General features: G+C 47.3%; 3 protein-coding genes across 8 annotated transcripts; 2 read left to right on the forward strand and 1 right to left on the reverse strand.

Annotated features, from left to right (window-relative positions):
• Positions 1-23,321: 23,321 nt before the first annotated feature.
• Positions 23,322-31,234, reverse strand: LOC119172542 (uncharacterized). Its single transcript, XM_075893912.1, has 5 exons — positions 31,156-31,234; positions 30,965-31,058; positions 30,514-30,665; positions 29,773-30,248; positions 23,322-24,578 (listed from the first exon to the last, which is right to left on the reverse strand). Exons 3-5 carry the CDS (start codon positions 30,658-30,660, stop codon positions 24,161-24,163), a joined length of 1,041 nt encoding a protein of 346 aa, XP_075750027.1. The 5' UTR covers positions 30,661-30,665; positions 30,965-31,058; positions 31,156-31,234; the 3' UTR covers positions 23,322-24,160.
• LOC119172543 (protein NCBP2AS2 homolog) lies at positions 31,205-36,561 on the forward strand. The gene is made up of 5 exons (XM_037423696.2): positions 31,205-31,353; positions 31,478-31,511; positions 31,596-31,668; positions 35,631-35,749; positions 36,416-36,561. Exons 1-5 carry the CDS (start codon positions 31,331-31,333, stop codon positions 36,452-36,454), a joined length of 288 nt encoding a protein of 95 aa, XP_037279593.1. The 5' UTR covers positions 31,205-31,330; the 3' UTR covers positions 36,455-36,561.
• Positions 36,562-37,184: 623 nt separating this feature from the next.
• On the forward strand, positions 37,185-376,939 carry CenG1A (Centaurin gamma 1A). 6 transcript variants are annotated; one of them, XM_037423691.2, is made up of 19 exons: positions 37,185-37,499; positions 276,694-276,752; positions 288,122-288,209; positions 289,665-289,750; positions 297,746-297,890; positions 309,486-309,620; positions 315,382-315,635; positions 328,441-328,671; positions 331,440-331,517; positions 334,337-334,441; positions 341,083-341,236; positions 348,989-349,084; positions 357,186-357,329; positions 363,529-363,602; positions 364,346-364,423; positions 364,629-364,725; positions 367,317-367,434; positions 367,554-367,929; positions 376,183-376,939. In XM_037423691.2, the coding sequence occupies exons 1-19, from the start codon at positions 37,331-37,333 to the stop codon at positions 376,387-376,389; spliced, it is 2,694 nt and encodes an 897-aa protein (XP_037279588.1). In that variant the 5' UTR covers positions 37,185-37,330; the 3' UTR covers positions 376,390-376,939. The 6 variants fall into 6 exon arrangements, with proteins under 6 accessions (XP_037279588.1, XP_037279587.2, XP_037279589.1 ...); XM_037423690.2 differs by lacking the exon at positions 37,185-37,499 and adding an exon at positions 208,995-209,299; XM_037423692.2 differs by lacking the exon at positions 37,185-37,499 and adding an exon at positions 238,506-238,855 and having other exon boundaries at positions 328,495-328,671.
• Positions 376,940-576,716: the final 199,777 nt, after the last annotated feature.

Raw genomic sequence — 576,716 nt, forward strand, 5'->3', positions numbered from 1 at the left:
CTCGGGAATTCCCCGGTAAAACTGCTCAAGTACCATCAACTCAATGACCTTGTCATGGTTGCCATAGACTTGCGCGCTTTTGAGCCACTCTTCAAAGTTGGCTCTAATTTGGTAGGCATAGTCTGAATGAGATTCGTTGCCCCTCTTAGAGTGCCTGAACCGCAGGCGGAAAGCCTCTGTCGATAGGCGACATTTTCGTAGCAATGCAGCCTTTACCCTGTCATACACCTCGGAGTCCTCTTTATTCATTCTTGCGATAACATCGGACACTTCGCCTGGTAGTACGCATATCAGTTTTTGTGGCCAAGTCTCCCTACTAAACCCTGCATTTTCGCATGCTCGCTCAAAATGCACGAGGTATAATGCAATGTCGTCACCCGCCTTGAAGGTGTGGATTAGATCCTTTATCTTTGATTCTCCACCCCCTGAATTTTGATTTCCCACGGACATACGAAGCTCCAGTTCTTTCAGACGGATTTCATGTTCTTTATCCTCGCGATCCCTCCTTATTTCCTCCTCTCTTTGTTCACGGGCTAAGCGCTCACGCTCCTCTTTCTTTGCCAAAATGGTTTCTCTGGCCTCAATGGCCTCTTCTAAACTCACTTCCTCTTTTCCCAAGTGCTCCAAAATTTGTTGTTTTCTTTTAACCGAGCCGACCGAAATATTCAGCTCCTGACAAATTTCGAGGAGTTCTTGGACCTTAAACTTCTCCATCTTAGATATGCACACCGTTTCTCTTCTAAGGTAATTTTGCCCACGAGCCACCCAATTCTTGGTCTGCGAATCAAAATTTACCAAAATCACCCTACCACGTTACCGACCATCTGCGCTAACGAGTCTGGCGAAAAGAAGAGCAAACACGCGGCACTCACCACTTCGATGCAGCCGACGCAGGCGAATCCCATAAGCTGCCAGCCACTGTTGCGCCTTTGGGTAGCGTGGTGCGGACTCGGGCCATCCGAGTCCCCGGAGAGGACGAGTAGAGAAGCCGGAGAAGGAGAAAAAAATGTTTATATACAGTATTTACATGGTAGCGTGGTACAACATGAAAAGAGAATCACCCCCGAGCGCCTCTGCGCTAGCGTTTTTATACATCGTCCGCCTTCCCAAGATCCCTTGCAAAGAAAATTTATGCGCAGGATACTCCAATGAGATCGTCGTCTTCCTCTCCGTCCCCGAAGAGGGAAAGCCAAACACCGCCTCCCTCTGAACCTAGGAAAGGGGCAAGACATGCCCAGTTCGCTGTTTGGTGAGGGAGACCCCACGCGCCAGCGTGGCACCACAGTGAGATGACGTGGAATCCCATGCGCAAAGTCGCTCCCTGATGCAGCCAGGTTGACTCAAGCAAGGCAGAATACCCCGTACAGCTGCTGGGTCGACGCTGCTTCGGAGTGTTGCTCTCGGCGGCTGACAAAAGCTTGGCCAACGACTTTTGTGTCAAGAGGAGCCGGCGACGTGGTTTTTCCAGATTGTCCGCGTCCGTCGCCGTCCCGGTGCAGGGTTGACTCATCAACAGCTGCCAGGTGCCAGCAGGCCGCGAAGACCACGTGGAACTTGGGCGAGGCACAACACTACGCAGGACGTCAGCGGCACCCTCTCATCCTGTAATAAGAGCAAATATGACTTCTCATAAAAGGATGTTCGTGCTGTTCTGGCAGCACCATATATAAAGAATGTGTAGTGTGTATCCTTCGAAATGGCGTGTAATTGACATTACACTGAACTCGAAGCATACAACCCATACATTCCAATAATTTCGTATGATAAAGATAAGAGTTTTCCAGCATACAGCAAATTCCCGAAATGAGGTGAAGTGTAAGACTACAGCTCAAAAATGGCACTTACGAAAGCCTGAACTCACCTAAGAATCAAATTCCTTCTAGGGTAGTGAGCCAGTGTGAAAAACAATTCCTAAAGTACAACGTTCAGAACATGTAACATTAATCAAAATGCACAAGAAACTTACCTCTTCATGTACAAACAGTGAAGACATCTCTGCTTTCTCTTTTACATGAGAACAAATGATCTTGGGCGTGGCACTAGCGAAGAGGTCTGCAAAAAAAAGTAAAAGATTTACTGACATTAATCACGCCTCTAACAATCTGAGGAATTGTTACAAGTCACCAATCAGTGCAATTCTGACTGCCTCTATAAGGGCATCAAAAATGAACAATTTTCTCGTTCTTTCTACTCTCACAAGACGCTCCGTCAATGGAATCTAATCCAAATTTGACGCTGTGCTTCCTATTTGCCTGCTTTCTAGACGTAGGGCTGCGAACATGTTTTTGTGACCTAATCTAGCACAGAAATTCGTCATCTATAATTCAATCATCTTAATTCATTGTAATTTGATAAAAGATGTGATAGCTCGTCCAGTTTTTAAAGAGTTGCGGGCCTGCAATAGGCACTGCCTTGCACGTATGAAAGTACTTCTTTTTAAAAAAAATTCAAAGCTTGCTTTCAGAAAAAGCGTCTGGCATATTTCGACAACCAAGCCCATCCTCTGATGGCAATCAGGGGCACGCTATTAGCGATTATTGACTACGGGATTTGCAAACGTTACCCGTGCCTAAATACTCAGTTAAACACAATCACGCCAGTAAGAGCACTCGAACGACACCAACGCGCGCGGACGCCGACTACGTTGTAGCAGCCATGGCTTATGCTAGAGCTACCGCACATAGCTCCAACAGTCACGTATACTCTCTCGATTCTGTTATAACGCCGAACATTATCGCAGATGAAAGCGAAGCACGAAAACAGCAAACAGAAACGAGGGAAAACAACGCACGGCGATGGCCACAACAACGCGCCTTTGGAAGTCTGCTAGATCTTTCCCTGTTGCTGGTGGCACTTGTCCTAAATAGCTTAAAAGACAGAGGCGCAGGTGCTGGGAGCATCGCGGCATATCAGCACCTCCAACTATACCGTCTTTAAGCAAAAAAAAAGCCATTTCGTACAGTGCGCCTCTGTACATAATTTTTGCTTTTTCTTTCTTTTTTTTGCGCTTACACCTACAGAAGCACGTTGCACATTTGAGTATTAATAGAAATGTTATTACGATGTAGTCCAAAGCACGTCTTAAAACAATATCGATCACTTTGTGCAGTGTAGAGACAATGTGCGATCAGCAACTAATCCCGCCCTTGTTAAGTGATCACATCACTCACTGTATGAGTGATGCAGGCACTTACACAACATCGCGCATAGCAGTGTGAACTCGTTAAGTCACACGTTTAATCGGGCATCTGCAACAGGCCCGCGAACGCATGCTGTTGTAAATGGCTGGCAGCCTACTTCGGCAGAGCTGCTGCAGGCGCCCAGCTAGCACTGTATGATTACTATTTACGAAAACAGTACACTCACCGTTAACAGGCCCACGTTGTCCATGTCCGCCACTCCATGAATATTCCTTAATCCGAGCGTCACTTCGAACACGGTGTCATGCGTGACCACCATTGAATATGCGCCTGTTCGTTAGAACACAAACAGCGACCAAGACCCCAGACCAACGCAACGCATTTGAAAGACGATGAGACAGAGAGAGCGACGTTGAGAGAGAGAAGGAGGAGGCACTGGCGGCGGTGCCGCAGCTGTCGACGCAGGTGTTCGGTGACGCAACTATTCGCTTATCTACGCCGCCGTTGTGGGAGCAACGCTGGCCGGGGTGAGCGGGGGGGGGGAGGAGCGGGAAACCTGCCAGGACGGCGCCGAAAGGCAAACGCTATGGCGCATACGGCGGACGGCCGTTCGTCGCGGAATGACTCCTTGTAAATGGCAACTCTCCTTCCAGCCAGTCGCACAGCGACGCAGGTTATTTACCAGCCTCGGGTTCTTTGAGTATTTTGACGGAATGCGATTGCAGTGGGCGAAAAATAGTGAAGCAAAACTTGCGGAAAACTAAGTGCACCATGGAATGGCCAGAAACAATAATTATTTCGTCATCGGTGGCATTAGCGGGAGAGCATCGCTACACCTTTTTCCAGAGGAATTTCTTTTTGCATTGTCTGTGTCTGGCACTTCCGCGTATGGTGCCACAAACACCGAATGCGTAGTCGAAGCTGGAACAAATTAATCCACAGTCGCGGATGTTTAGAAGGCTTGTCACGCACCACGAAACGTGCCGAGGTTGTTATAACAAACTTTTTGCTGACCACATGATCAGCACATAATTCCATATGGTTACCCAATGAGCTAGCTAAGCATCTGTAGCAAAGGCAGGGCACGTTCTTGTTAAACGTTGTTAATATAAACGATGGTTGTGCATAAGTGCAGTGATAGCTTTCCGTGGGAATCGGTCATAACCCACGTTTTCGAGCGTAGAAGCACCTCAGCGGACCTAATCAGCTACCACAGCAAGTTCGTAAGCAACGATCAGGTACGAAAATGTGCAGCTGTTTTCCATGTACTGAATAGTCCATGTACAGTGCGTTGACAACCGCCATTCCTTAAGCCACCTCCCATATAGACTCCCAGTCTGAACAGGTGTGGTACCTTAAACAATAAGAAGCAGTGCCTCCCCCCCCCCGCACACACACACACACGAAATTCGAGGGCGCACGGGCTGATACACACGCATACTTATTCACAGGCGCACACACATACACGTATACACACATAGGGCCACACACACACGCGACCGTAAACGCACGCATGCATGGGCGTACACATGTGCACAGGCACGCTTAACACAAGCACGGACTCGCACATACACGCGCACGCACACATGCACGGGTGTACACACAATCGCGCTTACACGCACACACACCCATACTCGGGCGAACATTATTTGTGTGTATATAATCCATAGCAAACATGCAGCTTATAACCAACGCTAAGGAAAGCTTTCGTAACATGGATTGCAGTTAATTGCCATTATAGATGAAACGCGATTTGCTTCTGCTGACATTCTGCTGTATTCGGAGAGCACCTTCACACATTCTAAATCAATTAGGCCGTCATTTAACGCAAGGTCCACATATTCGTGCAGTAGCTGCGCTGCTCGGCCGCCAATCCGAAGGTCGCGGGTTCGATGCCGGCCGTGGCAGTCGAATTAAGGCGGAGGCGAAAAGGTAGAAGCCTTTGCACTGTGCGATATGAGCGCTCATTAAAGAACACCAAATGGTGAAAATCTCTGCAGCTTTCCACTACGACAACCCTCATAATCATATCGAGGTTTTTGAGACGTAAAATCCCAAATATTATAATTATGTGTTCTTCTTATGCTGCATATTCCATCTGATGAATCGGCACCTACACCCTTCTCAGGCACAAAAGCACCCTTAGAGCCTATTTTAGGGTGCTATTGAGGCAAGCACCCAAACAAAGGGGTGCTTTTTTTCAATCGACCATTTATGGGTGTTAAAGGGTGTTGCAAAGGGTGCTTTCTCGTAAAAGCACCCTTTTTACACCCTTTTGGGTGTAATTTTTTTTACTGTGTACCGACTAGAGTCGATGCGCTGTTGACGGCGTATTCGGTACCTTGCCATTTGTAGTGCTTCTTCGGCTCTTTGCAAGAAGTCATCTAAGTCAGGTGGATAGCTGTTTTCGTCCTGTAGTGGTAACAGGGCATCCAGTGGGGTGGTCACTCTTCGGCCGAATACTAGTTCGAAAGGGGCAACGTGGGTTGTTTCTTGAACGGCCGTATTATATGCGAATGTTACGTATGGTAATATTTCATCCCACTGTTTATGCTCAACATCGACATACATTGATAGCATGTCGGTCAGAGTTCGGTTGAGGCGTTCGGTTAAGCCATTTGACTTAGGGTGATACGCCGTTGTTCTTCTGTGATCGGCATTTGTCATGCGCATCAGACATTGCATAAGGTCTGCAGTAAATGCGGTGCCCCGATCCGCAATAACGACGATGGGCGCACCATGTCTGAGCACTATGTTGTTCACAAAGAACTTGGCGACTTCGGCAGCTGTCGCACTGTACAGAGAGTCAGTCTCAGCATAACGGGTCAGATAGTCTGTAGCTACGACAATCCATTTCTTGCCTGCACATGATGTCGGGAAAGGTCCTAGGAAGTCCATGCCGACTTGTTGAAATGGGGCATCCGGAGGCTCTATTGGATGGAGAAGGCCGGCTGGTTTTACGGCTGGAGTTTTGCGCCGTCGACATTGACGACAAGTTTTCACGTAGCGCTGCACTGATGCGAGCAACTTAGGCCAATAGTACTTCAGGCGAATCCTGGCGAATGTTCGGCTCACACCCATGTGGCCAGATGTTGGCTCATCATGGCATGCATGCAGAATTTCCTGTCGCATGGCTGTGGGCACGACTATATAGTAAAAACGTTTCGCCATTAGGTTCAAAGTTCCTCCTGTAAAGGACACTTCCTCGAAGGCAGAACGTGGAGAGCCCTCTGGAGAATATGTGAGGAACTTGAACGTCGAGACCCTGCAGGTGTTGTATAAGCGCCAGCAAATCCGGGTCATCTCGTTGTTGTTGAGCGATTTCGGATGCGTTGACAACGCCTAGAAACGGGAAGTCTTCCTCTTCAGGTACACTTGGATCGACGGGAGAGCGTGACAGGCAGTCGGCATCACTGTGTTTCCTTCCAGATTTGTATACGACCGTAATGTCATACTCCTGCAGCCTAAGGCTCCATCTGGCTAGTCGACCTGACGGATCCTTGAGATTTGCTAGCCAGCATAGAGCATGGTGGCCAATGACAGCTCTGAACGGTCTACCATAAAGGTAGGGTCGAAACTTATTTATTGCCCAGATGACTGCGAGGCACTCTTTTTCAGTAGCAAAGTAGTTTGCCTCAGCTTTTGATAGTTTGCGGCTGGCATAGGCTAACACTTTCTTTTGACCATTTTGCCACTGGACCAGGATGGCGCCGAGGCCGACATTGCTGGCATCGGTATGGACTTCAGTGTCGGCTGTCTCATCAAAATGGGCAAGTATTGGTGAACCCTGTAGCCGTTTTCTTAATTCATCAAAAGCTTTCTGTTGTTCGCTTTCCCATGTGAAGGGCACGTCGTCTTTCGTTAGTTTTGTAAGCGGTTCCGCAATCTTTGAGAAGTTTTCCACAAATTGCCTATAGTAGGCACATAAACCCAAAAATCGGCGCACTGACTTTTTTTCTTTGGGTGTTGGGAACCTCTGAACAGCGGCTGTCTTTTCGGGATCAGGACGAACACCGTCAGAACTAATGACATGTCCAAGGAATCTCAGCTCTTCGAATCAGAAGTGGCATTTTTCGGGTTTGATTGTCAAGTTTGCTGACCGGATGGCTTGTAATACAGTGCGCAGTCGCTCTAGGTGTTTGTCGAACGTTGCAGAGAATACCACCACGTCATCCAAATACACTAGGCATGACTGCCATTTCAATCCCGCGAGGACAGTGTCCATCATTCGCTGGAACGTCGCTGGCGCGGAACAGAGGCCGAATGGAAGCGCTTTGAATCGTAGAGGCCATCTGGTGTTACGAATGCCGTTTTTTCACGGTCCCGCTCGTCTACCTCTATTTGCCAATATTCGCTTTTCAGATCCAAGGAGGAGAAAAACTTTGCGGATCGCAGCCGATCTAGTGTATCGTCAATACGTGGCAAGGGGTAGACATCTCGTTTAGTTACACTGTTGAGTTTTCGGTAGTCGACACAGAACCTAAGCGTATTGTCTTTCTTCTTAACGAGCACTACGGGGGACGCCCATGGACTATTCGAAGGCTGGATTACATCATCCGAAAGCATTTCCTCCACTTGCTTCTTAATGATTTCCCGTTCTTTCTGTGACACTCGATATGGATGCTGGCATAAAGTCCTTGTGCCGTCTTGCGTTATAATTCTCTGTTTTGTAATTTACGTGCGCTGGACCTTCGATGCAGTTGAGAAGCAACCAGAGAATTCTTTTACCAAGGCATAAGTTTGTTTGTTTTTTACTGTCCAGAAGACTCTCGCTGGACATTCGAGAGAGTTGAGGAGCAATCAGAGAATTCTTCTACCAAATAATAAATTTGTTTCTTTTCACTGCCCGGAAGGCTCTGGCTGACGGTTACGGATGTTTTGATGTTGCAAGCCATTGGTCGAGTGGTTGACGTCGTTCAGCTGCATAGTTCGGTCGCCATACGGATGTCGTGTAAATAGGCTATAGCCATTTGAGCGATGTGTTGAAGTTCATTGGAGAAATTTGTGAGTAGGACATCTGCACGGCCATTCGTCAAGTGAACAAGACCCCGAGCTACGCAGACCCCTTTGTCCAAAAACAGCCCTACATTTGTATCCGCTATGCCTTCGCGGTTGTAAAATGCGTCATTCTCTACGAGCACCATTATACTGCCGCGTGGCGGCACAGTTACGTCATCATGAACAACGCGTAGAGCAGTTAGGCGTCGCTCCTCAGATTCCTCTACAGGTATAGCTCGTTCAGTCGAAAACGACACGCTGGACCTACGCAGGTTAATTACGGCGCCATTAGCTCGCAAAAAATCCATTCCTATAATGAGGTCTCTTGAACATTCTGGTAGCACAATGAAATCGGCAACGTAAATAAAGCCCCGTATTTCAAGTCTTGCGGTGCATCTGCCAAGGGGCGTAATAATGTGACCACCTGCCGTGCGTATCTGCGATCCACTCCACTGTGTCACAACTTTGTTTAACTTCTTCACCATCTTGTGACTTATCACTGAATAATCAGCACCGGTGTCGACTAAGGCGTTCAGCTCCCATCCTTCCATTTTCAACCGCAAATCTGAAGTAACGCTTTCGTGGCTGCACCCATTTACCGGAAATACACCGTCGTCCCCCTCAAGCCATATTGGAGGATCTTCGTAATTGATGTTATCAGCGGCCTCACCTCCACAGGTCGCTTGCTTCAGTTTTCCGGGAGTGGACTTGGAGAGCGATGACCAGGCTGCCTTGAAGGCGCACGTGGGCTGGATGACCGGTAGCGCATAGGCGATGGTGACCGTGACCGACGTTGGCGTAGAGGTGGCGGGTTCTGGCGCGTGGACAAGTACTCCTCAATCTCTGCTGGTCGTTCGCCGTTTCGGGGGCACGGTGCATACGACGGGAAGCCTCTTAATCCGGCCTGTCGGTAAGGGCAGAATCTGTACAAATGACCCGCTTCGCCACAATGGAAACAAAGAGGCCTGCGCTCGTGATCACGCCAGACGTCACTTTTCCTGGGCCTAGGCTCCACATAGCGATGCGTGCTACGTGCTCCTGGGGGCAGATAGGTAGCCGTTGGTTCCCGTGGACGAGGTGCGCTGCGTGCTGTAGATGGGAGAGGAGTCGCCGCCATCGCAACTGCTGCATTGTTGTGTACTGTGGGTTGTCGGAGAACTTCAGAGTACGTTCGGATAGGTCGAACCGGCTGCAGCTCACGCTCTGGTTCTCGTATGACCTGCTTCAGTTCGTCACGAAGAACGTCTGTAACAGATAGTGCAGTTGGAGTCTGGGGCATTTGCAGTCTGCTCAGTTCTTCCCTAATGACTGATCTAATGAGCTCTCGCAGGGCTTCAACGTCGTTTCGCACGCCTCCAGAAAATACCTGTGCAGATGCGCAATTAAGATTCCGGTTGTACTGCCGAGCGCGTTGTTCTAGTGTTTTTTCGATGGCCGTCGCTTCCGAATAAAACTCAGCAACAGTGCTTGGAGGGTTGCGGACGAGAACGGCGAACAGCTCTTGCTTCACTCCGCGCATTAGATGGCGCACCTTCTTATCCTCAGCCATGTTATAATCCGCACGCTTGAACAGACGGACCATGTCCTCAATGTACATGGCAGCACTCTCGTTTGTGAGCTGGTTCCTGGATTGAAGAGCAGCTTCCGCTTTTTCTTTTCGGTCCATGTTCGCGAACGTAGCCACCGCTTGTCGTCGAAATACCTCCCAGGTAGACAACGAGGTTTCATGGTTCTCAAACCATGTCTTCGCGAAGTCTTCTAGGGCAAAGTATACGCGACGGAGCTTCTCTCTTTCGTCCCATCCATTCAAGCTCGCCACTCTCTCGAACAGGTCCAGCCAATCTTCAACATCCTCGTACGAGTCACCGTGGAATACTGGCGGCTGGTGCGGTTGGCTAATGAACACTTGTGCCGGTGTTACCTGGGTAGTCATAGTGGTGGCATCCATAGTTTGAATTCCCCTTGGTGTGAAGTGAAGAGGACCGAACTCAGGTGAGTCACCTCGAAGACGGCGACTTGCCCTCTGGTGTACAGGAGTCACTTCCACGGGGTTGATACGCTGGTCGTCGGGGCTACGCTGTCTTGAGCTCGCAGGGCTTCGATTCATACCCCGCACCTCCACCAGAAATGTAGCGATGCTGAGGCAGACAGGCTAAAAAACAAGCAACTTTATTAGGGCGAACTTGTGCCCACAAATCTAATGACTATGGTCGTCGAGTCCGAGTAGCCGAGAGGCACAGATTCAACTAACTTCCTCTACCTCGTTGTTGGAGCGCACGAACGCGTGGCGCATGCCAGCCGGGTCTTGCTGGTGCTCTTGCCATGATGATTGCGGCGGGCTACTTGGACGTGGCCAACCTGTCGCGGCAATACGATGGAGTGTTCACTAGATGGTCGGACGGATGGATGGACAGACAGATGCATGGACGGACGGACGTACAAACCGACGCACGGACGGATCGACGAAAGCAAGAATGAACGGACAGACGCTTCGCCCCGCTCATCGGCACGCACTACGTGGATATATGCTGTGTGTTCTTTGTTGTTAAAGCATTCGCTGTACATAATATGTTGTTAAACCATTCGTTGTTATGTTAAAGCATTCGTTGGATCGTTGTTAAAGCATTCGCTGTACATAATCACCCATGTTATCATGTTGATCCTTTCCGTGAATGTGAAAAACGCCCTTTATTGCTGCGCAGACTTCGCCGTGTATTATCATTTCGTGATATAGTCCTCTCATTATTACATCGTGCTGTTTCGCACGTTGATTTGTGTGCCACTGTCATATATGTGACATTAGATATTAAATAGACACGTGTTGGGGGCCCCCAATGTACATAAGCAGCACGTTGACGTTTGCAATGTATTCCCTGACGAAGGCCAGACCCCGGCCGAAACGTGGGATTAACAAAAGTTTTCGTACGTTTGTCCGCTCAAGCCAATTTATATATATATATATATATATATATATATATATATATATATATATATATATATATATATATATGAGATCTAACAGACAGTAATGTCAAGTAATGTACAGGGGAAGTTATTAGAACCAATGGAATGTGAATAAAAGAAAGAAAAGTGGATGAAAAAATAACCAGCCGTGAGCAGGAAACGAACCTACGACCTTCGAATAACGCGTTCGATGCTCTAACCACTGAGCTACCACAGCGGCCTTCCCTCCATCCACTTTTTGGGGTTTATATGTGAATTTAGAAGTAGGAGTGACAGTCAGCGCCATCTATAAGCCAAACGACGAGTGTGAAAACACTCTTATTCGCATGTTTGGCGTCACGTAGCACGTGAACTTATTATGAGCGGGCAGCTGATTAATGGTCCCTCGTATACAACCTAATGACACCAAGTCTGCCAGTACGAGACCCTCGTTTTAATGAAATAAGGGCAAGAAGTGTATACCTAAGGGCTCGCTTTTCCGTGTTTTAACACAATATTAATGAGATCTAACAGACAGTAATGCCAAGTAATGTACAGGGGAAGTTATTAGAACCAATGGAATGCAAATAAGAAGAAAGAAAAGTGGATGAAAAAATAACCAGCCGTTTATATATATATATATATATATATATATATATATATATATATATATATATATATATATATATATATATATATATATATATATGAAAGTAGATGAGCTTTCACATAACAACTGTTTATTGTGCCGACGTTTCGACAGGAACCCCGTCTTTTTCAAGGCATAATACTATTTATACATGTTCCGTGTCTTCTTATATCCTGTCAAGACAGGAGGGGAAGGGCCAAAAGAGAGAGAGAGAGAAAAAAAAGAAAAAAAAGAAACAGCGAAACGGGAGGACAAACATTAAATAAAATATAGAAAATCTAGGAGAAGAAGCAAGACCAACAGGGCGTAATTAGAAAGGGGCAGCATTTCAACAGAGTAAAGCAGAGGTAGATAAGCAATGTCATCATTGTCAACAATACCTCCCCCGCACCCACTCTTCCCCAAGTGGGCAGGGAGCCGCCGTTCTTGTATTTCACCTTTCCGTGTAGTCCGCTGGCGGCTCGTTCCTCTTTGAAGTGTATGACAAGTTAATGGGGAGGGCTTAAGCGCTTTGAGTGCGTGCTGGTGGCGTCGGGAGGAGCAAAAAAGCCGGTGAATGAGGCACCGCCATCGATATTCATTATATGCATTGGCTCCTTGTCAGTGAAGGAACAGAATGTGCGTTAAAAATTAAAGAAGGAAAAAAAAAGAACAGGGGGGGGGGGGAGGGGGAGACTGTACGACATCCGAGACAGTCACCACACAGTTGCGGCTCAGTGGGAAGACATGCGCGCATGTATGAAAAAGTTAACGAAACCACCTAGCTATCAGCTCCTTGTCAGTGAAGGAACAGAATGTGCGTTGAAACTTAAAGAAGAAAAAGAAAAAAAGAAAAAAGAAAAAAGGGGGGGGACCGTACGACATCCAGGACCACTTATCTGTGCGTTCCGGCTGTGCTTGATGAAGCAAATCATTTCTATGTTGTCAGATGCATAGGCCAAAAGCTTTGTTAGCGGGTAATATTATTGTCGTAATGAAACCGGAGTGATTAGAGAGAAGCGTTTGCGTCTTTTAGCGGTCGTAACGCAGACAGAGTGCCTGGGTGTTCATTTATTCCGTATTTTATCGTGTTAAATTTGTAGATAAAATAAGATTCCCGTTGTTCCCGTTTTCTGATTGTTCGAAAGTTGTTTTCTAGTAGTGTAACCCTGATGTCATCAAAGCTGTGGTCTTTTAATGTTCAGTGTTTTGAAAGTGGAAGGCCTGGCAGAGATCGTACATGTATGTGCCCGATGGTTGTTGAATCTATTTCTAAACGGAGTGTCTGTCTGGCCCACGTATTGCTTGTTACATACTCCACATTCCAGGAGGTATATGACGTTGTCTGAGTCACAGTCTAGTGCACCTCTTATCCTGTGCTTAAAATCCGAGTGGGTGCTTTTCGCCACTGTCGTTGTCTGCATGTGTTTGCATGTGTTTGCATGAGGCGGAAAAGAGAAGAATATGAACCCAGCAGCCCCAGAAACAGCTGCTGCCCCTTCTCCAGGCCAGCATACCCCGTCGGGACCCCCCTCACCGAGTGCACAACTGCCATCACGCTTGCCACGGCTGTCGTCGACGCCTACAACACACACCCCGGAAACGGTGACGAAGGGTAATCCGGGCCAACAACAACGGCCAGCTGTACCAAAATCAACAGCAACGAGTGGCCAGAATAAACCACCCGCAAGGAAAAACCAGCAGCCAACATCATCAACGAACAAGCAGCAACCACCAGCAGCCAACAGCAGGCGTCTACAGGCCAGCTCGTCACGGGAGGCACAACGGGATGGAGCCCCAACCCAAACCAGGTACGACCTCCGGGCACCTTGCGGCCCTATTCGCCGCGTCTGTGCAAAGTGACATACTGGCTGTGCGAGTGGGCAAACTCCGTCCGTTTCAGATGAACTAGGCCATAGAACGGGTCCAAATTTTCTTAAACTTAGGAAAGTGGTTGACAAAAGAATACGGCACGAACTTCACGTGCAAAGCCTCGAGCAATATGTACTGGCGGGTACGGCTCCGAAGGGGCTGCGCTTGTCGCTAACACCATCGATGCATAACTTTGCCGAAGGGGAAATGAAACGGTGGAACGAAATTCTCGATCACGCCACACAGGACCTAACGAAAGTCACCATCGAACACTGTAGAAAGACTCTAAACGCACTGACAGACGAGGAGCGGTATTTAAGAAATAACTTTTCTCTTTCGGAGTGGGAAACTAAAGAACTAGACGTATTTGAGCACAAAAAAACGGAGGAAATTGAAAAACTTAAGAGGAAGAAATTTGCGCGGGACAATGTGTCACAAGCTATACCCCCTGCTGCTTACGGAAAAAATACCAAATCATCTCACGTTCAAAAAAATTTGCCACCACACCCCAAAGAGCCAAACGTTATTAACCTTTCCGACAAAGAACTTAGCAAAGAAGATTTGAGTATACTATCACGCGGACTTACATTCTGCCCTGGCAACGGAAGGTATGATGAATTCACGCTCCTAAAAGACCTAGACAACTTCGCACGAAATTTACGATTGGAGGAATATTTCTTTGATAAACCCGAAAAAGATAACGCATCTTTTCGTGGGGTAATCGGACGGCAATGGACCCCAGACGCCAACAGAGATCGACATCTGGATCTCTATATAGACGCGGTTCAAAAAGATGTTATACATGCGTACAAAGTGCACAAACCAAGCATGAATAACATATCAAAAAGAGAAAAAGAGGCACTACTCACGTTGAGCAACTGCGAAGATCTCGTCATCAAACCAGCAGACAAAGGAGGCGCGATTGTTGTTCTGAATAGATCGGACTACATTGAGGAAGGCAAGCGACAACTAAATAACAAACAATTCTACAAACACCTCGACTTTGACCCTACCACGGAGCACAAAAATATCATTGTAACAACCCTAGAGAATCTCACACGTGAAGGCGCCATTAATTCAAAGCTTAAAAAGGCACTTATTACGGTACATTCGGCGCCTGGTCGTTTTTACATGCTGCCGAAGATTCATAAAGAGAATAACCCTGGCAGACCCATTATATCAGGCACGGGAACGTTAACGGAACCCATTTCCAGTTATATTGATTCTTTAATCAAAGACATACCACCCACACATGAGTCCTTCTTGCGTGACACAAACCACTTCCTTCGGGAAATAGCAGACGTGAAAATTCCAGACGGTGCATTTCTCGTAACATTGGATGTTAGCTCACTCTACACAAATATCCCACATGACGATGGTGTAAGGGCACTTGTTGAATCGTATGGCACACACAACCCTGTCGCTTATCCAAGCAAAAAAGTAATTGAAATCTTCACAAGACTTGTACTCGATTTGAACAGCTTTGAATTTAACAACCAGTACTATCTTCAAATCAGCGGTACGGCAATGGGTACAAGAATGGCCCCAAACTACGCTAACATATTCATGCACCACATAGAGTCCAATTTTCTTTCATCTTGTAATATCAAACCATTACTCTATAAACGGTACCTAGATGATATATTCATAATTTGGACACATTCGGAAAACGAGCTCCTCAAATTCATACAGGCATTCAACCAGGTACACCCCAGCATTTATTTTACACACACCTACTCTAACACTGAAATAAACTTTCTTGATGTACTCATTCGAAGTGACGATGGTGCGTTGGTAACTAACGTATACAGAAAACCTACAGACAGGCAACAATACCTGCACTTCAAAAGCTGCCACCCGCGGCATTGCAAGACCAGCATTCCCTATTCCCAAGCACACAGATTTCGACGAATCTGCTCCCGCACCGAGGACTTCCACAAAAACAGCACACATATGGGCGAAGTACTCCTTAATCAAGAATACCCGCCAGCTATCATTAATGACGCCATCAAAAAAGCTGAAAATCTGGACCGCCAGATTCTTCTCAACCACCAGAGAAACGCCGACCAACACCGCAACAAAAACTTGCTATTAACCTTCACGAGCAACCCACCGAACATAAACAAGGTCCTAAGAAAACACTTTAACATATTGGAACAGAGCGTGCGACTATCCAAAATTTTCACTTCTCCTCCTTGTGTTGTATACAGAAGGCCAAAAAATATAAAGAATCATTTAATAAATTCAAAGACAGGTGTGAAACCTCAAATTGGGTGTCACCCTTGCGGAAAAAGCAGATGCAGGGTATGCAAACACATGCAGACAACGACAGTGGCGAAAAGCAACCACTCGGATTTTAAGAACAGGATAAGAGGTGCACTAGACTGTGACTCAGACAACGTCATATACCTCCTGGAATGTGGAGTATGTAACAAGCAATACGTGGGCCAGACAGACACTCCGTTTAGAATTAGATTCAACAACCATCGGGCACATGTACGATCTCTGCCAGGCCTTCCACTTTCAAAACACTGCACATTAAAAGACCACAGCTTTGATGACATCAGGGTTACACTACTAGAAAACAACTTTCGAACAATCAGAAAACGGGAACAACGGGAATCTTATTTTATCTACAAATTTAACACGATAAAATACGGAATAAATGAACACCCAGGCACTCTGTCTGCGTTACGACCGCTAAAAGACGCAAACGCTTCTCTCTAATCACTCCGGTTTCATTACGACAATAATATTACCCGCTAACAAAGCTTTTGGCCTATACATCTGACAACATAGAAATGATTTGCCTCATCAAGCACAGCCGGAACGCACAGATAAGTGGTCCCATATGTCGTACGGTCCCCCTCCCCCCCTTTTTTTTCTTTTTTCTTTTTTTTCTTTTTCTTCTTTAAGTTGCAACGCACATTCTGTTCCTTCACTGACAAGGAGCTGACAGCTAGGTGGTTTCGTTAACTTTTTCATACATGCGCGCATGTCTTCCCACTGAGCCGCAACTGTGTGGTGACTGTCTCGGATGTCGTACAGTCTCCCCCTCCCCCCCTGTTCTTTTTTTTTCCTTCTTTAATTTTTAACGCACATTCTGTTCCTTCACTGACAAGGAGCCAATGCATATAATGAATATCGATGGCGGTGCCTCATTCACCGGCTTTTTTGCTCCTCCCGACGCCACCAGCACGCACTCAAAGCGCTTAAGCCCTCCCCATTAACTTGTCATACACTTCAAAGAGGAACGAGCCGCCAGCGGACTACACGGAAAGGTGAAATACAAGAACGGCGGCTCCCTGCCCACTTGGGGAAGAGTGGGTGCGGGGGAGGTATTGTTGACAATGATGACATTGCTTATCTACCTCTGCTTTACTCTGTTGAAATGCTGCCCCTTTCTAATTACGCCGTGTCGGTCTTGCTTCTTCTCCTAGATTTTCTATATTTTATTTAATGTTTGTCCTCCCGTTTCGCTGTTTCTTTTTTTTTCTTTTTTTTTCTCTCTCTCTCTCTTTTGACCCCTCGCCTCCTGTCTCGACAGGATATAAGAAGACACGGAACATGTGTAAATAGTATTATGCCTTGAAAAAGACGGGGTTCCTGTCGAAACGTCGGCACAATAAACAGTTGTTATGTGAAAGCGCATTTACTTTCATATTTATAACCTTGCGGCAACCGAAGTTATTTTTCTGCATATATATATATATATATATATATATATATATATATATATATATATATATATATATATATATATATATATATATATATATATGTATATATATGTATGTATATATATATATATATATATATATATATATATATATATATATATATATCTATATATATATATATATATAGGCAGGCATGGTGGCGAAAATGGCCGTAGCGTTGCAATAAGTCAAGTAGATCCTCCAAGAGAACGGTAACAACGGAAGTGTTTAATTCGACAGTTTCGGCCAGAGTCTGGCCTTCATCAGGAGTCATCTGACTCCTGATGAAGGCCAGACTCTGGCCGAAACTGTCGAATTAAACACTTCCGTTGTTACCGTTCTCTTGGAGGATCTACTTGACTTATATATATATATATATATATATATATATATATATATATATATATATATATATATATATATATATATATATATATAGAAGAACTTGAAGGGAAGGCACGACAGGTCCGGGTATTTTCTATATTGAATTAACTTGCAGATAGCACATAAGAAAAGGATCGTATTTACTAACGTTTCGGCCGTGGCACGGCCTTCGTCAGAGTCATGTAGACACATGTTCCGTGTCTTCTTATACTCTGACGAAGGCCGTGCCACGGCCGAAACGTTAGTAAATACGATCCTTTTCTTATGTGCTATCTGCAAGTTAATTCAATATATATATATATATATATATATATATATATATATATATATATATATATATATATATATATATATATATATATATATATATATATATATCGCTTAGGTGGTTTGCCCCCCACTCGCGAAAGAGTTGGTACGCCACTGTCGAAGACTCAAAACATCCTATGCTTTCACAGAAAGTTCCACTTCACCAACAATGTGTACGCTCCCGGCTGTGGCGGCTGCATTTCCGATGGAGGCGGAAATGTTGTAGGCCCGTGTGCTCAGATTTGGGTGCACGTTAAAGAACCCCAGGTGGTCAAAATTTTCGGAGCCCTCCACTACGGCGTCTCTCATAATCATATGGTGGTTTTGGGACGTTAAACCCCACAAATCAATCAATCAACAATGTGTACGCGGTTCTTCGGCAACTGTGGCTTCTTTGAAGAGACAGCTCGTAGGCTATGGAGTATGTGTTGCCACATACATTCCGTCGTGCTGTCAGCTAAGGCAGTTAAGGCACGCCATTTTTCTTAGGAGTACAAGGCCTTTATGAACGTTGTAGCTGCAAATAGAGGCACTTGCGGAAACACAGAATGCGCTTCGTGCCTTTTGTTATTGCTGTCGTATATATCTTATTCCACTATCCTGCGGTAACAGATATACATTGGGCAAACCGGAAGGTGCTTGAATGACTGTTTACGAGGGCACAATAATAACGTGCACAATGCGACACCTTGAAATCTACTGCCGAGACTGCCGCTGCGTGCCCCTCTTCGAGTGCTGCGAGGGGCAAGCAGCACTCACAGGCCACGCGTGAGTTAATTGAAGCCTATCACGCAAGCAAGTTTGACGGTGCATGTGCAAGTTCTCCATCAGTTGCGCTATTGCAGAAAGAGATTGCGTATCGCGATCATTTTTAAAGCTATGTTCAATCAACAAGAGTTTTGCTGACAGTGTTTCACAGTGGTTGTAAACTGCACCCGTCTACGCATGCCCACTCTCTTCTTTTTCCGTCTATGTATGTACACCACTCCTCTATTAAATAATCATTGTTGAAAGTCGGCGCTCTTTTCTATTTGTTTTTTCGCTTCCATAACTGTAACTCCTTTAAAGTTGGGCTGCTCGTATATTCAGTTATGTCATACCAACTCGACCAAGTTTCAACGCTTCATAAAAATAAGTTTATCGAGTGTAATGACGCAGTTGTGGGCAAGGGTCTACCGACATATAGCAAGAATTATGCGAGTCTGAGCTGGCGGTGCATGGAGGAAGGAAAATGGACGGTGCATAAATGAATGTTTATACGGGGGTGGAGGGGGGGTTGGTTGCTGGATGCCCACTGCAGGCATTGCAGTTATTAATGCAAAAGTAACGCGCACCCGTTGCAGCGCAGGGAATGACGGCATATGTGCCTGCGAGGCTTGTGTAGGCTGGTGTTGAGCGAGGCTTCGGTTCGAAAGTGAATACGACTGCGTCAATAAAGCTTCGATAAAACAAAACGCTCAGAAGCAAATTTCGTTCACACGTATTATATTCTAAAATGAAAGTCCACTCACCTTGGCAGAACAACGAAATGGCGATAGAAAGCAGCAGACGACATAAACTGGCAGAGGGAACACCCGCTTTGTCATCTTCCTGCCAAGTTTAGAGACCGTTGGTTACTTCTTACGTTTTTCAAAATTCTACATTGATGTAGAAGGTTCCAGTGTAAAATATAATACATTTCTGTGCAATGACAAAAAATAAATAACTTATTACATGCTCTTTCAGTGAGAAATCAACCACTTAAACGTGAAGCCAGACCCGTCTTCGAGGTATACAAATCTGAGTCAAGTTCGAAGCTCACATAACCCGGCATTCCCTTGCATCCACCAGCTAATTAGCACCACATTTACCTTTAGGTAATTTTGTGAGAGGCTCTATTGAATTTGCAACAGAGGGTGCAGTCATGATGATTATAAAGCGATGTGGCCTATGAATTTGATTACCTATTTCCGGAATAAACATTGTTACAAGTTAGCGCCTCTGTGCCCATCTTTCTCTGTCCACGTTTTTCAGCTTAGACTGAATTTTTTTTACTGCCATTCTAAAACTGGCATTGATTGAGATAGGTATATTAATTTACTCACTTCTGTGCCCTCGAGACACCACCATACACTGAAAGTCCACACGTTGTGAACATATAGGACAACAATGTGTTTCACCACACTTTGAGAGTGTGATTACATTGTTTCTTTTTACTCTAACCCCCTGCTGTTATGCACACTGTGGCACTGCAGATATGTAATAATTAATTATATGAATGCAGGTAATATTCTCAGGAATGTGACTTATCCTTGTCCCTCTAGCTTTCAATATCTTTCCTCCTCCCGTTGGAACTTCACTTTGCTCCCATACAAATTGCAGTAGTTAGCATTTTTCCCAACCTCAAACTACTGTTTTACTGATCCACAGGCTGGCTCAACATTAGAACACTCTTCCAATGACGACTCCCTGTGACTCCGGGTCAACTCACCATTAAAGAATGTTCATATAAAACGTGTAACAGTGCATAAAACTGGAAAGGACAACACAGAGTGTAAAAGCTCTCTTTACACTCTATGCTGTCTTCTCTACAGTTTTACACCCTGTTAAATGTGTTGAAACAAACTATCCAAGCAAGCAACCATCCTTAAGGGGACACTTAAGTCACACACTAAAGTCGAATAACAATTTACGTCAGAGTGAAAGCTCAATGCATGACAATGTCTAAAACAAGAACATTATCAACAGCAGTGACCTACTTATTGAGAAAATAAGGTAAATGCACAAGAAAACATGCACCGCAGTAGGATATTCTCAAAATGATCCCAATGAGGTGAGAACATCTGCCTACAATAATTCACTAGTAACGGATCAAACTGCACTAAATAAAGAACATTCTGTGCATGAAGAGACGTAATGAAACACTGCTTGTTCATTTCTGTTTGTTTCATGGAATAAATACCCCAAAGACCTATGGGGAATGGTGCGAGTGGTTCAAAAGTTCAATTTTCACTTGGTTAAACTGGACAGGCCGTGCCATATAGTTGGGTCTAGTTGAACCAAGCACGCCTGCAATCTTGAAGGCCATGACTAAAACTTGTTCAATGGTCCTTGTTGCTGCTGTGGTTCCCGCTACTTTCTCTCAGCTGCTACTAGAGTGTCGGCGGCCGCACATTAAAGTGCACGGCGACAGTGACATCCGTCGTTCCATTGAGGTGGGTAGTTCGAAGTGCGCTAGCCCGATGCGGACCTCTAAAACGCAATTTAATTTCAGAGTAAGCCCTTCCTTGACAAAAAGTAACACTACAAGATTTCTGGACCGCCATTTCAACAATAAATGTCGACTTATTGGTTCCGTTTAGTGTCCCTCTAACCCTCATCAACTGCATATCATGCAGTGTATGATGGTTACACTTGTCTCTACACTGGTTCAACAAAGCCGTTCCCTTTCCATATACAGGTAACTTTAGTCATCAGGTGCAGCGGTTAGACTGCACTTTGAGTTTGCATGTCAAAGGCCGATAGCGTCGCATCTGGCCCTGTTTACGACTCATCATAGGTCGTCAAACTCACTCATGGGTCAACTAATTCAGGCTTGCTCAGACTCGTATCAAGCCACGAGTCTGAATGAGTTTGAGCAAGTCCACTAGAGCCCAAAGCGCAGAATATATTTCTTGAGCGAGTCTGGCTAAGCTCAACTTGCTGGCCTAAGTTTTCAATAACCTTCAGCATTATCATAAGCGTTATGTCGGCTCACGTTTACAGTAGATTTGCGATAATTCAAACTCTGATAATTCATACTTTCATTTATTTCAAATAAAATTCAACTTTTTGGTTGGCCCCCAATTTTTTGAATGTATTTAAAATCTTCTTAATTCAAACTCTATTATTCAGTTAATTCATACTTTTTGCAGTTCCATACCAGAAAATATCTGCTGCTTTTCCGCTACTATTTAAAAATTTACATGCTTATATAATCCTAACAGTCTAAAAATAATAATAAAAGAAGAATAAGCACCTCGGGCCTTCAAAAAAAAAGGCTTTGCTAGTAAACAAATGTGCGAAACAAAGCACTCGCATGGGAAACCGTGATGCTTCTCAAATGGTATGGAGAGCTTCATGCTGAACGCACATATCAACTCGTGACCTGCAAGCGCGGGGCTCGGGAGCCCAAGTATCCTCTGTCGGGTCAGGTTCAACCCTCGAGTTCTTGGCCCAGTGTTTCTAGGACTGCATAAACTAGAACATTAGAAGGGTAGACCGCGCCCTGCAAGGCCACACCTACCCCACGCAGGATCCCGTGAATAAAGTGTTTTCTCTCTTTCTCTATAGCGAAGAAGCACTTGGCAATTCACAATTTTTTTAAAAGGTCGGATTAGCAGTAAATGGCCAATAAACTTGGGGACCTTACACCTCTGCTTGTTGTTCATTGCATGCAGTAAGCGTTTTAAAAGGCTTAATAGTTTTTAAATGTGATAAAATCAATGCCTAATCATAATGTGTGGCATCACCTCATCCAGAGTGATCCACCTGAGAACTTAGGAAAATTCAAACTTTTTGATAATTCAAACAAAATTCAGAGGTCCTTTCAAGCTTGAATTATTGAGAGTCGACTGTATACTCATGCAGAAACACTCACTTGAAGTTTTGAACGCACGAGAGTTTATACAACAGTCTAATTTGTATTGATAGAAAATGTGTGTTACGAAGGGGGTGGAGGGGCGATAGCGAGACTCACCTCCCTCCGACCCTCTCAGAAACTTTTTTCCAAGTTCCTGATAAAGATACGTTGACCATTTATGAGTCATACCATTAAATAAATGTGCTTACTTAACCTCAACCGCTTACATCTGGTATTAGAAGTTATGAGGTCAAAAGGTGTCACTTAAAGGTTCAGTTATGAGATATATTGTAGTTGAACAGCATTATTACTATGATCAAAAACGACAATTATATAACATACTCAGCCAACTCGCTCACATTTGAATAAAGCCGGGAGTTCAAGTGAGTCCCAGTGAGAAAAACTTCAGCGAGCCGGAACCGGAGTGAGTCCCTAGGCAAAATATAATTCATGAGTGAGTTGAACACTTTTCGCCGACTTATGCAACTAATTACAATTACTCATTTTGGTAGTATTGTTAGTTACAGAATATTGCCATAATTTCTACACGACATGAACTAGTCACCTAACAGGCATTATTAGGCAGCCGTTGTGACACTCGAAATCGCAACTGAAAAATTGTGTTGAATATTAAAAATATTAGTATATATTCTATAATGTAATGGACTGTTCTGAAATTTTATGTTCGTAATGTCATGCAGTAAATGGTTGGCTTCAATTATATCAACTTGTTCGAAACAAAATGAGCATTTAATGATATCGCAACAAGGGAAGAAGTCTCTCCGCTTACACTTTTTACCAAAATAAAGCTAGTCACACAAATAATATGCAAGTGTTCAAACATAACTTCACCTTCAGTTCTGTACAGTGAGACTTGCAGTGTGTGATGGGCATAGCTTAGAGTTGCTTCCTAGTGATGACATAAAACTGTTGGGCTGTTGCAGAACTCGTATACAGCCTCCAGGAAAGCACAACAACGTTTAAGTAAATACTAAATGCATTTATATACAAGCTCAACGGTGCCAGCCCGGTGTTTTAAGACAACCAGCTTGGCAAAACTCTGAACAAAAGAAATAAAACACTTTTCAGGTGTGTTTTAAGGCAATGAAAAACCAAAGATTAGGCAGCAGAAGCGCACATTCTTATCAATGCCCGTGGTCTATTTGCATTTATATTAGTCCACGCATATAACACTCTGCGTGTAACACAGCTGAAGCTTCAACGCATGCCCTGCCGGCCCAGTTCACTCCGTCATGCAAACTACTTCACACAAACAGCGCTGTAGCTATTTGACTTTTCTTTTTTCACAGCGCTATCAAATGCACCGAACTTTGATGCTTCACACACACGCACACGAAGACCTTCAGCAATTCCCTTTTTGTGAGGTCGTTTTAAAAAAGCACTTGAAGATGTCCACGATGCATACAGGATCCTCTTCACATGATTAACCAAGTGCTTTTCCACAATAAGAGTTCTCGTAGACCGCACTGTTCAATCACAGTCCCACATCAGAATCACCAGTGCCCTAATATGGAGATTCTAGAAGGATAGCTTATAACACCAAGGTCTACCGTCCCGACACTGGAGTGGTCTGAGTCTCTCCTCCTTGATCAGCAGTTGCTGGTGACGGGGGGTAGTGCTGTCCATACAGACCTACACAGAACAATCCGGAAATGCCAACAAGCACAACGGTTGATGAAGTGTTGAAAAGCTCGCGGTACTGAAAGTGCAGCACCCACAGGATGCCCAGTGTTGCCGCAAACAGTGGCCACATGAGGGCACCCAGGTTGAGGTCGCCCTCGCCATTGGAATTGGCCGATGAAGTCTCGTTCTGCACAACAGGTGTTGTCGAGATATGGACGTGCACAACACAGCCATCGCTAAGGCCACAGGACGAAAGACGTGCATTGTCATCGCGGAGCTGACCTCCGTTGTAGATCAGACGCACCAGCCGTTGCCCTGCCAACTCGGCAGCGAAATGGCGCCTGCAAAGACCAAAACCACCAACGTGAATTTCTGTAAAACCGATGTGTTAAGCAACCTCAAATTACTTGTCCACAGGGGTAATTGAACTGTCCCATAACGATCCACAACTACAATAAGTTCACTCTGTAACAGAACTCGAAAGAAAACTGGGAAGAAACAGCTGGGCAAGGATCACTTAATAACAGCACACTATGGATGTTAATATTCATCATCTTTTGTTGAAAAAAGGTGAATTAGTAACAAACGCGTGCAGGCCAGCACTGCAAAAGAAGAAGTTGGAAACGTTGATTGGTGTTTGGTCTGGTTTTCTTGCTAACCAATAGCGTTCTTTACATCTTTAGTAAGCTATTATGAATTTTTTCTGGAGTTCTCTCAAACAGAACTTGAACATGCGCTAAAGTTATGATAATCCACAAACTTATGTGCTTCCAGAGTAGCTTACCATCATTTTCCAGAGTAGCTTACCATCATTTTCACTTTTTGAAAGTGCTCAACACCAGTTTCTACCCCTTGGTTTGATCACGAATTATGCAACACCATACACTTCTTCATCACTTGCACTTTCTGAGGAGCTCAGCACAACTTTCATGTAGTGCAGAGACGATGCTTTTGACTACTCCTGAAGGTTTCCATGGCATCATTTCCTTTTACAAAGTCTATTTGCAGACCATCAGTCTGGAGCAGATTTTTACAACACTATTCTGAGCACACCTAAGAGTGTTGTAGATCGCCGTAAGCTAATCATGAAGCATTACTTCTAACCCAAACAGGCTTCACCGAGCGATGGTGAAGCTAGAGGACAGCACTTACATCCCAATCAGAATCTTACGGGGCCCTGAAACACTTTTTCAAATAACCATGGAATAAATTCGCTGGGAGAGTTTAATGCCTCACGAATTCAACACCACAAAAATTTTTAGAATCCGTCCAGTGGGAGTGAAGTTAGAAAGGTTTGTCACATGCTGCAATTACATTCTCTCATCCAGACGAAAGCGCTGGAAGCTAAGCAGGGAGAAATGGCAGGGCCACAGAAAAACGTCGCGCAGGCCTCGTGATCTTGAGCACTTTTTTTCCCTTTTTTTTTCGAATGCGCAGCTTTTTCAATGTGATCGTGTACGCACGCACGGAAAAGTCCTGCAACGATCTCTGTAACGAGCGAGCGCACCACGTTTAAATCAGCCAATGGCGTGCTACATGTGATTTTTCAATACATGGCATAATTTGTTGAGAGAAGAGAAAGCGAGCAGGAGAGCTATTCTTGATGTACCCACTTTGTGAACATGTCCACTTTGATGGAGAGCATTCAGTTACTCGAAAGAGCAGTGAGCCGTAATGTCATAGCACTCTAGACAACGTTTATGTACCGCCAGCACATTCTCAACATAAAGAAAAAGTGGAAGAAATACACAGTACTGGGACACTAAAAAAAAAAACTTGATGAGTCTTAACTTGTGTACAAGCAAGTTTAGGTGTCTGACAATGATGCAGGGAATGTGTACTTCCATGTATATTAGGCGGGCGGTTGCATGAAACATAATTTAAGGGCTAACGTGAGTGAGTTGATGCACAGCCTGCGAGACGTGTGTCCAAAGGTGGATCTCTGGGGACAGCATTCATTGCAGTGAAATGCATTCCATTCCTTTGGTTCATGCAGAGATTTGCACGAGCTTTGCGACATTAAAGGGGTATTGACATGAAATTTTTCCCCTTTAGTTTTTTATGTCAAATGATTAACCAAGCTCCCAAAAGCATAGGAAATGTATCGGCAAGCATGAGTGTGCCTTTAAAAATGAATTACAGCATGCTTTTGGAAAGCTCGTTTTGGTTCCCACAATACCCCGATGTCACAACATGGTATCAGCAGCACCACCAGGCAGTATGTAGTATGTGCACGGGCAAGTTTTCGGGACGTATTTCCGTCTGTGAGTTGCTTTTTCTATCGTCTGCTGTGCACTGGATGTGTGGCAATTGTCGTGGCAGCGGGGCGCAACATTAGAATGGCATCAATTTGAGGTGCAGGTTCTTTGTTGACAAGAAGTCAATCAGCAACTGCACTTTGCACGTGTACACGTTCGGAGTGCAGGGCAGCGAAGAGAGTAAACTCCACTTGGTTGACATCCAGTCTCTGTCCAGCCGCGGCGCACGATGTCGACCAAGGTTTGTCTCAGTGCCGGATCGAACGAGAACCGGTGGAACTTGCACCTATTGTTTCCCGTTTCACTGGCGCAAGACCTTGCAGGGCAAAATATTGATGCCATGACGACAAATTCGATATGAAACGATTCCTGTGCCCTTGTATATCTTGTATTCTTGTGCACATACACTATTCCAAACTCAGCTAGCTCGCTTCCCAGGTATGCTGGATGACAGTGACCGCACCACTGCACAGTCAGATGATCAACAGGGCGACGCGCAAGGCACTATTTTATTGTGTTTTGGTGCTTGATGTCATCACAACTTGTCAGACTTCTGTGTGAAGTCACCAGGATTAGTACAGTAGCCTGACATCAAGTTAGTGTCGATGTTGGTAGGTGCACCCCAAGAAAATTGACTTCAATATTACAATAATATATCTTAGCATTTGCTGAGCGTTACACTTGCTCACTGTATCCAGGAGATTTGTATGGCAGAGTAAACTCGCCTCCGAAAAAGGTGTCAATACCCCTTTAAAATGGCGTTGCAGGAGGAGAACAGGAAATAGACGGCATGCTGCTCGCCAAGCTCCAGCCAATCAGGGGAGGCCGAAGTGGGCAGTCTACAAGGTGAACTCATCAAGAATTGTGCTGCAGATTTCTTGTGAACTTACAATCTAAAGGTGCTGTTTCTAAGTCATATGCATTGGCTGTGTAACCAATCTGGCATGCCACTGCGTGACATCACAAAATTGCACGCCAAAGCATATGACAATACTGATTTCACTGCTTTGAAACTGTGCTGGATGTGTTTCTCTGCGTGTCCTGGTACACAACGCAGTAAGCACATCACCCTTGCATTGTGACCATAAATCTTTTACTTGTGCGGTACACAACTTGAGCAACAAATCAAACGCATATGAACACCTAGGAATAATGCATAGCGACCATGATGTCTTCGAGGTTGTCCAAACTTTTCCACATTTTTCAATTTACTTCAATTTACTTCAAAAATTCAATTTTCGAATGTCTCGTTTGGTCACAAGTTAAGGCTGCCACAATGCTGTGTTGCTTGACTGCAAAATTGAAGGATTCAATTTAAAATGTCTTACTGCACCAAATGTGCTTAAATTTTGCCACCTTGTTGTGCAATACGTACATACAGGTAACCTAGAAACATTGGTGTCATGGCCCACTAAAGACTGAGTAAGCCTGTAAGTAAAATTAGCAACTCAATCTTGCTGGACAAATGAGCAGCGAAAAGGAAAGAGAAGGTGAAAGACAAGCAGTCACCTTAATATGTCTCTCTTTTTTTGCATTTGTCTTTGCTTTGAAATGAGCCTCTCCACAGATGAGACAATTCAGAGATGATTGTTCCTAAATGGTGTAAAGAACACAGCTTTGACAGGCTTAGCAGCCCTATTGCCAGTTTTTAAAAATTGTAGTGCATAGGGAATGCTTAAAGAGACCCACAACCAATAATTACGATACCCGTTTTCTTTAGTGCAACAGAAGGCTTATCGCGTAGAGCTTGTAATCATGGAATGGTAACGCGGAAGACACCGCAGAACATTTATAATCAAAATTTTCATCCACTGTTTGCAGCATGTCTCAAGGAGACATGCTGCAAACAGTGGATGAGATAGCGATTATACGCCAGTGTAAGGCCAGCAGTGATGAAATGTGAAGACCTAAGTACAAACACGTACTGTTGTGTTTGTCAAGCCTGCTCTCTTGCCACCACTGTTTTCTAGTGTGCTAAATTATCTTACAAGAGCTACAGGATTTTCCGGGGGCTTCTTACGCAAGTACTTTCGGTCCTGCACAGGTCCTTATTTCGAATTTAGCCAAGTCTTCTAAAAACGAAACGCACGCCTTTAAAAAGGATCAACAATTCCCGCATAGTAGTTCACGCATGGCCGTAGTTGAACGGCTTCAATATGTCATCTCTTGACAACTTAAGCAAGTTGGAGGAACGAATTTTGGCTTGCATGCGACCGCAAAATTTGGACCCCTATCAAGTAGCGCCAGAGCGACATGCTTGGACGGACGACAGCGGTAGCGATGAATCAGGCGGGCCGCCACCATCACCTCTACTAGCAGCCCGCATGAAGCAATTCTCTACAGAGCAGTAGGTCGGCGGCATTTCGCGCACCGCAGCGATGCATTCAAAAGCTCGCGTGCTTCGTCCAAAGCGCCCGACGTGACGAGAATTGAGCTACTCTGGAAATGCTGCGGGGCCGCCTGCATGCGCAACTGCACTCGTTTTCCTGCAGAGGCCACGAAAGTAGTGCCTCTTTTCATGCTGTAATTCTTTTACCTTGAAAGCCACATCGGAACAAACGAAAACGAGCAATAACATACATATTCGAAATTTAAGCCCTTATTACGGTGTGCTTTAAATAATCACAGCAAAGTTATTAGGACTTCCTAATTGTGGTTCATGGCTCTGGTGCTAGGGGCAAGACATGCCAGTTTTGTTTACCTTTGAACGCAATTTAAAAATACAAATCCTACTCACATCGCGAAAAGTATGCTGTCACCTGTCACTCTAATTCATGCTATTCTTTTCCTCCGTAATATAATCACCTGTTCAGGCCAGTTGTGGGTCCCTTTAAGTATCGAATGCCACAAAGTGATTAGCACTACAGGAAAGTATCAGGCTTTGTTAATACAAAAACAATGTTCACAGGTGAGATAATGGACCACAGTAGCTGTTTTAGACAAGCTGCAGAGCAGAGTCAGCATCCCGACAAGGAAATTATTGGGGCCACAACCCACTCTCGATGAAAAGACGGAATGAGATAGACTTTACTAAAGACCCTTTTCTGAAACCATAGCACCAAAATGGGGGTGCTCGAGGAGGGTAGTGATTTGGGCTTGTTGGAATGAAAGCATGATAACATATAGTAGCGTATATAAAGGACATGGACAAAAGATAGGCCCATTCAAGACAACACAGCGGTAAGGACAAAACAATACGGGCCCTCCACCTGACACACTGTTCATGACTAATTTCGTGACCCCTAGCAAAGAGAAAATGGGTACACAGGCTACCCACCTCTTGAACGATCCAACAGTCTCGTCTGGCATGCCCCTAACGCAGCGCTCGGTGTCATTCAAGTATTTGAGGCGGATGGCGAAGCCCTCCTCTTCTCGAGCTGCCGGCGCTGCTTCGTCGGTGGAGTGGGCCGACTCTTCCCCGGAGTCCGGCTCCACCGGTTCGACGCCGCTGATGCTCTCGACGCGAGCACTCCTCTCGATGAACTCGAGCCGCCTCTGACGAACGACGTCGGGGCTCAGCTCTCCTTCCTCGGTGCCGCGTTCCTCGCACTCCTGCGGCAGCAGCGGTCGGGAGTCGTCACCGCGGTCTCGACTGGCTGAAGAAGAATCGCTCGTCGCAGACTCCACCGCTTCGCTACTGTCTCCAGGAGCGAGCTCAGCAGTCTGCCTAGGCGATGCACGAGCCCCAAACGGCGCGCCGGCCGTGACACGGGCATTGCCATTCTGCGCTGAGTTGACGTCCCGCCGCGTAGACTGCGGGACAGAACAATAGGCGCCAGTGGGACAATCAAGGTACGGCTTTATGTTGACTAAATGCGGAGCCATCCGGTTTCAACCTAAGTGTACGAACACAACAACCGTGCGTGTTTAAAAAAAGAAAACTGAGTAACATTCATGTGGCGTAGTGAAACATCAACGATTAGTACATGTACGATAGAACACCCATCATGTCTTGCCCTCACGTGTACGGTTTTGAAGTGTGACGAACGTGACGCTGGTATGAAGCACTACAACTTACCTGATTCTGTGCTTCACTGCGTGCCCGAAAAACCGACTGGATGTAGATGGCCACAAGGAGACCGACAACAAATGTCAACGAGACGGATGCAAACAGCAACACCTCGTCGCCGATTCCTTCGATCAACGTGGCACCGGCCTCGGACATCTTTACTGCAGAGAACAGTAGAAATATATAGGCTGCTTGCCGCTATCCGTTTGGGAGCGACTGCAGAACCGCACAGCTGATGGGCAAACGTGGTGAGCGCGGAGCACGCGCATTTATGGGCGGAGTGCTGAGGCAGCACGTTACCAGAGAAAACTCGTTACTTCAACGCGGCAATCAATTTTTTTTTTTTCGCTCGTGCAGCAGGCGACAGAGAAACGCGGTGTCCATGCAAACTCGCCGATAAAGTTCAGCAGGGAAGCGGTGAAAGATTAATGAGTACGAAGAGGTCGTGATGTGTACTCACCGGATTGTCTAAACTAAAGACATACTCTTGTGGAGCATAGCTGCGAAGGCAGACAAGCGTGCCAGCTGACGAGCTGCTCTTCAAAATGCCGGGTCTGCGAAGTTAGCGATTGTAACAATTTAAACCGAGCTACGTTAAGCCAATGTTGATCGCGAACAGACAAGCGATGATTGTCGGCAATGGTGAGTTACCTCGGGTTGGAGGGTTCGTGCCGTTTGTGGTCGGCGCTGTCGCCGCGCGTGCTCTCTCTCTAGCCTCGACAGAAGGGTTTGGGAGCGTTGTGAAGATGGCCGCGCACATCGCTAGCAGAAAGCGGACGTAAACTCATGTCATTATAATATTCACCTGCCTAACCACGCGTCAGCAATGGTTTTACGCGTGCTTTTACGGTAAGACTGACAATTGTTCGCGTTGTAGCGTGCCGCTAACTTTAACCGCTTGCGACTGTAAGAAAACACCTTGCCAATAGTGGAGGAGCGTTGCTCGCGGCTTATAATCGTTCTCATTTTGCAGATACCTGCTTCACAACGAGCAGCTAATTCAAAGGGTGAGCTCTACTGGTTTATTAAATGGACTGTTGCTGACATGCACGTATAGCGATCTTACATTAGTTTCTGCGTATTCCTTTCAGCTTGCAGATTCGTATCCTTTCAGACGTGCCGCACAGCTCACAGCTCACGTAATGCTGCGTGGGAAAGCGCTCGGTAAGCTACCGCTGCTGTAGCCTCGATTTATTTGGTGTGATGACTTGCTGGAGCAACTGTTTCTCCGAGTATCGCTTTAGATAACAATCAATTTGGGCAGTCTGTGTTGCCAGCGTAAGAAAAAAACTATTATTGCAAACGAATCAATGTCGCATACATAAACAGGGACATTGTTGAATGGCTCAGTGGGACAATTATTCAATAGCTATGCTTTATAGCAGTGCAGGTGCACGGCACAGCGTATTTTGGATGCGGTGATGCTTGTGTTATTATATGCCCTTTGTTTGAAAAGAGCATGATTGCAATATCAGAAACACAGACAAAATTGACGAGTCGGCACAGCTGCATTGGGACTCGCAGAGTACAAAACAAAAAAGAGTGACAAAAAAAAACGCAAATAAAGGTCTGGAGAAATACTAGCGCTGACTTTAAACTAAGATTTATTAAGGTCCACACGTCTCATAAATACTATTGCAGTGCCAGTTGTTCCACAGATTCCTCAGCAGACTATCAAAAGCGAAAGTACACATGTTAAATGTTGAAAAAAAAAAGGAAGGGATCACTTTACAACTGGTGAATAACATAATAGCAGCACCACCTTGTTTTCAGGAGGTTACTGGTGCCTGTCGCTTGTAACTCCCTTCTTCCGACTTTGTCTTTGTTGCAATATCCAACGAGTCAACATTAATCAGAATCACCCTCACAATGGTGAACAGTTTGCTACGCATGTGCCTTCAAAAATTTACGAGATGGGTGAGTTGATATGAATGCATTGTGGAAAGTTTATCAGTACACGCACAACATTATAGGAATGGTTTGGGGCACTGCCAAGGTGAGTGCCAATCGCCCAAACACACATCTTGGAATGCTTTCTCGCAAGCATTCACTGATATTGCACTAAAGTTGGCATTTGCATAAATTGCTTGATCCGCATCCTGCTTCAAAAATAAGTACACATATAATAAAACTGCTGATCTGATTTAGAAAGCCTGTTCTCGGTATGGCTAACGTAATTTTGTTCTTTAAAGAAGCCTATGCTATAAACTTCATAAAGCTGGTTTTATCAACATGAAAAATTTGGCTGATCCCACTTAAGGAAGGAAGTGGACCATGTAGTAATTTGTTTATTGAGCGGTGCGTTATGAACTGACGCTAGATATATGTCCAAATGTTGCATGCACAGACATATATTGAACAGTTGTAGATGTTTATATAACCAGTTTGCACTTGTGCAATGATGCCTTCAGGAATATGAGTATTAGCAACACATGAAGCGATAAGCTGATATGAAGCACTGTTGCTCGCGGTAATGGTAGTTCTGGACACTGCTACATAAATGCACTTAAGCGCATCGCCCCTAACTACAATTAACAATAACCCGACGAGACAGCTGTATCATAGGAGAACATGTGTAATGTTTATAAAATTGAATGGCCAGCACTGCAACCACAATTGACGTTTCACAAACATTTGGGTCTATTTGAAAATTAGTTCTTAGTCCTGGCATGGATCTGTGGTAAAATGCTTGATTGCCATGCAAAGTGCTTTGGTTCTATTCCTGCTGGCGCCCTGACATTTATTATTTGCATTCGTCAAGACAACGCTGCTGATGTCAGATTTTTTTAACGCCTCTGCATTAAGATTATCCACGTGTGTTCTCGTCGTTCTATTGTAGAGTGTCAATCTGTGGCACATACCTCCCAGTGGGTTATCCATAATTAGCTATCCACTGTATCCACGACCAAAGAAACCTAACCTATAATCGCGATCATAATGAGCAAAAATACTTAGTTGATGCAGTAACACTTGTCACGCTCATTTTCGAGAGAAGCTAGCTGTACTCATCATGGCATATTTGTTAATTGACTCATCTCAAAAATGTAAAATGAAGAATGGCATAACATACAAAATAACAATGTTTTGAGATCACTGTGGATGCTTCGAAATAAAGTACTGACAAGGCAGTGGTAGCTGCATATGCCAGTACACTCAGCAAAGATTTTTACAGCTGAAGCCGTGAAAATAAGAATGGCATCATGCACACATATGGGGTCACTGCATGTGGGAGTGTTGTCCCTGACAGCTGAATGCGTTATGTAGCTAAGCACACACCACATTTGCATGATGACTCACAAACACCATATATGTGAGACAACGCAGTTCGATTGTGGGAAGCAATGAAGCACTTTTAATGTTCATAAGCTTACCTGTTAGCTCAGGACACATTTGGAAGGCCTTACTTTTGCCAAGTGCTTTAAATGTGTCGTACGTGCTATCTTTGAATAACCAATGCAGATCCCTAAGGCCATACTCGCAAGAATCTAGAATGACCAATCTCTATCTTTTCACATCAGTGGAGGTGTATTGAAATAAATTTTTAAATATATGGTCAACTTACTTTTGAGTAGTGAAGTGTCACAAATATGTGGATGATGGTGATGCTCCTTGGAACATTGGCACCTACCCACTCTGGGGGATTGGCCATGAGTCGGACAGATCATACATACTGGGTTAAACGATCAGTATTTATTGAAAGCAAAATATGTGTTACACCTTTATCTTCCTCTTTCCCATTTGTGGATCTTTAGAATGCATTTAATTTCCTTCATTCAGTCTCACCGTGAAGAAAAAATGGAGCTGTTCATTCCAGTAAGCAAGGATACCATTCACAGTTTTTACTATTCATAATTACATGTCTCTAAAACTGAAGTACTTCTAAATGATTAATAGCTTTTAATTTCCCTTGCTAACGTAGCAGTGGTATTACAGGGAAGTGTTACCAGATATACCATAGTGTTTCATTCATTATTACCTAGAGGGGAATCGGGTGCTAGTGTCTACGCAGTCTCCTTCAGTGGCGCTTGTACCCCCATGGGAATTACGAGAAGTACAGGCTTCCGATCTGCTTCAAATGGATCAGGTTCTTGAGATTCGCGACGCTTGTTTGCTAAGTGTAAAAGAAAGTGATATGAAGTTATGTCTAATTGAATCTTACTTCATTTTTTTCCATGCAAACTTTAATGCAAAAAGTTTTTGTGACTAGGCGGTAAATGTGAAACCTGGACGAATTTAACCACCAGGGTATGCATTGATCTGCCGTTGCATTCCGGATTTGGCATCAAGCTTTAATGAATTATTCTTTACAATATTTCAAAACAAAAATCCTTGTTTCGCCCTCAAAAGCATGCAATATCTATTTATGAAAATAACAGCACAGTATTAAATGAGAAACACTAAACATTTCATCTGCTGCGATGCCAGGTGCGTCTATTCAAGTGGCCTGCCCCTAACGCATCTCTCGTTTTGTTGTGAAGTCGAGTCAGAAGAGTGTGGCGATGCGTCTACTTCGCGTCGCCGTCGCTTTGCAGTTAATTTCAACGAATTTTGGCAAGACGCATTGACAACATATGTTAACTCGATGTAATATATCCTACACTGACATGGGACGCTACATCTATGCACAGCGGGGAGTGGAAAGATGCTTAAACTGTCAAACACGACTTATACAGTTCCAGCGTTGCAGTAAATTGAAAGGCGTAGCAGTTTTCAGCCTCTTTGAACAACAAAGGCGCAGCTTCAGTTCTTTGCACCCACCCTACTACCCACTCTAGGCTAGGCGAAGAATGAAACTGAAACTAGAAAAAGATCAGTAGACAGTTCGCTGGCTAACGCGATCCAATCCGAAGCATGTACTTCCCATAATTCCCATGAGGGTACACGATCGTAGTGCCAGAATCCTCTCTAGGTATTATTGTATTAAGCTCTATGAGATATACATATACAGTGTACTGGTGTTTAAATGTGGCAAGTGGGATATGAATGCATTGGTTATAAAGTTTGTGTAGCGCAAGCGTGGTGGAACTCCTCAAATAATGAATCAAAACAATTTTGGGCTTAGGACTCTAGCGATGTATATATTCATGTCATTTGCATATCGCTGCCTGCCTTATTTCATTTCACAGGGCAGGAAAGCCTTGAGCTGATGTCAACATCTAACCTCCTGAGAGCACTCATTGAAAGGATCGGACGAACAACTGAGAAAGCAAAGGATATTTCATCGGATAAAGTGAGAAAGTTAGAGGTGAGCTGAAGCATGTAGCATTCAGTCGTGTTGCCTGACTGTAGTGACCATGACGATAGTTATAGTGCGAGAACAGAACGACGACAAAGAGAGAAGTTTTGTCGTTCTGTTCTCGTGCTATAACTATCGTCGTGTCATACCAACTGGCCCCAACCGCCACACCTCTATGTAGTGACCAGTCTGAAAAAGATGTGCCCTACCACCGTTACGTGCGTGAACATATGAAAACGGAGACACTGCAGATTGGTGCATCCACAAATAAAATTTAACAACAGCTGAAATGCAGTGGTCTTTTTTTGGGGGGGTATATGTTCTGCTCAGACAGTTCCAGCTGCTGCCATTCATCATGTCTAGTTTTTCGGGACCAACATGCCATTCTCATATTTCTCTGGTGCTGTTCCAGAGCCAAACAGCCTTTTGGCTGGGGGACAGCACTGGTGAAATTGTAATTTACTGATCCCTCATGGTTTATGACGTGTGATTGATATATCAGATCAGGCAGTCATAAAACACTCACCCATTTTCAGACCAATCATTATGATGTAATATCTACAGTTGATTGCAGACCGGGGAAATACTTATTCCCCCTGACCTGTGTAAGCAAGTAGGTCAGGGGAAATGGTGCTCTTCCACTTTGCTGTCACGTCCCCTCTGTCTACTTTTCAGGAGGCCATAAAGGAAATGAAGAGGAAACAAGGGCTCTAGGAACTACCTTCAGTGATTTGCCTGATCTTGACTTTCGTAACTGATGTAGGTTATACTGTACATATAGGAGCCAAAGGTATGACTAGCAAATAAAAAATTGACATTTCCTTTTTGTGTGTGTCATTGCAAAAACAACTTTCTGGCAAATTTATGTGTTTTGTTTTCTTGTACTCGCCAAAAAATAAAGGGTGGGGGGGACTTTCGTACAGAAGTAGTGCTTCGAATATTAGGTACGTTTACAAGATGGCCCTGGTTAATTCATAGACGCAATGTTTGCAATCATGTATTTGGCTAGCGTGTTTTCATTTGGTGAAACAGAACTAATTTTACAGTAAATGCCAAAAATATCTCATCAAGCACTGTGTTGTTTCTTTAATAAAATCGCAGAAGTATAAAAAGCATTTATGATATAGTGTAAATTGACTTTCATAGCGGTATATCAGTATTTTGTGCTGTCGGAACACAAACAACAAATTTAGAAGATACTGTACCCATCATCTGGCAACTATGGGATAGCTAAAGAATTGTTGAGTATTTCCGCTTCTTGTTTAGGCTTGACTGCAGATGACGCTTTGGGCGCTAAAGGCCCTCAAGCGGCGCCAACTGGCGTTTTGTTGAACGGCGACTATAGTGACGCTACTATGAAACGTTTTCGCTTCGCGTCTGTCTGTCTGCGTCCGTGTGCTTTCAGCACGCTCGCGTCTGCCGCCTTCACGGGACTACTGCCGAAGTGCCGCTAGCGGCCGGTGTGTGCTTGTGTCTCATCAGCCGTGCTGCGTAGGGATGACGGTGCCAGAACTTCGGTGCATGTAGAGTGTTCTGTCAGTGTGTGCTGCGATGGAGTGTTTTGTGGTGGCCTTATGATCAGCGCTAGCGATGAACAACCGAACGCAGCCGTACTATAACAACTCTCTGGCCATTCGGCAGGAGATCCAGCGCTTTGAGAGCGTCCACCCGAGCATTTACGCCATCTACGACCTTCTGGAAGTCATTCCGGATCCTTTGCTGGCCCAACAGATCCGCGAGCACGTCGTCTGCATCGAAGGTGAGTGGTGCGCGTTCGGCGGCGAGCAGACGAGCAACCAGCGAGCGAGGCCTAGAGCCGTCTCGGGCGCCGCGACCAAAAAGGGCTTCGACGGAATGCTCGGTGCTGGGCTCCCGAGATGATTTCGTTTTCGCCTCTCTCCGACTACCCACCAGACGCGCTGAGGACTATACGGTGCCAGGATCGTCCATATCACGGAGCATACTGCCGCGCATCGGACGTTGCAGTACACGCTCGTCCTGAGCAATGCATGAGCCACTGCAGTCGCTTCGTTGTTGACATTTTGAGGGTTACATTTTTTCCGTGTTGTGTAGCGCGTGCGCAGTGCCACAGTATGCCTGCAGCCTCGTGTGCAAATTAACACACGGAGTGAATGGGCTTTGCACCGCGACGCCGTGTTGCCGGAAAGGCCAACTGCACCGAAGACGCGAGACCCCTCCCCCTTGGCCCGTGTTGGCCGAATATTATTTGCGTCGCGTTTGTTTGGCGCGGGAAGGCTTCAACGATTTTCTGTTGATGCCTCGGCAGATTCCTCGCGTCGAAGAACCGGTTTCCTTGGTCCGGGCGCGGATCAGCTGTAATCTGTGTTCACAGTTGTGTGTCCGTAGTAGGCCGCGAAATACCGAGGGGGCGTAGGGAACGTGTGGCATGCCGGTGTTTATGTCCGACGGCGCACGGTCGTCCGATGCGTGTCTTATCTGGGTCGACCGTCCCTTCGGTGCTCTAATGATCCACTGCGGTTGCATTTCGACAGAACACGCTGCGTGCCCCCTCAGTTCGTCCTTATTAAATGTCGGCGCACTCGGCGTGCACAGCTGTTCCACACTACGACACACCGTCTATCGCTTCTGCGGTTCAGTCGCCTGGATTCCCCCTGTATTACTGAATTGTTCAGCTTGATACGACGACGCAGACCAGCCGTGACAGTTGATTTCCAGTTGCACAATGCATGTTACTTTACGCAGAACTGATCTGTACGTAAGCTAATTGGTTGCAAGCCCCGAATTTTGAAAGCGTGTGTACACGCACACACCCAAAAGTAGCAAACACGCATTTGGGGGAAATCGGATCAGCTCCTTCACCGAAACGAAATTGTGGCTACGGCCCGGCTTCACTAGTTCTGAGCGCGATTTTGGTTGTACACATTTTGAACCTCCACACAAAGAGTGCATGTGCTCTGCATGAAGAATAACGCCGGGGGAGACGAATGGCGCTAATGAAGTGAATGCGTACTTTGGTCGTTGTTGGAAGTCCTTCGCTGAAATCGGTTTAGGCGGCAGTGTTTTAGTCTGGCAATGAATGAGAACACCTTTTGTCTGCCGAAAGCACTTGTATCGGTCACCGTAGCTCGCCTCGTATGAGGAGGGGGGGAGGGGGTATACGTGCAAGTGATCGGCGTGTTTGGGATGTGTTATCGATTGTATACGCACGTACCACGTGGTTCAGCAATGTCTGTACCACATAGTGACGTAGCATCTTTTCGGTACATGCCGCTTGTAGATGCTTTTCAATGACCTGGCTGGGAAGTAACGCGTATGTAGTAAGTTTAAGTGGTAATTATAATCAGCTATTCCCGTCCAAAACTCCTAGAAGATAGGAGAAAAGTGGTAGTCGCTTCCCGCAATAATAATTACTTTTTATGGCAAACATCTGAAAATCACTGAAGTCATCAGTTACTGCGGTAATTAAAGAAACTATTTCTGTAATTAGCAGTCAGATCAAATGACATAATCGGCGCTCCTTTTGAGATTCGGAAAAGTGGACGCCGGGAATATCAGCGCTGTGATGGAATCCGATCGGAGCACTGATGGGTTTTCGGACTGCGCTGGAGAATAACCGCGGCAATGGGTGTGAACAGTGACGTCATGCAGGTCGTCCGCTAATTGTTGATGTGCGCTTTGGTGTCAGTTTTGCTGATAGAGTTGCTCGGATTCGATTACTTTTCCATATTTATCAGTGGGCTTTTCGCTGCAAGGACTTGGATTCTCCCATTTAATCCGGCTGTCAATTAAAATAACGCTTAATTTGGTATCTTCAGTTGCTGGTGTAAACATCTCTAGCGATTCTCGGACGTCTAACCGTCACATGAAAAGTAATTATGAAGGCAGCGAGCAAATATGGTATTTCCCCGGTACTTATTCGGACACGCTTTTTGAAAGACTGTTTTGTTGGCGAAGAATTCGTAAAATATTGGTCAGTTGTGGGCTGTACAATCTCGAAGCGGAGGACGTTCTTTTTTTTTTTTCGGATTGAATAAATGCGTCAACGTTAGCGTAAGGTATTGTGACCTGGCAGGATCGGTTTTTCGGCGTTATTTTCCAAGTTCATATTCTCATCAGAATCGTTTTATTTCGTAATCAGACTCCGAAAAATACAGATGTTGAGGGCCGTGAACTAAAAGCCGCAAAACGGCTTGACGAGGTCCACGGAACTTGGCGCTAGCAGGAAACAAGGAGCAGCAAGCATCGTCCTTCGACCCGAGGTTATTTTAACATATTGCATAAATATTTATGACACGTCTATTTAGACGTGTTATTACAAAAATGTTATGCAACTGTACATAAGAAGCGTATCTTAATTAGCATGCGGTGTCATGTCGTCAACGCAGCGCAATAAGCACCGCGTTTTTTTTTAAAATTCCGTATCTGTGCATTTTCTTAAATAAAGAAATACACTGCTCAATACATACGCATTGATCTTGTGCCTCAGGTATGCGTAATATTCGCGTTTTTGTTGACAATGTTCGCTCGTATGAACGCAGAAACCAGATCGAAATGGCTGGTCGTTGAGAAAGGAGTTAAACTTATTCTGCTGAATCGGTTGACAGACTAAGACAGGAGGACAGACACACAGATAGGCAGGCAGACCAAAATTTATGCGTTGAAGTATCGCAAGAAAGACTATCGTCTTAAAAAAAATGAAATGTGACGCTGCATCGAGTGAGCGAAGGCAACACGTGACGTATTTAATTATTTAAATGTGTGTTTAAAATGTATTTAAAAGCGGCACAATGAACAGATCATTGGCCGTACTTGCTCAGTATACAACTCAGAGCGCAAAAGTTTCTGTTTTATTTCCAGCCCCCTAGTTTGTTTTTTATGAATGTATTACATTGAGAGCAAAAGAAAGCTAACGCGGTGTTTGACTTAGCATGACGTCACACTGACCTCCCACGTTAGTGCCTATGGCGGCCAGCGGTGCCGCATGGTAGCTTAGGAGCCCAAGAAAACTAGGATTTTAAACGGGTGTCAATAATTTATACAGACTGAATATTGGGCCGAAATATTTAAGAATCGGCATACCTTATTGAAGCAGGAAGAATTACAACTGACATCTTTGTTTTCTTTTCCTATATATATCTTGCTCTCCTCCTCACGCTTCGCAATCCGTGTAAATATCTCAAGAGTCGATTCACAATTGAAAGCAGTGCAGTATATACGGTTGATGACGCCCATGTTTGCCGTTCCACTTTGTCCTTGACCACCTATGTGCTGTTGTTACGCCCCGCCGTGGTGGTCTAGTGGCTAAGGTACTCGACTGCTAACCCGCAGGTCGCGGGCTCAATTCCCGGCTGCGGCGGCTGCATTTCCGATGGAGGCGGAAATGTTGTATGCCCTTGTGCTCCGATTTGGGTGCACGTTAAAGAACCCCAGGCGGTCGAAATTTCCAGAGCCCTTTACTACGGCGTCTCTCATAATCATATAGTGGTTTTGGGACGTTAAACCCCACATATCAATGAACCTCTGCGCTGTTATGCGCGTGTGTAGCTGAGTGTATTCTTCCCTTTAGGAAATAATACACTATAGCGGCTGCTTGGAAAGATGGGAAGGGCAGTGAAGGCGATAAAAATAACCCACTCGCTAGCTGGCTGTCGTTTAATGCAGACTGAAATGTACTGCAGAACTCCGCGTTGCCTGTATTGAAGTATATGCCTAATGACCATTGAACGCGAGGCAACCGCCCGCAAAGTGGTGTCGCGAATGCTCATCTGCAGGAGCACCGAGACGTGCAACCCTCGGTGCATATACTTGAAGCGTTGATAACTTATTATTGGCTACCCTGGTCGACTCGGCAAAAAAAGAAAAGAAAAAAAAATCTGGTTCAAGGTCGGGAAACTTGTACGACGCTTGAGCTTCGCCTACACTGTAGCGTCCTCGCCTCGCAAGCCAGATGTCTCAACTTTGCCGCCGGAAAATGAACGTCACTGCTCGTACCATTGGGTCCTTGAAACTATCGTAGAATACCTTATTGCAAGTACAATTGCTCAGTACGCGAACCTACGCAGCTTCTCATTTTTTCGGAGTTCCTTACTGATGATACCGGTGAAATATGTCTCAACGCTTTGTAATGTGTGGGCCTTCGAAGCCCATGCTCGTTGCGCACTTGATGGTCTTGACTCCAGGCGCGATTCTACGCTTCTGCCATGCTACACTACATGCGCTAAGGAGACTCTTCCCAATATACACGATCATTCACATAGCCCCGCCGCGGTGGTCTAGTGGCTAAGGTACTCGGCTGCTGACCCGCAGGGCGCGGGTTCAAATCCCGGCTGCGGCGGCTGCATTTCCGATGGAGGCGGAAATGTTGTAGGCCCGTGTGCTCAGATTTGGGTGCACGTTAAAGAACCCCAGGTGGTCTAAATTTCCGGAGCCCTCCACTACGGCGTCTCTCATAATCATATAGTGGTTTTGGGACGTTAAACCCCACATATCAATCTATCAACGATCATTCACATAGCCTGTTTCCGAAGTTTATATATATATATATATATATATATATATATTATATATAAGTGGTTATAACAGAAGAAAAGAAAAGAAAGGTGCCGACCCGTAACTGTCTCTCCTTACGAGGACACCTCAACAGGTCAGCAGAGGAATGGGATATGGGGAATAAAAGATATAGGGAAAAAGAAGGAGGGATAAAAAGAATAGAAGGAAAATAGACGGAGAAGAAGCCAGCCAACGAGAGAAAAAAAGAAGGAGATCGGAAAGTGGGGATCCGGTCGAAGCAATCCAAGGGCGGGGTGCCACAATGCGAGAGCTGCACGGCGTCAGGAGACCGCGGAGGGCGAACCAGTCGGCGGGAGCTACGCTGAAGTCGGAGATCGCGAGGGCACAACCGTCCAGCTTGAAATCCTGCGAGCGAATCCGAAGTTTCAAGCAGTGACCGTTCTGTGGTAGAACACCTACTTGTAAAGCACAAGACTAGTTTCTCTCCAAAACCGAATATTTCTAATATATACTTATTTGCAGCTGTCTCATTGTTTTCATCACAAACAACGCTGATCACAACTAAATACGCCGGCACCGCAATTTCTTGAAAACGAGATTTTTAAGGCTATCGCCCAAACAAGTTTCCCAGGGGATGAAAACGGTTCGTCGCTACGAGTGCTTGTACGTTTCTGAGATAAAGCGTATTGAACAATGTCCAGAGGACGTTCCAGGCTGTATGACCATCGTAATACAGTTACTATAACTATTCCGATAGTGGGCTAAATGTATGCCAGTTACGTGCAGTCATTTTAGTACTCTATTTGTCCGAAGACACCCATGTTTTTCAGGGTTATGTTGATATTAGAAAATTTCGAGTATATTTAGACAAATGTTGTCATACTTGATTCGGGCTTATATCGAATTGTCGTTCTCCGAGATGCGAATATTTTTTTTAAATATAATGAAAGATCGGACGAAACCTAATGTGGTTATGATGCATAGGCACGGTGGAAATGAAATCAATAAATGCCGACCAAAATGTGAAAAATAAAGGGAAAAAAAAAACGCGTCAATGTGCAAGCCGAGATGTCATTATCTTTTAGATAGTCTTTGGCTGACGTTCGTTTATAGCGTGCCATTTTTCGAATAGGTTACGAGTGCTAAAAAAAAAATTCAGATTGTGGCCTGAACACTATTGCTTCAAAAGTGTCATAGGTTTCGTCAGCGCGGCGTATACATAATACCCCAGTATCCGTGCAGTATCTGGAAGTTGGCCAACGATTGTTCGCACTCCGAAGAGGTCTGTGCATCGAAAAATGGGCTTGTTTCATTTTTGGGTTTTACGCGAGAAGTATGAGTACTGTTCATATTTCATGTCGACTGGAAAGCTGTTCGCCATTAGGGAGGCTTGGTTGGCCTGCGGCACCATGGTGTTCAGAAATCGTGGCTTCCTGAATCCGCTGCAGCTGAGTAGAGGCCAGAGCGTCGTGACAACCACGGCCTGTTTCAGCCAGCTAGGCACAGCTGCTGCGAGGGGTGAACGCTCTCTGGGCGCTGCCGTTGAACACCGCCGTTTGTGATGCCTCGCAGCTAGCGTCGTTGCCGACGGCGCCGCCTTGCGCTCGGCGTTCACGGCTGGAGATGCCAAGGCTCGCGGCGGTCTGTATGCGTTCGTGTTATGGCGCTTGAGCTAGGGAAACTTCGTGAAATTATTGGTTCATTCTGAGCGATGCTGTCATTAAGGTTTTGATGAATGCCCATTTAATTACGCCGGCCAAGTTTTGTTTTTTAAGTGTCAAGAGTTTCCTTCCGCTACTTCAAACCGAAGAGAGCTTGGGGCGAGCGAAAAATTTAGCAGACCCCGAAGATTCGCCTTTAGGAGTTGAACGCGATAGCGATATTATTTTATTTTATATTATAGAGAAGTATAATGATATCCTCTTCCTAGTGCGTGCTTCGAACACTTGGTGCATGAAACCTTTTCGAACTTGCCATGCACCCACCACTTGGCCTTAAGGGAATAGGCGCAGTAGCGTGTGTAGACCAGAAGCCGTTATGTTAATCACATGTCCTCACGCCCGCTGCCATTGGTTGCTTGCACCGCGGAATATTACTACAATAGTTCATGTTGAATTATGAATCATGTACACAGGACACGTGTGTTTGTAAAGCATGAAAGCTACTTTCACTGCGTTTCCAAGCAGAGCAAGTTCTTCTCACCGTTTTCACAAGCAGAGGCGTGGCCGTGCGTAATAAAGAAAAGAAGAAAACGCGTGGTTGGGCGGTAGAACATCCGTTCACCACGCAAAGGACGTGGGTTTGATACGCACTCGTACGACGCTGGTTCGGCCCCCACTCTAATCCAGGATTTTGTTATTTATTTTATTTCCGTCGTTCTCGAGTTTTCGGTCACGCAAAAATGACGATTTTTCGCTCACAACGAACGATGCCGACTCCGAAATTTCTGAGAAACAACCTATTTAACTCTATCGCGTTAAAAAGGTGTGTGAACTAGTGTGGAGGCCAACTTGAAGTTTTCGCAATGCTTGTTCGCCTTGTCGTCGTTTTTCACAGAGTCTACTCGAAAATTAACTTTTCCATTCCGCTTTTATTGCGTAAGAGCTTTTCGTGCATATTGCGGTTCCGCCATGTTGCTTTTCTGTCCGGAAGGAATGCCTGGAAAATTCCGGTACCAAAATTCGCCAGTTGCTGGAAACCGTGTTAGTTTAGATGCATGGCTCAGTGTGATGCGGTTATATAAACTGATTTTTGTTGTCCTTCTACCTTACCGCACTATATTAGCTGCTTCGACAATTGAAACAGGTTTTGGCAATTAGTTCCTCTATGTTTTGTTGTTTTTATATGTCGCACTGCCGGTGCGTCGGGTTGGTGGAAGCCAGCGTGAGACGCGAGTATTTTGTCCACGATGTTTGTTGTGTTTCCCCGAGGCCAGAACCTTCCTTTGCCGGCTTTACGGACGCTTTTCGCCATCGCCAGCGTTAAGGCAGGTGCTTCTACTGCACAGTATGTGTAAAACATAATACGATGCGGGCGGTAGCGTGCGCATTTGCAAAGTGGACAATCAGTGCCATTTCGCTTCACGTTGTTTCGAATTAGAATATCAAGCTATTCTCTTTTTTTTTTCTCGTCTCGTTGTCCCACGTTTTGCTCCCGATCCTGCCGAAAAACCACGGCGTCGCATGCAGCGACTGCCGGATTGTTTTGGTGCGTCTCGCATTGCGTGGGTCCCTCCCCCGCGCACCGACCATTTTTAGCTGGTGTGGCGCCTGACGGAGCGGTTCGCTGCGCCCATTTGCGTCATCTCTCGCGGGCGTCGCCCACTCTTTCCTCTGCGTCACTGCGCCGCGAGGACGCGAGAGGCAAAGTATGTGGTAGTTTACCGCCTAAGGGACGTAGTAATGATATTATTTTTCCCTCGAACTCTCAGTGTATGTGTGCATGTGCGTGTTTTTCACTGTGAGCTTGTATACGCCTACAAACTCGACAAAAAAAAGTGTAGAGGGAATGAAGTCATCATTCGATGGTCTTTGATATTTAAATACCCGCGGTACAATGGGCCATTTGAAACATTTGGTAGTTTTGGTCACATGCGCACACAGCGTCAAAGGTATAGAGGCCATTCGGAGAAAACATAGAATGTCTGAGCTATTTGCGACGGTACTCGGGGCTGCACTGCGGTGTGCGTATTGTTAGCGCGTCTTAGAACAGGCCGGAAAATGTAAATTCTAGCGTGCCCGTGGAAGACGCGCCGTGCTAACTTAGTATCCGCCATATTCCGCAGAATCCAAATCAGGACGGGTGTGGGGAACGGAGTGCCTTAGGGCGCGTTTACACTAGAGCGACGCAACACTGACATGACCCTGACGAAAACACGAGGCAGACGCAAACCATCGGCCGACGAGTCGCCCGCCGACGAAGTTGCCAGACCCCATGGTCACACTAGGCCGACGACGACGCCTCAAAAGACAGCTCATCGTAGTGTAACATTATGGGAGACCGAAAACCCCAGCAAAACGCATCCGCAGACGTGTCGTCGGGAGATCGGCAGCTGAGCGAAAATTTGTTTAATCAAGAAAGCGCCCTAAAAGTCATATTACCGGTAATATGACATGCCTCAGTTGGTGCCCGTGCTTCGGTGTTGAAAAACGCGTTTTTTTTTTCGTCAGCCTATCCTACTTCTTGCTTCTAGGAGAGCTGAACAAGCCTGGCACCATAATGTAATGCAAGCGAAACTTGTAATGAAACTTGTAATGAAACTAGTAATGTAATGTAATGCAAGCGCGTCTCCAGAAAAATGTGCCTGATATTGCTGAGAAATTTATACTGACGCTCCTTTTATAATACTTTTCTAACACAGGCGTAGCCCCTGATTACGCACAGCCATCAATGGGAAGAGCGCGTGTGCCTTATTTACAATTTTGTGCATATTTATCAACGGAATATGCGACCCGACATTTATTTGCTTAATGTAGTATGTTAGCGCTCCCCTGCTTTCTCAAAAACATAAATCGCAGGGCCACCGAAGCGCGAAAATTTGCACCCTTGGCCAAAAGTGTACTTTGCGGTACCGCCTCTCTGAAGGTGATCATATCAACGACCACCATGTTTTATGTACAGTCGCGCCACCTATAGGTCGTGAAAGTTACGAATACCATACTACATGGTTGCGTGTGTTTGGGGACTTAGAACAAAACCTTTAACACTTTCGTGACCGCAAGAAATGTGACCGTTTTGGGGTAGTTCAGAAAACGTTATTTTTTATGGCTCCCAAAGTATTTGATGTTGATGTTCATGGTATCGAATTGTACAGCAAGGAGTTATCCTTGAAACAAGGTCACTTTGAAACTGCAATTCATTAACAATCGTACGAGAAAAAAATGCTAGCATTAACAAAGATATTTCATAAAACCATCAATACTACTCTGCACAGGGTAAGCATTAAACAATTGAAATATACATTTTAAGCACAAGAAATACACACAATTATCCTTTAAATATAAGTGCCGTAAATGCAAATTTTTTTGTGTACATAGAATAACATTGCATGTGCTGTCTTTAATGCCACCGGGTGAAGTTTCGCGATGCAGTAAAAGGCGGGTTTGCTGCGCATGTTTCGATGCAAACATTTTATTTGTTTTCTGTTCTGTCCAATAACTCGAGCAGTAAAAAAATGGCCCCGTATCTGCGTGTTAATCTGCAAATGTCGTCGAAAGACGACAGTCTTGCGTGTGGAGAAAGTGAACAAAACATTTATTTGATGTTCTGTGCAAGAAAATCGGTGAATGGTATTCTGGAGGCGCTGCGTTAGAGTGCCTCGAGCATGCCGCGGAGGCGAACGGGCGCATCAAATCGCGTCACACGTGAGACATGCAGTTATTTTGGAAAACGAAGAGTGAGGATATGAGACGGGCGTGAGCGCCTGCCTCAGAGGTGATAAGGTGTAGTACGCAAGGTGACCGGTAGGTGCCACCACCGTGACGTCTTAGCAAAGCGTTGGAAACACTTGTATTTTCGTGCAAGTGTTGCATGGTCAGCGGAGCGTGATAAACGCTACGGTCCTTAGAATTACTTATGTATGCCTTTTCTAGTAGAAGACGCACATACAGAATATATACGTGTTATGGTGCCTCATATATGTGCAATAGTTGCTTTTTAATTGACAATCGCGCAAGTATGAACGCTGAATCTTGAGCAACATTGGTGGGCGCCGCAGATGGGGTCGGCCGTCAAGGGGTATCGACTGGTGCCGTTTAAAGTACTCTGTACCGTTAAGAGTGGACAAACAGACAAATGTACAGACAGACGTACAGACCAAAATTTTTGCGTAGATGGTCCCCAAGAAAGACTATCGTCTTTAAAAAACAAAGTCGACAGCTCTCATGGAGCGCCGCGCGACACTACGGAGTGGCGTTCCAAGGTTCACTCCCGGCTGCTTCCGCGCACGAAACTGCACGGACTGCGCTGCCGCCGGTCCCGCCCGCAGGATTTGTGGACACCCAGCCCCAACTTTCAGAGCACATCGAATCAACTTACACCGACGCGCCGGCCATAACGCGGCCCGAGCACCGAGCTAAAACACACCGGCGGACGACCGCTGATGGTCCGGGGCGGTTTGACGAACTCTCGTCGTCCGTGTGGTCAAATCACAAGTATCGTCTTGCGAGCCTGTGTTGTTGTGATCATTTGCAGATTGCAGCCCAGGTGCACGGAAATTTGCCCTTTTATTGCAATTATATGTGGAGACTCGTGGTTGGATTTTGCCGCTGGTTTCGATGACCGCCGTCATTCACCGCGTATATATATATATATATATATATATATATATATATATATATATATATATATATATATATATATATATATATATATATAACTGCAGGGAATAAATTCTTGGACGCCGGTAAATAGTATGAATAAAAAGAAGACACACGTCGAAAAACGGAAAGGTTTCTTTACGTTTCGGCCGTGGGACCGGCCTTCGTTAGAATAACAAATGTAACAGTGGTACAACAGCATATAAGCGCATACGTTTCGCTTGCAATAATCACGTGAGTGCAAACATCATAAAAACAAGTACAACAATCAGACATGAAATCTATATGGGGGCCACCGTATCACATCCTACTTATAAGCAATCAAATAACAAGTCACGACACGTGCAGCACAAGGATTACAGCTGGTACAAGCAATAACATCTACAGCGGTCACTGGTGCAAGACGCCGAGCTTCCCCGTACTCTCATTTAAACCACCTGCGATTGTATTGAACTTAAAGATGAGAAATGATTCGCGCACTTCCCTGTCATGATGCGTTCGGAAGCCAGACTCCAGAATCGTGGCTCTAATGTGTTCAAATGAGTGGCCCATTGCGTTAGCATGCTTTGATATTGGAAGGTGAGGAAGTGAAGAGATATGAGCCTTGTGATTGTTTAACCGATATCGGAAGGGTGTTTTGGTTTCGCCTAAGTACTGCATTCCACAGATCAAGCATTCCAGGAGGTAAACTACATTACGCGTGTCGCAGTTATAGTCACCATTTATTTTCACGCTGAAGTTAGATGTGGTGCTGTTTGCGATAAGTGAAGTGGTCATATGCTGGCAGACTTTGCAACGAGGTTTGTTGCAAGGACGGCAGCCAGTAGGTTTACTGCGTACGCTTTTTGACGACACGAGTAGGTCACGCAGATTTTGCGCTCTTCTGTACGTCACACGCGGTGCTTCTGGGAAAATTAATTTAAGTCGTTCGCTTTGTAGAAGTATGTTATGGTGCTTTCTTAAAATGGCATTTACGTGTTGCGCAGGCGCGGAAAATGTTAGAACAAGGTTAGTGCAGGAGAAGACCGGCTGTTTATTCTTGGTGCTTAAAAGCGTTTTGCGGTCCTGGTTACTTGCCCTTTTTATGGCGTCATCTATAATCTTGGAAGGGTATTTCTGTTTTGATAAAGCATTCCGAAGCTGCGCACAATTGGAATTAAAATTAGTTTCTTCGGAGCATATTCTTTTAAAACGAAGGGCCTGGCTATAGGGTATGCTGGTTTTAGAGTGCTTGACATGGTTGCTATTAAAATGAAGGTACTGTTGAGTATCAGTTGGCTTTCTGTAAACTTTAGTGGCAAGCTTGCCGTCACACAATGTCACTGTTACGTCAAGAAAGTTGATAGTTTGTCCTGAGTAGGTATGAGAGAATGAAATGGACGGATGAGCGTTGTTGAAATCGTGAATGAACGATAAGAGATGAGGTTCACCGTGCTGCCAAATCATGAATATATCGTCAATGTACCTTTTGTAGTACAATGGTTTAAGTGAACGGCGTGTGAGAAATTCGTTTTCGAGTAAGCCCATGAAAATATTGGCATAACTAGGGCCTATGGGTGTGCCCATCGAGGTGCCATTAACTTGAAGGTACTGAGTGCCGTCAAATTCAAAGTCTTTAGATTCCAAGACGAATTTTAAAAGGGTCATCAAAGTCGAGCTGTCAATCATTTTGTCACAGACAGACTCGTATGAGTGAAGTACTGCTCGTATTCCATCCGCATGAGGAATGTTCGTATATAGGGACGCTACGTCAAGGGTAACCAGGAGTGAATCAGGGGGAACAAAGAGGTCAACGATGTCGGACAAGAAGTGGTTTGTGTCTTTGATGTATGTATGTATATATATATATATATATATATATATATATATATATATATATATATATATATATATATATATATATATATATATATATATATATATATATATATATATATATATATATATATATATAGCACACTTACGAAAATAGGAGTTTCTACTCTACGTTTCGGCCGTGCATTGGCCGAAACGTAAAACGTAGAGTAAAACCATATATATATATATATATATATATATATATATATATACATACATGGTGGGGTGAAATTTAATGGATCCGGGGGAAAATGCGGTAGAAAAAGAGGTCGACAAACGTGCGAAAAAACACTAGTTTTACTAACGTTTCGGCAGGTGGGCCTGCCTTCGTCGGAGTGAATGTCGTCGGAGTGAATATATATATATATATATATATATATATATATATATATATATATATATATATATATATATATATATATATAATGAAAACGCAACAAAGAAAACTAGTCCAGGAAAAGACTCCGACGTGCGGAATTGAACGTTCGACATTTCGCTCCTAAGCGCGCGGCGTTAGCCACCGACATCTTCTTGGTAGGAAGCGCAGCACATTATACACGGGACACACGACACTGGCCCGATATAATTGTTTATCGAGTTAGCCACCGAGCCACGAAGCAGCACCTTCTTCAACATTAAAACGGCGAGCTATTTATATCTACCACTTAGCGTTGGCGGTGCCTATCTAGGGGGAAATAGCGTGTATTCATCAATATACTCCTCCTATCAATAATCCTCTTTCTAAACGTTACAAAGCGCAAGGCTGTCCAAAAGCGTTCGAAACAGAGAAAATATACAAGTTGTAAACATCGAAAACATACTATCGATGGGGATAGGCGTGGTCACGAAAGTATTAATATGCCGTACTTTTAAAAGTTATAAAAATCATGTCTTATAAGTTTATTATATAAGTGCCACATGCAAGCATTATATAACGCGGCTGAAACTAGATGCCAAACTCGTTAACATAGTCTCAGTGCAATTGAACGGTTCACTGTGCCAGTAGGTCGGCGGTTAAAAGGTTATATGAGTTTGGGAAGTTTCTTGTGCCGAAATCACGATAATATTATGAGACACGCCGTAATAAGGAACTCCGGATTAATTTTGATCATATGGTTAACTTTGATCCGCCTGTGATGTTTGTTGCAGTTTGCTAAGTTTGCTGTAATATTCTATTACCATGCGTCAACACTTGATTACGGTCCTTTAAAACGGCCCTGCAACACTAATTTGAGCATGCATTTTTCGTCGGTTCTTCTGGTGCTCTGGAACGTGCCGATATCGTTGCGAAAATGGTAACGCCGAAATCGACACTGTTATAATTTCAATTCACGAGAGAAACTACCTTGATTTCAGAGTACGGGGGCACACATTGGTTATATTTGTTATGGGAAGTGACGTCATATCATGTGGCGTGACGGCAAGGACCGTTCGCTATTGATTGGCTTGACGCGACAGTCAGCGCTCATGTTTCATATGGTGGTAGCTCTATACGAGGGAATGCTGAAGACAGCAAAAAAAAAAAAAAAACACTTTCTCCGAAAGAAATACTTCCTGTTACGAAATGACGTATTTTCAGAACAACGAACACAACGCTTAGCCTGCGAACGAGGCTATGGTGTGTCGGAAACTAAAAGTGGAAACGCATGCCGCGTTTTTAGCGAGCCAAAAATGCAACAGGCGGTGGGCGCCGGCGTTGCCGTAGAATGCGTCTTGCATGCAAGCCGAGAAGTGACCCCGCCCAAAGCGTGTGTGCGTATCTTACACAGTTTGACCGTGGAACCGTCTGTTAAACGACGCACGTGGTTCGTAGTAACCATGCTTACGACGCCGTCAAAAAAAGCGGTAGCGAGGTATTGGGGGAAGGCCACCGTGAGGTGATATTTCCGGTATGTCTTTATGAGACGCGCGCTGTGATTGGAAGCGGTCTTTGACGTCAGTAGGCGAGTGAAATGCAAAAGAGAACGTTTCTCGTCGTAGTCTGCTCGAGTTTGGCACTTTGAGGACTCGATCATAACTTCACTTTCCGTGCACCAATTTCTATAATTTTTATTGCGTTCGTCTCAGTCACCGTCGCTACACGTGCTGCGGCGCTAAATAAGGCTGTCCCAAAACCGTCGCGGGGCCCCTTTCACTTGCAGTTTTCCGTTTTGACAATAGCATAATGACTGTAATATATCTCGGTTGCCGAATTTGAAATATGCTTTATACGTGTATACATAATGCATAATTTTTTCGTTTGAAGATGATACGTCGAGACGATTTCTCTTATAAATTAATACAACACGTATTATCTATGCTGCAGCGATGATGTAGTGGTTAGAGTATCAGCCTCGCGTGCCAGAGGTCCATAGCTCGAATCCCGGTGCCGCGCGATTCCCCACTGAAAAAAAAAAAATCTTATCCGCGGGATGATGGAATTGCATTAAGAGGCCTGGGGTGCGGCCTCACCGGTGACCACCGTCGGTAACGCACTCTCTCAACAGACAAGGATTGGCCACCCTGGTGCAGTATCTGGCCACTACCTCCCACATGCATACGTCATATAACTCACGGCCCTCAGTCCCCAGCAGCTGCGAAGCAACTGACCACGGCGGAGGTCAGATCTGCGACGCAGCAGAGGGTGCTAAGAATCTCTGGATTTGGACAGTCCGCCATTGAAACCAGAACTTGGCAACGTTTAATGCTAGAACCTTATCTAGACAGTCAAGTCTAGCTGTGCTATTCGAAGAGCAAGAGGGTGTTAAATGGGATGTAGTCGGGCTCAGGGAGGTTAGCGGGACAGAAGAGGCCTGTACAGTTTTACAGAACGGGCACGTCCTCAAATATCGTGGCTTGGCTTACGGAAAAGAACAGGCGTGGGGTCGCTTAACAGCAGAAACATTGCATGCCGGTAACATAAAGGAATACTATAGCATCAATGAAAGCTGGTAGGTATCGTAACTAAACTCAATAAGAAATACAAGATCAAGGTGATACACGCCTACGCGCCTACATCCAGCCATGATCACGTATTAGTTAAGAGCTTCTATGAAGACGTGGAAGCGGCAGTGGGTAAGGTAAAAACACAGTATACTAATGGGTGACATCAATGCTAAGGTAGGGAATAAGCAGGCTGGAGACCAGGCTGTAGGTAATTATGGCGTTGGTAGTAGAAATTTCAAAGGGTAGTTATTAGCAGAATTCGCAGAATGGAATAATTTACGGATATTAAATGCCTCCTGACGAAAACGAGTGAACCGTATGTGGAAATGGAGGAGCACTAATGGCGAAAATAAGAACGAAATACACTTTATAATGAGTGCACACCCAGGCATCGTGCAGGATGTGGAAGCCATTGGCAAGTTACGATGCAGTGACCGAAGAATGGTCACTGCCTTGACCACGCACGTCTCGAATTCGCCTATTGTTGAAGAAGGAACGACAGAAACTGGTACGCAAGAAGACAATCAATGAGCTAGCACCGAGAGCGAAATCACATTAATTCAGAGTCTCGCCTCAGAACAAGTACTCGTTTCTTATCGAGGAAACCAGAATTTGCTTTGACGGATGAATGATAATCTGACGAGTATCATTACGGAGTGTGCAGTGGAAGTTGGAGATACGGTAGTTAGACGGTAGAAGCTTTGTCAAGAGACTAAGCACCTCATTAGGAAACGTCAAAGCATGAAAGCCTCAGACATAACAGACAAAAGAGAACTGGTAGAGCATTCGAAGTTGATTAATAAACGTAAGGTATCCTATGTTACAGAGTATAACATGGGGAGAATGGAACATGCTCTAGAGAACGGGAAAAGAGGCAAATCGGTGAAGAGGAAACTTCGGATAGGCAAAAGCGCCAGGCCTGCGTGGAAGGCGCAGCACAGTCACAGCGAAAGCTAAAAGAGCGGCCTTTCAAAGCCTTTTGAAAACACTCATTGGGTAACTACAGCAAGCACACTTGCTTGATACCCACTAGGGCATTAATAATAAACTTTTGGGTAGTAGGCTGGCATTCGCCGTGCTATTTTTTCGTCATTCTTCTGAGAAGCGTGGTATTCGCTAAACACTTGCAAGGAATTTTGTGCCAATTGTTCATGCAATGGCTGACGATGATGAGAAATTATGGCTGAAGTGGGTATGCGCCACAATTAATAGAGGAACAAGAACAAGCTTTTGTAATGAGTTGGAGCATTAGATAGCCCACTCGTTACTCTATTCGCATCGTGCAACGAGTGGTTGTTCTTTTGCTTTTTTTAAAAAGCATTATAAGTCGTATTAACGCGATTGCTTTCCCGACATCAAGCCTGCTTAAGGCAAGTTTGCCAACAAGTCACACACCACCAGCGTAGCTCAGTGGTAGAATACTGGGCTGGCACCCAGCAGACCCGGGTATAGTACCCACTGTGTCTTTGGTGCTAGGTGTTTTTAGGGGCGAAGCTCCTTAAGGCGTGGGTCTGTCCATCCTCCGTCATTGTCGTACGTAGCGACCGGTGTGCGAGATGGGAGATGGCGGTACTTGAAGTGTTTGCCAGATGGACGCGCGGACGGACAGACTAGCAGACGGACGGACGGATCGACGGCCGCGCGGAGCGGCTATGTGCCACAGGGGATGCGAGATGGCGGTGCTTGGAGTGTTTACTAGATGGACGCCCGTACGGACAGATGGATGCATGGACAGGCGGACGGGTGCATGGGTGGATGCACGGATGGTAGCCTGGACAGAAGCACGCGCGGACGGGCTGATAAACGCTTCGCCCCACTCATCATCATTCACTCCGTGGATATGCTGTGATTTTTTTCTTAATGTCGCGCGATTTGGTTACGGACACCGGCGGCGGCGGACAACTGCGCTCGACCCTAGCTGTGATCTTATAACAGCTTTCGCTGTAAAAACCACGTGTATGCACTAAGGGACAGGAAGGCAAAGTAACTTCCAGTATGGATAGGATAGTTGAAATAGCAGAGGAGTTTTTACAGAGACCCGTACGGTGCCCAGGACAATGACGACCATAATGTAAAAGCTAGCAGTATTCCAGATGGCATCCCACCAGTAACGACTGAAGAAGCCAGGAAAGCCTTGAATGGAATGCAAAAAGGGAAAGCTGCTGGTGAGGACAGGTGACATCCGATCTGATGAACGACGGTGGACTGGTGGTGTTAGAAAAACTGGCCACGGTATTTACGAAGTGCCTCCTAATGCTATCATCATCTTAGTCCATAAAAGAGATGACAAAGACTTTAAAAATTCAGAGCGGTCAGCTTGCTCTCCGTCGTATACAAGCTATTTAAAAAGGTAATTGCTAACATAATTAAGGTAACATTGCAATTCAATCAACCAAAAAAAATGAGCAGGATTTTGTACAGGCTACTCAACAATATACCACATTCATACTATGAACCAGGTGATAGAGAAATGCTCAGAATACACCCAACCATAGCCTGCATAGGTTACGACAAGGCATTCGATTCATTAGAAATATCAGCAGTGATGCAGACACTGCGCAATCAAGGTATCGACAAAACATATATAGATATTCTGGAAGAAATCTACGAAGGATCAACCGCTTTATAAAGAAAGTGACATAATGCCGATAAAGAAGGGTGTAAGACAAGAGGATACGATTTCACAATGCTGTTTACCAGTTACGTACAGGAGGTGTTCAGATGCCGAGAATGGGAAGATTTAGGGATAAGAGTTAATGGAGAGTACCTGAGTAACCTGTGCTTCACCAATGACATTGCATTGCCGAGCCGAGTAACTCAAGGGTTGAATTGCAATTCATGATTACTGATTTAGACAAAGAGAGCAGAAAGGTAGGCCTTATAATTAATCTGCAGAAAACGAAAGTAATGTACAACAACCGCGGAAGAGAACAGCGCTTCGAGATAGGTAATAATGCACTTGAAGTTGCAAGTGAGTACTACTTAGTACAGGTAGTAATGGCACAGCCAAACCACGACCCTCTGGGACCTTCATTTGTATACAAGTGTTATATACTTGATGCTTATGTAACTAATACAACTGATACTGAAACGACATTGAAGTAACTGGAAGAATAAGAATGGGTTGGAGCACATTCGGTAAGCATTCTGAAATCATGACGTAACGGCTGTATCATGCCGGTTCTTACCTACGGAGCAAAAACCTAGAGACTTACAAAGAGGGTTCAGCTTAAATTGAGGACGACGCAGCGAGCAATGGAAAGAAAAATGGTAGGTTAAGAGACAAGAAGAGAGCAGAGTGGATTAGGGGACAAACGGGGGTTAAGGATATCATAGTTGAAATAAAGAAGATGAAATGGACATGGGCCGGGCATGTAGCGCGTAGACAGGATAACCGCTGGTCATTAAGGGTAACTGACTGGATTCCCAGAGAAGGGAAGCGGGTTAGGGGGAGACAGAAGGTTAGGTGGGCAGATGAGATTAAGAAGTTTGCGGGTATAAATTGGCAGCAGCAAGCACAGGACCGAACTGACGGGCGGAACATGGGAGAGGCCTTTGTCCTACATTGGACGTAGTCAGGCTGATGATGCGGATGATGATGATGTATTATCAATTATTTTAGATTAGATACATGACCAGTTAGCAAAAAGGTAGTAATGGTTGCAGCTATATGACTGTTCGCTAACGTGAAAAGGTTGCGAAATGTCAGTAATGGTCCAAAAAGGTAGTAAGCGTTTCAGTTACTTCCTATTTGCTTGCGGTTGCTACATTCTTACTAACCTTTTTTTTTAAGAGTGTACATACCAACAGCTCAGCTAGTAGCATCACATTTTCATATGAAAGTAATCATCAACAGTTTTAGATGAAAGTATTCATTCTAAAATATTGAATATATTCATCTTCATATGTTTCAAGTGAAAACATGGCCAGTTAAAAGACAGTGCTGTGTCCGCGTTTAATCGCGCTGTTAAAACTTAGCAAATTAATAGTGGCTGGAACCTAATGTCCCGAAATCGCGGTGTGATTGTAAGGAAAGCCGTAATGCAGGGCTCCGGAAAGTCCGACAACTTGGGATTCTTTGACGCATGCACGTTATTTATTTATTTTTATTTACAACATACTGCAGGCCCACATGGGCCCAGGCAGGAGGGGTAAATTGCAAAACAAAAACACAGCATTTCAAAAGGCGAAAAACAAACAAAATTAACGCTTACGTTTGAATTGCAATGTTAGGTTATGAGAAATTGATCAGGTCAATTGACTCAACTGAATCAATCAATGATAATGACAGTGAGTTCCATTCGTTAATAGTGCGAGGAAAAAAAGAAAATTTGAAGGTGTTAGTTCTTGTATGATATGGAGTTAAAGATTGAGGATGATGATGTCTGGTTAGTCTAGTTGATAACGGGCGTATATATGGTCCAGGATGAAAAGAGAGTTTGTTATTCTTCAGAAGAAAAAGAAATTTGAGCCTGAGCATTTTACGTCTTAATTTCAGTGTTTGTATTCCATGAGTTTGCATGAGCGCTGTGGGCGAATCGGTGGAACGGAATATAATGATTGGAAATACCGGGATTCACAGACACTGAAAATTCTTCAATAGACCTAGCAACAAAAACAAGATCCAGGATTGAAGAGGATGCATCACAAACTCGCGTAGGCTCTGTTACCACTTGTTGCACATCCAAGTTTAGCATAATATCTAGCAAAGGTCCAACATCCGTACATCGACCAGTATTTGAAAAGGGATAGTGCCAGTCAACAGAAGGTAAGTTAAAGTCACCTGCAATGATTACTTCATTACTTGAAAAAGACCGTAGGTGGTCGCATAGATCATGCAGAAATTGGGACGGTGCATCAGGAGGTCGATAAACTGCAGACAACAAGAAAGTACGCCCTGAGCAGTACACGATTCGATTTGTGGGGTTTAACGTCCCAAAACCACCATTTGATTATGAGAGACGCCCTAGTGGAGGGCTCCGGAAATTTTGACCACCTGGGGTTCTTTAACGTGCACCCAAATCTGAGTACACGGGCCTACAACATTTCCGCCTCCATCGGAAATGCAGCCGCCGCAGCCGGGATTCGAACCCGCGACCTGCGGGTCAGCAGCCGAGTACCTAAGCCACCCCTGAGCAGAACACTTTTAAGGTAACGCTTTCGTGGTTATCTATCTGACGTACCAGTGACGCTCGAATTCCACATTTGAGCAAAACAGCCACACCCCCGCCTCTAGTAGGGCGGTCACGGCAAAATACTTGATACGAGGGCGGAAAAACATCAGTATTGTCTATGTCATTCCGAAGCCAGGTATCCGTGATAACAACAATATGGGGATTATAACATAAAAAAATAGCTTCTAGTTCTACTGATTTGTTGACGATACTACGCGCATTTATGTTAATAAGTTTTACTCGATTTGCAGAAGTCCGCACTGCTCAATCATTTTTAGAATTACGATGAAAGGACGGCATACTAAGAAGGGCTGTGTGTTTAGTATTCTCGGTGGAGGCAAAATACTATAGCAATCTGCCTCCACCGAAAATGCGGCCAGGATTCGATCCCGCGACCTTCGGGCCGGCAGTCGAGAGTAGACCAAATTGGCGGGTCCACTAGCGCACCTTGAAAGGACATGCGAACACTGCGATGGTATGTACATAACCGCACGAGGGGGTTTGTCACGTGGTGTTTTTTGCATTTTGTGAGCATTTGTAATTAGCAGAAAAACACTAATACCTAATAGATATAAAGTTCAAAGTGGTCTAATCGGACGTTTTGCTAACCGATCCAAAATTTTATTATTGAATTTTTTTATCTATTTTCGTTTCTTGAAAAGTTAGTTAATTAAACAATATTTGAGAACACAAAAAGATTGTCTAACTCCAGGCAACAGTGAGTAACATGCATTTGGTCGCGTCGTTATTACGTGTTCCGTCATATTTTTAAACTCTGGCTAAAGTTACCTGGGACACCCTGTATACCAAATTTGGTATTACGTGACGTGAATGGATGACGAAGGTGTACAACTGATGCAAACATGATAATCATGATATGCGTGTGATGTACGAACATAGCACAACACGTTCATAGCGCGCTCGCGGCCGTTTCGCTAGATTCAGATATACCAAGTTCGGTATTACGGGGTGGGATTGGACGACGAAGGTAAATGACACGTCCAAACATGATAATCATGATATGCGGGTCATGTAAGAACGTGGACAACATAATACACTCATAGAGCGCTCGCGGCCGTTTCGCTAGTTCCATGTATACCGAATTGGGTATCAGGTGTCGTGAATAGACGACGAAGGTAAATGACACATCCAAGCATGATAGTGATGACATGGAAGTCATGCACCGCATAATTTGCGTCTGCCTCGTAACGTTGTGCTGATTTTCAAGTGACATAACATCCTTCCTCATTCGTGGTTCGAACATTATGTATTCCCAGTGTACGTGGGATCTGCCAGTTTTTTGCTCTTTAGTGTATTCTGGGTTATGGTGCCTTGTATACGGCAATGAAACGGCGAACAACATGGAGCTGGAGATTTTATTGTAGAACACGGCTGCATCGAGCCTGGAAGAAGAAAATTAACTGGGCGTACGTCACCCTTGGAAAGTGAGCGGTCTGCCAAGCCATTCCCGCGCGAGAAGCCTTGTGCGCTGCACGCACGCTCAGCGTGACGCCGTGATCGCGTGTTTGTGAAAATTTTCTGTGGCTCTTTTATCAATTGATTGATTGATATGTGCGGTTTAACGTCCCAAAACCACCATTTGATTATGAGAGACGCCGTAGTGGAGGGCTCAGGAAATTTCGACCACCTGGGGTTCTGTAAAGTGCACCCAAATATGAGCACATGGGCCTACAACAGTTCTTTATCAATGATCAATGAGGCTTCGCTGGGCCCTTTTTTAATTTTCCCTTCTTCGATGGCGTCGTCTCCTTCGAGCTCCTTCAACGAAACCGTTGATGTGCCCAACGTGATGCGCCTTGCACATACATCGACCACGCGCTCATCAGTGCGCGCCTCCTCGTGCGAGAGTCGTCGAAGAGGATGGCGGCGCGTCATCCCCGCGTGGCCCAGCTTCGAGGGAAATTAGCATACGTCGATATAGTCGCTTTGTCGCCGCAGGCCTGCTTTCGACGCTCGGCCGGCGCCTTGATGGAGGCGACATCGTGCGCCCGAATGACGTCTTCGCATTGGAGTGTCGCAGCGGCGGGGCTTCCTCGTTGCAAGGACGATGTGTGAGGCCGCCTTTTCTGTGCTAACGAATCCGCGTTGGCGCCAATGGTTTGTCCTTTTGGGATTGTGTCGCACTCGCGGGAATGACGCCCTCTCCGTGGGATGCTGCACGTGCCGGGCACTTTGTCTCTCACGTTGGGCCGGAAAGTGGACTCGACCATAATTTACGCAAGCCCGCTCTCCAACATTCTTGTACACACGGGGACTCTCTCTGTTTATGTTGTGCGAAGTTCTCAATCAGTCATGATTAGGTACATTGTCCCCTGGTGTGCACATAGACTTAGCACGCCAAGTTTTAGGAGAGAGAGAAAGAAACCTTTATTGATATTAAGGCTATTTTTTACGGTTATGGTTAGTAGTGCCCCCCTTACATGGCCCCACTGGCTACAGCGGCTCGCCGGTCCTGGTCAAGGGTCGCCAGTTGGCATCCCAATTTCAGTTTCGCGAGTCGCGCCTCCCACGACCAACGTAAGGAATCGCTATTCAACAGAGGCGAGATGGCAGCCTCCGGTTGTTGTGTGCACTGGTATTTAATGTGCCCCTATGTCGGTGCTTTTCCGCACCACGGACATGTGTCGCTGTATCTGTGAGGCTACGTTGTGTGTTTGCCTGTGTAAATGTGGAAAAGTGTTTGTTTGCAGGTGGCGCCGATCCCGTGCTTGTCTCCTGTTTAGGTTAGGATGAGGGCAGCTTTGGGTCGCCTGCTTAGTCGGAAATTTCGTTGTCGCCAAACGACGAAAAATACAACTTTTAGTTCGTGACGTCGCGTGCGGGGATTTCGGCGTGTATTGGGCGCGATTTCCTCCTTTATTAATAACCAAGAATAGTGGTGAAACTGTCGACGTCATAGTTTTCTTTTCAGAGAACAGTTTATTGCTTCGCTATAGCGGCCCTTGGGGTCGTATAGCTGACATTCTCGTCTGTGTAGCCTTGTGAACGTTTTACTGCGACATTATGCACTCGCATCGGTTGCTACCGCGTGGAAACAAAAGGACTGACGACGTGCCATCGTATACGCAGGAATACAATGCTGACCTTGGGCACACACGCATAAATAAGTGCACGCAGGATGGGCGCCTTATCGCTCGTCGCATGGATACCTCTATGCGGAGAAGGGACGGCGACGCCGGAGGGAAACACGCAAGCCTTTCGACATCCGGGCGCCTACGTGCAAAGCTGCACCGAGCGATATTTTCCACTTATAGGAAACCGTTTTCGCACATGTCGGAGGAGCGGTGGTTGGGCGCAAGTCGCGTTTGCTCGTCCGTTCAAGCATTCGAAATTACTGCCACTCGAAAACATGGCTGCTCATAATCATATCGGGGCTCTGGGACCTTAAACCCTCGATTATTTCAACAGCGGTGTTTAGGGAGCGGTCTCATTCTTCCAGGCAAAGAATATGCTTTTTCACTAAGGTTGCGATTTGAGTCTGTTGGTCTGCCATTAAAATGCCCAAAGATGCGCGACTGAGACACAAGAAGAGAGACGTGGAAGGCCGCGCCTAAGCGTGAGAGTCGCGCAGCCTTATTCCAGGCAGGGAAGTTCTCAGCTACGAGTTCTGTAAGCCATTCGGCACACACTTGCCATCGGTGTTGAGGACACGGTTCGACCCCGGCCGTGACGAGGTTGCACTTCGGTGTGGGCGAAACGGCCACACGGATGTTGTGCCACGATTTCAGTGAGCATTCAATGGCACCGAAAAGACTGTGGTGTCTCTCGTACACTGAGCCGATTCGGGACGCTAAACAACGTCAACCAACCGACTGAAGAATTTCGGACAGATGTTGCGAGCATATATCATTAATGAATATCGGCAGGCTCGCATTATATGACACGTGACCGCTGTACTATTCTGCATGCTGTGGTGTTATGACCGATGGTGAAAGGGCGTCGGTAAATCTCACCTCAAAGGCGTTCGGGAGAAAGGTAAAGAAGTCGCACATAAGGGTAAGGAAATATATTTAAAAAAGTCATTCTTATTGCGCTATTTGAAATCTACACCCTTTTTTGAATCGAGAATCAGTCTTTTGTTTACCTTAGAACGATGTTGTTGTTTTTTTCGTAAAATGACATATTTCAAAACTTGTGCGGCGGCCTGCCATGCCCTCATACTTACGTAGCGAGGGACTCTTTGCAGTTCAGGCATCAAAGCCACATGAAGAAGTTCGAGTTTGCAAGCTGGAGTGCATTTGTTACATTAAAAAAAAAGAATGGGCCCATAACTGCGAAAATGAAAGAAAGCAGCGTCTTCATCTTCAGGTTTTCTGTCGAGAAATCTGGTCAGGGAAGTCTTAGTGGGATCATCATAGGAAAGCACCAAAACTATTATCGTTGGGTCATTAAAATAAATACAGCCAACTAGGAGGGCATGCGAGAAGTTGTCCGGTCAACATGTTTTCCCATGGCATCGAACGATACCAATCAATGTCACGGCCTTTGCTCGAAGGACGTCTAAACTTGGTGTAAATTCAACAAAGCTCAGTTACATGGTGAACCATTCGTTCGTGAAGAACACATTTCAGCATCTGCTATCGAGGCTGTTAAGCCGAATGGTATAGAACTAGCTCATCCATAATCACTTAGCTAAATGCTGCCATGGGAAAAATTAAAACCATAACGAAGCGCTGGATTGTCGCGTGGGGGTGCGTTTCGAAAAAAGAAAACTTTTTGCTCGGGCACCAAACACTGAAAATATGCACTCTTGATGCCGTTCTCACTTCTAATGGTGGCAATATAGCCCGTATGAATGAGGTGAGCTATTTTGGAATTTCGCCGGGGCTCCGCAGAGTTGCAGAATCTACGCAGCCTTGAACAGCGTCGACGGTACTGTGCTGACCCGGCTGCAAAGCAGGTGACCAACGAGGCTCGCTAGGCAAGACGCTTCAACACAAAAAGAAAAAAAAATGATATTGGTGATGAGTATCTGGCCGGGGCCTACAGAACAAGCCCGTCAATTTGCTGTTACGTCGTTGGAATTTTTAAATAATGCAGAGTTTCAATTTAAATGGGATTATCTCAAAACATTCTTTTTTTGTACTTAAGTTTTATTTCTCATGAACCACAGTATTTAGAATCATAGTTTTCTACCAGTATTTAGATAGCGTATTAGCGTATACACTGAAGCAGAATTGTTGTGTGAGGAAGCGCTCTTCTACAACGTTATTAGATGTCACGATTAGCGAGTGATAATTAGGTACCTAAAGTCACAGCATATCCACGGAGTCAATAATGATCGGTAGGGCGAAGCCTTCGTCAGTCCGCTCGTGCGTCCGCCCCTCTGTCTGTCTGTGCGTCCATCAGTCTGTCCGTCTATCTGTATACCCGCCCGCCCGTCCGTCTACCTAGTGAACACTCCAAGTAACATCCATCTCACATTTTTTTATCATGTATTCATCATATACAAGTGCCGACATCCAGTGGACATTCTAAGAACCGCTTTTGTAGCCACCGGTGGCTACATACACTATCGGAGGATGGACAGACCCACACTCTGAGGAGCTTGGCCCCTAAAAATGAGCATTCCAATTTTCAGAGCTAAATCGGCTACAGTAAGAAGAGGAATGGCTTATGTAAAATAATTACTTTAGTTCTTATGCTTATGTAGGAAAGGGTACATAACTTCGCCTCAACTACATGGCGGGTATAAGGCTTACCCTGTTCCCTTAAATGGTGTGAGTATAGCGTGGGGTTTGTTCCTAAATGAGCGCTCTTATTTTTACGCAGCATTTTTGGTACGGAGGCATCAATAGCAGTAACTTCTCGCAATACTCCCATCAGCATTCTTTTTTTCAATTATTATTATTGTTATTATTCTTATTATTATTATTAATATTATTATTATTATTATTATTATTATTATTATTATTATTATTATTATTATTATTATTATTATTATTATTATTAATATTAATATTATTAATGCCGGCAAATTGTCGGAGTGCGGCAGCTGCCGCATGTAGTCATTTATATAGTAGGCCCGTTGATCGAGCGTTCTCGTGGGGAGCTTGCGAACGGAGGTATATGCGGTGGATGGGGTGCCCCTTGAGGCTCCGCAGACACGAGCATCGGAGGCTGGGATATCTCTCTCCGGGATGGCATGCTCGTGTTACGCCGTTTGGGGGGCGCCAGTTAGCGGAGCCCTTCTCTTTCAGATAGCCCGAGTGTCTTGTCATCTGCTGCTTCTTCCGCCGCGGCGCACGCTGAGCGCACGTCGACGCGGCAACCGAAGAAGTGCGCCGCTATCGGCGTTCGGAGTGAATCTCCGCAACTAATTCTGTCGCCTCAGCACCTCTGATCCCTCAGCCCGGGCCTGCTGCTGGGTGTCACTGTCTTTTACTCGCCTTAACTCTATTGCATTTCAGGCACCTCCTTCTATCCGGATCGTGCAACGAAGGCTGCCAGAGCATTAAGATGACGACGTACACGCATTTCGAAAATTTCGTCTCCCACCGGGCCAAGAGGCAGTATAGGTGCTTAAAAGAAAAGTCCGCCGAGCATGCATGGCTCCATGTAAAAGATTTATACAAGCGATTGAGCAAAATTGTTGTCCTAGCTCTGCGTTTATTTTTATACAGGTTACGAAAATCATTCGATTCTGGCCACCATGAACTGCTGTTGTGGAAGCTTCAACGCCATGGGATAAGGGTTATTGCACTAGAATCGATGACAAACTATTTACGTCATCTGTATCAACTTACACCAACAGATAACTTTTCGTCTAGCCGGTTAAATGTTACAACTGGAGCACCGCAAGGCTCTGATCGATACATGGGCCAACTTTATTCCTGCTTGATATCAATGATATAGTATTAAACGAGACATTCTAATGTACAGATGCGCCTACGTGTATTTCAGGGCAAAAGACACGAACTTATTAGAAAAAGATGACAACTTACTATTTAGAAGAATTAGCTCTGTGGCTACACCACAAAAAGTTGCAGTTAAATGCCCAAGCGACATATATTCGCACTATACCAAACCAGGGGAATGCATGTTACATAGTAATTAATTACGGCTCCACACAAGTTACACGAACAAATGAACAGAACAGTCTGGTTTTACGAAAACTTGACATTAAATGCGCACATTTCACATTTGGCAGCAGACATAAGGTTGTATTCGAGGAATTAGTTCTGTAATACCACTGTGGTTAAGAAGAAAACTTCGCTCTATATTCATTAGTGTATCCATTAGCGTGTCCAGTAGTGTATGGGTGGTGTAATCTCTTGTGCGATCTTTTTCTTTTTCCTTCTTTTATTCACTGTATGACGATCACACTTTATGGTGACTACATTATTGTGTGTTACATACGTTGTGTGATTTACCATGTGTTGCCGCGCTGTACCAAACGGGGCGAGGTTATCCTCGAGCCGCGTCTGTGCAACTTTTTTGCCTCATCTACCTCCATATACCACTACGTACATGCGTGAGCAAACGGAAAGTCAATAATTCAAATCAAATCAATCATACATACTGCATGCGCTTTAGTTTGGACTCCAATTACAACAAGTTATTAGTTTTACAAAAGAGAGTACTGTGTCTATTTGAAAATTATATAGGAGAAATACGTGGCTTATGCGCTCGAGGATCTTTAATAAAACAATCCACGTTAAGTCCTGTTATATACTTAAGGTAATGCAGTGCATGCACAACACTGCAATGTCTTTAAAGAAAACAGTTTTGCCGAAAGGGACAGATATAGGTTCGGAAATGTTTAGCATCGACTGCCCTATAGAGTGAAGACAAATTATGGAAAGCAGGCAGTTATTTACCAAATCGCGCATTTCCTCAATGTGCACGAAGACTAGTCAGCAAGACTTATTCAGCAAAAAAAGCTCATATTTAATACGCATGCATCTGATAACTGCTGAAGTAGATGATTAACTATTCCTATACTCTTTTAGGTTGCTCTATAGCTATTAGTTTTTAAGAGATTCGTACGTGCTCTATGTTTTGTAACATTTTAAGCCTATAACTGATGTTATTAGTTAATGCTGCAATTTTGAGTATATAACACAGCCTTGTTAATAAATACAAGCATCGCCTAAGAAATATTAGCAGAACATACGAAATCGCCTTGAAGCATAATTTTATTTTGTCATGTGAGGAAATGTAAGTTGGTTTTGTAATATATGTATATTTTCTTGTTTTCAGGTAGCATTTTCCTCGTTTTTTTTTTTCTCTTTCTCTGCATTCTTGTCACCATATTGTACCATTATGATCAAAACTTTTGCATTGTAGCAATCACCACCGCTGTATCATTTGATTACCGTTCCTTTTTGTACATAATTTGTTTTCTATATATGCATAGCTTTACGCGTTACTGTTTTGCTTTCTATATTCGAACTCCGAGGAGCTGAGACCGCCGTCGGGCGACTAAAGCCTCTAGCCTCTGTCTCCTCTTTGGAAATAAAGCTGAATTGAATAACTGTGTTTTACGGTGCGATTGCCGTCGTGTCCTGTTCTACTAAATTGTGGCGCGTGATGGGAACAGAGAAGAAACGGTGATGTATTTCATACTGCCAGTGACCAGCTTGACATAATTCACCTCTTCTCGTTTGACGACCTGCCCCGCCGTGGTGGTCTAGTGGCTAAGGTACTCGGCTGCTAACCCGCAGGTTGCGGGATCGAATCCCGGCTGCGGCGGCTGCATTTCCGATGGAGGCGGAAATGGTGTAGGCCCGTGTGCTCAGATTTGGGTGCACGTTAAAGAACCCCAGGTGGTCGAAATTTTCGGAGCCCTCCACTATGGCGTCTCTCATAATAATATGGCGGTTTTTGGACGTTAAACCCCACATATCAATCAATCAATCGTTTGAAGACCTGGACATTGCGCCAGAAATAATGATGTACAGCATACCTTAGCATCTCTACTGCCCAAGGACGAGTTCTTTTATGATGTTGTCACTGAACGTATGACCAGTGGTGCTTTTGGTAGCGCTGCCACACACACTATCCGACCTTTTGTCACAAGTGGCCACATTGACGCTATCTAATGAATTCAGTGGACAATTAGACTAAGTGAAATATCTCTCGGATTCATCATGGTGTGTGTGTGTGTGTGTGCGTGCGTGCGTGTGTGGTGTGTGTGTGTGTGTGTGTGTGTGTGTGTGTGTGTGTGTGTGTGCGTGCGTGTGTGGTGTGTGTGTGTGTGTGTGTGTGTGTGTGTGTGTGTGTGTGTGTGTGTGTGTGTGTGTGTGTGTGTGTGTGTGAAGAAAGAAATGAGCCCCTTTAGAAAGGTCCCAATTGTGAGGCCAATTTGAGCAACACGAATGCGTGGAATACATTTCGGTTAACTGCATGCGTCTACAGGCGAAGGGCACGCAATGCTGCGTACGTGTCGATGCCTGTGTGCAAATGAGAGAAAATGGCGAATGAATGTCAGGTGGCGATTGCTAAAGTGCTCGCAGTGGCTTTTCAACAAATTCACTAATTATAAATCCATCAAAAATAAGATCTGTCCTTTTTCGCCCAATAAACAAGCCCGTAAACTACCATATGGCCCTGAGGATTGGCTTCGAATCCATCAATATTGAGCTTCAGGTGAAAACGCTAGGAGTAATTTTCCATGAAAACATGCTATAGAACGGTGATCTTATTCACACTAAACTTTCCCGTACTGTAGGTGTCCTATCATGTTTGCGTTTCTTCTTGCCACAAAAAATTAAAATCTTTTTATATAGTTCGCTATTTTTATCTACATTAAGTTGCTGTTTTTTGGTATGGGGCACCACAACGGAAATGAACTTAGCCCGAATATATGGATTACAGAAAAAAGGCTGTGCGCATAATCGCAGGGTTTCCACGATATGAGCATACCGGGCCGATTTTCTGAGCCCTTACTTTTCAACGAATACTCGACATGTACAATTCGGTTTTAATGAAGCGATATCATATATCTTGATAGAAGCACTATTTTTTTTTCTTGCTGATTCAGCGCATTTGATACCCTATTTCTGCCCCTTGTTACGTTTGGCCCGGCAATTCATCTGGGCAGACGCCATTGTGCGTAAGCCGGTCTACTAGGGAGGCTTTCAACCCCATCGGCGCCTAGTCTGCAAGACGCTGTCCTGTAGATGTTCCAGGAAGCAGTCGGGTCTCAACGAAAGCTTCACGAGACAAGCCTTTCGTTAAACGGGCTCGAACAGTAGGGGGGGAGGGGGACGGTGCTACTGTGGCGGGTCTCATTAAGTCAACCTGTTGACTCGGCTTTTGTTGTCGCCGACGCGAAATTGTCACAAAAACACCGTCAGTCCTGAAGCGTGGGAAGACGTCGAAGAAGTCGTCCCCAGGATCGAGCTTTTGGACTGTCTGAAGCGGAAATCAGCATGAACCACTGCTGACGTTCGCGGCCATCTCCCCGGAGGAGCTCAACCTTCCCTCTCCGAACACATCACCCTGCGGCGCCTTCAAGGCGGGGGCCGGGTGCGTCATCGTGGTGCGCTCGTGCTCCCATTCGACCATTGAGACTTCGTCACCTGATTTGTTGCGAGAGTGCTTACCGCCGGCTTCTTCGGATCTCGGTGGAAAAAAGACGGTGGGCCATAAAAGCCGAGGTATTTTGTGAATCAGGTGTGGAATCATGAGCGGAATTATGAACTGAAACTCTGTTGTACATAATGCGGGATATTCTGGATCCCTGTACAGTTCCTATCTTTCTTCTATAATGTCAATGAATCTTCGTTCTACCTCTCTACGAACGCGTCTCCTCACTGGCGAAGATCAGCTATGCGGACGACGGCGGGGAGCCAGCTATAGCTTAAAGAGAACCCGCCGTACATGCCATCATCGACCTCGAGCCCTTTACGACTGGTGGCAGCGGTGGGATGCCATCATCAAACTTCCTACCCTTAACACCTTATAACACACGAGCCATTGGAGAGTGGAAGATCCCTTTCATACGTACTAATTATGGTCGACAAATGATGTGCATCTTACTGCCACTGACATTAAATAGTTGCCTGCCATAAAAACATTTTTACTTTTCCTATCGCATGTAATATATGTTATTATATTGTGTAATGAATGTTGCTGTTACTATGTTGTCTGATGGTGCGAAAGCCTTGGTCAAGCCTTAATGGCTTCTTGCTTTCGTCCGACTGCATTACCGGTGTGACTTTTGAAATGTCTCCTTTAATGTTGAAATGAAATTTTAATTTGAAGTCATTGACCCAAGCGTGCTTCTCGGGTGGTGAACGGTACCCGCTGATCGAATGCTATGGGAAATCGCTTGAAACAGATGGGTTTATTTATTTATTTATTTATTTATTTATTTATTTATTTATTTATTTATTCATACTGCAATCCCTATTACAGAGATTTTAGCAGGGTGGTTACAGATATAATTTTCACAATCTTGGCACTCAAGAATGCATAAACCAAACAAACAAACAAAAAATAGACCGGCATGATGTGAACAATCAGGTCAAATTTGCTGCAAACAACTTTAAGGACGGCTCCATCACTTGGTTATTAGTTAGTCCATTCCACTGAGTTACTGTACGAGGAAAAAAGGAATATTTGAAGCAGTTATTTCGAGACCGGAAAGGGGTTATTGTAAGTTGATGCCTTTGGCGGGTGGCGTACCCAGAAGAAAAGGAAATGATATTGGAAACATCAAGCTTGTAATGCCCTTTAATTATTTGGTAAAGAAATTGTAGTCGTATTAAACGATTTCTTTCGGTAACTGAAGGCTCATTGGCACGATGTAGGAGTTCAGTTGTTCCTAATATATATATAGCCACACTCAGCGATGTGTGATTGTTTCATAAAAACGATAGCAACGAGGGTATTACCAGGGTCCCGAAATTACGATATGATTATGAGGGGCGACGTAGTGGATGTGGTGTTATTCAAGGTGCACTGACATCGTGCTGTACACGGGCTTCTTCTTCCATTTCGCCTCCATCGAAATGCGACTGCCGGGATCGAAGCCGTGGTCAGCAGCCGAGCACCGTAACCGCCGCGGCGGAATTCATGGAAAGAAAGAAATGCAGTATGAGACTGCTGCAACTGTGTAGCGTGTCAGTGGGAATCGGAGCAGATGGGTAAAGTACAGGATAGCGGGGGACAATCTACCTGTAGTGGTGCTGGAGCGAGTAAAACAATTACATATCGTGAAATAACCGGCCAAAGCGTGGATCCGTTAGCAGTGGAGTGTTACAGTAGCATTCAGTTATTCACTTGCAGTAATGGATATTCGTAATCGTTTGCGTCACGAGGCAAGAAGATGTTGGTCTCCCGCATTTTTATGGTGGTGCCGGGCTCAAGGTTCGCATCGGGTCAGCGGTGTTTTCTCATCTCGAATGTGCCAACCGGCTGCGTGCGTGCGTAGCTGCGCCGCCTCATCCCGGCGAAGTGCTACAAATCCCAGGACCGCTGCTTGGCCACCCCCCAGCAGGTCTTTCTTTGAAGCTGTACCTTCCGGCGGCAGGCCTGTCGTGCGCCTTTCACGCTCGCTCTCTGTTCGCGGCGGCACGATCTTTTTAAGGACAGCGCTGCCGCAATCGGTGCAGAAAACGAGAGCGTCCCGTCCATGCGAGTGCGTGACGCTGTCGGCACTGCTTTGAAGAGCGAGCTGGTTGGCAGCTTGTTAGTTTTCCTGTGGCGCTGGCATGTTCTCCTAGCACCTACAACAGGGGGGAATGCAGCGGTGTGCATACGCGGCTTCCAGCAGTCCAGCGTTTTCACCTGGACGTGGATAGGTGTTCAAAGTGATCCGGTGTCATCACCATTCCTCTGGCGTACGTGTATGCATACAGACTAAGTCTTTGCTCACAAAAAGATGTGTACATCCGCGTCATCATAGAAGGTGACACACACACACACACACACACACACACACACACACACACACACACACACACACACACACACACACACACACACACACACACACACACACACACACACACACACACACACACACACACACACACACACACACACACACACACACACACACACACACACACACACACACACACACACACACACACACACACACACACACACACACACACACACACACACACACACACACACACACACACACACACACACACACACACACACACACACGCGCGCGCGCGCGCACGCACGCGCGCGCGCGCGCACACACGCACACGCGCGCGCGCACACACACACACACACACACACGCACACGCACGCACACACACGCACACGCACAGGGTTAATGAAATATAGTCCTAACGCAGATTTTCTGTTTACACTGCGAATGCTGCCTCATTGCAAAAGTAGTTGGTAATATCTATTTATATATCTTTTAACTTTTTTTTGCTAATGCTCTATCGTAACAGTTTTTTTGTTGCAATGTTGATTCGTTTTGGGTTTTTAAGTGACTTTTTTCTCAATCATCATTTCTAAAAAAAAACAGATTTGCGAGCAGTCGTTTTTTCAGGGCCAAATTTACCGGAAAAACAGACTCAAACGACATGAACTTGAGGAAATACTGGTTGGCCAAGCAGCACTGTTGACACTTACAGCCAGTCCTTCTCCTCTTCGTCTTGTCAATAGGGGGGCTACGTAGCAATATTTTTCCAAAGAGAATTTTCGGTGCAGAATACAAAATAAATAATAATAATAATAATAATAATAATAATAATAATAATAATAATAATAATCGTGGTTCTACCAACCCGGAAAACCTAGAAAATTCATAGAATATGCACCCGTTTGGAAAAGTCAATAATGAAAATATGGAAATAAATAATGGAAAAAAATAATGAAAAATGGAAATAAAGTTGATATGGAAAAGTTAAATCAATAGTAAGTACAAAATACAAAATGAATAATAATAATAATAATAATAATAATAATAATAATAATAATAATAATAATAATAATAATAATAATCTGGGATCTACCAACCCGGAGAACCTAGAAAATTTATAGAATATGCACCCGTTTGGAAAAGTCTGGGAAAAATAAGCGAATTTCTTAAAAATCTGGCCTGGTCATGGAAACTGACGACAGCGTGTGCGGTCGTCACAAAAACAGACATTACCATTGATCAAAGCCTAAAAAGCCACTACTTCGGCAGCAACTACAGCAAACAACAAGATGATTAGTGACCAAAAAATACAAAAAGTAGTGCGTAACTGTTGCTTCTTAATGTAGACGCGAAAGGATACACCCACCAAAGGAATATAAAGTTTACTGATGTTTCGGCACCCGCTACGGGAGCCTTGTTCACAAGAATAGCCATAATAAAGGCACAGTGAATTTAAGCACGCCTAAGTACGTGACGTAAGCACCGGGACTATTAACCGAAGCGTCCCATCACTCCTTTTCAGCGTAAGTGCAGTTATCTGTATGTGCTGGTATTCCAGGTGCAGGCGGATGCAAGTTTTTCTGTGGCCAGATCAGGTGCCAGTTAGTTTTGTGGCTTGTAGATTTCTCGTGTTCAATAAGGGCATACGAGGCCCTTCTTCACGTCAGTTTCGTGTTCAGCTATTTTCTTGAAATCAGTGGTCTCGCCGATGTACTGATTGTTACAATTGTGGCAGCCTAAAACATAAAAAAAAGATCGTGGAAATTTTCGCTCGGCAACTTGTCCTTCAGGTTGTCTAAAGCGTTCCTTAGCTTCCGTGTTGGTACATTCACTATTTTGATGTCTGTTGCTCGTCCCGCCAGGGTGGTCTAGTGGCTACGGTACTCGGCTGCTGACCCGCAAGTCGCGGGATCGAATCCCGACTGAGGCGGCCGCATTTCCGATGAAGGCGTAAATGCTGTAGGCCCGTGTGCTCAGATTTAAGTACACATTTAAGATTCCCAGGTGGTATAAATTTCCGGAGCCCCCCACTACGGCGTATCTCATCATCATATGGTGGTTTCGGGGCGTTACATCCCACATATAAAACAATCAATCGATGTCTATTGCTTCTACATATCGCACAGCATATCTGCCCTTCCAACCGCAACATTAAACATGTAGGTAAATTTGTGCACGTTTGTCTTGACCATGATTTCGGCTCGGCTTGAAGACCTTCCGGTTTGGAGAGAACTGCCATTAGCAGGGGCTTGCCGTGCTATATGATGCCTTTTATCATTATTACAATCATTATTATTATTCGCGAGGCAACTGCAAACGTCCTCAGCTACGCACTTACTGCTGGTTGCTTGCGTTTCAGAGTTGAGTAACTTACTCAATTTCTTGTTTCAGTTTTTTGAGATGATGTTATTAAATCTTTGATTAGTTTTTAGCGTTATGTCCATAGAAGAGTACACAAAGAAAGGGAACCCGCCCGCATCTGTGATAAGTCTGTGGAATCGAGGGAGCTGTTGCGACCAGACAGATTCCTTCTTGACGGCACATATTCGAGCTTCATTGCTTTAAACTCTGCCCCTAGCTTTCATTGCAGGCATCTGAGAACTTTATCGAACTCTAAGCGTCGGAGCCCAGAGAAATGAAACAATAAAGCATCAACATGCAAGTGCTCATCGTTGAAAAAATAAAGAGGTAAGAAAAGTATGCGGTGTGGCTTCGTTCCTGCAACGTTGTTGGTTATTGTCAACGCACGGTGCACAGAATACATGAGTAGTATAAAATAGTTATTTTTTTGCTGGAAAGTATATAAGAGGTGTACAATTTGGGTGGGGATGCAAATCAATAGTAAATACAGCAATTCAGGTCGCATCAGATACAATCGAATCAACATCCTAAATAGTAAAGTCAGTAAATGGAGGCCGATCTAATCCAATCTAATCCACATAAAACGTGGTCTGGGCTGGGACCATTATAGTGAACTGGAGTATACTCCAATGGCGGAACCGGCTGGGCTCAGGCGTCCTCCTTTTACACAGATGCCACGAGATAGTGCCACTTCAGCATTTCCTTGGAGCTTTGGCTGCGTTATTGGACTGTCGTGGGCTCTCTCTGGATTTCGTGCCGACCGGTTGTGCCCCCGCTATCTCCGACGACAGTGCAGCTCTGGCCGACTGGCTCGCCCTACGCCATCTTCTGACGCCGACAAGAGCTCTCGCTGAGTGGTGCCTCGTCGTCGGATTTCTGTGACCGTGTCCATCTTTCCTATCTTCTCATTACTTCCGTATGTGGCTGTTCCTGCGCATCTCTCTCCTCCTGCTTTTCTCTCTATCTCTACGTGTTTAATTCCTGTTCGTTTTAAGCACTCCTTACCCCATCCCTCGTGAGCTACTGTTGGGGGTTCCTCTCCGTAAGAGACAGTTACGGGGCTCACTTTTCTCTTCTTTTCATTCAAAATCACCCCCCCCCCCCCTCCTTTTTAACTCGTGTTTGCATTCTGGCAAACAGCCAACTTGCTGATTTTCTGGCTTGGAGGTATTATTTTGGCTATAGATGTACATATTTTTCTCATAATTACCGCATGTGCTCAGAACATTCTGAGCACATTTACTTATTCCATAAGATTTACTAACTCTTTAAGATTGCCTTAGTTTTTTTTATTACCACTTGTGGGTCTGTTTCCAGTGCACGGAGTTTTCTAAGCAGATGGAATGGTCATGGAATTTGCTTGAAATTATCATGGAAAGCCTGGAAAAGTCAGGTAATTTTGAAAAAAAAAAGCAAATTAGTTGACTCGTGTATAGGTGACAAGTTTGGCGGAATTCGACAACACCGTGTTTCAAACTGACGATAGCCACCCGCCATTCTTGCATCGGAACGACATAGACATTTTTATGCGATATTGTCCACATCGCAATTTCTCATGTGCTGCTGTTTGCATCGAGCACGTGACGTGGTGTTTCTGATTCGCCAAAGGAAGCCCGAACGGGGGGACCAAACCTGAAAGTCGTGTTTGGAATAACAGTCCTCTTCACTTTAAGGACTTGTTAATTGTTCCGGTTGCTGTGTCGTCAAGTCGTTGGTGACTCCTGATGAATGTACGACTCTCTTCGCGACCTCCGAGTCTATGAACGCCAGGGAGGTTTTTGCTGGGTACTGCGTTCCTATAGTAGCAGCACCTGATTTGTTAAAAGAATTAGATTGGGCGTGGTTGCACGGCGTTTCCTTGTCACACATCATCATCATCATCATCATCATCATCATCATCATCATCATCATCATCATCATCCTGACTACATCCACTGCAAGACAAATGTATCTCATGATCCGCCAATCAACCCGGCCTTGTGCGTTCCGTCGCCTCGTTATACCTGCGAGCTTTTTTATCTCATCGGCCCATTCAACTTTCTGCCTCCCCCTAGCCCGCTTGCCTTCTGTGGGAATCCAGTCAGTTATCTTTCATGAGCGGCGGTTATCCTGCCTACGCGCTACGTACCCTGCCCATGTCCATTTGTTTTTCTTGATTTGAGCTTTGATAGCCTTAAACCCGGTTTGTTCCCTGATCCACTCTGCTCTCTTCTTGTCTCCTAAGGTTACACCTACCATTTTCCTTTCCATAGCTCGCTGCGTTGTTTCTCCCTCACCACACTGGCCTGCTCAGTCGAATCTGACGCTCGTGCGCCACGTCACGGTGAGTGAGCCCGCGTGGGGCTTTCCCGCGACGGGAAGTGCGCGTGTTGCATCTTTCTCACGGCTTTTGAAATGCTTGCCGCTGTGTCATGGACGACAACATCATTGTAGGGAAGAAGCAGCTGACACCGACGTGAACATCGGCGCCAGTGTCCTGTGTAGGAAATTTCACAAAACAAAGATTGCTTCCCGTTATCTGATGATACGCGATGGGGAGTTCACCCGCCATGGTAGTCCAGTGGTTGTGCTGACTCGCAGGTCGCCGGATCTTATCCCGCCCTCGGTGGCCGCATATTCGATGAAGGCGGAAATTCTTGATGCCCGTGCGCTTAAATTTGTGCGCGTTAACGAATCGACATTTCCGGAACACTCCGCTCTCATGGCTTTGGGACACCCAAACACTTATTCAGATAGAGATTTTGGGCGTGCATCTAAAGTCACCCAAGACCGTGCATCTTGAGTTGAGATAGCACGAAAACGAAAAGTTTGTTCATGGCTTAAGGCTCTACGGTGCGCCCTTTTCGCAACGCAAGTTCTGATGCTGTCTGCCTCGAGGAATCGCTCACCGGAGATGGTGTGCATCGGCGAAGCGCATGAATTTGGGAAAGGGAAGGCTCCCTTCATCAGAGTGATTTCGCACTTACTGGGTGGTTCTGGCGTTAAGTAATTGAGAAAGAAAAAATATTTAAAAAAAAAGAAAAGAAAAGAAAAGTGTTCATTTGACCGCTTTCCGCCGTGCGCATTATAAAGTTCTGAAAGGGACAGCAACCGTCGGTCGGCATGCGCTGGTTTAGCGTCGTTTTACAGCGCCTTCGATAAACGTGCTCTCGTGACGGCCGCCGATTCGCTTCCAGCGCATCTTGCTTCACTGCGCTTGTTTGCGTTGCTGCTTGTCGGGCGTGTCGTTGTTTGCTGTCACGTGAAGAGGTCGCCGATGCGAGTGCGCCGTTGTGCCCGCGACGCTGCCTGTGTGACAGCAGGCGAACCTGTCTCGGCCCGATCGCCGCAGTCACGACGGCAACTGCCGCCGCTGCTGCTGCTGGGGGCCTCCCCTGTCACCGCCGCCGTGACGAGTGAACGAGGAGTCGCTGCCAAACTTCTGCCTCCCATTTGAGCCCGACTGTGAGGTCAACGCGCTCGATCGAGCAACGTCTCAGGCCTTCTCGAAGGAAGGAGTTTCCCACGGGAGAACACGCTTTCTTTGTCTGAAGAGTACACCGCAGTTCTTTAGCAATGTTCATCACGTCTACGTGTCAGTGTTGCCTTTGTTAGATTACCATGTTTCTTTGGTTCACACCTGCTGTAGTCTCTGTAGTGTTAATACATGAAAAAAAAAATGCTGGATGTACGCAGCGAGCACTACCGTCGTATATTCATAAAACTCCTAATTTCGCAAAACTGTTTCTGAACCATTTTCCACAGAGTGCTCGATGAAAAATGCCACAACAGGTTTTTGTTAGGCAGATGCGCTAATTGCCATCTCGAAATGTGTAACTAGTTGAAAATACCAGTGTTTGAATACTGTTAAGCAGTGCTGCACTAATGTCAAGTTATGAAGTCACGAACGTTAGACAATGGAAGATATACATATATATATATATATATATATATATATAATAAACCAGTTTGTCCCAGCTAAATGCCAGCATGATTATAAAATAGTTGGTCGCGTTACTCGAAAAAAAGAAACCTAATGTATATTGTTCCTATAGTACAGTGGACTAGGCGATATTATTTTTGTTAATGACATTTAGTTACGTCAATTAATTAAACACGTTATTCTATAACTACTGTTTTAATCGTTGAAAGTTGTAGTCCGCCACGTGGGGCATCGAACTGCGCTATTTTCAGCGACGTATATGAATTGCGTGCTCAGTTTTTTCTAAACGATAAACGATGCCCGCAAAATATGAAAAGTACCATGTGACAGTGGTCCTAGCCGCATCGTAAAGCAGCGCCCCCGAAGAAGCTGATTGAAAGCGATTACTCAAGGCATGTCAAAGCGATTAGAGACAGCGCCTCCACTTGATTGTGATATGGAAGCAGGAGTAAGCTAGGCGGCTTATGAGCGATTCATTCTTGTCAGTTATACGTCGCTTTTTTACTAACCTCTTATACGACTTACTGATCCACTTGTTAAGAATGGCTTTCGACGGTATGGTCGAAGGGTAAGAGCCGGTTACTCACGGCATGTCAGAGCGGTATCGATGCGACGATTGTGTTCCTCAAACGTGGGTACAAAAATTACCACATCTTCAAGATAGCGAAGGCATATTTCCCATTTGAAGCCGTGGAGTACAGTGTCCATAAAACGCTCAAATGTGGCGACATAAACATAAACCAAATGGCATGACATTAAACTCAAATTGACCGTCTGGTGTTGTAAACGTTGTTTTGTCCTTGTCGACAGACTGCATTGGAGTTTGCCAATATCTCGATCTCAGTTGTTCGGATGAAAAATATCAAGCTGAGTTCAGACAATCGACGACATCGCCAATGCAAAGAAGCGGATATACGTCTCTTTTTGTAACTGAGTTCAGCCGCTGCAGTTATACGAAATCTCCAGAAAGCACCTTTGTTCTTTACCCGTATATCAGGCGCTGCCAAGGGGCTGGACGACTACTGGATAACTTTCTTTGTTAGTATTTTGTTATAGGTCGGAAGGAGGAAGTTGCTGATGGCATCCCACCGCTGCCACCAGTTGTTGCGAATGGGGGTCTACCCGGTCTCCTCTGGGAGCGTGGTATAACCGGGTGGAGGAACTGAACACTGACAAGAAGAGGATAGGAAAACAAACAGGTTTATGGCATTATTTACACGTATTTACAGCAAACAAGGGTTAGTGGTTTCACAAACCACGAGCGTGGTGGTTGAACCGTTACATAGTTCAGAGCGACGTCCAGCACTCTGCGGCGTCGTTTTAAGCCCTGTCGGGCTCCTCCTCTCCGAGTGGAACACCAATCACACACACACACAACAGGCGAGAGGGACGAGCATGCACGGTCCACGTGAACGTCCAATATTGAGTCGTGAACACTGCACTGCAAGGTGGCGCCAGCAGGGCTCTTCCTCGTCGTGTGTGTGCCGCTAGTCGAGAGTTCCCACGATCCTGACAGCGTACATCAAAGGGTCCGCCGATTTGTTCGCTTAATTAGCGGGGCGATTTGCGGCGGCCGCCACGGTCTCTTCCAGGAAGATGCTTTCTTTGTTGTCCTCTCTGAAACTGTTTACGATGTCGTTGCGACACGACGTCTCATCCTCCGGCGAGCAGGGCCAATGCCTGGCGGGCATAGGCAGTCGGCCGGTCGGCTACTTGATTGAGGATTAAAAGAGCGCCGCTCCCCCGTCAGCTCTGGCGCCGGTCACGCCAGCTTCCCCGTCGCCCGATGAGTCGCCGAGGGCATCAGTCACCGCTTCTGCTCGAAGAGACGACAAAATGGGCCGTAGTTGAAAGTCAGGAACTCGCCTTTGCTTGCCGCATTGTCTGGGTAATTGTTCAAATCTTCGACAGCGTCTGGCAGACTGGGTGCCGAAGGGATTTAGAGCCTCCCCCGTGGACCGGCTTACGCACAACGGCGACTGCCCAGACGAATTTCCAGGCAAAACTCAACAATTTCTTCCACCTGCTGGGTAATTAATTTGAGCTCAGACGGAGATACTCTGCATGGTCACTGGCGGATGCGCTGGGCAGAACCAGTATTGATTATATGGCGAGCCCGTGATATAGACATTTCTAGGTTATTCAGCGCGAAATTGAAGACAGATGCACAAATTTTTCTCTCAGCTCTGAGGATAACGACTCATTCGCCATACTCAGGAATAGGTCATTGCAGGGGTACGCCACATCGGATGCATCTTCCTTGTCGTCGCTAATGACCGCAATGAAAAGGTTATCCCTGGCGTCCAGTTCAAACACTGCCTTCCGCATTACGCTATAGGCAAAACAATCGGCTTAAAAGATGAGTGAATTACACGCACTAAGGATTTCCCGAAGATGGCAGAAATTACACAACGTGCTACAAAAACATTCTTTTTCGCGCGTCTCAGCTTGATTGGGTCAACTATGACATCGACGTCATCAGCTGTGACACAACAGACATCGACAGGCACTCGAACGATGAGACGGCCCACGCAAGCGTACGGGCTTTCACGATCCGAGCGCAAGCTCGCCTCGTTTCAGAAACCAACGATTGACCTGTTGCATGTACATCTAAAGAAAGATTACTTACATACAACGACCTGTGCGGGCACTACCGCCTCGGTCGCCGAACCCTACCTCATTTACAGCGTCAGTTCTCCCGCAGGCGTTAGGTCCTCTGGCGTAAACTGCAAATCCGAACTTTTCTCTCCCCTACCTTACGCCACAAAATTTTTCCCGGTATTCACCCGAATTCAGACTGCAAGTTTCGTACAGTGAGAAAAGCGGAGCTTAACCACATTATGTGGCAATGTCGAAATCACTCCCCTCCCCCGAGCCTTCGTAAACAAACAAGTAGTCAGGAGCTGTGGGAGGCTGTTATGCGCAGCTACAACCCCGACCTTCAAGAGGCTATCCTGAGGTGGGCTGAGCTAGTAGAAGAGGCCTACCGTGAGTAGGGTCCCTCGCCTTCTCGCAGCCCCTTTCCCTTAAGATGGGATAATTAAAGTTGTTTCTTTCTCTATCTCCCTCTTTCTCTGTTGACATTGCGTGGGCTCTTCAAAAAAACGTAGTCAGCGAAGTTTCACCAGTGCCGCAGTTCACGGTGGCACCACATTCTTTAAGTCGATCCTTAGGATAACGTCCTAAGTAAACTTATCAAAGACCGCAAACTCTGCCTTGGACAAGCTTTGCGCCGAAGTTAGCAGTTGCAGTACACGCGCTCACTGGCTGCAATGGTTCTACACTCACTGCACGAAACATTGCGCTGTTTTCCCAAGAGAACATCATTTTTTAACCGAATCGAGTCCGCAGATCGCGGGATCGAATGCCGGCTGCGGCAGCTGCATTTTCGATGGAGGCGGAAATGCTGTAGGCCCGTGTGCTCATATTTGGGTGCTCGTTAAATAACCCCAGCTGGTCGAAATTTCTAGAGCCGTCCACTACGGCGTCTCTCATAGTCGTATGGTTGTTTGGGGACGTTGAACCCCACATATTTTCCTATAGCTGAGTTGAGTCTGAAAACCAATACTTGTAATAGAAACAGCTGCTCCTGTGCCGACTAAAGCTGACGTGGGAACACCATCTATGAGAGCTCTGATCATATTATGAGACATAGAAACTGGCGGAGGCATGCCTTTGTGCACTGAAAAATGTCCAGCGGCCTCATCTCCGTCGGCCGCGGCGTCTAGATTTCCCGCGGAGGAGGCGAGGTGAGATGTCGACGGCTTGGTGAGGGTGACTGACGATGGCGGGAAGTCGGTGGTGTCACACTCCGCACAAAAGCAGGTGAATGCGTGTGTGTGTGGGGGGGGGGGGGGAGTGGGGCAAAATATATTTATGATTACTAGGCATGCTGTAAAGCGTCTGAGGGGGAGGGGGGGTCTCAATTCAGTCTGACGACCGGAGTACGACAAAAATGCGTGCTCATAAATTGCAAACCGCACGGCAAGAAGCGCCTACATCATTCGATAAACCGTGACATGACGCCACCGAATAAACTTCGACGGCAACCGTCGCCATTGAGATTGTTCGAGGATGTTCTCCCTCTGGGCGTGGCTTCCCACGTGTGGTGGGCACGATCGAAAAGCTTGGTGGCCAAGTCGGAAGCAGATACAAGCGTGCGAAGGAATCGGACAGCGAGACAGTCACTCCTGCGTTACCAGACCGTGGACGGAGAGAATTCGGCGCTGTGTCACGGATGCAAAGCCGTGTACTCCTAACGAATATTGGTGGAAATCAAGGGGCATATCGATTTCTTGAACGTTCGCTGAGGCATGGGTTCCTGTTATGATGCTGACTACAGTTAACCCATCTAATAACGTAACCAGCCAGGTGCGTATATATGTATTATAATATTGATTGCTGTCTCAATACACGGTTCTGTGTTTTAGGTTAACTCTGGTATTCGGGGTGCCGCCAGCGTTCACGGGCGCCAACTGCAACAGTGTTCGTGCTCTGAGGCGCGTTTTGGCAGACACACAGGTCATTCTCTGGACTCTGCCCGACGACTGCGTTCCATCCACGCAGTGACATCGAGATTCCCCTAGTGTGAACCCGAATATAATTGTATAGGGGGCGTTCAGGCATCGCGGAAGGTCTGCCGCCGTTGGGGCCGAGAGTCGAACTATCGCCACCGCGCTTTGTACCGTAGCCGCTTAGTCAGCGTGGCAGATAATTGCCAGAGATGTCACCGTGAAGGCACATATTGCCGACGTTTGCGACGTAATCTTGACGTCACGCAATTCCACGTCATATGATGACTTCACGAGGTGACATTATCGTTTGGTCATCTATAGGAGGCACGTGAGATGCAGATCCTGGAGAGGCAGTGCAAGATCACGGCCTACGTACTTTCTCGAACCTTTCGCGTGCAGGGCCCAATCGACTGCAGGGCAAGACGGGAAAGTTTTTCACCTGCGAGTCACCGTACGTGCATAAGTAACCCTGAGAGTTTTTTTGTCCTGCGACTTATACAAGCAGACAGGAGATATTCGGCACTGGCGGTGGGTGCCATACTATATGCAGGTGTTCTTTGGGCCAATTTCGCGCACTTGGGGACCTGCCTGTTGTTCCCGGTGCATCATCAAAGGTACATTTCTCTCTCTGTAGATCGGGTGTAGCCATCCCGTGGACCAGTTGTCGGTTGCCGCTTCATCCAGGCCCTGTTGACCAGATATATATATATATATATATATATATATATATATATATATATATATATATATATATATTTTCCTCGGCACAACAACCCCTCCAGACGAAGTTCAGAGGGAAGGGGGGGGGGGGAGGGGCTAGGACACCTTCACTGGCTACAGGCCTGCACGGTTTCGTCGTCTCGTTTTTGTGGTCGCTTGAATTTTCTGGTTTGCTCTCCTAATCACGCAGGCTCTCTCCTGCGTAATAGCAACGCAAATTGTGTACGCTGCGCTGAGCTCGCCTGCCTCGTCTCGCTTCATAGAGATCCTGGAATGACCTTGCATGGAATGCGCCGCAACCTCGCTGCCATCTAATCATCTCGTTTGCTTCTTTTTTTTTTATCTAATGCGCGCTGCCGCGAGCCTACGCCTGCATGGGATTACCGTCGTCGCTATTGCCTGCCGGTTGGCATGCCAGGCAGGCCGCTCTTACGCAAGTCCCATTACGAGCTTTATACTTGAATGCAGCGTACTACACAAGTTCATTTTCTCATTGCCTGTGGCGTTGAGTGGCAAAGAAGGAAAAAAATTGCCAGGAAAGGAAGACTTATGAATGAAATTACCTTGTACTGTTAAAAACAAAGTAACCACTTTTATTTAGACTGCATAGTCCTAAATTTTTCACTTACATTAACTGCCGGCTTCTTGGCAGATCCCTCTTAGTGGCTAGGAGCCAGAAAAGAGGAACAAGCAAGCAAGCAAGCAAGCAAACAAGCAAGCAAGCAAGCCAACGAGGAACTAAGGAAACGGGGGGAGCCGGCTGAACGACTTTCTTGCTTTATCCTTTGTCGTGGCTTTCACCCAATAAGGGGTATTGGCCAAGAAGCCGGCTGTTAATGTAAGTCACTACCTTAAGCTTATCCAGGCTAAAGAAATAGGATTACTTAGTTTTGACCTGGCGGGAGTATTTCGGCACAATGTGAAAAAAGTGAAAAAAAAAACAAATAATAGAATTTTTTGAATAACCGAGGTGTAATCGTTATATGAGATTCTTCTGAAGATTAAGTCATTACAGTGTGATAGCTAAATATAAATGTTAGATTGGCTAGTAAAAATCGAGAGCTGATCAATGGCTCAGCAACGTAATCTTCTTGTGCCACGTAGGAATTTGCAGAGAGCCCCGCAGATCTTCCTGTCGCTGTGTGCTAATGAAGCAGCCCCAAAGGACAAAATATTAGAAGGAGTAAGTGATATCCCTACTACTACTACTGATTACCTACTGCTACTACATACGTACATAAAGGCGCATGACCCATGGCTTCGTCCCTAAAAGCGAGCCACGACCACCTCTGGATACAAGCTGTCTCCGTGCGATCAGGACGGCCGGAAAGAAACCCCGCCGCGCGCACGCCATCTCGGAGGCCATGGTCCCGCCGCTTCGGTGGCACGCGACAGACTGCACCTTGTTTTTCATCCAGCGGCCGTGTACCGTCAGCTGGTATACGTATTGCTAAAGAAAGTAATTTGAAATGTGAAGTAAAATAGAAGAAATTTGTCACTGAGTTTAATTATTTGCAGCGCCGCCGCACGGCATTCAACAAAAAGACAATGGCTTCCGAGATTTGTTATGTTCGCTAAGATCTCAGAGCCGTACTTTACGTTTTCGATTAATGCCGTACAGTGGCGCTACAAATAGTTACACTCAGTGTACCAATGGGATCCCTGACTAAGAATCCCACTCACCGATCTACTCGCGCAGAAAATCTTAATAAACGTTTCATTTTTCTCTTTGCGAAATTAAATCTATTTTACTTCGCGTACAACTCAAGTCACATTTTCTTGCAATACGTACCAACTGAAACTAGTTCTAAGAAGCAAACAAAAAACAATGCAGCTATATGAAGTTACACTGAAAAAAAATAAACTCAAGATCTACAGCCGCGGTTGGAACCCGGGTATTTTGAGTGGGAAGCGGGCATTGTACTTGTGCACCACTTTGGCGGAGCCGCGCGCTACTCTTAGAACGTCGATACACTGCAGACTGCTGCTTGCAGTGCCAAAAGCGGATTGACCCTGTCCGGGCTTCACTTTTCAAAGCTCGTTCCGGGCACTCGGCTGTTTTCTACTACAGCTTTGCGGCCGCTGGCTGTCAGTGCGGCGCCCGCTCGCGCCGCCACGTCTGCGTGGTGAGGTAGGTGGCTAGCTTTGTTTACTTTGCCGCCGGAACTGCCATAATGCTTGGCTCAGTGCTCTTTGAAACTGTGACTGCGGACGGGGTGCTCTGAAAAAACGTCTCTAAATAAATAACCGCCCTGCACTCGTGCAAACGAGGTTTCCAGCCGTGGTAAGTGGGTCATCAGGTACCTATCGAAAAAAAAAAAGGAAGAAAAAGGAGGTGAAAATTTTTGTTCCGTGCTCCTTTTAAAAGTACATATACTGCGTTTGATCATCCCATGGAGATGCACCGTGACGAACTTCCTCTGGTAACGCACCGCGGCCGCTCAGCTTAGTTGGCGGCGTTCTCGTTTGACTTCCGTAGCCGTGCGTTATCAGCGACACTTGCCGTCTCTTCGGCCAGGTTACGGAGCAGGGGAAAGGTTGTTGTTCCACACAAATATCGAGTCTTCCCGCGGAAAGATAAAAAAATAAAAACTGTGCACTTGAAGGCGGTGCCAGTGAGCGCAGAACTGTGAGACGCTGTGTGCATGGTTGTTATGTTCGCCTACAAAACACTTATGCAATTTTATGTTTTTGCGTAGTCTGCGGACCCGTTCGCGGGACATTCATTCTGCAGCAGAATCGAACGTTGGGCTAGTTGGATATGCTTTATTCGTGCGCGGGAACGGCAGTTATACCAAACATTCATTCTGCCTAATAGATTCGCTAACAATTAGCTGATGGGATTAACGCATTGCCTTTCCGCTGGACGGTCTATAGACCACAACAGCACGGAGTAACGGTAATTTACGAGGCGCCCGTTAGCTGGGTCCGCGTCGCAATCCTTCGTTGGACGCTGTCGCCGTCGATCGTCGTCCGCCGGCGTGCGGACGTTGCGAAAGCGCGATGCCAGCGTAGCCGAGTTAATTTCCAGCGCACCGTCGCAGATGTGTGCGGCCACCGCGACGGACGTCCTTGGTTCGCCGACAGAGCGACGCGCAGGTCGCCATGCGCTGGTGTTACGCGGAGCGGATCCCCGGCTATACGCGTGCCTACACGAGAAGCGACTGCAGGGAGCGGCCTTTATAACGAAAGTCGTGCGGGGACGACACACGAAGGCTCCGCTGCCTTTCTTCTTTTTCATTTACCTTTTTACCATAGAAACATCATTTAACGCACACAAAGACGTGCTCTCAAAATAAGAACGTTTTCCACTGTTTATCACCCCAGTACCATCCTATTTATTGAACTTCGCATCTCTCTCATTTAGGGCGCTAAGAAATCACGAAGTTATTTGCTTAGTTCACAAGATACAGCGCGCAAGCTTTCACCACGCATCCCCACATTCTACTTCCCTTGTGCAGACACCAACAATCAAGTCACTACGAAATAAATATTCATCGCTGTAACAACCGTATGGCGCACTACTGTTAAAATTCTTCGGAACTGTACCCTGAAACACTGTCATACTAGAAATCGCTTTACCATCGCTTGTAAATACTTGTCTCCTTAAAACTTGCGTCGCTGTACGGTAAAACGAATCATTGCATGGCCACTCATGTGTTTTGCTAACCTTTACGTATTTTCTTTGTTGGCCCAGCTGCTAACCAAGTAGATTACCCAAAGTCTATGCTTATGAATAAAACGCATTTTGACTTTGATATTCATCTTTTTCAAAAGTTCGCTGGTGCCCTATATCGAAGCCGTGTCTCTCTTTAGGGCGAAACAGCGACTGGTATATGACCTGGGTGACAACAACCAGTTACATAGTGAAGTGATAAAGAAAATCACCGCCCAAGCATTCTGTACATATGGCTAACCAGCGAAGCTGGAACTTGAGTCAACAGGCGGTTGCAGAAGTCGCAGGTGAAGCCGCTCGAGAAACTTCTGCCGAAAGGGGACCTCGGCGAACGCTTTTTCCGTCATTGCTTCGTTGGTGCGGCTCCGCCTAGAACGTCGCTTCCTCGGTTCGCCGGCATGATTAGCAGCATCCGACCGCCATGGGCGCTTGCGTTTCGCTTCGTTATTCAGCGCGTCTTGGATGGCAACCGTATCCTTGGTACTGTTGTGCCAGAGGCACGGTCCTCGTGTGGAGGTCCTTCTTCCCACGTAGACAATACCTCACTGTTCCAGTGAAGTCTCCTCTCCCAGCGCCGCTTTCCACCGAAACGGAGGCACAAAACTGAGGCACGCCACTCAAAGTTCCAGCGAATACTTCTCCCCCAGCACCGGCAACCGGTCTCCGAGAAGAGATAAAAACGTTACTTAAAGCCGTGGCCGTGCCCGCTCCATGTTTGAGGGATTTTGCTTCAACCGGCTTGGTCGTGCTGGCTAGCTCTGTCGCTATAACCTGCTATTTCCCGCTATAAACGTTGCTACCTGTTTTGTTTTGCAAAACGTTTGCCTCTTGTTCTGCTCCGGGACGAAACGTCTGACTTCGACCAACAACGGCCACGTTGCCATTGCGGTAAGGCACTGCGAAAAACCCACATTACTAACAGCGGTGGCAGTGCTGGGATGCCATCAAACCCGAAATCCAAGCAGTACGCAGTTGCTGCTTGCACTTGGCCTTCCTCTCAAGCCTGGACTGCAGCATCGGCCCGGCGAACACGAGTTCTCTCACGGATTTGCTGTCGGCGTTGTTCTTGAGTGATTCTGGAATGGAGGGGAAAAAAGGCACCGAATTTCTGTCTGCCTCTTGGGCGACATGGCGCAGTGCCTTGTAGGGGAAGGGGAATAAAAGAGGATATAGGGTGAAAGAAGTGTGTATATGTGTAGAAAGTCGAGGCGTGTTCGTCATGGCCGGAGCAGCAAACAGAAAAGTCGTCTGCTGTTCGGGCGTTCGTACGGGCCCTCCCCATCCGTGATCAGCGTCCTCCCCATTTGGATGTTGTAACTTAAATTTTCCTGCGACGCGGGACTTCACGCGTCCGTAAGCCCATCACCTGAAATAAAGTGATGATCGATTACATCCCTCCTTTGTCTGGCTATCTACTTGACAGCTTTCATTGGGTGAGAGGCGACGCCTGCGCAAAGACGCGGCGGGGCCGAATTACTTCCTGTCTTATCAGTAATCACCCCTTCTCCTCTCCATATTTTCTCTCTCACTGCTTGCTCTGCGCAGTGCTCTTGAGAGATGTTGTGAGAGCGGCTGCAAAGGGATGAACCAATGTTACTAGAATAAACGTTGGGATGAACGACGTCGCTGACGACGCTCCCAGTGGCGCGCTTGGTCGCGGTGTAGAGAACGACGTAACTCACAAAGCAACCAATGGAGACGTTTAGCGTTACTCGTGGCGAGTGGTTTTCGGTTTCGCTTAGCCATATGCGACTTTCACTGTAAAAAATTAAAACTAAAGACGGAAGAAGGAAGGATATGCACACATACCACATGCGGTGAATCACATATTCAGGTACTAAATTATCATGGATCAGATGTCGCATGGTCAGAAAAAAATGTAGAGAAACAATATGCGGTAGCGAGCGTGTTTTTTTTTTTTTGCGCGAAATAAGCTTGGTTTTGTTCGTTTTGTATAGTACACAGAAGGTCACTGGGGTCTGCAATGAGCAAATAAAGAACCCGTCAGAGGTTGGCATGTTGATTGTAGTGTGAATTCTTCTTAAGAGTTGTTCATAGAACTCCACTGTCCTTTGGTTGTGCATACGTGGGTCAGAGTGGTCGACGTTTCAACAGGTGCCCCACAGAACACGGGAATTCATGGAACGGAGCGCCATTGTCTCATCTCGCCTCAGATTACACAGATTATGAAGATTATTACAGATTACATTACATGACGCACGTACGCAGCGAAGATTATTAAGATTACACAGATTATGAATTACACAGATTATGAAGAGAGCCCAAATCGGTCTCAAAATTTACCCCGAGACTTGGTCTACCGGTCCAATGTGTTTCTAAAAAATCGTCAAAACTGTTTCACGGTCTCCTTTCGTCTTGATCCGCGGCGAGGCCAGGGAAGAAAAGGTTTTATTCCGGCCCACCTGGTTCGGGCGCTGTAGCGCTTCACTGTAGGCGTGTGCACAACGCGCATCCTACTACTGACCATCCCATCATACGAGTGATCATGGAGTGAAACCGCGCCACTGTGCAGGTGGACAGTCATCATTTCGCGCAGTCAACAATAAAAAAAGCGTATCTGATCTTCCTATCTGGAATCAGTATTACACTAAGGTGAAACGTGTATTCACAGATATAGTTGAGACTGTTTATTGTACATATTTTCAGGACCAGCAACAAATTGCAAAGTGCCCCGCCGCGCTTGTCTAGTGGCTAAGGTACTCGGCTGCTGACCCGCAGGTCACGGGATCGAATCCCGGCTGCGGTGGCTGCATTTCCCATGGAGGCGGAAATGTTGTAGGCCCGTGTGCTGAGATTTGGGTGCACGTTAAAGAACCCCAGGTGGTCGAAATTTCCGGAGACCTCCACTGCGGCGTCTCTCTTAATCATATAGTGGTGTGGGGACGTTAAACCACACGTATTAATCAATCAATCAATCAATCAATCAAATTGAGAAGCCACGGCAAGAACGGCAAGCAGCTCAAAACTCGCAGCACACACCTCAGGCAGAAAACACGCGCGAAATTAGCGTACACAGACAGGACGAGCGCGGACTAACCGCTGTCACAGCTCGACACTTGAAACGCGCTGTTTAACAGACGTGTAATTGATTGATATGTGGTGTTCAACCTCCCAAAACCACCATATGATTATGAGAGACGCTGTAGTGTAGGGCTCCGGAGATTTCGACAACCTGGGACTCTCTAACGTGCACCCTGATCTGAGCACATGGGCCTACATCATTTTCGCCTCCGTCGAAAATGCAGCCGCCGCAGCCGGGATTCGATCCTGCAACCTTCGGATCAGCAGCTGCATGAGTACCTTAGCTACTAGACCACCGCGGCGGGGCATGACAGAAGTTTAAGACCCACAGGCGGTTTATCGCGTCTCTGTATTGGTGGCATGCCAGGAATCACCGAAAGAAGTATTATATACAGTTGTTTTTTTCTCCAGCCAATCACGTCAAGTGTAGTGGGTCACTGAAAGGTGTTCCCTTTGCGTGCACAAAAATCATTCGAGTGAGCTATGGTGGCTAGAATTGTAAGTGAGCTAATATACATAGATAGCGCCATTACATTACGCGTCGTCACACGTCTCACTGAAACAGAAGCAGTGTGTGTTTGCAGTCACATTTCACGACTATAAGCTGCGTATGGCACGCGTTGAACTGTTTCCTTGTAACCTGCTCGATGATGCAACGTCCTATAGCTATGGCGTACTGCAGGTCTCCTTGCGCATACCAGATAAGAGGCGCACGTACACGCTGCGATCTGGCCTCGTTTCCCTGCACTGCGCCTGCAGCGAATAGCGGAAACCGACGAAAGATCGCGTGATGCTCGCCTGGAATACAGCACGCTTGCCAGACTGTTCGGCAAAACAACACACACATAAACAAAATTCAAAGAAAAAAATTGGCCCTGTATCTGCATTTACACTGCGAATGTCGTCGAAAGACGATATTCTTGCGTCTGTAGAGACTTAACAAAACGTTTATTTGATGTTCTGCGCAAGAAAATCGGTGAATGGTATTCTGTAGGCTCTGCGTTAGAGTGCCTCGAGCGTGCAGCGGATGTGAACAAGCGCATCAACTCACGTCACACGTGAGACATGCGCGCTATCCGGCAGTTATCTTAGAAGACGAAGCGTGCGGCTCTGAGACGGGCGTCCGCGCCCGTATCGGAGGCGATAAGGTGTAAAACGCAAGGCGTCATCTCGACAACTGACTGTAAAGATGTAAATAAATCCGTTAAGTTTGCTCAAAGCTCTCCCCTAGTCCTTGGCTCGACGGAGCGATGGCGATCGGCCCCGCTACCCGCAGACTGCGGTCGCCGCGACGCGCTACAACTGGTGATGGGTCGGGGCCACCACTGTGTAGTCTGAGCGAAGCGTTGGAGAAACTTGCCTTTTCGTGCGAGCGTTGCATTAGACACGTTTAGTTGGGCGTACGTAACGAGCCCACGTACGCAGCAATGCCACGGGAGAGAACTGCCCATGTGCAGTACGCAACGTATCGATTCCAGAGATGCGCACGTACGCCCGAAAAAAAAAAAAAAAGGCAGATCCCACGTTCAGAGGGAATCGATGATATCATGAACGAGGAAGGTTGATATGTCACTCTAAAATCAGCACAAAGATACGAGGCGGAGGCAAATGATGCCGTACATGACTTACGTGTTATGATTATCATGTTTGGATGTGTCATTTACCTTCGTCATCTATTCACGTCACTTGATACCAGATTTAGTATATGTGGAGCTAGTAAAACGGCCGCGACCACTCTATGATTGTGGTATGTTGTAATTTTCTCCAATGACACGCTTGTCAGCATTATTATGTTTGCACCACTCATGTACTTTTGTCATTCATTGACGTCACGTAACACCAAATTTGGTATATGTGGAGCTAGAAAAACGGCCGCGAGCGCATCATGAAGGGCCCGGTATACTCCAATGTAGCGTTGATGCGCGTGCACGCTGGGCACAGCGACGCTACGTTAGCACTCTATAGTCTGACACCATGCAGGCGCGACCGGCAAGACCAGCGTCCGTTGACGCGACCCGACGCCAACCGGCGCAAAATGAGACATGCTGCGTTTGGCGCCGATGCGTTACCCAGACAACACTGCGTCTCCTTCTTTTCGTGACGAAGGGACGCCGGGCACGCTGAAACGCGCCTGCGTCGAAGCAACGCAGCGCAGGGCGCACCTGCGAGTATATAGCAAGACCGGCGCCTGGCGTGGCAACGCCAGCGTGATGCGACGAAAAGGACACCGGCGAGCACGCGCACCGCGTCATGTTGAAATGTATTGGCACCTTGATTGAAATAGGAACCAGACAGAAAACGGCAGTGACGGCGTCGGACGCAAAGAGCTACAAAGCCGGCCCAAACCGAGTATATTTTACTTTGAGTGACGATGTTGCGCTTCTACCGCATGAGGGCGCTAAAAAGCACCGAGAAGCTGTTTTATTTCTAAGAACATGTGTCTAGTTGAACCAAACGTATCTCGGTACGGTCAATACAGGGAACTAAAAGTGTCGTTGAGCGCTTCGGATGCAGCCTACGCAACGTATCGTGCCGCGTATACGTAGGCTCGTTACGTACGCCCAACTGAAAGTGTTTGTGTCAGCGCAGCGTGATAAACGCTACGGTCCTTAGAATTACTTATGTATGCCTTTTCTAGTAAAAAGAGACACACAGAATGTTGACGTGTTGTTATAGTGCACCAGATATGCGCAATAATTGCTTTTTAATTGACAATCGCACAAGTATGAGCACTGAATCTTGAGCATATTTGTGGGTGCCTTGGGTGGGGTCGGTCGTTTGGGATATCGTTTGGTGCGGTTAAGAGTATCGTTAAGGGCGGACAAACAGACAAATGTAAAGTCGGACAGACAGGCAGACCAAAATAGTCGCGTCGGAGGTCCTCAAGAAAGACCATCGTCTTTAGAAGAATGTTTGTACATTCCCGTTCTCTCGCTTGTTTACGCACGTCACACACACACTCACTCGCTCACTCTTGTTTTGCTCTACCCAATGCGGCGGCGCCCGCATGTCTATAGCATACAATCGTCCATTCATAACCGGATAGCCCAACCTTCCGTTTTCTGGTCGGTACTGTTCGTATACCTTCTATTTCGCGATATCGCATTAGTTAGCGGCTCGTGTGGTTTTCGTATACGGTGTCGTTGAAGCAGCATTATCCATGCTTATACCGCATAGCGAACTTGCGTCCATGTCTCGCTTTAATAGAGAGTTTTAGTACTGCGGAATGGTGCTACGTAAGCATCACGCAAGCGCCTTGTGTTACGTGGCGTCGTTTGCCACTAATCGGCTTTTAGTACACCGTAGTACCCGCGTATACGTGACGATCGTGTAGCGTGTTGCGTCATCTGGTAGATCAGAATAGAAGTACGTGTTGTTGACAGCCAATGTGAGCCAATCCAAGTTTTATAGCCAGATTATGGCCATATTTTAAGCCACAGAGCCGGTCGGTGCTTGCCTTCGATGCCGCCATTTTGCAAAACGAAGTCTCGCGCTTTCGCGAACTTGTTCGAGAGCGGCGCGATCAGCTCATACGTACGCACGCACGCATCTCATGCGTGCGTACGTAGCGGCTGCGTACGTAACGCGATACGTGCGAGTTGCGGTCTGCGCATGCACACTACGCAGAACGTGACGTCCTTACGTACGCAACGCCGCCACGTACGCAGTACTAAAACTCTCTAATGTTAGTTTTGAAGCGCATGGCGTTCTGCGTATCCTTATATAGAGCAGATGAAGCTTGCCGCGTTTACCGAGCGTCTTTCTCAGCTGTACATAGCTTGCACCCATACGTCACTCGACGTCACTGCTTGGAGTGAGTCGGCCATTTTTATGTACCGCGGTCAGGCCTTGTTCAGCCGCGTCTCGTTGGACCTTCGAGCTTCTTCCTTCCCAATGGTTGTATGCGCGATTGTAGGCTGCTCTACTTGTAGCGACAGCTGCGGAAGAAAGAGGCAGCCCACTTGTGCGAGCTTCTTTCGAATAGCAAGTGTTATCAGTGAAGACCATTGCGAGCGTACGCGAAAATGCTCAGCGCGAACCGTCGCAGGACCTGGCTGGCATGCATAAAGCGTGCGCGCGCATTTCGACGAACAAAGCGACAGTGTTCGTGTGTGTGGAGCTCGCTTCGTAGAAGGTAAGAAGCATAGATACCGTACAATAATTAACGTGTATGCTCTTGTGCTCGTAGCAAAGCCGTCCGCGTTGTTGGGCGATATGAACCCAGATTGGGTGCCGTCTCTGCAACTCGGCTGCGTAGCACGAGCGAGAGAAAAACGGTGGCACGGTAAGTGGCAAGAGCGGAGTTGGGACGGCGCCGACGACATGCCTACGCGGCGATCGTGGACGCAACAGCCGAGCCGGCGTCGCAGACGTGTGCTGCCGCCGATGCCCCCGAGTCGCCGCTGCCCGTTCACCTGTGAACGAAAAGGCAAAAAATGCTGCATTACGAACCTGGTCTGCGCCGAGCAAATCCTTCATGACCTACGCGAATGAGTACATCTTCACTTTCATCCTTGATTTTCCCCTCTGCCACTTATCGGCTGCTGATCAAGACATCCAGTCGGAATGCGTCGGCCTCTCGAGGACAGTCCATGGCACGTGCAGCGGCTAAATTTTCAGAATTACGTTCACACACAGGTGCATACATCCATGTTTATGACAAACAAAACAGCAACACGCAAACGGGGTGGTGCAGTCGAACTACGCGCCGCCGCGTGAGCACCTCGCTGTACTCGCGTGAGAACTGAGCGTAAAAAACATCAGCATTTGTTCATGAGGCAGCGTTCGTGCATCGCTATTTGATATTTTGGGACTGGATTATGTATCGATTTGATGAACCATTGAACTTACCTCTGCAATGATGATCACTCTACGGTTGCGACAGGGTTTTTTTTTGTTTTTTGAGCCGCTGGTGAAGTAGCGCGCTTCCACTGATTTGAAAGCCTTCAATTCGCCTAAGTAACAAAATTGGTTCTGAAAACTAAATAGTTCACTATGTTACCGTGCGACACTTCTGCGATGGCAGAGATATTTGAAGCAGTGTCCGTTCCGGGTCGAAGTGTGTACGGATCCACTCCGTCGCACAAGTGCACCTTCTCGTTGTTGCGAAAACGCGCTTCTCCTAACAACTCTGAGTAGTACGCCGCATTCAAATGCTGCCTTGTATTAACCGGTGACATGATGCACAAAGAAAAAAGAAATCGATCGCGAGGAAGATAGCGACAGGCAGTGCGGCTCTGTTGTACTGAAAACTGCAATCATACAGCTCGTACGCACGACTGATATGAGCGGCGGTTCATAAATATGGCCGCCGCAGTAGGACCGCAGCAAGAGTGACGTCAGGTGCAATCTATGTATAGGCGAGTTTGGGTATGCTTGAGTACAGCAATCTCCAGTGTCTGCAGATTGATCTCCCGCGTGGAACCATCTTTGTTCCATGAAGTGCATGTTAAGTTAGTTCGGTGTCAAAATAAATGCATGGCCCCGTTGCGTCAAGGCGTACCTAAACGGAAAGAAAGCATATAGCGCGGCACTTGGTTCGTTTGTAGTCGCTTTTTATTCAATATTTCCTCAAGCCTGAGCGATATCTGCCCTTGTAACGGTCCGTTGTTCTGCTGAGTAATGCTCCTAAACAATATGCTGGCGCATGTGTTCATATCCCGCTCGAACAACATATATTGCGCTATTCAACGAGCTAGAAAGAAAAATAATGCGCCGATTGCGGGAATGTTTCCCGGGTGGAGAACACAGCTTGCTTCACTAATCTGCCGATGACGTGTTCCTTTTTATTTCCCGGCCTGTTTGGCCCGCGTTCCATCGGTGATGCACCGCCTTATACCGTGACCGCGTCTCTGATTTATTTCGAGGCAGCTCTTGACCATCCTCATCTTGGTTGCCGTGGAAACGCGCTATGCGCCCGAAGGTCGCCCATCTATTTTCCGGCTGTTCGCTCCGTAGTGGGTTGTCCGGAAGAGCGCGCCTGCTATCGACACGAGAAATGCCTGCGGCGGGCCTTACGCTGCGCACAGCGCTACGACGGGCGAGGGCACCTACTTACGGTGCAGGGAGGAAAATGTCTCTGACCGGAGGGCATCGCATGTGGTATAATAGTGGATAGGCACATTCGATTATTAGGCGGCAGTTCCCAACATGGTGCATTGGTGATCGTCGTCGTCGCTGCTCCAGTTCCACGGGCGCATACCGGATGCAATTTTTGTAATTTTAGCGTGAAACTTCTTGGTCCTGCATTCATGAAAAAGGATTAACTCTGCAATCACCTCATAACAAACCTCATGCGACAAGAGGAGGGAGATGTTATCCTATTCATTAATCATTACACCCTGGGTCACTAAATAGGGCTGAAATCTTCAACTAGCGTGCTTAGCGGTGACTTTTCTGTGTGTCCATGCCATTGATATAGGACGAAGTCGCACAAAATTGCTTTGTGGGCACGCAGTATGTGGGCACGCAGTATGTGGGCATTCACTTCCCTCCGCCGTTTTTGAGACTTGATTCGGTCATACGGTAAGAAAAAAAAATACACGGAGAGAACTGTACCGGTCGTGCACGATAGTTAAGGATTAGGGCTACCGTATATGGTACTGTGGCTTTTTGGTCACAATTGATGACGCCTAACAGGCGGAACATGGTAATACGAGGACCGCGGCCTCCACTGGATTTAGTGCAGCGCGATCCCTTACATTGGCGAAATGCAAGTTCACCGGGCATCGTAACAGTCGCTGTGTGCTTAGTTTCGCTAGCAAGAAGAAACCTCAGCTGAATGCGTAACTGCTATTTGCTTGGGTGTTTGCGAACCGGGATTACACTGATTGGGAGTCACTTGCTGACCCACGAGTATGGACATGTAAAGGGTTGCAGCCAGGACGCTCCCGTCACCTCGCTCAAGCCGGCCTTCGCTACAGCGACACAGCCAGTTACAACCGCTGGATACGTCAAAACAGATTCCACAAGACACTACTTCAGTTTATACACAACACCGGCCTAACAGCACACATTTAACAGAAATATTTTGCCTTAGAGGCAAGTCTTTGTCGCAATAAAAAAAATCACAGCATATCCACGGAGTGAATGATGATTGGTGGGGCGCAGCGTTCGTCAGTCTGTCTGTCCATTTGTTCTTGCGTCCGCCTATCTGTGTGATCCTTGGTGCATCCGTCCGTTTGTTCATTCGTCTGTCTGTCCGTCCATCTCTTTTTGCGGCCATCCCTCTGTCTGTCCGTCCGTGCGTGTGTCAGTCTGTTCGTCCGTCCATATGTCTAGTGAAAACCCCAAGCACAGCCATCTCACATCTTTTCATCATGTATTCATCATATACAAGTGCCCTCATCCAGCACACATTGTAATGACCGCTATTTCGGGTATGTGTCACTGGTGGTTACGTACTACGAGGGATGCACAAGCCACGCCATAAGGAGCTTAGCCCCTAAAAGAGCAAAGGCCCGACCACACGTATTTGTCCTAGCGCGCCGGTGCATTGCTCTGTGACGCGGTGCCGCACACTTCCCCTTTGGGAGAGAGGGCGTGCAACTACGCGAAGTTGCGTGCCCTCTCTCTCTATAAAGGCCTGACCGCACATATCCGTTCCATCCAGCGCGTCGAGCCCTCTCCCATGTGAAGACAGAGAGCGCGCAGCCACGCGCCCCATATCTTCCTGGGAAGAGGGTGCGGCACCGCGTCAGAAAGCCTTAAGGCCAACTCCAGCGATTTTGGACCATATCAGGATAATGGTGCTTTTATGTTCCAGAGACACTCTTGCCACGCGTCCGATAGGTGAAATGCTGAACAAACTCGAAAATATTTCTAATTACCGAAAAACCGCAATACGTCACACGTAGAAGCGCACGCACCCACCCGAGTGCGTGCGCTTTTACGTGTGACGTAATCATTTGCCCGACACTGCCGGAACCTGCCTGATAGCGCCTAATGACCGCCAGATGGCACTACCTGTCCACGCCGTCCACCGCGATCGCCTAAAACGCTTACGCTATTGCAGTGAATATATGGCGAATCGCGTGTGGCTCACAATGCAACGTCATTTGCCTGCTATCGCACGCCCACCAACACGGAGAAAGAAGTAGCATGCTCAACCGAGGAAGCGCCGGCCAAACCCGCACAATCTTCAGCAGACAAGCAGACGCTGGAGTAGCATATCAGTTCCGCCGCTTCCGTCAGGCGAAAACGAACGTCGCACGCAAAATGTTGCCATTAATTCCGGCAAGCGAGGTGAGCGTTTCGAGGCAAGCTATAAAACTCATTTAAAAAGAATCCGCCAAACTCTGAAGCCTGCAATTTGGCTTGAATGGCGCAAACGTGCAAATGAGCGAACCCTGTGAATTTCATTGAGATCCGTTGACCTCGAAAAACTGAGCCCTCGTGTAAACGCGTGCTGCTTGCGGTGGTTGTCCTGCAGTGTGAGTGCTCGCAGATTGCTTTTTGCGGGTCGTAAGAAGTAGCGGTAAAGCGCAGGTAACTCAGGGTTTGGGACGCGCTGTTTTCGAAACTATACCTGACGGCGAACGCGGACATGGTGGTTGAAATCCGTGATTGCGTGTTCCGTAGCGTCACGTGGCTGGTCTGCATGCAGCGGAGGCCGTGCCTTCGGATTCTCCTTGTTGACCTCGCACTACGGCAGTCGAGTGTATCGGCGGGCATTTACGTGTGCCTATCGGGAAGGAAGCTGGGCGTCGTATGCCTCTCCCGTTCTCATTTAAATTCTTCGTCTTCTCTGCCCCCAGTTCCATTTTTCTTCATCCGGACGCTTTGCAAGAGGAAATGCAGGGTGCCCTGCCGTGTCCCTTCGGGGTGCAACAATGCGGCACGCGCCATTAGAGCGGTAACCCTGGACTGGGTCGATTTCGGCAGCGTTGGAGGAGGGCGGGTACAGCGACGGAGAAAGAAGTTCGGTTCGAGGCAGCTCGCATTGCCTCCTTGGCGTCGCCCCTCGGTATTAGCGCACTCCTCCGGCTTGTCGCCCGAGGCCTCCCCGTTATGTCTTCGCCCTCCTCGAAGCGTAGGAGAGGGCGACGAGGCCCGATGCGAACACATCGATTTAGTCGCTACTCCTCACCCACTGCTCTTCGACGTAACGAGATGGGAGAGCCGTTAGTGCGCTCTTCTTGTTCGTGAAGCGCAATGCTGTGGAGGAATAGGCCAAACACCGGGGAACACTACGAAAGGCTCAATTGAATTAGCTATGTAAGAACTGTCATGGATATAATTGGATGCTCAGCTGGGGTCAGTAGCAAAATGCATGTGCTCAGTTGTCAGCACATTTGCTTCCAATCAAGTTCTTCTTCGTTTTTATTGCAGTCATTGTGTTATAGTGATGCGATTTTGCTGCTGGTGAGGATAACTATTCATTTCTGAACGTTGTGGTGACGCTCGTCATTTTCACTTGATGCATTCCAGTCCCAAAGCGCTGCGCATTTCATTGCGTCAGTACTTCTTACTGCTGTATATGATTAGGCCTGTCGACTATATGCGATCAGTGGTGGCTAAGTTCGTTCAAGTGTGTATAGTTTAGACGCCGTAATGCATTAGCCACTTTACGACTTGGCCGAAGGTGGTGTATCCTGGCTCTTGCGATGTGGGGCACACATAATCGATCGGTCGATCCTCGCGGTGAGCCAGGTTTTCGGGCTTCCCGGTCAATGGCTCGGCTGCGTGCCGGCGCAGAAGCCAATCGATCAGTTCGTGCGAGCGGGACCATTCACCTGTGGCAAAGCGTGGCGGTCGGTGGCTATCCCAAGGTTCCAACCCTGCGTCGTTTCAGAGGCCTCGGAGCTCTGTTCGCTCGCAGCGCGCTCTTTCTCCCTTCGTGATGCCCCTCGTGGTGGACAGAATGATATACTGCTCGTCGCCGTATCCGTGGGGCGGCCGTGCATTTTCAGCCTTCTATGCAGACGGCAGCAGACCGCGTTAAGTGGCCTTTTGTCGAAAAGTGCCTCCCGTTATAGCTGAAGTGATACGAGGTAATCTACTTTTCTTTTCTTATGAAGTTCCTTGTTTCATTCTACCCTAACTGTATAAACGAAGGTTTATTTCTGCTGGAGATATTGTTTACTCAAGGATTTGACTGGCAAACTTTTTTTTTTTTTGCAGCAATTGGGCCGAGCGGTACATCTTCTTTAGCTATAGTGGTTATAGCGCGGAAACGGGGCACTCAGAATGAAGTATACTCATTCACGCGCCGTATAAGTTTCCAGGTTATTGTGCTTGTCGAATGTGTGCAAAGCAAAAGGCGCTATAATTAGAGAACTATATGCTACGAGTATACAACGTATGCGTATGCATGATGAGTACGTAATGAATGAGTATAGAACCAACAAATACAGCGCATTCGCGTTGAGCGGTATAAGTGACGGAGGAAGACGACATCCTTCGCGATATGCGCAGCCCTGTGCGCGCGTCGTCGTTGGGTCGCTCGTGCATGCATGGGGCACTCGCTTGACCCACCGTTCGATAACCGACAAAGCTGGAAGTCCGTTTTTTGTCCTTCCGAGCCGGTCCAATCTGTGGTCTGACATGGTTGTTTCGAAACGCGACCCCCTTTGGGAACGGGGTAATCAGAGACGGGGGCCAAATCCCCTTCTTGGGGCATCGGTAAATAATTCATGACGCGGCGCGCGACTTGCTCGTTCTTGGGCGTTTTCACTTTGTTCTCCTCCTTGCGCATTGCACGCTACCGCTCCTTTTTTAGTATTTTTCACCGACGGGTCTCGCGGCCCGCTCTTTCTCCGGCATTTGCGATGGCCGACGGCTCTGCGAGCGCAGCGCGTGCATGCATATAGTGCCACAGCCTCGCCTCCGTTATGCATCCTCTTGGAGATATCTTCGGCTCGGCTTCTGTGGCAGCTTTCTGCAGAGAGAAGCCGCATGTGTGCGCCTGCAGCCCCAAGTGACCCGGGACGAGCAGGCGCTGCAGTGCCCGGTCGAAAGCAGATGCACCGTGCTGCGCTACGCTCGTAATTTACTTTCCCTGCTCGCGCACGTTGACTCATCGGCGCGTATTCGACAGTACTCACACGGGGAGGATTTTTTAAAGCCGCGTAGTTGAGGTATTAACGACAACTCCCGTAGCCTCGGCGGATGTCTGAACCTGAAGTTCTCTTGTAACAGCGAAAGCTGCTACGAGATCACAAGGGTCGCGTACGGCGCCGCAGTTGTCCGCCGCCGCCGGATGTCCGTAACCAATATCGCATGAAATAAAACAGTAAATAAAAGCACCAAGTTCATGATGAAACAGTGCCGATAAGTACGAACACTCAGGACGAGCGCTTACTAGAAACTGAACGTTCCATTTCGAAACGAACACTCTTATGCAGGGTGTCCGAAGTAACTTTAGCCAGAGTTTTAAAATATGCCGGAGCACGTAATAATTACGCGATCGAATGTATCTTACACACTGTTGCCTGGATTTAGTCAGACTATTTTTTGTGTTCTCAATTTTGTTTAATTAGATGTGTTTCATCAACCAACTTCTCAAAAAACGAAGATAGATAAAAATTTCAATGAGAAAATTGTAGATCTGTTTGCAAAACGTGCGATTAGACAGTTTTGAACTTTATATCTGTTAGGTATTAGTGTTTTTCTGCTAGTTGCAATTGCCCGCAAAATACGAAAAAAAAAATACCACGTGACAAACCTGCGCGCGCGTCAGTGCGCACGATGATAGTGCTTCATAACGTTACGCGTACGAACGACACGCTTCCCTCGCAACGGTTCATGACAGCGATAAGCAGTCACAGCGGTTATCGTTTTTGTGGCCGATAGCAAAACGTGTTCATCGCAAAGCCACCACCATCGTTGCGGCCCTGCCGAGACAGCGCAGTGGGGAAAATGCTATCGTCGTTCGTACGCAAAACGGTTGGGAGCACTAGAATCATTGCGCGCACTGGCGCATGAGCGGGTTTGTCATCTGGCGTTTTTTTTTGTATTTCGCAGGCCCTTTTTGTACTTCGCAGGCATTTGTAATTAGATATAAAGTACAAAACTGTCTAATTGGACGTCTTGCAAACCGATCTACAACTTTCTCGTTGAATATTTTGATCTATCTTCGTTTCTTGAAAAGTTAGTTAATAAACATATCTATTTAAACAATATCTGAGACCACAAAAAAATAGTCTAACTCTAAGCAACGGTGAGCAACATCGATTTAGTCGCGTCGTGGCTACGTGCTCCGGTATATTTTAAAACTCTCGCTAAAGTTACGTGGGGCACCTTGCATATATATGCATAACACGTATGTGCGTCATGACCACCCGCCCATAGTATCATCCACAACGTAACATAACAAAAAAAAACACTCCCACAATTGATGGCATACAACCGAAAAAAAAATACGTGCCATGCCCCCCCCCCCCATAAAAAAAAACAAGCAAAGAAATGCTCCGAGTAATGTCACGTCCAAAAAGCTAATTCCAAATCTGTTAGCAGAACGGACGCCTGGCTGACGCACTTGTCGCCTCCTTTCTTAATTCGATACGCTTCCATTATTTCTCTCGTCAGCTTCTTGATTGATTGATATGCGGGGTTTAACGTCCCAAAACCACCATATGATTATGAGAGACGCCGTAGTGGAGGGCTCCGGAAATTTTGACCACCTGGGGTTCTTTAACGTGCACCCAAATCTGAGCACACGGGCCTACAACATTTCCGCCTCCATCGGAAATGCAGCCGCCGCAGCCCTCGTCAGCTTCTTGCTTGTGCTTGTCAATTATTCGTGTGTCAGAAAGTTTCGGCTGGCAAGGTCACTCCTTCCAGTGCATCGCCAAGTTCGAGTAATAGGGGCCCCTTTTAGTAAACTCTCTTGTTGGCGAAAGTGCACATTGAGGCACAATCGGTGTGACCGACATGTTTCTTTCCGCATATGAAAGGAATTTAGTACACATCTTTTTTTTTTCTTTTTTTTGTACTCAACATACCTTTTGCCATGTTTTATGCTACATCTATCTGTTTTCTCGTATGTGCTTTTCTTTTTGGCAGTGGTGGTATCTTTATTTTTCCCAGAACAACAACAACAAAAAAATATGGAGGGGATCAGAGAGACTGGTTCAGAGGATGTCGGCGGGGTCCCTTGGGAGATGTCAGACCCCACCGCGCACTGGAAGAGCCGGCGTTGGTATTCTTGGCTGACCTTTCTATGGTTGGGCAAATCTTCGACAATTTGTTTACAGCTTTTTTTTTTCTTTTTGAAAAAAACAACCCGTGCGTCATACGTTAACGCAACTTTTTTCAACCGACGTAAAATGTTGTGCAGACGACTACCGCCCGCTTCTTTATCCCTCAACTTGACTGCTCTTTTCGCGTGTACTGATTATTATTTTCTCATACCAACATGCCCATCTGGCAGTCATTAAAAGCACCAAGAACACAGTGGGATTCGAACCCGGGTCTCTTGTGTGTGATCCCAGTATTCTAAAGCAGAGCCACGCCGGTGCATCAAACTCTATTGCAAACTTGCCTATAGGGAAATAAATCGCGTTAATATGAGTAATAAAGCGTTTTAGAACAGCAAAAGAACCACCAGGTGTCACACAGTGCGAATCGCGTAACGAGTGGGTCGCCCACTGCTCCAGCCCATTACAAAAGCTTGTTTTTGTTCAGATATAAGTTGTGGCGCATACCCACTTCAGGCATAATTCTTCATCGTTGATTGATTGATTTGTGGTGTTTAACGTCCCAAAACCACCATTTGATTATGAGAGACGCCGTAGTGGAGGGCTCCGGAAATTTTGACTACCTAGGGTTCTTCAACGTGCTAATTCTTCATCGTCGTCAGCTACTGCATAAAAAAAATTGAATAAAACTGCTTACACGTGTGTATACTATAGCTTCTTTAAATAATGGCGAAGGGTAGCATAGTGAATGCCGGCCTACTGCGCAAAAGTTATGATTATTTATGGAGTAGTAGGTACTCAGCAAGTGTGCTTGCAGCAGTTATGCAAAGAGTGTTTAGAAAGGGCTATGAAAGGCTGCTCTTTCTAGGTTTCGCTGTGACTGTGCTGCGCATTCCGTGCAGGCCTGGCGGTGTTCTTTAGCAAGCGCAATACTAAATAGCAGCGACAAGAAAGAACCGACACAACGTTGTCTGTGTTTGGTTTTGCGCTCCCTTATACAAATCTGTATTCTCACGTGACGGTGAAAAACCGAGTGGTGCAAGCGGTGAGGGTTTTGGTGATTGGGCAGTGGTTCCGCTGTGCAGCCAGAACAGCCGCAGGCCGAGCGGTATAGACTGATAGCATATTCTACGTCAACCTGATCGTCGGTGAAACGCGTCTGCTTCTGTGCACGTCTATGGTCGTACGTTATACAGCGTATAATCGATGCCCCTCGAGCAAGTCCAGCAATTAACTGTTCGCGTCGTCTGCGCAGTTCAAAAACGATTGCGAACATTTCTGGCTCACACGCACATTTCTTGAATAGTGATACGTGGTCATCAAAAAAAAAAAAGAAAAAACTCGTAACACGATTGTTCTGCAAAGGTGCGCTCCAAAGTGTCACATTTCTGCGACTTCTCGTTTGCAATTTTTTCCTACTCATTTCAATGAATGCGGTCAAAATATTCAAGGATGGCACCCACTCGGGAGTCTTGACAACAATTGGCAACCCGTGGCTTCAGTTTGCCAGCCTAAAACCGACCGCGGGGTCAGGGATAGAACGCAGCTTCCATTTTTTTTTTTGTTCTCGGTCTGAGTACTCTATACCTCTCTGGTGAGATACTGCAAATACTTGAGGGCATACTTAACTACGTGATAACATGACTTCGTTTCAGCGGCGCAGTGTTTAATCGCATCGGTACGTTGGAGTCTTGCTGAGCAATTAAATTTTAGACATGCCTAGCAGTGGCGTAGTCAGCGGTAGGGGTATTGAAGCGCCTCCTTACCCCCGAATTTTTCAAAAATTTTGCATGTGTGTAGTATATCGACGCTTTCGCACAAATGCACGCACGAATACGCTCAAAGTAAGGTTGACTTCCCCTCTTTTTTGAAGAAAGTTTGGCTGCCTGATAACTACATCTACTGTTTCTGTGCGCGAGGGCAGTGACACAGAATGTGCTTTGTCGTTTCATCGCTGCTGCACTGTCGCTCGCCGCTGCGTTACGTTGGCCCGCGTCGACGACAGACCCTTGTCAGAACAGTCAGTGCTCGAAAGGCGACACGTTCTGTCTTCGCACAGAAAATCAGTCGGGGACTTATCGAACTATTTGCGTGGTAGTGACCTATTGAGTAGGCTATAGCACCCCCGATTTTTTTTTCGCTGATTGATTGATTGATATGTGGGGTTGAACGTCTCAAAACCACCACATGAATATGAGAAACGCCGTAGTGGAGAGCTCCGAAAATTTTGACCACCAGGCGTTCTTTAACGTGCACCCATATCTGAGCACATGGCCCTACATTTCCGCCTCCATCGGAAATGCAGCCGCCGCAGCCGGGATTTGAACCCGCGACCTGTGGGTCAGCAGCCGAGTACATTAGCCACTAGACCACCGCGGCGGTTTTTGTTTTTTCCCCGCTCGTCAACTTTTTTTTCCGCACGCCTTCTAATCCTTTTTTTCCTTTTCCACTTTCCCTTGGTGCAGGGTAGCAAACCGGATGATACAAATCTGGTTAACCTGCCTGCCTTTCTTTGAATTTATTCTCTTTACTGTTTCTGCTGGGTTCTTACGGGGAGCTGAGAGTTCCCTCCCGTATCGTGCCCGCCTTTAAAAACGCGGCTGTATTCCACGTGTGTGCATCCACAAATTTTGCCCAAAGTATAGCTATGTGTGTGGGGTGTTTTCGAAGCTACCTGCACCGTGCCTGCCTGCCCAGAGTGTGCGATGATTATAAGGAACGGACAGAGAAGGCACTAGTTGAAGACTCACAGAGCCGAGAAATGAAACTGTTTTATTATCCATCAGTGTGAAGTATGCAATAGATGATCAAGATGAAGCCGATGTGTTGCATGAAGGGGCCGTCGTCGAAGGGTGAATGACAGGTTCGTGGAAGCACCGCGCCGCTTCCGCGTTTCCCGCAGTGGCGCCCTCTTCCGCGGAGGCGCTGCTTTTCACGGCCACGTATCGGGCGCGCCGTGTGCCCCGGATTCGATTTGGTTTTTGCGTTCGCTTCCGCGGGTAGAGGCAATCGACGCGCCAGGTTCGTCTCCCTCTCGTGGGAGAATTCGGATCCCTTTCCCATCGCTTGCCGTCTGTGCCCTATCACCGTGGTCCCGATGTGGTCGTCATGGTCGACGGCACTACGCAGAGAGAGAGAGGGGGGGGAGACTGCATAAGGCAAAGGCGCGATTTCCTGTCTCCGCATCATCACCGGCGCTTCTTCGACGACAGGTTTTGAGTTCGCTGCGAGAGCCAGGAGACGGACGAGGTTGGGCGCGTCCTCTGTTTGTGGGTATCATCGTGTTGTCCTGAGCAGGAACACGCCGGTGGCGGAGATACGAGCACGAGTTTCATTCGAACGGTTTGCATCTCGGCATGATAACGAAATTGCCGTCAGCGTTTTCTTGGATATAAAAAAAGCATTCGATACTGTTTCGCATTCCATTTTATTAAAGAAATTAGAATCTTATTATGGCTTCACCGAGAAGACACTTTGGTTATTTTCTAGTTATCTGGCAGATAGAAAACAATGCGTCGTTTTTGACCGTATATCTTCAGGATTTAGAAAAATAACATGTGGAATACCCCAGGGAACCGTGCTAGGTCCTATGTTGTTTTCACTATACATAAATGACCTACCATCTGCTCTTTCACGCAAAACCATAATGTACGCTGATGACACTGCATTGCTTTTTCGAGGTAACTCTCTGTGCACGCTAAAAGAAGAAATCACGGCAGAGTTGGCACAGATTTCCGCATGGTTCGCCCGCAACAAGCTCGCATTAAATGTAGCCAAAACTAAATATATCATATTTCATTCCAGAAGAGAAAACCTCGATTATAGTCAGCTGGACTTAGAAATTAACGACGCGCCCATTGAGCGTGTTTCCGCGTTTAAATACTTAGGGGTTCTAATAGATGAAAACCTGAATTGGAAAGATGAGGTTAATTACATATCCAAAAAGCTCGCTTTCGCATGCTTCACGCTCATTAAAGCCAAATGTTACTTTCCATATAACGTGCTACGATCATTATACTTCTCTATATTTCACTCTCCACTCAGTTATTGTAGCGAAATATGGGGCTTTACTTATCTAACGTATATAGCACCGATCATACGATTGCAAAAACGCGCCTTAGGAATTATTACGGCATCGTCCTCTTGTTGCCCAAGCTCAGATTTGTTTTCATCTACTCAGATACTGCCTTTCACGTCTCAGCGAAATTATAAAACCGCGGTGTTGATAAATTCTATCATTAACACCAATTTTCCACTACCTGTGAGTGCGTTTTCTACACCGACCCGTAACACAAGGCATGCAGGCAACGGCAACTTCAACCTCCCTACTTGTAGGAATGTATATGGCGAACGGTTAATACAATTCACTGGTGCTAAAATCTGGAACACAATTCCACTTGAAATTAAACTTGCCCGCAACTTTAAATTCACTTGTAAAATGCATTTTGTAAGTTTTTCATGTTCTTAACCAAAGTTAAGCTCACGTCCACACTTTTTTACGACTCATCTGGCATAGTTCTTTTTCTTTCCTTCTTTTTGTTTCTAGTTCTGAAGTGAGTTCGATTGTATTGATTTCTTCAACGCAGTTAATTTTGTGCACAAATTGTGCTAAATATTTTGTGGTATCACTATCTTCTGTATTGTTACAATGTATGCCTTTAGTTCTTTATCACTTGTGTACTAAAGTATTTGCAGCAATTTAGCATTTATAGTCATGTGTATTTAATTCGATAAAATATACCTTAAAAGCTACCCTGTCATTGAATTTGTGTATAGATTCATAATCATATTAACTGCACCTCTGCTCCTGACATGTAATAAAATAATCATGTAATAGATTGGACCACTGACTAGCCACACAGGCTAATGGTCCAAATACTTTTGTAACCATGTTTTTGTATTACGTTGATTGAATAAACACTGATGATGATGATGATGACGAATGGTTGCAGCTAAATTTAAGCACGAACAAACACGAGGACAGTGCTGGCAACCCTCCGCTGAATATTTAGGTGTGCCAATAATCGACTGGTCGAAGATCACGGAATTAAAAAAAAATGGAAAAGAGTTGGAGATTTGTCATGAAGGTAGTCCAATCGCTCTGGAGGGGATATATAATGAATGAGGCCGGGTGCTGATGATTACATTACTTGGATGTGTCGAGAGCAGACGGCGCGTCAATCGCTGATGGTCGATGTATATGTATGGTAAGCGAAACAGCCTGCATGCGTAAAAGCCCGTTATCTTTTCCCATGTACGAATTGAGTCGTAACACTCGAACGTCTGCAGAAGCTGCGGTGCCTACGCGTCGCGGCGGAACAGTATTTTCTTCCTATTTAATGCTGTAACAAAAAAGAAAGTGTTTCATGACTTTAAGGGCCTCGTAACTTGGGCGTTCGTGCGAACATTCTTTCTCGCCTCACCATCCTACCTCGCGGGAAAAGCAGCGGTGGCATCACTCCCGGAATGCAGCTGAGCCAACAATAGCGAAGCTAACGTGTATGGCTGGCCGTCTTATATTGGGGCAAGCGGCTATTTACCGCCATCGTCGGATGGCGAAAGAAAAGTTCGCCCAGGCGCAGCGTCACACGCGAGGTAAGAATAATCTTCTCTCCGATTCCTTTCTCCGATCATTGGCTGAGGCAGGCGATGAGGCGTGCACTCTGCGGAATGCGTATACCTTCGGGAAAACTGCTTCGCTTCGCCGCGCAGCGTAAAGGCGTAATGTACTGCGCGAAGCCGCAAAGGTGACAATCGCGTGCCTTCACGACTGTGCCGAAACATGTGCGTTCGGTTATCAGAAGGAATTCGTGAGCATATCGACGAGCGTGCCTGGACGAGACGGAAAAGGCAGCGGTGCTTTGTGGCCTATCGAGTTACCCATAGAAAACTGCCGCAGCAAGCTGTGTGGCTACGGGTTGTTCGTGGTGCGTAGAATAGATAAGCAGAAAAATACGCGAATTCCCCTTCGCTTCGCTTTCTTGGCTTGCAGCGGCGGTGCGAGTTTCGAGGGGACCGTTTTGATTGATATGTGGGGTTTAACGTCCCAAAACCACCATATGATTATGAGAGACGCCGTAGTGGAGGGCTCCGGAAATTTCGACCACCTGGGGTTCTTTAACGTGCACCCAAATCTGAGCACACGGGCCTACAACATTTCCGCCTCCATCGGAAATGCAGCCGCCGCAGCCGGGATTCGAACCCGCGACCTTCGGGTCAGCAGCCGAGTACCTTAGGCACTAGACCACCACGGCGGGGCGAGGGGACCGTTTTAAATAAACTGTACTGCCTCCTAAATTTAACGATTCACGTTCGTGCGCTATTATTTGCAGTGTCCTGCCGCGCTTGCAAAATCGGACTATCGCAGTGTACCCGTTCGATTCACTGAGGGAGCCTTGGTGTGTGCACTGAAAGCCACTCTCACTTTCCACTGTGGAACGGTAGCTCAGTGTTAACGGTCTTGCAAATTGTGTAGGACGAGGAGCGACATTATCATCATCGGGGATGAGAGCAGTGCATTCGCCATAAAGACGAGGTCAACGGGTGAGCTTCGCCACGGGCACAGCGGCTCGTCCTTTCCTCGACATTTCGGTGCCGTGAAACACGGAAGGAAAGACCTTCGGAGGTTATACGGAGCGTACTCCACGAATTCCGACCGCAGTCGTAGCCTCGAGGACTTTTGTGAAGCCGCCATTGGTTGAAGCTGATGTGCGAAGCCAAACCGTTTCCGAGAACCAAATCAAGAAGAGTCGACGGTGCATGGGCTTCGCCAAGGGCACGGCGGCTTGTCCTTTTTCTCTACAAATGGCGTGGCTGTTCCAATTTTTTATGAACATTTTTTGGGCCGTCTTCTTACCCTAATACTCCCCCAGAAAAGAAAAAGGACGAGCGCTTACTAGATACTGAAAATTATCGCCAAGCGAACAACGGGAGTGCTATAGCTTGGTGACATTCGCTGCGAGGTGAAATTGCCGGGAAGTGCGTTCGCCAAACTCACTTTGCTGCGGTGGCGGAGTAAGCTATCCCTTTCCTAAAAAGGAATAATCTTATGCATTAAAAACGTGCAATCACAGACGCACACACACGCACACACACGCACGCACACACACACGCACGCATACACACGCACGCAGCCCCGCCGCGGTGGTCTAGTGGCTAAGGTACTCGGCTGCTGACCCGCAGGTCGCGGGTTCGATTCCCGGCTGCGGCGGCTGCATTTCCGATGGAGGCGGAAATGTTGTAGGCCCGTGTGCTCAGATTTGGGCGCACGTTAAAGAACCCCAGGTGGTCGAAATTTCCGGAGCCCTCCACTACGGCGTCTCTCATAATCATATGGTGGTTTTGGGACGTTAAACCCCACAAATCAATCAATCAATACACACGCACGCATACACGCGCACACCCTCGCACGCACACCCTCGCACGCACATGCACACACACACTCGCACGCGCGCACACACACACACGCACGCACACACGCACACTCTCGCGCGCACACACTCGCACGCACACATACACACGCACACTCTCGCACGCACACACACACGTGCGCACACACACGCACGCACTCGCACGCACACACGCGCACACACACGCACACACTCGCACGCACACGCACACACTCGCACGCACACACACACACACACTCTCGCACGCACACACACACGCACGCACATGCGCACACACACACTCGCACGCACACACGCACGCACACGCGCACACACACGCACACACTCGTACGCACACGCACGCGCACACGCACGCACACACACACTCACGCTCGCACACATGCACACGTACACACACACACGCACGCACACGCGCACACATGCACATGCACGCACACACACACGCACACACTCGCACGCACACACACTCGCATGCACACACGCGCACACACACGCACACACACACAGACACGGGTATCCTCGCTCCTTGGCAGTTTACAGCCACGGCCGCCAGGTGCTACCTTGCAATGTCCGCAGCCGCCGTGTGTCTGTGTAAAGTTTTTTTAAAGACTGTTTGTAGCTGTAACATACTATCGCCTTATAAACATTAACAGGAATTACAGATGTCTGTCCGGCTGTCACGGATCCCGTTAATTCGGGAGGCGATCGCCGGGCTAATTCCAAGGGCCGAAGTATCGGCCCCCCGAACCGCACCACGGAAGCGTGGACAATTTAGAAGTGGTCCTATTTGGCGCGCCAGCGGACGCCGGCTGTGGCGCAAAGAACAAGTCAGAGCCGAGAGTTGATAAACAAAACAAAATTGTATTCTCAATTATGGCAGATCAAACGATACACAAGTATGCACACTCGACAATAGTTGAATACAGTATGTCACCAATCAAACGACGTACTACGCAGTACAATCAGCCTCACTCGAAACAACGGACACAGACAACAATACGCACTACAGTGCAGTCGCATGCATCGAACAACCAAGACACTTAAAGACTAAAGAGTTAGAAAACTTATTCAGTCCAAAGTTCTTGGAACAAACGTCTGAATGATACTCTTCCGAGAATAACTCACTCAAAGTCCAGTGTTGTTGTCGCTCCGCTGCCTCCGAAGTTTATCTTCCAGGAAACCTCGCGTCTTCAATTGGCCGCTCTCCAAGCTTCAAACTTCTTCGCCGGAAACACGTCGGCTTCCCACACGCAGCTGTTGCCACGCGTCTTCGCTCGATAGCGGTAGACACACACTCTTGCCTGTAGCTCGATACTTTACCCCTCAGGTGGAAACCCTCTTCTTCTCCTCCTTTGTCACGGAAGACAAAAGGCTTCGCCCACAAGGCGGAACACCCTACGCACTCTGGCGCATACTTTCTTCTTCTCCTGCTTTGTCACTAAGGACAAAACCTTCACCGACAGACGCGGCGGGATACCCTACGCACACTGGCGCTAACTTCCTTCATTTCCTGCTCTCCCATCTCTGCTGCTCGGTTAAATACCTTCCGCGCGAGATTCCAGAAAATTCTCATCATTTCGTCGGCGCGATGCGCAGCGAAGGCTGGGCGAAAGGGCGAGACGGACGGTACGAGGGCCGTCCGCGACGGATGACGCAACCCTGCATCACCACGCCCCTTTCCATCGAGAACGTTCTAGGGCTTGCTCGGCCGCCGATGCGAGGAGGTTCGTTAGCGAACCTACGCTTCCGAGGGGAGAGGGACGCGCGCCCGGGGAGTCTTTGGATGCTTGTTTTCTTTTTTTTATCGTTGACCTCTCGGCGCTTCGTCGCGAAAATTTGGCGGCGCGCCCTTTTTTGAGCGCTCGTTTCGTGACACCGGCTACTTAATTAGACATCGTCATTACCATCATTTCCAAAATACACTTCCTTTCCTCGAGCCGCAACGCGCCGCCCAAAGTGATACTCCGGAGGCTTAAGCGCACTGGCTCAAAATGACACTGAATAGCCAGTGTGACCGCGCAAGCTTTCATCCTGACAGGACTCTCTTATTGCTGTAACAAGTAGTTAGAAGTGTGATAGAATCTATTCTATAGTTGGAATCTTTGGAAAAAAACAAAAACTTGAAGGCACGTTCTGGTCTTTCCACAAACGAGAACAAATGATCCCGGAAGGAAGCGTGCGTCTTGTATTCTTAGCAATATTGCATTGATCAGGCAAGCGCACAATTAATCATTAGCCCAATATCAAAGTCAACACGTATTGAAAAGGCGGCAGCTACGACCAAATGCGCTGGCCGCATTAAGCGTGACGTTGCGTCTATAGACGTATAGTCGCACGGGCGCAGCCATTCTGTTTTCTTTTTTTCTTCTCTCCTGTATTCCGAGCGGCATGCTGGTTTATTCCGTAACGCGGCATTATGTGAGTCTCGCTGCTTGTTAGCAATGCATCCCACGTGACTGTTGCCACATTTCCTGACAAGTGCTTACGGGGGATGAGTTGGGCTGCTGCCGTTGTGAACCGGTTACCAATCTTTTGATGCACACTACTGTACAGTGGTGATTGGCCAAGCAATTCCAAAACGAACAGAGACGTTCTATCAACATATTGCTGCAGCAAGAAGCACAGCGACAATACTTGTATACATCATACATGCATATCGTGAATTATTCTTGAAATGTATGTTTTTTTTTGTTGGTCGCCCTCTCACTATCCGTAGCTTGCTTGAATTGTTTTGCTCGGAGAAACTTGAGCATGAGCCGAATGAGCAAAAAAAAAGTGATGAATGAGCAAAAAAAAGCGATGTAATTGAAAAAGGGGAAGGATTTTATTCATTCAATTATGGAAATGTTGCCTGCCAACAAAACACATAGAAGAAGGTCCCAAAGCTCTGTAAGCTTGAAGAGCACCTCCTGTACATACTATAGATTTAAAAAAATGAAGTGAAAGCAACTTGTAACAACAAATGATAAGTTTCCTAGAAGTAACAACATTTGATCATTAATGAACTAAAATTTGATATCGATATATACCTAATTAGTTATTGTGAGAATACCAACATGTAGTAGCGTCGAGAAATATAGTTGGCACTGTTATACTGAATAATCTCATGTGGCAATTATATGGGGAAATAAATAAAGGTAAAGTGATGAGCCATAAGGTATGGAATCGCAACAAGTTCATGTGGATGTAAACGAGTGAGCCGACATACGTGATATAAAAATAAACAAACACGATTGATCACCATATCGAGCAGGTAGAACATCATACATTAGAACAGATTTGTTACAAATAAAGGAAATAGTTCAATCACTCGGTTACAGAGTACAGTGCGCTCATGTAAAGGGCAGGGTTGGCAAAAATGCCAGTTGATGCTTGATAAAGTGCCTTAACCTTTCCCAGTCAGTACAGCCTCTTGAAAGTGCCTCGACTGCGAATACTGTTCTGCATACAGCGAAAAGTGCTAGTACGAGTTACGCAACAGGGAGAAAAACTGCCAGCCATTGCACTTCGTGCGTGTGGAATCAGAGCAGTGACAGAGGCGGCATGGCGAAGGCAGTTTGATATTGAAGGCCAAGTTGTGGGAGCGCCCAACAGCGGTTGCTTTCTTCTGCATGTGCATGATAGCGTTAAATGTGTGTGCACAGCGCCCTGCTTACAGAGTACAGCACTTTTAGTTTGCATTCTGCGCGTGCAGGCGTGTTGTATCGCCACTCAGGCACGAACGCGCGTGCGCCTTTCAACAGCTCTGCGCCGTCATCCCTTTTTGTGTGTTACATGTGTATGTTCCTCTCGTAACTCGAACAATACGACACACACACGCACACACATTGCAGCAGCGAGGCCGTGATTAGCGCCAGGCATAGAGCGCGCCCGTTGGGCATTTATTGTTCTACCGCTCACGCGGGGTCAGGCCCCTTTGTTCTTTCTGCTGGCCGACTGATGCGGCCGCCCCTCAGTCGAGGTCGCGCGGCAGCACTGATTCACGGGGCCTGTCTATTTGTTTGTGCGCGCATGCAAACAACTGCCCGGCCTCTGTCGTCTCGCTTTTTCCATTTACTTTAATATTTAGGCGCGCTTTGGCAGTGCGCATGTAGATCAGTCTGGTCACGGTGTAGGGTGGCTCTCGTGTGCTCTTTGTGTTTAGTACGTACATGCGTGCCCTTTATGCATCGCTGTGCTATATATACTGGGCCGGTCGACCGCGGTTTCAACTTTCACGTGCGGCTGACGTATACCATGGACCGCCTCATAATATAGATAGCGGCTGGGCAATGCCTCCTTTATTTTATCAATGCCAGCCAAATGCGCCCGATCCAGCCGTTCACCACCCCCTTTTCTAGCCCTTCACTGCATGCTGTCGCCCGTCGCCTAGCCTTCGTGAGTGCTTTGCGGTAATAGGGAAGAGAGCTAGCCCATCATGCAGTGCCTCATGACGGAAATCATTCGAAGTAACTTTTTGTTCAGTTCTGTCTGGGGCGGCGTGTTGAATTCTGAAGCGTGCGATCGGGCTAGTTGGTAATCTATTATTAAACTTCATAGCGCAAAAACTTCCGACAACTAAAACAAGAGACGAGGACGAGCGCTCGTCCTCGTTGCTCGTGTTAGTTGTCGGAAGTTTTTGCGCTATGAAGTTTAATAGTGTTGAATTCCTCGTGTTCACTATCACGCTGGCTCTGTAAAAGATACGGTGTTTTGAGATTGGCCTGGTGTGCGACCGATGGTGGCGCTGCGAAGCGCGCTTGTGTCATGTCAGTTCGACGATTCGCGCGCTTTCGAAGCGTGGCGTCGTGGTAAAACTTGGAAAAGCAGTTCAATTAGTTATCTTGGCTACCCTACGCTGTTCTAAGTGTGGGTGTCCGCTTTCAACACTCATTTTAAAAGCACGGCGCTTTTTTTTTTTTGGCTGCTTGTCTCCGCAGTGAGTGCTGCGAAATAGTATAGTACTGCTCTATGCCTATATATGATATAATATGACTGGCACTTGGGCATGTTGGTATAGATTCATGATGAAACAAGCGCAAAAAAGCGGAGCATATCCACGGGGGGAATGATGGAGTGTGGGGCGAAGCTGGGTCCGCACGCCGTGCGGTGCGTAGTCATCGAGCGGCCGTGGTCAGACTCAGAGAGGGAAAGCACCCCACGTCTTCGTCGACCGTGTGCGGCAAGCACTTCGCTGACAGTGACTTTTGCTACCCCCGCCATACGCTTCACTTTTCGGTAAGCTTGCAACTGTGTTTCCGCGCCTCGCATCTAACAAACAGTAATGCCAAGTAATGTACAGGCGAAGTTATCAGAACCAATGGAACGTAAATAAGAAAGAAAAGTGGATCCAAAAAATCACCAGCCGTGAGCACTTCTTATTTACATTCCATTGGTTCTAATAACTTCCCCTGTACATTACTTGGCATTACTGTCTGTTAGATCCCATTAATATTGTGTTAAAACACGGAAAAACGAGCCCTGAGGTATACACTTCTTTTTCTTTATATATATATATATATATATATATATATATATATATATATATATATATATATATATATATATATATATATATATATATATATATATATAAGGGAAAGAAGTGTATACCTAAGGGCTCGTTTTTCCGTGTTTTTAACACAATAATAATGAGATATAACAGACAGTAATGCCAAGGAATGTACAGGGGAAGTTATTAACATTAATGGAATGTAAATAAGAAGAAAGAAAAGTGGATGAAAAAATTACCAACTGTAAGCAGGAATCGAACCTACGACCTTCGAATTACGCGTTCGATGCTCTAACCACTGAGCTATTACAGCGGCACTCCCTCCATCCACTTTTTTGGGTTTATCTGTGAATTTTAGAAGTAGGAGCGACAGTCAGCGCCATCTATAAGCCAAACAACGAGTGTGAAGACACTCTTATGCGCATGTTTGGCGTCACGTAGCACGTGAACTTATTATGAGCGGGCAGCTGATTAATTGTCCCTCTTATACAACCTAAACACACCAAGTCTGCCAGTACGAGACCCTCGTTCAATGAAATAAGGGAAAGAAGTGTATACCTAAGGGCTCGTTTTTCCGTGTTTTTAACACAATAATAATGAGATATAACAGACAGTAATGCCAAGGAATGTACAGGGGAAGTTATTAACATTAATGGAATGTAAATAAGAAGAAAGAAAAGTGGATGAAAAAATTACCAACTGTAAGCAGGAATCGAACCTACGACCTTCGAATTACGCGTTCGATGCTCTAACCACTGAGCTATTACAGCGGCACTCCCTCCATCCACTTTTTTGGGTTTATCTGTGAATTTTAGAAGTAGGAGCGACAGTCAGCGCCATCTATAAGCCAAACAACGAGTGTGAAGACACTCTTATGCGCATGTTTGGCGTCACGTAGCACGTGAACTTATTATGAGCGGGCAGCTGATTAATTGTCCCTCTTATACAACCTAAACACACCAAGTCTGCCAGTACGAGACCCTCGTTCAATGAGATAAGGGAAAGAAGTGTATACCTAAGGGCTCGTTTTTCCGTGTTTTTAACACAATAATAATGAGATATAACAGACAGTAATGCCAAGGAATGTACAGGGGAAGTTATTAACATTAATGGAATGTAAATAAGAAGAAAGAAAAGTGGATGAAAAAATTACCAACTGTAAGCAGGAATCGAACCTACGACCTTCGAATTACGCGTTCGATGCTCTAACCACTGAGCTATTACAGCGGCACTCCCTCCATCCACTTTTTTGGGTTTATCTGTGAATTTTAGAAGTAGGAGCGACAGTCAGCGCCATCTATAAGCCAAACAACGAGTGTGAAGACACTCTTATGCGCATGTTTGGCGTCACGTAGCACGTGAACTTATTATGAGCGGGCAGCTGATTAATTGTCCCTCTTATACAACCTAAACACACCAAGTCTGCCTGTACGAGACCCTCGTTCAATGAAATAAGGGAAAGAAGTGTATACCTAAGGGCTCGTTTTTCCGTGTTTTTAACACAATAATAATGAGATATAACAGACAGTAATGCCAAGGAATGTACAGGGGAAGTTATTAACATTAATGGAATGTAAATAAGAAGAAAGAAAAGTGGATGAAAAAATTACCAACTGTAAGCAGGAATCGAACCTACGACCTTCGAATTACGCGTTCGATGCTCTAACCACTGAGCTATTACAGCGGCACTCCCTCCATCCACTTTTTTGGGTTTATCTGTGAATTTTAGAAGTAGGAGCGACAGTCAGCGCCATCTATAAGCCAAACAACGAGTGTGAAGACACTCTTATGCGCATGTTTGGCGTCACGTAGCACGTGAACTTATTATGAGCGGGCAGCTGATTAATTGTCCCTCTTATACAACCTAAACACACCAAGTCTGCCAGTACGAGACCCTCGTTCAATGAAATAAGGGAAAGAAGTGTATACCTAAGGGCTCGTTTTTCCGTGTTTTTAACACAATAATAATGAGATATAACAGACAGTAATGCCAAGGAATGTACAGGGGAAGTTATTAACATTAATGGAATGTAAATAAGAAGAAAGAAAAGTGGATGAAAAAATTACCAACTGTAAGCAGGAATCGAACCTACGACCTTCGAATTACGCGTTCGATGCTCTAACCACTGAGCTATTACAGCGGCACTCCCTCCATCCACTTTTTTGGGTTTATCTGTGAATTTTAGAAGTAGGAGCGACAGTCAGCGCCATCTATAAGCCAAACAACGAGTGTGAAGACACTCTTATGCGCATGTTTGGCGTCACGTAGCACGTGAACTTATTATGAGCGGGCAGCTGATTAATTGTCCCTCTTATACAACCTAAACACACCAAGTCTGCCAGTACGAGACCCTCGTTCAATGAAATAAGGGAAAGAAGTGTATACCTAAGGGCTCGTTTTTCCGTGTTTTTAACACAATAATAATGAGATATAACAGACAGTAATGCCAAGGAATGTACAGGGGAAGTTATTAACATTAATGGAATGTAAATAAGAAGAAAGAAAAGTGGATGAAAAAATTACCAACTGTAAGCAGGAATCGAACCTACGACCTTCGAATTACGCGTTCGATGCTCTAACCACTGAGCTATTACAGCGGCACTCCCTCCATCCACTTTTTTGGGTTTATCTGTGAATTTTAGAAGTAGGAGCGACAGTCAGCGCCATCTATAAGCCAAACAACGAGTGTGAAGACACTCTTATGCGCATGTTTGGCGTCACGTAGCACGTGAACTTATTATGAGCGGGCAGCTGATTAATTGTCCCTCTTATACAACCTAAACACACCAAGTCTGCCAGTACGAGACCCTCGTTCAATGAAATAAGGGAAAGAAGTGTATATCGAAGGTCGTAGGTTCGATTCCTGCTTACAGTTGGTAATTTTTTCATCCACTTTTCTTTCTTCTTATTTACATTCCATTAATGTTAATAACTTCCCCTGTACATTCCTTGGCATTACTGTCTGTTATATCTCATTATTATTGTGTTAAAAACACGGAAAAACGAGCCCTTAGGTATACACTTCTTTCCCTTATTTCATTGAACGAGGGTCTCGTACTGGCAGACTTGGTGTGTTTAGGTTGTATAAGAGGGACAATTAATCAGCTGCCCGCTCATAATAAGTTCACGTGCTACGTGACGCCAAACATGCGCATAAGAGTGTCTTCACACTCGTTGTTTGGCTTATAGATGGCGCTGACTGTCGCTCCTACTTCTAAAATTCACAGATAAACCCAAAAAAGTGGATGGAGGGAGTGCCGCTGTAATAGCTCAGTGGTTAGAGCATCGAACGCGTAATTCGAAGGTCGTAGGTTCGATTCCTGCTTACAGTTGGTAATTTTTTCATCCACTTTTCTTTCTTCTTATTTACATTCCATTAATGTTAATAACTTCCCCTGTACATTCCTTGGCATTACTGTCTGTTATATCTCATTATTATTGTGTTAAAAACACGGAAAAACGAGCCCTTAGGTATACACTTCTTTCCCTTATTTCATTGAACGAGGGTCTCGTACTGGCAGACTTGGTGTGTTTAGGTTGTATAAGAGGGACAATTAATCAGCTGCCCGCTCATAATAAGTTCACGTGCTACGTGACGCCAAACATGCGCATAAGAGTGTCTTCACACTCGTTGTTTGGCTTATAGATGGCGCTGACTGTCGCTCCTACTTCTAAAATTCACAGATAAACCCAAAAAAGTGGATGGAGGGAGTGCCGCTGTAATAGCTCAGTGGTTAGAGCATCGAACGCGTAATTCGAAGGTCGTAGGTTCGATTCCTGCTTACAGTTGGTAATTTTTTCATCCACTTTTCTTTCTTCTTATTTACATTCCATTAATGTTAATAACTTCCCCTGTACATTCCTTGGCATTACTGTCTGTTATATCTCATTATTATTGTGTTAAAAACACGGAAAAACGAGCCCTTAGGTATACACTTCTTTCCCTTATTTCATTGAACGAGGGTCTCGTACTGGCAGACTTGGTGTGTTTAGGTTGTATAAGAGGGACAATTAATCAGCTGCCCGCTCATAATAAGTTCACGTGCTACGTGACGCCAAACATGCGCATAAGAGTGTCTTCACACTCGTTGTTTGGCTTATAGATGGCGCTGACTGTCGCTCCTACTTCTAAAATTCACAGATAAACCCAAAAAAGTGGATGGAGGGAGTGCCGCTGTAATAGCTCAGTGGTTAGAGCATCGAACGCGTAATTCGAAGGTCGTAGGTTCGATTCCTGCTTACAGTTGGTAATTTTTTCATCCACTTTTCTTTCTTCTTATTTACATTCCATTAATGTTAATAACTTCCCCTGTACATTCCTTGGCATTACTTTCTGTTATATCTCATTATTATTGTGTTAAAAACACGGAAAAACGAGCCCTTAGGTATACACTTCTTTCCCTTATTTCATTGAACGAGGGTCTCGTACTGGCAAACTTGGTGTGTTTAGGTTGTATAAGAGGGACAATTAATCAGCTGCCCGCTCATAATAAGTTCACGTGCTACGTGACGCCAAACATGCGCATAAGAGTGTCTTCACACTCGTTGTTTGGCTTATAGATGGCGCTGACTGTCGCTCCTACTTCTAAAATTCACAGATAAACCCAAAAAAGTGGATGGAGGGAGTGCCGCTGTAATAGCTCAGTGGTTAGAGCATCGAACGCGTAATTCGAAGGTCGTAGGTTCGATTCCTGCTTACAGTTGGTAATTTTTTCATCCACTTTTCTTTCTTCTTATTTACATTCCATTAATGTTAATAACTTCCCCTGTACATTCCTTGGCATTACTGTCTGTTATATCTCATTATTATTGTGTTAAAAACACGGAAAAACGAGCCCTTAGGTATACACTTCTTTCCCTTATTTCATTGAACGAGGGTCTCGTACTGGCAGACTTGGTGTGTTTAGGTTGTATAAGAGGGACAATTAATCAGCTGCCCGCTCATAATAAGTTCACGTGCTACGTGACGCCAAACATGCGCATAAGAGTGTCTTCACACTCGTTGTTTGGCTTATAGATGGCGCTGACTGTCGCTCCTACTTCTAAAATTCACAGATAAACCCAAAAAAGTGGATGGAGGGAGTGCCGCTGTAATAGCTCAGTGGTTAGAGCATCGAACGCGTAATTCGAAGGTCGTAGGTTCGATTCCTGCTTACAGTTGGTAATTTTTTCATCCACTTTTCTTTCTTCTTATTTACATTCCATTAATGTTAATAACTTCCCCTGTACATTCCTTGGCATTACTGTCTGTTATATCTCATTATATATATATATATATATATATATATATGAAAGTAGATGCGCTTTCACATAACAACTGTTTATTGTGCCGACGTTTCGACAGGAACCCTGTCTTTTCCAAGGCATAATACTATTTACACATGTTCCGTGCCTTTTTATATCCTGTCGAGACAGGAGGGGAGGGGTCAATTGAGAGAGAGAGAGAAAAAAAAAGAAACAGCGAAACCCGAGGACAAACATTAAATAAAATATAGAAAATCTAGGAGAAGAAGCAAGACCGACACGGCGTAATTAGAAAGGGGCAGCATTTCAACAGAGTAGGGCAGAGGTAGATGAGGAATGTGGAACAACAATCGTGCCTCCTTTCTGTTCTGAATAGATCGGACTACGTTGAGGAAGGCAAGCGACAACTAAATAACAAACAATTCTACAAACACCTCGACTTTGACCCTACCACGGAGCACAAAAAATCATTGTAACAACCCTAGAGAATCTTACACGTGAAGGCGCCATTAATTGAAAGCTTAAAAAGGCACTTATTACGGTACATTCGGCGCCTGGTCGTTTTTACATGCTGCCGAAGATTCATAAAGAAAATAACCCTGGCAGACCCAATATATCAGGCACGGGAACGTTAACGGAACCCATTTCCAGTTATATTGATTCTTTAATCAAAGACATACCACCCACACATGAGTCCTTCTTGCGTGACACAAACCACTTTCTTCGGGAAATAGCAGACGTGAAAATTCCAGAGGGTGCATTTCTCGTAACATTGGATGTTAGCTCACTCTACACAAATATCCCACATGACGATGGTGTAAGGGCACTTGTTGAATCGTATGGCACACACAACCCTGTCGCTTATCCAAGCAAAAAAGTAATTGAAATCTTCACAAGACTTGTACTCGATTTGAACAGCTTTGAATTTAACAACCAGTACTATCTTCAAATCAGCGGTACGGCAATGGGTACAAGAATGGCCCCAAACTACGCTAACATATTCATGCACCACATAGAGTCCAATTTTCTTTCATCTTGTAATATCAAATTATTACTCTATAAACGGTACCTAGATGATATATTCATAATTTGGACACATTCGGAAAACGAGCTCCTCAAATTCATACAAGCATTCAACCAGGTACACCCCAGCATTTATTTTACACACACCTACTCTAACACTGAAATAAACTTTCTTGATGTACTCATTCGAGTTGACGATGGGGCGTTGGTATCTAACGTATACAGAAAACCTACAGACAGGCAACAATACCTGCACTTCAAAAGCTGCCACCCGCGACATTGCAAGACCAGCATTCCCTATTCCCAAGCACACAGATTTCGACGAATCTGCTCCCGCACCGAGGACTTCCACAAAAACAGCACACATATGCGCGAAGTACTCCTTAATCAAGAATACCCGCCAGCTATCATCGATGACGCCATCAAAAAAGCTGAAAATCTGGACCGCCAGATTCTTCTCAACCACCAGAGAAACGCCGACCAACACCGCAACAAAAACTTGCTATTAACTTTCACGAGCAACCCACCGAACATAAACAAGGTCCTAAGAAAACACTAACATATTGGAACAGAGCGTGCGACTATCCAAAATTTTCAATTTTCCTCCTTGTGTTGTATACAGAAGGCCGAAAAATATAAAGGATCATTTAATAAATTCAAAGATAGGTGTGAAACCTCAAATTGGGTGTCACCCTTGCGGAAAAAGCAGATGCAGGGTATGCAAACACATGCAGACAACGACAGTGGCGAAAAGCACCCACTCGAATTTTAAGAACAGGATAAGAGGTGCACTAGACTGTGACTCAGACAACGTCATATGCCTCCTGGAATGTGGGGTATGTAACAAGCAATACGTGGGCCAGACAGACACTCCGTTTAGAATTAGATTCAACAACCATCGGGCACATGTACGATCTCTGCCAGGCCTTCCACTTTCAAAACACTGCACATTAAAAGACCACAGCTTTGATGACATCAGGGTTACACTACTAGAAAACAACTTTCGAACAATCAGAAAACGGGAACAACGGGAATCTTATTTTATCTACAAATTTAACACGATAAAATACGGAATAAATGAACACCCAGGCACTCTGTCTGCGTTACGACCGCTAAAAGACGCAAACGCTTCTCTCTAATCACTCCGGTTTCATTACGACAATAATATTACCCGCTAACAAAGCTTTTGGCCTATGCATCTGACAACATAGAAATGATTTGCCTCATCAAGCACAGCCGGAACGCACAGATAAGCGGTCCCGGATGTCGTATTGTCCCCCCACCCCCTTCTTTTTTTTCTTTTTCTTTCTCTTCTTTAAGTTGCAACGCACATTCTGTTCCTTCACTGACAAGGAGCTGACAGCTAGGTGGTTTCGTTAACTTTTTCGTGCATGCGCGCATGTCTTCCCAGTGAGCCGCAACTGTGTGGTGACTGTCTCGGATGTAGTACAGTCTCCCCCTCCCTCCCCCCGTTTTTTTTTCTTCTTCTTTAATTTTTAACGCACATTCTGTTCCTTCACTGACAAGGAGCCAATGCATATAATGAATATCGATGGCGGTGCCTCATTCACCGGCTTTTTCGCTCCTCCCGACGCCACCAGCATGCACTTAAGGCGCTTAAGCCCTCCCCATTAACTTGTCATACACTTCAAAGAGGAACAAGCCGCCAGCGGACTACACGGAAAGGTGAAATACAAAAACGGCGGCTCCCTGCCCACTTGGGGTAGTGTGGGTGCGGGGGAGGTATTGTTGACAATGATGACATTCCTCATCTACCTCTGCCCTACTCTGTTGAAATGCTGCCCCTTTCTAATTACGCCGTGTCGGTCTTGCTTCTTCTCCTAGATTTTCTATATTTTATTTAATGTTTGTCCTCGGGTTTCGCTGTTTCTTTTTTTTTCTCTCTCTCTCTCTCTCAATTGACCCCTCCCCTCCTGTCTCGACAGGATATAAAAAGGCACGGAACATGTGTAAATAGTATTATGACTTGGAAAAGACAGGGTTCCTGTCGAAACGTCGGCACAATAAACAGTTGTTATGTGAAAGCGCATCTACTTTCATATTTATAACCTTGCGGTAACCGAAGTTATTCTTCTGCATATATATATATATATATATATATATATATATATATATATATATATATATATATATATACTCCAGTAGATCCTCCGTGAGCGGTCACAACGTGGTTTAATTCGACGTCTCGGCCTAGAGTCTGGCCTTCATCAGGATGAAGGCCAGACTCTAGGCCGAAACGTCGAATTAAACCACGTTGTGACCGCTCACGGAGGATCTACTGTCTACTGGACTATATACAACGCTACGGCCACTCAACCACCATGCCTGCCTATATATATATATATATATATATATATATATATATATATATATATATATATATATATATATATATATATAATATACAGATAAACCCAAAAAAGTGGATGGAGGGAGGGCCGCTGTAATAGCTCAGTGGTTAGAGCATCGAACGCGTAATTCGAAGGTCGTAGGTTCGATTCCTGCTTACTGTTGGTAATTTTTTCATCCACTTTTCTTTCTTCTTATTTACATTCCATTAATGTTAATAACTTCCCCTGTACATTCCTTGGCATTACTGCCTGTTATATCTCATTATTATTGTGTTAAAAACACGGAAAAACGAGTCCTTAGGTATACACTTCTTTCCCTTATTTTCATTGAACGAGGGTCTCGTACTGGCAGACTTGGTGTGTTTAGGTTGTATAAGAGGGACAATTAATCAGCTGCCCGCTCATAATAAGTTCACGTGCTACGTGACGCCAAACATGCGCATAAGAGTGTTTTCGCACTCGTTGTTTGGCTTATAGATGGCGCTGACTGTCGCTCCTACTTCTAAATTCACAGATAAACCCAAAAAAGTGGATGGAGGGAGGGCCGCTGTAATAGCTCAGTGGTTAGAGCATCGAACGCGTAATTCGAAGGTCGTAGGTTCGATTCCTGCTTACAGTTGGTAATTTTTTCATCCACTTTTCTTTCTTCTTATTTACATTCCATTAATGTTAATAACTTCCCCTGTACATTCCTTGGCATTACTGTCTGTTATATCTCATTATTATTGTGTTAAAAACACAGAAAAACGAGCCCTTAGGTATACACTTCTTTCCCTTATTTTCATTGAACGAGGGTCTCGTACTGGCAGACTTGGTGTGTTTAGGTTGTATAAGAGGGACAATTAATCAGCTGCCCGCTCATAATAAGTTCACGTGCTACGTGACGCCAAACATGCGCATAAGAGTGTTTTCGCACTCGTTGTTTGGCTTATAGTTGGCGCTGACTGTCGCTCCTACTTCTAAATTCACAGATAAACCCAAAAAAGTGGATGGAGGGAGGGCCGCTGTAATAGCTCAGTGGTTAGAGCATCGAACGCGTAATTCGAAGGTCGTAGGTTCGATTCCTGCTTACAGTTGGTAATTTTTTCATCCACTTTTCTTTCTTCTTATTTACATTCCATTAATGTTAATAACTTCTCCTGTACATTCCTTGGCATTACTGTCTGTTATATCTCATTATTATTGTGTTAAAAACACGGAAAAACGAGCCCTTAGGTATACACTTCTTTGCCTTATATATATATATATATATATATATATATATATATATATATATATATATATATATATATATATATATATATATATGCCAGTGATTCGGGACGTCCGATAGTATCCAGTAACAGCACATCAACAGAAAATATATCAGAATTCATCAATTCCTTAATAAAAAAACATCCCCCCAAGTTTTCTTTATTACCTAAAGGACACAAACCACTTCATCTGCGAAACTTCAAATCTTGGCATCCCAGGCGGTAGTTTTCTGGTGACCATGGACGTCTGCTCACTGTACACCAACATACCCCACCTTGACGGAATAGTGGCTATGGTTTCTGAATATGTGAATAGTTGCTATGGGATAGTGGCTATGGATAGTGGCTATGGTTTCTGAATAGGCTTCATTTCAACCTGAGCAGTGTCAGAGTTTTCTGTCGTTGCGATGCAACTCTCCCGTACCCAATCTACGCATTTTTCACCCGTGCTGCTGGCATATTTTGTTCACTTGAATAGAGGTATGTTCGTGGAAGCACATCTGCTATATAGTTGACTTCACGTCAAAACACACATTGTTTGGGGCAGAGCACACTTCGCGAAGTGACAGAAACACCCAAGCATGTTTGCGCACTGTGTATTTTGTGCCAATATTATTATTTATTTGCATGACCAATTTCGCTTGGGAGCTTCTTGGAAGCTGCTTGTCCAGTTCCTGCTGAAAATTATGCTAGCAGTTATCACTGCTGGTGTTGAAAGTCGGCTTTTTTTTCCTTTGATAAAGGGAGCCCCCCTCTTCAATATCTCGTGTAACTCTTATTTCATCCGCATGCGCTGACACTTGAAATGCTCCGACTTAATGCATCTGAGAAATTGCTCAAATGTAGCGCACTTGCGTCGTGTGTAATCTCATCACTAGTAATTGTGCAAAGACGTTAAGGAGTCACTGCTTACTTATATCGCCCTTGACATTCATTTACTTCTTTCGGCTTTAATCAAGATGATCGTCAATGGGAGACGTATCAAAAGGCTTGAAAGGAGCCTTACTATAGGCTATGGAGGTCACCCAGAGTGAGCTGCACCAATGTGGTCTTCCTACTTTACAAAGTGCACAACTGCAAAGCACGTATACGGAACACTAGAAGAGCAGTAAACGAAAAATACTGTTTTCTTCTTGTAAGAAAGAAAAAACATGCAAGATAAAACAAAACGTGTACATTAGTTACATACGCGGAATTTTTTATTTCAAATAGAATAAATATACAATATGATCATGCAGCATTTTAAAACAGAGCAATGCAAATCTTAGCACATAAGTCCAAAACTAAAAAAAAATAAATTCTTTTACTTGCTTTTTAAATGGTGTTGGGGAGATACTGTTTACGAGGTACTTTAATATATCTTTAAAAACAGAGCAATGCGAATCTCAGCACATAAGTCCAAAACTAAACAAAAATTACATTCTTTTACTTGCTTTTTAAATGATGTTGGGGAGATACTGTTTACGAGAAATTTTAATATATCTGGGTATTTGTCTAAGGTACCTGGTATTAATTTAGCTAACTTTTGTAAGCCGTAGTTTGTGATCGGGATTTTAATATCATAACTTTTACGAAGTTTATAGGGCACTCGAGACTGCCTGTTTTGATTGCTTTGCCATCGCACGTGCTTTATACTCATTCTCAAGCGGTACGCATGCTTTACCGATTTGTAATTCCGGTGTGTTGTCTTGTTCTCTCTTTTTTTCAGGTAAGAGAGCACTGATCCGGCCGTCTTGATCTGCGCTGATTTGTGGACCAAGGTTTTTGAGACAAACTTGAGAACCGATAAAAGGTGAGCGTTGCGCTTGGACCGACACGATGAGTTTAAAGCACGATATTCCACCGTGCTCTGTCAACAAGCGACGTTGTCAGGTTTTTGATAAAAGAAACGTGATTTATTGCCTTATGGAGAGGCCCACCGTTTAATTATTAAGCTGACTTGTCTACAATACAAGCTCTCCCGGCATTTCCTTCAAATTTTACTCAATTGGATCCCCTTTCCCGATTTGGCGAATGGCTCTTCACGCTTTAGGGAACGAAGTGTTATTCGCGAAAGCGCTCGATTGGGATGCGCTGTCTTTTACACATCATCCGTCAAGCTTTCTAGCCTTATCACTGGTGGCCGCTCGAGCTCCAGAATAAGCGCGACTGTTAGCGTCTTGCGCGCAGTCCCGCCAAAGCGATCTGCTATGGTCGTGAAGCTTCTCGAACACTGAGTGTGGGTGAAATGGCAACGAGGATCATTAAGTGAGAAATCGGAGAGCTGTAGAGGATTTATTTTATGACAGTGATGGGAAAGAAACCGGCTCTCAGTAACATACCGAAAGGGCAAGAACGAAACAAGGGGGGAGAGGTTTTATGATAATTGAAGGGGAAGTGCTTTACTGTTCGAAGCGAGGTCGGGTTGCCTTAGATTGCGTAGTTATAAAGCAAGATTGAAAAGAGACGAGAAACAATGTACATTCTCTGGGGGAGATAAGGAAACGATGGAACATGTTCTGATTGAATGCGGCGATATACGCACAGGTATACGTGTGGGCATGAGCCTACATGAGGCCTTGTGTTTCAGATGGAAAGCTGAACATGTCCGCGATGCATGTAAGTAAGAGACGGTTAGGGTATTGGTGACATAAAAGTAGAGATAAAGGACAGAAATAGTGCGAAAATGAGGTCATTCTGCCTGAAGAAGCAGAGAGATGGAGCATACTTTTATATTGTACTTTGTTTTATTAAGATCGATTTAATCGAATTAGATCAGGCACTAGGCCAAAATGAAAACAAAGCTTTATTTTTATTTTTTTTCTTGCGAGCCTGGTGTTGCACATGTCACCGCCCCGTTATAAAGGGGACGCTCGAAGTATCCATCCATTCATGGCAGCCTCCTTGTGAAAGTGGTGATACTGATGTCGCAGCGACATGCGAGAATCAGAGACCCACGACAGTTGACTCGCAGCGGACTGCGTTCCGCCCGTGCGGCGAAACTGTGACAAATGGAAAGTGAGTTCGTTTGCTGCTAGGCACCGAACCACCAACCCCACCCTGCAAGAAAAAAAACTAAAAATAAAAGAAAGGCACTGAGCCCTGGCGAGCGAAACGCCGACCGGTGATGTGGGAAAAGGCGCGAGCGTCAGTCGAGCGCTGTTGCTGCAGGCCTGGCGCTTTTGTTTCTTCGCTATTTTCGTTCCGGAAGGCCGCGGTATCAGGGGGACGCGGTTGGACGCCTAGCACACCGCGCAAATGACAAACACCGCCTCGACAAACTGTGTACGCACCGTAATCGTGGGGGATGGAGAGGATTGTTTGGACGGGCGCTGGAAGAACAAGTTGCGGGTCGGAAGGCCGGGGATGACGCTGAGCGGTCGAGTGAACGGCCGCGTGGGGTTTCTTCCGTGGTCTGAAAACAATTGAGCAGCTCAAAGTCGCTGTCGGGGAGTGCAATCCCTTCGAAAACCGTCCCTTCGGAAATCGAAGATCAACACGCCTCCCAGAAGGCGCGCGAGAGAGAGCCGATCGAAGACGGGGATTCCCTCCTTAGATCACGCGAGGGCGTTGTAGGCGCCCATCTCTGTGCAGCCGGATGAAATGCGGCTTTAGTGTTGTAAGCATGGAGAGGGCTCCAGTCGAGGAAATCATATATATGGTGAAAAATCTAAGGGAAGCAATCGGTCGAGTATATACATAGTTCGTGGGCCCTGATTTTCTCGGGAGAGCCGGGGCATTTTGTGCAGCTCTTTCTGCAGCGTGAGGTATATAGGATTGCACAGGCATCGATTCTGGCCGCTGCTTTCATCTCACTCGTCGAGGCTGGCGAAGTTCTTCGAGCTCGCCTCGAGCCTGTGCGTAAGCCTATCGAGCGGCGTTAATCCTTCGTCTGCGTCTGTTTCGAACGGAATTGGCTAAACGCATTCTGTGGGATGCTGTGTGTGTGTGTGTGTTTTATCTTTCGTGCGCTCCTGTTACAGATAATTCGGCATTTTTTTCTGCCCACATTCTTTATTCTTTTGTGCGCGGGAGTTCATTTCTCACTGACAAGAGCGTACAGCCGAGGTGTTGTCTTGTATTATGAAAGTACATAATTCTGTTTTTCTATTGTGCCTTTTCTCTTGACATTCAAGAGAAGTGCATTGAAAAAGTTTTGTCTTGGTTAGTCCCGAAATATAGCACTGTGACATTCTTCCCTTCACGCGTGCGTGTCTTAAGAGATATATATTATAACGGGAAGACTTATAGTGGTAATAGAGTAGTGTTCAGAAAACTCCGTGGATTTCGTGCGTAATGCAGAAAGAAGTGCGAATGTCCAGTAACTTCATGCTTGGCGGTGTTATACGCGTAAGTCAATATATATATATATATATATATATATATATATATATATATATATATATATATATATATATATATATATATATATATATATATATATATATATATATATATATATATATATATATATATATATGTGTGTGTGTGTGTGTGTGTGTATGTATGTATGTATGTATGGAAAGTAAAGCTCATCTCCCGTGACGACGCCGTCGTAATGAAGGATGGGCCATTCCATTCTAAGTGTCCCATATATTGCGCCCTCAATTTATTTTGTATAAAGATTTTGTGGGTAATCAATTTTGTGCACTATATCTGACATCTCCCAAGATTTCTTGCAAAATGAATGTTTATTTATTTATTCGTTCATTTGCTCTGGCGTGAGAGTGATTTGAATGTTGCCAATCCGAGCGACGCCGATGTTGCCTGAAGAAAAAGACTATAAAATACACTGCTCCACGTGGCGCCTGCTTGCTAGAAGAGAAATGACTTGTTCCTTCTTATTGGCGTCCGCTGCTTTGTATAATGATACGGCGATTCTGCGCTTATTTTGACAAGTTTTCAAGAATGTTTACAAGGTCTATCAACACCATACAACTGCATCATATAGCTGCACAGTTGACAGTAAGTGTGTCAGAAAGTATGGTGGTCTATTAATGAGCCATTCTGAACAAATGAAACCATTGAAAATGCGTGAAATTAGTGATGCTTGGGGAGATTCAAAGTGGTGCTGCCGTCCAAGTGAAAACGTGGCTGATCTTTATAGGAATCGGTGTAACACGAAAGTGAAACGTGTCTCCACAGAGGTAGCTGAGCGTTTACCATGCATTGTTTTGCCACAAGGGCGAGGGAGCGCATGCTACAGCAACAAACTGTCTTCCTCTTGAAGGTTAGTGGCAGATCAACATTCAGCAAGGTGGTAAGTTGGGCAAGTTGGGCTAGTTGTGGTTGTGAGAGCAAGTGCTGACCTTGTCAGCCTCCTCTGTCCATCCGTCTTTAGTGCGCTTCAACAAAATTTACAATTATGAACGGCAAGCAACTGGAAACTTGCAGCAAGCATTTCAAGCAGGAAAAGCGCGCAAGAAATGAGCATACTCCCGCCACAGACTAACCACCCTCACAGCTTGACACTCAAAGCGCCCCGCTTACACAGAAAGAAAGATGCATGAAACGAACGCTCAAGTATACACAGGATGAGTGAAAACAAGCGCTTTAGTATACAATTCTAACTGTAAGTGGTTCTAAGTGGGTCTAAGTGAGAAAGGAAAAGAAAAGTGAGCCCCGTAACTGTCTGCTTCAGCGAGCGACACCTCAACAGTAGCTCACAAGGGATGGGGGTGAGGAGGGATTAAAAGAGTAGGAATAAAGGTATAGAGAAAGAGGCGTGAGGTGGTAAGCTTGAGAGTGACGACATATCGAGGGGATAGGAGAGATAGGAAAGATGGGAACACGTTCACAGGAGTCCGAGGACGGGGCACCACTTGCGAGAGCTCTTGTCGGCGTCAGGAGATGGCGTAGAGCAAGTCCAGTTGGTCAGAGCTACACTGTCGTCGTAGGTCGGCGTCAGGAGGTGACGTAGGGCGAGCCCAGTCGGCCAGAGCTACGCTGACGTCGGAGATTGCGAGGGCACAACCGGTCGGTACAGAATACAGCAAGCGAGACTCTTTCGCGTGCACATATGAGCAGCATGTTCGTAAACGCGGCCGTGGCAGCGAGTCAAGTGACCTTCGTGTTCTCCCGAATCGCGAGTCAAATAAGCGCGCGCGCAGAAGTGACCACGCTCCGTGGAGGCCCGCGAGGGGACGACCTTTAGAGCGCGCCCAACGACCCAATGCTATCGAACGCGGGCCTGTCGCGCCATCTATAGCTACTGATGACGAAAACGCGCTGAAGTTGCGCAGCTCTGAGAACGGCGAAAAGCTATTTGGTGTGTATTAAATAGCTTGCGGTTATAGCGATTCTCACAGCGTACGCTTCGTGGCCTAGTTGTCAGCGCCGCGCGCTGCGGAGCGTGAGGTTGGTGGTTCGTCGGCCCCGCGGCTAAGTCATTTCCTCTCGTTTGCTTTTTCTTTGCAGTCTGTTCGTATATATTTCACAGCGTAATATCCTTCACATAAATACGTCAACGGAACCGTGGTGTACCCCCGCATGAAATACTTTCGTGTTAAAATTAATGTTTGCGTTACTTTCGAAGGAAACGCAAAGGAGGTAAGTTTCTCAAAGTTCAATCGGAATACTCTCATTGGACGGCACTGCCGTGGTGGTCTGGTGCTTATGGCGCTAGATTGTGAGAGTGGAATGACTAGAACAATAAGGATTATGTGGACAACATTAGGCAAGCATTCCCAACTCATGAATGTTGAACTGCCACTAACCTTCAATAGGAAGGTATATAACCGCGCCATCTTGCCGGTACTTGCCTACGGAGGAAAAACCTGAAAGCTTACAAAGAGGATTCAACTTAAATTTAGGATGACGCAGCGAGCGATGGAAAGGAAAAGGATAGGTGTAACCTTAAGAGACAAGAAGATATCACGGTGGGTCAGGGGAAAAAAAAACGGGGTTCTAAGGATATCATAGTTGAAATCAAGAAGAAGAAATGGACATGGGCCCGGCACGTTTAACTCGTAAGCAGGATAGCTGCTGGTCATTAAGGGTAACTTACTGGATTGCCGGAGAAGGCAAACGCTCGAAGGGGAGTCAAGGTTAGGTGGGCCGATGAGATAAAAAAGTTCGCACGTATAACGTGGCAACGGAAAGCACAAGACCAGGTCGATTGGCCTGTCATGGGAGAGGCCTTTGCTCTGAAGTGGGCGTAGTCAGGCTGATGATGATAAAGAATCCAAGTGAATTGAAATTTCCAGAGCCCTTCACTAGAACGTTTATCATGATCATATCGTTGTTTCGGGACGTTAGACCCCAGACAGATAATAATAATAATAATAATAATAATAATAATAATAATAATAATAATAATAATAATAATAATAATAATAATAATAATAATTGCCGTATCTCTTGCGCCGACCCATAAGACTGCTTCACAGCACCGCACACTTCTTTGGGGCAACAGAAACTACGGTGGCCTTTCGGTTTTTTTTTTTAGGAGCGAAGCTCCTTAAGGCGTGGGCTGTGCGTCCCCTGTATGTAGCCACCTCTCGTTCAGTTCTAAGTATTACGCTAGCCACCGCCCGATCTAAAGGGTACAGCCATATCCATCCGTCCATCCGTCCGTCCATCCATCCATCCGTCCGTCCGTCCGTCCGTCCGTCCGTCCGTCCGTCCGTCCGTCCGTCCGTCCGTCCGTCCATCCATCCATCCATCCATCCATCCGTCCATCCATCCGTCCATCCATCCATCCATCCATCCGTCCGTCCGTCCATCCATCCGTCCATCCATCCGTCCATCCGTCCGTCCATCCGTCCGTCCGTCCGTCCAAAAGATGCAAGATGTTATAAACTAGACGGCGGTACGTGTAGTTGATTATGAAAGATGCGAGGTGTTATAAAATAGGAATGATGCCACATATGGCGCGTGTCATCGTTCGATATAGTGCGGCGACGTATGCTAGGGGGAGCGTTGCAATAAAATCGAGTGGGCAAAATGTACGGAGGATTCATGGTTTACCAGGTTTACCTCCGGAGCTTCGCCCACTCATCATCATTCACTTCGTGGATATGGCGGCATTTTTTTTGTTGTTGTTGCCCGGCTTTACTAATAATCCATCCTTACTAACTCGCCCAAGTCTCAGACCTGCATAGCTGGATCGCATGCTGCTTTGTGTTTTGTCACGTACAGCCCCACTAGCTGTACATATAGCTGACTTGGCTGTTTGGTTATTCATAGGGAAGATAGGCTGTGCTTGAAAGCACGGCCGCGTATAGACCCATTCCATGTTTGTAAACATCGGTAGGCACCGTAGACATGTTGAGGCGCTTGTATCCACGCGTGCGGGAGCCTTTTTAAAAGAGTGGAGAAGAATTCGTGAAAGTTCAAGCCAACCTAATGTTCATGACGATGTATCGGCAAAGACGAGACGCACGACCATAATTCCTTATGTTCACCAGCTGTCACATACCCTAAACAAGGTGGCGTTTCGGGACAATATTAGGGTGTTAATTTTAGTGCGTGATAAACTTGGGAAATTGTGTGTCATGACTGATCCATCTCGTGGGGAATGGGTGTTTTGCACAAAAAGGCATACACACGAATTTGCGGGTGCATATCGTTTTTGTTTTTGCCTTATTATCTTCTCTTGTGGGAAAAAATATGTTGGCCAAACCAGCAGGTGTGTGAATGAGCGATTGAGAGAGCCCAGTGCTGCGGCTCTCGGCGCTGTTCACCAGTAGTCGCTCTGAATCCCAGCACTGATCACCAGTTGTTGTGGACCGGGGGTCTAACCGGTCTCTTGTGGTAGCGTGGTGTAGATTCGGGTTGAGGAAACGAACGCTGACAAAATGGGGATACGAAAAACAAACAGGTTTATGGCACTACTTACAGTTATTTACAGCATAGAGAGCTTGAGAGTTTCACAAACCACGAGCGTGGTGGTTGAACCGTTACATGGTTCAGAGCGATGTCCCGCACTCAGCGGCGTCGTTATAAGCCCTGTTGGGCTCCTCCTTCTTGAGTGGAACACCAATCACACACACACACAACAGCTGAGGGGTATGGGCATGCACGGCCCACGTGAACATCCAATATTAAGTCGCGATCACTGTGGATTCGCTCGCAGGATTTCAAGCTGGACGGTTGTGCCCTCGCGATCTCTGACGCCAGCGTAGCTCCCGCCGACTGGTTCGCCCTCCGCGGTCTCCTGACGCCGTGCAGCTCTCGCATTGCGGCGCGCCGCCCTTGGACTGCTTCGACCGGATCTCCACTTTCCTATCTCCTTCTTTTTCCGTCGCTTGCCTGTCTTCTTCTTCGTCTATTTTCCTTCTATTCTTTTTATCTCTCCTTCCCCCCACCCCTATAAGGCACTGCGCCGTGTCGCCTGAAGGCAGACAGAAATTAGGTGCCTTTTTCCTCTTCTTTCTAACCACTACCACCACCACCACTGTGCACTGCAAGGTGGCGCCAGAGGGGCTATTCCTCGTCGTGTGTGTGCGGCTGGTCGAGGGGTCCCAAGCTCCTGACAGCAGACATAAAATGGTCCGCCGATCTGTCCGCTCAATTAGCAGGGCAATTTGTGGCGGCGGCCGCGGTTTCTTCCAAGGAAGATGCTGTCTTTGTTGTCCTCTCCGGAACGGCTTACGGCGTCGTGGCGACACGACGTCTCATCCTCCGGCTAGCAGGGACAATACCTGGCGGGCATAGGCAGCTGGCCAGTCGGCTACTTGTTTGAGGATTAAAAGAGTGCCGCCCCCCCCGTCAGCTCTGGACGCTGGTTCCGAGAGAACTGGGGTTCCAGGCGTGGGAGCGGTGCCCGGCTACGCTTCTCAGCGACAGCATGGCGCCTACTGATGACGGTCATAACGACAATTACAAGCCGAATAATCTATAGCGCCGGAATGTTTTCTCGCTCTTCACATTCACGCATGTGGCTGCCAGCCTTTGTTACAGAATACGTACACTGTTGGTCGGCATAAGGATGAGATGACTTGTTTGATCGCGGAAGCCGAACTCATTGACGCTCTTGGCGATGTTTGTATCAGTAAGCCTTCGACTGCGTTGTCACCAGGAACGGGGGTTCCTACGTACGTGGTGGTACATGTTTTTATCTGTGATGTGTTCTTTCTTTTTTTCTTTTGTGTAGATGGCATTGTCGCACAGTTAGCTGAGTGAATCCACGTGCGTATCTGTCCGCCTGACGATTATGGCTTAAAAGTGGCTTGGTGTTCGAAAATAAACATGTTGTTTCTAGTAGCGTTCTTTCCTCTCAGTCCTGTTTCCTTCGTTTCCGTATTTCGCCTTGCGCTACAAAATATATTTCAAATGCATCACCAACAAGCCCACATTGCAACTTTCGACAAACGTTGGGGTTTTCTTCATCGAAACTTTCATGTTGCTGCTGCTGATGATGATATGTGGTGTTTAACGTCGCAAAACCACCATATGATTATGAGAGACGCCGTAGTGGAGGGCTCCGGAAATTTCGACAACCCGGGGTTCTTTAACGTGCGCCCAAATCTGAGCACACGGGCCTACAACATTTCCGCCTCCATCGGAAATGCAGTCACTGCAGCCGGGATTCGATCCCGCGACCTGCGGGTGGGCAGCCGAGTACCTTAGCCACTAGGCCACCATGGCGAGGCGAAAGTTGAATGCTAGCCAGGTCTTCCGACGGCTGGCGCTCAGCGTTTTTGTACGCTCGCAGTGACCTTCAATAAGCTCAGCTATTCGAAATAATCGCTATGATTATAGCAGCCTACAACTGCGCATGTAACCACACTGGAGGAAAAAAAAAAAAAAACTCACTGGTTCGGCGAGGCAGCGCTGAACGTGTGTAACCGCTCGTCGCCATTGTAAGATGTTGGACGGCGATGGCTTCTGAATGAATGTGCCTTCTTCGGCGTTCTGGTCCTGAGTGTTTGTTGGTTGTTTGTGTCATCACGAATATGGCCGACTCGCTCTGAGCAGCGACATCAAGGCACGTAGGCAAGCCACATGTAGTAAAAGTATTTGTACACACGGCTTTTAAGCGCTCCTACACGTCTCTGCGTGCAACCCGCGCCCTGACACTCCCTTGATCGCATCGGTGATATTTTTCTTTTTCTTTAGATGATGTATTAAATGCTAAACGTGTCGACAAAAAAAAAAAGGAAATCTCGAAAATTGCTCTGCTGGTTCTGGGAGCTGTCAGAATGTGTGCGGCAACATTGTGACGTCGCTTCTGTCACGTTTGTATTTTTTCGCGGCTGGTCGTGGAAGCCTCCTTCTGTGGCAAGAATATTGCCGCATTGAAGGAGAGTATTCCACTAACAATGCGGTGCTCGAGCGCGCCTTTCTTCAAAGGACTTCTCTCCCTCTATAGTGCTGCCATTAAACGTACTTAAGTTTATAAAATCGGACTCACTGCTGTTTTTCTGACTTCCACGCGTTGGTGCTGGAGGCTCCCATCTTGAACGACGAAAAAAAAAAAAAGAGGAGTAGTAGAGGCAAGACAGACAGCTCTTGTACTCCCTCTTCTCCCCCCCCCCCCCTTTTTTTTTTTCTGTCGCGCTAGTGTTCGTGCAATGCACACCAACTCTCCCAATTCACCGTTCTGGTGATCATACCTTCGATTGCCGCTGCTCGTGTCTGGGATCGTTGTTTACGGCATTGATTGCCTTTCGGCAGCTGCGTGGCGCCCACACGTTTGTTTCTCGCAAGTTCTATTCTTCTGCAATTTCATTTGCGTTGCCGAGCGGTGATTTGACTGACGATCTACTAATTTGTGTGGGTTAGACGTCCATGAAAGACGTCTGCAAGGAGGAAGGCAAATGAAGGCAAACTTCCAACCGCCTTGTGTTTTTTTTTTTTTTTTGTGGCAAAGTACGGCACAAACGAGTACGAGCACCAGTGTTGCAACATCTGAAAGACAGAAATAGCTGGGAAATCGGGAAAACCAGCCCAAAGGTAGCAAACTTAGGCCGAGGGTAGAGTGACCTACTGAGGGCACTAAGTAGGGCCAGGAGTCGCCACACCTGTGTAACAACCACGTCCACATTTTTCGTTTAAGTAGCTTTGCTTTAAATCTGATATTCCAACTTAAATTGCTGACGCTAGCAGTCATTTCATGTAGGATGATGTATCTGCGCTGTTCAAAAAAAAAAAAAAAATTACCCTCTCTACACACGCCTTGCATGACTTTTCTAGAAATGGCTTCAATAATATGAGACATGTCGTAATGCATTGATTGATTGATATGTGGGCTTTAATGTTCCTAAACCACCATAAGGTTATGAGAGACACCGCAGTGGAGGGCTCCCGAAATTTCGACCACATTGGGTTTTTTAACGTGGACCCAAATCTGAGCACATGGGCTTACAGCATTTTCGCCTCCATCGAAAAGGCAGCCGCCGCAGCCGGATGTATTTTCGATGGAGGTGAAATTGGTATAGGACCGTGTGCTCAGATTTGTGAGGCTCCGGAAATTTTGACCGCCTGGTGTTCCTTAAAGTGCATATAAATCACACACGGTTCTCAAAAGAACATGGTTCTCAAACATTTTCGTCGCGACCAAAAGTGCAGCCGCCGCGGGCGGGATTCAATCCCGCGACCTGCGGGCAAGCAGCCGAGGGCCGTATAACCACATGACCACCGTGACGGCGTGGCTGGTGAGAGATGACTTGAGTTGCGAATACAAAAATGACAATTACATGACGAGTCCGCTCAAGATCACAATTTCTAGCGCTGAAGCTGAATTGTTAACACTTTTACAATAAGTGTTTTTGGATAGCTAATTCAGAGTCGTAGTCCTTAACTAATGAATGACGCAAGTAGTTCACCAGATGGCCCAGATGGATTGATTGTTGGTCGCGAAGTAGCGCACTAAAATCCAGGACACAAGAGGCAAATGCGGCAAGCCATGCTTTCACTGACAACTGCTGTTATTGATACCGCTTGTATGGACGTCATTGGCCATTATGCCCTGGGTTTTCATAGCTTACTTGTAATGTTGGATATCTATTTCTAATGTCTCTAGCGACGTTAGAAATGGACACTAGAAAAAACACACCGTATCCAGAACGATCTGTACTCAGTTGAGTGCAGATCGTTCTCGATACGAGGTGTTTTTTTCGATGCCTGTTCACTTTCAACAGCGGTTGAAAGCAATGGGTGATCAACTAGATGAGGCTCCATGCAGCAGTTCCTGTTGAGGCCTAGCCGTGCATCCGAAAGCATGTTGTGTGTTTGTGTGGGAATGAGGCCTGCTTTGCTGACAGGTTGCTTGCTGACGTGTAGTTTTTTATATTTATGTTACGGTTTTAATCATTGACATTTCACACATGCTTTTCGAGCGGCACCGTCCTTCTCGTTAATTCATTATCTGCGTAATCAAAGTGTGAAGTTCAATTTTCGGAGTTGAAAGCGCGCATTTACGGCCTTGTTATCGCACCACATCCTCAAACCGAACGGCTGCGACCTCGCTAGGGAGTGACAATTCAGCTCACATTCGAGGGCAAGAAAGTAGCTGCAAAAGAGCCAAGTACCGAAGATGATTTTTGCCGCCATCGAATCAGAAATAGCCGAATCAGCTTAGAAGTACCCAAACCTGGTAACCCTGACCAGCACCGCCAGTCCTCTTTGCGTTTCAAATCTGGCGCCAGAGCGAGGGCGCCGAGAGTGATTTTCTAAGCGCTTCGCATGATGGTCGCGCCCCCTGTCGCAGAAATGCGTAAGATGTGCAGGGTTTCGCTGGTCGTCCACAGGTGGCGCCACTGTGCGCGTCGGCTTGCTCGTGTATTCGATCTGGGGAGTGTGTTGGTCCACTTGATCGGCGACAAAATATCGGCCATGGTCTCGACTCTCGTTATTCCATCCGTAATTGGTTGCAGCCAGTTGATAATTATGTTCCATATCTTATTCTTTTCAGTAGTGTGGCTTGCTGGGCGAGGCAGTTGATGCTTTTCGACAGGGGAAACCAGTGACTGGAAAACGAAGAACATCATCCAGACAGAACAAATGAATATTTATTGAAAGGAAGCCTTCACTTATGAAGCAGTAGCGGATGCATAACTATCTTGTCTCATTGACACTTGCGACGCGCTGATTGAACACGAAAAACAACACGAAAATGAGAGGAAGGACACACACGAGCATGAGTGTCAACTATGTACAATCAACTACTCTGACCCTTCATCTTACCTTAGTCGTGGCAATCTGTACCAGCTGTCGATGAATGTTAATTTTTGTAAAAAAAAAAAAAAAAAACGGAGACATTCTTCGCGCATCATACGTTGCCCTGTTTTTTTTTTTTGTAAAAATTGATGGATTGATCATTTGGCCTCCTTCCTTCATTCATAGCGAGAGTCTCGTTCTGATAGCTCTGGCAGAGTTGATGCTTTGAGGTTGTATTCGAGAGATTATTGGTCACCTGCCATCCCGTAATAAGAACATGTAATACGTGACGCCAAAACAGACAAAAAAATATATACCGCACTCGACGAAATGGCAACAGGTGGCGCCTACTGAAACCCCCACGTATAAATGCACATTTATACCCTATAAAGTGAACAGAGGGATGACCGCCACCACTTCTCAGTAGTAGAGCATCGGACGTGTTATTCAAATGCAGGAGGTTGGGATTCTGGTGGTGGCAAATTACCTTCTCGTTCACTTTTCTTCATGTTTACATTACATTTACTTCTAATAACATCCCCTATACTTTCCCTGGCATTATTGTGTGTATTAGTTCTCATTTATATTTTGTCTAACAAAGAAAACGAGCCCTTAAATTTAAACTTTCCGCCGTACAAATGAGCAGTGTATGTTACGATGAGTGCTATGAAGCTCGCTTTATTGTGGCCCCGGTGAGTCTCGCCTTTGCATTCTCTTATCTACCTGTCGCTTCCTGTGCGTTATTACGCATCATCTGTTGTTCTATTGACAATTGTCTGTTTTTATATATTGCAACTGGAGATACGTGCGCGTCCACTTTCTAGATGTACAAGGAAAGGCAAAATCAAAACCTCCGACTTAGCTTCGGCAATCGCGGAGACCACAGGCGAGAGAAAATTCGGCAGATCCCACGCACCCTGGAAATCGACGTTATGGAAAGTATGTGCATGGAACGTGACTGTGTTGTAATCTTTATATTGAGCGAAACGTCACGGAGTGGCACTAGATATATGTGCAATTGAACACACAAACACACGTTAAAGATTTGCATATGTTTTATTTAACCAGTTGTTTACATTGCGTAACGTTGATAACAGCGACATGAATATTATAAACACCAGAAGTTGTAAGTTGATATGATACGCTGGTGCTGACGAGGATGATGTAGCCCTGAACTCTGATACATGAATCAACTTCAGAGGACGGCACCTAACTGCAATCGGCATTAACCCGAGGTGACTGCTGTATCATATAGGAGTACATATGCAATGTTCGTAAATTGCATAGCCAGTACTCCAACCAGAGTTAACGTTTCACGAACATGGTCTACTTGAAAAGTAATTCTCGACCTGGCGTGACTCTGTTTGAGATAGATAGATAGATAGATGGATAGATAGATAGATAGATACATACATTTACATACATACATACATACATACATACATACATACATACATACATACATACATACATACATACATACATACATACATACATACATACATACATACATACATACATACATACATACATACCCATTATGTTCGCTATGGCCCGCATCCAGCGCTCTGCCGTTCTGCTTCGCAAAATCTACGGAAATCGGTAAAACTTAAGTCCTTTACGTTCGTGGCTATTGACAACGTAACAGTAGCGTTTTCTAAGGCCTTTCTTCGTAAAGCACGGAGTTGTTGCGTCTGCTCTTGCTTTCGCCGTCGTTCTGGAGAGCAGCTAGCTCTTCGCTTGCGCGTCCAGTTCGGTTCAGCAAACACTAGGTTCGGTTGTACGTGCGAATATCGGAGAGAAATTATAGTTGCTCTTTTTCTCAGTGCTCACTGCCTAATATTTATAGCTCAATTTTTGTTCCGCACACGATATAGTTGAACCTAGTAGCGCACAAAGCTGTGCAAAGGAGTCGGGCCTTGCCCTACCCATATCTGCACCGACAGGTGGCGCCTCGTGTCTGCAATACTGTCTGCAATAATGAGGGAGATAGGTTAGATTTTAGATTCAGTAAGGAAAAATCAGCAGTCATGATTTTCAATGACAACGAAGGTGGTGAGCTTAGGATACAGGAGGTCACGCTAGAGATAACAGATAAATACAAATATCTGGGCGTATGGATAAGCAATGGGACGGAGTACCTGAGGGAACATGAAATATACGTGACGACTAAAGGTAACAGGAATGCAGCAGTAATGAAAAATAGGGCACTGTGGAATTACAATAGGTATGATGTTGTGAGAGGAATATGGAAAGGGGTCATGGTTCCTAGGCTGACGTTCGGCAATGCGGTCTTGTGCATGAGATCAGAAGTTCAAGCAAGATTAGAAATTAAGCAACGTGGAATAGGTAGGCTTGCTTTAGGAGCTCACGGGAATACACCAAATCAGGGAGTACAAGGTGATATGGGATGGACATCATTTGAGGGCAGGGAAGCTAGCAGCAAGATAAAATTTGAGAAGCGATTGAGAGAAATGAAGGAGGAGCGTTGGGCTAGGAAGGTTTTCAGCTACTTGTACATGAAGAATGTCGATACAAAATGGAGGAAGCGAACCAGGAAGTTGACTGGTAAATACTTAGAAAACAGCAGCTGGCCAAACCAAAAAGAACTATCGGTTAAGAAGAAAGTGAAGGAAACGGAGACTGACATGTGGAAAATGGGCATGATTAAGAAGTCCGCACTAGAGATCTATCGAACTTTTAAGCAGGAAATTGCCAAGGAAAGGATCTATGATAATACTCGGGGTAGTTCTCTACTGTTTGAGGCAAGGACGGGAGTACTGCGAACCAAGACATATCGGGCCAAATACGAAGGGGTAGACACAGTATGCAGTGCGTGTTGTTACGACCGGCCCTAGGGAACCAAGCAAGAGGAGTTTGGGGGAGAACCGGTTCTTGACCGACTGTGTCGTCCACCCCCACCTCCCCATTGAGGCTCCTCCTCTCGCCGGGAGAACTCCGGAATCTGCTGTGCGTTCGTGACCATGTTTGGGCATTTTTTAGGGCGCCTTGACCATATATGGACATCGTGTTAGGTTGTGCCACTCCATGTGTTGTGAGAGGTGTTTCCCCCTCCCTCGTGGCCGAGGTGCCGGGGACACCGTATTGGCTGACGATGCGGACAGTGCGCCCAGTGTCGGCAACGCGGCGCTATAAAATGCCGAAGACGTTTTGTATCTCTCTCTCTTCTCTCTTTGGATCAGTTGATCACTTCTCCACATGTAAATAAATCTCTGTCGTTTGTTCGGGCGCTTCTTTCTCGCTGAATTGTTGGACGATGGATCCTGCGACGGGGCCAGCTACCGAAAACGAGACCGGCAGGACCCGGAGTCCCAACAACTGGATGGCAGCGGCGGGATGCCGATAACCCCGAAAGCGACGACTGGACGGAGTGAGCCCGAAGTCCAACAACGGGACGACAGGAGAAGGATGACACGAGCTTATCGACTTCCAGAGGGATTCGAACGGCACTTCTGAGAGGCACGACGCCTGAGACATGACTGCGAACTGGGTGAGTGCCGGCTTTCTCTGTTAAATTTTACCAGGCATTTACTCTATGTGTTAAGTAAAAGCTGGTAGAGAGGGGCTGTCTTGGTCATTGGGTTAACAGGTAACTTGCGTCAGGCAGAAATTGTGTGATAGCTTGGTTAAGCTCTTTCTGTCAGTGGCGTCAAGGCTAACAGTGGCAGGGCAGGATTCCGTATAAGAGCTTTTTGAAGCTTTATTTGTAGACTAAGTTAACGGAAAACTTGAGGCAAGGCAGGAACCTAGAGCTGTCGTTGCCGTCAAGGTTAATTAGTTGTAGGACAGGAATCTTTGTGGAACAGAGACAGCGGTACTGGAGGCAGCCATGAATCTGAAATCCCTGCGAAAGTCCATGTCGTTGCTACTTGCAAGGGAGTGGAATCTGGAGGTGTTGGACTCTCAAAGAAAGCCAGAGCTGATAGAGGCGATTCTCGCATTGGGGGCGGAGGATGACGAGCTGTCAGAATGTGTCGAGGAGATTCAGGAGAGGCAAGCGGCAGAGGCCGAAAGAAAGGCGGCTGCGGCCGAGGCCGAAGGAAAGGCGGCGGAGGCCGAAAGGAAAGCGGCAGAAGCCGAGGCAGATAAGATGCGAAAGCACGAGCTTGAAATGAAGCGCCTCGAGCTAGAGATTAGCCATAATAGTAGAGCAGGAGGCAGCGAGGCATCCGGTACCGCAGAGCGGGTCAGGTTCAAAATGACGGACCTAATGAGATCGTACAAGCTAGGAAAGGACATTGGGCTGTTCCTCGTCAACTTTGAGAGAACTTGTGAAAGGCAAGGTTTCAGCCAGGATACATGGCCTCAACGCTTGTTGTCCCTACTTCCGGGGGAGGCCTCAGAAGTAATCGCGCGCCTCACGAAAGAGGAGGCTGACGAGTACAGTGAGGTAAAGTCGAGCCTTCTCAAGAAATACAGGTTGTCAGCGGAAGGTTTCAGAGAAAAATTTCGCAATGCCGTAAAAGAGAACAATGATTCATACCCGGAGTTTGCTTACAAGTCAATGGCCAACATGGGGGAGTGGCTCAAAGAGGCAAAGGCGTATGGGAATCATGACAAGGTGCTCGAGTGTATCGGTCTGGAACAATTCTATCAAAGGTTACCAGAAAAGGTGAGGTTCTGGGTGCAGGATAGACCGGACGTGAACACCGTAACGAAAGCCGCAGAGCTCGCTGAAGAATTCGTTACGCGCCGCGCCCTCGGGGCTAACAGCGAGCCTAAAAGGGAAAAATTCCTACTACCGAATAAGGCGCCGTTTAGAAAACAACCGACAAGTCTCGCACAAAAGACATCTAACCATGGGGCGTCGGCAGAGGCAAGCAAAAGGAAATTTGAGGCGAAAAAACCGGCGGCTTGTTTCAATTGCCACGAAACAGGGCACTTCGCGAAACATTGCCGAAAGAAAAGGTGGCCTTTTTATCTATAAATGAAGCCGACGAGAACATGAAGTTGTTAGAGCCCTATATGTACGACCTTACCGTGAACGGCAAGCAGTGTCGGGTTCTTAGAGACTCCGCAGCCACTATGGACGTACTTCATCCGTCCTTTGTTCAGTCCGGACAGTATTCAGGAGACTGTGCCTAGATTAGACAAGCCGTAGAAGCAAACAGTCAGTGCCTTCCCGTAGCTAAAGTTGTCCTTAAAGGTGCATTTAGTACGTTGGAAACGGAAGCCGCGGTATCGCCATATCTACCCCCTCAGTATCCTTACTTATTTTCAAATAAGTCAGATCAAATGCTGAAGGAGAAAGGTCTAACGTTGGGAGAAGGCATAGTGCAGGCACTGACTAGATCGAAGGCACGTGCGCTGGCTGCGAGAGCAACATTCACTGAGGCTAACAAGCCTCAAATCGACAAAGGGCCTGGTTGCGAGTTGGGCACCACGGTAACAAATCGACTTGTGCGAGAACAGGCTGCAGAAGCCGTAGTCGCGGAGGCAACCATTCCTAAAGGCGACGATGAAGGGGTCAATTACGCCTCGTTGACCGAGCAAATAGAAAATGCCGTTGCTCCCAAGCCGATTCCTGGTAGTACAGAGGATAGCACAGAGGGTGACACATTCCAGGTACTAGGAAATACAAAAGAGTTGTGTGTCATGCCAACTTCGGAAAATTTCAGTCGGCTGCTGCAGGTGAGCCCCGCTTCATTAATAACCGAACAAAAGGGGGACCCGACGCTTAAGCAATTCCAGGACAGTTCGAAAGAGGGAATCGCCAAACTAAATGTGAGATTCCAAGAGAGGAGCGGCATACTCTATCGAAAATATCTAGATAGGCGAGGAGTAGAGTTTGACCAGGTAGTCGTACCTCAGGTGTATCGCCAGGATTTGCTTAGTTTGGTGCATGGAGGATCATGGTCAGGCCACTTAGGCGTAAAGAAGACGAAAAATCGTTTTTTACAGGAATACTACTGGCCTGGATGCTTTAAAGATATAGAGAGGTTTGTAAAATCTTGCGATGTGTGTCAGCGAGTGGGTAAGCCGGGAGATAAGGCGAAATTTCCAATGAAGCTGGTACCCGTAATCACGGAGCCCTTTCGTCGGTTGGTAATTGACACAGTAGGTACTTTGCCCAAGACAACTTCAGGCTACCGTCACATCCTGACCTTAATCTGCCCAGCTACTAAATTTCCAGAGGCGGTCCCGCTAAAAGAGCTAAGTTCCGTGGAAGTAGTGAACGCACTTCTGTCCGTGTTTGCCCGGGTAGGCTTTCCTGCCGAGATACAATCAGACCAGGGCACCATTTTCACGAGTGCCTTAACGACAACCTTTCTAGAGCGGTGTGGCGTGAAATTATTGCATAGTTCAGTCAACCATCCGCAGTCGAACTCGATAGAAAAGCTTCACTCCGTGATGAAGCGAGTGTTAAGAGCCTTATGTTTTGAACGGAAAACTGACTGGGAAATGTGCGTACCTGCAACGATGTTTGCACTAAGAACTGCACCACATGAGGCAACAGGGTTTACGCCAGCGGAACTTGTTTACGGCCGCAGACTGCGATCTCCTCTTCGTATGCTGAGAGAGTCGTGGGAAGGTCAGGGTGATGATCCTGTAGTAGTGGAATATGTCCTCACCTTATTGGATCGTCTAACAAAAGCCCAAGAACTGACCGAGAGTGCGATGACCAAAGCACAGCAGAAGGCTAAGCTTTACTACGATCGGACAGCTAAAGCGCGACACTTTGCTGTAGGAGAGAGGGTCATGTTGTTGAGGCCCTCCCAAAAGAATAAGCTTGAAGTGCAATGGGTCGGCCCGGCCGAAATTACTCGAAAATTGTCTGACACCAACTATGTGGTAAAATCACCAGGAAGTCGTAAGGTACACCAGGTGTATCATAGCAACTTACTCGAACCCTATAAAGAGAGGGAAGCCATCGTGAACATGACTTTAAATGTTCCGGAAGAGGTTCCGGCAGAAATTCCTGAATTAGCTCCCGAATCGGACGAAGTACCGATCGAGAAAAGAGTTGAGGATTTAGTATCAAAGTCACAGCTGACAATGAAGCAGAACCAGGAATTGCGTGGTCTTTTGACCGAGTTTCAGGACAGATTTGTAAGCGAGCCATGCCGGACATCCGTCCTCACTCATGACATAGAGCTTACCTCGTCGGAACCGGTAAGATCTAAGACGTATCGGGTGTCACCTTGCCGGCTTGAGCTAATAAAAGCAGAGGTTAACAGGATGCTGGAATTGGGCTCGATTGAGCCGTGTGAAAGTGATTACACTTCCCCGTTAATTCTTGTGGAGGTACCCGGAAAAGATCCGCGTCCTTGCGTAGACTATCGTAAGTTAAACCTCATCACCAAGGATCAGACATACCCAATTCCCCACATTGAGGAACGCGTCGAGAGGGTAAGCAGCGCGGAATTTATCTCAACGCTAGACCTAGTGAGAGGTTACCGGCAGGTGCCGCTCACTGAGAGGGCGAGCCGGTATGCTGCATTTATTTCACCATTGGGGACATTCCGCCCTAAAGTGTTGAGTTTCGGCCTAAAGAACGCGCCTTACTGCTTTTCAAACTTAATGGATAAGGTTTTGCGGGGTCAAGAGGACTTCGCATTGCCTTACTTGGACGACGTCGCCGTGTTTTCCTCGTCCTGGCCAGAGCACTTGGCGCATTTGAGAGCAGTACTGACACGCCTACGCGAAGCAGGTTTAACGGTAAAGGCGCCCAAGTGTCAGCTAGCACAAGCAGAGGTACTCTATCTCGGGCATGTTATCGGTCGAGGGCATCGCCGTCCCTCTGAAATGAAAGTGGCAGCTATCCGAGACTTTCCCCAGCCCCGAACGAAAACCGATATTCGGGCTTTTTTTTGGAATAGCTGGTTACTATCGTAAGTACATCCCTAGATATTCCGACATTGCCAGCACTCTTACTGACGCGTTGCGCAAGACCGAGCCCCAAATGGTCGACTGGGATGAGGAGAAAGAAAAGGCTTTCCGCGTTTTGAAAGCGGCCTTGTCGAGCCAACTTTTGCTTAGTTCACCGGACTACTCGAGGCCTTTCATAGTCCAATGCGACGCTAGTGATAGAGGCATGGGGGCAGTTCTTAGTCAAAGGGATGAAGAGGATGAAGAGCATCCCGTCCTCTATGTTAGCCGGAAACTCACCCTTCGCGAGCAGGTTTACAGCGCTAGCGAAAAGGAATGTGCGTGCTTGGTTTGGGCAGTCCAGAAACTGGCTTGTTGTATTGCCGGAAGCAAGTTCATTGTGGAAGTGGACCATTGTCCTCTCACCTGGCTACAGACCATGTCCTCTAAGAACGGCCGCCTGCTGCGTTGGAGCCTCGTTTTGCAACAATATACGTTTGAAATACGCTACAAAAAGGGTGTACTCCATGGCAACGCTGATGGCTTAAGTCGATGCCCTGACGCGAGAGGATGTCTCGAGAACTCTGGCATTTTTTTTCCTGACCTAGACAAAGGCTAGTGATTGTTTTTTTTTTTACTCTTTTAGGTGTACTTGTTTGAAAACGTTGAAGACACGGCTATCCAGGGTTTCGGGTTCGGTGTGCTTCCAGTGTTTTTGTTTTGTGTCACCTTAACGTATGAGTAACATTTTGAATAAATTGTGTATTTCTTTTAATATCAGTTAAAGGGGAAAATTGCCTGGTGGAGTTTGGCGGAATTGTCCGGCGCTCACCGGCTGAGTAGTTGTGTTTTCATGTGCGTATGTGATGTCTGTTGAGCCCACAATGAAGCAGGTGGTGCCCTCTACTTCATCAAAGACGGTCGTCACCAAACCGACTGCCGGCGCTGATCTCTCCGGACAGTGGCTGCAAACCTCAGCCCATCGAGATCTTCACCCCCCCGCGCGAGAGACTGTTACGACCGGCCCTAGGGAACCAAGCAAGAAGAGTTTGGGGGAGAACCGGTTCTTGACCGACGGGGTCGTCCACCCCCACCTCCCCATTCAGGCTCCTCCTCTCGCCGGGAGAACTCCGGAGTCTGCTGTGCGTTCGTGACCATGTTTGGTAACATTTTAGGGCGCCGGGACCATATATGGACATCGTGGTAGGTTGTGCCACTCCATGTGTTGTGAGAGGTGTTTCCCCCTCCCTCGTGGCCGAGGTGCCGGGGACACCGTATTGGCTGACGATGCGGACAAGGCGCCCAGTGTCAACAACGCGGCGCTATAAAATGCCGAAGACGTTTTGTATCTCTCTCTCTTCTCTCTTTGGATCAGTTGATCACTTCTCCACATGTAAATAAATCTCTGTCGTTTGTTCGGGTGCTTCTTTCTCGCTGAATTGTTGGACGATGGATCCTGCGACGGGGCCAGCTACCGAAAACGAGACCGGCAGGACCCGGAGTCCCAACAGTGTGGAGAGGAAGAAGAAACTGCCGAACACTTGATAATGTTCTGTAAAGGGCTTTACCCTATAGTTCAGGATGATGGCGCAGAGTTTTTCAAAGCACTGGGGTTTAGGGAACGGGAGGGCAAAATAGACTTTAAGCAAGTAGACTTAACTAGAAGGAGGTTATCTGATTCGTGGCTAAAGTCAAGGCACTAGTGAAAATTAAACTCTTCACTGCAAAGTACGAATCCTCAAACTCACTTTTTAAGGGAAAAAAAATAAATATAGTTTTGGGTTCATTAGGTATGACGGCTTGGTGGCGCTAGCCACCGCCCGATCTAAAGGGTACAGCCATATTCATCCATCCATCCATCCATACTGTAGAGTCTGACGTCTATGGAGAGAGAGGGCGCGGTGCCGCGTCAGAAAGCCGCGCGTCGACTCGCTGCAACGCGACCGTGTGGTCAGGCCTTTACTTCCGTGCGCGCAGACGACGTGACGTCGATGGAGACACACTCAGCAGCGCTGGCAGAAGTCATGGTTATGGTGAACTGGAGTATATTCTTTTTCACTATATAGTCACGGCATAGGAGGGCGGCCGCAGTGTGATCGCGCCATCTAGTTTTTATTCAAGAAAGCAGCTGCGGAATTTTTTTTTGTAGGTACGCGTGTACTTTTCTTCACGATATAGTGAATAAGAAAGACGTTGATACCATCAGGTCAGTTATCATCAACACAAGAAAAAGGCACGAGATCGGCGATCAAGCACCGTCATCGATCGACTGCACCCCAACGTATACAGCCATTCAATAATCGTTTAAGTGAGCGTGCTCTCTTTAAGGTGCATTGGCGCGCAGACGGTGCTCTTACAACGATATCTTCGCGTAAGCAGCTCGCGATGCTCAATTCAATTTTACGTATGCCATAAAACCGAAGCGGCTCCAGATGCCAATGTCGCGTTTGTTTGGAGTTTATTTTTGTTAGTCTGAAATAAAAGAGAGCGAGATAACAAAAGAAAATGGAAAATAAACCGGCTCTTCACTGCGGCTGCAGAGGTGCGTGCAGCATTTTAATTGAAAACCATTGGTGGAGAGACCGTCTGAATTTGCCGAATTTAGCTCAGCGAACTTAACTGTCAGTTGTGCGTATTTCCGAATGGGCGATACTCCACCGTCAAAAGTATGCATTACATGCAAAGAAACAATGAAGGGTTAAATAATATATACTTTAACCTTCTTGGAAGAACGACTGTCACTTGAAACTCAAATGGCGACTTTATCAAGTTTTGTCCGCGTTTCCAATTTCGACGCGCGCATCGCGAAACTTCCAACGCATGCATGGGGTGCAACAGCTGCGCCAATTGCGCCAATTTGATACGATTCCCGATTGTTGCGCTGAGCTTCGCTCAAATCGCGTCACGCTGCGCCAAAATGCCCAGCTGGCCAGAAATTTTTTTTCGGGTGCGCTAATTTTGGGGAGAAGTACAAGTCACCTCAGTCACCTGCAGTTTGCGCCATCAGTCGAAGCGCGCAGACCTGAACTATATAGAACCTAGAATATACTTAAAATATTCTAGGCACCCGCCCAACGCTCGCAAGACGCGATCGGCCAGATAAAGTAACAACGCTGCGCTCCCATGCGTTCGCTGATCGCAGTGCATATCTATCGATGGGACGACAGAACTTCGAGACAAAAATGCATTGCTGTAGCCACCAACACTTCGCAAGAAATGCAAATTTCCTAGAGTAAAAACGTGGCTATGGCTTTTTTTAAGAACTAAAGCTGCAAGCGTATGCCGCGTTTTCCTCGCGCGAACAAGCTCGACGTGCTGCGAATGCCGGCGTTGCCAGGGCTCACGTTGATTGCCTCAGCAGAGACACAGTAAACATCAATTTTTATCTTGAAGTTACGTCGTCCCTGCCACAGTCCTGGCGATATATATCTGGTACCGTCGCCGGGCCAGCGGGCTCGCGCCGTTGTTACTTTACCTACCTAATATCTTCTATACCAAGAAACATGCATCCAGAACAGAACGTCGGAAGAAGAGTAGCGAGGGCTAGGACTATACTTCGTCAAGTCTCAAACGAGGAACGAGGGGTCGTATTTGTTGACGCGGCTTCCTACGCCAATGGGAAAGCGTTTGTGGCAGTGGTGGTCGATGGGGCTGGCCATGTCGTCAACTCAGCGACGGTCTCTTGACCGTCGCTGAGCTGACCCAATCATTGCGGAACAGGTGGCCATCGCCTTAGCACTCAAGATGGATAACATTGAAGTCGTCTACAGTGATTCCATGGCAGCACTACGGGCGTTCGCCAAGGGGACGGTCTCTGAACAAACGATGAGAATACTGCAAGGCAAGAACATAACACATCATCTTCTGAGTTGGTTCCCAGCTCACCTTGGACAAATCAACGACTCCCCTACCAATTTCAATGAAGCAGCACACGAGGCGGCCCGAGACCTCTCCAACCGCGCCTCCCCGGGGATGCGTTCTACCGGTGAAGGGGATAACCGGGAAATTCTTACAACATATAACGATCTCACTAAACATTTCTACCTGTCTAGAAGGATTTTCCCTCCACCTCACAAAAGTCTAACCCGGCCTCAAGCACTTACATTAAGACTTTTGCAAACGCGGATGTACCCTACTTTGAAAATGTTACACATCATGTACCCTGACCTATACCCAAGTAATCTTTGTTCACATTGTGAGGAAATAGCTTCATTAGAACACATGCTCTGGCAGTGCACCAAATTTGCTCATTTATCGCACATCACCTCTGCCAGATGGGAGGCGGCAATCCGCAGCTCGTCCTTGGCAGATCAGCTCTGGGCTGTCCACCAAGCCCGCGAGGGGGCTGAGGAGCTTGGCATATCAGTCCCCACGTGGGAGCTGCCCGCAACACAGTGATCTGTGTTTCGGAGGACCAAATAAAGGTTTATCCAATCCAATCCAATACCCCTGTCACACGGGCACCCGGGAACACCATTTAGCTCCTTCGTCCTTACGACAAGGGAGATGCGGTGCGTGTCACACGGCAACGCTTACGCAAACGAAGGTAAACGGAGCATTTCGCAAAGGACGTTCGACAATCTCCCTTTGCAGCGGAACGAGGTACTCTCGTTCCCAGTACCGGCAGGTCAGAAAAAAAAAATCGAGCACGAATTTGCCACAATGACAACAATAAATACATTTTGGCTATATTAAACGTTCTTTTGTTGCAGTACTCATTCATAACGTGTGTTTCTTTGGCGCGGTGTGGAGCGCATCGTCCATGCGTGCGGTTCTTGTCGTCGCCGTGTTTGCGTGGGCCCGGGAGAGGATTGACTGACAGCGCTGCATCATTGTCACCTGCTTCGACGACTGCAGGAATGGGTAATGGGACCAGACCTAATACAAGAGTGACTTGGGATGCGCTCAGAAGGGAAGGAAACACAAGAACTTTGGTACATGGGCTACAAAACCAACTAGTCACCGAGCACAGCACAATTGTAAACAAACATAGCGTGAGGCCCAAGGTGGCCATCATCGCTGCCAGCATTGCTACAATTAGTGAACGTGTTTCCATTTGAAATAATTTTTAATAGTAAGTTGCCTTCAGGCGTACCTAATATTGTGTTTTCGTAAAAACCGCATAACGAAGATTCACAAAAAGGCACCTAGAGATGAAATTGGGATACTTGTGTGAAACTCAGTGCCGGCTGAGCACCCTCGGGGCAACTATTGCAACCTTGTCATTGCCGTGTGATACTGATACAACTCCATCTCCGTCGAACTACCTAGCGGAGCTTTACGTTGACGGAGTTTAACAGAGTTTGGTGGTGGCCGTGTTACGGGGGTATAACGCGCCTTGCAAACAAGCCGAAGCGGCATCTAATCTCACGGTGAAAAAAAAAAGGGGATGGTGGTGTAGCAGTTATAAAGTTTCTTGGTTTTGGTTCTTAAGGGGCCCTGCGACACTTTTCGGACAGCCTTATATTTAGCACCAGAACGCGTGTAGCGATGATTACTGAGACGAATGCAACAAGAAGGATGCAAATTGGTGCACGGACAGTGAAGTTAGGAGTGCTCAAACTTCAAAACTCGAGCAGGCGACGACGACGACGAGAAACGTTCTCTTTTGCATTTCACTCGCCTGCTGACGTCAAAGACCGCTTCCAATCACAGCGCGCGTCTCATAAAGACATACCGGAAAAATCACCTCATGGTGGCCTTCCCACAATACCTCGCTACCGTTTTTTTTTTGACGGCGTAGTAAGCATGGTTACTACGAGCAACGTGCGTCGAGTAGCAGACGCATACCACGGTTACACTGGGTGTGTTCCAATACTCACCGTAGACGGCTAAATAGATAGCTAAATCGACGGTGGTCATCTTATGTCCCATTCCAATTCTCACGTAGCCCGCAAAGTAGACAGCTCCGAGAAGACCGCATCGTAGACAAATACGATGCAGGCTACTTTGCTGTCTAAACAAGATGGCGGCTCAGCGAATCTCTCAGATAGATCAAATCTCGCCAAAATGGTCGTCTGCACACAAGCACTCGCTTTCCCAGACGCTCAATGTGAGTAACGTTTATTTATTTTTGATTTCAACACTAAATAAGCCAGAAAAAACAACTGTTACGTTTGTTTATTTTAGCTTTTTCTTCTCGACGCGAGGTGGCGCATTATCGCGTAAAAGCCCTCCAGAAGTGTTATAATTCTCGGACAGCATGGGCTCGGTGCTGTCTTCTAAGCAGTCTGCTTAGTGTGTCTACGTGCTGTCTAAGAATTGGAACACAGCCACTGTGTAAGATACACACACACGTTTTGGGTGGGGTCACATCTCGGCTTGCATAAGACGCGTTTTATGGCAACGCCCACCGCCTGTCACATTTTCGGCCCGCTAAAAACGTGGCATGTGTTTCCGCTTATAGTTGCTGGCGTATCATAGCCTCGTTCGCAGGCTAAGGGCTGTGTTGGTTGTTCTGACAATACATTATTTAAAAACAAGAATGATTTCTTTCTGAGAAAGTATAAAAAAGGCTTATGCTATTTTTCGCATTCACTCGAATGGCCTAACTACCACCATATAATTTTGCATGCTATTTCTTGTGTCAGGCAAATCAAATGCGAACGCTGTTTGTCGTCACGTCGCATGACATGACGGCACTTACTATAACAAGAATAGCTTATGTGTGTCGCTGTATAGTCTGAAATCGAGGTAGTTTGTCCCGCGAAATAAAATGATAACAGGGTCGATTTTGCCATGTGCGCAACGATATCGGTGCGTTCCCCAGCATCAGAAGAACCAACGAAAAATACATGCTCAAATAGTGTCGCAGGGCCGATTTAAGCTGCCCGAGCCACATATATCGGAGTTGTTTTGCGGAAAAGCGTATAAACATTTTGAAGGGGTTGTCAGCGCTAGTACATTTCGCTCAGTTTCTCGTGCGTTTTTACGCCGCACAATTCGAGCACCAGTATAATTACTGACGTCTAAATAAGATACTAGCAATGATTTGAAGCAGTGTATAATATTTCTGCTTCCGTAAAAAAACAAAAACAAATTGTGTACCAGAGTTTTTTTTTCCTCACACCTACTCCTCAGTTTTATGAATTTCCCAAATTTCAAGGTCGCGAGCTCGGTAGATTGATATTTGAATTCGCAAGGTCTGTCAAATGATTTGACAGACTCAGCTAATGCTTATGTGTTCTTTATAATTCTTTGCTCAGCGTGGTGGTTCAAAACACTACTTTCATTGAAATAGCAGTGCTCATGTTCACACTGCGTGGTTTAGGTGATGTTGAATGGTTTATACATATTTTTTTATATAAATGTAAGCCTTCTTTTTGTTACTACTCCGAATTTGGTATTTCATGAGCAGGAATGCATGTTTTTTTCCCTTAACCTGTTCGAAATTTGGAATTCAGTGCTCCAAAAGTATCATTTTGCTGCTCCAAAAATTGCTTGAAATTGTATTTTGGCTGTTGCACCTTTGAAATCAGTCGCGCAAAAGCGCCGTCCTGTAGAACCGAAGCTCTGATATGTCGGCGCAAGTTTTGGGCACGCGAATACGATACCCTGTAACCAGTGCATTTATTTATTTATTTATTTATTTATTTATTTATTTGTTTATTTATTTATTTATTTATAATACATCACAGGGCTTCCGAAGAAGCATTGAGTGAGGGGGGTACAGAGCAATAGGTATAATTAACATTAAGCTCAGAGAATCAATACAAAAGTAAAACACAGGCCAAAAGCTGTAAAGCAGTAACGAAAAGGTAATCATCACACAAAATTAAAATTTCTATCTAGCCAATAATCGAAGTTAAATTTTAAGCAACTGTCTGTTTAGTTGTTCAGAAAAGAGGTTACGGTTGGTAATTGTGACGATGGCTTCAGGAAGATTATTCCATAGCGCTCTGGCGCCAGGTAGAACAGACGAATGGAAACACCGAGGCCTTCCAAACGTACGCCCAATACTTAGACTGTTGTGTAGACGTCGTGATGTACGCGTAGGGGTCTCAATCGGTAATTGCTGACATGGCAAAACACGAACATATTTATGAAGCAGACAAACATAAAAGTGAAACAGAGTGGTGGGTTTCTAATGGCTGTAGATCAAGTTCTTGCTTACGGTTAGTAACACTGAAATGGCGGTTGTAGTTAGATTATATAAATCGAGCGGCCCTGTTTTGAACTGACTCTAGCTTGCTAATGAGGTACTTCTGATGAGGAGAGACCACACCGCCGAGGTGAATTCCAGCTGTGTGCGAACGAAGGTTTGGTGAGCTATTTTACGTAAGCTAGGGTTAGTATGACGCATGTTACGGCGCAGATACCCATGCGTTTTGGATGTGTTTGCACACGCTGAATTTACATGCTCTTTGCAAGAGAGGGTGGAAGTTAAATGTATTCCTAAATAAGTGTACGAGGAAGCACGAGGCAGTTCTGTACTGTTTATGGAATAAGGAAAGTAAGATGTAGAGTGCTTTCGACTGAATGATACTGCCTTGCTCTTAGATGAGTTCAGGGTCGTGAGCCATTTGTCACATCAGCAGTTTATTGCGTTAAGATCGCGTTGAAGGATGTGATCGTCATCAGCAGATTTTATAGCTCGATAAACAGCGCAGTCATCGGCAATAAGTCTTACTCTGGAAGTGATGCTAACACTGATGCCATTGATGTAAATTAAGAACAATAAGGGGCCCAGGATGCTGCCTTGCGGTAAACCAGATGCCACCACGGTGAGAGAAGAAGAGAAGTTATTTGCGACTGTGAACTGAAGGCGACAAGATAAAAAATTTCTAACCGAGACAATGTTAAACTGTCGATTCCAAAGGAGGAAAATTTTGCAATAAGACAACAATGTGCTACGAGGTCAGACGCTTTGAAGTAGTCGAAAAAAAATGCCGTCGGTTTGAGCGTTATCGTCCATGATCACATAAAGCTGGTGACGCGTGCAGAAAGCTGATATTAATTTATGTGGATATGCCACAATAAATGTTTTTTTTAATACGAAAACTCTCGCGTATAGTTTGAGTTTTTTTTTTTTTCCTCATTGATTCAAGTTCCCGATATGGAAAGAGAGCGCGCCGGGTCAACACCCTCTAGACCAGCTCTAGAGGGTGTTTGCCGGGTACGCATGAAAGGTGGTCACTGTGTTATGACAGAAAGGAACCTCCCGTGACAGAAAACGTAGTTCAGTTTGGAATCCGGGTGCGCCGTGGCGATAGCTTGTGGATAAACGGCGAGTCACCTAACCAGCTGCCAATCACCGCGTGATGCGATGTGCGTGTTTGTGAATTTCGACATATGAACTAGAAAGCCGCAGTTTCAACTTTTATTAAGACGAGAACTATCGTCTGCTGGCTGCTCATCTGGATAGAGACGTTTATTCATACCTCTTTCGCCCCCTCACTGTCGCTGCACCCATGGTTTTATTCCCTGCCTCTCCATTCAGATACTCTTACAGTGCAATCGGAATGCAGGAACCTACTCCCGGTCGGCTGCTGTTGAAAGTACCGGACCCGGATTCCTCCTCGCCACCTCCTCAAAGAACCACTGCCCACTCGTGGGTTCGCCGCCGCCGCTCAGCTCCCTTTTACCCCGGTTCCCGAAATGTTCGGCCTCGGGCGCGGACGGGTCGTGGGGAGTCACCTCCGAGTACGTACTTGCAATGCTGGGCTGACGGGCCATCATTGCTGCCGTTGCCGCTGTCTTTGGTTGTCACCTCGAAGGCGCAAATGCGCCGTTTGTCCCTGTCGCTTGGCTCGCTATCTGTGCAGGCACTGTCTCCTGTAAGGCACCATAATTGTACTCGTTGGGAGGCGTGCGTCTTCGCGTCCTCTGTGACTACACCAGACAGTCGTTGTTCCCTCCAGGTGGTCGAAATTTCCGGAGCCCTCCACTACGGCGTCTCTCATAACCATATGGTAGTTTTGGGACGCTAAACCCCACATATCAATCAATCAATCAATAAATCAATCAATCAATAAATCAACAGTCACCGTTTCTTCATCCGTACGCACTGGTTCTCTCTTGGCGTGGAAACGCCGGTCGCGGGACGGGTAAGGGCTCGTTCCCACAGCCGTCGAACGCCCCGTCCCGTCAACGTGACGTCACTGGTATTTGTCAGGGGGGAGTATTTGCGAACCATTTTCTCTTCAAAAACGGGGTGACGGTGACGTAGAGGGATGTTCCGTATGGCGTCACGATCCCAGAGGCTGTACAAAACCACGTAAGGTTCGGATAGCTTTCGGAGGGTGGTTGATCGATACATCAGCTGGCATGAAACAGGAGATTGTGTTCGATTTCGATTTGTGCCTATTTATAGTTTAAGAAATAAGCAGATAAACACAGCACTTCACTCGCAAAGAATTAGTGAGTACCTTTTATTCGGCTTCCATCTGTCGAGAATGGGACGATTGGTGGCTATATGTAGAGTATGGCTATAAGAAACGTTACTATATATCACGCTGGGCCATACAGACAAGCGCAGCCATCCGCACCATATACCGCCGACACACACACTATGAATATGGGGGGAGCCTTCATGTGCGCATCCATAATAGCTCACGCATGAAGAAGAAGCACACGAAAAGAAGCGCTGACGAACAACTGAAATTTTATTATTACGCAGAATTTCCCATGCGCGACTGCACGCTGTCGAAAGCGTCCTTTGACCATGATAACACGTAATCGTTGACTCAAAGTTAAGAAAAGCGTGCAAGGAAGTTCGCTCGCCGCAAGGATGATAACTCCTTTGTGGATAGCGTTATAGAAGGCTTGCTAATCGTTTTTTTTTTCTTAAATTGCCGCAATCTCAATAGTCAACCTTTTGTTTTTCCTGACATGATGGTTTAGCGATTACAGTAGTGCCGCCAAAGATATTGTTGCCACACTCGGAACAATGTTATGCCAAAAAAAACCATCTCTATATTTTCCCGTTTTTTTTTTGACAATAGGGAGTTTTAAAATACCGTTTGCAAGCGCTGTGGGCGTTGCGGGCGAAGCGGGTGCCATAAGAGTTTTAGAATAGCGTTTGCCCTGTTTCGAACCGCAACGCATGATCGCAGCGACACCGTGGCCTCGAAATCGGCGCTTGCGGGCCACATGCGAGCCGCGATCGCCGCACGCAATTTCGGATTTTCTGCGTGCTGTCCGCGAACGCCGATTCGCGTTACGACGCATGCGCATTGGCAGTGACTGCACCGCAAGGGCTCGCGGTGTGATATTCTGAATCTCCCGAATGCTCTAGGAGACGCACGTTGTGACATCTTCCCGTTTGTCTCTCGTGTGCCGCTCCACAGTAAAGGGGTTTGTCACATACTACGTGTTTAGAACACTCTGTCATTGGATTAGTATGTTTAGTACTGCAGCCTTCATCCTCATTCACAGGACGAGTTCGCTTGCATAGCTTCGACAGTTTGTCGGGAGCGGAAAAAAAAAAGAGAAAGAACCGTTACCTATGATTTCTCGCCGATTTTATTTAGGCGGTGCAATACCTGATGCACATATGTTGTTAGTCAGAGCTTCTATGCGCGCGCCGCCTCCGTTGAGGCGGCGCGCGCATGAAGGCTTCCTGAATGAAAAGGAGCAACAGTGCCCCGCCTACCCTAGCGGTCGTCCAGAGCGTAAAGGGACGCCGGGAAACTGGGCGTGCCCCGCTGGTCATTCCAGTACATCTCTTCTAGTTCAATATAATGTAGAGCCACTGTTCGCACGATGTCCGCGCACAATATTTTTTTTTTTTTTGTAAGTCGTAACACGGCGTTCTCCTGATTTTGAGCACTTGAACCTACATAACTTGACGGTTCTACCGTCGGCGTGCATACTGCTTGGTGTTGGCTACCCATGTGCTAGAGCCACCGCTTGAGCGCACCCACGAGAAAAAGAAGGGTTGGCCGTGTTGAAACTCCGGGAATGTCTTCACTGGACACAGACAGAAGGGGTTCGTTGAAGGCGCTTGGCCTCCGCTTTTGTTGAGCGATTTCGTCATCACCGTCGCACTTTCGCCTATATTCTCTTGTTCGGAGGTCACAAAAGGATAAGCGCATCGCAATGGGGGACGAATAGGACGAAAGCGGAGCAGTATGAGAAAGAGAGGGGGGAAAACGCAGGCTATAAATCGCCCGCTTGGAAATTCTCGAAACAGCAGTCCCATTTGCGCGTTGCGCAATCAGTCTAGGCCCAGCACGCGTGTGTCCCTTGGATCGAGGCGGTCGCCTTCACACCTCCTCCCGCCCGCGGAATACGTCGCAAAACTTCCTCCCTTTCGTCTCTCTCCACTAAGTGGGGGTGAATTAATGGTTTGCGAGGACCAGTGGCAGCTACGGCCGCGCTCATGTTGCAGCGACTCGCGGGTATCGTCACTGCTGGGCGCCCGGGGCCACTCACCTCGCGGTCTCCCTGTACACTCGTTCGATCACCGCCAACTATATATCCACCCTGTTTGAACAGGCGATTCTGATTGCCTTGTAGTATCAACTGCATGCTTGGACCCGGTGGGCAATAGCATGTGGGCTTCAAAAGGGTACTGACACGAAACTTTTCACTTATGATAGTTTTAAATGTGAAGCATTTCTTAGCGAACTTCGGTGAGCTTGCGCGTATCTATATCTATCTATCTATCTATCTATCTATCTATCTATCTATCTATCTATCTATCTATCTATCTATCTATCTATCTATCTATCTGCCTGCCTGCCTGCCTGCCTGCCTGCCTGCCTGCCTGCCTGCCTGCCTGCCTGCCTGCCTGCCTGCCTGCCTGCCTGCCTGCCTGCCTGCCTGCCTGCCTGCCTGCCTGCCTGCCTGCCTGCCTGCCTGCCTGCCTGCCTGCCTGCCTGCCTGCCTGCCTGCCTGCCTGCCTGCCTGCCTGCCTGCCTGCCTGCCTGCCTGCCTGCCTGCCTGCCTGCCTGCCTGCCTGCCTGCCTGCCTGCCTGCCTGCCTGCCTGCCTGCCTGCCTGCCTGCCTGCCTGCCTGCCTGTTATCCAGCCGCCTATGACCTTTAGCTCTCCTGGCCGTTTCGATAATGCTATCGATACCAAACTTAGTATGGCTTAACATGACTGTATGAAGAACATATTTGACTAGTCAATTCATAGAAATCATGATATGTATATCATGAATGTCATGATTTACATTTTATAGTCGTGCAGCTCTTGCGGTGGTTTCGTTCACACGGCACGCTGCAAAACAGGCATGGTATGACATAAATGCATGCCGAACACAAGCGACCGAGCCTAACATGAAAATCATGACATGCGTGTCATGTAACAACATGACTACATGCCACGCTCATAATGCGCTCGCGGCCGTTTCGCTAGCGTCACATATATCAAATTTGGTATTATGGGACGCGAATGGATGACGAAGGTATGATACTGGTGCAAGCATGATAAACATAAGATGTGTGTCATGTAACAACATGACTACATGCTACGCTCATGATGCGCTCGTGGTCGTTTAGATAGCTTCACATGTGCCAACCTCGGTATTACGCGACGAGAAAGGACGACATAGGTAACTGACGCATCCAAACATGATATTCATGACATGCGTGTCATGTAACAACATGACTATATGCCACACTCATGATGCGTTCGTGGCCGTTTCGCTAGCTTCACATATGCCAAATTTACTATTACGTGACGCCAATGGATGACAAAGGTATGTGTCTGGTGCAAACATGATAATCATGAGATGCGTGTCATGTCAGAACATGACTACGTACCACATTCAAGGTGCCAATAAATTTCGACGCGACGTGGTGCGCGTGCTCGCCGGCGTTTATTTCGTCCCGTCACGCCGGCGTTGCCACGCCAGGCGCCGGTCCTGCCATATACACGCAGGCGCACGTCGCGCTGCGTTGCTTTGACGCATGCGCGTTGAGCGTGTCCGGCGTCCCTTTATCACGAAAAGAGGGAGACGCAGTCTTGTTTGGGTAACTCATTGGCGCGAAATGCAGCATGTCGCATTTCGCACTGGTTGCCGTCGGGCCGCGCCGACGGACGGTGGTCGCTCCTGGAGTCAGACTTTAGAGTGCTCGCGTTTTGCTAACGTAGCGTCGCTGTGCACAGCTTGCGCGCACGTCAACCTTACATTGGAGTATGTTGCACACTTCATGATGCGCTCGCGGTCAGTTTGCTAGCTCCACATATACCAGATTTGCTTTACGTAACATGAATAGATGACTAAGGTAATAGACATATCCAAACATGACAATCATTCACGTAAGTCATGTGCGGCATCATTTACCTCCACCACGTAACATTGTGCTGATTTTAGATTGACACATAAACCTTTCTCATTCGTGCTTCGCATATCATCGATTCCTTCTGTACGTGAGATCAGCCTTTTTTTCGTCAATTGATAGACAAAGCTCCCGAGAGCGCAGGAAACGTACCGGTAAGCGTGAGTGCCCCCCCCCCCCCCCCAAATTACAACACGCGTTTAAAAGCTAGTTTCGGTTCCTACAGTACCCTGACGTCACGGCTGTGCCCTTTAGATCGGGCGGTGGCTCACGCCACTTAGCCATAAAGTTAAGTACTGTCACTTTGTGTTTAAGGATGGAATTTCACTCGCGCCTCGAATGTAGCCACCAATCAGTTAGCCCCCTCCTGGTTATTTCCACCCATTCAAAGTCTATTTTCCCTTCACTCTCCCTAAACCCCAACGTTTTGAAAAATTCGGTGCTATTATCTTCGACTATAAGGTGCAGCCCTTTACAGAACATTAAATGTTCAGCCGTTTTCTCCTCCTCTCCACACGCACTACATACTGTGTCTGTGCCTTCGTATTTTGATCGGTACATCTTGGTCCGCAATACTCCCGTTCTAGCCTCCAGGAGCAGAGAACTACCCCGAGAATCACCGTAGATCTTTTCCCTTGCAATTTCTTGCTTAAAAGTTCGGTTCGTCTCCAGCGATGGTTTCGTAGGCATTCCCATCTTCGGCATGTCTCTCTTTGTTTCCTTCACCTTCTTGTTAACCGATGTTTCTTTTTGGCTTGGTATTCTGCTGTTGTCTAAATACTTGCTTGACCATTTTTGAGTTCGTTTCCTTCATTTAATATCGCATTCTAAGTAACTCAAAACTTTCCTAACTCAGCGCTCCTCTCCCATTTTCTCAATCGCTCATCAAATTCTATCTTGCTGCTAGCTTCCCTGCACTCAAACGATGTCCATCCCATGTGTCCCTGTACCCCCTGATTTGGGGTACTCCCGTATGCTCCCAAAGCAAGTTTACCTACGCTACGTTGTTTAATTTCCGATCTTGCTTGAACTCCTGACTTCATGCACCAGACTGCATTGCCGAACGTCAAACCCGGGACAATGACACCTTTCCAAATTCCTCTCACAACGTCTTACCTATTGTAGTTCCACAGTGCAATGTATTTCATGACAGCTGCATTGCTGGTGCCCTTAGTCGTTACGCATCTTCCGCGCTCCCTTAGATACTCAGCCCCGTTATTTATCCGTACGCCCAAGTATTCGTATTTATCTACTATTTCTAGCGTGACTTCCTGTGTGTTATGCTCACTGCCTTTGTTATCATTAAATATAAGGACTGCCGATTTCGCCCCGCTGTACTTCAAATGTAACCTTAAAATTCAACACGACTTGGTGTAAGCAGCGCCATCAGGCGGTAGTATGTGCATGGGCAAGTTTTCGTGACGTATCCTCGTCCGTGCGACGCTGCTTCCATCGTCTGCTGCGCGCAGCAAGTGTGGCAACTGTCGCAACAGGAAGGAGGGCACAACGTTGGGTTGCCATCAGTTTTAAAGGGCCACTCACCAGGTTTGACAGTATTGAGCTGACAAGCGCAATGCGTAGTCGAGGCGTTCATGATCACGTCTGCCAAAATTTGCAACGCTACGCGCCGCGGAAATGGGTCAAATTTCAAGATGAAAGCTGCTCCCGCTCCCCTCTGCTGGCGCACGCGTAGAGAATGAGGGCATGACGTAGGCGTAGGAACGGCCCTACGTACACGGCAATGTGGTGACGTTGGTCCTCTACGTAGACGACTCTGCTCTGACGTTGTCAACAGTATACCACGTGACATGGCAAAAATGATTTAACACAACAAGCGTAGTTTATGTGTTTGTTGCTTTAAGAGATTAATAAAACTTGAAATAAATAATGAGACGCAATAAAAAATTGTGCGCGTTTTTCTTTTATGTTTTTCCCCCGTGAAATGCTACGAGATGCGAGGCTAATGGGCCAGCGTTTCGCATGCGGTCGCGTCCCCGTGGTCAGCGCATTAATCAGACGACCGCTGTGGAACGCTCCTGCGCATTCGCGCACTCATTGTGCTCATCTACTCTACCGCGTCTAAGCCGGTGTTTCCAAACCATCCCGCAGAAACAGGCAGAAGACCACAAGATAACGCTGGTCAACAAAGCAACGCTGCTCGCGTGCTCGGGGGTTGGACTAGTTTGGGCATGCGCACGTCATTTCATGGTCGGATGCTGGAGAAGGTGGGGAAGAGATTCGGCTTGCGAAGGCTACGCGGAGGAGCGGTAAGGATTTTGAGCTCCCCTCCTCTCATCTTAGTTTTGTGCCGCTTCTAAAAACCTGTTTTCTCGGCTCGTGATGAACCGGTTCGAAAAATTTGTGTGGCAAAATGTTCCTCATCGGACACCCAACTACTTCCACTGTCTAACTAAAATTTCGTATGGGGCCTGGTGAGTGGCCCTTTAAGGCGCAAGTTCTTCGTCGACATGCCGAAGTCGGTGAGCGACTGCATTTCGCGCGTGCTCGCGCCCGGAGTAGCAGACAGGGTAAACACCGCTTTGTTGGCGTCCACACTCTAAGCCAAAACGGAGCAACAGGGGTATAGGGGTTGCTCCTTTCCGGGAGCAATTGCATTGCCACTCCCATTACTCTCCTAAAAGGAGTAACTGCAGAGGGAGGAACCGTTGCTCTCCTTTCAGTTCCTCCTTCGGGGGATGAACAGTTACTCCCTCCAGTTCCTCCCTGCAGACCAACAGTTACTCCCACCAGTTGCTCCCTGCCGACCAACCATTACTCCCACTCTTTACCGTTCCTCCCACGTGTTCGCAGTTACTCTCTGAAAACCAACTGCACATGCTTCCAGTTACTCCTTGGGGAAATGAGTATTTATCTCGAGTATGCTTGTCACACGCTTAACACATGGCGAGAGCTCCTTGGAAGAGCACTGCTTGGGTGCTTCTAACACAAAAAGTGGACAATATTGAAAGGAAAATAAATGCTTTATTGTTCTTTTTATGAGGCGACGTGTGACCACACGTAAAAGTAGACTTCGCCACACCACAGCCAGCACTAAACAAACACCATAATACATCAAAGGTTTTCTGCGTCATCCGTGGAAAAACAATCTTGAATTTCTAGCATAGGGCAGCCTGTGTCATCATTGGTGAGAGAAGGGCAACTTCTCCAATTCTGAAGAACTCAAGTTTCGCAGCTGGTGTTTCCATCAGGCTAGCGCAGCAGAACGTCACCGCAGGCATATGTGAAGCACCTCATTGCTGCAAGAAAAAAAATAGAAGTGTGAGGTTAAACATGCCAGAATCAATTCATAACAATGAGTCACACACAGTGCAGCAGCGCTTACATTCTAGGATGTCTACTGCAAAACGAAACGTGAAAAAAAGGAAGGTTCGGCCAAACGTTACTTGGCAAGCCATATAAATGCTGATGTGGTAGACGCTCTTCACATGATGTCTCAGACAGCAATATTCTGGAAGAAAATGTGCAGCACCTCAACAAGGCATATTTGTAGCAGTTAAAGATACCCTTAGGTTCAGTTAACTTGTTTCCTATACACAGCTGAGTGACATTTCTATGAGCCCATTCACCAATGGGCATTCTAAATGAGGTCATGTGTGTGGCAAATAACACGTACTGTCCGCTCATGTTAAAATACTTATTTAGCTCGTGCACATAGTTGCTCTCGATTCTACTGTTCTATCATACGCTGCTGCGTCTTGAATTGTGCAATACCTGTAGGCACAAGCCAAGCATGCAAAGCCTGCTTGAAAGCAACCATTTGCAGAGGCTACATGATAATCTTCAGTATATTTCTTTGTACCTGACGCAAACGGCTGGACAAAACTATAGACAAATAAATGTAGACCGTGCTACCTTCAAAAAATGCTTTAAATTTAGAAAACTAGGGTGCATTTGTTCACTCGGTTGACGAGTCACAGCCATGAGATATGTAAACGAAGCAATATATCTTAAGGCATGCACAGATATTCTGATTCTTTGTTTGACAGTGTCACAGATAGCTTGCCAATACATATATATTTGAGAGCAACAAGATGTGAAGCTTTTATTAGCTCAACGTCTTGTTGGTTCACAGCCAAACAGGTTACTGCTTGTTAGACAAATTGGAATAAGCACACCATGGTTTCCAAAAAAAAAAGCATTATTAGAAGTTAGCTCTTGGTGTGAATGTCTGCCTATTTATTTTGTACTGCCTTCTACATGTGCCACAACGACATTTGTTGAGGATGTGCTACCAGTCAAGCCAAGATCGCATACTTGGTCAATGTGATGGAAATACAAACATTAGAAACACTGCCACCTCTAGTAAGAGCATAACACTTCAGTATCTTGGACTAGCAAAGAGGTGCACAAGAAAGTTAAGCCCACTCTTGCGGAACTTTGAACGCGAATATTTCAGAGTGGGGGAGGTCAACATGCTGTGGCACTTTTAAACCCCCGAAACATCTGCAGAAAACAGGGTAAAGGTAAGTCAAGAAACGCTGTTATGAAGGCCTGTGCATGGACAGCTTTGTGAATCTAGGCCCAAGTGTTATGCTTTGTGCAAGCCAAAATCCATGTAAATAGGGAAAGCATACTTTTAGGAGTACCAGCGTAAACAAATCTTGGCAGTTGGCTTTTTAGTACAAACAGCAATCCCTGCAATGAAAACACAAACATTTTATCTTAACAGTAACAGTGTGAGCACACACACGGGCCAGCGGAGCCATGTCGAATTGTCAGTGCCAGTGTAACCATGTGGCATAATGAACTATTCTCTGGCCAACACATGCACAGTTTGCCCCTAAAAAGCGGTGCTTTCATATACGTAGTACAAAAAGTCTGCACTTACCAAAATTCACTTGCTTTCTGTACTTTAGCATCGTTGGGAGCATCTTTATCTGCAGTATAACCAAATTTGTGTCATATCCCTGAAAAAAAAGTAAAAGACATGCATTAAATATTGTTTCATTTGGTAGCAGTGAAGTCAGGTTAAGAACAGCCAAGTGGGAATCAGCCTAATTATGTGCATGCGGCAACGAGGTTGTCGAAATTTTCGTCGATTGGTATTAACGTCGATATGGGACTTCAACGGCATGCCAAGTTTTCACAGCGCATAAAGATTTCATGATGCAGAATAATGACAGCGCTAACGGGAACATACAGCATTTATGATTGTCTTTTACAATATTCAGTTTTGCTAAGGTTTTGCATCACTAAAGAAATCTGAAAGATTTGGGTCATTCCTCCTCCAATTGTTCTGTCAATATGTAAACTGCTCGCTTGATGGTGCGCTTATAAAATAGTACGTTCAGCGCAGAGGTGAAGCAAGTGACGCAATGATGTGGGCAGATTTTTTTTTTTAGGCATGCGGGGAGGGGGGGGGGGGGGTCCGCCTATCTGAATAGGCCGGGCAAGCGAATATGGTCGTCAATTTGGGCTCCCTACGCCCGGCCTAAAAAAATTCTGTGCGCAACCGCCTGGCTATTCCAGTGAAGTGATGCGACAATGATTTGTTCACTTACTGATTTACATACACTTTACACCTCTAAAAAATGCGGCCCAAGGCCCCAACACTCTGCCGTTAACATTACATAAAGCCAATGGTAGAAAAGTGCCAGTATGAATGCAGCTACAACCCCGCCCCAATGTTTTTTCAAGCGAGGTGGTGTTGCGGAAATGAACTTTTAACTGCAAAAGTACACTGGCACTCCAGTGGTGACAGGGGAAGCAAGAGGGTATGCAGGCGGTAATAGAGGTAATTTGGTCCGATACGGCTAGCAATGGATACGGTGAATAAGAGCAAATCATTTCTCTTTCAATAGCGCAACCACTCAACAATGTATTGTAAGAGCATTAAATGTTGCTGGAAATGCCACTCACCTGCACGCTGATGCATGCACAGTCCTTTGTCTGACGAGCGAACAGGCTTGCAGATAGCTGAAGACGTGTTTACGATGTGTTTGTTCCACCCAGCAGCAAAATCCACAACTACTTCGCGCTCCATAAAGATAAATATACACTAACCTTCATCACGAATAAGTAGAAACGCAAATCTGCGACACACACACACACGATCAAAACATAGCTCACAAGCTGGCACGTCCATGTGCTCGCCAACCACAGACCATATGAAAATGAGTAAGTAGTGCGAACGCGAACCTAGTTGCGCCGAAAAAAAAAAAACGTCGAGTAGTGGCAGCACAGGCGTCAGCGCAATAATTTCAGTGTGTTCTCCTAATACAATTATAAAAAAAAACTGAGGTACACTAAAACTCATAAATAAATATAAAAAGTTGAGTGCAATTTTTATTTAGTGCTAGTCAACATAAACACTGAATAAAAATTACTTTGTAACTTACATCGTTTGCTACACTAGCGCCACACTTGTCGTGCGGGCGCAGATTTGTCATTCTGCCCTCAAACTACACGGTGAAGCGTGCTACTAAGTGTATGGCTGATGAGAAGCGCGTCTGGGTCCGCTTTTTTTTTTTCTTCTCCGATATATTTGGGCGGGGGGGGGGGGGGGGGCTCCTTATGCACGTGTTTCGGTGCTTGATCGACTTTGACGCCCTTACTTCGCGGACGAACGGCGTGTCTAGGCTTTTTTTATCGTTGTTTTGCACGTGTTCCGGCGTTCGGTCCGCTTTGACGTGCCAACTCTCCATTCTGCTGCTGCGTGTGTTAGGTATTTGCCGTACTGTATTCTCAGGCCTTCTGTGTTCAGCCAGCGCTGCTATCTTATTATCTACGGATGCTAAAATAAATCACTGTTTTGGTTTAATGAAGTTTGGCACACAGAACAAACAATAATCTGGCCCATGAATATCAATGTGGGCGGCATGCATATTTGTGTGCGGTGTCCTGCCGGGGAGTAACCGTTGCGTGACGAGAGCATTTACAGCGGTTCCTCCTTCCGTTGCTCCCTTACAAACTTAAGATGAATACAGTTGCTCCCCCATTCTCGAACAAGTCGGCCATCTTGTTTCGCTTGGTCTTTTCGGAGAGTAACAGTCGGCCTGAAGGAGTAAAAACAGCCGTTGCTCCCATTTTGGCCATTTTTGGCTTAGAGTGCAGTTTTTGCATCGGCCCCCGTTTATCTCAGCGCCGAATCGAAGTGCAATCGGGGGAACTTGCACCTATTGTACTTCGTTTCACTCGCGCAAGAAAATCCGCACGGCAAAATATTGGCGGCAAAAAAAATCGAAATCAAACGATTCAGTTGCCCTCTGATAAGCGTATGTCTTGTATTTGCGTGCACGTACACCATACCATGGAGACTCCAATAGCTCGCTTCATATATAGGTATGCTCGATGACAGTAGGGGCTTTTTGCTTGTACTTATACTTCTTTACGTTAACGCCTTACCGGATACCTGTTTGCGTTTACCGTTTTACCTTAACGCATGGTTTTCAACGTTTTAGCTCCCCATGCGCGAACATTTACATACGTTGTTAAGTTTGGCCTGGAAATTCGTCTGGGCAGACGCCATTGTGCGTAAGCCGGTCTACTGGGGAGGCTCTCAATCCCTTCGGCGCCCAGTCTGCCAGACGCTGTCGAAGATTTGAGCAATTACCCAGACAATGTGGCAAGCAAAGGCGAGTTCCCGTCTTTCAAATGCGGACCCTTTCGTCGTCTCTTCGAGCAGAAGTGGTGACTGATGACCTCGGCGACTCATCCGGCGACGGGGAAGCTGTTGTGACCGGCACCAGAGCTGACGGGGGAGCGGCGCTCTTTTAATCCTCAATCAAGTAGCCGACCGGCCGGCTTCCTATGCTCGTCAGGCATTGTCCGTGCTAGCCGGAGGATGAGACGTCGTGTCGCCACGACGCCGTAAACTGTTCGAGAGAGAACAACAAAGACAGCATCTTCTTTGGAAGAGACCGTGGCGGCCACCGCAAATCACCCCGCGAATTGAGCGAACAAAATCGGTGGACCCTTTGATGTATGCAGTCTGGATCGTGGGAACTCTCGACTAGCGGCACACACACGACGAGGAAGAGCCCTGCTGGCGCCACCACAGTGCAGTGTTCATGTGGACCGTGCATGCTCGTCCCTCTCACCTGTTGTGTGTGTGTGATTGGTGTTCCACTCGGAGAGGACGAGCCCGACAGGGCTTAAAGCGACGCCGCAGAGTGCTGGACGTCGCTCTGAACTATGTAACGGTTCAACCACCACGCTCGTGGTTTGTGAAACCACTGACCTTTCTTTGCTGTAAATAAGTGTAAATAGTGTCATAAACCTGTTTTGTTTTTCGTATCCTCCTGCGATCCTCCTTCCGATCCTTAACAACGTACGCAAACGTGTGCCTTTACGTTTTGACACACCACGCTAACAGCATTTAAAGTATCTTCAACTCAGATAGGATTGAATCACCTCTCCGGCAAAATCACGAGACGCTTCTTTATCGTCTACAATATCTTCGTATGCGTAAAAATGTGAACAATACCAGATTACTGCCACGGTGGTGTCGACATTTCGTGACACTTCATGCTACCACAGTGATGGACACGACACGTTGGCTAACGCCTAATGTTTTAAGCTGAAAATCAATAAAGTGTTAACTCATTCTATAATAACGCCGCTGCGTGGTTTTTATGGCAGACGTACAATGGATGATATTTCTGCAATAACAATTTTGCGATTTCCTGGTTTATTTTGACCCCGCTAGATGATGCCGCCTATCCAGCCGCCGAATGCTCACACGTTCACGACTTTGATGTTCTTGGCCATTCTGGCTTTAATAATCCGGCTAAAACATCTCATCGCTATTTATGCTCATCGCTATTGATGTTCGTCGCTATTTATTTAAGCTCGCTATTTAAGTTCATCGCTATTTATGCTCGCTGTTCGGCTTATTCCGACTCGACGTCTGGCGTCTCCGCACTTTGGATATCGCGAGTTCCTACGAACGATAGTGAATTTGCGAGACGCCGCAAACGCAAAGCCTACCCGGCGAGTAGCTTACGTTACGTAAAGGAAGACCCTCGTATGCGCAGATTCTGCTCGGTATCCGGTAACACGGTAACGTAAAAGAGTATCCGTACAAGCTAGAAGTGACCACATGGCGCGAGCAGACGATCGAGACGGCGTTTCGCAATGCCATTTTTTGTTTTGGTGGTTGACGTCATCCCAACCTACCAGACTGCTGTGTTAAGTCACTGTAGCCCATGGAACAAGGAAAGGTAGGAGAGGACATGCCCATCCGGCGGGCTACGTGAAAAGTGTGGAGGAAATGACATCATGGTGGCCATATTCACTGGGCACAATGGCTGCGTTGCTATGGTTACGTGTTGCGCAGTGAGCGGCTGTGGCTGGCGTCGGCATGTGTGCCTCTCCAGGTCTCGTGCTGAGCTAGGGCGGAGAATATCCGTGCTCTGCAGCGCATTATTGGTTACGCAATGTTTTCCTGGCAGTTACTGTACTCTTAGCAACGCTTACAAATTCTTTTGTCCATAACGGGGTTTCAACAGTGCGTAGGAACGAGTGCATATCCATGTGTCGTGCGGCAGATGACGCGGATGAAGCAATTAGTGTTGAGCAAGGTTGTGTTGGGCACCATGACGAAGCGGAACGACGACGAACGCCTTGCAGGTCAGTGACGGTTGGGCAGTGCTACTGCCTGTGACAACGGACGACGCTGTTGAGCCAAGCAAGACGCAATGAGGGCCATGTGCACATACGTAGTTTCGTGTTGTGTGTGTTAAAACACCTTTTCTGTACCGCTTCGTATACTTTCCCCCCGCATTGCATGCAATCTCAACGTAACAGCAAACGCGTTCAAGTGTCACTTGCACCGTGGTCAAAGTGACCCCGGTCGCAGAATGCTGGCGCCGGTGAGTTTCACGCGTAACACGGACACGGTGACCGGACGCTGCATCGGCTGCGTGGCGGAATGCAACCGTAGAAGGCGCATGAGCGATCGTGTTGTCTGTACAGTTGCTAAATTAATGACGTGAAAACACTCGCCGTTGTCAGTGCATATATATAGCGCGCGTTCTGTTGTACTTGCTTCGTTGTCGGTGAGCTGTTACTCGCTGTTAATACTCGGACGAAATGATTTCGCCGAAGGTGTCACGCTGGCCCAGAGTGTTGAGCCCCGTTCCATAAGTTTCGGATCGTCACGACACGTGCGCTGCGCAGCTCACGTGCTCTCCGAGCCGGAGAGAGAGTCGTGCCTTCTGCTTTACATTTGGATGTAAACAAGAGAAGAGAATTTGCCCAGTCAACACGGCCGACTTCCGGCTTCATCGCGGCTTCACAACGAGGGACGTCAGGGCCTCTCCTACCTTTCCTTCCTCCGTGCTGTAGCCTGACGTCAAGTTAGTGTCGATGTCGGTAGGTGCGCCGCGAGAAATTTGTTTTTAATATTAAAATAAAATATCAGCACTTGCTAAGCGTGATAGGCAGAACCGTCTCCGTATGCAGGAGATTTGTATGTCAGAGTAAACTTTCCTCCGAAAGAAGGTGTCAGTATCTGCGGCATGATTATGCTCGATGCACGCCGAAGTGGAAGACCCTGTAGATTTCGACCATCTGATGTTGTGCACAGTACACGGGCCTCTAGCATTTCTGCACCGCGGAAACGTGACCGTGTCGGCCGGGATCGCACCCACCTCCCTCGGGTGAGCAGCAGAGCACCGCAGCAAGTGCTTCAAGTCCAAACCTCATAAACGCGGAAATGCTCGCGACAGCGATGCCACGTAGATTGCCTTCGCGCAGGCAAACCTCATTCACGCGACGGCTTCGGCGAGCGAACTCCACTGTTGCTGGCATGAGGCCGTCTATTCGTACCGAAAAAAAAAAAAAAAACACGTAGTGAGTGGTATGCAATTTAAAATTAAGATGTATTGTTGTGTAATGGAACGGAAAGTGTTTGTGATTGCCTTGCAGCACCTTTTTTATGTGCACGTGCATAAACATTGCGTTATTTCTTCGTTGTGCACGCGTGACTCGGGTGAGAGGTGAGGGAGAACAGGTGGCGATTTCGTGGCACAAGAGGAGAAGCGGCAGTACGTCATTCCTGTACACCCTGTTCCGGTGCTGTGAGCACAGCACTTCCGGGCGATGGGCGACGGTTCCCAAAGCTGGAGAACCGAGCGATCGCGCGAGAACTACCACGCGACACGTCGCGCGAACGCCCTGTTTCGTCGCTCATGGCATCGCTCGTCGCTGTCGCGTGCATTTTCGCGTTTATGAGGTTTCACCTTTATTGAGGCGGACAAAAATATGCTTTAGTGCTGCGGTATAGCCACTCCTATTGTACTCCATAGACGTTCATGCATGATTCGGAGAAAGGACAGCTAAACGAAACGACGGCATCTGGACTGGAAAGCAATGTCGTCCGGAAGAGGCTTTCACTGTATAGACGGATTGCCGACGAACGGAGTATTCTCTCGACTCGGTGGTTATTTCGACGAACACCCTCCGTCAGTACATTTGTTGAGATCGCACTACCTTATGTTGGTGTTGTTTAAAGTGCTGCGTCACTTTTGTGTCGCTGGTCATTCATCTAATCAGAGAATAGTGGCTTGTGATTTTTTTTATTCTCTTATTTTCGCCTGGTTGACTCCTCAAATGTTTTTTTTTTTTCGGTTTTTCTTTCCGGATAATAAAATGAGCCGTAGGAGGCAGCTTCATAATCGGGGATGTCACTGCTACAGACAGCGTGGGAACAGTGGCCGCGGACTCTTTAGAAACGATGTTTCTTTAGCGTTTTCTTGTGTGTGTGACTCGAGTTTACTGTGAGTCTGTAAGTGGCATTGTCTTAGGGAGAAAAAAGAAATCACCTTTGTACGATTAAGGACAATTCATCACGCTTGTTCTCGCAGTGAATGAATAATAAAAAGAAGTGGGGGAGGAGTGAGGTTTTTGTCCTCTCCCGTGTCACCTGAAACAGCGCGGCGGACAGGCATGCGACACGCACTTTGTTGTGCGTTTAGCGTGGTTGTCGCCTCGAAATGTTTCGAGTCGGGTCGTCATTATCTCGCCTAATGACAAACGCGTTTAAGGCTGTCGAGCACCGCCCTTCTCAAGTGGGTCAAGGCTGGTTTCTCCCGCAGCTTGCAGCGAACATGTACACGACGCCCAGTCGAGTTTCTATATCATCGCTCTCTGCGTGATATAGTACATGCTAGGACGCCCGTCAGCCGATCTCTTCATTCCTTCCGCTTATTGAGACTGCCATGAAATGATCGGAGAGTTCTCGTTACGCTGAAGCAGCTACTTTGTTGAGCCCAGCATAGAGTGACTTACTTGCAAGAATTGGTTCAATTTTTTTAAGCGCGCAAGGGGCGTCTAATCCCGCGTTGAGCGTTGTCGTTGACAGAGCGAACGAGGACGCAAGAGAGCGGAGCAGTCTGTCGAGCCCTCGCTTTGTTCCTCCGCCACACGCAGCGCTCGGCCAGAGCTCGGGCACACGCTGCAAGGCTGCTCTGCGGCTGGCTTCGCTTGTCGTAACGCAGCTCTCGAGCGTCTCGCTCGGTTTGCGACGCCACTGCAGAGTTGTGCGCGTAGCAGTCAATGCTTCTATATCATGCACAAGGACACCAGAGCAGGGTTAGACTCTTGTTCTGCAAGCTGTAAACTTAAATTCGTGTTTCTTCGATTGGATTGGTCTACTCCGTCGCAATGCGGCAAGGTGTGTATATTTTGTCAGACGGACTTGTTGGTGCGTCAATTAGGGAACATCGCACGACTGTTAGAGCAATCGCAGGTACAAGATCATTGTCGATGCGCTGCAAAACGTGTGCAGGTTATACTCCCGGCATATGACGCCTCACTTATGTGACGCGCGCTGGAGGGCAACGAAGAGACCGGGAGATATAGTAAGATGCTCTGGAAGTTCGCAGGGCGGTTGTCACGGACGGCTATTTTTGGCGACACCGCGTCATGGCAATTAACGGGCGCCGTACTCCCCGACTGACCGTGAGAAACGGCGGCACATGAAAGGGAACCGATAAGTGCAAAATGGGGTGCTCTTCTTAGGACGTCGCCGCCGACAGTTAATCCTTTTGTAACTGTGGCGACGTCTGCAAGGTCGTAGAAGGCCGCGGTATACCCCGAACAAGGATTAGACTACAAGACGCACCGACTGAGAGCTAAGTGGTTGACCGTTCCCACGGGGAAAAGCGTGGGAAACGCTCTGGTGGCCAAACCGTATGACAACAACCCGACAGGTTGTCACTCTCGCTAGTTGCGGGCCCTCTCCCAATTAAAAAGGGGTGGGGTCAAAATATTTTTTGGGGCGGAGTTTCCCCTCAATTAAACGCGCATGATTGGACCCATGTCGAGGTCTCTTGTCCCCTAGGAAGAGAGCGAGGAGACACGAGGGGGATTTAAGCGCAGGATTTTGCCCTGCTAGGCAGACTAGTCGCTGACCAACATGGTGTAGAAACAGATCAACAAGCATCTCTTCTAGAAGTTTTAGATGCGGAGCATCTTATACTCGCGCCTTGTAGTGCGCCGTCCGCGCCGTCCGCACCGCTTCTCGAACATTCGACAGCTGACGCGCGCGCATGCGCCGTCGCGCCGTCGCCCACTCTTCCACCATCTGTGCATCCCTTCCTCCTCTACACACCGCGCGCGCTTCACTCCTCCACCATCTGTGCACCCTTCCTCCTCTACACACCGCGTTCGACATCTACAATTCTCCTGATTCTCCAGTGGACGCGCATGTGGCGTCGCGCTTCGAGAACATTCAACAGCTGACAGTGCATGCGCCGTCGTGCTGTATATATACTCAAGGTCGGCGCTCGCTCGCTCAGTTGCCGCTCGTCGGTTGGTTTGTACGGCGCGTCGACGTCCAAGGTCGCGGTGAAATGAATTCCAACGAATCCACAAACACAATGATCGACGTCCCTTCGACCAGCGCCGCCCTTTCGCATACGTGTGTACGTGTTCACTCATTTAACACCCCCTCCTACAACCACGTTAACCAATTTAGCCATCGACCCAAGTAAGTCGCAATTTAACACCCCATTTCACAACCACGTTAACCAATTTAGCCATCGACCCAAGTAAGTCGCACTTTAACACCCCGTTAACCAATTATATGGTCCGCATCCTCCTCAGTGTTCCCCCGAGGGAAGCTGCGGGCAATTTTTTTAGTGTGGCTCTGTATCGGCTGGCCACCTAAACTTAGCCGTTCGTCTAGTTGTGACGCAATATTAACGTCTGCAACGTAGACATCGGGACTTCGCCTCGAGTTAGCTCAACCTGCTCGAAGTCACCTGCAAGCACTAGCCTCCCGGAGCCACCAGCGTTGCAACACCGCCGACATCGCAGTCGTGCCAGAACTCTCTTCGACTTCTCGCTTCCGATCGTCGGGGACGCAACGCTGCCGGTCATCACACGTATGCCTCCACCTGTTTATATCTTCGAACTTTCTCCTCCGTCGTTCTATTCTTGTTAGTTTGTGTAGTTTGTAATAGTTCTCTCTCATAAGCTGATTTATTGTTTCTGTTATATATTTCTTTAGTTGTATCAAGTGTCGATGTATTTTGTTGGTTGTATTGAAGTGTTGTATTAGATCCCGTGTTGCTGCAATATCACTAGAGTAAAGTTTGTTTTGTTTTCCCACGTCTCTGATCTCTTCACTGTCTCTGCTTGCGTACGGAGCGAACCAACCTGCTGTCATTCCCGTCGCCGACTTCGCGCTGGCGACGCTAGAGTGGCAGCTTGTAACAGCGGGTGACACGTGTGTCGGTACTCGGTCACTGTCAAAAAAAGAATGAATCTGCGCAAGCAAGAACCACGTGTATGCGGGCGGCAAAGATCGGCGGTGGTGAAATTGCCTGCGAAGGATACTTTGATTGTGGCGTAGCACCTTGTTTCTTTTCGTCATGTCGATTAAAACTCAGTTCAAGTCCAGTGGTGGTCCTGCCCCTTTGTTTGGTGTCCTTGTGCATGCTGTGCGTCTTGTCTGCAGGTATTTAAGCAACTCGTCTATATTGCTACGACTGTCCGCCTCGCTGGATCAGGCGCTACGGTGCTCTGCTGCTGACCCGCAGGTCTCGGGTTCGATCCCAGCCGTGGCGGTGGCATTTTGATGGAGGCGAAATGGGAGAGGCCCGTTTACTGTGCGATGCACGTTAAAGAACACGAGATGGTCGAAATTTGCGGTCCCCTGCACTGTATACGGCGTCTTTCATAATAATATCGTTGTTTTGGGACGAAAGCAGATATTTGTATTAGTATGTTGTTACAACTGCGAATAGCCCCCCCCCCCCCCCCCGCCTCCATCGCCTCCCACACACGCGCGGAGCTGTGTTCAGAATCCCCATTCGGTGACATTGTAATAGTCGGTGAATTTTTTGAGCAAGTAAACGTAACGACGCGAGAAAAGGTCCTATCAGAACTTCACAGGTGTCATCGCATGCCGAGCGTGTGATCATTCTTTTCTTTTTAAAGGTTTCTCCCTGCCTCAAAGGGGCCTTCCAACACTATTTAACCCCCCCACGTTTCATTCGTGGGTTGTGTAGACAGAAGTTCAGTCAGACTAATGCAACAAAAAACGGCAGTGATAACGGCACACAGTCTGAAGTTATTCGAGAAAAACAAATGCCGACCCTCAACTCGATTTTCGTGGGGTCACTTGACCACATTTCACTCGGCCGTGACGTCAAAGGGCTACCCCAACAAAATAAGCTGGAGGCACCTCCGTAGGGGAACCTCGCACCCCATTGTTTCTTTTTTTTTCAAACGAATGTTGACATTTTTGCCACAGTTAACAAACGTGGTGCCTTACGCCTGCCTTGCCAGAATGTTAGCGGGAGCTTCTGTGTGGAAGCTAGACATTTACTGCTGTTTTTTTTTACAAAATTCGGAGTCACTCCCTCCTTTTATTCTGAGAAAAAACTTGTAGAACGACCAGGACAGTGAAGTACTGTGAACCCTTCGCGATATGTTCGCTGAACCGCCCGACGGACTCGCTCGCTGGATTTCGTGCCGACTATGTGCCCCCGCGATCTCCGACGACAGCGCAGCTCCGACCGACTGGGCTCGCCCTACGCCATCTCCTGATGCCGACAAGAGCTCTCGCCGAGTGGTGCCCTGTCCTCGGACTCCTGCGACCGTGTCCATCTTTCTCCTTACTTCCGTATGTGCCTGTCCCTGCGCCCCCTCTTCCTGCTCCTCTCTCTATCTCCATACCTTTTAATCCTCCCTATCCTTTTAATGCCTCCTTACCCCCATCCCTCGTGAGCTACTGTTGAGGTGTCCTCTCCTTGAGAGACAGTTACGGGGCTCACTTTTATCTTTTTTTCATTTAAGAATCACTCCCCCCTCCCCCCCCCCCTGTCGTGCTTTGTAGTCGCAGTTATCTTTTTTTGTTCCGGCCGCGTCTGTTCAGCGTACGATGAAAAAGCACAGATAATAAAAATGAAACAGATTAGCAACCTCAGTTTTGATCCTACCCCACGATATCTTCTAACGTTACATTTATCCAATTATATGGCGTTAATAAATCTTCCAGCGTCATTTCCGCGCGCGCTAAGTTGTGTCGAGCTCCACTACGTGGTGATGCGGTCGGCAGGGATGTAGTGACTTTATTACGAAGTTAAAGTACTAAATCATTTCATATCGGCGCTTAGACCTACGCTAAAATTATCTCCAGCTATCGGTCTACGCAAACCATCATAAATAAAAAATAGGTGCTTATGTAGGAAGGCTCAACGGCGTCATACCCGTCACACGGCCAACACTGAACTCTGTTGAACTACGGTAACGGGAGTTTGACAGAGAAGGAGTCACACGGCAATGTCAAGGTTGTAATAGTTGCCGCGAGGGGCTTTGCCGGTGCTGTTTGATTTTCGCAGAAATATCCTAATTTCATCTGTAGTTGCTTTTTTTTTGTGAATCTTCGTTATGTGGTTTTTACAGAAACACACTATTAAGTAAATCTGAAGTGAAGGAAACATTAAAAAATTATTTCCAACTAAAACGCATTCGTTAAATGTAGAGATCCAGTTAGCGACGCTGGCCACCGTGGTCCGACAACTATATATAGTTGTTGCTCCGCCGCGGTGGTCTAGTAGCTAATGCGCCCCGCCACAGTGGTCTAGTGGCTAAGGTACTCGGCTGCTGACCCGCAGGTCGCGGGTTCGAATCCCGGCTGTGGCGGCTGCATTTCCGATGGAGGCGGAAATGTTGTAGGCCCGTGTACTCAGATTTGGGTGCACGTTAAAGAACCCCAGGTGGTCAAAATTTCCGGAGCCCTCCACTACGGCGTCTCTCATAATCATATGGTGGTTTTGGGACGTTAAACCCCACAAATCAATCAATCATTAGTAGCTAATGCACTCGGCTGCTGTCCCGCAGGTCGCGGGATCGAATCCCGGCTGAGGCGGCTGCATTTACGATGGATGCGGAAATGTTGTAAAGCCCGTGTGCTCAGATTTGGGTGCACGTTAAAGAACCCGAGATGTTCTTAATTTCTGGAGCCCTCCACTACGGCGTCTCTCATAAGCATATGGTGGTTTTGGGACGTTAAACCCCACATATTAATCAATGAACTATATAGTCGCTTTGTAACCCGTGTACGCAAGTTTTTGTTTCCTTGTCTCGTGAGCGCATATTTTGTCTTCTGCTGCGTCTTCAGTTGGTGACGATGATGCAGCGCTGTCTGTCATTCCTATCACGGGCAAACGCAAACACGGCGATGACATCAAACGCACGCACGGCCGACTGACTCGCGACGCCTAGTTTGGAGGGCATCGGTGTGGAGAGTCTATAGCTGCACTCTGGCGGGCGTATATGGGAAGACACACGAGTTATGAATGAGTACTGCACCGAAATAATGTTTAATATTGCCAAAACGTATTATTGTTTTCAATGCGATTTAGTGCCCGAAATTTTTTTTTCCGACCTGCAGAATATTGGGGACGAGAGTACCTCGTTCCGCTGCAAAGGGAGATCGCTGAACTTCCTTTGCGAAATGCTCCGGTTACATTCGTTTGCGTAAGGGTGGCTGTCTGACACGGACCGCATCTGCCTTGTCGTAAGGACGAGGGAGTTAAACGGTGTTCATGGGTGCCCGTGTGACAGAAGTATAAACCACAAATGTGTATACAGGTGCTTACAAGTTTCATTTTGCGCTCGCTGTTGCGTGATCATTCGTTCCTATATATGGTTGTTATGATCGGTCGTCGTATAGCGCCATCGACAAATCGCGCCGAACGTCAGTGAGAAGATGGAAACGCCTTACGCGTGCGTTTAGGGGTCCGAGTGAGTTGATATTCCGTAATGTCGATTTGGTTTGGCCCAGCTCGGAATGTAAATGAAACGAAAAAGCCGAGAAGAAACTGAATGCATAATGAGCGCTATTGTTTATTTATACCATCTTTGCGCCATCTTTTCGTACAATTGGCTTTCGCTTTCTCGAGATAAGTTTTAGCTTTGATGGAATTATTCGGGTCAAAACGGGCAGGTTTGCGTCGCCTTTTTTCCGGGAAAATCCTTTTTTTTCTTTACGTTAAACACCTCGCGAAACTTAGAAAAAAGAGAGAGAGAGAAAGAAGATAATAATTTCCGCGTGCATTTTGCTGTTATCTCTTAGCGAAAGCAACAAAAAGGCTGCTGTCGGTGGCCACGTGACGTGCGCCGCGGCGGTTGTGGGAAACGATGAAGATGCCGACGGGATGTGGCGTTTTGTCAGCTCCAAACCCGCGGGCTTCCTTCTTCTCTCGCTGGAGGAATTTGCATGTCTGTCGGCGGGGAATCTTTCCCCTTGCTCGTCCCGGCGTTAGCACAACAGATTCTTTCAAAAGAAGCTAAACGCTTTGTTCCTTGCGCCGCTATAGCTGTTTGAATGGTGGCGAGGCCGGCTGCGTAGAAATCCCCCAATAAAGCGATCTGTGAACAGTTGGATTCCCTGCAGTGTTGGATGGCGTCGCAGTGCATCGTTGTTGGTTCAGACCAACCATTCGCGAGCGAGAGACTCGTGCAGAATTTTTGCGTGAGTGTCTTACTTATACACGCGCTGTTTTAAGGAACAAGACCTGAAAAAAAAAAAAGGAGGGGGGAGGCACTCAGCCTGTTGCTTTTTTTGACAGGAACAGAAGTGCGTGCAAACAAAGAGAGTGGTGTGTTGCGCGCTCATCGATGCTGCTTCGCTCTCACTCGTACAAAGGGACGCACAGTGAAGCTAGAGGATTGATTGATTTGTGGGGTTTAACGTCCCAAAACCACCATATGATTATGAGAGACGCCGTAGTGGAGGGCTCCGGAAATTTACACCACCTGGGGTTCTTTAACGTGCACCCAAATCTGGGTACACGGGCCTACAACATTTCCGCCTCCATCGGAAATGCAGCCGCTGCAGCCGGGATTCGATCCCGCGAGCTGCGGGTCAGCAGCCGAGTAGCTTAGCCACTAGACTACCGTGGCTGGGCAGTGAAGCTAGAGGAAGCATAGGAAAAACTCGGTAGGTATGTTAAAACTTCATCGGTTTGAAAAATCGTGTGTAAATTGACGCATATCTTGGAATGGATGGGAAGGGGTGCATTCACTCGAGGAGTGTGCATTGATTCGTACTAGATGGACGAGGCTGCTTCTAGTTAGATCTATATAACTTATGCGGGGCACGAATCACTGTGTCACCGAAAACAAAACACCACTGAATAATAATTTACTACTATGTCTCAAGAGGAATATGTACAAAAGCTGCTTTTTACTGGTAATTATCTGCAAAGCAGAAACATGTATATACAGCCTAATAATTAATAATAATTTCGAGGTGTAACGTCTTAAAATCACCATATGATTGCGAGAGACGCTGTATAGTGGAAAGCTTCAGAAATTTTGACCACCCGGGGTTCTTTATAGCGCATCTGATCTAAGCACACGAGCCTTAAGCGTTTTCGCCTCCATCGAAAAATGCGGCCGTCGCGGCCGGGATTCGATCCCGCGACCTGCGGGTCAGCAGCCGAGTACACTAGCCACTAGACGACCATGGCGGGTGAGGCTCACAAAGGAAGATGAACTTAAATTGAGGACCACGTTGTGAGCAAAGGATAGGGTATTGATAGGTATACTAGTGTTAAGGGGACGTGAGAATAGCAGTCCAAGAATAAACGGGTGTTAAAGGCTATAGTCGAAACTAAGAAGTCATCGGCACTGAAGCTAAATGGTCATCGGCAGGAAACGTAGCGCGAAGGAAAGATAACCGCCGGTCGTTAAGGAACACGGACTGGAGTCCTAAAGTATAATGCGTGAGAGGGAGGCAAAGTTGGTTGGGCAGTTGAGATAAGGAAGTTTGCGGGTATAAAGTGGCATCAGCAAGCGCAGGACCTCGTGTCGATTGGGGGGACATGGGAGGTGGCCTTTACCCTGCAGTGGGCACAGTCAGGCTGATAATGATGATGATGAAAACACCAATTTGGACGAAGAGGTATTAGTAGCCAAATTTCATCAGCAAGGGTAATAGAGATGGCTTGTGCTTAGAAGAGGTTCTTTTGGCCGCGTTGCTTTGCCGGCGCTGCACTGCATGGACATTGCGATCGATACTAATATTTTCTGCTGTAGTGTCCTGGTATTCACTCCCGTAGGGCTACCGTGCTTCGTGGAGGGACAAAAAAATCTTTGGAATTTCATTATAGTAGGCGGCAAATTGAAACGAATGTTTGTGGGTGCACAACGTACAGCAGGAAGGAGCATCCCCTGCAGCATCGGACGTCAGGGCTAAGGACGTGCAATTGGAAATCTTGTACGCGCGCTTAAATATGTTCAGTTAAAGTAGACGTGAAGATGGCCACTTGATTTTGTACTTACTTGGAAAAATAAGCCGAACAGTTACATTTTAGCATGCATTCTCTGACTTCGTTGCCCCGCACCGGTGGTCTAGTGGCAAAGGTACTCGTCTGCTGACCCGCAGGTCGCGGGATCGAATCCCGGCTGTGGCTGCTGCATTTACGATGGAAGCGGAAACGCTGTAGGCCCGTGTCCTCACATATGGGTGCACGTTAAATAACCCCAGGCTGTCGTAATTTCTGGAGCCCTCCACTACGGAGTCTCTCATAATCGTATGGTGGTTTTGGGGCGTTAAACCCCACATATCAATCAATCTCTGACTTCGTATCTGTTGCTTCTCACAACCCTTAGTTGCTGCGAATAAGCGAGCTCCACTGGCGTCGTGCATCACGCCGAAGAATAGTGACGCAGGAAGAGATACTTTTTATTTCAATCATAAAAAAAATGTCGGGTGGGGCTCTCAGTCCAGAGCTCCAAGAGCCGCCGCTGCGTCCCGCACCCGCCGAACCAGCGCTCGCTGGCCACTCAGGCTTTCATCGCGCAGCATGGCCTCCCAGTCTTGTAGGGTAGGAATGGGTGAGCAGAGCGCCTGGCAGGCGGACGCTGACAGGGAAGCACGCAGCTGTGTGGCTCGCGTTTCTGCAGTGTCGCTTTCTTTGTTCTGCGTCGGACCTGCTACGCCAGTGGCATCCAATACGGCACACTAGCAAGGAAAGCGTGCAAGCTCACAGTCTTTGTGAGTGCATAAAGGTAATAAAGAAACCGCTAACAAAGCAACTTTTTTCTCCCGGTCCGTCGGCGCATGCGCACATGAAAGCCGCGGGGCATACCGAGGTCACGTGGCTGGCTGCAGAACGCGGAATAGAGAAGTCGATGCAAATGCACGCGGGGTCGGGGGTGAAGGACGGCTACCCGGTGCTGTTTCGTCCTTGTTTCGGCAGTGGCGCAGAGACGAGGAACTCTCCTGTGCCAGAAGCCTTATTCACGAAAACGGAAGCGCGCCGACCACTTTCCCCGCGAGTGGTTGGCTCCGCGTGGCCTTTCTCCGTCGCCTCGTTTTCCCCCTTTTACTTTATTAATTTTTCGGAGGGGCTGCGTGCTACTGTAGCAGCCGAAGACGCCTTTCTCTCCTCGTGCGAGGTCGGCTTTCTCTCGTGTGACCTGCATGGCGCAGTGGTGTCTATGACCGCGGAAGGGCAGCACTGGCACGCGCGGCAGTTCACTCTCGCGGCGGCTCGCTCACCGCATTTCGAGCCGCTTTTGCGACCAGCTCGCCTACTCAGGCCTACCCATGGACGGTACTTAAAACGGCGCAATTAACGTCGCGTGCTTCGACGAGGTGCACGATGTGCCTACATTTGTGACAGAGCAGCCGTGAATCGCGAGCCCCCGATGTGTTGTTGCTCATGCAGGCGAACCGCGTACCGATCACCCGCTGTCTTGTTCCACAACCGATAGGAGGATTAATTCATTTCCGTGCTATTCTTTGCAGCAACGGGACCAAAGTTGCTCAAATAAGAGAGAGAGAAAAAAGAGCATCAGTTTTCAGTTGATGCGTACGCGTTAACTGTGCACAATTATCCGCTGTGTTGACTTACCAGGGGCTGCTTTATTATATATATACGTTGCGCCAGATACTTTTACAAGACTAGCAGGAACCTTTCGGCAAAGTGATCGAACTTGCTGTTGCTTCTTTCCTCTAATTATTGTCATGTCGTTGTTAGTTCATAAAATGAGTACGTGTACTACAAAACACGAGTGTCCCGGGCAAAAATGTGTAGAATGACTATCTTTCTTTGCCAGCGGCCACGTTACGCGGGTTTGTTTAAATTCCGTCGTCTTGCGCTGCGGTTGAACGCAGCTGGAACCAATACCCTGTCTCTCACTCCGTCCAGTCTGAAGTGATGTTCGCTTCTATTGTCTATCTGTCACAACCAAAGGAACGGCACTGTCGTACAGACAGACAGACAGACAAAGAACTTTATTCAGGTCTTGAGGAACTGCGTTGTAACGGCCCCGTTTAGGGGGAATCCGTAGCAGTCGCGGGCCGCTCCCACGTAGGGACCGGAAGACCGTGGCCCTCCGCCCTCTCGCAGGCCCTCTGGACAGCCCGAAGTTGAACCAAGAGGTCGCCGCTGTTAAGGGCTTCCTCCCAGTCCTCTTCTTTGTTGAACTCTGCGTCACGTAACGCAGGACATTGCCAGAGCATATGAGGTAATCAGCAATACGACTCACCGCAGTCCGGACAATGCGGCTCGATGTTGGGCGAAAAATGGCTGAACCTGCCACGCGAAGGGAAAGACCCCGTTTGGAGCATCCTATAGGCCGATGATTGCGGTCGCGTAAGTTTAGGATGAGGAAGTGGAAAAGTCCTCCGAGATAGATGATAATGAGTCATGATCTCGTGGAAAGTGAGTAGCGAGTCCCTGTATCTTCCGGCGTCCCCGCCTGCGAATCCGCCGGGACCGCCGCGGTGAGCGATACCTCGCGCACGGTCATGGGCAAACTCATTGGCGTTGGGGACATCAGGATGTACGTTGGCCCCCATGTGGGCTGGGAACCATGTTATGGTGTGAAACCCGGCAGCCCCCTCACAGCCGAGGATGGCCGCTGCCTCACGCGACATCGAGCCCGAGGTGAAAGCCCTAGCTGCGGAACGCGAATCTGTATAGACATTAGGACGCGATGGGTCCTTCATTGCTATGGCGATGGCGATTTGCTCAGCCACCATTGCCGAAACCTTTCTAACCGAGGCAGAGCATAGGAGTGTGCCACTATGATCGACCGAGACCACTGCGAAGCGATCCGAACGCCCGTACTGGGCTGCATCGACAAAGGTCGCGAGATGCGGTCTGTTTGCAACTGATTTTAATAAGGAACGAGCCCGAGCTATGCGGCGCCCTACATTGTATTGTGGGTGGACATTTCTTGGAAGTGGAGCTACCGAAAACGTGCCTCTGATCGAGGGTGGTAGTGTTACATTACGCTGGTTAGTCGCCGTAGGAACGCAGCCTATGGATTCCAGGATGCGCATACCAGCCCTCGAGGATGATAGTCGCACGACCTGAGCCATCTGCTGGGCCTCGATCACCTCCGAGAGGGAGTTATGCATGCCCAATTGTAGGAGCTTCTCGGTACTAGTGTGGATAGGCAAGCCCAGAACTCGCTTTATGCTTTTGCGCATTAGTGTATCAATTCTTGCCTCTTCTCTTTTGGACCAGCGCAACGCCGAAGCGACATAATTAATGTGGCTCATGAGAAATGCATGATAGAGCCGAAGGAGATTGCTCTCGCTCAGCCCACCCCTGCGGTTCGAGACCCTGAGTATGAGCCTAAGCATGTTCTCCGTCTTGGAGGTGATGCGGGCTATAGTTCGTGAGTTGCCCCCCTTGGACTCTAGCAGGAGTCCGAGGACCCTGATGGAGTCCACCCTGGGTATTTTCTGCCCATCCCGTGTGTATAAAGCTATGGGAATCTGTTCTAAAGGAGTGAGGTTCCTCAGTCCTTGTCGGGTGGGTCTGTATTGTAGTAACTCAGACTTTGCCGATGACAGGCTCAGGCCCGAACCGACTAGAAAGTTCTCCGTGATGTCTAATGCCTCTTGGAGCGCCTGCTCTACCCCGGCGTCGGACCCTCCCATGCACCACACGGTGATGTCGTCCGCGTAGAGAGCATGGTTAACCCCGCGCACCGTAGCGAGTCGCTCCGAGAGGCCCTTCATGGCAATATTGAAGAGTAGAGGAGAGATAACTGCCCCCTGTGGGGTGCCTCTCGCTCCCAAGGTAAATTCCGTGGATTGGATTTGACCGATCCTAATGATAGCCCTGCGATCCCTGAGAAAAGACCTAACGTATGCGTGGAACCGTTGCCCTAGACCCATAACCGAAATCGCCTCAAGCACAAACTTGTGCGAGATATTATCAAAAGCTTTGGCTAGGTCTAGAGCTAGTATGCCTCTAGTATCCCTGGTGTTGTTGTCAATGATTTGTCTTTTGATAAGGAGCATCACGTCCTGTGTGGACAGTGCAGATCTGAATCCTACCATATTGTGTGGAAATAGCTCTCTGCTTTCTATGTACTCGGATACCCGATGGTGAATCGCATGTTCGGCCACCTTGCCTACGCAGGACGTAAGCGAGATGGGTCGCATGTTCTCCAAAGCCAGAGGTTTGCCTGGCTTTGGGATAAGCGCTACCGAAGCTGTCTTCCAGGATTCGGGGACGTGCCCCGTCTCCCAGATCTTGTTGACTTCCTCGGTAAGCTTCTCGATGGATTCGCCGTCCAAGTTACGTAAGAGCTTATTTGAGATTCCATCCGGGCCCGGTGCAGAGCGTCCGTTGAGCTCGTGGAGGACCTTACAGATTTCTGGTTCAGTGAAAGGTGCGTCCAGCTCCGCCACCATTCCACCCCTGTAATGCGGATAGTCCGCATCGCCGGAAGGGCCCAGCGGAAGATAGCTGTCCGCTAACTTCTTCAGGAGGGCCTTTTCGGACACTCCCTTCGCTTTTTGGTTGTGAACGATTCTTTCAATAGCCAATCGCTGATTTCCCTTTGACTGTGACTCATCAAGTAATTGTTTGAGGAGGTTTCATTTGGCCCCCACTCTCATCTGTCCGTCAACCGAAGAACATACTTCATTCCACTGCTGTTTGGAGAGTTCAATAGAGTAGGCTTCGATCTCGCGATTGAGTTGCGCAATTTTCTTTCGAAGTCGGCGATTGAGCCTTTGCGTCCTCCACCGGGACAGGATAGAATTCTTAGCCTCTAAGAGATGCGCGAGGCGTGCATCCATACGATCAACCCTCAGGTTCGTTTTGACAACCCTGGTCGCAGCATTAGCATCCTCTTTGAGCCTTGCAAAGAGGCTGTCTAAGCTGTCGTATTCATCCTGGTCCTCCTTCCGCAATTTACGAAAGGCATCCCAGTCCGTTACTTTAAATTCCCTGGGGGGAGCTGCATTGACTGCTAGGGTAATAGCCACTATGAAGTGGTCGCTACCTAGATTCTCTTGCAAATTTTGCCACCCTATTCCGGCGACGTTCTTGACGAACGCCAAGTCTGGAGTTGTGTCTCGGACCACCGATGTGCCAATTCTTGTCGGGTATTGCGGGTCCGTAATCAATTCAAGAGAACAGCTAGATACGGCCTTTAGGAGGTTGTTGCCTTTGGGGGACTGCCTGGCGTATCCCCAAGCGTCGTGCGGAGCATTAAAGTCTCCTGCTACCACGATGGGGGCCCCCCTGGCCAGAGCCACCGCTTTTGCCATGATCGAAGCGAACCCCTGCCGCTTGTCCGACGGTGAGCTGTACACATTCAGGAGGAATACGCTGTTCTTGAGCCAGCTGTTGGGGATTATTTCGAGGATAATGACCTCAGCCTTGCTGTTGCCAAGCTGTAGTTTGTGTTCTTGAAAGGAGCACTTTTTTGCGACCAAGGTTGCCAAACCGCGCTTCCCTTGCTCGCTCACCGAGACGACTCGATAGCCCGGGAAAGTTAGTGCATCACCGAGGGTTTCCTGTAACATAATTACGTGCGGTTTGACCGCCTGAGAAGCAATAAAGTGCAGCAGTGGAGCCCTGCGCCTTTTGAAACTGGCACAGTTCCACTGCCACACGACCAGTTCATTAGTGTTGTTCGCCATAATTACTGTTCTGAGACAGCCAATCTCCTGTCGGGTTGACTGTTACCGCGCCTGCAGGCGACTGTGCCCTGTTCGGGCCTATCGGAGGCGAGCTACCCGTAGCTAGCGCTGCCTGTGTACCTTCAAGAGACGAGACCCTTTTCAGTAGGGTAGTCATGCTATCAGCCAGTTGTTTAATCGACTGCTGCATGCTTTCCAGAGCCTTGTTGTTGAATTCTGTCTCCATAGCATCCCACTCCCCTTGGGGGGGTGAGGCCCTACGTTTTCCCGAGCGCGCCTGCACGTCCCCTGGTGGGGGAATCTGTTGTCTCTCACCCTGCGAGGAGTAATGTTTGCGGAACGACACAAGGTCAGCCCTCAGCTGTTGAATCTCTGCCTTAAGGCAAGCATTCTCTTGGATCAACTTAGCTACCCTGGGGTCTTCCCTATGCTCTGGCAATGGTACCCGCGTTACCTCTGGTGGCGGCGCCGCTGGCTTCGGCTTGGCTCGATCCGCCCAGGTAAGTACTTCCTGGATTCGTACCCGGGACCAAGAGCGCCCTTTGGTGCGAGCGCGGCCCATGGAGCGGTCGCGCCTGCGGCCAGCCGGCGTGACGGAACGCCCCTGCCTGGGAGCACTTGCCACGCTGGAATCCCTTGACCGGTCCTCTTCGGCCAGTTGTTGCTGAGACTTTTTGACGCGCTTTCGGCGCCGTCGTCTTCTCCGTCGCACGACGTAAGGAACTTGAAAGCGTTCTTTGCACGTTCTGTCCGCCGTCGGATGTGGGCCTCCGCAAAGGGCACATTTCGGCGAGCACTGGTGATCGTCGGGTGGAGACACGAGCCCACAGCCCCTGCACACCCTCTTGTTGGGGTTGGGGCAAACATCGGCCCTGTGACCAAGTCCTCCACACGCGTAGCACACGTCGGTTTGGCGCTTGTAGAGCGTGCAGCGCAGCATGCTGACGCCGCATATGACATAGTTTGGTACCTTCATGCCGTCGAAAAGCACTACCACAGTGGTGGTGTTTTCGATCCTTTTGGCTTCTAGGGCCTTCGGATTTCGCTGGTTGACGATCATCGTTTGGAGCTGGGCCTCGCTGATGTCAGTGTCCACTCCTCGTATGACTCTTTTACAGGTGTTATCGGGGGCCGCGACATATGCCGCCACATGGTACATTCCTTCGCTTATGGTGCATTCAGACGACGGATCGAATCCCGATGTGGCGGGACGGACGGCGCGTCACGTGACCTCACATCAGCGATTCTCCTCGTCCGCGACTCGTCCGCGCGGCTCGCGGACGGATGAACCCAACCTGTTTCTCACATCGGGATTCTGGCGGGGGAGGGCCGGTACTTCAGCGGAATAGCTTGGGGTCGGTGGCAACCAGTACACTTTTCGTCTGCTCGCGGCATGTCCTCCATGGCTCGCGGACAGCTGCATGACTGGTCGGCATCATCTACGCTTGAGCATTGTTTACTTAGTTTCCGGAGACTTTGTTCTCAGGAGATTAAATATGCAGAAATCACTTTTGGTGGTTCGGGAAATGTCGCCGCCGTCGCTTAACACGCGAGATTCTTAGCCGTTATCCATGGTGGTGAAATATTCCAACTTCTGCAACCGGCGACGTGCCGCTTCTAAAAAAAAAAAAAAAAGGCGGGATACACGTTTAAAAGTTCTACAAGTGGGGAATAATGTAGTTGAAAGAATATCCTGCTAGCAACTCCCTTTTCTCCTGAAAGAATAACACTACTCGTTCATTTGTCACAACACGACAGACATCGCAGCCAAGCTTTGCTTCTTGCGGGCATCCATGTTGAATACTCTCAAACCGGTCTGCTGCCAGCGGGCGCAGGTGAGCGCCGAATCTGCTGTCGAGGGTAATCCGGCTGTTTTCCCCTAGGACACCGTCCGTCGTGTGGATGCGCCTGCAGGCGGACCATCCGCGGATTAGCTGTCCGCGTCCACGACAAATCCGGATTCGGTCCGTCGTCTGAATGCACCATTATCCGAATCTGTTGGATCGCGGCGTAGGCGTTTGCGTTCTTCTGCTCCGGTGTGGAGACTACGAGAATGTTCTGGGCGATGTTTGGGCAAACGATGTCCCCTTCCGTCTCTGCCGGGGCAAGAGCAGCCGCCATGGCAATAACCTGTGCGAGCCTAATTTGGCTTACTTTTCTGACGTCAAGTCCGTCCCTCGGCCTGACGATAATTCGTATGTGGTCCCTCGGTAGCCGGGGGATCCTCGATGCAGCTGCGAGGCGCTTCATTGCACCTTGTGGGGCTGCCGTGCGGCGGCCTCCCTTCGAGCCCACATGTGATGCGTTGCCCGCGGAAACTGGCGTTTCTACACGAGCTTTCTTGTTCCTGCCCAGCGCTGTCGTCCAACCCGGGCGATTGGCTTCTTCGTGAGAGACTTCCTCTCCTTCCACCATCTCTACTTCGGGCATGTTGCCCCTTTTCCCCGCCCCTCGCCGTCGACGCTAGGCTGAGCCCGGTAGGGTTAGCCGAGCCGCGGCGCGTTTCACAAGAAAAGTTCCAATAATTCGGCAAAAGGACCACTCACCAAGAAAAGTCTGGTGTCGACGTGATCCTCAGAAGAAACTGCGTCGAATGAAACGCAGCTCGAGCACAGGCACCACAAAAATCCTAACGAAAACATTAACATAAACAGGAGCCGATCTTCTCGCGTCCGCACTGGTCGGCGCCCCCTGCGTCTCCTCGCACTGTCGTACTGTCCATGCGTTACGCAGTGCATGAAAGCGGCTGTACGAGTAAGGCGTTCGACATGAAATCGTTCATTTGGCGGTTCGGCACACGAAACCCTGGTCATTCATTCATTTCCCTGAAGGAACCGTCAACATGAAATAAGATAACTCCACGGATGAAAATATGGTGCGTCGCAATCACTCAAACCAACCCCGTTTTTTTTTTTTTCGTGGAAGGTGGATTTGAATTTTTATTTCTTCATCGAAAGTCTCGAAAAATGACATGTGGCGCCTCTGGTGGGAAAAACATGAATGATCCAATGTACCCGGCCACGTGACTCCTTATAGACAAATTCCATCGTGCACACGTCATGTAAATGTGGTGGCGCTGTCGTCGGGCGTTTGGTTTCGCTTGGAAGGCAAACGCCGCTTTTCGCTTGTGCGTGCGCTGTTTGTCGTCGCTCAAAGAAGAAGAAAAAAAAAAACGGGGTACCAACTAGCTGTCACGATAATTTGTGAGGGAAGGCACAAGGATGATGGGCTGCAATGTGTGTTTATATATCTTTTTTTTTCAGTTTTTTTGTAACGAAAACCGTCGCAAGAATTAAGTCGCAGCTCTTAATTGCGAAAACTTGTGTTCGACGTCGCTTCATTAGTTATATTTCGAAACGGCTTACTCAGCAAAAACGATTTGCTCTCGCGGGTGTTTGTCATTGTAATGTGCCACACCGCATCTATTGGAGGAAGCCTTGTGTGGAAGCAGGAAAGGTATTTCTGTGTTAAGGGTTTTTCATTTTGGGATTAACAACTGCAGCTACAAAACACTACGAAGGGTGAGCTTTCTGTCAGGTCGTAAACAAAAATGGGCTGAGAAAGATCAGTTCGTGGTCCCTTTAAAAATGTCCCAGATGTCCGCGTTTTCTAGATGAGAGTGCCTCCGCACTTGCCGCCTGCGTTTACCTGTGGAGGAAGCAGTGCACGAAAGTGCACCTGTGTAGAGCATGGTCTCTGCTCAGGCAACGCGAATATATATGGCATACCGCTCAAATCGGAGTTGTGTCCACTGTTTCGTACGCGCAACCGATTGTTGATTTGCTTATCCACCGTGTCGTGTCGCTTGTGATTGCAGCTGGAACTGCAGAACGGCTTGTCCTATGTCAACACGCCTCGAGTTCAGAAAAACAAATAGAGGAGGGAGGGTATGCAGGATGTAGAACAAACGGCCTTGAGCATGCTGAGCGTATGTCGTTTTCATCGGTGGTTCCTGCTGCGAGATCTGCAATGTGGCACCTCTCGTTTTACAGGGAGTGGCCTGTACGCGAACGCTATAGCTTTCTATCTGTATACATGTATTTTGATGGCGCAAAGGTCAAGGTGCGAATAAGCCGCAATGGGCGACTATTTTGTACCTGTTTTTTCCAATATGATGGCCTAATGCCTCTCATTATAAAGTATTTACCACGTTAAACGGACATGACTCTCGTGCTATTTATTCAGCGCAACCTACTCGGACCATGCCTACATGTCCTCATTTATGGCTGATTGAACGAGCTTGTGATTCATGACACTTGCATTGTGGATGCGTAACAAAGGTGTCGGTGTAATTGTCACTGTATGCTTACGGCGCAGTATTTTTTTTTTTGTTAGGCGATCGCATTTGAAGTCTCTGATTTATGGCTCGTGCCAACATTTATTTGTGCACTCTATCCATATCGTCGGTGTGAAGTTGTTCATAGTCCGTTCTTTCTTGTCGCGATATACGAAGTCAGGATACCGAAATTATTTGCATTTAATGATGGCGAGCGCGGGTGCATGGAGTCGTGAGGGATACGTGCAACGATGGTATTTTATTTTTTATTTTAACAATACCAAATGAGATAGTAGTGTTAGTCAGTGCTTACTGCGGACTCCAGACGAATCTAGTTAGCGTATAAACAACGTCTGAGACGCGGCTGAATGCTCGGAACATGGCGCTAAATTTTAATTGAATGTTCATTTCGTTCTAAAACGTATAAGCCGTGACACCTTTATTTCCGATTCCTTGAATACTGACCCGAAAATCGCGACATCCATGGTGGACGTCGCTATCGCCTTTCAATGAAGGCGAAATGCTATAGAGGTCCATCTTGTACTGTTTCATGCCAGTACGCCGTCGTGAACCCCCTTGCAAATGGTCGAAATTATCCGCAGCCTTCCACGATAAGGCGTCTTTCGTAGTCGCGCTGGGAAGTTGTACTATATATATGAACCAGCCAAGCAACCGTCGTTCTGATGTCTACTTATTTTTCTAAACCGCATTATTATCTCGCATGTGGTGACACCCAAAAAAGAGCAAGGAAAAGCGCCTAATACAAAGATGGAGAGCGTACGGAGGAGGGGGAGGGGGCTGGGGCGGACTCGGCTTTTTCAGGGCATCTTTATGGTGTACAGCGCCTACCCCCTGGCGCTGGCCCGAGATATTGTTTGAGTTTCACTCAGGCTTTCATACATAGTTGGACCGTTCTCCATCATGTCTTGCAGCTATTTCGCATGGGACTGTTTATGCCCACTCGTTTTCCTTTAACTTATGCTTTTGAAATTCGGATCATGGGTCAGTGACAAGTATGGAGTTTGGCACCGTGGTCGCATTGAGAATAAAGTCGTAAGATGACGAAAATTGCTGCATTTGCACCGCTCTTGTGCAAAGTAAGTGCGCGATGTACGCATCAAGAAAAACAGTGTTGTTTTTTGTGACAGACAATTGGTTATTGTATTCCCAATACTTTCGGTAAGAGTATATATATATATATATATATATATATATATATATATATATATATATATATATATATATATATATATATATATATATATATATATATATATATATATATATATAAATATATATGGCCGATCAGGATCAGCCTTCTTGTTGGCGCTCACCGTCCAATTTATGCTCCTGATCGAGCTTGGCGCATATGTCATTCAAATCATGATGCACAGATCGCGATCGTTCGGATCCCTATAGATACGGGCTGCTAACCTTTGTGTTTTCCGTCTTCAACAACTAAACCATCGGTGTTACTTTAAGCACATACACATGGACTCGGAGGGTTGGGTACAGAAACAAGAAAACATCTACTTAATAGCTCAAGATGGCGGCGCTCTTAAGGGAAATAGTATATAAGGCCTCACCACGATTACAGGTGGCCGTGTGAGGACTTTAATCTGCAGCTTTTATCGCGATCAAAAGTGCCCGCGTGACAATACCGTGAAATACCCTACAAGCGCCCCCTCCCTAGTTTGGGAGATTTGAATTACGGGTCTTCTCTTCCCCCCCTCGCCCTTTTCGACCAGTTTCATCGTTTTATTCGCCCAACGAGGGAGAACGAAAACTCCATACATGCTCATTCATTAAGGAATTCGATCAGAAGCAGGGGTGTTTATTCATTTTGTTATTCTCAGCAGCTCCTCTACCGCCACGTTGAATGTTGATCCATCACTGCCGCATCACAGCGCTGCGCATACACTAGCGTTGCAGTGACGCTTTCCCATTGGTTGCCCGCATAGCAGCACGGGCGGTAAAGGCTGGTGCACACCGGCGACTAGCAGCGGTCGCGCGACCATTTGCGACTGGCCGCAAACAGTCGCGAATGGTCGCAAACCGTCGCAATGCGACTGCTTTGGCTAGTCGCTTCTTGACCGATTTTTCAGTCGCATGACTGCAGTCGCAAAGCTGCTGGAACCAATCAGCGATGCTGATTTTTTTGTTTTTTTTTTCATTGCGCTGGCTTTTTGCTGCCAGATACAAACGAGTGCGTTCCTCTGGGTCTGTGGCGCCATGGCTACCAAGGTATACATGGTTTGGAGATGGCGGGGCGCCGCAGCTCGGACAAAGTGTCGAATTTACGTGGCGGCATTCGCGAGAAGCTAAACACCGTCAAAGTAAAGAGAACATAAATTGTGCACTATCTTTTCCCCCTATTCGGAAACGTTTTTTGTCTTGAACTTGACTTGTCACCGCCTTGAATGCAGCGCGTTTGGAACGCGTTTGTGCTTCAAGCCTTGACAACGACTTGAGACACTGCGTTCAAGACGCGTTTGTGCTGCGTTGTAGGCTGCGGCAAGTCAAATTAATTTCAAGGACCGTTTCTGAACACGTACGGCTCTCGGAAATACTCCTCGTCGTCTCAGCGTGGCTCGGGAGGCAGGCGGCGTGCACGGCCGGCCGACTCCCGCGATCGAGAGGACGGTCACACCCACTACCGGCTTTTTTTTTTTCTTTGGAGGCATCTGTGATGCCAGCCCCGACACAATGGCACAGCGCACCAGCACCATGACAGTGTCCTTTTCTTCGCTTGAATCGAACATGACGCTGTTGGGAACGCTGTGCGAGAACGGACGAAAACAATAAATGCGGCGTGCTCGGTTTGCTCCGCTCACTCAGCTGGCGGCGATCAGCTGATCGGCGCCGGTCTCCAGAGTTCTCGCTGATAACGAGATCCGGACGCGACTCTGCGCTTTTGCGACTTCCGGTCGCTCGCATGCAGTCTCTGCCGGTGTGAACATCAGTCGCTTTTTTGGTCGCCAGTCGCGAATGGTCGCGCGACCGCTGCTAGTCGCCGGTGTGCACCAGCCTTTACACGCTGTCTCTAAGCGTCTTTTACAGTGCCAGCGCGACTGCCAGCATTGTAAACACTAGGAATGAAGGACGCCGCCCCGGGGATCCGTGCCTCACGAAACTGAACATCACTTCATATGATTTTCGTCGTGCGCACAGTGGTCGTGATCTTTCCCCCAACACCGTAATGCACATGCGAGAGCAGGAGAGGGTGGTAAAAGGCTAGATCAGGCGCATCTAGCTGGCTTTGTAAAAATAGGGGAGGCACTGGTCTGCTCGAGAAGCGAGCATATGACGCGGTCGTTCGTTTTTCGCAACAGTCTCCAATTCGCGGAACAATGGCGGGCGTCAGCGTAGCACGCTGCAGGTGCGGTCTGCCGGACTCACTGTGCGTAGCCGGCAGATAAGACGGCGAGCCCCGCGCAACAGCACTGCAGCGTTCGCGCCGCAAGTGCGCGGATGCGCTTGTTATGTTTCTCTTCCGGCCAGCTGTGCAGACACACCGCTGCGTGGGCGCACCCAGCGGCATCCACGATGGCCCACATCTGTCATTGCGCTGCTTAACCCGAGATTGCTCGCCGATCGGACGCGGAACGCGACAGGCAGATGCGGGTCAGCTCGGCTGACGTGGTCTTGCGTGCATCGAGGCACGTTCTCGTTATCTCACCCAACAGCCGAGAAGAAGGGTGTGTGCTTTTAGGAGAAGCTCCTTAGGGCTCCTCCGTTTGTATGTACGTTAGTCACCTCCAATTTATCAATTGCTAACTAGATGGTGTGTGTATATGATGTTGGAAATAATACCACTTTATGGCGTTAGTGGTTTTCGTACAGTTGACGAACGGACGAAGGATGGAGGGATGCACAGACGCTTCGCCCCACTCATCATGATTCACTCCGTGGATATGCTGTGAACTTTTAATTTGTTTCTACTCCAGCGTTGAGGGCTGTCCTTGATGCAGTACCGTTCAGCGAAAGCAGCCTATTTCCTTTGCGTCGCGAATCCACACCATCATTGAGGGACGCCGTGATGGGGTTAATTCTATAACGCGCACGTAAGCACACCGGCCTAGAACGTTTCGTCTCCATCAAAATGCGGCCGCCGTGGCTGGGATTCGACCCCTCGACCTTCGGGTGAGAGGCGGTCGTGTATAGTAGCGTTCTCTTTTTAGCTCACTTTAGTCGGCGATGTACTTTCCTTGCGCTTGCCCTTTTTTGAACAGCGATCAAAACATCCACGTGTTCACTAAAGCAAACTGAAGTGTTTGATTTGTCGGTGAGCGAAGTTTTAACGTTTAACCGAGTCGGACTAAGCGCGTCGCCGTTCAGGTTTACATCCGCGGGTAGCAGTGTCCGTACAGCGGGTATCTCCATGCGCTGGCGTGACAATCGCCGATCGTCCGATGTCTCTATCTTGAGTTGGCTGTCCGCCCCCTTCGGCAGAACAATGGTGCCACAATGAGGCCTTCAACGGGCGCTTCTCTTTTGTCTCTGCTTCAGCGCATTACTCATTCCCGCGTCGGTTTCCTGTTCCCGATCTCGCTGTGCAGTGGCGTGGCTTTACGTCAACCCGCTGACGAGGTTTATGCTTCCTGTCGCCCACGTAGATTGCACGGGTCGTGCGAGCACCCTTATACAAGTGCGAGTGCGGCAACGTAATCAGTCACATGGCTAAGAGAAGTGATTGATTCGATCGAGCACTCAAAGAGCGAGTGATTGTGCAGTATAGAAGCTGTATAAACAGGGATGAGATGTCTCAGACCTGGCGACGCTTCGATAGGTGGACCTCATGTAAACGCTTGAGGAAAGGCGCCTCGTCTCGGGCATGCTTGTTGTAGCAACGGGTGAGTGTTTGACTACACGTGATGTCGCTTTCGATACCTTTTATCTGCGAAAGAGCAAAGTACGAAGTATTGCCATTTCCTGTCTCAGCACTCGCTCGCTTCTCCTTTGCTTTTTTTTTTTTTTTGCAGATAACAGGCATACCGACATCACGTGATGTCTGACACTCCACAAGTTGAAACAAGCATGCCTATCAAGACGAGCTGCCTTTCGTCAAACGTACATGTGCACCGATCGAAGCGGCATGTAGAAGCGCCCTCACTGCAACATCCCGTACAGAAATGTTGTCTTTGTTCTTGTCCTTGTATGCTCTCGTCCTCGATTCAAGGCAGTGCTTGCTGCAAGCCTCAGACAGGCTGGCCGAATTTCGATGCGTGAACCTAAGTGTCTTTGATAAAGACGCCTTGTCATCCGTGGCATGTGTATTTTCTCGGGTGCGAGATATGTGCAGGTCAGTGCGTTGTAGCGTGCCCGTTCGCTGTTTAGCGGACGCATGTAAAGGATCCTTCGTTATGCGAGCCATTCAGTTGTAAACGTTTTCGACTGTATACATATATATGGTAATGGCGGTATCCGGTTAAGTGTCCGTACTTTATCGCCTCCGACGCACCTTTCCCCTATATGTGGCTTCATATTGAAAAATTACACGAGCGACACCTTCTAACGCTTATACTGCAGGCATGCGAGATTGCCTCATGCTGTGATTGGTCGTTTAGCTGCTTTTTCGCGATTTCCTCGTCGGCCGTTTTCGTACACCTTATTCATATACCACGCACGTCTATGTCCCAAAGGTGCGAAAAGCAGGTGCCGCAGAACTTTCCTGTCGCATATCGTTACGACTGCCGCTTTTTTTTGTTGTTCTTTTATGCAAGCAGGAGTGTTTTCGTATGATATTATATATCTTCTCTGAACGCGCTGCGCGTCTTCAGTACGCCAATGCGCACCGCATATAGCGGGGAGGAAGTGCGCCCTTCTCAACAGTGCTTACGTGCTGTTTTCGATTACTGCGCCGCCAGCTCGTGGCTTAATCCGCATTATCGCGCAGTTGTTATGCGGTGCTGACGCTGGCTGAGAACGAAGGTAACCGTTTACTGGAAACCAGTTGGCCCCGTTAAGGGTGATTTGCTTGTCTATATGACTAACAGCCTACCATAAGAATGTTTTGCTAAACCAAAACACGCTTATTAAGTAGGGTGTTAGTTGTATACACGCATACAACCATTAAGGGTTCACACTGGTTCACACCGTGGCGAAGTCGCGTGAGTGAAGCTCCGAATGGCCGTGGACCGTTCAATGGGCTCATTTGCTGCATTGTTATTAAATTTGATATAACTCAGATCACCGAAGTTTGTTTCGCTGGTGTTGTTGACCACGTTGTAGCTTTGGCTGAAACCTCGTCTAAAATGTGTACGCGTGTGGTTGGGGGGTAGGGGGGAGGCTGTATTCTATTATCGCCTTGCGTATAAGTCTTATGTAAGGACGAATATCAGACGTCAAGTACAGCGTGAGCTATTAACTGCGCTATAAATTATACACCGCAAAGGCTGTGCATATCTCAGGCTGTAATATGAATGCGAATATCCCCCCTAGCTAATTGAACTTTCCCGTACAGTGCACAATTTCTTCTTTGTCGTTCTGAAGAATGCTGCAATTTTTTTCCTATTCAATTGAAGCGGTGCTGCAGTAAGTGATCGAAATTTACTAATTATATTACGAATGAAGACTTTCGTAAGTCCGACTTCTTCGGTGTTGCATAAATGGCTGCAGTACGGCGCCGAGGCCACTCGTCCTTTGAGCGCATTGCCACATTCAGCCAATTAGGCTTATTGATCATCGCGTGTGATGTAGTGTTTGTTAATCCCTATGTGGTTTAACAGATGTACGACATAGCAGCAGCACGTATGAAAAGGCGCATGATGGGAACAATTGGAAATGCTATGCGAAGTATACGGGCTGGCTGTTCACTCTCAAGGCGATGCGGTCTGAACCCCTATGAAAATATGGTAGTGTGTACACGACCAACTACTGTCCGGTGAAGTGTTTACGCACTTCGTGCCGAACGCACCGCCCACCCATCGGCGCCGCTCCGAGCGCGCCTTTCGCGGACGGCCGGCTCGTTTCATTTCTGCATCTTAGCGGCGTTTGCCGGCGGCGCTTTCACTCGCACAGAAGAGTCGGGGGTGGCGCGGCGCGATGCTGTCGATTTGTGGACATTATGCGGAACATGAGGGTGCCGTCGAAATTGCGCATAGAGGGCCCCTACAATGGTTATCGTAATAAAACCATTATAAAAACGCTCATTCGACGGCGTATTTTTTAAAATATTTCAACTTTTGGGCTGGTTTAGTTTTTGGATGCGCCCACGGAACTAAAAAAACAATTTCGAATATGTACAAGCCACGTCATCTTCGGTGAATGCGGTTGTCCGTAAGAACGCGGGGCGGATATCATATCTCGATTTTGATAAGAGTACACGCATACTCGGCGACGCTGTCAGTGTATATGCGAAGGCGTGCATCGCTTTCCTTATCTCGCGGAGTGCTTTTGATAACCCCGTTTCTGCTCGCTTGTGCTTGAAAGCGGAGCAACATTACGGCCTTCTTGTATGGTATAATATACTGCCGGCATGCGCATATCACAAAGGGCATTTTGTAGAATTATTAAGTGAGAGTCAAGCTGCTCGTCATCTTGAAGGATTGCTCTCGTTAATCGAGGTCCGAAAGGACGTGTAGTCATCGTCTAATAATAAGTGCTTCCATGTCGCAGTTGTGACATCAACACATCCGAGTTGTGCTCTTTTAACTCGTTATTCATTCCTGTTCAATGCTTTGCGGCAACTCGGCGGCTTCGCGAAGTTTATTTCTCTTGACTTTTGCGGCCAGATTCACCATGGTTGCAGTCTCCAGCCGGCCGCATGCGGGTCAGGGATGTGCAAATATTTCTAAATATGCTGTATCGAACCGGATTTCGAATATCGATTTCCTAATCCCCCGTACACAACAGTGGAGCCTTGAAAACAGGCTCACCGAAGTGTTGTGCTGAAGTCATTTTTCTGCCCACCGTGACAGCCCTATAGCTTAATGGCTCATTCAGAAGAAGCGCTGCAGTGCGCGATCTCAGCTCCGTCGTAGTGAAGTGATGCGTGGCGAATAAATATATCTATATCCCGACCAACGGGGCTGGCAACAAACGTGACGACGCTTAGCTTGTTGCATGGAAGGCCGCTTCACATGGCTGTCGGAGTTGTCTCGCCTGCATTTGGCGCCCGCTTTAATGCAGCAGTTTGACAAGCAGTGTGAGACCAAGTGAAAAAAAAATTACGGAGCATCTCCAAGGTATATGTAAACTGCATGGTATCATAACTTCCATAGAAGCACATGGATGCAGTAGTCGGCGGCTCGTTTTGCCACCGTCGCCATCTACGTGAGGATGGGACAACTAACAGCAAACAAAGAATAAAAAAAATATGAAGTCACAACCGGAAGTGGTTGTGAGCACGCGTACTCTCTAAAAGGCTCTGTTTCCAGCCACTTGGCGGACCATTGTAAGAAATGTGGTTGTTAGCCACTTCGTGACAAGTGTGTGATCATGAGGCGATATAAAAATAAGCGCGAGATTACCGAAGCTAGCCTTCCTCATTCAGCAAATTGGTGTTTTCTGTGTTAGCGTACCTTCGATCTTTCTTCACGGCTGTGAAAGTAGTTATCTGGGGTCCACTGATATGACTGGCGCTTGATAAGGTTGGTCGTTTGGCGCATGTATGTGCGATTTTGCTTATGTTGCGTGATTATGCGCAGATTGTGTTTTCCTATACATTGCAGTTGGTTTTCGATAAACTTTGGTTGTTCGTTCAGTGCTCTGTTCTCGCCTCTTCTATCCCCTCTTGTCGTTTGTGCGGTTAAGCAGTTTCTTCGTCTACAGGAAGCGGTAGTATTGTCGCGCATTTGCCCTACATGACGCGAAATTGAATTTTTTCTTAATTACGGACCTTTTACGTGCCGTTATTATTACGCGATTTTATTGTGCCTTGTGCCTCGCTAGTTTATTGCGGGTGAGAAAAGAAACAAAAAACGAAAGATTGAGGAAGCAAAGAAGTTTCATTAGCCAAATTACGAATTTAAAATATGCACAATAAATTTCGCAGCCCCGCTGCAGTATGGTCTAGTGGCTAAGGTATTCGACTGCTGAACCGCAGGTCGCGGGATCGAATCCCGGCTGGGACGGCTGCATTTCCGATGGAGGCGGAAATGTTGTAGGCCCGTGTGCTCAGATTTGGGCGCACGTTAAAGAACCCCAGGTGGTCGAAATTCCCGGAGCCCTCCACTACGGCGTCTCTCATAATCATATGCTGGTTTTGGGACGTTAAACCCCACAAATCAATCAATGTTATATCTTACAAGTACTATAGGTGTCGAGATATGCGTACTCTTTATCACGCAGCACAATCGTAGCTTGGCCAACACAGTCATGTCCCCTCTTTCGAATGTGGTAAGATTTCACTATCAGGAAGATGCGTGAATGACCGCCTTAGAGAACATCGCGCATCTGTTAAGGCATCAGGCTACAGTCATCTTGCGGATCACTGTAGAAACTGCGGATGTTATCCTGTGTTTAAATAAACAGAAATGTTATTTCCACACAAGGATCAGCTAACACGTGAGATAGTGGAATCTTACCACATCCGAAAGAGGGGACATTACTGTGTTAGCCAAGCTACGATTGTGCTGCATGATAAAGAGTACGCTTATCTCGACACCTAGTAGTTGTAAAATATAACAAATGATACATAACATGTACAATTTTTGTAATCTTAACACGAATGATTTCTGTTACACTCTGTTCTGATGCGCACGCCCGAAAGACCATGTATCCGCTTAAAATATTTTTTCTGATTAATAAACCTTCAGTTGTGAGAGCAAGTGCTGTCCTTGTCAGCCTCTTCTGTCCGTCCGTTTTTTAGTGCGCTTCAACAAAGCTTTCAGTTACACAGGCTAGTCAAAGAGCTGCTTCGCACCTAAAACTGCGGCGCGTGTGCGCGCGGTGGCAGTGTATAGCGGCAAGCTCTCTGCGATAGGACGCGAGGGCGTGGCCAACGTGGCGTCGGCGTGACTCACGTTTCATCGGGCGTGCAAGCATTCGCCAAATGCACGACAGAATGCGGTTCCGGAGTGAGCGCCATTCTATCGCATCGTGGCGATAGTGTCTCTTCAATGTAAACTCCTGGAAGGGCGCCTTCTGCGGCCGAAGATCCGCTTCTTCTCTCGCGGCCGAGTTCGTCGCAGTCGGCAGCTCTTCAGAGGGCGCATATAGCATATATAAATGTCGCGCAGATCCGCTTGACGTCATCTCCGTCTGGCCGTCGTGCACCATTCATCATCATCGTGCAGTGCTGTCTTTGTGCTACACTGTAGCGATACACGCGTGGCTCCGTGCAGTGTCTTGTGGCAGCCAGCGTTCGCAACATCGGAGCTTCGGGCCGCTCCTGTCATTTTGATTAAGAACCGCATGGGGACGTAAATAAATACAGCGGATAAATTGGCTAGTTCGCTTACGCTGAGCTCGTTCTTATCACGCATACAGTGTCACTGCAGGCACGAACGAACAGAGCAATTGATTGCGTGACGTGTTCCTTTCTAGTGCTTGCGTTTCTTCAGGGAGGTCATGATGGACGAGAAGATGAACCTGTCTGGTACAGTACACTGTATACCGTTTGCTCGACTAAGCAGCCTTATGAAGGCATGTATAGTTTCCCAAACTTGGTTATACAGGGTAGTGCTGTTGCTCAACGACCATGGCAATGATAGTACATATATTAGCCTCGTCTTCGTGCTTGCGGTCTTCGAACGCACATGTGGCTTTGTTTATTGCTATGTTTTGGCTTTGTTTTGAGTTAAAAGAACGGGTCGTTGTGAACTTCGCGGCCCGATTCGGATTGGGGAATCTAAAAAGTTAAAATGGGGAAGCTAAACATTTGCTGATTGTCGTCTCGTGACCAAGCAGCTCCAAGCCACGCTAAGCCAAATGGAGCTGAGAGTACAAAGATTAGACAAATACTCATCATTAGACAAATACTCATCAGATACTAGCGCCACAATTCCCCTTAATGTACGCATGGGAAACGTTTTGCTCAAAGCAACGCAGGTGTTCGCTGTTCTTTATGTTAAAGTGAGCGTAGATCACAGATGACCCTGTTAGGCGGCTCATGAGTCAAGTGGCGCTGCGACTGATGTTGCAAGTTCGATTCTCAGCCACCACGTCCGCATTCTAATGTCTACAAAATGACACTCGTGCACCGTATACGGTTCGATGACCGTGTGCTTAGATTTAGGTGCATGTTAATTAAGAACTCCAGGTGGCTGATATTTAATAATAATAATAGTTGAAGCGTACCGTCGTCCGTGTTCATGAGAGGTACACTGCAGGATGTTTCAGCGTGCGAACAAAGGCGAAAAGACAGGGTAGACAGAAAGAGCTCTGTACACTGTACAGTACTCTTTCTGTCTCTTTCTGTCTGTACTCTTTCTGTACCCTATACACTGTACTCTTTTTGTCTACCCTGTCCTTTTTCCTTTGTTCGCGCGCTGAAACGTCTTGCAAATAAGACTACGCACCAACTAGCCCAAGCTTCCACTCTTGTAAGGTACAGTGCATTGCACCGCACTTTTAACAATAAAATGGTACATCGAAGAAGTAGGCCTAATATGTTTTGTTCCCTATGTTCCATGCGGGACTCATGCAGCATTATCAGAATCTTATTCGAAAGGTCTCAGTTATTTATTTAAAAGAACCACTCATGAATTTTCGATTAACTGATTTGTTAGCATAAATTCCAATAATGAAAGTGCTATGGCATGGACAATTTTTGTTAGTTGCTTGGTTGGAACAGCTAGCTTTATTCAGGTCCTGCGGGACGCGCGCTAGCTCGCAGCGGGTGACTCCAACGTCAAGACCGCCAGGCTAAGTCTGTCGACCGCTTCGCTGGCCTGCTGGACAGCCCAAAGCTGCCCAGGAGTTGGCTGCATGCGCATGACCGCCTCTCACCTGGCCAATTTGGAATCGGGACTTGATTAAACACAGTCCCAGAGCATGTGTGCTACTGTGGACTTGAGCCTGCATGCGAGGTACACGTCATCCTTATAGTTCTCAGTGTATATTGCATACAGAGTCTAAATATTAGGATATGTATCCGTTTGTAGCAATCTAAACGTGAGCGGTAGAGGCCGATTATGTTTCGGGTGAGAAGGATTGATTGATATGCGGGGTTTAGTGTTTCAAATCCACCTTATGATTACGAGAGAAGCCACGGGTGATGAGGAGGGTGTTCTTTTCATGGTACTCAGCGGGTGCGTCCCTGCAGTCCAAAACTTCGTCCTCATCAAGCCCGATGGCTGCGCGGAGGGTGAGCGCGCGTTCAGCTTCGTGGGCCGCCTCGTTGAGGTTTGTGGGAACGCCCGCTGTGTGTGCAGGGGGGAACCAGATTAGCGAGTGGTGTTTCATCTCGTCGGGTCCGACACTTTGAAGTAGATGCGCAAGGTTTGCTCACACTACACCACACTCCGAGAGCGTTCGACCACGATCGACCTTCAAGCCAGAAAGCGACGAAGGCGCTGCTGAAGTTTCTGCGGTCCACCGGACTCGCTTGACGACATTTTTGAGTTCGCGTGCGTCTTCTATTTTCTTTTTTTAAACCAACACTTTCTCTCCTTTTTCTCTCCTTACCTTTTCAGGCCGATTTCCTTTTCCCCAGTGCAGGGTAGCAAACCGGAACCGGTCTCTGTAATGCTTGGCCTACGATAGACGAGCCGCTTTTTGTGAGCCATCTTACTGTATAACTATCGAACCCAGATATAGCTGTACATCGGCGCTTCCTGTTGAGTTGGAGCCTCAACGGATGTGGCTCGCGTTTCGTGTGATACGGCTCGGAGGTCTCAGTTTCCAAGATCAGTTCCTCGCCCGAATGTAAAACCTACTTCTGAGCCGTCGTCAAAACAGCCGTCGTTCCTTTTTCCGTCTTTCGCGAGGGTGAAATGCCAGTATTTATTGCCGAAATGAGAATCGCGCCATTCGCACTGGTGCGCGAAGACTTTTGCGTAACAATGAAAGCCGGCACCGACTTCCCTGCGATATGCTGAGAAAATATAAGAGCCGGTGGGACGTGCGTCTATTTGTTTATAGACAATTATCCAAAAAAGTTCTGATGTGCGCCAATTCTTCGTCATCGACTTCATGTTCTCAATCCGCTGAATAAATTTTCGCCTCATAACGGAATGCATACAGGTGACTTCTGGTGGACGGTTGACCAGTCAAATCTGCTTTGTCACCATTTTCTTTCTTTCTTTTTTTTCTTGACGTAGCAGTCGAAGCGTTTATCGGTGAGTCGGCACCACTATCTCTCGTATCAGTTTCATCGCGGTGCCGTGCATGCGAATCTCTTTTTCACTTGCCCCTCATTCCCTATCGACGCGTTGATTCGCACTGTGTACCCAATATCTTCGACTCCTCCATGACTTGACGCCGCTCTCGTACATTCTCAAATCATATCGTGCCGTGGCTAATGGAAACAGATACATATTATAAATGTAGGAGCACGTATGAGCTTTTAGTATGCGTTCTCGACGAACCGAAAACGGTCGTTAGTACGGTCCAGTCGCATCGGCGTACACATTATTAGTGATGACCATATACAGGGTGTTCGAGCTCACTTTAGCCTGGGTTTAAAAATATGCTGACACACGCTATTACGATGTGACCCAATGCATGTTGCTGACCGTTGCCCAGAGTTGGACAGTTTTTCAGTGTTCTAAAATATTGTTTATTTAGGTCTGTTTAAATAACTACCTTTTGAAGGAATGAAGATGGATAAAAATTTCAATTAGATAGTTGTAGATCAACGTCTTATTAGACAGTTTTGAAATTTATATCGGCTAAGTATTGGTGTTTTTCTGCTTAATTACAAATGCCCGTGAATTCTATTGCGATTCTATTGCTCCCTAACGTTCCACGTACGAACGACCAATAGCATTTGCCCGATTGTGCTGTCTCGACAGGGTCGCAATGACGGTGGTGGCTCTTTGCGATGAACATGTTTTGGTATCGGCCATAAGACAATAACCGCTGTGACTGCTAATCGCTGTCATGAACCGCTGCGAGTGAAGCATGTCGTACGCGGAACGATAAAGAGCACTAGAATCAACGTGCGCACTGGCGCGCGAGCGGGTTTGTCACGTGGTATTTTTTGTATTTCGCGGACATTTGTAATTAGCCTAAAAACACTAATGCTGTACAGATAGAAAGTTCAGAACTGTCTAATCGGACCTTTTGCGAACCGATCTACAACTTTCTGAGATTGTTTATCCATCTACCTTCCTTCCCAAGTTAGTTGATTAAACATATCTAATTAAATAACATTTTAGAAGACAAAAATGGTTTTACAAACTCCAGGCTACGGTCTGCAACATGCATTTGGTCTAGTCGTAATTGTGTGTGTCGACATATTTTTAAATTTTGGCTAAAGATAGTTGCGGAAACCTGTATACCCAGCTGCGAACGCGTCCTTCTTGTCTGATTATTATTTTATAGCCAAATGGATGTCCCAAAGCGTTCGGGCACTCGATTGCATTGTCACACTAGTAACCGTAGGTGGTTATATAACTTGTTTCTGCATACGCGCATGTCGCGGCGCTTTTGTGGTGAGCACAATACATCCACTGCATTCAGAAACGAAACATGAACACACACACACACACACACAGCCTGAGGTGAGACTTGCAATCGCTATTACACTGGTCTCACTCAACGTCGTTTTATTCCTCGAATGGTGGATGCATACCACTTTGGAGCATATATCATTTGTAATATAGCGGATGCACTTGGCAGCCAGTAAATGTTTCTCCGAAGTCCTCTTTCAGTGTATACGACCAGCGCGCCTTGAGCAATGAGAATTTAATGTAACGGATCAAGCCTTTAGGCACTACTCCTATGCCGCATGAGGCTCATTCGCTCCTCAATTCAAACAATCGTGCGAGTATGCATAACGCAGCGTCTGTGCCCTTGAGAGCACTTACACGTGTAGTATGATATACAGTGCTTTTTGATGCAGACGCACGACCAATGTGGGTATGCGATGATGCCGTTCCGTCGGGCACGTGCGGATCCCCGGAGAAAGCGATGCAGCGGCCTTGTCCCGGGCCTGCCGCCGCGGCTGTCGTTAATCGCCAGCAGGGGTGTTCGTCCCTCGAAAGGGCATTAATAGTCGTTCCCTGGTGCCATCAGTGCGAGAAGTCGGGGCGGTACGAGCACCGAGGCGGCCGTCTTTTCCGCGGGTGCAGAAACGAGGCGACCGACGGTTGAGAGAAGTCGCAGAAACAACCGTCGAGGCGGTCTTCTGCAGCCCCAGCAATTAGTGCGGTGCGTCACTCAATCAAGCGCCCTCCGCCTTGCGAAGCAAATTGTTCCAAATGATACCGAGATGCGCTCGCTGAATAACGTACGCGCGTGCCGGGGGTAACCCCCCGGGAGGGGGGCCTCGAGTGAGTGCGTAATGAGGGCTGCCATCTCGGTTTCTGCCGACGGCGCGCCCCGTCGACACTGACGGGCCCAGGAATGCAGCAGAGTCGACGACGCGCTGCGCTTGACGGATGCGACTTCCTCTCCGCTCAGTGCGCGCCCCCGTGCGTGTGCTTTTCTGCGAGAGCGGGCGTTATCGCGCCTCGAGGAGATTCCGCCATGAGGGTTTTTATTTTTCGTTTCTTTTCCTTTTTGCGCGTCCTTCGCCGCTGCCAACTCCGCGGACTCTGCGCATTCGACCGGTGAAGTAGCGACGGCGAAGTAGGCGTCAGCGGACACGGTGCGCCTTCGTTGTCGCCCCGCTGCATTTCTTCCATCGGGCTTTGCACAAGCGTGACCGCATCGGCGCCTCTTCGATCAGCGGCGAAAGTACCACCCTCGTGCAGAGGACGGACCCTTTCTTTGAGCATCGCCTTGTGCAACGAGTGGGCCAGATGGCCGGTCGAATTTCACGGCGGCGGCGCTGAGTGTGCGCCTCGTTCCGCAATCTCCGTGGGCATTGCACTCGGCAGTGCGCGCGCGTCTCTCCGAAGAAGCCGGCCGAGGAATAGAGCCGCGTTGGGTCATCGCTCTCCCACTGCGGTGAATCGCTTTGAACCTCGTGCTGCCACTTCGTGGTCGACGACGGCTGTGCGGCGAACACGGCCCGTCGCGCTGTTCGCGACTCGAGCGAGCCGTCTCGGCAGCAGCCAAATCATCGTTCGCGGAAGCCTGCGCGAAGCATTTGTGCGGTGGCCGATCGAAGATTGCCTTGTCCGATGCCACGGTGTTCGTTCGGCGAGCGCAGATTATCGTCTCCGCCTGCTGCACCGGCGTCGCGCTCTCCACACGACCACGCTTGACGTCGCGCTCGCCTCGACGCCGGCAAACGGCAGCAGCTGCTGAGAGCGACACGCCCGCTCCTTCCCGGTGTCGGAGCTTTCCGCGGAGCGTCGTTCTGGCGCGTGCCAGTGTGACCACGGCCTCCCTCCCGTGCTGGAATGTGGCGTTTTCGTTGTTGTCAGAGGCGGTGCTTCTAGTACGCGACCATATTGCCACCCTCCGTGACATCGCCGATCATCGACCGTGAGGGCTGTGTGTTTTCCTCGCCAAGATTCGGCACTGCTACGCCTTTTTCACGTGTGCCCGCTGTACCGTGGTCAACGCCTGCTCGTTGGATGAAAGTGCCGTGCAATTCTAGTGTCAAAAGAGCCACATTTCTCGCCTTGTGGCGTCTTTCGGGCCGGTCTGGGCATGCCTGCATGCATGCCCCCTTGACGGCAGCCCCCCGAGGCGCATTGTTGTCGCCCTGACCCTTGTCATCGTGTGAGTAGCGTGTGTGCATTCCGCGTGGTGCCTTTCTTTGGATACGGCGATGGAGAAGTTCTTCCTGCGTGCCTTGGGCCGCTCGTACACGTACTGCTGTGCCGAGGCGACTCCTCCGCTTCCGCCACCGCCTCCTCCTTCCGGGCGGACGTCCGCCGGTAGCCGACGGTCGGCGGACGTCGCGGTGCTGCGCAGCAAGGCCTCCGCTAGGCACGCCAGGTCCTCGCCGAGGAAACGACGTGAGTTGCTGCCATGACGCCCGCTTGCCTCCACGAGCAGCTTCTTCACTGCTCGCATTTTTGCTGCCTCTGGTCGTAGCGTAGTACAACTGCTTGTGTGTTACTCAAACACTCGTCGAATGTAACCGAAACAACCTTTCGACACTGTATCGCTCCCTCAATTACGTGCAGCACTCATGCAGTCTGTGTCGCGGATGTGTTTCAACGACGTCTATTCTTTGCTCTATAATTATCTTGCCCGAATAGCGAGCGCTTAATGGATGTATTTTCCTTTTCGGTAGGGCGTCTTACGTCGTACGCTCCTAACTAAGAATGGCAGACTGGGTGTGTTGGTTTATCATAACTGGATGGCCAAGTTGGTCGGTTGATTTCTCATGATTAAGTAAAACTTCGAGCGCAAATGACCGACGTGGGACCGCGTCGTTTATTCAACGGGTACTGAAATCGGCGAACAAAGCGCCGGTCAAGCGGCACAGCGCGTCGGCTTTCATATGCGTCTGTTCTCGAAGATCCGAGCGTTATCGCTGGCGGTCGCGCAAGCTTTGGAAGAAACTTTACTGTTCGCGTTCTTCGAACAGATCTTAACACAAAGATCTACAATCGCCAAGCTTCTCGAACAGTGAGGCGCTGTATCATTCGAGCGTTGCTGACAGTATTTTGGGGATCTAAACCTAACGCAGCAAATTTGAAAAAATAATAAAATACCGCGCACGGCAATATTTGCGGGAAGTGTCTGCTCGAGGCATCGGCGAGCTCAACTGTGCCCAACGACTCGTGGTGTGTGTCGCTTTGGGTTCGGTAATCGCAATGACGTCAGCATAAGACGGAATCGCGTACATGGCGCAATATACATTTCTTGCAAAAGGAGTCGTGCAAAAGAGAAGAAAAATAAAGCGCAGAATGTCTTTTGCTTAGGCAATGTAAGCGCAAGTCGCTTTGGTACTCGCGCCGTTCACCTTGACGTTTCACTCTTCCATAGACGGGTTCTCTCTCTCTCTCTTTACAATACAGATTTTTAAACGTAAATTCTATGACAGTCATGCTCCTGACGTTTTCGCGCACAAGAACACTTTGCCGCAAGTAAAATGTAATTGACGTGTATACGGACTATGGTACTTTCCAGCTTTGGTAGTTACTATATCCACAACGGCAGAACATTATGAAATCATTTCTGCCTTGTGTCTCGTACATCGACGACCGGGACATCTCCGCTGGGCACTTCCGATGCAAGTCACTGCGTAAAAGAAGAAAGGCCCAACAGACTCGAGAAGTACATAAGACGGGCGCTATAGCGAAATGTTTAGTTGCAATCAATGATGAAGTGCATTTCAGATCGATGGAAAATCATGGAAAATGTGTAAGTGGCATCATGGTAACATGGCTGTGCAAGAAATCTGAAAAAATTGATTGTTAGTTGAGACTACACATAAGGAAAAGCCTTGCGTAACTGACACATTTCTCCCAATATAGCAGTGCGAGCATTACTATAACTTTGAGATTTACAAAAATCGCTAAGGCATCGAAACGGATAGCTTTCTTTTTCTTGTTTATTGTTGGATTTTTTTAATTATTTTCAAGCAAAAGTGTGCTCTTGGTTAAACGTAGTTTTTTTTTTTTTTCGTTCCCGTGTTTATGGAGGATTTCTGAGCGCACACGAATCGCAACTAAAACGTGGCAATCGAGGGAGGCTAATATCTCCTGTGCGGGAACTTTTTTTCGGTAGAGAAGGGGGGCGGCGGTTGGTTCAGCCATACTTCATGTATGTTCGTGCGTGCGTTTGTATGTGTACGCGTATACATAGACGTGCAAGATGGGCAAATTTCGCAAGTTCGAACCCCACCCTCGGATGGCTACGACAATGGCTATATAAACTTTTCTTTTGCGTTAACATTTGTGTTTTGCTATCCAAACGATATAGGCGAATGCTCGTTGGGTTGTTTATTTCTCTACTTAGGGCCTTTTTGACAACTTTTGCTCAATGATTATCACGTGAGATGAGTCGTAGCTGATGATCCTCACCAGCGTCTTGTTGAACAAACCTACTTGAACAACGGACGATGCTGCACGTGTGCCGTCTCGAAGCCACAAACTGCTATCTCGGGAAAAGAAACATCGCCTGCCGTGTACAGCTTGTGGCAGCAGCGACAAGCTGTGTACACAGACGCGTGGCTGCTGAATCGCGGCTCAGCGGGAGGCTGGGAGAGGAGGAAAAGACCTCCTCGGAGGCGACACGTGTGGCCTCTGCGAAGACCAGGTGCGTGTATTCACATATCGCACGATCTCTGTCGAATGGTTCAGCGTAAGCGAGCTGATACTTGAACATGGACGCGAAATCAGTCTGCCATAACGGATTAAACGTGTCGGAAGAATAGCCAGTACGATGCGCACGCTTTGCATCGCTCCACGCTCATAGTACACGATTTACCAAATCGAACACGAGCCGCAGGTGCAACGTGCTGATAGCCTCACGATAAAAGGAATTTTTTTCTCAGAGTCAACCAATGACGCAATCAACAAGCGCACAAACAATATGTGCGCTTCACCTATCGTTCACGGAGCGAGGGAGTAAGACTCCACTTTTGCTACAGAATTGCCTACGATTTTTTTTCCTTTGGGAATTTCTTGTGGTAGCGCATTCTATGTGTCGATGAAAAGGAGAACTTGAACGTGTCATGGCGTATTGCGTGAGAGGTGGTTTTGAATAATGCGACGAAGTGGTGGTTTCAAGAGATGTTCGCCTATTGTCATGCACTATTACAACACGAAAGGCAGTTCGTTGCAGCCACTTTTTCTCGACAAGCCACTGGGGGTATTCCCTCGGTTATTTCTCGCGCTATCGTGGCGGAAATGCTTGACGTAAACAGCACAGTGCCTTACCTTAACCGATTTGCAAGGTGGTATTCACCACTGTCGCCATATTCCTTAATGTGTCGCACTAAGGCTTTTTGAGCTCTTAACTTGACAGCCATTCGCAAGAAGTGTTCTGAATCATTTTGCATGCTTACTCCAAATTTATATTGACCGCAACAGTAATTATTATAAAGACTTCTAGCATTCACACTGTTTTCTTGATTTTGATTTCTTTAGCCGCCTCGGAAGTACCCTGATTATAAAGCCCACCCGAAAACCACAATTTCGATCCCAGCTGCAGGCTGTCACATTTCGATAAAAGCAAAAAGCCAGGGGCCCGTGTGTGCATGGTTTATGCATATACGTCAAAGGGATACCATAGTGGTACAACGAGTCAGAACAAATTGGTTGCACTCTGAGAACTCAAATTTCGTTAATTTCACTATTGTGTATTTATCAATGTAGAAAAATCCAAGGCTTGAGTTTCATTTTTCCGCTTCGCGCCGGTCTCCGCTCATAAATGCCAGGGTATATTTCTCTACCAAATTTTCCGAAACTTGTTATATTACAACTATGACCCTCTCCCAAGAGGGCAATGCATTTCATTATTACTGAATGGGAACTACTTCAGACGTTTAGTAAACATTGTAAAAAATCTGTGATGCCACGACTTTTGGTGCGGGAACTTCAATGTTCGTGTTTCCTTCTCGCGGCAACAAGCGTGGTCATTTAGGAATTCCTGCAGTGTTTTACGTAAGAACATTCTTCTTGTTGGTGTAATTCCTTTCAGAAATTAATCCGCTGTCACGGCGTGCCTCGTCATCGTTTATTATTTCCCTCCTCCGCGTGTTCACGGTGATTATATTCAGTGACAAGTTAGTTCGTGGCCGCCCGACTTATACCTTGACCAGTATGGCTGCCGCATGGACCGCTTCATCTGGCCAGGAAGACCAGACTGGCAACCAGCATTTTCCCCTTTTTTTTTGTATAGTACCGACAGCGCGCAGTGTACTGGCTGGTGCTTAGATGAGGGGCGTTTTTCAGCAGTTTGAACATGTTTTAGGTTTAACTGTAGGTTTTCTTCTCTTTTATTGTGATGCCAGCCAGCGAAAGGTCAACGAGAAGCCACTGTGACATTTTTGGTTGCTCTGGGAACTACAGAAAAAAGGAAACTGCCGTTTGAGTTAGTATGCGGCATGCATCACCAAACGCACAGCGTTTGCGGTTGCTTCATGCATGGTACATCGTTTGTGTTACGCGACGAGTTTTATAGCGACAAGTCTCGCAATATACCCTGAACACCCAGTGTTACGCTCGGCTAAATGACGATTGGATATGGTCAGCGGTCAAGCACGCGTCCTGGTCCTAAGCAGCACTCGAGTTGCCACCTGTGATGTTTTCGTTTCATTTTATGATTATATTGCAGTATGATGGGTTTGATCAAAACAATCGGCATCGTAGCTCGGTTAAACGCAGTGATCAATTTAGTTTATTATGTGACTATTAAAACGGACAAGATATCCCACTTCGCAGCGGGGTAACTGGCATAACACATTTAATTCGTGATGCGCACCAGCCTTGCGAAACCAGAACATTCACTGAATTTTACATGAAAGTTACGTGGTAATATCCTTGTCGTGAGTGTGCAACTTCCAGGGTATGGGTCGTGCACGATGTGATATGAAAATCGAATAGTAAGAAAAAAAAAGAAGAGTTCAGTGACTTCGTGTTTGGAATATCTACCCCAGGAAGACATTGCTTTAAGTGGTCAAGAACCGTGTCTGACAAGTCTCGCGATAATGTATACACACATGGTTATTTTTCTTTTTAAATCGAAACAAAATTAAACCACGTTGTTGTGGTTGTCTATTGTTTCTATAACGGTCAATTTCGTTGCTTAGCCTTGCGATCGACACCCAATATTTCTTGAAGACCGTACAACTGGTAGACAAAAATGTTTTTAAAAAAGTAAACACAAAAGTACCTTTTATGCCGATCATAGGCTCGAGCTCGCCCCCGTATGGTGCCTCACCTACAGAAAACACCATCTTCCCTATAGCACCGCCGCAATCCAAATTAACGCCATCACTCTAAAAGAAAAAAAAAAAAGCGTGCCGGCATGTAAACACCAGCATCCTTTTTGTGCACCAGTACGTCCCTGTAAACAGTTCTAATTTTGTCCGCACGCAGAGGACAACAAACGATCAAGTAATAAGGTGCAATTAAAAGTCGACCTTAAGGTAAAGAACAGTTTGTGAGCAACAAACAAATGCCGTCATCGCTAAGAAATTGCAACTGCGTGCTCACGTACGATCGCGTTTATGGGTGGTAGTCGCTTCGACAGCATAAACAAACCGCGAGTGCAAAAACAAACTCAAATAATAGAGAAATATAGTTCAGTAAATAAAGTCATTGTAACCTCAGAAGGTGCCAGCACTTGCTTGCCCTGACGCATCGAAATATTCTTGCGTTTTTCCAACAGAAAAAGTGCCGAAAACATACCGACCATTTGCGATGCGTTCGCGCTGTCGCATATGATCATATTTGACCCTAAACGGATCAAAACGTTTCAGGACGTCTCACAGACTCGCTTTCTGCCTATACTGCATCATTTCGGATGAAATTCCGTGTGCCAAAACGAAGAAAAAGAAACGATTGCAACTGCAACCGTACGAATACCCTTTGTAGAAACGCGGAGCTTCGCACGCTCCAGTAGGTTGCCGGACGAAGGACGGCGCTGCCCGCTAGGCAATGTGGCGGCGCCCACGTTAAAAGGTCTATACTGGCTCTTCAACGCAAGTTTACTGGCGTCATTATTGCGTGTGAAAAACACTGTTCCGCGACTGCACTTAAATATACGTCAAACAAGTTATATTTAATATTGATAAAGTAACAACTGATGCTAGTAATTTGGACTTGATTCTTGATGGAGTCAAGTTTACCAATTAGACTAGGATACAGGGGGTGACCATGCACCTTTTAGAAATCGATAACATTGACATCAGGTTTGAAATCCATCAATTAAATATTGACGCTAAATCTGTTGTTTCTAAAATTCGTGCAGCTGTAGGTTGTGGTTCTCTTATCTATGTTGCATTGGATATTCGTTTATCACAATGCCTTCAGGATATTGCCCGGCATATATAACACTAGCGGCTTCTTCAAAGGCGTCCCTGTGTGACATGAAGGAGCTGGTGAAGCGCGTAGCCTCGAGTAGTTGCATCACTATACCGCGCACGCTGCTATATAACGTACTGAGCTTGCTCTCGTGTAGGGTCCGAAACTTATCCAAATGGCGACTACATAGCCGCTGTGTTCTGTTTGCACTTGAACCCTGATAACCATTAATACCTTCAAAAGTCACAAGCTGTAGCAGCCTATGGTAGTGCGTCTTAATGTTTCCTTGGTATCTTTGGGTGTCTTTTGACGCACACTCTTTGCGATCTCTATTAACTAATAATGAAGCCGTGTAGATTCGCTCGCAGCGGGGGATGGCTCCGTGACTGTCCATCAATATCCCGACGAAATATCCTGGTTTGTGTCATGGCCGCCGTTGCTCGCAGTATGCCACAGTGTGTGTGTATTTTCATTTCGCCGTCAAGCGTTTTCTCTTGGCGCGGTTCACGTCTCCTCTTTATTTCTTCCTCCGCTTGATTCATTTGTTTCACGGGCGCAAGGTTTGCCAAACTTGGTCACGTTCGGCGACTGCTTGCACTCAACTTGAGATGCTCGACGGCTGCCCAAGGCTATCGTGCACCTTCAGCGTCCTGTCGGGACCAGCAGTGACAGCGGCGGCGCTGATACAAGTCACTTTTCCAGTTCTCCTATCTTCGTGTTTCGATTCGGCTCGCGGCGTGGCCTGCCGGGCTCACTCTGGCGCGCCCTCTCTCTCCTTGCCCGTGAAAGTGGGGCGGCACGCATCTCGATCACCTGCGCTCGCATACCCGAAAGCACGAGCGGTCCCTGGTTATCGTTTAACTGTACACTCAAGGCCAACAATCGTGGTGTGGCCCACGTACTTCCAACAGCAAAAGGGACGCGCAATGTTCGATTCCCGCTTTGTCTATAAATGTAATTTCGAAATAAATTTGCCATACTGCTATTCCCATTCCGACCTATAGAGTCACGAGCTTGATTATAAGCATTACTCTTTGATATAGCAGAAATTCGCATTTGTTGTGGATACAACGTCCCGCAAACTTTCACTGTTGGTATACGTTCGGTCAAAGGGCGATGTCGGTCGAACGTTCGATTGGAATACGAGCGCATTGCGCAACTTCCCTGCGATGTGATCTGATAGAAACAAATACCTTATTCAACAAAGTGCGCGCTTTGGTGCTTACCAGAGGATGAAAGACGGTAACGTTTCTGCCTTATTTATTGGCCCCGAGATGGAACAGAGCCGCCACGTATATATAGTGGCGAGTGATCGAAATGCTGCAGTGTGTCATTGCGTCGCCTGATATATAGTCGACCAGTTCTCGAATTTGTGCGAACTTCACTCACGTTCTCATAGGGGAGGTTGTGCCGCTGTATCAGCACAGTATACGCCAAATGCTTGCACGTGTACCTGTGTGATATACACAAGAATTACGCTCTCCGAGGTTCGTTTGCGATAACAAAGTAAGGGTATGCACGTGTCGGAGGAGCGTTATTTTCGTAGCGTCCTTTTACCAAAATCACGATCTTCATTGCGGCTGCCACTTTGTCATTGTTCAAACACACCACATTTGGCGTCGTCCTAAACGAAAGTACCGAACGTCAAGGTGTGAATGCAGTATTTCAGCGACACCGGGATTGTGATTAACACGTTGTTTATAGGTTGCCGGAGGATGGAGCCTTGCGAAATTCACAGGTGACACCCACACCATTTCGGGAAGTTTTGAAAATTTGATTAACACGTTGTTTATAGGTTGTCGGAGGATGGAGCCTTGCGAAATTCACAGGTGACACCCACACCATTTCGGGAAGTTTTGAAAATTTCGAAATCCTTGTGGTACCCCAAAGCATCGACAAACGTGTTCATATGTGGTGGGCAGCGTTAAAAGACCTCAAGATACGCACTTATGCGGTGGCACACGTATTCGTGCAACCAGAAAAGCAGAGGGCGTAATGTTTGGCTTTAATTGATCAGGCAGAAAACAGGATTTTTTTTTTTTTGCAACCGCTAGAGCAAGAAGTAAATATTTATTTGGCTCATTCACGCAACGCCAGTTTCAGTGTTTATAGGCAGAACACTGACTAAACCCGTGCTAAACACTGACTAAACCCGTGCTAACATAACACGAACAAACAAAACAAAACATGGAGAAAACCTAACTCAAGGCCAGCACCCCGTTGGTTAGCAGATGCGTTTCTTTCACACGTAACAGGATGGTCAGGCCAGCGCGGCGCGTTTCTGTGGCAATTGAGGGGTAATATATGGGCTACAGTGAACGCGCTTTATTCGCTGACAATTGGCTCAAACCAGGTCACATCGTTTACCAGGGCTTGTGAAAAACAATGTGCCATATTCCGGCGGCGGCGCCTGTATTCTCGTAGAGATAAAAATGCCTGCTTCGGTTTAGGTACATGGTAAAGAACCCCAGGTGGACCCTTTTGGAGCCCTTCACTTCGGCGTCACTTATAATGAAATCGCGGTTTTCCGATTTAGAACGTCAACAATGAAAAGAAAATATCAATCGAAGCAATGTGCTATAGGTCGTAATTTTTCGTTTGAGCTTGTCAGGGTAATGCAACTCCCAATTTTTTATTACTACTTTCCTGTTAGTAGTAGCTATATGAGGTAAACTTCCAGGCTTGACAGCTGCTTCCTGCAGTTTTTCGGTAAAGGTGTGAATGCTTGAGGCCCGTGCACTTAGATCTAGATGAGCATGAAAAAACGTGTCGAAACGGAACAAAAACAAAAATCGAAAGTAAGCACACGGCGTGCTATCCCACCTATTAGCCCGCCAACAATCAGTGTTATAGATTTCGGTGCACAGTAAGGAAACCAAGGTGGTCGATATTTCGGGGGCCCTGCACTACGGCGTGTTACGATCGGCCCTGGGGAGCCAAGCAGGAAGTGTTTGGGGGAGAACCGGTTCTCGACCGGCGGTGGCGGCCACCCCCACCTCCCCATTCGGGTTCCTCCTCGCCGGGAGAGCTACGGGGTCTGCTGTGCGTTCGTGACCATATTTGGTAACATTTTGGGGCGCCGGGACCATATATGGTGTTGGGTTGTGCCACTCCTTGTGTTGTGAGAGGTGTTTTCCCGTCCCTCGTGGCCGAGGTGCCGGCGACACCGTATTGGCTGACGATGCGGACAAGGCGCCCAGTGTCAACAACGTGGCGCTATAAAATGCCGAAGACGTTTTGTATCGCACGCACTCTTCTCTCTTTGGGTCAGTTGACCACTTCTCCACATGTAAATAAATCTCTGTTGTTCGTTCGGGCGCTTCTTCTCGCTGAATTGTTGGACGATGGATCCTGCGACGGGGCCAGCTACCGAAAACGAGACCGGCAGGACCCGGAGTCCCAACAGGCGTCTCTCACGTCGGATCGCGGTTTTGGGACGGTAAACCGTCCCAAAACCGATTGTATACTACCTGCAGTTACGAGGTAGGCAGTAAATATTGTGTCAGCAACTTACTACCTCAATGGTGTTATAAGTAACATTGCTTTCTGCTTAATTTTTTTTTAAGCGTACGGGTTGAATGGCCTGATGTGGTCGGAGGTGTCGGGAACCAGCCAGGCCTCAGGGCGACGTAGACTAAACGAGCCGCAGGTGATAACATGAGCATTTATTTGCGCGACTGATGGTATAACAGGTTTTCATTAATAATATCGCCTTTTTACATCACTGATGATAGTGGGCTGGGAGCGTCTTGACGCTCGCGTTACAAGTCCATGGTCTTCCAGAGATTCTCTGTTCGGGAAAATCATCGAGTCCAGGACAGCAGTCTAATCAAAACGTCGCCTCCCCCCCCCCCCCCACCTCCCTAATGAGGGAAGGTCAAACACCGCCTCTTTTGCAACCCAGGAGCGATTCCCGCTCGTCCGGCTCTAATGGGAGGAGAATAATATACGGTGCCGCACAGCGCTTGAGAAGTTGCAGGGCTCGCACATTGAAAGCTGCAGCCGTGCACTCAGATGCTTCTTCTTTTTTTCGATAGCGGCGCCGGCGCAGATCACGGCTAGCTACCGGCTCAGTCTCAAAAGCATGTAAGAATAATTTCAAATGGACAGACGCTGTATGGCGCCACCGTTTGCGGTGCCTTTGTGGCACCGCAGAATGCGCGAAACGTGCCTGGGTTTCGCCGCTTGTCTAATTGTCCGATGCACCTCGCAGGACGTTGAACGAGAACGTTGAACGAAAAATCAGCAGCTGTCTGCTTCATTGGAGCAGCGTTGACTGCAAGCTTCAGCTCATCTTCCGGGGCGTCAAACTCGGCCGGGTGTCCTGCTTGACGAGGGGCATGCTGACAGATTTGAAGGGTTCAGAACACGACTGCGGCGTTGTCGCCGCATCAGGTCGGGGAACGTCGACGATGGAGGGAAAAGGAGGGCAGACTTTTTGCCGAGTCATGCGATGCCAAGCCACGAAGGCGGATCATGGCGGGCCCCGTTGACCTTGATCCAACGAAGTACGGTGCTTGCCGTGCAGTGCGATGCTGTTCACGAAAGACGCGTACCCGTATAGTAGGGGACGAGAACGAAAGCGCAGCGCGGATCCAAGACAGAAGGTGACTCCATTACTTGGCCCACTCGGTACGCAGAGGTGCGTGGCGCACGCCTGGTCCGCGCCGAAACGTTTCGCGTGGCGTGCGTTCCCGTTGCCCATGAATGAGCCACCACGAGTGCAAGATGCCCAACTGTGTTGCCTCGCAGCCGACGACTCCATTGCGCGCTCTCTTCTTGACGGCGAAGAGAGCAGCGAAGGTCGTCGCCGCGTGCACGATTTCATCGCGGTGTCTTACCGCCGTCGCGCGTTGCCACGGCGCCTTTTAAACCGATTGCGCACGCGTTTGCGTCGCGGCTTTGTGTCGCCGACGCGGGAAAACTCTAGCTGCACTCGTTGCTTGCCGAGCGTGGGCGCACGGTCGCCGCGACAGCGAGCGAATCTTGCGCGTCAGCCTCGTGACAAAAGCGACCGAAACAACGAGCGCCGTTCTTCATTTTTTCTTAGCGGCTTGCCACAGCGCGACAACCATGTGCCATCGCGACGGTCAGGTCTTGTTCCCGCTGAATGAGGTTGCATAGGGGGTCGAAATACACGGAGATGCAAATCTTCAGTGAGCGGAAACGCTACACTCTTAAAAGAATAGTAATCGTTTAGTAAATACAACATTCACCGGCTTCGAGCAAATTTTGCTACCTTCGTGACCCTCTTATGCTAGCTGCCGTGCGTTGATCCTTCCGGCACCGCGTCCTGAGGTGCATCAGCGTGCATCTTCATCCGGTGGAGCTCACGTCTGCACTGGAAGGCGTGTGTCGACATCAAGTCGCACTGAAAAAAAAAAACTGTTTTGGCATTATTTTGAAGAAGTGTCCGAGTCGAGCATACGATCCCTCGATTCTCACAGAGGCGTCGACCTGCCCCGCGCCTTTCTCCCACTGTCAGAGAATGTTGCACAGCGAACTGCTTGCTGAATGGTCAGTGGTGTAACGTTTCCTTCGTGGTTCTTTCAAGTATGTCATCGTGCCGACTAGCTGACTATTTGTAGTCGCCAGGGTGACTATAGATTGACAGGTTTAGTTGCTGCGGCAGTGCTCTGAAATGTAGGGAGAGAAAAGCTTATTGGCATAGCATAAAACCACAAAAATTCCTCACAGCTCGTTGCGTGCGCTCTTTACTTGCGCTCTCACCTTTTTTTTTCGTCTCTTGTTCATTTTTCCACTCACGAATGCGGTAAATGCATGTCGCAATGACAGCGAAAGGTCATAGGAAACTGCAGCGAGTGTCGAGCGCACCGAATAGATGGGTTCAATGTGAAGTATGTATGTACACGTACCGAGTGCTTCAGCATGGCCGACTACTCCACCTGTTGCTGTCTGCCGCCAGAGACAGTTGGCGGCGGCACACGTGGCGTCGCCAACCATGCGGTCTTGAGAAGACAGCCGTGTCAATGGCGCATCTGCAACGCGAACTATATTGTGATGCTTGTGCAGCGGCGCATGCGCAAAAGGGCGTGCTTCTGCGTGCCAAGGAGGTCGCCACGCGCTTTGCAGCACAATAGGGAGTTCGCCGCGTGCCTCGATCTTCGCAGTTTGCTTCCACGGCGGCGAACGACCAAACGAGGTCGCACTTCCTCGCAGCATTCGACTGTGTCTAATGCAGCGAGGCTGTGCTGCTGATAGTGAATTTTGGAAGCGAATCGAATACTCGGGACACCGAACTGAACACGAATAGTACCTATATAATCGAATACTGTAATATACTAAGTAGGTCATATTCAAGGCAGTCTCAGAACACCAGAACGTTTTATTTGAGGCAGATGTTCACAAGCTTTCTCCAAAGACCTCTGCACTTTTAATCGACTCAAATAACCATATTACGAAAACTGAGGTAAGCTCGTATACATCAGTTCGTAATGTTTGTTACAGGTTCAAGTGCACCATTCACTAAGGTTATCAATGTGAGACTTCGTCGCCTAATCTTAAATAAAATTGGGACACAACCAAACACCGCGGATACAGCTAAAAATGTAATGCAGCAGGTCGACCTGTCATTATCACACTTAACATGGCTTGTGCACCGAAAACATGTAACAATCGATGCTTTAAACTGACATATGCAAGAGAAATTTGGCAACACTCCAATCTGTTCCTCGTAACTTATGTTTAGCGCAACACAACACCAGCGCTTACTATAGAATGAATGTTTTATTATATATATATATATTAAACAAGATGATTGTATTTGAAAAGTGCGCCTCGCATTCACACTTCGCACAATGCATGGCGAAATGCGTTAGCGGCCTGCCCAATTTAAAGGTCACTGGTGCTCCCTTAGGCGAATGTTTATGTATCGACACATACACTCGTCCACATGTCAGAAGAATACAGTTGTCCGCGTGTCAGTGTGCGCTAAAAATAAGTTACGATGCACTGATACCAACTAGCTCGTCTTGCAATATTACTGGAATTTGTTGTCAGTCGTGAAGCTGCAAGCACTCGAATGGTCCCCACCTGCAGTTGCGTATCACAAGACGAAGACTGATGGGCTTGAGCACCGCGGAAAGTGAGGAATGATGGAGTATTCAGAAGAAGCACGTTCATCCGTCAATCAATGTAGTGTCATTAGTCTCGTAAAGCTCGGGCTGCGTGCTGGTCACTTTAGGGATTAACAGAAAAATGACCTTCAGCTGTTCCAGTTTTGTTGTTTTGGGGTTCCCCCGTCAGGGCAGATTATTCGGAAAATATTCGAATTGAATATACCGCTGTTCGATTAATTATTCGAAATGTTTGAACATTCGCAAACACCTAGTGTGTACAGCGTCCTTTATTCTATCAGGTGTTTAAATTTAAGCTTAAATATATTTTTAAAAATTACGCGCTCCAAGGCACGTGAGAACCACTTGTGCTCATACGTTAAGTGGACAGGAGGTAAAAAAAGTTAGGTGATAATTATCGCTGTCAGCAGCCCAATGAACTCAAATTCAATAACGTTTTTGTTGGTTGCGGTAAGTTGGCATGGTTATATTGAATAAAAAAATGTAGGCAGTGGTGTTTGTACACAGTTTTAGTTGGAAGATTTTTTCTAGCACGCTTGTGGTCAGAGATATCCGGCTCCAAAGTTTGTATTTGGCATGATTATGCGCATCTAGGCTCCTCCCTGAAATGACGCATCTGTTGCTTGTGGTGCTAAGTGTGTGAAGAGGGTGGAAGCGTAGGCATACATGATAACAATTACCCTTGCTGTATGTCGTTGAGTTGGCGGTGCGTGCTACCCCGGTATTTAACTTTCATCGTTTGTCGTCAATGCGATGTATGCGGGGTGATTTGTGCGCCTAAATCACGACTGAACTCGGACGACGAGACCGGGACGTCTGCCGGTGGCGAGCAGCTTGTAGGGGAACGTCGCAAATCGGAGCCCCTCGATCGCATGTCCCGGAGCCTTCAGCGGCGCGACGGCGCCGGGCCCTTATCGGTGGGCACACCCTTCCTGTGGCTTCGATGGACAGGTGAGCTCTCCGATAAGGTCCGGCGTTCTTATGCTCTGCATGTGCTCATGTAGGCCGAAGACCGATTATCGCCTCCACTTGACGTGCATGTCGTCTCTGCTTGTCTGGATCTTGTTGTCCAATTCCAATCGGTGTTCTTGTGGAATACATCTTCTCCCTTCAACAAAAGATAGCCTTCTCTCGGCTGTGCAGTGAGCATCAAGGTTTGAGGTTCTGACTTCACTTATGTTTGAAATATATAGGTGGACGCACGAGGGGGGCAGGTGGGAGTCAGCCCCGGACACTGACATAATAGGCAGAGAGGGCGCTGTAGCAACCCCCCTCCCCTGAAGAGGAACCCTGCGATCGCCTATGGAAATATGTATGCCTGACCCTGTTGGAATTTGCGCGTACTGTGATTTAGGCTTTACCGCAACGTACTCGACATTGGTGAGTGAGCTCTACCACTTCGCCGACTTGCTCCGCACAGAAAGATTTTCTCCGGCGTACTGTGCTTTTTGTGGGAGAGCTATTCGGCAAGACGTCCCGAGACCAATATCCACGCGCAGTTTCATGAAGTTTCGCGTGTCACATTCGTTGTGCCTATAGCAGCGCAAGGTTCGCACTTACGCTGCCAAATCAAGATCTGCAGCAAAAGCTGGGCCCGGCTATTTCGCACAACGAAATAAATGTATCACACGTCATTCGTGCTTTTCTTCGACCAAGATTTCCCGCCGAAACCTTTCTGCCGTCCAGCGTTGTTTGGATGTTATTATTGCAAGATATATTCTCGAATTTTAAGTGTGGAGGCCATGGGCCTCCTGAGCATGGAACCGCTTCTGGCGGTACCATGACATGTCGTGCACGACGTGCATTTCTTCGTGAATTAGTATACAATAGTCATTGTCATTTTTTTTGCAATCTACGCCGAATAGAAGAGTGCGAACATAATGCGACGAAGCCTGTGTACATTTCTTCGTCTTGTGCTGGCGCCGTTTTATTGAGCGCAGCGTTCGTCGTGGATATGACGCTCAGCGGCCGAGTGCGAAGTTCTGTTGCGAGTATCTGCTATATAAGAAGTCCGGATTGCACCGTGCTACATGAAGTGTGCAGCAGGGTGGCCTTCTTTGTTTGTCCTTACTTTTTTCTTCGTCTTTTTTCTATCCACCTTACTTTCACCTTTTTCTGTCTCATCACTTAAAATCAACCGGCTTAAAGGCCAACTCCGGCGATTTTTCGAGCTCAATGGAAATCACGCGTACGTTCTTCTGCACACCTGCGTCATTTATGCCCAATTGCAAGCTTGACAGTCCCGCAGATTCTTTTCAAATGAATTCGATAGCTTGCCTCGAAACGCTCACCTCGCTTGCCGGAATCAATGGCAACATTTTGCGTGCGACGTTGTTTTTGCTTGACGGAACTGATATGCCACTCCAGCGTCTGCTGTGTATTGTGTGGGTTTAGCCGGCGCTTTCTTCATTGAGCGCGCGATTTTCTTCTCCGTGTTGGTGCGATAGGTGGCAAATGGTGTTGCGTTGTGAGCCACACGCGGTTCGCTATTCATTAACTGCTACAGCGTAAGCGTTTTAGCCAATGGCGGTGGACGGCATGGACAGGTGGTGCCATCTGGCGGGCATTATGCGCGATCAGGCAGGTTCCGGGCAGTGTCGGGCAAATGATTACGTCACTCGTACAAGCGCACTCGGTTGGATTTCGATTTAGGTATTACTGTTTTTAGGTAATTAAAACTTGTTTTCGGATTTGTTGAGCTTTTCCGCAATCGCTTGTACGCGTGCAATGTACAGATGCACAGCGGCCCAAATGTCTTAACTACTGTGCGCAGCGGCGTCCTTTCTGCCTGCTAGCGCCGCATGGTAAAACGGAGTCGCAAAAAATTGTTTGTTGACATGCTCTTGTCCTCGCGCGTTTTAGAACCTAATTCACTCTTGTGGCGAAAATACACTTAAAAAAAGGTGTCGCTCGTGGACAGTGGTTAACATTTGGGTGACTGTACCACGACAGTGATTTCTTGCCGAATGATGCTTTACTTATTTCTTTAGACTTTCTTACGTTATTTTTAATGTGATATCGTTAAATAACTCGCTTTCCAGAAATTCTGGCGTCAGCGTCGCTGGCGTGAACGAAAAATCTTCTCATTTACCAAAAAAAGGAAGATGCAAATGAAAAGTAGATGAAAATTCCGCGCCGAGTGAGGACCGAAGTGAAGCCGTTTGTGTGGCAAACAGGTGTTCTGCCACTTAGCCACGCTTCTGCTATGAAATACTGTCAAAATAGTTTGTATGACTGGAAATGCAGTGGAAATAACGCTCATGCTCTACGAATACACATGTCCTGTATACACACTTTACAATAAGTCATGTAATAGCGCAGTAATATTGCGTTGGCAGAAACGTACTTTGCCACCGGGCGTAAGAGCATGTCATTATCATAACAACTTGGTGGTTTGAAGCTGGCCACCCATTACAAAAGGAATACACGTTTACACTAAAAAGTTCGCTAAATGTGTTGAAGGACGCAATAGGGACTGGATGTCGCTATCGCGTTCAACTCATATAGGCGAAGCTTCAAGGACCCCAATTTTTTCTTTTTCTTGTTCTCATATATGTTTCTCTCACACCACTGTATGCATCCCACGCCGGAAAAATCTGCGCAAGCTTTCTCGCGGTGAAGCAGTAGAAGATGACGAAAGCGTGTGCTGCAGTTCATGATGTCATGATCTATAAGGTAGAGCCACTTTCCCCCAAACCCCTGCAGTGTTTGAAATGTTGGCGATATGGACATAGCGTCAGAGGGTGCCGATCAGTTCTTAGATGCCGTCTGTGTGGTGAAAATCATGACAGCCGCGAGTGCAGCTCTGAGAAAGAGAGGTGTTGCTTATGTAATGGGGCGCACCCTGCAGACTCCGCAGACTGTGCAGCAAAAGAAAGGGAGCTTGCCGTATTGGATATTGTAGAACGCAAGAGGTGCTCTCGGAGAGAAGCCGTTGCAGAAATGCAGGAGAGATCCAAAGGATATGCCAGTGTTGCAGCACGTAATACCACCGCCACGGATGCATCTCTCGCAACATCTATCGCAGAGGCCGTAGAAAAGGCTATGGAAAAGGCAATGGAACGCCTCGCAAACAACCTTTTTGAAAGTTTGGCACAATTGGTTTCCAATCAACTATCGCAAATTCTAGGTGTAGCATCTACGAACGATTGGGCTCCTCAGACATCATTGGTATCGCAGCGTACGGAAATAGAAAGTGCGACAACACGTCAGCGAGCGGTTTCTCCTGAGGCAGGGACTTCCAAAACAACGGAAGACGGTGATCTTACGGATGATTCGGAAGCATGTGCAGATATGGATATGGACTCTCATAAGGCTCTGAAGCGAACCCGATCTCCCCAATCAAAAAACTCTTCGCATAATTCGAAATCTAAAAAGTATCTATCCAAAAAAGAATTCTTTGAGAACATGTCTAAGAAAGACTTTTTGCGAAAGGACATTTTGGACCAAGCAGTTTCTGCGACGGTTCTGTCGTCAAAATAGGTTCACTAACCATATTACAGTGGAATTGCAGATCTATATTTTCCGCAGCCACAGACCTATCATACCTTTCTTCACAACTTTCCCCGGATATTATATCACTGCAAGAAACCTGGCTTTCAACCAGCCAGAAGTTTCACCTAAAAAATTATCGGCTATTTCGATTGGACCGACCTAGCAGAGGTGGTGGGCTTGCTGTCTTGATAGCAACTAAGTTTAGTCACAAAGCTACGATCTCTTATCGTTGTGTGACTCCAGATTGTGAAATTTTGATAGTAGACATAACATTACCAGACGCTTCTCCCTTGTCGTTTGTAAATGCGTATTTCCCAGCCGGGGTGCAAGACACACGAAGTCTAGACGATATGTTCTCTGCCTGCAGAAAGGATATATTAATCACTGGAGACTTCAATTCACATCATGTGGCCTGGGGTTTTAAAACAGATTTAAGCGGAAAACGATTGTGGGAATGGGCTATTGACAAGAATTTATCTTGTTTAAATTCGCAATCTGCTACTTTTGTCCGAGGTCTCTCTAAATCTGTAATTGACTTGACATTTTCAAGCTCATCTCTAAATATATCTTCGTGGCAAACTTTAGACTGTGCTACTAACAGTGACCACTTGCCTATTAGTTTTGTACTGAACTTTCCAAGAATACATGTCGCCGAAAAGGCCCGCTCATTCCTCAACTATAGAAAATTAGAAAAAGACTTGAGGGCTACTTTTGATCACCGCAACGACATACAAGGTGACATTAGGGCTATGAGTCTATGTGCAGTGTTAAAAAGATCAGTAAAAGACGCAACGTTTAAATTAGACTCGGCCACAAGAGGTTCTTTTAGTCCATGGTGGACTGAAGAGTGCACGAGAAGCTATAGAAAACGGAAAGCTGCATGGAAACAACTGCTGGTCAACCAATGTCCAAAAAATTGGTGTGATTATAAATTCGCAGCAGCAGACTTCAAACGCACAGTAAGTACAGCAAAAGATGGTTATAATATGAAATGACATGAGTATCTTTCTAGGGCTAAAAACAAAAAAGCGCTCTTCAGATTTTTAAGATCTCAAAAGATGTTACCACCCGCTGAAAATACTGACTCTTCTGTTCTTTCCCCCCGTGAGCTCTCTGATTTAGTAGAAAATATTGCGAAAGGGCTCCAAGATAGATTTATGTCAATTCTACCACTGCACATTGTGAACCCAATGGCAGGCGAGGATTTCGAGGAGGTTACTTTAGATGAGCGGGCAGAGATAATAAGGCACTTATCTCCTTCGGCACCTGGACCAGATGGGATAACAAATTCAATGATAAAAGTAATATTCGAGATTTGTCCAACTGAAGTACTTAATCTGGTGAATTTTTCTTTGACAAAAGCTTGGATACTGCGGAATGGAAGCTGTCTAAAGTGATTCCACTTCTTAAAAAGCAGGAAAAAGGATTCGCCTTGGACAATGTAAGGCCGATATCAATCACGTCAAATCTGGTTAAGCTAATTGAAAGAGTTTTGAATGCCCGGATAATGAAATATATTAATAATAACGCAATATTAAACCCCAGTCAAATTGGTTTTAGATCCGGTTGCTCAATATGGTGTGCGCATGTTGATTTAGAGAGCCGAATACAACTGGCTCGGCGTCGGCGCCAATACTGTGCTTTAGTTACTTTAGATTTGGCTAAAGCGTACGATAGGGTTGAGCATTCAATTCTATTAAAACAGATGGAATATCACCACTTTCCCAACTACATCACTGCGTGGGTGTCGGAGTTTTTAAGAGGGAGAGAATATTACTGCTTTAAAGATGGGTACTCATCGAATAGATATAAACAGACACGTGGCGTACCACAGGGGGCTGTCCTGTCGCCAGTTTTATTTAACATTTTCTTAAGCTCCGTTCCATCAGCTAAGGATATTCAGTTATATGTGTACGCGGACGATATTGCTTTCTTCGCAAGTAATACCGACCTTCAATCATTATACCAGAGTCTACAAAATTATCTCAATATGATAGAAAAATGGCTTAAAAATATTCATATGACCCTGAACGTAAAGAAAAGTGTGCTCCTTGCATTCTCTTTTCTGCAGCCTATCAACATCTCGTTAATGTACAGTAATGAGCTCATTCCGCAGGTGAATTCCCTTAAATATTTGGGCATCAAATATAGTGACACAATAAATTGGAGAAGTCACATTGATGAAGTGTACTCCAAGGCAACACGGGCCATGGGGTGGCTACGGAAGCTTGCAAACCGTAAAGCGGGTTTAAGAAGAGATGTGCTAATAATGATATATAAACTTTATGTGCGGCCCATCATGGAATTCGGATGCGTATTATTTTCTGGCAGCGCAGCCTATAAAGTGAGACCCCTAATACTGCTGGAAAGAGAAGCGTTGCGTTTGTGTCTGGGTCTACCAATGTTTGTTGCAAACAACGTGTTGTATATGGAAGCTCGCCTACCTTCTCTGCTAAATAGGTTTAAAATTCTTACTGTGCAAGCATTCTTAAAGATATACAGTTCACACCAAAGACTCTCATTTTACGCTTTCATTCAAGAACCGACTTTATTTTTCGAAACCCATTGGTCGCGACTACACACCCCGCAAATAGTATTTGCACAAGCGCTACTAAAGCAACTGAATGTAAAAATTAGACATATTCGTCCAATACACAATCTAAAGTCAATGCTTAGCATACAATTCGATGATATATTTCCTCATAACGCGAAACAATTGGCATATAGGTATTTAAATGACCAGTTAGCAGATTATCTAGCCCACCTAGAGATAAGCAATATCATAGCGACTGATGCATCTGTGTCAAAAGAAAAGGCTGGGGTTGGCATCTTCTCTCCTTCTTTGGACTGGTCCTTTTCGATTCGACTCCCAGATTATACCCCGGTATTCATGGCAGAATTATTGGCCATTGTTCTTGCCCTACGCAAATTACCCTCAAGCGAATCATTAGCAGTGATCATTACAGATTCGTTATCAGTCTGTAATGCACTTTCTGCGGCAGTAAATTCGGAGCTGATGAATACGTTTCGGCATTTAGTACCGAAAAACGTAAAAAAACTGCATTTGCTATGGGTACCAGGCCACCGCGGATTATATTTGAACGAAATGGCGGACTCTTTAGCAGCAGTATCCCTGGGTGGGCCCACCATTCCAGTTTTGCCAGATACGGCTTACGTAACCGCGCAAAGGTTCCGAAATGCTTGCCTGCAATGGGGAAAAGGTAATTTGGATAACTTCAAAGATTTCGAGCATTTGAGCTATTGCTGGAATAAACAGTGGTGTTTATCTCGCCAGTTAGAGGTCACTTATACCAGATTGCGCTGTGCAGTTCCACAACTAAATTATTACCTTAATAAAGCTCAGCTCAAGGCGTCACCGCTATGCATTTGGTGCAACGAAATTGAAACAATTGAACATTTCTTTTTATTCTGTCATCGTTATTCTTATCAGAGAAAAAGATTTTTAGTAGCCGCATTACAAAAGCTAGGAATACAAGTAAATTTACCAGTAATTTTATCACTTGGCGGTGCTTCATTTGGTTACTGCCACAGGGATGTATGCTCCGCTGTGTTTGACTACATCAACGCAACTAAAAGATTACCATGCTAGTGAACCACTACCTTTTCAGATCTTTAGTTTATAATTCATAGTAATGTCTTTCAAAAACAAAAGATGGTTTGACCGCTTGCTCAGCACACATTTTTGTTTTTTTGGTAGTATTATTTTACGCTACTTTTTCAGATTGGCTTCATTTTTAGTTTAGTTTCATTTAAATATCCTGCCGCCCGGTTCTTGGCCCATCCCCCTTTGTGGGTAAGCGCCATCCATCAGAGGTCATCAGCATCAGCATGATGCCAGCCAGCAAAGCTCGGGCACATCAGCCCTGCTGTGAAAGTCTGGGAATTATGCAGCTGCGGTAAGAACAGCTGATATTCGATTCCTAGAGACATTAACTGCCACATTAGTGTACAGGATGTTTGCACGAGCGTGCGGCAGACATGCCGAAGCGGTCCTCAGTCCTGAGCTGTTTCGAAAGAGCCTGTCAAAACGTTAAAAAACCATCGCTAAGTGAAATCGCCCAACAACGTCTGCAGTGATTGCAGCTATTCGTTGGTTGCAGTGTTTTTTGTTTCTGTCGATTACCAGTCGCTGCGTTCGTATTCCAAGATACCGTAAATGTCGCTGTGTCGAGCGCTCTGTTGCGGCTCTCGGCGCTGTTCACCAGTTGCTGCTCCGAATCCCAGCGCTGATCACCAGTTGTTGCGGACCGGGGTCTACCCGGTCTCTTGTGGTAGCGAGGTGCAACTTCGGGTTGATGAAACGAACGCTGACAAGATGGGGATACGAAAAACAAACAGGTTTATGGCACTATTAACACTTATTTACAGCACAGATAGCTTGAGAGTTTCACAAACCACGAGCGTCGTGGTTCAACGGTTACATGGCTCAGAGCGACGTCCAGCACTCTGTGGCGTCGTTTTAAGCCCTGTCGGGCTCCTCCTCCCTGAGTGGAACAGCAACACACACACAAAACACCACCCACAGGGCATGAGTCAGTAAAGCACGGTCCGCCGAATAGTTATTACCCCTCTCAACTCAATATTCCGAGAAGAGGGGAAATGGGGATCTCTCCCGGAACAATTTGGTGGTTGGGATGCTTCTTCTGCCCTTTACAGGAAGGGCAGCCAAGGAGTAGACACTTGAATCGCGGAGACACGATCTGTGCGGTCGGTCTGCTACGCCGTCTCGCTAAACAAGCTAGCCCGGAGGAATTTCTTGTAGGGACATTGGCTCTCGGCCCATCTTCTAATCCCTTTGTCGCTCTCCGCCGCTGGATCCGAGAAACTGGGGTTCCGCGCGTAGGAGCGCTGCCCGGCTACGTTTCTCAGCGACAGCATGGCGCCTACTGACGATGGCCATAATAGCACATCCAGCATGTATACGACACCACGTTGATGCCGCAGCCGGTATATATATAGTACGCATGCATCAGCGAGGTAAGTGTACCGCGTGGAGCCATTACTCTTATGTGCCTTCATTCTCCAACCTTTGCAACCACATATATAAATATTTTGTAAATCGCCCCTTTTCATTGGCAGCAATGCGTTTTCGATTCGTGCGGCCACCTGGTGGCGTCTGCCCGAACACAACCAAACGCTTATCGGAATCAAATGCTTATCGGAATAAAAGTTTATCGGAATCATGAACTGCTGCGTAGTAGATTGCACCAAAAGGTTGTGTCCTGCGGGAACGAGGTTTTACAGTTTTCGACTCGTTTATTGGGTAGCTAAGTAAGTGGATCACGGTTGTCAGACGTAAAACGTGTTTGTTTCCCGCTCCCTCTGCCGTCTCTGGTTCTGTCGCTGCATGCTTGAAGTGTTTTCATACACCACATCTGCAGGTGCAATGATCTTGCGTGATGTTCTTGCGGCCATAGAGCTAATGGGAAAAGAGACGTATGCAAGGCATTGTGGTTTTATCTCGATGCTGGTGTAACGATTTAAAGGAACTTGTTAATTATTATGTCGCCGTGAACCCATCGCAGTTAGGGGAATGCAATGCGAGGTCAATTAGAGCTTTGCTAGGTTCATAGGACCATCAGTTAAGGGTGAACTGAGTTAAGTACCGTACACTATACTGTAAACACTTCTAGCCCGCTATTGTGACTCTCGTCCGTGGGCGCCATGCTGGCCATGAGAAGCATAGCCGGAGTGCGTTCCCACGTCCTGAAAGACAAGTGCTCTTCTCTCGGAAAGAGCGCCAAGCGGCGGGAAGCAACAAAGGGATAAGAATGTGGTAACGTCGGCGGTCCGGGAGCCAATATCCCTACGGGCATTTCCTCCTGCTGGCTTGTTCGGCGAGACGGCGAAGCAGACCGACCTCGCAGGTCGTGGCTAAGCGATTAAAGTCTCTACTTCTTTGCTGCCCTTCTAGGAAAAGACGGCAGGAAGCCCTCATTCGCCAACTTGTTCCGTGAAGGACCCCACTTCCTCTCTCTTCAGTGAAACTGACCGTAGGGGCATTGCGTCGGGAGGTGCAATGATTACTTGATGGGCGAGTGTTATTGGTTGATGTCATGTTGTGTGGCGTCATTTGTGTGATTAGTATTTGAATCAAGAAGGAGGCGCCCGACAGAGCTTAAAACGACGTTGCAAAGTGCTGGACGTCGCTCTGAACCATGGTTTAACGGTTCATTCACCGCGCTCGTGGTTTGCGGAACTCTAACCTTCTATACAGTAATAGTTGTAAATAGTGCGAGTGAACTTGTTTGTTTTTCGTTTCCTCAACTTGTTAGCATAGTTAGCTCCACCTGAAGTTGCTCCATGCTACCACTGAAGTCAGGGTCCAAAGTAACCCTGACGTCTCGGCAACCCACGTGAGCTGGGACTCGTCGGTGAGACCCCGGTCCGCAACACCACCCAGCAGCGCTATGCGAATGCGGTAGGATGAAACTAAAGCTTTGATGTGTTGGTTCACCCCTATTAAACTGGCGCCCCACCGTGGGGGATCGGCCATGAAAGTCGAGGTGCCTCGTTATAGGTAGGAGTTTTTTTCATAATCTCAAAATGCTTAGCAATAGATCGTTTTCGAAACAAGTAACTAGGTTAATTCACGAAATGAAACACTAATGTTGTTGAAAAATAAGCTTTAGATAACCTTGGCATTGATGTTTTATCGTCTCGCGTAATTATTCTCATACGTAATCGCAAATGCTCCATTCGCTAAAACCTAGGGTTGTAGCTCAAAAAAAAAAAAAACGGAAGTGATAAGTTGAATCGCATTCTTTGGTGCAGTTCATCCAGAGTTCTTTTTCTTTGATCGGTAAATAATCTGCATGTTAGGAATAAATGACGGACGAAGAGTAGCAGAGCTACATGGTGAAAAACGAATCTTTGTCAATGCTGTAGCGACGGATGTGCGTTTCGGAAAATATCATAAACAACGCAAGAGGTTCTAGTGGATGAGAGAGACGTCACAGTGGCCGAAGTGATCGCCACTCTATACAAGACGAAGCAAAAGACGAAACGGGTCCGCGACTCAAGCTTGTAGCGTAGCTGCGTGAGCTAAGGACTCTGATCATGGTGAGCGAGGATGATGCCGCTACGATTCCAAGCGAAACAATTCGTGAGACTCGGTGGCTAAACATCGCCGTGGCAGGAACGAACGAGCACGCCGCCCGGCCAAAGCGCATGAACACGGAGCCATCTGTATTTCTAAATGCTCTGAGTATTTTGCAAGTACTATCGTGAGCAATATGAGTTCGAACGCGCGAGCGCGCGGTGAATGGCCTCCCACCTCGGCTGATTCGCGGGGTCCGTTCTCGGAAGTGAAGTGGAAAGGGTGACGCGCTTGTGGCATCTGTTGACACTTCCGGCTCGCTATCATTGCTGCAAACTGGCAGCTTATAGTGGTTCGCGGGTGCTAGCGGTGATGTGAACTCGCATAATGCGCACAGCCACGCCCAATCACCTATCAGGCTATGTATATCTGCTAAGATACCGGCTGCGACGTAGGGTGCCGTGATGTCATGCCTCTAGTATATGTAGATGGTGTTGGCTGCGCATTTTTGTACTCGTATTTTTCACTTTGTTTTTCGTGCATTTTTCTTCGTGTTCTCATCGCTAGTGAGAGATTGCATGCGATCATCGACAGCGAAGCGGGACTGCGAACTGACAATGGAACACCGCACATCCTTTCCCATCCGGTTTCGGCAGCGCCATCCACGTATCCCGTTATCTCGGTTTTGAGTCATTTAGCCTCGCGCTCGCGTGTTCGAGTTCATATTGTTCTCGATAGTACGCGGGTAATGTGCACCCACCAATAACATTCCAAGTGTGAAGAAATGACAGCTTACCACGACAGTTACGAAGCAAGCGCTCTGTATTGCACACACTTGACGCACGGATTTGCCGTCAGCACTGATGACGGGCAGCTAGGCGTTCGCTAACGTGGGAAACGTCGCCGCTTTCGTGCAGGCTTTCCCTTTTATTCACAGTGACATTGTAGAAGAATGTCTCCCTACGATATCTTAAAATCCTGCTAAGAACCAACGCGCCGGCCACGGGCGTTTTTGCCACCATATTGTCAAAGCAACGAGGAGCTGTTGTCTGTTATACGATTCTCAACGTTGCGCGCCTGCCGCACCACAAGTGGCGCTGCTTTCAAAGGGCGCCCTATAGGTCCCGATCGGAGTGTATACGTACGTATACCGTATACCTTCACGTTTGCGGCAACCACTAAATGGTGATGATGGCCTTATTGAAACTATATTTGATGTAGATAAGATTCAATCGCCACTGTGGCATAATCATAAGAGGTTTTTAGCGTGCACCGTTTCCCGGAATACACTAAGAGGTGTAGGAATACCGCGTTACCGGACGATGGTGTCGACATCTTATGGTACTATACGTGCAACCACAGTCGTAGACGCGTTTGTTTTCGTTCTTGAAGTGAAACGTGACGTAGAAAGGCCACTCACGCACGATTAGGCCGCTGCAGGGCATCTGCACCAGAAGTAGAACGCGCGCTATTTCTGCGAAAACGATTGTGTGCTGGCCTCGTTCATCTGCAGTCTCCCTTGCATGATAACTCGGGGTTCACTTTGGCACCGGCGCCACCGATTTAGCCTGTCGAGGTCGAGCATCACACGGTTATACGGCTTCGGTATTCTAGATCGTTCGAGCTTTGGTAATCCACCTGAAAGAAGCTGATCGCTCGCACTTCAGCTGATTTTAACCCGGCGGCTGGAGTTTCCGCACAGTGGATATTTGCTAGTGAACGCCCATTCGGTGACGCGATGTACGGAAGCTAAAAATTTGCTGAACGTAACACGCTAAACGCAATCCGTTATTTCGCTAACACGGTAACGTTAAAGAGTATGCGTACAAAGCTAGTAGGGACATTTAGCTCAGCTACAATGGGGGGAAGGGTTCTCGTTGACGTTGCTCGTTATTTATTTTTTTCTGCGCTTGTAGCCACAGGTTTGCAAAATTGTAAACCTCGCAAGTGCACGCATATATTTACTGAGCTGCGCTCTTTCTAATAGACACATTCAGACTCGGGGGGAACAATGAAACAAGGTTGAAATGCGTCTCAGGTCATGGGAAGAAAGTTAACGAGCGAAATGAAAAGAAGTTTATAGGGTGCCTTTTTTTTGTTTTGTTCTAGCATTCACTTTCTAATGCGATGATGTCCACAATTCTACGTCTGGCGACACAAGGCAGTAATGGCATTGTGACAATATTTATCACTGTTGCATTTATTAAACGCTACAATCTTGTAGCGGTTGCTAGATCTCTGGCGATGCGTCCCTAAGTACCGAATCGTGCTGTGGAGGTCGCAGCTGGGCAACGACAAATGATGCGGGCAGCCGCAGGTGGCCTCGTTTCTGGCTACGAGTGCGCGCTTTTTCACGAGTATCTCTCACGCAGCGCACGGAATTGAATTGACGCAGTAGTATTCAAATACGTTTTTCAGCGTTCTACATAGTTTTGCGTCCCTCACAGTCATGCCGTGGATTTTCGGTGCGTTAAACACTATGAACTTTTGGGTTTTCTTACCTGCAGGAAACAGCCTCCTCTTTCTTCGGTTCTCGCACATTATCTGAAAGCCAGCAGAAAGAAATTTTCTAATAGTACGGTAGTTGGCTAACCATGAACGCCCTTTCAGCACCGATAGTTGTACAGCTGTCTGATAACTGAATAGCCCTTCATAATCACCCTACATGTGCTGCTGAGTGGAGCGGTGGCGGCAATTTTCTTTTATTCTAACTATAGGTGGTGACGTGCCTTAGGGGAATAAGTATGGCAAACGATACAGTGTGCAGAATGCCAAATGAGGTTTTAGAACGAACGTGCCAAGCAGTCGCTGATCCGTCCGCTCGAGTGGTTTTCCTCGATGCGTTTCAAGTGTCTTGGTATGTCACAATGTGTGCACGCTGTAACGATTCTTTCTTCGCCACTATCGCGCTGCGAGGCGCAACGAAAAGGAGCTGGTAGGGGATGGGTTGCCGGTGCGCCGAGAAAAGAATAAATGAATAAGCGGACGGCAGAATTCGCTCGCTCGCAATGGGGACCCGTGTGGACGTGTTCAAGCAGGGGCCCCTCATCTCCACGCTCTGTTCGGTGGAACAATCTGCAGGAATTTGCGTCACAATTGGCGACAGTTGTGGGGCGCGCTCTAGGCTCGGTTTCGAACCCCGTCTGCACTCCCGCCCACTTAGTTTTCTTTAGTTGTTTCACCTACGATCGCTTCGCGGGCGACAGGTGTTCCGTCCCTTCCGTATCTCTCTCTTTGCACTTTATCGCCTTGCGTGTTTCGGGTGTGCCTAGCGCTCAGGTCTGTTCCCTGTCGTTTCTTCCTTTTTTTGTTTTGCCACTCTGGAGTTTTTCTAATTATTTTCTGCTTTTTCCTTCACCCTCCGCTCTCCACTTGCTTTCCTGCGCAGCGACATGTGTTCAACTTGCGCGGCTTGCATTCGTTGATCGCGTGGTGTCATTCTCTCCCTCTCCGTCCCCCCTCTGCCGTGCTACGTCTCCCAGGCGGCGTGTGCAGGGGAGAGTGACGCATCACGTGACCCTCTTTTATGCGCTCTCCCGACGTGGTGGTGGTGGCACCGCGCCTCCTTTCTCGGCGCGTGTTGTCTCCGGCCGGCGCTCGTTCATTCATTCGTCGCGCGCCGTTGCAAGGTGCACGCCGCGAACGCACCACCTCGGACGTTGGAGACAACGACACCGTCGAGCAGCGGCACTATGGGTTCGATTCTCTTCGAGTGGAATGCGTCGGTGATGGCCCCCCTGGGTTATGCTGTCGGATGCTGACTGCCCGTGTCGGACGCCTCCAGGTGACCTCCTTCACACTTCGGTGGCGCCGAGCGAGCCTCAACCGCGCTCGTATCCAGGACGTGTACGGATCGTGGAAGTAGCCTCTGATCACTTTTCGAGTGACCCGCTGTGTGCGCACCTGTTCGTCGCTCAGACGCGGTGAGGAGGGACGGCGGCGTAAATCGGTGTTCTAACCCAGTGTCTACCTTAGTGATTGTCTCGACTCCCGAGTGAACCACGCTAGACGTCCTTGCTGGTGCGGAGTCGATCAGCTTGGAAGCAGACTTCTCGTCGACACCACTTGCATTGGTGACGCTCAAAATGCATCCCAAACCTGAATATACGTTCACCGTTTTACGTGCGGTCTTGGTTGCTGTCAAACGCTGATGCTGGAGCAGACTTTGAACCCGCCCAGCTTCTTTCCAGTGTCGCCTTCTCGTTGTGGTAGCGAGCAGGACGTGGAGCACGCCAGTTCCATACTTCCGCCGCTGAAGAGGCTTCGAGACGCCGGTCGCTAGTCTCCGCATGATTCGATGCCTCCACCTGGCGATGACAGCGTCGATGATTTGGACGTGGCAGCTGCAAAATGTGTCCGCATGTGCGAAGGAGAATGTCTCTGCATGCCGTATATTCTGAGTCCCGTCTCTGGATATGTCAACTGGACGACTAGAAAGTTTTCTGCCAGCAGCTTCTCTCGCTAATTCATTTACGGCGCCGATCCCTTCTAGGTGCGAAGCTTCAATCGTGGATGTACTGTGACATCTTGCAGTGGCAAATCGGCGCCGCAGGATCGGGCCGTTGGAACGTGTCTTAGGACCTTGAAGCAAAGTGTACGTCGAGTGGGGTGCGGACGACGCTCGGAGCTTGTTCGTTGTGAACGTTACATCTGCATTTGTGGATAAGAACGAGCGCAACTTCTTGGCCGTGGATAACCGAGGATTGCTGTTCAGGATGAAGTTCCCCTCCCTGACCGAGTGGCTGCCGTCGAGCAAGGCCCGGTCACCGTCGTCCAAGAGCGGCGTGCGACGCCAGCCCGTGAGCATGCCCATGCTGACGCTGGCGTTCGCCCGGCGCTCCTTCCGAGTCTCGAAGAGGATCAAGAAGGCCGCCGGTTCGGCAGTGTCGGCCGCCGCCGTCACCTCGAGGCTCTCCAAGAGGAGAGCGCTCTCGCCCGGTGAGAGTGGATTCATTTTTGAGCCATTCAGTGTGACGGTTGCTTCGTCGTTAGCTTTCTTTGGTTTGTTTTTCACTAACTTATACGGTGACCAAGAATTGAGACGGTATGGGTGGCCAAGAAATGCTAAAACACCAATTCGAGGGTTGATTATTTCGTCTTAATGAAGATAACCGCAAGGGTTATCTGCCTGTCCTCTGTCCGTGCAACGCTGGACGTCCTGCGGTGAACGTAAGTGCGCTTAATGGAAGTGAAAGGACGTAGTTGACGTAGTAACTGTTCGCACCTGTCTATTGTCAAACAATGTGTCCTGCCACTTTCACGTGTTGCGCTGCTGCTCATATTTCGCGCCGCCGCGGATAACGGGCCAATCTGTTCGAGATCCTTGCTCGTAACGAATGCCGCATAACTTAAATTGGTCACTTTTGGTGTAATAAATCATTGCGGAAATAAGTATACTGCGAAAGTACATCCTTGAAAATTGTCGGCAGAGGCATGGTCCCTGCGTGTCTCGTCTGCTGTGCTTATCAGGAAGTTTAATGGTCTCGCGGGGACGAGTTTTTGCCGCTTTCGATTACTAAACTACTGCTCACCAATCCCGTGCGCTGGGCTTAAAACGGCATATTGCCACTGCGTCAGAATACCTCGACACGATCACGTGTGCAACGCCGACTAAATGGTTTATTCGTGATAAGATCTGCAGCGGGCGAGCACCCCTTTGTGACACGTAGTCAGCGCTCGTTACTGATCGGCTGACGAGAGTTCCCCTAACCTTGGCTGCAGCGCTTTGGCCGAGTGTCGCCGAGAATACTAATGAACGACGCACGTGCGTCACCTTTGACGGTGCGCGGCGGTTGAGCGTGTCCGTGGGCCGTGTGTGCATTCATCCATATTGCGCCCAAAGGCATCTCGTGCATGGGCAGCAGGTGGCGGCGATTAGCCTGCATCCTACGGTGGGGACGTGATTGTGTGATAACCGCCACTTTGGGGGCGACTCGCTTTCACGAACGCCGAACATGTCGTTTCTCTGCAGAAATCGCACTCTAGTAAGTGTTACGTGTTTCGGTTGTTTGGTGTGCACAAGACTGCAGGCGTACACTACGAAGCCGTGCAGCTTGCTAACACGTTACACCGTTCTACTCTGGGATTTGATCTCGGCGTATGCGCCGCCGTCACCGAGCAGCAGACGACACTAAATTCACAAACGTTTCTCGACTCGACTTTCACGCTTCAGTCGACAGAGTTGAGCAATGCGCCACTGCTCGGCTGAACATGACGCTGCGCTACTCAAGAATCTCAGCAGATTATTCTTGATATGCAGTGACTTGCCGTTCTTGGAGATGGCGCTCCCGTCGGCTTTCTCTAGTGAAGGTGAAGCGTTGAGTGAAGGGACGTTCTAGAATACGGGGTTCAGTCAAGCTGTGCGGCTCTTTCATATCTCGTAAATGCCGTACGTCGCAATGGTGATTTTTAGGGCGATATTTGACTGCCGCTCGAGGAGTAAGCTGGATAAAAAAAGGAGCAGACGCGGGGACGTATACTGTTTGCCGAAAGTGATCTCAAACCCCTGCCATCGTCCGAAACAGTCCGAAAGGCAGAGCTCATGCGCTCGAAAAGAGGAAGAATTCCAAGACTGAGCAACGTACGTGTGTGCGGGTACCACTTTACCCATTACGTGAGACGCTGTGGGCTCAGGCACTGCAGACACGGCGTATCCGAATTGAACACTGCTGAACATCTCCTGAACTCAAGACGAACGATCCGCTCCACTAACGCAAACACGTCACGGTCTCTTCAACCGTCTTGCTGCGGTGGTTCGGGGACGGCGTTACGCGTAATTGATTGATTTAGCTAACATTTGTGATGTCTTCAAACGTTAGTTTGGTTTACTTGCGACTCTTTTTCTATTGTTAGTGTTTTGCAAATGTTCGATTATCACACTCCCAAGTCCGCGCAATGTGTTTCGTGGGTGCTCGTTGCGCATCGCTGCACTTCAAGCGCAGTGTTTTATGTAGAACCACAAACTCGAAGGCGCGAAGCAGAATGGTTGAACCGCCATACTTGCGTTTATACTAAAGTTCCCTCTACTATAGGAACCGCGATCTGTTTCGTCATAGCGAGTGGTGTCTGTAGGCGAGTGTCCTAATAAATAGCGCGGGAAAGGAACGAGAGCATTGCGCTGTAATGGCCGCTAGTTTCGTTTCGTCTCGTATACCGTTTGTGTGGAGAGAACAACTAACTGAAGTGACCGCTCAGGCTGACTGCGCAATTCACAGATACGAATCTCGTGCTTACGCATACAACAATGCACCCGGGCGTTGCCCCTCATGAAACGTGCGTGCTATTTACTGAAATTGCCCCGCCGCGGGGGTCTAGTGGCTAAGGCACTCGGCTGCTGACCTGCAGGTCGCGGGATCAGACCTAGGCTACGGCGGCTGCATTTCCGATGGAGGCGGGAACGTTGTAGGTTCGTGTGCTCGCATTTGGGTGCACGTGAAAGAAAGAACCCCAGGTGGTCGAAATTTCCGGAGCCGAAATTTCCGGTTTTGGGCCGTTAAACCCCACATATCAATAAATTATTTAGTGAAACTGAGCCGCCCCTATAGTGAAAGTGTTGGTGCTACGGCAGCGACCCATTTGTCAACCTCGGGTCGAGGAGTTTAATATTGCATTCGACGCACACACTGATTATTTTATTTATGCAGTATTTGTATCGAGACTCGCTAATTCGATATGTTTGTTCACTTTGATGCTACGCATTGTGCGCACTATGCGCTAACCACGTCACTCGGCTTTAGGTGTTTCTGTGGTCCATGTTTGTGATCATCCATATTGATGCTGTTCATTTTCGTAATCGGATTGCAACCGCACTCCCTTTCCCGTTTCGATCAGGCTCTGTACTCCTAAAAAAACATAGGAAAAAGCTTGTAACAGTGAACAAATAATAACAGCAGCTGTTGCTAGCTTTCTCGGCCTATTAATAACTCGCTGCCTTGTTACTAAGTCTATGTTAGCCGACATTTAAAAGCTGTAATGGTTAATGTATACCCGTTGCGAACCGGTACAAATATTGCCATGCACTTACTAACGAACGTGTTAAACGAATCTTTATAAGCTATTATTATGAGCTCTTTACTACCTATTTGCTAGCACGGGGATCCGTTGAGGTTCATTGAGGCGATATTAGTAAGCTTAGCACTCTGTCTTGGGTCTTGTGTAACAGAACATGTTGACGTGACCTTGTGTCAAATAGGCACGGCTTATTCTTTTCCTCTTTTAATATGCTTGAATGGAAGTCCTGCGCTATGTTACCTCGTGCACATAATAAATTTGTATGACATGAAAGTATAGGCACAAAAGGTGTTCTTTATAAAGCCTAGCTTCTCACTGGCACCGGCTGCATATCCATGAGGTGAAGCTATGAATATTCCTCTATCCACTCGTGAATCGTACCTGTCGTGTAGCCTTGTCCACCCCGAAGCCACGCCGGTGCTGTATGTATACATTATCGAATAATAACTAAGAAAGAAAGAAAGCATGGCGTAACGTTGTTGCTGTGTGTGCGTGCTGTTCTCATTAATGACATTCTGATTGTAATTACTCAATCATATATCACAACGTTGATGCTTGCAAATTAAACCGTTATAAAAACAAGTCATTCATGAGGAGAAATGATCATGGTTATTGCTTGTTTTTTTAATTTTTGGTGGTAACCGCTTTTAATTCAGATTTTATGAAGACGTCGTCTCGGTAACTTCATGGTGACCGCACCACCGAGCATTATTGCTCTTTTTTTTTTTTTCACTTACCGAGCATCTTTTGGCCGCTGGAGTGGTGCTTTCGGTATAGTGTGCAAGCATAATGTACTAATAGGAGAATATCCGTGTTCAACTTTAGTGGTCCTCTATGAGCGCAGCGGAGCTTGACTCCGTGGAGGGAGGCGTGCGAGATCCCCCCCATCCTCCACGGGTGCGTTCCCGTGTCGTTCCTTCCGGCGTGCATGCTTCGCCCGAGCGGGCCGCAGAGGCACGCACACAAACGCCCCTTCCGTCGCTCGCCCAGGAAGAGAAAGCGCGGGCTTCCGAGTCTGCACTGCAGCGGGAAGCGCCCGGAACCAGGACTCTCCCTCAACTTCGGACGGAGCTCAGCTTCTTCGGGCGCTCACTCTGGATGAGCTGAGTGGCGTAACCAAAGGGGGCGTCTGAGATTACACGCACTCTTCTCGTAATTATTTTTTTTACATATGTATCTGCTTAGCGGCACACGCCCTAACGTACGTGAAGTTGGTTGTACCCCCTCCCCCTCCCCCCCCAAAATAAAAAATCTGCCTTCATTTCTGGAGGAGCTGTTTTAACCCGCCATGCCGATCTTGTCCTGAAATCGGCGGTTTGTAATGTTCTCTGGTAATTGTATGTCAGCGTTGGGAACAATCAATATAATGATTTGATTGATTTTTGGGGAGGAGGGGGCGGGTTAACGTCCCCAAACCACAATATGATTATGAGAGACACCGTAGTAGAGGGCTCCGGAAATTTAGACCACCTGGGGTTCTTTAACGTGCACTCAAATCTGACCACACGGGCCTACAACATTTCCGCCTCCATCGGAAGTGCAGCCGCCGCAGCCGGGATATGAACCTGTGACCTGCGGGTCAGCAGCCGAGTACCTTAGCCACTAGACCACCGCGGCGGGGCCAGATAATAATAATAATAATAATAATAATAATAATAATAATAATAATAATAATAATAATAATAATAGTTGATGGGCTGGACGTCCCGAAACCGTGATAGGATTACGAGAGACCATGGAGCTCTCTGGAAATTTTTGACCACCCGGGGTTGCGCCCAAATATGAGCACACGGGCATCAAGCAATTCCACCTCGATTGAAAACGCCGCGGCCGGGATTTGATCTCGCCACCAGCACTCGGGTGCCATAGTCACTTGACCACGGCGGCGTTGCAGAGCTCTTCGTGCCAGGGAGAGAAGTTTTGGCTCGGGATATTTCAACGAATGAAAAGACTATTGTGCCACTTTAATTTGAGTCACTGTAATTCGCACAAATGTGTGCTCTCCGTGGCCAAAGAGATAGAGAACACCTTCTAGTTCTCTTTATATTCTGAGCTGATTGGGCCTGATTACATGGCGAAAATTTGTCGGCCCTCTCCATACCTACGGGATGTGTCATCTCCTTCAGTGACGTCGATTCAGAGTCCCTCTTGTGTGCGTAGCTGTACCTCGTGGCCAACAATGGCTCGGTTTCGTATGTGGTGAAAGGTTTCGAGCTTTTGTAGCTTCACGTCAGCCCTACTGTTTGTGTCCGTCGAGGAAATTGTTGGCAAGAGTGAGCGCTGCATTTCTTGCCGATCTGTGGTCAGTTTGTGCTGGTCCCCCACGTGTATACACGTGAACGTGTGCGTGACTTTCCCGGTGATTGTCAATGGATCGACACCGAGCACACTCATGGCCAAATTTGACAACCCCGTGTGGTGGTGTATAGGGAAACACTCGTCGCTGTCAGGCGCACCGCTGGTTTATTGAAAAGGAACACAGGGGTGCGAGACAGCAGCGCATGCGCGGCACAAACTGGGCGTATGGTTATAAGTCAGACCAGGCGCCGCATGTCGTGGCAAAAATATGCATGCTGCTCAAATCAGCTTACACTAAATTCAAAGGCTACCTTCTAGACAGACTTTGCCGACACACAGACGATAACTTTAATGAGCTCCTGAAGGAATAGCCGGGAAAGACCCGCTGGGGCCCTCGGCTCACCGTTGGCCAGGGTCGCATCTGACTTTCGAGTGAAATTCGCCGAACGACAAGCGAAACGTCGCCATTTTTATACAAATTTGGCCAAAAAGTCGCCACTCTGCATATGTGTGGCGTGCCCAGTAACAAATATTGCTAATTTTGTATAGCGCGGCGTATTGCAGTACCAACCGTTACCCCTGAACTATATTGACGTTTTTTATGCCAGTCGCGCATCACCCGCTGCACCATGGGAGCACCGATATAAAGCATGCATGCACCAGCAGCGTCCTTGAATGCTAGCGTCTTTTAATAAAAGTTTGTGATGGTTTCAGTTGTAGCGGAAAGAGGGCGAACCAGTCACTTCAACAAAAGAGGGACCACTTGCGTACTCTTCCTGCAAATTTAGCGAATTTCATTGCTGTGGAATCGTGCGTTCGATGATCGAGCTTAATTGCAAAACAACGGTAATATTTTCTAAAGTTCTGCGTAACCGTCGCAATTCCCACACCACGTTTTTGTGTGGTCATGCATACGCTACATGCACATTCACCTCAGTGCAGCTTGTGAAGGCTGTCCAAAGAAGGCGACTTCTTGGCCAGCCTAAAAAATCGCAGCATATCCACGGAGTGCATGATCAAGAGTGGGGAGAAGCATCTGTCTGCGCTGCCGTCCGTTCGCGATTTCGTACGTGCATTCGTCTGTCCGTCCGTGCATCCGTTCATTCATGCATCTGTTCGTACATCTGCTCATGCGTCTGTCTGCCCATCCGTCCGTCCATCTAGTGAACATTCCAAGTACCGCCATCTCGCATCTTTTCGTCATATATTCATCATACAGAAGTACCGTCATCCAGCAGACATTAAAGGACTAAACGATAGGTGGTACGGCCGGACTACAGGAGCGCACGCGCGCGCTTTCGTATACGGCCTGCGCTTCGTGTCTAGTTCCCACCTTTCGCCGCCTCTAGTTCATGGAGCGGCGGCCCAACACTCGCTAAAACTTGCTAAAACCAAAGAGGTTACGCCCGGTGAGCTCAACATGGCAACCATATAGTGCTCAATGTGCGTCCTTCTGATACGAATCATTTTTTTAATAAGCAAGGATCATATTCAAGGTCATATTCAAGGCAAATTTCATGGCAGATTAAGTCACGGATACTCTTCTCTGTAGGTTATTTATCAGAAACAATCATCTTTCTATTCATGATTAACGTGCGTGTGTTTCCTCCTCAATTCAAAGGAGTGCGCGCGTGCCGCTCCTCTAGCCTGGCTGCGGAGGTGGCTACGTACTACCACGATGCACTACTAATACATACATCGCGGACGCACGACCCACGGCATAGGGAGCTTCGCCCTGAAAAAGAATGGTAATAAGAAATTTAAACTCTACATACCAAATTAGAGGTAGTAGGGCTCGACAAGCTTGTTATTCAGGATAGTTGGAGCTGTGGTGGGAACACGCGGCCTGACCGTCACGTAGCCACTTCAGAAGCCAAGCTTTAAAGAAGCCTAAAGCTCTTGAAGCCCCTAAAGGACCTAGTCAACGCCTTCTAAAACAATTATGCCTGGAACGTGAGCAGCGAACGCGCTGCCCTACCGTCTGATTTTACCCTCCTCCTTCGGCACGAAGGCGAGCGTCTCCGACGGCCGCCCCCTGCTAACACAGCAATGCTCTCACAATTGCCTTCGAGCAGCCGTGACAGAGTGGTACGGTTATGTCACATGATTGAGCGGTACGGAGACGAGCGGTCTCAGGCGACGGCCGGTCGCAAAACAAGGCAGGAGGCCTCCGAGATTGCGTGCAGTGTTACGAATGGGGGTCTACCCGGTCTCTTGTGGTATCTTGGTGTAACCGGCTGGAGGAAACGAACGCTGACAAGAAGAGGATACGAAAACAAACTGGTTTATGGCACTATTTACACTTATTTACAGCAAAGAAAGGTCAGTGGTTTCACAAACCACGAGCGTGGTGGTTGAACTGTTACATGGTTCAGAGCGACGTCCAGCACTCGGCGGCGTCGTTTTAAGCCCTCTTGGGCTCCTCCTCTTTGAGTGGAACACCAATCACACACACACAACAGGTGAGGGGGACGAGCATGCACGGTCCACGTGAACGTACAATATTGAGTTGTGAACACTGCACTGCAAGGTGGCGCCAGCGGTGCTCTTCATGGTCGTGTGTGTGCCTCTAGTCGAGAGGTCCCCAGCTCCTGACAGCATACATCAAAGGGTCTGCCGATTTGTTCGCTCAATTAGTGGGGCAATTTGCGGCGGCCGCCACGGTCTCTTCCAAGGAAGATGCTGTCTTTGTTGTCCCAACTCCAACGGTTTACGGCGGCGTGCAACATGACGTCTCATCCTCTGGCTAGCAGGGACAATGCCTGACGAGCATAGGCAGCCGGCCGGTCGGCTACTTGATTGAGGATTAAAAGAGTGCCGCTCCCCCGTCAGCTCTGGCGCCTGTCACAACAGCTTCCCCGTCGCCGGATGAGTTGCCGAAGTCATCAGGCACCGCTGCTGCTCGAAGGGACGACGAAAGGGTCCGCATTTGAAAGTCAGGAACTCGCCTTTGCTTGCCGCCTGGTCTGGGTAATTGCCGAAATCTTCGACAGCGTCTGGCAGACTAGGCGCCGAAGGGGCTGAGAGCCCCCCCCCCCCCCCCCACCCAGTAGACCGGCTCACGCACAATGACGCCTGCCCAGACGAATCGCCGGGCCAAACGTAACAGCAGGCAGGATTCTCCCAATTGAAAAGAGAGTGACGTTCCAGGCATAGTTTTTCTAGATGTTGACTTAGTGCACACCACCACCTCGTGGCACGCGATGAAGTCCGCTGACCTAAATTGTGCTGGTAGGTTGCTGCAAGATGCACCAGAGCGCCAGTGTCTCCGGGATGTTGGTGTATCGAAGAGATACACACGTGAAACAGGACAGACGTACTGAAATGCGCGAGAGTGGAAAACTACAAAATCGAGAAAGTCTTTTCGCCCACTCGTTTTGAAGACAGAATACAGATCTCAGTCGAGACCTAAGCGGAAAATCGCCATAAATTTCCCATATCGCCTTGTATAATTTGAGGTTGCCACGGGCCCCTCAAATTGACCGATTTGACTTAAGGTAGCCACCAGTGACTCTCTTATATGGCAGTCCCGTCTCTGCAATAAGTGACGTTCTGCGTTCCTCGTGTCTCACGCTACATGCCGTGTAGTCGGTTTTCTCGCGCAGCGGAAGCGTCTCCTGCGGCTGTTCGGACGCCGTGAAAATTTTTTCATTCAACATGCAAACATGTTCATGCACGCAGCACGAGAATCATTTCGGCCAGTGTGCATCTTGGGACATGGCTGCATGGTATGCTCAGCGCGTGCCTCTGCTTCTTTCTTGTGACAGATTCCGCGTGAACTCCCAAAATAACCCTTCGTGTTTTCATGTCACGCATCGCCCTTGCATGCCGCTGACACTGTTAACACGTGCTCATTCGCTTTGTCACTGTCGCTAAAGAGGACGCACCATAACTAAGAGGTTTTGCGTATGCATAACTTGCAAATTTTTGCTGTGTTTCCCTGCCCCCACTGCCGGCCCATTTTGGCTGAAAAGACCAGCGTGACCCGAGGTGTCGCGGGTCACTTGAATGCGAAACCTCGTGGCTCGTTTTTGTCGAGGGGAAGGGGGAGGGGGCGAGTGGAATGCCTCGATCGTTGCACTCTTAAGTCGCATTGGTGCAATGGTTTGGGCAGTTCTTTTTCTTTTATTTCCCGCACTCAGTCATCCCCTCTCCGTTCGTCCAAGGTGACCCATATGCTTAATTCACTTATTGCGGTGCTCTTGCGAAATGGAAGCCACTTTCGCTGCCTGCCTGCGCCCAGGCTGTGTGCGGGCCAGCTGTCCCATCGGCTGACCTGAACGCCGGGCACGTTGCTGCTGCAGGCGAAGTGGGGGGTCCAAGCGAAACTGGCATAACCGAATTCGTTTCGCTCTCCGTGTCTCGCGCTCCACGTGGCGTCCATTCCTTCTCCATTGTAGCGGCGACAATTTCATGCCTGACTTCGCTTATCTGCCTACTTCGCTGCATTACGTTGCGTCTGCACATTTGATCAGCGGATCTTTTTAAGGCGCCGAGCAACGACGCTATTTCGGGCGCGCCTTCTGCTTCATCGTCGTTATCTTGTTATTCGCTCCCAGAACCCGCGCGCCAATTTCTATGGCATGGCGTGGGATGTAATAACTCTGTTCAGAGAGAGAGAGAAAATTGTGGCGAAAAAAAACTGCCCTCAAAGCGGTATTTGAACTCACTATCCGAAAGTGAGTGTCACTCGACCATAATTATTAAGTGTCAGCTTAGTTCGTGATGACATTGATGAATTTCGTGCAGCGCTCGCAAGCGGGACGACGGACAAAAGAGTCATACGAGGTGGGCCCTGGCTCTTGTGCTCGGCTATCCACACACGCTAGGAGCCAGTAGCATAGCCTAGCACAGTATACATATATTGCAGCAAGAGGGATGACGATGATAGAGTACAGCACGGCATAGAAAAAGAGGTATAAAGATCATTCGAGATGAGCACGAAGGCGAAGAAATACAGAAAGAAAGGCACTAATAGAAAAAAAATTGGCCCCGTATCTGCATGTTTATCTGCAAATGTCGTCGAAAGACGATAGTCTTGCGCGTGGAGAGAGTGAAAAAAACATTTATTTGACGTTCTGTGCAAGAAAATCGGTGAATGGTATTCTGGAGGTGCTGTGGTAGAGTCCTCGAGCGTGCAGCGGAGGCGAACGAGCGCATCAAGTCACGTCATACGTGAGACATGAGCGCTATCTGGCACTTATCTTGGAAACGAAGCACGTGGTTCTGAGACGGGCGTGCGCGCCCGTCTCAGAGGTGAGATTTATGGCGAGGTCACTTATTTATACATAAAGGCACACGTTTTATATTTGCCATGTTCAATGATTTCGATCCTTTTAATGTGATCCTTTAATGATTGAATGTGGGAGTTTGTGACATTCCTTTATTGGCTTTGCGAAGAGAGAGGAGCAGATGGCGGAAATGTGCGTGGCCAATCATGAGCATGCATCGTTTCTTTTTTGTTGTTCGCACCTTCCGGTCTCTTTCCCAAATGCGCACTGTTTCCGATAAATTAAGGAGTCTTCGTTCTTTCACGCGCGTCTGAACGACAAGCGCACTTTCGTTGCGTCTTCCGTCCGCCTATTTGCTCCACCAGCTGGGAAAACACGCGCCAAGATATCGCGCATTTATTGTTACCGCGTCACATTGCGCAATACCGAGAGATAAACGCTTGTGTCTGTACAGCGGCACGCGAGTTTGGGATAAGGCTGTCCTCTGAGTAGCAGCTGTCGTATGGATGCATTTCGGACACAGTGTCGCCATTGTTTTTTGAGAAACATTTTTTTGCTCTTTAATGACTTGGAGTACAATGCCTTCAGTGTTTGCCGTTTCTAGATCTAACAATATAATTCAGCTCTGGTGTGCGCATCCTTCTAGCGCCGTCTTTCTGTTTGACTCGGTTACAAGCAGACGCGAATAAAAACATCACGATAAAAACATTTGTTGGTAAGCTTCGGGAAGATTCGTTTGCTCAGAATGTGTTCGTTAGGGGGCAAACAGTAAATGCGTGATGTGTTCGTAGAATGTAAAACCATTACGTTTGTTTCGCTCAACATTGGTTTTTATACAGCGAAACCTGCTTGCATTGTCAATTACTCGCTGTCACTTCTTTACGAAAACGTGCTTTTAGGTAGAGAAGGATCACCTCCTTTCTGGGCTATTGCACGGGCGTACAAAAATTGACGTCGCAGCTTCGGCACTGCATTTTTGAGGCGTGTGATTGGAAGGGTCACGCATATTAACAACAGCCCAGGGGCGAGACCAACCTTGCGAACGACGTGCATGACCACGGCGATGTTTTGGAGCATGCCTGCTACAGCGGTACATTTCGTTTTGGTCCATCCGAGCAATCTGCTTGCTCATTGACTTTTGTTTTATTTTATTTTTAAAGAATGTTTCAGAGTATTCGTAAAATGGGATGCTCGACCGGAAGCGTTTTGGAAGAGAAACGTGCTACCAGACACACGCGCACACGAGAGAGCACACATAGACGGGATGATTGCTTGCCTGAATGAACGCCAGTGTGGTAACGTAGGCATTTAAGGAATCATATGTAAAAAAAAACAGGGTCTATAGACCTATTCCATGTTTGTGGGCAGCGGTAAGTGCCGTGGACATACCGAGGCTCTTGTAGGGAAGTCGCGGCTCCTCCCAGCTCAAAGCGCTGCGCTCGGGGGCAGCTGCTGTGTCAGTAGTCGCGTGACCATAGAGGACGCTGGCGAGCTTTGAGCTGGGCGCGACTTACGCAACGCGAGGTCGTTACAAGCGCCTCAGTATGTCGACGGCACCTACAGCTGTTGACAAATAAGGAGTACGTAGCTCCGCACACATGAACCACTCGAAGTGCCAGCGACCACTTTCGCACTGGGCGCTCGTAACGTTCACGGGCAGGCGCTTTCGAACGAAGTGGTGCGCCGCGTTTCATGGCGGCAAGGGCTTGTCGCTCAGGTGGCTTTTACCGGCTCATTCGCAGTCACGTGACGAGGTGGCGTCCGGGGCGTCGTAGAGTTGCTGTATATGCTAGCGTAGCATATAGAGTACCTCCTTATAGGGCGTCGCGCTACGGGGCGCCTTCCAGGCACCGGAAGAGTGCGTTGTCGATGCATTCGTGACCGTCAGGGCAGCGCCGTTCATGCGTTGCGGTGTCGCACGCCTCGTTGCGAGGCCCCGTGTGTAGCATTAACGGCTCGCGCGCCTACTTTGGCCGTGGCCCTGTTTTCCCTGTGCAGCTCGGTGATCGTGTTCGCTGTGAGACGCCAACGGCGACTCGAATGGCACTGCAGCCATTAATTACCCGGCACATCTTGACTGATCTCACAGGTTACGTGCTCACGTATCTCATTTGTACGAATTTAGTGTCTGTTACGAGGCGACACTCTCATTTGGTGTATACTTATATAACGTTATATATGAAAGCAACAGCGTGAGTTAGCCTGTCCACCGCCTAGAAGGAACGTATTGTGAGTTTTTACTTAAATATGTATTGTGTTGAAATCGCAGGCCCCGGTGGTTCAATCTTTTGAGTAATGAAAATAAATCTCGAACGCCTAGTGTTAGTTAGCTTCGGGCTTAGCGTCGCGCATTAAAACCGTATTGAACTGGACGCAGTCATGTGTGAATACGTTACATTCCGTCTGCAACGTGCACCGAGCTTTTAAAGTTTTCTTTCACACCCGTAGTCGGGGTTTTGCCACTGTCGGCTTTCCGAAGATATTTAAACTCGTGACAATTTGTTTAGCCACAGGCGCAATGGCCTACGCGTACTTGCTACATGAGATGCGCTTATCTATGTGCTTAGCTGATAATATATATATATATATATATATATATATATATATATATATATATATATATATATATATATATATATATATATATATATTTCTGTACGATACTTCTAGCGCTGTTATTTTTTCCGCGTTGTAATGAAAGCCTATAGCAGCACTATAGTACTGCGCTCGCGGTCCGTCACACGGCTTCTTTTCACATTTCGCGGGCTTTCTGTACAACGTGAGACGTATCGTACCGGAAACAATTTAGTGGGCGGTTTTTGAAAATGCTCTACATCTCAGTGTTCATATTTAGGGTTTCCAGACCATAATTAAACATAGACAAAGAATAATTAATAATTAATTAGTATAGGGAGGAATAAAAATAGCCCGAGTACCTATAGGCTAGTGCGAGTAGTATGCGTTTGGTTCAATTCGCCTCCTAACTGCCTTTCACTTTCAAATTCTTGGCTCAAGGTTATGTGGGACACCCTGTATATATGATGAAGGAGCTGTTGCGCAGGCTGAGTCGCCGTGCTGTTGAGCCTGCTTGGTGACTTCGCACTGTCTGAGCCGCCGTCTTGTGGATGGAACTATATGGTTTGAGGGAGCTGAGGTTAGCGTACACGTGTAACTGTGGTATAAGCTGCAGAGAGTTTGTGAGCTACCCGACAAGTGCGTTGTCGTTTACGATGGGTTTCGCACTGGCTTGCGTGGCGCACTCGGAACGTACTTTCATTCTTTCTGACTAAAGGTCAACAACTCCGTTCTCTTTCCTCGTGTCGACGCCGGAGAGCTTCCGCAGTTTCGCCTCCTTCACCGGCGGCGTCCATCTGCCTCTCTGCGCCGTAATATCGAGGCCACTTGGCGGGCAGACCGCGCTGGTCCGTGACGGCGAAACTGCAGCGCTCCCTTTGCGCGCCCGTGCAGCCGCCTAATCCAAGGGCCTGCCGGTGTGCGAGAGGTGGCACCCTTCGCGCTTGACCGCCTGCAGAGCGCTGCAGGTCGACGTCAAGGGCTGCTTGCGCCATAATGGAAGTATACAGCCGACACACACGATCGAACGAAAGGAAACGCTTCCCATCACGAACAGCATCGATCTTGTCGTGTCCGGTTGCATTCCCTCGTGAAGCGTCTGCGCAGGTATTTCTGGCGAGGAATCACCGTTGCTGCAGTGGCGAAACCAGCGATATTGGACGGAACAGGTGTAGGCTCGCTGATATGTGCAACTACGTGACAAGAAAAAAATTGGCTCCGTATCTGCATGTTAGTCTGCAAATGTCGAAAGACGGTAGTCGTGCATTTGGAGAGAGTAAACAAAACATTTATTTGATGTTCTGCGCAAGAAAATCGGTTAATGATATTCTGGAAGTGCCGCACTAGAGCGAGTCGTCGAGCGTGCAGCGGAGGCGAACGAGCGCATCAAGCCACGTCACACGAGAGACATGAGCGCTATCTGGTAGTTATCTTGGAAAATGAAAGGCGTGGCTCTGAGACGGGCGTGCGCGCGCCCGTCTCAGAGGTGATAAGGTGGAGAATGCAAGGCAACCGGTAGGTGTCACCACCGTGTCGTCTTAGCAAAGCGTTAAGAACCCTTGCCTTTTCGGTCAAGCGTTTCATGGTCAGCGCAGCGTGATAAATGCTACGGTTCTTATAATTACTTATGTGTGCCTTTTCTAGTAAAAGACGCACATACAGAATATATACGTGTTGTAATGGTGTCTTAGATATGCGCAATAATTGTTTTTTAATGCTGAATCTTGAGCAACAATGGTGGGTCTGTGGTTGGGGTGGGCTGTTTGGCGTATCGGCTGGTGCTGCTTCGAATACCCGGTACCGCTAAGGGTGGACAAACAGACAGATGTACAGACACAGACAGACCAAAATTTTTGCGTCGAAGGGGGAGGGGGAGGCCGTAGATCCGCCGAAGCACACGTCGAGATGGAGCTTATCTGTCGGCGCAACTGCTGCGCGATAGAATCTCTCTCAGAACACGCGCACAAATTCGGACATCATGCGCAGACGTAGCATAAACTCATTTGCAGAGAAAAAGAAGCGTTTGCTCCCGCAAGTTGCTGCCAAGGAACTCTCGTGAGCAGCTGTACAGTGAGAGCCGAGCTGGGTGCTAACCGATTCCTTTCGATCGAGGGTCGTCGTTGCGCAAACTCCGAAGAGCATCAGCGTCTTCCCAGCTTCAATGTCAGCGCACACGACCGTCTGCAGGCGCCCCCGTTTCTTTCGCCGATGCGCACCTTGTGCGAGCGTCACGTAGCAGAAACGTTCTCTGAGTCATTGCGTGGGCCTGGACAAGCGTCGTTCGACCCGCACAGCAGCCGTAACGACCGGACGTGCCCTCGATGCGAACGGCGTAGCGAGCGAGGTGGTTTCGAAAAGCCGACCCGAGAGTGCTGCGTGGACGGCGCGCAGGCCTTGCTGGCCGGCAGTATATATACAAGGCGAGGGCCATGTTTCGCCATGGGCGTCATTTTCCGCTCTTCAGGGGGCCAGCGATCATCGAGGCGCGTGCTGTGCTTGTCTTGGTATCGCGGACGGCTTGTGCGCCGACTCTGTGCGGTAAGGTGCAGCTCTGCGTGCGCTCGAAGTCGGAGGGAGGCGTCGGAATTAGCGAGTCACGTGCGACATAAAGCCGTGGCACGATGTGTGGGTGGAAAGCGGGCACACTCGTCATTGGACCTTCTGGAAGCTATAGCTGTACGGGCTTAAGGGTGTATGCCTGATTGGCTCATAGAGCGACGTCCAAAAGCAACTGCGGGCGATGGGAGACGCCGTATAGTTTCGATCACATGGCATCCTCTAACGTGCATGGACACACGAGCCTCCGTCGTTTCGCCTCCATTGAAAACACGGCCGCAGTAAACTGGATCGAACCCGCAACTCTTCCGCCATTCTAAATGCAGTAAAAGCTTGTTAATTAACGAGACGAATTACGCCAAACTGTCGTTAATTCGCAGGTTATTCGGAGCATGCTGAGCGTGAAGTGCCGCAAGTGTGCAATGTAATGCAAAAAAATGATAATAATAAACTGCGTTCGCGTAGAACCACAATTATGCCGGGGGCCTTCTTATAAAAGCGTGGTTTCCATCCACGATTGGTTGAGAACACGTTTCGAGTTGATAACTCACGGGAGTCATGAGCAGCGAGTCGCGAATGACCCAAATTGCGCCACTTCTCTTTCGCAAAATAACCACCTGATTTAGATATTCGTCAAGAAAATGAAAGGGAATTGATGTCACGGACATTGTTTATTTCCTTCCTACTTTCGATAATTTGGTTCATTCGGTCAGTTTATACGGCCCGTGAAATCCGAATGAACGAGCCTCTACGGTATATCCATCCTGTCATTCTCTGCTGGAACGCATGCTCGCTCAATTCACTTTGCCCGATACGTGCTCTTCGCCTCTAAGCACACTGCAGTGTGCTTCATCACGAGTGCAGAAACTCGAGCTGGAGACATGTAAGTATGCCCGCTATAGTCGTCTCACTTGTTGCCGTCGAGAACCGTGTGCGTATCCGGCTTCCAGGCGTTGACTGAAAGACGCGTTGTCTGAAAGACGCGTCTTCTCTTTCAGGGCTGATTGATCGCCAGTATAGTCTTTCCGAGGCGCACGGGTCTCGCGGACGAGGGCGTCTCTTGCGCGAGCAGCGATAACTATGCTTAGCAGAGTGGAGAGACCGCGCTGTTAAATGGAGTGTCTACCGCTCGGAATCGTTTTGCTGATTGTGACGCAAATGAGAAGATCCTTCACCACATCGGTGGCAACGAGTATGCTTTTGTCCCATATAAGAAAGGAATTGTAATATTATCTCGATGTGGAAAGTCGACAAAAGATGACCGCAAGGACTCACCGAACAGCGATGTGGTCAATCTAGTGCTTGGACAAGGAATCCCCGCAGGTTTGCTCTTTTTGCTTAAAATCAAACATGCATAACTTGAAACTGCATATTACGCATTCAAGGTAGCCTTAGATTGTGCCAGAGGCTAATTTTTGCTTTCTTTTTTCGCCCGCGTTCAAAGAGGCGCCAGGTGGCTCTGCCTGCGACGCCTGTTCGCTTGCCTGCCTGCGAACGGCGCATAAACGCGAGTATGGCGTACGCCGCCGCTCATAAGAGCAACAAAAAAGTGTGCGCGTGCCTTGAACGACCAATAAAATACTTGTTCTATTAATAAACACAACTTGAAGAAGCCTGAAAAATTGCGTGTGGTTTCGGTTTTCGACTTTCACCGGCAGTACAATTGTCATCGCCTCCACCGACCAGTGTTGTGGGCATTCATCCCACCGCAAAAAAGGAGACCTAACGCAGATCGCAAAATTTTGTGTTAACAATTTCTGCACACTTTCCAGAGAAAGCGCTGCAAGGTTCAACACTTCGGATGCTACGCTTTTTATTGACAAATTGCGATAGAAAACAGAAGAGCAGCGAGGCACGGTAAAAAGTTTCCTTAACTTCTTACGTATATGATTGTTTTGGTTCCCTACCGAAGTATCCCGAAAAACAGGGTTATTCGCACCGAACCCGCGTTTACCTGCAGGAAAGCTGCGTCGATGCTGCAGGACGCCATCTTTTGGAGGGCGGCCCCGGCCGATGACAAAACAGCAATGACGTCGGAAGTATTCGTGATAACTCACTCAAGAAGAAAAACGAGAACCTCAAAGAAGTTTGCCACAAGATGCTTCAGAAACTCCGGTCATCGCGTCTGTTCCTCAGCCTGTGCTCTTTCTCGTTTCTTTCATGGCGCATTATTTTCTCATCTGGCATGGAACGCAATAAACGAGTAGTTGTCGTAGTAAATTCCGTGGAAGCAATTCTGTTTTCCGTGGGCGCCGTATAAAAGTTAGAGAAACTATAATGTTAGCGTATAACGTGAGAAAAGCCCGCTTGCATCCTTTTGTTATGTGCTCTGCGTATTGTACCCATGTGTACACGCGGTCAAACAAGCGGCGCGCAAGACCGGTCGCGTGCTAAGTGGCCTTTGTTCATAGTTGCCTGTGTGGCCGCATTGTTTCGCCGAACGCGCTCCGGCCGACCGCGGCGACTGCCTTGTTTGTATACGCATCGTCTCACACTGCCTTCATAGGCGTCGGCCCTTTGCACGATGGTTTTGTGCACAACTTCCTTTCGTGGAGCCCGAGTTCTCGCCTCGCGTGCGCATTTGGACGCGCTTATTTGTCACCGCATTAGTAGACAGACGCCTTTTCCCCCCTCCCCGTTGCCCTTCCCCTAGGGGGATGTCCGAATGCGAGGCGACCGCTCGCTCCAACGACTTCCCAGGCGATCACACGTGCTTTTGGCGACGTTCGCTGCCGGCATTCTTCTTCGGAACCCCTTTCGTTTTTTTTTTTTCGTCTCCCTTCTTGAACGTATTTCGAATGTGCCTCGATGTCGACAGATGCGTTTTCTCTCCTCCGTTGCCCAAGCTTCTTTGTTGCCGCGTCTTGAACGACGTTTTGTTTGGCGCCCATTCGTTTCTCCTAACTTCTTGGCGTTCTCTGCCTCGTAACGAAGACCGTTACAACGCGTTTTGTGTACGTGCCCCCTCACGCGTCCGATTGCAGAAACACCGAAGAATGGCTCGTTGCGTGCTGGCCGCCACCCGATGGCGCTGCAATGCCAGCGATAATGCGCATCGCCCTGTGGCGGTGGAAGGCGACATCTACTCTGTCCGGGCCATGGTTTATTCTTACATCGTAGTCCCGGCCTTCCTGTGCAGCGTACTTGCCTCGACGTTACCACTGTATGTAACGCGTGCATGGCCTGATGTACGCCGTAATGCTCCGTTTCCAGGCACGATGTTTTGCTGACCACGGCTAACCTAACGAACAGTCGCGCTCCCTCGACAGCACTGAGCCTTTTTTTTGGTCACCTCAAATTCTCACGTGGCCAGCCAGCATGTCGCGTCCGACAACGTTCTCGATGCAACTTTCCTTGCAAATGACGTTCAACAAGTATGGATATACCTGGTCCATGTTATTCGTCGAACCACGTGAAGCCAACAGGTGTAATTAATCCAAGGAAACACAGAATGAGTTCGTTAGGATACGCAACGAAAACGGACGGAAATGACTCGCGTGGAGTCTACCGCGACCCATCGACAACAGCAAGTTACGTTTGCTTGCCATCCACAAGACCGCGTTATTCGCTTCGTTCATGAAACGAGCACGCGTCATTGCGACCACCGATTCCTCCCCTTCACTCCGAAGCGAAATTGCGTTGTCGGGCAGTTATTTGACTATATTAGCTATATCAAGCTATGAAGGTATACGAGGACCGTTTTTAATATTATTCTTAACTCGAGCTCGAGTAAGAACTGTAAGGGTGAGCAAGCGCCCATCGTAAATGCTACCTGTACCGCGTGGTCTTGTGGCGCGTAATTTAGGGGTGGTGACGACTCGAGAGCTTTACACTGCGCGCAGAACCTTGCGTACGGACGTATGCAGGCCGCGATATAGAGATGCAGGGAGACTTTTGGTGCTCGCCGAGTGCCACCCGTTTTATCCAACGCTGCCAGCGTATCGCATCTTCCGACGCGTGCTGTATGGGCTCCGTGTATCGAGTCTGAGTGAATGGCGCTTCTCCTTCCTTCCTTCGGGGTCACGAGTGCACGGCCATTGTGACCGAGAGCATTAACCCCGTGGCTTTGTTCGTTCTTCTCGTTGTCGTCTTCTGCGCCACGTGCCCCATTTCTCGATGCGCCTCTCTGGTTTTTTTGGCGCGCTTCGACGCCTCGAATGGCGTTCCCCTCTCCAGTGGAACTGCTCTGCGCGGACGCAACTCGACGGCGCACTCGCCTTCATTGCATGTTCTTTTGCTGTTTCACGTAGATCCTTGATCGCCCATTACGACGTTGCCTCTATGGGGAGGAACGTAGTCGGCTTGCAGTCGGCAACAAACATTTTCAGCCCATTCCACCGCGTCATCGAAGTTCTTGCGGAGTCTTCTTGATCTTCTGGCTGTATGTTACATTGTCTGAGCTCACTTTGGTGTCGCCTTGATCGTGCTGGTTCGAATACACGCACAGGAACCGTCTTAGTTTCCACAGCTTTCTCTCCACCGGCGTCCGTTGCGTCAACTATGAATGTGATGCATTCGAAGATGCCGCAGTAGTTTACGCATCTGTTATTTGCGATTTTGTTCTATTAGAAACGCGTATGCACACATTTTTTCGCTCACCCTGACGAGGGGGTGAAGCGCGCCGTATTGTGCAAGCGTCTCCAGTTGAGCAAAATGCCGTATTGGCCCTCTCTCCACGCAGGCGCTAGGCATTGTGGTGCGAGTGAGAAGAGCCGTCCTTATACTAAAACTGCCTGCTGAAGATATCCTGGGCTTGGTTGCGTCAGGGAAGAGCAGTTGTTGTGCAGTGCTTATCAAAGAACTATTTCGTACCACATGCTGGCCCTGTAGTTTCACACTGTACGGGCGAGGGAGGGGGGGGGGGGGGCGTGAGAATTTTAGCTCTCTTGGGTACAATGCAAGGGAATCGGCGAAGCGCAAAAACACCACACACGCAATTATAAAGGGGTCCGCTTGTGTGTTTGGGACCAGTTGCCGTCTTGTCCTGCCCAGATTCTGCTGCGACGTGCCTGTTTTCAAAGCTCGTCACGTGAATTTCCGGTCTGCGCTAATACATACGGTGCATTTCGTGGGTGTCCGACGCTGTAGCTTCGATATCGCTGTGGCGGCCGCAATTCTGATGGAGGCGAAAATGCTTGAGGCCTCTGTACTTAGATTCAGGTGCTCTTCAAAAAATCCCGGGTGCTCGAAATTTCCGAAGCCCTCTACCATGGCGTCTCCTAAAATCATATGGTGACTTTGCGACGTTAAACCCCAGTTATTATTATTATTAGTAATAATTTCAATATCGTCTCTACTTATGGGAGGGGAGAAAACAGCGCTAAAAAGAATTGGCAAGAACTAGAACTGAGCACTGTCCTTTCTTGCCCCGTCTGTTTAGCGGCGTTGCATCCGACCGTGAGCTTGAACGAACCCGCCCAAATGCGAGTTGAACTGCACTTCTATTGGGGCATTCAGTTACGCTTTAATAATACCTCACATTACATAATTTTTTAGAGGGGGGTTCTAAAATGGGTGCGCCTTGAATTGCGTCGTCCAGCAGCGTATTTTTATTAACACCTACCCTCAAATTAGTAATTAAATACTTGCTTATCAATCATCTCGGTGTAACGGCACCAAAGTGTTTTCTCCTCGACGCTGTGATCGTGTGCGAAAATTGCATGTATCTGACTGTCGTTGCATTTTTATCAACATGCTGTGTTGTGTAAAAAAAATGGCAGCATATCCACGGGGTGAATGATAGAGAGTGGGGTGAAAAATCCGTCTGTCCATTCGTTCTTGCTTCCGTTCGTCCATGCGTCCGTCTGTGGGACCGTCCGTGCGTGCGTCTGTGCGTGCGTCTGTTCGTGCGTTTGCACGTCCATCCGTGTGTCCGTCTCTGCGTTCGTCCATGCGTCTGCCTTTGCGTTCGTCCACGGGTCCATCCGTCCGTGCAGCTGTCTGTGTGTCCGTTCGTCCATCTATTCAGCACTCCTAGTACCACCATCTCGCATCTTTTCATCACATATTCCCCATATAGAAGCACCGCCATCCAGCGGACATTCCAAGGACTAAACGAGAGGTTGCACGCGCACACTTTCTTATGGCTTGCGCTTCGGGTCTACTTCCCACCTTTAACCACCTCGAGTTCATGGTATATACTAGTTCACTGTATTCATGGCACTGCGGCCCAACGCTCGCTAAGCCTTTCTAAAAGCAAGGAGGTTACGCCCAGCGAGTATAACCTAGCAATCCTTTCTTGTCAGATAGTGCTCAATGTACATGCCAATGGCTGCTAATTGGGAATGAAAGACAGCAGGATTCGGCTTTTAGTCGACGCGCACGCTGCGAATTTCTTATTGTTCAACAACGCACAGGAGAAATTAAGGAGCTTCGCCCCTAAAAAGATAGTGTGTTCAGGGCTGTCTTACAGGGGAAATCTTATGGGCCGAGTTGCACGAGCGGTGATACGGGCTGCGTATAGTGTGTCGAATGTGTGAAAGTCATTTTTTTTTTTATCCACGGTACCATTAAACCGTTAACGACGCCAGGTCACGCGGGGTTTCTTCGGTAGACGAGCTTTGCCGCTTGCTGTGGTCCGTTGTCGTCGACTAGGCCGTTTCCCGAAGTTCCGGCTGCACGAGCCCGTTACGCCGAGATCTTCTCTGTTCATGCGCGTGCGTAGTGTACAGGTGGTAAAAAAGCGCGTCGCGTGCCACCGCGGCTCGCGCGCTCCGTGCCGCCACGCACGATCGGCCCGAGCGATGGCGCTCGATCGGGTGCATCCAATTAACGCGGCCGGTGCCCGCTGTGAGCAGCTGCCGATTCGCCGAACAAAGGGAACACCTGTTTACTCCTCCCGGCGAGCACGCGCCGCACGTTGGACAATCGAAGCCCGGCGACAGCACCTGCTCCTCCCGGGTGCCAACTAGGGCCGTCACGAGAGGTCGTCGTGACCGCCGCGTCGCTCTGGCACACTCGCAGCTCTCGATGTCTCCGGGGTGACGACTCTATGACGCGCGCACGAGGCCCGGACGCGGGGCGGCCATGATTAGGCCCGCCACAAGAGGCGCGCGCGCCCACACTGACTGGGCGCGAAGGCCCCCGAGTCTGACGGGATGCTCGATCCGTTCCTTGTACGGCCTGATTACGCCCATCGAAGTGTATTCCTTTCGCCATGGTCACCGCCTCGTCCTAATTCTGTCGCCCACTTCTATCCGCCCCCTTGCTCCCTTTCAACGTCATTTTTTCTCGTGGCGATGTACCGTTGCCTGATTTGCCCTCGACGCCCGATTTGCCGCCGAGAGTAATAAACCGCCGGGTTGAAATGTGGGGGTTAGAGGGGGAGACTTAACCGGAACGTGCAATTATCGCCGTCTCGTTAGACGCTCTTTTGGGCCTCCACACCTTGTAGGTTTGGTTCGCTGCATGTCAGTTTTTTTTTTCCCGCTTATTGCTGTTTGCACGCATCGACCAGATTGTATATTTGCTCGACCACAGCTGTCGGCATCGAGATCACGAACCCGGAATCCTTCGAATATATCGGACGGTAAAACCTCATGCGCAGGTGTGACGCGTTCTTACAACATATAGTAATACACTTCAGCGGTTATTCTCGGACGTCGGCGCAGCTTGTGGGCTGGATATCATGGCACTTCGTCAAAAGGAGCAAAAGGCAACACTCAGCGCGCCGTCATCATTCTGGTCGTATCGAGTGGTGACTGTCGGAATAAACAGGACGGCGGCGAGAGTCGCCTCCTTGTGAGCCGGCCACCGATCCAGCTTTACGAATGCATGCCTGCAGTGTGGGGCACCGTGCGCGCACGTTTAAAGCAGCGAGAAACTTTACATTGCTAAGAACGCGCTCAAAACTTTCGAGTTGGGCTTTCACCGGGTTGTCGCGCTGCCGAGCTCCTCTACCTTACGTGTTTGCTTGCAGTCATGGCAGCTGCGTTTCTGTGGCATCTAAACGCAAACAGAACCCGTTTAAAGTGCGTGGTTGTTAAAAAAATAATAAAAGAAAAAAACTAGCCTAATGTAATCAATTTGGAGTCATGGCGTACCTGAAAGTCGTGATTTCTGAACACAGCCATTTAACTTTTATCTTATACTACTGTCGCATGGCCACCACCGAACTTCTTTTTCCTCCGTTCAGCATTCAACTCCATAATGGAGCTTTACGAGAATGGAGTTGGGGCCGGGCCGCACGGTTTAGCGCAAGCTTTCGATGGCAGCCGCATGGGGCAGAAACAGCGCGGCGGGACATGTCGAAACGTCCCATTTTGCACGTATGTATAGTCACCTTTAAAGCAATGTAGACGTGTTTTGTTTTGTGTGCGCCATATAATCCAGCGAAATTAAAGGGGGAAGTGCGATATATTATTGCAAGACTTGTGTTTTCTAAGCATGGAGAAGTTGAAAGCAATGCTGGCCACACTGCGCTGTTGTTTTAATGAGCGAACGTCGTGTAAAAACGTGGGCAAGTGTCACACCTGTCCCCTTTATTAGGGAGGCGATCGCCGGGCTAATTCCAAGAGCCGAAGTATCGGCCCCCCGAACCGCACCACGAAAGCGTGGACAATTTAGAAGTGGTCCTTATTGGTGCGCCAGCGGACGCCGGCTGTGGCCCAAAGAACAAGACAGAGCCGAGAGTTGATAAACAAACAAAATTATATTCTCATTAACGACAGATCAAAAACAATACTCACGTATGCACACTCCACAATAGTTACATACAATACGTCACCAAACAGACAATGTACTACACAGTACAATCAACCACACTTGAAACAACGGACACAGACAACAATACGCACTACAATGCAGTCGCATGCATTGAACAACCAAGACACTTAAAGACTCAAGAGATATAAAACCTATTCAGTCCAAAGTCCTTGGAACAAAAGTCTGAATGATACTCTTCCGAGAATCACTCACTCAAAGTCCAGCGTTGTTGTCGTTCCGCAGCTCTCGAAGTTCTCTCCCAGGAAACCTCCCGTCTTCAATTGGCCACTCTTCAAACTTCAACTTCTTCGCTGGAAATCCGTCGGCTTCACACACGCAGCTGTTGCCCGCGTCTTCGCTCGATAGCGGTAAACCCACGCTCTTGCCTGTAGCTCGAGCCGTCCCTACGGACCAAAAACTTCGCCGACTACACGGCGGAATCTCTACGCACTCTGGCGCTCACTTCCGTCTCCTCCTGTTCTGTCACTACGGGCAGAACCTTCGCCGACTACACGGCGGAATTCCTACGCGCTCCGGCGCTAACCTTCCGTCTCCTCCTGATTTCTCGTCTCGGCTGCTCGGTTAAATACCTTGCGCGCGACTTTCCAGATGTTTCTCGTCATTTCGTCGGCGCGATATGCAGCAAAGGCTGGGGAGAGGCACGAGACGGTTCGACTGCCCTCTCCCGAGGATGATTCACTGGGTCTGACCCCGCCTCCTTCGTTCTAGAAAAATCGCGGTCTTGCTGGGCCGCCGATGCGGGGTGAGGAGGATCGTCTGCGAAGCCGTGCTTCTGCGGGGAGAGCGCGCGCCCGGGAGCCCTGGATGTTTGCTTTCTTTTTTTTTCTTTTTACCTCGCGGCGTTTCTGCCGCCCGTTGTCGCAAGGATTTGGCGGCGCGCTCTTTTTTAGCGCTCGTTCTGTGACACTGCCCCCCACTTTAAGAATATTATCTCATAATATTCAAACCACACAAACGAGCGCGAACAGTCACCACACTCTCTCACAGACTGTAACACAATCCGTTGCTCGTGACACGTCACACTCACAATATATCACGCAATACAATTGTAGTTCAATTCCACAACACATGAAATATAACCACAGGCACATGAGTACAACACTCCACCACACATTCCCAACGATACAAATGTACAAAGTTCTCTTTATACAACAATTATACAACACTATACATCACACCATCGCACAGAACACTGACTCACTCGACATACACTTGAGACACAGGATAACAAGGACATTAACACAACATATGTCACTCAGCCCTGCCAAACACATTCTGATTCCACCTCAGCACCTATCTTGAGTACTTCGAACAGCGCTTGCGCCCTTTCTTGCGGTGCTCGCTCGACTTCTTGTTTTTCCACGTTCCCTTTCGGCGAGCCCTTTCCAACGACGATATCTGAGGCGTCGTCTCAGCCATCGTTGTCTCTTCCGACACCGTTAACGCGTCATTCCATTCGACGGGTCCTGTCTGTTTATTTACCCGCTTGATCATACTTCTACATTTTTCCCGACTGGCCAACTCCGTCTCCTTCACACTGTCGGTCGGTTGAGGTCGTGCCGACTTAAGTCCGGTTGCTCGACCCGTGAACTTATTCGACACGATCGTCTTCTCCTTCGCTGTCTCTTGCGCCGCGGCTTCGCCTTGGGCTCTAGTGAGATCCGTCACGGGATGCTCCTCCACTGTATCTCGCGGCCGCTGTGTTGGCGAGGGCTCTATCTTCGGGTCTTCTCCCAAACATTCTGGATCACTTGGCCCTCGCGCCCCGTCGATGTTTCCGATGACAAGGTCATACAGGGGGGTCGTCATGCATAACGCAGTAACCTTCCCGCTGAAGTACGGGGTTTCAACCTCAATTTCTGCTTCGGGAAGCATCCGGACCGTACGGTCAATTAGGCAAACCGGTTTCGTTCTGCCTGTCAACTCTCTTTCCCGTACCAAATTTCTCCTCACGATAACCGTGGAGCTGCCGGTATCTCTTAACACCGTAACTTTTTTGCCCGCAACTTTTCCAGGCCGCGCTGGCATTCCTTTCGTAACACCGGTTGGCTGTTTTGACATTACAGCACCCACAATAGGAATTTTCTCCCCATTCTTCAACTCTACGAATCCATCAGTGACGGCATTATTATCAGATTTCGGTGCCGCTTGCACACAAGATACCTGGTGAGTTTGACTCACTCCGTTCCGACAAGCGTCTGCTTTGTGCCCAGTCTGACCACACTTAAAACATTTTACTGCCGGAGGGCTCGTAAAGATCGTTCGACAGTTTTTCGCGCGATGACCCACTCGGTTGCACAGAAAACATCGTGGAATGCTCTCTGGTGCACGCTTCTTTTCTTCGGGAGCCAATTTCTTCGAATCATCGGGACAATCCTTCTTGACCTTGGCCAAATTAGTTCCTCCTTGCGCTTCTAAGAATTGATCAGCCAATTCAAGCATTCCTTCAAATGACTCCGCCTTCCTCTCTTTCAAATACAGCGACAGGCTTGGGTGGCAACTAGTAAGAAATTGTTCTTTAATTAGCAGCTCTCTAAGTTCATCGTACTCCTGTGCTGTCCCTGAAAGTTCAATCCATCTGTCGAAATAATGGCAAAGTCGGGCGGCATACTGCGTAGCCGTCTCACCATCAGCTGGCTTTCCTGTCCGAAATCTGTCCCGGAATCCTTCCACGGTAAATCTAAATCGCTTCAACAAAGCCGCTTTCACCTTTGCGTAGTTGGCTGCATCGGTCGGCGTCAGCCTACCGTACACACTGAGCGCTTCACCACTCAAGCAAGTACTCAAAGCAGTTGCCCATTGATGTTCCGGCCAATTCTGGCTCTTCGCAATCGTCTCGAATCTGTGGAGGTACGCGTCTAGGTCGTCCTTCCTTTCATCAAACGCTACGAGCAACTTGCTTGGGTTCAAGCGGAAGCCGTGATCTTCCCGTTCGCTGCTTTCAACTCTAGCTTGGACGGGAGCTTCGCTTCGCTGTTGCAAACGGAGCCGCTCGAGTTCCATCTCGTGCTGCCGCTGCCGTTCCCTTTCAGCCATCTCCGCTTCTCGTTCTTCTCTCGCCCTTTCGGCTGCCAACTTTTCTCTCTCCAACTCCAACTTCAATTGCTGCTCTCTTTCTTCTTTCAGCTGTCGCTCCTTTGCTTCTCTTTCTTCTCTCGCCATTTCAGCTGCCAACTTCTCTCTCTCCAACTCAGCTTCTTTTTCCGCTTTGGCTCTTTCGACCGCCAACCTCTCTCGTTCCAACTCAGCTGTTTTTTCTTCCTTGGCTCTCTCAGCTGCCAACCTTTCTCTCTCCAACTCAGCTTCTTTTTCCGCTTTGGCTCTTTCGACCGCCAACCTCTCTTTTTCCAGCTCGGCTGCTTTTTCTTCTTTGGCTCTCTCTTTTTCTTCTTTTTCCTTCTGGGTGACCCACTTCCGTAGTTCGACGCCAGAAAGACCCATCTTTTCACCAAGAGCAACTAACTTTTCGAGATCCATTGTGTCTCGCAACTAAAACCTTGCCGCGTGCAAAAAGTATCTGCCTAAATCAGTCTATCGGAACACTCCCCTGCACTCGTTAACGAGAACACTGAACAACACACAAAATCGTTCCGATAGCACTATCAACAACTCGAGGCTCTTTCTCACTACTTTGGACACACTGTGCACCAAAAGGTCCTATGTCGCGGACGCCAGATTAATTGTCACACCTGTCCCCTTTATTAGGGAGGCGATCGCCGGGCTAATTCCAAGAGCCGAAGTATCGGCCCCCCGAACCGCACCACGAAAGCGTGGACAATTTAGAAGTGGTCCTTATTGGTGCGCCAGCGGACGCCGGCTGTGGCCCAAAGAACAAGACAGAGCCGAGAGTTGATAAACAAACAAAATTATATTCTCATTAACGACAGATCAAAAACAATACACACGTATGCACACTCCACAATAGTTACATACAATACGTCACCAAACAGACAATGTACTACACAGTACAATCAACCACACTTGAAACAACGGACACAGACAACAATACGCACTACAATGCAGTCGCATGCATTGAACAACCAAGACACTTAAAGACTCAAGAGATATAAAACCTATTCAGTCCAAAGTCCTTGGAACAAAAGTCTGAATGATACTCTTCCGAGAATAACTCACTCAAAGTCCAGCGTTGTTGTCGTTCCGCAGCTCTCGAAGTTCTCTCCCAGGAAACCTCCCGTCTTCAATTGGCCACTCTTCAAACTTCAACTTCTTCGCCGGAAATCCGTCGGCTTCACACACGCAGCTGTTGCCCGCGTCTTCGCTCGATAGCGGTAAACCCACGCTCTTGCCTGTAGCTCGAGCCGTCCCTACGGACCAAAAACTTCGCCGACTACACGGCGGAATCTCTACGCACTCTGGCGCTCACTTCCGTCTCCTCCTGTTCTGTCACTACGGGCAGAACCTTCGCCGACTACACGGCGGAATTCCTACGCGCTCCGGCGCTAACCTTCCGTCTCCTCCTGATTTCTCGTCTCGGCTGCTCGGTTAAATACCTTGCGCGCGACTTTCCAGATGTTTCTCGTCATTTCGTCGGCGCGATACGCAGCAAAGGCTGGGGAGAGGCACGAGACGGTTCGACTGCCCTCTCCCGAGGATGATTCACTCGGTCTGACCCCGCCTCCTTCGTTCTAGAAAAATCGCGGTCTTGCTGGGCCGCCGATGCGGGGTGAGGAGGATCGTCTGCGAAGCCGTGCTTCTGCGGGGAGAGCGCGCGCCCGGGAGCCCTGGATGTTTGCTTTCTTTTTTTTTTTCTTTTTACCTCGCGGCGTTTCTGCCGCCCGTTGTCGCAAGGATTTGGCGGCGCGCTCTTTTTTAGCGCTCGTTCTGTGACAGCAAGCTTGCGCGACAGTTTCTTGTGCTGTGCTGTTTACTGTAATTTTGGGCTGTGAAATTGTCTGTATTCATTGGGGCCGAAGAGGTGTCGGGGATGCCCATCTCTGCTACACTGTGCATGGGCGTGTGCCTCGTACGTGGATAAGCAAACAATATGCAGATACGCTTGCCGCTGGTGTAGAGGGTACAGGTGCTCATGTTCTTGCAAATACAATTGAAAATTGCACTACGTTGTGTGTAACGCTACAATACGCACCACCTCTTCTTGTCCCCATCATCACCCTTCATCCCTCTTTCCTTCCCCTTTCCCTTATCCCCTGTGTAGATTAGCAGGCTAGAGCGAACTAGCTCAGGCCGACCTCTCTGCTTCCTAATAAATTCTCACTCTCTCTCTACAAGTGACAGAGGTATAACGTCAAAATGTATAACTGTGCTTATCAGGACGATTTTATTGGCGTGGTTTTCTTCCTAGTCACTATCTGCGATAGAAAGTACTCCATCGAGCCCAAATGGTCGTTCCGGGACTCCATTCCCCCAGAGCACCATTTGACTCCCTCGGTGAAATGCAGACTGTGTGACACGAACCGCATCTTCGTCGACGAAACGAGATAAATGGAGTTCGGTGGTGGCCTTATGACAGGAGTATAATTACTCTCATTGACTTTATGCATATATTCCGACTGCGTGCAGCGATGACACTTTGTCATGGCTTGCCGCACTGTGCCCCGTATATAGGAAATGCCGCTGAAGGCCTGTATAGCGAGCCGCGTCTGTACACATATATCGTTCGTACACTATATCGAGTGTAACTTGTTCATTTAAGTGTGATGAGCCCGTGCAGTTTTTATGTATGCTTGTTATGCCAAAGGGCAGTCTTTCGAATTGAAAAAAAAATATATCGGTAAAGATCCTCGAACACGTGTCTCGGATTGCGTGTCTGCTTTCACCACGGTGAAACCTTTTTGCTCGGTGGGGGAGCGGGCGTGTCACTGATGCACGCTGGCCACAATACCACGTCGTTTTTCTTGGCACCCTTCCCGACTTTTCGTCGGCGCAGCGACAAGAAGCGATAGCGTTTATGGCAAAACAAGCCGCGTTCGTGTTTTCCTTTGCAGCACTCGCTATTGCTTGCGCAGCCTCTCTTATCTCAGCTCAGCTCCAATGACTGAATGGGTACTCACGAATATTTATGTGTGGCCGATTCAGCACGCACGCCGAACGAAGTTGTATGCCGTGTTGGTTTCCTTGTGGGGTCCGAGCGTGTGAGGCTATGGAAGAGGCCTCAGTGAACGGATAACTGCAATTAAATACAACGTTTTCATCTACGACCACTTGGGCTTCTTTTATGTGCACTGAAATCGCGCAGTATGCCTGGTCCTCTAATGGCATTTCGCTTCTATTGAAATGCGACCGCTGCGCGAAGGATCCAATTCGCGTCTTTTGGGTCGGCGAGTGCGTCCGTAAAGCCACGTCTGCCGCACTTGTAGGATGTGCACGCATGTGTGTGTACTTGCGTGTTGTCGCAAGCTTATCTCATCCAGGCCCGTAGCCAGCGGAGGGCGCTAGGCTTCCGAAATTTGGATGGTGAAGAGTGTTTTACCAAAAATAATAAAAAGGCTGTTTTTGTTTTTTTCAAGCCCTCAGCATTGCCTTTCCCCCACCCCCGCCCACCTTCGTGCGAAGCAAATTCCTGGTCTGGTTTCATCATCGGGGCTCGTTTTATATCCCGTCTTCTTGGACATAAAACAGCTGTTTGATGCCTTAAGTAAACGATATGGGGGGTTTAACGTCCCAAAACCACCATATGACTATGAAAGACGCCGCAGTGGAGAGGTTCGAAAATTTCTGCCATTCGGGGTTCTTTAACGTGCACTTGAATCTAAGTACATGCACCTGAAACACTTTCGCCTCCATCCAAAATGCAGCCGCCTCATTCGGCATTCTATCCCGCGAGCTTCGGTTTAGCAGTCGAGTGGCATAACCACAAGACCACCGCGGCGGGGCAACGGCATATAACTATAATGTACGAAATGAATAGCCTCAAAGCACGCGTCAAAGCTGTATCATTTGGGACAGTATAACTATTTGTCTGCTCGTGCAACGGTCGTCTTCGTAAGCACGCTGTGCCAGCACCGTCCATTGCGCCGGTGGGCTTCCGGTGCGCCGATAAGTTCTCGCGGCTTCCATCGGAAGATGCACCCTCGCGTGCCGCCACGCCAGCTGTGCTTGCTCCCGACGCTCGTATAAAGAAGGCAATGTGCGTGCCGCCCGATGGCGTGCCTCCACGCGCGGAGACCCTCGCTGGAGCTCACCCGCCAAACGCAGCCCGCCTACGTTCGTTGTGCCTCCGTGACGGCGCGCTCGGGTTCGCGTCTGTTCTACCTACGCTCGGCCGAAAACGCGTCTTTCTGGGCTGTTATTTAGAGACGATGCGAAGCGGCCCTGCCGTGCCCCCTATAGCCACAGCCATGCCGATCGAATCGAAACGCGGCAACGAATGGCTGGACACGAGGTCTGGCCCCCCTCTTCCGCAGGTAGCCTGCCTCGCCTAATGGATTCGCATAATATGCCGTGGCGCCAACTCCCGCGGTGCGCGGGTGCGCCCGTTCTGTTCATTGCCCTGGTGGGTCACCCAGCCGGCGCCATCGGGTCTAGAGGGCGTCTTCTACTGAAGGCACGGTTGGGAACCGTCGAACGTTAGAACACAGCGACGAAGCTTCTGCTACAAAGGCTGGTGCGATATATATAGGGAGCTTAGCCACCGTGACCTCTGAAATGCATGCACTTCGGGCAATGCGTAACAACAGCTTGTTTAAGCTGCGTTAGCAGTCAGTGTTCGTTTGCAGCCAATCACTTTTCTTGCCTCCTTCCCTCTCTCGCCGATTTCACTCTTGTCCTGTCCGCGATGTCCTCTCTCCGAAGACCGCGCTGTCCGGGCAGGGCCCCGTTTCTCATCTTCGCATAGCTATCTCTTTTAATCCCAGCTTTCGTACTATATGGAAGGATCATACGTTGATATAGGAACAGTTTCGGGGTTAATTCTCTTCATTTCCTAGGTGCCTGGATGATCGCGACCCCTGTATACATTTCGGACGGTGCATCATTACGCCACCGCTAATGGAGGACCCTTACTCCTGGTCTCGAACAGGCCCACTGATGATGGAGAATTGATGAACCAGATGTGCGCGTGTATTTTTGGTGTATTCCACGCCGACGGAAAAACGACGCCCGGTTAAGTGATACTGTTATAATATTAGTCTTCACCGTGTAAATCTATCTGTCTGTCTGTCTGTCTGTCTGTCTGTCTGTCTGTCTGTCTGTCTGTCTGTCTGTCTGTCTGTCTGTCTGTCTGTCTGTCTACCTGCCTGCCTGCCTGCCTACGACCTTTAGCTCTCCTGGCCGTTAATGGTATCGATACCGAAATTGGTATGTCATACCTTGAAAATCGTGACACATATGAAATGAATGTCATGGCTTACATTTTATGGTCTTGCTACTCTTGCTGTGGTTTCGTTCACATGAAATATTGCAAAACTGGTACGGTATGATATGACTGCATCAAGAACATAAATGACAGACCCTAACGTGAAAATCGGGACACGCATGTTATGAGTCATGACTACACACCATGCTCATGGTGCGCTCCCGGTCGTATCGCTAGCTTCACTTACGCAAAATTTGGTGTTACGTGACGTCAATGGATAATGAAGGTATATGGCTGGTGCAAACATGACAACCATTACATGCGTGTTTTGTAAGAACATCACTACATGCTACGCTCATGGCGTGCTCGCGGCCGTTTCTCTAGCTCCACATATGTCAAATTTGGTATCACGTGACCTGAATAGACGACGAAGGTGAATGACATGTTCAAACACGATAATCATGACAGAGAAGTCATGTATGGCATAATGTACATCCGTCCCGTAACCTTGTGCCGATTTTGAAGTGACATATCATCTTTCCTCATTCGTGCTTCGCATATCAGCGATTCCCACTGCACATGGCATCTGCCTCTCTTTTTTTTTTTTTTGAAATTGGGCTTGGAACGTTTCACTTCCGTTGATACAACAGTGCAGAGAACACGCACAATGTGTGGCACAGGCAATGATGAGCCTTTGACCTTATTTGATAATCAACATTGAATTTTCCTGCTGCCGATGAAGTGGGTTGCGGTAGTTGGATATGATTGTTAGGGACGCCATAGTGGACGCACCGGAAACCTGTCACACGACTCTTGCATTTCGCCTTCATTGAATGACAACCTGCCTTGACAGTGGCTGCTGAGGTAGGGCCTAATTCTACATCTCTGTGTTGCTGTGCAAGTATTTGTTAGTGCGCGCTAGCTTGCCGCTGATCTCGTTTTTCTCGCTCGCGTTGTTAACGCGTTAAACAAATATGCGCGAGAATTGTGAATGGGAGAAACATTCCGATTGCTCAGTGTGCATATCAAAGTCATTTTTTCTTTTTCTTATAGAACAAAATGGCGCGTTTTCGGCCGCATAGTGAGCCAGTGCACGCCGTGTTTACATTGAAAAAGCGGGCTCGCTGGAAAGGCGCTGCTGTACATGAACTGCTAAGCAAGGCATTCTTCCTTAATGAGCGATAAATCTATTTTACGTATTGTGACTTCCCTTAACTGTTTTAGTCTCGTAATAAATGAATCGACATTTATCGCCGCAAGACCAATGAGAATGCACGTGTTGATTGGGTGAATTGGTTAAGCTCTCACCGGGTCTGTGGACGCGCTTATGCTCGCACGTTTTCGAATAGTAGCGCGATAGCTTTATTCCGCTGCGTCGTTGGTTGAGGGTGAAAAATTATTTTCAACCGTTCACGGAGCATAACGAAATACTTTTTTAAACATGCTATACACTTACGAGCCGCTGTGATTGACTGAGGTGCGAAATATTTTTAGTTGACATTTGCACGACTCGTTCAGCAATAAAGACTCTTTTGCGATATGTTCGGAACTGGCGCACACAGAGCAACAAATCTTCGAATTGGATTAACTCACTGTCCGTCTCGATGGAACGGTATAGCTACGGTGCTCGGCTGCTGAACCGAAGGTTGTGGGGTCGATCCCCGCCGTGGTGGTCGCGTTTCGATGGAGGCGAAATGGTGGAGGCCCGTTTGCTGGGCGATGTCAGTGCACGCCTTAGAAAACACCAGATGGTCGAAATTTCCGGAGTTCTCCACTACAGCGTCTCCCTTATAATCATATCGTGGTTTTGGGAATCCTAGATACTATTATTAAAAATGACACACTCCAAATGGTTATGTAGTGAATACGTCTGTTGTCACATAAGTGCGAATAGTGAGCTATAAATAACTCTCTAAGCGCCGTCTACTGAAAAAACGAAATTTATTAGCTTGCTTTATTTTGTATGTGCGCTTGTATCTCGCTTTTTTCTTGACTTGAGTGATCAGATTTGATGCATGCAGAAGGGCCGTTCCTTTTCAGTTTTTTTTTTCCTGCTGTGACAGCGAGGCTAGGCTGGTGCAGTTGTATGGCGAGCGTATACTGCGCCTTCGTGCGATGCGAGAGAGATAAAACGAGAGACTGGACATCGGGTGGTTGTTTGCACGTCTTCGTACGCTCACTGCACCTTCGTAGCGGCAGCTTCTGTGGCTCCGGTTTCTGCTACACACTGCGTCGCGATGATCGTGGTTCAGCGTGTGATTTCTTTTCCTTCCCAATTGTGCCGCCCTCCATTTTTTTTTGAAACTTTCCCGCGAGGTACACGACTCTTTAGACGTGCTGCAACTGTTTGCGGTGAGGTGGTCGGCCTTGTTTTCGCTTTCGCCAGTGGTTCCTGCGTGCTCCAGTATCACTAGCAGCAGCGTGTCTCGTCCAGCTTTCCTTTGGTTTCCTTGAAAAGAAAAAAAAAAAGGAAGAGCGCCAGAAAACTGGCGCTTTCGAAAGCCACTCATCTTCGTGCGCCTCTGCGAGCGAGCAGGCAACGCTGTCCTGTTCAGCGAATATCCACGTTTGTCTCACGAAGCACAACCACCTGGCAAACACGTTGTAACGCACTGCACACAATTACTCATCTAGCCTAGTCACGTCGACATTTCAGCGAGTGACAAAACTGATGGTTGCATTCGTTGTTCATTCGCGTGATAATGCGCGGCGCATATTCTGTAATGCTGCACATTGTGAGCATAGCTTAAAACCGGGCTAACTAGCTTGTGCATCGAAGGCAGTGTAGCATGCACAAACGCTTTTCTATCGCTGTGTGTGAATGTGGCTGTATTAAACTTGCGATATGAGTCCTTGTAGAAGATATAGGTATTTACTTTGTTTTACGCAAACACACACATGGGCGAGCGTAAATCGGGACGCCCCACTATATACGCCATGTCTCTTTATTATGTCGTGGTGTTAAGCACGTTGATCCCGGAATTTAATTTTTAACACGCTCACACGGTGCACAGAAAAATGTAACACGATGCTTATGCAAGCAGTCATCATGCAGGAAGGTTATTGTATGGCCTCGGTTACAAGTATCAGTGAATATCATTTATATAATATATATATATATATATATATATATATATATATATATATATATATATATATATATATATATATATATATGTGTGTGTGTGTGTGTGTGTGTGTGTGTGTGTTCCCTAAACAGACCGGGTTTACTGACTGAACTCTGGTTTCCTAACAAGGATGTGCTAAGTTGTTTGTTTTGAGCTTCATCACGAGGATACAAAGTCTTCCGACGCGACGCATGGGAATGGAGCCTGCTCCCATGCGTCTCGAAACGCCGCATCGCACGGAAAATCTCACCGTCATGTCTTCACTCCGGCTGGAAGCCTTGTTCGCTACCGACGGGAAAGCCGAGCGGGTCGAGAAACGCGGCCGACGGCTTGTTTCGGGCGCATACAACGTTGACACCTCTATAGTGCACGGAGCGGCCGCTGAAAAAACCTATTATTTCCTGTAGATCCTACCTGAAATGAACGTGGTCTCTATCGATTTCATCACCGAACCTTTCAATTTGGCCCAAAGTCTTGGTGGCAAAAATTTTGTTGAATATCCCTTTAATAGGTACTTAATTCCAATGAAACGAAAAGCATCTCTTCTTTACAATCAAAGGACTGTTACACTTTACTAAAGCTCCATGTAAGTGACATTATTTCTCACTGGTATTAGTAAATGTTTGCAGACGTTCCCTACAAACTGCTATAGATGGAACGTTTGTGAAAACTTGTTGAAACCGCTTCTTGAATTTATAGAGAGATTGGATGAACTTCCACTGAGCCCATTTCCTGAGGATAGCCTCGTTGCGGGCCATATTAACGGCCGAATGAACTGAGGACCCACAACTTTCGTGAAGATCATGTCAGTGTAACCACATGAATGAGATATCTAAGGAATTATCCGACTATAACGAGCAAATGGCTTTATTAAAACTTATTATTTTATGCGGTAAATGTAATACTTTATTTCCTCCGCCTGGCATTTTAACTGATGTGCGAGGGAGAAGTAGTGCGCAGAGCTGTTTAGCAGCTGCGCCTACGTTCAGGCTGTCTTATATTTTTGTAAAGTTCTTTTCGCTCTTCTTATGGACTCTCCCCAATGTGCTGCACGCTAAAAAGTGTTGTGGAGGAACTGCACAGTTACCTCCCAAAAGGGCTTTTCGCTCCTCCTATAGACGGAATGCGCGCAAAAGACTGCACACGGCACGGCGGGGCACTTTCCGCCTTGTAAAGTAAATCGCCTGTTTTTCGGAGCAACTGCAGGCAAGTTCGCACCGTGTGCAAACGACCCATCCGTGCCAACACAAGGCTGTCTTCTTATAGAAGGTGTGGAGCGTGGTGTAGTGGTTAGATTACGCGCATGCGGAATGAGTGGTCGCGAGTTTGAATCCCGTGTGTTTGCCGCAAATTTTCTGAAATTTATTTCTGAATGTGACGCTTGCACTTCAATCGTACATCTAACGAAACGCCAGCATGCACTTCGAAAGGCTGGTTGCGCCAATTAAAACCTGATTTTTCTTTTGGTAACTGTTTCTCCTTTGAGCAGTAACCGCGAGAGCGTGGTTACTCCTGCAGCAGTTACTCCCGAAATGGTGCAATGGGTGTGGCAAGTTACTTACTCCCCTAAGGGAGCAACCTCGATACCCCTTTTCCTTCTTTACTTCTTAAAGTGTGTCTGTTGATAGCCAACGGTTAACACTGTTCGCAGAGTGCTCAAAGCGTGTACAATAGAAACAGCTTGGTCTGGCGTCTTACCACATGTGTATACGTTTTGTAGCGATACGTTAAGCCTTATTTCAGTCTCATCGTCCTCCACTCGCGGCTGGCTTCGTGGTTCTGACCGCTACTCAAGCATATAAAGCACGCCGATGCACCAGAAAATGCATCGCTAAAAAATACCGGGCCTGCGTCTCTGAGCAACGCATACAAATCTATGAGAGTAGCGTCTGAGCTTGCGTCAGTGTTAACTTTGCCTTTATGTAGAAGCATATGTTCAGCGTTCAGTGGCTTATAATGTACTGTTCATTCTTTTCACAGATTCATTCGTCAACAGCCAGGAATGGACGCTCAGTCGATCTGTGCCCGACATTCGCTTGGTAAGTGGCTGTAACTATATGCTTTGTGTTCTTTCTTTCTTTTTCTTTACCGATGGGAATAAACGGTGTTCTCACTGCAACTCAACTTTCGCTTCTACACTATTTGTCAAAACTATATGGGCTCCCCGCCACGGTGGTCTAGTGGCTAAGGTACTCGGCTGCTGACCCGCAGGTCGCGGGTTCGATTCCCGGCTGCGGCGGCTGCATTTCCGATGGAGGCGGAAATGTTGTAAGCCCGTGTACTCAGATTTGGGTGCACGTTAAAGAACCCCAGGTGGTCGAAATTTCCGGAGCCCTCCACTACGGCGTCTCTCATAATCAAATGGTGGTTTTGGGACGTTAAACCCCACAAATCAAAACTATATGGGCTGCGTCTCTTGTGATGGCCACGCCGATTACAGCCTCTCTTATTCATTCATTTTTTCCTTCATCATATTTATTTGCGAACACAGCAACTACATATGTTGGCAGGGAGCAGTTTCATTTGCCTAGTTTTGTCAGCCATATTTGTGCTCGAAACTCCTGTCCACAAAAACTCTATATGTACAAGCGTTATGTCGAGGAGGAACCGCGTTAACATACGCAGTGTATGGCGTGGTAAAAGAGTGAAATGAAAACCATCACAAAATGCAAATTGTGTAACCAGGCGTCGCACAATATGAAGCACATTACGAGTGGGTCGTTGAATGCATCCGACAGATTAAAAAAAAAGCTCAGCCATAATTCATCGTTATCAGGCACCGAATCAATTTATGCAGTCTGGCAAGTGGTGATGACGTCAGGCACCAAAAGAAAAAAAAAAAGGCAGCTTGCGCGTCGCCTTCTCGATCCTCAATGTCGCGCCGTGCGGTCACTGTCATCCAGCGCGCCTGTGAAGCGAGCTAGCGTAATATAGAATAGTGTACGTGCACGCGAATACAAGATATACGCCTATCAGAGGGCAGTGGACTCGTTTGACTTCGGATTTGTCGTCATGGTGCCAATATTTTGCCTTGTGAAGTCTCGCGCCTGTGAAACGGGGGACTAAAGGTGCACGTTCCATTGGTCCTTGTCCGATCCAGCGCTGAGACAAGCGTGGGTCGACTTCGTGCGCCGCGGCCGAGGCTGGACGCCAACCAAGCGGAGTTTACTCTGTTCGCTGCACTTCACTCCGGACGCGCATACACGCGCAGCATGCAGTTGCTGACCGACTTCGGATTGTCGACGAAGAACCTGTGCCTCAAGTGTGGTGTCATCCCAAGGAGGTTTTAAAAAAAAAATGCTGGAGTGGAAATTCTTGCCCACGAGTGAAGCCGTGCCAACCGCAAGATGGCGGCTGCGGCAGCCATCTTACTAGGGACATGATGAGCTGTTGGTGTTCGGCGATTGAGAAGGGGCGTTTTCTTCGCACGCCCAACGAGTTTAACGTGGTGACCTTTTCGGGTCATAGTGCTCGAAGTACGACCTTGTGTTCCTAGTTTTTTTTTAGGAAGCGTTGAATTCTAGGGAAATGTTATTGGATAATAAATAACCGATACTAGTGTGGTTTAGTTTGGAAAAACTTTATTTTGAAAGTCTGAAGGCGTGTGCCCTAGCACATGGCGGGCCGCTCCCATGATGAAACAACCGATACTAGTCTCTACAGAATATTTCTTTGGAAACAACCATCTTTTGATATATAAATAACGTAGCCTTTGGGCTAATAAATCAGCCACTTGATGTATAAGTAGGCACCACCAGAAAAAAGCATGTTTCTGAGATCTTTGGAGGGCAGAAGCTGGCTTCACTACTGCAGGCAAAGCATTGCGGGAGCTTTCACTCCAGCAATTTTTTTTTAAACCTCCTTGTGCAATCCCAACGTTATGCCCCCCTACCGCGTCAGTCGGCACACCTGCAGCGCGCGCAGACGAAACAGACGATGGAAGAAGGTACATGCGGACGAGGGTACGTCGCGAAAACATGCGCGTGCCCATACTACCACCTGGTGGCGCTGCTCATACCATGTCGTGACGTCATGGTACAGAATATATAACTGCGTCACTTATAAACTTTTGGGAATGTGAGACATTTGACGCCGTAACAACATCGAATATGGCGAGAAGAATGGATGCGATATGTCTGTGGCCTTCTTTCTGCTCGCAGCGCAAGCACCGTGGAATATCCGAATAAGCCAGTGCTCGCGTTTCTATCTGAATCTATTTTATTTATTTATTTTTCAATTCCGCTGCTGACAGAATGGACGCACATGGGGAACCAAATTTGAATTGGCAGAGCGGCGCACGAGCTACTTTCACACAGAAACGGCTGCTGCGCCGCACGGAAGTGACGTCAATCGCTGTTCCGGTTAGGCACTTCGTTTGAATAGTCGGAGTGTCTATATAGCGTTACGTCTAGACGTAATGATAGACGCCGTTGAAGTTATGCCCACACGTAAAAATAAAGAATCTTAAAGTTGCGCCCAGCGTGACAACAATTCAAAACCGACTTGTTAAACCTTCCGAACCGATCAGCAGCTATGACGTTGTTGGCTAGCGCGGCACATGGAGGGCGGGTGAGGTCGTTGCTTCGAGCCTCATTGCAAGCTTAATTTTAGATGCGGAGCATCTTATACTCGCGCCTTGTAGTGCGCCGTCCGCACCGCTTCTCGAACATTCGACAGCTGACGCGCGCGCATGCGCCGTCGCGCCGTCGCCCACTCTTCCACCATCTGTGCATCCCTTCCTCCTCTACACACCGCGCGCGCTTCACTCCTCCACCATCTGTGCACCCTTCCTCCTCTACACACCGCGTTCGACATCTACAATTCTCCTGATTCTCCAGTGGACGCGCATGTGGCGTCGCGCTTCGAGAACATTCAACAGCTGACAGTGCATGCGCCGTCGTGCTGTATATATACTCAAGGTCGGCGCTCGCTCGCTCAGTTGCCGCTCGTCGGTTGGTTTGTACGGCGCGTCGACGTCCAAGGTCGCGGTGAAATGAATTCCAACGAATCCACAAACACAACGATCGACGTCCCTTCGACCAGCGCCGCCCTTTCGCATACGTGTGTACGTGTTCACTCATTTAACACCCCCTCCTACAACCACGTTAACCAATCCATCGACCCAAGTAAGTCGCAATTTAACACCCCATTTCACAACCACGTTAACCAATTTAGCCATCGACCCAAGTAAGTCGCACTTTAACACCCCGTTAACCAATTATATGGTCCGCATCCTCCTCAGTGTTTCCCCGAGGGAAGCTGCGGGCAATTTTTTTTGCTTTTTTTTTCTTCGCTCAAGGATTGTTTTAACATTTGTTACCTCCTCATTGGCGTCCCGTCAGCCTGACTTGCTGCTGCTGCTGCGCTGCTGGTGGTGCCGTCTACACGCCCTTGATGACCCTTGCAGAATTGGCTATAACAAACTGTTTTGCGAATTAATCGTCCTCATCGGAGAGATGCAAGAGGACACGCTAAACTCAAATGCAGCTGGTTGTGTCGTCTTCTCCGTTATACGCGTCAAGAATGTTGATCTACACAGTTTATCAAAGTTCTGATGACAAACCTGCACTGCACCGTAGCATATGCTACAGAAAAAAAAAAAACCTTTTTATGTCGCTCAGCGTACCGTCACCACCTCACGAGGTAATGGGCAGGCCGCTTCAAAATATTGACGTGCTCTAGGCGATCGGAACTTTCTAAACGATGCCCAAGGGCAACGGCCGACTGCGTTAGCCCACTTATACCTACAAAACAGTGGCGAGCAGTTAGCCTGCTGTGTAAAACATCGTTGGCGCAAACTTGAAAGAAGACGAAAGAAGAGACTCGGAAAAGCGCACATTCGCAACTGACTTTTATTGAACCGAAGCTCATCTTCTCGAGTGCGTACAGCCACACGGAAAGGCCAAACAACTATCATTACGACCTATCAGATAAAAAAAAAAACTCATTATCAAATATAGACAAGAATGGGACGCTGATGCATTGTTCGCGAAATCGCTTAATGTACATCGCCTCTTCCAATTCCCGTGCCACTTTGTCTTTGCTTCTTCGCAAGATTCTCGTGCTGTTCAGTAGCGGTTCACACGAGCACTTCTTACAATGATACGGCCAATGCGAATGCATGCCGCTTCTCAGTGACAGCACATGCTCTCTTAGGCGATCATTTATACATCGGCTCGAGTGGCCGTTGGGCACCTTGCCATAACTGAGCAGGATCAAGTAGACAACACATACCAAACAGTTCAAAACCTTTCTTTCATGCTTCTTTACACAATCAGCACTTCGTGCACCACACGAACGAGCACAAATACGCGAAAGCCTCCGAGGTGCCGAGAACACATAACCTTCAAAACGAGAGGCCACGTTCTTCAACGAATGGACCACACTGTGTATACAGGGAATGACAACAGGGCGCTTATTCAATGTTTTTTTTTCCTTTGTGCCTGAATCGCTGGTGGCGTCATGTTCTTGAGGAAAGTTTCAAGGTGCAAATATTCAGGCTTGTGTCTGCGGGTTTTCCTTCCTTAGTGTTCACGTCAGTATGTGAAGCTTTATCGAGAAAATTTCGACATGACACCACCAGCGATTCAGGCACAAACAAAAAAAAACACAGAAGTGCCCTCTTGTCACTCCGTATGTACACAGAGTGGCTAATTCGTTCATCGCCTCTCGTTTTGCGGTCCCTCTGCGCGAATTGGCAGAGGCGATGTACATTAAGCGGTTTCGTGAACAATACATCAGCGTCCCGTTTTTGTCTATATTTGATAATGAGTTTGCTTTCTTATCTGATAGGTTGTGATGATAAGTGTTAAGGCTTTTCGTGTAGTTGTACGCATGCGCGAGGGTTTCAGAGCAACAGCTTCGCTCTAATAAAACTCAGTTGCGAGTGCGCGCTTTTCCGTGTCTCTTCTTTCGTCTTCTTTCAAGGTTGCGCCAACGATGTTTTACACAGCTATACACCAACTAGCGCAACATCATACGTTACTGAGTAGTTTGTGTGCCTTGCTAAATGACGCGTATGGTCTGTGACAGCACGGCATCATTTACCTACCAAATGGTGTGAACCGCCGTACGTGTTCGCCCTTAGTGAAAATGCCTGCAGTGCAGGAGTTTTGACCTTCAGAGATCAGAAGCTTCGTAAAAAGACTTTGCAGCCGCACTGGGGTTTCACTTGCGCCGGACATTCACACTCGAACTGTGCAAAAACATTTATTTCACCGTCGACCTTGGCCTTTACGGCAAGCAAAATGAGGTACTCGGCAGCTAGGTCACTTTCACCTCGACAACACCACGTTTTGACATTGCAAGCTGGAAAATTCAGTCCGTCCAACAGCAATATTTGGTACTTCATACTGAGAAACTTGATAGCGCACTGCCGTATGAAGCTGCGGCGCGGCGGACGGCCGCGCTGCTCCACCGTCCAGGATGAACTGCGGGCATTCATGGAGCAAGCCCATTATAGCAGCGAGGAGACAGGGTCTCCGGTCCTCCGCGGGAGCGGCCTGGTCTCACGTTACGAATTTCCCAGTTTTCAATAAATATGTTATCACCACCACGCATCGCAGCTACCATCTTTGCCATCGTTGACTGTTACCTTTCGCCTCATGCCTTTCGCAACTGTAGCGCCCCATGACGTCCCCTACATTTAGTACGCTTGCGATATGTGTTTGTTTAACCAATAAATGTCAACTGACTTATTTAGTAACATTTTTGTAGGTTTAACGTATTATGCAACATGATTTACACATTTCAATAGCGTTATTTTTTTAAAAGTGACGTCACTTCCAAGCGGCGCAGGAGCCGCTTTTATTTATTATTTATTTATTTTAATACTGCCAACTTGCTTTACAAGCCATAGGCAGGAGTGGATTGTACACAAAAGAAAATGATGAACAATCTGTGAGAACGGTTCCAAACAAATCTGTGGAATAAAACTAAAAACAGTGTTGAACAATCTTTTCAGTATGTGAAACAAGAAACAACAGGTTCCAGTAAAACACACACGATAATACAGTTGAAAATACTGGTAAGAAAATACATGGACCACAGGGTGAAAAAATGTTTCAGTTTAGGACAAATAAAATAACTACAAGGGGAAAAAAAAGAGAAGAATGTGCAAAAGAGCGCATGTTCACGCAGTAGTCTGCTCGACAACGATAAGAAAGGTGTAATGATTTTGTTTCAATGTCGCACGCCATCTGGAAAGCGACAGACGCCACAGGAAACATCTCGGTCATAGATGAGCGAGAGCGTGCATAAACGACGACATGGTTGGGCTCTGTAATACATTTTCAGGCAATGCGTTCCATTCATGGATTGTACGAGGGAAGAACGATTTTTTGAACATGTTGGTTCGGCACGAGTATTCGATTAGTTTGAACGAATGAGATGAACGGGTTGGGCGCCTACTACACGGTTTAATATACAATTCCCTATCTATTTTGACATGTTGTCGATAAATCAGGTATAACATCTTGAGCCTGTCTCGATAGCGTCGTACCTCTAGAGTTTCGAGGTTCGCGTCCTGTAAAAGAGCACTGACGGATGTATGACGACGGTAAGAATTAAAGATAAATCTGACTGCTTTCCGCTGTATGTTTTCGATTTCGCTTACGTTTGATTGGGTGTAAGGGCCCCAGACAGGAGTAGCGTATTCTAGTAATGGTCTTATGAATGTCTTGTAGGCCAACAATTTTATATTGCTCGTAGATTTAGCCAAGGTTCTTCTCAGGTATCCAAGTTTCTTCATGGCCTTATTTTTAATGTGAGCTACATGGTTACTCCACCTAAGGTCCGACGTGATCACTAAACCGAGGTATTTATATTGCGTGACAGACGATAAGTTATGGCCATTAATGCTGTACACAAAAGGTAATGACTTCTGTTTGTGTGGGACTGGCTGCTGAGACGCTGCCATTTAAATATTCTCGGATTGTGCTCCGTAGCACAAGCTACCGTGCAGTCTGTGCATCTTCTCGGCATGCATCGATTGTGCTCTCCGCGGGGAGCAGTGCGGCGCTTGCTTCGCTTTGTACTCCGGCGAGTGACCAAGGCCAAGGGCTGCGCTGCAGGACGACGAAGCGGCTGTCGGGCACGTGCTGCAGGCTGCTATGCTAATGCGACTCCTTCCCGCCGCTATGCTTCACGCTCGGCTGTGCTCATGGAAGGCGGCTCAAAAAAGCGCGCTCGTGCTCTTGCATGGGAAACGCGTGGTGCGCTGCTATTTACAGACAAAGCAATCGGTGCCTGTCATCTTGGCCGAGTCGGCTGTTTTCCTTGTGTGTCCCGTTGGTCTCAGCCGGTGGCGAACACTGTAAAAAATATTACTCCGAAGTTGAGTAAAAGGCGTGTCCTCTAGCGTCGTCCCTATTCGGAGCAATTTTTGCTCCGGACATCCGAAGCAATGTTTTTGCTCCTTCTGGTCGCAGGAATTGCGTGGCGCACCCGAAGTATTTTAATCAGATATTTACAGTACTGTAAACAGATAAAATCGACTGTTGGACATTATACAATATCCTGTGATATAGGCAATTACACTCACGGGTAGTTCTGGGAAAAAGGAACATCTAAATGCATCTGTGCGGTAGTCTACAACTTTGATTGAATGATATGAGCGCACAGCACATTTGTTTTTCTAATGTGCACTGTTTTGTCAATTCTAGTTTTGTTGTGGAAAATGAGGTAAAAAAAGTTTGTTTCTCCTTCTCTCGTGTAGTTTTTTAGCTCTGCTTTAATTAGAAGTGAAAGTGTTGTGTACCAACTATAACAATTAAACACAAATGGAATAGATTTTTTTTGACCAGATCTAGCTCTTTTTTAAATATTAGATTCAATAAAGGGATCCGACATTGCAGCTTTATATCCTAATTCTGGTCTAATAAAAGTTTTGTATGCGAGAAGTTTGATGTGTAGTGTGGCATTCAAAATTCTCATTCGCGAGCAACCAAGCTGTTTCATTGCCCTTCTTTTCAACGTGTTCATTCCATATTTTAAATCTGATGTGAGTATTAGTGAGTATTATCTTATGCAGTCTGCGACTCTATGAGAACAACCAACTTTTAAAACCGATCTCTCTCTCTCTCTCTCTCTCTGACTCACACACACACACTCTCCTTCACACACACACTCTCCTTCACACACACACTCTCCTTCACACACATACTCTCACTCACACACACACACTCTCACTCACACACACACACTCTCACTCACACACACACACTCTCACTCACACACACACACTCTCACTCACTCACTCACTCACTCACTCACTCACTCACTCACACACACACACACACACACACACACACACACACACACACACACACACACACACACACACACACACACACACACACACACAGGGAGAGAGAAAGAGAGAGAGAACAGGATGAGCATTCAATATCCAGAAGCACATCCCATGTATGTACTCACAACCGCATACGAAGAGTGCGACCGTGGAATGAGTGGGATGGAATTCTACACGCAAGGTATTCTGGGCAACTCAAGCACTTCCGCTTCTACCTTGCTCCTCATACTTGATCTGGCAGCGCATTGTGTCCAATCTCGGATTTGGAGGCGTTCCTCTACACCACAGTCGAGTGCTCACTCGCAGAGTCCGTCGGCTGCTCCCACTCCGCCATTGGCATTCAACGTAAGAGGAAAGGCGATGCGAGGCAACGTTACTTTAAGAGAGAGAAGAAAACGTTTGTTATGGTTTTCTGTGCTAGTAGATAGCTGAGTGAGATCCTTAGTCCGGGATCCCATTGGCGCGGGCCGCTAGCCTCGCACGTTTCACGAGAGCCTCTTCGGATCCGAGCTGGACAGGTATACTCGGACCCGAACAATGTTACTGGCACGTTGGTGCGAAGGGCACCCTTCCTCTGGCGGTTAGGTATCGAGACGCCTCTTTATCTCGGAGGCTTTCGTTCTGGCAATGGCCCTTTTTATGGTTGTCTCGGGCTCTACAAAACGGCAATGGGCAGCACCGGAAAACGAAAATTCGGACTGCGTGGACGAAAAAACTGCGCCACCGTATATGGCCAAGCTAGGTGCTGTTTCGTAGAGCAAGGACCAATCGACGAGCTCACTGGTACGTCAAGTTGCCCATAAGCATGTTTGCGTCACTGCGCGTACAAGGGGGTTGGTCAGGCACATGCAGTGTTTTTAGAAATTGAGCGCCTGCACAGCGCTTAGCGCTGTAATGTTCAGAAAATGCGTTTGCCGTCGTGGTCCATTGTGCAAATTGGCGAACTTATTCGGGGAATGAAAAAAAAAAGTCGGGACGTCTTTGCTGGCTCTTTACGGGGTCCGTGAAATGGTTTCCTTAATATTTCGTGTTTAGTAAGCCCATTACGGGAGCCAATCATTTGCGCCATGATTCATTCCGAACACCTTTTGTTGAGGTAGCTAGGAATCATAAATAGCTACCGTCCTCCACCACACCGTCTTTCTCCTGCAACTTCGTGCGCCCGGGGCTAAGCTCCGCTGTAGTGGCTGTTTCATGATGTGACGTGAGAGAACGATAGCGTGACGTCGTTTTGTCTACTTTTGATAAGTCGAAACCAGCGCAGTAGCCACTGGTGGGTCAGGCCACCGACTCGACTGATCGCATAGGGTGTATGTATATAGGCGAACTTATAGATGCCGTTCGTCAAAATATCGTTCAAACAAGCCATCAAACTTGCGGTAATGATGATACGCAGTTGTTACTCTGCATTGTTATTTAAATAAACGACGTTTTGTTCCTCGAAGCACTGATGGAGGAACGCCCCCTTGCTCGCAAATATTACAAGGAAAATGTCGTAATTGTTGTGATCCCGAAAAAAAATCGTTGTTAGTTGATATGTATTGCGATCTCGCCATCTGCTATGTTACCGAGCTACTGCCTTTGCAATCACGTACGTCGCCTTATTACTACCCCGAATGTAGTGTCGGCATATTCGTATACACTCCGAAACGCACGCCTCGCGACCAGTTGTTGACCGGACCTCTTCTGCGATCGAAGGCTGCGCCGTGCGATTCGAGCAGTGAAGCAGTTTCGGAGAGCTTGGCATGCATTTCACACTCATCAAGGCAAGTTCGATAGTTTGGAATACGTGGGGTGCTGGGGAACGAACATGGCTTCGAATATCGTAATTATGTAGTGTGCTGTTCCTTGCGAACTTTTGGAATCTGTGTAACCGCGTTTTAGTTGCAAAATTAGTCTACCGTCTGTATAATTGTGGCTGACTGTTCGTAGAAAAAAAAAAGAAGAAAGTGACGTAAGTTGCTCTGAGGGAAGCTGTCGTGTGTGTGAAGCCTGTTATCAATCTGAGCCGTGTCTACGGCTGTGCTATGGGGCTGCACGTTAGACGCTCTTCGTCAGTGTACTGAGATTAGAAGGCTAGTGGTGAACTGCAGGTGTATGAGTCTTAGACCACTCATAATATCGGCAGTAAATCCAAGCACGTCTAGTAATGCAAACGTGTGAACTTCAGTGGAGCCTGTAGCATTGAGGTCTGAGACAAAGTATATAAGTTTACTCAAAATACTGATTGTAAGAAAGTTTCTCGTGTGCGCCTAAAGAAGGGCTCGCCTGTAGCTAAGTATTATACTAGCTAGACAATTCGGCGTTGTTGAGTTTACTGTGAAAACATTGCGGAAAAAGTGACTGTACACGGTCGGGTATACGTTAAACGCACTCGACGAACTGAATTTTGAAGCGTCAATAATTGAAGGTTCTAGTGTTTTTATAGACAAAACTGTCTAGCAAGTGCATTTTCAGCTCTGTCTCAGGACGGATGCTCACAAAGCAAGCTAAAATCGTTCTTTTTTATTATTACTGAATTTTACTTGACAGGTAACGCTCGCGTCCTGTATACCTCATATATTTGCGTCATATTTCGTGCTTATTGACAACATGCAAAGGACATTCTAGCGCCGGATTCGATTTCCTAGCCCCGGCGGTTGCATCTCGGTGAAGGCGGAATGCCGTGGAGGCGCGCCTACTGTGCGACGTAAACAAAGCCCTGATGATCCGAATCAAGACCCCATCACTACGTTGCTTCGCATATCAGCAGAGTCGATCTGGCTCGTTAAACCGTGTAAAAGAACCAACCGAGCGACATTTTTACTTCCTTTGAAGAAGGGGTTTTTATTTCTTGAAAAACTTGACTTGCTTCATGCGTATATACACGCTACAACATGGTACTCGCGTGCGCACCCGACGACCAAGAGGGAAGCAGCCTGAGGGCGTCGCATCGTTGTCGTGTCCACCCATGAACGAGCGATGGGCATCGACCGGCGACGAACGACACATTTAGTCTATTCCGGTGATATCTGGTACCTTGTCGCGTATGTGCGTGTTCTGTGCAACATGTTCGAAATGTTGTCCGGCACGTGAATGTTTTGCGTGTGCTGTTCGCAGGGCATTGTGGGCAGCCTGACGAGCGGAAAGTCTGCCCTGGTTCATCGCTACCTCACTGGTTCCTACATGCAGGACGAGTCCCCAGAAGGTACGCCAACTCTGTGTTTGTACGCACCGATAGCTTGAAAGTCGCTGCAGCATATAATATACTCACTGCGTCGAGTCGAGAGTTGATATGGCGTAAACAGCATCGTGGGGCCTTTTAAAGCTATTGGTTGTGCTTTGTTTGAAATTCTTCTCTTTTCCTTTTCCGTGCTAATGCGAAAGTTGCTGCTGTTCATTTCGTGTGTGTTCGAAGCGGTGTACGTGACGTTATGCGAGCTTTTTTATCTTCCATAATATATGGTCTTACCGTTTATTGTCTGTACTACAAATTTAGTTTCTACGCGTTGTTAATTGGAGCATTCCGACTGCACCCTTGCACTCATTCACCCGTGGTTTTATTTTGTTTAAACCCGATTAAACCCTGCTAGTGGACGATGCTCCACACTTTCCCTTTAAAAATAGGGAGAAGGCCAGTCGTAGCCGGCGGGCTCAAAAGGTATCCAGGAGGCATTTGTTTGTACAGCCGTCGTATTGAATCACAACGAACAGTCCAACATCAAGTTGTGTGCGCTTGTGATCAGTTCGCGTGCATAGTGCGCCATCGTATTATGACCAGACAACACGTCGACATCACGTATGTCGAATGTGTCTTTCTTGTGAGGGAGGTAACCTATGAGGCTGAGTGTATGCGCGATCATCTCTGGTCTTCATCTCTGATCATCTCAGTCGCAAGGCAATATAATAAAGTTTGATGAACGAGCCCGTGCTCAGGTCAGTTTGAAGCTTCTGTACCATACGAAATATTTTTTAATGCAGTGGAGTGCTCAAGGAAGGAAGGAAACAAGAGAGAAGAAAAAGTAGTTGGTGATAACCGGTGGGCAAAGCCAACGTAACCCGACACATGGACAAAGGTCAAGAGAGGGAGGGAGTATAACTTGTGAGGTCGTTAAAAATGTTCGCTTTCGTCGCCTTCATGTACGACCACTGCTGAGGACGACATCAATGGTTGGTATATACCAGCGGTGGTCGCAAAACAATGTAACGAATGCTCGCATAAAAAAAAAAAAAAGCTTCGGTCCCCAAAGGCGTCGCGCACCATGCAGCGAATTCTGCCTGCGCTGTCGTCACGGTAACGTGGATGACGCCAGGCACGTCATCTCTCTGCTCAAGTGTTATCCAAATCTTCTCATAAGCGTCTTCTATAACATCCTTGCTCTCTGTTATCCGTCGACACAGAATAGACCCTCGGCGATAAAGGGAGTGTGTGACAAATACCTATTTTACATTGAACAGGTGGGACTGCTTTACCACAGGCGTGCCCGTAATCACCCAACTTTTCCGCGATCCTTTCCCCCTCGCAACAGGTGCCGGTTGAGATCAGACTTTAGATTTTTGTGGCAACCACTAGTTTCAAACGCGCAATGAACCAAGCCGGCTTGCTTGGAGAGTACCGCGTACATGTTATGCCTGTGCGTGCAATGGCTGTTCGATGCCCTAGGTGGTCGCTTCAAGAAAGAGATCGTGGTGGACGGCCACAGCTACCTGCTGCTCATCCGAGACGAAGGTGGACCCCCCGAGCTGCAGGTGAGTGGCGGTGACTGCGAAAACCCTCTTCTGCGTTCAGTGTCACACCGTCACCAATCTGGATGCATGTAAAAGCCGCATATGGTTGCGCGCGCGCGCACACGCGTTCGTACATACATACATACATACATACATACATACATACATACATACATACATACATACATACATAGTCAGCCGCCTCGTCGAATGCGTAGAGTGACTCCGCCTTAGCCACAATCGTGCGGAGTCAATAATCAACAAGTAATGGGGGTGGGGGCGTGGACATAAAAATTTGTAGTCGTTTTTTTAAAATGCGAATGCATTTGTTAGTCGGGGCATGTCAGTCGTCTGGCGGTGTCCGCGTGGCCGCAAGTGTTCTCTCCACTCTCACTCTTCCTCCCACAACAACAGCTCTGGGCGCGCACGCTTTTCCTCGCCCCTAGCAGGCGGAGCAGGTGGTGCGGGCGGAGTAGCGGAGAGGGAGTGGAGAGGAGCGTGCTTGGCTTGTGAGGACGCTCGCATAGCGGGAGCTCGGCGGAGCTCCCGCGTGTGTGGAGAGAATGTAGGTTCTTTCGCCATTTGGTCTCTCTCCTTCCGGTGCCCCACTCTCCCGTCCGCTCGCTCGTTCGTATATACGAACGGAGTAAAACGCGCGCTTCACTCTCTACCATTTTCTGGCTAATAATGTGTAAATAAATGATTTCGGTGCAAATCTTCGTCTCGTCGTTAATTTACGCCATTAAAATTACTATGCCATATCCTCTCGGCGCGATTCGCCTTTTTTCACGATTCCCTTTGGGAAGGTGCGGGCAATTTTTTTTGGCGTCGTATGAAAGGCCAAGCCCTCAGTAGCCTACAAAACGTACTGGCGTTAGTGAACTCTAGAAAAATAATTGCAGCATGCTTTGAAAGATAGTTTCGGTTCATACTGTGCCCTGACGTAACAAAGTGGTGTGAGAATCTTGTCATGTGCTGCGTTGGCGACTCCCAAGCACCCATTTTGAAAGTTTCTGCGCCAGGCGTCATCACAGTTAGCCATATACTGCTGCTTGGAGTCACCAGAAGCAGTACTGTAGCCTGACGTCAAGCTGGTGTTGACGTTGGTAGCTGTTCCAGGGGAAAATCGACTTTAATATCAAAGTAGCATATCTTACCAGCAACTACCGGGCTTCGCCCTTGCTCTGTATGGAGACTTAATGGTTGTGTAATCTCACCTCCGAAAGATGTCAGTGCCCCTCAAGTAGTTTATTAGATGTGAAGCAGCTCTTCGAATAGCCCGTGTAAAGCTGTCCATCCGTGTCGCCGTGCCAATGCGCCACACTGCGTTCTTCTCGCCGCAGGTGTTGGTGCGGTAACAAGTAGGTCACGCCTTTCCTTAGAGTGCGCGGTAACGTCACTCTCTCGCCTGCCGCGCGCTCACCGCGTGTCACCTCTCTCGCTTCACCCTCTCCACCGCTCGCAACGTTCGAGCGCACTTTTTCGGCTCGTTTATCTGCCATGGAGAGAACGCCGGAAAGCGAAGCTTTTCTGCCCGCCGAAACATGCGCCGAAGCGATTTGGCCGAACCCGGCCGTCGCTGGCGTTTCGAGGGTTAGCAGAGCCGACCGTGTGTGAACGTCACGCCTGCAACACCTGAGGCGGGAGCCAGGGAAGCCTAACGCAAGCGTCGGAAGTGGAAGACCAACGCCATCGACGAGATGCGAGTCAAAGAAGCCAAGCGCAAGCGTCTTCAACGCGTCGGCACCACCGACGAGACGCGAGCCAAGGAAGCCGAGCGGAAGAGCTGACAGCGAAAGGACAACGCCTGCGACTCTTCGATGTGGCCGTCGTCGGCAATCTCTCGAAAGCGCCGCACGCCCCCCGCCGAAGCGCTCATCCGCAATCGCCGGGCTCCGCCGGCTGATCATGAGGCGTCTCGCCACCGCAACGCTGATCGCGTCCGCGCGGGGCGAGAGCCGTCAGTGACGTCGCGAGCAATGCTGGGCTGACGCCCGCTTTTGACGAGAGTTCCTCCAACGTAGTTTCGACCACAGTTGCCTCGCGTGTGACCGCCTGTGGTTCAACAACCACTTGGCCAACGTCGGTTCCGTCTGCAACCGCAAGCAGCTGGAGGCAGCGACCGAAGTGATTCGGCGCAGACCCGTCAGACTTCGTGTCTGCGCCACTTGCAAGGAGTCGCTGACGTCGGGCAAGGTTCGTACGATGAGCGTCACGCACGGGTACTTTGCCCGCCACTCGCCCACCGCAACCTCCCGAGCTTAACCGTTCTCCGAGCACCCGCGTCGACGCCCTTTCAACCAGGCCAATGACGTGTCGACCGCTGCTGCTTCGCATCACGTTAGGGTTCCCTTCGGGGAGATGGTCCGTTGTGTTATTATTATTATTAGATGCAAAGCACCTCTTTGGCTAGCCTGTGTAACGCTGTCCGTCCGTGCCAACGCGCCCGTGCCAACGGGCGTGGTTGCGAAGAAACCATGGAAGCACAGGTGCTATAGGCAGACGCACTGGAGAGGACGAGATCCGCACGGTTTTTGAAAACCGCCTGCTTAGCGTAATTCGGTTGAGTGGAATGGATGGAAAGCGGTGTCGTGGGCGGGACGGGACTACGACGGACGCTGGGAAACGTCGTTGTCCACCATTTCGCCTCCTCCGTTATTTCCGCCGTCGCCAGTGTTGAAATGCTGCTGTGGTTGTGGCTCATTGCTCGCACTCGTTTTTTTTTTTTTTTCTAGTACAACTGCATTCGCGTGGCTGCTGTTCCCGAATATTCGCTAACCGAAACACCTGCAGTGCGAGTCGTCTCTCCGTGCACTTAGCTAATGTGTACGTCCTTCGTGGGGACTTCTTCTATTTGGGAATACTTTAGTAACTCCCCCCTCTTCAGGGCGGTGCGCGCTTCTGGAAGCAGTTCGCCCGTCGATACACCGCAAGACCAAAATGACAAAACTATGACCGGGCGACGCCTCCGCGCAACTGACCAGCTGCCGCTTGCTAAGTTTAATGCGAAACAAAATGTGGACTCGCGAACCTCTCCTGGAAAGTAGGTCCGCCCAGTTGATTTTCCTGCTTGCCCGTGGTGACTTGAAACTTCCCTGTCCACGAGTTCCGTTTGTTTGTTTCGTGTCGCTACTCTTTGTGTTGGTTTGTCCCTGCAGCACCTCGCTTAGCGCGTTTGTGTTGCAAGTAAAAGCTAAACATCGTGTATGCTGGTCCGACCAGAGCGGCGCTTGTCCGGTTTCGCATTCTCTGTTAACACTGCCGAGAGGACGCCGACCGCGGAAGAGCCACATCGGCGACGAAGCCGACAACGCGGCCGTTAGAACAGAGGCGACCACTTTCATATCGCCACTGGGCATGCGCGAATCGTTGCTGCAACCGAGGAGTTTGCTCGGCTGAGAATTCGAGGGGCTGGCTGACGTCGGTTTTCTCGGCTGGCTGTGCGAATTGAGAACTGTGAGTGTAACAAACGGCGGTGCCTTTCTTTACGTCGCACCCATTGACGACGACTCCCTATTGTGCGCCCCTCAGGTTCTTTCATTTCTTGGCCTGCCAACGTTCCGGCCATTCTCTCGCTCGCCTTTTCAAGACGGCCGAGCAGTCGCATAGTTTTTTTTTTTCCTGCCGTGGAGAGAGAGAGAGGCAACTGGAGAAAAGCCAGACATTGGGGCGCGTGGTGGATCCTGGCTCGCAATGGCAGCAAGGAGTCGCCTCCTTCTTGCCTTGAGAATTTTTATTAGCCCACGTTTGGAGTCGGCATATGTGAGTGCATGAAATGGAGGCGACCACTGGTTGGGGGCCGTTCTGTAATATTGGATCTGTTGGAACTTCCCGACTTCTAGGATGACTGCCAGTTGGGCATGTTGGTATAAATCCATGATGAATTCGTCCTGTGTTGCCGACGTTCTCGAAACACAACATTCTTGCGTACGCTTGGTGAGGCTATACCGATGAAATACTAAAGAGACTGCAGGAGTTGACCTTCGACTCGGGGTATCTTCGCGCGGCGCAACGCCGGCCGCACCTGTTTCCCCGCGAAGCATCGCAGGAGATGCGCGCTCTTTCTCCACGCAGCGGAGGGGGAGAGTCACTTTTGCTGCAAGTTCATTGCCGCAAATTATCGGAGGCCCCCCCCCCCCCCCCCCCGCGCGTCTTTCTGAGCGCGGCCTGTAAGATGCGCCGTGGGCGTATCTGGGTCACCTGGGCACACACGCACACTGCGTGTTTTTTTTTTTTTTCCCCTCCTCGAGGTCCATGCACACGCGCTCGATGGTCGCCACGTTCGCGGCGGCGCCTCGGCGTCGCGCAGCGCGTTCGTTATTCTGTTCTTTAGCATTACTTTTTTTTTCTCGCAAACACACCCGTCGTTCTTTTTCTGCGCCAGCGTTGCTGAGGCAACGGCGTGTGCTCCCGTATATAGGGTGCCTGCATGGTCGCAGCAGACGACGACAGCGGGAAATGAAGCAACTCGCACCCCCGGCACGGTGTGTACGTGTGCAGTCAGCACGCGGCGGCACGTACTACAGCGCGGATCACCGTTCCCGCACGGCGGTTTCCCGGACTGTCCGGCGAATGTGCAGTTAGTTAATCCCGTCTTTCAGGTTCTCTGATGCCGCTCGGCGGCGCGCGTCCCGTTTCCAGGGCGATTTGCATCGGCCGCTTCGATTGCTCTTCTTTCCCCCCTCGGCGCGCGCAGGCAGAGCTCGTCGCCGCCGGACGACGACGGTGTGTGCGCGATGCTGCTGCACCACGCTGCCGTGCCGAGCTTCGTCGTCGTTTGCGCTTCTCGCTTCGTGGCTGCGTGACGTGGAGGTCGCCCTGCGCCGCGTAAGTGCTCCGAGAGTGGTCACTCGATGTACAGTTGTTTACCGCACGCCACGCGAAGCGTTGTTTGCCTTCTGCCCGGTGTCGTAAGAGCAGGCGGACGCTACGGGCTGGCCCCAAACCGCTCGTTCGGGGCCGTAGAAAAAAGTGTTGGCACCGCGGTAATGACATGCTCGACGGCCGCTTGTGTGGGCAGCAATTGCGCAATCGCCTCCGTTTCACCCATTCGCTGACAACTACGCATTGTTGGAGGCGTTGACGGTTTCAGGCGAGTCGTGGGCCTTCGTAGTTTCATTGTGAACTAAAAATAGGGCTAGAGCTTTGCGGGTATAAGCTAAGGTCGAATGTCAGTGTGGTTTTGACATGCAGTGCGACACGTATACCTGAGCGTGCGACCAAGCTAATGTAATTCTTTAATTGCTACCTGGTTAAAAGCAAATGTGATATCACCCCTCCCCCCCCCCCCTTTCTGTTTTCTTTTTGAATAACCGCACAGCGTTAACGCGTTCACTTTCCACGCTAACTGTATACTTTGCAGCAGTAGTAAAGTACTAACCTCATGCACGTGATTCCTAGCGACAGCGACAGACTTCCTCCGGCGCGTCGTGACGGCTGCAACCGCATGTCGGTGACAAACTGCCGTTGTTGCTTGAATGAAAACTATCGCTTGTATACCCATAAATTGCGAATAAGAATTTTAAAGTTTGTCGGTTAAACTAACATGCCCTATTTATTACTGTGTTGAGTGACATACTGAAGGCTCTTAAAAGCTTTTCACGACCTCCTTTTTTCGCAATATTTGGGTTTAAACACGACAGACGGCCCAGAATCGTACGCTACGACGCACTTCGCACGAAGATTTCGCATTGAATCAAACTACAAAATTGTCACAAGCTACCGTCGAGTCATCAAAACGAACCTTCGATAAGAAGATTTAAGACAAAACACTGCCGCTCGCTCACCCTCCACGTGAGATGAGAATCTAACTAAAAAAAAATTACCCCGTATTTGCATGTCAATCTGCAAATGTCGTCGAAAGACGACAGTCTTGCGTCTGGAGAGACTTAACAAAACGTTTATTTGATGTTCTGCGCAAGAAAATTGGTGAAAAGTATTCTGAAAGCGCTCCGTTAGAGTGCCTCGAGCGTGCAGCGGGTGCAGCGGAGGTGTACGAGCGCATCAAATCACGTCACACGTGAGACATGAGCGCTATCTGGCAGTTATTTTGGAAAATGAAGAGTGAGGCTCTGAGACGGGCGTGAGCGCCCGCCTCAGAGGTGATAAGGTGTAGTACACAAGGTGACGGGTAGGTGCCACCACCGTGTCGTCTTAGCAAAGCATTGGAAACACTTGTATTTTCGTGCAAGCGTTGCATGGTCAGCGGAGCGTGATAAACGCTACGGTTCTTAGAATTACTTATATATGCCTTTTCTAGTAGAAGACGCACATACAGAATATATACGTGTTATGGTGCCTCACATATGTGCAATAGTTGCTTTTTAATTGACAATCGCGCAAGTATGAACGCTGAATCTTGAGCAACATTGGTGGGCGCCGCGGATGGGGTCGGCCGTCAAGGGGTATCGACTGGTGCCGTTTAAAGTACCCGGTACCGTTAAGACTGGACAAACAGACAAATGTACAGATAGACATACAGACCAAAATTTTTGCGTAGATGGTCCCCAAGAAAGACTATCGTCTTTAAAAGCTAGTCGATACCTTGCATTCCTTGAAATACGCGCGGATTAGAAGCATCGAGAGCAAATTGAAACTGAAGCGAGGACCATGGCCACAGCCATGTTGCCGGAAATCGCCACGCATGCTTTCGGGCGACAAGCGATCTTTTCTAGTTTTCCAGAAACGCGCTACGCGACAAGCGGCGGCGACGGATGCACCTTCGCGACAGCAAATCTTGTCGAGAGGAAGTCGCATGCGTGCGTTGAGGGCCGAAAAGATACATCTGCCACCTCGGTTGCATATGTATCTGTGGGTTATAACATACGCGAGCCCCGCTAACCGTTGTAGAAGCACGCTGGGCCACAGCCTGGTGGGCCTTGCATTAAAGAAACTATATCTGCGCGCGTTTCTTCTCACAGCTTTGTGGAAATCGGATTCTGTGTGTTATTCTCTTGTACGACGGAAAAGATTGAGAATTTCACTCACCCAAATCTGTGTGTCGCACTTGTCTATCACAACCAAGTTCAATTACCGGAAGTCAAGCAAAGCGTAAATGCAACATCAGTTAAGAACGTGGACGAAATAACAACGTCCATCGGTGGGACGCCAACCGGCAACCTTCTAAAAACGGACAGGTTGTTCTTTTTCATTCATTTCACACCATAATTGTTAAACTACGCAGTTAGCAATTCGTATATAGCTGATTAACCAGCGAAACTGAAACGTTCGGCTTCGGTGTAGTAGCTGCCCAAGTGTTTCCAGCTGCAGTTTTTTTTTATTTTGTTTCACCACAAATAGGAGATACGTGCTTGGAACTTCATGGACACCCATCCGCGGGTAGCGATTCATGCTGTGGCAGGTGTCATTCTTATAGCATGAAAAAAAAAAAAAACCGAAGAGTGCAAGCGCGGTGACCCTTCAACGAAGCATTGCTTTCATAGTATCCTGTGCACTCATGGGCCTTCATATAACGACTCTCCGTAAAGGCGCACGGGCCCAGCCATGTTTGATCACGTGATTATAACTGGCCTGCCCTCAGCGCTAGCCAATGCACCGAGCCAGCGAAGCGGCTGTATCACTCTAACTTTTTACTGCAGGTTTTAACACGGCAAATATCTTTTCGTCCACTTTGCTTTCTTCACATTTACATTATAATTATCACTAATACAATCTCTAGCTATACTTTCCTTGTCATCATTGTCTGTTAGTTATCATTAATGCAGGTATGATTGCAGTGTCGTTAATTAAGCCCCTGCCGGTCAGTCCCATCCATGCCTGTATTGCGCTGTGTCCCATTGAAAAGGAAAGCGTTGCTGCTATCTTGAATATGTCACTGCAGCTGCATGCCACAGTGACGTTTCGGCTCAAGTCATGGGACTCTGTTTATCGCCACCTTTTCTTATCTGCGCAACTTTCACGACAAATTGTGGGCAAAGCGCTCATTTGTCGTCGCACGCGGATGCGTCTTTCGGAGCTCGCGTATCTACACAGACCGTGTGCGTTGCGCGTGCGCAGTTCAGCTGCTGGGTGGACGCGGTGATCTTCGTGTTCAGCCTGGAGAATGAGGCCTCGTTCAGCGCAGTCTACAGCTACTACATGCGAATGGCCCACTTCCGGAACAACGCCGCCGACCTGCCACTCATACTCGTCGGGACGCAAGGTGAGTTACTTTTGCTTTTCTTCGCTTTGTGCTCGAAGATCGTTTTCATTGACCTATTCGCATGTCGCGCCGCCTAGCAGAATGCAGGAGCGTCCTCTTGAGGATGATCAGTAGGCAGACGCTCCCTTGTTTGTCTGTGCTATAGCTCCTCAGTGTTAGCGCGTTAGCAAGTAACCAACACAAAACAATTTTGTATGTTTCGTGCATCAGTACCGTACCCTCTGTGATTCGATCAATCTTATTCGTTCTTGCGAGACGCAAAGTTTCCGTAAAAATACTTGGCAACTTGTGTGTTCGATTATAGCCCGCAGAGTACACGTATCAGCTTCGCAAGATTTTCTGCATCTATACGTTGGATAGTTAAATGTCATCATGTGACCTTTGCAGTTGAAACTCGCATTGTTTTATGCGCGTATAGAATTCGTCAGCGCTTTTTTAGTGCATGAATCCCATAACATTCATTGTACGCAAAGAGTAGCGCTAGCTCGTGATTTCCTCTTCCAAACCTTGGCAAACGGTGCTCCAGTTGATTTTTACGTTCATCCATAGATGGCAGGACTCTGCAAGCGATTCGCTTCTTGCCGGGTGTCAGAGCTAAATTGTTCCCTGCGTCCAGTTAAACGTGGTGATTGTGGCCATGTTTGGTGTAGTGCATTGTGAGTGTTGCTCTTATCGAAGTCGTTCGGCAGAGACAATTCCTCAGATTACATTCAGCAGCGCTGTTCAAAGAAACCATCTTGACGTCGAGGGTTTTTCACTGGACGTAGAACGCACCGGGAGTGACAGGGACGATGAACGATGATGGGCTGCTCGCTCACGAGCAGCGAGTTGCACTTCACGTCCCATCGGGCGTTAATGTTTTTTCATGCTCATAAGTCACTTTGACTGTACGTACTGTAAAATATTCTTGTGCGAGCTCAGAATGAAAGGATTGTTTTTGTGCATTGCATGTAGCCCAATTACAATGCATGGATCGCCGCATGCCGCCAACACGCCCGAGCTCGACGGGCGAAACGAAATGGTTAGAGCAAAGAAACGTTCAGTTACGACTACAGTCCGCGCCTCTCTTCTAACTTCTTTTGCCCTTCACCCGTGCCGTCTGAATGACGGTGTTCCTCGACGAATTTTCACAATTTCGACGTTCCGAAATGCGTTTCCCCGAGCATTCGATTCGATATTCTTGTTGCGATCGCGCTGATAGAACCTGCAACACCCGAATGCAGTGAATTACGCACTAATAAAGAGTCTGATCATTGCTATGACACAAGCGCTACTTAATGTGAAATGAAATGCGTGTGTTTCGTTGAAGGAGCAAATCCATGGTGCTTATGGCGCAAGTAGTGACGACGGCGTAATACGCTTGCAAACCACTGCTACGTTAAATATCCGTTCCTGTGCAGCCGCGACGGCCCGCTATTCGCCAGTGGCCTACTACTGCCGCAAATTACCTCGAAGGCTCGGCACTAATTACCTCGAAGTGCCGACGAGTTCTAACGTCAATTCGAGTTCGGGCAGTTTTATGTAGCACGTGGAGGATTAACACAAGGCGTCTTTAATGCATGGTCGATCAGCTGACACCACCACTCTTCGCACTGCGGCAAGAAATGAGGTAGTGAACATTTAACAGTTCATATTGTTTAGGGAGGTACTTTGGTTCGATATACATTCATTCGACGATGAAGAGTTCATCCGGTGAAAGCGGCATGGGGTGTACGGCTGTGCGTCCTGTATTTTCGTATGCGAGTTCACGGGTTGATAATCTTCCCGCAGCCATCTTGGATTGCAAGGCGCACCACCTATAGGCCGTGGGAATTGCGAATAGGTAGCAGTGTAGGCGCTCTATAGATGAAGATTGCTTGGCAGGTCTTTATCGAACGCTGCTTTCGCATTGCCACATGAGGCAGACACGAACGCGTTTTCTGTCGTCGAGTTGCACGTTTAGGAGAACAATAAACAATGATATATAATGCAACTATAGTTTTAAACTTTAAAAATATTCTTTTTCACTAAAGCGCTGCAGTAAACGATTAAAAAAGGGGGAGGTAGGGGGGAAGGAAGAGTTCTTTTCACGCCTGGTTATGGCTTTTGAGGACTCGTTGCGGTTACTGTAGGGGTAACTCGGTGCGGCACATTATAAGCTCTGGCAAACTAAGACTCCTGACAAATTTCGCGCAGAAAAATCTTTTTATTGCGATGTGTGTGCCATAGCGGTTCCGCGCCCAAGAGCATGTCCCCTGCGGACGGATAGGCTGTCGCAAACAACAATGCGTGCTCGACGTCGGCGCCCTCTTGTTTGAGCGCTGCTTTGAGCCCGTGCGAGCAGCGCAGGCAGTCGCTCGATACAAGTGACACGCCAAGGCTGCTGTGGACGCGCGCAGTCTGCGGCCGCGCAAAAGCGCCATACGTCACAGAGCGCGTTTTCGAGGGTGATTCTATCGCGGTGGCGAGTCGGACAAGCGCGAATGTCGGTGGATGTTTCTGTCTACCTGCAGTGATGACAACTATCTGTGAAGCTTCTGCTGGTCTGGGAGGTGGTACATGTAATAAAAAAAGTCTCAGCTTTGCCGTAAAGGCAAAGCAATGAACGCGATAGGAACAAATTGCAAGGTCACGCGAACAGTGGCAAGCAGATCAAAACGTGTGCCCCGCGTTTCTCACGCACAAACGACGCACGAAACGTAATCACAGGTACAGATGAGTGCGAATAACTCATGACAAACGGTAGAGAACCTGCAAGGCGTGCATAGCCGCTGTATACCTAGCTGTGCCTCAAGAAGCTTTCTCGGTTGCTATGTATACTCGTGCGCATGTTGTCAAGTGCAGTTTGCGACTGTGGCAGGGATGATTGAACAAAATCAGTTTCACCGAAATGCAATGAATCTGATAGCAACAAATTGCAATGTTGTAGTAAGTGATGCTGGCAGTCAACTCACTCCGATCTGATCTCACGTAACGCTACAAAACCTAGGTGTAAGAGGGCACGGCCGCTCCAGGTACACTCTTGGCGCTGCCTTTGCGTGTTGAGAACGCAGCCCATCGAAGCTCCCGCCAGCTGCGGGGGCGCAAGGCGCGCGCTGATCGCTCCCGCGATAGCCATGAGCGCCCGACCCCCTTGTTCGCTCACGAGATAAGCGCGCGCAGACGACCGCGGCCGGAAAGGCGATGTTCGCTCCTCAGAAGGAGGGGGGCAGCGCATCCTATATACACACACGTAAATGACGATGGTGGCCGACAGCGAAAAGATCAGCAGAGACAGTCCGAATATTTGCTATCGCAAAAATAAAATTGTTGAACACCGTAATCCAGACAGGATAACATGCCACAAAGGGTGGTTTTATACCAGAAGTCGAGACTTGCGAAGATGGAACCGTTGACATAGGAGAGCCAGATTCACAGCGCAGTGCGAACCCAGACAAGATATAGTGTCGTGCCTTTTCACCAAGGAAAGCATTTGGTTGGGTGGGACAGTTCTTTTTTTCTTATTGCAAAAAATAAATTAAAAAAATTATTTTGACGAAGTTGCGTGTTCTTTTGTACGTGTGCTTGAAATACAGTTTTTCTCACGTGCAGACCTCAATTATCTCGAACTAGTAAATCAGTTAAAAATGGGCTACAGTGCACGCAGGATCGGTAAACGAAATGAAATACGTCTAAGAACTATCATGAAAACGTGATTGAAGATAAGTGAAAAAAAATGCACGTGCTGCCTAAATACGAATAAAATTACGTATGCGTATGTCCAGCTTCTCCTTGACCCCTTCGGCAACAAGAAAGTGTGGTCCGAAGCAAGCTGGATGTAGTACGGTACGGCACACTGTTACAGAGAACACGCGAGCTCGTGGCCGGCGGCTCGCGTGGCGCCAACTGGTAGCGAGATTTATAAATGCGGCGGGCGCGCATGGAATCGTAAGGGCGCCAAGCTTCTCTGCCTGTGCGTATGAAAGCGTTGCAAAGCGCTTCCGTATTTCTGCGGTGAAATTTGTTAAGCTGTCGCTCTACCGGCTACTCGTCGGATTTTTAGCAAACACAAAAACTGTATGGTTTCGTTTATTGGTGCATTTTTTCGCACGCTCTCACCGTTAAGTACATTAAATTGTACACGTGCTGCTCGCTGCCACTGGCCGCTTTTGATAACAAATGAGGCTATTGAAGTCTGGTGCAGCCGGCATTCGAAGCTCGCCTCCGCGACCATGAAATATCCGGTTATTGAAGCCGAGTGGGTTTCAGTTGTTTTGGAGTGCGAAAACGAAAAGCGCGAAGGGTCGTGGCTCGCTAACGCACGCCGTGTCCATGAGCAGAGAAGTGGCGGCAGACTTGATGGAACATTGCGCATGGGCCGCATTTCGGTGTCTCGCCGGCAGTTCGTGACCACCGGCGATGCGCTCGCGTGTTCCCTTTAACAGTGGACCGTACTGCACACAGTTCCTTCGGATATCCGCCCATCTTGAATACTGGAGGGGGGAGTGTTTATGTTTAGAAGGAAAAAAAAAAACAAAAGTGAGCCCCGCAACTGTCTGCATCAGGGTGCGACACCTCAGCAGTAACTCACAAGGAATGGGGCTGAGGAGGGGTTAAATAGATAGGAATAAAGGTGTAGAGAGAGAGAGAGAAAGAGAGATGAGGTAAGCCAGAGAGCGACGACATATCGAAGGGATAGGAGAAATAGGAAAGATGGGAACATGGTCACAGGAGTCCGAGGACGGGGCACCACTTGCGAGAGCTCTTGTCGGCGTCAGTAGATGGCGTAGAGCAAGTCCAGTGGGTCAGAGCTACACTGTCGTCGGAGGGCGGCGTCAGAAGATGACGTAGGGCGAGCCCAGTCGGCCAGAGCTACGCTGATGTCGGAGATCGCCAGGGCACAACCGGTCGGCACGGAATCCAGCGAGCGAGTCTTGAATACTGGGTGCCTGCCCCTAAACGTCATGTCCCCGACAAGTGTCGACCTCTGCAGTTTCTTGCCTTCATGTGGTAACGTTGCGCCTAATTTCTGCCTGCTTGTGATGGATGGACATTTGAATGCTGTCTTTAAGCACCCGATCAAGATGAGCAAATGTAGTGAAGTATTTTTCGTGTGTAGCCGCATTTAGTGTGTCCCCTAGCTTCGCGGACTGAGAGGGACTCCTATAGGCCTCATACTGCGTGATGAATAGTGTCTGTAAGTTAACGTGTCGCGGTACAGGGCGGGCGATGTTGCGTATTGGTAAGCATCTTTGTACAGAGTTTGCAAAGCTAGGCGTTATGGTTGTTTTTTTTTATTTCAGCACTGGGAAGAACATGAAAACCACCTTTGCAGATAGCATATGTATTCAGGGGGGGGGGGGGGGGACAAAGTGAGACAATAATTATGGTTGTTAGCGGCCCAATCAACTATGATTTAACAAATAACTTTTCTATGACTGCATCAAGCGGGCATATACGTACTGAAAATTTGGAGCCAGTCGCGTTTCTGCACAGTTACACTTGGAATAATTCTTCCAGCATGTCTGTGCTCCGAGATATCTCGCGGCAAAGTTTAATTGTGCTTTGCATGATTGCACTGGCGCGCACCTCCTCCCGGATAGGCCGCGGCAGTTGCGTGCGTCATTTAATCTGAATTTGATTGGTCTAAGCTGGTAACGGTTGTCCTTTTACTACCGGCTGGCGGTAACAAGTTACGACTTGTCACATCTTGGAGGAACATGTATACCTTGCATGCGTAATCATTCACTGCGCATATGCTGCGGGATATCTCGAGGCACAGGCATGCTAGAAGAATGTAAAAACGCGACTGCCTCCAAATTTTCAATACATATATGCCCGCTTGCTGCAGTCACTGAAAACTTATTGATTCGGCCACTGACAGTCGGAATTATTGTCTCACTTTGTGTCCCCCTGAACTACATGAGTTGTCTGCAAAGGTGGTTTTTGTGTTCTTCCCATACAGAGCTGAATTCCCAGAGCTGAATTTCAAGCAAATTCTTTCAAGTTTACCTTTTAACACCCGGTAGAGTAAAAAAAAAAACAGCGTTATACAACTGAGACACAAAAGACCAGATATGCAGCTTTATTGATTGATTGATATGTGGGGTTTACCGTCCCAAAACCACCATAAGATTATGGGAGGTGCCGTAGTGTGGGGCTCCGGAAATTTCGACCACCTGGGGTTCTGTAACGTGCACACAAATATGAGCACACAAGCCTACATCATTTTCGCCTCCATCAAGAATGCAGCTCCGCAGCCGGGATTCGATCCCGCGACCTGCGGGTCAGCAGCCGAGTACCTTAGCCACTTGTCACGCACTTCGGGTGAGGCCCCGCCGATCCAACATCGACGTGCGGCAGACTCGCAGGCTTCCACTTTACGCTTTGGCCTGCGACGCCTGAAAGGCCTCGAAGTGGCACATTTCGAATTTATTTGCGGGTTGGTCGACCCGTGCGGGGTTGCACGTGTGGTGATGTGTGGGCCTGACCGACGCACTCATAGAGCAGACACGGAGTTTGATTACACATAAACAAGCATTTAATTGGAACACTGGCAAAGGCAGGAGTTAAGAAAAATAACAGAGAGGAGTAACACTGATACGCAAAGGAAAGAACAGCTATATAACAAAATATGCTAAAAAAACACTACAAAAGGTACTAGCACAGGCCATTACGCGGAATGTTAATAAAATAACGACAAAAATGGAAATCAGAAAAGAGCGATACAAGGGAATAATTACACAATGATCATTGGTCGCGTTTTTGAATTTCTATGTGCGTCGCAACGCACACAACTACACAGATTTAAAAAAAAAAAGGGCTGGTTAAAACAATTTCACAGTTAAAAAAAAGTCACAATAAAAAAAGTTCCATACGGACCAGACCAGCTTTTGGATCACGTAGGGGAGTTGACGGGTGCCGCTGAAGATCTCGCCGCTTTGGTAGACGACGAGGGTGCCCGGAATTGCAGCCGTCTCAATACGTTGCACGGGTCACTCCATGCTCGCCGCCTACGCGAGACTCGCGACACCGACGACCGCACTTGTTGCTGGTTGTACGTCAACTGCTCTTCCGATGCAGTTCAAACCTCCTCGGGGGCGTCCACGTGCTCCCATCTCATCTGGGAGTAATTTTCTTTGTGGAGACCGCCGGTTCCCCTTCCGGTCAGGGGCAGGGAAGACGAGCCGGCGCCACGCTGGGTCGTTATAGTCGCCGGATGTCGTCTCCCAACACAAAAACGCCCTTCCTTGGAAGATGGGGCCCGCGGATGCTCCGAAAATTGGAGTCGTTTGTGACATAGCCCCCTTCTTAAGAATATTACTTCGTAATGTTCAAGAAAATCACAAACGCACAATGTTCGGCAGCTTTCAGTGTTCCGGTCGTCCACCAACGGGTTTCTTTTTTTCGCGCACCATTTCACTGACGTGGACGACATCGCAGAGAACACCTGACACACCACACTTTCACGGTCACTATACGATGAAAGTCAGAACTCGCGCACAACGTCATGTCCACACACATGAAAAGAAAGTCTCAAAAATACTGCACGATTCAAGGAAAAGGCACGTAGGCATTCTTTCATGCCACATCCTAAAACAATACATGCTTTAAAAGGTATTGAAAAATCACTTATTGACACGCAGCTTTCAGAAAAGATGAATGAAAAACTATTCGGCATGATCGCCTGCGCGCAGTTCCTGAACTTACTGTCCACTAAAGCGCTCTATTTTAAAATGATAATAAAAAGGAAAGCCTTGAATAACGCAACGCCATGTCTGTGCACTCATGCGTACCGTGATATACTTCAATTGTACGACCAAGCAGTACCTTAAATTAAAAGCCCAACTAAATAAAATAACAACGTCCCTAAAACAAAGCTTTCCTAGCTGAACGGGTAATAGGTTGAAACAACAGAACATCGTCTACAAACACACAGACGACAAAAGCAAACCAAAAAAATTAACTAAGCTATTAGTCCCCCCACTCATGGAATGCTCCTAAATCGAAAAACAGAAATGAACGTTGTTTCAAACAACAAGTCATTTGCCTTTAAGGTTACCTTTGAGTTTCTATGTACGTAACCTTTATCCGTGCTCGAGGTGGTCGCACTCTTGGGGCAGCCGTTCGAAACAACCGGGGCAGACAAAAGTGTGTACGGCCGCTACACGGACGCCTGTTTCCCGTTAGTCTGCACCCCGGAGGCATGCCTATATCGACGCCTCGTTCTACGAAAACGGGTCCCTGAGCCACGTCGTGTCGCTTGGCCGAAAGGCACTGGTTCGCCATGCACCCCGCGCTTCGAGCAGGACAATTGAGCGAAGGAGGTCGGCTCTTCCGAGCTCCACGAACAAATGCCTGCCTCGCCCCTCTATCTGTCGGGCGGTTTGAAGCATAGGGACCCACTCGACTGGCAAATGCCACAAAACGCAATCGAAGTTTTCGTTGCGTTGATTGCCGTTTGGCAATTCGCGATTTTCCCGGTTGCTTTGCAGCCTTCGTTTTCCTTCTGTTTGTGCGGCGTCTTTTTCTTTTTGCACGTTGCCCAGTGCTCACTTTCGAGAAGTCCACCTGCAACGTTTGCAGAGCAGAACTTGTTTCGCTTGTCTTTTCAGCTATAATGCCTATACAGTCGGGATTTTCCGTTAACTTGTGGACACCCTGACTTGCGGGAAGCTTGACTGACGGCTGAGCAATGCAAGCATCTTCCTCGGGGCTGCGCCGCTCGCACCTGGAAGAACTACTTGCCCCAACATTGCCCAGCTCGCAGTGCGCGTCAGCACCCGACTGTGCCCCGCTCTCTGTACAGGGGTCCTCACCTACCGGGCCGGAGGTACTGCGAACTTCACATTTAGCTGCTATGGCGACGCACAAACAGGGTGGCTGTGCCAAGTCCATTACAGATGGCATTTCTGCATTAACAAGACTCTGCAGGCACAGCGCCTTGTCGCCATCACTGAGGCCTTCAGTGGCCTTTGTGGCCACAACGGGACTTTCAGCAGCTAACATTTTAGGTTCAGGAATGAACATACTGTCCGCCTCCCAAGTACTACCGGCCTGCCCGGCCTTCGCCGGCTCTACACATTCGGGCTCTTTGCATCTTTTATGCATTACATCAAAAGCCTCAAACTCGCGCCGCCTGCTTTGAATCTTCAGGCGCAGTTTTTCAACGTACTCATGGTACGACTGTGCCAACTTGTTCGGGGCATGGACGGTCGCGCTATTAGAAATTTCAGAGCCTGAGCAGGGGTCCGCCTGCGTAGCACACAGTCTCAAGCGCTCTTTTTCCTTCTGAATTCTAAGCCTTGAATTTTCTCGCTCCTGTTCCATCAAAAATTCCAGATGTTGCCTGTACCTAATGCGTTCGGCATCGCGTTCCTCTTTAAGTCTATTTCGTTCTTTTTCGACGAAATTATATAACTCCTTGCCTACAAAGCCAAAGGCTTTGCCCTGTTCAATAAGCCTGTCAAACTGCGTGCCGTCCATTGTTACGAACAGTTGATCACCAACAAAACAATAAAAGGACGTCTACATACTGGACGCTCAGAGTTACGTCAGTCTCCCAGACACCACCACGTGGTCGGCCAGTCCTGTCGCGCGGACGCCAGATAATGTCACGCACTTCGAGTGAGGCCCCGCCGATCCAACATCGACGTGCGGCAGACTCGCAGGCTTCCACTTTACGCTTCGGCCTGCGACGCCTGCGACGCCTGAAAGGCCTCGAAGTGGCACATTTCAAATTTATTTGCGGGTTGGTCGACCCGTGCGGGGTTGCACGTGTGGTGATGTGTGAGCCCGTAACCGACGCACTCATAGAGCAGACACGGAGTTTGATTACACATAAACAAGCATTTAATTGGAACACTGGCAAAGGCAGGAGTTAAGAAAAATAACAGAGAGGAGTAACACTGATACGCAAAGGAAAGAACAGCTATATAACAAAATATGCTAAAAAAACACTACAAAAGGTACTAGCACAGGCCATTACGCGGAATGTTAATAAAATAACGACAAAAATGGAAATCAGAAAAGAGCGATACAAGGGAATAATTACACAATGATCATTGGTCGCGTTTTTGAATTTCTATGTGCGTCGCAACGCACACAACTACACAGATTTAAAAAAAAAAAGGGCTGGTTAAAACAATTTCACAGTTAAAAAAAAGTCACAATAAAAAAAGTTCCATACGGACCAGACCAGCTTTTGGATCACGTAGGGGAGTTGACGGGTGCCGCTGAAGATCTCGCCGCTTTGGTAGACGACGAGGGTGCCCGGAATTGCAGCCGTCTCAATACGTTGCACGGGTCACTCCATGCTCGCCGCCTACGCGAGACTCGCGACACCGACGACCGCACTTGTTGCTGGTTGTACGTCAACTGCTCTTCCGATGCAGTTCAAACCTCCTCGGGGGCGTCCACGTGCTCCCATCTCATCTGGGAGTAATTTTCTTTGTGGAGACCGCCGGTTCCCCTTCCGGTCAGGGGCAGGGAAGACGAGCCGGCGCCACGCTGGGTCGTTATAGTCGCCGGATGTCGTCTCCCAACACAAAAACGCCCTTCCTTGGAAGATGGGGCCCGCGGATGCTCCGAAAATTGGAGTCGTTTGTGACACCACTAGACCACCGCGGTGGGGCACCAAACGTGCAGCTATATATTGTTCTTAAAGCGGTTGAGGAAACTTCTGCGGGACGTGCATTGTGCGCCGCTGCCGAGATAACCGCGCCCGCGGAATGTACTTAGTCATCCATGCATCAGCCATGGCGATAACAGGCTACCAGTATCTCCGCAGTTGAGCGTTTGGTTGACAAGCTTGAACATTCTTCTCCCTCTCCTCCGGTCCTTTAGAGAAGGCTTATAAAATTCTACAGCAGGAATAAACGCAGCTGTTTGTAGTCTCTCTCTCGTCGTCGTTTTTCGCACTGTTTTCCGCTGTACCAACGGGCTCAAGTACGCACGCTCTGTTATCATGTATATGCATGATTCGCTCACTATACGACGGTCGACCTAGAGCGCCCATGTTTCTTGCGCATACAGAGCGTAGGCTTATTTCGATTCTTGGTCTGTGCGATGGTAATGAATTCAGTTCTGGGCATTGCCAACCGTCCGGTTGTGTCATCGAGTGGAAAGTTGCAACACTGTTATGATGGTAGCTGGTTCGCACCAACAGGGAAAGCAGCTCGCTGCGACCAAGGGGGAAAACAGCACTCTTGTACTAGTTTTCATTAATTGTACGCCCGTTATCAGTGATGCCTGTAATTATGAGCGTTGGCAGGGAAGCGCAAAATGGGCACTTTGCCCCCACCAAGCATCACGAGCGCTTTTCTCCTCCCCCAGTCGTGATGCAACAAGGGCGCAGTCTAAGGTCCCTCACAATTTTACCGGGACGACATAAGTTTTGACGGCGTCATCTAGGCCGCCGTGAAAGTTGCCTCGAGGAGAGTGTTAAACAACGAGTGTGGCAACTCGTCGGAACTGAAGCCGGCACGCGAACGTGCTGTGATTCCGATGAGGTTGTTGCTCGTAAAGTGGGCTTCTTGGTAGCATGACCGTGATTGAGGGGAAGCCCATTCCTGTGCTTCCCGCATGTTCGAAAATTTTGATGTACTGAGTGCTTCTTCAACTCTCCCGATTTCGCAGATGCCATCAGCGAGAGCAACCCGCGCGTCATAGACGACTCGCGTGCGCGCAAGTTGGCCAGCGACCTCAAGCGGTGCACCTACTACGAGACCTGCGCCACCTACGGATTCAACGTCGACAGGGTGTTTCAAGACGGTGAGTGACTCTCCCGTGCTGCCTGCGTCGCGGCTAGGCCTAGCGCGCTTACCCAACGCGTTCACGTGATCCAGGCGGTATCCGCCTGTGTTCCTTCAAAATCGTAAGCCGAGCTGTAGTGTAGGAAGCATGGCTCTTAAGATGAGCGCCACATCACTTGTCGGCCTGATTCTGTTTGCCAAACGCAAACGCACGCACGCATATGAACCAGGGCTTTGCTCGCCCACAGTGCCTGTCTGTTGTGCGCTGCTGTAAATGGCGCGCAGTGAAGCGCACTTACGGCGCCGCTTCTTACTCACCTGCAACAAACCAATACTGTGAACGCAAAAATACAGAAATAATTCGTAGTTTGTGTGGTACTCGGTGCTTTTGTAAAACTTTTTAAAATTAGTAGTCATCTGCAGGCATTGCATTGTTCGTGGGTTTACTGCATGATTAGGCCTGCGATTGACTGTGGACATGGTGGGTCTGACACGTGTACAAAAGCCACACTTAAAAAAAAAAAACAGGGTATGATGCACGTGTTGTTCATTGATTTTATTTCAATTTACAAACAGATCATCATCATCATTAGCAGCAGCAAATTCCAAAGTGTGAGCATATTTTCACCAGCTGATTTCATAAGCTGGCTAGCCTATTACTACTGTGCTGTGTTAAGCCTATGACTAGTGTGCAGTCGTAGGCTCCGTGCCTTCCGCATAAGTAATAATAATTAAAACCAAGTATGCTTCTCTCATAATTACTTCATGATGCTTGTATTTTTTCCAGGGCACCTTGCATTACTTACTTTCTAACTTGTGAGATTACTAAAATGTTAATTAATTGAAAGGAAAGTACACATTATTAAAGGAATCTCTGTATAATCCATAGATCGGTTTTCTTTTTTATATTGTATGTATAAGAGAAAGGGGCAAAACCTAATTGATCCTATATTTACTGATGAAACAAGTTATAAGTGAGGCCAGCCAGTGCATCAAACTAGATCATTCCTTGAGTTTACACTTTCTTTAATTTATAATGAAGGTCTTGTTGTAGCAGACATGATGCCTTGAGGTTGTATGCAAGGGATTATTGGTCGTCGTCCAGTAATAAGACCCTGTGCTACGCAGTACCAAACTGGCAGAAAAAGTGTTCCACGCTCCCCATCATGGCTGCTGGCAACGCTGACTGATGCTCCCACGTTTAAAAGCGAAGATATGCCATATAAAGAGGACTGAGGGATGACTGACGCTCTAGCTATATGGTTGAGCATTAGAAGCGTCATTCAAAGGTCACAGGTTCGGGTCCTGCCGGTGGCAAGTTAGCTTTTTATACGTTCTTCTCTCTTTACATTTATATTTAATTTACTTCTAATAATATCCCCTTTACCTTTTCTGGCATTACTGTCTGTTAGTTCTCATTACTATGGTTTTTACTAGTATGTCATTGTTTGTTGAACTTCCTAAGCAGAGGACTGAACACACAGCTCTCTTTTGAGATAGGTTTTGGGTTGCAAGTTAGTCTTCAGATTTGGCAGCAGGCACGCATAGTACACTGCAGAACACTGTGATCCTTGGGGCATCACAAATTCCGACGTTATAATGGCAAAGTGAATGAGGCTGCATTGAGGCTCTAAGTCGTGTTTGAGCAGTCATACTCATGACTTTTCCTGTTTTCTCCATGCACTCTGTGGTTCTTTTCCTCATTTCACCATTTATAAAAAGAAAAAAAAACTATTAAGCTCTAGCATAGTATTGTCCTAGTGTCGTCAAGTAGCTGCATAGCAGCAAGAAAGCCAGTTCTTAGCTGTCTAGGCAATATAATTTTCAGTAAGTGTTTGATTACAAATTAAAAGCACTTGGATGGTTCTTTAATTAGTGAGTCTGCTTTAGTACACATTTTATAGTTGCACAAATAAAACTAAAGCCAAGGGGAAGCGAGTTGCTTCATAAACAAGTTCATGAGCAGCCCTTGTTGAGCAGAAGAAGGCAGCGGGCTAACTAAAAATTAACCTATTAAGGTTAAGGCAAACAACGGAACATGTCAGCATAATCAAGAACTGGTGACCTACTGAGATAAACTAACCCTGGTTCTGGTGAGATGTGTGCCTCATGCATGCACATTTTCGATGAAACTCTGCAGCTCTCTTCCTCTTGAACCATTTGGCTTCATCCTTATACAGTGATAAATGGAGTTGACACTTGCAAGGACTACTTTGCCGGCACTGCACATCCTTGATACATTTTCATGCTGTGCTGGTTGCGCATTGGATTTCCATTGGCTGTGGGCATGTTGACAACCCCCATGAGATATGCGTAAACAGATTTCTTTTCACATTTGTATTGCATAAAGAAAAAAAAAATGGAGGGACTTGTCAAATGTTTCTCGATGACTGTGAGCACCGGCTCTTGCTTTCATCATGTAAGCAAAGATTTACCTCTCCCGTAGTACACATTTTGTGCTACCATTTGTTTCACTATCGCATATTCCCAACTGGGATTGCACAACCTCAACACTAGGCACACACAGAATATTGTGCGTCTTGGTAAGGTGGCACTACATATATGGTGGAGAAGGACACTCCCTTCCTGTAAGGGGGTCATGCCGAATATGCGACCTATATTGTCTTCTTCGCCCTAGCATCTGCAGCTTGTGCACTCACAGGCCTCTCTTCTTGACTTTACAAAAAACAACAACAGCATAATGTTTAATGTTGTAATAGTAGTTCTAAAATAGTTTAGTCATTACTTACTTGGTATTTTTGGTATTGCCTCTCAATAAATGTCCAACTCTGCAAGGCTTGTTTAAAAACTAATGCTAACAGGGTGCCTGGTTTCACTATGAACAGCTATGTTCACCATTGCTTATACTGCTCACTTTGTAAACGCCTCGAAATGCAGTCTAACCTCATTACAATAGACAGCCAAGTGAAGTGGATTTCGGTCTGTGTTAAGAGAAGTATGTAGAATGGAAGTATATGTAAACACTGAATGGGTCTGTTCCAACCATAAAGAATTATAAATCATAAGCGGATTTATTTTCAATGTGGCTTTAAAAGATTCATTACTTGAAAATCACATTTTCAGTATCTGTAGGCCTTTTTTTATCTGTTTCCGAAATATCTTCAAAGAAAACTCTGTTGAAGTGCTGTAAAAAAATTTTTGCGTCTGTGAAGGTGGGGACAATTATTGTGGAAGTCTTTTTATATACAAAAAAAACAGCATTTAAAAAAGTAGTATAGCCCTCAAAGACACAACCATCGGAGGTTGGGCTACTTAGTGGCGTTTTCATACTCATTTTGTGTTAACAAGTGGTGATTTAGTCAGCTGTACGGGAAAGTTCAGTCTATTGGTTCAGTGATCTGATTAAGATAGTGCACCACACTTGTCATGAACGTCACAGACACGCATCTTGAACTCACTGTGATAGCGTTGTCTTGTTCGACGCACTGTTATAAGCACTACTTTTGGCACTTCGAACATTGTGATGAAAATTACCGCGAGGTAACCCTTTACACTCATGATCAAGCATGAGGTACCTTGAAACATCGAGCAGCACCGCGGCCACATGCTTCCCAGCCGAGCTTTCTGCTCCAAGCTGTGGCTAGGCCTAACTCCACTCCGAACTTTGCGGGCAGGACCATCGTGATAGTGAACATGCGAAAGTGAAAAAATCACTGCATATCTACAAAATGAATTATGATGAGTGGGCAAAGCAGCGGCATTGTTCGTTGTTATCGTAAATCACCCATGACATTGACCACTAACGCATGTAAACAAGGGGCAAAGCATTGTGCAGTTATGTACAATGTTCATTGGCCATAAATTGTATGTTGTGTGGAGACGTCAATTTTATTTTGCCTTCAATATTACTTTGTGGTATCAGATCTACCCTAAAGTTGGCAAAACAAGGTTTGTGCACAATCCCCTGGTGGTTGATGGTTGTTCCCAATTATATGAAATGCATCGTAGAGAATATTGAGACATCATACACTGCACAAGCCAGTCGTTATCCATGTTCATCTTCGTCGTCAGGGCGTACGGTGGGTACTGTGTATGTGCTGCGCTGCCATGGCAGAAAGAGAATGTGTCACCTGGAATGCGCTTGGGCTTCATCGTTATCAGCATCATCGCTAGTAGTAGCTACAGTGCACAATGCCAATGTCATTATCATCATGATCATTGAGAGACTGTGGTGGACATGGTTCGACACTAAAGAGCTTTGCCCTTTATAGCCCTAATGTGCTTTGTTGAAAGCGATGAATTATATAAATCGCTGGCTCTTCAAAACCATGGATGGGCATTTTGCGCATCAGCAGCGGCCAAGCTCGCCACGAAGCGACCACATGGAGCAGCAGTGAATGCGTCTGGCAGTTTCGCGCATTAGTGCCCCTGAGACCGAGCACCCTGCGCGCCGATGATTTTTTTTATTGCCATAGTTAGGCGTAATCTATTATCAACAGACCGGAGATTGGTGGCCTTCATTATTAAATTGATGCGTTGATACCTGCAGCAAGCTGTTTCCATCCCGAAGATATACCAAGTGATGTTTGAAGTTGGAAGTTGTTGAACTTGAGTTGTCTATGGTGGAAAAGGCCACAGTAATGGTGCCGTGACCACCTTGCTAGCTTCACATTTCAGTCAATTATATCCGAATGTCCGTTGTAACAGAATATATAGTGAACGAAGTTCTCTCAGTGGATCAAATAGGGAGGTCAGTATAACGACACCAATTGGTATGTAGTATACGATTGTTCGTAGTAAGCAGATCCATTATGACAAGGTTATACTGGCAGTCATATTTTGGGAATTTGCAGACGTGGTTTCTCTGGTTGTGTGCTGTAAAGATAAAACACAAAGTATATTGTCTCATCTACATTGTTGGCCAAGTGGGTTCTTCTAGGTAATGTATACTAGTATCTGCAAAAGAAGGAAAGCCCAGTGTTGAGAAAATCACTCATTTGGTGATAGCAGCTGGGCCAGCCACATTTGTTCTGCCAAATTGTCTGGCTGTTTTTTCACGAGCTGACATTTAAAAGCTTAGCTCTCCCCATAGTTTACTGTAAGAAGTGATTTCGAATGCAATCAGTTGTCTTCTATCCTTATTCTGCTTGTTTTATTTGTTTAGAAGACAGTTTGGTATGCTTGATAAAGACCACTTCACAGATGTTGGATGCAGCTGCTCAGAATGGAAAGATACTCCTTGTGCTTGTGCTCTCTGTTACATGGCTGTGACAAGTGCCATGACAGTTTATCTGCTGCAGTGACAGTTTATCTACTGCAGTGACAGGCTTCACATTTCCTTGAACCAGTTGCATATGACATCCTGCACTGTTAATGTTTGAAGCACCAGCTTTCACTCAAATTCCGCTGATGACACAAATATCACAGCAGCCCCTACGACAGATTTCAAGTGACACTTGATCCAGCCAAGTCTAGGGCAAAGTTGATGTTGTACTATCCATGAAAAAACAAGTCAAAATTTTCTTCATTTTAACTAGTGCCTAGTGAGTGTTTCTATGTGTGCTGGACATAATTCACCCTTTCACAGATGTGACAAGCAGCTAGCATACGGTGACCACTTGCACCATCTTGCATTCATTGTGCAACTTATGAACAATAGATTCCGGTTGTGCACCTCTACAGGTTTACTATTCAATCTCGAGTATATTCATTTCGGCAATGCCATTTCAGGTCCTTGCTTAACAAATACCTTTATTCCACTTGCTTTGTTTAGAGTGCAGTATATTATCTCTGAAGTATTTATACTCCAACCTCTGCAGCTTGCCAGAGGATTGTTCAGATGCGCATGGCTTCTGCGTTGACACCCAACAACTCCCGGCCGAGCACACCTGTCGGTGTTGGTGCCGGCAGAGTCACTGGCCACTTTGGTGTTTCCAGCAATGGTTATGCCCGGGAGCAGCAGACTGTGGTTCCCACAACCAATGCCACAGCAACTCTGGTCAACAGCTACAATGCCCTCCACGGTGGAGCTGTGAACACGCCATCTGCAAATGTCAACCAGACATCGCTTAAGGTGAGCCACACCAGATCCTGTATTGCGGAGAAAAATCAATGAAGTAGAACTCCCGGGCCTGAGAGAGACCATAGGCCTCGAATGTGATTTTGTTAGCCGAGTTGTGACAATTTCACACATGCAAATGTTACACACATATACAAACACACACATGCACACTCACTCACACACGGTGACACCCACACACACTGATGCTACTTATGGAAATTGTTTGTTTTGACAGCATCATGCTGTATAAACAAAGTAGTACATAACATTATAAAATGGAGCGCCCTGCTTATACGACTTTCAGGGGACCACGCAAAACCGCTGTATAATCTCGGCGTTATATAATAAAAAGCTAAGATTCTAAGCCGTGACACTCAGTTTTGCCCCCAAAAGAACGTGTACAGACTGCCTGAATAAGCCCACTGCATGACCTTGCGCCTCTGCAAGGAAGGTAGATTAAATCATTTTTGCCAGTGGCAGCTAATGGCAGTTTTACATTGTTGGAGAAAATGTGTATTCTGAACTTTAAAAAAAAATTGAGTCCAATGCACATCTTTGCAACAATATACAAGTCTGAAAATCGCCTGCCCGTGAAAACAAAACCGAAACCGCGTTGGCAACAGCATCCCATCAGAAGAGTCAGACACAGTGTCATCGCTGTCACATGATGGCGACAAACCACGAGTTTGCATAGAATGCCTTCGTGCGCGACTGAGCTCTGTGCGTTGTAATTAGTTGGCTTGTGAACTGCAACTAGTGATGTCCTGCTGTTATTATGAATGTTGACGTCAAGTGAAAGTAATTTTGCACGGTGAAAACAGCTGTGTAGCGCCCTTGCGTGTGCGTAAGCCCGTGACTGCGTGTGCGACAAAGGCTGGAGACCAGCTGTAAGTTGACCTGAAAAGTTTCCACAGACCGAAAACATGAAAATATTTTCTCGGTTAGCTGAAGCTACTGTCTGTGAATATAATTTGATTAGGTAAATACTGCGGATACGTACGCACATGATCAAGGCATATGTATAAGGGCATGAACTTCTAGGAGAATAATGTTTCCATCCTAAGAAGACATCCTGTGTCACTCTCTACTTTTATAATCGTCAACCTCGGGGAACGCCAGTTCATATTTTGCACTATTTCATATTTCATTTCAGTTCATATTTTGCAAATATTTGGTCGACATTTGATTCAAGTAAATGCACCTTTTTTCCCCCTTTTAGACTTCCGTTCAAAAGGAAATCTTAAAATCATCGTAAGATGCAGAGTCAGCATAAAGCTGCATTGTATGACCAAGGTTTTTAATATATTATTTCTATGATGATTTTGCCAGGACCTAACCGATTCATTGTAAAATACAGGTCGCCCCAGAACCGGGGGACATGTAATCGAAGTTCCTCTGTATTATGATAGCCTTAAAAGGCCTGCATTGTGGAAAATGTGGTTTTGGCTTTTGTGGTGGTGTTATAGAGTAAAAAAATGTGACAGATGCAAAGAATAAAGATTAGGATTTGTGCCAGAATCGAATGCAGATATTCTGCGTGACAATCAAGTGTTCTACGACAGATTGTTTTACAACAGTGCTTGAAACTGCTTTGCTCGTAGATCTTGACTTATTGCGATGGTCTAGTGGCCAAGGAACTTTGCTGCTGATCCCCAGGTCGAGGGATTGAATCCTGGTCGCGGCGGCAACATTTTCAATGGAGGCTAAAATGCTTGAGGCTCGTGTGCTCAGATTTGGGTCTGTGTTAAAGAACCTCGGGTGGTCGAAATTTCCGGAGCCCTCCACTACGGCGTCTCTCATAATTATGTAATGGTTCTGGGACGCTAAACCCCAACAATATAATATTATAATCGTGGATCCTGTACAAATGTCATGTGGAGTGGGGAATCTCCGGAAAAGGCACAATATTGCATGTGTGGCAGAAGCACACACTGGCAGCAAGCATCGCACAATGTGCATTGTGTTATGAGCAGGGGGCTTGAAAGCTGGCAATTAATTAAAAAAGGGCGATCATTATTAACACCAGCCATAGGATGAACTTAAGTGTGCAACTGCGGAGTTGCGTACACTGCCTTACTGACAGGTGGGTACTTTGAAACTACTCTAGCAGTAGGAGGGTTTACAATGGTCAATATCATGTGCATAGATCTTCCTTTTCTTGAAAAATGCTTCAGGTATCCCCCAAGAAGGGAATCAAGTAAATCGGAAGGTGATGCGAATAGCGCCCTAAACACTATGATGTTCAACTATTGATGCGAAGCTCATGTGTTCTCCAAGCTTTTTCTTTCATGATGGTTAGGAACAACTTGTGTTATGATTACTGTATTTACTCTAACTTGATGCATGCCTGTTTGCACATGCCAAAGCAGTGGTGCCAATCATGGGCTGATTGCTTGTATTTGTAGAATATTGCCACGTTCCATTTCCCAAGTTTTTGTTATCGTCCGAAAACACCGCACGATTCTCAGCGCAAACCGCGCCTGCAGTTTTCTAGAAGGTTCCGGACTGTAGTAGATCATTTCGATAAGATCACGCCCACTGTGCGAACGGTACAGATTGTTCTGGAACCTACGCCACCGCCAGCGATAACGCTAGAACATTCGACGGCAAGAGTATAAATGCCGACGCGCTTCGCCGCTTGTCAGTTGTTGATCGAAGGCCGACGCTCCGTTCGCCGCTATCAGTCCGAGACTGCTATCTGTGCGAGACTGCTGCTGTAATTGGACTTTCAGTTTACCGGGCACAGGTTCGCCCAAATAAACAGTTAAATCCTAACACGAAGTCTCCTGTCTTCGGCCACGTCACGACCCCGTGACATCTGGTGGAGGTGCTGCTTCGTTCATGTACCGGACACCCCCGTCAAGCCGTGAACCCAGCCCACGTCGCGGAGAAGACACCGACACCAACCAGGAGCAGCGAACAAGCCGCCGACAGCAAGGGCTACCACCAGAGTACGGGCTTCTACCAGACAAGGCGCGGAAGACGAAGGCCATGACCGCGACTGCAGCGACAATGACAACCGCAGCGTCCCAGCCCACGATGGTCATGCATCAACCCAGGGAACCACCAATTTTCCATGGGTCATCGTTCGAAGACCCGGAGTCCTGGCTGGAGACATACGACCGTGTGGCCGCCCTCAACCACTGGGACCATGACGAAAAGCTGCGTCGTGTGTTCTTCTATTTGGAAGACACCGCAAGGACTTGGCTTGAAAATCGGGAGTCCACGCTCCGAACGTGGGATGTTTTCTGCGGCGCATTCCTTCAAACGTTCGCGAGCGTCGCTCGCAAAGAGAGGGCCGCTGCTTTATTAGAGACTCGGGTTCAGCTGCCAAATGAAAATGTCGCCATTTTCACAGAAGAAATGACCCGACTATTCCGTCACGCTGATCCAGACATGCCTGAGGAGAAAAAAGTTCGTTTCCTCATGCGAGGGGTCAAACAGGAGCTCTTCGCGGGACTGATGAGAAACCCACCGATAACCGTCCAAGAATTTGTAGCAGAAGCGACCACTATCGAAAAGACCCTGGACATGCGCACCAGACAGTATAATCGTCGCCTGACTGCAGACTGCGCTGCTGCTCAAGCCAGTAACTCCGGAGACCTGCGTGAAACGATCCGAGCGATCGTGCGGGAAGAGCTGCGCAAGCTGTTGCCTTCGGCCCAGCCTCAAGTGGATTCAATCGCCGACATTGTGCGGAAAGAAGTTCGGCAATCACTTAAAATTCCCCACGCACCACTGCCCGAGCCGGAAGCTATGAGCTACGCCGCTGCACTGCGCCACAACGCTCCTCCCCGTCCACGCCAAAACGCCGCCCCATCGCACTTCCGTCGACAGACGCCACCGCCGCCACCACCCCCACCGACGTCATACCGTTCGCCAGCGGCCCAGCGCAGTGCACCGAGGAAGACTGACGTCTGGCGCACCCCTGACCATCGCCCGCTCTGCTACCACTGCGGCGAGGCCGGACACACATACCGCCGTTGCCAGTACCGACAGATGGGACTGCGTGGCTTCGCCGTCAATGCACCGCGTCCACAGCCAGGAGAACGACCACGTGACATCGCCGACTACCTGACAGGAACTCGGTGGACACCACGAAGCCCTTCGCGTTCGCCGTCGCCCAGCCGCCGCACGTCACCGCACCACCGGCAGTACTCTGGCCCAACGCGGGGCCGGTCTCCTAGCCCGTATCCGGGAAACTAAGGGCAGCAACCGGTGGAGGTGCGGTTGCTGTGCGACGAACTACCGAAGATCCTCCGACGACGACGACGCCGCGACGGAGCTTTCCGAACACAACGCCAGCCAGGCAAAGCCCTGACGGCGAAAGCTCATTTACCGAAGGTGGCCTGACGACGCAGCATGGAAGCAGCGGAACAAGCCGACGCAGCCGTGACCCGACGCCACGCCCTAACTGTAATGCGAGACGGCGAACTAGCGACCTCGACGTTCTTATCGACGGCCACAGTGTGACTGCTCTCGTCGATACTGGAGCCGACTATTCTGTCATCAGTGGGTCATTCGCCGCGAAGTTAAAGAAAGTTAGGACAGCTTGGAAAGGCCCTGAAATCCGCACAGCCGGAGGTCATCTCGTAACGCCTACAGGAATCTGCACAGCGAGAGTCACCATTAACGGCCGTATTTATCCTACAGACTTCGTAGTCCTACAGCGTTGCTCGAGAGATGTCATCCTTGGCATGGACTTCTTATGCCTCCATGGTGCTGTCATCAACCTAAAAACAAAGTCGATAACGTTATCCACAGAAGAAGCACTACCGCCGCGCACGCCGTCAGGACACCATGCCTTGAATGTGCTGGAAGAACAAGTCACCATTCCGCCTCGCTCAAGCGTCATTATTTCAGTCGGCGCTCCTAAATCACCTGACTTGGAAGGCGTCGTTGAAGGCAGTCAGCATCTGTTGGTCACCCGAAATATTTGCGTCGCAAGAGGAATTGCAGAGCTGCGGGGAGGCAAAGCAACGGTTTTGCTCACGAATTTCAGCAATGAGTACAAACATGTGAACAAAGGAACAACGGTCGCATACATCGAAGAAATTGTCGAAGCCACCAGTGCTTTCGCCCTCGCCGATTCTGCGGAACCTGCTCAGAGGAACCAAGCCCCTCCCATAGCTTTCCACGTCAATCCCAGACTTCCGAACGATAAGCAAGAACAGCTCAAGGCCCTGCTCCTGCAATACGAAGATTGCTTTTCGTCGTCATCGAAAATTCGGCAGACCCCAATCACGAAACATCGCATCATAACCGAAGAAAATGCCAGACCACTCCGTCAGAGTCCGTACAGGGTTTCGACGCGAGAACGTGAGGCCATGAAGAGACAAGTTGATGAAATGCTGCGGGATGACATTATCCAGCCGTCCAAGAGTCCATGGGCATCCCCCGTGGTGTTAGTGAAGAAAAAGGATGGGACCCTACGTTTCTGCGTCGATTATCGCCGCCTGAACAAAATCACGAGAAAGGACGTGTATCCCCTCCCACGAATAGACGACGCACTTGATCGGCTCCATAACGCCAAGTACTTTTCGTCAATGGACCTTAAGACTGGCTATTGGCAAATCGAAGTCGACGAAAGAGACCGAGAGAAGACGGCATTCATAACACCGGACGGCCTCTTCGAGTTTAAGGTGATGCCCTTCGGCCTTTGCTCGGCGCCTGCAACGTTTCAACGCGTTATGGATACAGTACTGGCAGGATTGAAGTGGCAGACTTGCCTTGTGTACTTGGACGACGTCGTCGTGTTTTCCTCGAGTTTCGACGAGCATCTTCGGCGCCTTGAAGCTGTACTTCAAGCCATCAAGACTTCCGGACTCACACTGAAGCCAGAAAAGTGCAGATTTGCGTATGAGGAGCTTTCGTTTCTGGGGCACGTTATCAGCAAGTCTGGAGTTCGTCCCGATCCACGGAAAACAGCCGCCATCGCCGACTTCCCGCCGCCCACTGACAAGAAAGCCGTGCGCCGATTTCTGGGCCTGTGTGCCTATTATAGGCGGTTCGTGAAAAACTTCGCCCGCATCGCCGATCCTCTCACTAACCTTACCAAGGCCGACGTGGAGTTTAAGTGGGAAACGCCGCAAGAACACGCTTTCCAGGAGCTTAAACATCGCCTCCAGACGCCTCCGTTACTTACCCATTTCGACGAATTCGCCGAGACAGAAATACATACTGACGCAAGCAGCGTAGGTCTTGGCGCCGTTCTTGTGCAGAGGGCTGACGGACTTGAAAGGGTTATTAGTTACGCCAGCCGATCGCTATCCAAAGCAGAAGCAAATTATTCCACAACAGAAAAGGAGTGCCTCGCCATCATCTGGGCTACGTCGAAATTTCGCCCCTACCTCTACGGCAGGCCCTTCAAAGTTGTGAGCGACCACCACGCATTGTGTTGGCTAGCCACCTTGAAGGACCCTTCAGGTCGCCTCGCACGATGGAGCCTGAGACTTCAAGAATATGACATTACTGTCATTTACAAGTCCGGCAAAAAACACTCCGACGCCGACTGTCTCTCTCGTGCGCCTGTCGACCAACCGCCACCCGACGACCCGGATGACGACTACTTCTTAGGAACGATAACTACCGACGACTTCGCTGAACGACAGAGGGCCGACCCGGAACTTAAAGCCCTAATAGAATACCTCGAAGGCAGGACCGCCGAAGTCCCGAAGGTATTCAAGCGCGCACTTGCGTCGTTCTTTCTACGAAACGGTCTTCTACAAAAGAAAAACTTTTCACCGCTTCGAGCTAAGTACCTTCTTGTGGTGCCTTCAGCTCTGCGACCAGAACTCCTGCAGGCCCTTCACGACGATCCGACGGCAGGGCACCTCGGTGTTTCCCGCACGCTCGCGAGGATACAAGAAAGGTACTACTGGCCACGTCTTACCACCGACGTCACTCGTTATGTGAGGACATGCCGGGACTGTCAGCGACGCAAGACACCGCCGACAAGGCCAGCGGGACTTCTGCAGCCAATTGATCCACCTTGCCGACCTTTCCAGCAGATTGGTATGGACCTACTGGGGCCGTTCCCGACGTCGGCTTTCGGAAACAAGTGGATTGTGGTAGCTACCGACTACCTCACCCGCTACGCCGAGACAAAAGCCCTGCCAAAAGGCAGTGCATCCGAAGTAGCTAAATTCTTCGTCGAAAATATCGTCCTACGTCATGGCGCCCCAGAGGTCCTTATCACCGACAGAGGAACGGCATTCACTGCCGACTTAACTCAAGCAATCTTGGCATACAGCCAAACAAACCACCGCCGGACGACAGCGTACCACCCACAGACCAACGGCCTCACCGAGCGGCTTAACAAGACGATCGCCGACATGCTGTCAATGTACGTCGATGTCGAACACAAGACGTGGGACGCCATTCTTCCGTATGTGACCTTCGCATACAACACGGCGGTGCAGGAGACGACGCAGATATCGCCATACAAATTGGTCTACGGAAGGAGCCCGGCAACGACGCTCGATGCCATGTTACCCAACGTCACCGACGAAGAAAACCTCGATGTGAGCGAGTACCTTCAACGCGCCGAAGAAGCCCGACAACTTGCGCGTCTCCGTATCAAGAATCAACAGACGACCGACAGCCACCGTTACAACCTTCGACGACGCTTCGTGGAATACCAGCCCGGTGAACGTGTTTGGGTGTGGACGCCAATACGCCGACGTGGACTAAGTGAAAAGCTTCTGCGACGGTACTTCGGACCGTACAGGGTGGTTCGACGGCTCGGCCCGCTTGATTACGAGGTTGTCCCCGACGGCATCACGAACTCTCAACGACGCCGATCGCGACCTGAAGTCGTCCATGTCGCGCGCCTCAAGCCGTTTCATGCGCGTTAACAAACTGAACTAGTGTTTCTTTTTGTATTATTGTTGTATCGTAATTTATTCATTGTACTTTCTTGCATTATTACTGTACTTTCATCTTTAGTTAAAGCATCGGGACGATGCCTTTTTTCAGAGGGGGGCAATGCCACGTTCCATTTCCTAAGTTTTTGTTATCGTCCGAAAACACCGCACGATTCTCAGCGCAAACCGCGCCTGCAGTTTTCTAGAAGGTTCCGGACTGTAGTAGATCATTTCGATAAGATCACGCCCACTGTGCGAACGGTACAGATTGTTCTGGAACCTACGCCACCGCCAGCGATAACGCTAGAACATTCGACGGCAAGAGTATAAATGCCGACGCGCTTCGCCGCTTGTCAGTTGTTGATCGAAGGCCGACGCTCCGTTCGCCGCTATCAGTCCGAGACTGCTATCTGTGCGAGACTGCTGCTGTAATTGGACTTTCAGTTTACCGGGCACAGGTTCGCCCAAATAAACAGTTAAATCCTAACACGAAGTCTCCTGTCTTCGGCCACGTCACGACCCCGTGACAATATTTTCAGATTTTTCCAGGCCGCATGGGGCACTAAGGCGATGTTTTTCTTGCAAAATGTAGGGTAATTTCTACATTTCACTTGTTATCACTTATAAAAATATATGGACGATAGATGTGAGGTCTATGAGGGGCCTATTCTTAAAGATATAGGAAAGCCAACTTATTTTTTTTACTATAGTATAAGCTGTTAAATTCAAATGTCACCAACATAGGGCAGAGACGAAAGATAATGTGTCATGCATCTCTGTGCTGGAATTTTCTCCTACATTTGTCTTATCTTTCTCTCTGTGTCATCTCCCATTCATTCGTTGCATAAAGGGACCTTTAAACTTTGCAACGTTGATTCCAGTCGTTTAGGCAAAAAAAAAATCCTAGGCCTGCGTGAAATGTGATCTGTTTTGATGCAAGTGATGAAAAAAATCATGTAACATCACCTCATGGTGTCATCATGAGGTCACAGATCGCCACAACTTTTGACATTGTCATGAAGTAATAGTGACCCGTCCATGACACCACATAATGTTACGTCGAATGAAGACGTCGCGTCACATCGACACTTGGCTGTAGGTTGGCCGATCCAGGAGGCACATGAGATGCAGAGACCTCGCCATGCCTCCAATACCGGAGCAGGCCCGTGCTATTTACAGTTTTTTTGAATGACTGAGAGGGAGAAGAGAAAGATGGCCTCTGGCTTCGAGTCTGGCGCATGCATTCCTGACTGTGGGAGTTTTTCCAAGGACAGTGGATGCTACGGCATCCCTTTTATGACGAGGCTGTCACCTGTGCTTCACCAAGCCCAAGATTATTATTATTATTATTATTATTATTATTATTATTATTATTATTATTATTATTATTATTATTATTATTACGTTTCAACCCAACTTTGTTAGCTGAATTAAGGTTCTCTCCTTGTTAGAAAAAGTTCAAATCACCACTATCTCTGGCTTACTACTGTTAGTCTTAGCTTTCTTGCCAAACTGCAATAAGCCTCGGCACTTTTTTTTCCTGCCTACTTTTCTACCACCGATCATCTATTCCTCTTTCACTTATTTCTATCACCAACCTTTTTACCTTTGCTATTTTTTCCTTAAAACCCATGGCATCAAGTAAGCTATATTGGGCATTAACATGCACCTTATTGTACTTTTTCACATTCAATTGAAATATGCTGCATCGTTTTACATTCCCCTTGCGTATGCATTCCTCCCTGTATAATCTTGATTTACAGCTACGCATTCTGAGGAAACCACACCTTGCTTCAAACTAGGGGTGTGCAAATATACAAAATAGTGTTTGGTATTCTATTTGATTTGCACCTGAATTTTACTATTCGAAGTATTCGAACTTTCTGAAGACAAATATAGGCAATGTCAGATTAACAATGGCACCTTCACATTTTTTTATATGCTTCTTCTTATTACACTCTCGCATTGCGGCAAAACTGTCTTTTAGAGTCTGCTACTATGGCAAATTTATTGACTCGAGAAAACGGCGGTTGGAGGCGCACTATGCTGTTACAAACGCCCCTTCATATTGTTTATATGCTTTGCTGCATTACACTTTGTGTTGCAGTGAAGCTGCCTTTAAAGCTCTACTACAGCTGTAAATAGCCTCGCGGAAGCACAGGTTGGGACCTATGTGGCAGTGGTGGGGGCTTTAAATAATCCAGTTTCAAACGGGAAAGTCCAAAAAAAAAACTGGATGATCATTTTCAGCATCTGAAATTTCAGATGTTTTTGTACATTGTCTTCCGCAGGACAGATTAGCTACCCTGAATTTGAGGGGAGCGTGCCCTTGTCCGACAAATCGGTTGGGTGTCCACACAAGTTGAAGAGGGGAGAGATGGAGGAGAAAGTGTCTTTTCTTTTCACATGCAAAATGTTGTCGACACCACATTGGTTTCACCAAATCGTGTAAAAAAATACAATTCCCTCTCTGCATTGCCTCATCCTTGATAAAACAAATTGGGAACACTATCTCTCCAGTGCTTCACCAGCCTGATCAACAGAAACACTTCCATGTTCCTATCCCATAAGAATGAGCTAAGGTATCCTCTGCAACCATTTTTTTCTGTAAGTTCACTTCGAAGTATTTGAAAAATATTAAAGGACCCCTTACAGTGAAAGATTTGTTTGTGTAATTTATAGCTTTGCATCTTGTAATGCAGAAATGGAATCGTAAATGTTCTAAGGCATTGTATAATTACCATTAGTATCGTTACTTTAGGAGAATTGTCAGTTCAAAATGACTGCCTAAATGAAATAAGAAACAGGTGTGTCGCAGTGGGGCAGCACCAGAGACTACATGCATTCAAGCTTCGGTGACCCAAAATGCACCGTTTTCAAAAGGGGGGACCCGTGGGTGGAGAAATATGAAACAATGTGGGTGCTTTGAATGTGTCCCTGTCGGAATAAAAAAGCATTCCTGGCATAAGCAGCCAGAACCACCTTGAGAGCAGCTCAACGACAGAGCAAGAGGGAAAACATTAGTCCTTGCCGGGTGCCAGCCAGGGTATTGTGGGCGCAGGACATTTTGAATGGCCCGTAAATGTGTTCTGACACTGACAATACTTGCTTGACCTTTACAATGTCATGAAACCACTGAAAATGTCGACTGGATCCGAATACGTACTCGGGAAAGCACGCACTTTTACTTGAAAACCAAATTAAAGTATCTTATAGACAATGCTCATCACTAATAATGTGTCAGAAGTGGCCCTGCATGCAGGGCTATCAAGGAACACAAGCGTCTTGAGTTTCCAAATTTGGTGTCGGGTGCCTTTGAACAAATGTTTGACAGCTATTTAAAAAATTCTGTAAGCTCTCGAATGAATGTCGGTATAACAAATATTTCAGATTAACGAACTTTTCGAGAACTTTCAGTGCTTTTTTTTAATGCATTCTATGGGAAAATGTTTCTGTTAAATGAGCTTCTCAATATTCAAGTTAAATGAACTTGATCTGTGGAGCTGGGCTCTATTTCTGAGGTCAATTCAATGAAGTTTTCTGCTCTGCATGCTGCCTCCAAATCGTCTTGCTAGCAATGGTGCAGCAGCGCTTTTGTGGGAGACAGAAACGACCCCCGTCTCCTTCGATACCTGCTACCAGATTCGGAAACGGTTTCAGTGTTCCTCAGAAACTGAAAGAAGAGTGCGACAAAGAAATTATAATGGCTGAGGCAGCTTCAAATGCTGTATCTGTAGCTGAGATCTTCGCATACAGTTGCGAGACTTTGTGGCACGGCAACACGCTGTGTCCCAGAGGCAGTGCACAAGAGCATAGACGCTGCACAGCTTGTTTTTTTTTGCATTTTAAGGTTGCCAGTTGAAATGAAAATTACAGAATAGTTTTCAAAACAAATGACTTTTCACACGTTTGACTTGATTTATGCTGTGCCCCATGCTGTTCCGTATTCTAGTAAATATTCAGTCTAGTGACTTTTCAGTCCAGTGGACTACTGTATTTCAATAGGTTTCTTGAAATTAACTGAAGGTTCACTACATCCAGTTCTATTTGCATCAACTTCGCTTTGCACCCAAAATTTTGCTATTCCCGTACCTCTACTTCAAACAGCAGCGTGCTTTCCCTTGAATCATTGTAAAATGCATTGTTGCTTGTTTCTTTTTTACTTTTCCGTAGCTATTTCCACCTCCACCTACATCATGAGTTCGTTGTTTGTGCTCCCTGTCACGGTGATCAATGTAGAACTCATGTGCACATTCTTCTTCATATCTGGTCGTGTGGTCATTTCTCTTCACAAACAAACTAGTTCTCAAGAACAGTACTCATAAATGAAGTTCACCAAGGCAGACATCTGGCACATTGATATTCCATGTTTGTGAACAGTAATAGCATGCTGAAAACGAAGACACAAAGGAGGTGTGTGTGTGCCTTCTTTGTGTCTTCGTTTTCAGCGTGCTTTTACCGTTCATGAACAAGTACTCGTAAACTGTAGCATTAACTAGGTTCTTTACAAATGCATTGAAATAATTAACTATCACAAGCTCAAGCAAGTATGGTTGCCGTGCAAGATAAGTGGGCCGTTAGCTAGCTTGTTGCAACAAGAGAAAAAGAAAAAAATGCAGAATATGAGTACTTTTTTTAAACAAAACAGTCACTGTTGTAAAAAACATGCCAAATGTCTCAACATGCATGCTTGCTCAAAGGACATTTTAAAGCTTGTTCCATTCCTCCTTAAGGCTTGTGCCTGTGGTGTAGAATTGGCCTTTTTTACTCGAGGCCTCAAGTTCAAATGCTGATATTCGAACACCTTGAACATCTTTAGCATGTAAGTTGCATTGCCATCACTCGTGCATGAGTGTTTTGTTGATTGCAGTTAAGTAGTAGCTTTTCCAATAATGCAAATGGCCGGAGAGGAAGTAGGTAAAGGAAGCTATCTGCATTGCTGGCCCTTCCAGGAGAGCCACCTTCGCCAGATTCGTGACTGCATTGCCTCTGGCACCTCGGTACAGAGGGAGATCCAGAAGTTCGAGAAGGGCACCCCGGCCACCATACTGTCGCAGGCCTCCGAATCCATGCCACCACCGTCGGCACTGAGCGGCAACAATCGCGACCGGCCAGAGTTTGTGACTCCCTGCTCGACCCCAACGACGGCACGGAAAACCCGTCGAAGGTCCAACTTGTTCACGGTATGTGCAAGGCTGAACTTGGCTGCTGGGTATTCGGTTGGCCAATGATGAGGCTTTCATTTTATGTTGAGCTCCATCAAACATTTACCGGTGTCGTTTCGTCGTTGCAATGAGGGATGTGCAATTCCTAAAGAGCAGGCTAATATTGTAGTGTTTTTGCAACATATCTTATTTAACATCTAGCAATGATAGGCTGGAGAAAGAAGGCGTGTTCAGAAAATGATTATTGAAATATTAAAAAGACTCATACCATCAAGGAAACATTTAGGACAGAACAGGAAACAGTGTCATTCGCCTCTTTTCTGAATGAAATGTTTCTTGTCATTCACCTTATCCAGTGTATTTTGACATGCATGTGCTTTGTCTATGTTATGGCTATACGATATGTCTCAGTTTTTCCGAGACTTTCCGAGCTTTCCTGTTCTTACGAGCTAGCTTTACCAGAGAATAGTTGTTATCATGAATGCTATCATCATCAAAATCAAAACTTCCCAATAGACTTCATGCTGGCAGTGCACTGCTGCTCAAAGTAAAGCTTCTGCTTTCTTGTTTTCAGGACGAAAAAACAGTGTGAAAAACAAAGAACAGTCTCCTACACTATATTTTAAAGTTTTTTTTTTGTTCTCCTTTCTTAAAAAGAAATACCAAAAGGTTGTGTTACATTCGTTTAAAGTACTTGGGTTTCACAACTAATTAGTACAGTTAAACCTCATTCATTCAAATATTCCTGCTTGTAGAAATCTGCACAGAATGATCATGCAAATGACTCAATCTCTGTAAATCAAGTGTTGTGCTCGACTTCACTGTATGCTTTTACAGTTGTAAATGTAGTCTATCTGCAGCTGCTGCGGCAGGGGAGGCACGGCCCAGTGAGGCAATGTTTACCTTTAGCCAAATCCCCTTGGACTGATAAACTAAAGGAAAAAAGACTAAATTTTGATTGTATCGAAAGGGTACTCTCACAAAATTACGCGGCCAATTCCTGTGAACATGCGTACATTATTTATAAAATATCATCGGCAAGTTTTGAAGATATTGATGCCATTTTTCCCCTACTTCCCCCACATCACCATGGTGCAGTCAATAAAACAAGTTATGACTACGTCATAGCTGTCATTTTTTGTTTACATTTATTCTAGCAGTCTCAGCGGCGACTCACGAGTCTATTGCCGTGGCGCACGCATTGAAAGTTTTCAGTTTACTGACACTGCTGTCCTATTTCCTGTTCTAAAGAACTTGTAGAATGGACCGGCTTGAAGCGCGTCATAGTTCAATGAGCTGGCGAGGTCGAACATTGCACACACTAGGTGGTAATAGTTGCACCCGGTGGCTTGTTGTTTTTGGAGCTCTCTCGAACCAAAACCAGACCGATCAGTTATGGGGAGCCTGTAGTTAATTATCTGTTGTGCACTTCAGCAAATAATGTGCCATGTTGTGACTAACAGGCCTCCGGCAACACATTTCAGCAAAAAAATGCGAGGCCAAATGTTTTGGGTTAGTACACTGTTAACTCCTCTGCTGTGTAAATGTATGGAGCATAAAAAGCTTCGTATATTTTGGCATCTAGGCTTGCTGCTCATGTGAACACAAGTTGATACTTGTTTCTGCCGCATCACTGACTCTTCAATAAATTTGGTTCGCTGTTCTACTTGCCTTTATGGACCAAACAGACCTGACCACCCGTTAATAGACGTTTTTTTTTAATTTCTAGTCAACTTGTACATGTCTAAGTCTTTGTCATTTCTTTCTTTACTCCCCTCTTTTCCTTCCTGTTTCTCTCCTCTTATCTTGCTTTCCTCTTCCCTCCTCCCAAAAGAGTGAGCAAACATTGTGCTCCTCCATGTGGCTGTCACCAGCTCTCTCTCTCCCTCTTTTCTCTGTGTCCTTTGTGTATATGTGTATGCGAATCAAATAAATTCGCTGTTTTAGAGCACAAACTTGATTTACGAAATTATTTGTACGCACTTTTAGTATCGCCAAATTTGCAAGAATTAGTTCAGAGGTGTCTTTTCTGGGTTCTCTGCACACAGTTTGGAGTGATGTCTGTTCATTCTAGCACCTGCCCTCTAATTAAAACTCCGCTTAAGGGGAGATGCCAAGCAAAAGGCACAGTTTTTTTCAAAATTACATATTTTTTATCTTTATTTGCTTTTTACTGCCACCACAAAAAACTGAAAGCAGTAATTAAACTTGAAGGGTGTTAGAATTGCTTTTAAAGAGCACAAGGTGACTACTAAAATATTAAAAACAGCTCATTCTTTAGACTCTCCTGGAAATTGTCACTTGGCTGGTTGACATTGCATTTTGCACGAGCTGTTAGTTCACCAAAGCCGTACACCCAAACTTGCCATGATTGCCAAGCTTTCATGATAGAAGAAATCATTTTAAAAAGCATGTTTTTGCCACATAGATGAGGTTTTATTTATACCTTTAAAATGTGTTTTAAATGCATATGGCAATATATACAGCAAAAATTTCATTGCCCTAGACTACAGATTAAAAAAAAAACGCTTTTTCTTTTGGTATCTACCTTAATTCAAACAATTTTATAGTTCCCTTTGAGTTCAAATCAACAAGTTTTTACTGTATATTCTACAAGATAACTGACAGGTGGTGTGTAATGGCTGCCTTTCTCTACTGTGCTTTGTATGGAACACTTGAGTGTGAATTCTTCTTGCTATGATTTTGCAAGAGCTTTGCAGCAGTGTTGAAATGAGCCAACTATGGTGAAGGCATGATTGAATTCATTTGTTCTCCTCTGTGTGCAGCCCTTGAAGAAAACTGATGACGAGAAGAGGCTTCGGAATGGGGAGATGGGAAGTGGCCGAGTGATCCCCGTCAGACAGGTGTGTACACAATTGGATGCACTAAACATTGCACAGCCTGTGAAGGGCATCAAGAGTAGTGCGCTATTTTGCTACAATTCCATGTCCTTGCGCCTTGCAGTGCACATACGAGTACAGCTTGTGCCAACTGTGCCAAGTTCACTAGTTCCCTGTTTACGTGGTATTGGAGTATTTATGGCCCAAAAATTGTTTTGGTTGCAACAAACATTACTGGAGCTTTTCCATGATGTCATCGAAGCCCTCTACTTGATCCTTTTCAGTGATGTGCTTTTTGTAATTATTTTCAGCCTAACTATTAATTATGTAATTATTTTCAGCCATCTTGGTGCCACCAAGTGTGTGTCCATCGTTTAAACTTTAGTAGGCTGTCAATAGTCTCTCTCAATTGATAGTAAACTGGCAATAACACATAGAAAGTGATTTTTTTTCATTCGGAAGTCACTCTGCGAATTGTAATGTAGACACTGCGGCAAGTGGCAACCGCTGTGGACACTGTGTGCTGTAAATGGCATTTTGCCGCCAATGAAGTTTCAGCCGCGCAAAAGATTGTTTGATATTTTGCAAATAACATTGTAGCCTTTTAATCATACTAAGACTAAAGGCCCATGTAGAGAGCGCCTGTGACAATGTGGTGCAACTGCTGCTCACGCTCGTCCAAGCATTCGTTGCACCTCTTGATTTCGAAACAAACGCGACTCAATGGCAAGCCACCGTAGACACTTGACCGTGTGGTCAGGCACAAATAAAAAACAAATGCCCTCACGTGCCCCCTAAACGCTGTTAGAACAATGAATGTGGTAGCCAATCGGAAAAAAAAAATTGCTGCGAGAGTAAAGCAATGAATGTGATACAGACAAATTTTTATGTTATACAAAGAGAGGTTGGCAGCTAACACTCTTGGATCTGATATCGCGTAACTCCAGAAAGCGCAGGTGTAAGAGAATACAGCCGTTTCCTGGGGAGATACTTTTCTCGCAGTCTCTTGCAGTCATGTCTTACCAACTAGCCCAAACCGTCATGCTTCCTTGACTAGAACTTTCCTTTTACAGTCTAATCCCACTACAATGAACACCGCTTCAACGAAATTCCCGCTACATCGTAAAATTCACGGTTCCCCCGTTAGCAGTCCATAGGAGTCAATGCATAAATATTGTCGCCACAACGAACACTTTTTTTTTCTGCCGTCCCGCTTCAATGAACTTTTTCGATGCGATTCTAGGCTCAGATATTTATTGCTATACAGTAAACTCAATCTTGAACATTTTGATGCGTTTTCATAACCTGAAAATACGTCAACAAAGTCTAAAACACGCTATGGCACCACCAGAAACCACCGCTGTTCAGCAAGCATGGGCGCCGTCATTGCTCGATAGCGAAGGCAATGAGACTGCCCTGCTTTTGTCACTGGCAAAAGCAGAAGTGACAAAAGCAGGGCAGTCTCATTGCCATCAGCATCGAGCAATGACGGCGCCCCTGCTTGCTTAACAGCAGTGATTTCTGGTGGTGCAAGGCGTGTTTTAGACTTTGTCGACGTATTTTCAGGTTATGAAAATGCATCAAAATGTTCAAGTTTGGGTTTACTGTATAGCCGCAGACGATCCGAAGCTGAAGCTTAGTTGCTTAGTTCATGGTTTCTTTCGCGTAGCTGCTGACTGCATCTGAGGAACGATGCTTTTCCCATTCCAGTGCTTATCATTTTGTTCGTGCTTGGCCGGTGTGGTAACTAATAAAAGTGGCTGTTCATCCGCATTATCAACAAAATCAGCTAGCCACGGGTGATGGATAAGAATGGCATAAAATAAGGCAAACGTCCGCTCCACGATACCCTGCTGCCATCTTGGCGTTTTGACGGCGGACAGCTGCTGGTGTTAACGTGTTAATGCAACTGTTTGGTTCGTTTATGGAAGCGGTTGCAGTCATTGTTTCAGCGTGCTTTTCACCATGGCCTCACTATTCATGGGTGAGAATGTCGCCGTAACGCTGTTGGGATAGAATAAAAAGCACCGGACAGTTTTTGAATTTCCATAATAAACGTTCCTTTGTCTTGCTAATACAGATCGTCTATATTTTGTCGATTTCGCTACAACGAAATTTTCACCTCAATGAAATTTTTTCGTGCCGCTTTAGTTTTGTTATAGCGGATTTCGACTGTATATGACGTCACCTGTATGGCGCCACTGAGCTACGCCACACACAGACCACTCAAAGCGCGACTTGAAATGGCTATCGGCGTGCCTCATTGCTTGCCGCAAAGGTCAAAATTCTGGCTTCATGTTGGTACCTTGGCTTGGCTACTAACGAATATAATACTGTCTGGGTGGCACTAGCTGTGCACCACTTTTCTCAGTAGAAATGGCGCGTTTTCTAAAATCCCTGAATTTGAGTCGACCCTGGAGCGAGATGCAAAGAAATTTAAAAGAACTACCGGCCTAGATTGGAATAAATATGGTAATCCTGTTCATTCGACACTGGTGTCCTTCTATTTTGTTATATACCAAGTTAAGTAGATGACCATGGGAGGTATCGGCGGCTTGATGGGGAGGCAGGTGGGCAGGGCAAGGCAGGTAAGTTCGAAAAGCTATTGGTTTCCAAAAAATATGCTCAGCACTAGCCTAACATTTTTATACCTAGTAGTACTGTTATTAGCTTTAACATGGGGACTCAAAGCTGTGGAAATTTGCTGCTCTAAAGGAAAGGACATAAATACCATTCCAGCTCACGTTCCGGGTGCCTGGATGTGTTGATGTTGGATATGTTACTTTCTTCAGCCACTTGCAAGTAAAACGTGTGTCAGCTGGTCTGATGTGTGTTCTCACCAGGGCTACCTGTACAAGAAGAGTGTCAAGGCTCTCAACAAGGAGTGGAAGAAGAAATACGTGACCCTGACCAGCGATGGGAGGCTCACCTACCACCCAAGTCTCCATGTGAGTGGACTTGCTTCAGTGTTTGTCCCAGGCGTGCCTATAAATGCACGTGGGACAAAAAAAATAATGGAGAGTGTTATTGCAGCACTCATTTGTGTGCACCTTGGGATGATGGTCTAAACGAGCTGAGTGAGAAGATCCGATAGTTACAAATTAAGCTTTCAAAAAAACTATAGGGCTAAACATATCTTGAAGAAGCATGAGGTGAGATTCTTTGCAACTTGATTCATGTGACTGGAAAAGAAGGGTGTGTTTCATTTATGTGATGCGGTTAGTGTAATATTGGCTCAATATAAAACGTGCTACATTATCTACCACTTCAAGTGAGTGAGTTGAGCGTGATTGAAAAGTGGTCTCATGAAGCATGCATATTCATTTTGGAAGTACTAATGTTTCGTACCGAGTTGGTGGGCATTGATGTGCACATAGAGCTCATATTTCTGTGATGCTAAGTTCATACCACAAGCATGCCACGATGCTTTTGCATTATATCATTGTTTGATTGGTCAGTCATTAGTCTATAACAAACTACCAAATGGTTGCCACCAGATTTTTCAGAGCTGGCAGGGACCATAAGATAATCATAATAATGACCATAAGAAATCAATGAAGGTAGACAAAAGTTAAGCCGGGAAAATAAAATTGATTAGGCTCATACTGGTATTTAAGAAATGATTCAGACTACGATTGAAGACAAGCAGATTTGCTTGGCAGAACTCTTACTCATTGCAGGACTGGCTGGTACGATGCTTTGAATAAAAACCAGCTTCCAAATCACTACCAGAAGGCACAGCTTCTGTCTCATCATCCTTTCGGCGATGATGCTGCGTGTCGTTTTCTAAAAGGTTTGCTTGTATTTGGGTTAGAGTGAATTTCTCCGTATTCTCTCAATAAGAGTGCCACAGAACTGCCGTTCTCTGCCCCCGACTGTTTAGGATGGCACAGGGTCTTGGAATCAAGCGCTCACAGTGATGCACATAGTGTCACTTGGTTGGTTAATTTACGGGGTTTAATGTGCCAAGCCGATCCAAGCTATGAGATATGTCATAGTGGATGTCTCCAGATAACTTAAACCACCTGGGGGGCTTTAACGTGAACGTGTACTGAAATCGCATATTACACGGGCTTCTAGCAGTGCGACTGCTGTGGCAGGGATTGAGATCACATCTTTTGGGTCAGCAGCTGGCCACAGTGACCGGGCCATAGTGGTGTCCTAACACGCACATCTCGAAAATGCACTTGATGCTTGATCATGTGCAGAAGGCAGTAATAATAAAAAATTGGCAGATTCCACGTACCATGGGGATCGAGGATATCCGAAGCACGAATTACGAAAATTGATATGTCACTTTAAAATCAGCACAACATTACGAGGCAGATGTAAATTAGGGTATACATGACTTCCATGTTATTATCATGCTTGTGCGGGGCATTTGTGTTCCCTGTCTGTTCACGTCACGTAATATCACAATTGGTACATGTGTAGCTAGCGAAACGGCCACAAGCGTGCTGATGAGTGTAGCATGTATACATGTTTTACATGACATGTATGTCATGCTTATCATGTTATGACTAGCCAATTATGCTCATTATACAGTCATGTTGTGTCATAGCAATTTTGGTATCGATACCATAATTGAAACGGCCAGGAGAGCTAAACGTCTTAGGTGGCTACATAGACAGACAGATACCGTCACAGTCGTGAAAGTTTGCCAAGGAATAATAATAAGGCAAACTGTGGACACTGTGTGCTGTAAATGGCATCTTGCCGCCAATGAAGTTTCAGCTGCGCAAAAGATTGTTTGATATTTTGCAAATAACATTGTTGCCTCTTAATCATACTAAGACAAAAGGCCCATGTAAAGGCCCATGTAAGTCGTGAAAGTTTGCCAAGGAATAATAATAATAATAATAATAATAATAATAAGAAGAAGAAGGAGAAGGAGGAGGAGGAGAAGGAGGAGGAGGAGAAGGAGGAGGAGAAGAAGGAGGAGGAGGAGAAGAAGGAGGAGGAGGAGAAGAAGGAGGAGGAGAAGAAGAAGGAGGAGGAGAAGAAGAAGGAGGAGGAGAAGAAGGAGGAGGAGGAGAAGAAGAAGGAGGAGGAGAAGAAGGAGAAGAAGGAGGAGGAGAAGGAGGAGGAGAAGAAGACCAACAATAATAATATTAAAATTACCTGCACCAAGCTAAGGTGGCAAATATGCAGGACTGAATAAAAAGATGGTGCCCCTGAGTGCTTTTTCTGCCAAGGAAGAACAGGCATGCCCTTCAGAACTTAGGAATGGTGTACATCTCAATCTTGGAGGCTACAGAGCTGGCCACTGGAAGCCAAGCCAGCAGAAGGTCCAACGTGGGAGCCTTTGAAATTGAGCAGCGTGATTCAGGATGAGCAATGTAGACCGCGAAATTGATCTTTAGGATGTGAATTCATCACAACAATTAGTGGACTCCCGTTAAACGAAACTCGGTTAAACGGAAAAGCCGTATAAACGAAACTATCTAGGTATGTTTGGTTTGTCCTCTATATATTGTCAACCCACTACGTGCTGGTGGCATTAATGATAAAGACTTTCGAGTAACCGGGACATTTATTTAGCTTACATCGGTTAAATGAAACTAAAACAGGCAAAAGTCATGAACAGCGGAAGTGGCCATGGCAGTCTAGCAACCATGAACAAATGCCATAGCTAGCTTAGCCAAGCTAATCCAGCGATTGCACATGTCCGCGCACGCCGAGCAGCAATTGACGTCTCGTCGTAAACTTGAGAACAGCCTTGAGGAACCTAATGCTGAAGTTCAAGATGAGGACCCGTGCTCAAGTAGTAATGAGATAGTGTGCGATTCCGAGCGCATTTCAGTAGCTGACAGTGAAGCAAGAGATGCTGTCATTCTGTTGCAGCGCTACCTTGAACATGAGGGTGGCTCAGAGTTCCTGCGCAGCCTTTCAGCAATTCACTCCTACTATGTGAGAAAGTGCTTGAACGAGGTCAAGCAAATTGTTATCACCTCCTTTTTTCCGAGTCAGCAATATTAGAAACATTTTTTTTTCTAATCAACTGTATTTTATACTTCAAAATATTTTTGTTTAGTCAGCCACAGTCGGTGCTTTTGAAATAAAGTCATATTTCATTCATTTTGCGGGCTTTGCTTAAATAAAACTTTTTATAAATGGAACAAATTTTCTTGCCCCTTCGGGTTCCATTTAAAAGCAGTTAACTGTACTCTCGAAAACACATCAGTTGTGCGGTCAATTTTCACTGTGCATTTATGAGGTCTAAATTATTCATCCAGGAGATATACTTTGGCACCTGTAGGAGAACGGTATTGCCTAGCAAGGAGCAAGTACAATCTAACTCATTTATAAGAGACCCTGATATAAGAGACAAATGGGTATAAGAGACATCAGTGTGCCTACAGTAAAATACAGGTTGATAGGAAAATGCCTTTGTGTGTTTCTATGTCGTCGTTTTTCTGGCACTGCTTCTAGTTATTTACTGTTGTGAAATCTCGATACAAGGAATTTGAAGGGACCGCGGAAAATTTGTTATTTTCAAACTTGGTTATAGTGAAAACATAGAAAATTGGCACTGAAAATCGCAAACACAACAAAAGTCACCTACCTACCTTTGCTAGGTGCATATCTGCAAATGCATGCCTCTATGACGATTGAGAAAATACACTAAACTCGAGATATCCCAGAATGAGCCCACATTTATTTTCTGAAAAAAATTGGTGATTTTGGCCTGGCGAGTGGCACTCAGGATGAATGCTTCGAAGCCGTCCATATTTTTATGCTTTTAGTCGGTGGCATTTCTGCACCTGCCAAAGTGAGTGCGAATCTTTCGCACGCATTCCACAATGTCAGCGTTGGAAACAGATTCTTCAAGCTGGCACACGGGTGCGGTCTCAGCGTCATCGTCGCCATTAACATCCTCATCACTACGAACGGCGCTGACGATGTCATTGATACTCAGTTTGGCTGACGTGTACGTTTCATTGTTGCACTCCTCAAAGTTCTCGAACATCACCAAGGCATTCATCGCAAGTCTTTCAGTGACTTCTTGCCACATGCCACCTTCATCGCATTCTTCGCTGCCTTGTTTGCAGTCAGCTTCGGGTGGCATAGATACTAAGGCTGCCTTTTTCCAGCAGTTCTGAATGGTGGTTTCTGTAACATTCCACCAAGCCCTGGCAACCATTTCTGCAGCCTGTCAAACACCGATTAAAGTAAGCAGCTTCAGCCGAAGATTTATCAGCAGTCAATGAACGAGGTGTTGCGGTAATGGGCCTTGACGCCTCTTATGACTCCGTGGTCGAGTGGCTGTAGCAACGAAGTGCAGTTGGGTGGCAAGAATTCTAGCTGCACATTAGTCAGCCTAAAATTCACAAGATGCGCCGAGCAGTTGTCGACAATAATTAGGATTTTCTTGCCTGCTCGCCTCCTCTCGTCGTCCACCTTCATTAGCCACTCAGAAAAGAGCTCTCGTGTCATCCATGCGCGTGAATTAGCCCAATAATCGCACGGAAATGACACAATGTTCTTCATGCACCGAGGCTTCTTGTAGTTTCCCATCACCAACGGTTTCAGCTTCTTGCTGCCGGTGGCGTTGCAACAGAACAACACTGAAATACGGACTTTAGATTGCTTGCCGCCTTTACAGCTGCTCCCCTTAAAAGGCAACGTTTCATCGGGAAGCATCTAGTAGAAGAACGCTGTTTCATCTGCATTGAAGATATGATTTTCAGAGTACAAAGCAATGATTTTGTGTAACTTTTCGTCCCTCCATGCAGCAGCACTCGCTGCGTCTGCCGCATTTTGTTCGCCTGACACCACTTGTCAGATGATCCTGTTCCTCTCACGAAAACGATGGAGTCACCCTGTGCTTGCTTCGAAGCCCATGATGTCTAGAGCCAAAGCCAATAGCCAAGTTTTTTCCGGCAGCTTGGGTCCCGACACGGGCACATTTTGTGTACGTGCGTCTTCAAACCACGCGGAAACTCCAGCATTCACGTCCTGAAAGTTCCCTAGCCGGAGCTGCTTTCTTGACGATGCCAGTTGGGACCCTCTGTACATCTCGATCTTCTGTCGATCCTTCAGGATGGTCGCGACAGTTGATGATGCAATCCCCATCTCGTTAGCAATGTGGATTTGAATGTGCTTTTTACCGGCGTCTATTTGTGAAATGGTGTCCGCTTTTTCTTGCAAAGAGAATTGCCTCTGCTTCTTTCTCGTGCGGCTCTGGTGCTCATGGCAAAACGCGAGTGTAGAAAGAAATGTCTAATCAGGCATTGGTCTAACACGAATTGTTAAACGACAATCGAACGGGGTTGACAGTCGCCTGAACAAAGGCTGCCAGGCTAGGCCAGGGGTCGAGGCTCATCGTAGTTAAATCGCTGAACGGCGATGTAAAAACGATAGGAGGCGCTGCAGTAGCATAGGGAAAAATTTGGAGAAATGATCGGAAAGCTTTGATTATGGTAATAGTGCTACATATGGAGCTGGGCGTTTGCCGTATCTACTCCCGTAATCATCGCACTCGCATAATTCTTGCACCCTCCCTCCCCGAATCGGCCAACGAAATACGAATTTATTTTTCCACGAGTACCGATTATCGCACTCTGAACAATTGCAGCAGTAATGTCTACTTCCTTCAACTACCGATGATAACACACAGCCTAGGGCTATTCATACTACCAACGCAGGGTGCCCCAATCCAATCCAAGCCAAAGTGGCAAGCACCCGGTGCGGCATGTTAATAAAGCCTGTGCAGCGTGTGGTAACGGGATGCGTTGATACGGAAGCTACATGGCTGCTTTCAGGTTTAAAGTGGTTGACCAGGCACAAAACAAGGACGATAGAGTTTCCGGCAGGCACTTCGGAGTCGGCGAGTTTTGTGTTCGCTACTGGCGACGGCAGCTCGAGAAGCTGGAGTTTACCAACACGCGTCAGATGTTCCATTGGCCTAAGAGTGCAAAATACTACCAGCTTGAGGCAGAACTTCTTTATTATGTCAAGGGTCTCCACACAAAGGCCCTTAAAACAGTGGACAGTGGCTTTAGTATCTGCAAATAAATTCCTTTGTGTTGAACTGTGGTTTTATTGTTAACGTAAGTCTCGATAAGTTCTTAAAAGTTTGCAGTAGCTGGCGTGAGAATCCCTATTTGCGACCACTTCGTTTTTTTTTTTTTGTGCACTGTACATTTTCGCAGAAAATTTTCTGCGTGATAACCCCTCCAATTTTTCATCGGTTTTGCACGAAGAAAGTACGAAGATTATGTGAGTATGTACAGTAGATTGCCGCAAGTAATTCGTTATTTGAAGTGCTATTAGGATTGCCAGGTGGTCAAATTGCATTCTTTATTCTGAAACATTTGTTGCTCTGAAATTCATAGTAATGAAATACTTTTACATTGAATCAATGGATGTTGGGAGGAGGATTTTTGAAATATTCGTTAGTCTGAAAAAATCGTTAGTCTGAGGTTTGTTATAACGGTATTTCACTGTAGTGCTTTTACGAGACATCTCATATAAAAGACGAAAATTGCTGCCCAGAGCATGCTTCTTATAAAGTGATTGAACTGTAGTACATACACTTCCCTGTTAGCTAGCTTGCTGAACAGGACGTATTTGGTTTACCCTCCAGGACTACATGGATGATGTTCATGGGAAGGAGATTCCCCTGATGCACACTACAGTCAAGATTCCCGGCCAGAAACCAAGGGGTTCGAGAGCGGCTGGATCCACAGCTCAGGTCAACGACTTGGCTTCAGACGTGGGCACCCTGTCCTTGGCTGGAGGTACACGCGTGTTGCGAGACTCTTGGGGCCACATTCTTGAGAGACAAGTGCACTAACAACTTTCACAGCATGCTGGTCTCGCTAGTGCACAAAAAGGGCAGTTTTGAATGATTGAGCTCATACAGTTCACACGAGTACTGTAATGGGTATTGTCGCAGACTTTTCTTTGTTAGTACCTCATTCAGAATACAAATCAGCGGCATTTTTTGCCTTCCTTTGAAAGATTTCTTCAGCAAAGTTAAAACTTGTTCAGCCATAAAATATGAAATTAAAGCTCAGGTTTGGATGGTGCTATAAATTTTACTGTATTAGCATTCAGTTATGTGTACAGCTCGACATATGTAAAAGTTAGATTGTGTACATAAAGTTAAAGCTTATCACTGCACTCAAATTCTCAGCAAAACGACGCGTATTGTGTACCCTATGTCATAAGGAAGCTAGCGTTATGTCAGCCTTCGCTTGACTGTCACATGGTAAAGCAAGCATTGTCACAGCCTTTGACTTCCTTGTCCTCATTTTTCTAGTTATTCCTGAAGTTTTACTGGCTCTTTATCACAATGGAGCTTGTTCATTACTGTGCATTTGAGCTGTATCAACTGCCGTGCTGGTGTGTGCTCCTGTTTTCATGCTAGCATGCTGTTTGCATCTTACAACACCTGTGCGTCGCCACTCCTGCACAAAGCTTGCATGCACCTCCTTCTGTCTGCTTTCCCCAGCATTTATGGCCATGACATTCTCTGCACATTAAGTGGTGTCCTATGCCTTCATTTCACAGAAAAGACCTCGAGAAAGCATTCATGTTCATCCCTGCACACTTGGTCCTCTAGTTTAATGAATACATAGACGAAATATCTTTATACTAACAACACTGCTTCCATACACGATTTGGGTGGCTACCTAGAAATGGGCTTAAGGGGAGATGCGATTTGAAACAAAAGTTTTGTTAATCTCTAGTCTGGGGCAAAAAAATGTTTGCTGTATATATACACTTTTATGCTGATTTCAAATATGTAATTATTTTTATAGTTAGTTGCAGAGCTTTTATTCCGTGCTATGACAATGTGTCAGGTATAGTTCGGTTCGGGCAAACTTTCTATACCACCGAACTTTCATTTTTCTGAGTCATTAATGGCTCATATTCTTTCACATAACTGTAAAATACAATGAACTGTGGAAAAAGTGTGTATAAAACATTTTAATGAAAAAAAATTTTTAGAATTCTCAGCCCATAAATTGCTTACTTTAGGTTCGTAATAATCATGCTGGCAATATCAATTTTTGAATGAAATGCTTGCACTCTTTTAATGTTATGGAATATGTGAGCCATATTTCATCCCGAGCGACCAATCAGAAGTTCTAAAACATAATGTCCAAACTCAAGAAGTTGCCCGAAAATGGATCTTGAGAAAAACGCATTTTAACAATGTAAGTGGGAGCTCATCTATGCGGAGAAGAAATGTCTTTTAAGATGATTTCTTCCGTCACGAAAGCTTGACAATCACAGTTGTTTTTAGCATGTGGCTTTAGTGAACTCCTTATGCGAAATGCAGTGACAAGCATTGAGGTGACATTTCCAGGGAACTCTAGGCAATGAGCTCTCTTTAGTTTTTAGTAGCCACCTTGTGCTCTTTAAGAGCGATTTTAAGCCACATGGAGTTAGATTACTATCTTAAGTTTTTTTGGTCGTGAAAGTAGCGAAACTAAACTTGTGGAAGCAAATAAAAATGAAAAATATGTAATTTTGAAAAAAAAAAAACTGGTGTTTTTTCACGATAGGCTAACGGAGTTTCCTACTTGGGTGGCGTGTACGTATAACTTGGTTGCCATTTGTGACTAACAAACTCTTTTTTGTCTGTGTGTCATAAATGCTTGCTATGTCTCTCCAGTCTCTTGATGCATTTTACCAATCTTCTTGTTACCTTGCTCATTTTTGGCTGCAGTTGTTCTTGCCACTACATAGCCTGCTTAGCCCGGTTTCTAGCACAGATAAAGAAGAAATTACTTTGGTATGCCATGTTGGCAGGTTTTGTTGGCCATCATCATATTCAGTAGTATTTAGTAGGCTTGTGCGAATATTCGAATGCTTTGAATGTTCGAACGACTAGTTGAGTATTCGAATTTGCTTTGATACGAATTTAAATTATCGAATATTTTCGAAGTATTCGCAATGAATGAATAGATGTATATTAATCTGCATGTTATCGCCTGTAAAGGTAATTTTGCTGCAATGTAGAGGTGCTAAGCCATGAAAGCACTTATTTAAAGGAAATTCGTTTTGCCCCGAAGCCCCCCTTCAAATTTAAAGGGGCCCTCAGCACTTACTGAACATGGTCCGAAAACGCTGCCGATCGGTAGTCGAGGCTACCGAAAACAAGCGAGGCAAATATTATAGCGCAGCACGCAGCCTGCAATTGACAATAAATTTTCAAAGCTAGAAATCCCTTTCTTCCTTTGGCAAATGCCACTATAATCTAGAAAATCACTTGTCAAAGCCAAGAAAGAATATACGGCTCTGGTCACAGCCATTGACTGCTTTGAGCATGGCATGCTCTTCGTTAACGAGGCCGCCACTTCTCGAGGAGTACGTGCGTGAACGCTCTGAAAAGCCGCGCATTACAAGAAAAAAAAATAAAACAGGTGCTCAAGGCCACTAGGTGCGTGTGACGTATTTTCTTTCACCATGCCATTCCTCTCTGCTTAACTTCCAGCTATTTCGTCGGGACGAGAAGAGAGAATGCAATTGCAGCAGGTGACAAATTTGTGGAACTCCGCTTGTACTGGATTACCGTATTTGCACGAATATAACGCGACCGCGAATATAACGCGAGGGGGGTACTATAGGTCTCGACGAAAAAAAAAAAAGTTTAGTACGATTATAACGCGAGGTGATGCAACTGTAAACAGCAATCAAAGAGGCTTTATTTATATTTGCAGCAGTTAGAAATGCTATTATCACTGGCTTGCCTGATCAGTCATCATCGCTGCTAGAGTCTTTGTCACTGTCGACAAAAACCGCGTCGTCGTCCGTGCCGTCCAGACTGTTCGAGAGGCAGCACTTAAGGAATGCCCGTGACACTATTGCCGACGGCAAGGCCTCCCAAGCATTGTGTATCCAGCGAGCGACCTCGCTGACTGAAGCTCGCTTCATGCGACCCGATGGAGTCAGTTGGCGATTGCTAGCCTCCAGCCACTGCTCGTACTCCCGGCGTACGAGGTCCTTAAAAGGCTTATTAATACAGACATCCAGTGGCTGGAGCTGCGACGTCATTCCTCCGGGAATGACAACAAGGTCAGTGTTGGCCTTGGCGAGCGCTTCTTTTACCTCATCGGTCAAGTGGCCTCTAAACGCGTCCAGCACAATCATAACTGGAGTGTTGAGAAGTGCGCCCGGACGTCTTCCCCACACAACACGGATCCACTCAGTCATCATGGTGCTGTCCATCCAGCCCTTATCATTGCACCTGACGTGCATCCGGTGTGGGAATGTCTCATTCTTGGGCAGAGTCTTCCTCTTAAATATGAGAAATGGCGGCAGCTTACGCCCGTCCGCCGTACACGCCAGCATCACCGTCACCCGGGTCTTTTCGTTACCCGTTGTGCGGACGCGCACCTCCTTGGTGCCGAGCTGATCGATCACATAGCCAGCCGGTATGTCCAAAAAGATCGGGGTCTCATCCGCGTTACCGATCTGGCCTAGGGGGTAGTTTTTCTCTCTCCTCATCTTGATAACGTAACGCTGAAACTCAACGAGTTTCTCTTCATACTCGGCCGGAAGTTTCTGGCAAATTGACGTCCTTCGGCGAAGCGAGAATCCCGCCCGACGCATGAACTTCTGGACCCACGAGCGACTGGCTTTGAAGGTGTCACGGGGCACGCCGGCCTCACGTGCAAGCTCCCTTGCTTTTATCTGCACAAGTTCGGCGTTCACAGGCAGAAACTGGCCACGACGTTGACGCACAAATTCCGCCAGGTCCACTTCGATTTCCGGGAAACGGCCGGTCTTAGGCCCACGGAACGCCTTGCGTGTCGGTGCGGCTTGGAATATGCGCTCTCGAAACTTCATCCAACCTCGAATGGTAGACTCCGTCACTCCGAGATGCCGTGCCGCACTTGAATTTCCCCTATTTTCGGCCAGCAGGATCGCCTGTTTTTTGAACGCGGCAGTGTATTGATTCCGTTTGTACATGATGACGGGCCAAGCGGAAGAAAGAACACAGCAACGAGCGACCGCAAGGCGTAGGAAGGCGATGCACACGTTTTTCCGAAATGATTGTTATCCACGTGTTGCCACTGGGGCTGCTGTGGCGCTAGCAGCGCTAGCGCAGATTGCGACCGCCGCAGCCTACCGTAGTGGCGCGCACGTCGCCGGCGCCCTGAGCGGCGGTGCTCCGAGACGTCCGGCGGCCGTCGGCGCCACGGTGCCTTGCCACGCGCTGTCACTGGATGCGCAAGTCAGAATAAAATGTGCTATATGGGGCGACAAAACCACGAAGTTCGTGGAATGTGCGGCGCGCCTTACAAGAACGAAGATTTAAAAGAAAAAAAAGAAAGGCTCGAAAAATTTTCGCGTTATATTTTTGCCACTTTTTGTCACGAACGCGAATATAACGCGAGGTGCCTTTTTCACTCGCATATTTTTGGAAAAAAACTCGCGTTATATTCGTGCAAATACGGTAATTCTAGAAACTTTGCGGCAGTAAATTTGTGAGACGCCACGCCACGGTGGTCTAGTGGCTAAGGTACTCGGCTGCTGACCCGCAGGTCACGGGATCAAATCCCGGCTGTGGCGGCTGCGTTTCCGATGGAGGCAGAAATGTTGTAGGCCCGTGTACTCAGATTTGGGTGCATGTTAAAGAACACCAGGTGGTCGAAATTTCCGGAGCCCTCCACTACGGCGTCTCTCATAATCATATGGTGGTTTTGGGACGTTAAACCCCGCAAATCAATCAAATTTGTGAGGCAACAGGCATGTTTACTGGCTCCATGGCTACTTGAAAAAGTGTTGCACGGTCCCTTTAAAAGAACATGATACCCTCAAATCAATTCTTCATTTTATTAAGCTTGGTATGATGGCTTATTTGATCCAAGTGTAATAAATTTTAAAGCGTTAAGTATTTTATCACTCGCATCCTACTGCAACTACTACTCAAGGTGGTTTCGACTTCCTTTAAACGAAAAAAAGAAATGACATTTCCATAGAGCCCCTGTTTCAATGCCAAAGAAATATTGTCCAGGTTAGTTAGGTCATGATAAATATTCCTTTTTTAATATGTCATACATGCCATTCAAATTCGATCTGAAATTATTTGATCAAAATCACTATTCACTTCGAATTCGCTTCGAACCTGAAATTCACTATTCACACAAGCCTAGTATTTAGCCTTTCAGTGAGTAATCCACATATAAGCACCTCCCATGTTTAGACCTACGTAAGTGTTAGTGTTAGTGTAAAGTGGTACACAGTAGTTTTGAGTGATGCATGTTTCCAGTCAGATGCCCCATGAAAATATTTGCAATAGATATCAAGTGCCTCACACAAAGAAAGGTCTTTTAATATAATAAACCTTTTTTGTATGCTTAAACACATCCGCACATTGTCTGGATTAGATGTACAGAAGAAAGCTTCTCTTGTGATAGTCTACTCTCGTTACAACAGACCGTCATAATGTGGCAAAATGAGCCTGTATTATCCGAAGTCCGCAATATCCAAACTTTGCGCAAAGGGGGGGGGGGGGGGGAGGCATCGCTGTATGATGACCGTTCAGATTTCACTCAGCAGTATGGAACAGGCTAGTTCTGCTGATACATGCTGAATGTATTTGACAGCATTGTTACATAGGGCTTTAATCACCAGTAGTGGTTAATAACAATTTTGCAGTGCAAGTTCTAATTAATGAGCGAGTGCTGTTGTAGTAGGTGCTGGGATGCTATGTAACCCCTGCACAGCATCAAAGGTTAGCTCGATAATAAAGCGTTTATAGCAGGGCTTTTTCCGCTACCTCTGTTGATTAGCTGGAAATAAATTCTTTATTTGTGCAGATGGGAAGGCAAGTCTATTTAAATGGGGCTGCCTATGGGCTGCTTGGAGCTGTTGCTTCTGCGCAGCCTTCACGGCTTGCTGGACGGTACAAAGTTGATCTGAAAGCTCTGAACTGAGCAGTGCCAAGGGACCTCTCGCTTTAGGAATTTGATTTGACACTGAAACTCATCTGCAGGGAGCATTTGAGTGTCTTACTTTCGATGCTTTGGTCACGTTTCCTAACAACGGAGTGGCAAACATCTGACTTAATGCACTAGCAAAATCTTTTTGTTTACATTTTGCTCGAAGAGAAATTTGGGTTAAAAGATTGGTAAGCACCCTTGAGTGATAATGCAATCACCTTGCACCGCATTTCGGTCAGCTCTAACACTTGAACTATAAGTTTGACTAACATGCTTGCACACTGGCTTGGCTGGAGGCTTGGCTTTGCCACAGGTCATCAAATTTGCCTGTCACAACGTAGAGTCACTGTGGCTTAAGCATACAGAGAACGGCCAGCATGCAGAGAGTGGCGTGGTCAAGCTTGTGGTCATCCCGCATCAACTCGGCAAAAGTACACTTCATGTTACACATTTCAGAAAAGAAAAATGCTGTTTATTTCATCCATTGTAGCTGGTAGTCCGTTGAATCCTGGTCCGTTAAAAGTGGACTTCACTCCCTTAATTTGATACACAGATCAAACTTAGGCTTTATAATAGCCTATTGTCTCCAAAAGCGTGTGGTGCACAGGCCCATTACAATGAGCTTACATTGTATATTTCTTGCACCTTTTATTCCAGCAACCCACTAAACCCTAGCTACTGACTTTAGGTGTATTAGCTAGCTAAAGGCAATGCTAGTCATTCTTTTCTCTTTACTGTTCCAAGGAAATATCTTTTGCTTGCTGTCATTATTCACACATTGACCATGCACTCGACTGCCATGTGTGACCCTAAGCCATAAAGCTTCCTATACAGAGATGTGGCGATATTGTTTGTGGTTCTTGAATAAAGAACTCTGCAAAACCATGGAAACGCTAGGATATGGATGGTGCAGCTTCTCTTAAATACTGCTTGGCATAGCCCACCAGCACAACTTGACAAATGCACCATTTTTAGCCCTCCATGATAAAAAAAAAACAGAGTTCACTCCTAATTGTATTTCCTTCCACTGCTTACTTGCCTCATTGCCATTGTGCATGAGGTCAGGCGTTTCGCTATCGGACGTGGTGACCATATTCAAAGGAGGCAGTCGCATGACCTCCTTCATTATGCCCTTTCTCGTAATACCATAATAGCTTTTGAAAGTGTAACCACATGAAGAAGCTGTTGTTTACTGACCCATAAACACAATCTAGCTCATAAGGCCATCTTTTTTTTATCGTGGTACTGGCCATGTTTGCGGGAACAGTGAACCCGAGCCCGTGTGCCCAAACATTAGTTGAAAGCATTCACGGATACTGTGAGGCACACTGTCTTTAGTGAATGAAGATTATAGAATTTTGTGACATGGGAAAATGTCATCAGATACGAAGGCCTCAGCTGTTTACATGATATGCTAGTCCGATGTCCCCACTTCCCAGCATTTCCATGCATGCATGCAGCAGCACTGGTGTTTGCTCAGAAAGTGTGTGTCCCGTGTCACTGGGTCCCATGGTTTTGCTAACTGCCCCATGGCTGCGCTTCCCTCCCGACCGGTGCTGTTGTGTGGCTACCCTGCGGCTGTCGAAACAGGCATCCCTTACTTCAAGTATAAGGAGCCCCGCGAGCGAGACTGCCTGGCCAGCTTTGACCCAGCTGATGCTCAGCACAGCAATGCTTTCTGCTCAGGTAGGCTGCACCTGCTCTCATGCTGCTGCGCTTGCTTGCTCTGGTGCTGTGTGTCTCTGCTCCTCGCATGAGCTGCGTACCATGTCATGTTGTGTTTTATGTATCTTGTGCGCACCAGCTTGCTCGAAACTGCCAGTTAAACTACTTTTGCTTTTTTTTTTTATTTTGAAGTGTCTTAATCTTAGTGTGCCTATCCTTCGCAGTCGCAATTAAAGGGAACAGTTTGTGTCTGCTGGCTCCTTGGTGGTGGATTATCTGGCATTCTTGTGAGCACGTCTACAAAAGACGTCTAGAATACGTTTAAAATGTGCATCAAGGATTTGTTATTACAATACCGGCAGATTTTCTATTGCTGGAATGGTTGAGGTGTAAGGGGGCCCTACTAGTAGTAGAGTGTATCAAGCATTGTTCCAATAAAACGTACGTCCACTTTTTTTCAAAGAGCAGGTGGATTGTATTTATCAGGCTGATTCACTTACCGAAATGCATCCTTGGAGCTTTAATGGGAGAAAAAAAGCAGGCGAGTTACAGAAACTTACAAGGCAGCTGTTGTGTAATGCAAGAAAAATGCATTATAGCAGTGTCCTTGCTGCAGTTATGTGCAGTGTAGCATTCTTATTGTTTGGCCCATCTGGCTTCTGCAGAAACTTCTGCTGCATTTTTGAAGCACCTTGCAACATTATGTACTGGAATCTGAAGTGGGCAAAAGAAACTGCCTTAGGTTTCGAAATAGGGATAGTTAGTATGCGTTCACCTTGAACATTCTGCAGCATTCATGTACGAAAATACAACAAGTGTTCAGTTGTCATTCTGGTCGCTTCTTGTCCAGAAATTGCTGCACAGCCATCAATGTGTGTGCAAAAGAGCTGATGGAGAAGCTATGAAAGGATTTGGAAGTGTTATGAAGGTTTGTTGAGCTTGTTGAATGTGTTTGCAGAGAAGACATGGAAGTGCTGAAAGAAAAAGGTGTTACAGTGAGAAATAAGAGGCATATGAGCACTAACCATGAATTGATTTATTCTTCACTACACACATGTACAGATGGATCCACTGTTAAAAGGAACACCTGTGTGCATGGCATCTCGCAAGATCGCAGTTGCTTAAATTTGCATAAAACTACCGGTGATTGGCAGTTCTTACTCCTTTTGGCACACTAGTGCTATGTGGAAACATTGTTTTTTTATCCACGTGATGTTAGAAGGCCTGAAGTATAAACAGTGACCATTGCAGTGTTCCCTTTAATAGTGGGCCATACTGTACACATAAGTATTATAAACAACAAAAGCTGGCGGGACGCGCAATGTTCGAAAAAGCTGAAGTCCCACTTTGTCTTGCAATGTAATTTTGAAACAAATGTTCCATACTGCAATTGACATTCTGACCTGTACAGCCACCAGCTTGATTACAAGCATTAAGCACTGATACAGCAGAAACTTGCATTTGTTGGGGGTCCATCATCGCACAAACTTTTGCTGTTGATTGTACAAAGAGCTAAAATTAATTATGAAGCAGACGTCAGTAATGTGACATATTTTTGTAGAATGACAAAATGAAGGCACAGTGATAATAATTAGCATACTAAACGCACAAACTCATCTAAACGCGCAAATTCTTGTTCATGCAAAGCTATCAAAGGCTGACTCATGCACTCATCATCCTATTTTCTGATATAACGTGCTTCGTCTCAGTTCATCTTTATGGCATTCCAACACACTCCCGGCCTGAAATTGAGACTGGCAGCTGCAACTTTTATAACGCATCACAAGGTTGAAACTTATTCCTTTGCGTAAGTTATTTTCATGCTCTCCTAACCTCTTATTTAAACAACGTCCAGTTTGTCCTACGAAGCTGTGCTGGTACGTTAAATAGAGCCATGCCACCAGACCATTCTACAAATTTGCATGTTTTACTGCGCATGCCCGTCTCCTTATGCTTTACTTTTCACGAAGGTGCTCATCTGTCAGCCTACAAATCTGGCCAGCTGTACACGGGCCTGATATAACAACATGCGCACCATATTTTGGGTGCGCACCAACATGCGCACCCAACTTTTTTCAGGCGATGAGATATAATATGAAAATGATAGCCACTCTTCGCTTTTCTTCATCTGTCTGCTTTTCCTTGCTTTTGTTTAGCAGCTGTCGACTGCATACCGCTACAAGGAAATTGATGGGATTTGCGAAAAAGTTTGTTGTTGCAGAATTTCGTTGTGGTGAAATTTCATTTTTAGACCATAAAATTCCACAAGGCTGGATGATTACGACCTGTCCTTTAGGCCCATCGAGTGCATGCATGGAGCCCTCGTTAACACAGACGTACTTGCTCCAAGGTATGCACACAAAGCAAATGTATTTTCTGTTGTACACACATGAAAGATACATAAAATTTGGAGCTAAATTCGCGATGCGAGTTATAAGTAAATTTCTGTGCACAAGTTGACTGCACGGCACGCCTTCGTGGTAATGTGAGAAAGGCAGCCTTACATAAATACGTGGGCATAATTTTCTTTCATGGTTCGTATTCGGAGGTGCCGGTTATATGCAGGGGAAGGTATACATGACAAAATGCAGCATTCAGACAACCCTCAAAGTGTGCTGAGCATGCAGTGCTGCAAACGAGCCCGCTACATTTTTGCTGGAGGCCAGCCGAAAACTAAGTGCCGAAGCTCCGCACTACCATAGGCATAAATGAACATTCGGAAATCTGTAACACTTTGAGCCATATTATGACTTTATTGCCTTTAATATTGTTACTGGTGTGTACCTTCAAAGTGTATTTGCTATCAATCATTGCGACGATTGTGACTGCAGGTTACTATGTAACAATTGCGGCAAATAGTAGGTACATTTCTGCAGATTGTGCGTGTGCCTTAAGAATGTGTTGTTGCTTTATGTCATCGCATCTACCAAGGTTTGGTCTGCAGCCCTGATTTGAATGCGTGGAGGTTTGATGCGCCCGTGCTTTTATGGTCACCCATGATCACGCCCGCTTAACCACGTTTATATTCGCAGCACTTGCAGCAGAATGCGGTTGCGCTTAGACTTAACACGCTCGCCGCGGGTCTGCCTTTATAACGCCATAGTTGTCATTCATGATCGCAGGGCTAGTGACGGAAAGTGGTAGTTTTGTCTTGAGCACTGCATCAAAGACATGATGAATCTTCCTGAAGAACTGTTATACTGTGACCCACACATGTATCAAACTCAGCGGCAGCATCATGGTGGATGGGCGATATGTCCCCAAGCGTCTTAATGACAAAAAGATTTCTGGGATATGCGTGTGATGGCAGAAAGCATGTGTCTGATGAAAACACAGGTGTTGTGATGTGGCCACACAACTGTCAAAGTCATGAGCCGACAAGAAGTTGTTGGATTGCTAGTGGAATTTTGCAGCAATCCTTGGCAAGCTACTTTTTTTGTGCTAGCACTCAGGAAATCTTCGTTCAAGTAGAAGTAGTCAAGAAAAAAAGTATTCATTGTGATGAGATATTTTTTGCATTTATTTCTATTGGTGGCTGATCAGTAATAGAAAATTATTCATTGTGGCAGACTTTGTTATAGCTGAATTCAACTAATGTGTTATAGCTGAATTCAACTAATGGCCCCTGCATTCTTTATGCAAAGTTGGGTCGCAAGATTTGTAGTGCAACTATTACATGAAGAAAAATACACATTTTGTTTCCCATAAATGTTTTCGGTAGTACATGCTTAATTGAACTGCACTACTCATAAGCAGAGTGGGTCAGGAACATATTGGGGTTAAGGATATCATAGTTGAAATCAAGCAGAAGAAATGAACATGGGCCGATCATGTAGCGCGTAGGCAGGACAACTGATTGGATTCCCAAAGGAGGCAAGCAGGCTAGGGGGAGACAGAAAGTTAGGTGGGCAGATGAGATGAGGAAGTTTGTGAGTATAAAGTGGCAACAGCAAACACAAGAGCAAGTTGACTGGCAAATCATGGGAGAGGACGTAGTCAGGCTGATGATGATGGACTCATTTGCACTTGGAGGAGCAAAAATGAAATGGAGAAAAAATTGTCATGGCTACAAGAATGCTTGCTTTCGGCCTCCTGTACTTCTGTACCTGTTACTTCCGCAAACTTTCCTCTGTCTCACATAGGTGGTTGTCCATTCCATCAAGCTTGTTCAAGACTTTCGCAGGAAAGCTATAAGGCACATTTTTTCTGCACTGCCATGAAGGAAAACCTCACCGCACGCTTCGAGAATCCTGTGGCATGCACATTCACGATCAATGTCCTCTTCAGCCAACCAGTCGATGTTTTATGACTAGGCTTGTGCAAATATTCAAATGCTTCGAGTATTAGAAAAAATAATGCAGTATTTGATTTCACTCTCAATTGAATTCAAATTATTGAAAGTTTCAAATTATTCAAAACGAATGAATAGGTTCATATCAATCCGCATGCGATACCTTGTACAGATGGTTTTGCTGCAGTGGAGTGGTGGTAAACTGTGAAAGCAGATATTCAGGAGAAATCTGCACAGCTGCGAAGCCACATTTCAAAGTTAATTTTGTTTATCTATATTTATTTATTTATTTGATACTGTCAACCTTGTGCTTGGTGTCAATAAAGGGAGGGTGTCACAAAGTACATAACGTTTGCACAAAAAAGAAAAATTCAAAAGCACATATAAATACGAGATGAATAACCAACAATAAAAAAATAAGAAACAAACAACAGTGACTACACACATAAAAATCAACGAATAAATGCTGACAACAGACAGCAGAATTGATGATATTACTCTCGCGTAGATTTATTTTTTAAGTTGAAAAGCATGTTATATCGACTTATATGCTCCAAGTATAGGAAATTTTAATAAGTAACATATTCAAGAGGCTATCGCTTGCATTCTACTGAAAAGTCAAACTCTGCTACTATTCAAAGTTGTTTCCGCTTTTTTTTATGCAAAAAAATGGCGTTTGCGTGGGCTTTGTTTCAATTTAAAAGAATATATTGTGCAGGTTAGTTAGGTCATGACAAATATTCCCATTTTTTTGTAATATACAGTATTTATACTATTCAATTACGCTGCGAAATTATTCGATTAAAATTATTATTTGCTTCAAGTTCATTTTGAACCCAAAATCTATGCGCCCAAGCTTATTTATGACGAATGGTCATCGACATGCATTCGTTGTACACACAATCCACGCTTACATGGCTGCAATAAGGGCACAACCAAGGGCTGAAGTTTGCCTGTCGTACCTTTTAGTGTAATGGCCAAGTCTAGTTCACATGCATAAAGCTGTCACTACACAATTTCTATCTGGGGTGGGTAAGGTACGAGTGTCAAGATTTGTGCCCGGTTTCTCCCAAACGCACTTAAACCTGTCTCTCACTGGCTCATGCAAGCTTTTTTTTTTGGGCCCTAGCAGATAAGCCATTAGATAAGAATTTTGCAGGCGCATGTTTTCTAATAAAGAACAATGTAACATAGCTGTTTATGTTTATTTGGGGCAATGCAAAGCATAAGTGTACCTCAGTGCCCCTCAGCCCTCATTTGAAAACACGATCACTCCTTTTACTCTATCTGGTGACCAAACCAGTGCTTGATTGACATTTCCAATATCAGAGAACAAGTGTATTTTTGCAACAAGAGCAGCTTTTCTCCTCCAGCAGACATTGGCACATCACAGTGGAGAGGTATGACTTCCTGAACCACCGGATTCATCCATTGCCGGATTTCACTGCTATAAGCAGAATGCCTGTGTTTCATGCGATGCCTAGCACTTATGCTACATCTCTTTCAAAATTGTGTGGTTGCTCTGCATCTGTCACATACTGTGTAAGCTAGTCCTTCCTTTCTAGAAGCATGTTGTGCTTGCTTCAAAAAGTGCACCTTTGTTCATTCGTTGTTTTGAGTGCACCTTCAGGCAACCACTGCCCACATTTTTTACGAACTTCGAACTTTCAACCAGCAGCTTGCCCTTCACTTTCTTTGGCCAAGATGATCATTTCTGATTTAAAGCCAGTCGTATGTATTTTTACCATCTAGAGGCAATAATTGTGGTAAACTTGGTAACATAAATATGGGAACAATGAGGGAAAAGCTGTACACAACTAGTTCATGGCCACATGACTGCAGTACGAGAATAAGAACAAGAAACAGAAATGAGATGAGGCTATTTCTGCAGGGTGTCCTCTGTTGGCTGGAATAAATGAGGATGTTCCACAGACCAGCAACTCTTGCACTTTTAAAGCTATCACTTTAATTGCTGAGTAGCATGTGCTACCTGGAGGCACCAAAAACTCTGCACTGCTACCTTGTGTTCACTCCCCCTCCCCCCCAGAAAAAACAAGTCATCAGAATTTTCGCACAGCACAGCAGATGACATTGCTAACCTGTAAAATCAAGAGTGCCGCTAATAAATGAGTACGGTATTTTGCAAGCGTATTTTTGGGACATTTTGATCATAATTTTGTGTTTGACTTTGACATGAGTGCATCCATCGCACAAGTATATCCAGCTTTCATTTGCCAGTGTTTTCTGTGCACTTGTAATTACTGAATCTTCCAATACTTCCAGTAACTAGCAATAACTGGATTGCATAAATGCTTGTTTCATGCTCTGAGCTCTGCCTCAACTGTACGAGTAATGTTTCTTGTACTCCATGGTGGCTGAGTGGCTGTCGGTTGGGTTAACAGTCGCTGATAAATTTGCATATTGTGACTCAAGTGCACCCTAAAGAACCTCATCTGGTCAAATTGGTTGAGCATCCCACCGTTATGCGTCTCATTATTGCAGCTCAATATGTGCATGCTTAATTTAAATGGGTACACTTCTAGGCTCATGTTCCCATCAACGCAGTGACTGCAATGAAACTTGAAGACAAAAATGGCTTCATCTTCTGTTCATATTGGCATGTAGAATACAGAATTGTTCAGTAAACAATGTTTATTGGATCAAACTTACGCTACAATATAAGCTTCTGGAAATTTGAGGCGGCAAAGAAGCAGTCATCAAAGCAAAGGTACCCAGGCAAGCATCGATGAGAAAATGAATGCTGTGGAATTTTTCCTGTAGGCTCTTTATGCCTAAGCATTATTATTTCTGGGCCATCAATTATACCGATAACACAACGCTAGTGATGGCACCGTCAAGCACTCTTTCCATCAATTCATATAGCCTGGGAAATGTACAAAAGAGAGTGAAACGTGTTTATCCTATAGCATAGATAAGATCGCGACAAACAACTCTAGCGACTGTCAGATGCTGGCTAAAGGAACAAACCAAAGGCATTGGCAATATCGCAACCATGTTTAATGAGAAATTTGAACTTATTGAGCTTCGCGGTGAAAATGGATGTATAAAGGAAAGTGTCTCTATCGGGCATATCCGACAGCTGGTCGAATGAGTAGAGTTGAACAGGTAACGTTGCTGAATATAATTTGGGTATCCTTCAAAGTACTGACTGCCATAGCAACAGGAGCTAATGTCTTTTGTGTTTCTAGGTTTCGTGACTTTAGTAAATGGGTAATGCCATCATTTGGAATAGCCGGTGCATGCCGTTGTTGCTTTATCTTGTTAATCGTGCCTTGTTAGCATCTTGAAGTTAAGAGCACATGCTTATTGCCTGTCTAGGTCATATTATTTAATGTTCAACATGCCTGTTTCAGTATGAAGATAATAGACCGAAAAAAAAAAAATGACTGCATCTCCTTGAAGTGAATGGTGATGACTGGGCGAAGCAGTGGGATCGTTTGATGTTACTGTAAATCATTCGTGACACTGACCACTCATGCATGCAAATAAGTGACAAGGCGGTGTACAGTAATATACAATGTTCATCAGTCATAAATGGTGTGTTGTGTGTGAATTTCGTTTTGCTTCCATTATTACTGCTTTGTGGTATTAGATCTAGCCTTAAGTTGGCAAAGCTTGACCCTGAGGAGCTTCACCCCTAAAACACACAAGGAATCGTGCAGAACTTTGTGTTGTGGAGAACATTGAGCAGGCAAAATAATCCAAGCCTAGCACTGCAGTGTTTTGCACTAAAACCCATTTCATTTTTGGGCATTACCACAAGCTAGCCAGTGTCGCATTTGGTTGATGGTCTTCCCACTGTGCCTCCAGGGATGCTGAATGGCAGCGAGACGCAACTCATCCCCGCTGTGCCAAACACCAACCCAATGCTCTCTAAGCTTGAGACACCCAATGTAAAGAAGCGACACCGACGCATGAAAAGCACTGGTGCCAAGAATTTCGAAGCCATGGAAGGTGAGAGCCTGTTTGTTACAGAGACTTTTGAAGGAACATTACAAAAAAAAAAAGAAGAAATGCATGAGCCAGTTGCCCTTTCACCATGCTAAAGGTGCCACTAGAACGCGCTCGGTAACCAAGAAAACGTCTTAAAAAAAAAAAAAGAAAGATAATACAGGTAGCAGTTCTGCATTCAGGTTATCGGGCCAACTTGTAACAATGTTTGATGTTTTTATAGCGCCAGCTGGGGCCTACATATTCTATTAGTAAAAATGATTTACATTGTGTGTCGAGGGTGCCCGTGGCTTGATATAGCAAGTTTTAGGATGTTGTACTCAGCCACTACAGCGAGAATATAAAAAACTAGCCATATATCAACGTGCTTCGGGGCAAATGTCTTCAAAAGACGTCTTCTATGGTCTGAAGGTGCTGCGTGAAATGTGTACACCATCTGGAAGTAATGTCGGGAAACAAAAGCGTATGTAGAACGCAGAGCCTCTGGGTGCGTGCTATATCAGAGCATGTGGCAACACCATTTTGTCCTAGGGAAGCGTAGGAAACGCCCGCTTTTTCGTTTTTAGTGTTGCTTTGTCAGCAAAGCGTGAGAAACACTGAGGTTTTTCAGCATTGCATATCTACACATTTTTCATTAAAAAAATACACTACCTAATACTGGCATATTGATGTTGCACTCAGATATGTGTAATTTTTGCTTTTTGATCGATAATGCTCACAAGTATAAACCCAGCCGCCAGATCAAAATAGCAGAGCTTTCAGCAAGGGCTTAAACTTTCACCGGGTGTATGAATCAGTTGACAGACAAACAGATAGACAGACAAAAATTTTTGCATTGAAGTATGCCAAGAAAGACTATTGTTGTGTTTAAAAAGAGTGCATTAGATGAAATTAATGATAATGATATAATTCAGTGTAATAGTGAAAACTAAAACATTGATTTTCACTTTTCCTTCTGATGATGGACTTGTGATGTTAAAATAAAGACGACAAAAAAAAAGATGCGCATAAGTCTGAATTTAGCAGACAATTTATGGTGGGCAGTTTGTTTAGAAAATAACAGCGCAATTAATTGAAAACTGCACAAAAAAGGCTGCCACAGGATTGTATGTCATCACCTGGTTTTTAATGCTTTATTTTAAATAGGTCATGGGATGCTGCTTATTTTTCTTTGTTCTTGCTAGATTTCTAATGTGAGAGAGATCAAACTTTGTATTTTGATGGTCAACAACTCTTGCCTATGCTGTAGGCCCGTGTGCTGAGATTTAGGTGCACGTTAAAGAACCCCAGGTGGTCAAAATTTCCGGAGCCCTTCATCACAGCATCTCTCATAATCATATGGTGGTTTTAGGACAAACCCCACATATCAATCAATCAACAACTCTTGCCTAGCAATGATTCTGTTTATTCAGAAGAGGCAGAAAACTGTGTTGTCAGCACTTGGCTTGGCATGTTTTGAGACACACTTTCCGTATACTTTAAAGAAACATTGAAAATAAAAGTTGTGTCGGGTGCGGAATTCGATGCTCCTGCTTTGTATGCCTCCAAGGAGAGCCACAAGGTCGACGATGAAGTTGACTACCTTTGGCCACTCGTCTCAAAAAACACGATTGCCTTTGCTGTTTGGTTGAGCTGCTAGGTGTGAGCTGCAAAAGCAGCTTTGTGCAGGCAGAGGCAGACTGAAGCATGCATGCGTGTTTTGCCATATGGTCTGACTGCACTGAGTGACACATCCCAAGGCTTTCTACAGTATTTACTAGAAAATAGGTTGGGCACGAATATAGGTCGACGAGAAAAAAAAATTTGTATATAGGTCGGCTTATGATTTTTTTTTAATTAAGGAAAAGAAGAACTGGAACATAGCTCACCTTTATTTACATAACTTAGCACCCTAATTGCTACTGGGGCCGTCATCTTGTCAGATGTGCAAAATGTTGCTATCAGATTCTTTGCCAGCATCTGCGGCTTCCCAAACGACATCATTCTCACTACCGTCGCTGCCGATTGCTGTGCCGCGAAAAGCACGACGCCGTCTGTCGCACGCAAACAGATGGTCCCACTGCTTTCGCCAAACCTTAATCATCTTCTCATCAATGCAGAACTTGCGCTGCGTGGCACGATTGCTCGAGTTCTCGGCAAACAGTATCACTTGGCACATGAAGTCACTTGTGTAGCTCTGCCGACGTGACATCGTCACAACCGCGTACAAGCTAATGGTGGTGGTGGTTAGAAGAAGAAAAAGGTGCCTAATTTCTGGAGCTTTATATAGAGCACGGCGCAGCGCCTAAAGCAAATGCGAATTGTCACCTCATCATGCCGATCCTACGCAAACAAAGTGCGAGGCGGCAAGGTGCCAGTGCCAGTGCAGTTGCGCGCCCTCAGGCAGTAATGAAAGCACGACTAGCGTTCTAGGGACTTCACGGCCCATACCTAAGGAAATCTCTGTTGTCATTGCAAACATGGCGGGGCGGCAGCATTTCGCGGGGGCTTTTAAAAGGTGGTACGTGGCTATTGCAGAAACTTTTTTTTTGATTACTTAGGTAGTTGGAAAGGAGGGAGGGAGCAGACGATGCACCGAGAGTAGCGCAAAATCTGACTGCAGCCAAATTTTTAAATCCAGCACAGTGAAGTAAATTTTTTCCATCCCGTAATTTGTTCTTGATTGGAGTGTCAACCAATTAATTTTGATCAAGATAGACCTCCAAAGTAATCCGACGCGATTCAAAAGGTGGGACCAAGCTTTGTGTCGCAAAGATAGAAAGCTCACTGCCAAATACAAGGTCTATTACGTTAAATTTGAGAATGAAGTCATGGTAATGCAAGAAGTTTTGATCTCACGCGGAAAGTGGGAGCTTACGCCCGGTACCATTCTGTACTCATTTCTAGCAATTCCACCCCATACATCGAAGCCAAAATGTTCATAACAAAAGTGCCAATCCAACCCCCTCACCCCGACACCCCCCTCTAAAAAAAGGCACATGGTGCCCCTCGAATACGCAGTTCCCAGTTCGGAGGAGCGACCGAAATGGAACAGCAAGATATAAGGCACGTGGCAAACAACCCTCTTGATACTTAGAAAGTTCTATCACAGTGGCATTCGGTCAATTGTCAACTGTCGTGCTGTGCCCCGCCGCGGTGGTCTAGTGGCTAAGGTACTCGGCTGCTGACCCGCAGGGCGCGGGTTCGAATCCCGGCTGCGGCGGCTGCATTTCCGATGGAGGCGGAAATGTTGTAGGCCCGTGTGCTCAGATTTGGGTGCACGTTAAAGAACCCCAGGTGGTCTAAATTTCCGGAGCCCTCCACTACGGCGTCTCTCATAATCATATAGTGGTTTTGGGACGTTAAACCCCACATATCAATCAATCAATCAACTGTCGTGCTGCCTTCAAAGCAGTGGATGTTGATGCTTTAATATATATTTCCCTTATGAACCAACACAATCGTATTTAAGTGGTCATTTTTGCCAGTGACCATGTTTTGTTACGTTTGCTTGATATTACAGTGGTACATATTTTTCTCGATCACAGTGTCCCCATTTCTCAACCTTACAGCAGGTAACGCGATGTTGCACCTGTTGGTGTCACTTCTTCCCGGTGCAGCGTAGTACACCATTAACACACTGAGAGTGTACTACATGTGTGGGTATGTACACAGAAAAATTGAATAAGTGACAACGTGCAAAGAGTGCCTAGCATCTCTCACAAGTACTCCTGGGGCGGCCGCACCCAAACCACAGGAAAGTGCACTCACTCTAATGAGATGTTTTCAAGAAGGCTGCTTTCATTATTTCTTGACTAGGTCTTCTTTCTGCATAAAAAGCAATTGAGAAAGCTGTATAGGGGCATTTCACAAAAACCCCACAGTTGGTGACCTCATTTTATTTATTTATTTATTCAAAATACCTTACAGGTGCGACAGGGCATTGTGTAAGGGGAGCATTAAAAGAATATATACATTGATTTGCACAGCTTACATACATACAAACAGTAACATAAAAAAGTTGATGATGATGATACGACGCCTAACAGCGACAATGATGAGGAAAGAAAAGAAAATAGTAATCAGAATACAACGGCAATGAAAAGCAGATGATCATACATGTGAGATATTGACATAAAACAAGCTATGAAAAAAGTAAACACAATTTGCAAAAGACATTGCGTTAGTCAGAAGAAAACATCGTTCAAGATTACGCATACAATTGAATGCCATGTTAGCATTGAAACCTTCTGAAAATTCTTAAAGTAAGAAAAATGAATGAAAGAAGAAAAGAAAATAATCCAAGAAACTATCAATAAATGAATGCGTAAGTGCAGAACTTGATGTGAATAAATTGAGCAGTTAATGCTTGAAAAGTTGGAGTGGTTGCCACTGCATTTTTCGAGTTGCGCTGCTCATGATCAGAATGTGAAGGCTAGAGTAGTAACGTTTTATATTCTGATTACAGTATACTTTCTTTTTCTTTTCTTGCAAGAAAACAAATTGGGAGCTTTCTGAAAAGGGGAAAATGTGATAAAGAAGGTGCAGTTGCTGTCACATTTTGCACTCTGCTCTCGATTAATAGCCATCGCGAAGACTTGTCTGGTGAACATGGCTGCTGTTTTTTCGAGAACATCTTTTTTGTAACTAGTAAAAAAACATGAGTACTGCTTTTCTAAAGCATTTTTTATTCCCATATATCAACTTGCTTGAGGCTTTTAAAGATGTTTTGAGCCGTTTTTCGTCTAGGCAAGACGGCTCTGAATAAAGTGATAGCGGTCATCATGAAACCAACGCTAAAGATACTCATTCACTGCAAATATATGCAGGACATCAATTGTTAGCCGGCTTGCAATCAGCAACACGTTCCGGCGACTATATACAGGTGATCTTCTGCGTATCCACATAAGCACTCCACAAATGCGACACGAGAATGTCGACTGGAAGCACGATGAATGGTTAAGTTTGATAATAGCACAAAAAGAAAGCTGCCGAGAACAACAGCGCGGGGAACCGTTGTAGTACGCCACCGTAGCAGACGATGCACCGAGAGTAGCGCAAAATCTGACTGCAGCGCCGCCAGTTCTCGCAACCACCATTCGGCCAACCCTCCTCCGCTGGTGGAGATATGAAGCTTTGAAACTAAGTTTATTTTAGCAAAGTTGGTTGCGGTTTAATTTTCATGTACAATCAATTTTTGGATGCTATTTATTGGTAGAAAGGTGCGCGTTGGCTTGAATTTTTTTTTCAAAGTTGAGAATAAAGATTCCCTCACACCTCCTTTAACTAAGTAATGCTGCCATTAGCTGCCGCTATCAAGAATAATTTAATCCACATTCTTCTCTACACTAGTTCGTATTGTGGGCTTATCCAGGTGTTCTGTACCCGTTTTTTTGGGCAAGACAGGGTGTCAATGCCCGTGTTCTTAGTTTTTCGATTACACAATGCCCCGATTATACGACGATTTTGCATGGTCCCCTGAAAGTCGTATAATCGGGGTTCCACTGTGTGTGTGAATGTATATATATATATATATATATATATAGGCAGGCATGGTGGCGAAAATGGCCGTGGCGTTGCAATAAGTCAAGTAGATCCTCCAAGAGAACGGTAACAACGGAAGTGTTTAATTCGACAGTTTCGGCCAGAGTCTGGCCTTCATCAGGAGTCATCAACTGATCAACTTCATCAGGAGTCATGACTCCTGATGAAGGCCAGACTCTGGCCGAAACTGTCGAATTAAACACTTCCGTTGTTACCGTTCTCTTGGAGGATCTACTTGACTTATATATATATATATATATATATATATATATATATATATATATATATATATATATATATATATATATATATATATATATATATATATATATATAAAATGTAAAATGTGAAGTGCTTTGATGATGGGAAATGCTGACTGGGTCTTTTTTGCATGAATTGGCCAATGGATATACATTTGTATACGTGTGTGATGTGGTATTAGAATAAACTTCTCCCTGGCCGTAATATTATTGATAAACAAAGGTACATGTTGCTGGTGTTGTGGTTATATATGTGCAGCTGAACCAATGAACTTTTAAGGAGTGCACATGAAGAGGTAGTGCCATGATTGGTGATTATATTAATGTGAGCAGCTTGCATTAACTGTTCCAGCTGATGAAGTTGCCACACTGCACATCTGTTTTGTAATTGTTGGCATCTTTGTGCATTTGCATTTCAGACTCTGATGGGTATGAGTTCATCATTGTATCTCTGGACAACAAGCAGTGGCAGTTCGAGGCGTCCAACGGGGATGTAAGTTCTGTGGCAACCAATAACTTGTGTAGCAACTCTGCACATTGTTTGTTTCCGGGTGGATGGGCTGTTTTATTTCCACCCATCTCTGTCACTTGAAGCTCTAACCAGAGCTCATATTGTTTGAAGCAAATTGATTACCTTTGCTGTGGGATTATATTCCTAGGCAGTTCTAAGACTACATGCAAATTTTCGTTCACATTAGTGCTACTTGATTTGTGCTCGTGAACATTCATTTCCTTTCGGGTGACTTATGTGAGCATCATAGAACTTCATAGATTTTGTAAACACAACTAAGTACACAGCCATGCATAAAGCGTTCTGTTGGATTCCAAAAGCTTAATGGCATTTCTCATTTCTTGCTGTAGTATTACTGAAGTGAATAAGGTGCTTGCAAAATCTCATCTGTGGTGTCATCTGCTCAATCACATCTTATGCCAGGCTTTCATTTTATTTCACCTATTTATCTATAATATATTTCATTCTCACTTGTCTGCAATGCTTTCTGCATATGCTTGCTGTGTGATTTTAACTAGAATTGGGTGTTGGAGTCCACAGGCGTATCTTGCAGTGTTGCAAGTTGTTCACCTATAATGATTGAGTGTTCTGTCCATATTCGCTCCATATGGGCACCACAACAAACTTGCTGCATGGTGTGACTACATCCTAAGTGCTTTTCATAATGTCCGTTATTGCTTTAGTTGAAATGAGCTGTGATCATTACTTCTGCTTTTATTCTTCAGGATAGGGAAGGTTGGGTCAGTGCCATCGAGCAGCAGATTCTCAGCAGTCTTCAGGGAAATGAAAGCAGTAAAGCAAAGGTGAGAAGCATTTGCAAGTCTTCAAGGTACTCAAAATAAAGAAAGTGCACAAGGCAATTTTCACACTGTTCATTTGCATCTCTGTCGCTAGTTTTTGCCTTCATTGCTCCGCTATAAGATTGTGTACCAGCTAGGACAGGTTAGTTCCCAACGCTGACACTCCTACTGTCATTATTAATTTTATTATTGTCACCTTTTTTGGCAGAGTCGCATGAACAGCATAGCAGACTCTGCATCGTCGATCCAGGCCATTCGGACAAGTGTGCCTGGCAATTCTCATTGTGCCGACTGTGATACACCACGTAAGTTTAACAACATGGCGTGTTTGAGGCTTCCCTTAATGTGCATGCTTTCCGGCTGAAATCCTACAAGAACTAATTTCAAAAATATGATCTCTCTTCAAAGTGGAGAGTGTATAAAAGATAAAATTAAGTAGAAATGAGTTTCTCCACCATTAAAAAAGAAAAGAGAATGCCAGGCTGCATGCAACATGTAACACAGTCGCAGACGAAAATTAGAAGAGTGGCCCTTCTATAGCTTTTGTGATGTGCTTGGAGAGAGTGCCTGCATATGGGAAACTGGCTGTAATGTTGCCGATTTTTGTGTTGGCGGGCCATGTCTGGCAGCGAAGGCCTGACGGCTGGATGCGAGACGCGACGTGTGCCGGCACTGCCCGTGACATGACCAGTAGAAGTGTCAAGGGAGTAGAAGTGTGACATGAGCCTGCAAAAGCCCAACAATGACTAAGCTGGCCGCGAGGCCAGCTTAGTCGCACAGTCAGGGACAACTCTCGTGGACACAAAATTAACCAAATTAATGTGTACAAAGTCAAACAAGATTGACTGTGGACCAGTTTAAGTCGGTCCCTAGCCCTAGCCTCTACTACCTAGCCGATTTGGTGTCTCGGTACTAAGACGTTCTTACAGTTCGTCACGTAGCCAGGTCGACTCCATGCCGTTGCCGTGTCGACAGTTCGTCTATTCTGTCGTCAATTTCCTCTCCAAGTTTCTACACCAGTGGTCTGCTTTCGCCAAATGAGCCACTCGTCCTCATTGCTAATGTCTCGGTCTTCTTCGTCGTCTCTGGCTCAGGATTAGGTTACACTTAACTCATTAATGGTGTTGTGACTGTGGTGCGAGCCGCATATGTATTGGCTGGAAGTGGAAGAGCTGTAGTCCTACCAGGAACTGCGGTGAAAGGATGCGGCAAATCTGTGCAGCCTCACTCGTGTCTTCTGAGATAGACGGCCACTTCAGGGGCCTCTTCGCCGGCTGTCTTCAGAACCGGGCAGCTCTACTACTTTCATCGCTGTAGTGATGCTGACCTTCCTGATTTTTGCAGTTTGAAGCCCCAATGCACAGTAGTGCCAGCTCATCCTCTGCGATTTTTCATTACGGCTCGGGTCGCCTACTACGAGGATTATTGTCCAATCTCGTACGTGAACACGGCGCGTATGTGCACCATCAAGGGTCTTGTGCACGGCTGCCGCATTCCAGTGCCCTTTTACTCATGGCAGTAGTTCACAATGCTTGCACTGAGAAGAAACTCACAAAAAGGAGGAAGGCTTGTTGTAACAACATGTACTCTATTGCCACTTTGGAGCTTGCTGTTCTTGTTGACTGAAATCAATGAGAAGGCAGAAAGTGTCTGCTTTGCAGTGAAGCTCCCATCATGAAGGCATGGTAGCAATGCAGTTTAGGAAACTTATAACTGATACAATAATTCACCAAGTCGCGTAATAACAATTCCATGCACCGAAGGGCTTGTCGGTTGTACGAGTACAAGCCCTGGTGCGTGTTGATGACAGTAACCTTCTTTGCCTTTCCATCAAGCGGTAGTTGGTCATATGCATTTCGCGAATCCAGTGTAGTTAATGCTTCTCCCCGTAAAGCGCGGCAAAAACGTTATCCACCTTAGTCAAAGGGTGACTGGCCAGATTAGCGGTGAGCTCAAAATCACCGCACAATCTTATGTCCCCATTCTTGTTCACCTTTGGTTTGACAGCAGCAGCCCACTTGGGAACGCTCACCGGAGACGGGACACCTTGCTGCATGAAGCAGTCGATTTCTGCTGAGACTGCTTTGTGAAGCACACCGGGCAAATCATCAAAAACCATGGCCCGGCTCTTTCTTTCTTGTACAGCTTGACGGGTGGACCTTTGCAACAGCCAAGCCTGAGAACTCTTGTAGCAGCTCTTTCAAGGCATCTTCTGCCTGTAGCGCATAGACACTTGGTAGAGCCCTTTTTTCTAAAAGCGACACACCAGCTTCATGGAAAGCTTGAATAGTGTTTCGGCTGCACAGAAATAGCCCGTCGCAATCGACTACTATGAGCGAACTGTCCACTGATGTCTTGTTTTCTATGCTCATGGTGACTCTGCCAACCACTGGAAGAGGACCGAGGAAGCAAGATAGCTGAAGGGGCATTTTTTTCTAGTCTGGGCCACTCTTCTAGGTTTTTCGTGAAGCTGTTTTTTTTGGAATGGCAATAACAGATAACCTTGGGCCGATCAGCATCTGCACTGTCATGTCACCCCATCAATTGTGCCAATCTTACCATTGTGGCAAGACTGGTATAGCTCTTACTATCGTGTTGCGGCAGTCGACACTAAAGCTATGGAAACTGTGTACTTATGTAATGGGCATATTGCTTGTTTGTAGGCAGCCTTGGCTGCTTGTGTTGTTACGTGATGCATTTTTCAATTCTATTGAAGCCTCGTTGTGGATGGAATTCATGACTGTAATTGTATATGCAGTGTTCATTTACCCTAATTTGTTGTTCTGTATTTATACAGTGGTTAACAGACACAAGCATGTGCTGGTGAAGCTCCTCTGTACATTTATAATCATAGCCTGCCGCAAATGTTGATATGCTCTGTGTGTCTTTGCCACAGAGCCAGACTGGGCTAGCCTCAACCTTGGCACACTCATATGCATTGAGTGCTCGGGTATCCATCGCAACCTGGGCTCCCATATCTCCAGGGTCCGCTCGCTAGACTTGGATGACTGGCCGTAAGTTCCAGGCATTGTTTGTGCCAGACATACTGAGTTCGACAAGAAATGAATCCTACTGGATTTCTAACAAGGTTAGGGATATTGCTTTTTGTCAGCAGTGGCTCTTGTCCATGCAGGCCCGAGCATGTGGCTGTGATGATGGCGCTAGGCAACATGGCGTCCAACTGCATCTGGGAAGGCAGTGCCGCTCGAAGTGGTTGCGCCAAGCCCGGCCCCCACTCGAGTCGCGACGAGAAAGAGCGCTGGATTCGAGCAAAGTACGAGCAGCGAGAGTTCCTGGCACCGCTGCCTTCTTCGAGTGGGCCCACCGCGCAACAGCTTCGCGATGCTGTGTGCCGTGGGGACGTGAGACAAGTGGCACTGCTGCTAGCGCACGCGGCACCCCACCAACACGAACTGGTCAACGCGCCGACGAGTGCTCGAGACTCGCGAACACCTCTTCACATGGCTGCTGCATTGGGGAAGCTGGCAATGGTGCAGCTTCTACTGTGGGTGGGTGCCATTCCGATCATTATATGTAAAGGTGTGACAAGAAGGCGAGTCAGAATATATTTGCATATTTAGAAATGGTGTGGTAAACTGTGTAATGAGGGAGACCTATTTAGAAAATGTAGGCTTGTGTGAATGTTCGAAACATTCAAATATTCGAAGAAACATTACAGTACTCGAATTTGCTTCGAATATTGATAATTTTGAAATACCGTAAATACTCGAATCTAACGCGCACCTTTTTCCCAGTTAAGCGAGTTCATAAATCACATGCGCGTTAGAATCGAGTACGAAAAAAAAAAAAAAAAGAATACGGTCATTCTATTGCCATCGGCATCCCAAAATGGCCGCCCCCTACGTGCGTCCGCATGGCGCGTCGGCCATTTCTGCCTATGGGTTTCGCATGTGCAGCACTTCGTACGTGTGCCGAGGAGTTTGTCATCTTGGTGTGCATTAGCATCGATGGCATGGAAGGGCCGACTCCAAAAACTCGAGTGCACCACGATGCCGCTTTTAAAAGAAGTCATTGCGTGTGCCGAAACGGACGTAAATCGGGCTGCATCGCGGTCGTTCCGAGTTCCTGAAACGTGCGTGCGGGACTGGCGGAAACAAAAGCAGAATATTGTCGACAGCAAAGATTCACGCTAAGGCTTTAGTGGACCACAGCAGGGTCGGTTTCCGCACATTGAAGAGCTGCTCGGCGAGTATGTGATTGAGCAGTGAGCGGCACAGCAGCCCGTGACGACAGAACTGCTTCAAGTGCAGGCTATGCAGTTAGCCTTAGAAAAAGGGCTAATGCGGAGCCAGTTTAAAGTGAGCAGGTGCTGGCTAACTAACTTTATGATGAGGAAAGGCTTTTCCCTCTGAAGGCGAACGGGCATAAGCAAAAAGTTGCCGGAGGAGTACGAAGAAAAGCTTCAGTTTTCAGAGGTTCGTCCTAAACTTGCGGCACAACAATGGCTTGGGCAAATTGGGAATGTCGATCAGTCGCCTCTTTACTTCGACATGCCTGGCACCACAACCGTTGAGAAAAAGGGGGCGAAGCAAGTTGGCGTGCTGACATTGGGCCACAGTATAACTAGAGTGACGGCAATGCTCCGTTGCAGGTCAGATAGGCACAAGCTTCCCCCGTACCTCATATTTAAACGGAAGACGCTCCCGAAAGGAGTCTTTTTCCGGAGTGGTGTGACCGTGTGGGCCAAAGAGAAAAATTGGTGCGCGTTGCAATCGATGTCTTACTTTTTTTTTCGTCGTGGAAACCCGGTGCGCGTTACAATTGAGGGCGCGGTAAAATCGAGTAAATACGGTATTCGAAATATACAATTACGTGTACAGTAGACTCTCAGTAAATGAAAATTTGTTAAATGAAACTATTGCCTCTTCAATGCTTGGTTTCGGGCTTGTATACTGCACCCATATTCACCTCTCGATAAACGAAACTTTTGTCAAATGGAACACATTTTCCCGGCCCCTTCAGGTTCCATTTACTGAGAGCCTACTGTATATTAGAACACATGCAACTTCATGTGGCGATGGTTTTATGGCAGTAAAGGAGTGCTAAACTGCGAAAACACCTAGTTATTGGAAATTCACACTGTTGGGAAGCCGCATCTCAAGTTAAATGAACATATCACCCTCACATCGATTCATCATTTTCAACGTTTGAAAGCTTGTAATACCAAGTTGTATTATCGGCTTATATGCTCTAGGTATAGTATATATTAAAACGTAACTATTTTACAGGTTATCATTCGCATTCTACCAAAAGCCAAATCTTGCTACTGTTTGTAGTTTTTTCTACTCCCTTTCAATAAAAAAAAAAATGGCATTAGAACAGGCATTGTTTCAATGTAAAAATATATCCACTGTGCAGGTTAGTTAGATCACGACAAATATGTTCATTTTCTTTTATAACATGTGATTTTGTATTTATTCGCATAATCCTCGCACTTTTTTTTGCAGAAAACAATTAATAGTTGTGGGGTGCGAGAATTACAGAGGGAAAATTTTTTGCACAAGTGTACAGAGTGGCCACAAATAGGAATTTCATTGCTAGCAACTAACTACCGTATTTCGAATATAGGGTAACCTTTTTTTTTTTTTCCTGAAAATGTTGTTCGTAACCTGCTATTGACGTATATTCGTGACCAATGAATCTCGACCTATATTCACGATTAAACAACCAAAAGTGCTGAGCTTATGGCGTTCAAGTGTAGCACCTACTGTACATGCGTATGCAGCGGTTCCGGCCGCCTACGCATGTATATACAATAGAAACCCGCAATAACGAAACCCCGCGAGTAAGAGATCCCCGCAGCAACGAAATATTTCCGGATCCCCGGTGAACATTCATAGAAGCCCATGTATTACGTATCTCGCGGCAACAAAATGTTTTTGAACAACGATCCCGCATTAAGGAATTTTATGCCACGGTGCGGGCCTTATTTTACCCTCCCGCCAAAGGTTAACTGTCGACAATATGCTCGTATGCGTGTTAGGCGCACTCAAAATTTGTAAACGTCTGCTTCTGCTGCGCTAGCGTTGGTACCGCCATTTTTGTTTACTTAAATCGGCGATGTGGTCTGGGTCCGGCAACGTGCCTGGCCACACTGCAGCAGGCAATGGCAAATGATCCTGCTGTGATAGCAAATGATCAGGCTATAGCAAATGATCACGCGGACTTCACCATCACCGTGCAAGCATCACGCACGGATTGCGCTTTGGCCTCACCAGACGAAGATTTGGACGAAAAGGAACTTGACGGCGAGAGTTGTGGCAGTGCAGTACCTCTATCGCTGACCAACGCCTGGGGGGAACTTCGAGCCATCGACATCGACATTCCATATGAACTCACCGTTGATGCGTTCGTTCGCACCGATGACAACGTAGTCGTGTGCAAGGAAGTGACCCGACGAGGCCATTTTCGAAGGCGTACCAGAGAACACCTACACTTGCTTTTTGTTCATTGTACAATCGGTGTGACGAGATGACGGTTCGCATTTGCTTTAGGCACTGCACCGTGCTCTCTACCGGGCTGCAGAAATTAGGCGCCTTCTTCTTCTAACCCCAACCACCATTTGGTTGTGTGCGGTTGCGACGATGTCACGTCGGCAGAGCTACACAGGTGACTTCAAGTGCCAAGTGATACTTTTTACTGAGGACTCGAGCAGTTGTGTTGTGCTGCACAAGCTCTGTGTAAATGAGACGTTGATTAGAGGTTGGCGAAAGCAGTGTGACCGTCTGTTTGTGCGGAAATGTCAGCATCGTGCCTTTCGCGGCCCAGCAATTCGCAGCGGTGGCAGTAAGGACGTCGTCGTTTGGAAAGTCCCGGATGCTTGCGAAGAATCCGATGACATCATCATCTTGCAGATCTGACAAGATGACGGCCCTAGCAGCAATTAAGACGCTAAGTTATGTAAATAAAGGTGTGCTAGGTTTCAATTTCTCTGTTTCTAAACTAAAAAAAAAGGTCAACCTTTATTCAAATATTTTTTTTCTCTGGTAGAACACGATAAGCAGGGGTCGACCTATATTCATGCCCGACCTATTTTCGAGTAAATACAGTAGAAGCTTTGAGAAGTACAAATCAAGACCGGCCTTGACAATAAAACCAGAGGCTCATCAAAAGGAAATATTTATCTGAGACACGAAAGTTTCAAGCAAATAGTAGAGAGCGTTAGAATAGCGTCGGCATTTGTCACTCAACGGGAGCCCGCAAAAGGTTAACATACGACGTCAATCTTGGGTCATCTAACTCGGTATCATTGGCAGTTGCCTACTGACAAAATAAAGTTTTGCCGTTCATCCTAGTCTTAGGTGCACAGAAGGCCCAGCGCATCTTGGTGGCCTTCAGCTGCCTATGCCGCTGTCACCAGTAGTGAACACAGGACTTGTTGACTCCAAAGTGCCTACCGGTGGCCCTGTCGCTGTTGTTTAGAGCATGATCAATCACTTTCAACTTGAAAGCAGCCATGTAACTTCCGTATCGCCCCATAGCGGAACCACTGAATGGGCGCAAACAACCAGCTAACACGCTGCAATGCACACTTGCCACTTTGGCTTCGATTGGATTGAGGCTCTGTGCATTGATAGTACGCATGATATTAAGAGATAGTGCCAGGCTGTTGTGGCCTATAATCATCAGTTGTTGGAAGTAGCAGACAACATTACAGCTGCAATATTCAGGAGTGCGATAATTACTCGAAGAAAAATAAATCGTATTTTTGCTGGGTGATGCGGGGTGCGTGAGAATTATGTGATTGGGAAGATTACAGGAGTATATACGGTACATGCCATATCTACTCGCAAATCAATGCACTCGCATAATAAACGCCGCACCCCCAACTTCAGTCGTCAATATTTGCCACTTTTTGCCCTGCGTAATAAATGCACCCCTAACATTCATCCGCTGCAGTCCCGCTAACCAACACATGGCACCTCCTTGCTTGTTCGATCTCTTCCATTTTTTATAAATATGCCAACCCTCCTCAGCCACATTGGCTCGCTTCCTCCTCCCCTTCACCAGCTGCGGTGCACCGTATTCCTTTTTTTCCATCTGTGCATTGAACGTCCCCAGTCCTTTTTAATTATATATGCCCCACAGCGGGGTTCTTAAGTGGTGCGAGTGTAGAGACATCACAGCTTATGAGCACACATCGAGCGCAGGTCATGAAACTTCCCGCGCCAACAGGCGGTCGCTTCCTGCAAATATGAAACTGTAAGGCCCAACCACATGCATGCAATTGTCGAGAGACGATGACAGGATTTGCTGTCGCCATGGCTGTCGCGGAGGGCCATTTGTCGCTATCGCGTCACAGGTTTCTGGAAAACCAGAAAAAAATCGCCTGTTACCCAGAAAAGATCGTGACTATTTCTGCAACATGGTTCCCGATTCTCTTCGCTTGCAAGCAAGGCGGCAACCATATTTTGTCATTAATCTTGTTATCGACGATTGGCTTTGATGCTTCGCTGGTAACTTGCTGCAATGTTGGTTACTTGCTACAATGTCAACGGCATTGACACGGTCGTCGTGCGAGGTTGCCGTGAAGTTAGCAAAGTGCGTTTTAGCACACACTTTTGAGTGACCCTCAACATCACAGCAGATACCGCTACTGTGGTTAAACAATCGCGAGAAAAGATAACCGCGAAACGCTTTTATGGCGTGTGCGAGGGGGGGGGGGGGGGACACAGCTTGCGAAAGATAGCGCCATCAACCACCAAAGATGAGGGTACTGCAACGAAGAAGCCGCTTTCAACAGCGTGTGTGTACGTCTATTGCAAAAGGCAAAGCAACCTATTACCGGATTTTTCGCTCATCCCAAGAAAGCTTTCATCAAATTTGCCCTGCATGATAAACACACCCCCAACTTCGCTCTGATTTTTCGAAAAAAAAAAAATGGCCCTAAATCTGCATGTTTTATTGCAAATGTCATCGAAAAACGATACTCTTGCATCTGGATAGAGTGAAGAAAACATTTATTTGATGTTATGCGCGAGAAAATTGGCGCATTGTATTCTGGAGACACTGCATTAGAGAGTCTCGATCCGTGAAGCGGAGGCGAACGAGCGCATCAAGTCACGTCACACACGAGAGACATGAGCGCTATCTGGCAGTTATCTTCAAAAACAGAGGCAGGCCTGCATGCCCGTTTTGGAGGGGATAAGATGTTGAACGTAAAGCAATGGGCAGGTGCCACCATCTTAACAAAGCGTAGAAAACAGTTGCCTTTTTGAGCATCGCATTGCATTGTCAGTGCAGCGTGATAAATGCTAAGGTCCTTATAATTACTCCTGTATGCCTTCTCTAGTATAAAGACACACATATAAAATATTGTTCTGTTCTTACGGTGCCTCAGATATGCGCAATAATTGCTTTTTAATTGACAATTGCACAATTATAAACACTGAAACTTGAGCAATATTGATGGACGCTGCAGATGGGGTTGGCCGTTTAAGGTATCCTTTAGTGCTGTTTGGGGTATTGTTACGGCGGACAAACAGACGAATGAACAGACAGACAGACCAGAATTTTTACCTCGAAATACTCAAGAAAGACTATCGTCGTTGAAAAAGTACATTCATTATGTGAATAAATATGGTACTGTTCAAATTCCACTAAAAATTATTCAACTAGCATCACCACTAACTTCTAATTTCCTTCGAACCTAAAAGGCACTATTCGCGCAAGCCTAGAAAAAATGCTCCGAAAAAAAAAAAAACACCAATGCAAGGCTCTCATCAATATAAAGCACTACATTTGAGTAGCTGGAGAAGTCTGGTTCATCAGGTTTTATTGTTCTGCATTTTGCCACGTGCATTCTCTTTTGTTATTGCTATCCAATCTGCAGTTCTAGCTCTGTTGTGACATTAAAGAGAATGCCTGCCTCTGGCTTAAACTGTAAAGCATAAAGGAAAGAAGGCAATCAACTGATTGTAGCGTGAAGCCACAAAGAAATCCATATGGTTTTCTCAGAAAGAAAAACCTCGAAAAATTTATCCTGGTCCGGGGCTCAAACACACGACCAATGCCTATCCCGGGCGGTCACTCTGCCTATTCAGCTAACCAGGAAGCCAGCAATTGACAGCGCGAAGGCGAATTCATCGACAACTCGAAGCACATGGGCACAAGTTCTTGTTAGCCATGGCGAAGAGCAGGCTGCCATTTTAAATGGATTCTTATGGCTTCTGCTTTTCGAAATACGTGCATCATGGACTTTTTTAGAGAAGAAAATTGTGTTTTCACTTGCAACTTTTTTTAAGGTTGTGTTTTATTGAATACGAACTTCGGGATACAGTGAATGAATGCCGCGTCACGCTGAGGTTTGTTATAAGCGGGCTCAACTGTAACAACTCAAAATTGGATAAGTTAACGCAAGAAATCATTAAAACTTGTCACATCAGAAAGTTGTACACCTTCCGTGTTATTGCTCTTCAGTTATTAGAAAAAGATTGCGTATCTTAATAAATTTTAAATTGTTACTTAGTTCTGGCTCAATCAACACAATACAACACTTCTCGTTATTCTATGTGAATCACATTGTTAATAAACGTCGTTGAAAGTCAGTGCAATGTGTTATTTTCACCAGTTCTTGTCTGTCGTGCTATTGTTACATTCATCTTGCTGAAACCTTCCACATTTGAAGTCTGCACGAATATTGCATATCAAAGTTTTTTTTTTGGTTGGATTGTGAAATGGGCTAGCTTGGCAATTTTTTTCGTACGGCTTGCAGGCAAAACTTAAAACGTTTCTTGTGCTCAATTGTGGTGCTTGTTGAGTGGTCAGACTATAATCAGAGTCTCTCACTATTACCTGTCTTTTAAGGAAGTCGTTTTGGCATGTGAACCCCCCAAAGGAACTTCCTTATTTTTCACACTAATGCTTCGAGTGCTTGTTCAGTACTGTGAGTAAGATTCGAGTTGTTAATTGCTTGTCAATTTTTCAAAAAATGCTTAGACACTGACCAAAAGAGAATGAAAAATGTAATGAGATGTTTCGGCACCCAGAACGGGAGTGTTGTTCACAATTCTTGTTCACAATTCACTCACTCATGGTTTGACCCGAGTCTGAGTCAGTTCATTCACGAGTCTGCTGGCATAAAATTAGCTTTTTCGGTCTTGGAGTAAAGGCTCTTCAACTCCAATGTCTGACATAATCGATACTCTATGACTCGCACAAGATATTTATATTACAAACACCCCATGAAAAAGTTCGTGGGGAAGTCTTGGCACCCCCTCACCCAAACTGACACAGCTGATAAATAAACATTGAGGGGACGCCTAAATGCTAGTGTAGTGGAATACGTGTGGATAGACTCGAGTCCAAACATGAGCCCATGCAAGGCTCATAGTAATCCTGATAGGACCATATGCCGGCAATAAGATGTGGAAATCTCAATCACTCAAGAAATACATGTTGCACTTTGGGCTATCATAAACACGCCAACATTTTACCCAGCCAGACTGACTCAGACTCAACAAAATTTTCCCCATTCGGTCAATCTCACGGCCTGATCCAAGTGACCTTGAGTAAGTCGACTCATCAATGAGTTTGTCTTGTGGATGGTTGATACAAAGTTATGGGCAAGCGCAACCAGGAAATGATTCTGCCTGCTCATGGCATGGCTAGAGAACATTGAATTTTCAATGACAATGCAAGCATAGTAAGAAATCAAGTTGTGATGATGATTATTTGGTGACTCTGGTGCAAAGTTAAAATAGTTGTAATTTAGGAGTTTAATCGAGTGGGGTCTCTTCCAGAACAATGCCAATGCTAAAGCGGTGGACTCTGAAGGCAGGACCCCACTGGTGTATGCAAAGAACTCCAACTTCACCGAGATCTACGAGTTGCTACTGCACAGCGGAGGACCCGACCCGAACCAGCTGTCAACCACGCTGTCTCGGCGGAGGGGAAGCCTGTCCAAGCGATCGGACGTCTTCGACAAGCTCCCAGCCAGCATCATCTAGAAGCCCAAAGACAGTTCCTTTTTCACCGACCATCATCTCATTACATCACCCACTGCCCTCAATCATTATTTTACATCCTTCACTATTTTGTGTTGTTACTCATTGTTCTATTTGCTGAGGAATTGTGAAATGACCTAATATATTAGACTCGCTTGTCTGTGCCGTGGGCAGACACTTGTCTCATATTTGCTTCATCAGGCCTCAACTTTCGTTTTCCTTCTCTGCCAATGAGCAACGTTTCCTATCGGTCTACTTTCAGCTTTTAATGGTTCTTGGACAGTGCTTGCTATAAAGCAAGCAAGATCTTATTCTGCGTTGTTAACAGAAAAAAAGGATGCTATGATTATCTGCCTGTAATAGGTACTGGTGACACATAATTAGGCCTATTTGAGACAACAGTATTCTGGAAATTGAAAGAAAATGTGCTCGGAATTGCTGTTGCTTTTTTAGGTATTAAAGAAGCTTTAATGCCTAAAACGTTATTGCTGTTCTCAACTTCAAATATGTTGCCTTTTTTATTTCTTTCTTTTTATTGCTCAGGCTCTTGTAGTTTCTTCACACATTGTTTGTCTTTGCTGTGAAATCAAACAGTTCCTGCCGAAGTAGCTAGTCCCAACTTTAAGATTAAATGTGTGTACTAGTTACTAGCTGTTTAGTGCCGCCGCAGTTCAATCAATAAACAGCTTGTGCGAAATTATGAAGAACAGCTTACATTCTCATAAGTGCAGACAAATGTAGTGGCTATTCTGCACATAATATGGTACCATTGAGAAAACATAGCCACCTATCAAGCTCCTTCGGTACCTTCTGTGTGCATTTATGAGAATGCAAATTGACTGTGTGCTCGGAAGTGGGCCTAAGCTGTAGCGATGTGTCTCTCAGCCAAGCAGTGCGGCACAGTAGTGTGTGCAGCGCCAAAGCCCCATATGTGCTTGCGTGAAAGTGTGCTTGTTAGGGTCTCACAGAAGCTGTGCTCCTGTGTTCTCATTGGGACATCCGAATGAATGGAAGCATTTTTATTACACAGTGCTGGAATGCCATGTAGAAAATTGTTGCTCGTTGGATCGCTGTGGTATTCTTTTCTTTTACTACGGCACTTCCACGTGTTTGCCACTTGAATACTGCACACACTACTGACACTAACGTCAAGTGTCAAGAAAACACTACTCACCGTCCACAAGCTTAGTTTTCTAATTGAGTCGTCCTCAACGATGGTGACTGGCGGGTTTGACAAAAAGCACGAAACTGCGCTGGGAGAATGCTTTGCTCTATAGTGCAGCAGGCAGTTGAAGCGGACTGGTCCAGATAGGGCTGTACCTGTGTAGTTTAACAGTTAAAACTAATATATCTCCTGTTAACAGAAAGAAAAGCTTCGTCCTTGCCCTGCGCTGTTTGATTGTTATGACAACACATAGGACAGTCTTGAGTGATCTGCTGCCTTTTACGTGTCTGTCACAGTGAAGAACCACGCTTCGTGAAATTGGTTATGCGGAACTGGGGCGGGCATTCATTACCTGACGGTCTCTCAAATATGTAAAACGAGCCTACAAGGAGTGCAATTGCTGGATTTGTCTGTCTTGTGCTTGTTGGGCTTATCGTCGAGGTACACAAATTATTCCATGAAAATTTACCAAGCAACAATCAAAATTTTTTATGACTGACCTACTTATTACAGAATATCCTTATCGTGAAAAGGTCAGACATTGAAATGCAGCTTGAATGTGGGTGTAACCTGTCTAATCAGGATAATTATATAAAGGGTGTATTTATCAATGATATCTCAGGCAACATACATTCAGACGTTAATTTATGGCTGCTTAAAAATGAGCAATAGTACTGAAATGGTACTTTTTGAAAAATTATCTTTTTATCTTGAGAGAAAACAAGTGCTCCTGTATTATTTCTTTGGCATCTTGCTTTTGTATTATATTTGCTGTGGTCATTGCAGTAGCCCTTAAACAGTGTACATATGTTTCAATAATTTAAGCACTTGTTTATAGCTTGGGGGCCTGCAAACTGCGTGTGTCCTCTGATTGCACCTCTTTTGTGTTTGGTGTTGCAGTGTTTTGGCAGGTTGTGGAAATGTACATATACTGCAGATGCCTAATTTAATTATTTACGTACAGATCATGTTCATTACGTTAATGATGGTTTCATTTCTGTATGTGTGTTGTTTTTTTGCTTCTAAGGCCAAGACAGCCAAGAATTGCTTTGTACAGCCGAGATTTTCATGGAAGGATCCTTTTGATTGTCCATGCGTGCTGTTTAATTTTTAACCCACCATGTTTCCTTTTAATGCTGGACAATGTGGCTAGTTTTTTTCGTAAACATTCCGTTTGCATGTTCATTGTTATGAAAACATTTGAGCAGCATCAAGATGCACTGTGTCGGAGCTGAGTTTTCATACTTCTGTAAATTTTCCAATATTCTAGTTAGATGCACTTAGCCAAGTTGCGAGATGTGTGAAATCAATTGAAATTCTTGTATGTTCTAATTGTGGCATAACTTGAGGTTGAATACTGTGTGGTTTCTCCCCAGTGTTGCTTGCTTTGTGATGGTTGCTGATGTACTTTGTTGTGGCTGGTCTCTATGTTATGTCCAGCAAGGCTGTAGTCAACCAATTGCACGTTTAAATTGACAAAGAATGCTGTTGGCATCGGCTGCTCTCTTTGCTTGCAAGGCGTGGCTGCTGTCATGGCTGGAAGCAGTATTTGTATGTAGCATTTTGTAAATTTGTAAAGAAAAATAGGAAAACAGGTTCTTTGTAATGCCTGTTTTCTTTGGAAGCAGAAAACAAGAATAAAGTTATACAATATGTACAAACCACTCCCAATGCTCGTTTACTTTTTAAATTAGGCTGTATAATTAGTTGGCTGCCTTAGTTCTGTCAGCTGATATCTTGTGCCTAGGCCAATGTTCGTTAGTGTATGTATGGTTCCTGCCCACATGGGTAACATCTGGTCCTCCCCAACCGGCAACCAAAACAAGAGGGCTCACCAGGCAGCATGAACTAGCCGCCCAAGGCGGTGACCGGCCCTCTGGCAGGAAATGAAGGGGTTGAAAGGAAATGAAGAAATCTATTAATATCATCCATGACTGCCTGCGCAAACCAAACACTGATAAGAAGAAATGTGAAGCACGTGAGCTTAGCACATTTCCATTCGAAGTAAAAGGCACCAAGAGCTAATGATATTTTTATAGCCAAAACACATAAGGTTTTTATTTCTTTCAAAGCAAAACACATCACAATACGTTGTCTGGTTTCTTCCAAAAGCGCCTAGAAGCATCAACAGTTGTCGACCCATATTTAGTACACAGCTACTAGTAAAGAATTGGTCTAGGTTTGGCGGACCCTTCAGACTGCTCTGCTTTTGGTGTAGGTGGGAAGGACCCGTTTTTTTTTTTTACTCATGCCCACTGAATGAGGTGTATCACTGATAATAATGATGAACTGTCCTTCACAAACAACACTGGCATTTCAGAGGATAGCTTCCCAGAGCTGCTATGGTTTTATTTAAGCTTCACTGTTTTTTTCTTTGGGCAAGGCCTGTACCTATCAAAGTTGGTGGTTTGTATTGGCTCAAAAGTGGCTCCTGCATTCAGCAGTATTTTTATAGCAAAAGTTGACCATTTACCAACATGACTTAGACGGCATTGTGCATCACATGTTTAGGTATGTGTATGTGTGGTTGTAGATTGAGGAAATTTCTTGCACACATTTGGCCACGATTGCCGCCGGGCCGCTTGCGATAAGCAAGATTTTATCAACATACCACAAGCATTTGAAAAACTGCGTTGCAACAAACACGTTAGGGAACAATGTTATGCGAATAGTGGCACGTTGAGAACAACTTCAATCGAAAGCTGAATGTCAGGACTACACGCGGTGCAAGGAACATTATTAGAACCTGCTTAGTTTGACTGCAGGAACATTTTTGTCTCGAAAAACGCCGCTGTTTTCGACGTTTCCTTAGACTCCCTTTGTACGGACTGCTCTGTGAACAAAATTGAAGATTACCCCAACATGATCACTGCAGCCTTCTCGTCCGTTTAGGTTCCCAGACGCACTCTCTTGTCTGCGTTTTTCAAAAATGTTCACCCTCTACAAATATTTATTCGAGAAAAGCTCACTGGTTTCATTGAAAATGCACTAGCTTAGAGCCGGGACCGCTAGGGACGCTGGCTGTTATGTATACAGGAAAGTTTGATATGGGCCTCCCAGGCACTCGTAAAAGGCGCAGCTCTCATGGGTTGAAAACGCGAAGTGACAAAGAAGAAATTAAGACAAATTTAAGTATTTTCCTGATCAATGTCTTCTGTCGAGAAGAACTAGGAGCCGTTGTCCTGATCTGAGCTGCGTCCTGTGCCAAAGAACTACATGCAAAAAATGAAGGCTTCATCTACGATATCTCACCTAGAAACCAAGAATTGCACTTTCACATAGAGTAGCGGTAGGATACACACAATATGGCTCTGTAGTCCTCGCTGCATTGCCAAGAAAAGTCTGCGAGTATAAAAGAGGATTAGTTCCATTTTTATTACCCTGACAATATAATATATATATATATATATATATATATATATATATATATATATATATATATATAGTAAAGGAGCAAGAGCGGCGCTTGGGCACTGGTGTGAGCTCAGCTATAGCTTGAAGCAGAAGAGAAGGAAGAAATCAGATAAAGAACAAGTCAGCGTTATTTTTCTCCATGCAATGACCCAGATTTCACAAACCACAAATAGTGCTTGTTCAATAGTTACTTGAGCCTCTAAATGTGCAAGTTCAAAATCTGCTTCAATAATCTGTGCAACAAAATTCTCCAGAAATCGTTTACAATGATGTCTTCCAAACTCACTCACTCTAAGTCGTTACCTACCGGCATTTTAAATGGTTTATTGCAGGAACATTTAAGTACTCTGCCAATGTATGCAATTATTACAACAGACGCATTGCAATCAATTGAAAAATCAGGCGTCGGAATATATTGTCACGCACTTAGAGCTTGAAGAAACGCACAAGGAGACGCGACTGTCAAAATCTGAGACACAAAGAAGGACCTCTCCACTGGCAGGGGTTGCTCGTCTTCGTCTTCTTCGTTCAGTGGCTCAGAACTGGCTCACTGTTCGCTGGCACAGAACACCAGGTGGCATTACTCCTCCCCCCAAAATAGCATCTACCCGATGCTCAAGAAGAGTGTGCACAGTAATGGGTCAAAGTAAGCAACATAAACAAACATTTAAAAAAAGTAGCGCATGAGAGAAAATGTGTCCTGGGCCCGGCAATCGGAAATAAACAGTATTCACTGTTCACATGAAGAGTTCACTGGCACACGAAGAAAATTCGCATCACCGCGTAAAGTATAGATTTAGGCGGACGACGTGTACAGTCTCTGGGCGTGGTAACCTGCGCTGGAATGATGGTGAGCCTCCGTCTGGAACCACTTCATAGTTGACGTCGCTCACATGTCTGAGTACTTTGTAAGGTCCAAAGTACTTCCTGGAGATTTTCTCACTGGGACCTCGCTGCCTAATGGGTGTCCAAACCCAAACTTGGTCAACAGGTTCATAATTAACTTCTCAATGGCGGATGTTGTACCGCTGTGCATCTACGCACTGCTGAGTCCTGATGTGCACACGGGCCAGTTGATGTGCTTCTTCAGTGTGCTGAATGTACTCATTGATGTCGGGGGCTAATTGGTCGAGCTCGTCGATGTCCTCATACCAAATCATAGCGTCTAGCATAGTTCTGACATCTCGACCATAAACGAGCTGAAATGACGCGAAGCGTGTAGTTTCGTGCGTTGCAGTGTTGTGCGCAAATATTACGTACGGCAGGATGTCGTCCCACGCTTTGTGCCGCACATCCACGTACATAGAGATCATGTCGGCTAGCGTTTTGTTTAGCCTTTCTGTTAAACCATTACTCTGAGGGTGATACACAGTGGTCTTTCAATGGGTTGTACAACTCAACCTGAAGATGTCATCCAAAAGCTTTGCTGTGAACGATGTCCCTCGATCAGTGATGACATGTGATGGGGCGCCATGCCCTAGCACCATTTGATGCATAAAAAACTGGTAACTTCAGCTGTGGTCCATCGTGGCAATGCCTTCGTCTCAGCGTAACGCGTCAAGTAATCGATTGCGACAATAATTCATTTGTTGCCAGAAGAAGACAAAGGAAATGGGCTTAGGAGGTCCATTCCCACTTGATCAAATGGTGTAGGGGGTGGATCGATCGGTCGTAGATGGCGTGCAGGCTTTAAGGGTGGTGTCTTGCGACGCTGGTATTCACGGCATCCCTTCACGTGGCGTTTGACACAAGCAGACATTTTAGGCCAGTAGTAGTGTTGTCGCACCCGATCCATAGTTCTCGAGTAGCCCAGATGGCCGGATGTGGACTCGCCATGGCTAGCTAATAAGACGTAATCGCGGAGGGCTTCAGGCACGACGAGAAGATGCGATCTGTCACCAGCACCGGTGTTCTTTTTGTATAAGACGACATTTCATAGGCAAAATGATGGCAACATTCGCGACATCGAACGAGGAATGGGCGCGGTGCCAACTTCTAAGTGATCTATAATCATTCTTAGATTGGGGTCATTTCGTCGATGAGATATCAGATCCGGCCCGCTGAGAGTTTCCACGAAGGCGCCGTCCTCTTCTGCGCTTGTACTGGCGGATTGAAGAGGTGCTCGTGATAGCGTGTCGGCATCTTCGTGCTTTTTGCCTGACTTGTACACGATGGTGACATCAAATTCCTGTAGGCGCAGGCTCCATCGTGCTAATTGTCCTGAAGGGTCTCGTAGATTGGTCAACAAGCACAAAGCATGATGATCAGTCACCACTTTAAATGGTCTTTCGTAGATATATGGCCTAAACTTTGTTAGTGCCCAAATGACCGCGAGACATTCTTTCTCTGATGTAGAATAGTTGGATTCTGCGCGAGACAGTGTGCGACTTGCGTAGGCTATCACCCGTTCAATGCCATCTTGCCTTTGTACCAAAATACTTCCAAGACCAACATTGCTGGCATCAGTGCGTACTTCAGTGTCAGCATCTTCATCGAAGTGGCCGAGCACGGGAGGGGAAGAGAGCCGGTGCTGTAGTTCCGCAAAGGCAGTCTCCTGTTCGTCAGCCCAGACAAATGGTGTGTCATCACGCGTGAGGCGTAATGGTGGCTCCGCAATGTTAGATAAATTTTCAATAAAGCGCCGGTAATAAGCGCACAGACCCAGAAATCGTCGAAGACTTTTATTGTCAGTTGGACGTGGAAAAGCGGTGACGGCAGCAGTTTTGTCAGGATGAGGCCGAACACCAACGGCGCTCACGACGTGACCAAGAAACTTTAATTCTTCGTAACCGAAATGACATTTCTCAGGCTTGCGTGTGAGATCGGCCGATCTAATGGCTTCGAGCACATTCCGAAGGCGACGAAGGTGCTCGTCAAACGTTTCTGAAAAGACAACGACATCATCGAGGTAGACGGGACAGCTTTCCCACTTGAGGTCTGCCAGGACGGTGCCCATCATTCGCTGAAATGTGGCTGGAGTGGAACAGAGGCCGAAAGAAAGCACTTTGAATTCATAAATGCCATCCGGCGTTACAAAAGTGGTCTTTTCCTGGTCACGTTCATCGACCTCTATTTGCCAATAACCACTCTTCAAGTCGACGGACGAAAAATACTTCGCGCGGCGCAGCCTGTCCAGAGAATCATCCACTCTGGGCAACGGGTACACGTCTTTCTTTGTGACATCGTTCAACTTCCTGTAGTTGACAGAAAAGCGAAGCGTGCCATTTTTCTTTTTCACAAGAACGACTGGTGATGACAAAGTGCTGCTTGAAGGCTGTATCACGCCATACTGAAGCATTTCCTTAACCTGCGTTTGAATCACGCGTCGTTCGGGTGGCGAAACTCGATAACGCTGCTGCCGTATGGGATGCGCGTCGTCGTAGGTGACAATTATAATACGGTGTTTCGTAATCGGTGTTTGACGTATCTTCGAAGAACGTGCAAAGCATGTGTGGAATTCCAGCAACAGCTTGCTCAAACGCTGCTTGTTCGCTTCAGAAAGCGTTGGATTGATGTCGACGCTGCGAAAGTGCGCTTCAGCAGGGCCGATGGCCTCGGAAGCAAAACACTCGGTGACATTGGCGACTGGGTCGGCGTAGGCGATGACACTTCCAGGAAAAAGGTGCCGGTGCTCGTAGCTGACGTTTGTGACAAAAACGTCGCAGTGATCATCACGAAGGTCAACAAGACTTCTCCCTACGCAGACTCCCTGAGACAGCAGAAGTGAGTGATTGCTTTCCACGACTGCTTCACCGTGCATCACTCCGTCCCACGCCACCTGAACCACGACAGTTGCACGGGGTGGTAACGTGACAGCGTCGTCAATGACGCGAAGAGACACTCGGGAGTGGCTGGGGTCAGCGTGAGCTGTTGCGGCGATTGTGGTCGCGAAAGTGACTAGACGTCGTCGAATGTCAATTATAGCACCGTGCTCCCAGAGAAAATCCATGCCAATGATTAGGTCTCGAGCGCACTGTAGGTGAACGATAACACTGGCAACAAAAGTACAACCGCGGACTTGCAATCTTGCCGTGCACATACCGAGAGGCGTGACGATATGCCCACCAGCTGTACGAATCGGCGTGTGGTTCCAAGGGGTCGTTACTTTCTTTAGAAGGGTGGCCAGCTTTTCGCTAATTATGGAATAGTCCGCACCAGTGTCCACTAAAGTGCTGACTTCGCGACCATCTAGCAGAACAGGAATATCTAAAGAAACTCTTCCGCAATCAGCCAGTGGTGTCGTTGTCGATGTATCGTCGGTATCTTCAGTTCGCGTGGATAGGAGGCCTTGAGCATGACCAGTCTGAGGGGCCTTGCCCCTGAAGGTCACTTATGCTAGTTTTCCTGACGCGGGCTAGGTGACCGGCCCTACGCCACGCCCGCATAGGTGCGATGATTCGGCGAGAACCACCGCGGTGATGGAGTGCGTGAGTGGTGCCTAGATGTCGATCTGCGCTGCTGAGCAACGCAGTCAGCGATTTCCGGAGGTGCTGGCCGAACCTAGGAGATGGGGAGTTGGTCGAAAAACCACGAAGTCCCAGCTCTCAATAAGTGCATTGTCGGTAGATGTGCCCAGGTTCTCCACAATGATAGCAAAGAGGACGTCGATCAGGGGCCCGCCACACGTCTGATTTTCGCGGACTCGGTCGGTGGTCGCTGAGGTACGGGCCCGCTTGGACTGCCCGAAGCATGGCTGGGGCGGTGGTATGAGGCGGAGTGAAATGCGTTGCTGGTTGGCACAGAGTTTGGTCTGCCGGAAGCACGGAGGAAGGTTCCTTCCTCCGTGGCCGGAAGCATGGCAGGGGTCTCGATGGGAGGCGGAGCCAAAGGTGGTGCTGGCTGGAGCAGAGTTTGCGCATACGACATGCGAGGGAAGTCATTTAGGGGCCGCGGCTCTGTCTGACAGGACGGTTCTCGTAGTGCGTGCTGAACTTCATCTCGGACGATGCCGGACAAAGAACTGACAGTGGGGGCCGAGGGTACTGAAAACTTCCGCAGTTCTTCGCGGATTACAGAGCGTATGAGCTCTCGGAAGAAGTCGACGTGGACCCCAAGACCGCCCATGTAGTCCGTAGCGGAGGCAAAGTTCACTTGTCGCTCGTACATCTGTGTCCGTTGCCGAAACGTGCTTTCAATTAGGACGGCTTCAGCAAGAAACTCTGACGTAGTCTTGGGGGGGCTGCGTACAAGACCACCGAACAACTGCTCCTTCACTCCACGCATCAGGTATCGCACCTTCTTCTCTTCCGGCATGTGAGGGTCGGCTCGTCGAGAAATACGCGTCATGTCCTCAACATACATTACTACGCCTTCATTTGGCATTTGCATACGGCACTGCAGTTCACGTTCAGCTCGCTCTTGGTGATCGCGACTTGCATACGTTTTGAGAAGCCGGCGTTTGAAGTCCACCCATGACGTGAACAGACCTGCCCGGTTTTCGTACCAAACACACGCCCCGTCGTTCAAACTGAAGTAGACATGTCGGAGCTTGTCTGTGTCATTCTACATGTTATGAGCGGCAACGAAGTCACAGTGGACTAGCCAATCCTCAACATCCTCATGGACAGCACCATGAAAGCGATTCGGCCTACGTGGTTTGAACAGCGTATAGTGCATTGGCGTTGCGCCTTCCATACCGGCTGGGTTGGAGCCACTTGGGACGGCGCTGCCTGGGATAGTTGGGGCCGTCATCCTCTCTGAGAGAAGTCCGAACTCGGGGTCCAGTCCACGGATCCTTCGGCTAGCACGGTGAACAGGCGTAACCACCGGTATGGGGCTGGAGGTTCTTGTACTGGGAGGGGTTCGGTGCATAGGGTACCCAGCACCTCCACCAGTTGTCACGCGCTTAGAACTCGAAGAAACGTACTAGGAGACGCGACGGTCAAAATCTGAGACACAAAGAAGGACGTCTCCGCTGGCACGGGTTGCTCGTGTTCGTCTTCTTCGTTCAGTGGCACAGAACTGGCTCACTGTTCGCTAGCACTGAACACCAGGTGGCAATTTTGCTCTATACTTGATTGGTCATTTTCACTGCGCTTACCAGATTTTCTTCTTGTTTTTCTGGCTGAATTGATGGCAATAATGTTACCTCTGAGCACTGAGGTAAATAATTCTATTTCAGTCGTAGCAATTCTAACTCACTCATTATCTGTGTGCTCTACTCTGTACACATTCAATTTCTCACCAATACCGAAACTTTTTAAATCATTGGTTGCCTGTCATCTCCGAAGCATCATTTTGAGCTGGGCAGCAGGGCGCATAGGTTTGTTGTTAAATGAAATGGCTGATTTTTTTTTTTTGCGAAATCATCGCTTTCGACACCCATCGTTTCTATTTTCCCACCTTGAGTACACATTACGGTGGCGCGATTTCACACGCTTAAAATCAGGCAAAACTTATCGGACCCCACTCTATCGGCTTCTCCGGAGTGCAAAAACTTGTTATTTCCCTGGTGCAGCAAACTGTCTAATGCAAGGGCCCCGCCGAGTTGGTCTAGTGGCTAAGGTACTCGGCTGCTGACCCGCAGGTCGCGGGTTCGAATCCCGGCTGCGGCGGCTGCATTTCCGATGGAGGCGGAAATGTTGTTGGCCCGTGTGGGTGCACGTTAAAGAATTCCAGGCGGTCGAAAATTCCGGAGCCCTCCACTACGACATCTCATAATAATATGGTGGTTTTGGGGCGTTAAACCCCTCATATCAATCTGTCTAATTCAAGGATGATGGAAGTTATCATGAAAAAATTTAGTTTCCGCGTTACCTTCCTCAATTTTTACTAGCACAGATAAGGTTTATCGAATTCCCCTATCTTGTTGCCGTTTCTGTTTATTCAGAAAAAAAAAACATACTAGCACCACCTCTTCAAATAAGATAACAGCAGCGTCTATACGGCTCTTAATGCGAGCGGCAATGAGCCGTTCTCGTGCACGACGGTCACAACCACACCGCGGTCACAACTATCGGAAATCAGTACGTAGCCCACTGTTCTCGCCGGAGCTTGCCTAACGAAGAATTAGACATGCTTAGCACAGTAAGGTGATTTATTGTTTGAATTATCATTTCCTGTTTATGTTTCGCACCCGGTAACCTCCTGTTTCATCATTTTTTTTTGTATATGGTCGCAGTCGGCCGATTTGCGCTGCTGCAAACGATACTCAAGCGCAAGTATCGTGACACACTGGGCAAAGACTCATCCATAGGTGCTTCAGCTGGCTAAATAACAAAACCAATTAAGTAATAAAATTTCACTGCTACTTTATGTTCCGCACCATGACCTTACCCTATCTGCAGAACAAAATTACCCGCCCTGGCGATTATCCAGCTGATTCGCGCCACTGCTCTTTTGCATTCCGCGGACTAAACACGAAGTGCAAAGCTGCAAGTTTACTGTAGATTCACAATATAGAGCCGTAATGAGGCCAGGGGGGGTGAAACTTCGCGGTTTTTCTGTCCCGTGACCGCAGCGATTTTAACGTTTGGGGGCTGTACTACCTAAATTAACGTTCTTGTTCTATTTCATAGTTATTACTAGGTTACGCATTAACTCCGAAGTTTTTACCACACAAGTGAACCTAAAGGTTGCAGTTCGAGATTGCGAAAATAAGAGCGCTTCCCGAAGTGGAAAACGGGAACTGCGCAGTCGTCCTATCTCTCACGGCAAAAAAGGGGCGTTTCTTTTCGCGCGCCCATGTATGCTACAGCCTGCGGTGTCCCAAAGGCCGCTTTTACCGCTGTAAAGTTTGTTTTAGCGGAACCCATGCAAGATTCAGCCAAACAGACGCATCAATGGATTCTCGCCGTCATCACAAATCGTGCTGCGCTGAGTGGTGTCGGAATTCTTCACGACACACCGGCATAAAATTCTTTCGGATCCCGGCGGACGAAAGGTACGATCTGCATGCTGCTCGTTTTGTCTTTCTACGCTTGCACGGCATATCAGGATGTGGTTGCTGCAGTAGCTGTGTAATTTAATTGAGCTACACGTACATGATTTATTCATTACATTCTGATTGTCTGCTTTTCGGCTTCAATTATACATAACATGCACGGCACAGCATCTGGAAATTATTCCAGCGAATACATTTGCTACGCACGATTGTTTATACTTGCGTTTTCAATTTAATGCGTTTCGATCGTGCATTGCATTTCGATGTTGCACTTTGGCTCAAGGCAATGCAAGACATGTCACAAATGTATTTGTAGCAGCATATACAGTAACTATTAGAACAGTGTAAGCTTATCCGCACTCTTTTTATTACCTTTTGATTGCCTGCGTTCAGTCTGTTCTCGTTGCATGCGTTATTATTATTCTTGAATATTATCAGCCTATTTATGTCCATAGCTGGAGGAAGGCGATTCCCATAATCTTTGGGCTATAAGGGAGGGTCCATATACGTTCATAGCGTGTGTTGGTAGTACTATGTTAATTAAGTACTGAGTACATAAATTATTACACTTGCGAGTTTAGACGGATGTTATTACATTATTGCGTTTCAATTGTGTGTTTTCATTTTGGCCTCACGTAAATCCACGGCATATTGCAGAGGAATTTAGCAATAAATTTATAAAGTAATAATTTATAATGTATACTTCATTTTCATGTTTTCAGTTTCAGCCTTAAGTACAATTACCATATATTTACAAGAATGCAATTGCAGCTAAAAGCCCATAAATAATTGGACAATGTAAACATACGTGTTCTACTAATTTATTACCGGTTTTAATAAGGTTTTTATGAAAGATTTGCAGCAGGACGCGAGAAATACCCGAGGAATACGCAGTGCGCGAGGGCATATATGTGTACGAATAGTTATTTAGAGATTTTGGTGTGGGATGATTGCTATTGTCTGCAAAAATATATTTTGAATTAGGAAGAAAGCTGGGGTCGTTGCCACCAAACATTACTATCGCGCAAGTAGAAGCATGTATCCGCGTCTCTTAATAATAATCCCTATACCCAAATCACCTAACACTTCTCTCGTCTCCGCCTATAGACCAATTTCTCTGCTTTGCTCATGTGCGAAGGTATTAGAACATATTATATTCAAGCATCTCTCAGTTTTTCTCGAGGAAAGTAATTTAATCAATGACCGACAACACGGCTTTCGAAAAGGATTCTCAACCGTCACACATTGCAGCTATTCTAGATAGGCAAGGCCAGATTGACATGGTTTTCCTAGACTTCGAAAAAGCATTTGATCGCGTGTCGCATCCAAAACTTCTCGCGAAACTTAAGCCTATACTAAAAAACAGCACATTAACTTCATGGATTGAGGCCTACCTTTCTTGTCGAAATCAAATAGTTTCTATAGATAACGTCCAGTCTGATTCACGACCGGTGAAATCGGGAATCCCTTAGGGCTCTGTGCTTGGGGCACTTCTTTTTTTAGTTTTTATAGATGACATCGCCAATGACATCCCGGTTTCTATCAAGTTATTTGCAGATGATTGCATTCTTTATCAGGAAATACGTAGTGCAGACGACCAGGTTCTTTTAAACGTAGCGTTAACAAAAATATCTTCTTGGTGAGCAGTGTGGCAAATGAAGATTAATGAAAAGAAAACGGTTGCCATGACCGTTACGCGCAAGCGGCTTCTTTTGAAACACTCGTATTCCACCAATGGTCAAAAACTATCGTTTGTTAAAACTTATAAATATTTGGGGGTTGTATTAAGTGCAGATTTTAAGTGGAATGAGCATGTTGCCTACATTGAAAAGAAAGCTTTACAGAAACTAGCATTTCTAAGACGTTCTTTGCGCAAATCTACTCCAAAATTAAAATTAATTGCGTATAAAACTTTTATCCGTCCGATCCTCGAGTACTCATCTGTGGTTTGGGACCCTCAAAGCCAAGTAAATATTAAAACACTTGAAATTATTCAAAGAAAAGCAATCCGATTTGTATATAATCGTTACAGTGCTCTTACGTCACCCAGTGAACTGTTATAAAAAGCTGATTTGGATACATTGCAGGCAAGACGGCAACACGATCGATTAAAGTACATGTTTCTGCTTTACCACGACAAGTTACGCATAGACAAGCACGCGTACATAAAAACGGTTCACCGCCGATCAACTCGTTCCGAGCATCCAAAAAAACTGAAGGAATATTCCTGTCAAACAAAAGCCTTTAAAAACTCATTTTTTCCGCACACTGTCACTGATTGGAATGCTCTTTCTGCCGATCTGGTGAACTGCGAGACCGTTCAGTCATTCGTGGAAGAACTTAAACACCAGCAACCCACTTGACTTTGATCTTTCTTTGCGCTTCGCCCTCTATTATTCCACCGCGCATCCTGAACAGGCTTCCATTTATGTTCCACTTTCTATCACTTTTTTCATATCAATGCGTTGTATTTTTTAAATGTTGCCAATTTTTGAACGGTTATATGGTGTTTGTTTCTTAGTTTTGAGTGTACAGATGTTTGTCGTCATAGTTTTTTTTTGTACGCGTACGCGTAAATCACTACAATTGTGTAAGTACTAGCGTTTTACTTTGATGCACTAGTTCTTAATGATGTAGCTCTACGTGGCGTGTTTCCTTTCCTGTTATATCTTCATATGTTTCCTTTTTTGTATCACCCACCCCTGCCTAAGGCCTGATGTGTGAGGCTGGCAGTACTTCTGAAATAAATAAATAAAAATAAAGACAGATTTTATTTTAAAGTTTGCTTTCAGGATTGCTATCACAAGTCGTCTTGGTTACAAAAATTCAATTAAGAAAGGAAGATGAGTAATGTATCAAATAACGCTTACTTTGAATAAAGATGCCAGTTTTCACTCAAAGCTATCCATCTACGCCTGAAAACAGAAATAAATCCATTCTAACCCAAATACTACACACGCACACATTAATTTTCCAGATCTCGCGCTTGGCTTCAGTAAGCGAGACGGCAGGACCTGGCTCATTTACCACCTCGTCAGATCTACAGCAGCTACCGCCTGTGCTCTGCCCATTTCACCAGCAGAGACTACGCAGACCCTGGACAGACAAGGCTGCTAAGATGTGCTGTGCCAACAGTTTCCATCTTTGGCGATGGGCAGACACACGTCGAAAGTCCAGGTGGGAATACTGTAAAGTGATCATACAACAGCACAAACTTTCATGCCTCTACATCTATTTACAGAAATGTCTTAATACTCAATATGTGTACCTGTCCGAGTTATCATGACTCAGTATTTTTAAGATTCTCGCGCAGATTACACAAACAATACCAACGCATGGTGTACACAGCAATCATGGATTCGCCGGCATGATTTTGCTGGTAGATATAACTAGCTAAGTAAAAAATTTGCCGGCTCCACAATCGTTAAACTTAGAGCAAACGTCTCACTCAGAACGCTCTACATGTAACCTCCTCGATTCTGATTCAGTTGTCTCTGCTATTTTACCCGTGGCGTAGCGTTTTACAGGAAAAGGCGAAAATGAACTCATAACTTGAGAGAGTACTCCATGTGGCGCGTTATCAGCTATTTCGCACATGGCGAGTGAGTAGCGGCCAACTTGGTGTCGCTGTTAAAACGATTGCGCGATAGCTCTGACAGTGGGAGCAACAGAACTGGCCTTTTAGAAATATATATATATTCTACGACACCCTAGTTCAAAGTCGCTTTTAAAATTAAGTATCCAAAAGGTACTTTATTTTTATTAGCTTTACGATTACAAAATTACTTTTATTTTCAATGGGCCAAATAAGTGTAATTGGCAAAAATTCGGTTACGCGCTAGGTCATCACGGGCACCACGATGTTAACCTGTTCTAGGCACGTCGCATTAAGATTTTTAAAATATTGGTTTAGGATAGTTGGGACACCCATATATTTAGTGAGTGACACGTAGCGTTCTCTTTTTGTGTGTTTACACTTTTTTTGTTACTCGTACTGAGACATAATATGCGAGGAGACCAATTAATAGTGAGAAAACGCCCTGAGTAATTGTAATTGCAAATATTCAATGTGACGCCTAATACCAGCTGTATGTATGTCAATCCGCTGAAATCTGTGCTCCGCCAATTTCTCTTCACAGGCTCTCCTCGGCCCGCGAATACCACTGCAATGCCCGCTCACAGCGCCGATGAAGAAGTTCAACAGACTGAGCCCTCATGTACGCAAATTGTATTGCTCTCTAAGCTCTTTAAAACTATTCCAGATAAACTAATGCCCTGCAGCTATCGTTTTAATGTCACGTACCATTTAACAGATCCTAAAGTGCACTAGGCTGTCAGCTGGGCGAGCTAGTTCATTGCTAGGGGACGAGAACCAGAGCGATGTATACCGAAAGGCAGGACGAGACGAGTGCTTGTCCGATCCCTTTCTTGCTTGTTTGTTGCCTCCTAAGAGGGATTAGTGCCCCGCCGTGGTGGTCTAGTAGTTATGGCGCTCGACTGCTGATCCGCAGGTCGCGGGATCGAATCCCGGCCGCAGCGGCTGCATTTTCGATGGAGGCGAAAATGTTTGAGACCCGTGTGCTTAGATTTAGGTGCACGTTAAAGAACCCCAGGTGGCCGAAATTTCCGGAGCCCTCCACTACGGCGTCCCTCATAATCATATCGTGGTTTTGGAACGTTAAACCCCAGATATTATTACTATTATTATAAGAGGGATTAGTGTTTTTTAAAGAAGACTATGAATTCGTTGTTTTTTTCCTAAACATACCATTTTAAACGTATAACCAATAATGTTTGTTAACAAGAAGTATGCTAATGATTAGGAAAAATTAGTTGACGCTTCATGTTGCCCACGATGCTTATACATGCCATTAGTAGGCTCAATACCCAGCAGTGTGCTTATCAAAGGCCTGTTCCCAATCCCCCAAGTTTTAATAAGTGAAGGATCGAGAACTAAATATGACCAACTGATTACTCATGGAAGTAATCACTTCAATTCTAAAAGCCGCTAGAACTTTTACTAGGTTTAAAGATCATGGTCAGCTTTCACAAAAACACAGCATAAATTAGCTTCTTTTCTAAATCTTTCAGGTTCCAATCCAGCGGGTCGACAACACAAGCCTTCTAGGTGCTCGCCCCGGACAGCCAGAAAAATGAAGAACCTGGAGAAGATAAATTCAAGGCTTCGGAAGGCACTGTCAAGAATTGGCAAGAGAAAGGTTAAAAAGCTTTCCCAGTCCGAGGCGTTGAATGCTATCAGGCCGTACGTCCGCAAGACATTCTTTAGATTGCTTGAGACTCAAGTTAAAATTAATGGCGTGAAACGTAGAGGACGGAGGTGGTCGCCCGAGCACCGCCAGTTCGCTTTAAACTAATACTTTCATGGTCCGAAAGCATACAGACATCTGTCAAGACTGCTTGACATGCCAACTGTGAGGTCGCTAAAGCAGTGGTTATCAAATATTCCGATGACTCCCGGAGTTATTCCAACCGCTATTGAAGCCCTCGAAGAAGCTACCCGAAATTGCCATTTAACAGATCGTGCGTGCACATTAATATTTGACGAAATGTCCTTGAAGGAACATCTGCAGTATGATGCAAAGCATGACATTGTGATGGGATTCTCCGATGACGGTAGGCAAAGAACACCAGCCGTGGCAAATTCAGCGCTCCTGATACTTGTGGCAGGCATTTCAAAAACGTGGATTCAGCCTGTTGCTTACACAGTATCAAGGACCAAAAACGCCCGCAGATACTCTTCATCATCTGATGATAACATTAATCAAGCAGCTGCAGGGAGCCCGGTTGTTTGTGAAGGCGCTCATCTGCGACCAGGGGGGAAGCAACATCACTTTGGCAAGTAAGCTAGGTGTGACGCCTGAAAAGCGGTTTTTTGTGCTTGAAGGCCGCAAGATTTATTTCCTATATGACACACCACGCTTACTTAAATGCACAAGGAATAATCTCCGCGCACCTCACAAGCTCCATATCGGGCAAGAAATTGTGGATTGGTCTTTCATTACGCAACTATACGAAAGCTCGCATCCTCTCAAACTCAAATTGGCGAAGAAACTAACCGACAACCACATTTACCGGAAGCCTTTCAATAACATGAAAGTTAAATATGCCAGCCAGGTGATGAGCGAATCAGTCTCAGTGGCCATTGATGTATTCATTGCTCTTGGCGTGTTGCCGGCATCCGCCAAACCAACAACTGATTTCCTCGAGAAGATAGATAAGTTATTCGACTGTCTGAATAGCTCTTCTGTAAAAAAAAGCCAGTGACATCAGGTCTGAAACACATTTCTGTTGGCAAACTGGTCGCCCTTTTTTCAGAAGGAAACTGTGAACAGGATCGCAGCACTGTGTTGGCACAAATGTCAGAGCCACCTCATTCGCTTCCTACTACTTGTGATGCAGCACCAACAGTCGATATGCTTCCTGATGAGGAACAGTCCGTTAGCCATGATATAGTAGAGGATAACGTTCTCTACTATGTTGGGGGATATCTCGTACGGCAATTTTTGTTGCACAGGCCTCCACACTGTCTGTGCAACACCCTTTTGAAGAATGCCGACCGCCAGCTTTGTGCATCACACCAGTATTTTGCTATGTTTATGGCAAGCAACATCTCCTCAGATTTATTTGGCTATGTAACAATGCCTTCTGACGATTGCTTTCAGGATATTAAGGCCATGGAAGCTTGCTTTTTGGAATATATCAGTGTTGTGGCGCACCTGCCTAATGTGAGTGGAGTTTTGGCAGGCATTTTGCACAGTTGTATGGGAAGGCAAAAATTCTGCTCTGAAGAATGCAAGAAAGCCTTTGTGCACCTCTTTGCAAGGATTCGCCTGTTGTGGCATATTCGCTTCGTGAACATCTCCTTGGCTAAACAACGCACCAGAAAATCTGCTGCAGCACGAAAAATGCGGAAGTTTTTGTAACTTTTAGGATTCTGTTTGCATATTTGTGGTCTTGAAAAACTGAGCGCTCAGAAAACACGGACGACAAAAAGACACACATATGCGCAAAAGTAGGCGCTACTTCCATATTTTTGAGTCACCGCTACTTCTATAGCTGAGGTCACCATTTTCTGCCTCTGAAGCGGACATGTGTGTGTACTATTTATCTGCTTGTATTTTTTGTTTTTTTCATTAAGCAATATAGCTATGTTACGCTGAAGAAAGCATAAACCCTTCGTGTTATTTTATGAGAACACTCTATAGTGGATTCAGTATTTTGTAAATTTTTGCTTAAGCTTTTATAAAGAAACCTGATGCTGAATAGAAAATGTAGCAATGTCTAACTCCGGTACCTTATGGTTTTTGTATCATTTCCTCTTGCATCCTAAGTGTGCGGTGTGCCGTATTATCTTGTCCCACTCATGGGATGATTTTATATGGGGATACGTGCTGTGAACTTGAGTATAGTTATTACTTTTTTTCTTTTGTCTTTGTATATACGTATGTGCGGCAATGTGCACTGGATTGATACTAGGTTATTAGCATGCTGGCATGTGCGGTCCACTTTTGTATGCGACCAAAAACGTAAAACATTCAAGTTGTATTTGTACTGCATAATACGTTTAGGCAATAAAACATTCAAACAAACGTTGCTCTTTATTTTTGTCTAATTTATGTGTACACGTAAACAAAAACAACGTCTTACTTAGAATAAGTAGTGCACAAATAGGTGGATGGGCAGACCATCAATCAGAACGCAATGATGGCCGTTTTCATCATGTGGCGGGTTGCGCAACAGGAAGAAGTTCGCGTGCTCGCCATCTGAATACCTTCCACTCGCTCAATTTGGCTTGCTGGTGCATCCCAATTGAATTTGGTGCTAAATCCCCCCCTCGCCACTCGGATTCTCAGTCCTCATCAAGATGGCGTCCCTCAGTGCATGTCTGCAATGCGCCGCCATGTTTTCGTACCGCCCCCAAACACCAGGCGTTCGTCCGGCGCTGCGAGCGAATATCGCGTTCCATGGAGGGTATAGGAAGTTTCACTCCCCTGATGAGGCTGCGAATGGTACACAGACACTCCATAAGCGAGTATCGAAGCACCTTTGCTCATAATCAGCCCAAAAAGTTTCGCTTTGCTGGTCGGCTATCAGATGGCGGCGTCAGAGTCGTGCCGCCCGGAACAACCGAAATCGGCCACAGAACACCTACCAGTTCGCGCGGCTCGCCTCCCTCTCGCTGGCGCCAGTTGCGCATGCGTGAGCCGCCGAAGCATGAGGACCCTAAACCACACTTGTGAGGTGGAGCCCTCTACTGTTCCCTACTTCCGGCTTCACAAAATGTGATGTAACGGCCTCTCCAGTATATTCCTTCCTCCATGTGGTGTGGGTATGCCAGTCATGTGTGGGGAGCCAAAACGTCTTTTTTAACTTTTGTGTATTTCACCTTGGTCGGCGTTATTGTTATTTTTCATGTGACCTGTGTCTCACTGTAACACCTTTGCCACAGGTCCCGTTAATTCAGGAGGCGATCGCCGGGCTAATTCCAAGGGCCGAAGTATCGGCCCCCCGAAATGCATTACGAAAGCGTGGACATTTTAGAAGTGGTCCTATTTGGTGCGCCAGCGGACGCCGGCTGTGGTCCAAAGAACAAGTCAGAGCCGAGAGTTGATAAACAAAACAAAATTATATTCTCAGTTATGGTAGATCAAAATGATACACAAGTATGCACACTCGACAATAGTTGAATACAATATGTCACCAATCCAACAATGTACTACACAGTACAATCAGCCACACTCGAAACAACGGACACAGACAACAATACGCACTACAATTCAGTCGCATGCATCGAACAACCAAGACACTTAAAGACTAAAGAGTTAGAAAACTTATTCAGTCCAAAGTTCTTGGAACAAAAGTCTGAATGATACTCTTCCGAGAATCACTCACTCAAACTCCAGCGCTGTTGTCGTTCCGCTGCCCCCGAAGTTTCTCTTCCAGGAAACCTCGCGTCTTCAATTGGCCGCTCTCCAGGCTCCAAACTTCTTCACCGGAAACACGTCGGCTTCACACACGCAGCTGTTGCCACGTGTCTTCGCTCGATAGCGGTAGACACACACTCTTGCCTGTAGCTCGAGTCTTCACCCCTCAGGTGGAAATCCTCTTCTTCTCCTCCTTTGTCACGGAAGACAAAAGGCATCGCCCACAAGGCGGAACAACCTACGCACTCTGGCGCATACTTTCTTCTTCTCCTGCTTTGTCACTAAAGACAAAACCTTTACCGACAGACGCGGCGGAATACCCCACGCACACGGGCGCTAACTTCCTTCTTCTCCTGCTTTGTCACTAAGGACAAAACCTTCGCCGACTACACGGGGGAATACCCTACGCACTCTGGCGCTAACTTCCGTCTTCTCCTGCTTTGTCACTAAGGACAAAACCTTCGCCGACTACATGGCGGAATACCCTGCGCACTCTGGCGCTAATTTCCGTCTTCTCCTAATCTCTCATCTCGGCTGCTCGATTAAATTCCTTCCGCGCGAGATTCCAGAAAGTTCTCATCACTTCGTCGGCGCGATACGCAGCGAAGGCTGGGGAAAGGGCGAGACGGTACGAGGGCCATCCCGACGGATGACGCAACTCTGCGTCACCACGCCCCTTTCCATCGAGAACGTTCTAGGGCTTGCTCCGCTGCCGATGCGAGGAGGTTCGATGGCGAACCTACGCTTCCGAGGGGAGAGGGACGCGCGCCCGGGAGTCTTTGGATGCTCGTTTTATTTTTTTTATCGTTGACCTCGAGGCATCCTTCCGGCGTTTCGTCGCGAGAATTTGGCGGCGCGCCGTTTTTGAGCGCTCGTTTTGTGACAACCTTCAAAACATTTCTTCAGGCCTCTTCACATACTCCTTTCCCTGCGTGCTACGTCACGCCCAGGGGAACACAGAACAACTGGAAAAATGTCTGGCTCCACTGGCTCCACGTTTGTTCTTGGCGCTATCGGCGCGCTTGCCCGGGCTAGCGTGTGTGCCTAACTGCCGCTGTGTTCTTCGTGACGTGTGTTCGCGCTAAGTTCGGCATTCTTCATGTCCGTGTAAATGTTAGTTTTTCGACAAACACGTGTCGATGCCTGATGCGATGTTTGGCGGAAATTACAACGATGGCACCAGCTGCAAGTTCGTGCAACATGGTCTGGCGTTGTGTTCCTGCATGCCGCGGAAACTATATGAGAATGGGCCCATAGTCCCTTTGTATTCACTCCCAAGCGATGACGCACAGAAAACAAGCGTGGCTTGGATTTGATTGATTGATTGATGAGTAAGATGTAACGTCCCAATACCGCCATATGATTTTTGAGAGACGCCGTATAGGAGGGCTCCGGAAATTTAAACCACCTGGGGTTCTTTCACGTGCACCCAAATCTGAGCACACGGGACTACCGCATTTTTGCCTCCATCTAAAATGCAGCCGGCGCAGCCGGCATTTGATCCAGCGACCGGCGGATCAGCAGCCGAGTACCTTAGCCACTAGACCACCGCGGCGGGGCAGTGTGGCTTCGAGCTATCCCACGGAAGTATTTCACGCTAACAGTGCATTCGAAGGTATATAATTTTAGCATTGCTTTATCGGGTGTGTGAGTCAATGTTCTTAGCTGCAACAGCTGTAATTGTCGAAAAGAAATACTCTTTTTGTACATAATGAGAATAATTCCACGCAACGATGAAGAAGCATGCATTTCTCGTGAATATTCACTTATGAGTGGGGGTGCGTTTGTAAATGAAGAATGCAAAGAAGAGTATCCTTTTCACGGTATAGATAAAATAACTCCTGTTTGGCTCTTACAGCCATAAACTATGCCTGGTTTTGTCTCTGTGTTTTGTTTTCTGCATGTTGATGTTTGCAAGCATCCTCTGATGTCAAGCGTGTTATGTAGCAAGTTATTGTGACAATGAAAATGGCAATTCTCAAGGTGCGATGCGAGAAATAAAACAATAGTAGTCAAAGACAAAAATGTATTTTTATTTCATTGCAGATGTAGAAACTCCCCTTCGAAGGTGGTTTTATTCTTCCTTTTCTTGCTTCTTTCGTTTTTTTAATGAATCGTAGGCGCAGTACTTTCCCCATTCATGGATATGAAAATTCACAGTGTAGCAATAAGAAAACTGATTGCTAAGCTATCCATGTCACTGCGAGACGTTGTTTTTTTTAATGAACGCCTTATTCTCAAGTTTGCGGAGCGACGACAACCCCGTGCCTGGACCTGGTGGCGAGCTCCGGGAAACTTGAGGAGAGGCGCGGGAGACGGCGCAGGCGAGTCAAGACACTCTGAAAAAATTTACACTCTAAAAGGTGTAAAACGGGTGTACGTATCAAAAGCACCCATATGAACACCTTTTTACGCCTCATTTTAAAATTTGAGGTGTTCGTAATTTAAACACCCGCAAAACACCCCATCTACACCCTTATATTTGAGATGTAATGAACAAGGCTGCAAATAATTGATTGATATGCGGGGTTTAACGACCCAAAACCACCATACGATTATGAGAGACACTGTAGTGGGGGGCGCCGGAAATTTTGACCACCTGGGGTTCTTTAACGTGCACCCAAATCTGAGCACACGTGCCTATATACAAGGCTACAAATGCACGACATTTTCGGGCCGTTTTGCTTATACTGTTAGTATACGTTAACCATCTTGATACCAGCAAGGCCCCCACTACTAGCTGCTTGCGAGTCCAGTAATGAATCGAAGCAGAAAGTAATGTGACCGAAACGCAGTTTTCATCCATAAAACACGCAAGCTACTATAAGCTGGAAGATACAATAGGAGTGACGCTTGTTCAATAGAGTAAGGGTCAATTCTTCTCTACCTGTTTCTTTCACCTGTGTCATTTGCGGGATTAGTCAATACTCACAAAGTGCACTGATTTGCCTGAACAAGGTAATGTTGCGCACATCGGTGTAGCCCTGCATAGAACACTCCCCCCTCTCCCCGTCCGCCATAAGATCGAAGCTTTGAAAGCTGGAGATAAAACGTCCACCACCTGCAAAAAACAACAGCACAGTTGTTTAGCCATAACCACCACGTCAGCAGGCCATCAGGTCCCTCAAAAACGAACATTGACGTCATGTATTTTTAGCAGGCACATTTTATTTATTTACTGTAGCGAATGTTCCTCTTCATGTGTCCTTAAGAGTGCGTCATGAAAATTAGGAAGAGGACAGCGACCATAAAGAAAAATGCGGAATAAGGACATTTCCGTGACCTTGACAGAGCCTTGCTCACAATAACGGGAGCCTTGTGGACTAAATTGCGAACAAAGCTCTCCTCAGAAGAGCCGAAACGCATTCTATAGTTCTTTCTCTCTCTATATCTCTCTCCGTTTCTTTTGTGGATCCCGTTCTTTTTATTTATGTAACTTCCCCAGCAGACGTGCTTCGGTCAAAGCCTTGACTTTGGAGGTAGTGAGAAAACAATATTGCTGAAATATTTTCAGCCGTGGTCTTGTTCCAAGGACTGCAAGCTAAGTACAAGTGTATTGCCGCAACGTGAAGCCAGAAGTAGTAATTAACAGGTTGAGAAAGTAGCAGTGGGTCAGTATTTTTATTTACTGCGTGCCAGTGCGTTCCTCTTTTTTCTCGTTATTGCTTGCTGCATAAAAGCGTGCAGATGCGCGTATGCGCTGTCGTCTTCGTCTTCCTAGCAGTACGCACATGGCAATATGTTCTCATAGAATAGTGTGACGGCGGATGCATGCAATGTTGCAATGTCTTTACCGAAATGAAAGTGCTGATAGAATATCACCTGCGTGACCTTGAATGTGCAGTCCCTAAAGACCCATAAAACTAAGCAAAAAGCATCAGTTTAGTTTTTTTTAACCAAAATTCACCCCATTAGGTCGGTGAAGGTGCGCTAAATATTGCTGCTGAATATTACAAATGCGCGTTCTGACTTGTAGCTCGTGCTGGCTGCACTGCACCGTCAAAAAGTTCAATGCAATTCAGATGCCCTGTCAAAGAACGAGTATAACGCAACAGATCGCTGCTGCTGCTGCAAAAAAAAAAAAAAAAAAAAGCAGCGCCCGCTCTATCAGCAGAGGGCCGGAGCTAGCGTTAAACCGCAACTAGCCGGTCTGAGAGCACCACAAGGCACCATCAAGTCTCGTCGCCTAGACAACCTTGGCTGCCCGGTATTGCTGCGCGCCGCGCGGACAGCGCTGGACAGGGACCGACATCGTCTTACATGTCACTGCGTGCGCTGGCGAAAAACCCTCCCGTGTGTGTGCGTGTGGTGTGCGTGGCTTCTCGATCGGTAGAGTTTATTAGTCGGTGTTTAGTTTGAAATGTGCCTGCGCTCTGTGCTCCACTAGTGTGTTCTGTCAGTGCTGATTATTGCGAATGTGCACCATCCTGAAGACTGGACCTGTGGATTCATACTGTGGAGCACTCGAAGTGAAATTGTGAGTACCGCTCTCACATTGTTCCGTTCAGCGCTTTCTTAACTGTGTGAGCACGAGAATGACGCCTTCAAACAATTTTGTTTTCAACTACTTGATGACAAATCAGCATTTGTTTACTTAGCAAGAATATTTGTCCGAACTGTTTCACGGGGATGATGGCGAAATGTGATTGTGATAACTCGGGTTGATGCATCGGGTGACACCACAGCATATTGCTTCGCGTTAGGTGCGCCTCACGAAGTTTGCCTACTGGCTAATAGATTCAATTTTGTTAAATTTGTCTTCACCGGTATTTTCGTTCAAAGCCAAACCTCATAAGCGCGAAAATGCACGCGACAGTGACGAGCAACGCGACGTAGATCGTCTTCGCGCGATCAGTCGCTAGCGCAGGCAAACCTCATTCACGCGACGGCTTTGGCGAGCGAACTTCACTGTTGCTGGCATGAGGCAGTCTACTCGCATCAAGAAAACCGCGTAGTGAGCGGTATGCAATTTAAAAAGTACGATATATTGTTGTGTAATGGAACGGAAAGTGTTTATGAATGCCTTGCAGCACTTTTTTAAATGCACATGCGTAAACATTGCGTCATTTCTTGTTGCGCATACGTGACTCGGGCAGGGTCACGTGCATCTATGTAGTCTTTGTCTTTTCCAGTTTTTCGCTATTGGCTGCTTGAGCCCAGCACTTCCGGGCGACGAGCGACGGTTTCCAAATCTGGAGAACCGAGCGATCGCGCGAAAACGAGCACGCGACACGTCGCGCCAACGCCCTGTTTCGTCGCTCATAGCGTCGCTCGTCGCTGTCGCGTGAATTTTCGCGCTTATGAGGTTTGCTCTTCACCCGCAACGTAGCGTGACACTGCCGACAGCCGTGCCTATGTAGTGGATCGAGCACTGAAGCTGGAGTTTTGTTTGAACACACATTTAGTCTCTGTGTGTGGTTGAATCGGCTACTTGAACAGCGCAAACGCTTGTTTGAACATTACTGCTAACGTTCGAGCACATTTTATTCTGATTGTTTCCATCATGTGTAACTTTCAAAATAGTCTTGTTATTCAGAGTTTTATTGCCATCGCCTCACTTTGGCGTTTAACATCGCTAAGTACTTGAGATGTTAAAGGTATTTTCGCTATGCGAAGTGTGGTATTAGTTTTTTTGTTGCACAAAACACTTTCATGTTATACATACTGCACGGTATCAGCATGTGTTGCAGCCAAAATGTAAGACTGGGCAGCATATCTATCTGGGAACACAACACGCACAGCCACTGAACAGCCTACGCTGCATCGGGAAGGAGTTGTGCTTTCTCACCCCGACAGCTTGATTGAAACAAATGGCCCTAATTTAGCAGTATTCAAAGGTCATTAAGTGAAGGTACTAGGGTCACTTTATTCGAAATTTCCCAGCCAATTCCGCGGCTATGGCAAATGTGTTTGAAAAAAAAAAATCGTGCTGCTTTAATGCACTGAAGCAGTGAACTGCTTGAATATTTCGGAGAGAAAAAAGTTTTTGGTCACGTGGTTGCCTTTCAAACTTTCCAGACTGTTGTTTGAGTGTTGTGTTTGAAAAAAAATTACAAGTACCGCACCTTTTTTTATACCAATTTCGGTACATGTTAAATAAAGGGGCTTAAGTTTTATGTTAGGTGTTTGAAACTCAGCAATATTAATACAAATTTTCGGCCACATACGTCTGCAAGAATTTAGCCAAAATGTGTTATGTTTGCATTTTCTCATTGCTATACTGCACTTTGTATGAATATCTGAGCTGTGACTTCTTACTTCACAGAAAAGATATTTTGATGGAAAAATAATTTTAGACGTCTTAAGCTGTTAACCTCTATGAGAAAAGATCACTCATTTCACAGAATTGTAATTTTTGTCCCTATTGATACGCAATTTGGTGGTCCAACTAAAGATCACCTTTTAGTTAAATTGAAAGCCCATAAACAGTTATCTGTATGTGACAAGTTTCATCATTAAAATTTCTATTTCAAGGAATAAAATATTTTTTGAATTTTCCGATCAATAGCGATGGGGAACTTCGAGGTGTCGGCTGCTGTATGACCAAATGGCGAATGGGGAACTTGGAACTTCAAAAATCATTTAGGGGCAAAGCTCTTGAGGCTGTGGGTCGTTCCCTCCTCTGTTAGCTATAGTATTATGTAGCCACTTAATGAGTTGCACAATAGATAGCGTTAGTGGTTTTCACAGCATATACAGGGACAAAATGATGATTCGTGGGGCGAATCGTTCTTCCGTACATTTGCGCTTTCGTCCGTTCGTCTGTGCATCCATCCGTCCGGGCTTCCGTGCGTCGGTCTGTCCGTGAGTCCGTCCGTCTATTGGCCCGTCCATACTTGCGTCAGACTGTCTGTCCATCCATTTGTGCGTCCGGATGGACGAACGCTCCGTCCCACTCATCATTATTCACTCCGTGGATATGCTGTGATCTTTTTCTCAAAACATAAATTGCTATGACAAAATTTGGCACACGAAAAGAACTGTTTATTTGCTTCGATTTAGGTACAAAATCTATTTTAATTCAACCACCACATGGCTCAAGTTGCGTCTCATTATAGACAAAACAATTATTTTCAGAAATTTGCGATTTTTTATCGTAGTTTGACAGCTTGAGAGGACAAAAATTTTTTTCCTCCAAATATACCTTATGTGGATTAAGCGTTCACTCCTCGGATATTCATTGAAAGTGCAGTATTGATATAAAAAAATGCAGATTTAACACACTTCGGCTAAATTATTTGAGGCGTATGTGGCCGAAAAATGGTAATATTATTACTGAGCTTCAAACACTTTACGCAAGCCCTTCACTTAACTTGTAGACCAAGTTTGGCACGGAAGAAGAGATACTTATGAAATAATTTTTTTCACAAACATACAGACGAGATTCCGGCAAGTTCAGGAGGCAGCCACGTGACCAATAAATTATTTGTCTGCGAAATATTCTAGCAGTTACCTTTTTTAATGCCGTAAAATCAGTGCGATTTTTTTTTTGAATACGTTTCTGGTGGTCACCAAAATGGCGGGTACCTCTGATGTGGAATGAGCCAATAGCCAATTCTTCCATTATATAATCGTGTCAATGTGAGCCAGTTCAAGAACACGAGTATCATTCGCATTTAAATACTTAACTGAGCAGTACTTAATTTTACAATTTACCTGTACTGAATACCTTCTCGATGCGTATACCGTCATGTATGCTCAGTGGCATTGTGCTTTTTTGCAATACAGATAAAATATGTATATGTTGTTGCGCGTCGTACTGTATTCTTTTTAATAAACTAATCGAATGAGTACCATGGTAAATCTGCAGAAATACACATGGAGCTGTGTTGATGCATATATACTTAAGCATAGAACTTGACATTCACTTAGATTGGTCGTTGCATGCAGCTAATGGAACATTATCAACTTGGAGCCGCACCTTTTTATTTGCCTGCGCGAGCAAGCTGAAAGGGTAAAGTTCATATCTACGGCACGAAAGCTATAATGATTCTACCACAGCGCGCTTTTTATGGCGTTTATTGCTCAGCATACCTTTTATAGCATTTCTCACTACAGTGGAGCCCGATGCCACGGAATATGCTTACTATGCAGTCTATTTATACTTAAACATAAGAAAGCAGTTAGTTATGCATGGTGCACAATGTATGTTGCACTCTTTGTGAAATTTCAGTCATTGTTCCTTGTGTACTTATTTTAGGTTTCCAGGATTGAATTTCCTGTACAGAAAGGACAGCTTCGCCGCACTTCTCTCGAACGCGCCAGTCATCTCAGCAGCTGAAGATGATTATGCAAGCAGCAGTGACGAGTGGTTTTGCAGTTAGAAGTATATCAACACTGACATTACAATATTACAACCCCAATTACACTACCTTGTTGAATGTTTTCTTTTCAATGTCGAAATTTATGATTGATTGATTGATTTGTGGGGTTTAACGTCCCAAAACCACCATTTGATTATGAGAGACGCCGTAGTGGAGGGCTCCGGAAATTTTGACCACCTGGGGTTCTTTAACGTGCATCCAAATCTGAGCACACGGGCCTACAACATTTCGGCCTCCATCGGAAATGCAGCCGCCGCAGCCAGGAATCGAACCCGCGACCTGCGGGTCAGCAGCCGAGTACCTTAGCCACTAGACCACCGCGGCGGGGCGAAATTTATGCCGCAAGATGTCAGCAGCCGAGTACCTTAGCCACTAGACCACCGCGGCGGGGCGAAATTTATGCCGCAAGATGTAATAGGTTTTAAATGTGACTCCAGAAACTCGCTTACTCTTTCTACGCGTTTTTTTTTCTTCTATTGTACAGGTGTAAACTAAACGCCATACGTCTCAGTCGTTTGCCCGACTAGCACAAATGTTTTGAAATTTGTGGAGATTTATTGTATTGAAAACAATGAATTTTTAGTATAGAGAGAAAGAAACTTGGTCCCGTGACATGTTTCAAAATTTTGCAGAATGTCATCAGAGTCCTGTTTGTCAGATTTGCAGTTTTTCTATAATGAAGGCAGATGTTAACATATGGGCTTAAATGTTTTTTGCTTCGGCGTTATGTTCAGTTGGACGTTACGCTACAGGTTACTGCTTGCACTACTGTGGTGTGGTGTGGTGTGTTGTGGTGTGGTGTGGTGTGGTGTGTGTGTGTGTGTGTGTGTGTGTGTGCGCGCGCGCGCGCGTGTGTGTGTGTGTGTGTGTGTGTGTGTGCCTTCTGCATAATTGTTGTTTATGGCCCAGTCTACGTACACATATATACACTGGTCTCATGCAGCTCATTCAAGACCATGGCACCTTATTTTATCAACTGCATGCATGCAAGTATAATTGCAGTGGGTGACACCAGTATCTTCCTTTTTCCCTGTCAGCCGCAGAGAAGGTTCATATATGCTTCTCTCTGAGAACAATTGAGGATTGGGCCAGTTGGTGATGCATATTTCATGGAATGAAGTGTTGTGAACGGCTCTCCTCAACACACAAGTCTAAGCGTCACCTCCTGTGTCTCTGCTTTTGTTGCCCGTCGATTGCGCTTCATTTGATCAAGTATGCTCATCCATATAACTGCCATCGTTTCAAGGCGGTTTTCAGTGTACACCCCACTCACATGGGTGTAGCTTCATCCGAAACCCATAGTTTAGGGGTGTTTATGAACAGCTAATAAAGTAGGGTGTAACGATTCTTTACACCCTGCGGTTTCAGGGTGTTTCTAAACACCTCATTGTTTAGGGTGTTCCTATCACCCTTGAAGGGTGTTGCCCATGGTACAAAACAAATACACCCTTATGGGTGTAAAAATTGTAAAAATTTTTAGAGTGTCGTGTTTCGCCGAAATGGAACGGGTTCTGGGGTCGGTGCTGAGAACTTCGGCGCCATCTCGTCAGCTTGACGCGCTGAAACGAGACGCTCGCGGCGTGAAGTTACCTTTTCGCGGTGAAAGAAGCGGCGCCACAGAAGCGTTTGTGAGGTCCGAATATATGGTGTTGTGGGCTGCCACAACAATGCAGACAACACCAAGGGACGTTGTCGACGTGTAAAGCTGTATCAGTTCCCCAACAAATCACAGCCGTGTTCGCGAAAGATAGTGCAAGCATGGCATAAGAGCTGGAAAAAAAAAAACGAGGCGAGCACTTCAACTTGACTCGCTGCGGTTGAAGCTCTGCTTGCTACTTCGTCGCGGTCAGCGGGTCATGCTCCCACGGCACGGACATGACTCTAAAACTTCTCGAACAGTTTGATGCCATGACCTTATAACTTTAGTTTTTATTTTTTTTTTCACACGCTCAAATGTTTGCACATGAAAGTATACATGGCTGCCAATGCTATATGTCACATCAACACAACAATTATGTGGTTTTCATAAACGTCAACGCCGCACATTGATAGAGTACGCGGCATCATGTTAACAGAATGAAACTTACCATGAGGCATGCGTCATACATAATATCGTCACGAACCTGAGAAATGCATTTCGCAGTGACTCGGGCGCCCTTGTCTTCCGTGGTCTGCTCCTGCATCATAAACTTGACTAATGAGCTTTACTCCTTTTGTTAGATTCGCTTCTTGGAAGTGCTTGTCCAGCTCAGAGATTTTATGAAGCCTTACTGCAGGTGCTACATTGTAAGGTAACTCAAACGCACCGCGACTCATGCGTCATACATAATATCGGCACGAACCTGAGAAATGCATTTCTCAGTGACTCGGGCGCCCTTGTCTTTCGTTGTCTGCTCCTGCATCATAAACTCGACTAATGAGCTTTACTCCTTTTGTTAGATTCGCTTCTTGGAAGTGCTTGTCCAGCTCAGAGATTTTATGAAGCCGTACGGCAGGTGCTACAATGTAAGGTAACTCAAACCCACCGCGACTCATGCGTCATACACAATATCGTCACGAACCTGAGAAATGCATTTCGCAGTGACTCGGGCGCCCTTTATTTTGTTGTCTGCTCTGCATCATAAACTCGACTAATGAGCTTTACTCCTTTTGTTAGATTCGCTTCTTGGAAGTGCTTGTCCAGCTCAGAGATTTTATGAAGCCGTACTGCAGGTGCTACATTGTAAGGTAACTCAAACGCACCGCGACTCATGCGTCATACATAATATCGTCACGAACCTGAGAAATGCATTTCTCAGTGACTCGGGCGCCCTTGTCTTTCGTTGTCCTCTCCTGCATCATAAACTCGACTAATGAGCTTTACTCCTTATGTTAGATTGGCTTCTTGGAAGTGCTTGTACAGCTCAGAGATTTAATGAAGCCGTACTGCAGGTGCTACATTGTAAGGTAACTCAAACGCACCGCGACTCATGCGTCATACATAATATCGTCACGAACCTGAGAAATGCATTTCGCAGTGACTCGGGCGCTCTTGTCTTCCGTTGTCTGCACCTGCATCATAAACTTGACTAATGAGCTTTACTCCTTTTGTTAGATTCGCTTCTTGGAAACGCTTGTACAGCTCAGAGATTTTATGAAGCCATACTGCAGGTGCTACATTGTAAGGTAACTCAAACGCACCGCGACTCATGCGTCATACATAATATCGTCACGAACCTGAGAAATGCATTTCGCAGTGACTCGGGCGCCTTTGTCTTCCGTTGCCTGCTCCTGCATCATAAACTTGACTAATGAGCTTTAATCCTTTTGTTAGATTCGCTTCTTGGAAGCGCTTGTACAGCTCAGAGATTTTATGAAGCCGTACTGCAGGTGCTACATTGTAAGGTAACTCAAACGCACCGCGAGTCATGCGTCATACATAATATCGTCACGAACCTGAGAAATGCATTTCGCAGTGACTCGGGCTCCCTTGTCTTCCGTTGTCTGCTCCTGCATCATAAGCTTGACTAATGAGCTTTACTCCTTTTGTTAGATTCGCTTCTTGAAAGTGATTCTACAGCTCAGAGATTTTATGAAGCCGTACTGCAGGTGCTACATTGTAAGGTAACTCAAACGCATCGCGACTCATGCGTCATACATAATATCGTCACGAACCTGAGAAATGCATTTCGCAGTGACTCGGGCGCCCTTGTCTTCCGTTGTCTGCTCCTGCATCATAAACTTGACTAATGAGCTTTACTCCTTTTGTTAGATTCGCTTCTTGGAAGTGCTTGTACAGCTCAGAGATTTTATGAAGCCGTGCTGCAGGTGCTACATTGTAAGGTAACTCAAACGCACCGCGACTCATGGGTCATACATAATATCGTCACGAACCTGAGAAATGCATTACGCAGTGACTTGGGCGCCCTTGTCTTTTGTTGTTTGCTTCTGCATCATAAACTCGACTAATGAGCTTTACTCCTTTTGTTAGATTCGCTTCTTGGAAGTGCTTGTACAGCTCAGAGATTTTATGAAGCCGTACTGCAGGTGCTACATTGTAAGGTAACTCAAACGCACCGCGACTCATGCGTCATACATAATATCGTCACGAACCTGAGAAATGCATTTCGCAGTGACTCGGGCGCCCTTGTCTTCCGTTGTCTGCTCCTGCATCATAAACTTGACTAATGAGCTTTACTCCTTTTGTTAGATTCGCTTCTTGGAAGGGCTTGTACAGCTCAGAGATTTTATGAAGCCGTACTGTAGGTGCTACATTGTAAGGTAACTCAAACGCACCGCGACTCATGCGTCATACATAATATCGTCACGAACCTGAGAAATGCATTTCGCAGTGCTTCGGGCGCCCTTGTCTTCCGTTGTTTGCTTCTGCATCATAAACTCGACTAATGAGCTTTACTCCTTTTGTTAGATTCGCTTCTTGGAAGTGCTTGTACAGCTCAGAGATTTAATGAAGCCGTACTGCAGGTGCTACATTGTAAGGTAACTCAAACGCACCGCGAGTCATGCGTCATACATAATATCGTCACGAACCTGAGAAATGCATTTCGCAGTGACTCGGGCGCCCTTGTCTTCCGTTGTCTGCTCCTGCATCATAAACTTGACTAATGAGCTTTACTCCTTTTGTTAGATTCGCTTCTTGGAAGGGCTTGTACAGCTCAGAGATTTTATGAAGCCGTACTGTAGGTGCTACATTGTAAGGTAACTCAAACGCACCGCGACTCATGCGTCATACATAATATCGTCACGAACCTGAGAAATGCATTACGCAGTGACTTGGGCGCCCTTGTCTTTCGTTGTTTGCTTCTGCATCATAAACTCGACTAATGAGCTTTACTCCTTTTGTTAGATTCGCTTCTTGGAAGGGCTTGTACAGCTCAGAGATTTTATGAAGCCGTACTGCAGGTGCTACATTGTAAGGTAACTCAAACGCACCGCGACTCATGCGTCATACATAATATCGTCACGAACCTGAGAAATGCATTACGCAGTGACTTGGGCGCCCTTGTCTTTCGTTGTTTGCTTCTGCATCATAAACTTGACTAATGAGCTTTACTCCTTTTGTTAGATTCGCTTCTTGGAAGTGCTTGTACAGCTCAGAGATTTTATCAAGCCGTACTGCAGGTGCTACATTGTAAGGTAACTCAAACGCACCGCGAGTCATGCGTCATACATAATATCGTCACGAACCTGAGAAATGCATTTCGCAGTGACTCGGGCGCCCTTGTCTTCCGTTGTCTGCTCCTGCATCATAAACTTGACTAATGAGCTTTTCTCCTTTTGTTAGATTCGCTTCTTGGAAGGGCTTGTACAGCTCAGAGATTTTATGAAGCCGTACTGTAGGTGCTACATTGTAAGGTAACTCAAACGCACCGCGACTCATGCGTCATACATAATATCGTCACGAACCTGAGAAATGCATTTCGCAGTGATTCGGGCTCCCTTGTCTTCCGTTGTCTGCTCCTGCATCATAAACTTGACTAATGAGCTTTACTCCTTTTGTTAGATTCGCTTCTTGAAAGTGCTTCTACAGCTCAGAGATTTTATGAAGCCGTACTGCAGGTGCTACATTGTAAGGTAACTCAAACGCACCGCGACTCATGCGTCATACATAATATCGTCACGAACCTGAGAAATGCATTTCGCAGTGACTCGGGCGCCCTTGTCTTCCGTTGTCTGCTCCTGCATCATAAACTTGACTAATGAGTTTTACTCCTTTTGTTAGATTCGCTTCTTGGAAGTGCTTGAGCAGCTCAGAGATTTTATGAAGCCGTGCTGCAGGTGCTACATTGTAAGGTAACTCAAACGCACCGCGACTCATGCGTCATACATAATATCGTCACGAACCTGAGAAATGCATTTCGCAGTGACTCGGGCGCCTTTGTCTTCCGTTGTCTGCTCCTGCATCATAAACTTGACTAATGAGCTTTAATCCTTTTGTTAGATTCGCTTCTTGGAAGTGCTTGTCCAGCTCAGAGATTTTATGAAGCCGTACTGCAGGTGCTACATTGTAAGGTAAATCAAACGCACCGCGACTCATGCGTCATACATAATATCGTCACGAACCTGAGAAATGCATTTCGCAGTGACTCGGGCGCTGTTGTCTTCCGTTGTCTGCTCCTGCATCATAAACTTGACTAATGAGCTTTACTCCTTTTGTTAGATTCGCTTCTTGGAAGCGCTTGTACAGCTCAGAGATTTTATGAAGCCGTACTGCAGGTGCTACATTGTAAGGTAACTCAAACGCACCGCGAGTCATGCGTCATACATAATATCGTCACGAACCTGAGAAATGCATTTCGCAGTGACTCGGGCTCCCTTGTCTTCCGTTGTCTGCTCCTGCATCATAAGCTTGACTAATGAGCTTTACTCCTTTTGTTAGATTCGCTTCTTGAAAGTGCTTCTACAGCTCAGAGATTTTATGAAGCCGTACTGCAGGTGCTACATTGTAAGGTAACTCAAACGCATCGCGACTCATGCGTCATACATAATATCGTCACGAACCTGAGAAATGCATTTCGCAGTGACTCGGGCGCCCTTGTCTTCCGTTGTCTGCTCCTGCATCATAAACTTGACTAATGAGCTTTACTCCTTTTGTTAGATTCGCTTCTTGGAAGTGCTTGTACAGCTCAGAGATTTTATGAAGCCGTGCTGCAGGTGCTACATTGTAAGGTAACTCAAACGCACCGCGACTCATGGGTCATACATAATATCGTCACGAACCTGAGAAATGCATTACGCAGTGACTTGGGCGCCCTTGTCTTTCGTTGTTTGCTTCTGCATCATAAACTCGACTAATGAGCTTTACTCCTTTTGTTAGATTCGCTTCTTGGAAGTGCTTGTACAGCTCAGAGATTTTATGAAGCCGTACTGCAGGTGCTACATTGTAAGGTAACTCAAACGCACCGCGACTCATGCGTCATACATAATATCGTCACGAACCTGAGAAATGCATTTCGCAGTGACTCGGGCGCCCTTGTCTTCCGTTGTCTGCTCCTGCATCATAAACTTGACTAATGAGCTTTACTCCTTTTGTTAGATTCGCTTCTTGGAAGGGCTTGTACAGCTCAGAAATTTTATGAAGCCGTACTGTAGGTGCTACATTGTAAGGTAACTCAAACGCACCGCGACTCATGCGTCATACATAATATCGTCACGAACCTGAGAAATGCATTTCGCAGTGATTCGGGCGCCCTTGTCTTCCGTTGTTTGCTTCTGCATCATAAACTCGACTAATGAGCTTTACTCCTTTTGTTAGATTCGCTTTTTGGAAGTGCTTGTACAGCTCAGAGATTTAATGAAGCCGTACTGCAGGTGCTACATTGTAAGGTAACTCAAACGCACCGCGAGTCATGCGTCATACATAATATCGTCACGAACCTGAGAAATGCATTTCGCAGTGACTCGGGCGCCCTTGTCTTCCGTTGTCTGCTCCTGCATCATAAACTTGACTAATGAGCTTTACTCCTTTTGTTAGATTCGCTTCTTGGAAGGGCTTGTACAGCTCAGAGATTTTATGAAGCCGTACTGTAGGTGCTACATTGTAAGGTAACTCAAACGCACCGCGACTCATGCGTCATACATAATATCGTCACGAACCTGAGAAATGCATTACGCAGTGACTTGGGCGCCCTTGTCTTTCGTTGTTTGCTTCTGCATCATAAACTCGACTAATGAGCTTTACTCCTTTTGTTAGATTCGCTTCTTGGAAGGGCTTGTACAGCTCAGAGATTTTATGAAGCCGTACTGCAGGTGCTACATTGTAAGGTAACTCAAACGCACCGCGACTCATGCGTCATACATAATATCGTCACGAACCTGAGAAATGCATTTCGCAGTGATTCGGGCTCCCTTGTCTTCCGTTGTCTGCTCCTGCATCATAAACTTGACTAATGAGCTTTACTCCTTTTGTTAGATTCGCTTCTTGAAAGTGCTTCTACAGCTCAGAGATTTTATGAAGCCGTACTGCAGGTGCTACATTGTAAGGTAACTCAAACGCACCGCGACTCATGCGTCATACATAATATCGTCACGAACCTGAGAAATGCATTTCGCAGTGACTCGGGCGCCCTTGTCTTCCGTTGTCTGCTCCTGCATCATAAACTTGACTAATGAGCTTTACTCCTTTTTTTAGATTCGCTTCTTGGAAGTGCTTGAGCAGCTCAGAGATTTTATGAAGCCGTGCTGCAGGTGCTACATTGTAAGGTAACTCAAACGCACCGCGACTTATGCGTCATACATAATATCGTCACGAACCTGAGAAATGCATTTCGCAGTGACTCGGGCGCCCTTGTCTTCCGTTGTCTGCTCCTGCATCATAAACTTGACTAAAGAGCTTTACTCCTTTTGTTAGATTCGCTTCTTGGAAGCGCTTGTACAGCTCAGAGATTTTATGAAGCCGTACTGCAGGTGCTACATTGTAAGGTAACTCAAACGCACCGCGAGTCATGCGTCATACATAATATCGTCACGAACCTGAGAAATGCATTTCGCAGTGACTCGGGCGCCCTTGTCTTCCGTTGTCTGCTCCTGCATCATAAACTTGACTAATGAGCTTTACTCCTTTTGTTAGATTCGCTTCTTGGAAGGGCTTGTACAGCTCAGAGATTTTATGAAGCCGTACTGTAGGTGCTACATTGTAAGGTAACTCAAACGCACCGCGACTCATGCGTCATACATAATATCGTCACGAACCTGAGAAATGCATTTCGCAGTGATTCGGGCTCCCTTGTCTTCCGTTGTCTGCTCCTGCATCATAAGCTTGACTAATGAGCTTTACTCGTTTTGTTAGATTCGCTTCTTGAAAGTGCTTCTACAGCTCAGAGATTTTATGAAGCCGTACTGCAGGTGCTACATTGTAAGGTAACTCAAACGCACCGCGACTCATGCGTCATACATAATATCGTCACGAACTTGAGAAATGCATTTCGCAGTGACTCGGGCGCCCTTGTCTTCCGTTGTCTGCTCATGCATCATAAACTTGACTAATTAGCTTTACTCCTTTTGTTAGATTCGCTTCTTGGAAGTGCTTGTACAGTTCAGAGATTTTATGAAGCCGTGCTGCAGGTGCTACATTGTAAGGTAACTCAAACGCACCGCGACTCATGCGTCATACATAATATCGTCACGAACCTGAGAAATGCATTTCGCAGTGACTCGGGCGCCCTTGTCTTCCGTTGTCTGCTCCTGCATCATAAACTTGACTAATGAGCTTTACTCCTTTTGTTAGATTCGCTTCTTGGAAGGGCTTGTACAGCTCAGAGATTTTATGAAGCCGTACTGTAGGTGCTACATTGTAAGGTAACTCAAACGCACCGCGACTCATGCGTCATACATAATATCGTCACGAACCTGAGAAATGCATTTCGCAGTGATTCGGGCGCCCTTGTCTTCCGTTGTTTGCTTCTGCATCATAAACTCGACTAATGAGCTTTACTCCTTTTGTTAGATTCGCTTCTTGGAAGTGCTTGTACAGCTCAGAGATTTAATGAAGCCGTACTGCAGGTGCTACATTGTAAGGTAACTCAAACGCACCGCGAGTCATGCGTCATACATAATATCGTCACGAACCTGAGAAATGCATTTCGCAGTGACTCGGGCGCCCTTGTCTTCCGTTGTCTGCTCCTGCATCATAAACTTGACTAATGAGCTTTACTCCTTTTGTTAGATTCGCTTCTTGGAAGGGCTTGTACAGCTCAGAGATTTTATGAAGCCGTACTGTAGGTGCTACATTGTAAGGTAACTCAAACGCACCGCGACTCATGCGTCATACATAATATCGTCACGAACCTGAGAAATGCATTACGCAGTGACTTGGGCGCCCTTGTCTTTCGTTGTTTGCTTCTGCATCATAAACTCGACTAATGAGCTTTACTCCTTTTGTTAGATTCGCTTCTTGGAAGGGCTTGTACAGCTCAGAGATTTTATGAAGCCGTACTGCAGGTGCTACATTGTAAGGTAACTCAAACGCACCGCGACTCATGCGTCATACATAATATCGTCACGAACCTGAGAAATGCATTACGCAGTGACTTGGGCGCCCTTGTCTTTCGTTGTTTGCTTCTGCATCATAAACTCGACTAATGAGCTTTACTGCTTTTGTTAGATTCGCTTCTTGGAAGTGCTTGTACAGCTCAGAGATTTTATGAAGCCGTACTGCAGGTGCTACATTGTAAGGTAACTCAAACGCACCGCGAGTCATGCGTCATACATAATATTGCCACGTTCCATTTCCCAAGTTTTTGTTATCGTCCAAAAACATCACACGATTCTCAGCGCAAACCAAGCCTGCAGTTTTCGAGAAGGTTCCAGACTGCAGCAGATCATTTCGATAAGATTACGCCCACTGTGCGAACTGTACAGATTGTTCTGGAACCTACGCCACCGCTAGCGATAACGCTAGAACATTCGACGGCAAGAGTATAAATGCCGACGCGCTTCGCCGCCTGTCAGTAGTTGATCGAAGGCCGACGCTCCGTTCGCCGCTATCAGTCCGAGACTGCTATCTGTGCGAGACTGCTGCTGTAATTGGACTTTCCTTTTACTGGGCACAGGTTCGCCCAAATAAATAATTAAATCCCCCACACGAAGTTTCCTGTCTTCGGCCACGTCACGACCCCGTGACATCTGGTGGAGGTGCTGCTTCGTTCATCTAGCGGACGCTCCCGTCAAGCCGTGAACCCAGCCCACGTCGCGGAGAAGACACCGACACCAACCAGGAGCAGCGAACAAGCCGCCGACAGCAAGGGCTACCACCAGAGTACGGGCTTCTACCAGACAAGGCGCGGAAGACGAAGGCCATGACCGCGACTGCAGCGACAATGACAACCGCAGCGTCCCAGCCAACGATGGTCATGCACCAACCCAGGGAACCACCAATTTTCCATGGGTCATCGTTCGAAGACCCGGAGTCCTGGCTGGAGACATACGACCGTGTGGCCGCCCTCAACCACTGGGACCATGACGAAAAGCTGCGTCGTGTGTTCTTCTATTTCGAAGACACCGCAAGGACTTGGCTTGAAAATCGGGAGTCCACGCTCCGAACGTGGGATGTTTTCTGCGGCGCATTCCTTCAAACGTTCGCGAGCGTCGCTCGCAAAGAGAGGGCCGCTGCTTTATTAGAGACTCGGGTTCAGCTGCCAAATGAAAATGTCGCCATTTTCACAGAAGAAATGACCCGACTATTCCGTCACGCTGATCCAGACATGCCTGAGGAGAAAAAAGTTCGTTTCCTGATGCGAGGGGTCAAACAGGAGCTCTTCGCGGGACTGATGAGAAACCCACCGATAACCGTCCAAGAATTTGTAGCAGAAGCGACCACTATCGAAAAGACCCTGGACATGCGCACCAGACAGTATAATTGTCGCCTGACTGCAGACTGCGCTGCTGCTCAAGCCAGTAACTCCGGAGACCTGCGTGAAACGATCCGAGCGATCGTGCGGGAAGAGCTGCGCAAGCTGTTGCCTTCGGCCCAGCCTCAAGTGGATTCAATTGCCGACATTGTGCGAGAAGAAGTTCGGCAATCGCTTCAAATTCCCCACGCACCGCTGCCCGAGCCGGAAGCTATGAGCTACGCCGCTGCACTGCGCCACAACGCTCCTCCCCGTCCACGCCAAAACGCAGCCCCATCGCACTTCCGTCGACAGACGCCACCGCCGCCGCCACCGCCACCGACGTCATACCGTTCGCCAGCGGCCCAGCGCCGTGCACCGAGGAAGACTGACGTCTGGCGCACCCCTGACCATCGCCCGCTCTGCTACCACTGCGGCGAGGCCGGACACACATACCGCCGTTGCCAGTACCGACAGATGGGACTGCGTGGCTTCGCCGTCAATGCACCGCGTCCACAGCCAGGAGAACGACCACGTGACATCGCCGACTACCTGACAGGAACTCGGTGGACACCACGAAGCCCTTCGCGTTCGCCGTCGCCCAGCCGCCGCACGTCACCGCACCACCGGCAGTACTCTGGCCCAACGCGGGGCCGGTCTCCTAGCCCGTATCCGGGAAACTAAGGGCAGCAACCGGTGGAGGTGCGGTTGCTGTGCGACGAACTACCGAAGATCCTCCGACGACGACGACGCCGCGACGGAGCTTTCCGAACACAACGCCAGCCAGGCAAAGCCCTGACGGCGAAAGCTCATTTACCGAAGGTGGCCTGACGACGCAGCATGGAAGCAGCGGAACAAGCCGACGCAGCCGTGACCCGACGCCACGCCCTAACTGTAATGCGAGACGGCGAACTAGCGACCTCGACGTTCTTATCGACGGCCACAGTGTGACTGCTCTCGTCGATACTGGAGCCGACTATTCTGTCATCAGTGGGTCGTTCGCCGCGAAGTTAAAGAAAAATAGGACAGCTTGGAAAGGCCCTGAAATCCGCACAGCCGGAGGTCATCTCGTAACGCCTGCAGGAATCTGCACAGTGAGAGTCACCATTAACGGCCGTATTTATCCTACAGACTTCGTAGTCCTACAGCGTTGCTCGAGAGATGTCATCCTTGGCATGGACTTCTTATGCCTCCATGGTGCTGTCATCAACCTAAAAACAAAGTCGATAACGTTATCCACAGAAGAAGCACTACCGCCGCGCACGCCGTCAGGGCACAATGCCTTGAATGTGCTGGAAGAACAAGTCACCATTCCGCCTCGCTCAAGCGTCATTATTTCAGTCGGCGCTCCTAAATCACCTGACTTGGAGGGCGTCGTTGAAGGCAGTCAGCATCTGTTGGTCGCCCGAAATATTTGCGTCGCAAGAGGAATTGCAGAGCTGCGGGGAGGCAAAGCAACGGTTTTGCTCACGAATTTCAGCAATGAGTACAAACATGTGAACAAAGGAACAACGGTCGCATACATCGAAGAAATTGTCGAAGCCACCAGTGCTTTCGCCCTCGCCGATTCTGCGGAACCTGCTCAGAGGAACCAAGCCCCTCCCATAGCTTTCGACGTCAATCCCAGACTTCCGAACGATAAGCAAGAACAGCTCAAGGCCCTGCTCCTGCAATACGAAGATTGCTTTTCGTCGTCATCGAAAATTCGGCAGACCCCAATCACGAAACATCGCATCATAACCGAAGAAAATGCCAGACCACTCCGTCAGAGTCCGTACAGGGTTTCGACGCGAGAACGTGAGGCCATGAAGAGACAAGTTGATGAAATGCTGCGGGATGACATTATCCAGCCGTCCAAGAGTCCATGGGCATCCCCCGTGGTGTTAGTGAAGAAAAAGGATGGGACCCTACGTTTCTGCGTCGATTATCGCCGCCTGAACAAAATCACAAGAAAGGACGTGTATCCCCTCCCACGAATAGACGACGCACTTGATCGGCTCCATAACGCCAAGTACTTTTCGTCAATGGACCTTAAGACTGGCTATTGGCAAATCGAAGTCGACGAAAGAGACCGAGAAAAGACGGCGTTCATAACACCGGACGGCCTCTTCGAGTTTAAGGTGATGCCCTTCGGCCTTTGCTCAGCGCCTGCAACGTTTCAACGCGTTATGGATACAGTACTGGCAGGATTGAAGTGGCAGACTTGCCTTGTGTACTTGGACGACGTCGTCGTGTTTTCCTCGAGTTTCGACGAGCATCTTCGGCGCCTTGAAGCTGTACTTCAAGCCATCAAGACTTCCGGACTCACACTGAAGCCAGAAAAGTGCAGATTTGCGTATGAGGAGCTTTTGTTTCTGGGGCACGTTATCAGCAAGTCTGGAGTTCGTCCCGATCCACGGAAAACAGCCGCCATCGCCGACTTCCCGCCGCCCACTGACAAGAAAGCCGTGCGCCGATTTCTGGGCCTGTGTGCCTATTATAGGCGGTTCGTGAAAAACTTCGCCCGCATCGCCGATCCTCTCACTAACCTTACCAAGGCCGACGTGGAGTTTAAGTGGGAAACGCCGCAGGAACACGCTTTCCAGGAGCTTAAACATCGCCTCCAGACGCCTCCGTTACTTGCCCATTTCGACGAATTCGCCGAGACAGAAATACATACTGACGCAAGCAGCGTAGGTCTTGGTGCCGTTCTTGTGCAGAGGGCTGACGGACTTGAAAGGGTTATTAGTTACGCCAGCCGATCGCTATCCAAAGCAGAAGCAAATTATTCCACAACAGAAAAGGAGTGCCTCGCCATCATCTGGGCTACGTCGAAATTTCGCCCCTACCTCTACGGCAGGCCCTTCAAAGTTGTGAGCGACCACCACGCATTGTGTTGGCTAGCCACCTTGAAGGACCCCTCAGGTCGTTTCGCACGATGGAGCCTGAGACTTCAAGAATATGACATTACTGTCATTTACAAGTCCGGCAAAAAACACTCCGACGCCGACTGTCTCTCTCGTGCGCCTGTCGACCAACCGCTACCCGACGACCCGGATGACGACTACTTCTTAGGAACGATAACTACCGACGACTTCGCTGAACGACAAAGGGCCGACCCGGAACTTAAGGCCCTAATAGAATACCTCGAAGGCAGGACCGCCGAAGTCCCGAAGATATTCAAGCGCGCACTTGCGTCGTTCTTTCTGCGAAACGGTCTTCTACAAAAGAAAAACTTTTCACCGCTTCGAGCTAAGTACCTTCTTGTGGTGCCTTCAGCTCTGCAACCAGAACTCCTGCAGGCCCTTCACGACGATCCGACGGCAGGGCACCTCGGTGTTTCTCGCACGCTCGCGAGGATACAAGAAAGGTACTACTGGCCACGCCTTACCACCGACGTCACTCGTTATGTGAGAACATGCCGGGACTGTTAGCAACGCAAGACACCGCCGACAAGGCCAGCGGGACTTCTGCAGCCAATTGATCCACCTTGCCGACCTTTCCAGCAGATTGGTATGGACCTACTGGGGCCGTTCCCGACGTCGGCTTTCGGAAACAAGTGGATTGTGGTAGCTACCGACTACCTCACCCGCTACGCCGAGACAAAAGCCCAGCCAAAAGGCAGTGCATCCGAAGTAGCTAAATTCTTCGTCAAAAATATCGTCCTACGTCATGGCGCCCCAGAGGTCCTTATCACCGACAGAGGAACGGCATTCACTGCCGACTTAACTCAAGCAATCCTGGCATACAGCCAAACAAACCACCGCCGGACGACAGCGTACCACCCACAGACCAACGGCCTCACCGAGCGGCTTAAGAAGACGATCGCCGACATGCTGTCAATGTACGTCGATGTCGAACACAAGACGTGGGACGCCATTCTTCCGTATGTGACCTTCGCATACAACACGGCGGTGCAGGAGACGACGCAGATATCTCCATACAAATTGGTCTACGGAAGGAGCCCGGCAACGACGCTCGATGCCATGTTACCCAACGTCACCGACGAAGAAAACCTCGATGTGAGCGAGTACCTTCAACGCGCCGAAGAAGCCCGACAACTTGCGCGTCTCCGTATCAAGAATCAACAGACGACCGACAGCCACCGTTACAACCTCCGACGACGCTTCGTGGAATACCAGCCCGGTGAACGTGTTTGGGTGTGGACGCCGATACGCCGACGTGGACTAAGTGAAAAGCTTCTGCGACGGTACTTCGAACCGTACAGGGTGGTTCGACGGCTCGGCCCACTTGATTACGAGGTTGTCCCCGACGGCATCACGAACTCTCAACGACGCCGATCGCGACCTGAAGTCGTCCATGTCGCGCGCCTTAAGCCGTTTCATGCGCGTTAACAAACTGAACTAGTGTTTTTTTTGTATTATTGTTGTATCATAATTTATTCATTGTACTTTCTTGCAATATTATTGTACTTTCATCTTTAGTTAAAGCATCGGGACGATGCCTTTTTTCAGAGGGGGGCAATGCCACGTTCCATTTCCCAAGTTTTTGTTATCGTCCAAAAACATCACACGATTCTCAGCGCAAACCAAGCCTGCAGTTTTCGAGAAGGTTCCAGACTGTAGCAGATCATTTCGATGAGATTACGCCCACTGTGCGAACTGTACAGATTGTTCTGGAACCTACGCCACCGCTAGCGATAACGCTAGAACATTCGGCGGCAAGAGTATAAATGCCGACGCGCTTCGCCGCCTGTCAGTAGTTGATCGAAGGCCGACGCTCCGTTCGCCGCTATCAGTCCGAGACTGCTATCTGTGCGAGACTGCTGCTGTAATTGGACTTTCCTTTTACTGGGCACAGGTTCGCCCAAATAAATAATTAAATCCCCCACACGAAGTTTCCTGTCTTCGGCCACGTCACGACCCCGTGACAATATCGTCACGAACCTGAGAAATGCATTTCGCAGTGACTCGGGCGCCCTTGTCTTCCGTTGTCTGCTCCCGCATCATAAACTTGACTAATGAGCTTTACTCCTTTTGTTAGATTCGCTTCTTGGAAGGGCTTGTACAGCTCAGAGATTTTATGAAGCCGTACTGTAGGTGCTACATTGTAAGGTAACTCAAACGCACCGCGACTCATGCGTCATACATAATATCGTCACGAACCTGAGAAATGCATTTCGCAGTGATTCGGGCTCCCTTGTCTTCCGTTGTCTGCTCCTGCATCATAAACTTGACTAATGAGCTTTACTCCTTTTGTTAGATTCGCTTCTTGAAAGTGCTTCTACAGCTCAGAGATTTTATGAAGCCGTACTGCAGGTGCTACATTGTAAGGTAACTCAAACGCACCGCGACTCATGCGTCATACATAATATCGTCACGAACCTGAGAAATGCATTTCGCAGTGACTCGGGCGCCCTTGTCTTCCGTTGTCTGCTCCTGCATCATAAACTTGACTAATGAGCTTTACTCCTTTTGTTAGATTCGCTTCTTGGAAGTGCTTGTACAGCTCAGAGATTTTATGAAGCCGTGCTGCAGGTGCTACATTGTAAGGTAACTTAAACGCACCGCGACTCATGCGTCATACATAATATCGTCACGAACCTGAGAAATGCATTTCACAGTGACTCGGGCGCCCTTGTCTTCCGTTGTCTGCTCCTGCATCATAAACTTGACTAATGAGCTTTACTCCTTTTGTTAGATTCGCTTCTTGGAAGCGCTTGTACAGCTCAGAGATTTTATGAAGCCGTACTGCAGGTGCTACATTGTAAGGTAACTCAAACGCACCGCGAGTCATGCGTCATACACAATATCGTCACGAACCTGAGAAATGCATTTCGCAGTGACTCGGGCGCCCTTGTCTTCCGTTGTCTGCTCCTGCATCATAAACTTGACTAATGAGCTTTACTCCTTTTGTTAGATTCGCTTCTTGGAAGGGCTTGTACAGCTCAGAGATTTTATGAAGCCGTACTGTAGGTGCTACATTGTAAGGTAACTCAAACGCACCGCGACTCATGCGTCATACATAATATCGTCACGAACCTGAGAAATGCATTTCGCAGTGATTCGGGCTCCCTTGTCTTCCGTTGTCTGCTCCTGCATCATAAGCTTGACTAATGGGCTTTACTCCTTTTGTTAGATTCGCTTCTTGAAAGTGCTTCTACAGCTCAGAGATTTTATGAAGCCGTACTGCAGGTGCTACATTGTAAGGTAACTCAAACGCACCGCGACTCATGCGTCATACATAATATCGTCACGAACCTGAGAAATGCATTTCGCAGTGACTCGGGCGCCCTTGTCTTCCGTTGTCTGCTCCTGCATCATAAACTTGACTAATGAGCTTTACTCCTTTTGTTAGATTCGCTTCTTGGAAGTGCTTGTACAGCTCAGAGATTTTATGAAGCCGTGCTGCAGGTGCTACATTGTAAGGTAACTCAAACGCACCGCGACTCATGCGTCATACATAATATCGTCACGAACCTGAGAAATGCATTACGCAGTGACTTGGGCGCCCTTGTCTTTCGTTGTTTGCTTCTGCATCATAAACTCGACTAATGAGCTTTACTCCTTTTGTTAGATTCGCTTCTTGGAAGTGCTTGTACAGCTCAGAGATTTTATGAAGCCGTACTGCAGGTGCTACATTGTAAGGTAACTCAAACGCACCGCGCTCGCGCCCTCGTTACCTGCTCGCACCCTCGGCACGAGCACGTAAGCGAGCGGCAGTGCGTTGGGGGGAAGGCAAAACGCGCGATATACATACTCGATTTCTACTTTTCTACCAGTAATGGCGCTGCCTTTCCAGAGTCGCAGCGCCACTTTGTGTGGCTTTGGCTTCCTTAACCCCAGTTAACTAATTACTAAGGAACAGCTATTTGCCAGTTATCCCTATGCATAATGTGTTTCTTTTGTGGCAAGTTTATAACAGACACTTTTTTTTTCGCATGCAGATTTGTGAGCTGGACTTCCATGCAGAAAATTTTATAACAACGATGTCACATCAAGATGAACGAACAGGAAGGATAATAGAAGTAGAATGAGACAGACGCAAACTGAAGTGCCATTTTGTACCTTCTATCTTTCCAAACTGCAGAGACAACGCGTCGTCAATCGCCGGCGAGAAGGATCGCGAGAAGGGTGAGTGCTGCTTCGCAAGAAGCTATAGAGGGGTCAATTGAGTTTAGAGAACTTGAGCAAAAAATAAACAAAGTGTCTTCGTATGCAGACTTCAAGTAGAAGTTGCCAGGTATCTGCAATAATAATTTTTGGCCAGTAACTTTATCACTGACGAGTGCGTATGGTTTCTTGTCATCGAAAGGAATTCTTCTTATGTCAACTGCTCATTGACTGTTTTCGCAGATCTTTCACTTTCTCTTATTTTGAAGGGAGTGCAACTCTGGTCTTTTTCTTGGAGCAGCGCTGTGCCAAGTCGAGTGTCCGACACACTTATCCCCATACTTGCTGTTGGAGCAGCTTGCAAGGCACTTATGCGAGCTACCTAAAACCAGGAACGAGTCAAAACATACTGAAGTACTGAGGTTTATTAGTTTGCTTCTCACAGACGTCATTGTTTTACTAGCACGCCAAGTGAACATTGTGCTTTGTTGAAAGTTTCGAGTGAGCAAGTGTACCTTTTCCTTGCCAAAAGGGATGTCTATAGCGCGGAACTAAATGTGTTTGCCAGTATTCTTCACTCAATTTATCCCCATGCCTATCACTTCGTGAGAGCTGAGTCTAAGAGCAATTTGCTCCATCCTTCAACAATCCAGTGCATTTGCCCAACCAACGCACTTTCTTTCCTACATACGAGCGAATGAAGTCAATGAAAGATTATCAAATGACTGTAACCATCATGATAGATAAGATTCACATAAAGCCTTACTTTTATTACAAAGGGGGAACAATAGTAGGAATGGCAGCCCATTCTACAGAACCAGCAACCAGAACCAGCCATTGTGTTCATGTTGCAGTCTTTCTATTCTGCGAACAAGGACATCATTCATGTACTTCCCGTATGCAAAATTAACGCAGAAACTCTGCACGAGCATACCCAAAACTTTATACTGAATATTGAGAAAATGGGGCTTAAGGTTATCGCTGTAATAACTGACAACAATGCTCTGAACAGAAAGATGATGTCTCGTTTTTTTTCTCGCTCCAAGTCCTCAAGTGAGCATTATTTATGAACATCCAGCAGATAACGCTCTTGCCCCGCCGCGGTTGTCTAGTGACTAAGGTACTCGGCTGCTGACCCACCGGTCGCGGTATCAAATCCCGGTTGCGGCAGCTGCATTTTTGATGGAGGCAATAATGCTGTAGCCCCGTGTGCTCGCATTATGGTGCACGTAAAAGAAACCCAGGTGTTCTAAATTTCCGGAGCCCTCCACTACGGCATCTCTCATGATCATATCGTGGTTTGGGGACGTTAAAACCCACATAACAATCAATCAGCAGATAACGTTCAACCTCTTTTCTATATACGTTGTCGACCCTGCACATCTCTTGGAGCACATAGTCGTCAACGGACAATGGGATTAACATAAATACCTTGGAACCTGCCCTTCTTTCCCAGAAGTTGATTTGACTGGAGGAATGGCCGAAGGACCACCTCAGATGAAAGCTGATTATTTTTCGCCAATGTTAGCTTTATACTGCAGAGAAAACGTCGCTTGTAAAAAAAGAATTGTGGGCATGGTGTAAACCACCACCCACCATTATAATGGATTAATGTAGTAGGTGAATGGTGGGAAACGCCCACCATGGCGCATGGTGGGTATGGTGGGTGATGCAGTGCCGGCAACGCTTGAGCGCGAAATGACGTCAGAATCACCGTGACGAGCTGCCACAAAAAATAAAAAAAAGGATTCTATAAAAACGATATAAAAAAAACACCCGTCCTGTAAAAAAAAAAAAAAAAAAAGGTGCCGCAGAGGATCGAACGTGCAACATGCGGATCCCCGTTCGCAGACCCGGACCACTGCGCCATACCAACTTTTTCTTTGTTTATTGCACTGCGCCATACCAACATGAGGTTGGTTGTGTGTTAAATAGTTGTTATGTGTTATGGTTAAACAAAAAAAAGGTGATGTGTTAAATTGCTGCCTGTAACGATTGCCACTGTGTTAATGGCACCAGTGCTATTTTTTTTTTACAATTCACAACTGCAAGAAAAAAAAAAAACCAAGTGGACTGGGGAGCAGCAACAGTTTACCGGCGGGGTCTTCCAAGTTTAATATCCGTTTCGCGCTCGTTCTAAAGGGCGACATCTGCTCACGATTTATGACGCTTTTAGGGTCATTCCATAGATACGCCCGCCTAATTTATTTGATTGAGTATTGGGATGCTTTTCGCGCCATGTAGAGGACGGTCGTGCCAGCGCAATGCTGTAGCTCTTTCGCTAAAGCAACAACTACATAACGGCTTCGCCAAAACGAATGCAGTGTGCCGGAAACATTACGCTATCATATTGGTTCTCCAAGAGTACGAATTGCCACGTCTGAGTTCTCGCACAAAAGCTAGAGAAGTGCCGGCGAGTGCGACCGGTGGCTGTCGCTGAGGAGGCTGTCGGTGAGGTACGTTCTCTGGGAGTGTTTGAATCGCGTCGCATCGATGTTTGTTGCTTCTTTAGCGGACACCATACACAATGAAAAATGCTTCATTCAGGCTAATTGATGCCATGGCTGCGCTGTATTGTCATTCTTAATCGTCGAAATTGGGTATTCTGAAACCCGGAAGCACGGATAACACAATTGTACGGGCTGGGTCAGTAGGCCTAACCTTTGGTGGAAATCATGGTGGTAGAACATGTAGTGTACAGATCCCAGCTTTGTACACTGTATAAATTGCATGCCATTATAAGCCCACCCATCATCTGCTTACTGCTTCCCAGCATTGTCGCGATGGTGGGCAGAGCTTCTCAGCTTGGTACACCATGTGGCCCACCATAACAAGCACCACCCACCATATGCTTAGTGCTTCCCAGCATTATCGCAATGGTGGGAAGAGTTTCTCAGCTTGGTACACAATGTGGCCCACCATAATAAGCACCACCCACCATATGCTTAGAGCTTTCCAACATTATCGCAATGGTGGGCAGAGTGTCACATTATTGCCCACTATCTAGCCTCTGCTTTCCACTATCATTTTCACTTTCCCCTTTATCTGTACACCATACCACCCAGTATGTCCCGGCATATCCACCATATTTTCCACTACGTCCTACCATATCCATCATAATTTCCACCATTCCCACTATTATTTCCACTACGCCCACAATGTTTTCCAGTATCCACCATGGCAATTTTTCCGATAGGGTGGCTACAAACTCAACGCACAGGCTGTTAGTCGAACCTCTCTGGAGCAGCCAAACGTGAAGCTAGTTCTAGATGTCATCAACCCACTTGAGTCAAACGCATCCAGAACTTTCAGAAGGTCGCGCTGGAAGATTGCTTAGGCCGGTACCGACACTGAGCAGGAGCACAGTACAGCATTTTCGTCCGTCGAATCTACAAATGTGAGAAGCTGCTTCTCCAATTTTGTTGACATTTCCACGCGAGGAAATAGAGTTTGGAGGTGTCAATGAGAATCTTACGGATTGCAAGTTTTCCGTGGCTGTCAGTGACGACGACACCGCCGGCTCCCAACACGACATGTTGAATTGTTTACATCGCAGAAAATGCTGCCCATGCTGCCTGCATGCAAGAAACTTTCATGCTCCATTTGTTTCTGCACACTGGTAATGAAAAAAAGGAAAATTCAGGTAGATAACAGTCCATGATGGTGAACCTAACCAAAGGAAGGTTATGATAACGAAGTCAGTTATGGAAAAACGGTCATTGGGAGAATACGCCAAATACTTTTTCTCATGCAGGAATCAACGTGGTATAGTTGCTTCGCCGCCATTTTCTTTGCTGGAACCACAGACTGACATCGATACATGTGAAAATGGACACACCGCACAAACTATCTTGCGCTTGGTAGTTCACACAGCAACCAATGTTATCTTGAACAACTTCTGCAGACTGCAAAATGACAACATCCAAGACAATGTGCAGAAATAGACGACCGCATGGAAATCAGCAACACTGAAGAAAAAGTGATGTTATAACGGAATAAAGCTTATCTTGTGTCGTGTGGTTTCTTCTTACGAGAGTAAAACTACACGCAGAATGCTTCACCGGTGGCCGAGAAAGCTTATCAAATACTTGACATAGTATTTCGCACCCATCAAGAGTGTTACAACACCAGTGGAAGCGAACGCGACGCTTCGGAATACCGGAACGCCGCGCCCGCACGGACCCATGGGGTGACGTCACGCAACAATTGGAAAGGCCTTAGGAATCTAGGGGTTGTTGCTCACTGACCAATCATCTTTTTCGCCCTGCATAAAACCATCAGCAATACACGCGGGAACTCAAGGCTCCCGTTTGTCCCGCCGAAGCTCGGCCTCTCTGTGGACCTGCGGGGGGGGGGGGGGGTTACGCAGGCACTCCTGCTTTACGCAACGCTAACCACCGGGCCCAACATCTGGAGGCAGCGCTGAGATGCGGCTAACCATCTGCTTCCAACAACATCGTATTCATGCTCCGTTTTCGTTTGTGATGTTAGGTAGCGTTTTATTTATCTTTTTTTCTTTGCCGCATTTTCCGCAATTGCATACTTACAGAGAACAGGCGGATTGGGTGAGTTCATTATCACTATAAAGCAGCGCTACCGGCACATAACAGACGACAAGGACATGTTTTAGTACCAGGAAGTATGGAAGACGAGAATGCGCATGCGCTCTATGCTTGGCTATAAGATCTGCCGTTTGGTTGCTCTAAAACACAGTTACAAACACAGCGCTGGGTGTATTTCTCCTTAACATTCATATTCAGCAACTTCAGTGCTGCTAATTTCCCTTGTGGGTATGAACCCGTCTTAAGCAGAGTGGGAGCTTGAGAAAGGAAGAGGCAGTGGAAGAGGAAGGGCCGCAGGGGTGCCTTTGATGCCGTGCGCACTTTTACTTTACCTACTCAACGAGTACCATTTTAATCTGGTATTTAAAATATTCGTTATTAATATAAGCTAAAATTTGTTCAGAATTGTTCCAATCAGATTAATACAGAAGTTTAAAAAACCAGCTCAATAGCATAGTACTTGTAGCCTTAATACAATGTACTACTTAATATTGACGTTTCATTTTTTATTTTGTAAGTCAGCCGACATTCTTCAAATACCAATTTAGATTTCGAACTTTGCAGTCTTGGCAAATGCCCCAGTGTGGGTAAGGGCCATAGATTTAAGGAAAAAGAAAGACTTCGCCGGAAGATGCCTTCTTCACCTCCTGATCTCAATGGTGAGATAATCCATCTTTGTGAAGCGATTGTTTTCCTAAGCAAGTGCAGCACCATTTGGTATTTTGCGCAGAAATTCATTGTCCAGGAGGAGATGTTTTGCTACCGTGTGCGCTCTAAGCTGCGCAGTAAAGCCGTGCAACACCTAATTTTGCTTTGCGATATGAAAGATATCACACTTCACCCTCACATGTCCAGCACAGAATTTCACGCGTAGAACGTGCATTATGGACATAAGTTGAGTTCTGCGTCTTCAGATATTGATTTGCTATGCAAAACGTTTTATATAGAAAGGGCGTGTCCCCTTTTTACGCTCGTTAATCTTTCATCGAATGCTTGGTGCTGCTTCTAAGTCACATTCTTCTCGATTTCAGCACAGCTTGAGTAAGTATACAGCTTTCGCTCGTCTCTCTTGTCGGTGTAGCGAGCTTAGAAGTTTGAGTGTATTTATTGCTCTGTTATTTAAAAATAGGAGTTCTCGCTTTAGATTTTATTGTTCTAATTCAAATATCCTATTGCTGGCAGAAGCATGAAGTGGCACTTACTGTCAAGTACTTTCACTAGAGCCCATTGGTATTTCCAGTTATCCGCATTTTTCTAAAACGCCTTCTAGAAACACAAGGATATGGTTCCAGTTGAAGATAAGAGTCGGTGCCGTCGTATAATTGTTCGGCCTCAAAAATTCAGGCAACCTCGTGTAGACCAATGCGTGGTAAAATTCAAGCCAGTGCTTACGAAAACAGACTGCCTGTTCTAACACTAAAATATATTTCTAAACCGCGTTTGGCCATAAATGGACGCATTATGGAAGTGGCCTGTAGACAACGCTGGTATCTCACAGACCAAACTTGGTTTTCGTCTTTTATGCAACGTACTTCTCAATGCGCACACCCCGTGTTCTTTCCTTAACTCGCATCACAGATGGTGGAGAATTTTTGTGGTGGGGTCAAAAATACTACCGTCGTGTTATACCATCCCCATGCGGACTTTTATTCGTGGTGAATCCTGTGTAAGTGAAACGCGACGAATTTCCTGTCAGGCTTCCTTAACTACGCTTGACTTCACGTCGTTTCAGTGATTACGCCCTTCTTATGAGTTTGGACTGGGCAGATGCGAAACCATTGAGAGGCTAACCAGATTTTGCTTGATTTCTCCAGTGTACGTGGGCAGCACCCAGAGGAAACCCGGCGTCAAAGATATTATCGCATTTGATAGATCAAAGTGAATCTCGCAAACATTTTTTTAGCGCACTTGAGGCACAGTCCTAAACAAAGCGATTCTTGAAAAAGCATGGAAACTGTGAAGAGGTAAATCCATATAGTGGGCTGATTGATGTTGATTTAAATTCAAAGTGAGCTTTGTGAACACGTACAGGAGACGAACAAAAAATATGGTGTATGACGCAACGATCAAAAACTACCAACTGGTTTATTGAATGTGGCGAACAAAGATTCCGGGGAGGGGGTTGCATGGGTCCTGTATGCCAGCGCCTGTGTATATTCTACTCTGTTGGAGGCTCGAATCGAACAACAATAATACAGTATTTTCAAAATGACTTGGCTGATAAACAAGCTCGGTACGTTTATAAGCAACGCATCTACATTAATTCGCCCTTGTATAGGTCCCTCCGATGTTTTTCTCTATTCTTCGCATCACCGTGGTTCTATGCCGTTGGTATCCGGCTTGCGAAACTACGGCGGCGGCATATCCCCCTTTTGTTTTTTAATTACTTTATCTTTTGCAGATCTATAGCCATTTTTATCACCTATATAGTGTGTTGTTTCATATTAACATAATCTTAATTAGTTTCTGCTTATTCCACACTAGTGGCGTAGCCCGCAATTTTTTCCCGAGGATAGGGGGAGGGGGAGGGAACGGGGCACCTCCTTGATTTCGCGAGAGGACCGCCACCGTAGCTCAGTGGTCGAGCATCAGACGCGTTATTCGAAGGTGGCAGGTTCGGATCCTACTGGTGGCAAGTTGTCTTTGCGTCCACTGTTCTTTCTTCAGTTTGCAGTCATGGCGTAGTGGTTGGAGTATCAGCCTCGCGTGCAAGAGGTCCATGGTTCGAGCCCCAGTGACGCGTAATTCCCCACCGGATTAAAAACAACATCGGCGTTTATCTCAGATTAAACGGCTCACTACAACTAAAACGAGAAGAAATATAATGAGTAAACTAGGAATAATGTATCATGCACAACATGGTGTCAAATAGGACATCCTCAATACAATCAGAGCTAAGATAGTCGCCAACCCCATACTCAGAATCATGACACCCATTATCAACATAAACCACAGAAGGCACCGAGCAAAAGCACTGTTCAAAGCACATGGCACGACGAACAGTAACTCCCCTTTTGTAGATGCTAGCCCATACCCTGAACGAATGGCTCACACTGCCGTCGTGATCTACACATGCGGCATGTGTATTAATGTATGCTCTGTTATAATAAACAATATAGAAGAGGCTGAGGAGGTAGCCATAGACTTTGTAATCACCTCCAGCAAACACACATTCATACTGAGTGATTCGCAACTAGCCAACAGAAATTTTACGCAAGGACGGATTTCCCAACGAGCCCTCGGAATCCTCGTTAATAGCCAAGAACTGCACAAAGCAGATCAACCAAATTACCTCGTATGGTTCCCGTCGCACACAGAGACTGATACATTCAATCAGAACGAGCTGACTAACGAGTTGTCGAGATAATTAACCCACCGCGCCACTCGATCACACCACTCGGTGATCATCCCAGTTGCTGTCGACGTACTACACAGAGACATATTTACAAGCTACACAGAATACACGCAAGACTACAAAGAAGAAAGGCGTGTCTTTCCCGCATGTTACGCGAGTCTAAACACGCAAGAAGCACCGGAATGCCGACAGCTACAGACTAACTCCTACTCAAACCCTGTGGGCCTCCACAGGAGCTACCCACACTTATACGTGGACAATAAATGCAAACTATGTGTAACAGAAAGGACGTCTTATAAAGATATATAATGGGAATGTCCCAACTTATCAACACGTTCTCCTGAGGCCCTCCGGGAGCGGTGGCGGCTAGTGCTGCTCAGCTTGGAGGTCTAAGACTAAAAATGGGCTATTCAGCAGGCAAGGGGGGGGGGGGGGGGAGGGCGGGCTGTGCGGACACATGCAAGGTCTCGTGGTGCCAGAGGCGCATCAACTCTTTCGCGAGGGGGGGGGGAACCTACCGCACTCGTCAGGTGATATATATATATATATATATATATATATATATAATTGAAAGCGAGACAACTTCGACGCGCTCGTACTTTCACGTGATGACATGGTCATACACACAGCACTTGTTCAATAGCGTAAAAAAGGGACAATTGGTTCTAAGCAGCGTGCACTGGAAGAACAGATCTATGTCATGCATGTATATCATTACAGGTGACGCTTTTCACGCATTACCTCAGAACTTCCCGCATATATGCAATTATGTTGATGGCGGCTTCCTTAACAGTAAATATTTCTATCAGTGAATGAAACTTTTAATGAGTAAAAATAGCTCACAATGAACTCAGTCTTTAAATGTGAAGAAATGCTTGAGGAACCAAAGGTATTCTGAGCATTTATGTCTATTATCTACCTACCTGGCCAGCTACGTCTTGGTGCTCTCGTAGTAGCGGGGCAAGTTTACTAGCCTAACTTTCCACTGAGCTCGAGTCGACTGCTTTGTTCGTCGCCACTTTGCAAGCTGCCGTGATTGCTCCAAGTTGCCGTAAGCAAGGCTGATCAGATTAATCGGAAACTAAAGCGGAAACCTTTTTTGGCGCTGCCAGTCTGGCAAAACTAAGGCATTTAGAAAGATTCGTCGCAATCATCGGCTCACAACAACTGCGACGGGGCAGTGGTGATGCTAATCCTTTTCGATTAAAGAAAATTATCCTCCTGAAGCAGGAGATGCTTTGACCGGTCCATGAAAAGTTTGTCCGTTCCCATCCATATGAGTTCACCAGCCAGTCGCAGCAGAATAAAAAAACATGAACAATTTAAGTAATTATATAGGGCCCCTGCTCTGCAGTGCTACTGCAGAGCGCGGAAAGGGTCACAAAGAGCCTTCAAGGCGAATCTTCACTGCTGAAATGTTAGAAAATGATCCCTATAATGTAACATTCCCTCTTAATATTTTGAATTCCTCATAACCATATGATAGAGTGATTACAGTGGTGAAGAAAAATTTTGCCTTAGTTGTTTTCTCCAGCGTGAAGCCAACAGTGACCACTGTCGAAAGTGGGGGACTCAGCACCCCTAACTTTTCTAAGGGGGGGAGGGGGGCTTGCACCCTCTTTGGCTCCCGGCTGATACGCCTATTCCTGGTGCCTCACTTCGTGGTCTAGCCCGGACCAGAAACATGCCGGATCCGGAAATAATATTTATTCATTCATCCCACGTGATGATGGAATAGCAATAGGAGGCCTGGGGAGTGGGCTCACTTGTGACCACCACCGGTATCGCACTCTCTCACCAGAGGGAATGCGATACCGGTTGGCCACCGGGGTGCAAATCTGGCCACTGGTCACCACCTCTTACGTAGATATGCCAATGCACCCTCGGCTCTAAGTCTCCAGCGGTTGCGAGGTAACTGACCTCGGTGGTCAGATCTGCGATGCAGCAGAGGGTGCTAAGAATCTCTGGGTCTGGACAGGCCGCCATTGGAACCTAAACTTGGCAACGTTTAACGCTAGAACGCCATGTAGTGATGCAAGTATATTTGTGCTATTCGAGAAACTAGAGGAAGTTAAATGGGATGTAATAAGGCTCAGTGAGCTTAGGAGGACAAATGATGCCTGTACAGTGCTACAGAGTGGGTACTTCATTTGCTATCGTGGCTTGGTTGACAGAAGAGAACTGAGGGTGGGTTCCCTTATCCACAGACATATAGCTGGGAACATGTAGGAATCACAATGTAATATTGGCAGCGCTAACTAACGGGACGCAAAGGAAGAGACAAATGAGCGCAAACTGAAACTTGGTTTATTCATCGAAGACAATATGTATCAGAAAAGCTAGAGAAAGGAAAATACAAAAGGGAAGGTTCCACCGTGACCAAGTGTCGCCCAGCGCTTCTTTGTCTCCTCCTTTGCGTCCCGTTAGTTTGCGCTGCCAATATTGCATTATGAATTCATACCAACTAGTCCGCCTTTCAAACCTTCAACATAGAAAAATATTATGGAATTAGTGAAAGGGTGGTAGGCATTGTAAGTAAACTCAGTAAGAGATACAAGATGAGAATGGTACAGGCCTACGCGCCTCCATTGAGTCATGATGAGGTATTAGTTGAAATCTTCCATGAAGACGCGGAATCGGCGATGGTAAAAACATAGTATACTTTACCGAGAGGTAACAATAACGCTATGGTAAGCAAGAAGCAGGCTGGAGTCCAGGCAATAGGGATTATAGCATCGGTGCAAGATATGCCAGAGGAAAGTATTAGTATAATTTGCTGAACGCAATAATTTACGGATCTTTACCTTCTACTGAAAACGAGTAAACCTTAAGTAGACATGGAGAAGCCCTGTTGGTGATAGTAAGAACGAAATAAACTTTATACTAAATGCACACTCCGGCATCGTGCAGGATGTGGAAGTATTGCGATGCAGTGATATAAAACGGTAATTTCTCGAATTGGCCTAGACTTGAAAAAGGAACTTCAGAAATTGATACAGAAGAAGCCAATCAATGTGCTAGCACTGATAACGAATGCACAAGAACTCAGAGTCTCGCTTCAGAAAAGATACTTGGCTCTTATTGAGAAAACCAGCTTTAGCGTTGACGCAATGAATGGTAATCTGACGAGCATTATTAAAGAGTGTGCAGTAGTAGGAGGTACGGTAGGTAGACAGGGCACCAGCAAGCTGTGCCAGGACATCTAGCTAATGTCCAACAGTGCGAAGCAGGTCACGCCACTGCTGTGCGTTGACGTCACGTTCCCTTTGCGTGCGAACGTCACGCTCAGCTCGCGCGCTGACGTCAGTCTCTCCTTCGCCTGCCGCGCGCTCGCCGCGGCACCCGCAGCTTCCACCTCGTCCGTTCGACAGCAACACCTGCCCCGACCACCGCTCGCTACTCTTCTGACTCGTCGGTTCAGGCGCAATAATCCTGACATGCACCTAACGTACGCGTTGAAACATGTCTGTACGTGTCACCTGGAAGGCCTACGCCTGCCATCGTTTTGAAGCGAATCTTCCAGCGCTCACCGCAGCATGCGCGTGAGCGCCGTTCAAACCGTGACGCCACCCCTGCGCAACGCTGCTGCTTCGCAACCGGGATCCTTTTTGGAAGATGGTGTTAATTTTTTCTTCACTCTCTGCGATGGCGAAAAAAAAAAATGGCTGCATATCCACGGAGTGAATGATGGAGAGTGGGGAGAAGGATTCGTCCGTCTATTCGTTCTTGCTTCCGTCCGTCCATGCGTCCGTCTGTGTGACCGTCCGTGCGTCCATCCGCCCGTTCGTGCGTGCGTCTGTTCGTGTGTCCGTCCCTGCGTTCGTCCATGCATGCGCCCCTGCGTCCGTTCATGCGTCCATCCATGCATCTGTCTGTGTGTCCGTTCCTCCATCTATTCAACACTCCAAGTACCACCATCTCGCATCTTTTCATCATATATTCCTTATTTAAAAGCACCGCCATCCAGCGGACATTCCAAGGACTAAACGAGAAGTGGCACACGCACACTTTCTAACGGCTTGCGCTTCGGGTCTACTTCCCACCTTTAACCACCTCGAGTTCATGATATATACCAGTTCACTGTATTCATGGCACGGTGGCCCAACGCTTGCTAAACCTTTCTAAAACCAAGGAGGGTACGCCCAGCAAGCATAACGTAGCAACCTTTTCCTGTCAGATAGTGCTCAATGTACGTGCCAATGGCTGCTAATGGGGAATGAGAGACAGGAGAATTCGGCTTTTACTTTCTTACGGCTTGCGCTTCGTATCTACTTCCCACCTTTAACCACCTCGAGTTCCTTCATGGTATATACTAGTTCATTGTATTCATGGCACTGCGGCTCAACACTCGCTAAACCTTTCTAAAACCAAGGAGGTTACGCCGAGCGAGTATAACGTAGCAACCTTTTCCTGTCAGATAGTGCTCAATGTACATGCGAATTGCTGCTAATGGGAAATGAGAGACAGGAGCATTCGGATTTTAGTTAACGTGCACGCCACGAACTTTTTGTTGTTCCACAAAGCACAGAAGAAATCTCCCACCGGCACAACCTTGCAGGTCAAAACGTAAGACTGGTTACGCACTACGACAATGACTGCGACTATGAGCGACGAACGGGTGCCGCTTTAAGGAGCTTCGCCCCTAAAAAATCTGGAAAGGAATGGGCCTGGTGTCCCACTACCTGGCTAGGCGCTTGTTCATGACCGCTTTATGCGGGTGGAAAAATCGCTTATTTTTCTTGAACACAACTTTTGTCAGCATAAAAATGGGCCCCGTGACAAAAACTTATCAAATAAGCATGCGCAGTTGTTCATAAAAAGCCTGACACGGCAAGGCGACAATGCACAAAGGGGGCACAAAAAATCACAGCATATCCACGTAGAGAATGATAATGAGTGGGGCGAAGCTTCTGAGAATTTTATTGGTAAACCGTGAATCGTCGGTCCATGTGTTGGTCTGTTTGTCTGTCCGCCCATCTCGTTGGTCTGTCTGTCCATCCGTCCGTCCATTGGGCCATCCGCACTTACTGAATGAGCCGTTGAACTAAGCGGTCATGTACGAGCTAGGAGAGACAAACCCATGGTTTTAGGAGCTTCGTCCTTAAAAACCGCCAAGCCTGCGCGGAACGCGCAGCACAGTCAAAACGAAATCTGGAAGAGCGGCCTTTCACAACCTTTTTTTTTTGCGATAGCAATTATATGAATATCCTCCGCTGGATTTTGGATTTCGCTGCCAGCGTCGGCGTCGACATGGGCGTCGCCGTCACTCACCTTATATGAATACGTATCTTTATATATGAAAATGCAATAAAAAACAGAAAAAGACCCCGGTACGCACAATCGAACGTGGGGCCTCCGAGTCGTGTATGCGAAGCATTAAAAGGACACTAAAGTCAAATACCAATTTACGTCAGTGTGAAAGCTTAATGCATGAAAACATCTGAAACGACATATTATCAACAACAATGCCCTACGTACCGAGAAATTAAGGAAAATGCACGAGAACACAAGTGCCACAATATGAAATTTTCAAAATTATGCCGATGACATCAGGCGTACGGCCTACAATTAATCACTAGTAATCGATCTAACTGCACTAAATGAACAACCTTCCGTGCATCGAGAGACGCAATAAAATGCTGCTTGTTCGTTCCTGTTCGATTCATGAAAAAAAAAGAGCCACTGGGACGGTACTATAGAGAATGGCGCGAGTGGTTCAAAAATTCGATTTTGGTGTGGTTACACAAGACTCGTGATGCTATCTAGCGGGGCGCATTTGAAAGAGAAACGTCTGCAATCTCGAAGCCAACAGCGGGAAATTTATCAGCGGCCGTTTTTGCTGCTGTGGCTCCCGGTGCTTTCGGTCTGCTGCTACTAGCGCAATAAAGCCGGGCAACGCTGTGCTCGGCAAAAGTGGCGTGAGCCGGTCCGGTCGATCCGCTTGTAAAGGCGGGTAATTTAAAGTGCGCTAACCCTATGCCAAGTTCAGGTTCCAGGTTCAGGTTCAGGTTCAGGTTGGAACCTGAACTTGGCAACGTATAACGCTAGAACCTTATCTAGTGAGGGAAGTCTAGCTGTACTATTCGAGGAGCTAGAGGGTGTTAAATGGGATATAATAGGGCTTAGTGAGGTTAGGAGGACACATGCGGCCTATATGGTGCTACAGAATGGGCACGTCCTTTGCTATCGATGCTTGGATGACAGAAGAGAACTGGGAGTGGGGTTCCTAATTCACAGAAACATAGCTGGCAACATAGAGGAATACTATAGCATTTATGAAAGGGTGGTAGGTATCGTAATTAAACTGAATAAGAGATACAAGATGAAGGTGGTACAGGCTTACGCGCCTACATTCAGCCATGATGACGCTTCAGTTGAAAGCTTCTATGAAGACGTGGAATCGGCAATGAGTAAGGTGAAAACACAGTATACTATACTGATGGAAGACTTTAATGCAAAGGTAGGGAAGAAGCAGGCTGGAGACCAGGCAGTAGGAGACTGTGGCATCGGTACTAGAAACGCTAGAGGAGAGCTACTAGTAGAATTCGCAGAACGCAATAATTTACGGATTTTGAATACCTTCTACCGAAAACGAGGATACCGCAAGTGGACATGGAGGAGCCCTAATGGCGAAAATAAGAACGAAATAGACTTTATAATGAGTTCACACCCAGGCATCGTGCAAGATGTGGAAGTGGTTGGCAAGGTACGATGCAGTGACCATAGAATGGTATGGTCTCGACTTGAAGAAGGAACTCCAGAAACTGATACGCAAGAAGCCAATCAATGAGCTAGCACTGAGAGGGAAAGTACAGGAATTCAGAGTCTCGATTCGGAACAGGTACTCGGCTCTTAGCGAGGAAACCAACCTTAGCGTAGATACAATGAATGATAATCTGACGAGTATTATTGCGGAGTGTGCAGTGGAAGTTGGAGGCAGGGGTAGTTAAACAGGACACTGTCAAGCTTTCCCAGGAACCGAAGAAGCTCATTAAGAAGCGTCAAATCATGAAAGTCTCAAGTACAACAGACAAAATAGAACTGACAGAGCTTTCAAAGTTGATTAATAGGCGTAAAGTATGCGATGTGAGAAGGTGTAACATGGAGAAAATTGAACACGCTCTGAAAAACGGAGGAAGCGTCAAAGCAGTGAAGAGGAAACTTGGGATAGGCAAAAATCGGATGTATGCACTAAGGGACAAAGTAGGCAAAATAACTACTAATATGGATAGGATAGTTAAAATAGCGGAGGAGTTTTACAGGGATCTTTACAGTTGCCGGGATAACCACGACTTTAATACAATAAGAACTAGCAGTAACCCAGAATGCACCCCACCAGTAACAATAGAAGAAGTCAGAAAAGCTTTGGAGAGCATGCAAAGAGGCAAAGCTGCTGGTGAAGATCAGGTAACATCAGATCTGCTGAAAGATGGAGGACAGATTGTGTTAGAAAAACTAGCCACCCTGTTTACGAGATGTCTCATGACGGGAAGAGTACCAGAGTCTTGGAAGAACGCTAACATCATTTTAATACATAAAAAAGGACAGGACAAGGACTTGAAGAATTACAGGCCAATCAGCTTGCTCTCTGTAGTATACAAGCGACTTACAAAGGTAATTGCTAACATAGTACAGAAGACATTAGAATTCAATCAACCAAAGGAACAAGCAGGCTTTCGAACAGGCTACTCAACAATCGACCACATTCATACTATCAATCAGGTAATAGAGAAATGCTCAGAACATAACCAACCACTATACATAGCCTTCATAGATTAAGAGAAGGCGTTTGATTCAGTAGAAATATCAGTCATCATGCAGACACTGCGGAATCAGGGCGTCGATGAAGTATATATAAACATCCTGGAAGAAATCTACTGGGGATCAACTGCTACCATAGTGCTTAATAAAGAAAGCAACAGAATACAAATCAAGAAGGGTTTAAGGCAGGGGGACACAATCTCCCCAATGCTATTTACCGCATGCTTACAGGAGGTTTTCAGAGGCCTAGAATGGGAATGGTTAGGGATAAGAGTTAATAGTAACCTGCGCCTTAACCTTAGTAACCTGCGCTTTGCTGATGACATTGCATTGCTGTGTAACTCAGGGGACGAATTGCAACTCATGATTACGGAGTTAGACAAGGAGAGCAGAAAGGTGGGTCTCAAAATTAATCTGCAGAAAACGAAAGTAATGTACAACAACCTCGGAATAGAGCAGCGCTTCGAGATAGGTAATAGTGTACTCCAAGTTGTAAAAAACTATGTAGACTTAGGGCAGGTAATAAGCGCGGAGCGAAACCATGAGATTGAAGCAAATAGAGAAATAAGAATGGGGTGGAGCACATTTGGCAAGCACTCTCAATATATGACAGGTAGATTGCCACTATCCCTCAAGAGGAAGGTATATAACAGCTGTATCTTGCTGGTACTTAGCTACGGAGCAGAAACCTGGAGGCTTACAAAGATGGTTCAGCTTAAGTTGAGGACGACTCAGCGAGCAATGGAAAGAAAAATGGTAGGTTTAACCTTAGGAGACAAGAAGAGAGCAGAGTGGATTAGGGAACAAACGGGGGTTAAGGATATTATAGCTGAAATCAATTAGAGGAAATGGACATGGGCCGGGCATGTAGTGCGTAGACAGGATATCCACTGGTCATTAAGGGTAACTAACTGGATTCCCAGAGAAGGCAAGCGGGTTAGGGGGAGACAGAAGGTTAGGTGGGCAGATGAGATTAAGAAGTTTGCGGGTATAAATTGGCAGCCGCAAGCACAGGACCAGGTTAACTGGCGGAACATGGGAGAGGCCTTTGTCCTGCAGTGGACGTAGTCAGGCTGATGATGATGATGATGATCATATGATGATGATGGACCCGATGCAGACCACTAAAACGCCATTTTTTTCAAAATAGGCCCTTCCTTGGCACAAACGTAATACTGCGAGGTTTCTGGACCACCATTTCAACAATCAACGTCGACTTAATATTTGCATTTAGTGTCCCTTTAACCACTGAGCCACCGAAGGCTCAGTGGTCCTTCAATATTCAAATGGCAAGCTATTTATATCTACCACTTACCGCTGTTGGCGGGCATCTCGGGAAGGAACTATCGTGTTTTCAGCATTATCAGCAAGATGGTCCAATGAGCGCGCGGCAGCTCTCATCTCTCACGCCTACTTTGGGCCGTGGAGAGGAGGGAAATAGACGATTTCTCGCGCGCCCTTATCTCATGGGGGGGGGGGGGGGTAAACCATACGTCTTGGCTAGCGTTGAGCTTGCACTGGAACGATTCTGTTGTAGTTACGGGGTGCACAAAGGTCACTTCAATCGTTTAAGAGCCTTCGTTTGCGAAAAGGGCGCGCTTTTCAGACACAGCAAAGTGACAACTGAGACGCTTATTCGCTTTCATCTGTACACGTGAGTACGTTTCATGCGTGGTTTGTGCGTGAGAAACGCAGGGCACGTTTCGATCTGCTTGCTATTCTGTGCGTGACCTTCCAATTTGTTGCTATTGCGTTCATTGCTTCGCCTTTGCGGCAAAGCTTTCACTTTTTTAAACACCCTTTGGGTGAACGTTTATGGAACTTGTTCAGTTGACAAACTCACTTCCTCCGCCATACATTGAAAGAGGCGCAATACTTACTTCCGGTCCAGGTGGTGCTACTGCGCCAACAGGCGCCTCGTAGTAGGCGATGAAGCGCGAGCGAACGTGGCACGTGCAGCTGTTTTCTGTGCTATAATGCTGAATTGCTTGAAAACGCAACCACGAGAACGACTACTTTTTCGTCCTAGGTAATAGTCACGGTTTTATACATTAGCATAAATGTAGGAAAGCGTGGTATGTGGTGTTCTATGTTGCGCGAACATAGCCACCCGGTGATCGGCTGATGGTGCGACATTAATCAAGTTCAGCGCAACAGGCATTAGTGCTGTTCATTGTCTATAGCACCCAGCGGTGACGACAAATTTTGGGGGCGAAGCTCTTTAGGGTGTGGGTCTGTCCTTCTTACGTTGTTGTCGTACGTAGCCACCGGTGCCACAGTGGATGGGAGATGGGAGATGGCGGTACTTGTAGTGTTCACTAGATGAACGCATGGACGGACGCGTGAAAGTACAGACGGATGGACGCACGAACGGATGGACAGACGGATGGACCTGTTGTGTTATCGTGTTTGTGCATAGGGGGGCTGACGCAGACGCGCTTCGCTATCAGCGGGGACCCGGACTCGGACTGTTGGGCTTCGTGACGTCGATTCTCGGTGTGATGATAGTGGCTCGATCATGCATATAAGCAACCGCCCCTTTTCCTTCCTGGTTGTAAAATGGTTGGTTGTGTGACCGAATAAACATGCGTTGCACTTAGCCACCGTGTGCTGCCTGCCGGTCTCGCCCCTGTTTAGACGAAGATATAATAGGACCGACTCATGAACGGACGTACGGACAGACGGATGGACGCATGGATGGGCGCACGGATCGTCGCATGGACGGACAGAAGCAAGAACGAACAGATGGACCGATGGACGGACGGGCTGACGGACGCTTCGCCCGACTCATCATCATTCACTGCGCAGATATGCTGTGATTTTTTCGCATAATCAGTTTCGACTTCAAATGACACCAATGCTAGTTAGTTTTTTTTTCACCTAACAGGGAAGACCCCAAAACTTTTTCTAGGTTTTGTAAACATGCGTAACGGCAGGATCTCGTTGGAGCTGCGCAAATCGTGTAGTAAAATTGGCTCATATCTTTCGTATAGCTTGTGCTGAAGGCTGAAAAAGAGACTAGAAAACGTCGCTTAACATATTAAGGCACATTGACTACGGGGCACTGCATATTCGCGGGCATCAAGAAATGAACCTTCGCAAGCGCACGACTAAGTTTGCATGTGGCGCGACACACTTCCGTAGCGATTAGGCCTAGTCAGGACCGGATTTTTTCGCTGGCTCATGTACGCAAGTTGCGAAAAAGAGCCTATCGGGCTTGAGAGCTTCAGCTTTGAACAAAGTCTGCAGGGTATACTTGGGATTAATACTTCACAGCAGCTGCGTCTTTCGTGACCAACGAGGACTCATTAAGCTCAACACGCGAGAGCCGTTTTATTGGGTGTGAAAACGTGGCGATAGTGTCGGATCTAGATGTCTATGCAACATGCCCATTCAGTCGTGGATTCAATCCCAGCCACGCCGGTCACATTTTGATGGGGGCAAAATGCGGGGGGCCCGTGTACTGTGTATTGCCAGTGCACGCTAAATACCAGAAGGCCGCAATTTCAGTCACCCATCACTATGACGAAAGTCTAGATAATATTATTATGATAGTTTGTGTCAGGTACCCAAAAACGCCAAGAAAACTGGGTAACTTCGCTAACGTTGTTATGAAAATTGGTTATGCGGAGCAGTACGTTCGCAGAAATCAACCCTGGCTAACACATGACTAAGTCATGCATGTGCACACTTCGATAACGATCAAGCTGCTGCCAAAGTTTTTCGCGGGCTCATCTGCGCAGCTTGCGGAAAGGAGCTCATTGAGGTCGGGAGGTTCGCATGCTCCCTAGGTATGCAGTTAAACTCAGAATTAGTACGTCACAACAGCTGCCATCTACTTAACATACAGTGCCCTTGCGCATAGTCTTTCGCAGTATGGGCATATATTCAGTGAGTGAACGCGCGCGAGCAATTCTGTCAGTAGGAAAAGCATGTCGATATTGTCTGGTTCAAATGGCTTTGCAACACGAGCATTCGCACTAACACTCACTAACATATCTTCAGCGATGATGGCGCATTCTTCAATGATTAGCGTGTGTTATTTATCCTTTATTGCACAAAAGGCCAGAAAACAACCGTATTTAATTGATTATTTGATTGATGATATGTGGGGTGTAACGTCTTGAAGCCACCATACGATTATGAGAGATGCCGCAGTGAGTACTCCGTAGATTTAGACTACCTGGGGTTCTTTAACGAGCACCAAAATCTGAGCACATAGCCCTAAAACATTTCACCCCATCGAAAATGCAGCTGCCGCAGCCGGTATTCCATCCCGTGACCTGCGGGTCAGCAGCCGAATACCTTAGCCACTAGACTACCGTAGCGGGGCAAACGACCGTTTTGTAAAAGCCGTCAATGTGTGCCAAATCGCAGACGACAAACGAACACTCCCAATATCGCTCAGAGTGCAACGCTTGCTTTATACGCACAGTTTTCAGACTCGCGTGGTGATTTAACAGACTTCAACATTTTTCTTATACCATCTTGATCTAGAATCTTTTTTGTGGCTCTGAAAATATCACGGGAGGTTAGCAAAAATTTAGGCACACTTTTTTGCACAAGGCTCTCTTTCATCCCCACGAGCGAACTTTTTTCTAGTCGACATATAAGTGACTGGTCGTTCACAAATTTTCGAAATTTACTAGGCATAAAAATACATCGCAGACTCACAATTTATCCGACAGCCCTTTGTGAAGACGGCGAATAGTGTGATCTCCCGCGAAATGGAGGGTCACATCACGTGGAGCCGTAAATAGTGTCTCAGGCACTTGTTAGTTCTATAGCCGCTCTTACATATAAAAGTACAACAGTCAGCATTGCAGGCGAACGAACATCCACGCTACATAGAACAGAGCAGCATGCAAAATTTCTTCAGTGTGCGTACTGCATTGCGCGCACCCAGCGTAACCGCAGTGAAGCGTACACTCGATTCGGCGCACGATGCTGGACTAGCTGAAGCCTGTTGCAGTAGAAGCGGCGCTTCCAGCCACCGCTTGTGGCGGTGCCGCGCAACACCGCCGAGTTTTCAAACTGAACTGGTTCTATAAACGTTGCTTTGGATAACTGCTACAAGTACACTTGCAGAGTACTCACCGCGCCATAAATCATTATAATTTTTGTGGTATGGATGCATTCATTATGCCATCCTTCATAATTTTTCGGAAAAGCGAAGTACCCACTACACACTGTCGGGAGAAACATGGTATGTGTTTTCAGCTCTAGTAGCTAGCATTTAGGGTTAAAAAATACTAAGGGGTTAACAAAACAAACAGCGTACTCGGCTCGGCGTTTGCGTTTCACAACGGCGTCTCGAGCACACATTTCCGGATGTTCTTGAGAGGCTCCCAGCCGGCGAACAGATGAGAGTCAGGTGCGAGTGGATGGAAAGTAGGGTGCAGGTTGGAGAGGCAGCGAACGGCGAGAAAAAATAGTGGTGATGGTGGCAGTGGTTAGAAGATGAGAAAAGGCACCTAATTTCTGCAACCGCGAGAGAAGGAGCGGCGATGCACTGCGCATACCATCGCCTACACTCTCTCGCACCACATGCTCCGGTTGCTATAGGGGTGAGGATAAGTGCGCGTGCCCGCAGCTGTTGCTATGGGAGAGAGAGTGAGAGTGGAAAGATAACAACTGCCAGCGCGCGGACAACGCCGTTTGCCTGAAATAGCCCGACTTAAAAATGCATTCACACTTAAAACCGTCTGCCCGAGCTGCGCAGCTGTTCACTCACCACCCCATATATATATATATATATATATATATATATATATATATATATATATATATATATATATATATATATATATATATATATATATATATATAGGCAGTGGCTTGCTGATAAGCGTCCCACCATTCCTTCAATGCAACGCTTTTCCTTCATTCAATGAGTAAGAATAATAAACAATAAATAACAATTAAGAATTCGCAAACCATACCCAATTACGCAACAGTCACGCGATTCCCCACCCCTCTGGACACGAGTTGTCCCCGTGGGAAGATGCGGGCGGCATTTTTTTTTATGCTTTGGCTGACGACGATGAAGGATTATGCCTGGAGCTTTTGTAATTGGTTGGAGCATTGTTTGACCCCCTCGTTACGCAATTAGCATTGTGTGACGCACCTGGTTCTTCCTTTGCCGCTCTAGAACGTTTTACTGCTCATATTCGCGCGATTCCTTTCCCGACATCAAACCTGTCTAACGCCATTTGCAACGGAGTTTGAAGCTCCAGCGTGACTCTGTGGTGGAGTGCTGAACTGGTACGCAGGAGACCGGGTTTGAATCCCATTAAGCCCTTGGTCTTTTAAGGGCGAAGCTCCTAAAGCCGTGGGTTTGTCCCTCCTAGCTCAAACAATGCCGCCTAGTTCGATGGCTCCCTCAGCAGCGGCGGATGAACGGATGGACGAACAGACAGACAGATGGACGCACGGATGGACATATAGAGAGACAGACGTTTTGGGTCTAATTATGTACGACATAACTAAGCCTGATTGTTCACTAATTAGTTAATTGATGCCAATTCAGATTTTTATACTTAACCTGGTGCCACCGAATTCGCTTAGTTATGCGTAAATATTGTAATTAGGTCACGTGAACTTCAGTATTTATTAATTATGGGCTGGATCTCAGGTAAATTGAGCATACTTGGAATTAATCTCAATTGCCACAGATTAGAACTAAATGAGCCTAATTAGCTGGAAGTGTAAAAAATTTAGGCTTCTCCTGGGCTTGGGTTGGGTCTTCTAGGCTCAAAAAATTCCAGTCACACTAAATGGCCACGATTAGATCCACCTTATTAGGCTAATATACACTGAGCCAAATTAAAGAAACCTTGTTCAACTATGACTAATTAGCTTTGGCTATACTTATCTCTACTCATCTAACCTGAACTTGGTTTAACATGAAAACAGCAAGCTGGGCTTTGCTGAATCAGATTAGCAAGTTATACTTGGATCTATTAGGTGAGGTACGAAACGATTCAAGTCCTGCACTTAGACTGGACCCGCCACAGCCACTGCGTAAAAAATCGCAGCATATCCACGAAGTGAATGATGATGAGTGGGGCGAAGAGTCCATCCGTCCGTCCGTCTGATTGTGTGTCCATCCATCCGTGCGTCCAGATGGACGCATGGCTCTGAAAGGCCACTCTTCTAGCTTTCGCTGTGACTGTGCTGTCCTTTCGCGCAGGCCTGGCGTTCTTTCTCCTTGGTTCTCATCAGATTTTTACCCTCTCCTGGCCGGCGCAACTATGAACCCTTCTTTTTCTCACTGTAGCCGCAATAAAATATATGCGTGTGCTTGTTTATTTAGCTTTTTCACGCAATATGCGAGGTTCTGTCACTTGGAAGCACCACCTGGACGAAATTAGAATTCAGGTAGAACACAGTGGCTGATATATCTTAATGCACTTCGTAAAATACAAGCCGGAGCACTTGAAAAATGAATAGCAACTATCGGCTGAGCGGGTTACCCCGTCTACGCTTGTGCTGTTCCTGTTCGTAACGTGGAGGCGTGATAAGTGCTATAATGTAAGCACATAAGGTTTACACTGAATTTCTATCAATTATTGTGGTCATGAGAAGCTCTAAGAAGGCAGCTTAGAAATGTTATGGCAGTTTCTCTAATAAGTTCACCGGTGGGCCCAACGCCCTTTTATACCAACACCGAAGCGAAAAATTTCCGTAGTGTTTCCAAAACGCCCGAGTGGAGTTATTGCACGTGTATGTATTCCGTCCCAATCGTACAACGAGAGATCGTGTTCCATTACCTCTTCACATACGCATGCAGACGCTGGTGCATACATGCACGCTAAAATACGTGCGCACACTTACGTGCAAGCTAGCAAGCGAATACATACACAAGCGCGCGCATGCGCTCAAGAACACATGCACGTGTGCATTCAGACGTAGACAAACGAACGCACACACAGGCATACACATACACAGACATATGTGCGAGCGCACACGCACGCACCTGCCTGAAAACAGACATGCCATAGACATACACATAAGCTCGCACACGCACGCACACTGGCGCAAATACTGACATATACAATAGCAAGCAAACGCAGGCGCACACGTGCACACATAAACGCACGCACACGCAGGGGCACACGTACACATACATAAACGAGCACGGACACACCCGCACACACCTGCGCGTTCACAACTACAAGTTTAGAGTTAAACACGTTAACTAATTACAAAGTGAATATTTTGAAAATAACGCACGCGTGAAAACACAAAGCTTTGTCAAGGTAGAGAGAGAAGAGCGTAGGATTGGTCGGTCGCTCGCTGGATTCCGTGCCGACCAGTTGTGCGCCAGCGCGCTCCGCGCGCTCGCGACCTTCATCGTCATCGTAGCTCTGGCCGACTTTGCTCGCCCTACGTCACCTCCTGTCGCCGACGATCTTCGACGACAGTGTAGCTCTGACCTACTGGACCTGCTCTACGCCATCTACAGACGCCGACAACATCTCTCGCAAGTGTACCCCGTCCTTGGACTCCAGTGACCGTGCTTCCATCTTTCCTGTCTCTCCTATCACCTCAGTTTGTTGTTGCTTCTTCTTCCTCTTTTCTACACCTTCACTTCTACCCTTTTTATCCCTCCTCACCCCCATCCCCTGTGAGCCCTGTGGCGGTGTCGCTCACCGAAGCAGACAATAACGGCGCTCACTTTTCTCTTCCTTTCTCTTTCTTAAGAACCACTCCAGAGCGTAGGATAGTGACTCAGAAAAAAATCATAGCATATCCACGGAGTGAAGGAGGAAGAGTGGGGCGAAGCATCCGTCCGTCACTCCGTTCGCCTGTCCAACCGTCCGTTCGTGCTTCCGTTCATGCGTCTGTCCGTCCACCCAGACACATGGGCAGATGGACGGACGGATGCTGGGATGTTCGTAAGCATGGACGGTGGACACACGTACGGACCAAAGCACGGACGCACGGATAGATGGATGGACTCACGGATGGACGAATGGAAGCAGGGATGGACGGATCCATGGCTGGACGGAGGCACGGATGGGCGGGAGCATGGAAGCACGGACGGACGGATGAAAGCATGGACGGACAGACCAACGGATGAAAGCACGGAGGATTGGATGTGCGGAGGAATGAACGGACGGGTGGGCACACGAACGGATGGACGGATGCTTCACGCCGCTCATCATTCACTTCGTGGATATGCTGTGAAAACCTTTAACACCATCTAGTTATATTATTACCAAGGATGGATGGATGGATGGATGGATGGATGGATGGATGGATGGATGGATGGATGGATGTATCCCGCTGTGTTCTTTAGATCGGGTGGTGGCTCACTCTATCACTGCGTGTTTGAGAATTGAATTTCACTCGTGCTTCGATTGTAACCACCAATCAGTTAGCCTCCTCCTGGTTATTTCTACCCGTTCAAAGTCCATTTTGCCTTCACTGTCCCTAAACCCCAATGCTTTGAAAAATTCGGCGCCATTATCTTCGACTGTAGGGTAGAGCCCTTTACAGAACTTATCAAACGTTCAACCGTTTTGTCCTCCTCTCCTCCACACACACTACATACCGTGTTTGTGCCTTCGTATTTTGCTCGGTACGTCTTGGTCCGCAATACTCCCGTTCTAGCCTCAAAGAGCACAGAACTACCCCGAGAACTATCGTAAATCTTTTCCCTTGCAATTTCCTGCTTAAACGTGATGGTGTCGTAAGCATTCCCATCTTCAACATGTCCCTCTCTGTTTTCTTCACCTTCTTCCTAACCGATGTGTCCTTTTGGCTTGGTATTCTACTGTTGTCTAAATACTTCCTTGACGATTTTCGAGTTCGTTTCCCACATTTAATATTGACATTCTTTATGTACAAGTAACTGAAAAGTTTCCTAGCCCAACGCTCCTTTCCTATTTTTCTCAATTGCTCCTCAAATCATACCTTGCTGCTAGCTTCCCTGCCCTCAAACGATGTCTATCCCCTGTCACCCTGTACACCCTGATTTGTGACATTCCCGTGTGCTCCCAAAACAAGGCTACATGTGCAACGTTGTTTAATTTCCAATCTTGCTAGAACTTCGGATTTTATGCACAAGACCGCATTGCCGAACGTCGAACCCGGGACCACGACACCTTTCCAAATCCCTCTCACAACGTCATACCTATTGTAGTTACAAAGTGCCCTATTTTTCATTACAGCTGCATTCCTGGTGCCCTTAGTCATTACGTATCTTTCGTGCTCCCTTAGATACTCAGCCCCGTCATTTATCCATACGCCCAAATATTTGTATTTATACACTATTTCTAGCGTGACTTCCTGTATCTTATGCTCACTGCCTTTGTTATCATTAAAAATCGTGATTGCCGATTTTCCCTGCCGAACTTCAAATTTAAGCTATCTCCCTCATGGCCACAGATGTCTATCAATTCCTGCAGATATTCCTTGTTGTCGGCCATTATTACTATATCATCTGCATACATCAATGCTGGCAATGACTATTCAGTGTGTTTTCCTTGCTTGACGAAAGAGACGCTGAAGCCTAGTCAGTTCCCCTCTGATTTGGCTTCTTGTTCCAAAACAAAGGTGAAACAAAGGTGAAAAACAAAGGTGAAAGGAACATCCCTGTCGAAGCTCGCGTTGTATCTCTATAGGTTTAGATACCTGTTCTTTTCATTTGATAACTACCTTGTTACTTTTATACATATCCTTTAGAGGATCAGTTATTCCATCTTCCACATCTAGTGTGTCCAGTATTCCTCAAAAGTCTTCTTGAATCATACTATAGTAAGCTCCCTTGATATCTAGAAATGCCAGCCACAGGAGCTTGTGTTCTTTTTTTGCCATTTCAATACACTGCACCAATGAAAACAGATTCTGGTACGCTGTATGCAGCGCTTTCTTGGTGTTTAAATGTTTCTGTAATCATTGTTTTTATTTATTCTATTGCCTCATACCCTTCTAGTCTGACCCCTTGAACTGTAGTTATAAACCTCAGTTTCATGCTTGTCTTATTACTCAGAGAATTGAGATGGTTTCAAAACTTTGCAGCTGCCTTTCCATCCTTTTTGTTTACTTCTGCCATCCTTTGTGCCCCCTTTCTTCTACTCTTTTCACTGATCGAATCGGACGCTCCCCTTCCGCAGCTCAAAAAGTTATTCCATTTTCTTTTGACATCATGTTCCGGCTCACTCCTTTGTTTAGCACACCTGTGTTCCCTGGAGGCTTCCAGAAGTTTTACAATGGCTCCTTTAACTTCCTCGTCCCACCAGCTCTTGGGTTCATGTCTGCTTTTCCCGGTTGATTTGACTCGTACCTTAGCAAGCTCTAACTCAAACAATCGAGTTAGATTGGTGTACGTCCACTCTGTTTTAGTATCCTCGGTGATTATTTTCTCAATATCTTTAGTTGCTATTTCTATTTGCCTTTCTGAAGAAATACTACTGTGTGGTTGCTCGTAATGCCACCTTCAAAATTTCATTTTGCTTCCAAAACTCATCTTGATATATTCGTGATCACTACCTAAGCTTCTGGATCCATATTAATCTATGTTCATCACCCTTAGCCGATCATACACCCTAGGTAACATTATTGCGTAATCTATCAACTGCAGCCTTCCCACCTCCCATGTTATCTGTCTTTCGCATTTCTCGGTGCTGTTGCTAATAATTAAATTATGCTTTTAACACATATCCATTAGCATTCTGCCGCTTGGGGTGAGTATATCCAATTATATCTTCTATGTGTGCATTCATTACTCCTAATATAATTACCTCGCACTCTTCTCCTAGTTCGTCAATGTCATTTCCTATGCACTGCAGCATTTTTTTGATTTTCCTCTCTGGCTTTTGACCCTGTCCACAACTATTCAAAACCAAGTAGCGTCATTTGCCCTGCCACTCTCTTTTTTAGCCCTAAATGTTCCTTGCACTCCTACTTGACCCTTTGCCAGTTTGTACTTTCATGAATGAATGCCCCAATACCACCCCCTTTTCTGCTGCCTTCTGTTCTATTACAATATTCGCACGTGTAGTCCGGATTGTTAGGAGGTTGTTTCATGTCCCTAAGATGTGTTTCTATCAGATTTGGGTGCACGTTAAAGAACCCTAGGTGGTCAAAATTTCCGGAGCCCTCCACTACAGCGTCTCTCGTAATCTAATGGTGGTTTTGGGACGTTAAACCCCACATATCAATCAATCAGATGTGTTTCTACAAACCTGTATACCATCGGCTTGTCTTCCCTTAGCTGTTCTTCTATCTCTTCCCAATTCAGTGTATTTCTGCCAACCTGCATGTAAATCAAGTTATCAAACACAGTGCAAGCGTGGGAAAAGTACCGCGCCACTGAAAAACGGTTTGATTCACTTGCTACGAAATACAAACGCAAATTTCTTGCTTCAACGTTGCCGAACATGCTAAACACTAACCCCAAGCAGTTCTGGAAATTTATCAACCCAAGCGCACCTGAAATGTTATCACTCTGTGACGAAAATGATCAACCCATTCCACTACATGATACCGCAGGCGTGTTGAACAACGTTTTTTTGCTCGGTATTCACCGAAGAGCCTGATAGTGAATTGCCCTACGTGTCCCCGACTAAATATTCGGTAATGCAGGAAATAATCTTTGATTCTGCTGGTATCGCTGCCTTAATCGACAGCCTAAAGATGACATCATCAGCTGGCATAGACGGCATCAACACCAAAATACTAAAAAGTACAAAGCAAATCAGCCGTGTCGTTCTCTCTCGCATATTTCAGCAATCGTTTTCCACTAGTACCCTACCACATGACTGGAAGGTGGGAAAGGTCATCCCAGTGCCCAAAAAAAGGTAACCCAGCGTCCCCGAGAAACTATCGTCCCATCTCACTAACGATTGTATGCTCCAAATTAATGGAGCACATTCTTCATTCACATACTGCGAAGTTTCTTAGCTTGGTTAATTTCTTTCATCCTAGTCAGCATGGCTTCCAGAAGGGCCTTTCTTGCGACACTCAACTGGCTTTCTTCATTAATGACATCAGTTCTAGCCTTGATACTAACACTCCCGTGGACACGCTATTTTTGGACTTTGAAAAAGCTTTTGATAAAGTACCCCATCACCGCCTATTCCTAAAGCTGTCTCGCCTAAACCTTCGTCATCTTGTTTTTCACTGGATACGTGATTTTCTGTGTAACCGTCAGCAATTTGTCTACGTTAACGAACGCTCCTCTTCTCTCACACCTGTTACATCCGGGGTTCCTCAGGGAACGGCCCTCGGACCCCTGCTTTTTCTCATATACATTAACGATCTTCCACCTAACATTTCTTCTGGGATACGATTGTTTGCAGACGACTGCGTGCTATACCGCCATATTAACAATAATAACGATGTTTTATCCCTACAATATGACCTCAGTCAAATTGAATTGATAGATTGATATGTGGGGTTTAACATCCCAAAACCACTATATGATTATGAGAGACGCCATAGTGGAGGGCTCCGGAAATTTAGACCACCTGGGGTTCTTTAACGTGCACACAAATCTGAGCACACGGGCCTACAACATTTCCGCCTCCATTGGAAATGCAGCCGCCACAGCCGGGATTCGAACCCGCGCCCTGCGGGTCAGCAGCCGAGCGCCTTAGCCACTAGACCACTGCGGCGGGGCTCAGTCAAATTGAAGAATGGTGCCGCAAGTGGCTTATGTCATTAAACGCATCAAAAACCTCCCTTCTCACTTTTCATCGAAAGGAGTCATACCCGGCTCGCGATTATATAATAAGTGGCTCTTTAATATCCCCTGTTAACACCTACAAGTACTTAGGAATTAACCTTACTTCTGACCTATCATGGCGCACCCACATAACCAGCATAACAAATTCTGCGAATCACGTTCTTGATTTCCTGCAGCGTAATATCCGATTAGCACCCCCCTCAGTCAAACTTCTAACGTAGTGCTGCTTAGTAAGGCCGAAGCTCGAATATGCATGTGCTCTGTGGGACCCATACCAACATGATCACATTACCATGCTTGAATCAGTACAGAATCGTGCCGTACATTTGATTTTTTTCGGACTATTCCTACAACTCTAGCTCATCGAAACTCAAATCCCAAGCCAACCTACTAAGCTTTGTATCACGCCGTCGAGTCGCCCGCCTTTCTCTCTTTCATAAGTTTTTTCACAAGTCACCCCAAGCCGATCTCATTGCTCCCGCACACCGCCACTCGAGCCGAACCAACCACGAAAAGATAGTATACCACCCTCAAGCCCACACTGGCTCCCATGCCTCCTCTTTCTTCAACCAGACATTTAGGGACTTAAATGACCTTTCCACCAAGGCAGTGCTTCATTCCGACCTAGCCATATTCAACCGCATCATAGAAAAGCTGTTTTTGTAGATATGCCCACCCCTCATGTAAAACCCCTTCATTTAGGGGCCTTTGAGGTATCATAAATAAAAATAAAAAAATAAAAAATAAAATATACCTTACGTCTGAATTGGCTCGGCCCTCGTGGCTACGTCAATTTCTGCCCCCGCCCCGCCGTGGTGGTCTAGTGGCTAAGGTACTCGGCTGCCGACCCGCAGGGCGCGGGTTCGAATCCCGGCTTCGGCGGCTGCGTTTCCGATGGAGGCGGAAATGTTGTAGGCCCGTGTGCTCAGATTTGGGTGCACGTTAAAGAACCCCATGTGGTCTAAATTTCCGGAGCCCTCCACTACGGCGTCTCTCATAATCATATAGTGGTTTTGGGACGTTAAACCCCACATATCAATCAATCAATTTCTGCCCCGGACTTTACTTCTCTTAGATATTGGTGCCAAGGACATATATACACAACGCCATCTATTGAGCAACTCGTAAACTAGAGGCGGCTAAATACTACTGCTACTGCTACTACAGAGGAGGCAACGACCCACGCCATAAGGCGCTTCCCCCCTAAAAGCTAAATACACTTTTATATGTGCACGTTAAGGAACTGGACAGACAATCTGGTTATGCAATGAGCATTATAGTCGCCATACAACTTCAATTCGATATCAAGGTACATATAAAGAAATCGATAACAATTACTTCACAAAGAACGACATGCTTGGAAAATACAAAACTTTTTCCTGATGTTTCAAGCTTACTGCTTCTCGCACATGGCTCAATTTTTTTGGGGAAAATAAAATATTTTGCTCCTTTCTCTGACCTGATGCTGTACAGAAAGCCGCGCCACGGCATGGCCATGGCATGTCAAGGGATTGCCACGAAGAACGAAGCTCGGAATTCAAATCTGGAACAAGTTAGGAGCGGAGAGCCTGGAGGATTTATGGCGTGCGCGGTGAATGAAAAGTGTGCGTGTGCGAAGTTCGTTTGCATGCGCTTCACGTGACGTCACGGACATAGCGTTTCCTGGTATACACTAGAAGGAGCTTTGGCGCTAGTATCTATGGGAGCTGCAACGCACGGCGCTTCAATGAACATGAGAATGATGGGTAGCACACGTATTTGTCTAATCTTCGTACTTCAAACCTGCTTCTGGCTCCATGTGTGTTCTTGTGGCTTGTTGTCATTTTCTCACGAAACAAAAAGGCAGCAAATGTTCATCGGTGGCGCTCCACCACCTTATTGTTTTAGGCTTACCATTTCGAATCAGGTCACGAAGTTCAAATGTGTTCGTTCTTTCCATCAAAATGAAATCGTAATCAGCACTAAACGACGCTGAAAGTACGATTCGCCGTCCGCAAGTATGAAGACTAGGCAAATCCATGTACTACCCATTATTCCAATGGTCATTGAACGATCGCAGCACCAGAGTCCCCTCAAGTTAATTTTAGGAAACTCTATGGTCGCGCCCACCTGCCTAGATGGTGGCGCGCGTCCCAGCCATTCAGCGCTGCGAATGTGCCTGCTCCGCGAAAGAGGGGTGAAAAAAGAGGAGGTTCATGACGCTAAAGCTGACTTTAACGGCACGGCAAGAGTAAGACGGCGTAGATCAGTGTAGCCACTTTTCAAAGTAGAGGGGTTTTATTAACGTAGCGTACAGAACCCCGATGCGCGCGCCCTTGTTCAGAGTGCGGTTATTATTTGAAAAGTAACTCCGCTACAGTGTACTTCTAGTACACTCTAATGCTGCCTCGTCGCGTGCGTCCGCCATGCTCTGGCCCACGCCGCGCTTGTTTTTTAAACGTGTACGTGCCTCCTGCTGCCTTGTCACTCGGCTGATTCGTTGCAGGTCCCGCAAGATGACTGCACGCTGCGTGCAACACAGTGCAGGAAACTTTGTAGAAATTGATAGAAGGTGTTTTCATTCCCGAACAATCCTAAAATAAAACTTTTGTTGACAGCGAGAATAAAGAGTGACAAGTGGCAGCCGACGAATAAATTTCGTGTATGCAGCGTGAATATTGCAAGCTTCTTTACAGTTTCCCATCACCTTTCCTTTGCTACGTCGGGTACATGGGGCATGATTCTAGAAATGTTGTGTATATTAGCTGTTGTAAAGGCGGTATCAAACTACGGCGTCATGCGCGAACCGCCATTGCGCATGCACCAGGCTTCTTCTGATTGTATTCGTTTTCACCTTTTCTCTTTCCACATTTGCTTATATACATGCGTGCAATAAACACTTTTTGGGTTGTTCCCGGCTGACATGGAATCCTCAACGTCTCTGTTCCTTCATAGCGGCGTCCGCTGACGCCGCTATGCAACATTAGCAGTAACACAGCCACAAATTAGACTGTTCGAAGTTGAGTGCGTGGTTTCGGCTTTGTGTTTTTGCGCGTACTTGTGCAACATCACACGATCGAACGTTGAAGAAACTGGTAACCCCGAATGGTTTCATGTCGTCTGAACTATTCTCACAAATTTGGTTTTTTTATCTGGGTGTACTTCGATATAGTACTATCACTTTCACGAACATGTGCTTTTGTTTCGTTCCATGACTGCAGGTGTGATAATGAAATTGTCACGTCTATAATGAACTGCAACAACTGTACATATGTCTGTGGATATGCTGCGCTGGTGTAGCCAGCACAGAATATCCACAGACAGACAGACGGATGAACACACGGACAGACAGACGGCCACACGCATGGAAGGACGGACGCATGCTTGAACGGGCAGACAGACGCACCCTCGGACGCACGAACATGTGGACGCAAGCACGGCGGACGTACCGACAGATGGGCGTGCACGCACGCATGGAGTGACGAACGGACGCATGCACAGTCGGACGGATGGACACATGCACAGTCGGACGGATGGACACATGCACGCACGGACGCCCAGAGGGACGCATGCACGGACGGACAGTTGAACAGATTGACGGACGGAGCACGGACTGACGGACACATGAACGGAAGAATGCACGGATGGGTAGGAAGATGGACGCACGCACGACTTGATTGACGGATGGACGCATGCACGGACGGATGGACTGACGCACGCATGGATGGGTACGAACCAATGGAAGCCCGAATGAATGGACGGCCACTTCATCCCACTCGTCATCATTCACTCCGTGGATATGCTGTGATTTTTTTATGTTTCGCTAATTGATTTGCTTGTCTAGATGCGTTTCACGCTCATTTTAGGAAAGATGGGGAAATTTATAGTGCACGTCTAAATACTGTGTGTCAACTTCGAGAATTGAAGCTGCAATAACGTCAGACATAGATGAAAGCATATATTCTCAGCCTTAAAAAGCGGTGCGTTATTGCACCACTTTTCGTTTCGGCCGTCCAGGGAATCATACCTTCTCATTACTGTTTTTTAATACTCAGTGTTTCGCATCTTTAACTCTCCTTAATAAACCCAACCTGTCATGCCTTCAAAAACACACACGAACATATTCACCCGCAAAGTATAAAAGTGTATAGGGATGTCTGCAGCTGTGCACCACTTAGCCACAGCCAGCAGCCGAGTGGCCGCGCCCCCAGTAAGGATCGATACGTTCTGCAACACTTTCAGGCGCGAAACATTCGTTTACTTGTTGTGATGCGTATCTACGAACTCATAACAAGCAATATTCGGCAACAATTTTGCGTTTGTCAAGGCGATCCCGGCACAAAGGGCCTTTACTAGAGAGCAAAAGGCTGCCAAGCCACGCGCTTGCAATGCGCGCATTGAGGAGTGGGCCCAGCAAAGGCGACCGCTGTAGCGACGCACTTGTCTCCACCCTGAACGGAGCGGAGACGAACGAGCCCATCAAAGCACTCCAACGCAGCGCCACAAGGCAGAAGACAACCGTCTCTCGGCGCTTTTTGTCGTGAAGCACGTAAATACGCGGTCATTTTTTTATTTGTCACATTACATAAACCAGTTGGTAGTTTGCGCTCGTTGCGTCGTGTTCTGTATTCGGTTAGTCCCGTATCCATGTTAAAAAAAAAACGGCACTTTTGAAAATGAATGGAGACTACAGTGCATATGCACCTCAGTAGTGATCACCTGATTTTACGTTCAAGAACCTCTCGACCTGGCCAAGCTCATGAATACTGTGTCTCACAAAGAAAACGAGCACCTAAATTTACATTTTGTCCTAAGCGAAATAATATTTAACCCAAACAAATCAATTTCCCTCGGTCTGAAAAGGTAGTCTGCTACCGAACAATCGGTGGGTAGTCATTTTATATACATTTCAGGACGAAGGGCTTTTCAAATAGTACAAAATATTTGTGTTATTCGGAACACTAAAAAGCTGTTTAGTGCATGTAACACCCTGCATTTACACAGTGAGATGGAATAATATTATGCCTTCGCCTATTAAGAGTCATGGTGCAACCTTAAAATGGTCAACCAGTGCTAAACGGCTAACGGTGGCGAATGTGGAATCAAAATAGAGTATTTTCTTTCGGCCTCATCTCGCCTGACCCAGTATATTATAGTCTTTAAATGTTATTTTGCGATGGGTTATGGTCACAGTTTTGTTTATGTGACGTGACAGCCGAGCTCAGCGGCTATGGCTCAAATATTTGCGTGAATAGCGGAATGTTTCAAAGCTGAAGGGATCAAACATTTTTGTGCAGAATGACTATTCCCAAGTCACTTTGAAAAAACGTAAGCTAATATGGGCAACTGCGAAGCATGACAAGTCGCTCGGAAAGAAAGTTTCACTTCAGCACGATAAGCTACGGATTGATAATGATGTATTCATTTGGAATGAAACAACAAACCAACATTAGATAACTTCTGGTTTTCGTGTCAATGTACATTCTACTTGACAAGTCAAGGAAAGGCTTGTCAGTATACTGAACATTAACGCACGCAGTATATTGAATAAAACTAATCAATTAGAATCGGTTCTTTTGTCGCATACCCCACATGTTATTGTTTTAATGGAAACCTGGCTACACGATGAAGTTATTGACAAGGACTTAATCCCACTTGGCTACAAAATAATACGAAGAGATAGAACCTCTAGGGGTGGGGGTGTGGCCATTGTTGCTAAGTCGTCTGTTCAGGTAATTTTGTTGATCCAATCGAAGGACACTGAAAGCCTCTGCGTTAAGCTAAACATTTATGGTCATGTCTTGTTTTATGTGCCATTAACAGGCCACCTGACTCAGCCCCTGATTACTTATTAAAAATTAGTGACCACATTTCACAATTCAATAAAAGTAAACTTCTGGTAGTTGGTGATTTTAACTTACCAGGCATTGACTGGGATCGTATCAAATCGGGTGCCGGTCCTGTACATGACGCAAACGTTCTTTTTTGATTTGATGCTTGTACACAATCTTGTACAAGGAGTTCGCGAGCCTACCAGACATGGAACCGGTATCGACTCGCTCCTTGATCTCGTCTTTCTTGATCGTTCCTTTTCTAATTACCATGTATCTGTCGAGCCTGGCCTATCTTACCATGATATTGTGTCTGTATACTTTTCGTTGAATGTTAAACATACGCCTGACACGCATGCACCTGTGTTTGTGAAAGATTTTTCACGGTCTGACGATATCAGTGCAATAGAATATCTTGAATCTTGCTTTTGTGAATTTCGCGCAAGTGATGTCCTTGAGCTTTGGACCAAGTTTCAAGCCATGTGCTTATTCTGCATAGATCAGTTCATACCAAACAAACGTGTAAAACCAACTAAACACACACCTTGGATGAACAGGCGTACCATTCAGTTAAAACGTATAGCCAAACAATTACGAAAAAAAGGAGCTGCTGCCGTTAATTTAACCACTGTTCGTACAGCTCTGTCAGAATCCATTAGAGAGGCAAAGAAGTTTTATTTCAGCAACACATTACCTAACTTTATAAGGGAAGATCCACAGAAGTTTTGAAACTTTATTAAGGAACAAAAGAAATCGATAACGAGCATTACCCACGACGGTACCGCAATAACTGACCCCAAGAGCATTGCTAACCTTTTAAAGGCCCACTTTCACAGTGTCTTCTCCCCGCCTACTCACCCTTCTTTTCAAATTTCACGGTACTCCTTTTCGGATATCAATATTTCTCAACAAGGTGTGCTTAGCATGCTTCTACGATTGAAGACGAAATCTTCCGTCGATCCTGATGGCATTCCCAACTCCTTCCTCCGGCGTTACACTGAACCACTAAGCGAATTTCTCGTCACAATCTTTCAGGTTTTCTAGAATCCGCGATACTTCCACCCGACTGGAAAATTGCACGCATTGTACCAATTTTAAAAAAAGGGCGACCCGTCTTCACTTTTAAATTACCGTCGGATTTCTATTTTATCATCTTCTTGCAAAATGAATGGGCATATCGTTTCTGATTACAATAATAACTTCTTAAATGAGCATGACATTCTAACTTCTTTTCAACATGGATTTAGGAAGGGTTTTTCGACAATCACCCAATTAAGTACCTTCATACATTCTTTCGCTTCTATTCTTGACAGAGGTGGACAAATGGACGTCATCTTTTTAGATTTTCAAAATGCGTTTGATGTAGTTCCTCATGACAAATTATTCTGCAAATTAGAGTTCCTTGGTTTTCCTGGCTTCATTTTATCTTGGTTATCTGCTTATTTAATGCATCGGAAACAGTGTGTTATCATTGACGGACAACAATCTGACTCTTTCCCGGTAACCTCAGCGGTCCCTCAGGGAAGTGTACTTGGTGCACTATTATTCCTTATTTATTGCAACGACATTAGAGATGTCATACAAGCCCCAGTAAATATTCGTCTTTTCGCAGACGACTGCGTTATTTTTAACGAAATTAATAGTGTTGAAGACCAATGCTTGCTTAGTGCAGCCTTAAGCAGTATTTTTAAGTGGAGCAATAAATGGGGCATGAAGCTAAATTCTTCTAAGTCTGTGCTCCTGCGGATAACTAAAAAAACAGTACCCCTGATGTTTTCATACTCCATTGGCCAAGATCCATTGATTGAAGTTAAGGAGTACAAATATATTGGTGTTACCATTACTAACAGCCTGAACTGGAGCACCCACATTTCTAACACCGCCTCTTATGCTTTCAGAAAATTATGCCTACTTCGACACAAGCTTAAACATGCATCCCATGACGTGAAAACTTTAGCCTATACAACTTTTATCAGACCCAAGTTAGAATACGCCTCCATTATTTGAGATCCTTTCACCAAAACCAATATTAATTGTCTTGAAAGAATACAGAGAAAAGCCACGCGATTCATTTTTTCTAAATACAGCCGTGAGGATTCTGTAACGGATCTTATACGTTCTAACGGTTTTCACACACTTCAAATGAGGCGCAAAATATCCCGAGTGAAGTTCCTCCATTCTTTGTTAAATCGTAAATTTTTTATAGATCCCAGTCCTTACATAACCTTTTCTGAGACTAGGAAAACCCGTCATTCTCATCCCCTCACACTCTCCCCTTATGTTGCCAGATCTAAACTCTTTAAATATTCTTTTTTCCCCGCACCATGGAGGAATGGAACCTAATATCTATCGATCATGTGGACTCGACTGAATCAATACAGAATTACTTCTTCACTATTTCCTAATTAAATTTTATTTAGAGTTGTTTTTTATTGTTGCCTGACTTGTTTATGATATTCAATTGTGCTTTGTAGATGTATTTATGTTGTACCCTGCCCCTCCTGCATGGGCCACATGGCCTGCAGTATTTTGTCAACAAAAAATAAACAAAATAAATAAATAAACAAACAAATACAAACTCAGCCCAAGAAGGCCAAAACTCCAATTACAGGTTCTGCCAAAGGCGCTGTAAAATACATCACATTCTTTTATTGACACACTGCACACAAACTCATTGAAAATGAACACCATATTGCATAGAAGCCTAGAGCGCTCATACGCAATCTCGATGACATAGAGAAACTTCTTAGCAAATATTGTCACGGGGTCGTGACGTAGACGAATGGAGTACACTGCGAGTCCAATAATAAATTATTTATTTGGGCGAACCTGTGCCCAGTAAACAGAAAGTCGAACTGCAGTAGCAGTCTTGGACTGATAGCGGCGAACGGAGTGTCGGCCGTCGATCAACTGACAAGTGGTGCAGCGGGTCGGCATTTATACACTTGCCGACGAACATCCTAGTGCTATCGCTAGTGGCGACGTTGTTTCCAAAATAATCTGAAAGATTCACGAAGTGGGCGCAATCTTAACAGAACGATCAGCCTCGAAGCTTCTCTGACAACATAGGCGTGGTTTGCGCAAAACATATAGTGTAACATGGCGATAACAAAGCTTGAAGAAAGGTACTTGGCGTTGCCCCCCTCTGAAAAAGACGTCGTCCCGATGCTTTAGCAGAACATGAAAATACAAAAAATAATGTAAGAAAGTACAAGCAATGAATTATGATACAGCAATAACAACAAAATACACTGAGTTCCTTAACACGCATGAAACGGCTTGAGAAGCGCGACATGGACTACTTCAGGTCGCGATCGGGGTCGTTGAGAGTTAGTGATGCCGTTGGAGACAACTTCGTAATCGAGTGGACCGAGCCGTTGAATAACCCTGTATGGTCCGAAATACCGGCACAGAAGTTTTTCACTGAGTTCACGTCGGCGTATGGGCGTCCATACCCAAACACGTTCACCGGGCTGGTATTCCACGAATCGCCGTCGAAGATTGTTACGGTAGCTATCCGTCATCTGTTGGCTCTTGATGCGGAAGCAGGCGAGTTGTCGAGCCTTTTCAGTGCGCTGAAGGTACTCGCTCACATCGAGGTTTTTTTCGTCGGTGACGTTGGGTAACATGGCGTCGAGCGTCGTTGCCGGGATCCTTCCGTAGACCAGTTTGTACGGCGTCATCCACGTCGTTTCTTGAACGGCGGTGTTGTATGCGAAGGTCACGTACAGAAGGATGGCCTCCCATGTGCACGTCTTGTGTTCGACGTCGACGTACATGGCCAGCATGTCGGTGATGGTCTTGTTTAGGTACTTGGTGAGGCCATTCGTCTGTGGGTGGTACGCTGTCGTACGGCAGTGGCTTGTCTGACTGTATGCCAAAATTGCCTGGGTTAGCTCAGCCGTAAATGCCGTACCTCTGTCAGTGATGAGGGCCTCAAGGGCGCCGAGACACAGGACGAAGTTTTCGATGAAGAATTTGTCTACTTCTGATGCACTACCTTTGGGCAGGGCTTTTGTCCCGGCGTAGCGGGAAAGGTAGTCGGTAGCTATGACGATCTATTTGTTCCCGACAGCCGACGTAGGGAACGGCCCAAGTAAGTCCATACTGATTTGCTGGAATGCTTGGCGAGGTGGTTCGATGGGCTTCAGAAGTCTTCCTGGCCTTGTTGGCGGTGTCTTGCGGCACTGGCAGTCACAGCAGGTCGTCACGTTGCGGGCGACATGAAAGGCAAGGCGTGGCCAGTAGTATGTTTCTTGCATTCTCGCGAGCGTACGGGAAAAACCAAGGTGGCTAGCCGCTGGGTCGTCGTGAAGGGCCTACAGAATTTTGGGTCGCATCACCAAAGGTACAGCTGGCTCGGGCCGGAGAAAAGCTCTTCTTTACGAGGACGTTGTTTAAAAAAATGACGCCAGACCCCACCTGAACACTTTTGGGGCGACACTAGTCAGACCGTCGAGGTATTCCACTAGCCATTCAATTTCAGGGTCGGCTTGCTGTCGCTCAGCGATGTCGTCGGCACTTATGGTTCCCAAGAAGTACTCATCATCTTGGTCATCCTGCGGTGGTAGATCCACGGGGCATGAGAGAGGCCGTCGGCGTCGGAGTGTTTCCTTCCGGGCTTCTACACGATGGTAATGTCGAATTTTTGAAGTCTTAGGCTCCACTGTGTGAGGTGACCTAGAAGGGCCCTTCAACTTAGCTAGCCAACACAGGGCGTGTTGGTCGCTCACAACTTTGAAAGGCAACCCGTGGAGGTAAGGGCGAAATTTCGACGCTGCTCAGATGATGGTGAGGCACTCCTTTACTGTTGTTGAATAGTTGGCCTCGGCCTTGGAAAGCGACCAGCTAGCGTAACTGATAACCCTTTCCAGGCCGTTGTTCCTTTGAACTAGGACGGCGCCGAGTCCTATGCTGCGTGCGTCGGTGTGCACTTCTGTTTCGGCATGTTCGTCAAAATGCACAAGTAGTGGCGGTGTATGCAGGCGTCGCTTAAGCTTCTGAAATGCTTCCTCTCGTGCCATGCCCCACCTGAATTCGACGTCGGTTTTAGTGAGGTCAGTTAGCGGCGCGGCGATCTGTGAAAATTCCTTGACAAAACGCCTGTAATAGACAAACAATCCGAGGAATCGGCGTACTGCCTTCTTATCGATGGGTGGTGGAAAATCGGTGATGGCGGCTGTTTGCCGCGGGCCGGGACGGACTCCAGACTTTCTAATCACATGTCCCAGAAACAAGAGCTCCTCGTACGCGAAGTGGCACTTCTCGGGTTTCAGGGTAAGTCTGGAGGTCTTGATAGCTGTAAGTACTGCTTCAGGGTGCCTGAGATGCTCGTCGAAGCTCGAGGGAAGCTTGACGACGTCGTCCAAGCACACGAGGCAAGTCTACCGCTTCAATCCCGCCAGCATGGTGTCCATAACACGCTGGAACGTCGTAGGCGCCGAGCAAAGACCAAATGGCATGACCTTGAACTCGAAAAGGCCGTCTAGTGTGATAAAAGCAGTCTTCTCTCCATCTCTCTCGTCGACCTCAATTTGCCAATAGCTGGTCTTTAAGTCCATCGACGAAAAGTACTTCGTGTTGAGCAGACGATCCAGAGCGTCGTCTATACGTGGAAGAGGGTGCACGTCCTTCTTGGGCATCTTGTTCAGGCGGTGGTAATCAGCGCAAAGGCGTGGGGTACCGTCCTTCTTCTTCACTAAGACCACGGGTTACGCCCATGGACTCTTGGATGGCTGAATTATGTCATCTCGCATCATTTGGTCGACTTGTTTTTTCACGGCCTCGCGTTCGCGCGTTGAAACTTGGTACGGGCTCTGCCGAACTGGTCGAGCACTTTCTTCTATTTTAATGCGATGTCTCGCGACGGGGGTTTGCCAAATTCTGGAGGATGACGAGAAGCAGTCGTTGAAGTCTAGAAGCACGGTTTTGAGCTGGTCTTGCTCACACTTCGGAAGTCTCGGGTTGACGTCGAAATCTGGTTGGGGACAACGATTCGTAGAAGAACCTTCGACAGCATTGAGGAGGGTAAAAGCGTTTCTGACGTTCACGAATTCGTCGATGTAGGGAACCATCGTAACGACGCTGAGGTGCCTGTATTCGTGGTTGAAGTTTGTCAGCAATACCTGTGTTTTGCCTCCACGGCGCTCGGCTATGCCTGTTGCAACGCAAATTTGACGGTTTAAAAGTAGGTGCTGATCACCGTCGATGATGCCATCAATGTTTGGGTGTTCTTCGGCGCCGACAGAAATGATTGCGCTAAAGAAAGTTAAAACGGTGACTTGCTCGATCGATTTATATGTGGGTGTCAGAAATACGCACGGCTATCTCAGACATACGAAATATTTCAAGACGCAAAGCAGCACGTGATGAGGCTAATGAGGTGGATAGAATAAAACCTCACCAATACGAGACATATATTGCTCGTTCGCTGACACGCGAAAACGTGAATGATAAGGAACTTGATGTTGTTGCTCCAGATACACAGTCTGCAACTACAGGTGTCAAGCGGGCATGTGGGAACAACACAGTTCGCAGTGATAGAGAGCAAGTTAGTCTTTGCCTTCCTCTGTTAGGACCTGTTAGTCAAACTAACACTGTTGCAAACAGATATCAGTCTGTGACTTCAGAACCGCCAAGTGGTCGTGGAAGCAGGAGTGATGTGAAGGAAAGCGCAGTCAGTAACCATGGTACTGTTGACGTGCAGGAAGCTTGTGTACTTCGCGAAAGCTCGCCAGCAGAGTGTATGCTAGGCCCGAGTCAGACAACTACCTTGCCGGCTGAAATGATTGTTCAGAAGCTCAAGTTAAAGGAAGTTCCTGATGACATTCCTGAAATAGAGCCGCAAGGGCAAAGGTCGGGCAAGAAATACCTGAACGCCCAAAGCACTAGAGCAGTTAGGAACCCCATGAGCCCGATATATGGCTATTGGTACCACTTTAGAACAGATGAGCATCCATCCCGAGGAAGCTTCCCGCGCTGTGGGTACCACCCAGCCGAATACTCAAGCACAGATTTCATAGTTGAGTACTGGTGGTTGGATCGTAGCAGCATCTACAAGGCTCCGCGTTACGCAGCATCGAGCTGAAATGAAGAACGCTGGTTCTGCGCGAGCACTTGGAAGAAAAAAGAATCAGCCTATAAACCTGAGGCATTGATACCCAACTGACCTGTGCTCCCATTGCATTTATAATTTTGTGATGCCCGCTTGCGCCTCTTACGTATCGTGACATGTCATATGACAACAGAATAAGGTGAAACGCTCTCCACTTTTGAGATAGGTTCCCGTCAAATTTGTGCAAGACATGTTTCTTGGTAAAACCTAGAGATTATCTTCAATGTGACATCGAAACGAATGCTGCAAATAGTGCGCTTCTATGCCGGTAAGTCCTTTAGTGTAACTTGAAGTGCTCTCTAAGTGCCGGTGAAACACTTCGACATTCTAGCCTACAGCGATGCTGCCATTCCATCTCGAACTTGTGCGTGTGAACTTCAACCCGGGCAGACATTGCACCGTCTGAATGCAAGCAACCAAAGTGTCTATCTGACACCACCTTTATATCCTTTGGCTTTGTCAAGTTGCACGCTCTGTGGACTAGTTCAACAGTAGCAGCCAAAGTGCATGCAACTTTCTGAAACAGGGGGGGAAGAGTGTGATGACTGCGAAGAGTGAGCCGTAGGGGCCGATTTATTCGTGATCGGTGTGCGGGGCCGATTTAGCATGTCAGGTACGTGGGAATTACCATGATGGTGATAGCGCTGAAATGATGAAGCTCGCCTATGCGCGTGCTCGTGCGCGTACTTCGTGAAAAGCTCTCGAGCCATGGGGACAGCTCGGACAGCAACAAGTTTGGGCCACGCCCCGACTGCTCGTTCTGACCCTCGGTGTCCGGGCCTCGTCTCGGGGTTGAAGTCCTCGGGCACGTTCCGGACAGGGCACTGCCCCACCTCACCCTCTTCACGGCCAGCCGCTGTTCTGGTCTCGGAGCAAACGTACGCAGCCGGCTTCGATGGCTGTCGGGGATTGTGACCCCGTGTCCTGGGCGCTCGCTTCCGTCGAGCGTGACCGGGACGCCAGCAAGATGTCAGGGTGCGGGACATCGACGTAATCTTGGGTCAGCGAGCTATACGAGTTGTGTTCTCCCGTGGACGCTACCACGAAGGACTCAACGCCACGTTGCCTGGTGCTACGGTCACCACATCGACGGTGCGCGTGAGTGTCGTCTTGAAAACTTCGTGGCGCGGAAGTTAAGTGCGTAGAGTATTAAGATGTAGACTCACGTCTCGCGTGAACAGGAACTTGCCAGTAGACTTTCTTTAACCTCGTATCGTCCTGATGTTCTTTGTGAGATTTCTTCGTGTGTGTTCTTGTCCTCGTCCATTATAAAGAACGTCTTCGTGTGATCAGGTTGTCTTGAGTTCGTCCGATGACCTGGGTCCATTGAGTAAAACCCCTTACTCACCACAGTGGGGTTTAACGTCCCAAAACCACCACATGATTTCCGATGGAGGCGGAAATGTTGTATGCCCGTGTGCTCAGATTTGGGTGCACAGTAAAGAACCCCAGGTAGTCTAAATTTCCGGAGCCCTCCACTACGGCGTCTCTCATAATCATATGGTGGTTTTGGGACGTTAAACCCCACAAATCAATCAATCAATCAATCAAAACCACCACATGATTATGAGAGACGCCGTAGTGGAGGGCTCCGGAAAATTTGACCACCTGGTGTTCTCTAACGTGCGCCCAAAATCTGAACACACGGGCCTACAACATTTCCGCCTCCATCGAAAATGCAGCCGCTGCAGCCGGTATTCGATCCCGTGACTAGCGGGTCATCAGCCGAGTACCTTAGTCACTAGACCACTGCTGCGGTGGTTTTGGGACGTTAAACCCCACATATCAATCATCATCCTCGGCAATTTAAACGCTCACAGCAGCTTGTGAGGCGACTCTTGCACCAACGCGTGGGGCCGCCTCATTGAGAATTTTCTTTTCTCCACGGAAGCGTGTTTGCTCAATAAAAAGGATCCCGTGTTTCTTAGCCACGTGAACAAATCTTATTCATCAATGAATCTTAGCATCATGTCTCCATCAATTTTACTTGACTTTAATTGGGAAGTGATTAAAAACTAGTTTGGAAGTGAATACTTTCCAATACTCCTCAGAACACAAAAACAAGATCAATATCCAACCCAAGCTCCTTGGTGGAAACTCGACGGGGCCAACTGGGAGGATTTCCATAACATTACTCATATCTCGTGAACTGAGATGGCTTTTTAGATATTGACGCTGCAGTAGAGTATTTTACCGCTTTTATAAATAACTCTGCTTTCAAATGCATACCTGAAGTAACTAGGGCGACAAGGTGAACGTCGTGTCCCCCTGGTGGAATGATGAGTGCTGAAAGGCTCGGTGAAAACGCAATAAGGCGTGGGGTAATTTGGACGACTCTGACAGCAGAGAATTTTATACATTTTAAACAATTCAAATCACTAGGTCGCAGAACATACCGCCAAGCTACAAGGGAAAGCTGGCAGAATTTCATATCAAGCATAAACTCTTATAAAGACGAGGCTAAGTATGGAATAGTGTGAGGAAAGTACAAGGTCAACCAGCCTATTCAGTGCCTTTACTGGACACCAAGGGCAAAAGCATGGAAGCCCAAGCTGACGCTCTGGGATCACATTTCGAATACATATCCAGCTCTACACACTATTTTAAGGCCTTCCAATGATACAAAACGAGAGTGGAACGAGATATGATAAAAAGAAAATCTGGAAAAAATGAAGCATACATTGAAGCGTTCTGCTTAGCAGAGTTACAGGCAGCACTGAACTCCTGCAGCAATTCTGCCCCAGATGGCGATCGTATTCTACACGATTTGCTGAAACACTTATCTGACGAAACACAGAAACACTGATCTCCCTACATAATTCAGTATGGTTTTCTGGTAACATCCCTACTTCTAGCAAAGAGCCTATCGTGATACCCGTTTTGAAACGGGGAAAGGATGCATCATCTGTCACTAACTACCGGCCCACCGCGCTAACGAGTTGCTTATGTAAATTATTCGAAAAAAAGTTATAAACGCCCGGTAATACCTACAGGTAACTAGATCCATACCAGTGTGGATTTCGAGAGGGTCGATCTAAAAGCGACCATTTAACACGCATTGAGGTCGAAACATGCGAACCATTTGTAAATAAACAGGTCTTTCTCTCTGTGTATTCCTGAACATGGAAAAAAACGTATGACACAACATGGCGCTTTGGAATACTGAGGCACCACTCACACTTAGGTGTGCGAGGTAGGCTGCTAACCATAATTGGAAATCACCTATCTGATCGCACCTTTCTTGTTGGAGTAGGCAATGTCCTCTTCCGACCATTTGTTCAGGAAACGGGAGTACCACAGGGTCGGGTCCTGAGTTGCACGCTTCTTAAATGCGAAGCATTTCTTAGCGAACTTCGGCGATCTTGAGCATATCCATCCATCCATCCATCCATCCATCCATCCATCCGTCCGTCCGTCCATCCATCCATCCATCCATCCATCCATCCATCCATCCATCCATCCATCCATCCATCCATCCATCCATCCATCCATCTATCTATCTATCTATCTATCTATCTATCTATCTATCTATCTATCTATCTATCTATCTATCTATCTATCTATCTATCTATCTATCTATCTATCTATCTATCTATCTGTCTATCTGTCTATCTGTCTATCTGTCTGTCTGTCTGTCTGTCTGTCTGTCTGTCTGTCTGTCTGTCTGTCTGTCTGTCTGTCTGTCTATCTATCTATCTATCTATCTATCTATCTATCTATCTATCTATCTATCTATCTATCTATCTATCTATCTATCTATCTATCTATCTATCTATCTATCTATCTATCTATCTATCTATCTATCTATCTATCTATCTATCTATCTATCTATCTATCTATCTATCTATCTATCTATCTATCTATCTATCCGCCTAGGACATTTAGCTTTTCTGCCTGTTTCGATAATGGTATTGGCACCAAACTTCGTATTGCATAACATGACTGTATGAAGAACATATTTGACGAATCAAAACATGAAAATCATGTTATGCATGTCATGAATGTGATGCTTGACGTTTCGTGGTCCTGCAGCTTTGCGGTGGGTTCGTTCACTTGGCATGTTGCAAAACTGGTATGGTATGACATGATTGCTTGGCGAACACAAGCGACAGACCCGAACACGAAAATCATTATATTGTCAAAATGCAGAAACAGCAGCAGTCGAATCCAGGAAACTCTTTTTAATGGTACCAGAACACTGGCAAACTGATCGGAAGAGAACCTCGTCTTCTTCTCTCGCTGCGCGTGTTCTTCGTTGTTCTCTTGGCGCTGCTTATTCAATGTGGCATTTGCCCCCCTCCAGAGAGCAGCGTCCCGATGCTCTTTTACAAAAGACGGTGGAGTAGATGTGTGGTGTAAATCAGTCCGAAAAGTAGGGCTTCATTCGCACAACGTGCACGATTTCTGGTTTTTGCTGGCGAGTTGTCGAGGGGCTGTCAGGAACGACCACGTAATTAACGTCGCTCAGGCGTTGTAAAACTGTGTAGGGGCCAAAATACTTCTTCAGCAATTTTTCGGACAGTCCCCGGCGGCGGATAGGACTCCATACCCAGACTTTGTCGCCGGCCCGATAGACGACATGTCGGTGTCGCAGATTATAACGTTGGGCATCATAATTTTGCTGCTGGGTGATTCGGACGCGCGCAAGCTGCCTCGCTTCTTCTTCTCGTTGGATAGAGAATGCAGCGTCCAAATCGATGTCATTGCAGTCGTGCAGTAACATGGCGTCAAGCATCGTCGTCACTTCACGGCCATGAAGGAGACTGAACGACGTTCTTCGTGTAGTTTCTTGCTGCGCTGTATTATAGGCGAACGTGATGTACGGTAGAATGTCGTCCCAGTTCTTGTGATCCACGTCAACGTACATACTCAACATGTCGGCAAGAGTCTTGTTGAGGCGTTCTGTTAAGCCGTTGGTTTGTGGATGATAGGAAGTGGTTTTCCGATGGGCTGTTCCACTGAGCTCAAGCACTGTCTTCAGGAGCGCGGCCGTGAAAGCGGCACCTCGATTCGTTATTATGATTGTTGGAGCACCGTGCCTCAGGACGATATTTTCTACGAAGAATCGTGGGGTTTCAACGGCAGTGCCACTTGACAAAGCCTTTGTTTCCGCATAGCGCGTAAGATAATCAGTGGCGACTATTACCCACTTGTTGCCAGCATGGGAAGTCGGATATGGTCCAAGGAGATCCATTCCAATTTGGGCAAAAGGTACCGTGGGCACTTGAATTGGTTTTAATAGTCCAGCTGGTTTTAACGGTGGCGATTTTCGTCGTTGGCAATCGAACCACGTGCGTACGTAATGCTTCATAATAGCTGGAAGTCTTGGCCAGTAGTATTTCTGCTGGATTCTGGCCAATGTGCGTGTGTATCCGAGATGACCAGACGTTGGCTCATCGTGGCAAGCACAAAGTATCTGCTCACGAAGTGACGTCGGAACGACAAGTAGGTGGGTGCTTCCTCTGGGGGAAAAGTTATTCTTATAGAGAACACCACTAAGTAAGAAGAATGATGGCAGGCTCCTTGCAAATCTTCTAGGGACGGTTGTTGTCCGGCCATTCAAAAATTCTATAAGAGGAAGCAACTCACTGTCTTCTTCCTGCTTGCACGAAATCGTAGTCGTGTCAACAACTCCTACAAACGCCATGCTCTCATCGTCTGTGTCATCGTCGCGCTTTATCGGTGACCTTGATAAGCAATCGGCGTCGGCGTGCTGCCGTCCGGACTTATACACGGCCGTCATATCAAACTCTTGAAGGCGTAAGCTCCACCGTGCGAGCCGACCAGACGGGTCTTTCAAGTTGGTCAGCCAGCAGAGGGAACGATGGTCGCTGACTACGTGGAAGGAACGACCATAGAGGTACGGACGAAACTTCATAACCGCCCATACGACAGCAAGCCACTCTTTTTCCGTTGTGGAGTAGTTGGACTCGGCGCGGGAAAGCGTCCTACTAGCATATGTGATCACACGCTCGGCTGAGTCTTGCCACTGGACGAGTACAGCACCTAAACCCACGTTGCTGGCATCTGTATGGACCATGGTAGGAGCATCCTCATCAAAGTGAGCAAGCACAGGCGGAGTCTGCAGGCGTTGTCGGAGATCGTCAAATGCCACTTGTTGATCGTCGCCCCATGTGAACGAAACGTCTTCTCTTGTGAGTCGTGTTAACGGCGAGGCTATGCGGGAGAAATCGGCAATAAACCTTCGGTAGTATGCGCATAGGCCAAGGAAACGCCTGACTGCTTTCTTGTCTTTTGGTACCGGAAATTTTCTGACGGCCGCAATCTTATCGGGATCAGGTCGAACACCTTCATGGCTCACCACATGGCCTAAAAATTGAAGCTCCTTGAAGCCGAAGTGACACTTCTCGGGTTTCAGTGTCAGGCTGGCAGATCTTATTGCCCTGAATACCGATAGCAGCCTGCTCAGGTGTTCCTCAAATGTTTTTGAAAAAACAATGACGTCGTCCAGATAGACCAGACATGTCTGCCACTTAAGGCTTGACAGAACGGTATCCATCAGTCTCTGAAATGTTGCGGGGGCTGAGCACAATCCAAATGGCAATACTTTAAATTCATAAAGCCCGTCAGGCGTTACAAAAGCCGTTTTTTCTCTATCTCGCTCGTCGACCTCAATTTGCCAATACCCACTTTTGAGGTCCATTGACGAAAAGTAGCGTGCATACCTCAGCCTGTCGAGTGAATCATCGATGCGCGGTAATGAGTATACGTCTTTCTTTGTCACGCGGTTCAGCTTGCGGTAGTCGACACAAAATCGCAAGCTTCCGTCTTTCTTTTTAACCAGCACTACCGGCGATGCCCAAGGACTTCTTGACGGCTGGATGACGTCATCATCGAGCATTTTCTTCACTTGTTCTTTGATTGCTTCACGCTCTTTCGGTGCTACGCGGTATGGGTTCTGTCGTATTGGCCTTGCCGTCTCCTCCGTTATTATCCGATGCTTCGTCAGTGGCGTTTGACTGACCCTCGAGGTCGATGAAAAACAGTCTTTGAACTGGTGAAGAAGATCTACTAGACGCTGTCTCTGCGCTGGTGACAAATCCGAGCTTACGTCAATAGGTGGTGGGGCTGACGTGGCTTGTGGCTCGTCCTGTTGTACTTTACAGCACTCGCGGATTTCGGTGATCTCGTCGAAGTAGGCAACTGTAGTGCCTTGTGTAATGTGTCGTCGCTCGTTGATAAAATTCGTCAACAGAACCTCTGCTTCACCACACACAACATTGACGATACTTCTGGCAATTGCAACACCGCGAGAGAGTAGGAGCGTCAATACTTGTTCAGCGATTCCTTCTCCAGTATTCTGTTCGCTGCACGTGACTGAAACAAGGCTGCACGATAACGGAGGTACGGTCACATCGTCAATGACTCGTAGGGATTTTCGGTGTAGCCCTGCGCTTCGATCCACTGAAAAGGTCAGTACGCCGTCCGGAATATCGATGATGGCACCATATTCATGCAAGAAATCCATCCCCAAGATTGCCTGTTTGCAACACTCCGAAAGGATAACAAAAGTTGCGACGAAGGATGCATCCCCTATCTTCATTCTTGCGGTGCACTTTCCGGTAGGTGTGAGTAGCTGCCTTTCAGCTCCTCTAATCTGCGGTCCTGTCCATTCCATTCTAACCTTCCTGAGCGTGTCTGCCAGACTCTCACTCATTATTGAGAAGTCCGCGCCAGTGTCGACCAATGCCATGACGTCATGTCCGTCAATCGTAATTGCAACTTCGGCAGTAACAACCCCATCTTTCGTCGATTCATTGAAAATGTGTCTCTCTCTGCTCGGCAGTAATGGGGGATTTTCAGCACTTCGACGATTCGCAACCTTCCCCCCTGAGGTCGCTGCTTTTAGTTTCCCCGGCGTGGACTAGGAGATCTTCCTTTTGGCATGTCAGTGGTGCTCCGTCTAGAAGATGGAGAATAACGCACAGGAGAGGGTGAGCGTGACCGAAACCCAGGAGGAACATCCCGCGGCGTCATGACATTCGTGTCGACGTTAGGTGTTCCGTTGAAATGGCGCCGAGAAACCGTAGAAGGAAACCCTTGGTACCCTGCGGCGTGATACGGGCAATACCGAACGATGTGGCCTGCTTCCCCACAGTGAAGGCACAGGGGCCTATGATCAGGGGTACGCCAGATGTCAGTTTTGCGAAGTGGTGGCCGCCTCGGCATCGAAGTTTCTCTGTAGTACCAAGGCGCTGTCGGCGGATGTTGCTGGTGCTACTGATGGGGTGTCGGCGCGTTCGCTGGCTGTCGGCGGACTACGTCTGCATAGCTTGCCCTGGGAGTGCTCGTGTTCGGCTCAGGAAGCGAGAGCGCTTGCCTGATCTCCTGGCGTACAACTTCCCTTACTGAGGCGATCGCGCAGTCGTTCGGTTCGGCGACGAGTTTCTTGACCTCTTCTTGTACGATTTCTCGTATTAGTTGGCGCAAAGAACCTTCGTCGGGTGTTGTTGCTGTGGTAGTGGCTGCCACGCTGATCGGTGCACTGTGTGTTGGGCGGTCATACTGGCGATAACGTAGATGCAGTGCACGTTCGATAGATGTCGCCTCCTTGGAGAATTCATCCACACTTGTAGGCGGGTTTCGTACGAGACTAGCGAACAGCTGTTCCTTAATGCCCCGCATGAGGTGGCTAACCTTTTTGGCTTCGGGCATATTATGATCTGCTTGACGAAATAGCCGCGCCATGTCCTCAACAAACATCGTAACGGATTCATTTGGTTTCTGATCCGTGACTCGAGGAGACGCTGTGCGATTTCTCGTCTTTCAGTGCTCGCGAACGTGTCGAGGAACTTCTGCCGGAACTCGTCCCAAGACGACCACACGCGATTCGTGAACCATGTTCGGGCTCCGTCTTGAAGCGGAAAATAAACGTAGCCCAATTTCTGTGTGGTGTTCCAACCGTTAACATTCGCTGTGTGCTCGAATTCCTCGAGCCAGTCATGTGCATCCTCATATGCGTTTCCGTGGAAGTCAACTGGAAGTCGAGGGTTCATAACAATCACCTGTGTCGTGCTTGGGCTGGACATGTTGGGGCCAGTGCTTCCAGGCGCCGTCATGCTTTCTGGCACAGTCACGATTTCCGGCAATGGACCAAACTCCGGGCTGAGGCCTAACAGGCGCCGGCTGCTGCGGTGAACGGGGGTGTCGATGCGCGGAAGTCTTTCTTGACGAGATGCGGAGCTGTTGTCAGGCGTCCCGAACATGTACCCAGCGCCTCCACCAGTGTCGCAATGCAGAAACAGCAGCAGTCGAATCCAGGAAACTCACTTTAATGGTACCAGAACACTGGCGAACTGATCGGAAGAGAACCTCGTCTTCTTCTCTCGCTGCGCGTGTTCTTCGTTGTTCTCTTGGCGCTGCTTATTCAATGTGGCAATATGCGTGTCATATACCAACATGACTACAGCTACGCTCATGATGCACTCGCGGCCGTTTCACTAGTGTCACATATACCAAATTTGGTATTACGGAACGTGAATAGAGGACGAAGGTATGTGACTGGTGCAAACATGATAATTATGAGATGCGTGTCATGTAACCACATGGCTACATGCCACGCTCATGATGCTCTGGCGGCCGTTTCGCTAGCTTCACTTATGCCAAACTTGGCATGACGGGACGGGAATGGATGACGAAGGTATGATACTGGTGCAAACATGATTATTATGAGATGCTTGTAATGAAACATGCGCTCATGATGCACTCGTGGCCGTCTCGCTAGCTTCACATGTAATAAACTCAGTATTACGTGACGCGAATGGATGACATACGTAAAATAACACATCCAAACATAATAATCCTGACAGGGATGTAACAACATGACTACATGCCACACTCGTGATGCACTGTCAGCCGTTTCGCTAGCTTCACATATGCAAAATTCGGTATTACGTGACGCCAATGGATGACGAATGTATGTGACAAGTGCAAATACAATAATCATGAGATGCGTGTCATGTGAGACCATGACTACATGCCACAGTAAAGGCGCCAATACATCTCGACGTGATGTGGTGCGCGTGCCCACTGGCGTTCATTTCGACGCGTCACGCCGTGTTGCCACACCAGGCGACAGTCCTGCCATATACCCTCAAGCGCGCGTCGCGCTGCGTTGCTTTGACGCCTGCGCGTTTCAGCGCATCCGGCGTCCCTCCGTGACGAAAAGAGGAAGATGCAGTGTAGTCTGGCTAACACATCGCCATAGAGTAATGTTACTCTATGGCATCGGCACGACATGCAGCATGTTGCATTTTGCGCCGGTTGTCGTTGGGCCACGCCGACGGACGCTGGTCGCACCTGGCGTCAGACTATAGAGAGCTAACGTTTTGCTAACGTGGCACCGCTGTGCTCAGCTTGCGCGCGCATCAACGCTACATTGAAGTATATTGGGCCCTTCATGATGCACGGCTGCTTTTCTCATACATAAATCACATATACCAAATTTGGTGCTACGTGACGTCAATGGATGATGAAATATATAACTCTTGCAAACATGATAATCCGGACACGTGGGTCATGTAAGAACATGACAACATACCACGCTCATAGCGTGCTCGCGATTTTTTCGCTAGCTCCACGTATACTAAATTTGAAATCGTGAAACGTGAATAGATGACGAAGATAAGCAACACATCCAAACATAATAATCATGACACGGAAGTCAAGTACGGCATAAAGTACCTCCACCTCGTAAGGTTTTGCTGGTTTTAAAGTGACAGACAACATTTCTCATTCGTGCTGTGAGCGCCATGTTCTGTGAGCGCCATGTTCAGTTCTGTCGGAACCAAGTGTCCAGGTTGGCGGACGAAAACGGATTCAGGCTGAGTTCACAAAATAGTGTACTTTTTTCAAGTAAGAAAGGCCTCCACCCTAACCCAGAAATCAACTTGCATGACGAGCGGTTACCTGTACGGCAGAACATAAGTTTTTAGATCTTATTCTGGACATTAAATCCGCATTTATATCACACATCAAATATATTTAAAAAAGTGTTTAATAACAATGAATATTCGAAAAGTCCTTTCACGCACTGCACGGGGGAGTGACAGAAAATGCCTGATTAATCTGTATAAAAACCTCATACGCATTCGCCTGGATTATAGAGCGATAATCTACCGTCTGCAATATCAAGCGCTTTGAAGAAGCTTGACCCAGTTCCCCACTCGGGAGTTCGTCTTTGTACATGCGCTTTTCACACTAGCTCTGTGGAAAGCTGGTATGTTGAATCTGACGAGTGGGTGCTACACCTGAAAGATCTTACACGCCGTTCCTATATCACCTCAAAGCTAACGTAGACGTGGAGCATCCGTCCCACTCCACAGTCAGCAGTGCGGCAGTGCGCTGTTTGAAAATTGTCCTTCGTTTCGACAGCCCTACTTGCTTCGTGTGAGGGGTCTAGCCGAGGAGACGGGTGTGCCACTTGAGCACCATTTGACGGCTACCGTGGCATATCTGCCACCGGGGCAGTGGCAGACTGTACATTGCGATGTGTATATCTTAGAGGTTACGAAGCACGTGCCCATTGCACATACCCACGCACTCTCCCTGGAACTGCAACACAAGTTTCCATGTCCTGAGTTCTTCACATATGCCTCAAAGTCTAACGCTTCTGTGTTCTACGCTGTGGTAGGTCCATCCTTTTCGGAATCTGGCGTTATGCATCCCGATACAAGCATCTTCACTGCAGAAGCTTTTGCTATACTGGCGGCCGTTCAACACATTGAAGAATTAAAACTATAGAAGGCAGTGATTTACGCAGATTACCTGAGCGTCGTAAAAGCCCTAAAAACCCAGGAAAATCGTAGCACGACCTCAGAGCAGAGGTCGTGGTTGCGGTTACTGCTATAAAGAAAGCACCTACGTATACTTCGTGGCCATTGAACTCAAGGGGCTTCACGAGGCATTCGCGCTAACCCCTTGTTTCATGGTTATGTTACCACGAGTGCATATCATTTATCTTCACAGCCCACAAGTCTCGTCACTTCAATAAGTTTGATACTTATACGTATTACCCGTTTTTAGAAAGAGGAATTTCAGGCCTTTATACAGCCACCTACCATCACCACCATTGCTCGCGACTTCATATCCTCTGAATTTCATTATAATGAATCACTGTTATCGTTACATCCAATTTTATGGCGCTCTGGGTCTAGCATGGCCTTTGCGCCACTAAAATCCACCACCACCACCACCACCACCACCACCACCACCACCACCACCACCACCACCACCACCACCACCACCACCACCACCACCACCACCGCCACCGCCGCCGCCGCCGCCGCCGCCGCCGCCGCCACCACCACCACCACCACCACCACCACCACCACCACCACCACCACCACCACCACCACCACCACCACCACCATTATCATCATCATAATCATCATCATGATCGCAAACTCGGAATGTAAAAAAATGGCAGCATATCCACGGAGCGAATGATGGAGAGTGGGGCGAAGACCCGTCCGTCCATCCGTTCTTGCTTCTGTCCGTCCATGCGTGCGTCTGTGTGGCCACCCGTGCGTCCATCCGCCCGTCCGTGCGTGCGTCCCTTCGTGCGTACGCACGTTCATCTGTGCGTCCGTCCCTGCTTTCGTCCATGAATCCGCTCCAGAGTCCGTTCATGCGTCCATCCGTTCGTGCAGCCATCCGTGCGTCCGTCCATGCATCTGTCTGTGTGTCCGTTCGTCCACCTATTCAACTCTCCAAGTACCACCATCTCGCATCTTTTCATCACGTATTTTTCATTAGGGAGCCTTCATGTGCACGCGTCTCCGTGTTTTAGGGTGGTGACAACTCTGATTATGGTTGCTTACAACTGGCTAAAACGGCCCCCATACTTGCCGCGCCGCCATGTTGGTTCTGAGTGGTCGCTCATTTACATTGACGGCAGCGTGGGTTTCAACGAGAAGAGGGATTTTTTTTGTATGGCAAGTGCTGAAGGCTGAAGGGTTGTTTTCTGAAGTTATCCGTGGTTTGGTAGAACAGGAAAGACATGTTGGTGACTCGAGTTTGTATACTTTACTGTTAAAACAGTTCGTTTCTCCCACTTGGTAGACCCACCGCATTGGCGGAGTGAGGTTATTTAGGGAGCTTATATTTGCGAGCGGGAAAACCTCGATGTCACTATGAATGGACTTCAATTTCTCCACACCATTCATGAAGCACATTCCCCTCAGCACTGCAAATACCTCAAAGGCCTCTTAGTGCAAGGCTCGAAACCGTGCTGTTTATATGATGGAACTCGTAATGACCGGGAAGGCAGAACAAACAACCGGGTAGCTCGCGATGTTCTCTGTAAACTGAGTAGCTCAGCTAGCCTGCTTCTCATACCCTTAACATTGCGCTTCTCCGTAATATAATTTCCTACAGCAAGTTTAGTTCCTGCGAACGAATCCGTACAATGACTGCTTAAAAACCTTATAAGCTGTAAGCACTGCCCGAAAAAGTAGGGCATTCAATCACATTGCACCGCCCTCGCCCTATGCCCACAAGCCTGTATATTAGGCTAGAAGAAAGGCAAAGCAAAGTTTTTCCAGGTCAGATTTTATTGCAAACAGCATCCAAACGGCATCTGGCTTTGTGTCTTCAAACCATCCTGCCTCCTTTGCTGGAAGCTTGTGTCTTCACAGTGGGCCTAGAGTAAAGCAATAAGACAAAAATCATACACGGCTCCGACCACATATACAGAGTTCATACACATTTTCTCTACAAGCACTAAATAAAAGCAGAGTTTACGATATCAAATCATCTGTGTGTCTGATTATGAAACAAAAGGACTTCACAAATAACGATGCACCACATAGGGCATATTTGAGTTATGGGCTGACAACCGACTTGCTTAGTGCACATATACTGCTCCGTTCACGACCGACAGACAGACAGAAGAATGGACGGACACGAACAGTGAATCTGCCGCATTCTATGTCATTAAAGAGAAGTCCTGTTTGCATATATTGAGCGAGTTTCGGTGTGGTCGCGCGTGTCATTGAAGCGAAGAACGAATACCCCATGGCAAGCCACACAAAAATTTAGTTGCGTTGCAACTGTACAAGACAAGCGCCTACAGGGAACGCGTTCATCGGCTCGTCTGTCTGCCTCTCCGAATGCCCTTCCACAGCAACCGAGGTAAAATTGCAGGAATGCGAACATCTGCCAGAAAAGGAAGAATCGAACGGTAGCGTCTGTAGGTGGTTTACGGGCCTGGCGTTTTCCGCGACGAATGCAGCGACGGCTTCGAAACCGACAAAGTGCAGATAGTGAATGCATGCAGCACCACACATTCGACTAGTCATATCATTCGATTTAGGAACTGCGCTTCAACTACAAGGATAAACAAGCATACTCAACCATCGTCTGCTCGCACTGCGTAGCCGAACGAAGCCTAATTCATTATTATACTGTGCACGTTGTCATGCTTACTTTGCTCAAACTGCTTTTCGTTGCATGGCTAAGTCAGCCATTTCACGAAATGTGCAGTGATATACTCATTCCAATCGCAATACAACGGGTACTCACCTCACAAACACGGCGAGAAGTCTCACTTCACTTGTGTAGCCCAGCGTTTCCGTTGGCTAGAGCAAGTCGGGAAGCGGGAAGGCCTCCAGATGGTTTTGCATTGTGGCACGCAGCACCCTGGCGTATAGACTTCAAAGTTCTTTTATGTGTGATTAGCACGAGGATGGTGTCGTAGCGGAAGCTACGTCTATAGGGTAATCAAACGCAGCTCATACCGCAGCTTGCACACCCGCGCCAACATGCAGCTGGTGCTGTGCGACGGAGCAGAAACGCCTGGCCGCAAGAACCAACATGGCGCCTGTTGCCATGGAAACCGGGACTAGCAACATTCTGTTTTAGCGGGTGGCGGCAAGTGGTGGGTCAAAGGCTGACACCACCATAAAACACGGAGACGCGCGCACATGAAGGCTCCCTATTCCTTATATAGAAGCACCGCCATCCAGAGGACATTCCAAGGACTGAACGAGGGGAGGCACACGCACACTTTATGACGGCTTGCGCTTCCTGTCTACTTCCCACCATTAACCACCTCGAGCTCATGGTGTTGTCACGGGGTCGTGACGTGGCCGAAGACAGGAGACTTTGTGTTGGAACTTAACCGTTTATTTGGGCAAACCTGTGCCTGGTAAACGGAAAATCCGATTGCAGTAGCAGTCTTGGACTGATACAAAGAGAAGTTTATTAACTTCAAACTAAAAAAAAACTCTTTACGTCATTTTGTACATACAGTGCTCGTTTAGACACCCCTCTTGTGCACTACGGGGCATACAAACTCTATTATCCATAGAGAAAACTAGCGGCACATACACTGATATATATATATATATATATATATATATATATATATATATATATATATATATATATATATATATATATATATATATATATATATATATACAAGTTTGTGCTAAACTACGCATACATTCGTAAAAAATCCACAAATATTTATTTACAATCATATATACATATATTTAGAACAGATCGTGAACGTGGGTAGGCATATTTACAATACTTCGACTGGCGCTATACATACACTTGTAGCACAATGCTTTGGGGAGAAGGGGTTAGTAGGGGATTATGGGGGTACGGAGTTTCGCACCTCTGACGAAAAAAAACTGTGCCTGCGGCGAAGGAACTGGTCGTCCCCGCCAGCTTCCAGTTGCTTGGCCAAGTACTGCACTATTTTCTGCCTGATCATGGCTAGTGCTGGGTAGGCCGTTCTCACTGGGGTGTTCTTTACCTCAGCAAGGCACCGGCGTTACCAAATAACAAAGATAGTGATGGCAACCACCAGCCTTGCGAAGCAGCCCCTATTCCTTTCGAGGGCCGGGGGAGGGCGGATGCTGAAGCACCTTGCAACCGGGCGTCATACTGACTTGGCCGCCCCGCATTCTAACAACGCGTGGGAGATCGTTTCGTCAGCGTGGCAATTAGGATACTGGCTATTCGGCGTGATGCCAAAACATCGCAGGTGATGTCTCGTGGGCAAAACTTGCCACTTGCGCTTCCACTCGAAGTCATGTACTTCGCGCGGTCGGTACTTATTGCTTTTTTTGTTTGCACGGTCCTAGGCTTTTAATCTGCTCCTTTTCTTTTTCGGACAACTGGTTTTCTGTTATCGCTTCGACGATTCGAGCGGGTGGGTCCTTGTCAATGTCGCAGTTCGGGGCTTCTTTTTTTATGATCTTTGACGTAGTTGCCGCCATCCTGTAAAAGTGTGAGGGCGCTTCCGCGCGCGGGCCAGTGTGTTTGTGGTTTTCCAGATAGTGCGTGATGGTGCTTGTCCAGTAGTTGATTAGATTCTTCTCAACGTAACTCGCTGCGTAATAAAACATGCGGGTAATCTTGAGGGCCAGTATCTGGCTGGTCATTTGTATGTGTGGGAGGCCGAGGCCACCTTTGTCCTCGGGTATTTGAAGGAGGTGTCGCTTGACTGGTGCCGGTTTCCCTTCCCATAGTAAATCGGTGATCACGGCGTTCAGTTGGCTCGCGGTTTTCCTAGGGATCACCGCTACCCTACTCACATAGAACGCAAACGCGCGAACGGTGGTCCTTGCTGCCAGCGCTTTTTCACGTAACGTGAGGTTTAGGAGGCGAATGCGGTCGGCTGCCTGCTTTGCCCTTTCGAGGGCTCTCTGCCACGTGGCTGGTGCCACCCCTTCAGTGGAGAAGCAGATTCCCAGTACTTTAACGATGGACACCACTTCGATGTTTCCTAGGGCTTCTCGGGGAAAGTTCCAAATAGCATCGCCTTGCTCTTGTGCGCATTTATCGCCGCTCCGGATGCCTGCGCGTATCTTGTGAACGTCGCACTGAAGGCTTGGAGGCTGCTTTCATCCCGAACAAACAGGGAAATGTCGTCCGCGTCCAGCACTTTCACATGCTCCTGGCCCGTCAGTGGGAAGCCCCGAATGCCTTCATGCTCAGTAACGCTTGTGATCAGCGGCTCGCACGACATGACAAAAAAGGTCGGGCCCAATGGGCATCCTTGCCTTATGCCTCTTCTATACTTGAATGCTGGCGTCGTGACTTCGTTTATCACAACGGTGCAGGTTAGGTCCTCGTGCAAAGTTTTTGCCAGTTTTATAAAACTTGCCGGTAAGCCAAACTCCTGCATCACGTCGAAGAGGTCATGGTGTCGTACCCTGTCAAAAGCTTTAGCTTGGTCTAGGGAAATAAAAACACCATTGAAACCTCTTGTCGTCGCGTATTCGAAAGAGTCACGGATCACTGTGAGGTTCGCAAAAAGCGACCTTCCTGGAATCGCGCACGTTTGGTACGGGCTAATGATGTCCGGTAACAGGAGCTTTAGCCTGTTGTTCAGTATAGTGGCTACCAGCTTGTAATCGGTGTTCAAAAGCGTGATTGGACGCCATGCCGTGGGCACGTTTGGTTGTGCACCCTCTTTCTGTAGTAGGACAATTTTACCCACTCCGAAGGAGTCGGGTTTCTTAAAGGACCTGAATATCGCATTCACCATCGCGAGCAAGGGTTCTTCGAGAACTTCGAGAAAAGTCACATAGAAGGCTGCAGTCAGATAATCAGCGCCTGGGGCAGAATTGGGGGTCATGCTTCTTATGGCTTCGCGAAGCTCTGCAAGGGAGACTTCAGCGCTAAGGGTTGCTGGCTGCTCCTCCTCCTTAATTCGCTGCAGATGTTTGCAAAGTTCTTTGACATGGCCGGGTCCCCGATTGGTGTCTATTGGTCCGGTGTCTTGGAACTGTATGCTGAAGTACTCTCTGAAGATGTTCTCAATTTCTGCTGGGTCGTCGGTTACAGAACCGTCTAAGCGCTTTGCCTCCATAATTCGCAAACAGCCATTTCCACGTGCTTCCCTCACATCAACTCCGGTCGCCGTGCCCAACAGTCCATGCTCACTTCTAGGTCGCCTCGTGGTATCGTTGGTTGTATTGCTCCTCGAGCGAGGTCAGGTACTCTGTTGCACATGAGGTCAACGTGCCTTTTGTGTATGACGTCTTTTTCTGTCTTTGCCTTCTTTTTGTAACAGGGCCTTCCATTCTTCCTTAAGTTATCCCACAGAGGGGGGGTTATATGTCCGGCATTTTCTACTGATGCGCTGATGGCAGCTTTCAAGTTTTCTACGCAAGTCTCATCTCTCAGCAACTCAGAGTCTATTCTCCAGCTATTGTTATTAGAGTGTGTGCCGGAGGATCCCTTTACCATCGTGACGAGCGGGCATCATGATCCGTCTTCTCTTTCAGGTTGGCCGGGAGCGCGAGTACTTCGCATCCTTCAACCAAAAGAAGGAGGAGGTCCGGAAAGTACATCCGGTCTATTCTACTTCCTGATGATCTAGAGGTACGGGTAACCGACCAGTACGTGGGGAATGGGCTCTAGGAGGAGTTGGTGCATTTCTTGAAAGAACTTATTCGTATCTTTTCTTGTCACGGGGGCATAGACGTTCACAATGCGTATCTTTTTGCCTTCGATGAATATGTCAATCATTATGTACCGACCATTCGCCACGAAAATACAATGGCATTTTGATCGAAATCTGCCTGATACGAATATTACTCCGACTCCGCATGCTCTCGTGGTCGCCAGAGAGGAAAAGGCGTTGTTCTGATGATCTCGGTGGAAATTAACCACATCCAGCGGCGTTCGGAAATTCGCCTCTTCAATAAAGAGGAGGTCTATGTTCGTGTTCCTAGCGAAACCTAGGATGGCTTCTTGTTTCGCCCTATCTCTAAACCCTTGGATATTCCACGTAGCCAATTTCAAAAAAGCCATCAAAAACCTTGAAAAGAAGAAAACAAAACGCGGGTAGTATCGAGGCTAGCAAGCATCGTGGCCGTCATCCGCCGATTAAGCGCGATGCCAAGCGCTGGAGGGGAGAAGGAAAGAAGGGTGAGCGAATGCACCGAGCAAGATAAGTGACAGCCGCGTGCCGACAGAAAGGGGTGAGGAGGGTGCTGCACCAGAAGGAGAAGGGAAGGCAAGTGGGACATAGCGCGGCCGGAGCGAACGAGAAGAAGCGAAAAGGGCCGTGAAGCCGACAGGGCAGGCGCGCCGCTTCAGTGACGTGCGTCTCGGGGCTTGGGGGGCGGTTCCCCTTTGCCTTGACCCTCTTTCTCGAGCTTCTGAGCCTTCGCGTGTGGTGGAGCGTCGCTATCGCTACTGTGGCCTGCTGGCCCGGGTCTACGCTGCCAGGACTCCTTGTTGGCTGCCCTGTCACCCAGATCCCACTTATCGTCATCAGGGCGTCTTCGTGAGCGCGAGCGAGCTCTCTGCTCTAGCCCAGTGGCCATCTGTCCAGTTTTCGCATCCGATTTCCGGCTTAGGCGTGCCGAACGGGAGGCGGAGGAGGAAGTCAGTGCAGCATAGTCGCATTTGCTGTCGCCGGGTAGAAAGTAATACACTTTATTTTTTATGGGGGCGTCGTCGCCGGGTGGGTTTTGGGTGCCAGCCTCGAAGTCCAGGCTGGTCATTGGGGCCCGGACGTTGACGGGTGTGTGGGATAAAGCGAGGGGGGCCTCTCCCTGCTCGTTGGACTCGGGGCTTGCTCCAGCCACGGTCGGTGAATTCCCGCAGTCATCCCGGCTCGCCGAGGGTGCAGGCGGCTTAGGGGGGGGGACGATTGCGCCGAACCCATTTCGATATCGCTCGACTCTGTTTCGGTCGATTTGGTGGTAGTCTCGTCAAAACTCCCGGGCCTCTCCCCCTCATTGGCGGACGAATCGCCCATGCCACTGCCTGAAGTCAGATCGGAGTCTAAGTCGGAGTCTAAGAGGGGATTCCCTCTCGGTTGTGCGGGATGCGGACCTGGACGTAAGGACCTGCATAGGCGGCGAGTTAGTTGCTCGGGCAGAGGCGGGGCCACTTGACTGAGAGTGCGACGAAGCGGATTCAGATAGCGAGGGGAAGCCGCGGGCGGCCGAAGTGTATGAGCGCTTACGAAAGCACTCGCGTGTTCCGTGGTGACCGCCACAACGTTTACAGTCGGCCGAGCAGCCCTCAGTATCGTGACCGAAGGTGCCGCACCCACCGCTTACAGTACGCCACGGTGCACGCAGTCACCATATGCCCGACTTCACCACAACGCGCGCACACCCGGCGCATGCCTCTGTACTGGCACATGACTTCGTGCCCCGCAATAGTGATCAAGTTGGGGACTGGGTGGCACATCTCCATTTTAACCACACCTACCCCGTTTGACTTGGTCTGGCGAGTGGCTAGGGTGGCGAACGAAATGCGCTTCATTTTAACAAACTGGGCTAAGGCGTTGCTAAGGACCTCGTCTGATAGAAAAGCGTGGTAACGGTAAACGTTCACATATGTAATCGGGGGCCCGAATGCCTCTACTGGCACCCTCGCCCCGTTCACCTCAAATCCTTCTGCCTCCATTAGCCTCGTCGCCTGACCAGCATTGCGGGTGCATACAAGAAATTTTGCGCCCCTCCATATGTTGCAGTACTAATACGCTGTCGTCAACAGCTGTCTCTTCAATTGCGTCAATAAACTCATCGTTAGAGATATCGCCCTCGGGCGTGGAAAACATGAAACAATTCTCCCTCACTGGGAGTTCAAATGGCGTGGCCATTCTGGTGGGCGGACCCCGCAAGCCGCCGGTTGGGCGTGGCTCGTGGGTGACTTGTGACGTGCAGTCGAGCTGCACTCTGGTAGGATGTGGCTCAGCCGAGGCGGGCGCCGCGCAGGTCTTGGTGGTACCAGGTGGACCGCTGGGGGACTCCGGGACGGCGGGCGTGAACCGGGGAGCTTACACCTCCTCCTGGCATGGGGTAGGCGGGCTTCAGGCAGCAAGTCTCGAGACCTAGGGGTGGCGGTGTTATGCCTGCGAGTCCACAGTGAACCTCCATGCCTCTGAAAAAGGCAATCTGTGCCAAGGCCAGCCCGCGAGCCCGCCTGACGCGAACAACTCAACGGCGTCAACACGCGGTGGTGCCTCTCTGCTGCGCACGCACAGTGAGTCACCTCAGCCAGCGAGCCCGTCGAGCAAGCAACCGGCGCCTTTCTGTCTGGCGAGTCTGACGCAATCCGTGGCGACGTCACTCGTCCTTGGGTGCAGCCACCTGCAGCGCAGCGGCTCCAGATTCGATGAGAATGACGCGGCCCAGCGGTGACCCCATTGGAAGATTCTGACCACACTACCAGCGGCGCTTCTGGTTGGACATTTGGTTACTCAAAGAATCCACCCGGTGCATATAAAGGAAGCCCTGCGGCGCGTCGCGAGCAGCAGACCTATGTGTTAGAGAGGAGAGCTCGGCTCTTCGGGTCTCTAAGCTGTCGGCCCCAGTGCCGAATTTGTAACGCCTCTGTATATATGCTGTACATAAACCTTGTTTAACTCACCGTCGTCTCGTGCGCTCGTCTATCAGCTCTGCGCAGAAGCAGTCGCGAGCTGAGAAACCTACGCTACCAAACGGCTGGTGACCTTCCCGGCGGAGTTTGAAGCAGTGGCGCCGTCGGGACCGTGTTGGCGTCGCCGTCTTTCTAAACAGTGGGTGCAGCGGCGAGATTCCCGGCGCCCTTCGTAACGTCGTCTGAGGCGCGCTTCGTAACAGTGGATGGCAGCTGCGGGATCGGTCGGCGTCAGCGACATCGATGCGGTGAGTGCCTGATGTTTTCCCCCCAGTTTACCAGACTACTCTAGCTCAGGTTATAGTAGTTTAGAGAAGGGCTGTGTGAAGCATTAGAGTGAGCGTTCATCGTTTCAAGCAAAGTCAGAGTGCTTTGAAACCGAAGTTAATGAGGAGGGGGTAAACCCGGGAGTGTTAAAATATGCTTGCGCGTCTTGCTAGTTGACTTATAGAGGGTACGGCAAGTAAATTATTAACAGGGGTGAACAGCAAGAGGCTAGTGTGAACGATGGAGAACCTTAAAGTGAAGGAACTTATCGAAATTTGTGAGGAACTCCGCGTTACTTCGGGCCGTGTGAAACGAAAGCAGGCGATCCTTGAGATCATGAAGGATAAAGGAGTGTCGGCTGAGGAAGTCGATGAGGCCTGGGTGGATATCAAAGCACGCCGCGAGGTGGCCGAAAGGCGAGAAGCTTGTGAACGTGAAGAAGCTGAAAGGCGAGAACGCCGTGAGGAGGCTGAGAGACAGGAGCGGCTTGAGTTGAAACGAATAGAATTGGCAATCCTACAGTGTTCGCAGGCGCCTAGCGTAGCTTCTCCGACGATTCAGGTCAGCGGTTATAGAATTCGGGACCAACTGCCACCGTTCGTAGTAGGCGAGGACATGGCGAAGTATCTCGTCAAGTTTGAACACGTTTGTGAGCGAAATGCTTTAGAGCGGTCTTTTTGGGTGCAGAACCTGTTAGCTCTTCTTCCCGGTGAAGTGTCCGACGCGATAACTTGGTTGTCGAGGGAAGCGTTTGAGAGCTATGACGAGGTTAAGGAAGTGCTCTTCAGACGTTATAAGTTTTCACCCGAGGCTTTCAGGCAAAGGTTCCGGTGTGCTAAAAAAGGGGAATGAGTCACACGTTGACTTCGTGTTTCGTCTTAAAGCCGATTTAATTGAATGGCTCAAGGGCGAAGGTGTTTATGACGACCGCGATAAAGTGGTAGAATTCATTGCATTGGAGCAATTCTACCGCTGCATCGAGGAGGATGTCAAGCTTTGGCTGCAGGACAAACTTGGTGAAGTACAGCTAAACAAGGCAGAAGAGTTAGCTGAGGAGTATTATGCTCGCCGAAAGTTGCATAGCAGGGCAGTGCGCGTTGAAAAGGATGAAAGGAAAAAGGGCTTTTCAAAGAAACCTGATCAACAGAAACCCGCTCCGGACCGCAATTTCAAGAAGTACCCGTCTCTTACGAAGGACACTGTAGGGGAAGGGCAAATGGAAGCGGAGAAATCGAGTGAGGTTCCCATACAACGCACTGATACCACACGGGCATTTGAATCACGGAAGCCGCTAATCTGCTACAGCTGCAAAAAGGAAAGGCACATCGCGATAAACTGTAAGCAAAAGTTTGCTTTCGCAACAATCCGAGAATCGGAAAAGAACATGCGGTTGTTAGAGCCGTATATCCAAGAAATTAGTGGGAATGGGAAAACTTGTCGAGCATTTCGTGACTCAGCGGCAACCATGGACGTTGTCCATCCTTCATTGGTGTCTCCGGATGACTTTACAGGAGAATTCGCGTGGATCAGGCAAGTCACCGAGGAGCAGAGTGCTTGCTTACCAATCGCCACGGTTGTCATTAAAGGCCCGTTCGGTAAGCTTCGCACCGAAGCGGCTGTGTCTGCTGCGCTTCCCGATCGTTTTCCTTATCTTTTCTGTAACAACTCAGAGTAGCTTCTCAAAGAGCAGGGTAAATCGTTCTTCCCCAACTTAGCGTACACGGCCCTAACGCGATCGCAAGCGCGAAAGCTTTCGCAGGTGCTTGATCTTGTTCACTTCGGTGAACTCCCAAGTGACCTTGTCGGCGGGTCGGCGGAACCTCAGAGAGGAAATTTTCCGCGTGAGTCATGTGAGCAGTCACTCGAGTGGCCCGTCGCCGAAGCGACCGGCGCGGTTTCCGTAGCAGGGGGAGACGACATGGCGCCATTCAATCAAAGCGAGAGGGCTGCAACGCTCTCGCCTGTAGCGGAAAGTTGGAGCGAGCTGTCGAGGGTTGATCGAGAAACGCTCATTCGAGAGCAGCGTGAGGACCTCTCGATAAAAGCGCTAACGGAAAGCGTAAACTTGGGAAAAAAGAAAAGGAATGTTTCTTTTTTTGAGAAAGCAGGGATTTTGTAGCGGACCTACACAAATGCGTAAGGTCGCAAGTATCAGCAGCTCTTGGTGCCACAAAAGTATTGTCGCCAACTATTGGAACTGGCGCATTAAAACGCATGGGCAGGGCATCTCGGCATAAAAAAGACCAAGGCTAGAGTTTCCCTTGAGTTTTATTGGCCGAAATGCTGGAAGGATATTGCAGACTTTGTACGCTCATGCGACACTTGGCAGAGAGCGGGGAAATCCACGGACAATTGGAAGGCACCCATAAAGCTTGTGCCAATTATCACAGAACCTTTTCGGCGCCTAGTAATTGATATCGTCGGGCCACTGCCAGAGTCAAGGCAAACTTGTCGGTACATCCTGACGGCTCTCTGTGTAGCCACAAAATTTCCGGAAGAGATACCACTTAAGGAGCTCAATTCTCCCCATGTCGTGGATTCACTGCTATCTATATTTGTACGTGTCGGATTTCCTTCTGAAATACAATGCGACAATGGTAGTGTCTTCACCAGCTGCCTTACCTCTACCTTTATAGATAAATGCGGAATAAAAGTAGTGCACAGCTCGATCCATCACCCGCAATCTAATCCCGTAGAGCGTATGCATTGCGTTCTGAAACGGATACTGAGAGCTCTTTGCTACGAGTTCAAATGCGACTGGGAAGCGTGTATTCCTCCCGCTATGTTCGCTTTGAGATCAGCTCCTCATGAGAGCACTGATTTTAGCCCTGCAGAGCTTGTCTATGGCAGGAGTTTGAGAACACCAATGCGGATGTTGCGCGAGTCTTGGGAGGGTTTCGATGAAGACCCTAATGTAGTTGCGTATGTTCTAGACCTCCTTCAGAGGCTTGGAAAAACTAAAGACCTAGTGGAAAGCCACATGTAGGCTGCACAAGTGGTGTCGAAAGAGTACTACGACAAATCGGCGAAGAAGCGTGCTTTTGAAGTTGGTAGTCAGGTAATGCTGCTGCGGCCGTCCAAAAAGAACAAGCTTGAGGTTCATTGGGCAGGGCCCGCCAAAGTAATATCGGAGCTTTCTGATATCAATTATGAAGTACAATTAGGAAGGCGGCCGAACAAAATTTACCACAGTAACTTGATGAAACCATACGTTCAACGTCAAGCGGAAGTAAATCTGCTGTTGAATGCTTCAGAGGAAGAGGGAGCAGAAACTTTGAGTTCTAGTGATGTAATATAGAGAGGGGATCGGAGGTAATCTTGGAGCAGTTGAACCTAGAGCCTAGGTTAAGTGAAGTCCAGAAGGAGGACCTTAGAACGATTGTTTCCGAGTTTGGATACGTGTTTTCGGACCGTCCCGGAAACACGACGGTGATCGAACACGATATTGAGCTAACTTGTGAGGAGCCAATCCCTAGCAAGCCGTATCGTTGTTCCCCTCTGCAACGTCGCAAGTATGAGTCGCTCTTGGTACCGCATAGATATCGTCGCCTAAAAGTGGCCAGTTACTGAGATGGAGCGTGATACTCCAACAGCGCAACTTTGACGTTCGCTAAAAAAAAAGGAAATCTAAACGCTAATGCAGACGCATTGAGCCGTGCATTTAGTGTGTACCTTCTCCACCTTTCGGTTTCTCGCTGGCGATTCGGGGCAAAAATTTTGTCCTCATCACGGCCTTAGCTGAGCGCTCTCGTCCAGAATGAGCTCAAGGAGCCAACTTTATGTTGTATTCTAATTCGTTAGGTTGTTGTAAGTGTAAAAAAATTGAGTTCTCATTTTAAGAGTCTTGTGTCCCACATGTGCCTCTTGATGTAGAGGGAACGAAATTCCGATAGACACGTAGCTAGGTATATGTTGTACTATACTTTGTCTGGTGTTCTGTCGGGTGACTGACCGAGGGCACTTGCTTGTGTCGTGTGTTGTCGAACCGTTCTTGACAAGTTGCAGAACCATCGACAAGTGCTGAAACCAAGGATCGTCAGAAGAGACGATCGAAGCTGGTCGACAAGTTGTGGCAACAAGCCAGTGGACCTGGGATCCGTCTTCAAGAACGGGATGTGTTCCCGGAACAGAGTCTGGAGCTGCATTCTCCCCATGGCCCTGGAGGCGAACCTGGAGGGACCTGGCGAACGAGCGCACCTAACATCCGAGCCATGTGGAAGCAGCTCGTCTTTCCGGCGCATTGTCTGGCGGCGGGGGTGCTGTTATGCCTGCGAGTCCGCAGTGAACGTCCATCCTCGGAAAAAGGCAATCTGTGTCAAGGCCAGCCCGCGAGCCCGCCTGACGCGAACAACTCAACGGTGTCAACACGCGGTGGTGCCTCTCTGCTGCGCACGCACAGTGAGTCACCTCAGCCAGCAAGCCTGTCGAGCAAGCAACCGGCGCCTTCCTGTATGGCGAGTCTGACGCAATGCGTAGCGACGTCACTCGTCCTTGGGTGCAGCCACCTGCAGCGCAGCGGCTCCAGATTCGATGAGAATGACGCGGCCCAGCGGCGACCATATTGGAGGATTCTGACCTCACGACCAGTGGCGCTTCTGGTTGGACATATGGTTACTGAAAGAATCCACCCTGTGCATATAAAAGAAGCCCTGCGGCGCGTCGTGAGTAGCAGACCTATGTGTTAGAGAGGAGAGCTCGGCTCTTCGGGTCTCTAAGCTGTCGGCCCCAGTGCCGACTTTGTAACGCCTCTGTATATATGCTGTACATAAACCTTGTTTAACTCACCGTCGTCTCATCCGCTCGTCTATCAGCTCTGCGCAGAAGCAGTCGCGAGCAGAGAAACCTACGCTACCAAACGGCTGGTGACCTTGGCGGCAGAGTTCGAAGCAGTGGTGCCTTCGGGACCGTGTTGGCGTCGCCGTCTTTCGAAACAGTGGTTGCAGCGGTGAGATTCGTGGCGCCCTTCGTAACGTCGTTGGAGGCGTGCTTCGTAACAGCGGTCGCGCGTACAAGACGCCGGTGCCGCGTAGACTTCTTTGTGAACTTGAACCCCTGGGGTCGACGTCAGCGTGACGTGACCCCGGGTTTCGCGCGAGGACTCGTGAAGAGACAGATAAATCGGCGAACGGAGCGTCGGCCGTCGATCAAATACTCACAAGCGGCGAAGTGCGTCGGCATTTATACTCTTGCCATCGAATGTTTTAGCGTTATCGCTCGTGGTGGTGTAGGTTCCAGAATAATCTGTACAGTTCGCAGAGTGGGCGTGATCTTATCGAAATGATCTACTAAAGTCCGGAAGCTTCTCGAAGACTGCAGGCGTGGTTTCCGCTGAGAATTGTGTAGTGTTTTGGGGCGATAACAAAACTTGAGAAATAGAACGTGGCATTGCCCCCCTCTGAAAAAGGCATCGTCTCGATACTTTAACTAAGATGAAGGTACAACAATAATGCAAGAAAAAACCACGAATAAAATACAATAAAATGATAATACAAAAAACACTGGTTCAGTTTGTTAACGCGCATGAAACGGCTTGAGGCGTGCGACATGGACGACTTCAGGTCGCGGTCGGCGTCGTTGAGAGTTCGTGATGCCGTTGGGAACAACCTCGAAATCAAGTGGGCCGAGACGTCGAACCACCCTGTACGGTCCGAAGTATCGTCGCAGAAGCTTTTCACTTAGTCCACGTTGGCGTATCGGTGTCCACACCAAAACACGTTCACCGGGCTGGTATTCCACTAAGCGTCGTCGAAGATTGTAACGGCGGCTGCTGGTCGTCTGTTGATTCTTGATACGGAGACGCGCGAGTTGTCGGGCTTCTTCAGCGCGTTGAAGGTACTCACTCACATCGAGGTTTTCTTCGTCGGTAACGTTGGGTAACATGGCATTGAGCGTCGTTGCCGGGCTCCTTCCGTAGACCAATTTGTATGGAGATATCTGCGTCGTCTCCTGCACCGCCATGTTGTATGCGAAGGTCACGTACGGAAGAATGGCGTCCCATGTCTTGTGTTCGACATCGACGTACATTGCCAGCATGTCGGCGATCGTCTTGTTTAGCCGCTCGGTTAGGCCGTTGGTCTGTGGATGGTACGCTGTCGTCCGGCGGTGGTTTGTGTGGCTGTATGCCAAGATCGCTTGAGTTAGGTCGCCAGTAAATGCCGTTCCTCTGTTGGTGATAAGGACCTCCGGGGCGCCGTGACGCAGGATGATATTTTCGAAAAAGAACTTAGCCACCTCGGATGCACTGCCTTTTGGCAGGGCTTTTGTCTCGGCGTAGCGGGTGAAGTAGTCGGTAGCTACCACGATCCATTTGTTTCCGAAAGCTGACGTCGGGAACGGCCCCAGTAGACCCATACCAATCTGCTGGAAAGGTTGGCGAGGTGGTTAAATTGGCTGCAGAAGTCCCGCTAGCCTTGTCGATGGTGTCTTGCGTCGCTGACAGTCCCGGTATGTCCTCACATAACGGGTGATGTCGGTGGTAAGACGTGGCCAATAATACCTTTCTTGTATCCTCGCGAGCGTGCGAGAAACATTGAGGTGCCCTGCTGTCGGATCGTCGTGCAGGGTCTGCAAGTGTTCTGGTCACAGAACTGAAGGCACCACAAGGAGATACTTGGCTCGAAGCGGTGAAAAGTTTTTTTTGGAGAAGACCGTTTCGCAGGAAGAATGACGCAAGTGAGCGCTTGAATGCCTTCGGGACTTCGGTGGTCCTCCCTTCGAGGTATTCTATTAGGGCCCTAAGTTCCGGGTCGGGCCGCTGTCGTTCAGCGAAGAGTCGGTAGTTATTGTTTCCAAGAAGTAGTCGTCATCCGGGTAGTCGGGTCGTCGGGTGGTGGTTGGTCGAGAGGCGCACGAGAGAGACAGTCGACGTCGGAGTGTTTCTTGCTGGAGTTGTTAACGACGGTAATGTCATATTCTTGAAGTCTCAGGCTCCATCGCGCGAGCCGACCTGAAGGGTCCTTCAAGATGTCTAGCCAACACAAGGCGTGGTGGTCGCTCACAACTTTGAAGGGCCTGCCGTTAGGTAGGGGAAAAATTTCGACGTAGCCCAGATGATGGCGAGGCACTCCTATTCTTTTGTGAAATAATTGGCTTCTGCTTTGGATAGCGATCGGCTGGCGTAACTAATAACCCTTTCAAGTCCGTTAGCCCTCTGCACAAGAACGGCGCCAAGACCTACACTGCTTGCGTCCGTGTGTATACCTGTCTCGGCGAATTTGTCGAAACGGGCAAGTAACGGAGGCGTCAGGATGCGATGTTTAAGCTCCTGGAAAGCGTGTTCCTGCGGCATTCCCCACTTGAACTCCACGTAAGCCTTGATAAGGTTAGTGAGAGGATCGGCGATGCGGGCGAGGTTTTTCAGGAACCACCTATAATAGGCGCACAGGCCCAGAAATCGGCGCACCGCCTTCTTGTCAGTGGGGGGCGGGAAGTCGGCGATGGCAGCTGTTTTCCGTGGATCGGGACGAACTCCAGACTTGCTAATAACGTGCCCCAGAAACAAGAGCTCCTCGTACGCAAATCTGCACTTTTCTGGATTCAGTGCGAGTCCGGACGTCTTGATGGCTTTAAGTGCAGCTTGAAGGCGCCGAAGATGCTCGTCGAAACTCGAGGAAAACACGACGACGTCGTCTAAGTACACAAGGCAAATCTGCCACTTCAATCCTGCCAGTACTGTATCCATAGCGTGTTGAAAAGTTGCAGGCGCTGAGCAAAGACCAAAAGGCATCACCTTAAACTCGAAGAGGCCGTCCGGTGTTATAAAGGCCGTCTTCTCTCGGTCTCTTTCGTCGACTTCGATTTGCGAATAGCCAGTCTTGAGGTCCATTGATGAAAAGTACTTGGCGTTATGGAGCCGATCAAGTGTGTCGTCTATTCGTGGGAGAGGATACATGTCCTTTCTTGTGATTATGTTTAGGCGGCGATAATCGACGCAGAAACGTAGAATCCCATCCTTTTTCTTCATTAACACCACGGGAGACGCCCATGGACTCTTGGACGGCTGGATGATGTCATCCCGCAGCATCTCATCAACTTGTCTCTTCATGGCCTCACGTGCTCGCGTCGAAATCCTGTATGGACTCTGACGGAGTGGTCAGGCATTTTCTTCGGTTATGATGCGATGTTTCGTGATTGGGGTCTGCCGAATTTTCGATGACGATGAAAAGCAATCTTCATATTGCAGGAGCAGGGCCTTGAGCTGTTCTTTCTTATGGTTCGGAAGTCTGGGATTGGCGTCGAAAGCTTTGGGAGGGGCTTGGTTCCTCTGAGCAGGTTCCGCAGAATCGGTAAAAGCGAAAGCACTGGTGGCGTCCACAATTTCTTCGATGTATGCGACCGTTGTTCCTTTGTTAACATGTTTGTACTCATTGCTGAAATTTGTGAGCATAACCGTGCTTTGCCTCCCCGCAGCTCTGTAAATCCTCTTGCGACGCAAATATTTCGGGTGACCAACAGATGCTGACTGCCTTCAACGACGCCTTCCAAGTAAGGTGATTTAGGAGTGCCGACTGAAATAATGACGCTGGAGCGAGGCGGAATGATGACTTGTTCTTTCAGCACATTCAAGGCATGGTTTCCTGACGGCGTGCACAGTGGTAGTGCTTCTTCTGTGGATAATGTTATCGACTTTGTTCGTTGGTTGATGACAGCCCCATGGAGGCATTAGAAGTCCATACCAAGGATGACATCTCTCGAGCAACGCTGTAGGACTACGACGTCTGTAGGATAAATACGGCCGGTAATGGTCACTCTCGCTGTGCAGATTCCTGTAGGCATTACGAGATGACCTCCGTCTGTGCGGATTTCAGGGCCTTCCCAAGGTGTCCTAACTTTCTTTAACTTCGTGCCGAACGACCCACTGATGACGGAATAGTCGGCTTCAGTATCGACGAGAGCGGTCACCCTGTGGCCATCGATAAAAACGTCGAGGTCGCTAGTTAGGGCGTGGCGTCGGGTCATTACTGCGTCGGCTTGTTCCGCTGCTTGCATGTTGCGTCGTCAGGCCACCTTCGGTAAGTGAGCTTTCGCCGTCAGGGCTTTGCCAGGTTGGCATTGTGTTCGGAAAGCTCCGTCGCGTCATCGTCGTCGTCGGAGGATCTTCAGTAGTTCGTCGCACAGCAACCGCACCTACATCGGTTGCTGCCCCTAGTTGCTGCCCGGATACGGGCTAGGAGACCGGCCCCGCGTTGGGCCAGAGTACTGCCGTTGGTGCGGCGACATGCGGCGGCTGGGCGACAGCGAACGGGAAGGACTTCGTGATGTCCATTGAGTTCCTGTCAGGTATTCGGCGATGTCACGTGACTGTTCTCCTGGCTGTGGACGCGGTGCATTGACGGCGAAGCCACGCTTTCCCATCTGTTGGTACTGGCAACGGCGGTATGTGTCTCCGGCCTCGCCGCAGTGGTAGCTGAGGGGGCGGTGGTCAGGGGTGCGCCAGAGGTCGGGGGTGCGCCAGACGGCCACTGGCGAACAGTAGGACGCCGTTGGGGGTGGTGGCGGTGGTGGCGTCTGGCGACGGAAGTGCGATGGGGCAGCGTATTGGCGTGCGCGTGGAGGAGGGGCGTGGCGGCGGGCTGCAGCAGCATAGCTTATGGCTTGCAGCTGAGGCTCTAGAGACTGAGGAACGCCCAGCGATTGCGGGATCTCCTGGCGTACAACGTCCGCGATGGATTCTACGTGAGGCTGCGCTGAAGGAAGTAATTTTTGCAGCTCTTCTTGCACGATCGCTCAGATCGTCTCACGCAAGTCAGTGGTTCCAAGCCCTTGAATGCCGGCGTAGCTTGTAGACGAGAAGCTATGGTTATATTGCCGCGTGCGCACCTCGAGCGTCTTGTCTATCATAGACGCTTCTGAAATGAATTCAGCGACCGTCTTTGGTGGGTTTCTGATCAGCCTGGCGAAGAGTTCCTGCTTTACTCCTCTCATGAGCAAACGGACCTTCTTCTCCTCGGACATGTCGAAGTCAGCGTGGTGGAAAAGTTTTATCATGTCTTCGGTGAATAGCGCCACGTTTTCGTTTGGCATCTGCATGCGGGTTTCGAGAAGAGCTGCGGCCTTCTCCTTGCGCACCAAACTTGCGGAAGTGGTGAGGAACCTGGAGCTAAAGACGTCCCACGTTGTAAGGTATCGCTCTTGATTCTCGAACCAGGTCCGAGCAGCATCTTCTAAGGCGAAATACACATGCCGGAGCTTGTCATCGTCTGTCCAGTCATTGAGGCGGCGACGCGGTCGAACCTTTCGATCCAGCTTTCCGGGTCTTCCAGTGGTGAACCGCGGAAAGTTGGCGGCTCTTTGGGTTGTCGGAGCAGGAGTGGTGCAGGCTGCACGGGGGCGGTCATGGTTGCAGTAGTTGATGTCGGGATCTGGGTCTGCCTGGCTGCTTCAGGAAGGGGCCCGTACTCTGGTTGTAGTCCCCTCTGTCGGCGCCTTGTTCACTGTTCAGGGTTAGCGTCCGTGTCTTCTTTGCCACTTGGGCTGGGGTCGCGGCTTGAAGGGGGCGTCCGGAACATCAAAGAAGCAGCACCTCCACCAGATGTCACGGGGTCGTGACGTTGCCGAAGACAGGAGACTTTGTGTTGAAATTTAACTGTTTATTTGGGCGAACCTGTGCCCGGTAAACGGAAAATGTGATTACAGTAGCAGTCTTGGACTGATAGCGGCGAACGGAGCGTCGGCCGTCGACCACAAGCGGCGAAGTGCGTCAGCATTTATACTCTTGCCATCGAATGTTCTAGCGTTATCGCTGGCGGTGGCGTAGGCTCCAGAATAATCTGCACAGTTCGCAGAGTGGGCGTGATCTTATCGAAATGATCTACTAAAATCCGGAAGCTTCTCGAAACTGCAGGCGCGGTTTGCGCTAAGAATTGTGTAGTGTATTGGGGCGATAACAAAACATGAGAAATATATATACCAGTATAAATATATATACTATACTAGACATATATATACTAGTTCACTGTATTCATGGCACTGTGGCCCAACGCTCGCTAAACCTTTCTAAAACCAAGGAGGTTACACCCAGCGAGTATAACGTAGCCACCCTATCTTGTCAGATAGTGCTCAATGTACATGCCAATGACTGCTACGGGAGAATGAAAGACAGGAGAATTCGGCTTTTTGTTAACGCGCACGCTGTGAATGTTTTATTGTTCAACAACGCACAGAAGAAATCTCCCACCGGCACCACCTTGGAGGTCAAAATATAAGACTTGTTTCACACCACTACTATACGACTACGAAGGACGAACGGGTGCCGCTATAAGGAGCTTCGCCCCTAAATAGAGAGGGCTAAATCTGCGTTATCGCAACATACCTCATACCCTAAAAAACATTCGTATTGGTTAGCAAAGTGAGCTATTGGGCAGGTGGTTTTGAATGATGAAAATATGGCCTACAGGTAATAATGACAAACAACTTGGGAGGACTCACGTTACGAAGTGTTCACGACCAGTGTAAACTTTCTATAGATGACAATGAAAATGAAAAAAAACATGAAAGAAATACAGCATACTCCCGGAGTGAATGATGATGAGTGGGACGAAGCATACATCAGTCCGTCCACGCTTTTGTCCATCTATTCATTCTTGCTTCCATCCGTCCATGCGTCTGTCCGTCCGTCTGTCTGTTTGTGCGTCAAACAGAGAGACAAACAGACACACATAATGAAAGACGGCGGACGAACGCTGCCAGCGGGTGATTCACGGTTTGCCGATAAAACCCTCTGAAGCTTCGTCGCCATCACCATATCATTCACTCCGCGGAAATGCTGTGATGTGGTTACTACATATATGCATACATACAGGTCATTATCGACCCATGCCTTTAGGATCTTCGCCCCTTTAAAAAAGAGTTCATGAATGGGAATGAACTGTTCACGAAAGGGCAGAGATGACTGATTTACTGAGCTGAGTTTCAAGGAAATACACGTGGAGTAACTACGCAATATTGGAATGACACGTAAAGTATTTTTTCTGGGTTGGCTAGCTTAATCGCTACATGTTGTTCTTGACAAATTCGATTTCTGTCGGGGTTAACGGAATGGAGCTTGAACTGACGCCTGCGCTTCCAATCAAGCTCATCATGGCCCATTCGCAGAGCCAGCGAGACGGTGCAATACAGCAATGGCCGTGGTGGAACTGGCGGTAATAAGCGGCCCGGCAAGCTGTGCGTCGGTGTATGCTTCGTGTCCGTCCTGGTTGTCGCAGTCGTCCTGCTGCTGGTCCTCAGGAACACTGGTTCACCTGCAGTGCCAGGTAGAGAGCATGCGTCCTCCGCATTTTTGTAGTGATAAGCCCACGCATGGCCCACACGTAGAATTGCACGGGAAACCTCATCGCTGAGACAGAATTTCAAAAAGTAAAAGCCCGATTCCCGAATAGTAGGTTAAAAAATACACAAGCCATAATATGGTTCAATACTTACACTTGTAGCGCGCACCTCAAGCAAAAAGCACGCACGAAATTAGCATACGCTGGACGTACGCGCACTAACAGCTGTCACAGCTCAACATTTAAAGCGCGCTGCTCCAACAGATAGAAATACCCATGAAATTCACGCACAAATGTAGACAGGAGGAGTTCAAACAGCTGTCACAATTCTTTCTTCTTAGTGTGTGAGTAGAAACAGTTTGTCCATAAACAGACAGAATAAGAAGAATATGGCGATAGTGTGACACGGTGCTCTCTTGTCTTGTTTATTGCGCTGTTTTTGTCACGCTGTCTTTTAATTGTCACCAAAGAGCTACGAAATATATTCTCGAACTGAATTTCTAAATATGCTTGAAGCAGCACTGAGAGATGCACCATAATTTCATCAACCGGAAGGTGTCATTGGTGTTAAAACTTGTGAAAAGCTTTTTTGGTCAACTATAGTACTTACATACAATAAGTCATTGAACCCTGCTTTCTTTATTTTCTTGAAGTTTTGTTCAATGATACAGTAAAAATAAAATTGATTCTTGACCGTTTCACAATACATGAAGCACAACTGTTGACATTACGCCACTAGTAAACCGGTTTCTATGAAGGAAACGTGGCTGATTCCTCTTTCTAGGAATCGATATAACACGAAAGTGAAATGTGTCCTTACACAGGTAGTTGAACGTGTATTGTGCATTGTTTTGCCACAAGGTCGAAGGAATGCATGCTACTGCTACAAACCACAAAGTCACGTAAAGACGACAAGACGCTAGAAACTAGCAGCGCGCACCTCAAGCAGAAAGCACGTACAAAATAAGCATACACAAAACGTACGTGGACTAACAACTGTCACAGCTTTACACTTAAAGCGCGCTGCTGGAACAGATAAAAAGAACCATGAAACGCACGCACAGGTGTACACTGGACGAGTGCGGACAGCTGTCACAATTCTTACTCCTTCGTGTGTTAGCAGCGTGCTCCTTTAGTAAACGTGGCCGTGGCAGCGAGAAAGTAACCTTTGTGCTCTCCCGGATGATGGAAACGCGAGAGGCGACGACATTTAGAGTGCGCCCAACACTAGAATCTCTTTACATGCTACGTTTAGGTATGCTACCTTTCGGGTAGCAGAGTACCGGATTTGTTTTCCAATGCTGCCAGCACCCAAGCATTTCTGAGAAGGTTGTGCAAAGACCGCGTTGCCGAAAGCGGTCACCGTGCACCTGGAACTTATCAAATGGCTGTCGTGTGCTCTGTAGCTCGTTTGCCATGAACTGGTGCTTTTATTTGGTTTAGATTGGTGTCCTCAAGCTTCAACAGGAAAGTGTTCGCGTGAATCCAAGCACCATTAAAAAAAATGTACTGTAAGAGTCAATGCTATAGTCAATGTTATAAGCTTAGTGGGGCGCTCCTTTAATCTCGGAGGACCTATGTTTTGCGTTTGTAGGCTGTTGCTTATCTTTCAAAACTGGCGCCACTTGCCCATGAGGCAGTATCGGTCTATGTTATTCACAAGGAGGTTTTAGTATAACCTCCTTGGTTATTTGACACTACACTACGCCGTCGCGCTTTTACTGTGCTAAATAAATCACAGCATATCTAGGAGAGAATGATCCTGAGAGGGGAGGAGCGTCCATCCATCCACCCGTTCGTCCGTCAGTCCGTCCATTGTCTGTCCATTTGTCTGTCCGTCGTGTGTCCGTCCATCCGTGCATGCGTTCATCGGTCCATCTATCTGTCTATCCGTGCGTCTGACTGCCTATCTGTCTGTCTGTCTGTCTGTCTGTCTGTCTGTCTGTCTGTCTGTCTGTCTGTGCATCTCTACTGCACATCACCTTATATTTTATAATAAGAGTGACGCTACTGGCTACGCAAGATGGAAGTACGACCGATGAGGTGCTGCTAGCCGCTGTGGTGGCTCACTGGTTAGAGCATCGAACGCGTTATTCGAAGGTCGTAGGTTCGATTCCTGCTCACGGCTGGTTATTTTTTCATCCACTTTTCTTTTTTCTTACTTACATTGCTGTGGTTCTAATAACTTCCCCTGTACATTCCTTGGCATTACTGTCTGTTAGATCTCATTAATATTGTGTTGACACTTCTTTGCCTTATTTCATATATATATATATATATATATATATATATATATATATATATATATATATATATATATATATATATATATATATATATATATATATATATATATATATATATATATCAGATTCTTTGAACGTCATTCACGCTGGACCCGACGTATTGTATGCAAGAAAGAGACGACGAAACTTTAACGGAAGCGTCTTTACTAAACGTTTTCAGCTGGTGGACCAGCCTTCGTCAGAGTAATGTTACAAGAGTTCATACATGGCTTTAAAAGCTCCTTTAAATAACAGATCTGCACTGGTTAGCATTACAATGCGCATCATAAAATTACATGTGCTTCAGAAAAAGAAAAATAGACAAAAAATGGGAAAACCAGAAGGGTACACACATACTGAAGACATGGTTGAAGATTGCCTTACATGTACTCTGACGGGATACCATGCTTATAAGTAGTTAGGGATGTAGAAGTGCAGTGGTGTAATGACATTGCATGGCAGCATAAGAACAATCTTAGTGATATGTGAACGTATAATGGAAGCCATTCTGAAATGATTCAAGATAAACTAAATAAATAAAAATAAAAAGGGGCAGACATAGAAGGCGTGATTTAGGCGGCACAATTTGAAACCAGTGCATCATCGCTCTTATTCTAGTGAAAGACAGGTCAGTTTTCCTTTGTTTTTGTTGATTCCAGCTAAAACACTGTTAAATTTATGAATGAGATGGTTCGCGCAGTTCACGATCGTGGCTGGTGCGGAATCCCAATTCTAGTATCGTGACTTTGAGGTTACTAATTGAGTGGCCGGGCATGTTAACATGCTTTGATAATGGAAGGTTTGGTTGGGTTTTAGCATGCGATCTGTGATTGTTGAAACGTATTCTGAATGGGTTTTCAGTGTGGCCTATGTATTGCATATGGCAGGTGCCACACTCAAGCAAATACACTACATTGGATGAATCACAATTAAAGCTTCCCCTAATTGTGAAAATGGATTGGTTAGATGTGCTGGTGGCTGTTAATGACGGTTCTATATGAGGACAAACTTTACAACGGGGTTTGTTGCAGCCGATACAACCAGTACGGATAGTGGTAGCAATTTTAAATGACGTCAGGATGCCACCTATACTTTTTGAGCGCCTATACACTACTCGAGGGGGCTCAGGAAAGACCGCTTTTAGTCTGTCGCTTTGGGTGAGGATGTTGTAATGGTTTCGCAGTATACCTTGAACTTTAGGGATGGACGCTGAGTGTGTTAGTACTAATTTGGCTGGCTGAAGCCCGTTGCTTTTTATGGTACCTTTTAAACAGTCCATTCGATCGCGTCCTCTGGCTCGGTGTATCGCGTCGTCAATACTTTTTTCCGGATATTTTCGCTTAAGAAGCTTCTTTTTGAGATCATGGCAGCAGCAATTGAAATCTTCATCTTCAGAGCATATGCGCCGAAAGCGCTGTGCCTGGCTATATGGAATTCCAGTCTTCCAATGGCGCACGTGGCTACTTTCAAAATGAAGAAACTGGTGATTATCGGTTGGCTTTTTAAAGAGCCTCGTAATTAGGCGTCCATGGGAAATGGTAATCGTGACGTCGAGAAAGGCTACAGACAAGGGTGAGTAAGTATGGGAGAATGTTATAGCGGAATGTACCTGGTTGAATTTCGCTGTAAAATATAGAAGTTCTGTTTCACCGTGTGTCCAAATAAAAAAAAATATGTCATCGATGTGGCGATTGAAATGCTCATGCTTTAGTGGCACACTCTTAAGAAACGAGTCTTCGAGCGCTCCCATGAAGATGTTTGCGTGTGTACGGCCTATCTTTGTACCCATCAATGTTCCACTGATCTGTACGTAATGAGAGCCATTGAATTCGAAGTTACTCAACTCGAGAATGAGCTTCAACAGTGTTTCGAATGTTGACGTGTCAAATAGCTTGTCAGATCTGGAGTGGTCATATGAATCAAAAACAGCCTGTATACCATCCTTGTGGGGTATGTTAGTGTAAAGGGAGGTGACGTCCATCGTCACCAGAAGCGAACCATCAGGCACTGTTAGGTGTGATATTCCATTGAGAAACTCGTTAGTATCCTTAACAAAGGAAGCAAATGTGGGCGGAAGAAATTTTATCAAACTCTCAGTGTAACGAGATATGTTTTCTGTTACTGTTCGAGTGCCCGAAACAATGGGACGGCCTGGATTTCCTGACTTGTGTATCTTTGGGAGCAGGTAAAATCTTCCGGCAACAGTGCTAAGTGGAATGAGGGTGCGTGCTGTCTTATCGTCAACCCTTTTCTTTTTTACTAAGCTTTAATGGTGTCTTTTATGATGACAAGAAAGTGAGTGGTAGGATCAGCGGGAAGTCGTTCGTAAAAATCAGCGTCAGATAACTGTCGTACGGCTTCTTTTATGTAACTTTCTTTGCCCATTATCACAATCCAGCCACCCTTGTTTGCTGGTTTTATGATAATATCATCACGTGCATTCAAACATTTAAGAGCGTCAAATTCACTGGCGGAAAGGTTTTTTCAGAACAGGCTACGCGTTTTGTAAGCGTTGAGCATGTCACGAGAGACAGCTTTGATGTAAAGGTCTAGGCATTCATCCCTTTGCGAGGCGGGCGTCCATTGTGTCGTGGACGATACAGTCGGGCGAGCTCCCTTGTTGCTAGCATGGTCGTGAAAATACTTTTTAGCCTGAGATTACGAGCGAAATTATCTATAACCTTCATCAACGGAAATTCATCAAACCCGCCAGAAGTTGGTCAGAAATTCAGGCCTTTTAAAAGAACCCTTTCCTCTGCAGGGAGGATTGTAACGTCAGAAAGGTTGACTATATTGGCGTCCAGTTGGCTTATCTCCGGCAATGTTTAAGGTGTTCGGAATAAAGCAATTGGCGAACTCCTGATTTTTTTCATGTAGGGTGCTGCTTGAACATCGTCCCGCAATAGTTTCCGAGCTTTTATTTTGCTTAAGGCGTTTACCTTTTTTTCGTCTTGTACACTCAGCAAATGTGCTTCGTGAGGGACGAGCTGCCTAGATAGGGTAGTTTCTTCTTTCAGAAGCTTACCAATTGACGTTTCATAGTGATTTATGATAATGCGAATAAGCTCAAGTTGAGCATTGGTCAGCACATCTCGCCACCTAAGCTTATTTGCAGTTGACAGTTCAGAGGTAGCAGGGTTCACATGAAACCTAAGACCTTTGGGAATTTCGGAAGCATTTACATATTCCCTGAGGCACGCAACATGCAGATCCGCGCGAATGCGTTTTTAAGTCACCTTCCGGCACTTCAGAAATTATGCAGAAGCAGTGCCTACATTTTGATTAGCAGAGAAGTCCTGTAGTCACTGGCTACTTGCGGCTGGATTGTTCGAAGACTTGGAGTCCCGAACGTAGGTTGAGACTCTGTTTCTTGATCTTGAATTCTTCTTCGGGAAGTTTGGGGGCTGTTCTGTCGAGTGGTCACACCAGGACGACGTGGCGTCTAGAATTCTCCTGGGGAAAAGCTGGCGGATGTGGCTTGCTATGAGGCTTGAGCTCTCGAAGCTGGGATCGGCAGCGAGGACTCGATAGGCAGGTATCCATTCGAAACCATGATCGATGAAGTAGACTGCACTGGATCGATGACAGAAGTTGCGCAGCATGCCGTTGCAGGCTTCCGAGTTACATCGTCGGATGAAACCTCAATTTCTGCCGCTATATCTCCGATTTTGGCTTCTTGGTAATATCAGGCTGACATAAATCCGGGATATCTTCGGTCGCTCTATCCGAATGTGGCCGATTAATGAGCGGTGTTTGTGGAAACCTGTTTCACCACTCGCGGAAGATAAGTCGTTGGTACCGACATGCAGTACGAGAGTCCTTGTGATGTCAGGTACGAAGTCTAGCAGAAAGTGCACATCTTCGATTCGGGCACCAGGTTGAGTTATGAAAGCAGGCGTACATTGTCGATGTGGATTAAAGTACTGATGCACGTACTTCATTTGCGAGTCACCGATGATAGTTGTGTTGGCGGGAGTCTTTGGGTACTTCCAGAAAGTCGTCTTTGCAAGGTCCATTGCGATATATATATATATGTGACCTAAGAAGGCAGGGATGGTTAGTAGAAGCAGAGAAGGAAGAAGGCAGAACGGAATAAACATGGCGTATGAGCCAGGCCACGTCACCAATTCATCGTAGCGTTACATATACCAGATTCTTTGAACGTCATTCACGTTGGACCCGACGTATTGTATGCAAGAAAAAGACGACAAAACTTTAACGGAAGCGTCTTTACTAGACATTTTCAGCTGGTGGACCAGCCTTCGTCAGAGTAATGTGACAAGAGTTCATACATGGCTTTAAAAGCGCCTTTCAATAACAGGTCAGCTCCATCTGCGCTGGTAAGCATTACAATGCGCATCATAAAATGTCAAGTGCTTCAGAAAAAGAAAAAAAGAAAAAAGGACAAAAATAGGAGAACCATAAGGGTACACACATACTGAAGACATGGTTGAAGATTCCCTTACATGTACTGTGACGTGATACCATGCTTATAAGTAGTTAGGAGATGTAGAAGTGCAGTGGTGTAATGACATTGCATGGCAGCATAAGAACAATCTTAGTGATATGTGAACCTATAATGGAAGCCAATCTGAAATGATTGAAGATAAATTAAATAAATAAAAATAAAAATGGGCAGACATAAAAGGCGTGATTTAGGCGGTACAATTTGAAACCAGTGCATCATCGCTCTTAATCTAGTGAAAGACAGGTGAGGTTTTCTTTGTTTTCGTTGATTCAAGCTGAAACAGTGTTAAATGTATGAATGAGATATGATTGGCGCAGTTCACGATCATGGATGGTGTGGAATCCCGATTCTAGTATCGTGACTTTGAGGTTACTAAATGAGTGGCCGGGCATGTTCACATGCTTTGATAATGGACGTTTTGGTTGGGTTTTAGCATGTGATCTGTGATTGTTGAAGCGTATTCTGAATGGGGTTTCAGTGTGCCCTATGTACTGCATAAGGCAGATGCCACACTCAAGCATTGCTTTGCCACTACATTGGATTAATCACAATTAAAGCTTCCCCTGATTGTGAAATTGAATTAGTTAGATGTGCTGGTGGCTGTTAATGACGGTTCTATATGAGGACAAACTTTACAACGGGGTTTGTTGCAGCGGCTACAACCAGTACGGTTAGTGGTAGGAATTTTGGATGACGTCAGGATGTCACCTATGTTTTTTGAGCGCCTATACACTACTCGAGGGGGCTCAGGAAAGACCGCTTTTAGTCTGTCGCTTTGGGTGAGGATGTTGTAATGGTTACGTAGTATACCTTGAACTTTGGGGATGGACGCTGAGTGTGTTAGTACTAATTTGGCTGGCTGAAGCCCGTTGCTTTTTATGGTACCTTTTAAACAGTCCATTCGATCGCGTCCTCTGGCTGGGTGTATCGCGTCGTCAATAATTTTTTTCCGGATATTTTCGCTTAAGAAGCTTCTTTTTCAGATCATGGCAGCAGCAATTGAAATCTTTATCTTCAGAGCATATGCGCCTAAAGCGCTGTGCCTGGCTATATGGAATTCCAGTGTTCCAATGGCGCACGTGGCTACTTTCAAAATGAAGAAACTGGTGATTATCAGTTGGCTTTTTAAAGAGCTTCGTAATTAGGCGTCCATGGGAAATGGTGATCGTGACGTCGAGAAAGGCTACAGACAAGGGTGAGTTAGGTATGGGAGAATGTTATAGCGGGAAAGACGCTTTCGTGAGTTTCGTCGTCTCTTTCTTGCATATATATATTGTTACGGGTAACGTATTTAATAAGTTAAATACGATGCACTGTGCTCGGCGAACAAGATGGCGACAGTTCATCAACAACCAGCCACCAACGTCGTCTTTCTCTTTCTTCCAGACAGGCTGTGCCGGTGGTTGCGTATCATAACCCCCCGGCGGTAGAAGCACCGTGTCGGTGCTTGAGCAACTCGGATGCGGAAGAAGGAGGGTGGTAGGGCTTGAGTCGGGCTATGTGCACGATGTCACTCGAAGGTGACGATGATGACGTTGAATCGGCTGGCACGATCTCGTATGTAACGTCAGTCACCTGGCGAACGACGCGGTATGGTCCAGTGTAGCGTGACAGCAGTTTTTCAGAAAGCCCTACACGCCGAGTGGGGGACCAGAGGAGGACAAGGGAACCCGGTGAAAAGTGCACGTTTCGATGATGGGAATCGTAGAGCTGTCTTTGGTGCTCCTGTGAAGCCTGCAGGCGGCTGCGGGCGAGTTGGCGTGCGTGGTCGGCTCGCGCGATGGCTTCGCCGGCATACTCCGTGACCGAGGGCAGCAAGGTGTCAAATGGTAGGGCGGGCTCTCGGCCGTATAGAAGATAGAATGGTGAATAGCCGGCAGTGTCGTGACGTGACGAATTATATGCGAACGTCACAAATGGCAAATGAACGTCCCAGTCCTGGTGGTCGGCCGCTACGTATTTGGAAAGCATGTCGGTTATGGTGCGGTTGAGGCGCTCCGTAAGACCGTTCGTTTGCGGATGGTACGAAGTGGCAAACTTGTGCTTGGCCGAGCAAGAGCGCAGAATTTCTTCAACGACAGCTGATAGGAAGGTGCGGCCCCGGTCAGTGAGAAGTTGGCGTGGAGCTCCGTGTACTAAAATAATATTGTTGCGAATGTATTTACTACTTTAGAGTAGAAAAGTACTCCAGCAGTCAAGATGGCAGCCGTTGTGTATTTTCGAACAGCCCAAAAACGTCGTCGTCTTCCTCTTCGCACCGCCCGCATAGCTGCATAGCCGCGAACCCGCAACATCGACCTCCGGCGGCGAAAAGCGCCGACCCGGCGCTTGTTAGCAGGTGTTGGACGAGATGTACGGCTTGAGGCGAGCGACGTGGACGATGTCGGAAGATGTGGAAGGTATCGAAGGGTTTAGAGGTGCTATTTCATAGGTAACATCAGTTACCTGCCGTAGCACACGATAAGGTCCGGAATACTTGGGTAGAAGCTTTTCAGCCAGACCAACATGTCGCGACGGAGTCCACAGAAGAACGAGGTCACCTGGACTAAAGTGGATGTCCCGATGGTGGCTGTCATAGCTACGTTTCTGACGGAGCTGCGAGTCCGAAAGGCGCTGGTGGGCAATCTGACGGGCTTTCTCCGCGGTGCTAATAGTGCGGCGAGCATATGCTGTGGACAGGTCGGCAGGGTTGGGTACAAGCGTGTCGAACGGCAATGTCGGGTCTCTTCCATACAAAAGGTAAAAGGGAGAATATCCAGCAGTGTCGTGGCGTGAGCTATTGTAAGCGAAAGTGACAAAGGGTAGCGCAATGTCCCAGTCACGATGATCCGTCGACACGTACATGGCGAGCATGTCAGTGAGTGTGCGATTCAGACGTTCTGTGAGGCCGTTTGTTTGAGGATGGTAGGCCGTCGTAAGCTTGTGCTTGGTTGCACAAGAATGAAGTAGATCGTCAATTACCTTAGATAAAAAGTAGCGACCGCGATCGGTGACCAGTTGACGAGGAGCACCATGATGTAAGATGACGTCTTGAATCAAAAAGTCGGCGACATCTGTAGCGCAGCTGCTTGGAAGAGGTCTCGTAATTGCGAAACGGGTCGAGTAATCTATGGCGACGGCGACCCACCTGTTACCGTTGGTAGAAAGAGGGAAAGGGCCCAGCAGGTCGAGGCCGACACGATAGAAAGGCTCGGCAGGTACGTCGATCGGTTGAAGGAGGCCGGCGGGGTGTACCGCTGGCCTTTTGCGGCGTTGGCACGACTCACAAGACCTAACATAACGTTGTACAGAACGGTAGAGGCCGGGCCAGAAAAAGCGTCGGCGGACACGGTCGTACGTTCTGGCAACACCAAGGTGGCCAGCCGTTGGTACATCATGTAGTTGCTGAAGTACGGTCGAGTGCAAATGAGTGGGTATTACGAGTAGTAGTTCGTTTCCCACATGGTGCATGTTGCGGCGGTATAAAATGCCGTCTATGACAACGAACATGCGAAGCGAACTGTCTGTACAGCCTGTGTTCAGGCGGTCGATTAGCTCGCGTAGGGACGCGTCACGCCGTTGCTCACATCCCATGTTGCCGAAAGCAGAGAGCGAGGAAATACAGATGGACGCGTCGTCGGTTACTAGATCTGGAGCGTCAACGGGGTACCGGGAGAGGCAGTCGGCGTCTTGGTGTAAACGGCCAGACTTGTAAACCACTGTGTATGTGAATTCCTGGAGGCGCAGAGCCCAACGAGCAAGGCGGCCCGTTGGATCTTTGAGGGCTGAAAGCCAGCATAGAGCGTGATGGTCAGTGGTAACTGTGAAAGGCCGGCCATATAAATAGGGGCGGAATTTACCAACTGCCCATACAAGCGCCAGGCACTCGCGTTCCGTAATAGAGTAATTGCGTTCGGCAGGAGAAAGGAGCCGGCTGGCATACGCAAGAACTCGATCGTGACCGGATTGACGCTGGGCTAAAACCGCGCCAATACCGTAGCCACTAGCATCAGTGCGGACCTCGGTTGGAGCAGACGGGTCGAAGTGGGCGAGAATCGGTGGCGTGGTCAGAAGTGTTATGAGCTGGGAAAAGGCCGTGCCTTGATCAGGACCCCACTCAAATGGTACATCTTTCTTCAAAAGATCAGTGAGGGGGCGTGCGACCTCTGCGAAGTTTCTGACAAATCGTCGGAAATATGAGCATAGGCCCACAAAACTTCGAACGTCCTTGACACAAGTCGGTACAGGAAAATCCAGGACAGCTCGGACTTTGTCGGGATCGGGGCGGATGCCGGAGGAGTCAACGAGATGCCCTAGAATAGTAACTTGGCGATGCCCAAAATGGCATTTCGAAGAATTAAGTTGGAGCCCAGCCTCTCGAAATACTGAAAGAATTGAGGAAAGGCGCTCGAGGTGAGACTTAAAGGTTGGGGCAAACACAATCACGTCGTCCAGATAACACAGGCAGATAGACCATTTAAAGCTGCGCAAAAGCGTGTCCATCATCCGCTCGAACGTTGCCGGCGCATTGCACAAGCCAAACGGCATTACCTTGAATTGGTAGAGACCGTCGGGCGTTACAAAGGCGGTCTTCTCCCGGTCGAGGTCGTCCACGGCGATCTGCCAGTAACCGGAGCGTAAGTCTATCGAAGAAAAATAGGTTGCGCCATGAAGGCAGTCCAGGGCATCATCAATACGAGGTAACGGGTAGACATCCCTTTTGGTGACCTTGTTTAAATGCCGATAGTCCACGCAGAAACGCCAGGTATTGTCCTTCTTTTTAACTAAGACTACAGGGGACGCCCACGGACTCGATGAGGGCTCTATGATGCCTTTTGTGAGCATCTTATTCACCTCCTGTTGGATAACTTGGCGCTCTGATGGTGACACTCGATAGGGACGCCTGTGAATTGGAGCTGCATCACCGGTATTAATGCGATGTTTGACTTGCGATGTTTGACCTATGGGCCTACCGTCAAAGTCAAATATGTCCGAATAGCTCGTGAGAAGATCAGTGAGGTCTTTGACCTGAGACGGCAACAGGTCTGAGGCAATCATCTTAGTTACATTGTTGAGCCGTGTAGAGTTGGCTGCGTCGGTGCTATGCGGGTTCGGCGAGGCGACTGTGGCCAGTTCACGTGACACTGATGAGATCTGGCACTCGTGTGACGGTGAAAGAGTGGCGAGAACAATGCCTTGTGGTAGGATTTGAGGGCTGAGTCCGAAGTTCAGAAGAGGAAGGCACGTCTTGTTCGCTGTGACAGTTAATATGGTGTACGGGGAGGAAACGTTGCGGGCCAGTAAAACACCAGGAGAGGGAAAGACCACGTAATCCCCATCCGGAACACTGGGATATGGTTCAACTGTGACACAAGTTAGGGCTTGGGGTGGGAGGCGAACAAACTCAGCGCACGAAAGCTTGTTCTGTACCATCTTCGACTCTTCGGTGGCCGCAGGCAAGTCAAGTTGCACGACGCCGGCTGAGCAGTCAATTACAGCGGAGTGGTCGGACAAAAAATCGAGTCCAAGGATGACGTCATGTGGACAGTGAGCGAGAACATGGAATAGAACGGACGTCTGGCGGTCGGCGAATCTCACACGCGCGGTGCACATTCCGAGCACAGCCGGGGTCGCTCCACTAGCGACACGTACAAATAGGGACTCTGGCGGCGTAAGGACCTTATTTAATCGTGCACGGAGGTCAGAGCTCAGAATTGAAATATGTGCGCCGGTGTCAATAAGGGCAGTAACAGGAAGGCCATCCACTTCTACATCAAGCAGGTTTTTGTCCGTAGTCAAGGTCAGCAGAGGGTTTTCAGGTCGGGAGTCCAATGCAGCGTCACCTCCGGGAGCTGCATTGCTCAGTTTTCCGAAGAAGGGCGTCCACTAGGGTGGGGCGACGAATAGCGGCGGTGCTGAGGTGACCTGGAGCGACGGTCATGCGGGGACGGCGAACGGCTGGACCGGCGGACTGGCGTCGCAGGAGTGCCATTGTACGGTCCATCGTCACGAGCGCTGTACTGCAGGGGCCGGTGGTTGTCGTCACGTCGATAGCCAGGAAACGACCGAGGTGGATACGTGCGGAAACGACAGTAGCGGGAGATGTGTCCTACACCATGACAATGAAAACATATAGGCTTGTCGTCCTGTGTCCTCCACTGAGCAGGATCACGATAGCGGCGGAATCTTTCTGGTGCAGGAGAAGGCGCTATGGTACTGACCCGAGGTTCCGTCAACGAACATACAGGCTGCAGCCCAACGTTTGCCAGTTCCTCTCTCACGACCTGTTGGATCAACGAGATCGTTGGTCGATCATCAGATGGGCGGGTCAGAAAAGACGGAGACGCGGCCTCGATTTCTCTACGAACGATGCGAACCACACTCTCGTTGTTATGTGGTTGACTGCATGGCGGCTGAAGGTCCTCGCAAGATGACGTAGCGGCCGTGTTCGGAAGACGCAAGAAATTCTTGGCGACCCGGCGACTCTTCAGCTCTTCGAATCGGCGGCACTCTTTGATGATGTCATCAATGGTGGAACAGTCTTTGGAAACCAGTATGTTAAAAGCATCATCTGCAATGCCTTTAAGTAAATGGCTTACTTTGTCTTCCTCGGACATGTTGGGGTCGGCACGATGGCAAAGGGCGAGAACGTCAAGGATGTAGGTGACATATGATTCGGTCGTAGTTTGTGCCCGACCAGAGAGTTCTTTAGAAGCGGCCCGCTGGCGTCCGACGGCCTTACCAAACAGGTCACGAAGCTTCTGTTTGCAAGTATCCCAGCTGGTTATGTCCGCTTCATGAGCCTCGAACCACGCGCCAGCTGTTCCGCAGAGATAGAAGCCAACGTTGGCGAGCATCATCGTAGGGTCCCACCGGTACACTGCTGCAAACCGCTCGAACTTCGGAATCCAGTCGTCAACGTCAACATGGTCGGTGCCGCAGAAGTTGCCAGGGTCGCGCGGTTGCGTCAATACGACCGGCTGTACAGGCTGCGCCGGAGTCGCGGCTGAAACAGGAGCGGCAGAATTGGTTTCTGTTGCCATGGTCGGGCAGTCGAGAACACGTCCGCTTCGAAGTTCCGTCTTGCGTCGTACCCAGCGCCACCACCAAAATGTTGCGAATGTATTTACTACTTTAGAGTAGAAAAGTACTCCAGCAGTCAAGATGGCAGCCGTTGTGTATTTTCGAACAGCCCAAAAACGTCGTCGTCTTCCTCTTCGCACCGCCCGCATAGCTGCATAGCCGCGAACCCGCAACAATATCATATACCAGAAAGTCCGCCACATCGGTTGCGCAACTCGTCGGAAGTGCTCGTGTGATAGCGTACCGTGTCGCATAGTCAGTGGCAACAGCGATCCATTTGTTGCCTGAGCTGGAGATCGGGAATGGGCCAAGTAGGTCGAGGCCAACTCGAAAAAAAGGTTCAAAGGGAATGTCGATCGGCTGAAGGAATCCAGCTGGTAGCGAAGATGGCTTTTTGCGGCGCTGGCAGGGTTCACAAGCGGCGACGTAGCGTCGAACAGAGCGGGCAAGACCAGGCCAAAAGAAACGACGACGTACACGGTCGTATGTACGAGAGACGCCCAAGTGGCCCGCCAAAGAAGCGTCATGAAGTTGGTTGAGAACAGTCGCACGAAGATGTGCTGGTATGACGGGGAGCAAGTCATGGCCATATGGATCGAGGTTACGGCGATACAGGATGCCGTCTTTTACCAAGAACATTTGTAGAGATGCGTCGCGAGGCCTTGACTCAAGCTTGCTAATGATGGTTCGCAGTGAAGCATCCAGGCGTTGTTCGTGGCCAAGGTTGAGTAGCTGCGTCACAGACAGAAGGTCTGGAAAGGTGTCAGTATGGGCAGCCTCTTCCACAGGGTAGCGTGATAAGCAATCAGCATCTTGGTGTGACCGCCCTGTTTTGTACGTTACGGTGAACGTGTATTCTTGTAATCGTAGGGACCAACGAGCGAGGCGTCCTGTGGGATCCTTGAGTGAGGCCAGCCAGCATAGCGCGTGATGGTCGGTAACTACCCGGAATGGACGCCCGTATAAGTATGGGCGAAACTTGGCGACTGCCCACACGAGAGCGAGACACTCACGTTCCGTGATTGAATAGTTGCGCTCGGCTGTAGATAGCAGGCGGCTTGCATATGCTATAACACGGTCATGTCCGCGTTGATGTTGCATTAGCATTGCTCCGATGCCATGCCCACTAGCGTCAGTGCGAACCTCGGTTGGAGCTGATGGATCAAAATGGGCTAAAATCGGCGGTGTTGTAAGGAGCGTCGTGAGCTGGGAAAAAGATGAGGCTTGATCAGCGCCCCAGAAAAACGGGGTGTCCTTCTTCAGGAGGTTTGTGAGTGGGCGTGCAATGATGGCGAAGTCCTTAACAAACCGTCGAAAGTAGGAGCACAAGCCCACAAAACTGCGAACGTCCTTTGTTGACTTCGGAACAGGAAAGTCCGTGACGGCGCGAATTTTCTCGGGATCCGGGCGGACTCCTGCGGCATCGACGATGTGGCCAAGTACGGTTATTTGACGACGAGCAAAGTGGCATTTCGACGAGTTCAGTTGAAGTCCGGCTCGACGAAAAACTTCAAGAATCGCCGATAAACGCTTGAGATGGGAATCGAATGTGGGCGAGAAAACGATAACGTCGTCTAGATAACATAAGCAGGTTGACCATTTAAACCCTTGGAGCAACGAGTCCATCATTCTTTCAAATGTGGCCGGCGCAATACAGAGACCAAAGGGCATAACTTTGAAGTGATAAAGTCCGTCAGGAGTGACGAATGCGGTCTTCTCACGGTCCATCTCATCCACAGCGATCTGCCAATAGCCAGACCGAAGGTCGATAGTGGAAAAATACGTAGCACCGTAAAGGCAGTCTAAGGCATCGTCGATTCTAGGCAACGGATAAACATCTTTCTTCGTAATTTTGTTGAGATGCCTATAATCTACACAAAAGCGCCATGTTCCATCCTTCTTTCTGATCAGGACGACAGGAGAAGCCCAGGGGCTACAAGAGGGTTCGATTATGTCTTTTGCAAGCATCTTTTCGACTTCCCGTTGTATGACGGTGCGCTCGGACGCGGAAACACGGTATGGACGTCGGTGAATGGGACTCGCGTCACCAGTATTGATGCGGTGAGTAACAACACTCGTTCGGCTTAAAGCCGTGCTGGCGAAGTCGAAAATGTCACTATAGGACTCTAGGACGTGACGAAGGGCTTCCGCTTGATCAGGAGCGAGGTCTGTAGGTACCATGTGGTCAACGTCGACGCCCGATGAACGTGATAGAGTTGGTTCATTGTCTGAGGTGCAGCAATCATCCACTCTGAAGGGTTCAACCGTATGGTCTTGTAGAGTAGTAATTTCAGCCAGGGAGATACCTTGTGGAAGAATTTGGGCTGTGAGGGCAAAATTGACAATAGGAAGGCATGTGCGGTTTTCAACGATTGTCAAAATGGTGTGCGGAACAGCGACGCCATGCGTAAGCATCACGGCATGAATTGGTGCCACCATGTATTCACCGTCAGGTACAGGTGGTGTAGAGAAGAGGTCGATATGTGTGACACAGTTAGGCGGAAGGCGTGCGAAATCAATGCAGCAAAGGCGACTTTGGGGTGGGTTGGTCAGATCAGAAAGTAGAGGCATTTCAAGGTCAAGACAGCCGGCTGAGCAATCTATAAGGGCCGAGTGAGCGGTGAGAAAATCCATGCCTAGAATTACTTCATGAGGACAGTTTTCTATAACGGTGAAAAGAACAGCAGTGCTTCTATCGGCGATAGTCACACGGGCGGAGCACATGCCGATAATCGCGGCAGTTCCCCCGTCGGCGACTCGAACGGCTCGGTTCAAGGCGGGTGTGAGAACTTTCTTTAGGCGGCGACGAAGAGCAGCACTCATTATGGACACATGCGCGCCAGTATCGATCAACGCGCGCACAGGTACATTGTCTAAAGTAACGTTCAACAGATTCTGGGTGGTCGGTAATGTCACACGAGGATTTCTTGCAGAGGCCGTCGTCAATGCAGCTTCACCTCCAGAAGCTGCACTGCCTAGTTTTCCGGTCGGGGGCGCTGCGAATAGGTCGGAGAGGCAGGACGGCGTTGTGGGGGCGAACGAGATTGACGGCGAGCAGGGGATGGCGAGCGGGCGTAGCGAGGTCTCGTCAGAGGTGCGGCAGGATCAGAGGATGTGGTCGGCATAGGGGAACCAAAATCAAATGTTGAGGACGCCTGGTGGTCAGAAGTGGCTTGGGTGGCTTGGTGGTCAGAAGTGCTCGGCGAACAAGATGGCGACAGTTCATCAACAACCAGCCACCAACGTCGTCTTTCTCTTTCTTCCAGACAGGCTGTGCCGGTGGTTGCGTATCATAATATATATATATATATATATATATATATATATATATATATATATATATATATATATATATATTGCCGCGACATTTTGTCTGCATTCAAACGACGCGCCCATCACAGCGCGCACAGGGACATACATGAGTGCCGTCTAGTGTTGCGCAGAGACGACGACGGCACGAGCACCCAGCTGGACCCGGTTGATGTGCGCCACGCGCTCGGGACTTCTCTTGAAGAAGACGAAGATTGATTCATTGATTTATGGGGTTTAACGTCCCAAAACCACCATATGATTATGAGAGACGCCGTAGTGGAGGGCTCCCGAAATTTTGACCACCTGGGGTTCTTTAACGTGCACACAAATCTGAGCACACAGGCCTACAACATTTCTGCCTCCATCGGAAATGCAGCCGCCGCAGCCGGAATTTGATCCCGCGACCTGCGGGTCAGCAGCCGAGTACCTGAGCCACTAGACCACCACGACGGGGCGAAGAAGGCGAAGAAAAAGAAGGGGGACATCTTTGGTGTTCAGCTGTCACGTTCTACGACCACAGTCCGTTTGACTTGCGGGCACAGGCTCGCCCTTTCATATATACGTTTTATTACACCTCCGAGTCCTTCGACATCATTACATTTCTGATGAACGTGCTGGGTAATGAATCAAAGTTCTACGAACGCAAGACTGCGTAGCCTCGGTCACCAGCGAATTGATCCTGTGGAGCTGACACCTGTGCATCAGAGGACCAGTCGCTGTTTTCGAGGTGATTCACCAGAATTCAGTCTACTCCACTTCACGCCTAGGGGAACTCAGTCAATAGACGCCACCACCATGACAAGCCAGCTGTAATGAAGATATTCTTCTTTATCGGTGCCAAGGTTCGTCACGCTTGTTTTGCGTGTCGTGCGAGGAGAAATGGAGTTTGTGACGACGCGGTAACAACACATGTGACGTTTATGACAGAGCGCGAAAGAAAAACTCAGAACCAGAAACACCGTGAAGCCGTATAAGTAACGAAACTGTCTGATCGAACGATAAAACAAATGAACGCGAGTTTAAGGCACAGAGTTCCAAAGCCTCACGATGAGATAGGGGGCCCGACGAACGCCGAGGTGCAGGGCAGGAGGCGGCGACAGGCGATCGGAAGCGGGGTGCGTCTCGATGTGTGACGCTATGGTGACGATGATGCTTGGCGGAGTGGTGGCGTGGGTACGACTACGGAGCAGTCAACCCGCATCGGAGACGCGATGCTGCATGCGGGGAATGGCCAGCCCGTCCAGCGAAGAGCGTGCGTCGAGACGCGATGCTCGGCGCAACCGTGACCATTAGCCAGGCCACGTTCATCGCTGTGCCGAACGGCTGACCGTAGAGACGCCTCGCCGAGATCCGCGATGTCCTCGGCAAGGAAGAGAACAGGAGGTCAGGCCGCGCCCCGAGATGCAGTACTCGTGCCGGCAATGCCACTCCAGCTGGTGGTTGGACGGCAGCAGCGTGGACGGCTGCGTTCCTTGGCCGGAACCTGGATCGCCTGCGTCCGACGCTTCAGCCCGCTGTCTTCCATCTGCTGCTGCTTTGGCTCATCCCCAGCCACAAAGCTTACCGCCACGTAATGGTCACACGTGGCCCAATCGTGGTATGCCACCTCTATGGGCCACCACAGGTCACCAGCTGATTGGCTGACCTCATGCGCACAGTTGGCTCAAAATCCCACGCGCCTTGCCCCGCACTTCCGTCGTTGTCATCGTTTTCTTCACTCATCACACCAGATAACACCGGCACACGTGATCAACGAGCCAGGATTTTAAGAAACGTGGTATGAGAACCATGAAATCACCTTTACAACCTGAGATGAATTTCGGCGACAAGCTCTGGCTAGTTATGCCAGCACGGATCGCAAATAAAAGGCGCAGGCTGCGCTTGAAACCAGAAACCAACTCACCAACAAAAGTATCGCAATGTACATCAAGGACATGATCCGCCTGTTCAAGCGCGCAGATTCCCATATGACTGAAGATAAGAAGCTTCGCCACCTCATGCGTGGGGTGAAGCAAGAGCTATTCGCTGTTCTCGTCCGCAACCTACCACGAACAGTTCATCATCATCATCATCATCATCATCATTTATTTTTTCTTCAAAGGCCCCTCTCGGGTATTACATAAGGGGGGGGAGGTTACATAAAGAGTTACAAAACATATCGGATCACAATACTGAAACATAACACATAGAAATGCAGACTTATTTAAAAGCACAAAAAAATGTTACAATTTGAATCAGGCATATAAAGGCAAAAAGAAAAAACAGTGTAAAAGAATTTTACAGCGCAAGATGATCAGTGAGCAACTGCTTAAACGCAATAGGGTTCCGCTCAACGACAACACAGTCTGGCAAAGTGTTCCATTCTGCATTGGCTGTTGGCAAAAAAGATTGATTAAAAGAAGACGTAGAACCGTGCAAACGCTGGACGCTGCACGAGTTAAAAAGGCGACGAGATGTACGGCTTGGCGGGATAAAGAGTTTACCGTGAAGATGTGGGAAGTTATAGTAAAGCCTATGGAACAAGCACAGCCTTGCAATCTTCCGACGGAACGACAATGACTCGAATCCCAATGATGACTTTATGGCACTGATGCTTTCATCACGGCCGTACCTAGAAGAGATGAATCTGGCCGCACGGTGCTGTATAGATTCTAAAGTGTTAATGAGGTATGCTTGATGAGGGCTCCAAATAGCTGAGGCATATTCAAGCTTACTTCGTATAAATGTTTCGTAAGCCAGTTTTCGCGTGGATGAAGGACACAAGGAAAGGGAACGTCTGATGTAACCAAGTGATTTAGTAGTGTCGGCTGCTAACTTGGTGATATGATCGGACCATGTCAATTTTTTGTTTATTGTGACACCAAGATAACGATAAGATTCGATGAGGGACAAAGCTATCGAGTTTAAGGAATACGTGTAATTACTGTTGGAGCGCTTACGGGATATCTGCATAACTTTACATTTCGAAATATTGAGTTTCATTAATGAATTGGAACACCAGGATTCGATTTGATGTAAGTCGCTTTGAATGATTTCATGGTCAGTTCGGTGTGCGATGCGACGATGAAGAACGCAGTCATCTGCAAAAAGTCGAATAGAAGATGAAATGCCATTAGGAAGGTCGTTTATGAAGATGAGAAAGAGCAGAGGACCAAGAACGGATCCCTGTGGTACTCCAGAAATCACGTTAGTAGTGGCTGAACAGTGATTACCGACAACCGTGTATTGGAGACGATTGGTCAGGAAGCATCGGATCCATGACAACGCTAGGGGGTCCAGCTGTAGGCATGAGAGCTTGGCCAGAAGTCGCTGGTGGGGGACGCAGTCAAAAGCTTTCGCAAAATCAAGATAAATGACGTCAGTTTGAAAGTATGAGTCTAAGTTTAAGTGAAGCTCAGTAACAAAATCGAAGAGCTGAGTATCACATGATAGGTTGGGCCGAAAACCATGTTGATTGGGGAAAAAGAAGGAATGATTACCTAGATGACATGCTATTTGTGAGTATATTATATGTTCTAGGAGTTTGCAGGCAATGCTTGTAAGCGAAATGGGACGATAGTTGGAGGGATCTGAGCGGCTGCCAGACTTGTATACAGGTACTACTTTATTAATTTTCCAATCCATCGGAAGTGAACTGTCAGTGATTGACTGCGTGAAAATTATTTCTAATATAGAACTAGAGAACACTTTCGTGCCTTTTAGTATTTTGGCTGTAATACCATCATGCCCTGGGGCAGTAGAAATCTGCGGAGTTTGCGGAGTTTTATGTGGAAGCGACAGCCATCGAGAAAATGCTAGAACAGCGGGCTCGACAGTACAATTGGGACATAAACTACGCACCTGACAATGTCTTCTCTGGAGGCCAGCGAAGTGATATGGACGCCCTGTGAGAACTCATCAGGTCGGTGACCAGGGTAGAGCTCAGCAAGTTGCAAGCACCTCACACTATAGCAACACTGTCTGACGTCGACGTAGTGCGAGATGAACTGAGGTAGATCATACGTGAGCCGGAGGGTGCACCACAGCCGATCCAACGCATCCCAACGTACTCTGAAATACTCAGACTACCCGCGGCGCACACCAATGCAGCAGTTTTGATGTCCTCTCCTTGCCCACAGACGGTACGCAGCGCACCTCGTCCACTGGAACGGGCGGCTACCTACCTGCCACGAGCCCCTAGTGCCTCTCGCTAGGTGGATCAGAGGCCCTGGCAAAGTGACATCTGGCGTGACCATGAGCGCAGGCCTTTGTGTTTCCATTGCGGGAAAGCTGGTCACCTGTATAGGTTCTGCCCTTACCGACAGGCAGGATCAAGGGGCTTTCCGTTGTACGCGCCATGCCCTCAAAACGGTGAACGGCCAGCGGAGATCGAAGAGTACCTGTCCACGCGCCAGAGCCCACTCACTCTACGCCAACATCAGCCAAGATCGCCGTCGCCCAGGCGTTACCGATCACCGAGCCCACGTGTTTCTTCCGCACGGCCTGGGCACCGTTCTACGCGCCCACATGCGGAAAACTGAAGCAAGCGACCTGTGGAGGTGAGGCCGCTGATAACTACAGTTGCGAAGATCCTCCATCACGGTTTCAAGGTGACGATGCTATGTTTACAGAGGATAAGCGCGGCAGTGTGAAGATTACTTCAGATTTGCGGTTGAAAATATACGGATACGGGCTGAATTCTTTAGTTGACACCGGCGCTGGTTATTCGGCAAGGAATCACAAATTGGCAAAGAAACTGAAAAAAAGGTTGTGATGAAATGGAGTGGGGCATAGATGCGCATGGCAGGTGGCCAGATCATTACGCCGCTTGGCAGATGCACCTCAAGGCTCGAAATAAAAGGCTTTACTTACGTTGCTGACTTCATCGTGCTGCCGGACTGTTCAAGGGAGCTTATACTAGGAATGGATTTTCTGCAAGCAAACGGAGCCATAATTAATCTGCGCAGATCCAGTGTAACGTTTTCGACCGAACAAGCTATGTCGGTGAAGAAATCGGAAAAGCGATGTCTTACTGCTCTGCACGTTGTTGATAATGACGTCACAGTGCCACCATGTTGTAATGTAATGATGCTTGTTGAAAATAAGGCATTTTTTGACCATGAAGGAATACCGGATGGAAATGTAGGGCTCTTTTTAAACAAAGGATTTCGCGTGGCGAGGGGTGTTGTTCCCTTACGGAATGGCCGCTCAGTTGTCCTCCTTACGAATTTTGGGAATGAATGTCAGCACACCGCACAATGTATGGCTATTGCCTATTTCCACGAGTTCTGCGTAGCGACCGAACTATGCAGTTTAGCGACAACGCCAACCACTCTACAAGAGACCTGCAACGTCGACGCATCAGTTAACGCCAACCATAGGCTCCCAGAATGTCACAGAAAAAAAGCAAACGATTGTTTGCCCCTATAAAAGAATTTTCGGACTGCTTTTCAGCGTCCTCTATGGTGTGATGCACGGCTATTGCAAAACACAGGATTATAACAGAAGAAGCCACGAGACCAATTTGCTAGCACCCATATCGAGTATCGCAAAAGGAAAGAGACGTCATCAAGAGACCAGTGGAGGAGATGCTTTCAAATGACGTGATCCAGCCTTCCAGTAGTACATAGGCGTCTCCCGTAGTCTTGTTAACTAGAATTATAACAGCCTTCGATTCTGCGTCGACTATCGAAAACTGAACAGCGTAACGGAACGGCATGTATACCCCCGCCACGTATCGATGATACACTCGATCGACTACGGAGTGCAGAATACTTCTCCTCCTTTGATCTCAAGAGCGGATATTGGCAAATTGAGGTGGATGAGCGCGGCTGTGAAAAGACGGCATTCGTAACCCCAGACAACGTCTGCGAATTTAAAGCGTTTCCATTCGGCCTGTGCACAGTGTCAGCGACGTTTCAGAGAATGACGGACGTTGTCCTCGCAGGACTGAAATAGCAGTCCTGCTTGGTGTACTTGGATGACGTTGTCGTATTTTCCGCTACATTTGACCAACAGCTAGAGCGACTCCACACATTATTAGAAGCCATTCGTTCAGCAGACTTGACCATCAAGCCAGAAAAATGCCACTTCGGTTTTGAAGAGCTTCGATTCCTCGGACACGTCGTGAGCTCCGAAGGCGCTCATCCAGCTCCTGAAAAGACGGCTGCTATCGAGAAATTCCCTACACTCAAAGACAAGCAGGCAGTACGGCGCTTCCTGGGTTTATGCGCCTACAAACATTGCTGAACCACTTAATAATCTAACAAAAGACGACGTGCTCTTCATCTGGGAAAGTAAACAACAGGAAGCATTTGATGAGTTAAGAACACTCCTGCAAGCCTCTCCAATCCTCGCCCACTTTGTTGAGACTGCCGAAAATGAAGTTCACAGTGATGCGAGTAACGTTGGCCTCGGAGCTATCTAGTCCAGTGGCAAAACGGCCAAGAAAAAGTGCTAGCGTATGCCAGCCGCAAGCTTTCGAAAGCTGAGACAAGTTACTCTGCAACCGAAAAAGAGCGTCTCGTGGTCATCTGGGCCATAAGTAAATCTACCGTGGAACGGTAGACCATTCCGAGCAGTCAGTGACCACCATTGCCTGTGTTGGCTGGCTAATCTTAAGGATCCCTCTGGCTGACTAGCAAGATAAAGCCTTAGGCTACAAGAGTACGATATTACTGTGGTATACAAATCTGGGAAAAAGCACAGGGATACCGAATGCTTGTCACGCGCACCAGTGGAGACAAGAGAGCCGGAGGAAGAAGACTTCCCGTTGCTAGGCGTCGCTCAGGCATCAGAAATCGCTCAAGAACAAGAAAATGACCCCGATTTGCTGCCGCTTATACAGCGTCTCCATGTACTCAACGTTAAAGTCCCGCACACTTTATCCAGAGGGCTCCCTTCGTTCTGTCTTCGAGAAGGGGTCCTGTACAAGAGGAACTCTGAGTCTCGTGGTGACAAGTTTTTACTCGTTGTACCTGCACATTTACGAAATGAGATTCTGCACGCATGTCATGATGAGCCAACATCTTGACATATGGGTGTCTGCCGTACATTCGCCAAAATTCATCTAAAATACTTCTGGCCAAAACTGTTGGCAGCAGTTCAGCACTATCTGAAAACTTACCGAGAGTGTCAAAGACGCAAAACTCCATCCGTGAAACCTGCAGGCCTCCTCCAGTCAATAGAACCGCCGGATGCCCCATTCTAACAAGTCGGTATGGATTTCCTAGGCCCGTTTCCGACATCGACAGCACGCAATAAGTGAATAGTCGTAGCCACGGACTATCTCCCTCGTTACGCTGAGACTGACTTGCTGTACAGTGCAACAGCTCTTGAAGTTGCCAAGTTCTTCATCAACAACATAGTCATCAGAAATGGTGCACCCAGCGTCGTGGTTACAGATCTTGGCACAACTTTTACTGCAGACCTAGTGAAATGTCTGGCGCGAATGACCCATACAGACCAGAGAAGAACTACGGCAAACCATCCTCAAACAATTAACCTAATGGAGCGCCTGAACACAACTCTGATATGCTTTCGATGTATGTCGACGTCGAACATAAACTGTGGGATGAAATATTGCCCTACATCCCATTCGCATATAGTCCAGCCGTTCAAGAAACAACTCGAGTGACACCATTTGAACTTGTATTCGGTCGAACAGTCACCACTACACTCGATGCCATGTTACCACTTATTGATGAAAGCAGCAATCCACCCGACCTAGACCACTTCTTGTAAGGAGCCGAGGAAGCACGACAGATGGCGAGATACAGAATACTTCGCCAACAGCGTATCGACTCCTATCGGTACAATCAGCGTCGTACTGAAGCGCATTTTCAACCAGGTGACAAAGTATGGATATGGACCCCAGTGCGTCACCGTGGACTTTCTGAAAAACTTTTTAGCCGCTACTTCGGACCTTACGAAGTACTTCATCGTGTAAGCGATGTAACTTACCAAGTCAGATCCGCAATACACGGGAACTCAAAACGCCGGAACCCTACAGAGGTTGTACATGTAGTCCGGATGAAGCCTTACTGTGAAAGATCATCGGAAAACCAGTGACGCTTACCACGACTTTATTCATTGCCTGTGGCATCGGGAGGATGCGTATGAGGAGGGGGATTATGCCACGACATCTTGCCTGCATTCAAACTAGGCGCCCATCACCGCGCGCACAGGGCACACATGTGCGCCGTCTAGTGTTGCGCAGAGACGACGATGATGGCACGAGCACCCAGCTGGACCCGGTTGATGTGCGCCCGCACTCGGGACTTCTCTTAAAGAGGAAGAAGAATGCGGGCATCTTTGGTGTTCGGCTGTCATGTTCTACGACCATAGTGCCTTTGAGTTGTAGGCACAGGTACAGGTTCGCCCTTTAATAAATACGTTGTATTACACCTCCGAGTCCTTCGACATCGTTACAATATATATATATATATATATATATATATATATATATATATATATATTGTAGTGGAGCATACGCACTAACGTGTATGCGCCTTCCAAAGAGAAGGAAAAACCCTGTGCTCTGATTGCACGAGAACCTGGGCCGCCTTTTGCCAGACTTGTCATACGGCCATTTTTCGTTGCGACATCGTTGCGACTTCTCCGGTTCAATAAACGTCATCACATTTGGTGGAGGCTGCTGAGATCCCCAAGCAGACCTGGAGCTCCGCTCTCGCAAGTTGCCCGAGAGACCACTGCAAAACATGACTGACGCAGTCGCCAACCAGCCCATTCCAGCCCAGCCAGCACCACCGGCTGTCCCGTCTACCTGCCCTGGCGCTACTCGCCAACGCGACCCACCAATCTTCAGCGGCAGTGGTGAGCAAGACGTCGAAGACTGGCTCTCATTGTACGAACGCGTAAGCGCCAGCAACAAGTGGGACAACGACTCTAAGCTCGCCTACGTTATCTTTTACTTGGCAGACGTAGCTAAACTTTGGTTTACAAACCGCGAAACCGCCATCGCCAACTGGTCCTCCTTTAAGACACTCGTCACTGAAGCGTTCGGCCGACCAGAGGTCCGCAAGCTCCGCGCTGACCAGCGCCTGTGCCACCGAGCCCAGCAGCCTGGCGAGACATTTACTAGTTACATAGAGGACGTGCTCGACCTCTGCAGGCGTGTGAATCCATCTATGCCCGAAGAAGAGAAAATTCGGCAGATTCTCAAGGGCATCGAGGATGGCGCATTCCAGATGTTGCTAGCAAAAAGCCCGAACACGGTGGCAATCCTCGTAAGCCTCTGCCAGAGCTTTGATGAATTGCGCCGTCAGCGTTCCATCGCCCGACAGAGTGTCCCACCGCCGGATTCGATCTCGGCCGTCTCACTCACAAATGCCAAGGTTTGCCAAGAAAGTTTGTCCAACCAGATCAAAGACTTCATCAGGGAGGAAGTCGCCCGACAGCTCTCCCTGCTGTCGCATAGCGACGCGCCAACCACAAGCCTGCCTACGACACTGCAGCAGGCCATACGCACGGAAATTTGTGATGTCCTCCCTACAGTGCAGGCCCCTTACCCATGCACTTCAGTAGCACCTAATCTCTCAGCTGTCGGCTACGCACCACCTGCACCACCTTCACCTCTCAGCTACGCAGCTGTGGTCGCGCGGCCCCCACCGCATCCAGTCGCCTTATCAGCTCCACCTCCTCCGGCCTCGCCTCCAGTTTACAGGCCCTCACCTCGCTTTTTCCGTCGATTTAATGAGTGGCGTACCCAAGACAATCGTCCTATCTGCTTCGCCTGTGGCATCGCTGGCCACATTGCACGCTTCTGCCGCCGTCGCCCCACACCTGCAAACGCATACTTCGGAACTCCTAGCTACGCGCCGCAGCAGGCCACCACATCTGCATATGAACAGAGGCACTCAGACTCGGATCGCCGCCCATCGACTGCTCGTTTCCCATCCCCTCGTCGCCGGTCGCCATTGCCTATGCGTCGTCGACCACCTCCTGAGGAGGGAAACTAATCAGTGCAGTTCCGGAGGCAAGAACTGCAACTTGTGCGCAACTTTGCGTCCATCATCGCACCTCTCACGAGTCTGCTTTCCAACAGCAAAGGTATATCTGCATGGTCACCTGCATGTGACGACGCATTTCGCCAGCTGCGCCGCCTGCTGACCTCACCACCCATTCTTCGTCACTACGACCCCGCTGCTCCCACAGAAATTCACACCGATGCAAGTGGCATCGGTCTTGGTGCAGTTTTGCAACAAAGGAAAGGCACCCAAGCCGAATACGTAGTCGCCTATGCAAGTCGCACTCTCAAGAAGGCTGAATTGAATTACTCCGTGACAGAGAAGGAGTGTTTGGCCATAATCTGGGCCTTGACGAAGTTTCGCCCGTACCTTTACGGCCGCCCTTTCGACGTGGTCACAGACCACCATGCTCTATGTTGGCTGTCCACATTGAAAGGCCCGTCCGGACGCCTGGGACGTTGGGCACTTCGATTACAAGAATACGACATCCGTGTAGTATATCGTTCCGGTCGCAAGCATGCGGATGCCGATGCACTTTCGCGATCGCCATTAACCCCAGATGTGGCTTCTCTGTCACCACTTTTTACCACCTTGTCACCAATAGACACCACTGACATGCTTTCGGAGCAGCGTAAAGATCCATACCTTGCATTCTTACTCGACTACCTTACCGATCCGTCTGCTGTACCTTCCACGAGAGCGCTACGCCGACAAGCAGCCCACTTTTCCGTGCGAGACAGCATTCTGTACCGCCGCAACTACATGCCTGGTGGTCAGAAATGGCTCCTTGCTGTCCCAACTCATATGCGCTCTGACATCTGCATGAATTTCCATGCAGATCCCCAAAGTGCTCACGCAGGTGTCCTGAAAACCTACGAAAGGCTGCGCCAACGCTATTACTGGCGAGGAATGTATCGCAATATATATATATATATATATATATATATATATATATATATATATATATATATATATATATATATATATATTGTAAGATGGCGTCCAGTACCCTCAAGACTCTTCTTTATTGACTCGAGCATGTGCCCCACAACCCAAGCTTGACTAGTGATGATGAGTATGTACAGATGAAAAGATGGGACGCATAAACAATGCTCACACTTATTTTCCCCGCGCACTTGAGCGGCTGGCCCAGCCGAAACTTAGGCGGGAAATGTACAACGAACGAAGGGTTTAAGACGTGAAACGTGGACTATCTCGGAGGCACGGTAACGACGGTCCTACGAACCCTCGACGGGAGTGACAAGGTAATTGACAGGGGATGTCCGTTCAGAAATAACGTAAGGTCCGAGAAAGCGTGACTGAAACTTTTTACACAATCCTGGAGTGCGAACAGGCGTCCAAAGTAATACTTCATCTCCAGGACGGAAAGTGACGTCTCGACGGAAGCTGTCATAGCATTGCTTGCGGTCTTGTTGACTGGCCTCCGTGTTGAGTTGAGCACGTTGCCGTGCCTCAGCGAGCCTGGAAACGAAATGTTCTGGCGTAGTCGTGGACATTTTTGTCGTTATATTGAAGAAAGAGGCGTCAGTGGTGAATGTCGGCGCACGACCATAGACGAAGAAGAAAGGTGAATAGCCGGTGGTTCGTTGAACATCGGTGTTGTGTGCAAATGTTACGAACGGCAAGATTTTGTCCCAGTTATCGTGGTTCGGTCCGATGTACATGGATATCATGTCGATTAGAGTCCGGTGGAATCTCTCTGTCAGGCCATTTGTCTGCGGGTGGTAAGCGGATGTGGTCTTATGAACTGTGCCACAAGTTTTTAGGATTTCATCGAGAATCGTGGACAGGAAGGCCTTGCCTCGGCCACTCAACAACGCACGAGGTGCACCATGACGCAACACAATGGCTTCTAAAAAGAAGGCGGCAACGTCTCATGCAGAGCTAGTGCGTAGAGGAGCAGTCTCCGCGTATCGTTTGAGGTGGTCGACAGCTGTGACGATCCAGCGGTAGCCCGCTGGCGTTACGGGAAGTGGCCCGACGAGGTCTATTCCTACAACGACAAAAGGTGTATCGGGACATGGAATGGGTTGTAAAAGGCCAGCAGGAGCTGAAGTTGGTCGTTTCCAGCGTTGACAAAGTGTGCAAGAAGCGACAAAAATAGCCACAAAGGTAGAAAGACCAGGCCAGAAGAAACGGCTCCTAGTGCGGTTGTAGGTCTTTCGGAATCCTAAGTGTCCAGCTGATGGGTTGTCGTGAAATGCTTCGAGAACTTGTTTTCGCAGCGAACGGGGAAGTACTGGCACCCACCGATGCCCATCTGCATTGTAAGTATAGCCCTGCAGGACGTTGTTCTCTAGCTTGAACTGCCGTAGCTGACGACGTAGTCTGGCATTAGGTGGAGAAGACGAGCCATTCAAGTATCCGATGATGCGGTTACAGTAGGGGTCGTCACGTTGGTACGCGGCAAACTGGGCGCTGTTCTTTAAAGATAGTGACCCAGCAACTTCCAGGGGTGATAACGTGGGCGAAGAGGAAGCCGCTTGATCACCTGAGGGGCCTTGAGGATTCGTGGTTGGAGATGAAAGTGGCAGAGGGCAGCGGGAGAGAGCGTCAGCATCCTGATGCTGTTTGCCAGACCTGTCATCATCATCATCATCATCATCATCATCATCATCATCATCATCAGGCGGACTACGTCCACTGCAGGACAAAGGCCTCTCCCATGTTCCGCCAGTTAACCCGGTCCTGTGCTTGCTGCTGCCAATTTATACCCACAAACTTATTAGTCGCATCTGCCCACCTGACCTTCTGTCTCCGTCTATCCAACTTGCCTTCTCTGGGAATCCAGTCAGTTACCCTTAATGACCAGCGGTTATCCTGTCTACGCGCTACATGCCCTGCCCATGTCCATTTCTTCTTCTTGATTTCAGCTATAATGTCCTTAACCCCCGTTTGTTCCCTAATCCACTCTGCTCTCTTCTTGTCTTTTAAGGTAACACCTACCATTTTTCTTTCCATTTCTCGCTGCGTCGTCCTCAATTTAAGCTGAACCCACTTTGTAAGTCTCCAGGTTTCTGCTCTTACTCTTGGGGGTAGTGGCAATCTACCTGTCATAATTTGAGAGTGCTTGCCGAATGTGCTCCACCCCATTCTTATTCTTCTAGTTACTTCAATCTCGTGGTTCGGCTCTGCGGTTATTACCTGCCCTAAGTAGACATAGTCTTTTACAGCTTCAAGTGCACTATTACCTATCTCGAAGCGCTGCTCCTTGCCGAGGTTGTTGTACATTACTTTCGTTTTCTGCAGATTAATTTTAAGACCCACCTTTCTGCTCTCCTTGTCTAACTCCGTAATCATGAGTTGCAATTCGTCCTCTAAGTTACTCAGCAATGCAATGTCATCGGCGAAGCGCAGGTTACTAAGGTATTCTCCATTGACTCTTATCCCTAACTGTTCCCATTCTAGGCTCTGAAAACCGCCTGTAAACACGCGGTAAATAGCATTGGGGAAATTGTGTCCCCCTGCCTTACACCCTTCTTGATTGGTATTCTGTTGCTTTCTTTATGAAGCGCTATGGTAGCAGTTGATCCCCTGTAGATTTCTTCCAGGATGTTTATATATACTTCATCGACGCCCTGATTCCTCAGTGTTTGCATGACGGCTGATATTTCTACTGAATCAAACGCCTTCTCGTAATCTATGAAGGCTATGTACAGTGGTTGGTTATACTCTGAGCATTTCTCTATTACCTGATTGATAGTATGAATGTGGTCAATTGTTGAGTAGCCTGTTCGAAATCCTGCTTGTTCCTTTGGTTGATTGAATTCTAATGTTTTCTTTACTCTGTTAGCAATTACCTTTGTAAATAGCTTGTATACTACAGAGAGCAAGCTGATCGGCCTGTAATTCTTCAAGTCTTTGTCATATCCTTTCTTATGTATTAAGATGATGTTAGCGTTCTTCCAAGACTCTGGTACTCTTCCCGTCAGGAGACACCTCGTAAACAGGGTGGCTAGTTTTTCTAACACAATCTGTCCTCCATCTTTCAGCAGATCTGATGTTACCTGATCCTCACCAGCAGCTTTGCCTCTTTGCATGCTCTCCGAAGCTTTTCTGACTTCTTCTATTATTACTGGTGGGGTGTAATCTGGGTTACTGCTAGTTCTTATAGCATTAAGGTCGTGGTTGTCTCGGCTACTGTACAGATCTCTGTAAAACTCCTCCGCAATTTTAACTATCCTATCCATACTGGTAGTTATTTTGCCTTCTTTGTCCCTTAGTGCGTACATCCGACTTTTGCCTATCCCAAGTTTTCTCTTCAATGCTTTGACACTTCCTCCGTTTTTCAGAGCGTGTTCAATTCTCTCCATGTTATACCTTCTTACATCGCATATCTTACGCCAGACCTGTACGCAACGTCAAAAGTGTACTCTTGGAAACGCAGTATCCAGCGACCGAGGCGTCCAGACAAATTCTTCAGTGAGGACAACCAGCATAGGGCATGGTGGTCAGTGATCAGTGAAGTGGCGTCCATACAGATAAGGGCGAAATTTCTGGATGGCCCAAACGACAGCGAGACATTCTTGCTCTGTTATAGAGTAGTTCTGCTCCGCAGGTGTTAGTGCGCGGCTGGCATACGCAACTACTCGCTCACGTGATGTTTCATCGCGCTGGAGGAGGACAGCACCGATTCCGTGGCCACTGGCATCTGTGTGCAGGAAAGTGGGTGCACACTCATCGTAGTGACGGAGGACAGGGTCTGATGTCAGAGCACGCTTAAGGGCTTGGAAAGCACACTCGCACTCGTCAGTCCACTTGAAAGCCGTTCCTGACATCAGAAGCTTGTGTAACGGCCTCGCAATGGCAGTAAAGTGACGGATGAAGCGGCGGAAGTATGACGCCAGGCCCACGAAACTTTGCAATTGTTTTTGATTTCCCGGACGTAGAAAACTAATTACGGCAGCAACCTTGTCGGGGTCTGGTCGAACGCCATCTTTGCCGACAAGGTGACCCAATACTTTGATGCTTGTGCTGGCGAAGTGGCACTTCTTTGTATTGAGCTGTATACCAGCGTTCGAAATGCACGTTAGAACTTCGTCCAAACGCTTATGGTGCTGAGGAAAAGTAGAATAATAAATTACGATGTCGTCTAAGTAACATAAACAGGTTTTCCATTTGAGACCACGTAAGACGGTATCTCTCATGTGTTCGAATGTTGCTGGAGCGTTGCATAAGCCAAAAGGCATGACGTTAAAATCGTAAAGGCCGTCAGGCGTCGCAAACGCTGTTTTCTCCTTGTCTGCTTCGCGCATAGGTATTTGCCAATACCCGGATCGGAGGTCGAGGCTAAAGAAATATTCTGCGTCTTGTAGGGAGTCCAGGGCATCATCTATGCGTGGAAACGGATATACGTCTTTTTTCGTGATCTTATTGAGCGCTCTGTAATCAACACAAAAGCGGACAGAGCCATCCTTTTTCCGGACCAACACCACAGTAGACGCCCAAGAGCTGGATGAAGGTCGCATAATATCCCGTTTGAGCATGTCAGTGACGTTTTCCTCATTGATTTGCCGTTCCGCCGAAGACAGACGGTATGGGCGGCGGCGTACAATGGAGCTACCTTCGGTTTCGATGCTGTGCTATGCAATGGAGGTGCGGCCCAGAACTTTGGAATGTACGTCAAACAAAAGGCTGTGCTTTTGGAGAAGGTCTAACAGGTCTTTCTTTTGCTCGGCAATGAGGTGAGGACTTATGGTGTCATTTAAAGCAACAGTGGTAGCCTTCATATCAGTTGTAGCAGACAAAGGCTTTGATTCTGCGTGAAGGGGAACCAGCGAGAAAGGCTCGCTGTCAGCGAAGCAGCTCACATCAGTGCCTTGGGGCAGCATCACTGGCGATGAAGTTGGGTTCAAGGCGGTGACCAATGCTTTACTGTCGTTAAACCGCACAAGGCCGGGTGCTATGGTAAGCCCCGCAGGTTTGGAGCGAACTGATGGTGCTATGAACACGTCACCGTTAACTATAGTATCCGACGTGATCGTGAGAATTTGTTTATCTCCTGGCGAAATGAAACAATCAACGGCAGCAACGAAACGGAAGCTGTATGGATCGACATCCGATGAGCTCTCAGTAGCTGACATTTCAATTACTCGCTGACATTTCAATTACTCGCTGACGACACGATATGAAAGCTGATGCCGAAGAAAGAAAGTCCCGTCCTAAAATTACTGTGTGAGTGCACCAAGGAAGTACAAGGAAACTGAATGTGGTGAAGGATGCCATCTATGAAAACGCGGACTGTGCACACACTTGAAGGCTGAATAGGGACTCCATCTGCGCAACGAAGGGGAGGGCCATCGTATGGCGTCCTAACTTTGTTCAAGCGAGCACAAAAGTCTGCACGAATTACGGAAAGGGATGCGCCTGTGTCTACCAGTGCCTCTGTCTGTATACCTTCAACGTACACTAATAAAACATTTGATGGGCGGTCCGGAGGAGTTCGACGCAGTTCGAGAGATGCAGCTTTCCCTCCCGAAGCTGCACTGTTTAGTTTTCCAGTTGGCGGTCAGGAATTGAAGTAGAAGGTTGGAGAGGAGAAGAGGAACGCCGCATCGGTCAAGGTGAGCGACGACGTGAGAAACGGGAACTGCCAACTGAGCCAAAGTTCTGCGGAGACGGCGACCGACATCTGCTGTTCTGATACTGTCGGCGGTAGGGTGGTCCAGTGGGGTAGGAGTCTTCCCGTTCAAAGTTATCGTGGCTTCGTCTTTCGTCTCGCTGACGGCGTCGGCAAAACCTTGAAATGTGACCACGGATGCCGCAATAGAAGCAAGTCGGCCGCGAAGTGCGCCAGTCGTTGTAAGGCTGGGAAGATGGTCGCGGTGCGAGTGAGTTGAGCGAACCATGAAATTCGGCCGCTGGTAGCTGCATTGGGCTTTGCTGGGGTGCAGGTGTTCTAGCAGCAACTTGAGCATAAGTTGCCATGGCCACAGGATATGAGCTCAGAACTGGTGAGATTGTCATCGAGGCCAGGCTTTGCTGGGGCGCAGGTGTCGTTGCAGCGACGTGAGCATAACTTGGAATGGGCACGGGATGTGAACTCGGAACTGCTGTACCTGTGATCAATGCCAGTTCCTCCCTCTCGACGTCGCGTAAACTAGTAGCAGGTGGCGTCGTTCGGATATCAAGGAGGCGAGGTAAAGCCTGTGCATGAAGTTCCTCGCGGATGATAGAGCAGATCAATGCATGCAGCTCTGTTGTGTCGTGACTCGAGCTGAGATCAGGCATATCAGGTTGCACCCGAGTGGTTTGAAGCTCCTCAAGGCGCTGACGGGTAGCTACAACATCGGCTACTGTCTGGGGATTCTGCACCACAAGCACATTAAAAGCGGCAGTCGCAATGCAATCTACTTGCTCCAATGCTCATTGTGTGACCTCCAATATATTGGTCAAACAGAGACAACTTTCCGGTTGCGCTTCAATAATCAAAGGTCACACGTCAGGTGCCTGCCTAGCCTTCCCCTGTCCAAACACCTCGCTACCCCAGGCCACTCCTTCGACAACATAACTGCCACAATACTCGAATCTGGTTTTAAATCGCACTACGAAAGGGAAGTCAGTGAATCTTTTCTTATTCATAAATTTAACGCCATAGCGTCTGGAATAAACGAGAACCGAGGGAGGCTTACATTTTTACCGGCAAAACAGATAAATCAACCGCCGTAGCCCACATACACGTTTGTTCATTGCCGTGATTACGTTGCGGTGTCATTGGTGACACATTAGTTAGTTGACCAGAAAGCATGCACACTCTCTTACCACATTTGTGACATCAATGGTGATATTATGTTCATGTATATTTCATTGACAACGAACGTAACTTACCATGGCATTGCCTTTTTTTGTTCATTCACAAATGTTGCGATATCACAATTGTCCATCATATTATTTGTATCTATGTTTTCAAGTCACCTTGCCCTACTATATTCTGTATAGCGCACTGCTGCTCCGCTATCAAGAAAATGCTGCGCATGTCTGAATATCTTTTTGTTAACATGTCAATATTGCTAAGCGTGATTATTCACAATTGGGGGCCCCCATGCTATGTCCTTAAGAAGTGCGTGTTAGTGTAATATGCACGTATGCCCTGACGAAGGCCGGTCCCCGGCCGTAACGTTGGCAATAAAGCATCGTTTTTCGTTTGCTCGTTCGCTTCTTCTGGTGACATATAACTCGACCGGAATCCAGGAAGACTTTCAAGAAATATATATATATATATATATATATATATATATATATATATATATATATATATATATATATATATATAAATTATATAGACAGTTTAACATGGCAATCGCTTTGTTTCAATTATGTATTAAAATATCCCAGAGCAGACGTCCCTGTGGCTATAACCAAATTGAATGCTGCCAAACGACAAAATTACTGCCACATTTAATTCTAATCGCAATTTTTCAAGTCGAGCTACCAGGTATCTTTTCCGCTGATAAGAATATCGGCGACAGAACAAAAAGAAATGATCTATCGTTTCCATTTATTCGCAAGTATGACATAAAGGTGACGCCTTTAGACCAATTTTATGCAAATAATAATTCAGTTGCGGAATTCTGCAACGCGATCTTGTAAAAGTAACTTCCAAGTGCCGTGTTGCGCACCACTGTCTATTCCAGCGCGGCATCTTGGATGTGCGAAATCTCGATATGTATCCAATGAGTAGCAGTCGTATTCATGCAAACAGAGGTTTCTAAACCTTATTGCTGTCGCGTAAGCCGTATGAGGCAAAATCGGGATAAGGGGACCGATTGCTGTCGCGTAAGCTGTATGAGGCAAAATCGGGATAAGGGGACCGCTAACAGATACTGTGGCTAGTGCATCCGCCATCTCATCGATATATATATATATATATATATATATATATATATATATATATATATATATATATATATATATATATATATATATATATATATATGTGCCACGATGGCCTAGTACCCATAAGAGCTGCAGTTTTTCCAAGTTTGTGGGTATATGAGTTGTCGAAACGTGTGCATAAGTGTTGAGTTGGCTCCTGAAGACAGAGCAGCGCATACTGAAAAAGAATCTGTAATTACGACTGCTTCCGATTCGCCCAAAGGAAGTTTTCGTAGTGCCAGTACAATAGCAAATAATTCATCTATGAATATTGGTGTGTAATCTGGGAGTCTAACCGAAAAGGACCAGTCAAGGGAACGTGAGAATATACCTGCCCCCGCCTTTTTATTTGATACGGATGCATCAGTCGCAATTATGTTGTTCATGTTCACGTGTGCCAAGTAATCTTGCAGTCGATCATTTAAATATTGAAATGGCATTTGCTTCGCGTTAGAGGAATAAATATTCTCAAATTCTATCTGAAGATTTAAATTAACGTTTCTTGTTGTGAAAATATGTTTGATTTTGACGTTCAGTGGTTCTAGCAGCACTTGAACGAACATGATCATTGGGCAGTGGAATCGCGACCACCAAGTTTCAAAAAATAAGCTTGGTTCTTTAATAAAAGCATAAAACGATTCTCTCTGGGGCACAGTGTATAGTTTTAAATATGTTTGGATAGCAAGCATTTTGAATCTATTCAACAATGACGGTAGACGCGCTTCCATGTATAGCACATTGTTAGCAACAAACTTGGGCAGTACTAGGCACAGTCGTAAAGCCTCCCTTTCTAATAGTATTAGCGGTCTCATTTTATATGTCGCACTTCCGGAAAATAAGACACAGCCGATTTCCATGATAGGACGAATGTACATTTTATAGACCATTACCAATGTATTTCTTCGTAACCCCATTTTTTATGTTGCTGAGCTTGCGTAACCACCCCATGGCTCTTGTTGCGTTGGACCCAATGTGAACGATGTAGCTTTTCCAATTTAACGAGCTGTTATATATGGTGCCTAAGTATTTGAGTGAATCCACCTGGGGAATCTGCTTTGTGCCATACATCAAGGAGCTGTTGACAGGATCCCTGAACGAGAACGCTAGAAGCGCGCTTTCGTTTACGTGTAGAAACATTCTAATTTTTTCAAGCCATTCCTCTATCTTGTTTATGTAATTCTGTACTGTCTGATAAAGTAATTGCAGATCACTGTTTGTCGCAAAGAAAGCAATGCCATCTGCATACACATATAAATGAATATCGCTATATGTTGGAATCGAACTGAGGAAGATGTTAAACAACACCGGTGAGAGCACTGCCCCCTGTGGTACGCCATGGTATCGTCGATATCTGTTAGAAAAACAACCCCTTTGAAAGCAATGAAACTCTCTCTCCCTTCAAAACTCTGCTACCCATGCTGTCATGTAGTTTGGTAAGTGTGACACTTCCATCTGCTTTATTAGTATTTTATGCTCCACTTTGTCATACGCCTTGGCCAAATCCAGAGTAACTAATGCACGATACTCTCTTCTACGCCTAGCCAACTGTATACGACTCTCAAAATCCACGTGCGCACACCATATGGAGCATCCCGATTTAAAGCCAATTTGACTGGGGTTCAGTATTGATTTCTCCTAAATGTATTTTATTACGCGTGCATTCAAAACTCTTTCAGTTAGTTTAACCAAATTAGATGTAAGAGAAATTGGCCTCATATTTTCAAGTGTATACCCAAGTCCCTGTTTTTTAGGTATCGGAAATATTTTGGAAAGTTTCCAATCCAACGGTATCCAAGAATTTTTCAAAGAGTAATTAACCATATTACAGAGTTCATGTGGGGAAATGTCATATAGCACTTTTATCATTACTGAGGTTACTCCATCTGGTCCAGGTGCTGTAGGAGGTAAGTGCCTCACTACACCCGCTAGTTCCGCTAATGTCATCTCATTGAACTCCTCCCCTGCAATCGGCTTTAATATGTGTCTTGGCATTGTTGATCTGAATCTTTCATCTAATCCTTTAGCAACATTTTCTAATATTTTAGTGAGTTCGCGAATTGAATAATCAATATTGTCTGATGGTGGTATCATTTTCCAGGAACGCAAAAGTCTAAAAAGCGCTTTTTTGTTGTTTGGTTTTGAAAGATAGCTGAATTTGTTAGTGTCATAGTCATATTTTGCTTTGCGTACTGTACGTTTAAAATCTGCTGCCACGTATTTATAGTCACACCAGTTTTTTGGGCATTGGTTGTGGATAAGTTGCACGTAGACTTTCATTTTCTATGCCCCCTCATACAATTAGCGTTCCACCATGGGCTAAACGACCCACCTGTGCCGGAAGTTATAGTAAAAGTTGACTTTCTTATTGCTCTTCTCAATACCGCACACAGACTCATAGGCCGAATGTCTTCCTGCATCTCGCTGCGAAGAACCACAGTAGACTTTAAGTCTTTTTGTAAACGCTCATGATTTACAAACGAGCCAATTTTATCAGTTAAAATATCCCGGGAAAGTTAACATCGAAGCTAATAGGAAGGTGGTCACTGTTTGTTGCGCAATCTAATGTTTTCCATGACGAAATGTTAAGTGAGGAGCTGAAGAAGGTTAGATCTATCGCCGACTTTGTCTCCTAATATACGTAAAAATAGGAAAGTTTACACAAGATAAGTTATTATCAACAGTTCATTCCCACAAGCGCCTTCCATTTACATCAGTCTTAAAAGCCCAAGACACGTGGTGTGAATTGAAGCCACCAGTTAATATTACATCCTTCCTGCAGGAAGCTAACATTGCATCTAAGCATCTTGTGTCCTGTACTCCTACCGGAAAGTATGCCATAACAAAAGAAAAAGGGGAACAGCCTGGCAGAGTGATGTCTAATACCATAATTTCATAGTTAGAATGCATGCACAGGTAGTTAATCTTCGCTCCATGACTAAATTTAGTTGATATAAAAATGGCAAGTCCACCATCTCTGCTAGGTCTGTCTAAACGAAATAAGCGATAATTTTTTAGGTAAAATTTTTGTCCATATGAAAGCCAAGTTTCTTGTAAAGTAATAATATCTGAGAAATTTATGAAGAAATACAAGATAAATCTGTGGTAGCCGACCCTATTGATCGAACATTTCACTGTAATACTTTTAAGGAGCCTATTTTGACACTATAAGCCCCCCGCAGAGGCTGCTTGATCCAAAAGTTCTTTCTTCAAAAAGTTATTTTGGAGAGGTTCTCCAAAAAGTCTTTCTTTGACAGGTACTTTTCAGATTTTGATTTCTGTGAAGACTTTTTCGATAGGGGAGATCTGGCACGCTTCAAGAAATTTTGAGATTCTGCATCGAGAACTGTCAAATCATCAGAGTCATCTGATACAGGTTCTGGATCTGCCCGCAGTACCTTGTTGGAGGGTCCTGCTTGAGGAGATGCGCATCGTGTAGGAGCTATCGAACTTTCTGTCCCTGCACACTTTGAAACCTCCAAATCCTGTGAAGTCAGATTTTTCATAGACGCTGAAGCAATGATTTGGGTCAACTGAGATGTTAACAATTCAGCCACGACTCCAATAATACTGCTAGAAAGACGCTCCATCGCCTTTTCCGTTGCCTTCTCTATTGTCTCTGCTATAGAATTTGCTAACGATGCATCTGTAGCAATGGTAGGTGGTGCTGTTACGCTTGCGTAACCTTTCGAACGTTCTTGTAATTCAGTCACAGCTTCCCTCCGGCAGCAACGCCTGCGTTCCACAATTTCCAGCAGCTTAACTTATCGTTCTTTTGCCTCACAATCTAAAGAGTCTGCAGGATGCGCTTCATGACATGAACAACACTTCTCTTCCGTCGAGTTGCACTTAAGGCTGTCGTAATTTTCTCCGCATAGTTGACATCTGGCAGTTGATCTGCACCCTTTCGCGTAGTGGCCATATCTCCAACAATTCCAGCACTGCAGTGGCTTAGGGGATAGAGGCTCTACCTTATAGATAAGAGGTCAAGCCTTAATTTCAGATGGCCTTATCGTTCCCCCAAAGGTTACTATCACTGATTCGGTAGGTGATTTTTTATTGTCAACCAGACGCGTGCACCTGTATACTGACACTGCACCTGCTACCGAAAATAACTCAAGAATTTCTGCAGGGGTCAGGCTCGTATCTACACCACGGACTATGCCTTTCGAATATACAAGATGCGTTGAAATAAACGGGCTCACTGGCTGCGTTGCAAATTCGGAACAATTGAGAAGCTCTCGGACGCACTCCTGATCGGCAGAGCAGCACAAAATACCACCACGACCAAAATGCCGGACCTCAGTGATCTTTCGAAAGTGTGATGTGGCTTTCCGAATCTCCATTTGAATCATCTTTGAATTCTTCATGGGTATCGTACCTCCATTGGTCGGTACCAGAGCCACGGGGACGTTGATAACCCCCCTGCAAAGAAAAGAATCAATCAGCCAATCTTTGGCCGGTACCGATGCTAGCCAAGGAGAAGGCCCTTGGCCAGGCGAAGAAACCGACATCTAAATAGCCTGAGTCGCTTGAACTCAGAAAAACTTATGGCACAATCCACAAACTGCCGAAATAGCACTAAAACCACAAAGAATCAAACGTTAAACTCAAGTGCAATCCTGCCGCCCGTCGTTCAAGCCATTCCAACCCGTGAGAAGCAGCGCAGAACAGGATCAGAGGAACAGAACAGGGTCGGGAACAGGAGCGGGAACGGAACCGATGGCGGTGCTGCTCGCTGCAGGCACATCTTCTTCACAATCGCCCCCGCTGAAAAAACAGCCATCCTGGTGATCTAAAAAGTTTCAGGTGGAGGCTCATGGTACGGTTTCAGGCGGGAAACATGGACGATGTCTTGCGCACGCTGGCGCATGTCGTCCAATTGGGAAACTGGCTGAATTAAGAAACTTACCGGAGAGGTTTTTTCCCAAAACGGTGTAAGGCCCCTCGTACCGGGGACACGTTTCGGGGAAAGTCCCGGAGTTTGGTATGGGATGGCGAGCCACACAAGAGACCCTGGGGCATAGTGGGGATCTGGAAGGGCGGTGCTATGGTGTTCCTTCCGGCGTTGCTGCTCGTCCGAGGTGAACGTACGGGCGAGCTGGCGGCACTCTTTGGCTTGTCGAGCAGCATCGGAGATAGGTGGACACTCGGAAGCACCATGACGGTGGGGAAGTAGGGTATCGATTGTATGGGAAGGCTCACGTCCGTAAAGAAGAAAGGAAGGTGAAAATGCCGTGGCTGTTTGTATTGTAGTGTTATATGCGAATGTGACGTATTGGAGAACACGGTCCCAGTTGCTATGATCACATGCCACGTACATTAAGAGAGAATTCTCGATCGTGCGGTTGAACCGTTCCGTTATCCCGTTAGTCTGCGCGTGGTATGCTGTCGTTTTCCGATGAATGACATGGCATTCCGAAAGAAGAGTGTCGACGACCTCGGAGAAGAAAGCGTGGCCTCTGTGACTAAGCAGCTCTCGAGGTGCGCCATGTCGAAAGATAAAGCGACGTAAAATGAAAGAGGTGACACCCTGAGCGGTAGCGCTCGCCAAACTGCTGTTTCGGCGTAGCATGTCAGGTGGTTAATTGCCGCCATAATCCACCGATTGCCATCTGGTGTCAATAGAAGGGGGCCGTAGAGGTCAACGCCGACGCGATCAAATTGTGTAGCAGGGCACAGAAGTGGCTGCAATGCGCCAGTTGCGTGTAGTGGCGCTGATTTGCGTCACTGACAGTCAGAACAGCACCGCACGAATTCGCGTACAAAATTGTACATGCCGCGCCAGTAATAACGTTGGCGAAGGCATTCATAAGTTTTGAAAACCCCATCGTGGCCCCATTGCGAATCGTCGTTAAGAGAGGCACATACTTGCGATCGTAAAGTGCGTGGAATGACCAGTAGCCACCGGAGGCCATCGGGAGCGTAGTCGCGTCGATAAAGAAGTTGATCGCGGATAGCAAAATGGAAAGCTTGACGCCAGAGGGATCGAGATACCGGAAGGTTGGGCGCGCCAGATAGATATTCAAGAAGAGATGTGATCTACGGGTCACAACGTTGTTCGGTGGCAATTGAGTCGAGATTTAGCAATGACAAGGTCTGGAGGAAAGTGTTTCCGCACGTCGGATCTGGTGGTAAAGGTGAGCGGGACAGGGCGCCAGCGTCAAGGTGTTTGCGTCCGCAGCGGTATACGACACAAATGTTGTACTCCTGGATGCGGAGTGCCCATCGCGCAAGGCGACCGGAAGGGTCTTTCAACGTGGAGAGCCTGCAAAGCGCGTGGTGATCAGATCGAACGAACGGCCGTATAAATACAGCCGGAACTTTTCAAGCGTTCACACCAGAGCCAAACACTCTTTTTTGTCACGCTATAATTAGTTTGAGCTCTCGTCAGAGTTCGGCTAGCGTAAGCTACAACGTATTCTGAATAGCCGGGCTTTCGTTCAGCGAGGACAGTGCCTAACACGACGCCGCTGGCATCGGTGTGCACTTCGGTAGGAGCGGTCGCGTTGAAGTGGCGAAGAATACGTGGGGAGGTGAGCAGACGCGCAGAGTAGTGAAGGCAACGTCACATGCAGGGGACCAGGAGGAGAGGTTTACGTCACCGCGAAGAAGCTGGGTTAATGGCGACATGATGGATGCGAAATTGCGAACAAAGCGCTGGAAATAAGAGCATAGGCCTACAAAACTGCGAGGTTCCTTCATGGTCGTTGGCTTGGGAAATTCTGCGACTGCTTGAAGTTTTGCTGGGTCAAGTGATACGACCTGCTTGGAAACAATGCGACCTAGGATGGTGAGCTCGCGTGCAGCGAAGCGGCATTTTTTCAGGTTAAGCTGCAGGCCAGCGTTGGTGAGACAAGTGAAAACATGCCTCAGGCGAAGGAGGTGCGTAGGAAAGTCATGGAAGAAAACCACGACATCGTCGAGGTAACAGAGGCACATACTCCACTTGAGGCCACGTAGCGTATTATCCATAAGTCGTTCAAACGTGGCAGGTCCATTACAGAGCCTAAATGGCACGACGTTAAACTCGTACAGTCCGTCTGGTGTAATAAATAAAGTTTTTTGGCAATTGGCTTCAGCCATAGGAGTTGTCAGTAGCCAGGCCGCAAATCTAGTGATGAGAATTCTGCTCCATGAAGGGTGTCAATGGTGTCATCAATGCGCGGGAAAAGATAGACGTCCTTAGGGGTTATCTTATTCAAATGATAATATTCATCGCCAAATCGGGTAGATATGTCTTTATCACGCACCAGGATGACAGGACACGCCCAGGGACTGTGAGATGGTCGAATGACGTCTCTACGAAGCATATTTTTGATTTGATCGTTGATGGCGTGGCACTCTTCAGTGGAGACACAGTATGGTCTTTGACGCAGTGGGTGGTGTAGGCCGGTGTCAACATGATGCTTGAGTTGCGACATGCGGCCCAATTGAGGTTGCGACTCATCGAAAGATCTCCGGAACTCATGCATAAGATCCAGCAGGTCGGCATATTCGGTGGGAGTGAGGGTGTCGGTGATGGAACTGGCAAACGTATTCTTGGACGACTCCTCGACTGTGGACGGTGCTTTTGGGTGGTCATAGTAGTCTTCCGGGACATCAATCAAAGACGAAGGGTCGAGATCCTGCACGTGGCCGAGACATTCGCCCGCAAGCAAAGCGACAGGTGTAGAAAGCGGATTGAGTACGAACACATTGCTTCTTGCGGTGGCAAGGTCAATCGTTGTGAAAGGCAGCGGCAGGGCTCGGCGACTCGTGAAAATACAGGAAGGCTTAAAAAGGACTGTAGCGTCAGTGTAGGCAAGGCATGAAATGGGAACAAGTGCGAAATTTTCAGGTGGAATATCAGTATCTTCATGAACGAGCAACTTCGGCGGCTGATGAAGAGCGTAAAGTAATGGGACATCACACTCAACTTCGGCGCGTGCGCAGTCGATGACGGTATTATGGCGAGATAGAAAGTCCCACTCGAGAATTACGTGATGCGAACAGACAGCGAGGATAATAAACTCCACGATGTAAAGAATGCCTTCAAAGGACACTCTTGCAGTGCAGGCTGCGAGAGGTGTTACTTGCTGTGCGCTTGCGGTGTGGAGCGACAGTCCCAAAAGCAGCGTCGCGAATTTATCTAATAAACGGCAGAGATTAGCGACAATAACAGAAATAGCGGCGCCGGTGTCCACAAGGGAGAAAGTAGAATACTCTTCAACAGTTACTGCGACTACGTTAGCAGGAAGAAGCGAGGGCTTAGACAGTTCGAAAATGGCGCAGTTCTTGCCTCTTGAACTGTGGTGCTCAAATTTCCTGGTATGCATGGGGAAGGGTGATCGCCGACGAGGAGAGGGTGCGTGCTGCAGCTGGAAGTCAAGGTGGTCATAGGGCATACCCAGGTGACGAGACTGGTCCGTATTAGGCGAAGAGTTGACTGCCGGGTTGCGACGACCGGGCATGGTCGTCGAACGTCTGAGGTCGACGGCGGTAGTAGTGGGTAACGTATCCGGGAGTGAAGCAGGGGTAACAAATCGGTTGGTTATTGGGTGTCCTCCAAGGATTGGCGACTGGTGGGGCCGCCCAAGGTGCAGTATAAGCAGCAGGGTATGCCAGCTGTTAGCACGTGGTGTAGGGCGGGCCGGAAGCCTACGCACAGCGTCTGCATATGTAAGCAGCGCGGCTACACGCTGCATCTCTTGCGAACAGGTGACAGGAGAAATCACAGGCTCTGCTGCATACGTTATGGGCGCAGACTCAGGCTGCAATGCTGGAGGAAAGGCGACAGGAGCGCCTACTGGCTGCGCGACACGCGGGTAGTGAATACGGCTAGATAGAAGTGGCTTGTGGTGCGCAAGGGTAGCAGCTTAGGCAACCTCTTCCGAAATAGCTGTGCGAAGCGGGGAAGGTAGACGGGTGGTGGTCTCGTGAGTAAAGGGCACCAGGGAAAGTTAGCGGGCGACTTCCTCACGGACGAATCCTTGAACTTGCTGAAGGAATAGTGAATTGTCAGACATGGTGTCGAAACTAGACAGTGACTCACCACCACGCTGATGCTGCCGAGTCAAAGTGCGTTGCTTCTTCAACTCATCGTATATATATATATATATATATATATATATATATATATATATATATATATATATATATATATATATATATATATATATATATATATATATATATATATATATATATATATATATATATATATATATATATATATATATATATATATATATATATATATATATATATATATATATATATATATATATATATATATATGTGTGTGTGTGTGTGTGTTTCGACGAAAATGTGCAGGTCTGTGTGTGCCGAAAAACTCGTACTTGGTTACTCTTGATGTCTGTTCATTGTACACAAATATTGCTCATGATGACGGCATAGCTGCATTACAGAATATGTACACAAACCATAGACAATCTAACACCCAAGATTTCTCTGCCATCGCAACTTTCACGAGGATGGTCCTCGAATTAAATTCATTCGATTTTAACCAAGAGTATTTTTGACAAACTAGCGGGACCGCTATGGGCACAAAAATGGCACCCATTTATGTCAACATTTTTATGGGAAAGCTAGAAATATAATTTCTTGCACAAAGTTCCTTGAAACCACTGTATACAGATGATACATAGACGACATCTTTCTTATTTGGACCCACAGCGAGGAAGAACTCAACTTTATCGACACTTACGATGCTGTACATTCGAACATACATTTCATACACACATACTCGCAAGTAACCGTTAATTTTCTTGATGTCACCATAACGATAGAAGATGAAAAGCACTCCACAACCCTATATCACAAACCAACTGATCGACAAATATACCTCCACTACCAAAGCGAACACACACGCCGCTGTAAACACAGTATTCCCTACAGCCAGGCTCACCGGTTTAAGCGAATATGCTCAAGAGACGCTGCTTTTGACACGAGCTCACAGAGGCTGAAACTTACGCTCGAGAAACAAAAATACCCCCCACATGTAATGGATGACGCTGCTCAAAAAGCGAGAAAACTGAAGCGTGACGATTTACTTATGAAGCGACCACCGCAAGAAGACCCAGAACGATCAAACCTCTGCTTGACTTACAGCACAAACTTTCCCAATGTAAACGAAATCCTTAAATGACATTACAACATTCTGGAAAAAAGTGAATTTCTGAAACGCGCATTCCCATCCGCTCCAGGCGTCGTTTACCGACGACCACGCAACCTCAAAGACACACTTGTCCACTTGCAAATCAATACCTCACCCCCCAATAATTCTTGCCGACCTTGTTTAAAGTCACGATGTCTTGTATGTAAGGCGATGCGAGAAACAAACAAAGCAACCAGCACACAATCCAAGTTTTCGATTAAAATACGAGGAAACCTAACATGCGATTCCTCTAATGTGGTCACCTACTCGAATGCAACGTGTGTAGTATACAGTACATCGGACAAACAGAAACACCATTTGGAATTCGCTTCAATAATCACAAAGCCCATGCGAAATCAGCCCCTAATATAGCCCTATCAAAATATTTTATACTTCCCGACAATGCATTCGACAAACTATCAGTAACGCTCTTAGAGACGGGATTTCAATCAAACCGAGAACGTGAACAACGAGAGTCATACCTTATCCACCATTTTAACACCCTCGATAGAGGAATAAATGAGAATCCTGGCAACTTGCAGCAATTAAAGGATTAGAAAACAATAACGGCAATAATGAAAATAGTAACTGAGTTCACGGCACTGCAGCCGCGAAGGGCACTGGACAACTCAAAACAATTCCTAACGTAACCGCTCTTCCTAAGTACAGCTGTCGTCTATTTTCTGTTTTTACTTTACTACCCAATCAATTGTTTCAAGCATGACATGCCCAACAGCAACCCTGTACACAGTTGCGAGGCCCCTACTGCACGTGTAATCCAGATGCGGGCAAGGAATTCGCATTGCGCCCGCGTACCAGCCTCTGCCGCAATACGCGGCACCCCTGTTTCTACGACGAAATGTCGACGGGGCTCCGAGTAGTTAAAGGCTTAAACTTCTTAAAAAAAGCTCTTTATGCCCCACATTGAACCACCAGAGCCAGGAGGTGCCGTCTGGTCGGGAAGAATGCGTTAGTGAAAGGAAGCATACACAGACCGCAGACATCGGAAAGGTGGAAAGGGGAAAAGGGAGAGAGATGGAGGGGGAAGTGGAAGCAAAAGTGGAAAGGGGTGCCCGGAGGGAAATTACCTTATATTCTTTTTCTCTTTTTTTCTTTCTTTGTTTCTTTTTCATCTTTTTTTTTCTTTTTTTCTTTTTCTTTTTTGTCTTTTTTTTCTCTCTCCCCCTCTGATTTGTTATTGTGTAAAGCTGAGCACCAACAAACTGTACTTTCAATCCTGATGAAGGCCAGACTCTAGGCCGAAACGTCGAAATTTTGTTCTTTTGTGGAACAGTTAACTGAGCCAGTATAGTTACATTTTGCTGTTCTTGTTGTTGCGATAACGAAAAACGTGTTTTGCAGTAGTGCATTGTAATATTTGTACATATGTATTGTTTTTCACGCGTAGTACGTGGTTTTTATTATTACTTTTTCTTTTTTTCTCCTCTTCTCGTGTATGGGAAGAGCACCAATGTTGTATTGTTGTGCGCTCTATTGTAAGTGTTTCGCTGTTGTGCGTATCGTCCCTTAAAATATTGTATTTCCGGAACATTGTATCTACTTGGTTACCTGTGATGTATGCCCGCTTCCTGTATGAATCTGAAGAAGGGCTACATTATTGTTAAATAAATGAATAAACAAACCATTTTGTGACCTCTCACAGAGGATCTACTTGACTATATGCAACGCTACGGCCACTCAACCATAATGCCTGCCTACACAAGACCGGCCACTGGCGCACCTCCAGTTGAGCAGGTCTCACGGAAGTTCCCTAAACATGCACCAACATCAGCCATCATCGGAAACTCGCAAACAAGGCATTTGCACCGGCATTTCAACCCGCATTAAAAGGCGACACCTGCGATCATTTCCATCCGCGGAGCCTCCACACTCGACATCGAGAAAGAGCTGGCTAGCATACCACGATCTGTGACCACGCTCGTTTTTAACGTTGGTACGAGCGAGATGGCGTCGTACGGACTAGAGGAATTGCTACGCCGCCTTCATCGCCTAGTGAAAAACACGCTTTGGACTCGCCAGGAACTCGGAAGGCTCGTTTTTTCATGCGCGCCACCCCGTTATCTCAACCTACACCTGAAACAATCGAACAAACAATTCGTGCACCGCTTCAAACGGGACGCTTGTCAATTCAACGAGACAGTCAAGGCCTACTGCCGAAGACCCAGCAAGATGTCATACACCGACTACCAGTTCGAGCAGTTGCCACCAAGACGCTTTCTTGCTGCGGATGGGCTTCATCCGAGTTTTATGGGTGTCGCGTTGATTGCCGAAACCTTCAAGAGTGCACTCTGTCGTGGAGACCTCGAAGCTACCACGGGATGGTCGACTCAACCAGCAGCTCCCGTCAATATCTGTTCAACACAACAAGGCACCCACGACAAAAACTCTGCATATCAACATACTGCAGGAGCCCCACACCCACCTAACATCACAGACGAGTTCCCGACGATCGGCGAAACTGTGACTCCCGCAAGCCACAAGCACCCCCTCACTATCATCAACAGCGCACTACTACTAGGGGGGAAGTCTGCTGAACAGCCAACACACGTTCCTCCATTGAGAATGTCGAGAACAAAAGCACTACACGACAGCACCACTACACCACTCCTGAAAGGGAAGCCTGCCAAACTACGAAACCGCGTCCCTGTATTACGGACCCCAGAACTGCCTACGAACACGTTTGCCGGGAGCCCAACGTCGAAATACTCCCTACAACGACGAAGGCCTGCCGGACATAACTACAATCTGCGCACTTCATCAGTGTCATCCCCGCACCAAAAAGAAGATTGACTTCTGAAATGTAAGTCGAGCTCATCGCTTCCCAGATGCAGTGCCACCTTCCTTAAAGGACGAAAACTTGCTGACAAACTAATTAAACACGAAATGCATAAATCAACATTGCAAGTGTACCTTCGTGCTAGAATAGCCCCCAAGGGTATGACACTCTTCCTCACACCAGCCGCTACAAACCTAGATGAACACAACTAAATAACATAGAAAAATGTCCTACGCGAGACATCTCTTGAATTAACAGAAATCGCTCTTAATCACAGTAATAAACAGGTAAAAAAACCGGTCGCTATGACCAACACCTTTTTCCGCCACAACCACAACACTTTATGGAACGAAGAAATCACCCAAATAACAAAATTTCTAACAAAACTTGACTATATGCAACGCTACGGCCACTCTACCACCATGCATATATATATATATATATATATATATATATATATATATATATATATATATATATATTGTGAGGAGGTTTATTAGCCGTTAAAGAGAGTGACGAGACAGCGGGAAGAACCTTCCAGCGATCGGCACAGCAACGAGCCGAGAGAGCCGGGCGTTGGCATGCTGCTTGCTGCAGGCACATCTTCTTCTTCACAATCGCCCCCGCTGAAAAAGGAGCCATCCTGGCGACCTAAGAAGTCTCAGGGAGAGGCTCATGATACGGTTTTAGGCGGGAAACATGGACAATGTCACGTGCACGCCGGCGCATGTCGTCCGATCGGGAAACTGGCTCGATTAGGTAATTAACCGGAGAGATTTTCTCTAAAACGGTGTAAGGCCCCTCGTACCGGGGGACAAGTTTTGATGAGAGTAGCTAACGCGGTTGCTTGGGTGAGTTGGTACGACATAATTCACATAAAAAACAGCGCCAATAACGAGGGACAAGAGCAAAAAGAAGACAGACAGCGGCACCGACTTACAACAAGATTTATTTGCTAGAACCGCACAATATATACTTGGGCAGTATCTGAAGAAAAAAAGAAAGAAAAAAGAGAAAAAACAAAACAAACAAAGAAACAGAATCCACCTAACAACCATGGAATCATCGCCACAACGCACCATGAACAACACAACATAGCTGTTAGGTGGATTCTGTTTCCTTTGTTTTGTTTTTTTTCCTTTTTTTTTTTGACAGATACTGCCCAAGTATATATTGTGCGGTTCTAGCAAATAAATCTGGTTGTAAGTCAGTGCCACTGTGTGTCTCCTTCTTTCTGTTGTCCCTCGTTATTTGTGCTGTTTTTTATGTGAATTGATGAGAGTCCCTGAGTTTGGTATGAGATGGCAAGCCACACGAGAGACCCTGGGGCATAGCTGGGATCCGGAAGAGAGGTGCAACCGTTTTCTTTCTGGCGTTGCTGCTCGTTAGAGGGGAACGCACGGGCGAGCTGGCGGCACTCTTCGGCTTGTCGAGCAGCATCGGATATAGGTGGACATTCGGAAGCATCAGGACGGTAGGAAAGTAGAATATCAATTGTATGGGAAGGGTCACGTCCATAAAGAATAAAGAAAGGTGAAAATCCCGTGGTTGTTTGTATTGCAGTATTATATGCGAATGTGACGTATGGGAGAACACGGTCCCAGTTGCTATGATTAGATGCCACGTACATTGAGAGCATATCACCCAGCGTGCGGTTAAACCGTTCCGTTAGCCCATTAGTCTGCGGGTGGTATGCTGTCGTTTTCCGATGAATGACGTGGCATTCCGAAAGCAGAGCTTCGACGACCTCGGAGAGAAAAGCACGGCCTCTGTCACTAAGGAGCTCTCGAGGTGCGCCATGTCGAAAGATAAAGCGACGTAAAATGAAAGAGGCAACATCCTGAGCGGTAGCGCTCGGTAAAGCGGCCGTTTCGGCGTAGCGTGTTAGATGGTTAACCTCCACTATAATCTACTGATTGCCATCTGGTGTCAATGGAAGGGGGCCGTAGAGGCCAACGCCAACGCGATCAACTGGCTTGGCAGGGCACGGGAGTGGCTGCAATTCGCCAGTCGCACATAGCGGTGTTGATTTGCGTCACTGGCAGTTAGAACAGCACTGCACCAATTTGCGTACAAAATTGTACAGGCCGCGCCAGTAATAGCGATGGCGAAGGCGTTCATATCTTTTGAACACCCCGCCGTGGCCACATTGTGGATCGTCGTGAAGAGAGGCGCATACCTGCAATCGTAAAGGGCGTGGAATGACCAGTAGCCACCGGCGGCCATCAGGAGCGTAGTTGCGTCGATGAAGAAGTTGATCGCGGATGGCGAAATGGAAAGCTTCACGTCGGAGGGATCGAGATACCGGAAGGGTGGGCGTACCGAATAGATATACGAGAAGAGATGCGATCCACGGGTCACGGCGTTGTTCGGTGGCAATTGAGTCAAGATTTAACGATGACAAGGTCTGGAGGCACGTGTTTCCGCACGTCGGATCTGGTGGCAAAGGTGAGCGGGACAGGGCGTCAGCGTCGGAGTGTTTGCGTCCGCAGCGGTATACGATGCGAATATCGTACTCCTGGATGCGGAGTGGCCATTGCGCAAGGCGGCCAGTAGGGTCTTTCAACGTGGAGAGCCAGCAAAGCGCGTGGTGATCAGTTACTAGATCGAACGGGCGGCCGTATAGGTGCGGCCGGAACTTCATAAGCGCCCACACCAGTGCCAAACACTCTTTTTCTGTGACGCTGTAATTGGTTTCCGCTTTGGTCAGAGTGCGGCTAGCCTAGGCTACAACTTATTCTAAATAGCCAGGCTTTCGTTGAGCGAGGACATCGCCTAGCCTGACGCCGCTGGCGTCGGTGTGCACTTCAGTAGGAGCCGTCGGGTCGAAGTGGCGAAGAATAGGTGGGGAGGTGAGCAGACGGCGCAGAGTAGTGAAGGCAACGTCACATGCAGGGGACCAGGAGGAGAGGTTCACGTCACCGCGAAGAAGCTGGCTTAATGGCGACATGATGGATGCGAAATTGCGAACAAAGCGCTGGAAATAAGAGCATAGGCCTACAAAACTGCGAAGTTCCTTCATGCTCGTCGGCTTGGGAAATTCTGCGACTGCTCGAAGTTTTGCTGGGTCAGGTAATACGCCGTGCTTCGACACGATGTGGCTTAGGATGACGAGCTCACGTGCAGCGAAGCGGCATTTTTTCAGGTTAAGCTGCAGGCCAGCGTTAATCAGACAAGTCAAAACTTGGCTGAGGCGAAGAAGGTGCGTAGGAAAGTCGTGCGAGAAAACTACGACATTGTCGAGGTAGCAGAGGCACATATTCCACTTGAGGCCACGTAGCGTATTATCCATAAGTCGTTCAAACGTGGCGGGCGCGTCACAAAGCCCAAAGGGCATGACGTTAACCTCGTATAGTCCGTCAGGTGTAATAAAAGCAGTTTTTTGGCGATCGGCTTCAGCCATCGGAACTTGCCAGTAGCCAGACCGCAAATCTAGCGACGAGAAGAATTACGCTCCGTTGAGGGTGTCAATGGCGTCATCAATGCGCGGCAAAGGATATTCGTCCTTCCGGGTCATCTTATTCAAACAACGATAGTCCACGCAAAATTGGATAGATTCGTCTTTCTTACGCACCAGGACGACAGGAGACGCCCAGGGACTGTGAGATGGTCGAATGACGTCTCTACGAAGCATATCTTCGACTTGATCGTTGATGACGCGGCGCTCTTCAGTGGAGACACGGTATGGTCTTTGACGCAGTGGCTGGTGCAGGCCGGTGTCAACATGATGCTCGACTTCCGACGTGCGACCTAGTTGAGCTTGCGACACATTGAAAGAGTTCCGGAACTCATGCAGAAGATCAAGCAGGTCGGCATATTCGGTGGGAGTGAGGGTGTCGGCGATGGCGCTGGAAAACGTATCCTTGGATGACTCCTCGAGGGCTGACAGTGATTTCGGGTGGTCGCAGTAGTCATCCGAGACATCAACCAAAGACGAAGGGTCGAGATCCTGCACGCGGCCGAGACATTCCCCCACAAGAAAAGTGACAGGTGTGGAAAGCGGGTTGAGTATGAACATATTGCTTCTTCCTGCGGCAAGGTCAATCGTTGCGAAAGGCAGCGGCAGAGCTCGACGACTAGTGAAGATATCGGAAGACATAAAAAAGACTGTAGCGTCAGTGTAGGCGTTGCATGAAACTGGAACAAGTGCGAGATTCTCAGGTAGAATATCGGTATCTTTATGCACGAGCAACTTCGGTGGCTGATGAAGAGCGTCAAGTAATGGGACATCACAAAAGGGTGAAAACACAACTTCAGCGCATGCGCAGTCGATGACGGCATTATGGCGGGATAGGAATTCCAATCCGAGGATGACGTCATGCGAACAGACAGCGAGGACAATAAACTCCACAATGTAAACAATGCTTTCGATGGACACTCTTGCAGTGCAGGCTGCGAGGGGCGTTACTTGCTGTGCACTTGCGGTGTGGAGTGACAGTCCCAAAAGCGGCGTCGTGACTTTACGTAATACACGGCAGACATTAGCGGCAATAACAGAAACAGCGGCGCCGGTGTCCACAAGGGCGAAAGTAGAATAACCTTCAACAGTTACTGCGACCACGTTAGCAGGAAAGGGGTGAGGGCTTAGACAGTTCGAAAATGGCGTAGCTCTTGCCTCTTGAACTGCGGTGCTTAGTTTTTCTGGTCAGAAGGTCTGGACTCGCGACGCATAGGGGAGGGTGATCGCCTACGAGGAGAGGGTGCGCGCGGTGTCACGAAGTCGGGGTCGTTGGGAGGGGCATAGCGAGGTGACGAGACGGCCCGTATTGCGCGAAGGGTTAGCTGCCGGGTTGCGACGAATGGACATAGTTGCCGAACGTCTGAGGTCGACGGCGGCAGTAGCGGGCAACGTGTCCGGGAATGAAGCAGGCGTTGCATATCGGTAGATTATCGGGCGTCTCCCAAGGATTGGTGACTGGTGGTGCCGCCCAAGGTGCACTATAAGCAGCCGGTTGTGCGGGCTGTGAGTGTGAGATGTAGGGTGGTTGCGGAAGCCTACGCACAGCGTCTGCATATGTGAACGGCGCTGCTACAGGCTGCATCTCTTGCGAACAGGTGACAGGAGGAGCCACAGGCTGCGCTGCATACGTTAGGGGTGCGGCCACAGGCTGCACGGCTGGCGGATAGGCGACAGGAGGGCCTACCGGCTGCGCGACACGCTGGCGGTGAACACGGCTGGATAGTGTTGTGGCTCGGGCGAGTTGGTTATCCATGAACTTAGCTTCTATTAGCGCGGCACATATGAAAAGGAAAGAGGAAAGAATACAGAGACGTAGCGCCTACCTGTCTTGACGTCTCTGTATTCTTTCCTCTTTCCTTTTCATATGTGCCGCGCTAATAGAAGCTAAGTTCACGGCTGGATAGAGGCGGCTCGTGGTGCGCAAGAGGAACAGCTTGGGCAACCTCTTCCGAAATAGCAGTACGAAGCGGGGCAGGTAGACAGGTGGTGTTCTCGTGAGTGAAGGGCACTAGAGAAAGTTGGCGGGCGACTTCCTCACGGACGAAGGCTCGGACTTGCAGAAGCAACGGTGAATTGTCAGGCAGGGTGTCGAAACTGGACAGTGACTCGCCAACACGCTGAGGCTGCCGAGTCAGAGTGCGTTGCTTATTCAACTCGTCGTAGCTCTGACACAAGCTGACGACTTCGGAAACTGTGCTAGAATTTCTTGCCAAGAGCATTTGAAATGCGCCGTCGTTGATGCCCTTCAGCATGTGTATGACCTTGTCAGATTCGGGCATGGTGTCATTCGCACGTCGAAAAAGGTCAACGACGTCCTCAATATAGCTGGTAAAGGTCTCGCCAGTCTGCTGAAAGCGGACGCGCAAGCGCTGTTCTGCCAGCTGCTTGCGGACAGCTGGCCGGCCGAACACTTCAGCACGTGACGTCTTGAAGACGCTACATGTGGGGATGTTGTGTTTGTGGTTGTTAAACCACAATTCGGCGATGACAGTGAGATAAAATATGACGTGGCGCAGCTTGTCGGCTTCATCCCACTTATTGTTGGCGCTCACCAGTCTGTAGTGCTCGAGCCAGTCTACGACGTCGGTCCCATCCGCACCTCTGAAGACCTTCGGGTCCCGTAGCCTAGGATGGCCAGGGCAGTTGAACTGGGGCGAAGGCGCCGATGTAGTGGCGTTGTCAGTCATGACAGGTGGCAGCGTGTGGCTTCGCAGCTTCAGGTTGTAGCAACGTAGATTAACAGCCCCTTCCACCAAATGTGAAGAGGTTTATTAGCCATCAAAGAGAACGTAAACAACCGTTCACATATATATATATATATTCAAGTCGATTCTCCGTGAGCGGTCACAACGTGGTCTATTTCGACGATATGGCCTAAAGTCTGGCCTTCAGCAGGATTGAAGGTACAGTTTGTTGGTGCTGAGCTTTATACAATATGAAATCAGAAAGGAGAGAGAGAAAGGGGGAAAAGACAGAAAAAAGAAAAAAAGATAAAAGAGAAAAAGACTATCAGATAGACCCCCAGGGCGGGATAGACCCCCCTTCACTCTTCTTTCCACTTACCCCTCCATCTCTCTCCCTTTTCTCGTTTCCACCTATATATATATATATATATATATATATATATATATATATATATATATATATATTGTTGGGGGACCGTCCTATGTACGGCTGACGCAGAAGCCTATAGCTAATGTTTCAGCCGCACACAGTCGTTCCGTGCACGGTTAACGTCCCCCAACCGTAGCTTGCCTCATTGCAGCTACTACTACGGGTTCGGGCGAATAAGGCAACTGGCCAGATCAACAACAAACACTTTATTGCTAAGCGTTAGCAATCGCGCGTCACTGTCGCGGGGAGATACTACAGATAACAAAGGTGTTGACGCTTACACCTCGGTCGTGGACGTCCTCGGCTCGCAGGAGGGGTTGCGGGTTCGTCCTCCTGGGATGGTCGCTGGTGTCAGAGAGCGAGCGCCCGTTTGCCCGCTCGTTTTGTTCCCCGACCCGATTTCCCTTTCCCTGACGAGAATGGTACCTTTCCTCGCTGAGGGAGAGGGGAACCTGTTCCTGGCGCCGGGAAAGGGGGGGGAATCGCACGCGCCGGCCGTGGGGGAAGGGGTCCCCGCAACCAGGCGCGTGCGCTGCCCTAAAAGGGAAAGGGAGGCTGGGCGCACCTGCTCCCCACATCTCCTCCCCCCTTAAGAAGGCCCCCGAACGACAGAGACTGCAAAGAGGGAATAATTCGTTTTATTCGTCCTCTAGATAGGCCAGAAGGGCCTGGTCTACGTCCATGCCCTCGGACCGTTCGGTGTCTGCCGCGGGCACCGCCGGAGCCCCCACCGCTCTCTCACCCGCCTCCAAGGTCATTGACGCCACCTCCGGTGTCAATGCAGCCGCCACCAATGTCTCTCCCGGCCCCGCCGCCCCCCGCTCTACGGTAGCCGTTATTGATAGCGGCGCAGGCGGACTCTCGCTGGACGCGTGGCCTGAGGCAACTCTCAGCAGCCACTGCGCGAAGTCCGCCTCCTGGGCCGCCCGCGCCAGCATGGCCCGAACCGCGGCGCCGGAGCGCTCCTGGGATGATTCGCGGCTGGATGGTTGGGTAGCCTGGGTGCGGTGCCGGTGTAATTTCCCCAATTCGTGGGAGTTATGGATCACCACGGCGCCGCACTCGCAGAACCGCGTCCCTGCGGGCACTGGAAGGCAAGCCCCGTTAGCCCTCCGGTCCGCGTCCTCTACCGTGCGCCCCTGAAAAGGGCGATACAGGTGCGCTGGGGCGACCCCAACTCGGGCCCTTTCCTGCCGGCGCCAGGGCCTCGAGGAGACGTAAGACACCGGAGGGTCGCCTCCATCCTGGCTGGTCCAGGTTGCCACGTCTCGGTGGTTGCGGCCGTGAGGCGATGCGGTCGGCTCGCCGCGTTGGGACCCTGGTCTCGTTCCCTGTGAACCGGCGGGTCGTGATGGTGACGGCGAAGCCGAGAGTTGGTGACCAGGCGGCAGCGCGCGCGGACCCCCTCGGTGGCGGCGGCTCGAGTGGCTCTGCCTCGGCGTTCGCGGCCGGGCCGCAGTGGGGTAGGGCTGCCATGTGGACGTTGGTGGGGGTGGGGGCTGGCCGTAAGGAGGTGGTCTCCTCTCCTTGCTGTTCCGGCGGTGCTGTTCCCAATGGCGCTCCATCTGTTCGGTGAGAGTGATACAGATAAAGAACGACAGGTTAACAATCGCACATGTGTTGCGCGCTAACCCTTGCACCCCGCGTCGAACATATCAAACGCGGCCTACCGTGCATAGTTGCCTCCGACTGTTACGCAGGAAGTAGCGCGGTTCTGGGCTCCTGACCCGGTGTCGAACCATCTCACCCGCCGCGCGCGGCTTGGAGGGGGACTGACCGTAGTCCTCATGCGCCTCCCGTGCTATGTAGCGTTTCAAGTCACATACATGCACCGGTCCGCCGCTCGGTTTGCCTTTCATGTTCGCGAGTCGATAAACGAGCGAAGAAACTTTCTCTCGCACTCGGTACGGCCCGGACCATTTCGGTGCCAGCGAGGCAGCAAACTGTTTGCTAGCATTACTGAGAACATGATGGCGCCGCATCACCAGATCGCCCACTTCGTAGTGTACGTTCCTACGCGTGCGGTCATACTGCGCCTTCTGCTGTGCCCTAGCAGTGCGGAGATTATGTCGAGCTTTATGTAAAGCTTCCGCTAGCTTCTCGCGCAGCTGCGTTGCGTATTCAGCGCGTGCTGATGTCGCCACTGGCACTCCACTGCGGTCCGCGAGTACGGTCTCCATCGGATTCGGCAGTTCTCTCCCCAAGTTCAGAGAAGAAGGCGCATACCCAGTCGATCGGTTTACGGTCGATCGTAATGCAAAACCGATCTCTGGAAGATAGGTATCCCAGTCCTTATGTCTTTCAGAGAACGCGACAAGCATGTGCTTGATGTTGCGATTGACTCGCTCCGTGGGGTTCGACTGAGCATGGTAGGTGGTTGTTTTCTTGTGCTTAATGCCCAACGCGGCGCACGTGTCAACAAACACCTTCGCAGTGAAATAAGACGCGTTGTCTGTAATCAACTGCTCGGGGAACCCGAACCTGGTAAAAACCTCCATCAACTTCTCTAAAATCACTCGAGCCGTCAGCTTCCTAAGGGGAAAAAGTTCTACCCATTTAGTGAAGTGATCCGTGATCACCAGCAAGAACTTATTTCTGCTAGGAGTTGAGGGGTACGGGCCCATTACGTCACACGCTGCGATTTGCCAGGGAGTCTGACTGTTAATCGGTTGCATGAGGCCGGGCGGACGTCCTCCTCGCGGCTTGACGCTTTGGCACACACGACATGAACGGGCGTAGCGAATCACATCCCGCTTCATACCTGGCCAGGTAGCGAGGCGACACAACTTAGCGTAAGTCTTAGGGCCGCTCGCATGCCCACCAATGCACGAGTCATGAAAGTAGCGAAGAAGCGCTCCTCTCAACGCGCGCGGTATCACGACTTTAAATGACTCACTTGTGTCATCGTCGGATGGAATGTACCTCAGCAGGACGCCGTCAGAATCTAGCAGATATGAATCCAGCGCGCTCACAGCACTACCAGCTGTTGCCGAGCGCTCCGCACCGACAGCAATACCAGCTGCCCCCTTGTGCGCGGTGGCCTCACTACCACCCGGCTCCCGGAGCCCGTCGAACACCTTTCGACAAAATGGATCTTTCTGCTGAGCTTCTAACAGCTCCCTTCTGCTGAAAACAATCCCTGCGCTAACGACAGCCTCTACGTGGTTCACGCTCTTAGCTCGAACTAACGTTTGCTCCGCTGTTTGCGTTAGCGCGAGTGTCTCGCTCTCAGTTCGTTCCGAATTAGTCGCGTGACTTGCCTCGTGTCGAACTGGAGCACGCGATAGTGCGTCGGCCGCGGCATTGTTCTTACCCTTGCGGTAGCGGACGGTGAAGTCATAACGCTGCAGCAACAATGCCCAACGCGCCAATCGGCCACTTGGTTCGTTCAAACGCCTCAACCACGTGAGCGCCATGTGGTCCGTTTCAATCACAAACGCAACTCCGTCTATGTAAAAGTCAAACTTACGGAGAGCAAAAACTATCGCCAGACACTCTTTCTCGGTTACTGAGTAGTTCCTCTCCGCCGGTGTCAACGTACGGCTCGCGAACGCAATCGGTCGGAGGGAACCTCCATGCTCCTGAAGCAAAATTGCTCCTAAGCCCAGGTCGCTTGCATCGGTGTGAATAACAAACTCCCTGTTCAAATCGGGTAGCTGCAGCTGAGCCGTGTTGGCCAGCAACTTCGTGAGGCGACGCAGTGCGGCCTCTTGCTCTTGGCTCCAAGCCCAACGCTCACCATTCCTCAAGAGCTTCGTTAAAGGCGCCTGCACTGCCGCGCAATCTGGAATGAATTGGCGATAAAAATTCACCATCCCCAAAAAGCGCCTCAGCTCACCGACATTGTTCGGCGATGGATAGCTCACTATCGCTTCAAGCTTACCCTTATCCGGCAAAATGCGACCCTCGTCAAGCGTAAATCCCAATAATGTTATTCGGGTCGCCGCTATCTGAGCTTTGTTTGGGTTCAAAGTGATGCCCGCAGACCTCAGCCGTTCTAGAACGTCTCTCAAGTGGCGCACGTGCTCTTCGAACGTTTTCGAGTAAACCACTATGTCGTCTAGATATGCGAGTGCGTGCTGCCACTTTGCATCTCCCAAAACACGGTCCATTAGCCTCTGATACGTAGCGGGAGCGCCCACCAAGCCAAACGACATTCTCCTGAATTGGAAAAGTCCTCTGTGGCACGTGAAAGCTGACTTCTCTTTATCCCGCTCGTCCATCTCAACCTGAAAATATCCGCGGCTAGCATCGAGCGTTGTGAAGTACTTCGCCCCGCCTAGATTGGATACTAACGATGAAATGGAGGGAAGAGGATACGCGTCCTTCTTCGTAATTTCATTCAGCCTGCGGTAGTCTACACAAAGGCGATACGTATCATCTTTCTTTGGAACTAGAACTACCGGGAAACCCCATGGGCTGTTTGACCTCTCAACTACGCCTGTTTCGATGAGTTCGTCCAAGGCGGCGTCTAGTGCTTTCCGCTTAGCTAAGCTGATTGGTCGGGGATTGCATTTCCAAGGGCGTGCATCACCCGTGTCAATTCTATGCTTAACCAGCGTAGTGCGGCCGGGACAGTCAGTAAACATCGCGTCATATTCGTACAACAGCGACGACAGCTGCGCTCGTTCCCCCTCTAGTAGGCTCTGTGCCTGTACCAAAAGCGGGTGCACTGCCCTTTCCTGCAGCGCAGCACATTGCTCCGGCGGGGCGTTTACTCGCTTTCTCGGCGCGCTTTCCTCCTCGCGTACTCGCGCCTCTCCCTGCGATTGGCATGCTTTTGTCAATGCGGAGGCCTTCGAGAAAAGCTTCAGCGCGTCTCCGTCGCGCTCTCGGTAACCACCGTTTGCAATGTCAATGACAATACCCGACTTAGCGAGGAAGTCTCGACCCAGGATTAGAGACATTGACAGCCCTGGAAGATGCACGAAACGTTGTCGCCTCACGCGTCTGTCCCAGCGGATCACTAGCCTAGCCGCGCCGCTCGATTGTGCTGTGCCCGTAGCTAGACGGAAGATGGTGTTGCTTTGCCTCAAGCGGATGTTGTTCTCGCGGAGATGGTGCAACACATCGTCACCGAATAAAGAAGCGCTTGCCCCAGTATCCAAAAGTGCTACGAACTTTTTCCGAGCTATCGTTAACTCGATTAGCGGCGCGGGCGAGTCTACGGCATCACCTGCGCGACAGACCGACGGTGCAAGTGATCCGAACGCATCGGTAGGATTACTAATCGCCGCGCGGGGTCCCATGTGGATCACCGGCGGCGCCGTCCGTTTCCCGAACCGCGCGTTTGCTCCTGACCCGGCGTGCGGTCGCATTCGCGAGCGATGTGCCCTGGCGCGCCGCACCGATAGCAAGGACCGCGGACACCACGCCGGTTCGCTCGTAACTCGCCTCGATCAGGTGGTCCTCGCTCTGGATTGCGCCGCTCGTTAGGCCTCGCGTCAACCACGTGCTCCTGCCTTGGAATGTCACGCGCAGGGGCGGCGTGTGCCGTACGGAGCGCGTAAGCGTAGGGGTCTAAAGCGCGGTTTGACAGCTCCCAACCGCGTGACACGTGCTCATCAGCGTACGATGCTGATGCGTTACCCCTAAACGCTTCTGAAGTCACTGCGCCGCCGTTCCATGCACAGCGAGGCTCGATTGACTGCGCGGCGGGCGGAGGGGGGCGATACGAACGCGCTGCGAGGATGTCCCCTTGTATGCGCTTCGCCTCGGTGGCGAGCTCTTCGAGGTCTGCGAACCTGCATCCCCTGAAGTGCGCCGCGAAAGTCGGGTGCGCCTGTCGGGTAACACGCTCGACCTTTTCCGCGTTGGTGGCGTGAGGGTTCGCGAGACGATACAATTCGTCCATCGCCCGTACGTATTCCAGCAAGGATTCGTCCGGATGCTGGGTGCGCAGCTCCAACTCCCTCCGCAAACGCCACTCATAATTAGCCGGTAGGAATTCGCCGCGAAAGCTTTCGCGGAACTCTTCTACCGTACGGGCGCGATGTCCGGTTAGTCGGAACCACCGAGCCGCTTGCTCCGTGAGCGACACCGGGACCACGCGCTCGAGAAGTTCGGCATCAGAAAGACCCGTCGCCTGCTGATAATGGAGCAACCGGTCGAGATACTCGTTGGCGCTCTTGCAGTCGTGGTAACCCGTGTAGGTCGGAACGTCTACCTTGACACGTGGTCGCACATTTTGCACGGGGGCCTGCGCTGTGTTCTGCAGGGCGCTCGCGAGGCTTTGCATAACTGACAGCGCATTCTGTAAGAGTACCTCGCTCGAGGGCAAACTGTTGCCCGAAGACTCGCCTATAGTTGAGGCGCGTGTCGTAACTTGTGGCGGCGCCTCTCTGTTCGCGTCGCGAGATGCCGGAGCGCCATGCGGGCCGCTCTCCGTCGTAGGCCTACTCTCTGCTAACGCGGTCTCTGCACCCTCCTGATCATCCCGCGTGAAACGACCAAGCTCTACGCTGTCGGAAAGTCCTAACAGTACCCCCGCGTTAGCCAAAGGATCGCCACTCTGCGACGCGACATCCGACAACATTGACAAATCTTGGAATTCCGACATGCCTATTATCCTACGTGTGGAAGAGCGCCCTGGCACTTGCTCGCGTCCACAGAACTAGCCGCGTTGCCAAATTCGTTACGTTGGGCGCCAGATGTTGGGGGGGGCCGCTTGCTCCGTGCACGGTTAACGTCCCCCAACCGTAGCTTGCCTCATTGCAGCTACTACTACGGGTTCGGGCGAATAAGGCAACTGGCCAGATCAACAACAAACACTTTATTGCTAAGCGTTAGCAATCGCGCGTCACTGTCGCGGGGAGATACTACAGATAACAAAGGTGTTGACGCTTACACCTCGGTCGTGGACGTCCTCGGCTCGCAGGAGGGGTTGCGGGTTCGTCCTCCTGGGATGGTCGCTGGTGTCAGAGAGCGAGCGCCCGTTTGCCCGCTCGTTTTGTTCCCCGACCCGATTTCCCTTTCCCTGACGAGAATGGTACCTTTCCTCGCTGAGGGAGAGGGGAACCTGTTCCTGGCGCCGGGAAAGGGGGGGGAATCGCACGCGCCGGCCGTGGGGGAAGGGGTCCCCGCAACCAGGCGCGTGCGCTGCCCTAAAAGGGAAAGGGAGGCTGGGCGCACCTGCTCCCCACAATATATATATATATATATATATATATATATATATATATATATTGTAAGAAATGATTGGACTTCATCTTCTACATCTGTCAATAATCATCATCAGTTTTCGTTTCGTGCATCTTCATTATTGGCGCCATCTTGCTGTTGCTTGAATAAAGCGTCAGCGTAACCGTGGCATTTCAAGTAGTGGAGCTGCTTCCCGATCTCTTCGACCTGTCTCCATTCAAAGCCAGCTCCTGGACCTTCGTTCGGGACGTCGCTTACGCCAGCAGTGCACTTTGGCACAAGAGCAGGCTCCATACTCTCAAACGCCTGCATTATGTCACTAGCGCGATCATGTTAGGGTTGGCAGCGACAGTTGCTGTGTCGGCGACGTAGTATCTTGTAACAATGGAGTCGGCTCAGTCGGTGAAGAAAAAACCGCGCGTCCAGTGGACTGAAAAGGAGACCTGGGCGCTGATAAAGCTATGGGAGGGCCATTTGGACGCCTTGCGAGGGCAAAAGCACAACGGTGGAGTGTCTTCGAACAGCAATGTGTCTTCGAACCAGCGTTCGTTGCGCACATAGGCCCACCTTTCGCGGTTGATGGCTTGGAGGGACAGTGCGGAAGCAGTCAAAATGAAGCTGTTCATGACGAGTCTTTGTTTGAGGCTAATCATTCTTGCCTTCGCAGCGTTTAGCTCATCTTCGATGGAGCCGAGGGCAACAAGAGTCAGGCCCACCTCAACTGTTGCTTTATCTCTGTCTCTGCGCTGAGACATCACAGGACCACGATGAAACACGGCACGCCGTCACTGACCCAGCTGGACGCAGCCATGCATATGTAAAAAGCACGACAAAAAACAAAAACAGCATAACACCGACTGTTCGTAGTTGCCAGACGAACTTAAGTGACTGCTAAAAACGCAAAAAAGCGAAAGAAAATTACAGGTATGCGCATTATAAGCAACCAGACAATAAAAAAACGGTTTTATGCTCCGGCGTCGCTGAATGTGATGTACATGCGCAAATTCTTTCTAATATTTCCAATGTTGCTGCTTCCACAAACAGCGCCATTTTTTTCTGCAGCGTTCTTCTCAGGCACCGCCTAAAGCAGTAGTCCGGTGCCGTGTGTCATCAGCGCCACTCCTTTCAGCAAATGGTCCCCTTAGGCGACAAAAGGGGTTTACTTTAAAGTACTTTACTTTTGCCCGTCTGTCACGGGCATAAGCGTCTAAGAGCGTCTAAGAACGCTCTTAAAGACGGAGTTTAAATCAAATCGAGAACGTGAACAACGAAAGTCATACCTTATCTACCGATATAAACACTCTCGATAGAGAAATAAATGAGAATCCTGGTGCACTTGAAGCAATTAAAGCATTAAAAAACGATAACGGCAGTAATGAAAATAGTAACTGAGTTCACGGCACTGCAGCTGCGAAGGGCACTGGACAACTCAAAACAATTCCAAGTGTAACTATTCTTCCTAAGTGCAGCTGTCGTCTGTTTTCTGTTTTATTTTACTACCCAATCATTTGTGCCATGCATGTCATGCCCAACAGCAATCTTGTGCACAGCCGGGAGGCCCCTACTGCACGCGTAATCCCGAAGCGGGCAAGGAATTCGCATTGCGCCCGCTTACCAGCCTCTGCCGCAATACACGGGACCCCTCTTTCTACGACAAAATGTTGACGGGGCTCCGAGTAGTTAAAGGCTTAGAACTTCCTAAAAAGCTCTTTTTTTGGCCTACACCAAACCGGCAGGGCCAGGAGGCACCGACTGGTCGGAAGAATGCGTTAGTGAAAGGAAGCATACACAGACTGCTGACATCAGAAAGGTGAAGGGGAGAAGGGGGAGAGAGATGAAGGGGGAAGTGGGAGGAAGAGTGGAAGGGGGGTGCCCGAGGGGAGTCCACCTTATATTCTTTTCTCTTTTTTTTCTTTTTTCCTTTTCTCTTCTCTTCCTTTTCTTCTTTCTTCTTTTGTTCTTTTTTCTGTCTTTTTCCTCTTTCCTTTCCCTCTGATTTGAGATTGTATAAAGCTGAGCACCAACAAACTGTACCTTTAATCCTGATGAAGGCCAGACTCTAGGCCGAAACGTCGATAGCACCTGGTACTATATAAACTATTTCTTTAGGGCGAACTTGTGCCCGTAAATTCAAAACTAAAAATGGTCAGCCAAAATGTCTCTTGCTCGCTGACTCCAACTTTGTCGTCTGTTCATCTGCCCCTCGAGTCTCGTGCCGGTCCCGTGGCGTAGCATCGTGGCGCGTGCAGGATGGCGTTCCATGGCGCGGCTTTCTAGCTACTTGTGTGGTGGCTTTTACGAACGCGAATTGTGGCCCGCGTCTTCTGCGATGGTCGAACTGTGGCATTAGTCCCCCTCCTAGCACGCATCGCCCCAATGCGCAGAGCCGGCTGACAGTTTCTAAACAATAGGACTTGTCCTTGTGTTAGACGATGTGAGTCAGTTCACTTGTTCAGTTCCTTTCGTAGTACGGTTTCATCCGTACTACATGTACAACTTCTGGGTGATTCCTGCGTCGTGTTGTGCATACTTGACCTTCAGGGATCACTTCGTAGTTTAATGGGCCTAACTGACGAAGAATCCTGTAAGGGCCGAAATAACGCTGCATAAGCTTTTCTGATAGGCCACGTGCACGTACAGGCATCCAGACCCACAGTTGGTCTCCAGGGGAGTACTGATTGATTGATATCTGGGGTTTAACGTCCCAAAACCACCATATGATTATGAGAGACGCCGTAGTGGAGGGCTCCGGAAATTTTGACCACCTGGGGTTCTTTAACGTGCACCCAAATTTGAGCACACGGGCCTACAACATTTCCGCCTCCATCGGAAATGCAGCCGCCGCAGCCGGGATTCGAACCCACGCCCTGCGGGTCAGCAGCCGAGTACCTTAGCCACTAGACTCCAGGGGAGTACTGAACGTCCCTTTGTCTTAGATTGTAACGGTGCGTGTCGACGTTCTGCTGTTGAATAATACGGTTTCGTGCTAATTGTCGCACCTCTTCTGCCCTTTCTTTTGGAGCTACTTCGTATGGATGCTGACATACTGGTCTAACATGCCCTTCGATTACAATGCGGTGTTTTGCTACAGGAGTACGTCCGACTTTCGATGAAGAGGAAATACACTCTGCGCATTTCTTGATCAACTCCACAATCTGGTCTTTCTGCAGAGATGAAAGCTCTCTGTCAATATCTATCTTCTCAAGGACACAGTCCACTGTTGAGTGCGTTGTTGGTACTTTTTCTATGGTGCAAACATCTGAGACTTGTACGTAGTCATGAAGTGATGCTACGACTGCTCCCTTCGCCACATGCTGTACCTCGTTGGTATAGTTAGTCTATAGCACATAAGTATATTCTTTCCGCAGGTTCACTAGACCTCTCGCCACGCGTATTTCCTTTGTGAGTAGCAGTTCAATATTTCCACCATCTAGTCCGGCATACTCATGAAAAATGTCGCTTTTCACAGAAACTGTCACGCGGCTACGTGGTGGCACTGTCAGACCTTTACCCACAATACGAAGAGACGAAACAATTGGTTGCTCCGCATGACATAGGGCAACAGCGTTCTTTGTAGAGAAAGAAACTTGGTATTTCTGCAAGTCGATGATGGCACTGTTTGCTTGCAGGAAGTCCATACCCAGAATTGCCTCACGGGAACATACGGGGAGTACAATAAAACTGCAGACGTACACATGGCCTCTTATTCCCACTCTCGCTGTGCACAATCCTGCGGGGCTGACTAAGTGCCCTCCGGCGGTGCGTATCTGCGGTCCGGTCCAATGAGTGAGCACTTTCTTTTCTTCGGCTTCTTTGCGAGCATGCTACTTATTACTGAGTAGCCTGCACCAGTGTCTGTTAACGCTATGGTTTCGACGTCGTCGATTCTGACTTGTAGCTCGGATGTCACGTCACCATTACTGCGCTTGTTCGTCATTGTGTCAGTGTCGTCGTCTGATCCGGTTGACGATGAAGTCTTTTCAGTTTTCCGAAAATCAGCGGCCCTGCCTCCATAGGTCTCTGGTTCTAGTTTTCCCATCGCGGGCTTGGTGAACGACGCCTCGGAAAAGTAGATGATGGGTGTGGACTCGGCGATCTATTGCGCATTGGTGCAATCGACCGCGATTCATGTCGCTGAGTGTTCGGAGAGGCATAGCCCGAAGATAAAGATTCTTCAATTTCGTAAGGGCACTCACTATTAGGAGGGCAGGGTGCATTCATTGGCATGCCCCGTAGCCCGACCCGATGGTAGTGGCATGTCCGATAAAGATGACCTGCCTCCCCACAGTGGTAGCAGAGGGGCCGCCGGTCTGCAGTGCACCATACATCACTTTTGCCGGGTCTCGCTTCTGGCATCGGCGGTGGAGTACTGCGAAGAAAGGTCGGTGGCATAACGGGAGCTTGTGGAAAGTTCGCGCGTCTGTTGTCTTGCCGTGCGACTTGCGCGTACGACATCTGTGGCTGAGGTTCCGGTTGCGTGTGGTGGAGCACCTGAGGCTGTGGTTGAATAATTGCTTGTCGCACCTCACGTACAACGTCCGCGATTGAAGGCATCGCTGGAGGACTTAGGGAGAGTTGCAGTTTCTGGAGCTCCTCCTTAACGATAGCTCTCACCATTTGCCGGAGAACGTCAACGTTGGTGGGGAGGGTTGTTGACCCCGCCCTTACTAAAGAGACGCTGAAGTCTCTCTTGTAAAGTCGCGCACGTTGTTGTAGCGTCCTTTGCATGGTCGTTGCCTGGGACCGGAACTCCTCCACAGTTCGCGGTGGATTACGCACCAGGCCTGCAAACACTTCCTCTTTTACTCCGCGCATTAGGTGCCGCAACTTCTTCTCCTCGGCCATGTTTTGGTCGGCTCGGCGGAAGAGCCGCGACATGTATTCTATGTACATGGCCACGCTCTCTCTATTTTGTTGGTTCCTCGCCTGAAGAGCAGCCTCTGCCTTCTCTTTGCGGTCCGAGTTCGGATAGGTTGCGATTAGCTCTCGTAGGAAGTCGTCTCACGACAGCAAGGACGCTTCGTGGTTCTCAAACCACGTACGTGACGAATCTTGAAGCGCGACGTAAACGTAACAAAGTTTTCGGGCTTTGTCCCAACCATTCAAACCTGCAATTCGCTCGAAACCTTCAAGCCAGTCCTCGGCATCTTCAAAGGTTTCACCGTGGAAGACCTCTGGTGTACGTGGTGAATCCACAATGAGGTGAGATGGAGATGGCATCGACTGAGTGGCCATCGCAGTGACGCTTGTGCTTGAGCTCTCGACAGGTCTTGATGGGTCAATAAGGGGGCCAAACTCGGGCTGCTCACCACGTAGTCGGCGACTCGTGCGTTGGTGCGCAGGTGTTAATTCTGCTCGCTCCAATGTTCTGGAACCTAGGCTTTTCTCCCTTGCCTGTGGTGGGCTTGGAATAATACCCCGCACTTCCACCAGAATGTTACGAATAAATATAGCACCTGGTACTATATAAACTCTTTATTTAGGGTGAACTTGTGCCCGTAAACTCAAAACTAAAAATTGTCAGCCAAAATGTCTCTTGCTCGCTGACTCCAACTTCGTCAGTCTCTTCATCTGCCCCTCGATTCTCGTGCCGGTCCCATGGCGTAGCATCGTGGCGCGTGCAGGACGGCGTTTCAAGGCGCGGATTTCTTGCTACTTGTGTGGCAGCGTTTACGAACGCGAGGAGAAGGAGGAGAAAAACTTTATTCATCCCAACAAGGAAAGATGCGGTGGTGGAGTGTCAGAGAAGCCTACCCAGTGTAGGTCTCCGCTACCCTCTTGGCCCAATCCAAGATCTGGTGCTGGACCTCGGGCGCTGAGCTGCACATAGCAGCCTCCCACTGCTCCTTACTATTAATGTGTAGAGAATTAGGTGGTGGGTTTCGAGCACACCCCCACATGATATGGTCTGTAGGTTAGCTCTTTGTTGACAGAAAATGCAGAAAGGGGAGGGGTATATCGCAGGGTGTATAAAATGGCGAAAAGATAGTGTAGGAAACGTACGGGTCTGTAACTGGCGCCATAGTTTTTCATGGTAGCGTGAAGCTCCATGATGTAAGTGGGGTATATAGTGCGCTGTAGGCGGTAGTGATTTGTTATATCGTGGAAGGTCAAAAGACGATCTCTCGCGCTGAAAAAGGCGGCGTGGTCTAAGGCGCCATCAGAGGCCTGCGCTCGGCCGGTCATTCCTTGAGCACAGGTATGAGCCGCCTCATTGCCACCCAACCCCGCATGCGCGGGCGTCCATATGAGAGCAACGTCTGGCGTGGGAGGATGTTTCTTAAGAATCGAAAGGGCAGTAAATGAGATTCGACCTGCGCTGAAGTTGCATATGGCAGTTTTGGAGTCACTTACAATCATAGTGATATTGGGGATGGATAGACCTAAAGCGATGGCAGCCTCCTCTGCCTCCTCCGAAGAGTTGACAGCGACGGATGCCGTTGTGAGCGCCTTGCCGTTATAGTCGACAGCAGAGAAGGCATAGGATGAGGAGAATGGGTATTCTGCCGCATCGACATAGAGCACGTCATTGGCTCCATGCAATTTTTTCTGAAGAGCTTTTGCTCTTTGGATTCTACGCTTAGTGTGATATGTTGGATGCATGTTTTTAGGAAGGGGCGGTATGAGTAATTGTTAGCGTATGTTTTGGGGAATTTTGTATTTAGCATTGGTGAGTGAGGTAAAGTTAATTCGGGTAGACGATGAAATGTGGCGACCTGCACTAGTGGTCGTCAGCCTTGGGCATTGAGCTGTTAAATGGGCTTCACGGATTTCACATAAAGTATTTATGACTCCTGTCTGGTGGAGCAGTGCGTTAGAGGTATTGGTTGCAAAGCCTAGCGCGTATTTGTAAACTCTACGGAGGAGGGTGTTGACCGATTCCTCCTCTGCTAATTTAAGGGGAAGGTAGGGGAGGGTATATGTGATTCTACTAATCACAAAAGCTTGTATTATACGAAGTAGCTCTGACTCTCGGAGCCCTCCTTTTTCCCTGAGATTCTTCCTATCATTCTTAGGGTGTTTTCAACGGTATTGCGTACAGCTTCGAGTGTGTGCGTATTAAGTCGGTTGTTTTAGATAAATAAAGCTAGCACACGAATGCGTGGTACTCTAGGAATGAGGCACCCATTTATGTGAACTTCGATCATTGTAACGTGTTTGTTCCGACGATGAGCTGGTAGATGGATGAACTCTGATTTACTCGGGGTACAATAGATTCATCTGAGATGTTAGTACTGTTATATCTACAGCTGTTTGTAGGGTGCCTTGAATGTGTCGATCTGAGCCTCCTTTCACCCATAAGGTGATATCATCGGCATAGATGGAGAAGTTCAAGTCAGGGATACGTTGAAGAGCGTTGGGTATCGGTAGGATAGCCAGGTTAAAAAGGATTGAAGAGAGCACTGACCCTTGAGGTGTTCCGAAGCTGCCTAGTGTATAGGGCGAGGAATGTTCTGGTCCTAATGTTAATGTAGCTGTACGGTCTGTGAGGAAGCTTTTGATGTAAGAGTACATTTTAGCGCCACAAGAAATGCAGTTGAGGCCAGCATATATAGCTGAGTGGGCTACCTTATTGAATGCTCCATGTATGTCCAGAGCAAGGATTGCCTTAGTATCCTCACTCTGGTTAGGAGTTATGATGTCGTGTTGAAGGCGAAGCATCGCATCTTGCACTGAAAGTGAGGCCCTAAAACCAATCATTTCTGGAGGCAGTAGTCTATTATTCTCCACGTGTCTCTGGAGGCGTGCAAGCACAACATGCTCCATAGTCTTTCCGAGACACGATGTTAAGGAAATGGGCCTCAGACTTTCTACCAAAGAAGCTTTGTTCGGTTTAGGTATAAATATGACTCTGGCATCTTTCCACGAAGGTGGAAGGGCGCCCGTGTTAAAACAGTGGTTAAAGTACTCAGTCAAAGTTTTAATAGAAATAGGGTCAAAATTTCTAAGTAATTTGTTGTTAACGTGGTCTGGGCTTGAAGCCGACGTGGTACGGAGTGTTGCGAGGGCGTGCCTAACTTCCGCTTCCGTTATCGGCGCATCTAATGACTCATTAGGTTTCCCTGTGTAAGATGGTATAGAATCCTTACGTGATTGAGGTAAATGCAACGTGCGGAGGTTATCCAAGAGCTGTCCTAAATGATCACTGTGCTCGTGTAACAGTTTAGTCATAGCATGAGAGTGGCGTGCGCGAGAAGTGCTGGGGGGTCTAGCAGATGTCTAGGAAGTTGCCACGTTCGTTTATTACTGAGGTGGTCATGCATTCCTTCACAAAGCCGACGCCATTGTTGTGCCGCCAATTGAGTCGTGTATCGCTCGATTTGTTCGTCTAGCTTCGCTATCCTAATGCGGAGTTTCTTGTTGGGGCACTGGTGTTTCCACCGTCGCAGAAGGGACTGTTTTGCTTCCCACATATGGAGAAGCTTGGAGTCGAGAGTAGTTATTGGGGTGTCGGGGGGTAGAGTTCTCGTGTGAATTTCAACGTCTTTTTGAAGCTGTTGAGTCCACTCGGTAAGGTCTGCAATACGTGAGGGTGCGGTGCTGTTGCAGGTCTCTCTAAATTTGTCCCATTCTGTGAGAATCAGTGGTTTAGGTGAATGGGTCTGTGTTTTATTTGTAAAGTAATGCTAATAATGTAATGATCACTGCGAAGATTAGTTAAGGTGTTAGTCCAAACCATTGTGGGGGCATTGTGAGTGAGGGTAAGATCGGGGGATGTTTCTTTGTTCACACTGTTCCCCAAACGAATAGACTCCTCCGGGTCGTTGTGCAGCGTAAAACGATGTGCCTGAATATGGGACCAGAGGGCTCTACCTTTCGGTGTAGATGCGGTGTAACCCCACGCTGGGTGGGAGGCGTTGAAATCCCTCACTATGAGGAGGGTGTGTTTGCCTGCCGAGGATGTAGCTCGGGCAAATTGGGAATCGAAGCGGTGCCTTTGCTCTTGCGGTCTACTGTATACGTTGAGAAATTATAAGAATGGTGAGTCAAGTTTATCAGGTAGTATTTGGAGAAAGTCGTGCTCAATGTCGATGTCAGCAAATTTTGAATAGGTAACTGTAAGGTGCTTCTGAGTTAAAACAGCAGTGTTTGGTTGGGCATCAGCCGGGTTTTGATGCGTTCTATAACCCGGCAGCTGCACTACACCATTTGTTTCTTGTAACGCAATGATTGGGGGAGGGGTAGTTTGTGATTTGATGTACTGCAGGAGGTCCGCCTTTTTTCGGCGAGACTCCCTGCAGGTCCATTGCCATACGCAAAGTTCAGTGCGGTTACGAGGAGCCATTTTCACTAAGTTGATTTGGCTTAGGCTGGGCAAGCTCTGGATGGTTAGCGTGGACCATGTCGATCCACTGCGTGACTCTATCTAGGGTTTGTTGCATCGGTAACATGGCTTGTTGTATCGAGGCCGCGGATTCAAGTAGACTCTGCAAGGAACCTGTGGAGAAGGTAATAAAATTGTCTAGTTTTTTCTCAAGTTTGGCTACTTCTTCTTTCTCTTTGTCAACTTTCTCTAGTTTCGCTACGACTTGGTGCACTCGCTCATCGAATGACAATGTGGGAGTCGAGACTTTTCGTTTTTGCGCAGATGGTTCAGCGGGGAGCCTAGCTATAGGGGTGGTTGAGAGAGGAGCTGGTGCTGGTGAGATAGGCGTAGGGGTGAAAGATGAGGCGGGGAGGTGTGGGGAGGTAGATGGTTGTTTGAAGGACTGAAGCTCTAGGCATAGTTATGCATTTTCTGCCCTTAATTTTGCGAAGTGTTGATGTCAGGCGTCGATTTTTTCGAGGATGAAGCGGGCTTTCTGGCCCTGGCATACACTTGACGCCAGCTGCCTTCATCATCGTCGAGAGCTTCAGCGGAGGGAAGCTTCTCTCCTTGTGTTTCGTGGAGGACCATGTTGGTAGGCCTCGCCAGTGGGCCCACCGAGGTAGTCGAACGCTGCCAAAAAGTAGATCTTCGTGGATGTGAACTGCAAAGCACTCACTTGAAATCACTTCAGATGATGCTGTCGATTCCGTAGAAAGCTTCACATTTGCTCAAGTTGCCATTGAATGACTTAAGCAGTCAGAAACAGGAGTTTTGCCGTAGCGCTTGCGAAACGCGGTCGCTCCCGGTGGCGTGTATGGCGCGTCCTCCACGAACGCGAATAGTGGCACGCGTCTTCTACGATGGTTGTACTGTGGATATATATATATATATATATATATATATATATATATATATATATATATATATATATATATATATATATATATATAATGAGATATAACAGACAGTAATGCCAAGGAATGTACAGGGGAAGTTATTAACATTAATGGAATGTAAATAAGAAGAAAGAAAAGTGGATGAAAAAATTACCAACTGTAAGCAGGAATCGAACCTACGACCTTCGAATTACGCGTTCGATGCTCTAACCACTGAGCTATTACAGCGGCCCTCTCTCCATCCACTTTTTTGGGTTTATCTGTGAATTTAGAAGTAGGAGCGACAGTCAGCGCCATCTATAAGCCAAACAACGAGTGTGAAAACACTCTTATGCGCATGTTTGGCGTCACGTAGCACGTGAACTTATTATGAGCGGGCAGCTGATTAATTGTCCCTCTGATACAACCTAAACACACCAAGTCTGCCAGTACGAGACCCTCGTTCAATGAAATAAGGGAAAGAAGTGTATACCTAAGGACTCGTTTTTCCGTGTTTTTAACACAATAATAATGAGATATAACAGACAGTAATGCCAAGGAATGTACAGGGGAAGTTATTAACATTAATGGAATGTAAATAAGAAGAAAGAAAAGTGGATGAAAAAATTACCAACTGTAAGCAGGAATCGAACCTACGACCTTCGAATTACGCGTTCGATGCTCTAACCACTGAGCTATTACAGCGGCCCTCTCTCCATCCACTTTTTTGGGTTTATCTGTGAATTTAGAAGTAGGAGCGACAGTCAGCGCCATCTATAAGCCAAACAACGAGTGTGAAAACACTCTTATGCGCATGTTTGGCGTCACGTAGCACGTGAACTTATTATGAGCGGGCAGCTGATTAATTGTCCCTCTTATACAACCTAAACACACCAAGTCTGCCAGTACGAGACCCTCGTTCAATGAAATAAGGGAAAGAAGTGTATACCTAAGGACTCGTTTTTCCGTGTTTTTAACACAATAATAATGAGATATAACAGACAGTAATGCCAAGGAATGTACAGGGGAAGTTATTAACATTAATGGAATGTAAATAAGAAGAAAGAAAAGTGGATGAAAAAATTACCAACTGTAAGCAGGAATCGAACCTACGACCTTCGAATTACGCGTTCGATGCTCTAACCACTGAGCTATTACAGCGGCCCTCTCTCCATCCACTTTTTTGGGTTTATCTGTGAATTTAGAAGTAGGAGCGACAGTCAGCGCCATCTATAAGCCAAACAACGAGTGTGAAAACACTCTTATGCGCATGTTTGGCGTCACGTAGCACGTGAACTTATTATGAGCGGGCAGCTGATTAATTGTCCCTCTTATACAACCTAAACACACCAAGTCTGCCAGTACGAGACCCTCGTTCAATGAAATAAGGGAAAGAAGTGTATACCTAAGGACTCGTTTTTCCGTGTTTTTAACACAATAATAATGAGATATAACAGACAGTAATGCCAAGGAATGTACAGGGGAAGTTATTAACATTAATGGAATGTAAATAAGAAGAAAGAAAAGTGGATGAAAAAATTACCAACTGTAAGCAGGAATCGAACCTACGACCTTCGAATTACGCGTTCGATGCTCTAACCACTGAGCTATTACAGCGGCCCTCTCTCCATCCACTTTTTTGGGTTTATCTGTGAATTTAGAAGTAGGAGCGACAGTCAGCGCCATCTATAAGCCAAACAACGAGTGTGAAAACACTCTTATGCGCATGTTTGGCGTCACGTAGCACGTGAACTTATTATGAGCGGGCAGCTGATTAATTGTCCCTCTTATACAACCTAAACACACCAAGTCTGCCAGTACGAGACCCTCGTTCAATGAAATAAGGGAAAGAAGTGTATACCTAAGGACTCGTTTTTCCGTGTTTTTAACACAATAATAATGAGATATAACAGACAGTAATGCCAAGGAATGTACAGGGGAAGTTATTAACATTAATGGAATGTAAATAAGAAGAAAGAAAAGTGGATGAAAAAATTACCAACTGTAAGCAGGAATCGAACCTACGACCTTCGAATTACGCGTTCGATGCTCTAACCACTGAGCTATTACAGCGGCCCTCTCTCCATCCACTTTTTTGGGTTTATCTGTGAATTTAGAAGTAGGAGCGACAGTCAGCGCCATCTATAAGCCAAACAACGAGTGTGAAAACACTCTTATGCGCATGTTTGGCGTCACGTAGCACGTGAACTTATTATGAGCGGGCAGCTGATTAATTGTCCCTCTTATACAACCTAAACACACCAAGTCTGCCAGTACGAGACCCTCGTTCAATGAAATAAGGGAAAGAAGTGTATACCTAAGGACTCGTTTTTCCGTGTTTTTAACACAATAATAATGAGATATAACAGACAGTAATGCCAAGGAATGTACAGGGGAAGTTATTAACATTAATGGAATGTAAATAAGAAGAAAGAAAAGTGGATGAAAAAATTACCAACTGTAAGCAGGAATCGAACCTACGACCTTCGAATTACGCGTTCGATGCTCTAACCACTGAGCTATTACAGCGGCCCTCTCTCCATCCACTTTTTTGGGTTTATCTGTGAATTTAGAAGTAGGAGCGACAGTCAGCGCCATCTATAAGCCAAACAACGAGTGTGAAAACACTCTTATGCGCATGTTTGGCGTCACGTAGCACGTGAACTTATTATGAGCGGGCAGCTGATTAATTGTCCCTCTTATACAACCTAAACACACCAAGTCTGCCAGTACGAGACCCTCGTTCAATGAAATAAGGGAAAGAAGTGTATACCTAAGGACTCGTTTTTCCGTGTTTTTAACACAATAATAATGAGATATAACAGACAGTAATGCCAAGGATTGTACAGGGGAAGTTATTAACATTAATGGAATGTAAATAAGAAGAAAGAAAAGTGGATGAAAAAATTACCAACTGTAAGCAGGAATCGAACCTACGACCTTCGAATTACGCGTTCGATGCTCTAACCACTGAGCTATTACAGCGGCCCTCTCTCCATCCACTTTTTTGGGTTTATCTGTGAATTTAGAAGTAGGAGCGACAGTCAGCGCCATCTATAAGCCAAACAACGAGTGTGAAAACACTCTTATGCGCATGTTTGGCGTCACGTAGCACGTGAACTTATTATGAGCGGGCAGCTGATTAATTGTCCCTCTTATAC

The sequence above is a fragment of the Rhipicephalus microplus genome, chromosome 4 (genome assembly GCF_043290135.1).
Source record: "Rhipicephalus microplus isolate Deutch F79 chromosome 4, USDA_Rmic, whole genome shotgun sequence".
Lineage (NCBI taxonomy): Eukaryota > Metazoa > Arthropoda > Arachnida > Ixodida > Ixodidae > Rhipicephalus > Rhipicephalus microplus.

Bases quoted from the DNA above. Each gene is read 5' to 3' on its own strand.
- LOC119172543 (XM_037423696.2), top strand. From the start codon at position 31,331: ATGGTTTTACGCGTGCTTTTACG. The intron at 31,354-31,477 runs GTAAGACTGACA...CTCATTTTGCAG, and splicing joins GTTTTACGCGTGCTTTTACG to ATACCTGCTTCACAACGAGC. The intron at 35,750-36,415 runs GTGAGCTGAAGC...TCTACTTTTCAG, and splicing joins ATAAAGTGAGAAAGTTAGAG to GAGGCCATAAAGGAAATGAA.
- LOC119172542 (XM_075893912.1), bottom strand. From the start codon at position 30,660: ATGTCCGAGGCCGGTGCCACGTTGATCGAAGGAATCGGCGACGAGGTG. The intron at 30,249-30,513 runs GTAAGTTGTAGT...TCTGTCCCGCAG, and splicing joins GCAGTGAAGCACAGAATCAG to TCTACGCGGCGGGACGTCAA. The intron at 24,579-29,772 runs GTGGGTAGCCTG...TGGTCTTTGCAG, and splicing joins ACTGTTGGATCGTTCAAGAG to GCGCCATTTCGCTGCCGAGT.
- CenG1A (XM_037423689.2), top strand. From the start codon at position 238,633: ATGAAGTTCCCCTCCCTGACCGAGTGGCTGCCGTCGAGCAAGGCCCGG. The intron at 289,751-297,745 runs GTGAGTGGCGGT...GCGCGTGCGCAG, and splicing joins GTGGACCCCCCGAGCTGCAG to TTCAGCTGCTGGGTGGACGC. The intron at 367,435-367,553 runs GTAAGTTCCAGG...TTGTCCATGCAG, and splicing joins CTAGACTTGGATGACTGGCC to GCCCGAGCATGTGGCTGTGA.